At 33.3% G+C, this 457,525-nt stretch overlaps 14 protein-coding genes across 26 annotated transcripts in view; 7 read left to right on the top strand and 7 right to left on the bottom strand.

The window, feature by feature from the left end:
- Nucleotides 1-5,121: 5,121 nt before the first annotated feature.
- Nucleotides 5,122-45,132, top strand: Nos (Nitric oxide synthase; the record flags this gene model as incomplete). Its single annotated transcript, XM_088258131.1, has 12 exons — nt 5,122-5,370; nt 9,030-9,134; nt 13,100-13,164; nt 28,308-28,629; nt 37,081-37,335; nt 38,546-38,699; nt 39,364-39,533; nt 40,491-40,701; nt 40,852-40,933; nt 41,839-42,109; nt 42,887-43,078; nt 44,764-45,132. Coding segments are annotated over 12 exons (2,184 nt in total), but the record flags the coding sequence as incomplete, so codon positions are not given.
- A 2,860-nt stretch (nt 45,133-47,992) lies between these two features.
- LOC148310615 (annexin B9-like) lies at nt 47,993-56,622 on the bottom strand. 2 transcript variants are annotated; one of them, XM_088258220.1, is made up of 9 exons: nt 56,444-56,622; nt 55,372-55,773; nt 54,337-54,513; nt 53,254-53,458; nt 51,944-52,023; nt 51,519-51,591; nt 50,729-50,902; nt 49,924-50,105; nt 47,993-49,148 (listed from the first exon to the last, which is right to left on the bottom strand). In XM_088258220.1, exons 1-9 carry the CDS (start codon nt 56,459-56,461, stop codon nt 49,092-49,094), a joined length of 1,368 nt encoding a protein of 455 aa, XP_088114346.1. In that variant the 5' UTR covers nt 56,462-56,622; the 3' UTR covers nt 47,993-49,091. The 2 variants fall into 2 exon arrangements, with proteins under 2 accessions (XP_088114346.1, XP_088114347.1); XM_088258221.1 differs by lacking the exon at nt 55,372-55,773.
- Nucleotides 54,721-61,510, top strand: Arl6IP1 (ADP-ribosylation factor-like 6 interacting protein 1). Of its 4 annotated transcripts, none has more exons than XM_088258224.1 (4): nt 54,721-54,787; nt 55,013-55,124; nt 58,436-58,807; nt 60,252-61,510. In XM_088258224.1, the coding sequence occupies exons 3-4, from the start codon at nt 58,511-58,513 to the stop codon at nt 60,453-60,455; spliced, it is 501 nt and encodes a 166-aa protein (XP_088114350.1). In that variant the 5' UTR covers nt 54,721-54,787; nt 55,013-55,124; nt 58,436-58,510; the 3' UTR covers nt 60,456-61,510. The 4 variants fall into 4 exon arrangements, with proteins under 4 accessions (XP_088114350.1, XP_088114351.1, XP_088114349.1 ...); XM_088258225.1 differs by having other exon boundaries at nt 54,742-54,880; XM_088258223.1 differs by lacking the exons at nt 54,721-54,787; nt 55,013-55,124 and adding an exon at nt 58,178-58,301.
- A 2,427-nt stretch (nt 61,511-63,937) lies between these two features.
- l(1)G0196 (inositol hexakisphosphate and diphosphoinositol-pentakisphosphate kinase) lies at nt 63,938-107,724 on the bottom strand. Of its 6 annotated transcripts, none has more exons than XM_088258215.1 (28): nt 107,232-107,368; nt 103,819-104,028; nt 99,196-99,375; nt 97,596-97,736; nt 97,018-97,108; nt 96,687-96,841; nt 94,519-94,606; nt 93,596-93,800; nt 92,190-92,471; nt 90,558-90,746; nt 89,766-89,869; nt 85,884-86,024; nt 82,032-82,266; nt 81,208-81,416; nt 80,308-80,534; nt 79,418-79,554; nt 77,496-77,610; nt 76,501-76,628; nt 76,080-76,197; nt 74,748-74,834; nt 74,567-74,658; nt 73,896-74,083; nt 69,612-69,821; nt 69,021-69,218; nt 67,125-67,278; nt 65,622-65,764; nt 65,218-65,339; nt 63,938-65,115 (listed from the first exon to the last, which is right to left on the bottom strand). In XM_088258215.1, exons 2-28 carry the CDS (start codon nt 103,921-103,923, stop codon nt 64,399-64,401), a joined length of 4,761 nt encoding a protein of 1,586 aa, XP_088114341.1. In that variant the 5' UTR covers nt 103,924-104,028; nt 107,232-107,368; the 3' UTR covers nt 63,938-64,398. The 6 variants fall into 6 exon arrangements, with proteins under 6 accessions (XP_088114341.1, XP_088114344.1, XP_088114345.1 ...); XM_088258218.1 differs by having other exon boundaries at nt 89,784-89,869; XM_088258219.1 differs by lacking the exon at nt 103,819-104,028 and adding an exon at nt 104,247-104,295 and having other exon boundaries at nt 107,232-107,315.
- A 1,127-nt stretch (nt 107,725-108,851) lies between these two features.
- On the top strand, nt 108,852-115,534 carry LOC148310612 (uncharacterized). The gene is made up of 6 exons (XM_088258231.1): nt 108,852-109,150; nt 109,227-109,363; nt 110,344-110,472; nt 111,942-111,997; nt 114,231-114,438; nt 114,950-115,534. Exons 1-6 carry the CDS (start codon nt 109,069-109,071, stop codon nt 115,148-115,150), a joined length of 813 nt encoding a protein of 270 aa, XP_088114357.1. The 5' UTR covers nt 108,852-109,068; the 3' UTR covers nt 115,151-115,534.
- Nucleotides 115,535-116,293: 759 nt separating this feature from the next.
- On the bottom strand, nt 116,294-335,704 carry Syx1A (Syntaxin 1A). Of its 3 annotated transcripts, XM_088258209.1 has the most exons (9): nt 335,515-335,704; nt 331,271-331,360; nt 318,854-318,953; nt 138,009-138,083; nt 137,160-137,416; nt 135,277-135,414; nt 134,339-134,449; nt 121,564-121,662; nt 116,294-119,104 (listed from the first exon to the last, which is right to left on the bottom strand). In XM_088258209.1, the coding sequence occupies exons 1-8, from the start codon at nt 335,545-335,547 to the stop codon at nt 121,585-121,587; spliced, it is 882 nt and encodes a 293-aa protein (XP_088114335.1). In that variant the 5' UTR covers nt 335,548-335,704; the 3' UTR covers nt 116,294-119,104; nt 121,564-121,584. The 3 variants fall into 3 exon arrangements, with proteins under 3 accessions (XP_088114335.1, XP_088114336.1, XP_088114337.1); XM_088258210.1 differs by lacking the exons at nt 116,294-119,104; nt 121,564-121,662 and adding an exon at nt 126,727-128,717; XM_088258211.1 differs by lacking the exons at nt 116,294-119,104; nt 121,564-121,662; nt 134,339-134,449 and adding exons at nt 127,839-128,717; nt 133,217-133,327.
- A 253-nt stretch (nt 335,705-335,957) lies between these two features.
- Ran (RAN, member RAS oncogene family) lies at nt 335,958-340,429 on the top strand. The gene is made up of 3 exons (XM_088258213.1): nt 335,958-336,061; nt 336,390-336,841; nt 339,538-340,429. Exons 2-3 carry the CDS (start codon nt 336,410-336,412, stop codon nt 339,751-339,753), a joined length of 648 nt encoding a protein of 215 aa, XP_088114339.1. The 5' UTR covers nt 335,958-336,061; nt 336,390-336,409; the 3' UTR covers nt 339,754-340,429.
- Nucleotides 340,430-342,193: 1,764 nt separating this feature from the next.
- Nucleotides 342,194-348,671, bottom strand: mEFTu1 (mitochondrial translation elongation factor Tu 1). The gene is made up of 7 exons (XM_088258208.1): nt 348,539-348,671; nt 347,944-348,144; nt 346,531-346,697; nt 345,523-345,766; nt 344,971-345,162; nt 343,452-343,818; nt 342,194-342,692 (listed from the first exon to the last, which is right to left on the bottom strand). Exons 1-7 carry the CDS (start codon nt 348,576-348,578, stop codon nt 342,512-342,514), a joined length of 1,392 nt encoding a protein of 463 aa, XP_088114334.1. The 5' UTR covers nt 348,579-348,671; the 3' UTR covers nt 342,194-342,511.
- Nucleotides 348,672-354,881: 6,210 nt separating this feature from the next.
- Nucleotides 354,882-363,011, top strand: LOC148310608 (carboxypeptidase D-like). Its single transcript, XM_088258230.1, has 7 exons — nt 354,882-355,429; nt 357,024-357,154; nt 357,563-357,732; nt 358,854-359,011; nt 360,504-360,796; nt 361,432-361,611; nt 362,338-363,011. Exons 1-7 carry the CDS (start codon nt 355,216-355,218, stop codon nt 362,695-362,697), a joined length of 1,506 nt encoding a protein of 501 aa, XP_088114356.1. The 5' UTR covers nt 354,882-355,215; the 3' UTR covers nt 362,698-363,011.
- A 1,309-nt stretch (nt 363,012-364,320) lies between these two features.
- Nucleotides 364,321-383,950, bottom strand: gry (trafficking protein particle complex subunit 11 gry). The gene is made up of 17 exons (XM_088258229.1): nt 383,378-383,950; nt 382,509-382,681; nt 381,608-381,794; nt 380,811-381,041; nt 379,958-380,133; nt 378,621-378,751; nt 377,769-377,902; nt 376,236-376,443; nt 375,213-375,415; nt 372,899-373,085; nt 371,539-371,720; nt 370,833-370,993; nt 369,585-370,021; nt 368,240-368,400; nt 366,689-366,914; nt 365,938-366,153; nt 364,321-364,588 (listed from the first exon to the last, which is right to left on the bottom strand). Exons 1-17 carry the CDS (start codon nt 383,758-383,760, stop codon nt 364,526-364,528), a joined length of 3,459 nt encoding a protein of 1,152 aa, XP_088114355.1. The 5' UTR covers nt 383,761-383,950; the 3' UTR covers nt 364,321-364,525.
- Nucleotides 383,951-385,589: 1,639 nt separating this feature from the next.
- Nucleotides 385,590-388,863, top strand: LOC148310606 (peroxisomal targeting signal 1 receptor-like). Its single transcript, XM_088258238.1, has 2 exons — nt 385,590-385,760; nt 385,854-388,863. Exon 2 carries the CDS (start codon nt 385,858-385,860, stop codon nt 387,544-387,546), a length of 1,689 nt encoding a protein of 562 aa, XP_088114364.1. The 5' UTR covers nt 385,590-385,760; nt 385,854-385,857; the 3' UTR covers nt 387,547-388,863.
- Nucleotides 388,864-390,549: 1,686 nt separating this feature from the next.
- On the bottom strand, nt 390,550-398,825 carry LOC148310605 (uncharacterized). Of its 2 annotated transcripts, none has more exons than XM_088258237.1 (5): nt 398,628-398,825; nt 397,760-397,943; nt 396,704-396,849; nt 395,808-395,907; nt 390,550-390,716 (listed from the first exon to the last, which is right to left on the bottom strand). In XM_088258237.1, exons 2-5 carry the CDS (start codon nt 397,941-397,943, stop codon nt 390,700-390,702), a joined length of 447 nt encoding a protein of 148 aa, XP_088114363.1. In that variant the 5' UTR covers nt 398,628-398,825; the 3' UTR covers nt 390,550-390,699. The 2 variants fall into 2 exon arrangements, with proteins under 2 accessions (XP_088114363.1, XP_088114362.1); XM_088258236.1 differs by lacking the exon at nt 390,550-390,716 and adding an exon at nt 393,199-394,540.
- A 4,438-nt stretch (nt 398,826-403,263) lies between these two features.
- Nucleotides 403,264-407,140, bottom strand: slim (scruin like at the midline). Its single transcript, XM_088258205.1, has 3 exons — nt 406,609-407,140; nt 405,948-406,159; nt 403,264-404,412 (listed from the first exon to the last, which is right to left on the bottom strand). The coding sequence occupies exons 1-3, from the start codon at nt 406,981-406,983 to the stop codon at nt 403,758-403,760; spliced, it is 1,242 nt and encodes a 413-aa protein (XP_088114331.1). The 5' UTR covers nt 406,984-407,140; the 3' UTR covers nt 403,264-403,757.
- Nucleotides 407,141-412,140: 5,000 nt separating this feature from the next.
- Nucleotides 412,141-457,525, top strand: part of LOC148310603 (uncharacterized) — a 62,051-nt gene continuing 16,666 nt past the window's right edge. Inside the window, exon 1 of the mRNA XM_088258130.1 lies at nt 412,141-412,576. Coding sequence (XP_088114256.1) covers nt 412,141-412,576 — 436 coding nt within the window. The remainder of the gene's footprint in view (nt 412,577-457,525) is intronic.

Raw genomic sequence — 457,525 nt, 5'->3', positions numbered from 1 at the left:
CATTCGCACATACGTTCTTACCCACCGATTATTTCAACTCTTGACCTGTCCACGCCCAAGTATTTAAGTGCATGATCATGCCTGCTCGTTTCATCCTCCTTCAAGTTTTTCTCGGTTTTCTTTTGCTGCTATTTTCAACTATGGTATATTCGCCTCATAAGTTTATTTTACCGTTTTTTTCCTTACTCATTCGTTCCAAATGTCCAAACCATCTCAACACACCTTTTTTTTATCGATGGTGCTATTAATAATAATATCCATCTTATCTCAGTCTTACATTCTTACCTTATTTCACAATTTCACTAATAAGGAAATGTATCATTCATCGTTTTGCTGCACTGAATGAATCACCTTTTGACTTCATTTAGTCTACTTTCTTTTGCCAACTCTATGATTAACTTCCATACATAAGGATTGGTACCATAACTCAGTTGTACACTGCCATTGCACTGCGTTGTTTACTTTGAGTTAAATTAGCCAATTAGTTTAGTTTAATTTATTCAGTCCAGCAAATATAAAGTAGTTGATATGTATTTTGAACGTTAGGAAGTTTTCGTTTCTAGATTGAGTTCAGCTGTAAAGTTTTCAGGATTGAGATCAACTTTCAGGATGAAGTTCACGGCAGTTTAAACTGAATTATCTGAAAGCACGCTATTTACTTCCTTGCAAAGAGGAGTATATATATATATATATATATATATATATATATATATATATATATATATATATATATATATATATATATATATATATATATATATATATATATATATGTATATATATAAATATATATATTTATATATATATATATATATATATATATATATATATATATATATATATATATATATATATATATATATAACGTATTTTTTTCTTTATAAATTGGGTGTAAATAATATGTAAAGTGGGTGTATAATAATAAAATAAACAATGTGTTGCTTTGTAATTAAAGTTTATTCTTAATTTATCTTTATAATAATTTTTATATCTATCTATCTATCTATCTATCTGATTCTGACAGTTAATAATATTATCGGAAGTCTTTTGTTTTATTCTGAGCGACGCATGCGGCATCTGGTGGTAGAACTGTTTTATGTAGGTACTTTTTGTAAGTACTTAATAAAATGTATAGGTAGGTACCTAGTTATTTTATTACATCTCCCCCCTTGGGGATGAAAATTCATAGTAAAATTTTCACTCGTCCTCCGGATCATCTTCTTGTAGTGAAGGGACTGGTATAAGTTTAGTGCTATGATAAAGGTTTGATTTTATTTTTTTGTGACCTGTATCAATTCTGTATATTGAGTTAGAAATTTTTTCAATAATTTTATAAGGTCCAATTTTTAGTTCATCCAATTTTTTTCTGTTTAGCTTGTTTCCATTTTCCACATACACCATGTCTCCTACGTTGAATTTGCAGCCTATTCTATTTTTGTCAAATAATGTTTTATTGTAATTATGTGATTTTATTGTATTTTCAAGCGCTATTTGCCTGTCTCTAATCCAGTCATTATTAGATTTTCCTTGTTTTAATTCGTTGGGTAAAATATTTATATCTGTACCATATAAAAGATAACTTGGGGAAAAGTCAGTGACTGAGTGATTAGTATTATTATATTTATTAACACATTCTTGAGCTATTGTGGTCCATGCTCTTCTTTTCCCTTTTTCATTTATTTTGCATCTGATTTTGTTCACCAATGTTTGATTCAGCCTTTCATTTAGGCCATTTGAGAATGGTGCATTTACTTCAGTGAAGATTATTGGGATCTGCTTGTCATTTAAGAATTCCTTGAATTCTTTCGAGTTTATTCCTGGGTATTGGTCGGTGAGAAGCATACCAATATCCTCGGTTTCTGTTATTTTCATGACTAGTTTTATAAAATCATTTGCATTCTGAGTTTTCGAGGTTAAAATAAATGCGTATCTTGTAAAGTGGGTGTATAATAATAAAATAAACAATGTGTTGCTTTGTAATTAAAGTTTATTCTTAATTTATCTTTATAATAATTTTTATATCTATCTATCTATCTATCTATCTGATTCTGACAGTTAATAATATTATCGGAAGTCTTTTGTTTTATTCTGAGCGACGCATGCGGCATCTGGTGGTAGAACTGTTTTATGTAGGTACTTTTTGTAAGTACTTAATAAAATGTATAGGTAGGTACCTAGTTATTTTATTACATATATATATATATATATATATATATATATATATATATATATATATATATATATATATATATATATACAGGGTGTCCCATAATCCGACGTATTCCTTTTAAGGGGTGTTAGGCCAGCTTATGACACACCAAAAAATGAAAATATGACTTATAAAAGTACTAATAAAAGTGCCTTAGTTTTCCAGATATTTCCACTTATGAATTTGTCGAACATCTACCCCTTAGATCAGTTTTTTGAATGCCACTTCCAATTTTCGAATGTCATTCGTTTGAAAATGCCATAACTAGGCGAGACAATTGTCACAATATTAATTTTTTATGTGTTTTTGTTAATAAAATACAACAAAGTAGACTCAAAAAATCTGTGTTTGAGTTAAAATTAATACATAAATTTTAATAGAGTTCTACAAATTAAACGCCAAATCAATAAATAAAAAATGTTATACTTCACGAAACATTGTTTATTTATATTGTTTTATTTTTAGTTGTTCAACTGTCATAATTTGTAGTTTGTTGAAAATTTATAAATATTATTATTTATTTATATTCAAATTTGAAACGAAGAATGAAACATGGAGACAGTACGAAAGTCACGTGGGAGGTGTATTATTGAATCACGAGATTTTATAATAGAATTTGCAACTTAGTTTTTCTCAGTTTATTTTAGTAAGAAGTGAAACAAAATGGCGTAGAACAGACAAGAAACATTATTATAGTTCACAGCTGCAATACCGAGATCTGCGGGTCGTAATTCTCCTTTCCCGGGAATGTGATAATGTCATAAGATCGAGAGTCTGAAATTAGTTTCAGGACTTTGCGAATTCGTACACTAACTAACTAACTAACTAACCATCACGCCGCTTCCCCGCAGGGGTAGGCAGAGAGAATAGAGCGCCACACCACTCTGTCCTTGCAAACATTCTTCGCCTCTTCCACGTTCATGCATCTCCTCATACATACCCGCCGATTGTTACGACTCCTAACCTGACCACTTTCAAGTATTTGGCATACCTGATCGTGCCATGTTTTTCTCGGTCTTCCTCTGCTTCTTTTCCCGCTAACATTGGCCTCATAAATTTGTTTTACCGTTCTTTCCTCACTCATTCGTTCTACATGTCCAAACCATCTCAACACACCTTTCTTAATTTTATCGATAATGCTTATCTCAGCTTTGCATTCTTTCCTTATTTCACTATTCGCACATCTATCATACATCGTTTTGTTACACATTCTTCTGAGAGATCGCATTTCGACTGCATTCAGTCTACTTTCATCCTTCTTTTGCCAACTCCATGTTTCACTTCCATACATTAGAGTTGGAACCAGGACTCCGTTGTGCACTGCCAGTTTAGCTTCCGCTGATAGGTTTTTATTTGCTATAACTGATTTCAGTGCACCGTTCACTTTGTTCCCAGCATTCACTCTCCTTTCTATATCTTTATCAATCTTTCCATCCCTAGAAAACATACTACCCAAATACACGAAATCATCTACCTGTTCCAGAATCTCTCCGTTTACCAATATTTCACATTCAGATCTGAATGTGAATTCGTACACGTGTTATATAATGAATCTTGTTAAGGCTGTTACATATCTTTGTTTTGTTAAGAGAGTTGGGAATGTATTTCAGCACTTCTTCATAAATATGCTTATTTGAAAATTTTAATGTCTTACCTTAACATGAGTTTATGTTCGTTCGGGAATTTCAACGAGAATTTAAGTTGGAAAAGACGCATCTAATTACAGTACATTTACTATCCTTTTTTTCTGAAGCTAGTTTTTTAACCTCCTATGTAAACCAAGGTTTTGTATTTTTTCCTCCATTCAGATTTACTTTCTTTTTTCCTAGTGCATTTTCAGACGCATTGTGAATATGTGATCTTATTTTACTCCATGCTGTTTCCGCATCGTCATTTTCCGTGATTGGACTATTGGCTATACATTCCATTATGTTGGTTTTATAATCTACCCGCTTATCATCGTTTTCAAGGTCTTCTTTCGTTTGGGGGCTTTTCCTGGAAATTTGGTCTTTCTCTTCGGATTAATTATGATTTTTTCAAATTTCCTTTTTTTGAAATTGATGTGATATTAGCACTGTCGATAAAATTAAGAAAAGTGTGATTTACATGCCCAAACCATCTCGAAACACCTTTTCTTAATTTTATCGATAATGCTTATCTCAGCCATTCATTTTTTTTTCACCATTCAAACACCTATCATACATCGTTTTGCCTTTTGCAATTGATATATTACATTCAATTCAAATATATCTGTAAAAATAATCATTAGAACCAATATTATAATATAGAAAAAATTATCTGGCGACATCTTATGTTGAGAACCAAAAGATATAAAGAGGGTCATTAATGGGCCTTTTCTTTTTAAAAAAATTTACTGGTACATTCCAAACAAGTATTGAATATCTTATAGATTTTATGATTAACAACCACATTCGCCTTGTTTTTCTATTCTTTCTTTATACATGTGATTCACATGCCCAAACCATCTCAACACACCTTTCTTAATTGTATCGATAATTCTTATTTATAATACTTATTTAATAATGTCTTGCATTTCAAGGAATGCAAGGCTGAGATAATCATTATCGATGCAATTCAGAAAGGTGTGTTGATAAAAGAAAAACTTGTTCACAATTCCATCATATATCATACATCGTGTTGCCTTTAATGATTGATATATTACATTCAATACAAATTATATTTGTAAAAATGTTTTAATAGAATATTATTAAATAAAAATTATGCGGTGACATTGAGAACCAAAAGAAAAAAAGGGTCTTTTGTTTGAAAAAATCTTTTACATTGAAAATAAGTATTAAGAATCTTATGAACAAATAAAAACGAAGAAATTTTACCTACATTTTTGAATAACCATAAATAAGGCAGCTAATGAAATATTTATCTCTCCACAGGACCCTGCATGGAAGACGCACAAGTTCCGCAAAGGGCGCGAGGGGGAGCGATCTTCCGTGTCCAAGAAGCCGCGCAGGAAGTTCCACTTCAAGCAGATCGCCAGGGCCGTGAAGTTCACCTCCAAGCTGTTCGGAAAAGCACTCTCGCGCCGCATCAAGGCCACCGTCCTGTACGCCACGGAGACCGGCAAGTCGGAGCAGTACGCCAAGAAGCTGGGCATCATATTCGGACACGCGTTCAATGCCCAGGTAATCTGCTGATTGGGTAATAGATTATACACCCTATGGATGGTTCTTTTTCTTTTCCGTCTTATTCCTCATTACTGAGGGTTGTGACCCTTGTGGAAGCAATGACTCTTCACCAGTAATCCCTCGACTGCGCTACACGTAGCACTCCAACCACCGAAGTGCCTGCTGATGCTGATCCATCTTGATGATAACCGGGGCTTTTTTGTAAACAAAACAGGTACCGGAACTCACTTCACGTCAAGTTTTTTTACTAAAACAAATTATATTAAAATATCATTTTATCTGTTTTAAAAGTGCCGGAACGCCGTTCCACCACGTTAGAGCGCTTATGCACTACACGGAATTTTACCGTCCGGCAGTCCAGTTTTTTTAAAATAAAAGCGACTACGAAAGTTTAGCGAGATCGAATTTATGCGCACTATGATCACGCACTGATCAAGCAATATTCAATTATGTAAAAATAACCCTTAAGAAACCCAGATTTGTGAACAAGGATTTGAAAATATCCAAAATGGTGATGTTTTTTTTTTTTAAACTAAGATGCTTTTCAAAGGCGGTTCAAATAGAGATACTCACAATATGTAATTTGTATAAATTATGACAACTGTAATACATAAATATGTATAAAAAATTGACATCTCAACACAGAGGAAGAAGATATGGAAGTCTGAGCATTTACGGGGCTTCATAGGCTGGTTTAAGTTGTCACTTTACACACGTGTAACATGCACCAATTCTACCTATGATTGACAACCACACTATTCAAATTCTTGGAACTTCTAGATATAATGATCTTCCAAATATACATAGTCTTTGAACTAGGTAGACTTCACGAGAATCATCTGTGGTGGGACGAAGCAAGCTTTTTAATAAGCAGAAACTCTTTCATTTGTATGTTAGGTCTGCATCCTGGATTATATTCACATACTTGAGAAACGCTAGAAAATATCATTCTCATTTTTTATTTAGGTTTATAATTTAACCAGTTGATTTTTTTTCTAACATTTTGAGTGTTTTTCAATCTGGATTATCTCCAATTAGGAGTTATTTAACCTCTAAGCTGCTCAATTTCGGGTGTCAAACATTCCGTCCCGTGGTGGATTATTTTACATTACAATATTTTTGACAAAAAAAGCATATTTTTGCCAATTTTTTTGTAGTGAAACTTTCGGATATCCATCATAGATGTTCACAGTACACAATGCACTTTACTTATTATGTTTTTATGGTGTATTTACACAAAAATATTAACATTTACGGACTCGCGGCCTAAAGTATGGCGGCTGTATAGAAGACGCGGCTGTCGTATCTGCGGAGCACGAGCCGACCGGAAGTATTCACGATAAAGTTGACACTAAATTAAAATAATTTTGATATTTTATGACAGTAAATCAAAGAAAACTAATTTATCCATGCCTCGAACCAAATTTAAGTGCAAAAAATTATCCATAGGTGTTAATATAAGTACGTAAAGGTGAAAAACGACTATGCATGCGATCCGCAGTCAACGGTACATCTATAAAAAACGACAATAGATGCGATCCGCAGCTTACAGGTTAAATATGTAACCCCTAATTACAGATAATCCAGATTTGTGAACAAGTATTTAGACACACCCACAACGTTGTAAATATATATTGTTACAACCCTTATTCACCTGAACATTAAATACCATTAAGTTTCATCTCACAACATCTCTACAGGTAAGGTAAGTTTATATCTTATTAGGATCTTGGCCCATATTCTCGGTAGACGCATTTCACAGAACCGTTTCTGAGATGACAGCAAGGAAGCCAATTGCAAAGTCCTCAAAGTTAGTTACACTTGAATCTGCTTTTACAGTAAAACTACAACATGCATACTCAACAGTTATGAGACATGTCAGAAGGGATTTGTATCTTTGAAATAATTCAGGGTCAAAGAAAAATAATGCCAACATTAAAAAAAACTATAACAGGTAATTAATTCAATAATTTTAGTCTTCACATAATTTTTTTTGACATCTCAAAATTGATGAACAAGAATATGGAAGTCTGGCTATTTACGGGGCTTACGATTATCATAGGCTGATTTAAGTGATTTACACACGCTTTACACACCTGTAACATTTACTAATTCTACTTCACATACAAATGAAAGAGTTTATGCTCATTAAAAACCTTTTTTCGTCTCACTATAGATGTCTCTTGTGAAATTCTAGTGATTCAAGCACTATGTTTCGATTTGAACCATAAACATATATAGATGTACATACATACTTTTCCTCCCCTCATTAATCTGCGTAGAGTTTTTATTCCTTAAAAATAAATTATAAATTTTCCGATGGTTTTTGATGATCCTGTACTTCTACCATTATTACATAAGACAGTAATACCCCGCTTGACGCCACCCCTATTTACGCTGTTTCATTATAACGCTGTTTTAATAGTGCGGTTTAGTAATTTACCAAGGAATCGAACATTTTCCCAATATTTATTGTGAGGTGTGTGCATTCCCAATAAGTTTGTACTAGTATATGTGCTACAATACTGTTTTACCGTTTGAAACGCATTAGTTTTTGCATATAAAATCGCGATGATTGAGCACTGCATACAAAAATGGTGTACACACATTGGTCAAAAGTGTGTAAAAAAAGACGGTGCTGTACCATTGTCGTATATATATATATATATATAAATATATATTTATAAATATATATATATATATATATATATATATATATATATATATATATATATATATATATATATATATATATATATATGTATATATATATATATATATAAATATATATTTATAAATATATATATATATATATATATATATATATATATATATATATATATATATATATATATATATATATATATATATATATATATATATATATATATATATATATATATATATATATATATATATATATATATATATATATATATATATATATATATATATATATATATATATATATATATATATATATATATGTATATATATATATATATATATATATATATATATTTATATTATATATATATATATATATATATATATATATATATATATATATATATATATATATATATATATATATATATATATATATATATATATATATATATATATATATATATATATATATATATATATATATATATATATATATATATAAATATAAATATATATATATATATATATATATATATATATATATATATATATATATATATATGTATATATATATATATATATATATATATATATATATATATATATTTATATATATATATATATATATATATATATATATATATATATATATATATATATATATATATATATATATATATATGTATATATGTATATATATATATATATATATATATATATATATATATATATATATATATATATATATAAATATAAATATATATATATATATATATATATATATATATATATATATATATATATATATATATATATATATATATATATATATACATATATATATACTATGTGTATGTGAAAAATCGTTTAGCGCTGATTCGTTTAGGGCGCCATTTTGCTGGTACGAATTACTCGCGTCAAGCAAAGCATTTACTGTTAAATAAATAGTTATTATTTCGTAAAGTTAATAACGTTTTTCTTTTCAGGTGTACTGCATGACAGATTATGACGTTTCTTCCATCGAACATGAAGCCCTTCTTCTGATCGTGACCTCAACGTTCGGAAATGGAGATCCACCGGAAAATGGAGAGGTATTCAAATCATTTATCATTCATTGAAATTGTATTCGAACAATGTTTTGATCATTAATAGCATGTGAAATCGGTAGCGTTAATATAAATACCAATGTTAAAGTCCACATATTTGTTGCGCCAGTATTTCTGGCTGGAATTTCCACTCGTGAATTACATGAAATTGTAGTAACTTTAAACAAAAAGAGTAAATCCACTCATGAATATATAAAGCCTTTAATAATGAAGTTTAAACCTAAGTACGGCCATGATAAGCTATGCTGCATAAGCCATAGCTAGATTTTAGAGTCATTTGGTCGATAGATAATTTTAAAAAAAACATATTCGTTGTTATTTTACTGCAATCAACTCCGTTTTGCCTGTAATCTTCAAATAGCCAAGAGCTTTATTTTGATGCAATAATTTAAGAAAAAAGTGACAAATTAAATTCACAGCATTTTGCAAATCCTTGTTCATAAATTTGGGTTTCCCTGGGAGTTATTTAAATATAAATATTTTTTTTTAAATATGTTATGCGTATGGAAAATGAATAAATGTAAAAATAACGGGAATATGTGAGATATTTTAATTTATTTATTTAAACATATTATATGTATGCATGGTCAAATATTTAATATTCTCGATCAGTAATTTCCGTACCTCATTTTTAGTCATGGGATCAAGGTTAACAAGACTGAAAATCTGTTTATTGGTTGAAAGATATTGCTTTTTAGCAATAAGCCCGCAAATGTACTTAAAAGGGAGTTAAAATTAATAAATAAAAAACAAATAAGAAAACACAGGACAAAATGAAAAATAAATCAGTAAAAGATACAGTAAATGGGCAAATAAAAAAACATAAGGTAAGAAGCGTTTTTAGAGAAGAAAAAAAAGAGAAAATATAACTATCACTAACACAAATATCTTTTCAAAAAGTATTTTTTCAGTTCATTCATTTTAAATCCCTGACTGGGTTCAATTTTGTATGTCAGGCAGCTGGTTAATTTGTTAATTTGTCAACATAGGTATTATTTTATTATTTTTTGACATCTCAACATAGATGAACAAGAATATGGAAGTATGGGCATTTACGGGGTTTACGACCGTGATAAATGTAAATGCCAGACTGTAAAAAAAGCCATATAAATACCCATATTCTTCTTCATCTATTCTGAGATGTCAAAAAATAATATGAAAAATTACTCCTTTAATTGGAGATAATCCAGATTTATGAACAAGTATTTGGACACACCAAAAATTTTGTAGGTATTATAAATTGATAAAAAAAATTGAGTCTATTTGGTATATTAGGTCCGTATAATCAATTTGTCCGCCTGTGTAGGTCCCGGGTTGAATTCCCGGGGGGGGGTCAAATAAATATAAGTGATTTTTTCACTCTAATATTTATTCAATATAATCCTGGACTGGTACGTGAAGCGGTGGGTTGATCCCCTTTCCTTCATGTGTTAACGATCAAGATAACACTGCGTTTATATGAGGCAGTTCCCTGTGCACTATTGGGGTGCGGGTTTGAAGAAGAAAAAGAAGAGGAGAATGTTGTGAATTATAAAATAAATATTGTCAAATAGCATCAATATAGTCATGTGACTCTCGTTATATCATGATAAAAGATGCCCTTTTAAATGCAAAAATCGGCACACCTCCATGAATAAATTTGCTGAAACCGATACACGCTGGGTAAAGTTCTCCGAGAACCTTTGGTTTCGAGGCACGACTCAAATTGAGTCTATTTTTAAAATATTTTCATTTGAATGACGGAGAAACGGCGTGGCGCAACCTGGAATTACGATAATCTCCGGAATTACGGTTCGGATACAATTTCAAATATTCAGTGCACGCCTGGTGGAACAACTTGCCAAGAGAAAAAACAAAAGCTCGCTCCGAGACGTAAAACTTATTCCGCTTTTGAATTTTTAAAGTGGTATTGTAAAAAGCGAGACAAGTAATGTCATGCTGGATTTACGCGCGGCGACTTCGCACTCCAGACACGTGTTTCGGTGGAAAACATCAAAATCGTGTGGTTTTTTAAAGCTTTTTATTGCGTTATTTATTGTACTCAATGAACCTACTAGAGCAACTACTTCTTTATAGAAATCTATATATATATATATATATATATATATATATATATATATATATATATATATATATATATATATATATATATATATATATATATATATGTTTATATATATATATATATATATATATATATATATATATATATATATATATATATATATATATATATATATGTTTATATATATATATATATATATATATATATATATATATATATATATATATATATATATATATATATATATATATATATATATATATATGTATGTACAATACTTAATTCTTTACTTTTTTGAACTCCATAGTCAACGATCTATAGTATTAATTATGAAAATCAAAACACGATTTATAGATGTATTTAATTTTTAAATTAAGTTTTACTTGGTAGCAACCACCATTTCTTAAAATCTATTGTGACACGTGTTTCGATGCATATCAAACATCATTTTAATAATGGATATACTTAACCACAAAGTGACTGCCGAATAAATTAATGAAAGTATTGAATTTTATAAAAAGTAACGGCTGTTTTGTCTGATTTAAATTGTATATAAATACGTCCACTTGCTCCAACAGCTGTCATTTTAAATGAAATTAAATCAGTAGAATCAGAAATCTTGTTTTGATATTTGTTCTCAGTAATAATACTCTCTATTTTGCTCTGTGAAAGATGTTTCTAGAAAGGATTTTATTCATTCCGTATTTATTCTTACGAGGAAGAGAATTTTTTCCTTGTTTGAAACCAATTGTGTTTTGGATTTATTAATGATATTGATTTTTGCTTACTCTGCCATTGTATAATAAATAATAACAGAAGATTCGCAATTTTCTTTGTTACAGAATAAATCGCATTATTTATATAAACCACCATATTTTATATTTATCTAGTATCAAAAGAAAAAATACACAAACCAAAGAAAACGCTTGTTTTTTTTTAGTTTCTTCATAAAAACACTTACTCGAAAATGTTGTTCTTAGAAATTAAATCATGTTGAAGATAATAATCAGGATAGAAGTAGGCTGAATGCAGTCGAAAGGCGATATCTCAGACTAATGTGCGGTAAGACAATATATCGTAGTCGTACAGGAGAAAGTTACCAACTACCAAAACGTAAAAAGCTTAGGAGGGCCATTAAAGTCACTTTTGCTTGGCAAGAAAATAAACACCAATTCAGTTAGTCATTTTTAACGAATCGATATATTGTACTTCCAAGTTTAAAATCCTTTGGGATTTTTTCAGGGCAATATTAAGCTAGTAAGATATCAAATAGTCAATGATCACGTTTTTATAAAACAATGCACTTGGTCACTTTCTCCTGTATGACTACGATATGATAGATGTTCGAATGGCAAAATAAGGAATGAATGCAAGGCTGACACAAACATTATCGATAAAATAAGAAAGGCGTATTGAGATAGTTTGGGAATGATTTGGGTCGAACGAGTGAAGATGGAATAGTGAAACAAATTTATAAAGCGAATGTGGTTGGTAATAGAAGCAGTGAAAGACCGAGGAAAACTTGGTATAATAAAGTATTTCAAATATTTTAATGTGCTTTCCCGCACGGATAGGCGGCTGTCCAAATTTAAAACACAGTAAGGGACATTTTTTTGTAGTAGGTTTTTTTTGTATTTATGGACTAAGTAGACTATACTTAGTCCAAAATTGCAAAAAAAAACTACTACAAAAAAAATGTCCCTTACTGTGTTTTAAATTTGGACAGCCGTAGGCTGAGAGAATAGAACGCCACACCACTTTGTCTTTGTAAATAACCGTCGCCTTTTACACACTCATGCATATACCTACAACTATTATTATCATTAAGAAAATTAAACGAAACGATTATTTTTGATTTGTTGCATTTTAAACATTTTTTTTTCAGGGTTTCGCTAATGATTTAGGAGATATGATGAGATTCGACGAACCAGGAGCAGATGACGTTTTAGGGTAAGTTATTTTCTTATATTTTTCATTTGTTTTATGTTGTGTATAAGTTCACCTCAAAATTTATGCCAAAAATCAAAACCTACAACAACAAAAAATGTGGTTGATATTTAAAATATGGTCAGACTTATATGGTAGATCTATATTATTAATTGCAACAATTAATATCAGCATGATGATCTAATAAAGTTAAAGGTCTTAAGTTTCAATCGACCGAATGGGTAGAAATACCTTTCCCGTCTTTAGTGTGTTAACACATTCAATGCATATCAGATAATGTCATACAGTGCAAGTTTTTGAAATCCCATACATTTGTTCAAAATCTATTTTCTATTTAAACATGAATAAGTGTAACAACATTTTATTTATGTAGTATCTCCAAATACTAAAAAAATCTGGATTATCTCTTATAGGGTATTATCACTCGGGAGGAATATCTAATTTAGCATATTCAGCCTATAAAGGATTTTGTAAGACTCGTTTTCTGTTTATAACAGCCGATATAATCAATATTTTCGTTCATCACTTTCTTTTGCAAAATTCACCTTCGAAAAAACGTTGTTTTCGTAAGTTGGTAACGAATGACGTCACAGAAACGAATCCAGAATACTACTATTACAGCTCTATAAAGCAGATACATAAAGGGATACGCATAACATACACGATGATGTAAAATTTGACGACGTATAGCGGTGTCCGTTTTTCGTTTTATTAAAATATATGATGTTTCAACCTTCATATCTCCGTTACTTCTCTACAGATTTCACTAGGAATGTTACCGATAGTCTTGTGATTTTTCATATTTATTTATTTTTCAATAATAACGCATCAAGAAAATGATCCATTAGGAGTTATTTTTTTATATTATTTTTGACATCTCAACATAGATGAAGAAGTCTAATAAGTTTAATTTGACGGTCGTAAGCCCTATAAATACCCAGACTTCCATATTCTTCTTCATCTATGTTGAGATGTCAAAAATAATGTAAATTTAGAATCAATGTGACTTATCAATCCAATACCCGGTGTCCTAGCCACAGTTAAATCACCGTCTTAGTTAAAATAAAAATATTACTCTGTATTCAAAAATTATATAAATCAATGTTAAAATAAAACTCTGACGGAACCGAATTTAGAAATTGAACGAAGAAAATGTTAAATTGGGGAATGTAAATTATTGGATTCACCTGGATTCTCGACTAATTCCGAATTCCCCATCCCTCCTATCTTCACTCTTGTCCGTCAAGACAGAGTACTAGCGAAACTTGGTCCAATTTAGCTACCCCCTACCCGATGGATAAATCTACATATTCCGAGAAGATTTGCATCCGAAATAAGTGGTGGAAGCTTGTCGACACTATAAAATTTAAAATATGTATTTCGAGACGGCCAGAGATGCACCCTTTCGGTGGTCATTTTTCTTCCACGCAAATCCATCTCTGTCTTCGAGATAGTAAAAATGGCTTAGGAATTTAAAACGTTTAAATTTTATGAAAATTTAACTATGTGGCGCGTTTTAAACTTTCTCCGGATATTTTTTTAAAACCAATGAATTCATTAAGATACAAATATTAATATAATTAATACTCGTTTTCAAGATAATAATGGCTCAGAATTGACATAATTTTGTTTTATACATAACGCCATTTTTCGTATTCTGAGATCTATTTCTTATGTTTTGTGATCCTTTTTTAAGCTCAGGTAATGCAAAAAAAAAACATAATTTGAAGTTAAGCAAAATGTTATAGGAAATTTCTGGGTGAAAGAAATTAAATTGTACATTTAATTTTGCCCCTATTGTTTAAAGTTAATAAATAATATGAAAACATACTTCAGGGTTAAGCAAATACGTCAGAGAATTTCAGGGTTTTCGGGGTGAGGGCAATTGAATGGAATATTTTGGGTTTTCTCGTATTGTCTTTATTTATTTGTGAATATAATAAATAACTTTCAGTGTTTAGCAAATATTTCAGATCATTTCAGGGTTTTTAGAGTGAGAGAAAGTAACTGGCATGTTTTTGTTTTGACTGTATTATTAAAAGTCAAAAGTTAAAAGGGAGTATTGAAACATATTTCAGGGTTTTCGTTTTTAGTTTTTCTTTTTTAATTTATAATGAGTTATCAAAAAAGTACGCTGAGAACAATATTTTTAAATGCTACAAATGTACTATATACATCGCTCACTCCTTTCAACGTCATATATCAAAAATCGTCAATTTTCAGTTGAGCATGTTTTCGGAATGCCCAGAAAATGTACTATATCCCAGCAAAAGCGGCATCTTTTTAACTTAATATTTACCCGCTACAGGGCAGATGTGTTGTTTTTGCATTTTGAAGAAAAGGTATTGTTTAATTAGTTTTTTAATTTTATTTAATTTTAAAACATTCAGGTTTTACCTAAAAAGATCTGTTGCACAGTAAAAAGTTCAATAAGTGGCTTGATATTTATTTTTAATACAGTTTATTATTTGTTTAAATTTAAAAACGATCTCCTGAAAAATCATGTTTTTGATAAATGACGTTAAAAGGAGTGAGCGACATGTGTTACCATCATGCAACATGAATATTAATTTTTAAAAATTAGAAGATTAATATGAACAATGTTAAAATCACACATTTACAGCTACAATGATGTTGAACAAAATTACAATTTTTTATAGATATTTTATTAATTTAGTATTATCGTCAGTGCATAAAATACGACCAAAAATATTTGCATAAACTTAGTTTACGTTTGAATAAAAAATAATAATAAAAAACACACCATTCAAATAAACTAATTTAACTTAATCTAAAACAGCCTAATATTACCGACTTCTTGGTAAATTTATGTGCATATTCATTTATGTATATTTTTTAAAGCCATCAACAATTCTTCTTAATTTTTAAAAGCTCTTCGCTACTCTAAAATACCTTTATTTAATCTCGAAAGGACTTGTTTCCTATTTAAAGTCATGAAAATTTAGATTCTACAATTACAAATTCATAAATGAATAAAATTACCTGGATTAATCAAGTTTGTAAAAGTGTATTTAAAATTATAACGAACATTTTAACATAATCATAACTTTGAGAATATTTTTAATAAGTACTAGATGTACCGGCTTACCGTTGCTAAGGCTCAGACTGTTTAAATAAAAAAGAAGGAAAATCAAAAGCACACATTTCTATTACGTTTAATTTAATAATACTTGTGAGTTTACATTATGTATACCCAAAAACAATGTGTAGGCATTTATTAAGAAGCACGCAGTCTGCCATAAGCAAGGCTTATTATTTCATGTATTGCTATTACGTTCAACAGATGACGCTGCCATTGCGGTAAAAAAAAACATGTTCTCTCACAGGCATTGAAGTGCAACATTGTGCCAAAATTTTAAAGCATTCGATAAATAGCGAAAGGATAGCGATAAGGAGGTTTAAAATTTTGAACAAACACTTTCACTCATAACGATAAAACATTGACATTCATGACAATAAAAAATATATCATTTTATATACTTTGATTAGTATGCAAAAAATGTTGTATAATCTGCTTCCAATACTCATAAAGTCATTAAAAATCCAAAATAAATAAAAAAAGACCTATCCATAAGTCAAAAATGGGTAGATCTGAAATAGGCCTCATCTATCGACCATATCGCATTCGATTGCATGTCATAATCAATTTTCTTTCAAATGATTTTCTTAAATATGTTATGCCCTTGGCACGAGAATATTCAGTAATGACGTATTATTAATTGTAATTACGAAAGATAAATAAATGTGAATTTAAGCTCCGTTTTTTTTTTACAAATAGCAGTAAAATATAAATTATAGTCAAACACGTTTGATTCAAAATATTTAGAAGGAAAACATAGCATTTAATATTTCCAAGAAATTTATATTTATTTTGTTGCGTACATACGAGTACAAGGATCTGTAAACATATTTCTTTTTTATCATACAGGTACCCAAAACGTCGGAGAAAAATGTAAATAAGAATTTACAGTTTTCTTTGGGCAAAATGTTTGCGAATTTTATAGTGGGCATATATTAAAATTAACTTGAAGTATTAAATAAAAGCTCGAATGGAATTCCAGCTGTTATAGTCACATAACGCTTATTGGAATGTTTCAAATGGAAATTGACCAATTCCTATTTCGTCGGTTGGAAATTTGTACAAAATGTGCCACTTCTTTGCTGCGTATTACATTTATTTTATAGAACTTTCGATTTTTTTTATACTATTAATATCATTTTGCCCGCCTCGGTAGTGTAATGGTCAGGACACTCTGCTACCGTACTGGAGGTCCCGGGTTCGATTCCCAGGGGGGGGGGGTTAAATAAATATAAGTGATTTTTTCACTCTTATATTTAATCAATATCACCTTGGACTGGTACCGGAAGCGGAGGGTTGATCACCTTTCCTTCATGTGTTAACGATCAAGATAACACTGCGTTTATATGATTGCAGTGCCCTATGCACCATTGGGGTGCGTATAAGGGTTTGAATGAATATATATATAAATATATGTTATATATATATATATATATATATATATATATATATATATATATATATATATATATATATATATATATACATACATACATATAAATACATGTGTATTTTTAGTCATCGTAGATGATTGAGTTAACGGATAGAATTATTTAATATTAGTAATTTGTTTAAGAATCCTTGATTATGTAACCAATTATTTTGAGTGAGCTCGAAATCTTTTTTCTAATTGCAGTTTTCTAATTTGCGAAAGTTGTACTTCTAATCTTATGTTTATGTAATAGTTTATTGTCAGTTTATGTGTAATTCCACTGATCTTTAAAACCAGTGGCGTAGAGTAGAGGCGTGTTCGGTGATATTCAATTAGTTTTAATCCCCGTGAAGCCGCAATGAGCGCTCTGTGGGGACTATGTCACCGATCTGTGCGGCTCGTGTTCACACTAACGCAATATGGCCGTACTTAACCAGGTTATGTCTCTGCAACCCCGATAAGGAATTTACAATTTGCGGCGCACAGGTGCACCAGTGTTTATTATTGACATACTGTACGTTGCGTGAAATTCCGTTTTATTTTACATTTTACTTGGTAAATACCACTTTTTCTTAAAATATGTTGTCACACATGTATCGATACATTCAGGATCATTATCAAACACCGTTAGTTGAGTCCTTGGGACGGTGAAGGATAAAGAGGGGGAAAAGTTGTTTTCTTATTTTTTTTCTTCATATATTTACCATCGGAACGTGTACAATAAGGGGAGGCTTTAGTCATTATTATATTGGTTATAATTGATCTATAATTTGTAGTATTTTTATAAGTTAAAATGTTTTATAATGTTGAAGTGTTGTCCTTGTTTTGTGAAACGTGAAATGCATTTAGCGTCGTTTTCAAACACCGTATACTGTGTTAAGAAATAGTGGTATTTACCAAGTAAAATTTAAATTAACAGTTCAAACGCCAATTCTGAAATTTTTACATTTTGAAATTCACAAAAAAAAAGTTTTCGGTACTTTCCGTATTTTAATAATAAAATGTATTTAGTTTATTTTTTTTTATTTGACGATGGGTTCCAAAGTCAAAGCGTTAACTCTTGGCTGAGGTCACTGATGTCCCCCATGGCACTGCGATCCAAAACAAGCGAGGACACCGATGCCCTCCATGACGTTTAATGTGCTAAAAATAGATATTTTTGTTGTTGATTTTTTTTACAAAATACATATTTAAATAATACAAAATAGTTAGAAATAGATGATAATAGATCATAATCAATTTGAAATGAATAACGGAGTAGCGTGAAAGAAACGAAGGAATTTGAGTGGTTTATTATTTTTCATATTATTTTTTAACATCTAAACATTCATACATGATGAAGAATATGGTCTAAGTCTGGGTATTTATGGTATTCCATATTCTTCTTCATCTGTGTTGAGATGTCTAAAAATAACATGAAAAATAACTCATAGGAGTCAATTATAGAATTGGAGATAATCTAGATTTATTAACAAGTATTAGGACACACTCGAAATGTTGGTTTATTATTTCTTTAATACAGATTTTTACTTTTTTTCTTGATTTAATGCTTTATACATCACTTTATTCATAGATACATATATTTAGATACTCCCCGCCAATTTTATTCCCAAAGGCTCTATTTCGGGTACAAACTGGGTACAATAGCTTTATGCGAATGTTTATATGACTCGGGTTAGTGAAATTCAGGAATCAGGAGCCGCCCTTACGGCATTTTGAACGCATGCATTGTGAATGATGAAATCTTTGGATAAAAGAATTTTCGTGTCAATTTGTCGGATGTGTCTCAGAATTCTCGGTCGCGGGTGGAGATTTGTATCTGCAAGATAGGAATTGGGATACTTTTTCATATATATGTAAATACATTGAGAAAATTGGCCATTTCATTCAATTACGGTTGAAATGGCAACTGTCAAAGAATAAGCTTTTAGTAGTAGTATTTGGCATTTCCAGAATTACTTTAAAAAGCTCTTAAGACTTTCATTAAGATAACGGATATTGGTTTTATATTGCGAAATAATCGATATTTTATGATAAAGCAAATTTTAATTAGGTAAATTATTTTAATTTATTAATAAACGAGGGCTGTTCAATTAATACGTAGACTGACTTCATAAAACAAGTTTATGTTTATTTCGCTCACTCCTTTCAAGAACGTCATAAATCAAAAATCATGAATTTTCAGTTATACATGTTTTCAAAATGTCCAAAAAATGCACTATATCCCAGCAAAAGAGGCATATTTTTAACTTAACATTTACCCGCTACAGGGCAGAAAGTGTTGTTTTTGTATTTTGAAGAAAAGGTATTGTTTAATTTTTTTTTAATAAACTAGTTATTTTTTAAATGGAGAAAAAACCTTCAGGTTTAACCTAAAAAGATATGTTGCACAGTAAAAAGTTTAATAAGTGGCTGGATATTTATTTTTAATGAATTGTATTGTATTTTCAAACTTTAAAAACGTTCTCCTGAAAAATCACGTTTTTTTTTATTTATGACGTTCTTGAAAGGAGTGAGCGATATATCTGGGTCGGCCCCCTTCAAAGTAGTCAATTTTGATTTTTTTTATTTTGCATTTAAATGTACACTCCGTATGTTTCTTGTTTGTTATTTTTTGTCTCTTAACATATTAAGACAGTGCAATCATAGGTTCATGGTAAGAATTGAACCCAATACAGAAACGATTAAACATGGAAGCGAAATGTTGCAGCCAAAATATAATAAGCTATAAGTTTCACTGTATATGTATACCTAGGAGTATATACATATGTATATAATATTGATATTATATCATTGTGCATACCTCATCACAACATTGTATGTTGATAGTTGTTAGTTGTAAGGGTAGGTATGGTATAAATGCGAATAAGTACTATCCCTGCTCACATTACTGTAATCACTTGATATCATAGTAGATATAGTTTTTTATTGGATTTAAAAAATCACTTATTTTATTTGAAATAATAAAAAAATATATGTAGCATACGGAACGCTTCGAAATGTGAAAATAAACATTGAAGGCATGAAATAAATAATTGACTATAATTATCATTGAACTTTTTTTTTCTAATTATATGAAAATAATTAAGAATATTTGGTAAATAAATAAAGAAAAAAATCATTTATGTTTGTAATTAAAAATTACTAAATGTATTTTTATTTAACAGCACATTTTTCAAAAATATATTTTTCTTTTTTGAAATTGAATGCTATATGCGTTTATCATATTATAAATCACTTAAACCAGCCTATGATAGGTCGTAAGCCCTGTGAATATCCAAACTTTCAAAATCTTCTTCATCTATGTTATGATGTCAAAATGTTAAAATAACTCTTAAGGGGAGAAAAATATATTTATGAACAAGAATGTGGACACACCAAAAATGTAGGGAATTTAAAATACTTTGAAAAACCACGTGTATCTCATAGATTAACCAAGTACTGTAAGCATACATTCTTCTGTCAAACGCCTCTTTTACGCTTATGACATACGTGTACATACATGTGAACGGTAAACACACATTATTACTTTACGCCAGCCGGCTCTGGACAAAGTTTCCATTAAAAGCGGCCGGTCTAGATCCCCGTCCCAGTTCGGGCCACAAAGCCTCCCCGTATACGTATACGTAGACGTAATACTATTTAGTTGCTATGTTTGCCATTCAACTTTGTAGCAGCCAACTGCTGGCGGACAGGTGAATCGTATGTGGAATTTATTTGCGACCTGCAAACTTTTACGCGGTGTATATATCTAGCAAAAACTTGCAAAACCAATGAAAAATAACACGGTAATCATTCAAAATACGAGCATTTTGTTTTTTGAAAAATAACATACAATACAATATCTAGCAAAAACATGCAAAACCAATGAAAAACAACACGGTAATCGTTCAAAATACGAGCATTTTGTTTTTTGAAACATGACATACAATATCTAGCAAAAACTTGCAAAACCAATGAAAAAAAACTCACTATAATCATTCAAAATACTAGCATTTTATGTTTTTTGAAACATAATACACAGTGATGCCTCGCATATCGCAATTAATTCGTTCCAGGAGCAAGTTCATTATGTGAAACGCATGTTTAAAGCAATAGATTCATTTTGTGGAATAAAATATAGTCTTTTTCTCCGTCTTATTCCTCATTACAGAGGGTTGTGACCCTTTTGGAAGCAATGACTCTTCTCCAGTTATCCCTTGACTGCGCTGCACGTAGCGCTCCAACTACCGAGGTGCCTGCTGCTGTCTTAACTTGATCGGTCCATAATGTGGGGATCTTCCTTTCCATTTCTTCCCCTCTAGGCTACCGATCACACCCAGACGTTCCAGGCTATCCTCATTGTGCTCAAATAACTGAAGAACCGTCGTTTATAGACATTGGCCAGAGTTAAGCCATCCAAGAATAGTTTCTGGCGAATGGACTCGTTGGTGCGTCTAGCTAGTAAATGTGGTACTGTAACATAAAAAATTAACTCTTTTTTTTTTTGTAACATAAAAAATTAACTCATTTTTTTTTCAAGTTCAGATTAAGGAAATATGTTTTGTAATGACATTTCTTAGTGGAACTGTATTTTATATTACAAAATAACTTTATAGTTTTTTCCACATATGTTTTATTTGACCAGTGACCGGGTTTCGCCGTTATCTACATCACCGTTACCGTCACCAGTCTGATGACTCTTTTGTTTTGATATGTATGCAAGATCTTTCGCGAATTATTTTACATACTGGAAGATGCTCAAAAATGATTATCAGGTTGTATAAATCTTATAATTTAACCATCTATTTTAGTCACAGTGTTTTGGGTATGTCTAAATCCTTGTTAAAAATTTAAACCCGCCCAAAATGTTGTAAGTCGTATAATTTATTATTTAAAACCTAAAATTGATACTGTAAAATATAATTCATGATTTTTTAGTAACTTTTTTATTGAAGCAATCAAACTTTCGTATTTTATTAATGGGTGTTTTCAAACTTCTCTAATTAGTCAAATAAATGAACGGAAGCTTTACGTCTTTTTATTATTGAGAAAAATGATAACAGGGGAAGTAACAAAGTTGAATTTTTCATATTTGTACTATTTATTTCATATAATTAATTAATGGTTAACTTTTAGATGGATTGCAAAAATTCATTTTTTTAAATTACTTTATTAAAAATAGTAGAACCCTTATCCGCACCCCAATGGTGCATAGGGCACTGTGTCATATAAACGCAGTGTTATCTTGATCGTTTATACATGAAGGAAAGGTGATCAGCCCTCCGCTTCAGGTACCAGTCCAGGGTAATATTGAATAAATATTACAGTGAAAAAATCACTTATATTTATTTTACCCCCCTTGGGAATCGAACCCGGGACCTCCAGAACGGTAGCCGAGCGTGCTGACCATTACACTACGGAGGCGGACTTTTTTTTATTTATTTTTTTATAAAAAATACTTTATTATTATAATATAATTAATACTCTATTAAAATGACTTCGATTTACAATTATTAAAGTTTGTATTTAATTTTCCAAAAAAATGCTGACATAATTACCATAAAATCAATCAACTATTCATCAATCTAATCAATTAATTCGTATTTTAATGGCATTTATCGCAAATGCTACAACTTCTCTCCAAAGTCTCTTTAACTTATTGCAGATTCTATATCACTATATATTACAAAAAAATCTGCATCGTGTGAAAATATGAAATCGATGTAATGGATGAAATTAATGAAATTGGCGGAATTGATGAAAATGGTTAAATTGGCGAAATTTAGCAAATTTTTCAAGCAAATGAAACTGATAAAACTGACAAAACTGATGAAACTCGTGAAATTGATGAAACTGGTCAAACTGGTGAAATTAATGAAACTGATAAAACTAGTGAAATTAATGAAATTGATTAAATTGCATCTTTTAATGAAAAGGGAAACTTCATTAATAAATGAGGAACTTCTTGAGGTGCTGCGATATTTTTTTTACATTCAAAAGCATTTATTATTTCTTTAAAATCAATCATTTAAATATTTTTTATTCTAGATTTTTGACCAATTGTAGGTTAAATATGTAATGATTAACGAAAAAAGTTACATACTGATTTTACCGACAGTTTCCTTCTTTAAAAAAAATCAATAATAATTTATTTTCCCATTAATACCGCGTTACTTCAAAAGGCGAGAATATCTTGTATTAAAATGGTTTATAAATTCGATCAAACATGATTTTCCTACATTAAGATGGTAAATTATACCTTTCAATAACGTTACGTTATTTTCCAATTAGGGTAACAGTTGGCTAAATCGATTAGCTGGTGAATGGATTTTGTATATTTATTTAAATAATTGAAAGTGAACTTGAAAGTGGTCAGGTTAGGAGTCGTAACAATCGGCGGGTATGTATGAGGAGATGCATGAACGTGGAAGAGGCGAAGAATGTTTGCAAGGACAGAGTGGTGTGGCGCTCTATTCTCTCTGCCTACCCCTGTGGGGAAGCGGCGTGATGGTTAGTTAGTTAGTTAGTTAGTTATTTAAATAATATAATGTAATTTAGTGTCTAGTTTATTCGTTAGCACAATCATATGTGTAATGAAAATGAGATTTAAAAAAATGTTAAAAATTAACATGTGTTAATAAACTCCGCCTCCGTAGTGTAATGGTCAGCACGCTCGGCTACCGTTCTGGAGGTCCCGGGTTCAATTCCCAGGGGGGTACAATAAATATAAGTGATTTTTTCACTGTAATATTTATTCAATATTACCCTGGACTGGTACCTGAAGCGGAGGGTTGATCACCTTTCTTTCATGTGTAAACGATTAAGATAACACTGCGTTTATATGACGCAGTGCCCTATGCACCATTGGGGTGCGGATAAGGGTTTTATTATTATTAATAAACTTACTAGAATGCAATAGTACGGATGAAATGTACGTTTGCCCCTCATACCTGTTGAGATAAACGGATAATAACGTTATATTATGCTATAACAACATAATAACGTAATATAATTACAATAATAAATAATTAATATTAAATAATGAACTGATACCATGGACGGATCGTCTCACTTGCTAAATTTCAGAGAAAAGGCTTGTTCAAACTTAATCTAAATAAAATACCTACTAAAATAAGCTGTGCATTTATCTTGTGTAGGTAAAAAAAAAATCCAAAAAAAGTAAATTCTCTTAAAATTGTTTACCAATTGCTTTGAAATTTTGACGCAACATTGCACTCAAATGTATACTTTTATTTTTATTTTTGGGACTGATGTTTTTACCTGTGACATTTTTTGAAAATCTTTTTTTAACTGCAATGGCAGCTCCATCGGTTAAATTGAATGGAAATACACTCAAAACTAAACATTTTCAATGTTTACAATCGTAAACAATGAAATGCTGAATACTTGTTTCATATTTATTCTATTTAATGGATTTTCATTGCTTCACAAACATTGTAAAATTTACTAAATTTTAAATGTGTGCTTGATTATATATTATCAAGCACACATTTCAAATATAGTAAATTTATATTAAAAAGATAATTTAATATATTTTAAAGACCACAAAGCATAACCGGGTACAGCTAGTAATTAAGTAAATTCTGCGATGAATGTTTGTAATTTCCTTATTTTTATGAATTTTCATCCTACCAAATTATTGATATTCTATATGTTATGATCTCTAAAATCACATAGTAGAAGGTCTAACATGATAAATATTATTATGGTTGTACTTAAAATACTGACAGACTAAAAATGCCAAATTATTCAGCCTATTTTACCCATAAAACCCAAGATAAAAGCCCCCTACTCTCTGAGAAGGTTGTATTTAAATAATTTCACATGAACCTGAAGCAAGCTGTGAAGCTTTATAATTCCATGTTAAAAACTCGAGCTTTCGCAATTAATTTTCCAGCGCGGTCGCTATGATTTAATGCATTATGAATTTCATAATTTTTCAGGAAGCTTTTCATTTAAGCCTTTCGTTTTTTAATTTATTCGATGTTTCTATGGTCAATGCTTAAATTTGTTAACTCAAGTGGAAAGATTTAAATTGTTAAAAATGCTAAACCTTTTTACCGGAAAGGCGCTAAATTATGAAATATAACACGAGACATAAATTATCGGTATTTCATTTTAAGCCAAGATTAATTATAGCACATTTTGTGTTAAGATTTCAAAACTCTTGTTTCACTGAATAAATGTTTGGGCAAAATTACATTTGAAACTTTGTCAAAGTTTGTTTATATATTTTCTGTCCAATCATATATATGTAGGTACCAGTGGCGGTATTTCCCTAGAAGCCCAAAAGCCCGGCTTGCCTAATAACTCCAAATAAAAATGACTAAATCTAGACCAAATGATTAAAAATACATTATTAATGTGTGACTGTTTTTAAATTATCGCGCGCTTATATGATTATTAAACACTTTGCATGTCATTATATGGTGATGGTACTTATTGGTAATGGTTGATATCCGAGGAAGATATTTTATTATAGTGAACATTTTCTTTATTTCAAGGTGATGGCTATGCCTTACAAAAGTTACATGTTTGCAAATTGTTTATATTTATAATACTTTCTGGGTGCTTACTATACGGGAATGATATGAGGTGAAGAAATTATAGATACATCATGTATTCACGAATGTGAAAAATAATGGGCTTGCCTTAATGGTAAACCCTAGGCACGCCACTGGTAGGTACATACAATTACATGTGAATATGTTAATATATGATTTTAATTTAAATAAATGAAGAATGAGGAAGAATAAGAAATTATACATAAAATCATAAAATTAATGATACAATATTATAAGTACACTGAAATTCCCATTTATACGGTATATACGTTCCATACGATATCGTGCAAAAATGCATCAAAAGTACAAGTAGGTATAAAAATCCAAAAATACAAAAGTACAAGTAGGTATAAAATAAGTATAAAAATCCATTCAGGAAAACAAAAAAACCATTGTTGCTTCTTATATTATCTAAACCTTTACATTTAAAAAAAATGCTTTAAAAAATCAAAGGTCAAATCACTTAGCCCCCTCCCGCATACTCTGCGCATAGTACTGAATAGTAACTATGTGCGAGGGATCTAGAAAATCTCAAATTACTGTTCCACATTGTTAAATGATTATTTTATTTTTCCCCTTTTTTGGACCATTTTATTTCAAATTCGTGTGAAAAGGGGGGAGTTTAGTGTATTGTATATGAATTTACCATGCAAAAAAAACCTTCTTATAAATCTATTTCACTGATTTTTGGAAATAGGAATTGAATTGTAGCAAATTAAGGCTAACTCAATAGTTAAGTTTGCGATACAGAAGACTGTTTTTAGCACTCTAGATAAAAAAGGGATTTTACAATAGTTGGCTAGTTGATATTACTCTATAAATATTATGACAACGTGTATTCCTAAAGTTGCACAATATTTTCAGTGCAGGTAATTTATTTCACACGTGATACCAATTTTGCGCCTCCCTCGGAATGTTTGGTATGCTGTCCATTTGCTTTAAAATCTGTGAGAAATCTCGTTCCCAAATACGTTTAGGGTCGGAACTTTCATATGTCGGACGGAAATAAAACGTTTTTTCTCTCGCCAACGTGTTATCCCTTGTAAGATATTTCTTTTTGTGGATTGGCTTACACATATTTGTTGATAGAATTCGTTCAATCTCTTCGATCTCAAATATCTCGTAAGTGTGCAAATTCCTGAGTTAACACAGGAATTCGCAATTTTCTGCCAAAAATACGGAAATTTATTCTAATATGCCTCCTTTACTTTTTATTTCCGCACCTAGGATTTTTGTTCGGTAATCGAGGCACGATCTTGTACAATATTTATTTTGGGTTTCCGACCGGTAGGATATTTGGATCGACTTCCGACTGCTAGGCTGCTCTTAAAATATTGTTATAAATAAAAATATTTAAAAACATAAAAAAATAAAGAATAAAAAAATATAAAAAATAATATATTTAAATATATATATATATATATATATATATATATATATATATATATATATATATATATATATACACCATATATATAAGGACACACCCAAAATTACGTGGATAACTAACATTTCTGTAAAAAAAAAAACAATTTTATTAATTTTTTGTTTAACGCTTTTGTTTTTGTTTTTGTGACTCTAGTTCTCAGATGCACACGTTTTGTGACTGCTATGACTGGCCCTAGTGTTCAGATGCACACATTTTGTGACTACTATGATTGATTTGTGACTGTAATCATTGACTCTAGTTCTCAGATACACACGTTTTGTGACCACTACGATAGACTCTAGTTCTCAGATGAATACGTTATGTGATTGTAATCATTGACTCTAGTGCTCAGATGCACACGTTTTTTGACTGCTATGACTAACTCTAGTTCTCAGATGCACACGTTTTGCGACTGTAATCATTGACTCTAGTTCTCAGATGCACACGTTTTGTGACTGCTATGACTAACTCTATTTCTCAAATGCACACTTTTTGTCACTGTAATGATTGATTCTAGTTCTCAGATGCACACGTTATTCACATAACGTGTGCATCTGTGATGACTGACTCTAGATCTCATATGCACACGTTTTGTGACTGTGTAATCTTTGAATCTAGTTCCCAGATGCACACGCCCAAGTCGTTCATGAAGGCCAACAGCCAGACGGAGATGCTGGACGCGGCGCCGGGGCGCGCGGACACGCTGCGCGGCGGGTCGGCGGACGCGGGCGCCGAGGCCGACCTGGGCCCGCTGTCCAACGTGCGCTTCGCGGTGTTCGCGCTCGGCAGCAGCGCCTACCCCAACTTCTGCAAGTTCGGCAAGGACGTGGACTCGCTGCTCGGCCAGCTGGGCGGCGAGCGGCTGGTTGCCATGGAGACGGGCGACGAGATGTGCGGCCAGGACCAGGCCTTCAAGAAGTGGGCCGGGGAGGTCTTCCGGGTATGTCGCTTCTAGCACTACTAGATTTAGGCATGGTCTTCGAGTATGTTACTTTTAGCACTACTAGATTCATTATTATTATGGCCGTGATCTGCGGCCAGGACCAGGCCTTCAAGAAGTGGGCCGGGGAGGTCTTCCGGGTATGTCGCTTCTAGCACTACTAGATTTAGGCATGGTCTTCGAGTATGTTACTTTTAGCACTACTAGATTTATTATTATTATGGCCGTGATCTGTGGCCAGGACCAGGCCTTCAAGAAGTGGGCCGGGGAGGTCTTCCGGGTATGTCGTTTCTAGCACTACTAGATTTAGGCATGGTCTTCGAGTGTGTTACTTTTAGCACTACTAGATTCATTATTATTATGGCCGTGATGTGCGGCTAGGACCAGGCCTTCAAGAAGTGGGCTGGGGAGGTCTTCCGGGTATGCCGCTTCTTCTATTTCAAACTCTATTACAATTTATTCTTGGGTCGGAGAGATTTTCAGGGTATTCACTTCTTCTACTTCAAACTCTATAACAGTTTTATTATTATTTATTCTATCGGACTTAGAAATACGGATGAATGTTAAATGTTTTAAATAGAACCAAGAACTGATAAAAGCGGCCGGCTCAGGAGTCGAAATAATCGGCGAGTATGTATGAGGTATGCCTCCGTGGCGTAATGGAGTATTTAGCTACCATGCTGGAGTTCCCAGGTTCGATTCCCGTAGGGTTGAGGTGAAAAAAAATATCAGTAATTTTAAACTCTAATATTTATTACCCTGGACTGGTCCCCGAAGCGCAGGAACCTTCATGAAAGTTACGTCAAGTCAAGATAACACCGCGTCAATACGATGCAGTGCCCTATGCACCATTATATGCGGATAAGGTAAACCTTATTCGCATATAATGGTACCTTACTTAATGGTACCTTATCCGTATAATACCTTATCTTCTAAAGAGGAAGAAGTTTATTTTTTTATTAAAAAAAGTTTTTTTTTTGTATATGGCAAAAAGGTTTCTTAACTACATATATCATGATTTGATTTAAAATAGAGTGTTCCCCGAAATAACTCTTCTGTAGTAAATATGTCTGGGTAATCTACTTTTCTTCCTCCATATAAGGGAGTAGTGGAAAGTCCGTTTACATTTTGTGCGATAGGGTTGACAACTTGTTATGGTTTTCTGTCATGTAAAGTTAGTGTAGAACGTGCGTTTACTCCCAAACAAGATACGACACACATGCTACATATCTACTCTGAACGGAATTTATCGCTCATTTGAGAGAACAACGTCACAATTCAAATGTCTGATAAAGTCAGATTTTAAAAAGTATTAATATATATTTTTAAAATACACCTATGCTTACATCTCAACATAGATAAATCAACGTTTAAAAAGATCAATTCTTCAACCTAACCCTTTAATAAGGGTGAAAAATACTTGAATCCAAAGAAAAGTTCATCTTTGACATACCAAAATGCGATACACAAACAATTCCATTAGAACTTTAAATATTTGGGAACCAAATACTTCAATAACTTTCGTACAAAAAAAAGATATGAAAATTCTTTAAAAAATAAATTGAATGCCTAATATACAGAAACAGTTATCATATGTGATAGGTAGGTACTTAACATTTTTAAAAAAATAATTTGACTTTCCGGTTATATTAGTTCTTATGTAGAGGTGTGACTAAAGGGTAACTGTTACTTTTTAATTAGTTTATTTGACTAATGTGCAACGGTTACCTGATTGGGATGGTATTAGTTACATTTTCTGATTTTATATTTCTTTCCAGCTTAAATTTTCTGTGTCATGTTGTCAAATATAATGGATAATGTAGAGCTATAAATACTCTATAAACGACCAAATTTGTGAACTAGATAGTGTTATATTAACCTTTAAGTTATCAATTCCAACAACCAAATAAAATAATAACGTATTTTTAAGAAGTCGTTATTTAAAGCGTTATTTTAATAAGAACCCCAATATCTGTATAAAAAAAGGATAACGATTGTGATAGATCAGATGAATAACATCATAACACATGTTATATTTGCAGTCATGATTAACTCGTAATTGTTTTTATTTTTGGTGTTTTACATGCGTTCCGTCCGAGGCATTTATATAATTTATTTAAATTCGCATATGACTTTTAAGTAGGTACTAAAATTACAAGAAAAAATTTAATGCTCCATAAAACTGAGGAATATCCTCGAAAATTCCAGAACAAACAATGAAATTATGTTTACAAACGTCGAATATATTTTATTGAAAGTCCTTCATTTTTACAGAGTGACCATTGAAAAATAAGATAAAAAACATTCAAGCAAAATTGTCTAACAATTGTGTTAGTACTGTCTGTTTCCGGAGTGTCTGTTGTGACGCATCCCTTGGGTACGTTGGTGTAAAGCTGGTATGAAGACATTTCGAACTTGACGTCAAGTTCCATGTAACAGCTTTAGCGCGTGAAATAAAAGAGGCTTGAATTCCATTTACGCCGGCAATATAATTATGGGAAATGGAAAAAATGCCGTTAAAAAGTACAAACAAGCGCTGCCGGGAAAAATCATAAATGTCGGAATGTTTATTCCTCTACCCGACCGTATTTTTAATTCGTTTCTTGATATTATTTTAATGAATTCGAACGGCATTTAATGTGAAATCTAACTACATTTCTACGTGCACAGCTTTTCTGTACTTGAAAAGGAAATTTGGTAATGAGAAATAAACTTTATTTACCATAACGGTAGTAGGATGGCAAAAATCCCATTTTTTAAATATTATGGTACCAAACACTAAAAGTGCGAAGGATTACCTTCCAGTTTCCGAGTCGATCGGAAAAAAGTTTCATTGAAAACAATTTATGTTCAAATATTTTCGCTCTATTATACTTATAATAATAAAACCCTTATCCGCACCCCAATGGTGCATAGGGCACTGCTTCATATGAACACAGTGTTATCTTGATCGTTTACACACGAAGGAAAGGTGATCAGCCCTCCGCTTCAGGTACCAGTCCAGGGTAATATTGAATAAATATTACAGTGAAAAAATCACTTATATTTATTTGACCCCCCTGGGAATCAAACCCGGGACCTCCAGAACGGTGGCCGAGCGTGCTGACCATTACACTACAGAGGCGGACAGTGGCTATTATACTAAATGTTTTTTTTTTAATAAATAAAAAATGATGCAGCTAGTGATAAAAAAATATCAATATTCACTTATCTTCTAAATAAAATAAACAAAGAACAAACTACCTCGAAAGAAGTAAGTTTTGAGCTTCTCCTACTTCTTATAACTCTTATCCGTACGCAATAGTCGATAGGGAACTGCATCGTTTATATTTATATATACATATAAATGTGTGTATGTGTATGTGTCTATCAAGCAAGAGCAGGGTTGGTATTCTATACGGAAATTACCAACTACGTAGTCAAAATATGTAACTTTACTTCAGGCCTTTTATTTGTATGATTAAAACATTTTTAAACCGCCTGTGGATCCGTATTGTCAGGAAGTTCTTTAAACTTACAATAAATACATTAATTTTTTTATATACATCAAAAGTAAACGAGAATAATATGTATTTGGGCATGCTGTTAATATCAAACTGTTATTTTTAACGTGTTTTTGTGTTACATGCAGAGTAAATATCTGTATTTATTTTAAATTAAATTAAACGGGTCTTGCCGCTCTCCAAATGAGAGATTGACACCAGACAAACTACAGATTCATGTTTAATATCTTATGCAACGTACAAAAATATCATCAGATGCCAAGTGGCCTACAGATGAAAATAAAACAGTAAGATCCAAAGCATGTAAGAATCCTCAGAAAATTTATTATTAAAAAAATGCATTAATTGATTCAGTAGGCACTTTGTGGTAAAATAATCAATATATTTTAAATTAAAAGTTTAACTTAGTAAATACCACTATTTCCTAATAGTAGTATTGTCTAAGTGAAATTTAAATTTAAACAAAAAATGTGCTAGACCGTTGTTCTTCAAATCTAGCGAAACTAAAGAAAAACATGAATTGATTCGACAGTCTCTGTGATAAAATCCATCCATTTTCAATTTAATTTTTAGTTGATAATTACCACTTTTTCTTGTAATAGATTGTGATTTGAATATACCGTGAATGCACGGTGTTTCAAAATGATGCAGAATGCATCGAAACGCGTGTCACAATAGATTTTAAGAAACGTTGGAATATACTAAGTAAAACTTAAAATTAAAATGAAATAAAAATTATCTGCATATTTTGGTGCATAGGGCACTAACGGAAAAAGTGTTATCTTAAACGTGGATGAACATGTAAGCAAGGTAATCAGTCCTGCGATGCCTGCACCAGTTCAAGATGATATTAAATAAATATGAGGGTGAAAATTACTTATATAATTTTTTACCCTCCCTGGGAATCGAACTGGAGACCTCCAGCACGACAACCATACGCACTGGGCTTTTTCGTCCACAAACGTATAATTTTTCTATAGCATTTTGAGTGTGTCCAAATACTTGTTCACAAATTTGGAATATCTCCAATTAGGAGTTATTTTTATATTATTTATTGACATCTCAAAATGATAATTATCGGAAGCCCTGTAAATGTCCAGACTTCCATATTCTTCTTCATCAATGTTGAGATGTCAATTTGTTTTTTTTTTCGACTATTTGCGACCTAGCTTACGGATCGGTACCCCTAAAGGTTGAGAAACACGAAACGGTTATTTTTTTAAAGTAGCTGCTAAATATTACGCATTATGGAAGGAATTATATAAGGAAGACTGGAAGCTCAAATAACACTGGCCAACAATGATTTTGTAACTGAAATTTTGATGACTGATTTGGACTAAGTTAATCGTTTATACGGTGACAAGCTTGTATCTCGGCAAGTTTTGGTGTTACAGTCATATTATTGTTTGTATGGACCCCATACGTTGAAACCGTAATAGTGGTTGGTATCCTAGACATGTTTTAGTCTAAGGTCTAAGGGATTAAAAAAACTATTGATAAGTATGGAGCAACAGTGGAAATATATTAACTTATTTTTGTTGAATACGACAGCATTAAATGTTTGTATTGTATATATTTATACATAAATAATAAGATAAACTTTAGTCAATATCAGAGTTAAAAATATCCATATCTAAAAAATCTGACTTGCTACATTTTTTTGCTTTCGTTTTTTAATTCAGCTGTGCAAAGTGCATAAAGATCGGGTATTTTCATGCAAGTTACAAAATAAAAGTTGTAAATTGTTGGCCAGTGTAATTTTTTGAAAACTTTAAGCAACACATCGGCTGTCCAAACTCAAAACACAGTAAGGGACATTTTTTTATAGTATGTTTTTTTTTGCATTTTTGGACTAAGTAGATTCTACTTAGTCCAAAAATGCAAAAAAAACGTACTACAAAAAATGTCCCTTACTGTGTTTTAAGTTTGGACAGCCGACATCCGACCCTGCAAATTGCAAGTATTGCAATCTGAGACGGGTACTCCGATTTCTCTCGCCGATGGAAGCTGACATTTTATTAAGAAAATGTTACGTTTAAAGAACGGGTTAAATCATCCCTTTTATTTCCAGAAATAAATCTCGGCCTCGTTGTAACATATAATGTAACCATCACATTGGACCTGCAATTTGTTGCCCGTGACTGCGTAATATAAAATAAAAATTCACGAGAGATTCGGTGAAAAGCTCTTGAAATAAATTTACGACAGTGTTCCGCCTTGTTGCTTGATGGGTAATAAAACGCCGAGGGGGGTATTCCTCGGTCACATTATAAAGGAAAAGCGCGGATTGATGTTTCAACATTCATAAGACGGAGAATATTTTTGAGCGAAACTCAAAGATGTAAAATATTAAGGTCTAGCTGAAAATATGTCGCGTAGTTTCTTCCCGCCGTAAGTCACACTATTGTTAGATGGCATTTACGATGGCTTTTTTACATTTTAAGGTTAAAAAGAAAATACAGTGGAACCTCTCAAAACGAGCACCTCTCATAACGAGTAATTTGCATAGCGAGCAAAAAAATGTGAAAAAGTTGCTCCTTTAACGAGCGATATTTCGCATAACGAGTCACAGAGAAAGGGCAAGTCCCTTTTTTACGACATTAACTTGTGAGCTGGGACTTCCGCGCTAGTCAAAACGAAAAATATTTCGGTGAACGAGTAAGATTCTGGAACGAATTATGCTCGTTATGAGAGGTTCCACTGTATTTATAAAAATATCTTCATTTCAGTTGGTTTGTATTGACAATAAAACGAAATTAAAATAGCCCACATCATAAGAATTTAATGCTCACGTTTCCAGAGGTTTATAATCATTTACAAAATGCGTAGGTTTTTTTTCAAATTCCTTCTGTTACCCTGTTAATGGGCGATTTTCGCGTTCTTTATTGATATAAAAGTCTTTGTGACATCTCAAATGTGACGTCATAAGTTGCTTTGACCTTAAAATCAAAATTGCAAAGCCTGTGACCGGTCACAGGCTTACCCAGACAAAAACCCGGGTTTACACGGGATTTTTGTCAATGTACTGACGCCTGTGGGATTTTTTACGCACTGGTTTTCACGGCATTGCTACCAACTTTCAAATATGATGCACTGTGTCCCTAATTTACTGAAATGTTTTGTTTCGATGAACGAATTTCGTCAATTAAAATGACAAATGAATCACTGATTTTTCAGATTTTTTATAAATAAGAAGAGAATCTATTAAAAATGCTTTTATATGTTAGTGTTTTATCAGATGTCCCGAGTAAATGTATCCTATTGTCACGTGACATATTTGGGGTGACCAGATTTTGGTTTTGTGTAGATTCCTTGAAACTATTATTTTGCATTTTACATAGTTAGTTTAAGGGATTTTAGTTTTTTTGGGAGTGAGTTGTTAAAATAATTATTTCAAACAATATTTTTTGAACTAAACATCTTCCGAATATTCACCCTTGATTACTACATAAATAAAACTCTTAATGCATTATGCACATAAAATTATACTAATAATAAAATATCAATAATATATTTGAATAAATTATTTTAATCGAGGTATTTACAACATTTTGAGTGAGTCCAAATACTTGTTCACAAATCTGGATTATCTCCAACTATAGGAGTTATTTTTCATATTATTTTTTGATATCACCTCAAAGACTGACCATTTACGGGGCTGACGACAGTCATAGGCTGGTTTAAGTGTAAAGTACCATTAAGTTCATTTTTACCATTGGTATAAATTGTAATGAAAATTGTCAAATATACCCGGAGTCTGAAGGTACATTTTAGAACCTGTGTGAACACAAAGAACTGGTCACCCCAAGCATGTCATCGTCAGATACGTTTATTCCATAGTTACGTGTGCTGCACATATCACACGGAAGTGAAAATTACAAATATGTCAATAACGATAGAATGTCAAACGTGTAGTATTGTATTTGCAGATATACGTATACTTATATACATATGTATGTATACAAATGTGATACATCACTGAACAGGTTCGTAAGATGACAAAAAACTCAAAATAGTTTTGGCCTATCGTAAATTAAATCATAAACTGAAAAATATCGTAGAGCCATGTATTTATTTACCATTTTGCATCAACATTTCTCCATGGGAAATTTCTGAAGTGACTCTTTTTTTCACAGTCGATAAAAAACAACAACGCGTCAGAACGCTGATTGGAGCTGTTTTAGCGCAATAAATAGGATTTTTCATTACATGATCGTTCAATAAACTCCAATCAAATCTGCAACTGAGTGGACAGCTACCGGCGAAAGCCGCCCAAAGCTACCAAAAACGCAAATGTCAGCTCATAATATTTTGGTCTGTGTATTTTGGGATGTCCACGGTATTATTTTATTCATCGATTACTTTAAGAAAGGAAGAAAATTAAAGGTGTACTCGCAAATACATAATTCAGGACGCGACCAGCTGCGCGAGGAGCCATACGTGTGTCCGTATACATTTAAAAAATATATGTAAATTGGATTTTTTTAAGAATATATATTGTAAACATTTATTTTACTATTATTTTTTTCTCCTTGTCTCTCAATGACTTTTTTCTTTTCAATAACTCTTCTTTTCAGAACCATTTTTCGAAGAATTTAAGCAAAAAATAAATAAATAATTTTTTTCTTCAAAAATAATAATGTTTCAAAATGAAAATAGTTATTGAAAGGTGAGGAGTTTTTAAAATGTGATAAATATGTTTTTCAATATGTATTCTTAAAAAAGGTATAATTCTAATTTATATTCTTTAAAAAAATGTTTGTGGAAACACGTCTAGCCCCTAGTGCAGCCGGTCGAGTTCTAAATTTGAACGTTGGAGACCTCAGCCTTAAGCACTATTATTTTTACATTACATCATTAATTAATTTATATCAAATATAACGAAAAATACTTGATATTATACAGCTTTTTATGCTGTTTAAAAAAAACTGTTATTTTCCCATCTCAGGTGTCATGCGAAGCATTCTGTTTGGACGACGAGAACACCTTGTCCGATGTGACTGACGCTCTGGGCACGCTGGCCCTGTCTGACAGCACTGTCAGGTTCTCCGAGCCTGACGACGGCCAGTGCGGAGTGGCCATGGTGGACACCCTGAAGAGCAGCACCAACAGGAAGATCCACGCTTGCCCAGTGGTCCACGTGAAGAACTTGCACGGAGAGTCTTCCAGCAGGGCCACCATGTTCCTCGAGTTCAAGATCGGGGTGAGACTGAATGTTATTTGAATTTAGTGTGAACAAATATTCATGTGATCCGGTGATGAACGTCCAATTTGCTATGAAAAACCTATACGTATGGGTTTTTCATTGCAAATTGGACGTTTAACAAACAAAAATGGCTTACAAATCAAATTAGACGTTTCATAAATCAAATTGGACGTTTTACAAAACGAAGTTGACGTCATATTTTATTTAAAAAAAAAAAAAAGCTTGAATTGATTAAAAATATACGCATATATAAGTAGTATTGAAACTCTTGTCTGAAAACTTCAGTAGATATTGCGCGCACAGACTATGACAGCGCGTAGGCTTGCCAACTTGACGACTAACGCTCTTGCTAGTTTTAGGAATAAAAGATGTGGGCAGGTATTCATATTAATGATATATGTAGTATTAATATGTATATCCACCTCCTTGGTTTATTGGTTAGCGTGTTTAGCTACCGTGCTGGAGGTCCCGGGTTCGATTCCCAGGGGGGGTCAAACTAAATATAAGTGATTTCCACTCTCATATTTATTTAATATCACTCTGAACTGGTACCTGAAGCGTAGGACAGATCACCTTGCATTCATGCAATTGACGATCAAGGTAACTCTGCGTCGATACGATGCAGTGCCCTATGGACTATTAGGTGCGGATAAGGGTAAGAAGTAGAAAAAGTACTAATGATTCAAAGTAGTATTGAAAATCTTGTTTGAAAACATCATTAGACATCGTGCGCGCTGTCTATGACAGCGCGTCGCACAGGCTTGCCAACTTGATGACTAACGCACTTGCTAGTCTTAAGAATAAAAGATATTGGCAGGTATTCACACTGACGGTACATGTGGTAGTAATATGAATATATTTTATAAACTTTTTCTATAAAATTCAATTTGTTTTGTAAAACGTCAAATTAGAAATGAAAAACCTAAATAAATGGGTTTCTAAACAATTCCGGAAACTCTTCCCATGCAACATTTTTATTCGCATTGGTGACGGATTACACAGGGTCGTAAGTGTCCTTTGTGTCCATAAGAACTATCACAGTAAGCAAACGTAAATCCTGCCTTTTAAGTTTTAAAACTTGAGAGAGTGGTTCCACAAGTGAAAATTACCATGATGATTGCTAACCTTCAGTGTTGAGTGACACAATAAGTCGGAGCATAATAGATGAAGTTTAAGCGCTTGTATTTCATTGTGACACTTTTTGCAGGATGAAATACAGTACCAGCCCGGAGACCACGTGGGTATTTTACCATGTAACAGAAAGGAAATGGTAGATGAACTCCTCACCAGAGTTCAGGGGGTGGAGGACCCTGATAAGCCAATACAACTGCAGTTGCTACGGGAGAACCATACATCTAACGGTAATGATTGCACCATTCCGCCATTTCTCTGCAGAAACAGACTAAGATAATGGACGACACACACACCCGTTATGACATTTTATATATTGACTTGAGAGTCCTTTTTGTCATGCTATTTCTCTTCTCTGTTCTCCCAATCCGATTCACCAGATATAATCTACTTGATCAAACTTTCTTTGAGACCTTTTTTTTTTTATAAATTCAATTATGTCTTAATCTTTACAGATTGATCGATTTATCTAGACATTTGTCTGAATTGACTTGACTTTGTTAAACTCGCTTTATCTAGATTGAATTACTATCTATTGATAACTTTGTGAAGTAAATAGCTTCTCTCTTCTGACCATAGGCTAGAATTTGTTCAAATTTATTTTATTAAAAATATATCATATATTGATATGTAATATAAAAATCCATACCCCCTGTATTCTACCGGATTCAGTTACAGACCCTTATCTGCACCCAATGTTGCATAGGGCGCTACATCAAACTGATGATGATGATGGCAGGCCGTTGAGGCTCTCAGTAAACTATGTCAGATGTCAAACTATGTCCAAACTTTATAGTACCTAACTTATTTGTTGTTTTTGGCAGTAAATCAGTTTACCGAAATGGTGATATTCTTATAGCACACAAATAAAAGAAGTATAATATTGTTTCTCAGGTGTGGAACGCATATGGGAACGGCATGAACGTCTGCCAACATGCTCCCTTAGGGAGTTATTTACTAGATTTTTGGACATCACTTCATCTCCGTGCACAAGTCTGCTCGCTTACCTAGCTTCTTGCTGTGATGACCCGGAGGAAAAAAGCAAGCTGGAATTTCTGTCCGTGGTAAGCAATTTTAGAATTCTTCTTTTTCTTCTTTCTATAGATCCTGGGATCTGTCTATGGCCGCCACCTGTTCTTCTTATGATATCGACTGCCAGCTACCTCTCCACCTTATCGGGGGTCTGCCTGCGAGTCTAACGTCCTTAGGGGTTTCTTTGAAGGGTGATATATAAGAAGTCTATCTTCTGACATTCTGTTTACATGATCATTCCAGTATCGCCTTCGTTACGAATTGCTCCGGTTATCAATGTTTCTTACGCAGTCTTGTAATGTGTTTCAGGCGGATTGGAGAGTTCTCATTTCAGAGATTCAAAGACGAGATCTTTCAATTCAATTTAAAGCAATTTTAGGCAATATTGACCTCATGTAAATAGGCACTCTAAGACAATGGAATATCCTTGAGCCAATCCATTGTATTAGAGCACTTTTTAACTTTTGGAGCTAATAGTTTCCCTCACTGTGTGTGCTGAGCTTATCAATCCGCGTGTTGTAAACATATGATTCTAGCCAGCTACTCAGATCCCAGCCCACTAACTTGGTGAACTTTCATCGCGATTAGAGTGATAGAATTGATTCTAGTCAGTTGAACAGCCTCCAATACTAGCTTTTGTGTGAACTTGAAATCTTTAAATATATTTTAACGCATTGTTTACGGGAAACGTTTAAAAGTACCTTATACATACTGTTGGTAGAGAGCGGGAGACGCTTATAAGCGTTCTATTTGCTTACTTTTAAGCACGAGGGATGCCATAAAACATTGTACAGATCGAAATTGTGTTTGCAATAACTTGTAATTAGGTTACTAAGGGTCGGGCGTTAGGGTGTTAGAATAAAATTAGGGTCGGGGTTGACGAAAAAACCGCCCGACAACAATAAGTTAGCATTGACTTGTCTATTTTTTTTTAACTTCAAAAGAATTTGACAAATGTACCAGTAATGAGAGCCGCATTACTTTTCTAGGATGCAAATTCGTTTGAAGATTGGCGTCACTGGGGCACACCAACTCTGGTGGAAACTCTGAGGCAGTTCAAGTCCTCCAGGCCGCACGCCGCTGCTCTGGCTGCCCAGCTCTCGGCTCTTCAGCCCAGGTTCTACAGCATCAGCTCGAGTCCCCTCGCCCATCCAGGGCGTGTGCACATCACGGTGGCCGTTGTCACCTACCAGACCCAAGGTGAGTTGGCTTTCCAAATATCCTCCAACCATACTTTCAACTAAACAAGAAATCTTATCTTCGACCCCTAGATAAGGGACCACATTGGATATAAATATATTAAATTTATTTATATATACATATTTATATAAATATTTTCTTGAATTTCAGATGGAAATATGCACTATGGTGTGTGCTCCAACTACCTCAAAGATTTGAAACCAGGAGACGAAGTCTATGTGTTCATCAGAAGGTAATTTAAGTTCTTGATTTTTTTAGATTCTTCTTTAGCCATTCTTTTTTTTAGGTGGGAGTTGCATTTATTATTTATCTTGCTTATTATGTACAAGGTTTAAATATCATTATGTGGATTTTTGTTAACAAAAACTATTTTTTTAAACGTTTTATTTTAATATGTGTTGGAAACAAGAGGGATAATCTAGTGTGGGCCAATCAGAAACTTCTCAGCATTTGCTCATTGCACCTTAAACCATTTAACAAGGACCACCTTTATACAGTTATTTGTTATTCTGACTAGACTTTGTACAATCATAGTTATGGCTAGAGTGACATTTCTTTTAAATTAGTTCTGTATACTTTTTTTCAATTTCTTCTACCAATGACACAAAACAGCATAATTTGGTGTTGCAATTATAAATATTCGTTATAGGTCCGATCTTTTCCCATTTCTACTATATTTTGAGACTATAAATCTATTATATTTTCAACATATAAAGGTAGACTTTCCTTTGTAAATTAAAAAAATATATATATTCCCATAATGTTGACCATTCTTAAATGTTCCGGAGTCAAGATTACCTATCCCTTTGGGGTTTTAATAAACATCTGTTCCCTCTCTTAGTTATATTATGGCATGTTTTATGCTGAATAACAAACTTTTATTATATGGAAAACATCATTCAGTAAACATCGGTGGCTATTCTTCTAATATTGTTAATATTAGTGGCCATTTTAATATTTCAAACAACATTCTCTTAATATTGACACTTCAGCTATTTTTAAATGTCTTTTTGACCCCTTCTGGGAATCATAACCTGGACCTTCACGGCAACGAAACGCGCTACCCACTATACTATAGAGGCGGCTATTTTTATTTTTATATTACTACAACTTAATCTAAAATGACCATGATTCTAGCGCTCCAAGTTTCCATCTCCCGGCAGACACAAGTCGCCCCATAATCCTGGTTGGCCCCGGCACGGGAATAGCTCCCTTCAGGGGCTTCTGGCACCACCGCCAGCACCAGGCCCTGACGCAAGTCGGCACCAAAATGGGAGAGGCCTGGCTGTTCTTCGGCTGTCGCACCAAGACTATGGACCTGTACAGCGAGGAGAAACAACTCATGAAGGAGCAGGGGGTTCTCAGCAAGGTGTTTCTGGCCCTATCTAGAGAGGACGGCATACCAAAGGTATAAAATTAAACAAGTAACATTCCATAAATATTATTTCCTTAACCATTAACCCCCCTCCCCCCCCCCTACGTTAAGCGCTTACGCTTACAAGAGGACTTAACCCTTAGAGTGCGAACCGTCGATAGATCGATTCTATTAACGCGTATAAAGTGCAGAGCGTCGGAATACCGACTATTGCGCTATTTGTTTTAGGTATCGATCTGTACGGACGTGTCTTAGCGCGCGCATGTATAACGTTTTTAATAGGTTAATAACATTTATAAAGAACCATTTAAAATTATTTTGCTGTGAATTTAACATTGATTTTTAAAAAAATATATATATTTCTACCTACAAAATGTCAAATTCGTCAAGTAGTGATGATGAAAAGCAATTAGCAATTTATGCAAAATATGTGAAAATAAGCTCAGCACTATAAGAGTTAAAGATAGCTATGTTAAACGAGCCAAAAAAATGTTAAAAAAAGTTACTTACCTTAGAAATATGTTTACTTTAAGACTTGCTTGCTCATAATGCTAGCATAACGGCTGAAGAAAGAACACTAATGTTTTGGAGTACATTTGTAAATGATATAACGAAGAACTAGTATTTTGGAAATTTCCATTCAAACATGTAAAAATCCGTTTATTTCTAATATTACCAATTGTTCAGCAAATTATAAAATTATTCATATTCATTGCACTGTTTGGAATTTAAAAAAATCATTTTATTTTACGTATAGATGTAATTATGTACCATTTAATAAGTTTTCTAATTTTTATGTAAATGTTTCAGACATATGTCCAAGGTTTAGCCGAGCAAGAAGGCAAGGAGCTGTACAATATGCTTGTGGAACGACAGGGACACTTCTACGTATGCGGAGATTGCACGATGGCCGAACATGTTTGCCAGACACTGAAGAAAATTATCAAGAAGCATGGTGATATGTCAGACCAGGAGGCGCATGAATACGTTCTCCGATTGAAGGTGATATTAAATGGTTCTCCAATAAGGACATCAATGTCACATGTATTAGGCAAAAATTTGCAATGCACATTAGCACATTGTTTGCGGGAAACGCTTAAAAGCTTCATTAACATACGGTTGGTAGAGAGATCCCGATTATAGCATATAGAAGACGCTTATAAGCATTCTATTGGCTTACTTTTGGTAGAGCGTGAGAGATAATAATAATAATAATAATTTGGATAATTTGTATCGCGCCATTTTCGTAAAATAATACCTCAAGGGCGCTTATAAAGACATGGATAATAATAATAATAATAATAGGATGATGATGATAATGATATACAAAAAAAAAAAAAAAATGCGTCGTCAATCGGTCTCGGGCCGTCGAGTCTGGAGCGGGGAAAAGATGAGCCGACAAATTAAAACGCCTTCCTCTTAATCCCATGGGCTGGAGAATAGCCAAGGTGTTGGGTAGGACGCCTTCCTGAGCGATGGTCGTCACGCTGGAGGGCAGCTTGTTGAGCTCCTCGTCATTGTGGATGGCCAACTTCCAACTTCCAGACTAGCACAGTTCAAACGGGACTTCACTTTTATCCTCTTTTGCCGCCCTTCCGTTATCCGACATGATTGTTTTGTCTCTGAGGTTTGCCAAAAAAGATTGTACAAATCGGAATTAGGTTTGCGGTTACTTGTGATTAGTATACGACCCTAATTAGTACTATACTAACTAGGGTCGGGGCTGATGAAAAAACCGCCCGACAAAAACGTGTTAAATAAAAAATAAAAATGTTCAATTTATACAAAATAAATATCTGGGTATTTACAGCCTATGACAGGTCATGTATTTACAAGACTTCCATATTCTTCTTCATCTATGTCTAGATGTAAAAATATACATTTATTTGGCGCATTTTTTGTGAAAAATTCTCTTAAGGACGCTTTCCAATATATGTACATATATCTATTTGTAAAAATTAAATTGAAAATTTAGATTTAATCTGATTGCTATGGATAAGAGATCCAGAAAAGGTGGTTTTGAGTTTAGATCAAAACTCAAAACACAATTATACTTGTATCAATATTTTATTGATATATTGCAAAATAATAACAAACATTACATATAATGCTCTTATACTAGCAAAAATATCCAGTTAATATCCCCAATTAATTACACAATTTTGTTTTTAAATATTCCATTTTAAAAAGTAAAAAAAGGTGTTTTTTTATTAGTATAATGGTTCCTTTAAAAGAGAAAAACAAAAATAATTTGATAAAAATATCCAAATTTTTATTTACAACATTTTGAGTGTGTTCGGATCTCACATACTAATATAAGAGTTTCTGCTTAATAAAAACCTTCTTTACATCTCACCAATAGATGTCTCTAGTGAAGTTCTAGTGATTCATGAACAAGGTTTCTAAATTGGTTCATATATATAGAACTTCCAAGAATTTGAGTAGTGTGGTTGTCAATAATGGGTAGAATTGGTGAATGTTACATGTGTGTAAAGTGATCACTTAAACCAGCCTATGACGGCCGTAAGACCCGTATTTACGGTCAAAGATGAAGAAGAATATGGAAGTCTGGGCATTTGCCCAGACTTCCATATTCTTCTTCATCTTTGATGAGATGTCAAAAAATATTATCCAAATTTTTAATATAAAATATTAAGAAATATTTCCAAGAAAACATTGTGTTTCAGGAGGAAGATCGTTATCATGAAGACATCTTCGGTATCACCCTGAGAACGGCCGAGATCCAGAACAAATCCCGAGAGTCTGCGAGAATCAAAATGGCGACACAGCCATGACGAAGGCTTTCCCATCTGCCCAAGAAATTTAAATAAAAATATATCTTTCAACCTTTCAAACCATTTTTCTTATTAATACTTAATTCACAATTATTAAATTGTATTTGCACATTTCACGAGTTCATCTTTATCAACTACATTTTAATATATTACTAAATAATCAAATTTTGAATTTTCTTCATATTGTCATGTTTAAAAACTATTGTACATTGTGTATACTAATAAATGTTTTAAATATATTTCAATTACTAATCAATCGAAGTTTTATTTTCGTTTTTCACTTTGACATTGCAACTCCCAGAGTAGGTACTAAATAAATTTAAAATACATCCAAAAATAAACTTTGCTATATTGCAGGCTTTTGGACTAATTTATGTTACTTGCAACACCAACTCTAAACCACTACATGTCAACTTCTCGACACTCAGTTGTGTATATTACTGATTTTTTGTTTTGTTTGCAATAATGCTAAAAACAATTCATAGCCATGAAAAAGTGGTTAGCAATATTGTGAGGTATTTAACGCAGAAAGAGTAAAAAAAAAAACGCTTTATTTCACTGAATAATGTCACTGCTGACAGATACCTAACCTTAAATTAAATTATATTTTTATGCACTGCAACTACGTGTTGCCAGTTGCAAAATAGAAATGCAAGACACATCAGAACAAAGCCTGATGTATTTCTGGTTGGCCATCTTAAATCAGTTAAATTAAGTGACATAGAATATATAATTTTATATAACATAGTTATTAACATATAAATAAAGAATAAAGAAAGAAATAAAGAAAATTAAAAAGCAATTAGTCAGATAAAACATTTATTAAAATTCAAATTTGTTTTCACTTAGTTCAATTAACAAATATGTATATTATTTCTGTAGAACACTTACATTTCTTAGACTAAATGCAGACTGGCCGTAAAAGCCGACTCCTAATTTATGAAGATTCCTATTACCTCAAAGATAAGCCCGTCAATATGTATTAAGTTGCAACACATACAAAAACATTTTGAATAATTATTTCAATAAATTTGTATGTAAAAAAAAAAAAAAAGTTTTTATTAAGAATCTATGACAGGGGCTTTTACATAATCCAAAGTAAACGTACAAACTAAAAAGAATATCATACTCAATATTCACATTTGTGTTGTAAATTCAGATTGTATTTATAAAAACTCGATAAATCAATCGTGTAAATTTGCAACTTTATATTACTGACATAATATCCTTGAAATGCCATTAGTTTCGGTGCAAAAGAGATTTTATTCCCATTAATTCTGGTTATGTTTTAACATACTGGAAAAGGGGAGAACGAGTTTGAGGTAGGAACTATTTTTGATCTATGAATTACAGCTTAAGGCAGGATTTTATTTTTATAAATACCGAGTTCAGTTTGTTTTATCACCCTTAAATAAGGGAAAGATAAATATCTAGAGATATATTTTTTTTTAAATTAATTAATTTATGGAAAAAAACATGATCATGGCATGACATATTTAAAAAGATATTTTTAGAAACATTTTTGTAGTTTATACTTTGTAAAAAAAAATAACTTAACATAAAATATCTGAGAATTTCTAAGGAAATAAAAACATGTACCACTTTTAAAAGGGTTTTGCATACATTCTTTGACAAAAATTACATAATTTCAAGTTGTGCTTACAGAAAAATGTATTTTATGCATTTTACATAAAATACATACAAGTAAAACTAAATTTTAAATCATGTTCTAGAACATGTATCAACTATAAGTTAAATTATATATTAAAACCTCATAACCATATAAATTTACTTTTTTAATGATAAAAAAAGATTTAAAAATAATTAAGATTTCACAAAATAGAAATACAATAAAATAATATTGGGTTGATGCAAAAGTTTTGACCGTTTTTTACATATATTTTTTTTTTAATTTTTTTTCTTGTGTATTATTTATTTAATAAATTATATAATTTCCATCAGTTCTTTTAACCTTCTTCCATCTTTCTATCAACTTATTAAAACCAGTAGTATAAAATTCCGCGGATTTTAATGCGAAAAATGAAGTAAGGAGTGTTTTTACCTGCTCTATTGAATAATTTTTTTCATCATTAAAATATTTTCGCAGTGATCGGAATAAATAAAAATCAGAAAGAGCAATATCTGGAAAATACAGTGGATGCTTGATAACATCCCAATTTAACTCATTTAGCTTGTGTTGGGTCATCATAGCCACATGTGGTCGCGCGTTGTCGTGATGAAACACTGCCCCTTTTCTGTTTACCAATTCTGGTCTATCCTTTTGAAGGACCATGTTCAATTTGGATAATTGCTGACAATATCGTTCTGTTGTACTTGTCTTATCGTGTTCCAAGAGTTCAAAATACACAATACCCTTATTATTCCACCAAACACAAAGTATAACTTTTTTATGGATTTCGGCCTTCGAAGTTGTTAATGGGGCTTGTCCAGGTATAGTCCAATGTTTTTTTCTTGTCACGTTGTTGTACACGACCCATTTCTCATCTCCCGTCACCAAACGATGCAAAAAAGGTTCATGTTTTTATCTCGCATTCAAAGCAACGCGCGTTGAAACACGATCCAACAAATTGGCAGCCGACAATTGATGAGGTATCCAAACGTCGTACCGCGAAACCATTTCCATACGCTTTAAATGTCTTAATGCGATTGTTTGGTTGACTCCCATCATTGACACAATCTCCCTGATGGTTAGACGTGGATAAGTGTCAATTATGACTTTTAATTCGTCGTCATCAGACTTCAATGGCCGCCCGGTACGTGGTTTATCAATGAGTGAAAAATCTCCAGATCGGAATTTTGCAAACCATCTTCGTACCTGTCGAACTTTGATGACATCTGCTCCATACACTTCACAAATGTTTTTGGTTGCCACACTCGCGGTATTGTCTTTACGGAATTCATAAAGTAAACAATACGTAAATGCACTTTATCGAACGACATTTTGAAAAAATACAAGAAGTTATTACTGTACTCTGGCCAGGCCAAAACTGAATAGAAAGTAGAGGAAAAGCATCCTTTATACAATGGAATCATAAAAAAGAAGATTCTATTCATAATTTATGAAAAAAAAATTTTTACCAGGGATCATAAAAAACGGTCATTACTTTTGCATCAACCCAATATTTCTATGATAAAATAAAAGATCATGCCTTTATTAAAATTACATATATATCAAAATGCTTTTGGTTTTCACAAAGAAAATGCACAAAAGTAATGATTGTCAATATGCTGAATTTGCATGAGGCCATTTTCCATTAAGCCAAAATTCAGAATGTACTCTAATTCAATAGTTTGGTTTGAAAAATTGACTTGAGGACATTCCATAGTCCCGGAATGCCTTTTTACACAAGGTCAAAATTATCTTGGCTCAGGGAATGTCTTAAAAATTGGCCTCATGTAAATACCGCATAAATGAATAATAATTGACAACTTACAAATAAATATGTTATACATACTGAAAAATACATATTTAGAAAGGCACGAGCATAGACACCTCCGTATTGGCTGTTTGAAAATCAATTTTCAACTTTTGTGGCACTTTAACAATAGTATATTTTTGATTGTTTCAAAATTATGTATTTAAAAAAATATTTTTTATTTGATTCTATCGATAATTGGTTTTCATGACAAATTAATTTATATTATTTAAGAAGTAAACTATGAAATACATCAAAAGTAATTCTAATACAATGTGGCACCTAAAAAGCACGAGATTAATATTTAATTTGGACTGAAACATTGCCAACATTAAGCATCCTTAACAATAAATATTAGTAAATTTTTGACACATATTTTTAATGAGATTTTTTTCCGAATAAAGAGAATTGTGACCGAAATAGCCAAATCGATTGACATTATAAAGGTGCATTACAAAAACAGAGTTTAGAAGATTTAATACATAGGTACACAATATGCATATCCTTCGTTATACACAGTAATTAATACATAGGATTATTAATTTTTATTTTAAAAATCTAGATATGTAATTAAAAATGCAATTATGGAACTTGAGATTCATAAGAGAGAGTGATTAAGCCCTGTGCAATAAGTCTATTAAACATGGAAACTAGTTTTGCGATCCATTAAACAAGTTATAAAAGAGTACTGTGTAAATTAACAAAATATTAATTCTAATATATTTTACGTTTCAAGGTGGTTTTACATATATATTAAAATGAAACACAATTATAATTTGGAATTTAGTAACAGTTGATCAAAGCCAGCAGGCACTTCTTGTAGTGACCGGATGTATCTCCCTGAAAAAGATTTAAAAACGTATAAATTAAACAGTCACATTTAAATATTAAATTCTATACTGTAAAAACACTTAATATTATAAACTCTGCCAGTGATTGAACTTGGGATTTAATGATGGTACATAGTTAAAAAATTCAATAACTAAAAAAAATATAATACTAACCCTTGCTATTGATATCATATGAAATAATGTTTTTATTTTGACAATAATTTATGAATGGAATTTACATACATATATTCTTTATATACCATACTTAAACCACACATTCTAATATCAGATTTGTTATCATTGATGTTTGAAACTGATTACAACTTAAAATCCAAATAAAGGATTTTCTTTATTAATTAACAATGTGAAAAATTATACATCAGAAAAAGAAACTGATTTTTTTTTATTTTTTTTTTTATTTTATGATAAGTAAATTTTAATTTTGACTATTCAGAGTATAAAACATGTTTTTTTAAATGTTTTTGAGTTGAATGAATATTTTATAACATACGGTTTTACAAAAATATAAAATGATAACAATCGCTACTTTTAAACAACAGAAAAAATATTAATGAGTAAAAATAAAAATATTTTAATATCTGATCAAACTAAAAGTAATCATTTTAATGTTCAAAACATTATTACTAGGGTAATATGTTATGAAAATGATAATTAAAAAAAATTACAGTTGTAGCTAGCATTATGTTAAAATGTCTGACACAAACTTAAGAAAGTTTATGTGAATAGTCCGGGACAGGGCACTTGAAGAAGGAATAAGAACTTACCTCAATCCAACTTTGCAGGGACTTGCCGTATTTGGCCTCAAATGCATCCTTAATATCTCCCAAGTCTACTTCAGAGCGTGTGACCATGACCCTGATCAGCTGACGATCGGTTGTTCCGATTCCTGCCATAGATTTGTGGAGACGTTCAGCAAAGAAATCGGCCTTGCTTCGAACGCACTTTACTAAAACATAAAAAAACAACATATTTACAAACACATATAAACAATGTTTCCAGAACAGTCCTATACAACTATTCAATTTCCGTTAAAAATTTCCATGGCAAATTATTTCAATTTATTTACATTAATAGAAAACACTCAACATTATTTAGGATTTCAAATTGAGCAGGAGTGTGTAAGATGTCGCAACCATTTGACGATGTCGCTTACCTAAGTATGGTTTAATAGTACTTAGGTAATAGGACATTCGTCAAACTTGACGATTTATGATCTCCCAAAAACTTTAAAAAACCATCAGCAACAAGGCAAAGAATCTCAATTAGACGTACAGACGGCTTAGTGTTAATAAATATGTGACTAATTTTGCACTTTTTAATTGTTTCATCCACGATGCGGGCCATTTTGATACCCTAGGTGTATATGTTCTAATACTCCTCAAATAATTGATTCACATTAGTATCGCTCACAATATCCTGGTTCTTAACTTTTGAACACATATCCATTCCGACATTTTTTGTCTTATTTGAATAAATTTTTGTCTTATTTGAATGATGGATCGAAATTTCACTATATCAGTAAATGATGTAGAATTTTACATGAATGCAAATAATATTAAATTTACTTACCAATAGCCAGGAGTCCATCTTTGATATCTCCGGAGAACTCATTCTTAATGGCCTTTTCAAACTCGTGTCCAGTCACCGTCTCGTATTCCCGGAATGTCGCCGCAAGTTGGGGGAAGGAACGCTGGCAAAGAATGGAGTTGAAAACGGACTCGTCAGTTCCCATACGAAGTTCACCTAGAAGAACATCCTCGTTAGAAACATGATTATACTCTCACAAAGTAAATACTAAAATAATCCACATTTTTCTAATTACATTAAAACACTCGATTTTTAATAGGTACCTTATGTGTAATGATTAGGGCACTTGTGGTTGCATTGAAGAAAAAAATATCCATACTTTTACGAGTTTGCATACGAGTTAACACTGTATCAATCTGATGCAAAGTCCTATGCAATATTATATGTGTGAAAAAGGGTTCAAAGAAAATGTGTACAAATCTCTTGAAATAAATAATAAGTAACAGATAATGAAATGTGTATACTGCCAACTAAACTCAGTAACTTTTTACTATTTAATTGTACTAATATGATTCCTGTTGAATTATATTGAAAAGTAAAAAAAGACAAATTTTTAAAAATATTGAAAAATAAGACTTTTTCTTGGGGTAGCGGCAGCACTCAAGTAATATGGCAAAACATGCATGGCGACACTCGAGTAATGCGGCAAACCATGAATCCTCCTTCTATGGCAATACTCAAAAATACGGCAAACAAAGCATGTCGCCTCTATGATGACACTCATGTTCTAAGGGGTAAAGGTGGAAAAATGAACTTATAAAGAAAATCTTACCAGCACGCAATAACGACTGGGCATCTGATCTAGCTTGATCAATGTTGACATCAAAACCTTCATTCCTGTTAGCCTACAAATAAAATTATTAACATTAATAAAAAAATATATAATTATAAACATTAATTAAACAAGTAAATGCCGGAAACAGAGTAAATGGTGCACTGAAATCAGTTGGGAGCAAATAAAAGCTGGGAAGCTAAACTGGCAGTGCGCAACAGAGTCCTTGAACCAAAACTAATGTATAGAAAAGAAGCATGGAGTTGGCAAACGAAGGTTATTTCAGTATTCGCACCAAATTCATAATACTGTAGGTCAGTCGACCCTTTAAGGCAGTACACTGGCGAATATTATTCTGGCAAAATATTTGCTTAGATTTCTACAGAAATGACGGTTTAATTATGTAAAAAGTTCAAACAACTTACGCATGACAATGCAATCAGCAATCTCTTGAAGCTTCCTGAAGTATCACCGGATAATGCTTCAGTCAATGATGTCATGTACACTGGAAAATTGGCAATAATAATAAGTATGCTCCTCCTACACAAATTATCTAAAAAATAATTTCTACAAAAATAATTTTGAATTTCTTTTTCTGACAAAGGAAGGAATTCTACATTATGTTGTATAAGGATACACACTTGGTGCACAGCACACTTCTTTAAACAGAAGTAGTGTTATCTTGATTGTTACTAACACGAAGGCAAGGTAATTAGTCCTGCGCTTTAAGTACCGGTCCAGGGTAATATTGAATAAGTTCAACGGTAAAAAATCACTTATATTTATTTAGATCTCCCTGGGAATCGAACCCAAGACCTCTAGCATGGCTGCCAAATACACTAGACACTACACTGCAGAGACGGACTAAATATTGAAGTCATATAAAATGATACAGTATTCATTTTGAATTTAGACCTCGAGTACATAGTAAGATATTATGTAATGACATTTTAAAGCATCGTTAGTTTAGTCGGTAAAACATGTAACTAGCCATTAAGATATTTAATTGTGTTGTATCATCAATAGATGGCGCTGGTAGTCCAAATCCTGACATAATCTGGAAATATTCGAGGAATAATCCATACCCCAAAACATGGAGCCACAATCTGACCAGGTATTTTATGGCCACACGGTTGGGGCGGTAAGCACGGAGAGCACCTTTGCATTTATTTTATACAAACTTCATGCCGAAGAAGGCACCTTCGCCTCAGCTCAAGACGTTTCAAGTTTACTATAATTTCAAAGGCAATTCGTTGACAATACAGTGTTAATAAGAGTGAGTTGCTATATGAAACATAAAGAAATTTGAACAGCTCAAGTTGAGGCGACTGTTATATGCAGGGACATTAGAACAGTGGTTCTTAACCGTGTTGGAGGTACCAAACTTCACCAGTTTCATATGCATGTTCACCGGACCCTTAATTGGAAAAATGTAATGCTAGATTTATATATTCCTTTCAAATAATATACTAGATCTTTTGGATAAATGTATATATCGAACGTTGTATCATTTTTCATAATATTTGATATATTCCTTTCAAATAATATACTAGATGTATTGGATAAATAAATATATCATACGTCATCATTTTTCATAATATCTTACAATAAGTCAGGTGTGCGTTTTGACCTCCGCCAAACCTGGGAGACTGACTCACTGAACCCCTGGGGTTCGATCGCACCCAGGTTAAGAACCACTGTATTAGAATTAATTAAACAATAATTATATATTTACTGGTTTGATAGGCATCTTGGATAACTTGAATCTCATGATTGGTCATCGTGCACAAGACCTCGATGAGAGTATCCTCATCAGTGCCAATACCGCTGATTGCATCATGCATTTCTTGGGCATAGTACTGCGGCAATGGAGTCATGAGAGCCACAATCACTTCCTCAAAATGTCCGGTGCATTCGCTCTTCAAGTCATCGATTAAGTCCTGAAGAAAAAACACCATTTGATAAAAAATAAAATTATCATAAGCTAATGTAACAATAAACAGATAAAATAATAAAAATAGGTCATAAACAATCATTTTGTGATTCATTACATTTTTTCCTAATATGACACCTATTTCATATACTCAAACATCCACAGTACCTAATACAATACACAATAACTAAATAAAATGGGAATTTAAAAAAAGGATGTGAATTATTAGAAAAATACTTTCCTTAAAATTTATCCGTATTGTTTAAAAATTATAAAACATGATGAATATGTAGTCGTAATCATAATAATACGATAAATAAAAATAATATTCAAATTAATGTTTAATCAGATGGTTATTATAATAACATTGTCACATACAAACATGTATTGTGACGTTAAATAAAATGAAAAGTCTGTTCAATTAACATAGTAAAGATATAAAATTATTAACGGCTCTATTTTTACAAAAGTGGTGACCAATTGTTTTGAATATAACGAAATACTGTGTAAAAAAATGCAACCCTGTTATATCACTCATCGTCAATCTATAATTGTGCAATAATTTTTCACAATTTTAGCAAAGGTCAAATTTTAGCAGTATTTGTGAATACGCTTATTATTAACATTCATGGAATGGCTGATGAAACAGGAATGATTTAATATGAAAATGAAAAAGCACATATTGATAAATCGTAAAAACGGTGAAGTTGGACTCAATTACTCGCAAACATATGGTATGCTGCCTTGCAGCCACTAAAGTGCAGTAAGAGAATGTAATAGAAATTTAAGATTAACACACAACGAGCTCTTCTAACAACTTTAAAGTGGTAATATGAAAAGTATTTATTATTTACTTTTTTCTTTCAACAATAACATTACATTTACCTTTCCGTATAGAGTTTTGAATTCAAAAGCAATCTTCAATCTCTGAATGTTGCTTCTCTTGGTAAGACACTGAATGATTGCCTTTTCGTCCGTTCCAAATCCTTTCATGGCTTTACGGAGTACTTCGGCATCAGCCCTCGGATTGAAAGGCTCCACGGGCACCACGGTGGGTCTCATCTAAAAGAAACAAAGTCATGAAAACATCTTCTTTTTTTTTAAAGAGATAAACAATTAAAATGCACGATGCCAACACAAAGTATTTCACTCTCTTTTGTAATGTTTACATAAAGCACACTCCAACAGTTTTTTTAGTCCAAGAATAATATTGAAACAAAGTGTTATTTGTTAACTAAATCAATAAAAAAAATACTTGGTCATAGCGAGCAAACGTAAAAGATCTCGGTTGCAGTTAACAGTGAGCTACAGCGATTTAGGTTTACACATTAGGAAGGTATTTCTATAATTTATATCAGTTAAATTGAGTAACTATGTATATCTGTGTGGACACTTTCAATCCCTCGGGAGGCAAACAACAGATATAAAAGTAAAAATAAATCTTTAAATGAAAGATATTGCACATCATATTTTTCTTATAACTCATTGTAAAATTTTAAATGTCATTATTTTGAGAGAAAAGGCAACCTTAGTATTCTAATGGTTAAATTAATCTTCACAGAAAAAATCAAAGAGGACGGACGCTGATAAATATTATAGACCGATTTATGAAGCAACTAACCCAAACATTGTCATTTGAAGAGGAAAATTCTGTTTTTACTCAGGACTTGTAGGTAAGAATTTTAGAATCTCTTTTTTAGATGTGCAAATCCTCACAGGATGTATAATTACTACTCTCAAAGAGAAAATGTTCTGTCACTAGTATAGCTTGTAATGCTTGTTATAAATAGGAAAGTATGCTCGTCTTAATAAAGTTTTGGTATATTTAAGTTTGTTTTTGTTTACGTAATGTTGTTTTCTTTAAAATAATTGAAACGCCGCAAAAGGTCAGTATGAGGTTTAAAAACAGATGACCGTTACCTTCTTCTCAGCGGGACCTTGTTGCGAGGGTATAGGTGCGTACTGAGGGGCGTAATGGTGGCTTTGTTGGGGTGGCTGTTCTGAGTGGGAGGAATAGCCCCCTTGCTGAGGGTAGCCCCCCGGCTGGGGGTAGCCCCCCGGCTGGGGGTAACCCCCCGGCTGGGGGTAGCCCTGCGCCTGGTGGTGGTAGCCCGCCTGGGCGTCGTGAGCAGGGTACTGGCCCTGGGGGTACGGGGAGGGGTAGTGTTGGGGATAGGGAGTCGGGTGTTGCATGCCACCGTAGGGCATGGGCATCCCGAATGACTGAGGAGCCCCACTGAAACCGACGTTATGCATGTACGGCTGGGGCGGCGCGTAGGGCATTTGCGGATAGGAAGGATGCGGCGGCGCTCCCGGTTGGCCCTTTTAAAAATGAAAATGACAATACTTTAGCCAAGAACATTTCACTGTTACATGTCTTCATTAATTCTTTTGTCTTGCGAAAACCATTAGAGCGAAATACCTTGTGGCATTCAAGCATTAATCAAACGGGGAGACCCGAGTGTCACATATTAAAATAATCAGGCATGGAAAATATAAGGTCAACTCAATAAGTGTTCATTAAGATATTTTTTTAAGAAAAAAGTGTAAATGCCAATTGAATAATTAATGGTTAGTGGGAAAACAAAGGAATGATGAAAACATGCAAAAATTCTACAGACAACTACAATATTAAATTAAAATAAGTTTTCTACAAGCCTTGAATTTCAAGTAAAGCATATAAATAAGAATGTCATTATTATATATTCAAATGCACTGTGCTTATGTGATTAGAGCTCGACTCGAACTTAAATATAACATGATATGATACTATGAATAATAGAGTAGGTACTTGGGATTCCATTATTTTTTACCCGTGAATATAAAGTTAATGTCATTGAAATACAATATATTTTCATAAAAGTAAGCAAAGTTAAGTTGAAATGCAAAATAAATAAGTAGTGAGCTAATTTAATGATATTAGTAAACCAAAGCCACTTGAATAGTATGTGAAAACTAAAAAATAATCTAATTAAACAGACTTTAAACCAACCTGTTGATACGGATTCATTTTTAAAAATAAGTCTGAAGCACGTAATAGAAAATGCTATTTATTTCTGCCAGCAACCGACTAAGTACTCGGCAGTAGTATATTCACAATATCACAGCACAGAGACACACCCGCAAATGATTTTTAAACAACTGAACTTGGAGAGACGCCAGGAAAAGAATGCCGATACCGGCTATCGAATACTCAGTTTCGATGACGCTGAATAGCACTGTGTTGCGCGTTATGACGAATATTCTTTGAAAAGTAGTCAAATTAACGATGAGTAATAAACCAAGGACAAACGCGGACGTCAGCAAAATTGAAATGAAACAACCTGGAGGAAAATTTCGAAGTACCTCAAAGGTCACGTGTCACCATTGATCGCGAAATGACGTATACGGCAGATGACATTACGTTCCCACATAATATTTTTCTATAGTTGGTAACATGACACATAAATCTAGAAGGCACACGAGCACAACCCTGTTCAAACACTAACTAACCATCACGCCGCTTCTCCGCAGGGGTAGACAGAGAGAATCGAACGCCACACCACTCTGTCTTTGCAAACATTATTCGCCTCTTCTACATTCATGCATCTCCTCATACATACCCGACGATTATTACGACTCCTGACCCGGCCGCTTTCAAGTATTTGTCATACCTGATTGTGCCAGGTTTTCCTCGGTCTTCCTCTGCTTCTTTTTTCCAACTACATTCGCCTCATAAATTTGTTTAAGGTGAATGTTTATGTGAAGTAAAAAATCTGTAAACAAGTATGAATCTTCAATTAATGTAATCAATGGTTTCCAATATAATTAAATAGACCGTGAAAGAAAACTTTGTATTATTCAATTATATACTTTATCTAAACATCCAATAAAATGCCGGTTTCATGAAAATATTCTTGATACTGCTAGTAGTAGCACCATCACGTAGTAGTACCATCACGCCGTTTCACTGAAAGGATGAAAATATGTTTTTTTAGACAAAGAGGATGGAATATCACACTCATATGTCCCGACTTAAGTTGTAAAAAACATTCAAGATTATTTTAAACTAAATCCAATGGTTAAACCCTATGGCAGTTTTTTTTTCTTTATCTCTTTTACGCACCAAATCGTGTATAGGACACTGCGCTTAATTGATGCAGTGTATGATGTCGTAATATTTAGTAACCGTCCAGTTACGTAGACTTTTGACCATATTCGACCATTTTCACAGCCAGATTTAAGATTCTTATTTATTTGAAGTCTTTTTGTTTTTCTTTCGGCCGTCGTTCTATTCTCTAAATTTACGTTTGCAAAATGTGGGTCTTATATATATATTTTTACTATTACAACTTATATAAATAATAAAAATTCTCGAGGAACTATATGGTACTGTATAAATTATTATTTAATGTTGCACCACAGATTTTTCATAATTCATAATGAAATTTCTAACTCCAAATGATTTTTTTTTCTACGTCTATATAATATAGCTGGAGAGATGAAAACCATTTTAATCCTTTTGATAAGTATTAAAAATATGTATTCAGGTAATTTATCCCATCTTTTCAAAATATGTTTCAACAGAGACTTGTTAATTTTTTAAATATGTTTTTCAACTAGGGATAGGAACATAAAATGAAAAACTAATGCCCCATTTAAAAAAAAAAGTATTTACTTACGTGAGTGACTGGCTAGATTTTAGCTATTAAAATCACCTAGTCATTATCTGTGATCAACGCTTGTCAACTGTCATTTGAAAAAAGGCGTTCGCTTTTGTTTTCTTTTGTCGGTCGTCTGATTCTTTGTTATATTCAGCTGTATTTGCACTTTTTAATGTTATTATGGCTGACACACTAACGGTTGATCAAGTAAATATTGATTTTGTAAGCCCTTGCTAAAATATTTAACTGAGAATGCTAGTTTAAAAATTAAGAAATACCCACTGTTCACTATGTACGTTTTTCAATTGGCAAAAAAAGTATTAATTTTGTCTATCTTTTAGGAAAGGCAAGTGAAGAAGCTTAAGCGTAAGCTGGAAGGATGGCGAGAAGTGATTTTGCCAGCTCATTCAGTTCTGATGTGGGAAAAACAGTGGTATCCAGCGGTCATATTCGGCGCAATAAGTTCAATTTTTATTTTCTTCTGGTTGCTTGATCCGCCCATGTTTACAATCCTCGCTTCCACCGGCATACTCTTAACGTTGATGGATTATTTTGTCCCGGTTTTAATCTCTCATTTCTATACTCCCGATTCATGGAATAAAAACAAAGAAAAGCTGTTTGAAGAGATATGCAAAAGTATGGTTTTGTACTACAATTGGTTTTACTATACAACCGAGTCATTCTACAAAATGAGGGAGTCGAGTCCCCGAATGGTAAGTCGTAACATTTTTTTTATTATTATTACTGTATAATTTAGTTATTTTATCGCAACATAAAAAAATTATGGCTTAGAAATTTATATGAATTTTTATTTTTAAATAGAATTACAGAATTCCAAACATTAGGAAAATATTCTGAAATACTTAGCTGCACTACACAATTAAATAAAAAAAGTCACAAGTATGTTTGTTGCTTAGAAGGCAAAATGACAATATTTGACGTCAGGAGAACTTTGCAAAAAGAAGAAATTCTGCTGAAGTTCAACTGTATCTGACGGTGTATCTTATTTTTACTTTTCTACATTATTATGATATTCTTATCAACGTTAAAAGACTTTGACCAGTTATTATTAAATACAATATATATTACATTTAAGTTTTGTACTGATTTTCCTTGGTAAAACTGCTTTTATATTATAGAACAATAACTTTATAACTTTTTCCACTTTTATTTTATTTGACCAGTGACTGGGTTTCAGATGAGTAGTGTCAGTAACGGCGAAATTCAGTCACTTATTAAATAAAATAAGTGGTAAATGCTATATACTTGTTGTTTTATTGCACAACATATAGATTTATTGTGTGACAATGAAGTTTGATTTTGTTTCAGTTATATTTTCTTGCTAATTATAATCTAATTAAAAAAAATAATAGCTTTTGAGGTTATAATGCATAATTGCTTTCTTTTAAGTCTTTTTAATAAGTTGAATATCTAATAAATAAGAATAAAACCTGTATCCGCACCCCAATGGTGCATAGGGCACTGCGTCATATAAACGCAGTGTTATCTTGATCGTTTTACACATGAAGGAAAGGTGATCAGCCCTCCGCTTCAGGTACCAGTCTAGGGTAATATTGAATAAATATTACAAAGTAAGAAATCACTTATATTTATTTTACCCCCCTTGGGAATCGAACCCGGGACCTCCAGAACGGTAGCCGAGCATGCTGACCATTACACTATGGAGGCGGACAAACCTGAATGTCTAATCTGATAAATTAAAAACATATCCTAGTTAAATTTATTTTTCCATTTGATACCAATCATATTAATCTTTTTTTTGTTTTGATCAAATAACAAATTGAGATGATTTAACTACATTAAATAATTCATAAAAATAATCATTTAAAAACAAATTCTAACAAGTTTGTAAAAAAAACATGCTGCTTCAAAAAGTGTAGACTGACCGGAGCATTTCGTCGTAACATAACGTCGTAACATCGCTCGCGGCCAGCATCCGAAACTATGGATGGAGCGCTCGGCTCGGTGTACTGACTGCCTGAATGCTTGCATCGTAACATGTTACGTTACGACGAAATGCTCCGGTCAGTCTTCGCCCAAATGTTGTTTGAATATTAACTAAAATTTGGTGTTTGTAATACCTTCATATTTCCTTGTGTTATAATTATTAATAGTATTGGTTTTTATTGATTACAGTACTACGCTATGCTGATAGCGTCTCTTAGCAGTTTTGCGTGGATTGGAGCATCCACAAGCAACCTGCTGCTAACTTACATGGCAGTATTATACGTCTGCTTCCTGCCGGGCCTGCTCAACCACAACATGGTGGGAGCACATCTCGTTCAATTCGCCAACACCATCAGCAACATCTTGCAGCCTCAACTGATCAAAACTGAATAAAGCGACATAAATTTAAACCTGAAATGTAGATTCACTTAGCATTATACTGCATTTTTCCAAACAAATCTACAGGCTATTTGGTTTTATCACTTAAAAATATCACTTAAACATCAGCCGCAATAGATTCCGGCATTTAATATGCCAGTCTCTCTAATCCATATCCGCTCATGAGCACATGGAGTCCACAAACTGTCTTCAGGCTTTTCTGTTCCCTCCCAAGTCAGGTCCGTGTCCCGAAGTTCTGCGAGAACTGCCGATGGATTGTCAGCAGTGGTCGTTCTGGACGACGCGAACCTCATGCCTTGTAAAAGAAGCAAGCTTGATTAAGGCTCTCAGCAGGCATGCGGAGTACATGGCCAAGCCAACTAAATCGCCTTTCCTTAAACCAAAATTTGCTGCGTCCTACACCTTATCTCTTTATTCCTCAATTCCATGTATTACCGCCACTTAAAAATCTTTTATTTGGTTAGTCAACCACTGCATGAGAAAGTTTGGAGCGCATGTGCATAAGTACTAATTACAATTGTGGATTACTACTCTTCTAGGACCATAGTGTGTACACAGTTTAATACTTGACACAGTTATGGCAATCAAAAGATTAAGATTCAAATAACTTTTTTTGACAAGTCTGATGAGTATTCCGTGTCAATTTAAAGATAGTATGTTTTATCACTGTGCTGGTTACATATTTCAAACACTATTGTGACAGCCTCAAGTGAAGCGGAATTATTAATATATTCTTCAAAAATATGCAGCACATTATCCTTAGTCTTTGCGACAGTACCGTGATTTCTGTCATTTATTGCTTTGTTATAAGTTTGTGCACTATATAATGTTTCTTTTGTAAATAATATAATTGTGAAATTTCATATATGTAATACATATGTAAGTTTTTATGGTGTAACTGTGATTTTATTTTTACGATTAAAAAAACGTCCAATGATTGAGATTTTTTCTAAGCATTTTAATTACAAGTACGTAATATAAACTCCTGCGCAATGCTAAAAATATATATATATTCCTCTTCTGACAGCTTGCTTAAAAGTTTTTTTTTTTATTATGATACAAATTTAAAATCTGTAAATCTACGCTAATTATAATATGTATTTACTTGAAAATATTAACAACTTTAAAATAAAGAAATGATTTTTAAATATAATTTATATTACTTTTGAAAAAAAATGCAGGCAACTATGATATAAAGAGCGCTTTTCAAAATATGTATAATGATAATATAACACATTATGCATTTTAATAATGCAGTTGCTTTTGCTTCCTTTTAATATGTATCCGGAATATCGTTATCGTGACTTGTTGTTTTTAGATATTTAGATATAAGAAACCATTGAATATGATTTTTTAAATTTATGTTTCGACTGTAATTTGACTAGTCTTAAAATTATGATGTAATTATTTTATTGAAGAATAAATGTAAATGTATTTGAACCAATTCTTCATTCACTGACAAACCATCGATCATCAGTTTGGTGCATCATTCCCCTAAAATAACAAGGTTCCAACTGACAAAAATTACAATTTGACATATTACAAAAATAAAACTTTACAAAATAAGACACTTCATTTTACTTCAATATTTTTGTCAATTACTGCTCTATTGGGGTTATAACTAGCGATGGAGTAAGTCAAAACGAGTTATTTTATTTATTTCAATGTATTTTTAAAGTAATAACCCACAAGGCCTCTTATTTTATTTTAACTTCATGTACAGAAAAAAATACATTAGCGGGCTTTAAATATGATATAAAATATGTACATTTTAGAGGCTTGTCTGCAGGTAAGAGAGGATAGGGAAGTTAGATATGACACAACACTCAAACCGATTGAAAAAAATACATCTGGATTTTTTTTGCAATCGGAAATAATTATTCAATTGACCAGAATCATAAAATCGATGCTTGATAACTATAACAATACAAAATGATCTTGTCAATATTATTAATATTTAAAGCATTAACTTTGTGGTTAGTCATTTTTACTTATTTTTTTTTTTTTACAAAAATGTTAGTAAAATTAGTATATGTATATATATCCACTCACCGATAAAATTAGTATATAACCACTCACTCAATGATCACTCACTTCATTCTTAAGCCAACACCTTTTTTATTGGTTATCAATCCGATGTAACAGAAAATTATTCTCATTTGGTAAAAATATTTGTGTTGGTGGTAGGAAAAATAAAACACTAAAATATAGATTTATGGTATATTTTATAGAAAAAAAAAAACTTTATCTAACAGGCAGAATATTCATTTTTAACGTAATAGATTCTAATTTTTAGTACAGTAGTGTTATTTTAATAAATTTTGCATCTTGTGAAGGAAACTAATGTCAAGACTTACAGTAAACTAAGATTCCACAGCCTCAAGTATTTCCATGTAAGATTATTGTCTAAAAATTTGCAACTGATAGACATCATACATCTATTTACATTTTTTTTCTATATCCTTTCTAATATAATTATGTCAACATGCCTTTACAGACTAAGCTAGGACGGTGGGAATTTTTCAATTCAGGACACTTTAATATAAATAGTGCGGTCGAATAAATAATTAGCAGTGTACATATTTAGTTTACTTACGGGACATTGATAATAAAACAAAACAATATATTCAGTATTATTGGTAAAGAGAGTGTTTTAATTTAACCGCTGTATAATTTGTCTAGCGGCAGGAACTTTAGAATTGACAAATACGTAAGTACATGTTAGATTCAATATTATTTTATTTATACTATTTCATACAAATTAAATTTAAGTTTTCGTCATAAGAGGTTTATGCCAAACCATGTAGCCGTTCCTTCACTATAATATTGCATACACAGTAAACACTTTTAAAAGTATATAAAATAAGGAGTAGTATAATCTATTAAAGAAGAAGAAAAAAAAACCTTATTTGCATATTAAATGTGTCTAAATAATATTATATGGTTTTAATTCATATTTTACTACGTTTAGATATTGAAATATTTTGCATACAATATGGCAACATATATTGTCAAGGGGAATCAATAATTTAACAGAACGCAACACTTCAATCTTTTCAACTATTTTTACTACAAGTCAAACAAAAATTTTAAAATTCTTAAAAGAATGACGATAAATAAAAATTAAAAGTGATTGTGGAGCAAAACCAGCTGTATTTTTCCCACACAAAAAAAAACAATGAGAATTTAATAGACTATATCGTAGTCGTACAGGAGAAAGTGACCAACTACAAAATGTAAAATGTCCAGGAGGGCCATTTAAGTTACTTTTGCTTGGCAAGAAAATAAACATCAAAGTTAGTCATTTTTAACAAGTCAATATATTATACTTACAAGTTAAAAATCACTTTGGGATTTTTTTCATCCTATTATTAAGCTAGTAAGATATCAAATTGTGAATAATTATGTTTTTGTAAAAAAATGCACTTGGTCACTTTCTCCTGTATGACTACGATATAACAGTTTTTGCTGAGAATTTTTACACATTTTTTACCGATATTAAAAAAAAATTGCATGGCTAGCTTTGTAAGCGCAATCACAAATGGCTGTGGAACCTCAGGTCACAAATGCCTGGGGTGAAGAATAATTTTAGTTGCAAATAAAAATCCTGATAAATGTACCAGTTTGTGAACAGAATTTCGGAATACAAGTTGATCTAACTGGGACCATTTTCAATCCAGATTTTTGTTTGTACCCTGAAAAATTTATGACCCCTGTATTTGTAATCTGTGGTCCCATAGTATATTTGGATTTCTAGATGTCATTTTTTATAATTTATTTCTTTATAACTCAAATTATCAACTGATTGTTCCTGGTATATAACGAATTGTTAAAAAGTTTTAAAAAATTCTAACTTTCGTGTTATACTTACGTTATATTAGTGTACTATTAAATGATCACAGTATAATGTGTGGTCTTCCTACGCTACCTACGCATGCTACAAGTCAGTGTTAGGGTCAATTTTAAAACCTTGGGTAATTAGTGAAGCGTCGGTGGATACGGTAACTTTGGGGCTGTTGAGATTTTCGCTCGGGCTTGAGACTGTTGCGGTGCCTTGGGTCTTTAGCGAGAACACAGACTCGCTGACGGGAGTGGTCGTAAATCGACTCGTGGACTTCTTGGGACTTCCGGAAAGCGCAGTCCAAGTGTCGATGGACAAACCCTCGCTGGCTCTTCTGTGTGTTAAAGACCCGCCCGAATGTTGACTCTTCCCGTGAAAACTTTTCGATATCCGCGCCATTTTCGCCGGCTCTATAAAATACTCTCTGGTCACGAGAGGACTCCCGTCTGGTGGAAGCATACCGCCGTCGACAGACTGACTCGAAGAGAGTGAGGCACTCGGTGATATGTAAAGGTCGTTTAATGTTTTTCTTAACGGAGTAGGTTTGACACAAATCGGGCTCATGTGCTTGACGTTGTCGCATAAGCCTTGTTCGTAGTTTGCGATGAAGTTGCTGTGGTCGGTCGAAGACGAAAGAGAAGTGGCGAGTTCACTTTTGATGGGTTTGGCCGAAGGTATGGCCAAAGGTTTGAAGGTGGTTCTGGCGGGATCGTTGTTGATCGAAGAGTTAGATAAAGAAATGTCTTGCTCTCCGGTCGTCAAGCTGGTCTCCGCCGAAATGGTTGTTTCTTCTTCCTCTTCTTCTTCAGTTCCCTGTATTACAAACAAAATAAGTCATATCAACCGGATATTATCCTGTTATCTTCATCGAACCCAACAAAATATACTGTGGACGGCGTATGGACGAAGTTTTACCGTAATATCATGTTCGGTGGTGGACCCGATGGTGGCTTCGTTAGTATTGAATTCCCATTCAGAGCTGGTAGACACGGGGGTGATGTCACCACTCGTGTTCCTGATTCCAACTAGTCCCAACCCTGTAAATTTAATATTATAAAGTCAAAATAAATAATACATATCTTTTTGAACACTATTAAAGTCAGTGGGCATATTACATATGTGCTTAAAAAGGTTGTCTTTACGTCATCTACAATTTGATAGGATTAAATTAATACTAAATACTTTTCTATGTATATTTTAAACATTGCTCTACTTTGAAGAACCGGCTTTGTTCATAAATTTCTATGATGAAAGGATCTGAATGTGTGAAATGGCTATAGTACACTGGAATGAAAGGGGCGATAACTAAGATGAGATACCTGTAATACTAGAAACAAGGCCGTGGGATTGTGAACCAAATGTCGGGTACAAGTCTGCGTCTAGATCTGCTCCCACTGAACTAAGTTCCTGGTCGAGCTCCGGGAACATGTGTGACAAGGAGGGCAAACCAAGAGCTCCGTATCTACAAATATTTAAACATTTTACAGGGAAAAAAAATACACACAACATTTTCAATACAGGGTCAGGGGTGGATTGACTATGCAAGCAAATATAATATATAAGTATGTATGTAGTAATACCACATGTTCACCTAAATTATAACGAATACTCGACAGTATAAAAATACTTTGATTAATACTTACAGTGAAGAATGAATGTCATTGAAGGAACCAAAATAATTTTAACATTATAACCGGGTAACAACCAAATGAGATAATTCCATGCGTTAAAAAAAACCTATGTTACTCATAATTATTTTGAAAAATCTACAAAAAAAAGACACAAGTCTAATTAACAGGTTCATTCTTATAACTAAGATTTTTTCATATATAGAATGGCGTTGCAAATAGAATTCAATACTTTTGCCAATGTCAAGTTAAATAAAATTATGTAATTATAAATCTCGTTAAACTAATGTTTTGTACTATAAATTTGAAAAAAAAGTAAAAGGTTGTTTATAATAGGCTTTTGTCACAATGTTGGGTTATTGGCTAATAAATTAAAATGAAAAATCACAAGACTATCGATAACATTCTTATTGAAATCTGTAGGGAACTAAGGTAGATATTAAAGTTTAAACATAAGATATTTCAATAAAACGAAAAACGTGCGTTCGCATACGTCATCAAATTTCCGTCATCGAATGTTTTATGACGTCATATGGTTTATTGTCTATGGTTTATAGAGCTGTAATAGTAGTAGTGTGGGTTGTTTATTTACACTACCATTTGTGTTATTCAAATATGAAGGGAGGGTGGACCATAGACATCAACAAATAGAACCGCCAATAATTTAGCAATGACACCAACATTAAAATAACTCCGTCGTTTCTGTGACGTCATTCATTGCCAACTTACGAAAATAACATTTTTTCGAAGGCGAATTTTCCAAAAGAAAATGATACATTGGCTGTTATAAACACAAAACGAGTCTAATACAATCCTTTATGGGTTGAGTATGTTAAATTAGATATTCCTCCTATCTGACGAAGATCCGTTGGGTTCCTGCTCGCTAGAATGAGTTGGATATTTGTAGGGAGGGGAATGAGCGAGGCCAAAGTCTTGAAAAATGTTGGCATTAGGTCGTTAATTAGGTAAACAAAGAATATGTGGTTAAGGTCTTCTTCTTCAAAACAGCATTCGCAAATGGGGGAGTCAAAGACACCAATCTTTGCAGATTTGCAAATATCAAATTAATATTGACTAAGCTGCAAAGACATTAGTTAAGGACTCAATAATAAGGATAAGTTTAACATTCTGGCTGTAGAATAATATATTTTGTACTGATAAGAAGTGAAGTTGATAATGCGAAGTTATAAATACCCTTCGGTGCTCAGCTGGCTGGCAGACATGTCGCTGGAGGCGCGCTCGCAGAAGTCAGACAGGCAGTTGGGCGAGGAGGGCCCGCTGGAGGAGCCCGCGCTGGCCGGGCCCCCGCAGCTCGACAGCAGGCTCGGAGGACCACTCCACCCAACACCTTGCACAACGCCATTCAATCAATCACTTTTCAATTATCATCTGACCTTCCCCTCATCCGCATTTAATAATATATAATTGTAAGATTTCATTATTAATAATTTTGTATGGTGCTTTTTTCGTAAAATACCACTTCAAAGGCATTTTGATTAAATTGTTAAATAAAAATCTGCGATAAATTAACACATACTACATATACGTCTAACACGGCTCCCGTGTCTGTACAAATATTGTAGCCACGCGTTGAGGGAGGGTTGTGTTAAATAAAGATGAGGATTCATAGCCAGATTTGTGTTTTAAAAATACAAAGGAATACACTTATTTATGATATCATTTTTTGACATCTCATCAAAGATGAAGAAGAATATGGAAGTCTGGGCATTTACGGGGCTGACGACCGTCATAGGCTGGTTTAAGTGATCACTTTACACACGTGTAACGTTCACCAATTCTACCCATTATTGACAACCATTTGAAATTCTTGATTATTTATGATGTTTAAATAGAAAGTAGAATTTTATTTTGAAAAAAGTTATGGACTTTCGAAAATACGTGAATTTAACATTATTTTATATGCATTGAATGTAGGAATCACTATTTTAAAAGATTTGGATTTTTTTATTTACTCTCGTGTTTTTTTCTACTAAAGATCTGACACTACAATTTCCAACTGCTGGTGGAAAAGAATTTCTGACAAATTTAGTATGCTGGTTGTGACCTGGTATGTGATCACTTAACTTAGTGATCGCATACCAGCTCGGGGATACTATTGGTAGGGAACTTTTTAATTTTAAAGGCCACATTAACTTATGTGATTCAATATTGATTGAAAAATCCATAGTTATCTGCATAATACAGAAGAAAAATCTATACAAATCATATGGACAAAAAAAAATAGATATGGTGAAAAATCTATTGAAATCATTAATTTATTTTCTATGACTTCTACAAAACTCTATTTGTCTCGGTCTATGGAATATTTAATAAAATATAATAAATATTTTTAAGAAAAAGTATTTTGGTCTCTAACAATTAATAAAAAAATGAGCACTCTCCAGTACCTGGACTTGAACAGTATTTTTATTGAAATCATAACATAGAAACTAGTCTATTAAAGACAAATAAAAAATCATCACCATATAGAAAAAAAGGGTTCATAAACAACATATGCTTCGCCTACTTTCTAAATTCGCCAGATCCAATTTTATAAGATTTTAAAATAAATACTCTATCAGAATGCCAATTGTGGATTTTATTCTTATACTTGAAAACCCTGCTAAAAAATACTTAAAAACAGCGTTGTATTTCAAATTCTGCTATATTCGTGAAACTTGCCTTCTGACCCATATCGGCCAATCAAAGAGCGGGGATAGGTCAAAAATTAAGATGACGTCATTATCGGTTTGTGTGACGTGTTTTTTTTTTAATACTGAAAAAAAATCCAAAAACAAGGGAAAATGCTCTATTTCATAATATTTTATCTAAATATAGACAAATCTTTGAAACATAAATGTTAACCGGAGAATATTGCATTTTTTGTAAAATCGACTTATATGGATCTGGCGGATTTTGAAGTCAGGCGACACATATATTCTAACATGGATTGGATAACGTTCTATGGATTCCACAATCACTACTTATCAATTGTAAAGGGCCCTTTGAAGACTGCATGAATTACTAAATATTGCCATGTTTTTTGGCCGGTGTTGGATTTTGGGTGAACACGAGATAAGCGGATCTCACTGTTGGTGGGCGACGGGCGCTTGCGGAGCTGCGTGGGCAGTGGCGTGGAGGGGTGCTTGGGCGGCGAGGAGGCGGGCGTGCGGAACAGCGGCACGCTGGTCATCTGCTCCAGGAACGCGTCCAGCTGCTTCAGCGACAGCGCGTTGTGCAGCGTCTCCAGGGGCCGGATGGGCGGCACCCCGCCGAACCCGTCCAGGGCTACACACCAACCAATATCATCCCCATATTACACAACTGAATATATATATGCCCATGGCAGTGATGACTGCAATACTATCTGATACGAAACATAATTGTAGCTATGAAAATTGGCGCTTTGTCAGTATTCATTAGTAATTTTGAGTTAACGTCAAAAAATAGTTCACAATGTTTTTTCAAAAAATTGTTTAGTATTACTGTAATAGCTTTTTTCCCTAGTGCACCGATGTTTTTATAAAGAAAACAGAATTTCCATTTTGCTAAATCAATTAGCTCCATTTTATATTCTCAATATCAAGAAATAAAAGGAACAAAACATATTGTATTATATATTATTGCAGTTTTTGAGAAATGAATAAATAAGGTAACAGTAATAGGGGAGGTTATACTCACTGGAAGCGGAGGCGGTGTTGGGTATCATGTCGCGCAGGTTGGGAGCCGAGGAGCTCCCGCTGATGACGGCCGTGCTGAAGAGGGAGTTGCTGGAGCCGCCGGCGCCGAGCTTGCTGCGTCCGTACGCACCGCCCAACCCGAACCCCAGCATTTTGAAATAGCTCATCTGGCCGGCAATGCTGTGCCTCTGGCGCCGCGCCGCGCCGGCCTCTAGGGGGGGGGCACACTCCGTGAGGGGGGGGAGGGACGGGGGGCGCGAGGCGGCCAGCGCCGAGTCCGAGGCGGCCTTGCACAGCGCCGCGGGCTCGGGGCTGGCGGAGGGGCGCGCGAACACGGGCGGCCCGACCTCTCTTCGCCTGAACGAGATGGCCGACAGCGGGAGCTCGTTAGTCGAGGACTCCGGGACGCCGACTATGTTTATCTCGGGAGTGGCCATCTCCACGCTGTCGCGCCTCGTGTTCGCGGTTATAGTTACGGGAGGGCGTGCTGGTTTAGTGACTTGAGGAGTTAGAATACGTCGCGTTAGATCGTTAATACAAACGGTTCGGAAAGCGCCAAGCGGTCGACGGGTATCGGAATGTGAGTATTTTTAGTCGAGGGGAGAAAACATCGAGGAAGAAGAAAAATAAAAAAAATATATAAGTAAAAGAGCATATCAATGTTGCGATACACATATCTACACATTATCGAATGATGGATGACTGGAGGTCGAAGAGATGAAGGCGTGCCACAGATCACCAAGAAACAACAAGGACAAAGTGAGCAACACAGAGAAGGGAGCGTTAGTGCAGGCGGCGTCGCGCTAGGGTGCCCCCGGCGGCCACCGCGGTGGGCGTCGGGGGCGCTCGGGGCGGGGCACGGGGAGGCGCTGCCAGCGGTACGGCATTATCGGTCAGATGATACCAATTCAACATTCTGAAGGTTTAACACGACTTCAGCCAAATGGTTATCGCTCTAAAGATCACGTACTTCTTGTAGTGATTTTAGCCCAAAACATAAAACATCACTCGTTAATGGCTGTCACAAATGCCTCGATTGCGGTTAATCATATATCTCAGCATTATCCCTACAACATTATAAAGGATTATTGATCTTCCTTTCTTTTGCGAGAAAGATAATATTGATTAGTAAATATAAAACTAATAATTATTAAGATAATTCATATTTGCTTTAATGTGAATATTATATATATTTGCGACTATTTAACAAAACACGTTTTTAGCGTGTTTTCTATGGTATTTTTTAGCTGTGATAATTTGCAGACTACGTTACGGGTACAATATCTTCTAAGTCTTTTACATTTTCATTTTGGGTCGCTAGTATAGGGAAGCGGGTCTACTCTACTCGGAATAATACAATAATGGGCAAAAATAATAAGAAATAATAAAAACAAAAACAGTGTCAGTTTTCTAGAAAGGCTGCCAAAAGCATTAAATAAAAGGAAGAGGCTAAAATTACTGGACTCAAATTATATTAAATTACTTATCATAAATATAATAATTATCATTTTTACGTTAAATCCAATTGTATAGGTAAACAATATCAAAATATGTTGCTTTATTTTATTTTAAACAAAGCTTGTTAATTTTGTATTCGAGGGACTAAAAATCAAACAATATATAATATATATCTCAAATTCACAATTTGCAAATACGTCAAAAATTAAACTTTAAATTTTTCAAATATTTGACCCTATTTAAGCAAAAAATGTTAATAATTAACTAAAATGGCATATTTGATTTTATCAAAGATAAAATTTTATGATGGTCATTTTAAATTTGAAATTCTATATATTAAACTGAAAACTAGGTTCTCAATTGAAGCATATTCGCTGATCAAATAATTCAAATACAATTAAATAATAAAAAAAATGTCAGCTTGTAGGGAATCGTTGGTTAATTTTGCCATCAATTTGAATATCCACTTAAACAAACATAGAATAAATTTGTATATAGAAAAATTCTCCCAATTCTCCCAATAACTAATCATTTTACGTTACATACAACTTTTAAGAACTTCACGTATTTTGCTTTCTAAATAACGAATACTAATTTATATATTATGTACTAAGGTTTTTTTTCCTGAGATTAGTCTCCCACAATAGTGATTTTGTAGTTCATATCATAGCATAGTCCAATATAACAGAAATACTAAATAAACAATTTTTAGACAGGATCTTTGTACTATCTGTATATGTATGTGTTATTATTTAATAAATCCCAAAATTTGTAATGGTTCACACACTTTTGACTGTCAGTTCAGCTTACTCTGAGAAATCAAAGTATTTTTGTACCCAAGTATTAAGGCACCCAACATCACTGTGGCCTGTATAGATCTATTGACCAATTTAGAACTTGTCCTCCAGACCAGGTCTTTTGTAAACCTGGTTATCGAGTGAGGCAAGAGCGCTCTCACATCCTCCTGAGTCAAGTGGCTTGTTGCGTGAGGAAGGACGACATATTCACATAAGATGCATAAGGGCGTTTCATCATCCTCAATCACGATGACACATTTGCTTCCTCACGCATTATCTTTTTAGGTATATTGCGTATTAATCACTGTGCTATCTTCTTCAGTATGAATTCTCTTCAGTATGAAAGTTCTTTTCTTTCCCTAAGTGTGAATGTATTTTAAAATATAATAATTATTATATTTCACTTTTTTTGCTCTGCTATTGATTGGTACACACTCATGCTTAAAGGAAAGTACATTTTTTAAATGACCACACCAAGTTGCAATTCCAGTTACAAATAAACACATTGAAAGACAAAGATAACATGCTATGGTAACTTTTTCGGAATGGAGCCATACATTTTCCGATTAAATAAAAACATAATTTATTTGCTGAAATAATTCTTATTTTGTGATGATGTATTTTTTTTTTAATTTTTAAAAACAGTATTGTTTATGTCATATAATGTCATATTATGGGCCACAATAGCAGTAAGCCCTGCTCAAGGCTGTTTAAATAATAATAAATTAAGTATATATTGTAATACTGTAATTTAAAAATATGTTTTAAAATATTTATAAGCATTTTTTTAATACTGTTCACACGCTAAAAAACTAGATTGTGAGTACATCACTGAAGCAAATGAAATCAAAATTATAGTCAAACCACACTTTTTGCCTCAATATAATGCGATAAACCTCAACTGGGTGATTTAAAAGTTGTCACTATAATGCAGAAACACCCTATGTCATTGAAACATCCAACAAACAATGTCAGATCAGCAAAAATACAGGAGACAAGAAGAAAAGAGCAAAAAGATTTTTGGGAGATAAAAATTTAACCTAAAATTTTATTTGAATTAATTTACTGATTTCACATGTTGCTTTTGTTATTTTGTCGATAAAAATGACACATTTCTTTTGAAACATCGCCTTGTGTAATTTTTTTTATGTGGATAAACATATTTTGAAATTTTCCTACATGACGTTTTTTTTTTTACAAAAACATATTTTTTTACTATAATATCACTCAAAATGTAAATTACAAGTTTTTAAATCGGACACAGAATAGTTCTGCATTACGAATAACAAATTTTGCAATGAGATGAAATCAAGTATGGATGAAAATAATTCATTATTATTATATATAACTAATAAAAATTACATTTTAAATTAAACAATTTTTTTTCAATTATTTGAAAATAAAAATCAATAAAATTAAATACTATAATGTCAGTTTTTTATTTTTTATTTTATCAGACACTGGATTATTCATCCTATGGATGATATATCAATATATATTATAGATGTCTCTACTTGAGGCAAAGTTTATAGAGTTTTTATATGAAACAAGATACAAGTCTGAGCATCCCAGGGATTACGATACAAGAACCCGGACTGTTGACTGTCGTCAACAGGCCTTCCGTTCCGCTTCTACCGGTACTTTATAGTTAACCACCCTACCTTCGGGTTATTTTCAGGCATATTTTTTATAAAAAAGCAAAAAAATCACAATGTTTGCTGTCACAAAATATTGTCAGGTATGAAACCTGACAAAAATTTGTCAGTGTATCCGGTACGCGTTAAATATTTTTTGAACAGATATCTTTTCTCGTAGGTCATACAGGTTAGCGCAGATTGGTGAAAAAAAAACGCCCGTATCACGTACGTTCATGTGTTGGGCGGTTCGGAGTTTGGTTGAAAAACCGTTCAGTGTGATTCCAGCAACACACAGATACACGAATATGCTAGTCAGGCATGTTTCAAATTGCACGATTCTGGGACCCCTGTCTAAATTATAAGTCATGGACAGGATAGGACTGGATCTCATACCCGTGACGTCGTGGTGCTGCTTCTGCTGGTCAAGGCTGCGCGCTCGGGGCTCCGGAGAATGGACCTTCTGCCTCGTGGGGTCCGGGGAGCCCCCCTGCTGAACAGACTGACTGGAATTCTGCAACTCTTCAGTCAGACGCTTGGCCAGCTCACTAGCTTCGTGACCGCTGACCGTGTGATGGATGTTGCTATACCAGGAAAAAATTCAGACATCTACCAAACTGAGTGACAATCTACTACATATTTAAACATGGTACAGTGAAAACTCTATCCATCGTTTCTAGAATAATGGTTTTCCCGTTTGTATCGTAATTTTAGGCGTACAGTGATTTCATGATTAACTAGGAAATACGGCATAGGACACAGCAACCCATGATCAGAACTGTCGTCAAGTAAAAGCGATTCAGTTGGCTAGGCCATGTACTACACATGCCTTCCAAGAGCCGCAATCAAGCTTGCCTCTTTTACAAGGCATCAGATTCCCGCCGCCCAAGACATTCACTGCTGACAATTTATTGGCTGTTCTGTCTGATTTAGGGATGCCAACCTGAGTTGGGAAAATGCGAGAGAGCTAGCAGCCGACAGAAGAACCTGGAGAAGTTTGTGGACCCCATATGTTCCACACAGGGAGCAAATATGGATAATGTAATGATATAAAAATGCAAACATACCATATCGGGATTGGAGCAGACCCCTTCAAGTGTCCCTTGGACCTCTTCACGGGTGTTATTTCCGGACTGGGTCTGTCATCGTCAGCATTTGGCTGAATTAAAAAATTCACAATCCAATTACGTACCTGCATTTTATGTTTTTTAAATAAATAATTCACAGGGAAAATAAAGACATAATCACCATTAACGTTTCCTGACTGGCAGATTGATCTTCATCCAGAATAAATTCATTTTCTTCTTCTATGCATTTCACTTCCTCTTCTGACCCCTAAGATAAAACACTTATCATAAAACAGTTACTCATACATGTATGAGTTACTTACTAATACACAAATATGAGTAAGAATGACTCTAGTACGTGAATAACTGCCACAAATTAAAGATTGGAAGAACCCTAGCTTGTGAATATCTTACATTAATGTTTGTAAAACTCTAGTTCGTTTATCACATATTAATGGTACAAAGAACGCTAGTACGTCAATATCTATTATGTATTAATGGAACGAAGAACTCAATTACATCTATATCTATCATATTTTAATGGTATAAGGAACTCTAGCATGTAAATATAAATGATGCAATACACTTTCCTTCCCGATGATATATATTTACTACAATTAGACTCTAATAATGTGAAAATCAATATAAAATATGATAGATATCGGCTCAGAATTTTTGTGCTCTTCCATAATATAATTACGTATTACATTAAAGTAATATAATATAAAGTACCAATATATACCAATACACAAATGTTTCCTAGTGTGTGCGTGTGTGCCCTGCTTTAGTACATGCGCACACGGCTTGCTACTGTATCTCTTTTTAGTAGCGTACAAGTCGTCCTCCGGGGCGGTTGTCCGCTACTCCAGCTACTATGGCGGCTACTTGCGATGTTTATTATTTCTCTCGTTTTCAGATAATTACCGGAGCTAACATTACAAAATTATTACATTTCAACTTCAACTATGGTCAATAAAAACAACATTTTAGAATATTCCCATTTTTAAATCACATTTTGTACAAAATACATATAGCTCACTCTTTTCAAGAATGTCATTAATAAAAAATCGTCAATTTTCAGCTGTGCATATTTTCGGAATGCCCAGAAAATGTACTATATCCCAGCAAAAGAGGCATATTTTTAACTTAATATTTATCCGCTACAGGGCAGAAAGTGTTGTTTTTGCATTTTGAAGAAAATGTATTGTTTAATTATTTTTTTAAATATATTAAATATTTTTCAAATGGAGAAAAATCCTTCAGGTTTTACCTAAAAAGATCTGTTGCATTGTAAAAAGTTCAACAAGTGGCTTGATATTTATTTTTAATACATTGTATTACATTTTTAAACTTTAAAAACATTTTCCTGAAAACTCAAGTTTTTTAATTTAAGATGTTCTTGAAAGGAGTGAGCGATATCATTGTTGCATGTAGAAGGTTTTAGCACCGTAAGGGAAAGGTAATGACACCATTGGGTGTGGATAAGGGTTAGAACAAGGAAGAAGAAACTTACTGAATTGTTAGCATTGGCAGATTCATTCCGGCTGTGTGGTCTAAATCCGGGACCAGGGGGTAAGTTCTTCTGTACGCAACAATTTACACCAGGACTGAAGTGCAACTCCACATGGAACCTAGAATTCAACCCAAATATTTTCTGAAATCCTTTCCGTCAGTGATATCACATCGGAGGAAGTATCACCTTAAAATTTAACTTAATTACTCATTCTTTATCTCACCCACTCACCTAACTATGAATATTTCAATATTTTAGATTTAGTATATGTTTAATCCCGATGATGACAAGGTTCTTGTCAAACCAGTTGAAGAAAAGTGCCAATTAAAGTGGGTAAAAACAAAGTAGTTTTATTTTTTAAAGTTTATAAAATGTACCGCAAAGTATCTGCGAAAAAACATTCAACAAAAAAACACATTACCTTTCTTCGGAAAATGGATCTTTGGTGGGGTCTTCATACAACATCACAACAACTTGGGACATGTAGTTGAGTTCCGATACCATGGATACATATTCCATGGCTCTTCTCCACTGCTCATCCGTTACAACCTGCGAAAATACAATTTATTTTTATTCATTATGACATTCGCCATGGATGACTCGTATACCTACGTCATACTTTGAGCGTAAAAAAAAACAATTAGAGCAACATTGCTTTAAAATTTTGCCCACAGATTCCACTAGGATGATATTATTAACACATCAAAAAAAAAAAAAAAAAAAAAAAAACTATTATATCAATCATAATTTTAAACAATAAACATTGAGTGTAAGTCCCTCTGCAAGTACAAGAGCTTAGTTTCTTTTTTTAAGAGGCACAGCGTAACTAGTATTAAGTATGCTAAAAGTAAATGTCAAGTGAATTGAAGTGTAATGTTTTTTGTATCTTTATTAAATAAATAAAAAAATAAAACTAGGACAAAATAATAAACGGCCCTGAATATATGGAACACATATTGAGAACCTGCAAAAAATACTTTATTTAAATCTTCTTCTTCTTCAAACCCTTATCCGCATCCCAATGGTGCATAGAGCACTGCATCATTATAAACACAGTGTTTTCTTGATCGTAAACACATGAAGGAAAGGTGATCAGCCCTTCGCTTCAGGTACCAGTCCAGGGTAATATTGAATAAATATTACAGTGAAAAAATCACATATATTTATTTGACCCCCCCTGGGAATCGGTTATTTAAACACTTCAGGTTTAAAAGAAATATCTCTGACTTTTTTTTCCCTACTTTATGCAATTTATGGCCATTTTTCAAAATCAATGCTTTTTATACAGATGTGTAAAACTGTCCCTTCACAAAAGTAATTTTAATAGAATTTGTACCTGACACGATGTGCAAATGGTTGATGCAAAGTATATGTGATTGAATCAACGGTAAAGGATAGGTTGTTCATTATACTCACATCAAGTAACCCTCCATACCTAAGTACAGTCAGCAGTGAATGCACATGACTTTCACTAGTGAAATAAAGGCGAGTTCGTACGTGGCGACCCGGGCTAGACACTCCGTGGCTATATCTGGAACACAAATCATTAAAATGTTAACAATTTTGGGCAGTTTTAACTCGGGATTTTTGGCATGCTTCAAAAGTCTTCGACAAAATCAATGAACATTATTTTTTGACATCTCATCAAAGATGAAGAAGAATATGGAAGTCTGGGCATTTACGGGGCTGACGACCGTCATAGGCTGGTTTAAGTGATCACTTTACACACGTGTAACATTCACCAATTCTACCCATTATTGACAACCACACTACTCAAATTCTTGGAAGTTCTATATATATGAACCAATTTAGAAACCTTGTTCTTGAATCACTAGAACTTCACTAGAGACATCTATTGGTGAGATGTAAAGAAGCTTTTTTACTAAGCAGAAACTCTTATATTAGTATGTGAGATCCGAATCCGGGATTATAATCACACACATGAGAAACGCCAGAAAATACCATTTTCATTTTTATTATTAACCTTATAATTTGACCAGATAATTTATTTACAACATTTTGAGTGTTTCCAAATACTTGTTCACAAAATCTGGATTATCTCCAATTACAGGAGTTATTTTCATATTATTTTTTGACATCTCATCAAAGATGAAGAAGAATATGGAAGTCTGGGCATTTACGAGGCTGACTAAAGTATAAACCCAATAGATAAGAACTCAATTAACACTCTACTGACCCTTGTCCGCACCCAACGGTGCATAGGGCACTGGATCAAATTGATAAAATGTAAAGTTGATCATTAATTACATGAAGGCAATGTGATCAATCCTGCGCTTCAGTTACTAGTCCAGGGTGAAATTGATTAAATATTAGATTAAAAATATGCATATTTATTTTGACTCCCTAGGAATCAAACCCAGGACCTAAAGCGTGATAGCCAAGTGCGCTAACCACTACACTATGGAATCTAAGAGTTTTCAGCTTTCTAAAAATAATAAATTGGATACTAAATTATGTAAATAAATGAGACAAAAATCTGTCTATGTATTTCATAAATAAAATTTAAGAAAACACCAGTATTATAATACCTGGCAAAGATTGATAAAGACATAGAAAGGAGAGTGAATGCTGGGAACAAAGTGAATGGTGCACTGAAATCAGTTATAGCAAATAAAAACCTATCAGCGGAAGCTAAACTGGCAGTGCACAACGGAGTCCTGGTTCCAACTCTAATGTATGGAAGTGAAACATGGAGTTGGCAAACGAAGGATGAAAGTAGACTGAATGCAGTCGAAATGCGATCTCTCAGAAGAATGTGCGACAAAACAATGTATGATAGATGTGCCAATAGTGAAATAAGGAAGGAATGCAAAGCTGAGATAAGCATTATCGATAAAATTAAGAAAGGTGTGTTGAGATGGTTTGGACATGTAGAACGAATGAGTGAGGAAAGAATGGTAAAACAAATTTATGAGGCGAATGTTAGTGGGAAAAGCAGCAGAGGAAGACCGAGAAAAACATGGGACGATCAGGTATGCCAAATACTTGAAAGTGGTCAGGTTAGGAGTTGTAACAATCGGCGGGTATGTATGAGGAGATGCATGAACGTGGAAGAGGCGAAGAATGTTTGCAAGGACAGAGTGGTGTGGCGCTCTTTTCTCTCTGCCTACCCCAGCGGGGAAGCGGCGTGATGGTTAGGTTAGGTTAGGTTATGTTAGGTTAGTGGTGTGGCGCTCTTTTCTCTCTGCCTACCCCAGCGGGGAAGCGGCGTGATGGTTAGTTAGTTAGTTAGTTTTTTATAATACCCGGTATTTAGTCTGTTTATCATAAAAATTGAGAACTATACCCGATATTCAGTCTATTTATTGAAAATGTACCTGGGGTTCAGTCTATTTACAGTTTCTTCTCCAGACTCTTCAATATTCCTCTGCAAATCTGCCCGGATTTTCTTCAGCAACGGTGTACAGATGCCCTGACCTATGGTCAACTTTTCCTGGACTGTTAGTCCATATTCCTGCAATACTCAACAATTCAAATAAAAAATACAAAAACCAAGTTCTTCCTTCACAGAACAGCGCAGGAAGGGACCATTATTTTCTAAGGCAATTATAATCTGCTCATCAATGAGAAATTCCATTGGCAAATTATAACCTTTTATAATTTATATAATGCAATTTTTGTGAGAAATCACTTCATAGCTTTACTATATACAGCAATTTCATCATTGAAAGCGACATAACTAAATACTTATTCTTACATTAATATATCATAGTCGTACAGGAGAAAGTGACCAACTAACAAAATGTGAAATGTTCAGGAGGGCCATTTAAGTCACTTTTGCTTAGCAATAAAATATACATCAATGCAGTTAGTCATTTTTAACAAGTCAATATATTATACTTCCAAGTTTGAAATCCTTTGGGATTTTTTTCAGGGCAATATTAAGCTAGTAAGATATCAAATAGTCAATGATCACGTTTTTGTAAAAAATGCACTTGATCACTTTCTCCTGTATGCCTATGATATATAAAATATAATAATACTAATAATATACATTATGTTTTAGTATAATGAGTTACATTTTAGCAGATAATAAGAAAAATCCATAGACCATAAAAATAAAGAATTAAATTATTCCAAAATGTGTCAGTGATACAAAAGATCCTTAAAGGGAGAAGAGTTGTTCCTATTAACCAAAATGAGTTGCATGTTCTTGCAGTATTGACAATGATTTACAGATTCTAGTTGAAATATGAGAGCATCTCACCTGAGGTATAACGATATCAGCTAAATATTTGGCATATATGTACAACTCTTCGGCCAGTTCGAACTGCAGAGTGTGCTGATTGTGTTGGAGGTCGTACTTGATACAATCGTAGATGTCCGGGATTTTGGAAATATCGAAAGATTTGTTTTTTGTGCAGAAGTCTTTTTCGATTTTACCCCATCTTCTCCCCATCAGTTCCCAAGTTTCCCCATGGTATAGAATGGCATCTGAAATTAGAATATTTCAGAAATATATTTAATTTATTAAAAATATACAGTGAACATAAGTTCAATTAAAGTCGGGATAGTCAGCGGGTATGTATGAGGAGATGCATTAATCTGGAAAGGGCGAAGATTGTTTACAAAGACAGAATGGTGTGGCGTTCTATTCTCTCTGCCTACCCCGGCAGTTACCGTATCTTACAGACTGAAACACGCACTTTTTTCTTAAAAATTCCAAAATTCCAAAACTCCAAAATTCAGGTTCATCTTAAACTTGAAATTAATTTTAAAATATCCAGTGTTTGATTTAAAATTCCCACCAGTCATAAAGATGGCCATATATTCGATTCCGTGGGAAACCTATCTCTGTCTGGCAACATTGTATTGATGGGAATCATACAAAAAATGTAGTCCACCAAACAACACCACATGTGCATTTTTAGTACACAAAAACACACTATAATTGTGTATGTAATATGATTTTTTCTGAGGCAAACACCCTTCCACTCCGACAAGGATTCCACGAAAGCAACAGAAATCAATTTAGAATGATTTCTACATTTTTGTTGTATGATGTATGATTGTTAAAAGGCATTTCTAATATATCTATAAACCAATCAGGTACAATTTACTGAGTTCGCGATATGGACAATCATTTTGTGGCACATTTGTTACAAACCCTTGGTTTTGACATCATCCTTCTTGATGTGAACGATACTCATGAGCGATTGTATGAGGGTATGGACATGAGCGCAGCATTTGACTGGGTTCTTCACAAAGTCTAAAGCCTGGTTGATGCTCAGAGCGTTTCCGGGGTTTATCTTGGCACGGTCTTCCACAGTGAAATCTCTGTTCTCCTGCATTATCTCGTGGAGGCGAGCCTTTGCCCTGCAAAATTTTAATTCAATTTATTCTATGAAATAAAATATAAATTACTACAACACTAGAAAACTATTTTTGAATGTAAAAAAAGGATGTATATTTTCACTTGACAAAACTGTTTATTTAAAAAATGGCCCTAAAATTAAACTTAAAAGAAATGGAGGAAGACCAATTTAATGAACCAAAATACGCAATATCTGTGAAAAAATCCTTTGCGATTTAATGGAAAAATAAAGTTACAGTTAAAATGGAGTTCCAAACAACAGTTTTTTACTTCGTAAATAAAAAAATATTTTAAAATGTGTCTGATTTGTGGTTTTTATAAAAAAATCAAAATTAAAACTTTTTTCTGTAAAAATATTAGTAATGTTAGTATATAATGACTCACCGAGATTTTAGTATAATAGTTTTGAGACGGGGACGTCCCGAAACCGGTAGACTAAAATCTCGGTTTGCTCGGTTACTAACATTTTTGTAAAAAAAGTAAAAATGACTAACCACATAGTAAATGATATAAATATTATAGCTGGGGTTTGAATCAACCCCCTCTAAAATTTCAATTGAAAATCATTAATAATTCACATTTCAATTAAATTCAAAGTTACATTCGTGTTGACTCACATGTTCTGATACTTGCTAGAATCACAGTCATTGTCCAGCAGCCCGTTTGTGTTGGCGCTCTTCACCATCTGCACCAAGATGGGTGTCAGCTCGCCTTCCAGAGCGAGGAGGCCCTTGGCGAAAGCCGCAGCGGTCATCTGCACCCTTCCTTCATCCGAGGCGTAGATCTTCAAGTCGTGCCTGAAGGTGGAATGCAGGCGGAGAAGTCCGAGGCCTTGGGCGCCGGCATACTCACCTAGCAAGTTGTAATATGCACCCATTTCATAACGCTCAATAGAAGCATTGTAGAATATTACCAAATCAATACCAGAGCCCCGAAATATCGCCCTAGTGTGGACCAAAAGGTGGTCGAGTTTGTGAAAATGCCCTAGTGTGGACCAAAAGGTGGTCGAGTTTGTGAAAATGCCGGGTTATCGGGTTTGTGATTAAATTACAATAGGCAGGAGTGTTTCCTCAGAAAAAGCAGTACTGTACTTGTATGTATTATTTGCTTGAGAATTTAACAGAATAAATTCCCTAAATACCCTTACATAAGGGAAAAGTGCGTAATTCATTTACTACCTGAAAATGAAAATTGACTAAGAAGTCTACAGTAATTAACCTGACAATACTGCAAAACTACTGTTTTTATGAGTGTAGTTTGATATGTTCTCCACCAATAATAGAAAGAACTAAGTTTGATATGTTCTCCACCAATAATAGAAAGAAATACTAAGATCAGTCAATATTTGAGATAAATATTGTTGAATATATAAGAAAAAATCTCAGCACTAAAACGGATAAATAAATATTGGGGTGAAAAAAATACTTATATTTATTATGATCCTCCTGGGAATCGAACCCGAGACTGCCAGCATAGTAGCAAAGTATGCTAACTATTACATTATGGAGGAAAACAAAAAATCTAATAGGGAGAAAAAATATTATTTACTGATCACCTTGCGTTAATATAATAACAATTAAGTGAACATGTGTCAATCTCACATAGTGAGCATCATTGTGTAAAGATAGGGGTCAGAATCATGATTTGGTAATATTCATGAATATTTCAATGTTACGTTAATAAGTATATCACCAAAACATGTTGATTTTAATTGATGTGGCTAAGTTCTACAAACTTCATTGATTAACGAAATTAAGTCTATTAAAAACGGAACTAGAAAAAAATCCACATACACAATTAATTTTCATAATTTATGTTTCAAGGGAAAATTCGTATTTTTTACTTTATGGTCTTATTAACATTCTTATTACAAAGTATTGTTCAATTTCTAATTAAGTGCATAGGTATAATTCCATGTAGCTTAAAAAAATTACAATGATTATTTTTATTTTCAAATGTAAATACAAGTAACAAAATAACTATCTTACCTTAAAACGTTATTTTTCAATTTTTTTAAAAATATATTATATAGATGAAAGTGATTAAGAGTGAAATATTAATTTGATTAAACAATTAACCCTCTCGAACTCAAATTGTAATATGAGAGTTTAATGTTTGAGGGGGTTAAACAGTTAAAATAAAACAATTATTGTAAAAATAAAACATTTTTCCCAGGTTTTTCTGCTTTGCTTTGGATAAAATGATGATTACGGTAAGTCAAAATTACTGATAAAATACAACAGTTCTTCGTTTGTAATCATTGGGCGATCATTGATATTCTAAATGCTGATTTTTGGGATCCCAATCTTGTAGCGTTGCTTGTATTATGCCTATTTTTAACTTTAGACGGCCTTCAGATTGCATATTTTCCATACTGTTTAGTAAATTATATTATTTTGTCAAAAATGTTTAAATCAAAAAGATTAATACACGCATAAAAATAACTGAGTCAAAATAATAATAAACAAATTACAATTTTATCAATGTAAACACAAATAGTTTAAGAATTTCAGATGTTCTCATCAACAGGTGAAAATACAAACAGTTTGTATTAAAATATATCATATTTTCCATACTATTTAGGTAGTCATTTTATTTGGAAGATAATGTTTAATACAAAAAGATAACACATAAAAATAGCTCAGTCATAAAAGCAAAATTAACCACATTATCCAGAGGAAGTAGTTTTATTAAAAACGGCATTAAATATTTCAAACAAGTGATGTAAACCAGCTTAACAACAATTACATATATAAATTAAAAAAGTCTCAAGCATATGTAAGCAAAAATAAATTAAATATGATTGGCTTAATATATATAATATATAAAAAAACACTCAAATTTAATATTTCTTTTCGCTTACTATACTTTTTTTTATTAAATACAAGGATACTGCAAATATCACTTTGATTATCAAAAATGGCTGAATGTTTAAGTCAAACAAAATTCTAAACAAACACAAAAATCGTTAAATCATTCTGGGACAACATTTACGTCACAATGAAAATTTCACCAACAAAAACTATTAAAAATCTTTACAACCTGATTTGAGCTTGAACTTCAGATTCTTGTATATTTTGTTGAAAGAATTGCCCAAAGGATACTGTATGTTTTATTTGATTAATAAAAAATATACATAAATTGATAATACTTTATATTGATTTTACATACAAAAGAAGTGTTCATATATTGGTGAAATTTATTCTTACTGGTAAGTAAATGCGTGATTTTTTTTCTCTCCACTCAATACATTTCTCATAATGAATTTATTGGACAAGATAATCACAAATATGCACCTAAATTAAAAATTTCAACTATGTTCTTAAATTCTTTGAAACAATTTGAAATTTTATAATGATAAAAATATTTCATCAATTCAGGAAATGAAATTTCCATAATATACCCTAATATATTGTTCAGCAAAGTGTGTGCCGCGGCACACTGGTGTATCGTGGTGATTAGTTGATGTGCCGCGGAAAAAAATCTAGTTTTGTGAAAATAACACAATTGCTCCAAAATTTGATTGCCTGTGCTCAGTTAAGTAGGCTCACATTTCGCATTAAACATAATAAGTTAAATATGTTACCATAATATGATAAATATGTGTCTCTGAAATTTCTTAATTTGGTAGGTGTACCTTGAAAAAAAAAAGTTTGCGGAACACTGTCCTAATTGAGAAATAATGAATACAAATACATATATTGCCCACTTTCCAGTTCTGTCTGTGTCTTAGAGCCTTTTGTATCTCATAGAATATCTCTCCAGCGGTGATGTCTGGTCATTCAAGTACATATGTGCAATAGTTGCCGGCATTACTTAATGATGTCAGGTCATTGAAGTACATATCGCTCACTCCTTTCGAGAACGCCATAAATAAAAAATCGTCAATTTTCAGTTGTGCATGTTTTCGGAATGCCCAGAAAATGTACTATATCCCAGCAAAAGAGGCATATTTTTAACTCAATATTTACCCGCTACAGGGCAGAAAATGTTGTTTTTGCATTTTGAAGAAAAGGTATTGCTTAATTTTTTTTTTTTTATTTGTTAAATATTTTTCTAATGGAAAAAAACCTTCAGGTTTTACCTAAAAAGATCTGTTGCACAGTAAAAAGTTTAATAAGTGACTTGATGTATATTTTTAATACATTGTGCTATATTTTTTAACTTAAAAAACATTCTTTTGAAAAATCAAATTTTTTAATTTATGACGTTATTGAAAGGAGTGAGCGATATGTGCAATAGTTGCCTGAATAACTTAATGATGTCAGGTCATTCAAGTACATATGTGCAATAGTTGTCGGCATTACTTAATGATGTCAGGTCAATCAAGTACATATGTGAAATAATTGCCTGAATAACTTAATGATGTCAGGTCATTCATGTTCATATGTGCAACAGTTGCCGGCATTACTTACTGGAGAGTTAGCCCCAAAATGGTCAGAGAAGCAAAACATAAAAAACAAACTAACCTCCAATGTGTCTACCTTGTCCACCCGGATACATGCAGCGGAATATCCGGCCCAACTCCTCGGCCTGGATGCGCCCCGCGGGCGTCAGCTCCCCGCCCCACTTGAGGATCAGCACCAGGGAGGGGTCGCCTGGCCCGTCAGCTGAGGAACCAAACACACAATCAACTTTTGACTTAACATTGGTTATTCATAAGGAACTGTCACGAGAGGTGGTATCATACACGACAAAAATAGTGAAGGATATTGGTACCATAAACCAAGCTAGGACACAAAACGCCGTCTGAGACGAAGAAAAAGAAGGTCTGTTGATGACAGTCAACAGTCCGCCTTCTCCCGAGGAGTTTTACGTGGTTTCCTCCCAGCAATAAGCAAATGCTGAGAAGTTCCTGATTGGCCTACACTAGATTATCCCTCCTGTTCCCAACACAGATTTAAATGAACCATTTTTTTTTATTAGTTAGAAGAAAAAAATCCACTTAATGATCTACCTTGTACATACATGATAAGCAAGGTAAATAATAAACGTAATTCCCATCTAAAAAAAAGGTTATTCCTACAGTCTACTTCAGCCTTCTTTTTGTATCCAGTATTGAACAAAGGCCTCCATCTTGGACTTCTCGGCGATTCTCTTCCAGTCCAGGCCCGCCACTTTCTTAATGTCATTGGACCATCTCGTCTTGGGCCTACCCACACTTCTGCGTCCTGTTCTAGGCCTCCAGTCAAGCACCTTTTTCGTCAAACTATTCTCAGACATCCTACAGATTCATCAGATAATAAATAACACTCAGGGCCCAATACAGACTGGGTGCCGAAATTGGCCATTTGAAACACGCAAATTTGGAAGTGCACAGAGGTTTTTTAAATCACATATTTTTTTATCATTATTTTTTTTTATATTTTGAGAATAAAACATTATAAAATAAATGTTTGACACCTCAACAAAGATGAAGAAGAATACGAAAGTCTAGATTATTAGTGGTTTAAGTAATCACTTTACACATCGCTCACTCCTTTCAAGAACACCATAAATCAAAAATCGTCAATTTTCAGTTGTGCATGTTTTCGGAATGCCCAAAAAATGTACTATATCCCAGCAAAAGCGGCATATTCTTAACTTAATATTTACCCGCTACAGGGCAGAAAGTGATGTTTTTGCGTTTTGAAGAAAAGGTATTGTTTAATCATTTTTTTAAATATCCTAAATATTTTTCAAATGGAGAAAAATCCTTCAGGTTTTACCTAAAAAGATCTGTTGCACAGTAAAAGTTCAATACGTGGCTTGATATTTATTTTTAATATATTGTATTATATTTTTAAACTTTAAAAACGTTCTCCTGAAAAATCAAGTTTTTTGATTTATGACGTTCTTGAAAGGAGTGGGCGACATGTGTGACATTCACCATTCTATCCATGATTACAACCACACTACTCAAATATTGAAAGTCGTATTTATCCTTCTTTCACATGTGAGTTCTCGTTACCATCTATAGTTGGCTAACCATTTACATTACAGAGGCGGACAATGTAGGTGGTACTGACCAACAAATGTTGCCAAAACAAATTAAAAACACTAAATCTAAGTTAATTGTTTATGAAAAGCATAGATACATTCAAGCAGTGTACTAAATACCACTATAATGCGCAAAAAATACTTCTGTAATTATATGAACATACAATACAACACAAAAACCAAAAATTATTGATTACTTTATTCCATATCCCACCTCCCGCCAAGAGTGCTACAAGTCTAAATGTGTCAAACTAAGAACAAAGTCATTGAAAATTTGAGAATCCTTAACACACTAAGGACGGGAAAGGTATTTCTACCTGTTCGGTTGATTGATGCTTAAGGACAAGAAGGGTATTTTTACCTTCTGCACCGGCCTCATATCAAAGAAAAGAAGGAATTATTTGATGTTTTTCAATTTTTTTATATTTTTTTTATTTTTTATTTTTATTTATTTATTTATTTTCATAATACATAGATACATTCAATATACATATTCATTTCATATACACATTTATTATACGTATTACGGCTCTTTAGGCATGGCCTGTGTTGAGCCGAATACTAACATGGTAATACAAGTTTATATATATTTTTTTTAAATTTTTAATATACATATATTTTTTTTAATGATTAGATTATAAACATAACATACAGGAGATACAAAAATAATTTATGTTTTAAGGTTTTTTAGTGTGATAATTACACCTGGACTTTAATTAATTCACTTTCCACCTTGTCCCTTCCAATGTTAAGTAACCATCGATGGACACTGTTCTCAAAGACCTGATCACTCCTGGAAATCTTAATGAATATTATATACCAATCTCTTTGTTAAGGTCTAATCTATATGTACACAATTATCAAATTCCGTCGCCAGCTGTCCGCAGGCGTAAAAAACACCAGTCTTTAGTGTGTGAACACAACACATTTTTTTTTTACTTATGGCACCCCTGATAGGCGTGTTCACTATTTGAAATTTATTTTAATTAATAAAAGCCACCAGATGAAAAAAAAAACAAATTTAAAAAATCTAAATAAATACATACAATAACATTTATTCTGTTTTAGACTGTTACATATATCGTAGTCGTAAAGGAGAAAGTGACCAACTGACAAAACGTAAAATGTTCAGGAGGGCCATTCAAATCACTTTTGCTTGGCAAGAATATAAACATCAATACGGTTAGTAATTTTTAACAAGTCAATATATTATACTTCCAAGTTTAAAATCCGTTGGGATTTTTTCAGGGCAATATTAAGCTAGTGAGATATCAAATAGTCGATGATGACGTTTTTGTAAACAAATGCACTTGGTCACTTTCTCCTGTATGACTACGATATGTACATATTTATAAGTGTTCCTTAACCATGAAAAAAAAGTAAACAAGCAATCTTTATTAATATCCAGAAACTGGTTTTAATTTTTGTTAACACATTGTTGTCGAGCAGTTTTTTTATAAAACCCAACTCGAATTATAATCAGACAGTCTGCCGCCCGACCCTCAGTATACTAATCGAAAGTAACCGCAAACCCAATTTCCACCTGTACAATGGTTTTTGCCATCTCTTGCGCTCTACCAAAAGTAAGCAAATAGAACTCTTATAAGTTATGTTAATCTACCAAAAGTTATGTTGCTCTACCAAAAGTAAGCAAATAGAACTCTTATCGTATGTTAAAGACACTTTAAAGCGTTTCCCGCAAGAAGAAGGAATGCAAAGCTGAGATAGCAATATTAATAAAATTAAAAAAGGTGTGTTGAGATGGTTTGTACATGTGGAATGAATGAGTGATGAAAGAACGGTAAAACAAATTTATGAGACAAATGTAGTTAGAAAAAAAAACGGAGGAAGACCGAGAAAAACTAGGCACGATCAGGTATGTGAAATACTTGAAAGCGGCCAGGTTAGGAGTCCAAGTAATCAGCGGGTATATATGAGGAGATGCATGAATGTGAAAGAGGCAAAGTATGTTAGCAAAGACTGAGTGGTGTGGCGTTCTATCCTCTCTGCCACCCCTGCAGTGAAGCGGTGTGATTTAAATTAGTATTTTTAATTTAAATAAAAAGATAAATATTTGTGTTTTTATTATTTACAAAAATACTTCAATTTCACACCATTTCTGTGAGCTTCAGCCGCTCATTATTAGAAATAGGTATCAAATTGTGGTAGAGTGGATTCGAACTCAGAAACTTTAATTCGAGAGTCCGCAACACTAATCACGGGACCACAACCCGACACCCGTGATGGTTAGTTAGTTTTTTTAAGATCATACCCACGGAGGTAGCGAGCGTGTTGTGAGATAGACGCGTGCAGCGTGACAGAGTTACGGTTAGCGGAACTATTCTAGGGGGGAACTAAAGAAATGTGCATACGGCTGACTGTTGTGTTACCGTCGTCTGAGCTGGACCCCCGTGGCCGCCCCATCGGCTGGTACTTCATCTGGACTTTGCGGTTTATCCCCGAAAAGTGCCCATACCTGGGGAAACAAAATAATTACACATTTTAATTGCTTCAATTGATTTATGAGGCGAATATGGTAGGTAATTTTTATTACCTTCTTACTTCTGTAAGGAAGGAGAAGATGTCATGAAGAAGAATATATTCATCTTTGTTGAGATGTCAAAAGAGAAAATTTTGTGACTTTGTTAGCGGGCGGTTTTTTCATCAACCCCAACCCTAATGAATTAATTAATGTATTTATTCATTTTATTTTATTTATTTGGAAATTTAACAGAACAGTTAGGTACATAAATACATTTAAAATGAGTAACAAAAAAACAGGTAATTGTAACATTCCATTTACAAAATTACAGATATGTCAATACTAATTAGGGTGGTATACTAATCACAAGTAACCGCAAACCCAACTCCGATCTTTACATGTTTTTTTATTATTCTCTCTACCAAAAGTAAGCAAATACAACGCTTATAAGCGTATCCCGCTCGCTACCAACAGTATGTAAAAGACGCTTTCAAGCGTTTCCCGCTAACAATATGTTAAGATAATTTCATTTGGTCAAATGTTCATTGGCCAAACATACATTTGGCCAACCGTCTATCAGCCAAATGTCAGTTTAGCTAAGTATCCGTTAGCCAAATGTCCATCCATCTGAAAGTCCGGGAGCATTATTGATTAGAACAATTGGCATAGAATGATCCCTCACATTTCCAAGACGCTCTTGAGCTGCTCCAGCTTGCCCTGCTTCTCCTCCAGCTCGGGGTCGGCGTGGCGCGTGTGGATCTCGGCCAGCAGCGCCCGGGAGATGTCCAGGATCTCCTGCAGCTGCTTGGGCCTCTTCAGCTTCACGTGCCCGTGCTTGTACCCATCGTACTTCTCGAAGATCTCGAAAAATCTAATTGACAATCAAACGGGTTACAACCATCGGACAGTTTTTTAACAGAATAACACAAAACAAACCGTACCAAAGTAATAATAATAAATAAAATCTAATCGACATTCAGATGGGTTACAACTGTCAGGTTTTATGATAGAATAAATACATAACCCAAACTTACCTAGTTAATAATAATAATATTAAGAATTTTGGATGATTCTCGAAAAATCTATTTGACAAATAAAAGGGTTATGGGTTACAACCGTCAGGTTTTATGATAGAATATATACATAACCCAAACTTACCTAGTTAATAATAATAATATTAAGAATTTTGGATGATTCTCGAAAAATCTATTTGACAAATAAAAGGGTTATGGGTTACAACCGTCAGGTTTTATGATAGAATAAATACATAACCCAAACTTACCTAGCTAATAATAATAATATTAAGAATTTTGGATGATTCTCGAAAAATCTATTTGACAAATAAAAGGGTTATGGGTTACAACCGTCAGGTTTTATGATAGAATAAATACATAACCCAAACTTACCTAGCTAATAATAATAATATTAAGAATTTTGGATGATTCTCGAAAAATCTATTTGACAAATAAAAGGGTTACAACCATCTGAGTTTTTATGACAGAAGGAATATATAACCCAACCTAACCTAGCTAAAAATAATAATTTCGGATAATTCTTGAAAAATTGAATCAAAAAACAAATTCGCAAAGGCCCATTTTTTGCCCCTATGTAGTACAGGTAAATCGGGCAAAGGGAAGAAAAAATAAAGATGAAAAAAAATCATACTGACTAAACGTATGCATAGATATTTTCAGTGCAGGATTAATCACCTTGCCTTCATACAATTAAAGATCAACTTCACATTGAAATAATTTTACGCAGTGACCTATGCACCAATGGGTGCGGATGGGGGTCAGTATCCAGTAACGGTGTGCTCTTTTCTATATCTGCTCAAAAGACTGATGACATTTTTCTAAGGACAAATGTTCTATCTTTAATTGATTCGGCAGTCACTTTGTGGAAAAATCTATCCATTTTTAATTTAAATTCTACTTAGGAAATACCACTATTCCTTAAAATCTATTATGAAAATGATACGGAATGCATCAAAACATGTGACACAATAGATTTTAAGAAATAGCGGTAGTTACTAAGTAATATTTAATTAAAAATGGACAAATGATGTATTCTCAAAGGACACAAAAAATATAATAGAGTATAACACTCCATCTTGTGGGGATGGACCCCAAAAATTTGAAGGTGGAGACCTTGGCAGGACAAAATAGGCGTCGGAAGACCCCAAAAGAGATGGTCCAACGACATGTCGCTGTGGGGAGTAGCAATTGCAAACAGCAACCAACGGAAGGAAATGGAAGGATACGGAAGAGGCCTAAATCCAGCAGTGGAGAGAGCTCATAAAGAAGATAACACTCACTTGGGGTGTCTGACCTCCACCTTCATCTTCTGCTTAGGCGTCCTGTCCCCGTGGCGGATGACGGCCACGACGCAGCGCAGCTCCATCATCTTGCCGAAGGTGGTGGGCACGATGGGCGGGTCGTCCAGCTGGAAGGGCACCGACCAGGGGATGTGCAGCGTCGGCGCCAGCTCCCGCAGTATCATGTTGCCGAGGATCTTGGCGCAGTCGTCGTAGTACTTGTTGGAGTTCTTCACGAAACTGAAGCCGTTCACGTCGCAGACAAACGACTTTCCGCTGGCCCTGAGAAACAAACATTACAGGTTGATAAATTATTTATATTTATAGATTTGGCGTTTAATTTGTAGAACTCCATTTTAATTTATGTACTAAATGTTAAATCATGTCCGCCTTCATGGTGTAATGGTCAGCGTGTTTAGCTACCGTGCTGGAGATCCCGATTCCCAGGGGGGTGAAAAATAATATTAGTGATTTTTACACTGTAATATTTATTTAATATAACCCTGGACTGGTTCAGAAGCGCAAGAGTGATCACCTTACCTTCATGTAAGTAATGATCAAGAAAACACTGCGTCAATTCGATGCAGTGCCCTATGCAACGTTGGGTGCGGATGAGGGTTATAAGTAAGTAAATGTTAAATACACTGATTTTTTGGGTCTACCAAGTTGTATTTTATTGTTAAAAAACACATAAAAATCAATTTTGTGACAATAGTTTCGCCTAGTTATGGCATTTTCAAACGAATGTCTGCAAGGTTGATAATTTGAGAAATGTGGGAGATCGAGATGTCATTAGATGGGGAAGGCAATGAAGAAGACAATGGTATGCACATGCGGAGAGAATGGAACCATCCAGAAACCCCCGCATTGCATTGCATGGGCAACCCCGAGATAGAAGACTCCCGGACAGGCGGTCAAAGAGATGGATTATAACAGCTGGGAATCGACTGAAAAAATTTCAGCTGGGAATCGGCAGCTGCTAATAATCCCTTTCAAAAACAGGCGACAAGGCATTCACCAAGAAGAAGATGAGAAGAGTTGCAACTTAACACAAAGCATTAAGATAATAAATATTATTCATATTTATATCTCAACAAAGATGGAGTAGAATATGGAAGTCTGGGTATTTAAAGGGCTTACGACCTATAATATAAATATGTATATATGTATACTTTTTGGCAAAGCACCCAAAATTGAGTAATACATACCTGTATATATTTAAAGTGGTATAAAGTGATCACTTAAACACATATTGACATCTCAAGAAAAATATGAAAGTCTGGGTATATACAGGGTTTAAGTGATCACAAGTGAACTATTTAATATGCTGTAATTTTTTAAGCTGCCGGCAATATCAGTCGCTGGCTGCCTCTACTAAGGATATTCACATATTCGCTAGCACTCACCGAAGCAAGTCGAACCCGCAGACGGTCTGCTTGAAGGCCAGGCAGACCTTGCGCGAGATGAGCTTCTCCTGGTTGGAGAGGATGACGGGGTAGCGGATCTCCTTGCCCTCCGAGTCGCGCTCCACCTTGCCGTCCAGCGCGGGGCTCTTGCGGGCCTCCGCGTGCGCATAGTCCGGACCCACCGTGTACACTTTCACATCAGTTCCTGGGGAAGCGATATCCACAAAAAGTTAAATGCTCTAACAACGCAAATACTCAACTTAACCCTTTGACTGAAGTTTGAATGAGTTTTAACCCTTCCCTTACGGCGCTAAAAACTTCCGCGTGCACCGGTGATTTTGTACACCTTATGAAAATGTGGTTTCAAAACAGGAAAAATGTGAATATTTCTAAATGTTACTTTTATTGACTATAGTTGAAGTTGAAATATAACAATTTTATAATGTTAGCTATAGCAATTATCTAAAAAAAGGGAAAAAAAACATCGCAAGTAGCCGCAATACCTAGCGTAGCGACACGCCCGCCGCGTCAAACGATCTGCGCACTACTAACGCAGTTACGACATGCGCATATAGGCCACGTGAAACGTTTGTGTATTGGTGATTTTATCCCCAATTTTTTCACAAATTATTTATTTCCGTCGCTGGAAATGAATAACTTTATATTATAATACTTTTATGTAATACATGATTATATTAAGGAGGAATACAAAAATTCTGAGCCCGTATCTATTATAATTTAACTTGATATTCCCATTGGAAAAGTCGAGTTGTAGTAAATACATATCACCGGGAGGGGAAGGTTAATGAAGATTTTATTTGGAGAGGTGATTTTCAATTTGATTTTCCTACCAAGATTCAGTGCCTCGAATTTTGAATTAACGGTCTTTTAGTTTATATGTACATAAAAAAGTTTACTCTCACCATCAGTAGGCATGAAATCTTCGTATATAAAGGAGCCGGTCTTCCGAACTCTAGATTCCGGTGAGTAAATGCTGCTTCTACTGCCAATCTACAAAAATATTAAACAGATTTTTACACAGTCATGAGAAAAATTCAGTCACATTTTTCTTACTACAAACAGAAAGTAATTTAACCCCTACATATTACTATACATATTATATTAAACCTTGGACCCAAACCTGATGATAGTTACGATTTACAGAAGAAAAATTTACATTCATATTTTTCAATATTATATACCTAAGACAGCGTCGGCATAGATTGTTTCACATTCCTATACACAGGACCAACCTGCCGATGGTGATGCCTGTAGGAAGAGCTACCGCTATGTTGAACAATATCACATTGGATATTGATCTGTTCCATGTGTCCGAAGGAGTTTTCCGAAGCGGGATTCTTCTACACCTTTAAGTCTTATTGCTTACTTTTAATATATACGCCTTGAATATTGTTTGTTATGTATATATATATATATATATATATATATATATATATATATATATATATATATATATATATATATATATATATATATATATATATATATATATATATATATATACATATACATATATACATATACATATACACACACACACACACACACACACACACACACACACACACACACACACACACACACACACACACACACACACACACACACACACACACACACACACACACACACACACACACACACACACACACACACACACACACACACACACACACACACACACACACACACACACACACACACACACACACACACACACACACACACACACACACACACACACACACACACACACACACACACACACACACACACACACACACACACACACACACACACACACACACACACACACACACACACACACACACACACACACACACACACACACACACACACACACACACACACACACACACACACACACACACACACACACACACACACACACACACACACACACACACACACACACACACACACACACACACACACACACACATACATACATATATATATATATATATGTGTATATATATATATATATATATATATATATATATATATATATATATATATATATATATATATATATATATATATATATATATATATATATATATATATATATATATATATATATATATATATATATATATATTTTTTTTTTTTTTTTTTTTTATTGAATAAATTGAAATTAAATTGAAAATATTATACATTTTAGTGCTGAGATTTATTCTTATATGTATACTAAAATTGCTGAAGACTTTTTTTTCGAAAGTGGTCCATTTCAAGTCTAGTGGACATTGTAAGGGCAAAAACAATAGGTTTTTATAAAAATAAAAATAAATTCACAAAAAAATTGTTGAATTTGTTTATTTGTGAATATTATTGATGAATCGGAACTTTGTAAACCTGCACACTATTTAACCATCAGAAGAATATATAACTATATGTACATATATCCTCTTTTCACTACATAAGTTTGTACCCTGGAAGCGTGACAAAAATGTTGGCATAAGGATATATTACATATATGGTATAACCCAAAATAAATCTATAATTTACTGATTGCGAAAATCTATGTTCCTACTTGTAAATTTCAGATCTATTATAATAATTTCCAGTTCAATCAATAGTGTTCATTTGATCAAGTAGACTAATAATAATAATAATAAAACCCTTATCTGCACCCCAATGGTGCATAGGGCACTGCGTCATATGAACGCAGTGTTATCTTGATCGTTTACACATGAAGGAAAGGTGATCAGCCTTCCGCTTCAGGTACCAGTCCAGGGTAATATTGAATAAATATTACAGTGAAAAAATCACTAATATTTATTTGACCCCCCTGGGAATCGAACCCGAGACCTCCAGAACGGTAGCCGACCGTGCTGTCCATTACACTACGGAGGCAGACTAGTTAAGTTTTATTGCTAAATTAGGCACATGATATGAGTAAGAAATCAACAGCTATAGATTGAATTCGTGTTTTTGCATAAACGACAGATGTTTTACAGGTAAATTTGTATAAGTAGCATTTAAATGGATTTTTAGCTGTATATTATTCAAAGAAATTTGTAAATTTGAGAGAATCATTGGTAATTACCTTCCGGAATAATCTTTGACTGCCACCACCAGCTGATGTCGGGTAATAGATATAGATATTATGATCCTCCGCTGATACTGGTTTTTCTACGAACGGTTTATTGAAAATTACCCCATTTACTTCTACATGGTCTTCTGATTCTACGAGTTCATGATCTGAAGAGAAAAATAAACATTTTAATACATAAATATATGGGAGATTGATAGAATATCCTATCAAAATAACAAAACTGGCATTAGAGTCTAGTATCATATAGCAATACTGGTGTGAAAGACTTTTATCACATATATTTAAAACTTATGATCATTTTAAATAACAATACATAACTTACGCTTTGGATCAGGAGAATCCCTATCTAAAACAGCATACCTCGGTATTTCAATACCTTCGCTTTCTAAAATTGAATAAACTTTCCTCCGATCCTAAAATAAAATACACATTAATATTTTTAAAAAAAAAAAAAAAATTTTGCTTACAATAGTCTAAAACTAGAGGTAGAATATTAGAAGAATATTTCACAAAGGGCAATGGAGAGAAGGATGCTAAACATATCCTCTAGGGACAAAAAATTAATGTTTGGATAAGGGAAAAAAAACAAGGTAACAGATGTGGTTCAAAGAATCGCGGAAGAAATGTGGAACTGGGCAGGTCATGTGGTACATATGTCTGAGGATAGATGGACGAAAAAGGTGCTTGACTGGAGGCCTAGAACAGAACGCAGAAGCGTGGGTAGGCACCAAGATGGTCCAATGACATTAAAAAAGTGGCGGGCCTGCACTGGAGGAATGTCGCGTCTAACAGACAACTATGGAGTTCAAGAGGGAGGTCTTTCTTCAATACTGGACACAAGACGAAGGCTGAATTAAGTAAGTATTTCACAATAATTTACACCAACAAACAGATACTTACTTGTATATCATACTGCATATGGAGATTATTTATAACATAGGGGTTTCTTAATTTCTCATATTGTATAGCCTTATCTAGGGGAAATCCTTTGGAGTGAAATGAGATCAGGCAGTCGCACATCGGCCAGTCTTCCACGGGCAACTGAAGATATTATAACATCATTTAATACCGGCTGTTTATCTTATAAATTAATGAAAATCTACATGCAACTTAAGAGTTTGAGAAAGCGCAAAAAATGGAAATCACACAGAATCTAGAGTTTTATATAAAAAGCATAAAATATTGTGAATAATTCCATTAATAAAAGTGAAAATAACTAATGACAACACCACTGCAGAGAACTTGAAAAAAGAGAACTAGGATTTAGTTACTAAAATATATATTAATATGTATTTTGTGATTAAAAAATTAATAAAACAAAATAAAATAGAATCATAGCAGTGGATGAAATTTGTAACTTGAACCAATTGAAAAAACAACATATTTTTCACTCGTTTCTTGTAATATTATTACGAATTACTAATAGTTTTCTTAATAAGTTCTTAATTTTAGAAACAAAAAATTTGGATTATCATTATATTATTCACAAGCCTCTACCATTTTAAGTAACACAAAGCTTTGGAGTATATGCAATACAAATCATCAATATTACGAAACTTTGAAACTTCACTTATTTTACTAATGTCATTACAAACTATCAATCTGTATTAAGTTGTACACTTAAATGTCAATGAACGAAATGTAGTCTAAAAGTTTCAAGGTCTTTAGTATATAAAAGCCACAGACAATAAGTGCAAGAAAGAAATTTCAAAAGGGTTAGTACACAACTAAAATAAGATGCCATTTGTAGTTAAGACCAAAGGGAAAAGTAGCAATTATATTTCAGTATGTCTAGCACACCAGATTAAATATGCAAGTACAATTTCTTTTACAGAAAAAAAACATTAGATCAATTAAAGCAATTGTCTTCTATCATGATATGAGTGATGTTGCAAAATTATTTTAGAGTAACATTAATTTGTTTATATCTACTTTTAAAGTTCCTATGTAAAAATATTAGAATTAAAAATTAAAAGCATCCAAGCGAAATTAAATGTAACGGTTTTTTCATTACAAAATTTTTCAATAGGATTTCAAAGGAAATCAAAAGCGACATATCATAAAGTTTAAGAAATAGTGGAAACAAAGTAAAACTTAAATTAAAAACATATAATACTAAAAATCCGCTTATCAATCATCGTTCACTTTGTGTAATAACACTTTTATTAACACAAAGTGAACGATGAATGATAAGGAGAGTGTTTTATTACCATACCAAAAAGGGATCTATGCTTTTAATATACAAAATATACGTATAATACTGTTACAATACTAATAGCATGCTTTGGTCAATAAACTACAAGGAGCACTTGGGTGAAACAAAACATTGAGAGTTCACAAATTTTGAGAGTTGAAATTAAATATTTTAGAAAGATCAACACGCAAGTCACAGAGTGGAGACATAACGAGCACGAGAAATGAAAGGATAATAAATAATATTCAAAACTGCAAACGATATCTTGTTGCACCCAATTTCGTTAGATTTTTTTATATGGAGAACCTTCAAGATAACCTCCTCGGGAAACACTAGCATCTTTAGGTACTCAAACTCGTCAAGACGCGTCAGGATCTCCTTCATGGGTTTGGATTGGGATTTCTTGGCCATCGCGCATACTCCCACCACCACCTTCTTCCCGCTGTCCCCCTCCGATTCGCTCCCATCGCAAGAGTCCAGGTCACCCTGAAATCGCAACCAAACCATCTTAGCAACCAACATTTTGAGTACCACTTAACACACTTAGGACGGGAAAGGTATTTCTACCCGTTCGGCGGATGGATGCTTAAGGACGGGAAGGGTATTTTTACCTTCTGCGCCGGCCTCATTTCAAAGTCAGAAAAGAAGGGATCATTTAGTGTTTTTATATGAATATTATGTACCAATCTTTTTGTTAAGGTCTAAACTATATGTACACAATTATCAAATCCCGTCACCAGAGGTCTGCAGGCGTAAAAAACACCAGTCCGAAATGTGTTGAGTTATTTATACTAACAACATTTTGAATGTGTCAAATATTCGTTCACAAATATGGGTTTCTTACTTTGGAGTTATTTTATATTTTTGGCATCTCAACAAAGTTGAATTAGAATATGGAAGTCTGGGTATTTACAGGGCTTATGACCTATCATAGTCTGGTTTTGTGATCACTTTACACACATATAACATTCATTATTCTACCCATGATTGACAACCACACTACTCAAATTTTTGGAAGTCATACATATATGATCAGTCACGGAACGTCATGAGAGTGTTGTCAATCATGGGTAAAATGGTGAATGTTACACGTGTATAGGTCACGTGACAGATTGTTAGCCCTTTAAATACTCATACTTCCATATTCTTCTTCATCTATGTTGAGATGTCAATCTTAACCCACTGACTCTAATCGGATATGTACTGACAAAATCTACTAGATACTATTTATATTTATATATTAGATAATATTTCCTTTCCCAATTTCCAATATATTTCATCAATATTTCTTTATGGAATTATATTGAAATGATACTATTGTATAAATATATAAAATAATACCCAAAATGTTTTGATTTTCTTAAGTTCATTTTAAAACTCTAATACATAAAGTGTCATTAATAACTAAAACTATTCCAAAAAAGTTACAAAAACCCTTTGATAAAAAGTAGAATAATAACCATGTTATACTATATCAACTTTATATAGTCCATTAATTATGCGGCTACCATTTGAGAACCATTCATCTCCCTGACAAGAAAGGTTTTTTAAACATCTTCCAATATCTCGAGTGTGTCCAAATCTTAGTACATACATAACGAGTTTGAGAGATTGTTATCAAGAAGTTATTAAAACTATTTTTTGAGAAATAAATATCTAAGTAAAAGGTTTCAGTTATCTACTTTACAAGACTATTCAGAGATGGCCCTCCAACTTGCATACAAATAGTTGCTTGTATTATTGTTTACAACTAGTATGGATGTTCAATCCCAGACAGAATGGTAAATGTTACAACAGTTTATAATTAATAAATAGTTTTTTAGTCGACCTCTGTCTGTACATTCTCCTCCCCCCTCATTAATTGAATAGAGCAATATTTATTTCTTCAGAAATATTTTGAAGATTTTCCTCTATGTGCAGCTGACAGAGAGTCCCTCAGGACTCTATAACTGCTGCGGGTAGATGGTGGGCTCAGATTCCAAAAAAAAAATATAAAAAAATAAAAAACAGTTTATAAAGTGGTTGTAAACCCTGTAAATGCCTTCTAAAACACTTCTTCATTTCTCTTGAGATATCCATAACACCAGTCTACGGAATCACTAATCAGAAATTTCTAAGAAGTTATGATTAACGCTGTTTGCATTGTAGAATGAAACATTTCTCTGCTTAAAAAAAAACATGTAAATGTGTAAATACCATTAATCATATACTTCAGTGACTACAAAATTGACATTGACACCATTAATAATTGACGTAAACATTAAACGAACTTAAATTACTACGGCAAACTCCTACTAGATTTCTTGATATGGGGCTCAAATCTAAACTCTATATCTACTTAGAAAAAGTGAAGAAAAATTTATTTTAATTACTATATAGTGTCGATAAATTTTACATTCTTTCTGGAATTCGGATGTCGGTCCGCATTGTCAGGAAGTTAATGTTCATAATCTGTTATTGAACTGTGCAATCCAGATATTTTCAAAGTAGATAAAAAAAAAATTTACCACCCTACCTCCGGGTTTTTTTTTGCCATATTTTGTATAAACAAACAAAAATATCACGTTTATTATCACAAAATATTGTCTGGTATGAAACCTGACAAAAAATTGTCAGTGTATCCGGTACGCATTAAATATTTTTGGAACAGGTTTCTTTGCGCGTAGGTCATACGGGTAAGCGCGGAATGGTGAAGAAAAACCGCGCGTATCACGTACGTTCGTAAGTAAAGGGCGGTTAAGATTTAAAAGATCCGCGTTAATGGTTTTGCATCACCTTAGCGATCCGGCCATACAGATTGAATCAATTGAATTGAACCTTTAAAATTATCCTATCATCAGTTTATTATGCAAAATCAGTATTGTAGACAAAAAAATAAGGCTCAGCATATCTAAAAGGAACAGCGTTCAGCTACAAAAATTGATATGTTATCACTCAATAAGCGTGTCGGGACGGATCATTAACCCATGGACCCAAGTTTAACATGCAGAGGATACAATGACATCCATAAGGAAATGTACGAGAGATCAATTTATTTGACAGCGACCTTCAAGTCAAATCAAGTGACCCTTTCCGCACCCAGTGGTGCATAGAGCAATGCATCAAATCGATTTTATTGTTTATTTTATGAAGACAAGGTGATCAGTCCTACGCTTTGGGTTAAGTCCAGGATAAAACAACATTAAATAAATATTAGAATGAAAAAACACTTATTTATTTTGGTCCCTCCTGGGAATCAAACCCGAAACCCCCAGCACAGTAGCCAAAATGTGGCAACCACTACACTATATAGGCAGAGAGTGACTTTACTTTATAAAAATGTTCACTTACCGTAAAAAAAAATATTTCACAAGTTATTCTTTTTTTATAATGCTGTGGAAATTTATAAAGGAAAACTGTTTCAGCATTATAACAATGTATTTATCTATGCCCGTATTATTTTGTTCCTTTCTATGCATGTTCCTAAATAAGATACCTACATTTCACTTATCTACTTAGATATAGCGTTCAGGATCGAGCCTACTACATGATTACTTTTCGCAATCAAAGATAATCGGCTGACCAAACTCAAAACACAGTAAGGGACATTTTTTTGTAGTACGTTTTTTTTGCATTTTTGGACTAAGTAGAATGTACTTATTTCAAAAATGCAAAAAAACTATTAAAAAAAGTCCCTTACTGTATTTTGAGTTTGGACTGCCGTAATATCTCTGGTCTGAAAACCAATTATTATTAATTACTATCTAACACAAGTCCATTCATGTGAACACAAAAAACATTCCATAGAAACACATTTTAAAAATACAATCCAAAAATATTTGTTAAACACAACAAGAGATCAGAATATTGCGTAATAAATAAGAATAAAAATATGATATATCATATTCTTTTTCTGTTTTTATATATATAAATATATATATATATATATAAAAAAAAATATATATATATATATATATATATATATATATATATATATATATATATATATATATTTTTTTTAAATATTTTTTTTAAATGATACTTTAAGTAATTTAATCAAAATTGAAATATTTTCATATAAATTTATTCAAAAAAATAACTTGTACTGATATCTATGAACGTCTTACTTAGTTTCTTGAAATATTATATGAGTAAAATAATCTATAAAACCAACTAACAATAAATAAATTAAAAAATATATAAAATACCCATTAACTGGGACCACACTGATTGGCGAAAAAACTATTAAAACCTACTAATAGTTTCAGTTTTATCTACTTTGAAACACGTGAATTGAATTTCTATAGACAATATTAAGAATTTTTCAAATTTATATCTGTTATATTGCAAGAAAATATATATTTTTTAGTATTATTCTCCTTTTTGGACTTCTTTACTACACTAAGTAGGCTGACAACAAGATACAGTTTAGTTCACAAAAATTCACTTGTCGACAGGTTGTAACATTTTCTTGAATTCATTTTATATTGAATATAATTTTACACATATAAAACAGTACAAAACCAATATGATTCCCAGGAATATGTATACTGTATAAATGTTATGTATTTTTAAACAGGGAAACAATTAGTAAAAATCCGAATAGTGGAGAAGCTATGTTTCGCTTATGAGTCGGGTTTGAAGTTTTCAATAATATAACCCAGCGGTTGTAGTAGCAGCCTACTTAAATGTCTAGTTGGAGTAAATGCATGAAGGAATATGTGGGATAATCATAATACAGCGTTGCAGTTCATAACCTATTCGGCATAAATGAATTGGTAATCGAAAATGGTAGGGTATGGGTGTTTGACAGTCTGTGTTATGTAAGTGCTGCGTGTGAATATGTAAATAGTGATCTAGTTACAGAAGGTACAAGGGCGGGGAGTCGTGAGAAGGGGGCGGCCGTGACAATGTTGATGATTGAATGAGCACTGGTAATACAAAACTAACATGGTGAAAGCACTCGTCACAGTAACAAATGTCCTCCTCGGGGACTGAGCGAGTCTTCTTCCATCTCTTGAGGCGCCACCAGTCCTTCAACCAGGACCACTCCATGGCGAGTGGGACAAGGCGCGAGCGGATCACACACGGGGACACTCAAATGTAGAAATTATCACCAATGTCATTATCTTAAGATCAATTTGACAGACAACTAAATACCTACAACAAATACACACACAGTTGAAGGAAACCTTACAGAGATAATGAATGACACCGTTTAGTGTCTGTTAGTGGCACACATACACGCGCAGGCTTAATTGCTTCACAGAGTAGGGTGTGTATTTACACATTCTCACACTAGTCTAATGGACATGCCGGAGACGTACGGGTACATATATCTATTATTCCTAATGCTAATTTCATAAATTTTTGCTTACAGTCATTCCTTTGCGACAACTTGTTTTGTTAACCTGCCGGACTCCAATACTGAAAGCAATTCGGATTTCTTAAAGCCCATTCAAATGCAAATATTTAATGTGGTTCTTTGTATTGGATTTGTGTGAATAGAACCCAGATTAGCTGCGGTGTACCGGTGCATATTGACTCGGAAACCACCAAGTACACAATCAATATTGGAATATGCCGTTAGACACAATACTCGGGTGAATGTGAATTAGAATGTACACTGACTAACACGTAGATGCGAATATACAATGTATGTGGTAACACTAGCGAACCGGGCTTCTCTGGTCTGGTTGTGCAACATAGAAAACTATCAACACAGAAATATCCCGGTTAAAAGCGAGCCTTTTCAGAAAATAAACAAGGGAAACCATATTTGAATCATAAGTCAAGCCGATGACTTACCATCACATAATTTTACAACTCGACAAACCGACTGAAGTCTTTCTTTGTTGATACTTGGCAATTTGCCAATTCCACTTAGTTTTCCTCTGATATTTCATTTTCGTAAACTAATTTGTTTTGCTTATTCTTTTCATAATATCTACTTTCTAACTCTAACTTTATTGCAAATTTTGTGTACTTCAGTATTCTTTCCTTGATAATTCAATTAAACTATAAAGATCACCATAGTTTGACATTTTTGAGTAAAAATAAATTGAACATACTTATAAAATGAATTTTAAGATTCATTTACAAATTTGTAATATTACGCATACTTTTATACATTTTGGAAAGCATGTTCCAATGCCAATAAACCCAGTGCACAAAATTTTCCATTTCCGTCAGTTCCTTATTCCCAGTATGAAATACAAAATAAAGAGCATAAACTCCGTGGTATATGTAAAACATGGACCATAGAATGCAAGTCAACCAGAGGAGTCTTGCGGTTTAGACGTGAAATGAGTCACAAATTATATTTTTTTTGTGCCATTGAAATACAGATTTCAGTAAAATTGTAGTGATTTTCATACAATTTTTTTTAATATTAGTTTATTTGCTAATAAAATATATTTTTTAAAACAAAACAATACCCTATTATTCGCTGGTCATGAACATGTTAAGGAGTAAATGAACGAGAATGTATGTTTACACAAGAGATATAAAATATATCTTAGTAAAGGTATTGGAATTGGAAAGGGATTTAATGATAAGAAAAACAAAACTGTAATCAGTGTCTCAAATAGATAACTAAGTTATCTTAATGATAAAGGTAAAAGCGGTGGTTTGATTACACTAAAAGAAAATTTTTAAGCAGTTTAGGATGAAAATCAGTGCATTAAGTTTTAATTCTATAAAGCACTACGTATAATATTGTTTATTAATACAAAACCATGTATCAATATATCAATATTTGTGTTTATTCATAATATTTGTGCAGTTGTGTATAAAAAAATGGATTGAAATAACACATATAATATTAACACACTAAGGACGGTAAAGGTATTTTTACCCATTCAGTCGATTGATGCTTAAGGACGGGAAGGGTTTTTTTACCTTCTGCGCCAGCTTCATTTCAATGTCAGGAAAGAAGGAATCATTTAATGTTTTATATAAATATTATGTACCAATCTCTTTGTTAAGGTCTCAACTATATGTACACAATTATTAAATCCCGTCGCCAGCAGGCATAAAAAACACGCGTCCAAAATGTGTTAAATCATAAACAATCCTTCAATGTAGAAATGGATCGAATTCACCAATCAATTTGTGTTCATTGTATTAATTTTGTTTTGAAATATAGCGTTTCGAAATTGGTTCATATATATAGAACTTCCAAGAATTTGAGTAGTGTGGTTGTCAATAATGGGTGGAATTGGTGAACACTTATGTAAAGTGATCACTTAAACCAGCCTATGACGGTCGTCAGCCCCGTAAATGCCCAGACTTCCATATTCTTCTTCATCTTTGATGAGATGTCAAAAAATAATATGGAATATAAATATTTTTCGATAGTTGGAACCAATAATCAAAGTTAAAACAAGTAATTTAAAAAATATATATATATATAAATACTTATATACTGTATGATTTGTAAATTTGCATGTCATATTTATTAGCATTTATGTAAATATTGCTCATATAATTTTTGTTTTATTAAAACTTAATAAATAAACGGGTTAACATATTAAGTGAAAAAATAAATACAAAAAAAACTTGTGCAATTTTATTCGTTCATTCAATTTCCTCTTAAGGGTACTGCATGAAATTAGGATCACAGGTTTTGCAGTTACATAATAATGGTATAGAGCGTAAGCTCCACTGTCTACTTAATCCTTCATCATTCCATTATTTATTTACGACAAGAATACCACAAACTGTCTGATGATTTTCTTTATTTAAGTATTTCATCAGCTAACATGAACACAAATCGCTCACTCCTTTCAAGAACGTCATAAATCAAAACACTTGATTTTTCAGGAGAACGTTTTTAAAGTTTAAAAATATAATACAATGTATTAAGAATAAATATCAAGCCACTTATTGAACTTTTTACTGTGCAACAGATCTTTTTAGGTAAAACCTGAAGGTTTTTTCTCCATTTGAAAAATATTTAGTATATTAAAAAAAATAATAAAACAATACCTTTTCTTCAAAATGCAAAAACAACATTTTCTGCCCTGTAGCGGGTAAATATTGAGTTAAAAATATGCCGCTTTTGCTGGGATATAGTACATTTTCTGGGCATTCTGAAAACACGCATAACTCAAAATTGACGATTTTTGATTTATGACGTTCTTAAAAGGAGTGAGCGAAATGTGGTAATACCCTGTTTATATATTTTTTTATTCTAGGTAAAATTTTAAAGCAAGGATTAATTATTAAAACGAAAGTGCGAGTATTTTTGTGCAGATGCAAGTGATGTAGCAGTCAATCCAGTCAGTAAATGAAAGAATTCGAGTCAATTTTTTTTTTAATGACAAGTGTAGATCACATTTTATAACATTCTGAAGTCTTACCGATGACCTCAAAGGCACTATATTTCCATCTTCACCTACGTAGAACTGAGGAGCGTGGGAAGCCTGTTTCAAGTCCTGATAACCATGTTCTAACTCTGTATATGACATCACATTAGCGAATAAAGCATTATTTTAACGTCCAAAATCTAATACTGTCTTATTTCACTATTCCAATGACACAATTCTGTACTGACGATCAATATATTAACCAATAATAAAAACTAGAAGTTTGGCTAAAAATGGAACGCAGACGCAGATTATAATACGGATATCGCGTATGGCGGGAAGCGTGAAAGAACTGTCAAAAATTGCTACGCGTTAATATTTATTATCATTTTCATGACATCCACAAAATAGCACAGAAAGCAAAGGTAAAAAGCAACTTAATTTCAATTTCGCACGGTTATGGATCTCATTTCTCACAGTAAAAATAAGAAATATTTAATAGTAATAATCCACCCCTATCAAAAAATTCCTCAAATTTTCATAGCTAAAATATATGTCGAAATGATTTCATTTATATCTATGCTAATTTGCTGTCAAAATTTCAACGAGCGACCAGAAGCAATTAAGAGACATAAAAGCAGTTCTTCAACAAACTAATCGGAAGGATTGTTTTTGCTTATATTTTTTTCCTAGATGAAATAATAGTAACTCCCACTCACTTAGGAATAGGCTATAAAACCTATAAAGTTGGAGCCTAAGTGGAAACATAATTAAAATTGCAAGTGTTTTTGCCTAGAATTTTCACTCATGAATTACATGAAATTATAGCAACTTTAAACATAAAGAGTAAATCTACTCACAAGTAGGCATAGGCTATGAAACTTATAAAGTTGAAGCCTGAGTAGGGACATGATAAACGGTGTTGCATAAGCCGTAGCTAGATTTCAGAGTAACTTGGACGTTAGGTAATTAAAAAAAAAACATGATTAACGATCTGAGCTGTAGTAAGAATTTCAGTAGAATTTTTAAGGGGTGTTACAGCGCTCGTGCACTTTACGGAATTTTACCGTCCGGCAGTCCTTTTTTTTTAGTAAAATTGACTACGACAGTTTAGCACTGTCGAATTTTCGCGCACCGATCGAGCGTGCCAATCCCAAGACAGAAAGACAAGAGCACTAGCCAATCATCCGTTTTATCATGCTGAAGTGCCGGACGGTAAAATTCCGTGTAGTGCACAAACGCCCTTAGAACGCTTGTGCACTACATGTTATTTTACTGTCGGCAGTCCGGTTAGCATGAAAAAAACGAATGATTGGCTTGTGCTTTTGTCCGTCTTTCTTCAGATTTGTATGCTCGATCGGTACGTGATCACGGTACGCGTGAACTCGATTATGCTGAACTATCGTAGTTGTTTTATTGCCGGACAATAAAATTTCATTTAGTGCGTGGTCTTAGTGTGGATTTTTTATACTGACTTTGACCATGCTAAGTTTATTAATCTTTTTGACATTCTTTTGGTTCCGACGAAAGTCGTTCTATGAGTAAGTTTGCCAAAGGGTAGTTGTAAAGAGGCACAATGTATGAACTTTATGTAAAATTAGCGTAGTACTTCTATTGAAAAGGGTACTCATTGCACAAAACACATGCAAAACTAGATATTTATGGAATTAATCTATGGTAAAAAAATCTCAAAAGAAAATAATGCCTTTGATATGTCAGATGTCAGTTTCAAATTAAATTAAAATTTATACATTTAAATACGTCATTTCATGGCTAGTGATCCAGTTGAACTTGGACACTTCAGGAGTTTTGAAGTGTTCCTAACGAATTTGTAGTTCTCACTTTTGTTTAAACCTTTAACATATGTTAACGCTGATTTGTGATTACTAAAATGATCGTGTTAAATATATGTGTTTTTGCTTATCTATCATTTCTACTTGCTGGCGTGGAATCCTTGAATTTTGAGTTTAAAAGTGAATATTAACATTTTTTACATTAAAATTTTTATTTATCATTTTGACTTTTGATTTTTAAAGTTTCTTGTTTTAGAACACCATTCTACGTTTAATGAAACTGAAGCATGGACCGGAAGATGGTTTCCTTTTAAGCCTACGGAGGCTGCTCCAACAGACGAGCATGGAAGGGTCCCAATGGGAGTCTATAACCCTAACTGTGATGATGCACAAGTAAATATTAATACAAAAATCCTATGAGCTAATGCTTCCATAATATAATAATTTTTGAATAGAAAACAGTGTCATTACGGCAGTAATTTTTTGTTGTTGTTGTTATCAAATTGATAATTTAAAAATTAAAAGTCAATCAGTACTATCCTATTAAAATTATTATCCTATTATAACAAAAGAAGGACATAAAGGACTAAATTCCAGGCATTTCAATTGCTACCATTGCACCAATATTATAACTAAGTGTAGTGTGACATCACTGGTACTCATCTAGTTGTTCCTATGTTCTGTGTACTGTTTTGCACTGCGGAATTAGCGGACCTCGTTCCAAGTATTTAGTGCTGTGAGCGAGAACTGAAAGGAAAGAGGTATCGTCTGCACTTGTTTTAACAGCATTGGTGTAAACTTAGCGAAATCATGCAAACGCGTAATGATTCAATACGCCGGAAGCATACTTAAATGCTGTATTTTTATGAAATAATGTTGAAAATGAAAATTGTGTGAAATTCGTGTTTTCATAGACACAAATAATATCTAAAAAATATCATTATTTCTATATTTAATGTACTTAAACTTAACATAGATATTCTTTCATAAACTTAAACTCACTAACTAACTAACCATCACGCCACTTCCGGAGGGGTAGGCAGAGAGAATAGAGCGCCATACCACCTTGTCTTTGCAAACATTCTTCGCCTCTTCCACATTCATGCATCTCCTCATACATACCTACTGATTATTTCAACTCCTGACCCGGCTGCTTTCAAGTATTTGACATACTTGATTGTGCCAAGTTTTCCTTTGTCTTCCTCTCCTTCTTTTTCCAACCACATTTGCCTCATAAATTTGTTTAACCGTTCTTTCCTCACTGAAATACAATATTTGTCTGAATTTAAAATACCTTATTGTATTGTTTCTTACATACATTTAATTTTTACTGTTCATTTATATGCTTATATTTATTTATATTTTCCTACAAGGGACACCTCGAAGTAGATTGGCTGCATGACCCGGTAAATCACACCTGTTTTGATCATGTTTCGGATTACCGTCCCAACTGGAACAGAAGACCAATATACGAAATGGAGTACATTCCTCCGGCATACAGGGTGATCATTTTGTGTTATTTTTAAAATATATCGATGGCCATAAGTGAACATCTTGTACCACTCATTTCATCAACTTTGAAGTATAGACAAAAAATAAAAATGTAAAATTACATAAAATTATATGTGTTAATATTTTTCAAAAATTTAATTTAATAAAACAGAAGACAACATGCATTAGTCATTTCACAATGAATTTCAGTTACAAGTTGTCAATTTATGCCATTGGTTATGCATTGTAGAATTCCTTGTCTATCTATTTAACCAGGCTGCAAATGGACAATGTCAGTTCAGGAATCAAGGAACTCGCATTCCGGCTGCTTCTCGCAAACATTACCATATATTCAGTTGGCCTAGCCAAGTAACATATTTGGAAATGTGATCGCTGATTATACATACCTTATAACAGCATTGGCTAATTTATTTGAATTTTTTTATTTACAAGAACAAACCTTTGGATTCATTAATATTCTTCCAAAAAAATGAGGAAAGTAAAAATAATTTATGGACCCAATCAGCAAAGTGTACCGTAACCGTAGCTGCCGGGGGGGGGGGAGAGGTGTCATGGTCTAAGATTGTGAATACACCGCTCAGAAAAAAAAAAAAAAAGTAAGAACCTTTCTGATTGGAGATCCTTTATTCCAGAAGCGACATTCCACCCGTTTATGGCAACACTTAAGTAATAACTTTTCCTCAATGAAATGAAATAATGGTAAAAGCATAGATAATATTCATATCTACATTTTTGAAAAAGGAAAGCATAGATATTCGCAAATTGTTTTTTGTATGAAGACAGTAATAATAATTGGTCGATTTGTTGAGCGTTATTTTTGTGAATTATCACCTCAAGGACGCTGTACAAAAAACTAGTTCTCGACCTTTAAATAGACTACTAATACTCTAGATACACTTACCAACAAGTTTTGTAATAGGAAAAGTAAGTCGATTCATAAAATTATGCAAACTGCAAAAATTTATGTTTACTTTATAATATTATAATGTCAACAATTTTAAATTATGTTCCAATATGCATAATAAAATTACATGTTTGTGTTGATATTATTAGGTGATGAAGATAGAATTATTTTAGAAGAAGAAGAAGGAGAGTTATTTTATTTACTTGTATTACACAGGAAAGTCTAAAACTGCATCAATATACTTAAAATTTGAAAAATTAAACAACTGTTATTCTTTCCTTCGCCTGTAAGTTCCTAGAAAGAAGGCAGCATCGACATAGAAGTATTTAAGTTAAATTTTTTAATTAAAAATATGTACCCAACGTTGCCAAGATATAAAATACATTCTCATTCATTATTAATACACATACTGTAGATTTTACTGCGTTTAGATAGTATAAAATTGAGTACATTGTTGATATTTATACTTATTGCAGAGAAATTAATGAAAAAACAGACATCGAACATTATTATTTTCTTATATTTCAAGATATTTGAACTTTTTTTACTTTTCAGGCAGCACACGCTTGCATGAATACTTCCTTGTCCTATGACCAGATCATTCCTACATTGTAAGTTTATTTTTGTTTAATTACCTGTGTAATCAAAAACCCGTAAATAATTATTGATAAAGAACATGATTTTAATGGGTATTTAATACGCCAACACAGTGTTGTGTATGTAGATTATAGTGTAATACTTTTGTATCTCGGTTGGAACTGCCATCTGTTGAGAAAAAATTCCCAATGGTTATTCTCTTTTCCCTCATAGTACCTACTTTTCCTTCTTCATTTCCTTTCCCATATATCACTAATGTTCTTTATCCAGAGCTCCTTACTTTCCTATGACATGTGTTTCCCCATGAAATATATTCTACTCCTAGACCTAAGACCTGGAGTGCAGAACAGATCACCTTATTTTCATATTTACATATATACCATTTGAGTGCAGATAGAGAGTTCAAAGAAGAATATGTTTCTGAATACCGTTTAAGTGGGGAATGGAACTCAGAAATCATACACTCATAGTGTAGTAACTGTGCCGCGGACTCTTGAGTCAGAGTTTCTCGGTTCGAAACCACTCTACCAAAATTTGATACCTATTTCTAATAATGAGCCGCTTAGGCTCACAAAAAGAGTATGAAATTGAAGTATTTTTTTTAAATAGGAAATAATAAAAAAAACAAATATTTCTTTTATTTCAAAAAATAAAAACTGAACTACGCCACCACTATTATTATATTAAACCATATCCGCTCCCTAGGTGGAGCATATGGAGGCCACAAACTATCTCCAGGCTTTTCTGTCGGCTGCCAGCTCCCTTGCATCCTCCCAAGTCTGATCCCCGTCCCAAAATTCTGACGAGAACTGCCGACGAATTGTCAGCAGTGGTCGTCCTGGGCGGCGCGAACCTGATACCTTGTAAAAGAGGCAAGCTTGATTAAGGCTCTCAGGAGGCATGCAGAGTACATGGCCAAGCCAACTGAATCGCCTTTTCTTGACGACAGTTGTGACCAAGATTTGCTGCATCCTACGCCTCATCTCTTCATTCCTCGCAATGTCCAACCACCGCACGCCTAAAATTCTCCGCAGACACTTATTCTCAAAGCTTAGTACACGGCTGCTCTGGGCCCTTGTAAGGTGCCATGTTTCACAGCCGTATAAAAGAACAGGAGCAATGCAGGCATTGTATAGGCGGCATTTGATCTTCACCGAGTAAATAAAGAAGATAAGATCTAAAGATCGATAAATCCGATCTCCAGACAGCCTTCATACTGTTAAATGCGGACCCTGCGAGTCCTAATCGCTCTCCCAGTTCCTTTTGAAGGCTGCCAGTACGCCGCCAGTACTACGCCACCACTATGACCATATTTTATATTTATTCAATAATACCCTGGACTGGTACCTGAAGCGGAGGGCTGATCATCTTTCCTTCATGTGGTCATAATCAAGATAACACTGCGTTTATATGATGCAGTCCCCTATGCACCATTGGATGCAGATGAGGGTTTGAAGACCACTATTACCATATTGTGAAAACAAACAAAAATCCACATTTATTTTATTCAGCATTTTATGCAATCTTCTTTGTTTCACTCACATGTTTTCTTCTTCTTCAACTCTTATCTGCACCCAATGGCGTAATCGACTCAACACAATGTTACTTAATTTTCAATTGCATGAAGGCGAGGTGATCAGTCCTGTGTTTTAGGTACTAGTCTAGGGTGAGATCTCCAGTGAAAAAAGACTGATATTTATTTCAAACCCCTGGAAAATGTGGTGAGCAAAAATATCCATGAAACGCATCCACCACAGATAAATCATTTGATATTAATACTTTGACTGCCAGTGTCAGCCACCGGTAGCCGACACAAGGCATTTCAATTGCGTCTCGTTGGCCACCGGAGGCTGACGGTTTGTACCCTTTATTGACAATATAAGGTACAATGTGTCAGCCTCCGGTGGCTGACAAGACGCAATTGAAATGCCTTGTGTCAGCTACGGGTGGCTGACAATGGCAGTCAAAATGTTAATTAACATGTTCACTGTCTTTAAAAAAATGCAATTTCTCTAAAAAATGCCAGATGTTTTTTTCTTGTTTCCAATAGTAAGAAGTGTCTTTATTACCAATTAAATAAATAAAAAAAAGTGGTATATTAACCCATTTATACCTATCACACAGATCCGTGTATCCAACTCTCGCCAGCAGTGCACGCAATAGACTGATGCGTTTGTATGTTGATGTGCGCGATCACTGATCCGTGTAGTAGGCACACAAAGTGTTAATCTTACAAAACCATTTCAGTGGCACTCATCGTCCCTTGTGGCCCGAGTGGGGAGAGTACACCTTTGTCCCGAAGCAACGGTGGATACATAACTTGGAGCACGGCGGAATAGTGATGCTGTACCATCCTTGCGCTAATAAGAAAGAAGTCAGCAAGCTTCGTCAGCTTGTCAAGAACTGTCTCTACAGACATGTTATTACACCATTTAACCAGCTGTCCCCCGAACGTGTAAGTAATTTTGATAAACTGTGAAGTATGCAAAAAATAATAATGACTTATCATATAATTAATGTCAATTTGTAAATACATGTCTTAACCCACATAGTAATTCATTGTATTCACGGGAACTGGTATAGAAAATCAATTTATTTAGAAAATTACAGCTATAGCCACCATCCAAACGACATTGTGTGGAATGGGCGGATGTAACTGGTGTAAAACTCGAGCAATTTCACTGTGTGAAATTGTTTCTCTTTACAAAATATTATCAAAAATACCCCAGTAGTAGCTGTAGTAACAGTTATTAAAAAAATAAATAAGTTATCATGATGCGTCTATATAAGTGATTCCTTAAGTATAATGCAAGTATAACGGCAAAAAGCTCGACATGTTTCCCACATGCAAAAAACTTAATTAACGCAATTGTTTTCCGAGCAACGTCTTATTTTTTATGATAAATAAAGTATCATTGATTTTTCTGTTCTGTAAATAAAGTATTTTTGATTTTTCTGTTCTGCAGCCTCTAGCACTGGTAGCGTGGGGGAGTCGCCTTCAGATGTCTGCAGTCTCCAAGAAAGTCGTTCTCAACTTCATTAAAGAAAATGCCCTTCGAGGTCCAGAGCAAACTGCACGAGACGGCCAATATTCCTATAAGTTGATAGAACACGCTAAAGTACTCTCCACAGAAGTGGACGATGTTCTGTGCCCAAACTTGTATTAACCTTCAATTTGCTTTAATTTAAATGAAATATTTTTAATCATTTTGAAAAAAATGTATCGAGCTGACCAAATTTTTTGAGAATTTTCTCAATTGTGATTGTTGACTGAACTTGTGTGAAAGGTGTTCAATTACTTTAGAATATATTATGGTACCTATTTTACTTAGCCATGTGGACAAATGTATTATATTTTTAAATCTTATAAAGATTTTATACCAATGTTAATAGAATTATGCTGTTTGTAAAATTTTGAAAGAATAAATTTGATAAATGTAATTAAATATTTTTCTCATTTTGGGTATGGATGAAGGGGTTATAATGTGGAGTAGATTACTACTCCTAATACTTTGTATTAATAAAATAATATAAACATCCTTAGCCAGAAAGTAGTTTTTTCTTAAAATAGTGACATGTAAAATTAACACACTAAGAACAATGCTTTTACGCCTACGGAGCACTGGCGATGGGATTCGATAATTGTCTACGTATAGTTAAAACCTTAACATATAAAATAATATTCATATAAAAACATTAAATAATTCCTTCTTTTCTGACTTTGAAACAAGGCTGGCACAGGAGGTAAAAATACCCTTCCCGTCCTTAAGCATCAATTGACCAAACGGGTAGAAATACCTTTCCCGTCCTTAATGTGTTAAGAAAACAAAAGTTGTTCTCTTGTTTATATATATAGAGATGAAAGTGAACTATTAAAAAACAGCTTTCTCGTCTTTTACCAGAATAAAGCATAATTCTGACTGTTTCTGCATCAAATACCTTACAATGTTTTTAATGGTGCTGATTTGGTTTCAGCATTCTTGTAAACAAAAAAAATTCAAAGTCAATGAGATTCACAACTCATTTTTGACTTGATGTTGAATGGTTCAGCATTAATGTTGCTAACAACAAAATTGCTTTTGTTGAAAATCCCAACATAACAAAGTATTATTTGAATATTTTTTATGGATCTTTTTTCTCTTATTTTTGTTAGATTTTTCAATGCCATTAGCATAATACAAGTTAAGTGAAGACTATCTTCTTCACTACATACATTAATTATACCTGTTCTGGTGTAATAAAATACTTACTTTGAATTCCAACTCTGTAAAAATAGGGGGTTCAAAGTGGGAAATAGTAAAAACACGATGTAGAGAGATATAGGCAGAAAACACCGTTTATTATGATTATTAATGAGAGAAGTATTCTTACTACATACACAATTTAATTTCCCTATAAAAATCAACTATTTTACACTGCAGTGTTTTCCCAATCTCCTGTATAGAATATCAGACTGCCTGTTTACAGAGAAAGCCGCTCGTGTGATGTAGTGAGATACAGAATCAGTATGCGGCACACGCTGGCGGGTGTTGCTGTCACCGTGCGCTTCGTGTACAGTGCGCACCATTCGCTATAGTGTACAGTGCACAGCATACGCTGTTGTGCACAGTGTAGGCTGTTGTGTACAGTGCACACCATTCACTATAGTGAACAGTGCACACCGTGTGCTTCGTGTACAGTGCCCACCATTTGCTATAGTGAACAGTGCACACCGTGCGCTTCGTGTACAGTGCACATCATTCGCTATAGTGAAAAGTGCACACCGTGTGCTTCGTGTATAACGCGCACCATTTGCTATAGTTATCAGTGCACACCATGAGCTTCGTGTACAGTGCTCACCATTAGCTATAGTGTACAGTGCACACCATTCGCTATAGTGAACAGTGTATACCGTGCGCTTCGTATACAGTGCACAGTGTACGCTGTCGTGTACAGTGCACTATAGTGTACGGTGCACACCGTGCGCTTTGTTGTACAGTGCACAGTGTTGTGTACCATTTGCTATAGTGTACGGCGCCCACCATGCGCTTCATGTACAGTGTACAGCGTACGCATACAGCCTACACCGTACACACTGACGGAACACTATGTAGGTACTGAGAATACACAAGTGCTGGGAACACTTGGCACTAGCCAACCTGTCATTCTTTACTTCAACAATTTATTTTACCTTAAATGGATGCAATAAAATGCTACAAAATTGACACATAAGAATTCGGGCTAGACCAGTAATGTTACTTGAGATATAAATAAGTTCTCTTCCGTAATTTAGTTCATGTCCTTAGGACCGAATGGACAACTAGCCATTTCCAATTTCCTTGTTCTTCTTTCTACTCTATCTACCCGTCCTCTAAACGTTTCTGACCACACTCCGAAATGAAGGCAATAGTGTTTTTATTTTAATGAAAAGTAATGAAAAAACAAGTGCTGAATACAAATAATAATATCCACGAACTATATTATTAATGTAATAATTGATTTAAGTATATATTTAAATCTAACTATACTTTATTGAAATAGTAGAATCATGGAAAGCTGACTAAAACATTTTATATATTAATTTATGTACAAACCTAATAAACGAGATACCTAATAAATCTTCATGGAATATGTAACAATTGAATATTTTGTACAATAATACGATATATATGTAAGTAAAGAAACAGCGCTCGGTTACAAAATGTTGAAAGGTGCCTCTCGTGGGACAGTTGTGCTTTATGGGTGGCGACGTAGCCGGGCGCGAGGTGCCTTCTGCGCCGGCTAGCGCCCACTGAACACCGCACTGCCGGAAGACAACCACGTCTCTTAAACCTACTTATAAAGGCATCTAGATACAAGTCTACATTTATATCCAAAATGTTTAACACTTGTATGCGATCGCTTTTAGCCCTTTGCTTATAAGTGAAACACACGAGAAGAAGTAATTCTACAAGTTGAAGCGGACAACACAGAAATTAGACAATAAGTGGTACATCTTCGGCGGCCCAACACGCCTTTGTGAAAATGTCTGCCAAGTGAAGATAGCGATGGGTCATACCGTACAGTTAGGCTTTAGGCCGCTTCTCGTAGCGTCGCTCCAATATAGATATATTATTACTAGTATGTATATCATTTGGGGAACACTCCAATTGTAACAGGTAATTATATTTAGAACAGGTTAGTTCATAACCATAATTACGACTAAAAGAATAATTTATTTTTATATAAATTTCATGTATACATTCTCTCCAAAATACACAGAGATTCAAGCTACGTACATAAACGGATGCGGACCGAACGAGTCCGCCGATAGAGAGCCATTTACGTATTACTCGGGAGTGTCTTTTCTGAGAATGTTTTCAAAAAATTCTTCTACCTATAACGACTACAATTCCATAACTGTACAGCTTACAAAATGTTCAACGTATTTGCACAATTTCTACGGATAATGTTAGACATCTTTTCGACGCAGAATTTGTTCAAATATGGTGTATCGCTATATAAAAAAAGTTTTTATTATTAAGTAAATATTAAAATTCACATACACAGTAACCGTTAATGTATAATATATTACTGTTTATAATTAAATTAACAAAACAACAACTGCTTCTATATATCACACTTTTGAAGATAAATATTTTACACATTTTTTTTTTAATAAAATTATTGCTACAGCAAGTTTTTCGATTCCTATGTTAAGATGCGGCACCGCTGAACAGGAGCGAGGGGACACCAGCGTACGAGCGTCGAGTGGCCACTGCACTTCTTATAGAAGCGATCATCGGTTCGCCGCACTCTGTCGCCACTCGTACGCTGTTGTCTGTGCCAAATCAAGTTACAATTTAAACATTAACATAATGAGAATGAACATTTTAATGACCACTAACAACGGAACAAATGTAGCATCGGTCGGGGTAACATGTAAATAATGAGTGCGTCACAAATGAGACTCAGCTACTTAAAAGGGTAACTAAATGCAAGGTACTGAATTCTCTAAATCCAAATAGGTCGGAGATATGTAGAACTGGGGGTGCATCGGGTCGGAACACAGCGGTGAGGCCACCGGCGGAGCGGGGGTATGCGGGTGTGGCTGCACTGGGGGGGTGGTGGTGTGGTGGTCTGGTGGTCTGGTGGTGTGGTGCCTACAACACAACCAACAATCAGTCGCCTACTCCCTTCCAGAGCCTAGACTGACAACACAACACGCACAGAGTCATCACCCTCCTACTATTCCTATTACTAAATAGGAATATCCGAGGAATGAGACTGTACCGGGACGTCACAACACTTTTCTTTTTACAATCACAAAAACACATCATGCTTTCTGTGGTCCAAGGTGTTCGAATTATTCCAAAGTGTCATGCGTGAAATTTTGAATAAGACATTGAATAATGTGGAATTTATTGTATGACAAAGTCGGTGTATTAAAAAGTAAAATTGTAATCAGCGAACAATTATTAATCAAAAAATTGTTTTCTGCTACAGATTTTGATTTCAATTAAATATAAACAATCGAACTCCCATAATACAAAGTGAGTAAATCACATTTAAAAAGTTGTTACATTATTAATTCTTTAGCAGAATATAAAGGGTCCGCCAAATAACATTTTTTTTTGAAAATGGGGCGCAAAACATCGAGTGTAGCTTCGGCTGTGTGGCACGTAGCGCCGTCCTGTTGAAACCAAATGTTGCCAATATCCTCCTCTTCAATTTTTGTGAACAAAAATCCGTTCAACATGGCCCGATAACGATCGCCATTGACTAACGGCCACTCCTTGCTCATTTTCAAAGAAAAATGGCCCAATTATGCCTCTGGACCAAAATCCGCACCAAACAGTGACTCGTTTTGGGTGTACCGGCTTTTCAATGTATGCGTGCGGGTTTTCTGTGCCCCAAATACGACAATTTTGCTTGTTTACATACCCGCCAAGATCAAAATGAGCTTCATCCGAAAAGATGATTTTTTTGGCAAAATCGGCATCTTCTGTAAGTCGAATGTCGCAATATTTCCCAGCGTTGTTCAAGCGTATACACAACCATATTCGCTCAGCGGAAGGATAAAACTAATTATCTGTCAAATCAGACATGAGCTAAGTGTTACCATTCACGAAATAAGCACTAGTTGAAAAAAAAAACTTTAGATGGCGGACCCTATATATATGATCTTAAGATTAGTTTGAATCACAGTTGAAACTAATTGATTGCTTTATTTCATGGAGTTAGGTGAGGATTGAAAGTCTAAACTGTAGATTGACATTAGTAGAGACGATTCTATAGAAAGAGTTATATAGAAGGCGAAATATGTCTTTAAAGTTCTATGCTTAATAAAATATATATTATTGATATACTTTGCAAAATATCAATTTTTTGAATGGAACTTTGACTGTAAATATTTAATAAATCTTTTTTCTTAGAGAATAATGACAATAAATTATAAAGGTCTTTATTTCCATTGTAAAAGAAATCATTAAATGCCTCTTTGAAATTGCCAATTTTTAATTAATTTTCAAAACTTATATTCTTAATTTTACAATGTGTGCAAAGCTTTCCGTTTTGTTGTTAGTTTACAGCAATAAAAATAACTGTCAGTCAACACCCCTTTTAATTAAACTTTATTAGAATCATATTTTGATATTTTGCCATAGAATTTATTGTCCACATTGAAAAAATTAAATAAAAAATATTAGAAAAAATAAGATGTAATGAAAATATTAACCAAATCGCCAGAAACAGATTTAGTCCTAAACACATTATTTAAAATTAATAATTGACAAAGTGAAAATACCCTATTGATTTTTCTCTTAAAAGTAATGACAATTTATTTTTCAAATTTGTGAATAAATTTAACATTCATGTGGTGGTGTTCAGGCAACAGTCTTTGTGTGAGGTTCGCCATTCAAGTAAATTCTGTATTTTTTCCCTTTTAACTTATATGGTATTAACCAAGTAAGTAAAAAATACTATAAATACGATAAAAATCAACAACAAAACCATTTTAGATGGTTAGAGAAGGAAATCTGTTACTCTCATTTGTGCTTAGTTATTAATGCAATATGATAAAATTAGTGTTAAGGTTTTATGAAAAAGGTGGTAAAAATGTTGGAAAACGATTTAATTATCGGTGAAAGTAGAAGTATAATAATAAGATAGTTTCATAAGTTGTGAAGATAGGTGTAAAAAGAATCTTTTAGACTGTCAAAAGAAATGATTATCTTCGATGGTAATTTGTCTGAATTATATTTTGCTGTTAGGATTCAAAGTTTTCAATCTACTGGAGAAGCTAACAGTGGAAATGGACATATAATTTTAGCAGTCAAAAGGTTAGCTATATAAAATGGCGGGACACAACATCGGGAGTATCCGGGAGCGCAGACGTAACAAGAGGTGTGAAGCGGAAGAGTGCTTACTGTGGACTCGTGGATACAAAATACTCATCCCCATACAAAAACCAAACCTTCACATCCCAAAGTATCCGACGAGGGTAGAGGTTAGAACCACCGCCAAAATGGAGAGGCAAATCAAAATCATGATCTTCTTCTGCACATCAGTGGGCGAAAAAAAAATGTATTAGTATATTAAAAATATAGCTTAATGGTGTTACCTGGTGATAGGCGGGGTGATCTTATATGAAGTAACTGGAGACATAACTGGCCACCAATATCCCCAACACAGTCAGGCAGATAAGGATCATTATCTTCTTCTGCGGGGGCAATAATCATACGTCACAAACCTTGAACTCGGGGTAACATTAAACATATCAAACCTATATTCTATCATTCTACATATCTTTGTCTCGGTGTATCATTACAAGTGTTCTGTCATCCCCGATACTTCACTTGTTGAACCAATTACTGTATAAACTATATATAGGAATATAAAATATTAGCTATAAATACCAATGTAATATTTTGTATGGGGAACAAACTTACAGCTAAATTCAAATCAAATTAATGGAACACAGAAAACATTTCAATATTGTAAGTCAGAATGTGCTCTTTTTGGGTATATTTATCACTAGTACTGTGATAATTTATTATGTTCAAGTATTAAATGGTTCTGTATAGTGGTCATCCTAAATTTCCTTTCACCATTTAAGTATTGGAACAGGAGCATTTTAATAGGAAAACTAATATGAATACAGCGAAATAGTCTCTACAATACATATTATTGTCAATAATGGTGTTTCAAATTGATTATTAGGATTTAAATTATTGTTTTAAACTTTCTATGAATTGATACCAGGGCTATCATTTTGTATCTCTACTTATACCTTATGCCATCTAAAAGCGAGAAAGTATGTAAAAGGCGTATTTAAGCAAGCGCCAAATAAAAAGGAATTGGATGTTTAATCAATTTATTCTGGCTATTAAAAATAATAAATGGCCACAACTCAAATATTTAAATATTTAATTAATCACCAAATAATAATGATTTAGCATTTTTTTGGTAATTTTGATTGAGTATTCAATTAAACTATTTGGCACATTCTATGCTGGAAATTCTCCCCTACATTGCACCTGCTTGGATTACTTATCAAAAACATTCAACAACAATTTTCAACCACATATGACAAGCTTAAAGTTTGTACATATTGAGAAGGGGACATGTTTCTGTCACTTAAAATAGACACAACTTTCAAAATTTTGGTAAATTGTAGAATGGTGACTGTTACAGTGTATGAAATGAAATATCAAACCAGTTATTGACAGGTATACCAAGACTGCCATTTTCTCACCTCAATTACTTCTTAATCTATGTGGAGATATCAATAAAAATCTCGATAACAACCCATAAGCGAGATGAAATTCAGCATTTTTTAATAAAAATTTGGATACACTCCACTCCAGTACACCAGAAATATTTAATAATAAGGTAGTTTTGACTTCACTGGGAATCGAACACATAGAAAAAAGAGCGCCAGGAAATAAGGGTATGTGATCTGTTGATAATTTATTATTTTCCAGCACAAAAACATTTCTTTGGTGATATTTAATAATTTTTGCCTTATAAATATAAGGTGACCAATAACACTAATTTGGCAATCATTCAAATACGTTCCGTGCTTGTTTTAATTTTATTATGTAACTATTTTAAATAATCCACTCTTAATTAAATGGTATCATTAGAAGTGATCGGTGGTTTTTTGGTCTCTTCTTTCTGAATGGTATAAGGTATAGTTATTAATCCATCTTAAACATTTTAACTCATTTTTACAATATCTTTAATCTTCTATTTAAAAAATGCTATAACTATTAATATAATAAATATTCACTATTAGCGGTGTTACATAAAAACAGAATTCCCAACTTATTTTGCCTTTGTCTATTGCGAGATATTCAATACCACAGTGATAAAAACCAAAATGAAAATAAAAAAACCAAAATAATTTTAAATAAAATAAATATAATTATAAAACATATTATAATATATACATTATGAGTAAATTATAATCAGTTAAAATAATGTTTATTAACAATAGGGAAAAGAACATTGCATTGGGAAAAATCGTCATTATTCCAGTCACATTTCCGCCAAAAATAGAACGGAAATAAATCCAAAATAAATTGCATTGTAAAACAATTTGCACCAATTTCATTTATTTGTTTTACTACCAGAAACTAATAAGTAAATTAATTTTTATATTTTCAACAGTATACAAATTTGTTTATAAATATCAATTTTAGTTTTTATAAACACATTCTTAACATTAGCAACAACAAAAATACAAGACAACACAAGTATGCCTTCAATTTACATCAAATATATTATTTTAACAATCTTAATCAAACAAAAAATGGGTCTCAATTCAATTTTTGAAACTTTAATCATATTGACACAAATACGTATAATATAACAATCATTGTAACAGTATGAAAAAAGTGTAAATAAAAAAAAAGTTTATTTAAAAAATGGAAACTCAAAGATATACTTGGCTAATTACTCATGAGATTATGATAAAAAGAGTCGAGCGAGAATGATGAAATAGGGTGTCAAAACTTTCAACTATGATAGTCCATAGAAATACATAATTGCAATAAATATGAGGATTATATGAGAATGCGTAAAGAATCATTTTCTATATTATCACAATTTCTATGGATTTTCCAAGAGCCTAGTGGTCATATTGTATGTGATATTAGGATATCCAAAATTACCTTGAAATGTTTAATCACAGGAGCTGCATAAAATAATGCTACAAAATATTTTCTATCAATCCGTAGACAAGAAAGAACATAGGTGGTTTGGATTATACTGTGAAATATATACAAATGAATATCAAGAACAAACAATTGCATATAAAAAAAGACAACCACTGGTCAACTTTTCCTTAAGATAATATAATATAAAAGGAGGATATTTAGATAATTTTTAAAATCTAGGCGTTCAAGTATCCGAATATTGAAATAAAGAAATTGAGTGTAAATTAAAAAAAGCTAAATTATTCAGCATTGAGAAAATATAATTTATATATTATGATCTCTAAGTACTATTATTTTTAATTATATATTTGTGTTTTTTTGTTTAATTATATATGCAGTTAATTTATATATTTCTTTTGTTAATGTAAATATATTTTTAATAATTTTTAGAATTTGAAACAACCATTGGCTTTTTCATTGAATCGTAAAATTATATTAATTTCAATCATGAAGGTAAATAATTTGTGATAATAACTTGGAAAAAAATAGAGTTCTCAATTTTTGATGAGTTTATTTTAGAAATAAACCTAATGGAAAAAATAACTTCCTTAAGGGTTAAAGGTTTACAATTATACTTAATATTTTATAATTGTGGACTTTTAATCCTTTAAAAATGGCAAACCTTGTGCTCCAAAATAAATCTCAAAAGAGTATGGATAAGATTTTTTATTTATCTATAATACTGTAAGAAAAAGGGAAAAATTAAAATGTAAAACAAACTCAATCCATAGATACAGCATAATCTGCGAAAACTTAATCATCGAAAGGTATTTATTTTATTTAATAATAAAAGCTGTTGATATAAATTGAGTACCACTCGTGAAAGGCATCAAAATAATATTTAATGTTTTTACAAAAGCATTTGAAAAAAAGGTGATTCATTTGGATTGTTTCAAAATTTAAAAGGGAACTTATGGACTGACCTAAAATTGTGTTTAAATTTATTTATATCAACTGGAGCTCAAAAAATATAAAATTCTAATACGTAAAAAATATGCAATATTCTTGGTTTATATTTATTTTTATAACATATTTTAACTATTAATATTTGCTCAAATAAAGTCCCTCAGACTACTTTTCAATCATCATTATTGGTAAGCACATCTCTTGTTAATAAAACCTTGGGAGATAAATTGCTTTGTTCTATTTTTTAAATAAAATAAATGAATTATTTTAGTCAAATTTATCCAAAAAATAATAACTTCAACTAGTGAAAGTAAAAATATAAAGTATGGATATGTACATTTGACTTTGATATAATAGTAAATTAATGCCATATTGTAGAAATAATGACATCTGTACGATAAAGCTGAAAGTCCAATAGTCACATTTCCAAAATTGTTAAGAGCAGTTTGAAGCTTTGCTAACAATTTAAATTAATGTACTCTGCAATAATTTTTAAGTATACATATGACTATGAATAATATAAAAAAAGTTCATTTAAAGAAAACGGAGTTAAAATTTGCGCTAATTTAATAATTATTAGGACTGCAATTTTTGCTTTAACATCTGTAGTATAAATTTGATAAATAATACATTATGTTTTTATTAAAGGTAACTATTACTTTTTTGATTGCCCGATTGGGATGGTAATCATTATTTTTCTAGGTTTATACATTTTTCCAGCTATAGTTTTAATGTCCAATTGTGAAATATGTTAGGAGCTAGAAATACGCAACCAAATTTGCACAATAATTGACGTCATCAACATATTCTCAATATAATTAATATTTAAAGCATTTACTTTGTGGTTTGTCATTTTTACTTTTATATATATATTTTTTTGAAGTGATAATCTTTGAAGGATCAAATAAAAAAAAACTGAATTAAGAAGCGACATCTTTCAAAGAAATGTTACTTAGTTTGGGTTTTGTGAATCAATCTCCCATGTCAAGTTTTTATCACTTATATGTGGATATATAAGTAAAAATTGGCATTTTGACACTTCATTTCATGCATAAATAATGTGACCTCCAGGTTTTCAGCTTTGAGGAACATCTATATTTTATGATTGAATGCTGAACTATGTTTACTATGAAAAGCATGTTTTATAAAAAAAAAACTAACTATAGTTATTTGGACATTTGGCTCTGAAAACAGAAATTTAAGTCTATTTAATTAGGAAGTGAAACTAAACAGTCACTCTAAATGTAAGTGTTCTAAGGATAATAAATATTTTATATCTTGCAATTCTTAATGATTTAAATTTATTTACGTTTTAATACGGTTTTCCAAAGAAAGAAAAAAAAACATTGTGCATGTCACATATACATTTAAAATCATATAAGAAACAAATATTTAATTTTAATTTATTTTGTAAATAATAAAATATTGGAAATAAGTCAAAATAACAATCAATGATTATTTTTTTCAAATGGCTTCTAATGAACAACATAACTAATGTTTAAAATGACGGGAAATGAAGTATTTATTCCACCATTTAATTAAAATGCCTATATTGAATACTGATAGTTGTGACTGGTAAAAACCTTAACATTAAATTTAGGATGGTTTAACCAACTAGTGAGACAAATAAGACCCGATAGATACAAAAAACATATATGATAAACATGAACATCACCATGTTCAGAATTTTAATGATAAAAAATAAATGAAATTGGAAATGTATATAAATTATACGGGTGATATTGCCTGTTTAGCATTTAAATAATAAAATAAGTAGGATGATTTCTATCAAAAGTATTAAATTAATGATAAATAGGTTCTTACCATTTAGTAATACTAACTCTGTAAGTATGACAATGGTATAAACAAAAAAACAAGAAAATATTTTTGTACTGCAAAATGGTTAAAATATACATATAAATATAGCACAGATTTGAAATTGGAGGCACATAATATTCATTTAACAAAACTGCTTTTTATGAAGCGATTTCGTAAATGGGATACTATTACAATAATTTAAAAAAACTGAGACGCCAAGAAAACTTACAAAATTCACTAATTATTTAACTGATAATCGGATCTTTGTATCGTTTTTCAAGGCTATTTACACCGTTCATTACTTTAGCTGATGCCGTTTGAAAAATCTCCACAACAAAAATAGGCCAACAGCATTTGAATGGCAGTGAAAATCTAAGAAATTTAATCAGATCACTTTATATGTTGCTTCCTTATAATTCATCTCCACTTAAGGCAAGTCTTTACATTGTATATTATAAGATATACTATATAACACATAGTTCTAATTACCAATAAATATTGCAAAGCTGAACAGCAATTATTATCATAGTTTTGAGTGGGTTTGGGTTTCCACACATCTGATAACAATATTTATGTCACAACACGCATAAATATTCTTACATTAATAATGAACAACATTGAGTTCTTATGCTTTAAATAAATAAAAATATATGTCCACCATCCATCAGTCTAGTATTGAAAGACAGAGGGAAAAATTAACATATGCATATATTTCGTAACACTCAATATTTAATACAAACAATGATATGTAAATATTCACCCGTCAATTTGAGAACACCTTCCGATGCAAAGCATCAACGTAATTTCGTACAACTATTGTCCTAAGCCTCAACTATGGTCCATACCTGATATCTGAAATACGAGTGATGTGTAGTCAGCCATTTAGCTAATACATAAAAGAGTAAAGATTGAATAATAGTTATATATGGTATTGGATTACACTTTGTCAGCATTTCTTTCAGAGATCCATCGTTATTGCACCTAACATTCCATTAAAAACAAATCTAAACATTTTCCCAACTACGTTGCTATATTGATTTATTAAAAAACTTATTATTGAATCGTCTATACTCCTCTGCTCCAAAACGCAACAGTGGTCAAAAGTTTATTAAGAAAACTAAAATTTATAAACTAAATATGGATTAACTAAAGGCATATAAATATCCATTTCTAATCTTTCTGCATTTAATATTATCAAAAATATATCCATATATATCCAATATATTCATACAATTTTGAAAAGTTTTAAAATATGCAGCACTAATGGACAATAGTTGTGTGAAATTATGGTATCCTTAAATAAAAGTAAACCTGAAATGGACATGCTGCTTCCAAAGAGGAAAGTTGCAGTCGCCAGCCAAACGACGCAACATCCACCAAATGGATGAACGATGTACAATCTTGAGAAATCCCTAATTTATTCAGAAATGACAAAGACACGAAATGTGCGCAACAACTTATTGTCTTTACAATCACTTTGTTCTACATGAAAAAGAGCATTCAAGATAATGAAAGCATTACAAAGCATAAACTATAGTTAATCCGGCGACGGAAGATGAAATGCTCAAGCGATGTAAACAAAGGGGTCTAGGTTTATAAGATGGTATGCAATTTGTCTATTTGAGACGGGTGAAATTTACACAATCGAAAAACAACATAGCAAATATAATAATTTGGTTGTGCAAAATGTAATTGCTGGGTGTCGAAGTGCCGGGCGGATCGAAGAGCTTTCTCTAGTAGCTAGCGGCGGCTCTCAACCTAGCGTACTTGCCAACACGATTATTAAGATAATCAGAGTTACTGATAGGCAGATTATGATGAAGATTTTTTTCTGAAAACAAAAATTACATTAAAAAATGATACTATTATAAAGTGATGCAATGTAAAAGCGTTCTATGAGTCGGAAATTCTAAGACTACTCTCCAGGATATTGATAAAAAAAATTGATGCCTTAGCGCACAAATATACATATTACATCTCTTTAAAGAGAAAAAATACAAATTTAACACCATAAAGGTAGGGACTGACCGGAGCATTTTGTCGTAACGTAAAGTCATAACATCGCTCGCGGCGAGCGCTCCGACTATGGATGGAGCACTTGGCTCGCTGTACTAATTATACGAATGCTCGCATCGTAACAAGTTATGTTACGACGAAATGGCTCCGGTCTGTCCCCACCATAAAGAAAAAACTATGTGATTATTATTTTTTTTAAATTACAAAAAAGTGAAATATTTGTGTTTTTATTATTTACAAAAATACTTTAATTTAACACTATTTCTGTGAGCCTAAATGGCTCATTATTAAAAATAGGTATAAAATTGTGGTAGAGTGGGTTCGAACCGAGAAACTCTGACTCAAGAGTCCGCGACACTAACCACAGGACCACAACATGACCCAATGAAATAGATTACTGAGTGATAGCCGACAAAAATAAAAAAAAGTTTCTAACAAAAATTCATAAGTTTACAAGTATGTGAAAAAAGACCATCATTGTATGTTTGTGCGTTAAGTCAACAATATCAATTTCTAAACATATCCTCAAAACTATTAAAAATAGTCTGGTTAAATCCATGAAAACCATCACAATATAGAAGAAAAATCCATTCAAAGTAAATGAATTATTAATATCCAAATAACTCATTGTTCTGATTACTGCTTGTCATTTTCTTAATTAGGCATACTCTTTGTATGTTTTATTGCCTATAAAGTGTTTTTACTTTTAAACACAGATATAGTGTCATTAATTCAGTTGTATTGTAAAACCACAGATAAAAAATCCATAGAAAACATTGCAATACTCTTCTACGTTGCGACAATATCTATGGATTTTACGATATTTTAGTTTCTATACTGTTTGAGGTTAGGTATTTGACTGATTTTTTAATTATAAAGAAATTGCTTTTTAATATCAATATCCTAATTTATCATATCTCTAGCCAGAGCTCCATTAACAAATATGGGATCTTACGTTTTATGTTAATAATAATAATCTTTCCGTCTTTATAAATCTATTATTTGTAATTTTGAATGAAGATGGAGCTCATGTGAGAGAAACAGATATTTGTGGTGAAAAAATAAGAAATTCAATGCAAATAATGATGCTCAAAATGCAGAAATGTTTTTAAGCTAATATGGTACATGAGTTTTTTCCCTCCTTTAGCAGTTCATTCTTAAAAATAGAATGATACTAATTTTGAAGAAAAACTGGATAAAATTTTCAGTAGGAGGATACTCCTTTTTTGTAATTAAAAAAAGAAATTAACTTGAATAATAATTATAATAAAATATACATACAGGGACATTCTTTTATTAGTTAAATATTTTCTTTATATCATCTCAATACATTTGAGATTCACATACATATTTTTAAATATTGTAAAAGTTCATACTTTACATAAGGTTAAATAGTAATTTAAAATAATTTAACAAAATCAAAAGCAATTAAGCGAAAGCCTTAACCAACATATTGCAAGCACCTTCTACCACCATAGATAAAGCTACATCAAAACAACAGGAAGACAATATAAGAAATTGAATATTGTGGTTTAGAAAAATGGTAATATATTTCTTAAATGTCTCTATTCTTCAACAACTTCTGACAAAAAAGACGGATTGTACATTATTTTGGAAAATTATATATATTATTTTCTATTTTATTTATAATATATTATTTTTTGGTTTGTACAAGTTGCTGCAACAGAGAGAGACAACCTGGAGATTACTGAGGATAAGAAGTTGGAGTTCAATAAGACCTCGATCTCCAAAACAAGATTGGATGCTTACTCACATTGAATAACACAGAATCTCGAGGTTTGGAGATACATAGACAAAAGCGTTGTAGAAATGAATTAAAGCACTGCGACATGAAGCATTTGGCGAGTCTTAAATACTCCATATTAATGCATTTTGCAGTTAAACAACAGTACTTTATTCAGTATTATTCAATGATTGTATGTTGTATAAGGATACATCAAAGATATTTCATAACAGCCATTATATCCCAACCACAATTTACAATATGGCTCCGGTTGCTTTCATGTAGAGATTCAAGAAGTATTATATATATACTGCCCTTAACCATACAAATAACTTTTTAAATCAAATGGTATAAGCTACATTTAATAATATGTAAATTGAATGAAAACAGTAATTTCCATGTTGATTTACAGCAATTTGTGTGTGAGGACTATTTTATAAAATTAAAAATCATCCATTTTAATTTGTGCATTTCGACAATTATCCATGTGAATGATATTGATTCACTATATTTTTTATACTAGTAAAATATTGAGATAGTTTGAGCAACTGAAAAATTGTAAGCAAAAACTACATGCTCAAGAACATTTTTTTTTCATATTTTTCTTACTTATCAAACTAATTTTGATAGTTAATTATACAAAGGCAAGGTTCTAAGGTATTATTAAATAAATATTAAAGCAAAAAATCACTCCAATATTTATTCAATAATAATATTAAGTGATGTGCCTCGTGGGGATTGAATCAGGACTCAAAATTTGGTCTAAAAATGAAAAATGCATCAGTTACAAATAGAATTTTAGGTTACAAAATAACCTGAAATTCTATCCACAAACGGTGAACCATGGCATCATTGTAATAGCTTCATTGGTTAACACTATTCTTTTGTGCACAGAGTATTGTTTGGCTGATAGCCAAAGCTGTCATTTCCTAAATGAGACATGAATTTCACCGCCATATCATAACTGCGAACGTGTTCACGATGCATGATTCACAATATCTTAACTGATAAAAATAATTACATATTAAATGACTTTGTAGTCAATTCATCTTGTATGATTGTTTTTACATTATGATATTGACCCTACTCTTCATTAAGCTTACTCTTCATTAAGGTGTTGGATGGTTAAAAAATGATGATTCACATAAATGAGATATTAACATTACCATGTGTCTGAAAAGTTCTCAGCCTAAAGTATTAAATATTACTAATTCACAAATTTACTAAAAATTCTCTCCAACATTTCATATATTTTTCTTGAAAAGCTTTTAAATCAATATGAAAAAAATTGAAAATGGATTTCACACATTTTTTTTTCTTCATATTACGAAACAAAAAATTGTCATTAGGGGCCAGGTAAAGTCCAGATAGGGTGATCTTTCTATTCTGCTGGGTACTTCTTGCAACATTGGTCTGTGAATCACTCACTCCCTTTGATCAAAATAGCTTGGTCTTTAAAATCCTCAAATAAGAGTGAGTAAAACAACATTCCTTTAGAGTCTCAAGACACTAACATAGATGAATGATGCTGGATATCTTAATTGAATAGGCAACAGGAACTTCTCCTTTTAGAGATCACAAAATTGCAACACCTGTGAACATATTGCGGACCATAATGTGTTCACCATGCCAGCGTATATCGAAATAGATTGGATTAATATAATATATAAAACCCTCATCCGCACCCCAATGGTGCATAGGGCACTGCTTCATATGAACACAGTGTTATCTTGATCGTTTACACACGAAGGAAAGGTGATCAGCCCTCCGCTTCAGGTACCAGTCCAGGGTAATATTGAATAAATATTACAGTGAAAAAATCACTTATATTTATTTGATCCCCCCTGGGCATCGAACCCGGGACCTCCAGAACGGTAGCCGGGCGTGCTGACCATTACACTACGGAGGCGGACATTGGAGATTGGATTGAACTAAGCGCAAATTGCGCGTTTCCACTAGTTGCCATCACTGAGCATTGCTTGTTGACGATTGTAGTAGATATATGATTCTTATACATCTTAAATTATTCAATTTAGTTATGTTTTATATTGCCACATTAAGGTTTCATTTACCTTTACTATTCTTGATAAAATTTTGTACAAATTGACATTTAAAAATTTAGTATAAAACTCTAAAGAACTCTCACTTATCAAAGTACAGGTAGCGTTTCTGGAACCCAAAATCGGGCTGGCACGATGTTTGCGATTTAATTACACAAAGCGAAATATCCTAAATGGCTAATTGGTCAGGTAATTTATTTAGTAATATTAGAATGTAGATGTTAAACCAAATAATAGCTTTAGTTAAGAACTTTTCAGACAAACAAATAAATCTAAAGACAATCTAATGATTCAAATAGAAAGAATCAAAATGTGTTCTCACATTTTAAACTGAAATTTTTGGAAATCTTCATGCCATACAAAATGAACATGCAAAATGACAATGCTTCGGGCAAAATAGGCAAAGAGCTCACTCAAGCGAGGGTGTATCTGCTAAGGAAGAAAGAGAGTATGAGGGAGATATTGTCCTCGGTATGGGTGTACATATATGAGGCGCTATCGGAAGGTTACCTTTCTGGCTTTCTGCTGATAGTATTCGGCAGTTTGGAGCTGCCCGCGAGCGTCGTCCACGTGTTCTGTAGTCTGGGACACGTGATATTCCACCCGGTTCACCAGATCTCCCTGTTTGGGGCGGGAAGAGGGTTGCGGAGGGTACGGGGGACGGGAGGAAGCTCACGGAAGCCACGAGGAGGGGAAGAAAGGTAATCTACCCCGAGGTTTGGGCAGATATCGGCGTGTTAAGTTGTTATTCGATTGCCACCGTTCGACGGGGATAGATGCGAAGGAGACAATCCAAAGAAATTTAGATAAAAATTTGATTATTTAGTTTTGATTTTATATTGTTGTAAATTAGAAAATATAATCTGATAGATAAGATATTAAAATTATTAAAAACATTATTTAAGACCAAAATGCAAACAACATTCAGAGTAGTAAGGACAGTGGGGAAGTAAGGCGAGTTAGGGACAGGTAGAGAAATGGCTGAAGACCGGTTCCGTTTGATAATTAGTTCGTAACCGGACGATAGGTAGAAAGACACAAAAGCGATATTTCACAACATGAAAACTTACCAAATAGATATGTTTTTAAAGATATAGTAATATAAATATATACATACAATAAACAGTAATGCACATACAGTAAGTAAAGTAGTATACAATAAAAATAAACAAATAAAATGTTAATATAATGGTTACACTTATTACAAAAGCACCGTGGTTTAATAGAGAATACCCAGACAAAGGCAAAATACAAACACCAGACAACAGAGAACCAATGTAAATGGTTCGAGGAAGAATAGGTATACAAACATATTTATACGGACAGAGAGCAGAGTAAACATCAGTAAACAGTTTTGGTTAGTGTGTTAAAAAAATGTAAATAAAGCAATTAGTAGATAACAAAAGGGAAGAGGGAAAATAAAACAAAGAGTGCGATCAAATAAATAAAAACGAGGGTTAAAAGATATTGCGGTTCTATCAAATCAAACGTGTAGGTGCATTAAAACAGCAAACAGTTCCAAGCGAGACATAAACAAGAGGGCGGGGGAAGGGACGAGGACAAAACAAAAAGAAAAAAACGCAAAATTAGCGATGCGTGTAACGGGATGTTTGTGTCGGAATGTTCACTCACCCGGCGAGCCTTGCTCTGATATTTGAGCGCCTTCTTGGTCTCCTGAGTGGCAGTTTGGACGTAATCTACCGCGTGCTCCACATGGTACTCTATGCGGTCAATCATCTCACCCTGTTACATCGGAATATCCATTTTTATTCTATTTCAATCATGGTCAACATGCCCTCCAGCTAGAACAGGAGTCTGCAGCAATCTGTGACGGTGTGACCAATTTTCAGAAGCACAAAAAGGCTAAATAAATTTGGTCAGTTGGTGGATATTGCTTCTGAGCAATACATTCCCCAATGCACTGTATGATTGTTAAAACATCCACTACGTACAGTCAAAGAGTGTGACACTACAATAGGTTTCAGTGCAGACTATACCCAATTTCAATTATCAAACATTATTTTTTCTTCTTCTTCTAACCTTTATCCGCATGAATGATGTATGGGGCACTGCACCCTATCAACCCAGTGATCAGTTCAGACTGATCAGTTCTGCGCTTGAGAAACCAGACAGGGTTATATTAAATAAATATTAGAGTCAAAAAGTGCTTAAACTTATTATCACCCCCATCCCTCCCTGGGAATCGAACCCGGGAGCTCCAGCACGGTATCCAAATGCGCTGATACTTCGAAGACAAATAAATACAATTCATAGTCAACAACAGGAATCAGAAAATATCACAAATGTTTTCGATTTATATTTTTAAAAAATTAAGAATATTCATACATATGAATAAAAAATTACTCCTTTTTTAGTACCTACATTTGAAAGCATTCTATATTTTTTAAACCAGAAGTTGGTATATTGACTGTGCATCATATGCACATGAAAATTATTGTAGTATAAACTGCTAATTTATGATTAGTATTTTATAACTTCAATCAAAATCAAATTATATAAGTGTACATCAATTAAACGATAATGAAAAAATTGGACGAGATTAATCTGACCTGACTTTCAACCAGCATAGCCATGTCCATGAACATCCCGTGCAGTTCCTTGATGGAGTTCTCCAACTTGATGATGTCTGCGTGTCGAGCTTCTATATCGGCTAGTGTCTGCTTCGCTTGTTGTGTCTCCATTATAATCTGTAATTACACCATTATTCCCATTACATACATTCTGTGATTAGGTACACCAATATCTTCATTATAACCAGCGCCACAGTTGAAAGTATACAGGGTTATACGCCATTTCTTTTTTGACCATATCCACTCCTTATGTACACACAGCATACGGAGTGCTCAAACTGTCTCCAGGCTTTTCTGTCGGCTGCCAGCTCCCTTGCATCTTCCCAAATCAAGTTTTGCGTCCAGAAGTTCAGACGAGAGCTGCCGACGAATTGTCAGCAGTGATCATCGTGGGCAGAGCGAACCTGATGCTTTGTAAAAGAGGCAAGCTTGATGGCGGCTCTCGGGAGGCATGCGGAGTACATGGTCAAGCCAACTGAATCGCCTTTTCTTGATGCCAGTTGTGACCAAGATTTGCTGCGTCCTATGCCTTATCTCTTCATTCCTCACAAAGTCGAACCACTACACACCTAAAATTCTTCCTAGACACCTATTCTCAAAAATGCCATTTACCCAATGTAATACATTTTCTGAAAATAGCATATATGTCCTTTAGTTACCTTATTTTGAAATACAAAATGTTTTAGGATTAATATAAAACTAACTAACTAGCCATCATGCCACTTCCCTACTTTGGTAGGTAGAGAGAATAGAACACCACACTACGTCTTTGCAAAAATTATTCGTCTCTTCCACATGCATGTATCTCCTCATACGTAGCCGCCGATACTTTCCATTCCTGACCTGACCACTTTCAAGCATTTAATATACTTTATTATGTCAAATTTTCTTAGGTATTTCCAACTACATTTGTCCCATAAATGTGTTTTACTGTTCTTTCTTCACTCATTCGTTCCACATGTCTGAACCATCTCAACACACCTTTCTTAATTATATTGATAATGCTTATTTCGGCTTCATCATTTTGCTGCAAATTCATTTGATATATCTACAAATATGAGGTTTAAAATATCACACAAAGATTGTATTAAATTATATACCGTGTGGGAAGTTTCAAAATACAACAATTGATCATACTTATTATACCAATGTACCCATTACAATCTGAAATTATACCAAAATGATAAAAAAAACCTAAATTAATTTTTGAATACAGAAGAGTCCCCGATAAAAATATTTTGAATTATAAAATGATGTTATTACTACAACTAGGTAACTCTTAAATAATCTTTATGGGGAAATAGTTAATTGGTGACTATTGACAATGTCTGCGCCTGGGAAAAAATGCGACACTACTTTTCCATGAAAGACATTATCTATATTACACTTATGTAATAATGATATTATCTCATGTTTCCCAAATTTAGTGCGCTAGTTGCGAGCTGGTAAGATCACTCTATCCATAGCAGATGTAGCCAATCAAAGCGTGAGACAAATTAGTCTGGAATACACAGCTCTTTTAGATATCCTGGAGCTATGTATTGATTTATACATGAGTAGACAGAATGTATATTCAACCCTTTTGGGAAAGTGTAACCGGTGCAGTTCGTGAAGTAAGTCTGAATACAGACAGCTTGGATGAAATGTAGTCGAGGTAAATAAAACTTTGTCAAGAATCTGAAATCACGTGGCCGCTTCGCAAATTGAGATGAATGAATAGCTATGGCAATATTGAGACACTGCATGGTTCTTTCACATTTAGAAACCATCTCAACCTCAATCATTCAAGAAACTCGACTCAAGCTCTAATGCGCAGTTTGAAGCACCCTGTCGGAGTAAGCTGCAACAGTATGTGTACTGACCCCCTGCGTGAAGACGGCGGGATTGCCCTGCTCCAGCATCTCCTCCAGCTCCTCGTTGGTGGTGGTGCGGCCGGTGATCTCGAGCTGACGCTGTATCCGCCCCTTGCAGCGCTCCCTGTAGTCGGTCTGCGTGCGGTTGTACTCGCTCATGACCTCCACGAACTTGCGGCTCAGCGTGGAGTGCTGCGTCTTCCTTATCCGCAGATCCGCCGATGACTTGTTGGTCTGCTCCTCCTGGTCGATGTTCTGCTCTATCACTGTACGCCAGACACAACACAAAAATGTTTACTCTCAATTCAGTTACAAAATACAATAATCACAAATTAAACAGGAAATAACTAGTCAAAAAATTATATACTCAGGAGTTTCTTGGTATGTATGTCAAATATTTGGGAAAATAATCCCACATCCACAAAGTAGAAGACTCTGCTATAATCACTTAATTTATATAGGAAAATCTCAAGTGAAAAAATTGGAGATTCCGAAAAAGTTGCATAAAAGATATATAGCTTTTGAAACTTGGGTTATTTGGTTGTAAATCATGGGCGGAATGGTAAATGTTACACTGTATAAGGTGAGCACTAAAACCGGCCAGTGGCAGGCTATAGGCCATGTGAATTATAAGACTATTTTCATTTCGATAACTTCCTGAGGAGAAAAAAATAGCCAGAGGTGGCAATTTTTTATTATTATTTAAACTCTTATTTAATAAGGAATATTTGTCAACTTCTTTGATTTATCACACAAATTGTCATTAATTCAAATATTTGATAAAAAGGGTTGATCTAATTTATCTCCCTACCACGTAATTTGGAATAATTTCATACATAATAAACAAATTTTACATACCTTTTAATTTAGCTCTGACTTTGTTGGCTGTTTTCTTAATATCTGCCATTAGATCTTCTAACTCTTGTTTTGTTTCTGTAACAAAGAAGAGAGAAACACCATTAATTATAGTTCCAACACCGCAGATCACACCAGTCTCGCTGCCATCTCCTTATCTCATCTCAGGGTCTCAAACTCACAATACGACAATTACAATAATTAAACAAGAAGAAGCTCGGTGTTGGATGAAAATCCATTCACATGAAAATATTTTGCAAACACATCTTACGGTATGGTGAATATTCTGTTTTATTAAATTATATATTTCAGATTTTTCGAGGTATTATGATTTTTTTTATTATGATATATCTATACAAAATAGGGTATTGTAAGCCAGTCAAACCAATATGTGCATGTAAAATATTATACCAGATTTAAATATAATGAGTTTCGTTATAAATAAATACAAAGAATGAAAAACAATTTTTTTTTTTTAATATGTAACATGTCACTATAAAAAAAGGTGAAAAAGTCCCTCTCCAAGAACAATAGCTCAGTCTCTTTTTGGGAGAGGCTCAGCACAGCAAAAAGATTGTATTAAGTAGAAATGTATAGAAATTGTATTAAAGTGTAAGTATATAAAAAAATGTAACTGAATGAAATAATAATAAAAAACTACATTAAAATGTTGAAAATATTTTTTTTAGTACATAAAAAAAAACAACTATAATGTTATACTTGTATACACCCATAAGAAAATTGAGCATCCCAAATATGTATGTGTGTAAGCAAAATATAGTCGGTCGAAAACATTTCTGTGAGATTTTTCCAGACACAGGGGCGCAATCATATTTTTTCACAAGATATTCCAAATTATTGACAAGAAGACGGGCGAGGGAGGCATCGCAAATTATGTAAATTCGAGTACCTACCCTTTTTATCGAAGTGGTGTAAGGATAAATTCGTAAAGGGTAGTTTACGGTGTCATAGCGATATTCCTTACCAATAAAATCGTATCGAAAACATCGTGCTTTTGAAGATTTCAAAACATTTTTTCTCACTCACACAAATAAGACACTAACTAGATGTTGGAATTGTGCTGACGTTTCTTATTTTTACAATCTAAAAAAGACTTTCTATCAATGAATTGCTGAAGGAAAAATATTATTTTCTTCAGGGGGAATGGAAAAAAAATCAAACACAAAAGCGAAATTTCAAAATCGAGAAAACAAAAATCACTTGCAAGGATATGAAATAGCAGTGTCAAGATACTAGATTTAAATTTCTTTATTTTTTACACAAAAACGAGACAAAAATTAATGCATTAAAAATAAATTGGGATAGCATCTAGTCCTTCCTACTTAAAACAAAACTCATAAATTGTTCAAATATATTGAGTTTTCCAGCTTATATTTTCGCAATATTCCCGGTTTTCGACTGATTTTCAGACTCATTCAAGAAAAATAATAATTTTCGCGTTTTTAGAAACATTATTTTTTGAATTTCATTTGCCAAAAATAAAGTTTAAAATAATATATTTCTTTTATTGTTTTTTTTGTGGAGATCCACAAAAAAAACATACTTTTCATTTATATTTTTTAAAATCTATTTTCACATAATATACACACAAGAAAAAAAAGTAAAAATAAAAACGAGTTATATATTTTTTTAAAATAATTTTAACTCTTGATTGTTTGCCTACGACATGACTCGCGACGCGATAGGAGCCAAAAGGCCATTTCTCTCCATACCTACAACTTCCATAGCAATGTTCAAAAATATTTCTCGACACCCGGCAAGCTTTCTAAAAGCTTATATTATTAATCGTCGGATCTTCCCCGTCCGACGGGGGTGGATGATGGTCGGATAGGGGTGAGAGGGGGGGGGAGACGTAAACAAGAAAACAAGTGTCTATTGAGAGAAGACGAGCTATTTATATCGCGGGGAGAATCTGTGATAAGAGAGCTACTATATCGGATTCCATTCAATTTGTACGAAGTGAACACCTTTCCAAAAGCGACTTGTGAATCCGCGCTATTTTTAGAACACCTGACGTACCATTTTACTTTCTTTAAATAATTATTTTGCATTTCACAATACATTATAATAACAAGTACAAAAAAAGATAATACAAAAAAGATCCCACAAAGCCATGGTCTGTGTGTGGGTAAACATTATATTTTAGGTCATAATAAAGGGCGCTAGCAAGAAATTAGATTAAAAGTGCTACTGTAAAATACAAATATTTGACTTTAAAAGAAAACAAAATTCAAAAAGATAAAAATGAAAAAAGTTAGCGAATATGTACTATATAAGTTATACGTTTAAAAGAAGAAGGTACTCAGGTCTTCTTTTTTAATGAATAATTTAAGCGAAATTTTAAATCGAAACCAACTAAGGTAATTAATGTCTAACATATAGTATTTGTGAAATGCATTAAACAGTTTGGAGCTATGAAAAACGAGTGTCTTTGGCCGAGTCTGGATTTGCAGCAAATTATTATTTTGTCCCAAAGGTTGAGTTGTGATGTTGACGAAATTTTTTTAATACAGGGTAGCTGTTACACGCTAATGCTTTTACGCTAGTGAGTCGTTAAACCTTATAAGTTATTCTTGATGTTTTCAACGCCATTCTGCTAATTATATAATATTATATTCTCCGTATGCAATAGTACTGTTTTATTTATCCGAGTGTATATTGTAGAATAGTGGTGGTTCCATTAGGCGTCGGCGTCGTCCTAATACAACGCGATTACGAGAACAACGTGCGTTCTCGCGAATAAAAAAAAATCATTATTATTTTTTTTTATTACTATACTTACATTTTTTAATACGATTTCATATAATTCCTATACATTTTTACTTAATACTATCTTATCATTTAAGTTAAAAAAGAGGGAGGGTCTAAAAAATATTAAGTAATTTTTCGTTTCCATATTTATTCACTCTGGATCGGCCTGAAGCGCTCGACTGGTCAACTTTGTTTCATGTGATTGACGACCAAGATAACACTGATTTGACGCGATTCAGTGCCTTATGCACCATCGGATGCGGACAAGTGTAAAAATGAAAAAGAATTATCATTTGAGGACTAAAATTGAAAGAAGGTGAACCAACCTAGCTACTTGGGGCTGCCTACGCCCAAAATCGCTAGACGTTGGACGCCACCAATCGCTAAACGTCGGGTGGCCCCAATCGTTGACGTCGGGTGAGCCCAATCGTTAGACGTTGGGCGCCCCCAATCGCTAGACGTCTAGCGCCCCTAATCTAAGACCTGCGATGCTTACACGAATAATAAGACCCTTTCCATATTGCCAACCCGTCGATTTCATCGCAACAAATAACAACATAAGCGGTTATGATTATTTCCGGTAATTCCCACAAATGTTGGCTCGAAACACAGTCCGGCTCAATTCGGGATACTGTTTGTCGGAGGCAAACGCGTTACAATCACGAATCACGACACGCGGCAAGGGTTCAGAAAGGATAAATATTGTCTATCGATCCGGGATTTGACCCAGTTCTGTGTTTACAAACGTAAAACGCGGAATAAACAACGCCAGTAAATAGATTTTAAAACGGTGTTGACAAAAGCGGGGCGTACGCGTAATTAGCGAGGTTGTTTTTGTTCCGTAAAAAATAAAAATAAAAACAAATAAAAAAAGAGCCACGGACGAAAGAGCACACGAATCCTTGTGTTGTATTTCGACAGGAAATTTTCTTAAGTAAATAATGAAATAACAATATAAATAAAAAAAATAAAGAAACGAATTCGTCCATTAATACTAATAAAGACTGCAAGACAACTGCAGCTATCGATTGCGACTGCTTAAAACGCCAATGCACAGAATGGGATTTATATATAGTGACTGCACAATGTCCAAGTATGGCAGCTTATAGTAGTCGGGTTCAACTACTACAAGTTATTAGGGTATTTCCAGATTACTACTATCATCACCCTGCTTCTCGACGGGGGTAGCCAGAGAGGCTGGAAGATCAGACTCGTCTGTTTTGACATACACTCCTAGCTTCCTCTATATCCATACGTCTAATCATACGTGCGGTTATGTAGGCTTTTGACACGACCAGATTTTTAGGTTGGCCATTCTCGTTTTGTTTTCCCATTCAAATTTGAAAAATATACTCTCTTAGTCATTCTCTCGCCATTCGTTCACTCCAAACGTCCAAATCATCTCATATATCTTTTTGTGATACTCAGTCTAATATATTATTTTTTAACTGTAACGATTTTTACAAACAATCTTCTAAGGGAACGCATTCATTAAAAAATGAAGATACCACTTCCATTAAGAAAATTGTTCATATAACTATGGTAAATTTTATCCGAAAACCGTGAGAAAACTACGCGTTTCGGAATCGAATCTAAAGAAACAAAAGGAAGAAGATGTAATCTGCTAAGAAACTTTACCCACTGGATACAAAAACATTATATATCTGGATACAAAAAAGGGTAAAATCTCGAGCCGCGCGGCTGAAGAAGAAAAGTTCCGGGACCCAATTTGGTAAAACTTCCCCCGCGCGGCCGACATCGGGAAACGGAAACCCGATACGTAGTTGGATACGGGGACAAAACGATTCTCATCAATGTGGCATTGGATATAGAAATAAAATAATACGGGCTTTTATCCCAGCCACTGCTCAAATGCTAAAAATATAAGGAAATATATGTCTTTACGAGCATATCAATTTATACGTTCGACATCAATGGTGTCAATTTTTACGTTCTCATGAACGACGATATCAATTTATACGTTTTCATGAACGAAGATATAAATTTATACGTTCTCATGAACGACGATATCAATTTATACGTTTTCATGAACGAAGATATAAATTTATACGTTCTCATGAACGACGACATCAATTTATACGTTCTCGTTAACGACGATTTCGATTTATACGTTTTTATGAACGACCCTTCATCCAATAATCTGGAGCGCAAGACTGATCACCTTACCTTCATATAATGGGCGATCAAATTAACACCGCGTCAATCTGATGGGGTGCCTTGCGCACCATCTGTGTTAGTAAAATGACTTTAAAAATTAAAATAACAAACCCTCCACGCGGGTAGGAAAATAAAAGTGGGCGGAATTGTGTAAAAATACGTGAATATAGCAATACCCGAGATGGTAGTTGAGCGTTTACCCAACTACACAGAGCCTGTAAAATCATTTTTCAGTAATTATTATCATGAGAGGGATTATTCAATTTGGGGGTTGAAGAAACAAGCTTTTTGGTTCAGTAGATGGGCACCTAGCCGGAAATTTAACACTCCCTCGAGTCGGAGATGGGTCGGAACAGGTATCTCGTACCTACCTCGTACCTATGGTGTTGCATCGAAAAGGGCACTGTACACTGTAGCATCGAATTAGGAATCAACGAGGTGCTTTTTGGTTTATGGTCACTCTCCAGCCCAAGAAAATCGAGAAGAAGGCGTATTAATAGTCGGCTCATCTTTTTTTCCACTCCAGACTCCGCCCACTCGACGCCCCGAGACCGATTGATGAGGTTTTATGTTTATTTATTTTATCTATCATTATCATCATATTATTATTATTATCCAAGTCTTTTTAAGCGCCCTAGAAATAGTATTTTACGAAAAATATCCTATAAAAATTACACGGAATGATATTTCTCTAATACCGGTAACAAACTTGAAAAGTCACCATATTTCGAGTGTCCAAATCATTATTTACAAATCTGGGTTTTGTCAACTTAGCAGATGTTCAAACTTTGAATACGTTAAAATATTGTGGATAAAAATAACTGGTAAAAGATGGTTACTTAATAAAGAAAATTCCATTTTCAGGCGTCTCCCACGTATGTAATATAATTGGGGAAGAATTTTTCATTTAATAAAAGTCTCTTCTAAATGAAAAACTTACTCAACTCAACCATGCATTGTTTTGTTTGATTTGCATAAGTAAATAAATGTGTAAACAAAGATTTGCATATACTCGAAATGTTTTGAATAAAAATAACTGGTCAAAAAATCAAGTTTACAAAAAATAGCAAATTACACTTATGCAAAATAATTTTAATCATAATCCTAGAGTGCAAAATAATTCAAGAAGAATCTTAGATGCATTTCATAAAAGTCTGTGCTATTTTTTTTAAACTTATTAAAATCAACCATAAATGATTATAAAATAAAATAACAACTTTGTAGTTTTTTCCACATGAATATTTCTATGGAAAAAAACCACATAAGTAGTTGTTATTTTATTCTATAAAATGCAGTTCCACCAAGAAATGTCTTAAATTAAACAAAACTTAAATCTCATAAATTGATTTACCGTAGAACGGCTCATTGATGTGTTACTTGAGCCCAGTACAAAAAAATATTTAGATCGTGGTATCGATCGAAGTATCGTGACAATAAGTGTCACCTGTCAGGGAAACAATGAATCATGTTGATACGTTCATTATTGTAGACCAAATACAGTTTTTTTTTGCACTGGGCTCAAGTAACACATTAAAGTTCAAGTAGCCCCGTTCTACGGTACATAAATAAATACATATTTTGAAACAAATAAATTTATATGAATAAACATTTTCATTAAAAATAATTAGCATATATTTAAAAACATTTTTCAACAAATTAATTAACTCTGACCGAGTCAGTGTTGGCGATTTCACATCTCGGAACGGGGTCGCGAGACAACAAAATGTGCGGATACATTTTAACATAATTCTTATGAATATTTAGCGGCGGGGCCGGGTATCGGCCTACCCCGGGCGCCGAGGGCCCGACGTTCATATAATTTCCCGGCCAAAAGTTTCCCGAATAATCCGCCGTAAATAATTTATCACCGAGTTTCCGCAGTTTATAAATGCGGGTAATGGATACACGGCCGCCCAGGACGCCATAAATTGACAAGTTACCAAATTACACGACCTTATCCTGAAAATTTACAATATTTGGCGGTCAGAATCAATAGTCTTCATTTAAAATTAAATTAAACATTTTTCATTAAAATACCTTAATCAAAAAACAAATATTTCACTATTAAACTCATTTAAAATTAATAGCCATGAAATCTAAATAAAAAATGTAAAAATTAGTTCGTTCAAAATCTAATATATCCTAAAATTATTCACCGGTTGCTTTGAAATTTTGACATAACGTTGGATTCAAATATGCGCTTCTTTTTATTTATCTATATTAATAAAAATACTAATGTAAGTTTGTTTAAAATATTAAATTTTCTGAAATATATTTACCTATCACTTTAAAATTATAACACAATATATTTTTAAATTTTACACCTGTGACATACACCTGTGTATATATCACTGAATATTGTGAGGGTAAAAATTATTTATAAATATATTAATACATCCACTATAGCCGAACAAATTGCAAACACAACGTTTGCTGTTATTCGGGTCCCTTAAATTATAATTAAAAAAAAGCTTCGTTTAATTTGAATCCATAAATGCGATTTATAGCCAGAGAGCAATTGAAATTATGTAAAACAAAGCGAATGACAATGCCAGAATGCGGAGGACCGCGCTGCGACGTACGGGGTGCGTCGGGGAAGATAATCAAAGCATTAAAAGGCTATTATTATTAATGATGCATGCTAATAGACAGTACGGCAGATTGCTTTGTAAATAATACGCGGCGAAATGTAAATGTGTATGTATTTACCGCCGGCCCTGAGTGGATTTGCGGAATGACATGTCTCTTTCCGTTGATGTTCGATATGAGCTCGAGCAGAATTCGCTTTTACGTACTGCGAAAGAGGTGGTGACAATTCTCCCTTAGGCCAACCAACCTGTGCTTCCATAGCATGTATCCACAAGATTCTTCTTCTTCTTCTTTATGAGCCCTCTAACCACTGCCGGATATAGGCCTCTTCCCCTTCTTTCCATTTCCTCCGGTTAGTTGCTGCTTGCAGCCATTTTTTACCCCTCACAGTGACTAAGTCGTCGGACCATCTCTTTTGGGGTCTTCCGACATCTCTTTGGTTCTCCCAATGTCTCCATCGTAGAATTATTGGGGTCCACAAGATTAGAGTGACAGCAACGAAAAGACATTGACTACTTATATACATTAAACTATTTTCTTGATAAATTAATATTGAACTATTTTTATAAACTACAATGGCTTAAAATCTCAAAGGCATTAAAATCCCAAAGGATTCAAGTCGCACGTCCCGACCAATGTGATTTTTTGGGGGGGGGAGATTTAACTTTTTATAAATGATCTAACCAAATTCGTGCTTCTTCACAGCGAGTGTTTTTGTCACAAACATTTAATTCAAGAATTACGTGAAATTATAGTCACTTTGATCATAAAGAGTAAACCCACTCACATTTATTAATAGGCCATAAATTTACAAAGTAAAAGCCGTAACAAGAATTTAGAGCAACTTTGACGTTAGATAATTACATAAAAATGCCTTTTCAAAATCATCAAAAATCTTAATTAATTTGTATCATAAGATTTTTTACATAAAAAAATACTACTTGAAAATCATCCAAAACTGAATTAGTTTTGAAATTTTTGATGTCATGTAAACTAAGGGCTAACAGGGGCACCACCTTTAAAAAAATGATTGAGAATCTCTGCATATTTACACGATAATATAGTAAACTGTGTAGGTCTCGTGTATAGTAATATGGTTCATTATTGAGTAGGCACTCTTGATAACAACTGCGGACAGATTGGCAAGGGAAAGTCCAACATCATACCAACGTTACTCCGCGGCAAAGCCAATAAAATCACACGACACGGAAAAACTATTCCCAACCTTTATTGTTTCTGTCGCGGTAAATATCAAGTTTTTTTTTCACCGAGCAAAGATTGGAAAAACTATATTACACGGGGTGTCGTGCTGGCGACAGCGTAAATCACGAACCAAATATACACGAACGTGATATTATTTTATCGTAGTTTACCTACGTGGTTTTGCGTCGCCATCGATGGGTTAAGAATGACTTAATACTAAAAAAAATAGGAATAAAAAAATAGACGACTTGGTATTCATACAAAAAGGGTCAGAATTGGATATCATTAGAGCATTTAAAGGTTTTCATTTTCAATAAGGCTATCGACAATGATAAACATTATTATATCATTATTTATTTTATCAGACATTGGATCATTCACCCTATAGATGATATATCAGTATTAAAGGTGTCTCAACTTGAGAGAAGCAAGCAACTATCGTTTTTACACGAAATAAATTGGATGTCTGGCTGGTTTAAGTGATCACAAATTTCTTAACTGAATTCGCCACCGTCAGCCATACTTTCAAATGCAATCAGTGAATTAGTAAAGAAAGAACAGTAAAACAAATTTATAAAGCGAATTTAGGTGGCAATAGAAGCAGATGAAGACCGGGGAAAATTTGGTATGATCGAGTATTTCAAATACTTGGGCGCGATCAGGTCAGGAGTCGAGATAATCGGCGGAAATGTATCAGCAGATGCATGAATGTGGAAGAGGTTTTGCAAAGACAGATTAGTGTGGCGTTATATTTTCTCTGCCCACCCCTGTGGGAAGCGGCGTGATGGTGAGTAAGTTAAGAGAGATTTGAGATTTTAAACAAACGAACATTTACATACTTAATTATGTATTATATATGTATATAGTTTTAATTTGACTTAGTTTCTACCCATCCATTTTGTATTGGAGAACATGGCAGTAGATTCGATCGAGGGTTCATTATTTATCATCCCGGCAGATAATGAGGCGAGATACTGATGTTTACTATATAATATTAAATGCTCATTTAACCGAATGTGGTTTGGGTTTGATATTGTATGAATAATAGCTGCGCAGAGGATTTCGCGATACAACACAACAACTAATCAAGCCTTTCACCGCAAGCGGGATTAACTCAAGTTCTAAACGTAAGCTAATTACGGTTTGATGCTTTGTTATGCGCATAAATGTACATATTTCGTAAATTACAAAACATATGTACTAATAGAGATGCGACCAATGGGTAACTGTTACTTTTTTAGATACCCGAATAAGATAGAACCTATATTTTTTTAAAGCTTATTTTCTACAGCATGTTTCCGCAAAGCGTGTGCCGCGGCATACTGGTGTACCGTGGTTGCCGCGGAAAAAAGTCTATTTTTGTGAAAATAACACAATTGCTCCAAATTTCGATTGCCTGTGCTCAGTTAAGTAAGCTCACATTTCGCATTAAACCTAATATGTTAAATATGTTACCATGATATGGTAAATATGTACCTCTGAAATTCCTTAATTTGATAGGTGTACTCCGAATAGTAAAAGTTTGCGGAACACTGTTCTACAGTATGGGATTATTGGTTGGGGTGGTAGGAATACCAGGAAAACAACCAAAGTAGAGGATATCATGGATCGCGTGGCAAAACTCAAATGGCTATGGGCGGGACATATTGCAAGACATAACCCCACAAGATGGATTCCAAAATTTTTACGATGGAGACCATGGGAGAACAAAAATGGTGTCGGAAAACCCCAAAAGAGATGGTCCGACGACATAGTCGCTGTGGGGGGTAGAAACTGGCTGCAAGCAGCAACCGACCGGAGGAAATGGAAAGAAGGGGAAGAGGCCTATATCCAGCAGTGAAGGACAGAGGGCTCATGAGGAAGAAGTGGTACGAGTAATGTATTTTCAATTTTTTTTTGTTGCCAACAAGTCAAAAATGAAAATAATGATTTAAGTTTCGAGACGAACTCCCACAGAGGCAATATTAAACAAATTACAACTTATGACAGTCAAACAACTATACATAAGCTATCCTTACATTTGCATTTAATAATCATTACTCTCATATAACACAAGAAAGCACCTCCCGGCAGTGTACACAAATCACAATTCACAAATTTTATGTAAACGTACATAAACCACAAAATTTAAAACACATACCTCTTTTGGTTATTTTTTGTTATTTTATTATTACGCAATAAAGTTGTACAACCTGCTTTCATTTTCCATAAAGTCATTTAATAATGAAACAAAATATAAAAGAGCTTTCCATGTCGTGTTTGATTGCATGTCATCAAAATTTTCTTTGATAAAGTTTTATAAATAAGTACCGTATGCAAAATGTGTCCTGGGCATGGGAAATATCAGTGAGGGCACATTATTAGAATGTTTTTATTCAATAAGTTTTCTTGAATTAAGGATCACGTTTATCGTTGTTCTCTTTACTATTCAGTGCGTTGTTGTATGCTCCTACCCATCCATACTGGATTAATGATTTGTTTTTAAATAAGTCGTTATTTAATTCGATTTTATAATTCGGTCGCCCATGTCTATATCTAGGTCATTATATTTAAACCGCCTAACAGTAATCCTGGACAGAATGGGCATAAATTATTGGTAATCCAATGAGTTAATCTGCTTATATTTTTTAATCAGCAGAAACTTATAATGAGCACGGTAGTTTAATTGTGGATTAAGGTATAATAGCGTAAAAATTATAAGATACTTTTATTTAACGTTTCACAAACACATATGAATATGATTTTCATTTTCACGTATTCACTATTTTAAGGCACATCCTGTGCGAAGGAATAAATTATACGTTTATTTTTCTGTTCAAATGGTTTTAATTATATTTTAAGCTAGTTTTGCCCTAACACGTGTTGCTGTGTCAAGTCTGGTTAAAATAAAAATTTAAAATTTGAAAAAAAAAAAAAAAAAACAATATAAAGCCCATATTTCTAATATAAAAACAGGCGCGTATTTAAATTCGATGTTCTGTTAAAATTTTAAAGAAATCGGTAAATAACCATAATAAGGTAAAGCTCTGTAAATATCCGTATTCTTCGTCATCTATGAAGATATAAAAAAATAATAATAAAACTTGATTGTAAATTTAAGAAACAAATTAATATCCGGTTCAATTGTTTCTTGTAGGAGAATGTTCTCCGTTATAAATATATATGTAGAATAAAAAATTAAATGATTAAGGCCCAGTATTCCATAAATCGCAACTTAATTTTCTTTAAACCCTGGTAACATTTGGCGCAGTAGATTTTGTTCTTCCTGAAACATCGTTTTTGTATTGAATTTCAACATATTGTTTATTCTAAAAAAAACATACTCGTACATTCTAAAAAAAATTGGGCGTGACTGGACGTCCGGCACTCAGCGTTGCCGGATGCTAACTGAATTCTATTATTGCGAGTACGGGCTTAACGATGATGAAAGAGTGCGGCTCACGATCTGCGGCTCGGCGATCTGCCGACTCCATGCATCAGTGGAGTGAAGATAATGAATTAGAGTAGGCAGCAGAGGTAGGTCGTAAGGTTAGCTAGGTACGACTTAGTAAGGTAGGACAGGTCGGGTGTCCAAACTCAAAACACAGTAAGGGACATTTTTTGTACGCTTTTTTTGCATTTTTGGACTAAGTAGGTTCTACTTAGTCCAAAAATACAAAAAAACGTACTAAAAAAATGTCCCTTACTGTGTTTTAAGTTTGGACAGCCGAGGTACTGGTTGCGTTTTTATATGTCACGCGGGTAAATTATGATGGGCACTGCTTTTCTGCCTCCATGGAATGTGCGCCCCTGGCTGGCATTAGCAGTAACGCTGACATCAAATTCGAACTTACGGTAAAAATGCGGATGACGCTGACGCTAAAATCTTCACAACACTGCCGGAGCAGAATCAACTACAAAACAAAAGGCAAAGAACATTGATCCGCACCCCCTGCAGATCGTAAACTTCTCAAGCGTTTAGTCATCACTTTGGAGAGTTTTAACGTCACGTAGTAACGACTCTGTAGGGTCGGCGAGGGGAGGGCGGGGGACGAGGGGGAGGGCTCACGGTGATGACGTAGCTCGTCCCCGGACAACGCGGGCTTTTCCGAATCAGACCCGTTTTATGGTTGGAGCGGTTTATGCCGCCCCGCCCATTCGAGTGACATGACACATGTATGTATGATATTTATAAACTTTTAATTACCGTAATATCCAGTCATAACTTTGATCCTAAGCCTCAACTATGGTGTAAACGGCCATTAACACGAAAATCCTGGAGTACAAGCAACTTGTTATACAGTACACACATATTGATATACACTACAGTACATAGTACGTACGTTGTACGCGCCGCCTATGCCGCCTACTAATTTTCTACATTTCAATATTCTTCTTCATACCCTAATTCGCACCCGATGGTGCATAGGGCACTGCATCATATAAACGCAGTGTTTTCTTGATCATTAACAAACGAAGGAAAGGTGATCAGCCCTCCGCTTCAGGTACACCAGTCCAGGGTAGTATTGAATAAATATTAGAGTGGAAACAATCGCTTATATTTATTTGACCCCCCCGCCCCACCGGGGAATCAAACCCGGAACCTCCGGTACGGTGGCCGAGCGTGCTGACCATTACACTACGGAGGCGGAAGATATTTCAATCCTTTACAGTGGAACCCCAGAAATCCGAACCTTACAGTATGTACTTACAGAGTAGCAAAACAGGTACAGTACTGTATACATTATCTTTTCAATAATTTATAACAAAATTAGGTTAGATACAGGGGCATGCCTTCCACATACGCAGAAAAGCAATGCCTATCCTAACTCACCTGCGTGACAAATAAAAACGCAACTAGTACCTATCCTACCTTACTAAGTAGTACCAGCTTACCTTACTACCTACCCTAGTAAGTAGTTCCTAGCTTACCTTACTACCTACCCTAATTAATTATCTGTGCACGCCACTGGTTATATATAATAATTTCATGTGATAGTAAATGTTTTCTTCAGTCTTTGCGTGCTTTGCTACAAATGTTTTTCTTCAAAATCTTGTTCGGATTTAACGTGATTTCGGATATCTAGGGTTTGATTTCCAAGGTTCCACTGTAGATTAAAAAAAAACAAACCGCTACAACATTTTGAGTGTATCCAAATACTTGCCTGTGACGGTCGTAAGCCTTAAAGCTCTTAAGTCGTAAGTCGTAAGTAACTTTAAGCCTATGACGGTCGTAAGCTCCGTAAAAGCCCAGACTTCCATATTCTTCTTAATTTATGCTGAGATGTCAAAAAATAAAATGAACCGCTAAACTGTAGTAGTCCCTTTGACCATGGCTGTGTGAAATTAAGGTATTTTGGAAATTATTCACTTAAATATCATAGTTTGAACAACGCAGGATAATTTGAGAAACGGCTGTAATTATACTAATGTATTATCGTTCAACTAATTCCGTATTTATCTGCTGCGTTATAAATCAGGATATATGTTTGTTTTTTAACTACCGATACATAATAACCGATTATATCTTATCATAATATTCATTGTAATACGCCGGCAATTCTGATAAGTAAAATACAAATATATTATGTAATGATCGCTATGACAAGGTTCGGCTAATTGGAACAATGAAAATCGGAACGGCCTATCTTTTGTATTTCATAATATGTACATATTATATATGAGAGTATGAAGTTAGTTACATATATCGTTTTCATCTTTTGGTTCAAATTAAGTTTTAATTTTTATCAGAAGATGAAAACATCTGTAAGTTTTCGAAACTAGTCGTAAGTATATAACGTGGTAATATTTTTCTTTTGTAAATTGGGTGTAAATAATATGTAAAGTGGGTGTATAATAATAAAATAAACAATGTGTTGCTTTGTAATTAAAGAAACGACAATAAAAGTTTATTCTCAATTAATCTTTACAATAATTTTTATATCTATCTGATTCTGACAGTTAATAATGTTATATTTTTTCTATCGGATCTCTTTTGTTTAATTCTGTGCGACGCATGCGACATCTGGTGGTAGAACTGTTTTATGTAGGTACTATTTGTAAGTACTTAATAAAATGTATAGGTAGGTACCTAGGTATTTTATTACAAGTATATATAAACAAAACTCATTAAAGTGGTATATTCAAGTGTTTAATTTAAAAAAAAAAACAACATGTCATTCTACAAAGTTAATGCCGAATCAATAAATAATATACATATATCGTAGTCGTACAAAACGTAAAATTGTTGGGTAATATATCCAAAATTAAACACGGTTATTGGATTGATTCATACTTTTATTTACATATATGATATGTAACGCGTTTCGTCTTGTTAAGACATTATAAAACAATTAGTGTTTGATAATGTCTTAATGACACGAAATGCGTCACATTTCATATATGTAAATAAAAGTAGAACTCAATCCAATAACCGTGTTTAATTTTGGATATATTACCCAACAATTCAATATGGAATTCTACCAACTGTCTGCAGTTACAATAATAATTAAAAAAACGTAAAATGTTCAGGAAGGCCATTTCAGTCACTTTTGCTTGGCAAGAAAATAAACATCAATGCAGTTGGTCATTTTTAACAAGTCAATATACAGTATTATACTCCCAAGTATAAAATCCTTTGGGATTTTTTGCAGGGCAATATTAAGCTAGTAAGAAAGATAATATTGCCCTGCAAATAGAAAGATATTACCAAAAAGTGACTGCCGAATCCATGAATGAGATTTTCTTGAATAAAATATTTTTACCCTCCAAAAAACAACAATTCTTTGCGGATCACCTAATACATAATAAAAATAAAATAAAATCTACAGTTGTCAAAAACATCACAGCTCAGCGAATGAAAGAGTTTTATTTGTCATCTAAAAATAAAGTATGAAAACAAATCTATGATTACCGAGGCAGCACACGAAAGGGGATAAGTAAATACCCACCCGAGGGGGTGGGGTCTCAAGGGGGGTTTCACCCACCGCCGCCCTCACCACCCGCCACCACCCGCCGCCACCCGCCTCGCCCCTCCACCCGCCTCGCCCCGTAACCGTGAATCGCGAATGCCTTTGTTCTTCTTTGTCCGCCGCTCCCAAATTGGAGGGAAATCATTTTCCTAGACCGCGCGAGAAGAATATTTGTGGAGGTCCTCACCAAAAAGATACATTTCCAATATTGCACAAAAAATCCTAGATAATGCAAATCTGTTCTGTTTACTGTATTCTATCGAGATCTTAATTAAAGTTTCGACAAAACGTGACCAACCCTGTGATAAAACAATATGAAATCATTAAATCGCACCAAAACGTAACAATTTTACAAGCTAGAATTCCTGATTACTTACAATCATTTATAATGGAAATGTAACGTTTTGGTGAGGACCTCCACATTTATCGTCGAACACAATCGAGATAAAATATATTTTACAATGTATTCATAGACTAATAGTAGCTTTAATCATTCTTGAAATATTTCTAAATGGGACAAAAAACCTTTTAAGGTCTCTGCTTCTTATTCGCGGGTCACAATGTGTGTGGTGGTTGGTTTGCTTCTTTCATGGTCATTCACCACCCGTCTCTACCCTCCGCTCGTCTCTTTAACTCGGCTTACCAGCTGCAGCGCGTGTAGGAGATGTAGTTTGTTCTATCGAACATATCCTCATCAATCGTAAGAAGTAGGCCTGGGTATCTTATATTATGAACTTATTATGAGTATTTTAATGTTTTAGAATTTAATAAACCCTGTAGAAACCGGTAGGTTAAAGTGTAAATATAATAAAAAAGTGGTTTAAACAAAGTTGTTTACTTTTATAAAGTTTATAAAATGTGCCACAAAGTATCTGCGAAAAACATTCAAGAAAATCTTATATTATGGCTTATCCATCTGCTAAATACAGCTTACTCAAATCATCTATAGATACTGCCGCGAACTCGCACATGGGTGAGTTCCAAAAAGTGTGGTTGTCAATCATGGGTAGAATGGTGAATGTTACGTGTGTATAAAGTGATAACTTAAACCAATTTATGACAAGGTGTAAACCCGTGTAAATACCCAGACTTCCATATTCTTCTTCATATATGTTGAGATATCAATATAAATGACTTCTAAGTGGACAAACCCAGATTTTCAACAAAGATTTGGACACACTCCAAATATTGTGGGAAAAATGGTTACCCGATGTGCAAATTATTTAGCAAGCAGTGTAGAGATATTGAAGGGAGTCGTGAATTACACCCTCGAGAGGTTTAACTTTCGGCATTAATATAATAATAGTCTCTATATTTATATGTAAGGGCGGATATTGGCATGGCCACTGTTCAGACTACATAGTCCAATTTTATGTCCACTTCATGTTTACTGTTTACATCCAATAAGAGATCGGGTATCGCCCCGGGTAGCTGTAAACTTTGTGTCTATTTTAATGTATGCCGAAACGAGAGCCGAAAGATGTAACTGTAGTTCGAATTTTCCACTGATAAGGCAATAGATGAGAGTCTATTCCAATAGTTCATAATTATCCTTTTCAAGAGAAAGTATGAAAATACTACGTTGCAAATCGAAACGTTGTATTTTCACAGAGGCTAAGCCTCCACTCGCTTACGAGTGATTTTGGCTATAACAAACAAAATACATTGTAATAACAACAAATAAAGAGATAGAAGCAAAAATAATAATAAACTGACATTAAGGAAAATATAAAATAAACTATTCTTTCTACGTTGATTAAATCATATTAAAATGTGGACAGTAAAAAATATTGTTACCTTAAATGTAACCATGAAATGAGATCATATACACACACATAAATACATAGAGACTTTAATTGTAGGCAGTGCATTTCATTCCAAAAAATGGTAATAATATATATGAAATAGGTGTGCTTCAATTTTATTACAAATTTTTCTCTTGACAAACATGTAAAATTGCATCTAATCAATCATTTTTGATTGTCTTAAAAACATAAAAAGTTGCTTTTTTATAGACAAATCTATTTTAGCAATAAAAACCTATCAAACATGCTCGATTGTCTGCTTCATTATGTTCTATTACAGCTAAATCGATGTTTATCGCAATATTTTTGTATTTCTACCCTTAAAAAGAATTGCCTGAGATAGCCGCGTTAACTTTTCAAATGAATATATGTGGGTGTGTGCACTGTCCGTATTAGTAGCGCTAAAATTGTACATAATTTTTATTAAATTTCATAATGCATTACTTACGTCATCACAGTAATCTGTGATACTAATCATAGACTTAATATAATGTTAAATGTCATTGATTTGAGTGAAAAGTTCCGTGGTTTTTGGTGACTAAAACTTCGACAACTTGATCCTGGTTATGAAAAAGCGTTGGATATTCTTTTTCTCTTTCTAAAACCTTAAATTCTCCCTCTAAATGTTGCATTACCAAATCAAAAGCTCGAGTACGGGCTGAATAAACGGTAAATGCAATACTCGGCTCGCAGAAATCGCAAAATTCACACTCACGATTCCCTCGCGACCGCCTCGGGGCGGCGGTTGGCCTTGAGACTAATTCGGATGGGGATGATGGGGAGGGGGGGTGTGAGGCGCCCGGTTCGGGGGCGGGCCCTCCCCCCCCCACAACTGGCGGCCTCCAGCGGGCGGGAGCTATAAATAATGTACGGCAGAAGAACGGAACAGAACCGAAGTTGCGCTCGCCGAGAGCGAGTTTGGCTCCACAAATTAGGAAATCTGATTTACGGCAAGTGTGACCGTAGTTGGGGAATGTATCGACGGGTATAAACAATCTTACGGGAAGAGAAACGATAATCTGAGGATTCATAAACACTGGCCGAAACGCCGAAATATTCAGAGGCACGTTTCGTAAGAAGTTTATACCTGAATAGTATATATTTCATTGGTTATAACTTACGAAGAAGATTACCAATACACGGAGTGAATTCACCCTACTCTCATATGTGCTCCATTTTCCCAGATGAATCATAATTTACAGGAGTTTGTATAATACATTCATTTACAATTTATTTTACTAAACAAGCGTTTTTACATACTAAATATATATTTTTATTACTTTTCGTCTTATTATTAGTTTTGGCGACTCTGATGGTCATCATTTCAAAGAATTTAATTTTACATAATTTTGAACCTCTCATTTTATTATTAAACGAACGAATTTCATAATCAAAATCAAGATGTCTACCCCCTGGCAAGTGTGGGGGTGTGTTTAACAAGTTACTATGGGTATAAGAGTTCCGCGATCCGAGCATGAATTTCGCGGTAAACAATGGAAGAAAAGGGTTGAAATATTTTGGTTTGGGGAAACTTATTTAGCTACAACAGGCACTACCGCAGGAAGGAGTATGTATTTTCAGAATTTAATGAAAACAAAACAATACACAATGTAAAACATTCTGAAACAAACAAAAAATCCAAAATACGAATTTATAGGATATTATTACTAGAATGAATATTCGATTTTACTTACTCCACACATCTTTTTTTATACTCTCTTTGTATTGATGAAAATCCAAAGAATGAATAAGTTCATTTACCATTTCCATTTGGGAAATAAGGTTATCGAAAAACAACATTGTAGTAAGCTGGTGACATCTTGCATTCGAGTGTGCTGGTACCAATTGATACCAAACCACATAATGTATAAGCCACAAGTAATGTCGTCACACCCGACATCAATTTGAAATGTTTTAGAGCAGGATTTACACTGGACCAAATGAAATACCAGTCCTGTAGGCCTAAAGTTAGAAAGTGCTATTATTAAATAAATAGACTGGCTAGAAGAAATTCTTCGAGGACATTCCACTCTCTCGAAATGGCTGTTTACATTAGTCCAATATTGGCTTGTACTATAATGAAAAAGAGCTTTTTGTAAAAATATTCATTTATTTGATAAATTAATCATATAGAACACTTAATTAACAAATCACGAAACGATTGGTACTATCATTATTATTGATATCTGTAATGAAATAACGGAGAAAAAAAACCCTATTTAGAAGAGAACTATTAAAGGTGTGACAACCTTAGATAAAACATTTATCGTTAATATGTGAGAAAATGGTAGTCTATCTTCTTTTATATAAACGATAGATTTTTGATCTTAAGTTGAATCACCTATAATATTAATATTTCATCCATAGGGTGAATAATCCATTGTCTGATATGAACAGAACAGGTAAAATGATAATTTATTCCAAACCTTGAAGTGAATTGTGCAATCCCCTTAAATCAATATGCTGAATTTGTAAGTGAAAATATTCTCATATTTTATAAAACGAATCAGTACTAAAATAAACCGTGTAAAGTGTACGAATGAAAAATGCTTGGTTTGAAGCAAACAAAATAATTAATTGGCGGGTGAGTTGATCGGGATTAGCAAGTTCGATTGGGTATTGGATAAATGTTACTTCGGCTAAGTAATTTATATTCCTGACCATTTGTTCGATGGAGCAATTTATTTCAGTGACTCGTTAAAGAGTGCACGAACATCTACTGATGTATACCCACGGCCAGGGGTTGGGGGTTCAATAAATAAATATACAAAAAACATACCCAAATATAACTTTACCATTTAACATTTGAAGAAAACTATACTTTAACGAAGGAAAATGGGCGCTTGCGTTTTAGGGTGACAATTGAGATATGACAGTGGTGCCATTTGCACCATTAGATGCGGATAAGGGTAAGTAGATGTAGTAATGTGCTGCCGATTTTAGAAGTGATCACTTTATACACTTGTATAACGTTCACTATTCTGCCTATTATTGAATACTTATTTTTTAAAGATGTATATACGCACTGTTATCGGATTAATTTGGTATGTTAGTAGTAATTATAAAAGATTTGGAATTTCGGCTGCCGGTGGCGCCTTCACTTGAGCAAAGGGTAAATAATCCAGTGTCTGAATAATTAAAAATAATAAAGATAATCACTTTACATCATATTCCCAAAACCGATACACAAAAAATATCACTTACACGCATTGTTATTGGTATTTTTGGTTATTGTGATAGGTAGGGGTAGTGAAAAATTATCACTTCTATTTCTTCTTCATTAAAAAAAATGTTCGTTGCTTAAAATTAACTAATTGATGACGCGCCCTTTGCTTCAGAAATTTCAGCGCATAAAGTTTTACTAGCAAAGGTCCCATTAGAATAGGAAAATAACAACCAGCTAAGATTTCATGTAGATGGAATATACACCATAACATTACGTAATATTATGTGGGAAACTAACATGCTTAGAATCGTAAAGTTTAACTTAGGTGCTTCCTAAGCAATATATCTCTATTAATAGCCCTAATTTACCCGAAAACTGGATATTAATGCCTGGCAACTGAATAACAGGCATACATACTCCCTACCAGACCACACATTTGTTTGATATACCAAACAGGATTATGGCCCAGCTGCGGTTTTTGCATTTTGAGGCCAACAGTACAACTCATCAACATGGATTTGAAAAAATAATCAAACACGAAAAAATGTTTCATTCTAACATAAATAATATTTTGAGTATGTCCAAATGTATGTTCACAAATCTGGGTTTGTCCACATAGGAATTATTTATATTGATATCTCAACATAGATGGAGAAGGCTTCGGAAATGTTTGTATTCGCGGGGCTTACGACCTGTGATGGTCGTAAGGCTGGTTTATACAAGTGAAACTATCACTATTCTACATTTTGACATCTCAACATAAATGAAGAAGAATATGGAAGTCTGGGTATTTACAGGGCTTACGACATGTCATAGGCTGGATTAGTGAGTGTAACATTCACCATTTAACTCATGATTGACAACTACACTACTGAAATTTCGAAAAATGTATTTCTGTTTCAATTGACACCTTCTTTCACATGCTAGTTCTCTTAGGTGTGGTTCAAACATAAATACAAGTCTGCTGATATCGGTAACGACGAAACCTAGTCACTGGTTAAATAATAAGAGTGGAAAAAACTATAATTTTTTCTCTTCATTTTAAATTCTTTTGCATTTCGCAATATGTTATAATTACAAGTACAGAAAAATATATAACATTAATATAAAAAAGATCCCACAAAGGCATGGCCCATGTGCGGGCCTACATTTTATTTTAGGTTATGTATAATAAAGGGTACTGGCAAGAATATAATCTATAGTTGTTTTTTTATTATAAAAATATTTAGCTTTAATTTATAATAAACATATAAGCTGCGGGTCAGCACAAACAATAAGTTTTATGCTGCACTTATAAGGTCTAACCGAATACAATTAAAAATGTAAAAAAAAACTGTTACCCCGTTCTCCCCTACTTCAAAAAAATCTAAATGGTTTGTAAAAAACCAAGTTAAGAAAAATATGAAACAAAATTTCATAATTTCAAGTCCCAAACATAGAAACCATTTACTAAAGGGTGACAAATATTTGAATTTAAAAAAAAAAGTTTATCTTCGAGAAATCCAAATTCTTAACTCCAAAATATAATAGTAAACAATTTCGACAAAACTTCAAATATTTGGGAATTAAATATTTCAATAAACTCCCTACAGAAAATAAAAAAATTGAGATATAAAAATTCTTAAGAAAAAAAATAATGACCATTACATATAAATCTTGAAAAAAAAAGACTATTATACCATTAATTATATAAAACATTAAACCTTGAGTGTAAGTCCTTCTCCAAAAACAAGAGCTCAGTCTCTTTTTTAGAGAGGCACAGCGAATCTAAAACTATAAGTTTGCCATATGTATAAATGTATAGAAATTATATTATTTTTTTACTTAAAAATGTAAGTATATTAAATAAATTAAAAAATAAAATAAAAATGTAATCAAAGGAAATAAGTCATTCAAAATAAACGTGGTAAGATATAATACAGTACAAAACAGAAGCGACACACAATACAAGGAACAAGACTAACGACATATCGAATTAGCAGCCGACATCATTTAACCCAAGCAATAAGGACAGATCCCACTTCACCCAAATTAAGTTAGACGCAGAAAAACATCTCGAGGGACAAAATAATTAAGGTTTTTCTGTCAATGTTAATACAAAAAGGATATTTCGTAATCAAGTCGTGAAAATAATGTCATTATATAAAAATATTAACTGATGCAATTTAATTTCGAAACAAAGTGCTTACATCACTATAATTTCACTAGAGACATCTATTGGCGGGATGAAATAAAAATGCTCAATAAAATGCAATTTAATTCAACACTGAATTTACCTACATCTTAAAACAGTGCACAGTGGAGTGCTGTTGCCAACCTTAATGTATGGAAATCAAGCATGGAGTTGAGAACGTAGACTGAAAACAGTCGAAATGCGATTTTTCAGATGATTTTGCGGAAAAACGATGTATGATACATGCTCGAATGGTGATATAAGGAAATAATGCGAGGCTGAGGTAAACATTATCGATAAAATCAAGAAACAAGTATTGAGATGATTTGGATATGTGGGAAGAATAAGTGAGGAAAGAACGGTAAAACAAATATATGAGGCGAATGTAGTTGGAATAGAAGCAGAGGAAGATCGATCAAAACTTGGTTTGATCAAGTATTGTCAGGAGTTGGAATAATCAGCGGGTATGTATAAGAAGATAAATAAGGTTTCCAAAGACAGAGTGGTGTCGCATTCTATTCCTTTTGTCTACCCCTACGGAGAAACAAAGTGATGGTTAGTTAGCTAACTCAAAACCCATTAGCAATAAAAACACACTCGTAAATTCTCCAGTAGGCGCATTGGGTACTCGTATCAATTTTGTGTTGTTATTTCGAAACTCAATTTCATGAAATGTAATCACAAAAACCTAGATATGTCACGAAAGTGCACACACATAGAAAGAAAAACTACAATTAGGAAGTGAATCAATGAAAAGGCGTATTCGATTACATTATACTCGTAGTTACTAGAGGTGGGCAAATATAGAAGTTCGTTTCATAATGTGCAAAAAATAATCAACTTATAATAATATCGTGTATGAAAATCCAAAACTGTTTTGTCGAAAACAAATTCCGGCAAAAGAAAATCAATTAGTTTCATACTGAAAAGGATGATTGGGCCCATAAGTACCAGGAGTTCAGGAGACACTCGGCGGGGGCGGGGCGGGGGCGGCTACGCGGGGCGCCAGCCGGTCTGCTGTGGGCGGCAGTTGCAATCACAAATACTATTTTAAGATAGCGGAGATATCACCGTGCAATAATTGCGACTATATAATATAAAGCCATCGGTGAATCGACAAGATTTATCGGCCGATCTATCTTGATTTCGTCTTGCCATTGCCTTGATTAACCACAAAATTCCAAAAAAAAACACAAAAAAATTGTTGTCACATTGTTTTACTTCTGGGCGTCCCAAATCTCAATGACCCAATCGTTTAATATGTATTTGGTCTCTCCCTCTGTCTCGCTATTTCTCTTAGTCGTCCTGCTTTTTTCTGATTATTGTGGTCTTGCGTGCAATTTTTCTGCGCAATGGATGGACTCTCTTGCATAATGCGGTACATTTTGATTTTTTTTCCATTGCTTTACTCCGCCTCGCCGATGTCAATCACTTTGGCTTGGAGAGTTGCTGCTCTTCACCAGGGATATTTATCGACTTCCCACATACATAACTTGTCAAACACTTGTTTAAAAACTAGAATTTAATCAGGAAATGCATAAAAAGGCGAATAATAACGAGTTCTCTATCCGTCTTTATTTTTCTCTGAATTGAGTATGGCTCGTTGATGGCCTCGGTCATAGCTCGCCAGTTAAACATCTTCTTCTATCTGAAATGGTTATGTGCCACTGCGAAGGCATCTTCCACTGACTTCACTGACTCCGTCAGCTCCATGACTAGTTGGTAGTGGGCCACAAGACTTCTTACCCTAGACTAATATCCCAATAGTCTATTTTTTTCAAGGCTATAAATGTTTCTTCTGGAGATGAGTCTGTGGGATACCCTTTTTCCTTGATTTAAAAGTATTACCAATAACAAAAATTATATATTTCAACGATAGAAAAGAAATACCTTTCTAACAGTTAATAATGGTTTTAATTTTTATCATAATTTATAAAGTTTGTATTGCGAAAATTATGTAGAATACGGTAAAGAAAAACAGCCATCATATGTACTTCAAATACAAAAGTAAAAAGGGGGCGGAAACATAAAAATCCAACATAAAAGATGGCAATACGAAACAAAGCTAGGAAAAAAGAGACAAAAGAAACACAGGAATCAAGAGATAATAAAGATCACAAACAAAAGGGGGGAAATTCCAGACGAGGTAGAAAAGGACACAAACTACTTTCATCAAGGACACGAGACACTAACATTTCCTTCCGCCGGACTACAAAACACGGATCAAACTATACGCGAACATTCAAAAGGAAAATAATAAACTAGGTAATTATAAATGCCAGAGTAAATAGTACACAATAAAAGCGTGAATGGGGTGTAAACAGTGCTGACAAAGAAAGGTGGATGATAAGCATAGTCTCAAAATAAGGTATTATTAATAACACTGACGACAAATTCAGAAGTTCTATTGTGGAAACGTTAATTATATATGAGAAACATTAAAACTAAATTCGATGAACAATAAGCATTGTGCGTAACGTAGTACGTTATACCGAAACACACATAATACGATGAAGATTAATGAATCTGATGGTGATATCGCGTGCGAATGAAAATATTCACAATATAAAATCTACGGCGGGTTGGATGCGTCCACAAAATATCGGCCGATAACGGGCGAACAAAACAAGCGAGTTCTGTAAATGTCGTCTCTTCCTGTCGCCGAAATGCGCTCTTCCCGAATAATGGAAAAAAGATTTCCCTCGGGACTATCCCGCTGGAGGCTCGCGGGGCGGGGGGAGGGAGGAGCCGGAGGGGCGGTTACAGATCATAAAAATAAACACAAGATGGAAGCCGCCATGTGGGCGACACGTAATGGAATCAAACGGAGCATTATAGAAAAGTACAGATCCACAACACGGACACGAAATACAGGGAGACGAACCTTAATAGGCTTGTCACGAACGGGTGGATAATAAATTCATTCGGTCAAAATAAACAAGGAAAATCATGAAAAATATGACATCAATAAAAAAATACACCACCAATCAAATTGATGAGATTAACTCTCCAACTCGCAACTTCTTCGCTGTGTTATTTTTTATCGCTCCAACTCAAGAACGAAGTTCAGGGCATAAAGAAAATAAACGTCAAATAATCGAAAGGACTTTTTTACAGAAAGACAACGAAAAGAAGTAAAAATAATATTTTTATATCAAAGTAGCTGAATGTCGTGAAATCATTTTTTTAGAGCTAAAAGGTCATGGCGAGACCATTTAGTTTAAAAAGAAAATGACATCAAAACATTCAATAACGATAACGCCTTGACTGTAGCGAGAGAAATAAGTGTACGTTATTGTAACTAGTAGTGCCTATTAGTACATTTTCATTATCAATTTCTAGGATACGTATGCTGTAACTTATTCATTCTCGAATACAATTAAATTCACAAGTAAACTACATAGCAATAAAAAACATTCCTTCCACACATAAATACTAAAAAAACATGATTTGTCCCGAAGTATTTAGTTGAAATAATGTAAACTGAACACATATTAAGTATGAACATAGCTTTCAACCAGTGTTCACAGCCTGCGATTTTCCCCCCCAAATTTCACCCTGAAGATCAAAATGCCGAAAAAAAACAAACCAACAGTAACCTGTTATTATAAGATTATTCCGTGATAAAACTCAAGTGTCCACAATTGGGACGTATAAAACGGAAATTGTCTCAGTGTTGTCGCGTAGACGTACTTTACATTGTCTCTTGCGGTGGTTTTATTGCCTAAAGGGTCGGAGGGCTGCTTGTGACGTTACACGTTTTATTAAGGGATATTAAGATGATGAAAAGGGCACCTCGGAATAAGGCAGAGCCTTAAGTGGTAAAAAACAAAGTGTTTTCTTTAATTATTGTAACATGTCTTACCACAAAGTTAATGCCGAAACAATAAATAAAGGCAGAGCCTGTTATGTCATGTAAAATTAGTGTCTACTACCGCAACGGCGCGTTACAGCGGATAATAAATCCTCAAAATTTTCCATATTATTTTTTTCCTATAATTGGAGATAATCCAGATTTGTGAATAAGTATTTGGACACACTAAAATTTTTGTCTCAATATTTTATTTAAAAAAATAAACTACACTGAGGAAAATCGCAAGTGAAATATATTTTTTTCTCCCGTTATATCGTTTTTAAAATACTGCGGCACAGGGCCATTAGCTGATAATATTTTTATCAATTGATTCAGCAGTAACTTTGTGGTGATATGTATATATCTGTGATATGATATGTATCTGTTTTTAATTTCACTTTTTCTTGGTAAATACTACTATTTCTTATGCCGTATGAAAATAATGTACGGGTATTTGAAAATGCAGAATGCATCGAAACATGTGTCACAATATATTTTAAGGAATAATGGCATTTACCAAGAAAACCCTCAATTAAAAAGCTGATATGCTAGGATACCAGGAACATAGAAAATACCACATGTGTTCCTTTTTTCCAGATCAGCGTTACCAAAAATGATTGCAGCAAGAAAAGCAGTAGTAGGGTAGGTCGGCTGTCCAAACTTAAAACACAGTAAGGGACATTTTTTTGTAGTTCGTTTTTTTGCATTTTTGGACTTAGTAGAATCTACTTAGTCCAAAAATGCAAAAAAACGTACCACAAAAAATGTCCCTTACTGTGTTTAAAGTTTGTACAGCCGAGGTGTCATCATGTTTTTATTTTTAATACGGTCTACTTATTTCTTCATAATCGAAAGCGGTTTTATAAAGGCAACGTCATTACAACTCAAAGGCCAGAAGTATAGTTAAAGTATCTGCAAAAAACATTTCTAGAAATAAAGATATCTACACTACATTGTTAAATCGGTAGCTTCCGTATGGAATCCCTGACTTGATATTATTAAACTAGCGATATTCCAAATAGACATACATTCTACTGAAAAATAATTTAAAAACTGATTGTATTGGGTTTAACTTGAGATGTATAGTCAAAACGATATATGTATATCATAGATTGAATGTAGAGAGCAGTCTCATTATCATTCATAGTTCACTTTGTGTAATACTCGACTTCACGATTACAGGTTTTAATACCGAATCTGGTTGTAGTGAAGTTTTTAAGTGGTATTACACAAAGTGGACGATGAATGATAAAAAAGTGTTATATTACAAACCACAAAGTTAAAAATACACTTAAAAACTAAGTATGAAAGTAGAGAGCTTATTTAACTAGCATCAAAACTATATTATTAAAATTAAACACTTGAATTTACCAATTTAATGAGTTTTATTTATATTTACGACTAGTTTCGAAAACGACAGATGTTTTCATCTTCTGGTACAAATTGAAACTAATTAATTAATTAATTTGTACCAGAAGATGAAAACATCTGTCGTTTTCGGAACTAGTCGTAAATATAAATAAAACTCATTAAAGTGGTATATTCAAGTGTTTAATTTTAATAAAATAATCATGTCATTCCACAAAGTTAATGCCGAATCAATAAATAATATCAAAATTATATATATTAGTAAATAAAAACATCTCATACAGCTTTTATCGATTTTGAATACGTTTGCTTCAAGTTCTCTGTGTGGCTTTGTTAAAATTATTCAACAGGAAATATTTTCATAACTCTATTAAAAATCAACATTTCTCTGAATTTAATATGCCCCAGTAGTTCAATTCGAAAAGTAATTAAAACCTCCTTGGCCCAATTTCAGGATGTAGGAAACAAAATACAATTATTTATAATATGAGAAACAAACAGACACAGTTCCGAGGAAACTCGATAGCATTCAGTTATTAAAACAAGCAAGATTATTTCTAAGCGCTGAATTAAATGTTACGTTTACTCCGCTTAAGTTTTTGGTTAGTAACGTTCCCCGTTTATCTAAAAGCGTCACAAGGAACCAAATCAGCATAATAAAGTTACAAGTTACCCAAGAACACGATATTCATAGTGACGGGGGGTTGATTTTACCGGTTGGGTAGTTGGCTAATTTCACTCGTAATACCTATAAGCTATTTGACAATGAGAGAGAAATGATACGTTGGCTTCTGACGATGCAGGAACATTCGAGGACTACGAATTCGGGGGTCGATTGTAACTCGAGTACAGGGAAGCCTCGCGCAGCACTGACAGATTTATTAGCCGAATATCAAACAAAAGTTCAAGGGAGAGAAGGCGTAAGTCTTTGGGTAAGTACGAAGTAAGAAATCTCAAAAGGAGATTACTTCAAAGTGAGAAATTTACCACATCATTCAAGCTTTGGGTCGGCTGATTCGGGAAAATCTAAATGCATTTATTGAAAATAACATACGAACATTAAAACACGAAGAATGAGCAGAAGATTTTGAGAATTAAATGGTCGAAAGTGGTAGTTGAAGCAGTTATTTTTACTGTACGGGTGAAAAAAAGTTTTTAAACAAGATGATCACTCTTGAACTTCACGGACCAGTCCAGGGTAATATTAAATAAATATTAGAATGTAAGATCAATAATATTTATTTTCACCCCCGGGATCTCCAGCACGGAAGCTAAACATGCTAACCACTACACCACGGAGGCGGACAACTTAACCTTTTAATTTTAGATTTCATTTTATATTTGAACTTAGCCTACTTTAATAAAGGCACGATCACGGTCAAACTTTTCGGTAATCGTTCAACAATCCACGTCAAGTTAGAAGGAACGCCTGAGGCAAAATGTGGAGGTCCTCACAAAAACGTTACATTTCCATTATTTACGTAATCAGGAATTCTAGCTTGTAAAATTGTTACGTTTTGGTAATATTTAATGTTTTCATATTAGTTTCACACAGGATGGGTCACGTTTTATCGCAACTTTCATTAAGATTTCGATAGAACAGATTTGCGATAGAACAGAACGATACAGTAAACAGAACAGATTTGCATTTAAATGATTTTTTGTGCAATATTGGAAATGTAACTTTTTGGTAAGGACCTCCACAAATATCCTCAACAGCTCGTACAACGTGTCGCTACAAGCGCGGGCCGAGACACGGAAGGGTCCCAAAGAAGGTGGATAGCGTTGAGAGCGCAATTTTACGGCGTTTAAAGAATAAATAATCGTAAATAAACGCGTGTTTTCACGAGGCGAAGCCTTCGCCTTCTTCCCCACTGCGACGGTGCTCTACGAGGGTGATTAATCATCCCTCTTTATGCGAGTAATAAAATAATAAGAGACATATATAGCGCATATAAGGCGAGCGCTCGACTCGCCCCACATACGAGCTTTTCAGTGGAGGCTCGACTCTTTTATCGTAACCCCTTCAGACTCGCAGCTTTACAAAGTGGATAATTCGCTATTGTGATAGAAAACCGATATTAGATTCGCGTTAAGGCTAAATAAAACACATCCAAATTGTCTGCTAGCGTTATTATCGGAGTAACAATACAATAATCAAACATTCTGAACGAAGGCAATATCCTGAAAACACATTTCGTTTGCGAATGAGCATACGCATATCACTGTGTACATAAACATTACACAGTAAACTCCCCTACAACGTTGAGATAGGTACCGCATTATCGGAGGGAACTTTATATAGGGTTAATGTTTTAAATTATATTTTAACATTTTAACCAGCGGAAATGTCTGAAATAAGTCATTTAAAATTAAAATACAAGTTACAAACATTAATCCCATATAATTTTCCCTCCGATAACGCGGAACCTATCTTAACGTTGTAGGGGGGTTAACTGTATATCTCTTTGACCTATTACACCTAACGTTACACCAAAATACCCGTAATTCTGAATGCAACAATAAAGGTAGGTACTAAAAATAGAAAATTCGCGTTGAATACAAGCCAGTAAATTCTTAGAAGGATTAGTTTTCCAACAACTTTTAGCGAGGCTTCATTATAAATGGATGAGCGTATATGGAAACCGTGTTTTATTGGGTCATTAGGCCACATTAGCACACTTCTAGTCTTAGTCGCTAAAGGAAAATATATGATATAAGTGTATACAAGAAATGTCATAATAATAGTTCATCCGTTAGGTTAGGTTACTTTATAACTAAAACACGAATTAATCACGTAAGTTCATTACTTTTACAATTTTCTAAACAAAAATTGTACTTATTTTTTCAACAGAGGGATTCCTGCCAACGATCCTATGCTTTTTACGTGCCAAAAACCAAAGAAGCTTTTTTCTTAAATAATGAAATTAAAGCATAGAATGACCCATAGACATCTTAAAACCTAGCACTGAATGTGCGCTACTAGTTAAAGAATTATAATTCACGTGCACTTTATTATTTATTTATTATAATTATTTTACGAAAAGCCTCAGCAGGCTTTAGATTGTTCAGTCGTAATGCCGTCTGAAGACGGGGCATAAAACATGCGAAAATAAAAATTAACAAACTTTCCAGAATCATGTTAATTTCTCGGGAAAGAAAAATTGCGAAACTTTAATTAGTCGCCGAGGGTAGGAGGGCTCCTGAGGATGAGGAGAACCTAGCGGGACTACTCGACTGATGATTTATTATGACCGTTAAAGAAACGGGAAAAGAAAACTAAGCAGGAACACTCGAGTGAAGCTTTTTATTGCTTCAAATTAAGGCAGTTTATAAACCAACAAATGAAGGGAAATATGCACACTGAGATGGTGGGAGGAGTTCGGGAACATTAAGTTTCATTTCAGTGCCAAGGGGATGAGGGTGGGTATTAATCCGTGGATTAAATTAATTGGCTAACAGGGCATGGCCGACCTCTTGTAACTTCCTACTTCCTAGCCAGAGAGAGGATTTTCCCTACAGAAGATATTTAGGGTAAAACGAATGTAACTTTTGCAATATAACCCGAAAATATTATTGCAAGTGCGCTCTGAAAATGTATTTTCAGTGGAGAGGTTTCGTTTAATTTATTTCGCGAATCAGCGATTTCTTGGTTGGAACTTGTTTTCGTCCACTTGTGTTTTCTTTTATTTGTAAAATCAGTGTATTTTAAAGAACCCAAATCAAACCAGCTTATAAAAAATAAATATTTTTTAGTAATTTATATAGCTACAATTTCGTTGAGTACTCCGAATCAGCGATTTTTCCGTTAAAACTCGTAATCGTCCACTTGTATTTTCTTTTATTTGTATGTTGTTGTACCTAAATAAATCAGTATTTAAAAAAATGGGTAATTTATTTAGCGCCATTTTCGTTGAATATATACTTAGTATATAGTATATACCTTTCTTTCATGTGTAAACGATCAAGATAACGCTGCATTTATATGACGCAGTGCCCTATGCACCATTGGGGTGCGGATAAGGGTTTTATTATTATTTATTTATATAGTAGACCGTAGAGTAAAATTCTCGTCGAAGTGAAAAAAAAGACCTATCTCGCGGTAATATGGGATAGGATGACATTTTGGATGAGAAATGGTTAATGGTTAGGCGTGGTTATTACGGCGTAATGGGTTTCCAAATAATTAAATCACATTATGAACTCTGTTTGCCGATTTCGCTTCGTAATTCAGACTTCGGTCTGCGATTTAAAAAAAATATGTTTTCGTAGTATTTATCTTATATAAAATTGAAGATAGAACTGGCGTTTACTTCATAAAATTCCGTAATCTGATATGTATATGTTAATAAAAATGAGAATGTTCGTAAGATCTTAAATTTTTCAAGTTTGTCATCGATTGATTTGAATTTTTGGCACAACGTTGCATTTGAATAAGCGTGTTTTTTTCCTACTTAACCAGACTGAGGCACAACAATCCGTGGCCGTGTACAGATAGTTATTATTATAAATAGAAACATTATTTACGATCACCGAGCCCTTATGTAATAAACGATCAATATAAAATGCAGTGCCCTATTGGGTGCGGATAAGGTATAGAAGTATTAAACATAAATGTTATTCTTGTACGTATGCATATCTAGAACGTTACTTTAAACGTCTGATAATTAAAAATAGCTCGGAGCGGCGTGAGTGTAGGTATGTACATACATAAAGTTTATAACACTAATCGTTTTTATCCATACATTTTGTCAATGACATCGCAAGGCGAAACAGCTACTACTCAATAAAAAAAATCACGACGCAGTAGAGCGGGAATCTAACCCACTTGTTTCAGAGTTGCCTACCTCCGAAATCAAATGTATTCCTCGCACCAGTTCCGAGTGTCGCTAACCAAAATGAATATGGCAAATTTGCGAATAATGTGCAGCAGATAGTGTTCCATTACGACGCAGTAGCTTTGTGCTTCGCCATTGTCTGTGTGTGTGTTTTGTTTCGCTCCTGCAATTCTTCGTTTCGCGAACCGTGAAAATTCAGCCGGAGAGCTTTTGTGCAGAATTTTGATTTTTCTCCCAGCGCCGTTCGGTATTTTTCTTTGCTCTCCTCTCGGATCTACGTTTCAGTGTTTGCGCTTCATATTTGCTTTATCTGAGATTTTATCCGACTAATACTTGTATCAACCCGAGAATAATCCGTCTTTACCATTTTAAACTTTAATTTTTTAACATTTTGATATCTCAACATAGATGAAGAAGAATGTAAAAGTCTGGGTATTTAAAGGGCCTATGACCCTTCATAGGCTGGTTAAGTGATCACTTTACACACGTGCAACATTCACCATTCTACCCATGATTGACAACCACAATACTCGAGTACTCCTAGATGAATAGTGTAGTTGTCAATCATGGGTCTAATGAATGGTGAATACACCACATGTGTAAAGTGATCACTTAACTAGCCTTTGACAAGTCATAAGCCCAGTTAATACCCGGAATTCCATATTCTTTTTTGTCTTTATATATATTTTTTTTATAAAAAGATAAATATTTCTGTTTTTTTTCAATAAATCATTTTCCTTGTATGAACTTGATAAACAATGGAATATTCGATCATTTTCTTTACTTTAAGATTACCTTTAAAAAGGTACCCGCTAAATGGGAACTTTCCTCTATCACTTTGTTGTAGAGTGAACTCTGACTCAAGACACTAACCACGCGACTACAACCCGATGCATGTTGAGATGTGAAAATCCAGATTGATGAACAAATATTTATACACACTCCAAATGTTGTAAATTGAACTTCTTTCATCCGGGTTATTTTTGTAGGGCTTCCTACTGTTTTACGTTAAATGTGCTCTTTCCGTTATGTGTTTTCAATTTAAAATATTGTTATCATTCCATTTTACGCCTAAGTATTGGAAAATGATCTTTATTTTTGTCTCATCGCAACACGGCGCCGATAGTAGTAAATTCGGATAATGGATCCCGAACAATAATTGAATTTCGTTTTATCTTCAATTCTTCTTCCTTCCTTCCTGCTCCGTGCGTTCTTCCGTCGGCCAATTTAAATTGATTACCACATTTGTGTGTAAACGGCGGATAGAATGTCGATTTTATTGATTATTACGGAACAACATGCTCCTTGTACATCCATTTCATTTTCGTTCAACGGTGCGAAGGGAATAACAATTCGCTTTCTTAAATTACTTTAAACTATATTTGAAATGTAACTTTGTTTTAAAATCACTAGCTTAGCTTCGAAACCGGTAGACATTATAATTAAGTTATAATAAAATATTTAAAGTAATTTTAAAACCAAGTTACATTTAAATTATAAAATGGAAAATCACAAATTAAGTTCTTCAAATATAAATTTAATAAAATATACTTTAAATTACTTGAGGATATTTTTCGTTTCAAATAAAACTTTATAATACAATCAAGAATTTCTTTGGTGGTATGGACATGTGGAGCTGATGGATATCGAGAGACCAAGATAGTATGTATGGCGAATGCGAGCGGGAGAACAGAACGCGGACGGCCGAAAAAGACTTGATTAGGCACGATCAGATCAATCAGAATCTAAAACATGCTGATCTGAGTCTGTGTAATCGGAGGGCATGTATGACAAGATTGTACGGATGTGAAGGAAGCTAGGAGGGTATGTCAGGACAGAAGAGTGTGGAGTTCCATCATCTCTAACTACCCCTGCGGGGAAACGGCGTGATGGTGGTAGTTGGACATTATAAACTATAGGTCAATCTGGCAGATTTGATTGAGGAACACGCTATCGTAAAGCCAAATTTGCAAATGCGTCATAAAATTTAAGTTTTACAACATTTATAATCATAAAATTCAGCCAAATATATTTAAATTTACTTTTATTGGTAATTTTGAATAAACCATGGACTTTTATTCGTCAATTTCACAGTAAATATATAAAACTGTAACATTATCTAATATTAATAAAAAAATTAATGTTCGTTTGAAGAAACCCTTACCTTATTATAAGATATAAAACGATTGCTTCGAATATTGTCACAACGTTGCGTTCAAATGCGCACATTTTCTGTCAATAGTTAAAAATACATTAGTTTTAATTTGTACCAGTAGATGAAAACAATTGTCGTTTTCGAAACTAGTCGTAAATAAAAATAAAACTTAATTCAGTGGATTATTCAAGTGTATAATTTAATTAAAATAATCATGTCATTCCACAAAGTTAATGCCGAATCAATAAATAATATAAAAATACATTCATAATTATAGGTTTAAAAATATAATAATTGTAGAGCGCAAAATTTGTTTATTTTTTTTTGTATATGACGAGTATAGTAAAAGGTATACTACATAATAAAATTTAAGTATGTATTTCAAATATTTGAAAGTCAGGAGTTCTGACTCCGAGAATAATCGGCAGTATGCATGAGGAGATGCCTGAATATGGAAGAGGCGAAGATTGATATCAAAGAAAGATTGGTGAGACGTTAAATTCTCTCTGCCTACCCCTGCGGAAAATGGAGTGCTGGTTAGTTAGTAAGTTAAAATCAAATGGGATAATTTAAAATTTTCACATTCATCCCGAAATTTTCACGATTCTCTTATAAACCATCGATAGGTACGTACAGTTAGATAGGGAATATCATATATTCGTGAATAATTATTTGAATTCATGTGTATTTTTAGTTTATATTTCTTGTAGCACAATTGTGGAGGTCCTCACCAAAAACTCACATTTCCAATATTGCAGAAAAAATTATTGAAATGCAAATCAGTTCTGTTTTCTGTATTCTATCGAAAACTTAATTCAAGTTGCGACAAAACGTGACCAATCCTGTGTTAAAGCAATATGAAATCATTAAATCGCACCAAAACGTAACAATTTTACAAGCTAGTATTCCTGATTACTTAAAATAATTTATATTGTAAATGTAACGTTTTGGTGAGGACCTCCACAATTTACATTTATACCACAAAGAAATTTCGAAATAAAAACATTTCTAAAATAAAATTTTCGCAATGCGCAGAAATTTTCTTAAGCTCGTCCTCTGTAAAAACTACGAGAGAGCTCGACGTAATTTCGCCCCGTCTGCATCTCCCGCGCGGGTTGGACTTCCCTTACTTCCGCCCCGGGTAGCTAGCTACCTGCGCCGGGTATAAAGCGAAATCTCTTTACCTCCAAGTTAGGTAAATTGAACGCCGGGACGGAGAACGTTTTAAAAATAGTGTTTACGAGGTCGTCAAAGGAGATTACACCAGAAATGATCCTGTGCCCTCCGCCATCACGGGTTTGTGCTAAGTCCACGAGAAAATTCTTTACGGGTTTATTAAAAAATTAGCAAAATTAACTAACGATCCTGAACATTTTCTACTCTGTTTGGCAAGTCATTTTAGTAAGTAAGCAGTTTTTATAAAAATATTTGGATTTTTAAATTCATTTTACGTTGTATTTCGTTAACATTGATGTTAATTTTTCAAATAATAAACATAAACTCTTTTAACGTGAAAAGGGTTGAAAAATACAGCAAAGAAAGCAGATTTTTTAAATTCAGCTTTAGGCAAGATTCGAGAATATTTTTTTTCCCAGAAAAACTTAATTTTTATAATAAGCAAAAAATGCAACAAAGTTAAATGTTAACTGGGTTTAAAGAAAATTTAGTAAGTAAGCAGTTTCAGTTAAAATATTTAGATTTTTACATTAAATTTTACCTTGTATTCCTTTAAAATTTATTTCAATGATTTAATTAATAAATAAAACTCTTTCAAAGAGAAAAGGATTAAAAAATATAGCAAAGAAAGTGGATAATTTAATTTAAGTTTTAGGCAAGACTTGGGAATATTTATTTCCCAGAAAAACTTATTTTTTCAACACAAATTATATTTTTAGCAAAAAAATGTTACCCGGGTTTAACGAAAATCAAGTACCGGGCTATTGATTATCCTGCCTAAACGTATCCAAAACATTCGACACTCTCCCATGCCGCAAAGTTAATGGCCATGGTAGACATTTGAAAACGGAAACGACGCCGAAAAAGTATAATAAACGTATTCTTTGCGATGAATGTTTAAAAAAAAGGTTATATATCAAAATAAAACTTCCATCGAGGCGCGAATGGCTCTCTGAGTGTTGCCGCAAATAAAGGAGCCGACTATGGATGAAAATGCGGATATCAATAAGTACGTATGTAAATGTCCCACATTCACCGCGACAATGGAAGGGTCTTGGAGCTAGAATATCGGACACTTGAAGAGCGAATTTTTCCAAGCGATTACGGGCCAATCCATATTCCGGAGAGCGGAGAACTTCGAATTGTGAGAAGAAAAAGAAGAACGGAGGTCGGAAAAGGGACATAAAAAATGTAACGGATGGAAAAACTTTTGAAAAGTGATATGTAAAAAAAAATACAGTGGGTAAAAAGACTTAATGGCTGATATGGTAAACAAGGTATTTTTACTTATTTTTTTTACAAAAATGTTAATAATATTAGTATTTAACCTCTCACCGAGATTTTTATGTCTACCGGTTTCGAGACGTACCCATCTCTTCGTCAGAATAATCACTACCAAAATATATTTTTCACAAGGTATTTTTATTATTTCGCTATATGATTTTTATTATAGATACTAATAAAGTGTACACGAAAAATTACAATATTTTGAATAACTAACCATCATGCCGCTTCTCCGCAGGGGTTGGCAGAGGAAATAGAACGAAATACACCAATCGGTCCTTGCAAACAATCTATGCCTCTTCCGCATTCATACATCTCCTCACACATACTTATACATACCAGCCGATTATTTGAATTATTTGATTATGTCAAGTGTTCCACGATTTTGTAAACAATATTTTGAGTCCTTTTTAAATTTTGTACACATATCTAGTATGCATAAAAAGTAAAATTCTTAACTGTTAATATTTTATTTTATGATAAGTATAAGGTATTTAAATACATACAACATTATTTTGTATGATTTATTTGGCGTAGTTAAACTTAAGCTTAAATAAGCCTAAAACAGAATTTCGAAATGTAAAATGTTAAGCAGTTATTTTTTATTATATCCGCATTTGAAAAAGGATCCCCTTTCCATACCTTAGAAATAAAAATGGCCGAAAAGTTTAAGCTTGACCCTTCATAAATATTTAACGCCGGGAGATGAGTTTTTTTTACAACCCTTGTGCGATCATACTTCGAGCTAAACTGCCGGGCATTTCCCACATTTACGAATCTCTCTCTGAATGCCATCACATTAGCGAATCTCAAGATGACACCCCATCAGCCGGACTTCGGATATTCAGAGCAATCTCGCTGAAGCGAAAAGGGGCATCGATCCAAAGCATTTATGTATGGTACATTTACTTGTTGGCAACCAGGTTTAACCCCTTTGAAAAAATGCTGGTAGGATTATTGACATGGTGCAAGCTATTTTTGGCAACCAGCTGCACAAATGTCTAGTAATATTATTGAAATGGTACATACTATTGTTGGCAACCGGTAAAACCCTAAACAAATGTCTGGTAATATTATTGACATGGCACAAATTGTATTCTGAAAGCGGTCAGGTTAGGAGTCGAAATAATCGGAGGGTATGTATGAAGAGATGCATGAACGTGGAAGAGGCGAAGAATGTTTGCAAAGACAGAGTGGTGTGGCGTTCTATTCTCTCTGCCTAACCCTGTGGGGAGGCGACGTGATGGTTAGTTAGATAGATGGTACATATAATTGTCAGCAATCAGATTTAACCCTGAATAAATTTCTGGTATTACTATTGACTTGGTACATACATATAATTGTTGGCAAAAAGGTTTAACCCGAAATAAATGGTTGGTAATATTATTGACATGGTAAAAGTAATTGTTGGCAACCTGGTTTAACTCTACACAAATTACAAGCACATTGATTGGAGAAAAAATATATACAATATTAAATCGTAAACAAAATCTCGTAAATTTATTTTTGAACTACAAAGTTGTTTTACGAACGAATTTAATTTGTTGAATGTTTTCCGCAGAAACTTTGTGGCACATTTTATAAACTTTATAAAATTAAACAACTTTGTTTTCACCACTTTTTTATTAATACAATTTAACCTACGACAGGAAGTTTCGACAGTAACCTTGTCATCATCAGGGTTTATTTTAATTCTAAAACATTAAAATACTCTCACCAAAAACTTCCACACACTTCCAAAAATCCTAAATGTTATTTTTATTATTCATTTATCGGTAGGTTAAATTGTATTAATAAAAAAGTGGTGAAAACAAAGTTATTTAATTTTATAAAGAATTTGATTTATTCAGAACAATGATACTTGGTAAACAGACCTTTCGGTAACTCTGTGCACAATGAGAGATAACATCCAAAAAACCTGGTCCTGGTAAAAACAACGACCTTATAAAATATTTTCAGTTTATACTTGTGTAAAGGAAAATAAAAATACCAGAATCAATCCGAGGGTTGGATAATGCGGGGTGTTATGTTTTTATTGTGCGGTGATATAGAACGGTGTAGAGTTACGGGAAGGCGAAGTATAGAGCTGGGGTCAAACGGGATCTATGCCCGTAATCGGTCCAAAGGTGAGCCTATATCGTTTCGCAAAATGCCAGAAGGGTCAAATAGAAGTGAATACTAAGTTAACAAGTACAGATAACACCTTGCAAAATAATCCGTTGACATACGACGGCAAACGGTGCAAATGCTATATGTGAGTAATAAAAACAATGAACGGTTAAGATACGAAAGAAAAAAGAAGAAAGAGGAAGAAAGATAACTAATTATTGAATGTAAGAAGAATAAAAAGAGTCTGAAAGAAATTAAAAATAAATGTTTTGTGTACTGTAAGGAAATGTAATTATATATATGTAGATGTAGTAAATCAAGTGTATAAAATAGTTTATATTATGTAATTAAGCTAACATAAGAAATAATAAATAATAAAAAAATATTTAAAAAAATAATAAAAAATAAAATAAATTAAATTTATCTAAAGAGTATAAGAAATAATTTCGACATGTGGCATTTGAATAGCAACTTTTTCGCATGGCGAAATTTCAGTTCGTACCACAGAGCCCTAAAAAAATGCCCAATGATGTCATTTATATTTACATTCTACTATATATATATTCTATTCTATTATATATTATAGTATCTGTTAAATATTTATTAAAGTTTTACAAAGTAAATACAATTATTTATTAAAATCTATTGTAATATGTTTATTGTCCGTATTCCCACTAGTAAAAAAATAAGTTACATCTCCTCATCTCAAAAATCTACCCTAGTAAAAGTTAGACTTAAAAAATATACCCTATAATGTTGGTTGAAACTAAATATAACACAGTTTTATGCAACAACAAAAAATGTATTGTAATACATACAATTCATGTTTGATAGTAGACTAATTGCAAAGGTTGAGAATTCTGCACTCGTCTGAACAGGGTGATCCGCGTATTACAAGCTTTCCGCAGAGATAGAAATATCAGCCGAAGGGAGATGTTACATCATATACACAATTGTGCGAACATGATCGTGTAACTAAGACACGCGATTATGCCGTTTCCAATTAAATTTATCAAGGATTACAATGCGGGGTTAATTCCATCACGTACCGCCGAGGAGCAGCATTAGGTCCCTGATTACGTACACAGTCTGGAGTAGTTCCTATTAATTTAGTGGGATATCTCACGAAATTCCAAGGACGGAAATATGTCTAAAGGATTAAGAGGCGTATTGATCTCCCTGTACTGTAATTGTGGAGACAAACTACGGAAGACTAAAACTCTAGCTCCGTGGCCCGATTACTGCCTGTTAAGTCCTAGATTAAATTCAAATAGGCATTGAAATTAATCACTCTTCACAATTGGTAGGTGAGCCCTAAACTTGGTAGGTAAACGATCTTAATCAATACAATCGTTTGATCATAACTCTCAGGAATAATCTGACTGTCTTGGACGTAAATTTTAAAGTTAATTAACCTTCAATTGGCCACACGAGGTCGGAGAGACATCTTTACGGGTCAATTAGACAATGCGCGACACAACGAAACTTAAAGGAATAAGAAATGCTTTGAAAATTACAAGAATTTCGATCCTCACTTTGAATTTAGCTACTTTTTATTAGAATAAACAAACCTTAATTTTTCACGGATTCCTTCAATTAACTGTCAAGTTCAAGTCCTTAGTTGCACATAAGCCAGATTAAATATTGAGAGAAAAGAGCGTCCAAATAATAATAACTATTGGTTAATACAGCACAATTTATGATTTATTGTGATAACTGTGTTGGAAAAAACAGTCACACATATTAAAGTCCAAACATTGTTCGTAGCAATCAATAAAATTCGGCTTTCAACAAATTTTGTACTCAAATATGTGTTCATCTGTTATTTTTTCGACATAATTTGACAATGTCCTTGCAAAAAAAACCGTAACGAGAAATCAGTAGAATCATAAATCGAGCTTTGATTTATATTGAAAATAATAAAATACGGCGTATTATAAAATAAATGCCTATACAATAAAAAAATACATATGTATCGGCTAAAATAAACAAAGGAGAACGATGAATCAAATCGTTTCATTCAAAATGTTGACTGGAGATAACAAATTTCGAAAAGAAAAATGTGGGTGTATAGATAATATCGAGATGAAATATTGTGACAATATAAAAAACAAACGAAAAATCCCCTTAAAGTATACAGTATCGAACAGATTAATTGAAACAAAACTTTTTTGTTGTATTTTCGTAAAAAGCTCTGTAATGTTTTTTTTATTAGTTATATCACAAATTAATATTTAATATGATCTCATTTGGCCCAATCAAAGATTTTACTCTTCTTGGCATATATTCTATAAGGTTTTGGCACGTGGATACCATTTTTTCGTCTCGAAACCATACCTGAACTATGGACAAAATGAGCTTTTCCACCGTAGTGCAATCAATTTTGGAGAGCCGATTCTTACAGATTGCCGATAGATTTTCAATTAGGTTTATGTTTGACAAAATTCTTGACCAATCCAACACAGTTCATTGTTTTTGTGTAAAGAATTCAATATTTTTTTTGGATTTGTGGCAGGGGATTAAATCCTGCTGAAATATTCCATTACCAATTGACCTTCGTTTTTGTATCGCTAGAAGTATCTTTTCCAGTAGAATTGGGTGATACTTCTCCCTATTCATCATCTTAGTCACTGAAAGAAGCAGCCCTGGTCCATAATACTAGGAACACCCCTAAAACATTTTTTAGAGGATGTTGAAAATACGAAGAAAAAAAGTTTTGTTTCAATTAATATGTTTGATACTGTATCTAATTGGCGCTGGTGTGAACATAATTCACATTCATTAGTTTGCTGTGCAGGAAATGAACGAATGGCGACGGGAATAATGCGATTTTACCAGGGAGACAGGAAAAGGGAACGCTCGCCGGGGTGAAATGGCTCGGTACACTGGCCCATTAGGATAATTTAATAGCGAGCAGTATTGATTTTTCAATGTTAAGTGCATGTCGCCCCGTCTGGCTGCCCAGAGTGGCTCTCACAATGTGCAAGGCGCATTAAGCACTCTATTATGGTCATTTTCCATAACAAGAGCGATACGGAACTAGCGCACGGTGCTCAGTCCTTTGGAATGACGTAATCGAGAAAATTGCAAGAACTGACTAAGCAGAAATTAATTATCATCTTGATAATGCTGATTGGTCGGTCCTAGATTCTCGATATATCATAAAAATAAGTTAATTTTTTTAAACCACCTAATACTGTTCGCGGACCGCGCATGAATCGTATAGCGCCAACCCGAGCACTGCTCGCGTATTTCGCTTGTTTGGGTTACTAAGATTAACAACCAAACTGACCCGCCAGTTGCCATTTGAGGTTTTTTTGGAATTTATTTTCGATAAATAACCAACCTTTCCATTTTTTTAATTGATTTTTTTAGTATTACAGTTAGACTTTTTTAATATTATTAATTTAAGGATAAGTTTTTTTTTGTATTTTTTATTGCTTCTATTTTTACATTATCATTACATCCGGATAAATTTCAAATTACGTAAACTCTTTACATAAAAATTAAAATAACCTGATATTAGAATGCTTTAAAAAACAACCCGAGCATTATGTGGTTGAAATTTTATTAGGCAAATATTATCACCATTTCTTAAAATTTGACACGTGTGACAACAACAACGTAGAAATCCTAGAAATAATTCATATGAAGAGCTATAAACTTCAACATTTCGGAACAAAAGAAATTCATAAAAAAAGTAATAAAAATAAACCCATAGGTATGACAATAATGGAAGCCTCCGCTATTGTTCATGTTTCCCTGATAAAAAAAGGAAAGAAACAGCTTCTACCCACTCATTTATTTCTCTCATTCACGTCTGAAGGGCAGAACTCTAAAATTTGGATAATGCTTGACAATGATCACAATAAATTTTAAGAAAAAAAGTAGTAAACACCAAGTAAAATTTTAATTACAAATGGACAGAATTCAGTCCAGAGTGGTCCAGCGTGAACGGGGTCTACCACACCCACAACCCGACTCACAGGGCATTAACGTAAGGCATCGAAATATCTACCAATGTAGGATGTTTTTTTCCAATCCGGTCCGTCGACTTATCGGCGACCCCTCGCTCCCGGAGGGGGAGGAGTGGGGGGCCGCTAACAAGTTGCCGGCCGGGCGGGATTATCGGAAGACGGATCTCCGGTCGCCGTATCGGATCGTCTCGTGAGTAACACGCCGGATTCAATCAGGACCGAGACGCGCGGCCATCTTGGAGATTACTCGCGGACACAAACTTAATTGACAAACATTGAAAGAAAGAAAGGTGGAATGACCAGGGCATGAATATATCGTGGGTATACTGGCAAAAAACGTTAACTCGAAAATGTGCACTTTTGACATAATGATGCAAATTATAAAGTTTTTAAGTCAGGAGTCTGAATAACTGGCGGAATAATGAGATGTATGAATATGAAAGAGGCGAAGAGTGTTCGCAAAGAAAACTGAACTTATAATATCTGCCTTCTTCGCCATATTTAAGAACAATTTTTACTTTGAAAGAGGGTTACTTAGGAAGTTTTAAAATATAAAATAATCATTAGGCAGTGTGAAAAGTGGGAGACAAAACAAAATGATTAAGTTTCACCAAAAACGCTGGTCGGCAGAGCCATTATTACAAAATGCGTACACGTGCCGCGCTGGAATCGACTTGGCAAGTTTGGTGAATTATTCGCAAACTTGTTTCGACAATAATAGGCACCCGGGCTTATACAATACCGACGACGAAAGCCGACAACATTGTTTCGTTATTGAATCAATGTCACTCGGAGACATGGGTGGCTATTCTCGATGCCTTCCGATAATGTTGAAATAATGTATTTAAAAATATATATAATAAAAATGACTAAAGGGTCCCCATTGTCCACGTTTCTACCAATTAAAAATAATATATTAAAATAGAAGAAGCAAGTCCTACCACCCCTGTTCATTAGTTTAAAATTAAGACTTATACTCAGATACGGTGTTTAAAAAATTTGTAGCGACAGTAACTAAGTTGCTAACTAACTATCACGCCGCTTCCCCGCAGGGGTAGGCAGAGAGAATAGAACGCCACACCACTCTGTCTTTGCAAACATTCTTCGTCTCTTCCACGTTCATGCATCTCCTCATACATACCCGCCGATTATTACGACTTCCAACCAGACCGCTTTTAAGTATTTGGCATTTGGTGCCAAGTTTTTCTCGGTCTTCCTCTGCTCCTTTTTCCAACCACATTTGTTTATTTGCTGAAATAAGTTATAGCAAATAAACTATGTTGCGTAATGTCGAATTTAAGATATAATATTGCATCTTGTGTAAAGCGAATGTCTACACACTCGAGACGGTAAAATGATGTTAACGCTCATACGACGTGTATTATGAGCTCAGGTGTGAGGATGTATGTACGTTACTGAAGGGTGCAATTTCCGACATGTATATCGAATTTGCAGTCTATACTTCCGCTTGATATCGCAATCCGAGCGCCGAGATTCACCGGGCGGTATTATTCCGAAGCGGGGGATTAAATTTTTTTTCCATTATTTTATTTTTGCTTTTCCCAAAATAATACAAGTACAAAAATATTATATTATAAAAGAAAACATTTGTTTTTTTACTACTTGAGTAATATTTATTTTATTTTAACGACTAGTCTCGGAAGCTACAGATGCTTCTTCCATCTTCGGATTTAAATATAAACTAAAGCATACATATATTTGTATTTCGACCTTTAAGTATATAAGTAGATATAAGTAAAAGTATCAGTAGCTTCCGAAAATAGTCGTTAAAATAAAATAAATATAACCCAAATGGTAAAAAACCAGTGTTTTTTTTTTTCAATTTAATAATGTCTAACCACAAAGTGAAAGCCGACACAATAAATAAAATATTAATACAAAAAAAACTATAAAGGCATGGACTGTGTGTGGGTATACATTTTATTTTAGGTTATAAAGCGTACTGGAAATACAACAGATATCAAAACTTTTAATATATTTAAAGAGCTAATATAAACTACAAATATTTGATTGTAACAGAAAACGAAAAATCCAAAAATGAAAATGAAAAAAAATTAACAATAAGTATGTACTATATTCGCCTCCGTAGTGTAATGGTCAGCACGCTCGGCTACCGTTCTGGAGGTCCCGGGTTCGATTCCCAAGGGGGTAAAATAAATATTAGTGATTTTTTCACTGTCATATTTATTCAATATTACCCTGGACTGGTTCCTTGAAGCGGAGGGCTGATCACCTTTCCTTCATGTGTAAACGATCAAGATAACACTGCGTTTATATGACGCAGTGCCCTATGCACCATTGGGGTGCGGATAAGGGTTTTCTTATTTATTTTTTACTATGTACTATAAAAGTTGAGTTTAAAAGCTACTAAGATCAGTTATTTTAATAAATAACGTCAGTACATTTTTAGATCTAAACAGCAAATTTAGATAATATGTGTCTGACATGTAGTCTTTGTGGAATGAATTAAACAGTTTAGGAACTATTAAAAATTAGTGTCTGCGCGAGTCTGGCTTAGCAAAAAGGGAATTCTAGTAAACTATTCATTCTTTGGCAAGATCTATTAATATGTTAAAATGAATTTAAGATCTATTCTTGCGCAAGAGTTTTCCTCGCGCTTCGTTAGCCGGGCCCCAGGTGATAAGATGAAAAGTGGAAGCTTATAAATCACCCACACTTGGCGAGGGAAAAAAGATTTCCACACGAAGGGCGGCACCTACCACATATAAAATTGTTCACGCAACTAATAAAAGGCCTGTATTACTAAAAATACAATATAATTCTTACTGATCTGGCGTGTGATACAGAAGGAACAAGGCCGAAATTCAATTACAAAAATAAAATATTTATGTTCATTAAATGCTCGGGAATCATAAATCAAGCTAATTTTGAGATAAAAATTATTTGGCGAAAATGTATTTTCATCTTTATCGTTGTTATAAATAATAACTGAATAGACTGTCTGTAAAACATAGTAAGTTCCATACTTTAATTTTTTTTCCAGAACTAAAATTCCCAAAGTCTCATCATTATTTACAAAGTAATCAAAGCTAATTATTACATACATTTTTATATTTAATTTAATTTAGTAAATACGAAATATAAATTCAAAATGAATAATTTACCCCGAAGTGACTGCCGAATCAATTATTGAAAAATTTATATCTATATAAATAAAAAAAATACTTAATTAATATTTTGTATTTAAAAAGCATTATTGTGTTTTTTGTATGATAATGTAACACTCTCCTTCAAATTCATCTTTCACTTTCTGCAATGCCGCGTGCTGTTGACCTGATGAGGTAATGGTTATTCCGAAACCGGCAGTCGTGGAATAGAGTTTTAAGTGGTATAACACAAAGTAAATGAATGATAAGGAGAGTGTTATACTTAATTTAATTCAGGCACTCAAATGTACCAGTGGTATCAAACTTATGAAATAAAATATACTGTAATATACATATTTCTTTATTCTGTTTTTTTTAGATATAATATACTCGTACATGATTTTTTGTGTATTAAAAGCATTGACAACTATGTGGCATGGTAATAAAACACTCTCCTTATCATCCGTTGTTTACTTTGTGTAATACCACTTTTATAATCACTTCAGATCGTTAAAATAAAATTATTACGATTTACCTGACGATGGAATGATTTTCCGAAACCGGTAGTCACGAATAAGTGTTTGTAAAAGTGGTATTACACAAAGTGAACAATCGATGATAAGGAGAGTATTTCATATAACAAAACGGAGGTCCGCCTCCGTAGTGTAATGGTCAGCACGCTCGGCTACCGTTCTGGAGGTCCCGGGTTCTATTCCCAAGGGGGGTGAAATAAATATAAGTAATTTTTATCCTTAATATTTATTCAATATTACCCTGGACTGGTACCTGAAGCGGAGGGCTGATCATATTTCCTTCGTGTGTTAGCAATCAAGATGACACTGCGTTTATATAATGCAGTGCCCTATGCACCATTGGGGTGCGGAGAAGGGTTTGTTGTTGTTTTTTTTATATAACAACTCGCCTAAGACATTTTTCGATTAGTAGCAAAACAGAACTTATGTTATAAGAGTTTTTCAAAATTTATCACATCGCGAAAGCTTTCAATCCTGCCGTACTAGCGAAGTCAGAATCTCGCTCGGAGGGCGCCGTGCATTACGGTGCGCGGGTTTATCTGGAAGGGTATTAACTACCCACTTCATCTTCATCCCCCGAGAGACGTGCAATCTCGGCTCGAGTGAGGAGCCGAGCGGATCCGCAGCGCCGCGCGAAGCAATATCCTCGGGGGATCACCTGAGATCGGACAGGCATTGCCACAAACGGTTCAACGATCTTCAGATTTAAAAATATCATTAAAAATCGTTTTACTTGGTAAATACCACAATTTATTAAAATCTATTGTGACACGTGATTTTATGCATTCCGCATCATTTTTAAACACCGCGATTCGTATATTTAAAAAAAAAATATTATTTGATATAAATATTTTTTGAATTACTCTTTTTGATAACCGTCTATTTACAAAAGGTGTCTTTTATGAGATTGTAGGCGGGTAGCTACACTGCCAAGTTGGCAACACTGAAAAATACGAATTCGCCACGGAGATTCCCGAACGAATTCAACAAAAGCGGCCAACCGAAGAGAAGAGGCCGAGATTCGCCTTTATCGTTTGGTTCTAAAGGACGTGTAATTAGCTTCACATTTTAATTCAAAATTTCATTAATTAATTAGATTAAATATTAAAAGTTAATATCAATAGTAATTGAAGTGTAAGAGCTTATATAAATAAACGATCTGTAAGTAAGAATTCTTTAAATATCCTTTTCTGGCTTCACGTTTTAATAACACACACACAAGAGGTGACCAAATTGGTTGACCCCGACGTTCCCGGTTGACTAAAAGATCATTACAATTATTTTGATTAAAAACAATATTCACAATAATAGTTCTTTCTTAAAGTTCTACTGAAAACTCAATATAAATAAAATCTAAAAATTCTTTTCTTATGATTTTTTCATAGCCCTTATCTGCATCCAATGCTTTTATTAAGAAATTCGTCCTTTTCAAATATTTTCTGAATTGATTCGGAAGCCACTTTGTGGTAATACCTATCTTACAATAAATCAATTTCATTAATTGATTCGGCAGTCACTATGTGTTAAAATTTAATTCCCATTTTTAATTCGAGTTTTACTTGGTTAATACCAAGTAAAACTTAAAATAAAAATATTATAACAAATTAAAATTATTATTTGAAATTTTTAATTAAAAAATTACTTGTTTAATATGTACCACTATCAATGTTTTTTTGCATCATTATCAAACAACGTATGTAAAGCTAATGTTAAACTTTAGAATTGTCCTCTTGGGACGTTGAAGGATGAAGACGGGGTAGTAGCTGTTTCTTTTTTTTATCAATGGGGAAACTAGACATTGGAAGGGGGGACAGGTTTTAGTCGTTGTCATATTGTTAATTTTAGATTTATTACTATCGATATTTTTCGTTTAAAAAATATTAGTTTTCTACAGAAAAACCGTTAATATCAATGCTAAAGATGTAAGTAAGTACGTTGAATAATTTCAGTGACAGGATGAGAACTGGTGTTTTTTTTATATACATATTCATAAAATGTAATAGATAGTGCAATTCATGAATATTGTGCGTAAAAACATTTCAGTGGCATATTTTCTACGGATATATCATACTGAATACAATTTTGTATATCTTACGTCACAACACGGAAAAAATATCGAAAAAGTTACTTACCCTAATATCCAGTCGCTCGGGAAACTAAATACTTTCGATTACAATCAAACGTGATGGTCGTAAAAAATGTATCGACTTTATGCTCAATGCCCAAAATGAAAAACTTGGTAAACAAACTTTACCCGCTTTCAATTTACACATACAGGGTGGCGCAAAATTGATCACCCTATCGATAATTTTTGCAAATGGCGTTGTACGTCAATTGACATTTGTGAACAAAACAGCTGCAGTATATTAACAAATTTAGGATGGCGCAAAATTAATCATCCAATTACGTTTTCGAATAACTTTTTTACTTAATAAAAAAAAATATGTCGAATGATGGAAACTTGTTTATTTATACAAGTTTTATATTGACTCTTACAATTTTTTTACTGCTAAATGGAAAAGATGATATCCGTCAAGTGGCTGCCGCCAGTGTTGATACTCGTTTGAGCCTGTTTTGTCAATTAGTTTATTTACTGCAGCTGTCTTTTTCACAAATATTAAATATGATTGACAAACAACGCTATTTGCAAAAAAACAAAAAATAAAACATCTTCCAATAAGGTCATTAATTTTACGGCAGCCTGTAAAATAAAAGAACCGTAAGGGCGTTTGCGCACTACATGGAATCTTACCGTCCGGTAGTCCAGTTTTGAAAAATAAAAGCAACTACGACAGTTTAGCGTGATCGAATTTACGCGCACAGTGATCACGCACCGATAAAGAGCACCGATCCGAAGAAAGATGGAAAAAAGCGCAAGCCAATCGTCGTTTTATCACGCTAACTGAAGTGCCGGACGGTAAAATTCCGTGTTGTGCACAAGTTGCCTAAGTACACAAAGAGCGTTTGTCCGCTACTCGGAATTACACGGAATTTTACCGTCCGGCACGTCAGTTAGCGTTTTCAAACGACGATTGGCGTGGTTTGGCTTGTGCTTATGTCCATCTTTCTTCGGATCGGAGCTCTTGATCGGTGCGTGAACACGTTGCGCGTAAATTCGATCACGCTAAACTGTCGTAGTCGCTTTCATTTTTCAAAACCGGACTGCCGGACGGTAAAATACTGTATAGTGCACAAGCTGCCTAAGTACACAAAGAGTGGGCGAACACGTCAATATTTATTTTTTATTTATTTATTTAAACTTCATGTACAGAAAATAAAAAGTACATTGGCGGGCTTATTGCTAAAAAGCAATATCTTCCAACCGACCAAAGACGGACTAGTGATATTGATCAAAACGTTTGATACCATATATAGCCGTTTGCAATCAGTGGGCAGATAGTACTTGAACATTTAAAAAAAAACATAAATTACATTTAAAAAGAAACATAAATTAACATAAGACGATAATAAGGAGGGCAAAGGAAGAAGGGAGATTAGGGAAGGAGGTAGAGGGAGGAGGTTTGATGGACAGTTAGGATTCTAATGACAGATAGTAATGTCTCAGACGTTTTTAAAAGTTAATACATATTATTGTCTGATGTAATAGATTTTATCAAAAAAACTAAAAAACAATTAATTAACAATTAGACAAAAAAGTATTCTAGGATTCTAATGATAAATAGGTAGAATTCGGTAGCAAGTTTAAGAAAGAGAGGAGGGGTCAGGGGAGGAAGAGATGGACAGTTAGGGTTCTAAGGTAAGATAATGATGTTTCAGGCGTTTTTTGAAGGTTAAGATAGAAGGTGCATTTTTTACAAGTAGAGGTAGTTCATTCCAGAGTAGTTCATTCCAATATGTGTATAAGTATGTGCTGAAAGGATTATTATTCGGATGAGAATGTATCCGGATTTCAGGAACGATCGACAACAATGGGCCAATCCGGTGAAAAGCCCTGGTGAATAAATCACAAACAATCAGAAACTAGTAAAACGATTTAAGCTGCACCGCTACTGAAAACTGAATTCGTAACAACTTTCCATGCGAGGGATGACGAAGGAGGAATACTAAAAATTCCGCCATGTGGGACCAACATGCGAGTTTGAAATTTACAACATCGACAAGTTTCAATACCTTTTACGGAAATAAAACAAAGAAGCGACATTTTAGAAGAGAATTATAAAGCATTTGTTTCATGAAAATGTTTCCGGAAATAAAATGATTTACTTACAACATTTTGAGTGTGTACAAATACTTGTTAACAAATCTGGATTATCTCCAATTATGAGCTATTTTTTTATATTAATTATATTTTCGTGGTATTTTTTTAGATCAATACTAACAAATTGCGTGTTTCGCTCACTTTTAACGTTTTGGCATCTCAAGATAGATGAAGGATGTCTGGACATTTACGGGGCTTACGACATAGGCAGGTTTTAATGATCACTTTACAGATGTGTGACATTCACCAATTATACCCATAATTGACAACCACACTACTCAAATTCTCGGAACTTCTACATATATTTTTTTTTAAATCAAACATAGTGCTTGAATCTCTAGAATTTCACTAGAGACATCAATGGTGAGAAGTGATAACTTAAACCAGCCTATGACCAGCCTATTCTTCCTCATCTATGATGAGATGTCAAAAAATGATATAAAATGCTTTACAATACTTAATACACGTTAAATAAGTTAAGTTTTTTAAAAAGGGGAAATTAAAAGAAATATTAATTTTATTATTTTATACAAATACGAAATTCCTGTATTACACAGCGTACCTATTTTTTTCAATATCACGAATTAGTAAAAATAGTTTTCGACCAATAGGAGGCACCCTAAAAATATAATATCTGCCTTAAGCAAATATCCAGAAATATAACAACAACAAAAAACAGCCTTCCCGAATAATCACATTATTATCCCAATATGATTTCGATAACAATAAGGGTGTACTACATTTGAATGGATCCAGAATTAGATAATATTATTAACCATGTGTGGAGACGGAGGGTGGATCTCTAAAGGTCGCGGGTGGGGTTAGGGTGGCAACCGTATCCCACGTGATTTGGTTGCGAATAGTGGGATGGTAATAACGCGATCGGTTTGCGAATCCAATGCCAAAATGTCAACCGTACATTACACGAGAGTAACTCGTAGGAGCGCTTCAGTATTCATAGTCAAAGTCTAATTTGGGGGTGATGAAGACCGTTTTTGCGAGCTTTGATTTGTGTTTATATTAAGCGGCGGTATAGACATTCTGAGAATCTAATGTGAATAAGGGGAGGGGTGGAATTTCGACGAATTGCATCAGAGCAGACGCAAAATACAGGACAAGAGTTAGCAAAAAAATCACGAGGTGAGAGTATGCCGGGTATTTTAAACAAAAGGCGTTTTGAGTAATAACTGAGGGATGATAAAGGTAAGTCGTGCTTTAAAGAGCACACACGAACTCCGAGAGGATCGTAAACTTTACGTTGTGAAAGCTTAACGTAAATAGTTTGATGAGACCTACAATACCCGAAATGACTAAGTAGGGTAAATATTCAGTTACCGGCCCTCTAGTTACTGGCAACTTTTTTGCGGCTTTACTAAGAATTCTGTCTTCTCAATTTATTTATCAAATATAAATCATCCTCTGTTTTCATAAACATTCATTTTTCAAGTGCTAACTAGTTTTGGAAGCAAAGCTTTCATCTTCAGATCTAAATATAAACTAAAACATAATAAATAATTGTTCTATAAGTAAGGAGAGGGGTAGGTTAGGGGGAGGGAGGTTAGTCAAGGGGGCGGAGTTTGAAAATAAAGGAAAAATGGAAAGCAAAGGTGAAGAATTTTTAAATAATATATTTTTTATTAAATTATTATAAAACTATTACGAAATTATTCAATTATTACGAAACTAGTTGTATTAAATAAACTGAAGTGATAAAAAACAAGTGTTTTCTTTAATAATTTCAACATGTCTTACCACAAAGTAAATTCCGAAACAATAAATATAAGGCTTCAAAAAAAATTTAATTAAATTAAATCATTTAAAAAAAAAAATATTACGTTAAAATTAGAAGAAAGCAATGATGGATACAAACAAGGAATTATATAAAAAATGTACATTATATTCGGGTACATTATATTATTAAAGGAAAAATAATTGAGATGGTATGGACTAAGGAGACGCAGAGAACCAAATCATATTGTAAACCAGGAAATCGCCATGGATCTTCCTCGAAAGACAGTAGAGGAAGACCTAAAGAGTCATCGATGCTGCAGAAAGAAAATGTGATTCGAAGGCATGGCCTAGGTGGCGTTGTTCATGACAGAAGGACCTACAACCTGAGGACGAGGAGACCTGACCCCAACAGTCTACAAAGACAGTAATCTGGGATAGAGCTAGGAAGAAGAAGTACAGTATAGTGAGGTGGAAAGAAACTGAGATTTTAAGTACCTACTTTATAAGAATAAAACAAACTAAGCGAGTTTCCTTAAGTGTCCAGTAAATAAACTGCTTACCCTCCGTAAAAGTAGGATAAATATAGGACTTTTAAATCTGGGGGGGGGGTGGGGATTGCGAGCTCATTAGGTAGGGATGGGGAGAGCCACGTAGATACGGCACGTGGATTGGAAATACCCCCCGCCACGCCACGGGGATAATGCCTGCGTAAATCCGTCTACGCGAGCACAAGAAAACCTTAAATGCCAACGCACAACAAAAAGAAAATGCCGGTACCAAAAAGAGGGCTATTCCTGAACCATAACGCGGTACTAAGCACACAAGGGATATATAAATTATTGACAGCAAAAGTATATTTAAAACCACTAAATACTATTTTTACTATAAGGTTTTACTTTTGTATACTTTTTTTACAAAAATGTTAGTAATATTAGTATACTCACCGTAATTAAAATAAAGTAAAAATGGCTAGACATAAAGTTACAGCCTTCAATATTAATAATACTATAAGGTGGTTAAGACTACGATTTTTAAGTACAAATAATAATAAAAATATACAACACTATGCCGCAAGATAAACGTTTTATTTACCATAGGGATATTTAATTAAATGCTGTCAATTATTATGAAAAAAGGAAGATATTTTCATATGAAAAAAGGAAGAAGAAAAATCATTCATTATTTTTTCGCCTGCAATGTCAAACTTCTTGTTTTTATATTTAAAAAAAACTATAATTCTCAGTTTGAGATAACAATTATATAACTATCTATTTTTGAAAAGAAAAATACTTGGTATATACCACTATTTCTTAAAATCTGTTGTGACACGTGTTTCGATGCATTGCGCATCAGTTTGATGCGGAATACATCAAAACACGAGTTAATGTATCGAAATACGTGTTAAAACAGATTTTAGGAGATAGTGGTAGTCACCGAGTAAAACTTATATAAAAAATAAATAAAACCAGCCTATAACAGGCCGTAACCCTTATAAAATACTCAGACTTCTATTTATGTACTTGTTCATCTGCGTTGAGATATAAATATAAATTTTAATTTGTTTTTACTACAGTCCACGTTTTTATTCAGTACCCAAGTTCAGGAATCGAGACCTAGTATACACTTCGTCCGCAAGACGCAAGTCTATCGTATTTCGGAAACAATGGAAGGGAGAACGTGTTAAACTTTAAGGGACGTGCGAGATACGTTTGATTAACACAACGTACGTGGGACGCACAAAAAGCGGCAAATGGGAAACTCCAAGTCCGTGACCCAAATTACCACGAAAAACAATTAACGCGCGAAGCAAAAACGGGCAGCGTAATAATACAAAACAATTGAACACGAGTAAATGGGTTATTCCATGGTCACTGACATCACTTCTTACTCCGGATTGTTCATCTGTCATATCTATTCATCATTGTGAAACAAACGTATTATATCGCTCACTCCTTTGAAGAACGTCATAAATCAAAAATCATAAATTTTTAGTTGTGCATGTTTTCGGAATGCCCAAAAAATATACTATATCCCAGCAAAAGTGGCATATTTTTGACTCAATATTTACCCGCCACAGGGCAGAAAGTGTTGTTTTTGCATTTTGAAAAAAAGGTTTTATTGAATTATTTTTATAAATATACTAAATAGTTTTCAAATGGAGAAAAAACCTTCGGGTTTTGATTAAAAAAAGATCTGTTGCACAGTAAAAAGTTCAATAATTGGCTTGATATTTATTTTTAATCCATTGTATTATATTTTTAAAATTTAAAAACGTTCTCCTGAAAAATCAAGTTTTTTGATTTATGACGTTCTTGAAAGGAGTGAGCGATATGTATAATATTCAAAATTTACTACAACGTATCTAAAAAAGATATTGCAAACCACATCGTTAATTATTGATATAAAATGGCAATGAATTATATTTTGTTAAGTCTTATCTCACCAATTACTGACTTTACATTTGGTTACATACGTATACACCTACACAAGATGAGGAATGATTCTCAGCCTTCTTTTTGCGGTTTAAAAAAAACTAATAAATAAAAATGATTTTCAAAACAAGTTATTTTTTTAAATATTTTATTATCCTGGACTGGTAAAGTCCAGGATAAAAAAGTAAAAAAAAGTAAAGGTGATTAGCCCAGGCGAAGCGCAGGGCTAATCACCTTTACTTTGTGTATTTAATCAAGATAACACTGTTTATATACGATACAGTGTCCTATGCACCATTGAATGAGAAAAAAGGTTAAAGAGAGAGAGAGAAACTTACGGAAAAAAGTAGAATAATTGTGCAAAAAATTAAAATCGGTTGTTACAGTACCATGTTTTATGCTACAGAACAATTTTTGCAACGGTGAATTGTTATGGGAAAATGTGTTTCACTTAACTAACTTACTCCTGGAAAGAATAAAGTACGTTATGCGAGGCATTACCGTACGGCAAATACAGCATTTTTTCATTTTATATTACCGCCATGACCGTTGCTATTGAATGATCTTGGCTTTAGTTATCTGCATTCAGATATCGCCGTTTACTCGAATGACCTTAAAAAAATATGTATGTAAAAAAACTCAACATGTCCAAATTTCTTAGGAAGTTGACACCGTTCGGATAAACACGTCGAGTGTACTCCAAAAGTAAATCGTTATTTGGTAAAGTAAACAGCCATTTGTAAAATGAGATATGCTGGAATTCGATTATTGACTTCGGGATATTACTCCAACTGCTAAAATATAATCATTACGAACTCTTCGGTTTGGAATAAATGGATATATGGTAGTAATTTAGTAAACGGCGCGTGAACTCGTATATCAATTAGTGTTAATATGTATTAATTACATTGATTCCTGAGACTTACTCGATTCCAACAGTCGAAGGATTTAGCTGATGAATAGGTTCTTTCACTTACCTGAAAAGAGAGGAAAATGAATAATTAGTAATATAACAAGCAACACTCAACCATTTGCTAAGTTCATGAAATATGTACTCGTAATCTACACGGGAATAATACTGATTGGTAATTTATATTACTATACAATAAAATAGAGTACATTTTCAAACTGAAACCATAAAACGAGTAGAAAGATTTTATTACGAAAAATCCAAAAGTTTGGTTTAGTATTCTTGATGACTAGTAAGTTAGATTGGGAGAAACTGATAGAAAATAACAGTTCCACAATTATTTCTACCAATTTTTTAATTTCTATGACGCTTTTGTGACTAAACAAAATACATCTCATGCATGACCCCTACAACTTTGGTCGTGTACTAAAAATCAGCAAACAGATAAAAATTAAAAATTTATAACCACACTTTAAAAAAATCTCAAAAGATCAGAAGATTTTAACTATTGAAATGGCATTTTTCGCATTTTTGGCATTTTCAGAATTCCAAAATCTTTATTACTATTATAAGTTAAAATACATGAAAAAGTGATACATAATTTTACTGTAATTCGACGGTTGACTCTTCTTGCAAAAGCATTATCAAACTGTGCTGAAAAAGCCAAACGCATGTAATTTTGGAACACCATTTGTAAAACAGGAAATCAAAATAGATTTTATACATGTATGTACTATATATGTAAATATAGGCGGAACAGCCCTCACCAAGCAAATAAATGCAGCAAGAAAAGATTTTGATGGAAGAAACAAATTAAATTGAGAAAAGATTAACCCGGTCCTCAACACACAAATACCCTCAATGTTAATCGAAATAAACCACGTACAAATGGATTATCTGAATATTGTTCATTGAAATATCACGTAGATCAGTGTTCCGCAAAGTGTGTGCCGCGTTACACTGGTGTACCGTGGTGATTAGTTGGTGTGCCGCGGAAAAAACGTATAGTTTTGTGAAGATAACACACCTAGAAATAGCTAAAAGCTATGCGAGCGAGGCGCTTTGTTAGGTGAAGAGCGTGCGAATTGGGATTTTTGACTCTGACTACTATTTAAAAAAAAAAAAAGAGAACGCCTGAGGATGGAACGAAGAGGTGAGTGCAACCTTATCAACAATTGCTCCAAATTTTAGTCGCCTGTGCTCAGCTAGGCTCACATTTCACATCAAACATCATATGTTATATATTATTTTAATAATAAATCAATATTAAATAAACTTTGTTTTTTTTGTGTACCTCTTAAATTTCTTGATTTGGCAGGTGTACCTTAAACAGAAAAAAGTTTGCGGAACACTGACGTAGATAACAAATTACATATCTACATGCTGTATATAACTGCGGGATCAATTGATGTATCTACCCCCACAAGTGTCTAGTTTGACCGATGTCCGACCGACGATTGGTGTGATAGTGACAAGAACAATACTCGTCATTAATCGACGCTAAAACGCTTTCATTGCTTTTCAATGGGAATTTAATGATACGAATAAAATAAGCCGGCTAATGACACCGGAAAAAAACTTGCCGAGCATTTGGAGAGAAGGGAAAATATTCAATTGCCATGACGTAAAATAAATGTTAAACCATAAATCAAATATGGTGCCAATCAGAAAATGTGCTAGGCATATAAAGAAAGGATAAAGGGGTAGCATGCATTTTACAAAATGAACACGAAACATGCTTGCTCGTGAACTTAATATTGATGATGAGAATAAATCAAATTGTTGAATGCTTTTAACGTTAAGGCCCAGTAATCAATATCCCGCAGCATAATTTTCTTTGAACGCAGGTAACATTTAACGTAATTGAAATTTTTCTTAAAACACCATTTTTCTATTGAAAAAATTTGTTTTTCTTTGAAATAAATATATCTTTTGAAAAAAAGAGGTATTAAAAGGCAAGCAGTAAAAAAAAATCTCAATATATATTGTAAAAAAAATAATCTAATATATAATAATAATAAAACCCTTATCCGCACCCCAATGGTGCATACGGCACTGCGTCATATAAACGCAGTGTTATCTTAATCGTTTACGCATGAAGGAAAGGTGATCGGGTACCAGTCCAAGGTAATATTGAATAAATATAGATTTTAAATCCAATATAGATTGTAAAAAAAAACTACTGGTGGAAGAACATTCCAGCAGCAAAGACACGCTCGCCAAATTTGGTGCGCTCATAGCGAGCTGGTGTGATCACTTTATCCATGGCAGTTGTTGTAGCCGTCTATCAACCAATCGTCTGGAATACACGGTTCTTTTAGATACTATGGAATACGTACATACATGGCTCGAAAAAATATGCTGTGGAAAAACGTTCAAACCGTAATCCGTGAGAAAAGACATTGTCAAACAAAAGGATTGCAACAGACATAAGGCATGACCCGAGCAACGAGTTGTTAATTGCAACAGTCGTGTATCACGTAATGTAATGTATGCTAGTGATAAGGCGGGCGAGGCGGGAGTCAGGCGGCCGGGCAAGGCCACGCAGGGGGGCCGCAGTGTGTCAATGCCTCCGATAACAGTCCCATATCGCTCCTGTCCCGGCGGGCTTACGTGTCAACTGCAATACCACACTACCCCCATTCACAATATTGGTCAATGTATAAAGCCCCGTGATTTTAGCTATGATTGACAATCATGGGTAGAATGATGAATGTTACACGTGTATATAGTGTACAATCAAACTTCCATATTCTTCGTCATCTACTTTGACATGTAAAAACGAAAAAAGTGAGTCAAATATGAAATTTGTTACAGTTCTCCGAAATTTTACATACCGCCAGATAGCACGCCATATGTCATTGTCACAGATTTCTACTAAATAAAAGCTAACAAAATCAACCATAGATACTGCCGCGAACTCACACATAAAGTGGCGTGAGATTAAAATGATATATGTATCATTTCCACAAATTTGAGCTGTGTGGTTATCAATCGTGGGTAGAATGGTGAATGTTACGCGTGTATAAATAAATAACTTTAATCAACCAGCCAATGACAGGGCGCAAGCCCTGTAAATACCCAGTATTCCATACTTTTTTTCATATATTTTGAGATATCAAAAAGTTAAAACAAATAAAAGTACACACCTGAGATGTTGTTAATAATTTCAAACCATAAAAATTACCATTTGTATATACATAAAATACATAAGTTCAAAAAACAAATTAGTTAAAATATCCATTACAAACGAAGTATCGGCAAACAAAATTGAAAAGTCGTTGAAATGAGGATTTTGAAGGGTATCAATTGAAAGTTTTCAACAAAAAAATGAGAACTTCTTTCCAATTAAAAGTTTCCAATGGTAGGCTTGAAGGGGAGCTGTATTTCAAGCTTATAAATGAAAGTAACCGATTGAATTGTCAATTTTCAGATGACGACTGAACGATAATTGTTCGGATGACAACACAACCAGATAATTAAATCAGTGTATTGTTACAATATTACTACTTACGGTAAGACCTCGGATTATAATGAAAAGGCCCAGATATTAATTTGCGTATCTATATCCCTTTTAATTTCATTTTTAATGCAGTAGGCGAACGAGACACAATTGAAAAATGGTAATGAAAAAAGACTTAAATTATTTTCAGTAACAAATTGGAAACAAAGTATGCCTTAAAATAATTTTCAGTAACAACTGGTAAAAAAATTATCTTAAAATAATTTTCAGTAACAATTGTTAACAAGATTTGTCTTAAATTAATTTTCAGTAACAATCGGTAACAAAGACTGTGTTAACTTTTAGCAACAAATTAATAGCAAAGTATGTCTTAAAGTAATTTTCAGTAACAAATTATTAACAGAGTGTCTTAAAATAATTCAAAATAAAAAAAAAATATTTTAAGACATTATAGATCATTGCATATTCCCAAAACATACTTTAAAAAAAAAGATTTGAATGCAAAATATTTAAAGTTACACAAAAAACAGATGTTTTAAAAGAAGTAAATGGAAACAAAATGTGGAATGGCGAGGAACCTTAACTTTTTTGTTTGTGAATACAACTTTTGGTACGCTGTGAACTCGGGGTTCAGAAAGAAATAGGAGAAAGAGAGAGAGAGAGAGAGAGAGAGAGAGAGAGAATACATTATGCAATCCAAACTTGATAATGACTTGTTTCTCTTCACAGAAGTAAATTTTGTTTGTAACTTAATAAAATACAGAATGAAGTTATAAAACAAAAGTATTTCACACGAAGAGACCTACAACGTTCGCAAGTTTGCAAAAGCTGACAAATAATAAAGTCGGATAAAGATAAATAATAAAAAGGGAGATGAATGGGGCCATAGAAAAGTTTGAATAAGACCGGCGGAAGATTGAATGGCAGAGAGCCCAGCCCGGTAATGATACACGGGCCTTCGGGACGTGGGGGGAGGAAGGGTGGGAAAGAAGGATGGTCAGTTGCTAATAGGCAACGGTAGAGAAATTATAGCCAATGGTTAACGTTACCTCAAAAGAAATTTCAATGCACTAGAACGTAGATAACTAAACGGAGACTTGAAAACTTTTTTAGAGAAAAAAATATGGTGGACAGGGCTAAAGAAAACCAGAAGTGTGTATATTGTTCAAATAATCAAAACCAGCATTTTTATTAGATATAATAAGATTTATAAACCCGGAACAGTATGCAGGCGATCTTGGCAAAATTATGGTCAACATTTGTAAAAATGTATCTAGTGGGGAAAATGTATTGTATTTTAATAAGAGATTGAGACCACAGAGTGAGATGATTATTTAGCTTTATCTATGTATTTAAGAACAGTGTCCGTCGATGGTTGCTTCTCGTTGGAAGGGACAAGGTAGAAAGTGAATTAATAAGTAGTCCAGGTGTAATTATTTTATTATAAAACCTTTATACTGTAAATTGTTATTTTATCTATTGTATGTAATGTATACAATCTAATAAATAAAAAAGTAAAAATTGTATTAACTACAAAATTAAATAGTAAAAAAATGTATGTATCTATATAATAAAAAAAAAATTAAAAAGTAATTTATCGATAGGTATAGATTGTAATTCTTCAATCTTTTCTGTGCCAAATTCAACACAGGGCTCACACCCTGTGGTGAATTTGGAATAGCTAATAGAATAAGCTTCACAAAGTTGGGACATGTAACAATGTTATTTTTATGGATTTACCCGTAAATTTGTATGAATAATATAAGCAATAAATAAATAAATAAAACATTTGAAGTATTTCCATGACGCTTTGGTTAATCGCTTGCAAAATATACGTTGAGTTACCCCCAGTAAAAACGTGAACGTGTGGACAATAACTCTCGTTGTAACAATTCTGCTGCCATAATAAAATTACTATCAAATATGTAAATTAAGAATATAATTGAATATCTACTGTAAATGTGTACAAAAAAAATTTAGCCAACATGGCGATTTCTCGGAATGCAGGAAGGGGGTGGCAAGAGAGAGCTATAAATAAAAATATTCTTGGCTTTCTTCAACCGGAATTGCACAGACTGGAAGATTTCTTGCAGTCGAGCACGAAACAGTTCCGGCTTGCGGAAATGGCGAAGACAATTATTATCATTTGCGGATGACAGACGACTACGCCCAGTGCCCGACACGATCCAGAAACCTAATAAATCAGCTGCAATAGCCAATCTTCTTAAATGATTGTCGGAAAATAAAACTCAGAATAAGCATTTTGGGAAAATTATTAAGGGAAGTGAGTATCATTTTTTAGAATACTTACCATATTGAATTAAGTACTCGGAAATCAAAAACGATTTTAAATATTAGGCTATAACATCCTTATAAGAAAACTAAGCATTTTAAATAGTTAGTAGAGTATTATTTTGTATTCTGTTTGCACAAAATGTACACAAGACAAGTTGGGACGAAAGTATAATAAGCTAGGCTACATTAATTATACGAACTAGTTTGCGCAAGTAAGCACGTATATTTTTACAAGCTATTATGACGCCAATTACTTGTGCAAACAAAAGCAATGTGGCCGAATTGTTGAGAGATTAAAACATAGAAGCATTTCTATTGAAATACTATTGTATTCAGAAAAAAAGTACGGTGGATATAATTAGAAACCAATTTTTATATACGGCTTCTAATTGTTGGTTTACACAGAAGTTTCACAAACTTCATTGGTATTCCGGAAAAGTGGGAAAAAAATCTGGTAAAAAACAATTTTACATTATTGAACTATGTACAGGATGAAGGGAGTTCGGGCAACCTGAGAGCATCAACACGTCGATTACTTTATGTTTCACAGATTACAATAATATTAAAAAGATTTGTAGGTCGTGGACCGTCCTCGCTACGTTTGCCCGAGAGCACCGGGTCAAAGAGCTGGCAAAAATTTAGCCGGCGGTAATTATCACAATACTAGTTTGCCGTGTAACTAAGGATTGCGCAACTTTACACAAAGCCAAGTGTGTACTCGCATAGAGTCGCAGCGGAGGGTAGGTCCACCCTCCCGAGTGCTGGGTGGGGGGGGGGAGGGAGTGGACCCCCCACCCTGTACTAGTGCATGAAGTGAGCTGGGAATAATTAGCGGAGGAAATTTAATTAACGCAAGCCGTGCTACTTGGTGCGAAGAGCATTGTTATCGTTACTTATTCAAAGAAAATAAGACACAGAAGTGTAAATTAATGTAAGATACGAGAGCAAATACCACTGGTTGTTGGTTTTAAATATGAACAGAAGAAGCCAACTGAAAATCCTTTCGAAATGAAAAAAAGAGGATATGATATAACTACTGTTAAAGGGTAATTTATTTTCTTCAGACTATCTATAAAATAAAATAAGATAAATCGCTAAAAAATTCAAGTTTTAGCACTGACCATACTTTTCAAGTGGGGGAAAAGTTTCAAAGTATTTTATAAGTTTTCTAAAGTGAAAATATGATACTTTCCTGGCATAATTCCAAGAGAAAGGATTTCTTAAGACCTACTTAAGTGTCACTATTTAGGATTTTTGCCTAAAATATCAAATTATTTTTATAATAAATTACTTATAAATAAAATAAAAACATGAAAATATATCAAAATATTTTTTTCTTTAGTCCCAATTAAAATGCTGAATGGGCAATAAAAACTGATGACCCGAAATTCTGATGACGATGAATAAATATGTAAAATTAATATTTAAAAAAAAAACGCAAATCGTGTGGAAAACGGGGATGGCAAAAAAGGTATGAAAATTTACGCGCCCGCTCACGCCATACCTAATTGAAACAATTTTGCATCGGGAATACGGCACCAATTCACGCAACGGCAAGCAATCAAATTGCAGATGACAATTACGCCATTCGCGCGGTTGCAATTGAATTTCCCGATTTAGTTTATGCGATGGCACGGGAATATGAATGCTGAAATATGGCAATCCTAATGGGAGGGCCGACGAGTATCGGGTATTCGGTGGCCGGCCGTGTCCAATCAACAAACTGGAATAACGAGAGATGCGAGTGTATTTGGAAACGTTCAATGATGCGACCGAATAGAATATTTGACGCCCAATTATCGCGAACCCATAAATATCAATATTGACATTCGAACAACATGTTAAATTATTATTATGAACATTAATATAGCACTATTAATTTAATTCCGAAATCTGTTCGCTAGAAAATTAAGCATAGAAGAAAAATCGTAATAATTCTGGTAGAAAAGAATCCTTTGATTCTTCTTCGCCGGTTACAAGCTGTGTGATGGACTGGTTTGGTTCTTTCATGGTCAGTCTCCACCCATCTCCATACTCTACTTGTCTCTTCAACTTGACGCACCCGCTACCGCGCATATTGGAGATAATGATAAGATACCTCTGTGGTTTGTGCCTTCGCACATGACCTCCGCAATCGTAAGAAGCAGGCCTGAGTGTCCTTTTTTATGGCCTATTCATTTGTCTCGCTGTTGTGTTACTTTATTTATTAAGCTCTAAACTCCCCAGACCTACTTAATTCCTCTTTGTCCTCTACATGTTCTGAAAAAGGAATCCCCAACATGCGCTCATAGCATCACATCTTAAATGCCTCCAGCCGCCCCTGTTCTGCCAGCCCGATAGTCCACATTCCGCTTTCATAAAAGAGTATATTCCAGACTAGAGTTTTAATTAAGGTTTTCTTGTTTTTAAACTTACATTAAAAAAAATCAGTACCGGAGGATTAAACAGTTTTACCGAAATGAGGAGTTCATCTAAGATGGAAGCCTCAGTGCGGAGTTCAAAATCACATCTCGAACGCGTCGTCCTTGTTGTTCCTACTCCTGTGCGGCCCACTTTCAATGTCATTTATACTTTCACTAAGGAACAGCTCTTGGGCTCCTCCAACCCAATCCAGTCGCGTGCATTTCAAAGTCAGGACACCGCCACATCTTTCTTTTACCGTGCCCATGAGAACCAGCTGAAGTATTTGGTACCTATCACTGCGTAGCACGTGAACAACTTGCTACATTTCAGCATTTTGCTGTCACCATTAATTCTCTTCCGGGGCTTTAATTGCTCTTGGAGAACTTTAGCCTTGGTCACCATCGCCAAGGAAGAAAACACAATTAATTAAATTCATTTAATTAAAGAGATAATACTTTAAACCCTTCACAGAAACAAACTAATATAACGTTATAGCCTATATATCTTTAAAATTACGACGATATTTCTGGTACACAAAGCACAATATTACTGCTAGTATTAGTGTGTAATTCACGACGCTACAAGCTTTAGGAAGTTGTACCAATAGTAGTTATTATTTATTATGTATGTCCCCGGTACGACTACGCCATGTATGTAAGCTTTAATATATTATATGTTATCTGCGAGAACACGACTCCCAGACACCGAGCATCCATCGAGACCACGTGAATATGCTGTCGGATCAGTAAATGCATACATGTTCATTGCATACATATGAATTTAAGATGAAGCAGCCGATTTTCGAATCGGAATAAATTATCATGTGATTTAACTCGAATTTTTATGGCGTAATACCAACATTTCGCTCTCCCAAATGTACGGGTATATCAAGATAATCCTATTTTTACGAGGTCTGAAGGAAGACGAATTGCGCAAACAGATGGAGGCTCCAATTAAAGAAGAGATATCGCTCACTCCTTTCAAGAACGTCATAAATCAAAAATCGTCAATTTTCAGTTGAGCATGTTTTCGGAATACCCAGAAAATGTACTATATCCCAGCAAAAGCTGCACATCTTTGACTTAATATTTACCCACTACAGGGCAGAAAGTGTTGTTTTTGCATTTTGAAGAAAAGGTATTGTTTAATTATTTTTTTAAATAAACTAAATATTTTTCAAATGGAGAAAAAACCTTCAGGTTTTACCTAAAAAGATCTGTCGCACAGTGAAAAGTTCAATAAGTGGCTTGATAGTTATTTTTAGTACATTGTGTTATATTTTTAAACTTTAAAAACGTTCTCCTCAAAAATCAAGTTTTTTGATTTATGACGTTCTTAAAAGGAGTGAGCGATATAATAAATGACGCAGAGTAAATCAACCCTTTCCCAACAAAATACATTAAGGCCAATAAAGTAAACATCGTTTTGGTTTTCAGGAAAAAAAACGTCCATTCTGGAATACATTACGAACATTAAGGGTATTAGTCTTTTTTCCTAATTCGTTCGCTAGTGGGAAAAACAAGATAATACATTGTACGAAAAAAGAGATATATGCCCAGCAAACACTTGCATAAAGAAGATAGCACGATGATTAGTACGTCGTATACCTGAAAATATAATCCGGCGCGGAAGCAAATGTGGGCGGTTGTGTATCTTGTGAAATTAAAATCGATATCCAGTATTGTTCCACAAAAAATGCTCAGGATACCGAAAGATGTTTTATTTAAGGTGTGCTAACAAAAAATATCATTTACAAAAATAAGATGGTATCATAAATTTATTATGCCCACGTGATATGAATATTACACGTGGATTTAATTTTCTGAAAGTCCTACGCGCATAATATATATTACCGAAACGTATTTGCAAAAGCGCGGGCGAACGAAATTCATTTCGTGGTACAAAGTAGGAAAATCGTACATCACATTTTATCTCAAACGGTAAATTTAAATATGGCATTAATCTTATTTTCTTAACTTTGCTGTAATATATCAAGATAAGCAGATATACCTACATATTGTTGGAAGTAACTTAACGTAAAAGAGAAAAAGGTAAAAACGCTTAGTTCATTTTCCTAATAGGTGAAATTATCATATTCATCAAACATAGGAAAAACAATCGGAAAAAAATCGGAAAATATTATTTTACTACGTAAAAAACGAATTCGTTAAATAATTTGTAAGTGGTTGGCTAGGATTTAAAGGCGAATTCGTTTCCAATTAAGTAAATGGTTTATTATATTTTTAAAATGTATAAAAACGATGGTGATTAATTTTTTTGAAAATGATATTAAAATATATATTTAAACTCGTATAAAAACAATATTCCTGGTTTGCACGCTATGTAGTAAAAACCACCACGAAGGTATACGAGTCTCTTTAGGGTAGAACAATACAGTAGATTTAAAAAAACGCTTTGTCAAAATTTGAGAAAAATTAAAGATAAAGACATATAATTTCATAATTTAGAGATAGACTATATCAAGTTAAATTGATTGGTTCAATTCGGATATCTGAAAACTTAATTTTAAGACAAAAATGTCTACTAGGTAAGATTTTTCTCCAAGCGACAGGATTATTATCTCGGTAAAAGTTTAGAAGCGGTATTTCTTCAAGGGGTTGAGAATTGGGCACCCTTATCCGGCGCGCGAAGCATCAGGTTTCTTCCCCAAATATCCTGGCCGTAATGGGAAATGTAGGTTGGCAACTTTCTCAAAATTGGACAGGTTGATAAATTGCCAACCCAAATTATTCCCATAGACTGTAGTAGGCTGTGCCGCGTAGCACGTCCACAGACCGACCCTAGCCACGACTATATTACACTCGCATGAATGAGGCGAAGGACCCTATTACCGAATCGTCAACAGTTAAGGATGGTTTTTGTTCGAAAGTTTTGTAAATACATAATTTTTGTATTTTTTAATAGACAATAAGGGGATCCCGAGGGGTGGGGACGAAGTGTCGGCCTCTGTCCATACATCCTCGTCCTCCTCATTAATTTGCATATAGTTTTTATTCTTTCTAAGAATTTTTTTATTTTTTCCTCCATGTGCAGCTGACAAAGAGTGTCCCAGGACTTAAACCGTTGCGGTAAAGCAAGTGTTTCTCACGGCGACTATACAATTTTTTGTTGTTTTTGCAAGTTTCTGTTTAATGTGAACACATGAACAGTGTTCAAATGCTACTCAGAATTTGAAAAAAAAACTAACTAACATATTCGTACATTCTGTAATTAGGAACACCGATATCTTCATTATAACCAGCGCCACAGTTGAAAGTATACAGGGGTATACACCATTTATCCAATGTTATATCGAGCTATTCAGTCTAGCTCGCTAGTGTGCGCTATCCCAAGACTGAGCTCCAATACTGCCACATGTCCATAAGCCATCATATATTATTATATATTAGCTTACGTATTGAAGTATTCGTTGAAGGTTAAAAACAGAGCACATCTATGCAGTTTTCCGGTTAAGTTTTTAAAGTCGGGTTGTGGTCCCGTGGTTAGTGTCGCGGACTCTTAAGTCAGAGTTTCTCGGTTCGAATCCACTCTACCACAATTTGATACCTATTTCTAATAATGAGCCGCTTAGGCTCATAGAAATAGTATGAAATTGAAATATTAATGTTAATAATAAAACATAAATATAAATCTTTATTTATAAAAAAAAGGAAAAATACAATTTAAAGTATACAGGTAAACATACATAACGGTAATAGGGTTCGCAGCCTTATGCGTATGCGCGAGTACCCTACATTTATATAAAGAGGTAACTTAGTACAAAAAAAACTAAATTTGTATTTCAGCAGAGTACCCACATTTTGTACGAGGTGAGAATGAAAATTCAGATAAAGTGTTCCTGTCCGAAATATACATTATTAGGGCAAAACGTCGAAAAAATAATGTCATCCCACGAGACGCATTTATTTTGACAAACCGGGCAACAGAAGCGGGAAAAATTGTAGAAATCGCAAACCAGTAATACGAGAATAGCTTCTACAGTATATGAAAAGTAATATAGAAGTTTTCTAAACTAAAACGTTTAATTTATCTTAGTTGTTGACGTGTTCACGTGAGATATTGTCAATCGTGAAAGCACAATTTTAAGAAAAATTGAGAAAATATGAAGGGATAAAAATAAAGTGATTCAAGTAACACATGGACAAAAGAATAATATATAAAATAAAACTACTTTGTTTTTAACCATTTTTTATTGGTACATTTCTCCACCTGGTTTCGACAAGAACCTTGTTATCATCGGGGTGAAACATGTACTGTGTTAAACCGGTAGGAGAAAAGTACCAATAAAAACTGGTTAAAAACAAATTAGTTTTATTTTAAAAAGATTATAAAATGTACCACAAAGTATCTGCGAAAAACATTCAAGAAAAAGTATCTGAAGTATGTGATAATATTTTACTGGTCATTATTTGAAATTACAGAGATTTAAGTAGAAAAGTGTGTGTGGCGGTGTGATATATAAACAATAGTTTTATTTAGCTTCTACTACTTCAAGATTTCAAAAAAAGAAAACAAGATCATTGTGTTTCTCGAAAAAAACGTATTGGGTTTTAAGACGGTTATATTTAGATTACAATAAATAAGTTTTTTTGCTGAAAATCATATTGCTTTCGCTGTTGATAGGAATACGTCGAAACGTGTGAACACTTGGCGGATTTCTGCACCACTGTGTTTGTCTTTCAGACCTTTTTCAGTTTTCATGAGACTTTCAGTAACACTTCAGATTCTGCTGATTAAGTAAGAGATTTAGTGAGATTTTCAGATTCCAATAATCGATTATTGGTAACCGATAGTTAAAATTAATCAACATGTTATGCCTCTGCGAAACAATGGGCTCCGTTAAGTAAATTCGTGGGGAGTGAGTAACAGGTTGGGTGAAAAACAATCGGCAACCAAAAATACGGGTGCGAAAACGCTCCAGGGCCGGTCGAAGTGGGCTGGAGATCGGACGGGATGAATAGAGGTGTGGGGGGCTGGACACCGGTGACGTCACCGCTAGCAAGCGTTACACAAGGCAAGTGCACGGTCAGTACGGTCACCGAGATTACCGATCAGGCGGTCTAGATCGGTCTCATCTGCTTACATAATATACGATGAGAATCGTTTAACGTGAAAAATCGGTCAACACGAACGTCTTTTGGTCCCGGTAATAACACCCATTTTTAATAAAGTTTAATTTCAATAAGATAGATAACGATATAAAAATTTACAAAAACAACAGACATTAAAAAAATTAAATCATAAAAATTGATAGATATTATCACAAAGTGACTGACGAATCAATTTATGGGATTGTAAAAATATCAACGATGTTAAATGTAATAACATCATTGATGTTTTAAAATTGTGTTATAAAGAGTTTTTTTTTACACTCTATCTGCAAATAACCTTGAATAATCTTTTTTTTTACTTCTTTTAACAACGAATTGTGGTACTTAATTTTATTTGTATGAACGGTACGGATTGTAAGGTTTTGGGTTCAATTTCAATCTGGAATGATATGGTGGTTATTTGGGGTTTTAATCATTTTTATTAATTGCTAAAAAACGCTCCACGAATTCAAAACGAAAATTAGATTATAAATATAAAATACACATATATTTTTGCACCTGGCTTGGACGAGTGAAGCAATGAACACACAAAAGAAAGCAAAGAGTGATCATTTTGCACGTAAAAGGACTATTACGTACGTGTCAATATGTTCCGGAATCCGTTCGTGTGTCAGCCCCTTTACTTACAAGACCTTTACCTTTGTGCGTTCAAAGGAAAATCGAGTACAGAAGAGAGCTCGGCAATAGTCTCCCAAGGGACAGAGAAAATAAACTTCATCCTGTATTCAAAGACATAAACGTCCAGGTATTCACTACCCTCGAAAGAAAATCCAGACTCGGCACAAAAGGTACAGAGTCGATAAGAAGTATTTGTTCAGCGGCTGTGCAGATGAGAGATAGCTGTTGGTTCATTCGTCGCTGGGTGACTGCCCGATACGCTTTGATCGGCGATTACGAATAAAGGAAGTTCATCTAGCGAGAATCATTGAAGGAGTTGATTCACACGGATGCTGTTCTTTTTTGCAGGATCCATTATTGACACCAAAAGACTTGACTTTTTTATGAAACGTTTTTAGGGACGTGTGTCGCTCTAAACAGGTTGAAAATCGTACTAATAATACGTTCAATAACGATGGCATGATAGCGAAATTTTATAGAAATGAAAATAATTGTAAAAACACGTATCAATATTTTCAAAATTGATACGTGCTACATTTTACACGTATTGCAGTATCGAAATACACATTATCCTGTGTATTAATACAGTCCTGGCCATATTCATAAATTCAATAAAATTATTTGAGACCGCTCAGTTTCACTCAAATTACGTTTTTTGCATTTTAATATAAAATAATGAAGACTTAAATGAAAAATACAGAAAAAATGCACTTATTAACTAAATAAAATAACCGGAGAGCAATGTTTCACATATAAAACTGACCCTTTAAATTAGTAAATATAGTGTTTTTAAATAAAACCACGCCCCTTATTGTCGGAGGTGGGGATTGCAGATAAAAAGTAGTAGGTAAAATCCATCAAAGTACGATACAATCCGTAAAGATTGCAAGAATTCCAAGAATCGCAGTATTTCAAGACATAAACCAATGCTGTAGGGGGTGCCTAATACATATGGCCAGGACTGAATATTATAATTCACAACGTTTTGAGTGTGCCCAAATACTTGTTCGTAAAAATAATCCGGGTTCGGATCCTGCATACAAATGAAAGGGTCTCTGCTAAATCAAACCTTTCTCAATCCAACATAGATGGCTGTTGTTACCTCAAATGTACCGTGTCACGACATTGATCTAGGAGTTCCGAAAATATGAGTAGTGCGGTTGTGAATCATGGGTAGAATGGTGAATGTTGCACGTAGTAATCACTGAACTGCCTATGATAAGTCCTGTTAATACCCAGACTACTATATTCTACTAATATTCTTCTATCATATGAAATATCAAAATGAAAAAGAATAAATGCTTTGTTACAAATCTAGCCCAAAATATTTTGTTTGATAACGAGGCTGGGAATTAAAACAACAAAAACAAAATATGTAAAAAAACCGCTGACGAAACAAATCATTTAGTAAAATACCAACGTTGATAATTTTACCAATCTCGCAAATGGGTATCCATCGTTCAACCAGATCTCGGCGGAATATCAAATGTCAAAAAGCGTCATTAATTCTAGACATTTGATAAAGGAAATTCGCAGGTAAAAGGACAATAACAAGGAGAGAAATATTTCAGACTAAATACCTGTAATTAACGAAAAACCACTCGGGGAAATTCACTTTATAAATGATCAATTAGCTTACAAGGCGAAATAACACAAACCAAATTGAAACTGGGATGGAATATCACTCTGGCCAACTACAAGACAAAGCTAAATACGAAGATAAGACATTTTAAATTTGAAATTGTTAATTTAAAAAAAAAATAGCCTTATTGATTAATAAGATGAATGATATTTTAAGAATGCGTTTGATAAGAGACTATAGTTTTAGTTCGCAAAATAAACCAGTACTGAGAAAAGATAATCGACTTCGCCTAAAGCAAGTCAGATATCGAAGGCCCAACGATATACCGACGATGACGGTAGTGCATTTTGACAGTCGAGATCTAAAGTTTCGATTTACATGCGAATTATATTCACAAATAAACGAATTTACAAATAAATTAACTAATTTGTAGTGAAAAACAGAAATATATTTTTTGTAAAAAAAATACATTATTTAAGAATTCCAGCTTTGGTGATGTTGAAAACGATTGTCAAACATCGCACGAAAATGTTTGTTATACTCAAGGAAGTGATAGTGACGATGAAATTTGATTATTTAGCAATCAGAGGATGCGCATCGATAGTAAAAACTCCGAACACGAGCCAATTTCACACAACCGTGACATATTCTTGTGAATGATAGTTTTTCTCAATAATGCATTTTAATATTTAAATGGTAACTTCGTTTATTACAAATATTACAAAATACTGTTTTATATGAGTAGTTTGATATGTTCTCCACTAATACCAGAAAAATAAATACTATAATCGGTCGAAATTTGAGATAAAAAAAAAAAATTGTACCTACACACCTAATAAAAAGGACCATTTCCGCAACAACCAAAACGAGTTCATAAATTTATGAATCATTTAAGAAAAAATCTTAGCATTAAAACGGTTAACAAATACTCATTCGTTCAACGTTAAAATACAGATTGAAAAATACCTTAAAACTTTTACTACAAAATAACATTTTGTCAAAGTTCATACAAAGAAGGAAATTGAGAATGAATAAACTATAATGTCTACACAATACATATAATACAAGTATGTAATACAAAGAAATGACCCGATCGATAGGAGAATACAAAGTTTTCCGTTCACTAGTCGTGTCGAGGGCACAAGCCTTCCTCGAGCCGGCACGCGAGTGAGCCATTACGTCTGGCCGTTTATTTTTACGATTAGGAACATATTTTACGGCGAGATGGGAAAGCCTATTGAACTTAAATCTGAACGATTAGGTCGATAGCTCGCACCTCCTCGCAGGGACGGGGGACATTTTGTTTGAACAACTTTGGCAAATTAGAGTCTTGACATTTCGCATTCGGAGAGAAAAGTGGCGAATTGCCCCAGAATGTTATCTCGGCGGGCTTTTTCAAAGGGCTCGTTGGCTCGAAATTTATTGGCCTTAAGGTAGGGGGAAATTGCGTTAAAACATACAGATATGTGAACTCTTCAAATGGAACTGAAAACGTTTTACGCCAAACGAAAAGTCGAAATATTTTTTTAGTTTATTACTGCTCGGGTTTTTTTAAAAACAAAAATGAAACTAAAATTTCAGGTTGTTTTGTTTCCCGTGGGGACTTGTTTCAAAATACCTTAATACGGGACTAGCGTAACGTATACGACGATAAGAAAAACTCTTTTCAAACTCACTCGTAAGCGTGGAGACTTAATAAAAAAATAATAAGGAAAACTCTTTTCAAATTCACTCGTATATGTGGAGACTTAAAAAAAAATAAGAAAAACTCACATTTTACTAATAATAATTAAAAATTAAGTGCAACATGTGTCTTTGAGAATTTTGTATGAAATATGAACATAAAATGTGAGTTAAAAAAAATTAAGATTCATGCTAGTTCTCAAAACATTCTTTGCACATGTTGCCTCGGTACTCCCCACAAATTGGATGTCCGTCGTAAATTTTACGAATGTCCCGTAATCTAGAGTTTGCATAATTTAAAAGTTATCCAGTTGCAAAAAAAAACAAAACTGAAGCAATATAAAATGTTTAAAAAATTAACTTTATATGTAAATATTTGATTTTTTAATAGACATAGATAGTTATGCATAAGTGGATAGAAGCATGCGCATTTTAAAGTAACAAATAAAATGACTTAAAAGATATGAATCGACTTAACCACCAAAAGTTATAAATCATCAAATTGGGGAATGAAAAGTTCAGCATATAAAAATATTTTATACCCGAATATGTTAATACGAACCGCCTGAAAGTAATAAATCGTTCTCGTTGCCAGTAATACGAAAAGAGAAAAAAAGTATTTCGTTTATTGTACAATAAACCAGCGAGGAATATTGAAAGGAGATCCTCGGGAGAGTTATTGTTGGATCGATACGAGAGAAAACGGATTCACGCGAACATCTCGCACATATTCGGATCGTAAATATCCCACCACGATGCTAACGAGACTAATAATGATATCAAGCGCCCTTGAGGTAGTATTTAACGGAAATGGCGCTACATAAATTATCCAAAAGTATAATTATTATAAATTTAAACAATACATAAAGCTAATGATAACATAATAGTGGAACCTGAAAGGTAGAAATTAACCACCAAATCAATTAACAGGAAAATAGAAGAGCTGAGAGTGAAGCTTGCAGTGGACATAGCAAAGTTGAAAATATTATAGGTGTCTCAATTTGAGATGAAACATGTATCGTTTTAAGATGTTAGAAGATGGCTTCTAAGACTTAGCATCTCAAGGATTTGTTTACCTCGATTTTGATTAGCTTATATTATCACTATATAAATTTGTACAACATTAGCCATTTTGCCCACTATTGAACAAACATATTGTCCCCCCACTCCTTTCATCCTACAAGTATATAAGTAGATTCGATTCCTAGTTTAATTTTAATGTACGTTTAACCTCGGCTCGTAACGCATGTCTGTATTGAAAACTAAAGTGCATGTTGGTCTTCGGGTCGACCAAAAGTCGCATGTGTTAGACATTTTGTGTAGTTTTGAGTGTGTAAATGGTGCTATGGTGGTGAAGGGTAGTATTGTTTGCATGCTGTGTTAGTGATTGTCCTGACGAAGAGACGGGTACGTCTCGAAACCGGTGGACGTAAAAATCTCGGTGACTGGTTATATACTAATTTTATTAACATTTTTGTAAAAAAATAAATAAGTAAACATATTGCATTAATTTATGAATTTGTATAAAGCTTAAAAAAAGTATATTTTTTTATAAAATATTTTACATAACTTACTCTATTTGAATAAAGGTGAGATTCATTTCGGCTAAATTTACACATATTTTTTTAGGAGAGAGTGCCTGAAATAACTGTTTCATTTCAAATGAAAGATGTTTTATATCAAGTTGAGACACCTAGAATATTGATATATCATCCATTGGATAAATAATCCAGTGTCTGATAGAATAAACAATAATAATAAGTTGAATTTATTTACCACAGGCAAGAACAGGGTGGCGGGTGGGCCGATTATACAAACACAAACACGTACATTAACGTCAAAATAATAATCGTTAATGTTGTTTCACAAAACAAAATAATTTCAAAAGCTACCAACGTACCGTAAGGGTAGTACGCCTAACCTGGAACTCGGCGAAATGGGGAAGTTTGGGGAGGTTGGATCAAAAGATCAACCCTCCGATTATTTAACAAAACATTTATATTACACATGGGAAAATTCAATACAGGTAATTAATTTTCGTTACAATTATACATATTTCAATCATACGAGGTTAGCGTTAGTCAAATATTCAATATACAACATTTTGAGTGTGTCCAAATACTTTATTAATTACAGGAGTTGTTTTCATATTATTTTTAGACATCTCATCAAATATGAAGAAGAATATGGAAGTCTGGCCATTTACGGGGCTGACGACCGTCATAGGCTGGTTAAAGTGATCACTTTACACACGTGTAACATTCACCAATTCTACCCATTATTCTTAAATCACACCACTCAAATTCTTGGAAGTTCTATATATATGAACTAATTTTAAAACATTATTCTTGCATACTAGAACTTCACTAGAGACATCTATTGGTGAGATGACATCAGCCCCGTAAATGCCCAGACTTCCGTATTCTTCTTCATCTTTGATGTGATGTCTAAAAATATTCAATAGATTAATCAGATACATAATTGATGCGAAAATGATTTGCCTTTGCCAACTTTTTGCTTCCGCGAATTCGAAAATACGGATCCGCGAAAATGACCTTAAATCGAGTTCAGGTGAAATGCATTTCACTTTGTAGTGAAACGACAAAGGAGCGAACTCTTATTTGCTTTAAAGCAGCACAAAGACGGAAAAATGACGTGGATTAACCGTTTAACAAAAAACGCCCTAGCTTCTTTGTGAAAACTGGATAGGAATTCTCTTACTAAATATATAATTTCAATAAAATTATTATTATATTTAATTTTAAAACTTATTTCTAACACCAAAATAAATATTATTTCTAATTTCTTATTTCTAAAACTAAAATACTTTGTACAAGTGTTGGAAAATAAAGTACCGACATTTTTTTTATTAACATTTATCATTATTTTTATCGACATTTTTAAATATTCTTCTTTTAACCCTTACCCGCACCCATGGTGCATAGGGCACTGCATCGTATTGACAGTTTTATGATTTTTTTTTTAGTATTTTAAAATATTAGCGACACTTTTTATGTAGATATATTAAAAGCATTGTTAATATCACTTAAAAACAGTACTTCATGACAACAGTACATACATCAACATTAAACCTGATGATGTAATGGTTATTCCAAAACCGGTAAATACCCCCCGATTTTTCGATTATTATTTGCTTTGGATTGATTGAGAAAAAAATACAGTGTCGGATTTTATTCGAGTTTTTGGGGTGAGGAATGATTTCGCTTTAATAACTGCCCTTCCGTCAGATACTACTTGTTGAAGTCTGAACGGATCTGCGGAGGACGCTCAGCGGAGGGGCGGCAGACGACGCCGGATTCGACCCTGTTCCCCCCCTCCCCCCGACCCACCAGCATCCCGGAACAACCCCCTCCCCCAGGCGGTCGACCTTGGCCGGGGAAACCCCATCACGCACGTGGGGCGGGGATAGAATATTTAGTCAATCGTAACAGTTCCCTTCGGCCGTCTTCAGAGAGCTATAGAAGAATCCCGATGAATATTGAGAATAAAAGTTTTTTTTTTATTTTTTGACATCTCAGCATAAATGAATAAGAAAATGGAAGTCTGGGCATTTACGGGGCTTACCACTGTCATAGGCTGGTTTAAGTGCTCACTTTACAATATTCTCACCAATCCACCCATGATTGACAACCACATTACTCCGTAATACTCAAATTCTTGGAATTTCTATATATGTGTATATGGTTCAATTTCGAAACATAGTGCATGAGTCACTAGAAATTTACTAGAAACATCTATGGTGAGATTAAAGAAGCTTTCTATTAAGTAGAAACTCTTATTTGTTTGTTTTTATTTTTCCTTTGAACATGCTTCTCACCTTACGTTTTTTTATATGCCTATTTAAGGTACCTTATATTGCTTTATATTTTACATTTTGCCCTGTGTTTTCTTATTTAATACGTTCTTATATGTTTTTCAGTCTTGTTAACCTTAATCCCATGTCCCAAAACGAGTCATGCAAATTACTCATCGGGAATATTATTCACGCGACTTATGCATGTAATAAGTTTAAGCAATTAAGTAAATATATTACAACAAAGTGACTGAATTGATATTATTTTTGACATCTCATCAAAGATGAAGAAGAATATGGAAGTCTGGGCATTTACGGGGCTGACGACCGTCATAGGCTGGTTTAAGTGATCACTTTACACACGTGTAACATTCACCAATTCTACCCATTATTGACAACCACACTACTCAAATTCTTGGAAGTTCTGTATATATGAACCAATTTAGAAACCTTGTTCTTGAATCAATAGAACTTCACTAGAGACATCTATTGGTGAGATGTAAAGAAGCTTTTTATTAAGCAGAAACTCTTATATTAGTATGTGAGATCCGAATCCTGGATTATAATCACACGCGCGAGAAACGTGGTTGTCAATAATGGGTAGAATTGGTGAATGTTACACGTGTGTAAAGTGATCACTTAAACCAGCCTATGACGGTCGTCAGCCCCGTAAATGCCCAGACTTCCATATTCTTCTTCATCTTTGATGAGATGTCAAAAATAATACGAAAATAACTCCTGTAATTGGAGATAATCCAGATTTTGTGAACAAGTATTTGGACACACTCAAAATGTTGACTGAATTGATAAATATTTTCTCTTTGTTTTCCATTCTCTAGTAATCCTGAATGACGCATGTAGATCGAAAAATCCTAAATTAAAGTCCCGTTTTATGACTGAAATTACACACAGGATGTATGTATATGGTGTACGTGAGAATTCCGGAATACGGCCGGAGCTGTCATCCCGAAATGAAAATTTAAGCAACGCGGATTAAATGAGGTCCCTGCGTGTGTCGCCGGCGTGACTGCGAGGACTTTATTCAAATGACCGCTGTCAATCATAAGGGCGTAACTAGTTAAGGGTTAAGGACAGCTCCGAACGAGGAGGGCGGAAATTCAGAGGTTCCGAAAATGGCGATATTTCGTTATTACTTACGGCTTTTTAACGGGTAGAGCACCCACCCTTAAGGGAATCGCTACATAGCATTTTCAGCATTATTTATTTTTATCATTTTTGTAGTGTTTCAGCATTCATTTTTAATTAATGTTTTACTTAGTAAATACCATTATTTCTTAAAATCTACTTTGACACGTGTTTCGATGCATTCCGCATCATTTTCAAACACCGAATGTATCGAAACACGTGTCACAGTAGATTTTAAGAAATAGTGGTATTTACTAAGTAAAACATTAACTAAAAATGGATAGATTTGTACCACAAAGTGACTGCTGAATCAATTAATGAAAATTCAGCATTCAATTTGTGGTTAGATATGATGAACATATAAATAAAAAAACTTGAATACAACATTTTGAGTGTGTCCCAATACTTGTTCACAAATCTGGATTATCTCCAATTACGAGTTATTTTTATATTATTTTTTGACATCTTATCAAAGATGAAGAGGGATATGGAAGTCATGACATTTACGTGGCTGAAAACCAGCCTATAACGGTCGTCACCCCCGTAAATGCCCAGACTTATTAATAACCTATATTAGTTATTATACAGACCTGAATGATGGAAGTTTAACTTCTGAAACATGTAGTCTTTAATAAAAACTCAAATGGTATAAAACAAGTGTTTTCTTTATTCATTGTAACATGTCTTACCACAAAATGCCGAAACAATAAATGAAGTACTCCATAGTATTAAAACTACAACTTTGTCCTTTCAATGTTATAAATATTTACATTTTGTTTAAAGAAATTCGAAGCGAAAACAATATATGTTAATGATACTTGTACATTAATAAAATTTGTTTCAGATTAAAAATCCATTTCTCTACTACAAATTAAAGAAAATTCTACTTTAAACATTTACCACCTTTTTTTTATTTTATATATGTATTTATTATAACAAAACACTACTTTTTTTTTCAATTTAAATTAGTTTTGTAGGAAAAATTATATAAAATCATGGTTCAAAGCGCTTGTCTTGTTGTGTACATAACATATAATTTTGCCTTACGTTTTACGGTAACGACGAAACTCGGTCACTTATTAAATAAAATAAAAGTGAGAAATTTATGTATTTACTTGTTTCTTACTATATAATAAAAATTCGGGCTTATCGGTGCGATTTAAAAGACGAAAGATCACATCAAGGATTCACTGATGCAGATCTTCTAAATGATCGGATCTTATCTACCTCTAATCCAAACAAACTTTTAAAAAAAATCAAATGCAAAATATCAATTCTTAGATTAGGTGTCTCTATTCGTACCATGTGCATCTTACGAAGCTAATTTTTCTTTCTTTAAATTATTCGTGTTTTCGGATTAACCGGGAAATATATTTATGATATCCATGCCGGAAAATCGGGAGTGTACTATATTTGATGATCCAATTAGGATGTTCGCAAGCTTACAAATTAGTTTTCTTTTAATTAATGTAAACGTCCACGGGGTATTCAGAGTGAAGGAAGGGAACAGCCAAGAGGAAAACCCAACCCCGTGCAGGGCCGAATTACATATGCAGCCGACGTACACATGCCGGGGGATGTGAGATTACGGGGGGCGGTGGAATATATTACTTCCCCTAACAACAACTGAAAAAAAAGAGGGAAAAATCCTTTGTTTTAAGGCGGTCGATATTCAACCTACGCGGGAAACGGTTTGAAATTCTTGGAACTTTCGAGTGGGTTGGGTAAGGTTATTTTTGTAATCTTTTGAAAGCAAACATTGTGTGAATGCGATCTCTCAGACGAATGTGCGTCAAGACGACGTATGATAGATGTTCGAATGGTGATATAAGGAAAGAATGAAAGGCTGAGATACGCATTATCGATCAAATTAAGAAAGGAGTGTTGAGATGGTTTGGCCACGTAAATTGAATGAATAGCAAAAAAAACATATGAGGCGAAGTAGCTGGAAATAGAAGCAGATGAAAACGTGGCATGATCAAGTATATCAAATACTTGAAAGTGGTCAAGTTAGTAACCGGAGAGATCTGCGGGTTTGTGTGGGAAGATGCATGAATGTAGAAGAGGCGAAGATTGTTTGCAAACACACATTGGTGTGGCATTCTCTTTCTGCCTACCCGGGGAAGCAGTGTGTAAATTAGTTAGTTTTTTTGGCATGGTAAACTACTCAATGTTGAATTACGTTCATTAGCCGCTTGGTCGATTCATAAGTGAATTAGTATATTCACTAGAGGAAAAATGATAAATTAATGAAAGTCTACAGTTTATTTTACAGATTTTAACAGTCAAGGGTTAATTGCAAACATATTTTTGGGATGAATCATTTTAACAATATTGCCTTCACGATGGTAAGAAATTGTGTAGTTATAAAAGTTATGAATAAAAATACGTTGTTTTTATAAAATTACAAAGAGTAGTAGAATAGTCTTAACTGTGGTAAGAGTATGTAAGCATTTACTCCCGAATTATACTCTTAATATAAAGCTTTGACAAAAATTCAAGAGTGTCACTATAAAAGTTAAATATCGCATTTAATAAGCATAAACAATAATAGGCTACAACAAAAAACGGTAATTGAATGTCCGGACAATCATGTTCTTACTCTTTTCTACGTCAATTCTGAGTCAAGCCGGAGTAAAACTAGGCTGATTTCATTAATGAAGTGCCCTTTCAACTCCGCAGCAGCACGCAAGTATTGTTAGTAATTGTTACACGAACACAATTCACCGAATGATTGTGTATAATTGAGGCAAAGTCGCGGGAAACTTCGCGAGGCATCTTTGACGAACAATATAATCTCCCCGACGAGAATATTTTCATGGCATCGTCTCTTGTATCGGATGACGTCAGAGGGCGACGCCTGACGTCACGAAACACGGCGGCCCCATTCATTATCCATTCGGGGAGAATTGTGAAGAGGGCTCTGAGAGGATTTTATAGCTACTATGGATAACTTTGTTCGACTTAAGATAGGATAAGGGACGTAAAAAATCGATTTCGGTCTGAGAAGATGGAAAACAAGAGATATTTTAACAGGTGTATTGACTTAACCCCGTGTAATATAAAGGCACCTACACACACTGTCGGATTAAATGAAGAACGGTAGCTCAGATCTTAACCATTTAAAAAATAAATAATAAAAAATATTGATATTTCAACATAGGCGAAGATAAAATATGCAAGTCTAAATATTTACAGGGCTTACGACCTGCCATAGACTGGATTAAGTTATCACTTTATACACGTAACATTCTCCATTATACCCATGATTGACGACCACACTACTCAAATTTTTGGAACTCACGTCGCTTCATGTGTGAGTTCGCGGCAGTATCTATCGTGCATTTGAATAAACTTTAATTAAACAGAAACCCTTTTATTTTAATAAAGAGCAAGATCCGAACCGAATTATTTTACACATTCTACATCTTGTACATGCTACTTCTTTGGTGTAAGAAGTAATCGGCATAATAAATTAAGTAATTTAATTTTTTGTTTATTTATACATATTTGTACATTGGGCAACCGTATAATAAAAGTAGGTAGGTACAATTCGTTATGTGAAAATTAACAATTCCTTTAGAATTTTTCCAAGAATTTGTTGTTTTATAACACACTCTGGTAATTCACAGTCAAATTTATATCTTGAGATTGTTTATTGAAAAGGGGGAAAAATAATATTTCAAACATTAATATTCCTGCTAAGTTAGGCACCCTCCTCCCTCGACTCCATCGGGATTATAAATCATGCACGGCCGTGAAAGAGCGCCTCCGACAAACTGATTTCTATGTATTTTTAGCACAGAAAGGAAGATGGCCCATTGTTGTTCGAACTTGCGGGTCGTAATATCGATACGGAGAGGGAATACAGAGTAGAATGTTCTGGGGGAAAAATAACATTTAAGTCTAAGGGTATTATTGGATTTCATTCGAATTCTACCGGAGGCGTCTTCGCAGTATAACTAAATAAAGGATTTAGGCTGTATAATTGCTCAAAAGGTATAAAAAGCTTCTTCGAATCCAGGATTTAAAGGGGAATAAAAAATCATAAAAAGCATGGAAACAAATTTTAATATTTTTGAACCAGTATACAGGATGCTCGGATAGATATACAAATAAATACTTTCAAATAAAAATGAAAAATATGGTGTTTGAGTTTACAACTCCAAAGTTCCTTTGTTTGAACAAACCAAACATTCAAATTCAGTAGCTTTAATCTCCATAAGAAATTGAAAATGCTAAAAAAGTTTTAAAAAATATCCACATTTTGTCCATGCCGTAAACATGTGGTTAAAAATGTTTGGAAAAGTGTTTTTTCTTCTTATTTTCATACAGCAAATGATATAGAAAAATGTACGGAGCACAATACATCGTGCGATTTTCAAACGCAATTAAGTATTCTTTTTAAAGTGATAAGTTTTGTAGTATAATTTATTGATTTGTCGACAAAAGATTAAGAAAAATAAGGTAATCTGGGCATTTGCAGGGCGAAAAACAACTTTTAAAATATATATTTCTTGTAACAATAAATCCACTAAGTAGTTTTCTATATATTGGGCAAACAATAAACAATTTATTTGCCCCCAGATTGATTCTAACTAACCTAAAATTGAGAACAAAAAAAGTAAGACTTGAAAATGTTTAAAAATTTAACCGGCAAAGTTACAAGTCAAAAAGCGCGCTTCCGTTTGGGAACTCAAATGGGTTACGCTGCTACAAAATAATATGCTCACACCTTCACCGTAACGGAAAACCGGTGAAAATGATACAAGAACCAAATAAAGGGTAAACACGGCATTTGTCACCGTTACCGCTCGGTTGATGTAACGAACTAACTCCCCTTTTGCTCCTTGAATTTTCTATATTCTCCGAGGTTATTTACCGCATACGAGTATGAATACGGGGGGCGCACACATTGCGGTATAGGGTAACATATTACATCTGAAGGAGCCTCACTTGAAACGGGATGTATAATTAGAAATTTGGAGGAGAGAGGGTACCTACCTCAGATATCTCTGTGAATTGTACATGGAATGGAGGTTTCGGAGTTAATAGACACTAACTAGGTACCGTGGGTATTAAATTATTCATTGGAACAACAATATAGTTGCGGAAATTTAATTAATATTTCTAAACAATATTTACATCGTTTGTTCATAATCATAAATCTCCTGAAGTCATTCAAAGATCGCTTTGAAATTCTGACACAACGTTGCATATGCGCGTGTTTTATATGCTCTTTATTTATTTTCCATTTAACAAGACTGAGCCACAGACACGCGTGGCCGAGTAGAGCTAGTTTATGATAATTTAAAAAAAAAACTAAGATAAATAAAAAATATATATACACGCTCACAAATACAAACTGGGAAAATGATATTAATACCTGTATACCTAGAGAAAGAAGATCGTTGAGATGGAAATATGGAGTACTTGTGACGTGTCATTGGCCTATATAAGTGATCATTTTCTTCTCTTCTCTTCTAGCCCTTATCCGCACCTAATGGTGTATAGGAAATTCCAAAGAATCGTGGCGGTATTATCTTGATAGTGATTTCCATGAAGGCAAAGATATCAGATTTGCACTTCAGGTACCAGACCAGGGTGATATTAAATAAATATGATAATTAAAATCACTGATATTCATTTTGACCCTAAAGGGAATCAAACCCAAACCCGCAGGCAGTGTAGCTTAACCCATTTACTACTAACTTTACAACGGAGGCGAACAAAAATCACTTTACAGCCATAGTACTCTGATGTATTTTTTCTATAGCTATGTATTTTTCACAGTAAAAGGAAAAAATAACGATTGAAATTGTAAGATAAATAATTAAGTAGAGATCATTAATTTATGGATGAGAGAGTTTCAATTAAAGAAAAGATGGCGAAATATTTAAAATAAAAAAAACGGTTAAAGGTGACGTAAATGTTTGAAAGAATTAATTGAATTTCTATAATGAACAGATTAATAATCAAATCAGCAAAATTCCCAAGGGTCTACAATCTACAAGTGTTTAAAATCCCACAACGGAGCTGAAAGATACGCTTCGCGAAAGTTAAGTGTTTTGGTACAGCGTTCAGTAGCGGAATCTCTGATGGAGCATTCATTTTGTTTTCACAAAATCCTGATTCAGAATCGATATTAAGAACGTCAAGCTTTGAATGAAGTATAAAAATAACGACATATACGTAGTTTATATAACCCTTTTTTTATGTATTAATTTTAAATCAAACACAGATTTTTTGAGTCTACTAAGTTGTATTTTATTAACAAAAAACACATAAAAAATTATACTGTGACAATTGTTTCGCCTTGTTAGGGCATTATCAAACGAATGTGAAGATCAAATGGACTACGGTCCTTATGTAGCTATACAATTAGGACCAATACAATAATAATAATTACAATAAGGACCGTAGTCCATTTGATCTTCACATTCGTTTGATAATGCCCTTACAAGGCGAAACAATTGTCACAATATAATTTTTTATGTGTTTTTTGTTAATAAAATACAACTTAGTAGACTCAAAAAATCTGTGTTTGATTTAAAATTAATACATAAATTAAAATGGAGTTCTGCAAATTAAACGCCAAGTCAATAAATAATATATAACCCTTTTCCATATTATATCCGCCTCCGTAGTGTAATGGTCAGCACGCTTGACTACCGTTCTGGAGGTCCCGGATTCGATTCCCAGGAGGGGTCAAATAAATATAAATAATGTTTTCTCTCTAATATTTATTCAATATTACCCTGGACTGGTACCTGAAACGGAGGGCTGATCACCTTTCCTTCGTGTTGACGATCAAGATAACACTTGTTTTTATAATGCAGTGCCCTATGCACCATTGGGGTGCACAAGGGTTTAAAAAAATATTTTATGATGATTTTGTTCTATAAACTAAAAACCAGAGAATAAAATTATTGTTTTTAGTGGCTAACTCGAAAACACGAATTTCAAAGTTACCTAGTTGTACTAATTACCCTACGGATTTTAAAGTATTTGAATAGTTACTAAACATGATTTAATAAAATTTTGTATATATATTGCTATAATAATAAAAAAGTAATTAATCGCGCTGCTTCCCCGCAGGGGTAGGAAGAGAGAATAGAACGCCACACCAATCTGTCTTTGTAAACAATCTTCGCTTCTTCTACATTCGTGCATCTCCTCATACATACCCGCCGATCATGCCGACTCCTGATCTGACCAGTTTCAAGCATTTGAAATACTCGAATCATGACAAGTTTTCTTCGGTCTTCTTCTGCTCCTATTATCAACCACATAAGCCTCATAAATTTGATTTACTTTTCTTTCTTAGCTCATTCGATTCACGTGCCCAAACCATCTAAACTCTAAACACACCTTACTTCATTTTATCAATAATGCTATAATGCTTATCTCAGCCTTGCATTGTTTCGTTATATCACCATTCGACCATCTATCATATTGTAGCACATTCATCCGAGAGATCGCATTTCGACTGCATTCAGTCTATTTTACCGGACCCAATTCAATAATTTAAAAATAGACCGTCGCTTAGCCCCAATCGAATTATTGAAATCATTCCATATATCACAATTCAACTAATTTTCATATTTATCTTTCAAGGTAGGTACTAAACTTTTCAGTATGACAGTTTTAATAAACAATTTTATCTCAATCCGCAAACGTGGTTTTATACACTGACGTAAAAAAATTAGTACCGTTAATAAACTCGGGAGCTTTTAAAGTTTGGAGAACAAGAGGCGGCAGTAAAAAATATGCAAAATAACAACAGTCGGAGAAGAGATGATGTTTTTATTATGTTCCGCAAAATTCTCCAACTTGAACGTTGACAATTTCGCGTTATTTCGTTCGGCGGCGTTCAATTATTCAAATCGCAAATGTCACCGAGCGGGATGAGGCAGAAACGGCCGTAAATTCTAGATAAACAATTCTGTTTCCGGTTGCAGCATCCCACCCCCGAATGCATTACAATAATAATCATTTTATTTTTTAATATCTCAATATATATTAAGAAGAATATGTAAGTCTGGGTATTTACGGGGCTTACGACCGTCATGGGCTAAAATAATAAATAAGATATTTTCTGGCGTTTCTCACGTATGGGATTATAATCCTGGAGATCTCAATAAAAAGCTTCTTCATCTCACCAATAGAAAATTCTAGTTATTCAAGTACATTTTTTCGAAATTGGATCAAATATCGCTCACTCCTTTCAAGAACATCATAAATCAAAAATCGCCATTGTGCATGTTTTCGGAATGCACAGAAAATGTACTATATCCCAGCAAAAACGGCATATTTTTAAATTATTTCAAGAAATAAAAATACTTTGTTTTCTGATCCACTCACATTTTTATTTTTCCAACTAGTTTCGGCAACAACCTGTTGCCCTCTTCAGGGTTACATTTATAACTTTATATAGGGTTACATTTATAACTTTATAACATTTATAACATTATATATACAGGGTTACATTTATAACTTTATAACATTTATAACATTTATAACCCTGAAGAGGGCAACAGGTTGTTGCCGAAACTAGTTGGAAAAATAAAAATGTGAGTGGATCAGAAAACAAAGTATTTTTATTTCTTGAAATAATTTATCAAGATGATCCACAAAGTTAATGCTTTCAATATTCAAAACGGCATATTTTTAACTTAATGTTTACCCGCTATAGGGCAGAAAGTGTTATTTTTGCATTTTGAAGAAAAAGTATTGTTCAATAATTTTTTTAAAGATACTAAAATTATTCAAATGGAGAAAAAACCTCCAGGTTTTACCTTAAAAGATCTGTTGCACAGTAAAAAGTTCAATAAGTGGCTTGATATTTATTTTTAATACATTGTGTTATATTTTAAAACTTTAAAAACGTTCTCCTGAAAAATCAAGTTTTTTGATTTATGACGTTCTTGAAAGGAGTGAGCGATATATAGAACTTGTAGTGATATATAGAAAGCGATATATAGAAGAGCGATATATAGAAATTGTAGTAACGATATGTAGTGTGGTTATCAATCACGAGTGTGAATGTTACACGTGTGCAAAGGGATCACTTAAACCAGCCTGTGACGGTCGTAAGCCCTGTAAATATCCAGACTTCCATATTCTTCTTCATCTATGTTGAGATTTCAAAAAATAATATGAAAAATAACTCCTATAATTGAAGATAATCCAGATTTGTGAACAAGTATTTGGATACACTCCAAATGTTATGACAATAATCAGTTGTTACTGCTGGCGGTTAACAATATGGCGGTTGAATGGGAAAATCCGAAATGGCGATGGATGAAAATGGCATTTGGATTATCTTCACAGACCGCAGAAAGCCGGGGATGAGTTATCACTTACTTATTTGATAAACCGCGTAGGGAAATTTGTGATGCGGTCGTAATAAGTTATAAACAGAAGACTGCCGTGAGAGGAATTATATCCCACATTATACTTCGGGGTTGATATGACGTTGGCATTATAAGGCGTTAACTTTTCGGCACGACGGATCGACAATCTGTTTGATGATGTCTAAGTCGTTAGAAATAAAACTCCAAAAGTAATGTTAATATTATGTACACTCCGTTGTCAACGCGTTTTCTTAATATTCCCTTCAGAATCGACGCCTTAATCTTCTAGCTGTAAAAATAAATATCTAAGTTAAAGAAAATTTAACTGTTTGTTCTGGAACTTTTGGAGTAATAGTGAAAATATCAACAAAACCTATGTTATTTAACTTTTTTACCGAAATGATGCGGTGCTCAATGCGCTCTTTGCTGTGAATAGGGGTGGGGAATTATCAGAAGTTTCTAGAGCATATTTATCTTTGTTTATATTACCGCGTTACAATTGATAGTTTAATCAACAGTTATATTATTAATTTTTATCAGCCACTGGATTATTCACCCTACGGATGATATGTCAATTCACAACATTGAGAAATATTCGAGTACCTACTTACATTTTTTTTAAGAAGAAAACTAGGTAAAATGTTTCTTTTGTCTGTGCTACAAATTTATATTGAATTGAACTTAAATGAATGTTTACTTTTGCATAGAACATACTACATAATATAAACAGTAAGCGCTCCAGCATACAGTATTGACTTCTGAAGGTTTTTTTGACTATTAAAATACTTGCATAACAGTTTTGAGAGCTTTGATGTGGGATAAATTAATGTAAAAATAATGTATATTATATAGTCTTGTTTGAATTACTATGGCGTGTTCAATATTATTTTGTCTCTTTTACATTAATCAACATGACTTACTACATCCGACAAAAGAATCTGGGTGATATAGAGGTACTGGCACTTACCTGGAAAGAAAAAGAAAAAGAATTAGCAACGTGATAAACCCCCAAAAACAATCATCATATAGAGTACATAAATCAAAGAAAAAAGAAACAATGTAGTACAAAAATCACGATATATTTTTTAAAATTTCAAATTTCAAACAGACAGATTAAAGCATCAGATGGTGATGTCGGTAACGAGAAACCCCGGTCACTGGTCAAATAAAATAAACGAGTAAAAAAACACACAGTTATTATTTGAACATAAAAAATGCAGCTCCACCAATAAATTTCAGTACAAAAGTTAAATCTAATTATTACATTTTATTTTTATTTTTACTTTTTACAATACATGTTTTATTTTTTAATGAACGTCTCAGAGTAAGTAGAACCCGAGACGAGACGTTCATTATAATTATTTTTTTTAAAAAAGAAGAAATTCCAAATATTACAGCATAAAATATAAAATAAAGCTATGTTAACAAAATGAGTATATTATCTCAATATTACTCAAATTTAAAACATTTATTTTGTGATTAGACATTTTAACTTATTTATTTTTTTACGAAAATGTAAATAATATTAGTATATAACCACTCACCGAGATTCTTATGTCTACTGGTTTAAAATAAGTATAGTTTAGCACAGTCAGAAATTGACAAGTATGCAACAGTAATAATCTGACTAGCCGACTTTATTTAGGCTTTATTTTTAACGTAACATAAAAAATTCCAACATGAATAGAAATGCTTACGCAGGGAAAAAAGTCTGAATAATGAAAACGAAGAAGCGTCAGGAAACTCATTCCTAAAAGCCAAATTTAAGGTTACCAGAGATAAATGAAAGAACGACCTGGGCCGACTTAAGGTACAAAACTGCGGGAAAAAGAGATGTATCCGGAAGATAACGAAAGGGTGGCACTCCAAAAGAGTCAGGCAAAATTATTTTTCCGGCAAACCGTGCCCAAAATTTTAAAATGCCTTCGCCGCGGGGGATGCGTGGTGCGGTGTTTTGGTGAAATTATGCGTTCGCACGCAACATTTAGGCCCGGCGCGCATTGGGCAGCCGTCGCGGCGACTAATGACGTATTTTGTTTTGAATTACCTTATGTAAGAAATGTGGGTATGTCGCTAACATTGTGGTGAGAACAACATCCCGCAACCGTGTGAATAACCACGTAGTCTGGTAGGCGTCATTCTAGAATAGTATATATTTTAAAGCAGTAACTCACTGAGAGCTTTTAGTAACTTAAATATAGAATAAACCAAGTAAAAAAACAATATTTTACTGTTCATCTCCCTGAGACTGAACCCACAAAAACTTACGTCCCAGTGACTCTGAAATCTAGCTGCGGCTTACGTAACACTGCTTATCATGGCCCAACTAAGGTATGTTGAGATGGTTTGAACGTACGGAACGAATGAGTGAGGAAAGAATAGAAAAACAAATTACAAGGTGACCATTACGCTATGGAGGTGAACCAAAATTAATTAAAACACTCTCCTTATCATTCATCGTTCATTTTGTGTAATACCACTTTAATAAACACTAATCCATTCACAATTCAGTTAATAACCGATTAAAATTAAGAAATGTGTGTTGAGATGGTTTGGGCATGTGGAATTAATGAATTAAGAAAAAAATAGTAAATAAAATTCCTGGGGAAAGTATGGATATAGGAGCAGAGGAGAGGAAGACTGAGGAAAACTTGGCATGATCAAGTATTTAAAATACTTGGTCAGGAGTCCGAATAATCGGTGGGTATGAGCAATTTCATTAATGTGGTATAGGCGAGGAATGTTTGCAAATACAGATTAGTCTGGCGTTATATTTTCTCTGCCTACCCCTGAGCGAAGCGGTGTGATGGTTAGTTAGTCATATTGAAAACTTTACCGTGATTGGTGAAAAATATCCAGCTTTTGTGGAGCTATATTGAATTCGATTGTCACACACACAACCGCCCCTTTCAATTCGTTATAAAGGTTGATTCGGCATGAAAATTGCTCTTTTTACACGAGATGGAATTCATCTTAATGCGAACCAAATAAAAATGAACGGCGCGAACGGGAAGGAACGTCACACGGGAATAAATGGAGTTTACGTTGGATTCTGGGTTCTGTACAAACGGTCAAACCGATAAATCTCGACATAGGCCGGGTCGGCCATAAATTCGGGAGAGAATTGTCGCGAGGGAGCGTGTCGCACGGGCGACGGGATTTGGGCGTCAGACGGAGGCCTAACGATAAAGTTCAACGGACCAAACTCTTTGAGACAGTTAATCAACATTCTTTCGGAGATGTTTCAAAACAACTGACCGACTGGTGAATAAAATACATACAAAGAAAAAGTTTCCATAAACGAAATATGTCATTTGTCATTTCCATTTTCTCTCAACGCATCAATCGTGGAAATACAATATGTGCGCATAAATGTATTACTGCAAACTGAGGAAGCACATATCGCTCACTCCTTTCAAGAACGTCATAAATCAAAAAACTTGATTTTCCAGGAGAACGTTTTTAAAGTTTAAAAATATAATAGTGTATTTAAAATAAATATCAAGCCACTTGCTGAACTATTTACTGTGCAACAGATCTTTTAAGGAAAAACCTGAAGGTTTTTTCTCCATTTGAACAATATTTAGTATTTTTTTTTAAATAATTAAACAATACCTTTTCTTCAAAATGCAAAAACAACACTTTCTGCCCTGTAGCGGGTAAATATTAAGTCAAAAATATGCCGATTTTTCTAGGATAAAGTACATTTTATGGGCATTCCGAAAACATGTACAACTGAAAATTTACGATTTTTGATTTATGACGTTCTTGAAAGGAGTGAGCGATATCGAAAATTGGACTGCATTATTCCCCAGTTTGATTTTGTATGGAGGATAACGAAACACCCATACACATTCTTTTTAATTGTGACGCACTCGCTCGTAACCGAAGTCACATCCTTGGAGGATCGCTACTGGACCCCAAGAAGGTGAAGCTCCTACTACCAAGACAGGTCGTGAACTACACGACTCACGTAGGTCTTGAGAGTGAGCTGTGAGATCACAATAGACATAATATGGTCCCAGTGACATAAGGGATGCAAGATCTCTTCTTGAAAAAAAAAAGTATTACCTTTATTGGGTTCGTTGTAGACGGAGGCCCATACGATAAAGTTCAACGGAGCAAACTCTTTGAGACAGTTAATAAACATTCTTTCGGAGATAGTTCACAAAGGTCGAGGGATGCTTCTGACCGGCTGGTAAATGAAATACATACACGGAACATAACCTGCTCAGAACATCGGAAATGAAAGTCTTAAGTGCTATCACATGGAGGACGCTCAGAGACAGAATTCGAAACGAAGATATTAGGCGGGCCTGTGAGACCGAAGATGTCGTACGATGGAGTAGAGAAAGAAGAAGATTTCGGAGAGACCATGTAAACAATATGGATGAACCAAGGATCACGTGCATTGCGGCTAACGAGATACCACCGGGTCACCGCCATCCCGGAAGACTATCAAAGAGATGGAAGGATAGTTGGGCGTTAACATCACAGAATGTTTAAAAAAACAGATCTTTAGTTCTAATATAAGAAAAATAAGAAATACAATATTCCTTAACGGGCCTATTTCAGTTTTTCATTTCTATTTTCTCTCGACGCATCAATCGTGGAAATACAACACGCTTTATTGTATTAGTACCTTTGTAAGGCTCGTTTCAGACGGTGACATTGTAAACAGCACGACAGTTCAAATCCGAAAGGAAAATAGCCTGCTCTATTTACAGAGGCTACGAAACTTCAGTATACTGTCAAAGCTAAATGCGAGAAACAAACTGCATTTATTGTTTTTTTGTTGTTTTTTTTATTTACTTATTTATTTAATATAGTTACATTTTTAAATACAACATAATACAATTTCTAAACATTTATACATATGGCAAACTTATAGTTTTAGATTCGCTGTGCCTCTCAAAAAAGAGACTGAGCTCTTGTGCTTGGAGAGGGACTTACACTCAAGGTTTAATGTTTTATATAATTAATGGTATAATAGTATTTTTTTCAAGATTTTTATGTAATGGGCTTTAATTTTTTTCTTAAAAATGTTTGTTGCAAGAGTAAAACAACAAATAAATACTTTTCATTCCATTTCTATTTTATTTTTATTCTATTCTAACCCGGGACGTCCAGCACGGTAGCTTAACACGCTAACCATTACACCACGGAGGCGGACTTGTAGTGTAGTTGAAGCTCTTGCAGTTGTGTAGTACAGTGTAAACATGCACGCGAGTGCGGTGAAGTCGTGTTAAGCCCCCGAGGCTAGTGTTCACAAATTTGCAGGGTATTTCAGGCGCGTGGAAACTTCCAGCGGGAGTAGTTTCCAGAACACTTTATGCGCACGCTACACGGGAGTGGAAGCTGGAGAGGGTAATAGGGAAGACGGGGTGGAAGGTAAATTTAACTTCCGTAGTACTATATTAAACTGGCTACATGAGGGGGCTATTCAGTATTACAACCGTTAATATTGATGTACATACAATTTGGCACCGCCTCATGTGTACCACATATTTTTAAATAGAAGTATCAGAAGTGGCCTTAAAGTATTTAACCTCATTTTAATTTATTCCTCAATTTCTTTGGAAAACGAACCCTTCATAAATTTTAGTATTATTATTTTATTTTATTCATTTAAAATACGAAAAATCATATAAAGTACTAAGAGACTGAGCATTGTGTAAATATTCATATTTTATATATTTTTCATACAAACTAAAATGTATTTTTTTTTAAATAATTTAAGGAGAGAAATTTTAATTTAATGCGATCCCTCGTAACCATATACGTCAAAACGATATATAATATACGTTTGAATGGTAAAATAATGAAAGAATGCAAGTAATAAGCATTATCTCTAAAATTAAAAAAGGTGTGGTTACACGTATACAAAGTGATTATTCAAACTGGCCTATTCGGGTAGTAAGCCCTGTAAAAACTCAGACTTCCATATTTTTCTTGATCTATTTTGAGATGTCGAAAATGTAAAAATAACTCCTAACTGGAGGAACCCAGTTATGTGAACAAGTATTTGGGCACACTAAAAAATGTTGAGAATAAAAACTATGTAGTCGTTGTTTTATCAATGTAAGAATAAAAGTTTGTTTCGAGTCGAGTTAGTTGAGAAATCAAAGTGTAAAAATAACTCCTAAATGGAGAAACCCGGATTTGGACACACCCAGTGTCGTGAGTTTCTTTAGACTTTGATAACTGCGCCCTGAGCGTGTTAGCCAAATGGACCGTAATATCTGACAAGCGATGGACGAGAGAGTGATGAACGTATCGACTTGGTATTTTCAATCGATAATGTTTATTTGTATTCCCTTTTATGACGTCACATTTTATCTATCCTGTGATAAGCTTAGATATAAAGTGATATTTATTTTCATCTCGTATTGATTTCCTATAAATAAGGCATTTTTACGTTTACGTCATAAAGATACGTCTCAAATTCATAAAAAAAGAAACGTTCCGTCGTAGGCTGGTTTAAGTGGTCGTAAGCAGTTAGGTCGTATTTTTTTTTACTTAACCATATATAGCACTGAAAACTAGCATGTGAAAGAAGGTGGCAATAGAAATATAAATACAACCTCCGAAATATGATTAGTGTGACGGTCAATCAAGGGTAGAACGGTGAATGTGACACTTGTATGAATTGACGAATTAGAACAACTTATGACAGCTCGTAAGCACTGTAAATACCCAGACTTCCATATTTTTCTTCCTCTTTGTTGAGATATCAATAACAACAACAATTCGATCATTTTTGTTTATTCGAAACGCGAAAGACAAGACCTAACTAAATAACATGTAAAGTTAGGAATAAATTGTTTATTTGTAGGAGGGAACTGCCATTCGACTCAAAGTAAAAAGTGAAAAGTTGGATCAGTACCAATGTTGCATACATTCCAGTTTTATTAACCCGAGCAATGTCTGTCTGCGAAAATATACGCAAAGTCTATTAAAACTGTAATAACATGATGTAATTTTCATAGATAATTTCTCACGCACTCTTCAGAAAGAAGCTTTCGATATTCGCGGGCATCGAAACGAAGAGATATTTTTAATTTTTAATATAATATTTCCAGGAGTACAAAATGTCCGACTTTCTCAGGAGAGTGGTTTTTTAAATAAAATCTGTGTTTCATGAAGATAGAAATGTAATTAAAATAAAAAATAAATCTCACCATCTCTAGGCTTTATTTTATGACAAAGTTAAATACAAATATTCACAGATGTTATTATTATACAAATTACATCAATACAAACTGTCAGATAAACTTCGAAGTTCATTAACGTGGATACTCTTTTGAGGAAAATTCGCACCGACGTTCATTTACGTCCATACTCCCGGAAAGGTTAAATAAACGAGAAAATTATAGAAGTAGTACAAACAAGTAATTAGATGGTGTTGTTTTCTAAAATTTTACCTACCGCCAGAAAACACCGTTCTGTCATTTAAAATTAACTATATTTCAACTTGGCAATCTTAGACACATTTTTATATCTCAGCATAGATAAAGAAGCATTTGGAAGTCTAAGCATTTATAAAGCTTATGAACTGTCAGAGACTAGTAAAGTGATCACTTTATAGACGTGTAACATTCACTAGTGTAAATACCTGACTTCCGTATTCTTCTTCATCTATGTTGGGATGTCAAAATGTTAAGAAACGTCTGACCCATTACTATTTATCATTAGAATCCTAACTGACCATCAATCCTCCTCCCTTAGTTTTTCCCTCTACCTCCTTCCTTAAATTCCCTTTTTCCTTACCTCTCCTTATTATCATCTTTTGTAATTTATGTTTTTTATTTGTTAATTTGGAATTTATGTTTTTTTTTTCAAGTACTATCTACCCTCTAATTGCAAACGGCTATATATGGTATCAAACGTTTTGATCAATATCACTAGTCTGTTTTGGTTGATTGGAAGATATTGCTTTTTAGCAATAAGCCCGCCAATGTACTTATTTATTTTCTGTACATGAAGTTGAAATAAATAAATAAAATGTAAAAATAACATCCATGTGGAGAAACCAAGTTTTGTGATTTGTGTCCCGTTCTATTATAACGTTATAATAACACTGTGTTAAATAAAATATCAACCCTTTTATAATACGGAAATGCTGTCATAGCGTTTATAAAATTTCCAATCCAGGCGTACAAGATGGCGGCTCTGGGAACCGGAAATAACGCAGCTGCAGGTTGCACTTCCGCCCGGCTGAACAGCGAACCGGAACACGATATTTACTGTTGGGAAAACGGAAAACTGTTGCATAAACTCCAATCGCGTGATAATATTCCGTTAGATATTTTCCAGCAACATACTTTTAAAAATGGCAACAAAGGCTTATTTAAAAGATTCAATATTCAAAGAACCAATATCTATTTTTAAACTGAACGTTTTTACTTCGTGCTAAGTAGATTTTATCTTTTTTTTATATTTGAAGCACTAACTTTGTGATTTTCCATTTTATAATCAAAATGTAACTTTGTTTTAAAATCACTATAAATATTTTATTATAACTTAACTATAATGTCTACCGGTTTCGAAGCTAACCGCTTCTTTATCAAGACTGATTAATATTAAGTATTATTTAGTGCAGTATTAATCAAGTCTTGATAAGGAAGCGGTTAGCTTCGAAACCGGTAGACATTGTAATTAAGTTATAATAAAATATTTATGGTGATTTTAAAACAAAATAACATTTAAATTATATTATAGATTTTATTTCATAAATTGATTCGGCAGTGACTTTGTGGTAATATCTATCCATTTTTAATTTAAGTTTTGATGGTAAATATCACTACTAAAATCTATTGTGACACGTGTTTCGATGCATTCCACGTCGTTTTCAAACACAGTATGTTTATATCAGCCGTTAAATAACAGGTTGTTAATATATACATAACAATCGGCGGGTACGTATGAGGAGATGCATGAACGTGGAAGAGGCGAAGAATGTTTGCAAAGACAGAGTGGTGTGGCGTGATTGTTAGTTAGTTAATATATATATATATATATATATATATATAAAATTAAAAAAATAAAACCCTTATCTGTACCCCAATGGTGCATAGGGCACTACGTCATATAAACGCAGTGTTATCTTGATCGTTTACATATGAAGGAAAGGTGATCAGCCCTCCGCTTCACGTACCAGTCCATGGAAGTATTGAATAAATATTACAGTGAAAAAATCACTTATATTTATTTTACCCCCCTTGGGAATCGAACCCGGGACCTCTAGAACGGCAGCCGAGCGTGCTGACCATTACACTACGTAGGCGGACAAAATACAGTTAATATATACATAAAACAATATGTCTGATATCTGAAGACCGTTCTACGAAAATGTAATAATGCGAAACGTGAATACACGATCCTACCAAAATAAATTTGAATTCATTTGTCGTAATGTCTTTGTTTCAAACATTGTAAGGTAGGGAGAACAGGATCCCAGAAGCGTGTGGGGGTTTATATGGCATGTATCCTTTAAACTCCCTCTCGTGTAATGGACTATGACGCAGGAGCCTACAAAAAACACCCTAAAACGAACAAGCCCGTACGTGGAAGGCTTAATGGCCAATCGTAAAATAATAAAATAATGAAAAATACATATTCCCCTTTCAGTCTTCAGTGAGATTACCGTAACGTCCGCGCTACCGTATCTCATAACTAACACCGTTAACACGCAGATAAAATGAAAAGCGAACATAAAAATACGGATATAAGGTGAGGCAAAATAACCACCCAAATCCTGAAACATTTTGAAAAACATAATCTCACATTTTGTTGATATTTCTGGATTCTTTAAAAACACATTTCGTGCTATCACAAGATCACGAGCGGCGAGTTCATTCTTTTTTTGTGATTTTCATTGTGTGATTGTAAGACGCAAGCCCTCCCGCGTCGAGTTATGAGCACCTAACGACACGTGTTATAAAATAACCACAATTTATGATTTCAACACAATGCTTTTAAGGTGAAGTTTGTTAAAGAAATGTAATTTGACGCGGACGATATGAGATCGCATGGAAAGAACGATGACAGAAAATAAACGATAATGTGTTTGTATCATGGTGATATCTATCCGCTACAGAGCAAAGCAAGACAACAAATTAGACGTTTAAGACATGTTTTTTTAGTATTGAAATTGATATATGAAATTGAAGTAACCGATGTGTGGGGAATCAATATATGAAATTGAAGGTGAAAAAAAAAATCGCCTTGTTTTACAGGGTGTGCAATTAGTGAAAGCGAAATTACGTACATTTTTTTTAAAGAAATGAACAAATATATTCTTCTTCTCCTTTATACGCACCCAATGGTGCAGAGCACTGCATCATATTGACTTAGTGCAAGTTTTATCTTGAACGATACTTACGTGAAGGCAGGGTGATCACTCCTGTACTTCAAGGACCAGTCCAAGGTTATACTAAATAACTACAAGAGTGTAAAATAACTAATATTTATTTTCACCCCCCCTGTATAGGCTAACCATTACACCACGGCGACGGCGGAGCGAAAAATATATAGTAAAAGTTATAAAATGGGAGTGCTTTTGGGGAGTCAAATTTTGTTCCAGCTAGTACCCCCTCCTTCAGTGTTTTGGCACTGCGAGCCAGGGTTGCCAGCACCTAGCGCCATACTCGCTCTGAGCATGGCGTTAAGGGATAGAATAATAGCAACCAGATGAGCGAAAGGCGCCTTTTTGCACCGTGCCAGACATTAAATCTCACTTAATGGAGATAGGAAGGAAGCCCCTTCCCCTTCTGCGTGTGTGACACCCTCATGGGATAAACATAATGACTACAAAACATATTTCAACAATATCCATTTCGGCGTATTAGAAAAATATATGGCGTTCGAACAGGAAGGCGTGGAATGTAAATCATTTTAAACATTCAGTATACGTCATGATATATATTTTTTAAAACGCACTTTCGAGATTGAAGACGTTTACGTTACCATTTAATTCCAACCAAGAACGAGTAGTGCCATAATCATGCCAAAAAGAAAAACAATGGTATAATAACAACACAAGTTTTTCGGAATAACATAATTTATTGCCTTGCCAGAAGAAATGAGAATGGAGAAAGATTATGATGAATTCAAAAAAGAAAATCACTAGGATAATCTTACTAGTTTACTGTTACCTAATTTTTGATAAAAAATAATTGCTTTTTTTCTTATTTTTCTTTTTTTTTCTTAGATTGTTTCTAAGTCTCTTTTATTCTTATTTTAATATACCACAAGATTAATTTTAAGTGTACTCATTACTGAAAATTCAGGTAAAAATAAGTTTGTAAAACTAACTCCCTCCTTAAACACGAGCAGTAGATTTGTGAACAAGGATTTGGACACAACCAAAATGTCAAATTACTAACTGCATAAAAAAAATTTACTCCTAAAAACAGGCCACAAGGCCTACAACAATATGAAGAAGAAGATAAAAAATTTAAGTCATGTTTTCAGGCGTCTTTCAGGATGTAAAATAATCAGTTAAGGATCTTGCATACATCTATATAAAAGGACTCTCCCAAAAAAAGCTTTCTGAAACCAACCATACATGCTGCCGTAAACTCAAACATGAAGTGACATGATAAATGTATAAGCGACATGATTTCTGATATATGTATAAGTTCCATAAATTTGAACAGTGTGGTTGTCAATCATGGGTTGATAGGTGAATATTTCACGCGTGTAAAATGATCACTTTACCAGCGTTTTGCAGAACATAAGCCCTGTAAATACCTAGACCTCCATATACTTCTTCATCTATGTTGAGGTGTTAAAATGTATATTAGTTTTATTTTTCACCATTCTGTCCAATGAACAACAATACCAAGTTCAGTAAAATGTATTCTTTCACGCAGTGAATTAAAAGCGTAGAGGTAAAACAAAAATAGAATTTAACTTACATATCATTGGATATATCAACGATTTATCGTCGGGACATGACATATGTCTCAATTTCGTAATATCAGCCTAGGAAAGCGACTAGAGCGGGCAATGATCCGAGCGCGAATCACGGCGTGGAAGAGATCGATCCTTATTCCTTATTGAAGTGTCACGGGAGGATATTGCGATCCTTTCCGCCTCGCAGTGTCGCCCAGTTGTACCTCCATAATTCAACAGATATTAAAGCCAGAGTAGAAATAGGGTCAACTGTAAAAACACGATTCCAAACATGCCGCCATCTAATTTGATACGTGACACTACGAAAATAGGAAATAAAAAAAATAAAAAAATTGGCAGTCACCCAGCGAAAGGATGTTTCTGCCAATGTCACGCCTTACTTTAGTTTACAAATAAAATAATAATAAATCTTAATTCAAGTATTACTTAGTCAAAAATACCACTATTTCTTAAAATCTATTGTGACACGTTTTTCGATGCATTGCGCACCATTTTCAAACACCGTATGTACTACTACTACTACTACCATCACGCCGTTTCCCCGCAGGGGTAGGCAGAGAAGATAGAGAGCCACACTCTTCTGTCCTGACATACACTCTTCGCCTCCTTCACATCCATACATCTAGTCATATATCCTTTCCGATTACGCAGACTTTTGACACCGCCAGATTTTAGGTTCTGATTGATCGTGCCAAGTCTTTTTCGGTCGTCCTCGTTCTGTTTTCCCTCTCACATAACACCGTATGTAAAGTCTAAATTTGAGAGTTGTGTCCTTGGGAAGTTACTAAGTAAGACTTTAATTAAAAATGGATAGATTTTACCACAAAGTGACTGCCGAATCAATTAATGAAAAAAATCTTAGATTAAATGCGTTAAGCTCATTTTAGAGATTTTAACCGCAATTATAGAATACGGATCAGGAAGCATGGTGGATACTTGGGTGGAGAGTTGTGTTCCTGCCTGTATTAAGCTTTTAAGAAAGTTCTCCTTGTCATTTGTCAGAGAGGACACTGGAATAAAGTATGATTCGCATCCCCTATGCCTTGCCCACATTCGCAAATTGGTGATGTCACACTTTATCTTGCAAAGTCAGAAATTAGTAAATTTGCTAACAATTTATAGCTGTCATATTTTTTTTGCCAGACAGGTTTTTTTGTGATTTTGTTTTTAAGACATATTCCAATACGATTAAATGAAAAAAAAAAGAAAATATAAAGCACAAATTTTTAATATTTGCATAATGCTTATGAAGCAGTAAAAATATTTTTAGAAATCTATAAATGAAACATCAATGCTATCAATGATACAAAATAATAATTAAAAGCCTAAAAATAAAAGTAAAAACGCAAAGGATCAAAAATATTTTATTTACATTTTAGTTTTGAACTGACATTTCTTGGTGGAACTACATTTTATATAATAAAATACCGACATCATCAGACTCGTCTTCTTATAGACTAATCTACTTTAATTTACTTTAAATCTACTTTATCCGCAAAAAAACGCAGACTATCTCATAATAACGAAATTTCCTGCTCCATGAGTCGATAAATGAATTCACTACCGTTAGCATAGATGACTTGCAAATGAAAATGCCAGTAGGTAAAACGGATACACATTCCGCCGAGCGATTTCGATGTTCGCCGGTCGGGTAATTCTGTCTCATCAGGTCAAGCGAAAAGTGTCCTTCTACCCCTTTGCAGGACGACTGTTTTCGTTTATTTCGTTTACATATTCACATGCGCGTTTATAAATCCCGCCGAATCCCTGGTGAGGAAAGGCCAGCGAAAAATACTCGACAGACAAATAAATCGGATTATCGAATAAAATTGAATCGAAAACGAATTCTGCTGTATACCTGAATCGCATGAAAGGATTATTTTTATTTGATTGTAACGCGTTATCATTATATGAATATCGTGAGAGTGAGAGTAATCATTAGCACTATCGATAAAATTAAGAAAGGTGTGTTGAGATGGTTTGGACATGTGGAACGAATGAGTGAGGAAAGAACGGTAAAACAAATTTATGAGGCGAATGTTAGTGGGAAAAGAAGCAGAGGAAGACCGAGAAAAACATGGCACGATCAGGTATGCCAAATACTTGAAAGTGGTCAGGTTAGGAGTCGTAACAATCGGCGGGTATGTATGAGGAGATGCATGAACGTGGAAGAGACGAAGAATGTTTGCAAGGACAGAGTGGTGTGGCGCTCTATTCTCTCTGCCTACCCCTGCGGGGAAGCGGCGTGATGGTTAGTTAGTTTTTTTTTTTTAGAGAGTAATATATCTAAATAGTGAGAGTGAGATGACCTTTATAAAAAAAATCAAAACATATTTGATTGCTAAATCATTTCCACTTCTTATTTTCCCCAATTCGTTCACAGTGAAGCGCCCTTGAGGTAGTTTTTAACGAAAAAGGGGATATATAAATTATCCAATTATATTATAATTATTGTTATCATACAATTTTGCTATATATGCGTCTTATACGCGTGAAATATATATCAGCACATTGAAAACATCACAATAAATTTTATCGATATTATACAAATCCTAGTTTGTTCAATAAAATTCTGATCACGATCTTTTTATTTCAATTTCATTTTTAAAATATTTATTTTCAATTAGTTTGGGTGTTTATGACAAAAACAAACATATGTACATATATGATATGAATATATATTTAATAGAGGAAGCTATAACCTGAGATCAAGGAGAGCTGACCCTAACAGTCTATAAAGACGAAGTTGGGATGGAGCCAGGAAGGTCTGGATGTTTGTGACAAATTTTTCACATAAACCTTCCCTATCTTTACTATCCTACCAGCAGACACACTTCTAAAAAAAGAGATTTTGCTAGTATTAATTAAAAAAAAACATTTAAAAATTAATTTAAAAAAACATGATTTCCAAATACATCTGATTCCTCTTAAAATCAGGTAATGTAATTTACAATTTTTCACTTTTCCGCGCCTCGAATAAATAAAGTTACGCGATGACATTCAAGCGGGAAAAAACATTTAAATATGATAATAAAAATGAGTCAGTCGGCAGGCGGTGATAACGAAAATGCATTTTCCCGATGCACAAAACTCCGAACATGGCTTGCGTTACTTGCACACGACAGCGCACACGGAGCGATTACGTCATACGGCTGATGTCATGAAACGGTGGGTGCTTTATTCTGACGTATGTTGTAAAAATAATAAATTTAACTGAAATATTTAAAATACAATCCGATCAAGGATCCAAAATACGTGAACTGAAAAAAAACTTAGTGGAAAGATATAAGTGTGAGTGATTAGTTATATTTTATCATTTGTGTTCTTTAAACATGCATCTTACTTTATGTTTTTTTACTAGTATGTATATGCCTATTTACTATACCCATCTATTGTTATACGTTTTATATTTTGCCCTGTGTTAGTGTTGTTTATTTTTTTATCTTTTTTTAAACTTTCTTATTTGTGTTTCAGTTTTGTTAACCTTAGTCCCAAAATCAGAAATGGAAATTACTCACCGGGAATATTATATTAGTATTTTGTCTTATTAAGACATTATCAAACACGACCATTTGATATGGTCGTGTGTAATAAGACGAAACGCGTCACATATTATCATATACATGTAAATACAAGTAGAATTCAATCCAATAACCGTGTTTAATTTAGGATATTTTACCCAACAATACTTGATTCATGACAAGTTTTCTTCTGTCTTCATATGCTTCATCGCCAATCGATTTTTTTCATCCATATTCCAACAGGATCTACATGCGTCTATGTGTGCAGCGCATTATCACGGATCAAACTTGATTATGCTATAATATATAGCTCAGGCGAATTGCGAAGTTTGCTTATGCGAAATGGGAAACGGGACGTATTGATTTACCATTGCGGACGTAATCGCGTTATCAGCGCCTATCAAAATAAGCTAGCTGTACCGAATGATTTCGTACATCCCACAAAACTAATCCGAGTCGCGCAGTAACGAGCGCTCAACTATTTTGTTTCCTCTAATCGATATTTGAATAATGAAAATCATAACGATATATTGCGTGTATCTCAACAAAATGAAACAATCAAACTAACTAACTTACTAATCATCACGCCGCTTCGCTGCTGGGGTAGGCAGGGAGAGAATAGAACACCACACCATTTTGTCTTTCCAAATATTCTTCGCTTCTTCCACATTCATGCATCTCCTAAACATACTACCCGCCCATTATTCCGACTCCTGATATGTAGTATGTATGTTTGTATGTGTGTATGTATTTATGTGTGTGTATGTACGTTTATATATATCACGACGCAATACAAAAGCTGATATGACAATGGTATTAATATTGGCGGTAATCTGAAAAAGTCAATAAAAATCTGTAAATTGTTACAGATTTTTATCAATACGGTACATACATTTAAAAAAAAACACGCCTCGTATATCGTAGTCGTACAGGAGAAAGTGACCAACTTACAAAACGTAAAATGTTCAGGAGGGCCATTTAAGTAACTTTTGCTTGGCAAGAAAATAAACATCAATGCAGTTAGTCATTTTTAACAAGCCAATATATTGTACTTCCAAGTTTAAAATCCTTTGGGATTTTTTCAGGGCAATATTTAGCTAGTAAGATATCAAATAGTCAATAATCACGTTTTTGTAAAAAATGCACTTTCTCCTGTATGACTACGATATATTAATTAATTAATTTTTCATAAATACCATTAGGATTAGTTTACAATAATACTAGATTAATATGACCTGGCCTTCTTACTTACAAAATCATAAGATACGTTCGATGTTTTATATAAATCAGGATAAAAGGAATATCCCAGTAGAGTTTTGTAAGAAATTTCATAAAAGTCTTCAAAGACCGGCCATTGTCGATTTATAATGCGGCACTGTGTGCGGGATATCGAATGTAAGCTACACCTTGGCTGAAAATATAATATCCTGAAATCCAAAGACTCAATTTACTATCTATCAAGTGCACGAAGGCGCCCATCGAAATTTCAGTATAGCGAGCGAATTTCGCAACTCGAAACTCCCAGGACCGCAGAATACACAAGGAGTAACTTAATATAATACTAAGGATGTATGCAGCGTCCGGCGGGCAGTTGAGTGAAGTCTCAAAGGTTGGGAGCATGAAAAGTCGACTTATTTCAGCGATCTACGTAAGCCACAGATAAGGCATTACTCAAAGAAAGGCGAAGTCCATACAAAATTGCTATGGCAGATGTATTTTGATCTTTTGAAGGTTTCGCAAAGTAGCCGTCCGCGCTAAGCCGGCCGCAGTGAAATAGACTTTGTGAAGTGTATGAGCATTGTGGTCGGCTCGGAGAATGGGAATTCCCAATATTACAAAGAAATGTTCAAAAGCACGAATTTCGACGAATATGAAAGAAAATATACGAGTTTCGAAGAAAGTCATTTGCGAATTCGATACAGCATGAAAATGTATGGAGGATTTTTCGAGTTTAGATTTTTTATCAAAGACCGTCTGTCTGCTTGAGAAAAATCTAGAGAGGAAAAAAAGCAATGTTATCTTACTTTGAATATCGAAAAAACATGTTTCACATTTCACATAAATGAGATGCGTATCTTTTCTTTATGCTTTGAAATACATAAAATTATTTATATTTTTTTGTAAAAGTCTTCATTGGACAAAAAAAATGCAAAATATTGACGAAATTCATATTCAACGATAACTAAATGAAATCATTTGTATAAAAAGAAAATTCAAGATTGAAAACATTATACTTAACTAACTTACTAACCATCACGCCGCTTTCCCGCAGGGGTAGGCAGAGAATAGAACGCCACACCAATATGTATTTGCAAACAATTTTCGCATCTTCCACATTCATGCACCTCCTCATATGTACCCGACGATTATTGCAACTACTGACCTGAACGCTTTCAAGTATTTGAAATACTCGAAGATGTCAATAAATTTTCCTTGGTCTTTCTCTTCTTCTATTGCCAACCACATTAGCCTCATAAATTTCTTAAAACCAAAAGGAAACCGAGAGAAATTAACTCATCGAGACGATCGAATCAAATGTGGAATGGTGGAACACCTACGCGGGTCTCGTGGGTCAACCGGCTGGGTACAGTGACACATGTTGAAACAATTACACTACATTCAGTTCATGTTGAAAACAAACTAAAAAACGTTTAATTCGATAGTATTAACATAATTAGTGCGTGTTAATTAATAGAGCGTGGTATCAATGATAGTAATGGTATACACTCAGTTCATGCTGAAAACAAACAAAAAAATTCGAATTCGATAGTATTTCAGAAATTAGCGCGTGTTAATTAATATAGCGTGGTATCAATGAGTGTAATGGTATACACTCAGCTCATGTTAAAAGCAAACAAAAAAAACGTTAAATTCGTTGATATGTATTTCCAAAATTGGCGCATGTTAATTAATAGAGCGTGGTATCAGTGATAGTAAACAAGGCAATAGAAATGGTTCTTCCTCGTAAGTTATCTACAGGAAGACCAAGGAATTCATGGGTGAAGCAGAAAGATGATTCGAAGGCATGGCCTAGGTGACGTTATCCAGGAGAGAAGGACATATAACCTGAGGACGAGGAGAGCTGATCCCAGCAGTCTACAAGGACAATAAGCTGGGATGTAGGCAGGAAGAAGAAGAAGGTATCAGTGATAAATTTTCTCAATCTTTAAAAAAAATGCACGCGGACACCTGCTTCACTTTTGCCTCCTAATATCAGGATTTTTCAAACTGTATTGTTATATGGTACCTTATAAGGTCACACACTTAGCTTTATAAGAAATTTTCTTACATTTCAAGGCGGTTCAAATACTAAAATCGAATTTCTTGATCACTGCCGTGTGTTGATTGTACTTCTTGCCAACGTTTGAGTTTCAATTACAGGGGGGGCATCTTTAGAACGCTATGACATGAAATAACGTCATTTAAAAACTATCAACATTTCATTTCACAAAGATACGAAGATGTTGAAGACACCATTACAAAACTCTATAATATTGTGCATAAAATTGTGTGATCAAAGTAAATCAAACCGAGAAAATAAATACCTGAAAACACGTGAACTATGGCTTTGAACGTAGTAGCGTTAAATATTACATGCAGATTTAAAAATGAGCTTCTAAGGAACAAAAGCTGTGAATTTGCCAGGAAGCTTCGTGAAACATTGTACATACATCCGCGTTTATGGTAATATGTGCACTCTCGCAGCAGAACAAAGTCGCACTGGGAAAGCTCGGAATAGGATTTGCATACATATTTCTAGAAAGCAAAGGCAAAATCGGAAAGAATTGCACCGTGTTCCGCTCAACGCGTTCATAGTTCTTGCACAAGTTGCGCCTCGGGACAGGACGAGCTCCAGACGCTAGCCGGATGTTCAGGCGCTCAGGTGTATAAATTTATATAAATCTTTCTACCAAGTAAAACGTGTTGAATACAATGGTGCTAATCAGGGGTATCTGCATTAAATTTACCCCTCTTTCTCCCCTTTATATGCAATGCCTTAGAACCATGAAGCTGAGAGTACGGAAGGCACATTTGAAAAATTGATGGAGAATTTTAGTTGATATCAGAACTTGAAAACCCGATTTTGTAGAGATTAAGATGGTGAAATTACAGCCAGAATTAAAGACATGATAAGTTATATCAACAAATCATCTCCAAGTTCACAAAAACTCGACAAGTAAGGTCACTAATTTTCCCTATATTCCTACATGGAAGAGAATCATGGACTACAAAAGCCCGTATACAAATGAATTAAGTAATCGCTTAAGCCAGCCAAATGCCAGATCGTTAGCCCTGGGATGCTCAGATTTCCATCTTCTTTCATATAAAAATGAACGATGTTTCAAGTTGTGGTACCTATAATATTCATGTATTTTGCCTATTTAAAGCATATTTCTAAAAAATTATACGACGGTAAGGAATTTTTAATGATTTTAACATGGAGATTCATTAAGGGAAAAAATCTTTAAATTTTCCGCCTCTCATTGTTGCCACAACAATACAAATTCAGAACAATGGACCCGAGAATGGATTCACAAAAGTACAGGAAATTTTTTCTTATAATACTTGACAGCTGTATAAAGAGCTTTTTAATTCACAGTTACATTAATGTCTGGTTAGAAGCGTATGAAGAGCTTTTTTACCACGTGCCAATCTACCTGATGATGCATAAATTCAGAGATTCCAGATTGTTTCAGGATAACTAAATCACAAACGACTTTTAGGAAAATAAAATAAAGCGGGAATGAAATACAGGATTAAAACATGTAAACAAATTAAATTTTTCAAATTATTATTAACCGTTTGAGCTGAGAATAAATATATCGACTGTGGTATACTTTGCCAAAAGCGCTGCCCGTCGATATACCGACGATGACGCCTATACAAAGTCAGGTTTATCCAAAAAGTGATGTTAAAAGCTATTTTCAACACGAAAACTCCGAAAACGAGTCAATTTTCCTTAACACATTACTGTGAATGATAATTTTGTTGGTTTTTAATAAAAATATGAGTGGATAAAAAAAAGGTATTTTTATTTCTCAAAATAATATTCATCCACAAAGTAAACGCTTTCAATATTCAAAACCAAAAGAAGATAATTTTATGTTTTTTTCGCAAAATGCATTTATTTCAAACAACTACTACTACAACCATCACGCCGTTTCACCACAGGGGTAGGCAGGGAGTATGGAGCGCCACACTTTTCTGTCCTGACATACATTCTTGAATTTATTTTTAAATACGTATGTTAATGAGAAAAATCTATCAAGATGATTTACGATCGAAGATAATTTTACAAAAAAATACAAAATTGAAGATAGAATCATACAGAGAAAATATAGCAATACACAGTAAGTATACAAAACATTGATTTTATGAGCATGTCGGAGTAGTCAATATTTAATTTTGGCATCAAACAACAAAAAAATAAGAAAATTAGTGATGTAGAATACCGTTCATCGTCGGGTTATTATAAAGTCGGTAGAGATTAGTAATAAAGGCAGTAATTCCAATTGCTGCGGAGCTATACATTCGAGACATATTATAGGGATTGTATTTTTGTACTCACACGCGAATATTATTTCATTGCTATTTTCCAGATATGTATATTATCTACATGAAAATCAATATTTCATTAATTGATTTGGCAATCACTTTGTGGCAATCTCTATCCATTTTTATTTGAAGTTTGACATGGTAAATACCACAAAATAAAATTTATTAAAATCTGTTGTGACACGGATTTTGATGCATTCCGCATCATAGATTGTTTGATTACGCATAATGCAACGAAACACGTGTCATAATGGATTTAAAAAAAATAGTGGTATTTACCAAGTAAACGTAAATTTACAAAAACAATAGAATTTTAACCTTAGTTTTAACATACAATACGATAATAATAAAATAATAAAACCCTTATCCACACCCCAATGGTTAATAGGGCACTGCGTTATATAAACGCAGTGTTATCTTGATCGTTTACGCATGAAGGAAAGGTGATCAGCCCTCCGCTTCAGGTACCAGTCCAGGGTAATATTGAATAAATATAACAGTGAAAAAATCACTTATACTTATTTTACCCCCCTTGGGAATCGAACCCGGGACCTACAGAACGGTAGCAGAGCGTGCTGACCATTACACTACGGAGGCGGACAATACGATAGGGTGTGATAATTGAAATTCATTTAGAAGTAATTTGTTGTTTGAAATGAAGGATATCAAACAAGTATAATTATTCAAAGAAGATCAAAGAAGAAAAACCTGTATACTCAAAATAGAAACAACGATTTCGGCACAAGGTTAATATAATACTTCCACGGTAATTAATGTGTGTACTACCTTGAGTACAATAAGGCACATTACACCTCCAAGTAGGTACCACGATATCGCGAATAAAAACCGGCTATAAAGAATACTTTAACCGTAATTAATTCATTTTATTACATGATATTTTAATCAAAATTATATATATAAAATAAAAGGTTTTCTCCTGTTTTGTGTCAACATAAACACGTGTTTTGCGATGTGATAAATTTTATGAATAAAACAATTAAGTCGGTACCTACTTACTTATATCTACCCATAAGTTTATTTTAGTACATAATACACATAAGTCTCTCTAAGAGGGTTTTACGAGGGTTTTTAAAATTAAGGGACAACCCAAAGTCGTATTTTCACTTACCATTACCTTACGAACAACATTTATTAAATGATATAGATAGAAAAAGACAAAAAAATATGAGCGTGAATCAAATTTTAGTAACAAACATAGCACTTTTTAATAGATTTATATTATCCACAGACACTTCGTGATGGGATTGCATTTTTAATATATTATTAGATTAAAACCAATATTTTTAGCTTTTCCACTTTATTTTTATTTGACCAGCGACCGGGTTTCGTCGTTACCGACATCATCAGACTGGTGGGAGGCTATACAAATTGTTATATATAACATATACAACAATTTATATAACATAACTATATATATATATATATTTATATATATATATATATATATATATATATATATATATATATATATATATATATATATATATATATATATATATATATATAACATAACAACAGCTATATATATATATATATAACATAACAACAGCTATATATATATATATATAACTTAACATAACAATTTGTATAGCCTCTTACCAGTCTGATGATGTCGGTAACGACGAAACCCGGTCGCTGGTCAAATAAAAATAAAGTGGAAAAGTTAAAAATATTGGTTTTAATCTAATAATATATTAAACATAGCACTATTAAAACAGTGTCGAGTCGTGGTCCCGTGGTTATATCTATCCATTTTTTTTTAAATTTCAATTGGTAAAGTGAAATATCGCCTTTTCAAATAGGAGTATTTACCAAATAGATTTTTTATAGTAATTTTTTGTTTTTGGTAAGCAATAGCCAAATTCGATTAAGTTTTTTTGACACTCTTTTGGATACCTGCTTTATTCTAAATATATCATCGTTAAGTAAAAAGTCTATGTTAAAATAAATGTGGGGTTGTGGTCCCGTGGTTAGTGGCGCGGACTCTTTTCTCTGTCAGAGTTTCTCGGTTCAAACCCACTCTACCACAACTTGATACCTATTTCCAATAATGAGCCGCTTGGGCTCACAGAAATAATATGAAATTGAAATATTTGTGTTAAAAATAAAAATACTTTGTTTTTAAATATATATCTATAAAAAATACGTTTTGATGGACCTTAATTGGGTTCCAAAATATTACATTACTGAAGACAGAAATAAACCGAGCATAACAGAAGAGGGTGACACAACAAAAGCTAAATATAAATTTAAAAACATCTCGAGACAATTTGCATAATGTAACCTTTTCCAGGGAAACCATTAATACACAAAGATAAAATAATAAAACATTCGCGGGCAAAATATTGTTCGGAAAGAGAAATAAGAATAAGCTGATGTAATAGAAATACAACCATTTTCTTTTTGTTTTTCTTCGGCTGTGGGGTTCTTTATTCAAATATTTATTGAGAAAATATCAATTATCGCAGCTAATCATAACTTGAATTATAAGGTCTCCCAAATGTGTATTTTATTTTTCAGACGTTTTTATTGACTTGATCATGTTTATTTTTATTTAATTTTTCGTCATTTGAAACCATAACAATAATTGTAGTTTAACAATTGCTTGACGGAAATTTCTTTGTGAAAAGGTAAAACAGTATTTATTGCATCAATAAAAACTGAAGCTTTAAATATTTAGTGTTAAATATTTTGAAATATATTGAAGATTTGTTCGTGAAATACGGTTTGAAAGCTGTCCCACCGCATTTCTAGATCCGATACAGAAGCATCAAGGCTTCCCGACAGACCTCCTCTAGCAAAACAATTTTAAAAAAAAACTAAGTTGAGAAATTTATTGAAAATGTGGAAAATATGGTATAACTATTCTTTCTTCACTCATTCAATTCACATACAATTCTCAATACACTTTTCTTAAATTTATCGATAAAGTTCATCTCAGGCTTACATTTTTCCTTATATTCATCACCATTAGAACATCTATCATACATTGTTTTAGCGCACATTCTTCTGAGAGAACGCATTTAGACTGCATTCCGTCCACTTTCATCCTTATTGCCATAATATTATACAACGCACTCAAATTAGTATTTTTTTTTTGGTATATATTCGTGTCCGTACATCATCGTTTATGAAGAACACGTTTCACGCAAAATTACATTATAATAATATGTAAGCATATATTGAATGAGGCCAGAGCACTTGTGGGAATATCAGTAGACCTAAAACAGTAGGTTATTTGTAAGTTCAGAAGCTGGTTAAAGGGCATTAGGAACGATTCCTAATGAAGATAGGCCTCCGCGGAGGAAATTGTTCATTTCAGGCGTTTCCCAGATCGCCCGAGAGATACAAGGATTACATGCTACGCTTGTACAGTCGCCATGGCAATCTGAATCCGAGTGTAATGCCTACCTAGAGCCGGCGAGGTGATAAAGCCGGCGATTGTTGGAAAAATGCCAGATGTAAAGTAATAGACGTTTGGAAAGTAAATTAAGAAAATACAATAAGTTTATATAATATTTATACTGTGATGCCAAAAAGTCATGCGATAAGACGGCTTATCAGTGGCAACGCAATAGAGAAAAAAGGCTAAAAATAGGAATTACAAAAACAAACAAAAAATCTCAATAAGTAGACTTTGGATGGAAAGAGTATGTTTAAAAAAAACACTCACAAACCGAAACGCTTCATATTTTTACTTCTGAATATTTAAAAAAAATACATAAATTCGTTGGTTTAAAACATTAAATCTCCTAAAGTCATGTTATGAATACGCTCTGTTGAAAAAGCTTACATTTGGCATTATTTATGTAAAATTCACCTTTACGAGGGCAAAAAAAGTAAAATCTTCAATTGCTAACAAAGCCATACCAAAAAAAGGAAAGAGGTGAGCTTTAAGTGAACTTTTGTTGCGGTATCAGTTCTTAAAGTCTCTTTAAAAGCTAGAATAAGCTCGTCTTTTAAAGTTATTCACCCTTTACTGGATTGTGACATGGAAAACCATGTATTTTTTAACCATCAGGCAAATCCAAATCTATCAAAAATATAACTAACAAACGTAAAAAATGCAACAATCCAAATCTTTCCACATCTTTAAAAAATTAATGCAACATGGATGTTCAACAATGAATGGGCAGAATGGTGAAAGTTACACAACTGTCTAAAGTTACGATGGAGACCTTGCCTTCGGAGAACAAATGAGGCGTCGGAAGACCACAAAAGAGATGGTCCGACGACATAGTCGCTGTAGGGGGTAGAAACTGGCTGCAAGCAGCCACTGACCGAAGGAAATAGAAAGATACGGAAGAGGCCTATATCCAGCAGTGGAGGACAGAGAACTTATGAAGAAGAAAGAGAAGAAGAAGAAACTTCGTCTCAATTTGAGACACCCGTAATATATAAAAAATAAAGCGCTGAAAACTTTTCTCTAATAGGCCCAATATTGTAATAACAAGCGCTCATTTTTCATTGAACATGACAGCCAGTTTGAACATAATTACGGAGTTGAGTTAATGAGATTAGACGAAAGCTTTGTGAGTAGCTTACACTGTCGAAACTTTGATTAGTGAAAAAAAAACACTTCTCGCGAACGTTCTAGGGCGGCTGTGCGTGGGCGGCGAGCAGGCTGACATTTAGGATGAAACAAACTTAACCCCGGACCTGTTGAGCTCCTGGCGACCGCGGCGCCCGAGGGCGGAGGCGTGGGCGCCGGGTGGGCTCCGGCCGCCAGAGCCCTCTGACATTTAGAGCGCTATATGTCGGCATGGATACCTTACCGAGGGCGTTATTAACTATTATTTTAATGTGAATGAGTTTAGCAAGGTGAGTCGTATATAACACTCTCTTTATCATTCGTCGTTCACATTGTGTAATACCACTTTTATAAACTTTTATTCGTGACTACCGGTTTCGGAATAATCATTCCATCATAAGGTCATTAAAATAAAATTATAGCGGTTTGACATTTGTACAAATATATATTTGAATCGTGCATCGCTCTTTAGCGATTCCCTTGAAAATTACCCTACACAACATTTTGAGTGTTTCCAAATACTTGAACACAATTCTGGATTATCTCCAGTTAGGAGTTATTTTTCTTATAATTATTATTTAATAGAGATACACTCAAAATGTTGATAGTAAATTAACTGGTCAAATTATAAGCTAAAATAAAATTGAAAACCATGTTTGCTTTTGTGAACTCGCGCAAACCGTATTAAGTGTTTGATCAATATATATCAAGTGTCAAGAATTTTAGTAGTGTGATTGTCGATCATGGGTAGAATTAGTGAATGTTACACGTGTGTAAATTATTCACTTAAACCAACCTATGACGGAAATGTAAGCCCTGGTAATGCCTAGACTTCCATATTCTTCTTAATCTATGTTGAGATGTCAGAAAAATGTGTAAATTTAAAAGTTTTATTGTTTGCTTGGTAAAATAAATAAAAATTTCCCATCCCGCAAAAAGGGCGGAAAATTGTCTTGTAAATCAATATAAATGTAATTTATATTTGAAGCACTAACTTTGTGATTTTCCATTTTATAATTTAAATGTAACTTTGTTTTAAAATCACTATAAATATTTTATTATAACTTAATTATAATGTCTACCGGATTCAAAGCTAACCGCTTCTTTATAAAGACTGATTAATACTAAAACACTATCTACTAAACAATATTCAAAATATTTTGACGGTTAGGGAAAGAAGCTTATGTAGAAGCGGTCAGCTTCGAAACCGGTAGACATTATAATTAAGTTATAATAAAATATTTATAGTGATTTTAAAACAAAGTGACATTTTAATAATGTCAATATAAATGGACCGAGTGTCCAACTCGCCACAGGTACCTAGAAACCGAGCACGTATTTTTGACACAAACAAATGAGGGCAAAAGCCACCGGAGCCGAAATCAGGCAAAGGAGACAAATATTATAAATCGTTCATTAAAAGGGAGCAGTGGTGGGGGGGGGGATAGTAAGATTCCGGGGATAATGGGCCCAATCTAATCAATATTAAGTGAATAAATCCAGACCCGTATAATGGAGGAGCCTACAGAAGGATGATTAATGAAATATCCTGTATAAAGGTTCCCGGTTTCCCGTACAATGGGCGTCAGAGGTGATTCCTAATCAAGGCAGGAAACACGCCTCGATGGGAAGTTCTAAGGAAGGATTTTTACCAGACAACATTTCTATGAATAATGTCCATTGTGTAAAAAACGGGATATTTCGTGACAACCAAATATTTTACCATATATACTATAAAATAACAACTATGTATAGATTTTTCCACATAGATTTTACTATCTATTTGTGCGCAATATCGAAGTAATGCATATATGTATGTATGTAGCTAATTTGATTTAATAAAATACAGAGATCGTTAGTAGCGTATCTGGGAATATTATTACTAATATCTCTTACATTCTAAAGATCATAACTATAAAAGCATTATGACTGAAGCAAAACATACTAACACAGCATTTTTTCTACATTTTAACTGGTTTGTGTTTGAATTTATACGTTTTAAAAATACTTAATATATTTTGTAAGGTAACTTAATTATGTAGCTTTTGAAAAGGTTAATTTGAATGTAGGGGAAGCAGATGTGTCTCGTTAACGAAAAAATCCTGCTGCGATGTAGTCGTGGGCGTTGGTGAATAGAGCTTTATTAAAATATTAATTCAAAGGTTGAAAACGACTTTTAAAATATATTGCTAAAGCGTTATTCGAAATAATAAGTCAGTAATGATCTATGGGTCCTGACTCCTCACTCCACACCCGTGATTGCACATTCAGGATAAGGGAGCATACGTCATCGGCTTATCTCCCTGGAGTCCGCAATTATTCCATAACTTAGTGGCGCAAATCACACGTGGTTTGTCACACATGAACAGAGTATCCTTGTGGGGCACACTGGACCATAGATTGCAAGCCTCAAGCAAATATGAATATTGGAACTGCAATGCAGTTCGTTAATTCGTTGCTGGAGCCTGGGTGAGAGCCTATCCGATATACGTGTTAGTTCATAAGGATCTCTCACGAGAAAAGTGAAGGAGCATATCGCTCACTCCTTTCAACAACGTCATATATCAAAAATCGTCAATTTTCAGCTGTGCATGCCTTCGGAATGCCCAGAAAATGTACTATGTCCCAGCAAAAGCGGCATATTTTTAATTTAATATTTACCCGCTACAGGGCACAAAGTGTTGTTTTTGCATTTTGAAGAAAAGGTATTGTTTAATTTATTTTTTAAATAAGTATACTAAATATTTTTCGAATGGAGAAAAAACATTCAAGTTTTACCTAAAAAGATCTGTTGCACAGTAAAAAGTTCAATAAGTGGCTTGATATTTATTTTTAATTCATTTCATTATATTCTTAAACATTGAAAACGATCTCCTAAAAAATCAAGTTTTTTTTATATATGACGTTGTTGAAAAGAGTGAGCGATATGTGGTCCACAAACTGTCTCCAAGCTTTTCTATCGGCTGCCAGCTCCGTCACATCCTCCCAAGCCAGATCAGCGTCCCGAAGAATATAAATTAAAATACAAAAAACATTAACTTAACAACTTTATAGGGGGTTTAATGTACATGTTACAAAGATACATGTTACTCCGAGATATCATTGCACTGAGCTTGCAGTCCCTGCACTGCACCGGGCTAGCTGCTAGCTACATCACCTCGAGCGGTCGCGTTGACCCAATTATTTCGGGATCGGGTCACAACACCCACACGTTCATAATACTACGCGAGTACGCACGCACGCCGTGTCGAGGTCAAATTTTATAGGACTGTTGTTTCCAATCTAAAAATTGAGATCTTTTCCGCGCCGATAAAAAAAAATTGCCCAGTTAGCCGGTGCAAAACGAAAATAAGCACTGCTTAATATGAGGAATAAATAACCGTTCCGTATTTCAGGTTGTTTGGTTGTTTGCCATGCTAACTATTCACGTGCTCCTCAATTACAGCGAAAGAATATAACCCTAAAATGAGTTTAAGTATACACTTTGTAGGTATACACTTAGCAATAGAATTTTAACTATCGAAGCTAACTTCCCTACTTATGCCACCCTGGCGATTAGAACACGGTAGATGGTACGTTGTATTCAGTATTACTTTATTTGATCTTTGATATTGAGTTTTACTTTAGGTGATCACGTGAAACACGTAAAACATTCAACATGTAAGACGTGTCTAAAGTGATCATTATAGATCATAAGCCCTGTAGATACCCAGACTTTTATATTCTTCTTCATCTATGTTGAAATGTCAAGATTTTCAAGAAATATGTTATTCCTCAAAAAAAATCGACATAGCACTAAGCTAGCATTGAGCTAATGAACGATGAATAAAGCAGCTGATATCATGGGAACTACGATACAATTACAACGACTTCCGAAAAAATAGACAAATAATACAATCATCGTAGTAGAATTTAGAAGGCATGAAGCATAGATCCATAACAACATTTTGAGTGTGTCCAACTTGTTCACAATAAGAGTTTCTGCTCAATAAAAAGCTTCTTTTCATCTCACCAATAGATGTCTCTAGTGAAGTTCTAGTGATTCAAGAATAATGTTTCAAAGTTGGTTCATGTATATAGAACTTTTAAGAATTTGAGTAGTGTCGTTGTCAATAATGGGTAGAATTGGTGAATGTTTGTAAAGTGATCACTTTAACCAGCCTATGACCGTCGTCAGCCCCGTAAATGCCCAGACTTCCATATTCTTCTTAATCTTTGATGAGATATCAAAAGTAATATACAAGTTTTACATCAAATATGAATATTATCATCAAAATTGCTCCAGGCTGGCTAGCTTCAATAAAATAAATATTTAGACTTTAAGAAATTTAAAAAAAAAACGCTTAGGACTTGTCTTGAACAGTGAAAAGGAAACCTATAACCATCAGTAGATGAATAAAAAAATCCTTAGAAAATTGACATGGCACTAAAAGTTAACATATGTTTAACAAACTAACAGTTGTGAAGCAAATCTCTCGGGCATGAAACTTTCAAAATGATGCTCAAAGCTTTCATTTCTCATTTTCCAGGCTTCATTCTGAGGATTTAAAAAAAAATATTTATGCGATCAAACCCTTCGAGCCGCAAGTGTAGTAGCACTGGGGGTTGTGATTGGGAGCGTAGGACACCTACGCACTCCGTGATTAAGAAATAGGGACGTGATGTGCGTGGAGCCGTGGAGGCGTAGAGCCAACGCGTGATGGGAAATACATACAAACTGGGAAGCCGAATCTTTCGGGAGGGGCGAGCCAAAGGAAACATTGTTTTATCGATTCAATGGGAATTGACCTACATAGGGACGTGATTCGCTTCTTAAACGCGAAAAAAAATGCCGTAAAAAAAAGACCCACCTATTTTTACCGATTATAAACCCACACGTTATAGTAAAAAAGCGAGAAAGCTTTATATACGAGTATATACTTCGCAATTACTTAACTGATAACAGCACCATCTGTCATAGTTCCACCTCTATGAAATCTCGCACAAATATATATATATATATATATATATATATATATATATATATATATATATATATATATATATATATATATATATATATATATATATATATATATATATATATATATATATATATATATATATATATATATATATATATATATATATATATATATATATATATATATATATATATATATATATATATATATATATATATATATATATATATATATATATATATATATATATATATATATATATATATATATATATATATATATATATATATATATATATATATATATATATATATATATATATATATATATATATATATATATATATATATATATATATATATATATATATATATATATATATATATATATATATATATATATATATATATATATATATATATATATATATATATATATATATATATATATATATATATATATATACATCTTTTACTAGTGTTCCTTATTCTCGTAAACTCTTGGCAGATATGCTCCTAAGAGTCTTTATTTCTGGAACTCTTAGCGCGTTTCTTGTTACTGCAGTGTCCGCTCTGCATACTATCCCATAATATATCATGATGGGACGTACACAATTTTTATATATTTTATTGTTGCTGTCTATATTCGTGTCAGGGTTATTCCATATAGAATTCGATATTCCATTGATTCGCCATTTTAAAAGACAAAGAAACTATCCGCATATTAAAAACTTTTTGGATCATTCATGTGAAAACTGCAAATTTTATAGCGCGTGAAGGCGAAATGTACGAAGTTATATACGGCTTTACGGTAACTGTGTGTTGGAACCATAACGATCCTTTTCTAGTGCAACAAATTAATCTTGCATGGAGGAATTACGGCTTTAAAACTTTGTTCTGCAGCGGCATTTTAGCGCCAAATGGCCGCTTAACCGCCAACCGGCCGAGGAGACGAACAAATTCTTTGGCGGAACCCGTCGGTTGGAGTTTAATGGATGCTGAACAATTCTGTCCGGATTCACTACCACCCCTGTCCGGGCGGATTACCCATTTCAGGTCATGTGCTAAGTTTACTCCCAAACGACGGCTGTGGCTAGTTTTGTGATTAATGATGCACAGAATGGCCGCACTCTAGGAGCTACTGTCCATTGCACGAGAGATTATGGATCTTGATTAAAATGCTGATAGAAACGCGAATCCGAATAGAATTTTCTCGACACTGGATGAACGTTAATTTTTAGCGAAATATCGAAGGATTTAGTATATGGGAATAATTACATTCATAGGGTGAGAAGTAGAAATACGAGTAAAGAATTATACATAAATATGCCTATATTAGTGAAATTTTGGTTAGATTTATTTGTTTTTAGAATTATTCGTAAAAAAAAACCTCACGAGTTAAATAAAATGCAAAAAAAAAACAATATGTTAACTTTTATGCCATTTATTTTTACCGAAGTATGTAAACGCTATTTTGCACTATTAAAATTACGTCACAATTTGAAATTTAAATAACTTCATAATTTCATGAGCGAAAAATACTGTAATAGCGAGTGTAATAGCCGAGTTATTCAGTAATCTTATAAATACAGGTGGTGTTATAACAAACCCTAAAGGTATATAAAAATCCGTGGACAATAATAGCTAAATCTTCAGCGCGGTCTCGGATTTTGTAGTCAAAGGAAAAACCTGCGCTTTATAAAGCGGAGTAACGAACAAAAACAAAAAATATATACGAAACGGCGGACTTAGCATTGTTTGAAACAGCGAGACTGTAGTTTGTTAGCTGTACTTAATAATAAATACATGAATAAGTCACTCCGTACTTAGTTTTACATCTAAGGCAGAGCTTTTTAACGTGTGTGACCGGTACGCGAAACATTTTCGAGACGTGCATTCCGTATAGACACAAAGCAGTGTTAAGGCATCATCCTACTTCAAGACGTCAGATATTTTTAAAGGAAAAGAACAGTTCCATGATGACAAACTTAGTTATCTATTTTAATTGAAATAATTTAAAATTCTACCTCCATCATTTGATTGATATACTTATGATGTAGATCTATTGATCATTTTCAGATTTAAAATCTGAGCAATTTTTTTAATGAATACATCACTTATTAGAAGACATCATTAAAACTATCTCATACAAATAAAATTGAAGAGCTGCATTTATAAAAATAAAAGCTAATGGAGGATGAATAAAGCTGCTGAAATCATGGAAATTAGGATAGGATTGCAACGACTTATAAAATAGACAAATAATGCAATGATCAAAGTAGAATCTAAAGCGTTTGTTGTATAGGTCCATAAAAGCGAAGAGTTTGAGAGAGATCCATAACCATCAGAAGGTGAACACAAGAAAAAGAAAAAAATATATAAACAAGAAGAAAATCTGTGTATTTTATCCATAATCGATATAGTTTCTACAAAGAGAAATCGATTGACGAATAACTCCTAAATATTAAATTCATTATCGTTGTTATAACTAGTAGATAAGATATACATACGACTTAAGGTGTTGTTTTACCTTTTTGCCAAGGTAAAAAGCGACACTGAAAAATACGTTGAGAAAGCACTGGAATAGAATACAGGATGCTGTGAAGTATTATAATACATTGTACTCAGTATCCTGAAAAGTTCACGATGGGAAAATTCCTGGCTTTATTTTACGAGATAAAGAACTCGCATAAACGCGTTATTCGAATAAACTTTGTGAAATGAGTACACGAGTAAAATTTTCTGAACATTGTAGATAATTCTATTACATTTTAAACTATTTGATGCCCGCAGATGAGAAAGAAAATTATTTTAACGAAATATATCAATTAATTTATTTGGCAGTTATTTTAAAATCATATCTATCCATTTTTACAATGCTTGAAAATGATACATCGAAACACGTGTCACAATACATTTTTAGAAAAAGTGGTATTTACCAAGTAAAAGTTTAATTTGAAATGGATAGATATGATTGAAAAGTAACTGCCGAATAAATTTACATACATTATTCGTTCGAAATGAAATATTATAATTTTTTTAAAATATTAAAAATACCCTTCGTTACCCTTATCCGCATACAATGGTGCATTTTTATTTTTCTGAAAAAAAACGTTTTTCCATTAATTTACTGTTTTTTGTTTTCACAATGCAATTTTTTAAAATTGTTTTAAAATTGAGTTGTATCATCTGCCCTCTGAAAAAGAAAGCTTACATATTCCATTGTTTCTTTTTTGTTTATTTTTCCGCAGAATAAAGAATATAATTAACAAAACATATATCTTCTCTCGGCACCTACTTCGGTGTCTTAATTCCATTAAGTTTTTAACTCGCCTGTAATTGAAATGTTATCAAAAGATCTGAAGGGCCGAGGGAAAAGGCGGCCTAAGGGGTTGGGGGTGGCTATACGCCCACAGCATTACTTAATAGGAGATGCTTTTCCGAGCTAGATGAAGCCGAGGAAAGAAAATAAGTAAACGAGAACACGGGTTACCGAGAGGATATCTTACATTTATACTAGGACTAAGTGAATGTGTTTAACTAAGAAATAGAAGATCCATTTAGCTACAGGCACGGACGATCGGCTCCTATTTTGCTAGTTGTTGCTCGGCTCTCTAAAGTAACTCATTCGTTCATTAACTCATTAGGAAAAATGTGCTAAAACTAAAGGTATATTTTTTGCTTGTTTTCAGGAAAAAATAGCACATTTAAAATGTGTTCTTGCCGCAAGACGGTCGACGTTAACAAAGAAATCGTAACGATGGTTTTCAGATAGGTAGGTACATATGAAGATGTTATCTTTTACAAAAACTAGTTTTTTTTAGTTTAATTGAAGCTAAATATATGGATTTCAGATACATATAATGATGTAAATTCGTTCATTAATTCATTAGAAACATGTACATAGGAAGGTATCTTTTTTGCTTGTTTTCATAAAAGAAATAACACTTTCAAAATGTGTTTTTGCCGCAAGATGGTCAAAGTTAACAAAAAAATTATTGTTATTATGGTTTTCAGATACAAATGAAGATGTTAACTCGAAAAACAAACCAGTTTTTTTTTAAATATTTTTTCTTATTGTGGTTGAAACAAATATGGTTGTCAGAAACGTAAAGAAAAACTAAGAAAAACATATTTATGTACACTTCATCACCGGATCTTACCCATATAGCACCGATTGAATTGGGATTTTAAATATTAATCTATATTATCTATAATAAAAAATTCGGTAATATCGTGTTGTTACAAATGAGATATCTAATGGAAAAAAAAACTATTTCATTAATTGGAAAATGATGCGCAATGCATCGTAACACGTGTCACAAAAGATACTAAGCAAAAGTGGTATTTAAAACTAAAACTAAAATGAAAAGTGGAAAAAATTGTATTTTTTGGTATTTATAGAAAATAAATACAAAAAACACTTGAATTACGCAATGCGTCTGTGTATAAAAGCGGACATAAAAAAGAAATAACAATAATAAAATGTACGCTTTTTGGAATAAACGACGATTTTGTCAGAAAGCTTTTTTATGTTAATGCTCGCCATATTTCTGTGTCCCGAACTTCCAAGTCCGGTAAGCACCACGACTGATAAGTTGTTGCAATATATTATTTTAATACAGAAAATATATTTATCTTATACAATTCAAAGTTGGAGCATCAACATTCATATCATTAATCAAAATATACTTGTTGAGAATGCTAAACTAAAGAATTTCATTAAAATAGGTTATATTGTGGCTCTCGTGGCAAATTATCGTAGCCGACATTTTTAAGGAATTTCTACTAACCACCCTACCTTCGGGTTATTTTCTGAGTTAATTTTGTAAAAAAAAATATTTTTTTCTGCATAATTATGAAAACAGTTTTTATTGCCAAAACATATACTTTTAGGACTGATGTACTTTTTTACTAGTGTGTTTGCTTTTTCCCTCTCTTTGTCTCGCATCAAATATTTTTGTCACAAGATAAGCGCAATGGTGTGGAAAAAACGACGCGTATCACGTACGTTCGTATGTGTAGGGCGGTTAATAATTTTGATTATAATTTTTAAGGAATTATTTTTTTTAAACTTTTATAAAATGAAACTCCAACATTGTTCTTAACCACTTTTATTCTTGTACTTTTTTTCCAATCGGTTTCGACAAGGTGTTAGTCATCTTCAGGGATAGATATGAACTAAGCATAAAATTGAGAGTTATTTATAATAAGGTGAATATTAAAATTCAGTCCGTTGAGTAGGCGGGATAAGGAGTGGGTAATTAAGTGAGGGGTTGAAAGCGTGGAGTTTTTATTACTATTATTTCTAGGAATGGGGAAAATATTTAAAATAGGACTATTACTTAAATTCACTCGGTTATTAGCTATGGTTAAATTTAGTGTGAATGTTTTTTTTTTTAATTTTCCTAAATCTCTAAATTATGTGATGAGTTACATTCGCTAAATTTTTCAGTACATAAGATCTGCGCGAAGATAATTTTTGGAGGAAAATAATGATTTCCCATGGACGACGCTTGGACACAGGGCGTCATGACCAAGTCAATCTTTTAGCAGTGAAGCTTATTAGGCGGCGATTCTGTAATTGGTAATTGGACAAGAGTCGGGAGTGAAATTTCAAGGACGCGTCAGGTTTATAAGGCAAATATCGTTACACGAGAGAGAAGAAAGATATAAAGTAAAGAGAAGGAGAAAGAGATATATGCGTTTTGACACCACGAAAGTGGAGCGAAAGAGAGCGATGTTTACACAGCGATAAATTAAGTGTCGTGATAGATGTGCACATCAGGCGCTATATATGAACACATGAGGTACCACGCGTTGTGTAAGTAATATGTATTTTTTTTGCAAATTTTATATTGCTTTATTTTTTTGAGAAGCTCCCTCTTTTTATTTATATTTTAAGAATTTTTTTTAATTTTCAAGGTCAAACGGATCGCAGAATGTGGCCTCAAGTGCGTTAGAACACCGAGAAGTTCTAGCGGCGCGACAAATCCGCAGAAATATTATCGGTCGTTGTTCAAATCTGCACACGACACCTTAAAATATGGCGCTGTTATCGCCAGGTTTTCTTTCAACCGAGTCAAGTGCACCCCTTCCCCCTTGAACGGTAAGTACCCCCATCCCCCTCCCACGCAGACACTTAGGTCCTCGGTGAAAGGATGAGGCGGCATTGTGCTCCTTTACCGTAAATATGAATTTGGAATATCTAATTACGTTAGCGAATAAATTACTTGAAAACTAGATGATACTGCGACCGACATTATCAAATGACAAAACTGAACATGAAAATAAAGTTGAAGTCATTTTTTGTTCTTCATATTTCAACCCTTAAATACGGAAGAAACCAATGCCCAGCAGTGGAGAACAAAAGGCTAGAGGAGAAGACGAATAGGCGACGTTAGGGGGACCTGACATGTCACGCACAGAAGAAGAAGAGAAGTTCGCCAAAAACCATGCATTGAAAATTTCGTTAGCTTTCTGATCGTGTACGAAGTACATGATCACCTACGTTGGCAATATTTCTCGATATCCATCTAGTGAATTCGTTTAGGGGACAATCGAGATTCAAAAAAGATTTGAGACAAGATATTATAAGACTTTTGGCGATGGGCATACTTAGGCGGGGTGTAAATGTACCGAAATTTCAGATATTACATAATATAATTTGTAGAAATTTTTGAGGAAAAGGTCAAAAGACGTCGACTCCACTCAGAAAATTATAACAACACTTGTACATCTCATAACTGTTTATGTTTTTTTTATTATTATTTTTACTTTAGCTCTAAATTAAGTCTGCCTATTGCTCTTCTTAACTTTTGCTATATTTTACTCTTGCTGTTTACTTTTAACTCACTTTACATTTGTGAAATTTTGTAATTGGAATATTACAATTACCCGTTTTATTTCTTATTAATTATTGTAAATGTATTTATGTTAATGTTTTGTTAAATTTCTAAATAAATAAAATAAACTAGGGGAATATGGGGCCCAAAAAGGTTGGAAACCACTGGTGTATCGCTACGCTCTTCTGAAGAGAGAACACTTTACATTACTCATACTACAACATTCTTCAGAAATTCCTTTATGGTCCAAGCAGCCAGATGCTGGAAAGTATTACCTCTCTCCGTGAAAAGTGCACGTTCACTAATTAACTTGAAGAAACGTCTGGAACATTATCATCTATCTTTAGATCCTAAACATAGAACTAGAAGTGTTGTATTTTTCAAAAATCATTTCTGCTGAAATTTTGCGTACATATTTTTCGTATATTTCATGTAATATGGCCCTCTAATTTCAAATACATTTTTTTCACAATATATTCTTAAAGTTTCGATTCTAAAGTCATAGATCGACGGCCCCTACGTAAAGTACTCTATCTGCAAATCTGTTACTTTATAGGAGAGAGTTTAGAAGATTTTTTCAACGTATTTTTTTTTATTAATTAATGATTTTATCTGAAATTCTTAACTGGTATTATAAATTAAAAACACTATAAAATAATGCATTAAATAGTTCTTAAACTATATGCTTTGTCAAAATTAAGTAGTTAGCGTTTTAGGAGTTTAGTTCATTTCGAAAATTCGATGTAGATAGTTTTATACGCCTGAAAACTAGGCGTAATTTATTTTATACATTTTTTTTGTTTATTTATATTTGTAGATAACGGTCAGTTGATAACGTAAAAACTCAAAATTGACAAAAATGTAGTTAGAGCACTTTACGTAGGGCACGTCGAGATATTCACGCGCCTGCCAGTTTCAATTCATTTCCATTTATTCAATATTATTTTTAAACTGGGCATGATCAAATATTTCAAATGCTTGAAAGTGATCACAGGTCAGAAGAAATAATCGGCGGGTACTTATGAGGAGATGCGTGGATATGGAAAAGGCAAATATTGTGAGCAAAGATAGATTGGTTTAGCGTTCTATTCTCTCTGTCTACCCCTGCGGGAAGTGGCGTGATGGTTATTTAGTTATTACTTTTTATAAAGATGTTTTTTATTTATACAGCTAAAGGTTTATATTTGTCGAATAAATTTAATATGATATACTTTTCAAAATTTATACTTTATATTGCCAAATGGAAAAAAAGTTTCCAAATCATTTCAAATATAAATTATTTCGTAATGCTTTAAATTTGTACAGTATTGAGAAGCTTTTTGGGAAATTTTCATGAAAGCTGAAATCTGAATTTAGAGAAGAAGAAAGAAAAAATTTTCTATACCACAAAAAATGATTAAAAGCTAAGTACATCTTGTTAAAGAACTTTTCGGTAAAAAAAAGTTTTTGGAATGATATCATAATATATGGTATATTTTTTTAAATGATGAACTTACCAACTTTGTAATTATTTCAACAAGATAATATATTATGTACACCAAGTGGAACTCACCTGCAAACAAAGAAAATAATCAAATTAGTAAATATACATCACTTTGTAAATGAGAAAAAAAACTCCTGGAAAGGTTGACGAATTTTTATGAACGATACTTACAAAAAAATCATAAATTTGGTATGATGAACATACCCAATATAAGGTGCATACCCGATATTAGATACACACCCAGTAAATGGCCACATTCCTTTACTTCAATAAAATCAGAGATTTCAATACATGCGGCAAGGAATTCTGGAAAATAATGTCGTTAGTCTTGTACAATGTACCTACAAAGCGGCCACCGTGTCACCGTTTACTCATCCATTATTGATTAATCGGTCCGACAATAAAAATACTTCCGATTCGACATCGCCGCAGCACGCGACTTTCCATTCAGCACACATTCACTTTTGTTAGCGCCGGTTCAGGCGGGGCGCCGCGACGGCCGGACAAAGGCGGCCCGACGCGTCATTCGAGTGCGAACGCGGCTTTTTACGTCGCGTCACTTCAAGAATATTCATTGGGAAAACTAAAATATATTTTTCCAACATAAAAAACTTTAACCACTACGCCGCTTCCCTGCAGCGGTAGGCAGAGAGACACCACTATGTCTTCGCAAACATTCCTCGGCATTTTCATAATCATGTTTCTCCTCATACATGCCCGCCGATTTCACGACTCTTGACCGCTTCCAAGTATTTTACATACTTGATCATGCCAAGTTTTCCCCCATCTTCCTTTGCTCCTATTTCAAAATACATTCGCCTCATAAATTTGTTTTACCATTCTTTCTAACTAGTTCATTCCACATGTCCAAACCATCTTAACACATCCTTTAATTTTACCGATAATGCTTATCTCACCATTCTTTCCTCATTTTACCATTAGAACATCTATCACACATCGTTCTGCCGCACATTTGTCAGAGAGATCGCAGATAGTATTTTTTATTATTAATTTAATTTATTACAAGGTACGTGGAGGAAAAATTTAATACAATAATAAAAATTGTTTATAGTTTAAAATGGCATTGGATTAATGTCTCTAATTTATTATTTTATTATTAAGACATCACAACGAATAAAAAAACTTAATAGCCGTATTTAAATAATAAAAATTCGACTATTCTTACATCTAATTAGGCTTTAAAGTAATCTAGTATCTGACTTATTAATAGAAATAAGCATGAAAAACGGAGTTTTAAATATAAAAATGAAAAACCAAAAAGATTAACATGGGTCGAGCTTTAAGCACGCATGCTCACGAAACCATTATGGCCCAGTCTGGAGGAAATATTCGTTCCGACAGTTTATATAATATTATGATTGTGTAGAGCATACACGAAGGCCGGCCATAAAGCAACCGGTCAGACAAAGGAGCCCAGGGTGGTGGTAACACGCGAAACTGACCCCCGACCCCGTAGCACACGAAACCGCCACCCAGATGGCCGCGCGACCTAACTACCGATCCGGGGAAAATTTACACATTTAATGAACACTGCGGGAGGAATCTGTCCACTTATCTGGGACCTTTCTTATTACACTCGGCTAATGTTAAATGCAATGGGCAAACGCTGAAAAGTTCCTTATTGGCTCACACTAGATTATGCTTCCTGTTACCAACACAGATTCAAATTAAAACATATTTTCTTGAATGTTTTTCGCAGATTCACATTTTATAAACTTTATAACATAAAATAACTATGTTTTTAACCACTTTTTTAATGGTAAATTTTTTCTGCAACCGGTTTCGACAAGAACCTTGTCATCATCAGGGTTTAATGTGCTAATTCAAAAACATTGAAATATTCATAGTTAAAACATATTTATTTAGTTAGAAGAAACAAAAATCCAATTAATGATCTATAAACCTTGTACATAATAAGTAAGGTAAATAAAAATGGAATTTCCATCTAAAAAAAGCTAATGTTAAACTCCAACAATCCCCGTAATATTACAAGTTATTAAAGGAATTAACTTGCATTTTTATTTCAAGTTTTACTCGATAAATACCACTTTTTCTTAAAATATATTGTGACACGTTTTTCGATGCATTCCGCATCATTTTCATAAATGATATTTTTGAAAATGACCTTTCTTATTGAACTCAGCTAACGTTAAAAGACGTACGTAAAGATGTACGTAATATTGCAATACATTAAAATTTAAGTTTTTACTTAGTAAATACCATTATTTTTAAATATACATTGTGACACGTGTTTTGATCCATTCCGCATCATTTTTGAAAACGTTGTTTTTGAAAATGTTGCGGAATGCATCGAAACACGTTTCAAAATAGATTTTAAGAAATAGTGGTATTTACCAAGTAAAATGAATAGATATTATCACAAAGGGACTGCCGAATCAATTAATGAAATTAACTTAAGATTTTAAGAACATTATTATAGGAATAGGAAAACAAATTTACCAGGCGAATGCGGTTAGTAATAGAAAAAGAGAAAGACCGGGGAAAACTTGGGATGATTAAGTAATTCAGATACTTAAAAGTGGTCGGGTCAGGAGTCGGAATAATCGGCGGGTATGTACGAGAAAATGCATGAATGAAATGGAAGATTGGTGAAGATTGTTTCCAATGACACTGAATGAATTGATGTGGCGTTTTTTTCTCTCTGCCTACCCGGAGCGGCAAGATGGTAAGTTAGTAAGTTAGTCAGATCAAACATTAAGCAGATTCCCAGAATATCGCCAAATTTTGGAACTAATTTTAACACCTCTTTAAAAAACTAACGAAGGCTACAGAATAAGCGGTCATTTAATGCTATTTGAAGTTTGTTACTAGAACATTCAGGATGATTCAGATATAAGTTATCAGCATCACCGGTTGAGCGACGCTGATTATGGCGGTCTATTATTCAAATAACACCTGCATAATTCAGTCACCGGCATGACATAACTTAATCATATATAAAACAAACAGTATTTAAAACGTCGTATATTATAAACACGAACGTATGTTTTAAGGCTGAGAGATATCGAACGTTCAAATTAGATTTTTTTATTTTAATTAAATTAAACACTTGAATAATCCACTGAATTGAGAATAATCCACTGAAATTTTTATTTACGACTAGTTTCGAAAACGACAATTGTTTTCATCTTCTGGTACAAATTAAAAACTGTAATCAATTCAAGTTTTTAATTTAATTAAAATAATTATGTCATTCCACAAAGTTAATGCCGAATCAATAAATAATATTCAAATTAGAACGCGATTGGCCGGGCTAGAGGCTAGATCTTTCCGCACTCATTTTTTTAAGTTTATATATTAGAATTTCACTATTTTTAGAATATATATTGAAAAAATATTTTTACAAATATTTTTATCACTACCTTTCAATTACTCTTTTCGAAGGAAAACTTATTTTCTCAATACAAAAACGGTGTATTAAGCAACAACAAAAAAAGTCAAATGTTACCTGGGTTAAAACCCAATTGAGTTGCGATTTATCGTATATAGATAAATAGAAGTAGATATATTGATCAAACTCGTGACACAGTCCATGTGAGTTCAACAAGTATTTGGACACACAAAATATTGTTTTGTAATTAATTATTGCAAAATGTGCCTTAGCCACGGGAAATCTCAGTGAAGGCACATTATTGTTGTACCAATGAAAAATATTTTGATGCCTCACTAAAAATTAAAAACAAAGATTTGGACATACTGAAAAAAAAAAAAAAAAAAATATATATATATATATATATATATATATATATATATATATATATATATATATATATATATATATATATATATAACGTGGTAATATTTTCCTTTTGAAAATTAAGTGTAAATAATATGTAAAGTGGGTGTATAATAATAAAATAAACAATGTGTTGCTTTGTAATTAAAGTTTATTCTTAATTTATCTTTATAATAATTTTTATATCTATCTATCTATCTATCTATCTGATTCTGACAGTTAATTTTTCCTATCGGATCTCTTTTGTTTAATTCTGTGCGACGCATGCGGCATCTGGTGGTAGAACTGTTTTATGTAGGTACTTTTTGTAAGTACTTAATAAAATGTATAGGTAGGTACCTAGTTATTTTATTACATCTCCCCCCTTGGGGATGAAAATTCATAGTAAAATTTTCACTCGTCCTCCGGATCATCTTCTTGTAGTGAAGGGACTGGTATAAGTTTAGTGATATGATAAAGTTTTTTTTTTTCTTTCTTGTTTTTTTTTTCTTTCTTTCTTTTTTTCCGTTCTTTTTTCTTTCTTTCTTTTTTTGTATTTTTTTTTTTCTTGACCCTTTTAAAGTAGACACAGTTTTTCTCAATCCATTTGTTTTTTTCTTTTGAATTCCTTCATTTTTATTCAGATCTCTTAAAGTATCTTCTAATATAACCAAATGTACAACTTTTAATTGTTCATCTGCATTTTTATTCGATTCTAAAACTGGATTCCGGCTTAGACAATCTACTTCTAAATTCTTCTTTCCTGGAGTATATTTTATTTCATCTTTCGTAGAAGTTTTTTCTACTTTATTTTTATTTTCATTTTTCAAGCACTGTTTCTGTGTTATTTGTATGTCTTCATTTTTATTCTGATCTTTTGAAATATCTTCTAATTTAACCAAATTTACAACTTTTAATTGTTCATCTGCATTTTCATTCGATTTTAATACTGGATTCCTGCTTAGACAATCTACTTCTAAATTCTTCTTTTCTGGAGTATATTTTATTTTATCTTTCGTAGAAGTTTTTTCTACTTTATTTTTATTTTCATTTTTCAAGCACTGTTTTTGTGTTATTTGTATGTCTTCATTTTTATTCTGATCTTTTAAAATATCTTCTAATTTAACCAAATTTACAACTTTTAATTGTTCATTTGCATTTTCCTTCGATTCTAATACTGGATTCCTGCTCATAAAATCTGCTTCGAAATTCTTCTTTTCTGGAGTATATTTTATTTTATATTTTGTAGAAATTTTTTTCACATGATTTTTATTTTTAATTTTATCACTAGTTCTTAAATTTCCATGTCTTCTTTGATTATCTTCTAATCGTTTTCTTTGATCATCTTCTGATTTTTCTCTCTCACTTCGAACATATTGTAGTAATTGTTTTAATACATCTAATGTTTCATAATCCATTTCCAATTAACAAAATTGTCGTTTTATAACGTGGTAATATTTTCCTTTTGAAAATTAAGTGTAAATAATATGTAAAGTGGGTGTATAATAATAAAATAAACAATGTGTTGCTTTGTAATTAAAGTTTATTCTTAATTTATCTTTATAATAATTTTTATATCTATCTATCTATCTATCTATCTGATTCTGACAGTTAATTTTTCCTATCGGATCTCTTTTGTTTAATTCTGTGCGACGCATGCGGCATCTGGTGGTAGAACTGTTTTATGTAGGTACTTTTTGTAAGTACTTAATAAAATGTATAGGTAGGTACCTAGTTATTTTATTACATATATATATATATATATATATATATATATATATATATATATATATATATATATATATATATATATATATATATATCTATAAAATTACGTTTAAACTCATGAACCCAAGGTAAAGTCCAGGCTCGGTTTTTAATGCAAATGGATTCACCCAAATTAATCGGTGACGACGGAGCATTGGGTTCTAGGCGGGATGGGCGACGGGAACGTGTTTCAAAGTAATGTACAATACATAGAGGTTCCCGCGGGCGAGGTGTACTTGTGGATACCCCCTCGAGGGAAATGCATATCCAGATGACGTCACACGGAAATGCGCTTGTCAAGATACAAGCGCTTAGCGAGGCGTAGGTAACTCGTATCATGCATATATTTGGATTGAAAATCCAAATCAATCGCAATATCGAAAGCTCGAGGGATATGCCAGAAAAATAGAGGATCGCTGTTCGGCGATGAATAATTCATATTAGTTGAATCTGCGAAGCGTGGATCGAAATAATGATAAAAATAATCAATGAAAGTAGAAATTATAGTAGAATGGTGGATGTTTTACGTATATCAAGTGATCATTTTAACCAGCAAATGATAAGTTGTAAGCCCTATAAATACACACCTCCATGTATTTATTCATCTATGTTAAGATTTCAATAATACATTAACATATTCGCCTCATAAATTTGATAACTTTATAATGTTAGTGGGAAAAGAAGCAGAGGAAGACCGAGAAAAACATGGCACGATCAGGTGTCAAATACTTGAAAGTGGTCAGGTTAGGAGTCGTAACAATCGGCGGGTATGTATGAGGAGATGCATGAACGTGGAAGAGGCGAAGAATGTTTGCAAGGACAGAGTGGTGTGGCGCCCTATTCTCTCTGATTACCCCTGCGGGGAAGCGGCGTGTTAGTTAGTTAGTTAGTTAGTCATAAACATATTTTTGCAAAAATTACTAACATACTACAGAGTAAAGACATGTAGCTTTAACTTTGTTACAGTACGGATCGATAACAGGTATAAAAATAACAAATTATTTTAAAATAAAAAGCCCAGAATTAACGTTTAAGCTATCTACACTATGAAGTCAAAACATTTATGTTTTTTTTTGGTTTGTGTGGAATCAATGCTCTTGTTGACGTTTACAATGGATAGATAACGTAGTAAGATATCTTTAACGTAAAGTAGATATATTTAACGTGACGTCTGGATATATATTAGTAATAAATTCAGCATTTCAAAAACGGTTACCGAAAAATTCGGTTACCGAATCAATTAATGAGAGTATGTTTTACATTACGCCACAAAATTTTGACATTGGTTTGTCGAATATGTTTCCATCTTTAAAAATGGGAAAACGTAATTTAATAAATAAACATACTTTCTTAAAACAATTCTAAAAAAGCAACAACGACAAAAATCTTCTTCATCTTCTTCTTCTTCTTCTTCTTTTACGACTAGGTCCTGTCATTCTCGGGTCGCTCCTGAGAGGTGGAAGACCAGCTATCCTTCCATCGTTTAGGTGGTCTTCCTGACAAAAATCATCTCAAAAATAAAAAAAGGGTGGCAAATTAAAGTTAGACTTCACAGATGACCGACGACTTGTCTAATGAATATTAATTTGTCAAAAAATACAATATAATACAAAATCACGTTGCGCAAAATTACAAAGAATCTTATTTTCTAGATTTTGGCAGCTGTTCGATAATTGGTACGACAGCGGATAGACACGAGAAATCAAACGTCCGAGTATATTAGATTTCGTGACGAGATATCTCGTCAGTTTTCCGATATCTACGGTCATTCTCGGGTCGCTCCTGAGAGGTGGAAGACCAGCTATCCTTCCATCGTTTAGGTGGTCTTCCTGACAAAAATCATCTCAAAAATAAAAAAGGGTGGCAAATTAAAGTTAGACTTCATAGATGACCGACGACTTGTCTAATGAATATTAATTTGTCAAAAAATACAATATAATACAAAATCACGTTGCGCAAAATTACAAAGAATCTTATTTTCTAGATTTTGGCAGCTGTTCGATAATTGGTACGACAGCGGATAGACACGAGAAATCAAACGTCCGAGTATATTAGATTTCGTGACGAGATATCTCGTCAGCTTTCCGATATCTACGGATAAAATTAATAACACTATTATTATTTTCGTTCTATAACAACATGACGAGTAAATAAATAATACAATAGATGGCAGTCAAAAAGATTGTGATCCTCACAGATATAAATAAACCACGAAATTTATAGAGAAATAAATTGAAGATATAACAAGACAAAATAATTGTTTCATAATATTAATATATTATTATTATTTTATTTTACAATTTATTTATTTATATTTATATTTAATATTTATTATTTTTAAATAAGTCTACAAATATACAATGCTGCCTGAATGTACCTGCCATCGTTTGATTTTAGTGATGTAACAATAACCATTTTACAAAAAATGTAACATATATTTACTTCGACCATCTTCCATATACTATGGGACATTTTCTAAAGGATTGCACACATTAGCCAATAACAGATCGAAAGTTCTGTAAATGCCTAGTTTTTCGTTTTCTCTCATGAAAAACACATTCAACATTCTGCCCTTGATTAAGAACCACACTAAGTTAAAATTTTGCAATAAAATTCACTAGCAAATTCTACTTGCGAATTCCTTAAAAAACTCACTAAAAATTCAACTCAACCATAGATAATGCCGAGAAATACGCATATGAAAGAAGATATCAAATAAAGATTATATTTTATATCTTTTTCTGTGGTCTCAATCTTGTAATTAGATTGATTTGCAGCAACATATGACCCTTCTTCGTTATTCCGGTCTATATGCGCCCCCTTTTCAGCGTAGTACGTACGTAAATACAATACCATTCCATCCACAATGACGAGGAGCTCAACAAGCTGCCCTCCAGCGTGACGACCATCGCTCAGGAAGGCGTCCTACCCAACACCTTGGCCATTCTCCAGCCCATGGGATCAAGATGAAGGCGTTTTAACTTGTCAGCTTATCTTTTCCCCGCTCCAGACTCGACGCGACGGCCCGAGACCGATTGACGATGCATTTTTTTTTTTTTTTTTGTATATCATTATCATCATCATCCTATTATTATTATTATTATTATTATTCATGTCTTTATAAGCGCCCTTGAGGTATTATTTTACGAAAATGGCGCTATCCAAATTATTATTTTTATAATACGTAGATAACAAGCTATGTTCGTTTAGAAAGATTTGAACGAAATCATTTTGTGACGTACAGAACGTCTGTAATATTTCGTTTATAATATTTCAGTAATCCGAGTGTGATGACGAAATTACAAGAAAAAAGAGCTACGTTATATATTCGGGACAATATGTGTGCTGATATTGTCCCAAGCTGAAGATAGTAGCAGTAATATGTAGGACAAATATATTACTATGATAACATTATGACGGCAAAAAATGTCATCACGAGACGAAAATGGATGTTATCCACAGCGGACGCCCCCTGCGAATACTTTAGGCGAGATGGAAATGTTTCAATACAGCGCCGGCAGGAAGGGATGAAATAATCTGAATCCAGATTCAGGAGGTTAACCCTTCCCTTACGGTGCTAAAATCTTGTGCGTGCACCGGTTATTTGTATTTTGTACACCATATGAAAATGTGATTTAAAAATGGGAAAAATGTAAATATTCCTTAATGTTGCTTTTATTGAGCATAGTTGAAGTTGATTTTTTTAATTACCTAACGCCCAAATGATTCTAAAATCTAGCTACGGCTAATGCAACACCGCTTGTCATGACCCTACTCAGGCTTCAACTTTTAAAGTTTTATAGCATATGTTAAAAGTTACTATAGTTTCAAGTAATCATGAGTAAAAATTCTAGGCAAAAACACTCGCGTGTTGAAGTTGAAATGCAATGCAAATCAATTTTGTAGTGTTAGCTCTTGCAAATACCTAAAAAAAAGAAAAAAAATACATCTAAGTAGCCGGCGTAGCGACACGACCACCCTGGACGACGACTCGAGCGCAACTAAAATGAGATCGTCGGAAACAGTATGAAGCCGCGTGCGCGTGTACGTAAAGTGCGGCACGCACGCACACACTGAGAAACGTTTGTGTATTGGTGATTATATCCCTGATTTTTTTTTACAATTTATTTCCGTCGCTGCAAATGAATAAATAACTTTATATGGTAATACTTTTTTTATAACACGTAAAAGTAATACGGAGGAATACAAAAATTCTGAGCCCGTACCTATTATAATTTATATCGATATTCTCATTTTTAAAGTCAAGTTGTAGTAAGGTTAAATAAACTGAGCCAATGTTGCCAGCCGACAAAATGTAAGCCCCAGTAAATGGTTTATGCAAAGAGCTAGCTCAGACGCGCTGAATACTTTAGCTCCTGAATTCGTAATGGTCTGCCGGAATGCGATGCTAAATTTTACAGTCCAATGAAATGAAGCCAAAGAAGATGTCAGAGAAATTGGTTTAAAATGGGAAACAAGAGAAAAGGCGATTCAAAGAATCCTGAATATCCGGCAAATTACTGAGCACAAATTGTGCAGTATAAATTTGTATATTTAGTATGAAAAAATCAAGAATGGCTTGTGGAGATGGTTTGGGCATGTGAATCGAATGACTGAATAAAGAAAAGTAAAACAAATTTATGAGGTGAATGTGGTTGTTTAAAGAAACAGAGAAGGACTGATGAAAACTGTCAAGAATTTCAGATACTTAAAAGTGGTCAGGTCATGAGTGGGAATAATCGGCGGGTATGTACGAGAACATGCATGACGAATATTGTTTGCAAAGACAGATTGGTGTGTCGTTCTATTCTATCTGCCTACCCCTGGGAGGAAGCGGCACGTTGGATAGTTAGTTGGTTTAGTATTAAACATATGGCACTACCATATGCCATATGTTTACAACCTAACCTTACACATTGATGAAAATCTACCTGTAGAATCAAAAGACATTTCAATGTTTTTAACAATACATACAATTCAAGTCAATAAAATGATAACAAATCTTTACAATTTCAAAATGAATGTGATAAGATTTTTTTTCTTAGGTCAGAATCTGTCTCATAAAATTCGTTGGGTACACAGTTTTTTCTTGTAGAAATAATAAAATTTTTATCAAAATGAGGCACATGTACCATTCAATTTTCATCAATACTTATGTTACCATCATAGAAGAGCTGAAATTATTTTTAAAATATAAAATCATACATTTTTCCGTAGTAGATTGCATAACTTTCGTATATGATTAATGAGCAAAAACCCGTCAGAGAGAAGTGGTTTTCCTCCCTTATTTTGTAAAATTAATGTATTCGAATTTGACGCAAAGGAGAAGAATCGCGCACAGAAGCGGGCTGACAAGTGGATTCGGATGATATTTCAAATTTCGATACATAAGCGGTATGACTTATCACAATGTCAACATCGGGGATGGGGCCTATCACGAGTGGATGAGAGTAGTGGCCCGGATATGGCTGTAACTTGGGATGAATATTTAAGGCCTCTCCAATTCTGTCGCCAGTTGGAACTTTGCCAGCTAACCATTACGGATCTAACTGACTAGAACAGTGGTTCTCAACCGGTGATCCGCGGAGCACTGATGCTCCGCGAGCTTGCTGCAAGTGCTCCACGAAATTATAAAAACCAAAATTTAATTTATGTATTTAATGTTAAATCAAACTTTGATTTACTGAGTCTACTAAATTGTGTTATATTGTTTAAAAAAAACACGAAAATCAATTTTGTGACAATTGTTTCGCCTAGTTATGGCATTTTCAACTGAATGTGAAGATTTAATGGACTGACGGTCCTTATATACTGAAGGCCCCTTTTTAACAATAAAATACAACTTAGTAGAATAAAAAAATCTGTGTCTGATTTAACATTTAATACATAAATTAAAATGGAGTTCTACAAATTAAACGCCAAATCTATAAATACCAAAATTTAATGTTGGCTTATTTACTGTGCGATTTGAGTTGAAAATATAATGGCAAGATGGCAGCATCCTTGCAAAGTGAAGTTGTGTGCGCTCACTTCATAACAGCGGTCAATATATCTTTGATTCTATATCATCATACTTAGAATAATTGAAAATATCATGGGAGTTATGAGTAGCAATTTATACAGACGGTGCTCTATCAATGGTATGTTCATGGAAAGGATTTGTGGCCCTTGATTTGTGAACCTTGGCTTAGCAGTTTGGATGAAGAAATGAGAGTAGCTATATCAAATATTAGACCTAATATCGCTTTAATTTGTTAAAGCCGACAACAAGCTCAGGTGTCACATTAAATAATTATTAAATTAAATATTGAATTTTTTATGTTTTTTTTTAATTAATGTAAATATTAACTTGCTATCATAAAATAATTAGTTTTATTTTTCATAAAAGTTTTCTTTGTACTTATGTTTTTTGGATCTGAAGTTTAAGTGTACCGTGAATTTTCCAAACGATCTAAAGTGCTCCCTGACTTCAAAAAGGTCCAGAACCACTGGACTAGAACGTGAGATGCAGACAGGCGAGATATTCCGCCCCTGTTGCAGGCGGCACGGCACAAAAACGTCAAAGAAAGCCACAATACCCATGCGAACTTTGAACCGTTTGATTCGGGTTTTCGAACTGGGTCTCGTGTTTTCCATCAACCGTAGGAAGAAAGCTTGTAGCGTATCAGCCACCTACGTCTAGGTTTTGTTAGGGTCTCCCGAACAAACAGTCCTGTCATAACTAACAATGCTTCGGGGTGGCAATCGTAAGATTGTAGCCTAAATAAATAAAAGCGGCCGCTTTAATTATTGGAATGATAAATGAGAGAGATCCCCGAAAGGGTTGGGAAGCGAAAAAAGATACCCAATTTTAATTTAAAATAAAATACACATTACGCTCTTCGAGAGAAAACAACGGGCGAAGGGAAGTAAAACAAGATGAATTATTTTGCGTTTGCTCAGAGTGGCGAAAAAAGATCAATTAAGTTCAGACAACATTTTAAGGGCATTTTTTTTAGTACAAAACAAGAGAAATTATGTACATTGGGTCAGAAATTGTGAAATAAAATGAAATGGATAGAGGTTGTAGGTTACATGGCCAAAAAGACCAGATTCTATACCATAAATAAATACGTTTACTTGGGAAATACCACATTTCTTAAAATCTATTGTGACACGTTTTTTGATAGGTTCCGCAACATTTTCAAACATTGTATTTAACGCTAACTTCTAGAACTACGCTGGTATATTTGATACAATTCACTGAGCCATTTATGGTCCGATTTGTGAATAAGTGTTTAGACACAATCAAAATGTTGTGAAATATGATTTATTTTCTGACCAAATAACATTTTTATGTGTTAAATTGACTCAAACTTCCATACCTTGAAATCAGTATCGAGGTTTATACTGTTTGTGAGATTTTTCGACCGAATGAATTGAATACACTGGCACCGTCTGCAATCCATTAGACTGATTAGTAATAAAAGCATCTGGCCTAGTTGTGTTAGTCTGACAACAAAATCGAAAGTACTTCATATGTTAGACGATATGCAAATGTAAACAACTCAGGCAAGTGAAAATTCCCAGATCATTTATTCTTCGAAACGGGTGACTGAAACTTTGAAGACAAGTGTGCGTAATATTTTATATCCTAAATACCGCGTTTTTTTTCACCAAAAAAGATCATTAAATTATTAACCTGACATATCGCTCACTCTATTCAAGAACGTCATAAATCAAAAAACTTGATTTCTCAGGAGAACGTTTTTAAAGTTCTAAAATATAATACAATATATCAAAAATAAATATCAATCCACGTATCGAACTTTTTACTGTGCAACAGATCTTTTTAGGTAAAACCTGAAGGTTTTTTCTCCATTTGAAAAATATTTAGTATATTTACAAAAATAATTAAACAATACCTTTTCTTCAAAATGCAAAAACAACACTTTCTGCCCTGTAGCGGGTAAATATTAAGTTAAAAATATGCCGTTATTGCTGGGATATAGTACATTTTCTGGGCATTTCGAAAACACGCACAACTGAAAATTGACGATTTTTGATTTATGACGTTCTTGAAAGGAGTGAGCGATATGGTAAGCAAAATTTAATACGTAAACAATAAATAAACTATTAATTGAACCCAGTAATGCTTTGGTAACGCTACATTTGAGAATATAAGATTAAATTAACACAATTGAAAGTTTGATATCAATTATAATTTGATATCAATTAAAAGTTTTGTACTAGTAGACACTGGGTGAAACTGCATTTTATACAAAAAACAACAAAAAAGCTAATTTGAGGATATTAAGAATTCTCCAGTTCATCAAGGAGTTTCGCGAAAAACTATAATTTTTTTGACATCTTAACATAGATGAAGAAGAATATGGAAGTCTTGGTATAGACAGGGCTTATGACCTGTCGAAGGATGGTTAAGTGATTACTTTACACACGTGCAGCATTCACTATTTTATCCATGATTAACAACCATACAACTCAAATTTTTGTCTTAGATGTATGATTAATATCATGACAATAAGTTCACAACAGCCATCTTTGTTAAACTGACAAATGTTTTTTTTATTCGGAATTTTTTATTAAATTATATATTCAAATCGAAAAACATAAAGCGTAGAAAACTAAGAATTGTGAACAAGTATTTGGACACACTCAAAATGTTGTGAAATATTAACTATGAAATAAATCAATTTAACCTTATTTCTTTAAATTTGTTAATTTTACTCATTTTTTTTAAACTATTCGAAGAAATCATATTTTGTTTGTCATATAATGTTGGTGTCCATAACTCATTTTCGATTTCAAGTATGCTTTGATCATCTATATTTATGTCATAGTGAAGAGGACTTAAAATAAACGCTGCCACAAATGATAACAATATTTAATTAAAATTAATAATGACAAAACCACGTGTCATGGATGTTTCAACGACAACGCCTAGATTTGCGTACATCCACGACTACCCATTATACCCGACCTGACAATGGTTTATGGTGTATGCCTGTGACGTCATGCTGAAAGTGCACGTTATTGTCTATGACGCAACGTTGCATATTACCAATGTGTCCGAGTCAGACATTAGCGGTTCCCGCACAGTGTGGAGCATAGATACTATACGATATACTTACTATTCAGAACTACATAGTGGGAGTATATACGGTGGACAAAAATGAACTGTAATTGAAAAAATATATGTATCAAGATGTTTATTGATATTTCAATGTAAACGAAGTCAATTTAGAATTATTTTTTATTTAAGAATTTAACGGATCAGTGCCATCAAGTTATATACATATACGAGCTTTAGAAGACAAATACTTGTACTGTTTCAATTAAAACATTCCACATTTGTAAAAATACTCGGAAGAAGGACGGGAAGGAGGAAAGGGGGAAAAGGGAAAGATCAAATATCAAGTCAAAGACAAATTGTAAAAAACGAGACACACCACGATATCAATGTCGAATCGAACATATCAAAATCCCCATGACTTCAAGAATCAGAAAATATGAATAATGTTTAAAAAAAAAATTCCGACACCGCAAGAACAAAAAGCCTTCTTAGGACATCGGAAATGAAGACTCTTCGACCCATTGCAGGCCTAGCACTTAGCGACAGAGTTAGAAACTCAGAAATAAGACAAATCTGCGATGTTGAAGATGTTGTGCGATGGGGAAGAGAAAGAAGACGTTTCTGGAGAAATCATGCGGGGAGAGCGAGTTCGGATCGAGTGGTGAGGATAGCAGCGGACAGCAGCATAAGCGAGATCAGACCCCCAGGAAGACCACCTAAACGATGGAGGGATAGCTGGTCTTCCACCTCCCAGGAGCGGACCGAATGACAAGACTTAGTCCTAAAAAAAGAAGAAGAAGAAGAAAAGTTTTTTTTCGCTAACCATTTGATAGATCACAATCACGAAAACAACCACAAATACAACAATAATAACGCAGAAATCCTTTAAAATATTATTGTATCCATACGAAGTCATAAACTGCAACATATTGAAAAAGTAGAAAGTCATAAAATTATATAACATAATTTTGTGTTTTCATCGAATTACAATTTAAGAAAGGTTTCACTAAAAAACTAGCAAAGAGAAATAAAATATTACTAACCCAGTGGCTTTTACTAACAATTCAATTGGGGTATATAAAAAAATATCCAAAAACGTAGCATCACGGTATCACGTTCGTAGCATGGCCGAGACAATTTCGGAGGCGGTACATGAACTGATATTGGCAAACAGTGCCAACCACGGACACATGTGTGCCGTACGCCCTCCCAGAGGGGAGATAATATACGTATTACCGTATGACATTACCCCTACGTATGTGGTTGCCGCTGTACAGCACACGTCCATGTGTGGTGCCCGCTGCATGTGCCATACATTGAAAGCTCTCCCAACAGTATTCTCGGATCTGATACAGAAGCATCTAGGCTTCCTAACAGACTCTCTCTAGCAGAGCAATTTTATTTTTTAATTAATGTTTTACTTAGTAAATACCACTATTTCTTATAATCCACTGTGACACGTGTTTTGATGCATTCCGCACCATTTTCAAACACCGTAATGATGTGGAATGCATCGAAACGCGTGTCACAATAGAGTTTAAGAAATAATGGTATTTAAGTAAAATGAATGGATATTATCATTAAGGGACTGCCGAATAAATTAATGAAATTAACTTATGATTATAGGAACATTTTTTATTTTTAATAGAAGAAGACTGAGGAAACATAGCATGATCAAGTATTTCAAAAAGTAAAACATTATTTAAAAATGGATAGATTTTACCACAAAGTGACTGCCGAATCAATTTATGCAATTTTATTTAATGAACTAAATTTCGAAAATTATTATAAAATGTGAAACAGAATTGTTTTATGAAAAAAAGGTTTTTTTTTGTAAATTTACATTAAATCTCCCTGTCGCTACAAATATCATAAATTCTTCTTCGTCTTCATTCTTATTTTGACATCTATGTTGAGATTTAAACATGAAAAGATTTACTACATTATTTATTGATTGGGCATTAACTTTATGGAACGACATGTTGATTATTAAAAAAATAACATGTGTATAATAACACTTAATGAGTTTTATTTCATTACTCACGACTAGTTTCGAAAACTATAGTTGTTTTCGAAACTAGTCATGTGTAATATTATAAAACTCATAAATTGAATGGAACTAAATAAATGATCGACAATTATTATTATTGCTAATTATAGCTCCGATTATTTTTGTCATTTCTTCCGTGGATAGGTAATTAGTATTTCTTTTTAATTTCCAATGATATAACATTAACACAAACAACTATTGCAGTATTTTTTTGATAATGAAACAAAAAAATATCGAAAATTATTATTATTAAAGCTATTTTACCGCCTCCGTAGTGTTATGGTTAGCACGCTCGGCTACCGTTCTGGAGGTCCCGGGTTCGATTCCCAGGGGTGTCAAATAAATATAAGTGATTTTTTTTCAGTCTAATATTTATTCCATATTACCCTGGACTGGTACCTGAAGCGGAGGGCTGATCACATTTCCTTCATGAGTTAACGATCAAGATAACACTGCATTTATATTATGCGGTGCCCTATGCACCATTGGGTGCGGATAAGGGTTTGAATGAGTGAAATAAAAAATATTATTTCCGATTGTTTGCTCGTAATTTCTTCCGTGGGCAGCTAATTTGTGTGAGTTTGTGATATAATTAGGTGATTTGTGTGAGTTTGTGATATAATTAGCTGATTTGTCTGAGTTTACAGTTTGCGATGTAATTAGCTGATTTGTGTGAGTTTGTGATATAATATTAGCGTTTACAAGTTACGCCGTGCATCGTGAAAGTTAAGTAATTCTCGCCTAATGAATCCTAGGCGCAGCGATTCCAAAGTTGACTGGAAGTAATCTGACAAAGTAGTGTCAACGTCGGGCGCTAAGCGCTTCGGGAACTGCAGCGGGAATGAGGCTAATGCGAAATATATTGCGAATTCTAACTCCGCGGGTGAACTAAAAGAGCGCTGGTATTACTCTAAAATGGGAAAATATTTTTAAACGTACACCAGCAAAACTTATAATTAGAGTGAAAAAATCCTATACAAGTAATCCGGAAAATAGCTAATGGAAAATTATGTAACGTTTTTTTTAACCAATGTTAAAAAAAAACGTTACATAATTTTCTAATATTATTTTTTGACATCTCATCAAATATGAAGAAGAATATGGAAGTCTGGGCATTTACGGGGCTTACGACCGTCATAGGCTGGTTTAAGTGATCACTTTACACACGTGTAACATTCACCAATTCTACCCATTATTGACAACCACCCTACTCAAATTCTTGGAAGTTCTATATATATGAACCAATTTAGAAACTTTGTTCTTGAATCACTAGAACTTCACTAGAGACATCTATTGGTGAGATGTAAAGAAGCTTTTTTTAATGTAAAGAAGAATGCCCAGACTTCCATATTCTTCTTCATATTTGATGAGATGTCAAAAAATAATATGAAAATAACTCCTGTAATTGGAGATAGTCCAGATTTTGTGAAGAAGTATTTGGACACACTCAAAATGTTGTAAAAAAATGCTGATTATAAAAAAATTCTCAAATAATAATATGAAAAAATCCCCACAATGCAAAGTGTTTAAGGGGGAACATATTCCTATAATATGTATAAATGCTGTAAAAAAAAAAACAAAAGTATAGACATTACTGTAAGAAAGTTGAATGGAAATATTATTTTTAACAGAAATGAAAAACAACTGAGAAACCAATAAAAAGTTTATCGACGGATACCGTTCCAGTGGGTGTATCTTGATTTATAACTGGAGACATTCGTTTTCTATGAAATATTTCGCGATGTATCGAACTGGTTGAACCGATACACTCACCCCTCTCGATCACGCGGATGCGCGGAATGGAGATGAAAGAAGCACCACTCTGGCATTATCAAATAGTGTAATATAATATGTGGGTATACTGGCAGAAAGCGTTAACTTTAAAATCCCTGTTTGAATAATCTCTCTTATTTAACCACTTAACAAACAAATTTTGGCGATTAAATTCGTCGGTGCAGGAAATCATCACCAAACAACTCTTCACCAATCAACAAGTCCGAAACAGGACTACCCGAACACTGCTCGGGTTAGTCAATAAAAACAAACACATAAATATATTTGGGTCGGGCAAATCAATACCACCATGTAGGAATACGATTTGCCCGAGCAGCACTCGGACTCGTCAATGCAAAAAAAACTCCTTGCCCGAGTCACGCTCGGGATAAACTGGCATCTGGTCAAAGCTGTTAGCCTGGATAAAATACCCAATCAAGTTGAATTTACTTTAAAAACCAATTTTACCAGTTTATAGAACGTTGAAAACATCACAATATGCATCATTGAATCAAAATTGCATATTTTCGAGTTAACGTTTTTTGCCAGTACAGTCACGATAAAACAGTATTTTGGCATTTCGCAAGGAAGCTCGTTTGAGAAACATGGCGCACGGGACGTGCTTGTTGCTCAGCGCGTGAATTGGTAAAAATAAGGACGGCCTAGATAAAAAGTAACTAACCATCACGCCGCTTCCCCGCAGGCAGAAAAAAATAGAACGCCAAACATATAATATTTTTATTTTTTTAACTTTTTTAACTTTTTTGAAACTAACCACTCATTTGACTCACACACACTCACATACAGAGGGCAAGTCATGAACAATTTAGAAAATTAGAAATACATAAAAAGTTAAGTACCTACCGACTAAACATTAATTAACAATGTTTTTCAAAATACCTCACCATTATAGTCGTGTAAAATAAAACCCAATTAGTGTTCAAATACAAGTGTTTAATTTATAATAACAAAACAAATAATTAATTACCCATCAGGAGGAAATTAATCATTTTCGTTGACCATGTGTAATGGTCAGCCTTCGATCATTAAAAAGAAAGATGAATGATGTACCTACATATCGCTCACTCCTTTCAACAACGTCATATATCAGCAATCGTAAATTTTCAGCTGTGCATGTTTTCGGAATGCCCAGAAAGCACTATTTCCCAGCACAAGCGGCATATTTTTAACTTAATATTTACCCGCTACAGGGCAGAAAGTGTTGTTTTTGCATTTTGAAGAAAAGGTATTGTTTTTTTTAATATACTTAATATATATCAAATGGAGAAAAAACATTCAGCCTTTACCTAAAAAGATCTGCTGCAAAGTTCAATGAGTGGCTTGATATATATTTTTAATACTTTGTTTTATATTTTTAAGCTTTAAAAAACGATCTCCTGAAAAATCAAGTTTTTTTTTATATGACGTTATTGAAAGAAGTGAGCGATATGTCTCTGATCCGAATGGACCAAGTATATATGAATGTTTAAAGTAGTCGGGTCATTGTTCTTGATAAACGCGGGTATATTTATTTTCTTTTCCAGCCAGAGAAGAATGGTCCAAATGCCTTGGGAGAAGAAAAGACAGCACAACTTGTATTTTGTTTTCAGCTCTAGGGAATTAAGAAGAAAAAATCCCGGTAAAAAACCAATGGAGAGATTTAAGTCAACGCTGGTATATAAACTAGTAAAAATACAGTATCTACTCAATGAATTAGGGCCACCCATTATTTTTTTGAATACTCTGAAATCTTTTGGATTATTATATTTATTTGACATAAATACTTTAAGTTTTCTATTGACATCTAATACCATGTATATTACCTTCAATAATATGTAAAATATACCTGGATTATTTAAGCCTTTACAAAATTTAAAACCCTTTTTCTGAGAAAGGTCCCTAATTAGCACAGGTAGACAGATAGTTGAAAGTTCAAAAATTAGTCCTATCTTATTTATTAGTGAAGTTTCTTGAGTTCTGGTTATTGTTTTGTTCAGAGAGGTTATATAGTTATCGTGTCTTGTGAAAAAAACTTAATTTTTAATTTTAGTTCATAAAGTATAATTTTTTTTGTAAACACAAGTGTTTTTTTTGAAAAAGACAAAATGGGAAAAAGTAAAGACATTTCTGAGGAAAAAAAGTCTAGTGTTATAGTGCTACTGAAATTAGGAATACTATCTAATAGAGAAATTTCAAAAAAAGAAAACGTTTCTCATCAAACAGTGGACAGAATTTCAAAATCAATAAAAAATCAGTCACCCGCCTCCAGCAATCGGCGAAAGAACTGTCGTAGGATTAGAAAATCAACACCGAGGACTGATCGAAAAATCGTTCAAAGTGCGTTAAAAAACCGTAGTGCATCAGTTAAAACATTAAAAATAAAATTGGAAGAAGAGGGTATAAATATATCGGTATCAACACTGAGGCGACGTCTTTACGAAGTAAATCTGAAATGCAGGCGCCCTGTAAAAGTACCAAAATTGACACCACGAATGAAAGCGGATAGATTAAAATGGGCCAGGCTACATCGAAATTACTCGGTAGATGATTGGAAAAAGGTATTTATTTAAATTGAATTATCAACATATCATTTTAGTAAATAAACTTATATATTTGAATTAAACTTAAATTTTCATTATTTTTCAGGTCATCTTTAGTGATGAGTGCCGGTTAGAAGCCGTGACAGAGAGCCGTCGATTCGTCAGGAGAGCACCAATGGAACGTTACAATGAGGCCTGTGTGGTAAAAGTTATCAAACACCCCCCTGCAACAATGATATGGTCATGTATTATTAACAATTTACCTGGGCCGTTGTTTTTCGTGGAAGGAACAATGAACCAAAATTCCTATAAGCAGGTCCTCGAACGAATTTTATTGCCCTTCTACCATACACTCGACCCAACAGAAGGTCCATACACCTTCATGCAGGATGGGGCACCTTGCCACCGGGCTAAATCAATAATAAAAATTTTGTCTAACAAAAATCTGCCTTTGCTCCCCTGGCCTGGAAATTCTCCGGACCTTAATCCTATAGAAAACGTATGGAGCATGTTAAAAAATAAGGTTTACTCATTTCCAAATCCGACAGTAGACTGTCAAAAAAAAAATATTCAAAAAAATTGGTCAGAAGACGAAGAAATAAAAAACATAATAAAACAGTGCATTTTAAGTATGCCAAAAAGAATTGAGGCAGTTATTTCTGCCAAAGGTGGAAATACTAAATACTAACTATATTTATATGAAAATATATGCATAATTTAAGCGTAATAAAGTGTTCATGTGTAAATAAAATTCAATGTTGTTTTATTTAAGGTTTTCTCTGAGTTATTCCTGTTTGAATTGAGAAATTGCGTGAAATTCTGCGTGGCCCTAATTCATTGAGTAGATACTGTATTATTCCGCCTTCTATAAATAAAATACAGAGACAAAATAAAGCCGAGAATTTAGTGATACAACATACGGTTAACATAAATTCGTTTTTCAGGTGGAAAATTTAAGTGCCTTTAAAATTGGGTACAAAGATAAGGTGAAAAATAGGCTGATCCAGTTATGGAGGCTTCCAATGAAAATAAAGTGAGAGGAGAATCCTTTTGTTTGCTGTGTATTGGAAAATATCTAACTGACATTCGAATAGGAGGTAGTCGTGAAAGTTAAAATCGTATTTTTTCGAATTCGATGGAGTTGAATGGAAAACTTTTGTTTTTGAATATTTACCAGCTTACTGTGTAGAAGTGATTGATTCTGCTTGGTAAATATTTCATTAAAAAATAAATAAAAGATACAAAACAGTGTAACGATTCATTTTTAACATAAAGAAGCAGTTAGAAACGTATCCCGATAAATAATTTCACTCGTTTAAATCTGTAAATTTTGGCAATATTTCGTATTGATTTTCGTATGTTTGACGTTTTTATAGAAAAAAATATTACACCATCATTGGTCAAGTATCAAAAGAATGTTAATAAAAAGCTTTTATTTACAAAAAAAATGTTAAACTGTCATTTCTTGAACAAGGAAATCAAAGTTTTTAATTTTTACTTATTGTCGTTGGAAATCTTATAAAACACAACGAATCTAGTTTGTGTGAAGTATTTTTTTATGGCCTTTATCTATCAGTGTCATTTGGGTGACATGGATGTTGGAAAATTACTTTCATCTTAATAACTGACTACTACAAATACCAATACAATATGCGAAAAACTACTAGACTATGTTTAGAATCGCTAATGATTTTAGCCTTGTAAAATATGTACAAAATCTTAAATGAATCAAATAAGTATCTTTCCTCTGTTAAATTATTTATTTATTTAAACTTCATGTACAGAAAATAAATAAGTACATTGGCGGGTTAATTTCTAAAAAGCAATATCCAAAAATATGATTCTTCTAACAACAAACGGTAGTATGTCGCACCATAGGTTCCGCAGTACATTGATCACCCCCTCAAGATTTTTTTAAAAATTACAATTATTAAGATACAATGTCTGGATACCGGCAAAGGTGGAAGAAATGAACTAACTGTTAACTAAAAATATATTAAAAAGGACGACAAATTCCCTACTGTTGAACAACTCAAGTGCATGTACAATACAATAAAATATATTGATTCCGCTCACTACTAGTGGGCAAGAATTGGCACGATGCCTGGCAGTTTAACTGAATTGACACTTAGTCGAAAGGGTGGTAAAGAGCCTCCCGCTATCTCGGCCGAACAGTTCAGGGCTCTTTCTCTGTTCGCGAGAAATAAAATTATATTCAGACGTTAAACGTGTACGGATATACGTGTACGGCATGTACCTAGACAGATGTGAGAGCGCACGCGAACTTATTCCGTGGAGCGCATATGGGGAGTTTTATTTCAGAAATTGCACTTCATTTCCTGAAAATATTGTAGGTGATTGGAAAATAAGCGATTTGTAACGATGGTTAAGAAACTTCAAAAAATACTACGGATTTTTTCTGTTTATAATGCTAATTATACACGTCACAAAAAATATATTAAGATTCCTAATTAATTTACCCCATTGCTATTTTTAAGGAGAATTTTGAAGATATTATATTTATTATGTTCTTAAATAATATTGTAACTATCATGCCATATGTGGAGGTCCTCACCAAAACGTTACATTTCCATTATAAATGATTTTAAGTAATCAGGAATTCTAGCTTGTAAAATAATTACGTTTTAGTGAAATTTAATGATTTCATTTTGGTTTAACACAGGATTGGTCACGTTTTGTCGCAACTTTAATTAAGATTTCGATAGAATACAATAAACAGAATAGATTTGCGTTTAAAGGATTTTTTGTGCAATATTGGAAATGTAATTTTTTTGTGAGGACCTCCACATATAAGGCATGGTTTTAAATTGCCATGAATTAACATTTAACAGTTTCAATTGCCACTTAGATTGAGGTTAGTATACTTATTTATAACAACTTTAACTTAGTTAGTATACTTATTCAAACAAGTTCAAACTGAAAACAAACATAGAAGATGGAAGTCTGAACATCCATCTTCTTTCGTATAAAAACCATAAATGCTTCGTTTCAAGTTAAAACACATTTAATATTGATATTTCATCCGTAGGATGCATGATCCGATAAATATAATAAACAATAATAAAACATAAAAGAACATAATGATTTCCCAGTATTAAAAAAAATTTAAATTAAAAATGCAGTTTAGAGATAATCAATGATAAAAATATTTGATTATCGTTCTAGATTGGTAGTAAAAATAATTCAAGACTTTTATAATTGAAACTGGAAATGCTAAAAAATTCATAGAATAAAAAAATATCAGATTTTCGACTTTCAGCGCTTCTAGTTTTTTCTAGAGTTATTTTTGTACATACAATGACGAACCATTATTTACGTATCGTTACATACTAAATTTTAGCAAATACGATTTTTTACCCTTGTAATTCTTTAATACTAGGCAAACGATAATATTTATACGTGTATCAATCATTGTAGTTAATGCATTTTGCTATCGAAAAATACTAATTTCTCATTGATTTTCGTCCATAACCGTTTATTGCCTTTTACTTTATTTGTTAATTAAGATTCTATTATTTGCAATAGAAAACAGATAAATCAATATATATTCTGTGTACTACCAACGCGAGATAAGAGTAGGAAGGTGTTATTTAACATAGTACACATGTAGAGAAGAGAGGTATCTGACGTCAGTGGCACTTAGATGTCTAGACTAGGCTAGATTTCATTAAAAAGCCGGAGGCGTCACACGTGACGATTCTAACGATGTTGGTACAGACCCAAAATTGGAAAAGTATTTTCATGTCTGCCTTTCTTGCCATACAAACTTTAATATAAACGTTAAAAATAGCGAAATGTGCTACGGGCAATTCGCATGGGAATGGTGTGAATGTGGAATGGAAGGATGAAATTTGTAGGTCAGAAGATACAATAATTTAGCTTATAAGAAAATCATTTCTTATTTATCAATTTACATTTTCATATTATATTGCCGAAGAATCAATAGTGTAGTGGTTACCGCGTTTGACAATCACACTAGAGGTCCGGGGTTTCATTCCCTGAGGGTTTAAATAAAAATAATGAAGAATTTTTTTTCACTCCGATATTAATTTAATATAACCCTGGAAGCGTGAGACTGATCACCTTGCCTTCATATAACTAACGATCAACATAACGTTGCGTCCATTTGATGCAGTGCCCTATGCACGACTGGGTTCAGATAAGGGTAAAAAGAAGAAGAATAGAAGTTAAGCCAATGTGAAAGCACATATTTTAAACTGCGGATTTTTTATCGGATAAATTATATTATACATTACCCTCGAATTCAAGATACTTTTTTGCTGAAATTACATAGTATTTTTCTAACATTTTACATCAAATTCATTCGTCCGAAAACTAAACGCAAGTTTTTCTGAATGACGAATAGTTTTTTTGTTGGATATTTCTCAAAACCGGGGTCGTGACGGTCACATCAATTAGCCTCTGTGTCGACTTTATATCCAAGATTTATCCGCTACATTCTACCTCCGTGATTTATACTGGACGAGAATAATGCCCGTTTTTACTCATAACGTCGAAAAACATTCCCATCATGAACAGGGACCATGAATAAATTAAAACAAAAAATGGTCCGTGAGGTGGACGAGATAAACGGAAGATTTCATTCCAGGAAAATAAATATGCGGATTACGTCCCAGGCTTTAATCGATCCTAGAAAATTCCCGTTATGATAAGAAAATCGGGGAAAAAATTACCAATCAGGAATTCTCCATTACGAATTACGAACGCTCCCGTGGAAATCTCGGGATGCGGTAAGTGCCTTGGATATTTTTCAATTAAGTCCGCGTTTTTTCATCTCGCCTGATTGTGTTCTCCTTTTTAAGCCGTTCGCATAGCACAAATTATTTTTTTCCTTTGTATAAATAAGAAAATAGGAAATATATCTCTCTTCAAGGATGATAATTTAAAAATCTATATATATTTATGTATATCTAAGATATTCAGAAAATTGAAAATGGAGAAAAACTCAATCACATTTTTTTTTATAAAATATAAAGAGAAATATTTGTGTTTTTTTTTATTATTTACACAAATATTTCAATTTCTTACTATTTCTGTGAGCCTAAGCGGCTCACTACTAGAAATAGGTATCAAATTGTGGCAGAGTGGGTTCGAACCGAGAAACTCTGACTTAAGAGTCCGCGACACTAACTACGGGACCACAAGCCGACACTTTTTTACTTTAGCAAAAAGAGACATGACTAAATACAAGTAGATATAAGTTTTATACTGACATTTCTTGGTGAAATTACATTTTACAACATTTTGAGTGTGTCCAAATACTTGTTCACAAATCTAGATTATCTCCAATTAGGAGTTATTTTTATATGATTTTTTGACATCTCAACATAGATGAAGATATGATATGATAAGATATGATAGGATATGGAAATCTGGGCATTTACGGAGCTTACGACCGTCATTCGCTAAATGCCCAGATTTCCATGTTCTTACATCTATGTTGAGATGTCAAAAAATTATATAAAAAATGCATTTCAATTATATAGTTTTTTTCCACTTTTATTTTACTATCCACTCTGATAGTAACGACGAAACCCGGTCACTGGTCAAATAAAAAACAGTGGAATTTACTTGTCGTTTTACTATACAAAATTCAAAGCTTGTAAACATTTTCGATAAAGGAGATCTTCGCTACATAAAAGTTCGTACCACGAAAGTTGAACGATAAATTAAAATTATGTTTTAGGAGGTCTTAAACACATAAAAACAACAGACATTTTACATTTGCCTAATTTAAAATAATAAACTTCGCTTAATTTAATTTATTTTAATTAGACTAAAGGTGTCGCCATTAACTTTGGGGTACACTTCATAATTACTCGTGATTTAGGTGATTCAAGACCAGGTTTAATTTAAAACCTTCCTCACCGGGGTAGGCAGAGACACCTTCCATATGCAAATCATCCCAACACACCTGTTTAAAATTTTACCGATAATCTCAGCTTTGCATTTTTTGAAGATAGATACTTGTGTTTTTATTATTTACACAAATGATTAAAGAAAACACTTGTTTTTTACCACTAAAAAAAAAGTGTATTTTAGTGGTAAAAAACAAGTGCTTTTTTTAATCATTGTAACATGTCTTACCAAAAAGTTAATGCCGAAACAATAAATAAAATATTTACACAAATATTTCAATTTCATACTATTGTGTTTAATAATAATAATAAAAGCAGTTTTCAGACAGCATTCGTCTCATTGACTGGTTACTGAAAACTTTTAAAAAGCCATTCGATTGGAGGAGTGCTCTCCCGAAACTAGTAATGTCAATTTAGAACCATAATACAGTAATAATTTTAACCCGGTTCAATAAATTATATTTGTATATTATTATTCAACTCGTATTTTATATGATAAGAAACAAATGTGGAGGTCCTCACCAAAAAGTTTTTCAACATTTCCAATATTGCACAAAAAATCCTTTAAATGCAAATCTGTTCTGTTTACTGTATTCTATCGAAATATTAATAAAAGTTTCGACAAAACGTGACCAACCCTGTGTTAAACCAATATGCAATCATGAAATCGCACCATAACAGCAATTTTACAAGCTAGAATTCCTGATTACTTAAAATCATTTGTAATGGAAATGTAACGTTTTGGTGTGGACCTCCACAAATGTACTATCCATTGTTTAATAATATTTCATGCAAGAATGGGATATTTTATTCCTTTTAAAGTAAAGTGGTTTTGGGGGAGAGAACAAAACAGTTGTGGAAGGAGCCCGTGCGTTGCAAGGGAAGGCAGCGGTTGATGACGTCATTAACTTAGTCGAACAACAATATTTTTCATACTGCCAGCTCGCTAAAACAACGAAATGTCCGCAAAATGGCGTTCAACACATTTATCAACGTCACGCTTTATTACGAGGAATGTCAGGGACACGAAAATTTATAGGACAGAGTACAAAAAAAATGTAGGCATTATTACTGTTTAAGTATTTGTAGGTAGGTTTCAATTCGATATTTTTAGGGTCACGCATAATTAAAAATCATTATTTTCATACTAAATTCACATGCATAAATGATTTCATACGCTAAATGATTTTTTATTTATTTTGCAGTTTCTCATTTAACATCCTTCCCTTAATATTTCACCCTATATCCAGTTTTTTTTCATTTTTTTCTGATCACGCTCAATGTTTAAATGTGTGTATGTCCTTTATAGGATCCTGTACCACTCACACGTTAGCAGTATTTATTTTTGCATTGGTTATTCATAGATTTTTAATATAATAATTGTTTCTATTAGATATGTGTCGCTTTAATATTTTTACTCATTTACTAGACTGAGCAACACCGTGGCCGGGTACATCTAGTATATACATGTATTATATGTTATATAAGAAATATGTATGTCAATTTTTATATGAAATTCTAATGCTGTAAGTTGAAGCGATAAACATGCATACAAAAAATAAATCGTGTCGTACCGAAATCGCGTGATTTCGGTGTATTAATCAGGTATGTGATTTTACTAAAAAAATTGCCGATAATCACTTTCTTAGAAACGGGACATACACTTCGGTGATCGTATAAGCGGGGCAACTATCGAATTATCAGTTTCAAAAATCTATTAATGAAAGTGGAAATTTTCACATAACTCAATTTTATCTTAATTAAACGAATAAAGAAATATGAATCGAGAAAGGTGCGTTGAGATGGTTTGGGCACGTGAACCGAATGAGAGAAGAAAAAACAGTTAATCATGAAGCTTATGTACATTGTTGTAACACCTACAATCTACATTAATAAATATTAAAATCAAACACTGATTTTTAGAGTCTATAAATTGTATAATTAAACTGTAACTTTGTTTTAAAACCACTATAAATATTTTATTATAACTGATTAATCAGTCTTGATACAGAAACAGTTAGCTTCGAAACCGGTAGACATTATAATTAAGTTATATTTTAATATTAAGTTATATTTGTCCGCCTCCGTAGTGTAATGGTCAGCACGCTCGGCTACCGTTCTGGAGGTCCCGGGTTCGATTCCCAAGGGGGGTAAATAAATATAAGTGATTTTTTCACTGTCATATTTATTCAATATTACCCTGGAGTGGTACCTGAAGCGGAGGGCTGATCACCTTTCCTTCATGTGTAAACGATCAAGATAACACTGCGTTTATATGACGCTGTGCCCTATGCACCATTGGGGTGCGGATAAGGGTTTTATTATTTATTTATATGTTTTAAAACAAAGTGAATAGTGCTTCAAATATAAATTATATCCATAAATTGTATTTCATAGTTTAAAACACATAAAATATAAAAATTGTGACAATTGTTTCGCCTTGTTATAGCATTTTCAAACCAATGTGAAGATTAAATGGGCTGAGGGTTCTTATATATCTATACAATTCTAGGTACATAAGTAATAGTACATAACATGTGCAGTAATAATTTATAAGAGAAAACAATAGTTGAGGGTAAGGCCAAGTGTTCAATAGGTAATGGGGCATGTAGGTACTGATTCATATCCGGGGAAAGGAAGAATCTATTGACATGGCATTGTGAGACGATTGATGTTTGTATAGCTTTAGATAATTGTTGTTAAAATTACGTTAAAATAATTTTATATTTCGAAAATTTCTGATTTATTTTATAAAATCGACAATCTTTACAAAAATATCGTAGTCATACAGGAGAAAGTGACCAAGTGCATTGTTTTACAAAAACGTGATCATTGACTATTTGATATCTTACTAGCTCAATATTGCCCTGAAAAATCCTAAAGGATTATAAACTTGGAAGTATAATATATTGACTTGTTAAAAATTACAATACTAACTGCATTGGTGTTTATTTTCTTGCCAAACAAAAGTGACTTAAATGGCCCTCCTGAATATTTTACGTTTTGGTAGTTGGTCACTTTCTCCTGTACGACTACGATATAAGTACTCTGATTTGAAAAAATACTTTTAAAAAAAAACTAGCTAACCATCACGTCGCTTCTCCGCAGGGGTAGGCAGAGAGAATAGAACGCCACACCACTCTGTCCTTGCAAACATTCTTCGCCTCTTCCACGTTCATGCATCTCCTCATACATACCCGCCGATTGTTTCGACAACCTGACCACTTTCAAGTATTTGGCATACTTGATCGTGACAAGTTTTTCTCGGTCTTCCTCTGCTCCTTTTTCCAATTACATTCACCTGATATTTTTTTATTATATACTTATTAAAATACTTATTTTTATATTTGATGATTTTTAAGGATATTTTGGCGTTTCCACGTCAAACGACGATATATTTTCTTTCTATAGGTAACATAAAATGGTGTAGGCAGAATATTACTCAGTGGAACTTTCAGGAAGTTCCCATCAACCTTGGCGTCTTGCCGGGAATAGCTTTTGATATAAATGCAATATAAAAATCCTATTACTTTTATGCCCATAATAACAATAATGTGACTTAACAGAGCTCGTAAATGTATCAGCCGCCTTATCGTAAACTGAGCATCTTCTTACTTTTAGAATAGTACGTAGGAACTTATCGGCTCCATATCAAGGATTCAAATATTATTTTTTGACATCTCAACATGCATAGATGAAGAAAAATATGGATGTCACGGCATCTATGTTGAGATGTCAAAAAATAACTCCTATAATTAGGATAATAATCGCTGCTCGCTGATAGTGAGTGAAGGAGACGTGTATTTACCAGTGCTTACCCTTTGTTACTTAATTATTATTTTATGTTCGTCCGCCTCCGTAGTGTAATGGTCAGCACGCTCGACGACCATACTGGAGGTCCCGGGTTCGATTCCCAGGGGCGGTCAAATAAATATTTTCACTGTAATATTTATTCAATATAACCCTGGACTGGTACCTGAAGCGGAGGGCTGATCACCTTTCTTTCATGTGTTAATAATGATCAAGATAACACTGCGTTTATATGATGCAGTGCCCTATGCACCATAGTGTGCGAATAAGGGTTTGAATGTTTAAGACTTTTTGTTTCTCTATTAGTGTATTCATTAGTGTATTTTTATATTAGATACTGTATATATTTATTATGTTAAAGGCATTAGTCGTTCAATAAATAAATAAATAAATAATCTAGATATGTGAACCAGTATTTGAACCCACTGAAAATGATTCAAATATATTCAAAGCATTATTAACTTTGTGGCATGGTAATATAACACTCAATATAACCTTATCATTCATCGTTCACTTTGTTTAGTACCACTTAAAAACTCACGACTGCCGGTTTTGGAATAACCATTCCATCATCAGGTCAACTTTAGACTATAACTATAGACTACCTTCCAGTCAGGGTTTTCAGATCTGTATATGACACCTACCTTCTCTTTAAACTACTCCACACACTCAACAATATTCCTTTTCTTCTTAACAATAAAACTACCATTTAAATCGTGTATGTCGAGTGATTATTTTACGAGGAAATAAATTAATTATTCTACAACTTTAACAAGAGCCTTTTTACTTATTGTTATCTGTGTTATAAATATGTACGAGTACGCCTCAGTTTGTCATGTATATGTTAATTATTTAATAAATTTAATTGAAATTTGAAATTACTAATATTGCATCGCAGTCCGATGCATAAATTAATGCAATTGTTTTAACTGTTTTTTTTATATATTTTATTTATTTATCATATAATGGAGTGTGGGCGAGCGCTGTACGTGAAATCCCGGTTAAATGGCAGTATCGATTCTCCGCCGCCGACCCTGGCGCCGCGTCACCCTGACACGGTGCCGCACTCGGGGACCGGGGCCGCTCGGCGCCGCGCGGGCACGGGGGTCGCCGCCACGGGGGTCGCGGGCACGCCGGGTTGCGGGCACGCTGCCCGCACCATGGGGAGGGGGCTGCGGGGTCGCGCCACCGCGGGTACATCGATGACACCGTACGTTAGGGTGGATACGTCGTGTATGGCAAATTTTCAATTGGGTTTGAGCCATCACAAATAAAGTGAAAAACAAGCTATATTTATTCTATATTTATAAATTTTTATTTATATATTCTTTATTTATATTTTTATATTTATCCCTTATCCGCACCTAATGGTGCATAGGGCACATAATGTTATCTTGATCGTTACTTATATGAAGACAATGTGATCACTCCTGCGTTTCAGGAACTTGTCCAGGATAGCATAAAATAAATATTACAGAGTAAAATCACTAATATTTATTTTCAACCCCACAGGGAATCGAACCCGGGACCTCCAACACGGTAGCTAAATACGCTCACTTTTACACCACGGAGGTGGACAACTTTATTTATAATCATATTATCTTGTTTTTGAAATTCCAACATAGATGAAGAAGAATATGGAAATCTGGGTATTTACAGCCCTGTAAATACATAGGCATCCACATGGCATTCTCCTTCATCTATGTTGAGATGTCAAAAATGTCAAAATAAGTAAGATTTGTGAACAAGGATTTGAACACATCCATCATGTTTTGAATATTGTATCGTTTTTCAACGTTTCAGACCACATTGTATGTGATATGATGTGTTAATAATTTAAATAATGTTATAATTAAAAATCTCTATTGTAATGTTATAATAGCTGTTTTTATTATATATAAAGATATTCCTTTCTTTAATCCTTATCCTTACCCGACAGAATGTACATAGGACACTGCCTGTAAGGATATGTATGTCAATATGAGTAATGAAACTATTTTTTCAGCATTTTGCCACGGCGCGCTCACGATAAAGAGGATGGGGCGGGTGGGAGGAGTGAGGTGAATCAATCACCTGTATCAAAGCCCATTAATTTTTAAACGACAGAGCAAATGAAGCGCAACGCGATTCCACATTATGTGCGTTTTGTCGTGACGCGTGACGCGCGGACAGCCACACTACGGAGGTGGGTAATCGGAAGAGGTTAAAAAAATGGTATTCACAGTGAAAATTTTATAAAATTTCAAAGAAAACTGCTGATTGATCGACAGTTTGTTACGACACACCGTTTGAGAGGAGACGCTTTCGACATTTTGTGTCGGCCAGTGGCGTGCACAGGAAATTAATAAAGGTAGGCAGTAGAAAGACAGGAAGTAGATTGACCGCCTTCGTAGTGTAATGGTCAGCACGCTCGGCTACCGTTCTGGAGGCCCCGGGTTCAATTCAGGGGTGGCGGGTCAAATAAATATATCTTTTCACTTTTGTATTTATTCAATATAACCTTGGACTGATACCTGAACCGGGGGGCATATCGCCCTTTCTTCATGTGTTAACGATCAAGATAACACTGCGTTTATATGATGCAGTGCCCTATGCACCTTCGGGTGCAGATGAGGTTTGTAAGGCAGTAGAGGTAGGTAGTAAGGTAAGCTAGGTACTAATTACTAGGGTAGGCAGTAGAGGTAGATAGTAAGGTTAGCTAGGTACTGCTTAGTAAGGTAGGGTAGGCACTGGTTGCGTTTTTATATGTCGCGTGGGTGAGTTAGGATAGGCACTGCTTTTCTGCCTATATGGGATGCACGCCCCTGGTGTCAGCCCACCCTACTTTACATACTTGCATATAGTACAGACACAGTGTAGCACTTAGCGGGCGGAATAATTACTCGTGCTGCGCCTGCATCTGCTGACATATTTCGTAGGAAACGATACTCCACTATGCACATACTATGCCACGTCCTCATTTCTAAATCGAACGTTCCGTTTATTTTCTAAAATGGTCAGTCAATATTGCCAAATTATGTCTAACGCACGTAAAAAGGTGTAATATACATTGAATATATTCAAACAAGACCAGAATTATTTGAAGATTTGGCGTTCGACATGTAGAACTCCATTTTAATTCATATATTATGTTATGTACATAGGTTGTATGAGGAGCGAATGGATAACGAGAGAATGAGTAAGAAAATATATGTGGCGAATGTGAGAATGCGGGGAGAACAGAACGAAGACGGCCGAAAAAGTCTTGGTAAACTATACTACAGTAACTATATGTAGTATTGTTAGTATTCTGGTCTTGTTTATAAATTGAATGTTAAAATCAAACACTCACTTTTAGAGTCTATTAAATTGTGTTTTATTGTTAAAAACATATAAAAATAAAAATTGTGACAATTGTTGCGCCTTGTTATGGCATTTTCAAACTAATGTTTGTAAATGCCATAACAAGGCGTAATAATTGTCACAAATTTTATTTACATGTGGTTTTTGAATGAGTAGACTTCAGAAATCTATGTTTGATTTTTAACATTTAATACTACTACTACTACTACCATTAAGCCGTTTCCCCGCAGGGGTAGGCAGAGATGATGGAACGCCACATTATTATGTCCTGACATGTAACATTCACTCACGTTTAACAACCACATAACTCAAATTTCGGCAAGTCGTAAATCAATTGAAAACATCATTCGTGTTTTTCGAGAAAAACTTTGTCGGTGACATCGATTGTTTAATTTGGTTTTAGCTATTGAATCGCGTAGCTCTAGAATTATGGCAAAATCATAATTTAATTACTTACATCCGTTTACAGGGTGGTTCGTGGAATGAAGGACTTAAAACACTGAATATACAATGACAGGCGGGGATACTGACCACTATACTACCGAGGAGTAACGCTGGGGAACTTTTAGAAAATTTGGTGATTGACTTACAGCCTTGTATTATTTAGATTGGCAGTGACAGGTATATTGAAAGCTTTTAAATGTAAATTCACAGTAAAATCGGGATACAATTTTATGTTGTTTCACATTTTCAATAAATTTCGTAACTTAGTTCAAAAAAAAAATTGCTTAGCAAGAGCAGATCTGTCAGGAAGCCTAGATGCTTCTGTATCAGATCTGGGCATGCGGTGGGACAGCTTTCAATATGAATATACAATGAACTCCGCTAATGAAAAAGCGACACTGGAATAAAGTTATTCCTGTCCAAACGGTGAAAAGTTTTTTCGCTACTTTAAGATTTGATTGATCACGAAGACAATGAAATGTGATGAATTGAATTTAAATATTCTTGTTAAATTTTCCATCTCTGCAAAGAGGTTTCAGAGTTTGCTTAGGGTGATGAATTAACACCGGCAGTGTCTTTAAATATCGGTTGTATTTATAGAATTTCAATAACGTACAAGTGTAAAATTCATTAAAGTTATTAGTATTCATATTCTGTTCTTGTATTTTATTTATTGTTTCGGCATTAACTTTGTAGTAAGACATGTCACAATGACTAAAGAAACACTTGTTTTTATACCACTTGAGTTTTATTAAAGACTCGTTACTAGTTTCGGAAGCTAAACGTCCATTGTCATTATTCAGACCTGACGATAGAAGTTTAGCTTCCGAAACTAGAAGTCTTTAATAAAACTCATTCGTTCGAACCCTTATCCGCACCCCAATGGTGCATAGGGCACTGTATCATATAAACGCAGTGTTATCTTGATCGTCAACACACGAAGGAAAGGTGATCAGCCCTTCGCTTCGGGTACCAGTCCAGGGTAATGTTGAATAAATATTAAAATGAAAAAATCACTTACATTTGTTAGAACCCCCTCTGGGAATCGAACCCGGGACCTCCAGAACGGTAGCTGAACGTGCAGACCATTACACTACGGAGGCGGACTTAATAAACTTTAGGTTAATAAAACTCAAGTGGTATAAAAATGAGTGTTTCCTTAATCATTGTTTACTTGTTTCAACATACATAATTTGACAATATTAGCTGGTTTTGTTTTAAAAACTATTCAGTATATACCAGAGACCAATGTCAATAATACTACATAGTAAGTAAAACCTATGAATAGACTTCAATGTTCCCAACCAAACAGACGTCATCTCTAAAAATCTCAAGTAAAATTGGTTGTGAACGAGCGTTTCCGTAAAAAAAAATATGCATAATATATTCATCGTTCCGTAGCACCTGGTCGCGTCACTTAACAAGACTATAATTTTTTTGGTGTTTTGTCGACTGCGCCACAGGAACACCTCAACATAAATATGCATACTTATATCATTACTTATTTGGGTTTGGAACCCATGCGCGCTTTAAGGAGTGACATAAATTCAATATTTTTTAAGTTAATACTGTATGTAGTAATGCTCACATAAATTATTCCAGTTTTTTTTAAATTGCGACTTCATAAAAAATGCTTACTGTATTAGAAATACTGGATCGTATTTCAAGCCAACCTAACGAAAGCTCTGTACATACAATTGAATGTTTTAATTGATTGACCTTTAAAATCTCGATGAAAAATAAAAGTTTTTTATTTATTTATTTGAACTTTTGTACAATATGTGTGTACATTGGCGGGCTTATTGCTATAAACCAATATCTTCCAACCAACCAAAAAAAACAGACTAGTGTGAACGATCTAGGCTTGTACCTTTTGATGTCTGTTAGAAATTAGTGGGGAGATAATGCTTGAACAGGTTAAGACAAGGATAAGAAAAAAGAAAAACAAAGAAACATAAGAGAGCATAATTACAAATTAAGAATTTAAACAGGGTAACATGAATAGAAAAACAAAATGACGATAGAGTAAGGAAGGCATGGGAAAAGGGAATCAAGTAGAAAGTTTAAGGAAGAGAGGAGGGGTCAGGGGAGGAGGAGATGGACAATTAGGGTTCTAAGGTAAGATAATGATGTTTTTAAGTAAATAAGAGTGTTTAATTTACTTCATATTTAAAAAATAAAAATTCAGTACGTTACGACTTTTAAGAATGGACTAATTAATATTATTTCAAAAGTTTTCCTTTTCAATTTGGTGATACCGTATAAAAAAAAAAAACATAAGAAGTTTCGTTAAGTAAACAGAAAAAAACATATCGTATAAAATTATTGTTTGCTTTGTTTCAGTATTGTTATTTATTTAATTCCGATTCAGTTGCCGTTTAAATCACAAAAAAATATGAGAGGGAAAATGATTATTTGATAGAATGTTTTGAAACGTACGCAGTTTTCAAATAATGAAATTTTGATTGAGAGTATCGAAATCAAATTACGAAACGTAATTTAATTAGAAAATTCATATTTTTATTGTATCTGCTACAAACGAGGATTTATTTCGTACCTTACTGATTAAAGAAAATAATGAAATTATACTGAATGAATACATTTGCAACAATTTTAATGTGTCCAAATACTTCTTCACAAATCTGGATTATCCGAATCCTGGATTATAATCACACACATGAGAAACGCCAGAAAAAATCATTTTCATTTGTTTTTTTTTAGCTTATAATTTGACCAGTTAATTCACATAATTTTATAATTATCTATTGCAAACCCGGTGAGGGCACAATAGTTGAAAATAAATTTAATTTGGTAATTATGTGTTTAATAAAAAGTAAATAAATATAATAAATATATTATTAGATTAAAACCAATATTTTTAGCTTTTCCACTTTATTTTTATTTGACCAGCGACCGGGTTTCGTCGTTACCGACATCATCAGACTGGTGGGAGGCTATACAAATAGTTATGTTATATATAAAACAAGGCAGGAGTTGATAACCATGATAAGCTAAAAATATTGTTCTTTATTGGTTTTAATCTAATAACATATTAAAATGCAATTATATCACGAAGTGTCAGTGGATAATATAAATCTATTAAAAATAATAAATTCTGGAAAAATTGGTGGCCATTTTTTATCCCTTGATATTAATGGATGCGATTCTTAAAAGGTCCTTTAAAGCAGTACTTACTCACGGGTTAAAATGCCGCACGGCCATATAGCATGTACTCTGCATTTTTATTCATTTTCAAGGCGTATAACGGCGACCTAAAAGCACATTTCACTTTTCACGCTAGTAACATACTCCACGCGATTAAAACTAATGGGGATTTTATGTAGAGGGAATATGTAAATAGGCCTTTACGGAAAATTCCAGTCTAATGTCACCTCTGACCTCTGATAATTATAACCCGGCGGAAATATAACGGAGCTTAATTAAAATCACGAGTTCTAAAGAACATATTATGCTAGCAGTAGGCACTGTATCCTATTAAGGGTGGAAAATTACACATAGCCGTCATGCTCCAGATTTGTATATTTTTTAGTTTTTTGAAGAGATCGCAGAGCAACAAGTCTGAAAATGTACTTGTTGATATTTGATATGAGTGATGAGGATCGATATATCGACTCTTAATCGATATATTTAAACAAAAGCGCGACCCGTCAATATATCAAAGGTCGAGCTGGGAGGTTTTATCGCAGAGTGTGCGTTTCTCGAGTTTCGATCCGTCGATAATATTTAATGTATGCGTGTGTAATTTCCAAAGGCAATAAATAGTAATTTGTAAAAACTCTACAATATCTGTGCTTTCTCTATGCTTTTCATCGTTCAAGCAACGTCAATTTTTTGTTTTCATTGTTATAAGTGCAAATAGATTTTTGTTATTAGTGAGGAAATAACTGCTACTTTATTTTTATTTATTTTTATCATATATATAATAACTAATTACAGATTAGGGTAGTGCCCCTACAGAGTTTTCCTGTGCCGGGAAAATTCTCTATTTCACTACTGATCGATATAAGGCGAAAAAAAATCATTTTATAATCTGAAAAAATCTAACACGTGCGACACCCATTACATAAAATAAAAATTAGAAAATTTATATCAAAAAGACAAATGAGTGAAAAAACAGGCATATATTTTTTCTGTCTATTCCTATGTTCTGTTAAAAATCAGTCTCCCAAAGTAAGAAGGCTCCGAAAGTCGACCTAATTGCATTCGCGGTCAGCGGATAGGACAGCGGTACGCAAATCCAAAGTGTAAATTTATACCCGGAGCCGCGCCGTATTTCGCAGTCCGCCTGTATTAACATATCAGAATTCAACAAGCGGTCCCAAAGCCCGGGATAATGTCAACAGACTAGCCGGCAGCCGAGAGCCGAGCGGTTTGCCCGGAATACAGGATGCGGCCCTACTTTATTGCATCGGTTTCCGCAAAATGGCAGGCACACTGCAACTTCCCTGCGCCGCGAATAGCGGAGGCAGTGTTCCGCCATTCCACAAGTAATGCGGAAAGGGATTAAAGCTTGCGGGACGGTGTAAACGAAGATTACAGCACGAACATGAATGGGTAAATGTGCATCCAGAGCGGGTGGACATGTTGAAAATAAAATACCCGCAATGTCAGTAAAACACAGAACATAAATGCTGCGTCATAATAACTTATTTTCATTAATTGATTCGTCAGTCACTTAGTGGTAAGTTCTATTCATATTAAATGTAATTTTTGGTAAATATCACTATTTCTAGTGATATTTACGAAGTAAAACTTGAATTAAAAATTGTAACTTAATATATGAAATATAAATTAAAAATATATTCAAAAAAACAATTACTCATTTGCACAAAATCTTGAATTTAATTAATTGACTCATCAGTCACTTTGTGGTAATATCCGTCCATTTTAAATTTAAATTTCACTTAGTAAGTACTTCTATTTATTTAAATCAATTGTGACACGTATTTCCATGCATTTCATATCATTTTAAAACATTTTGAAACAATAGAAAATCATAAACGTAAGAAAAAACCCATAATTAATGATATGACGATGACAAAAGCCTATGCCCCGTCGTCTATGTTCCCGCTGATAATAAATAAATAATAATAATAAGAAGAAACAGCTCCTACCTCCTCATCATCCTTCAACGTCCCAAGGACATAACTAAAAAAATAGACACATATGGTCACAACATTTTGAGTGTGTCCAAACACTAGTTCACAAAATCTGGATTATCTCCAATTACAGGAGTTATTTTCATATTATTTTTTGACATCTCATCAAAGATGACATCTCACCAATAGATGTCTCTAGTGAAGTTCTAGTGATTAAAGAACAATGTTTTAAAATTGGTTCACATATATAGAACTTCCAAGAATTTGAGTAGTGTGGTTGTCAATAATGGGTAGAATTGGTGAATGTTACACGTGTGTAAAGTGATCACATAAACCAGCCTATGACGGTCGTCAGCTCCGTAAATGCACAGACTTCCATATTCTTCTTCATCTTTGATGAGATGTCAAAAAATAATATCACATATGGTGTTTGAAAATGATACGAAATGCATCGAAACACATGTCACAATATATTTTTAAAAATAGTGGTATTTACCAAGTAAAACTTAAATTAAAAATGAATTATTATCTACCACAATGAATATAAAGGTAAGTTGTAACAACACCTACGGTTTCAGCAATGCCATTTTGACATTCGAAATATCGGCCGTTCAATACGTCCTTAGTGAGGGGTAGCTGATAAAAAGGGATAGATACATCCAGCGCTGTCCGGAATAATTCGACCAAATTGGCAGAAGCACTTACCGAAATAAGCTCGGCAAATGAAAGACCTCGTGGGGGAACGTTCAAAAAGCTCTGCAACACTCCGAAATACAAGATTATCACGGAACGAGCTCTGTTTTATTGTCGCCCAGGGATTCCAACTTCTCAACAGTTGGAAACTCCGATCGTTATATTATCCATCGGAAAGATTATTTTTATAGTGTACAGATAAGTCAAACAATCCTAGCGTATTACTTACTTCAAACATTTCTTAAATATTGTCACACATTACAGAAAATTAAATCGGTTTAAAATGACTTCAACATATTCTTATACTGAATAAACTTGTAATTTCATTGTTTCAATCGCTTTACGAACTGTTATGAAGACGTAATTTGAGGTAATAAATAATAAGAGAAATCAAGAAATCATGTGTTTTCACACAAAATCATCAATATTCATATCCTTCTTTCTCTTCTTTTTTCTTGTATTTTTTTTTTTCATAATACATAGATACATTCAATATACATATTCATTTCATATACACATTTATTATACGTATTACGGCTCTTTAGGCATGGCCTGTGTTGAGCCGAATACTAACATGGTAATACATAGTTTATATATATATTTTTTTAAATTTTTAATATTTATATATATTTTTTTAATGATTAGACTATAAACATAACATACAGGAGATACAAAAATAATTTATAGTTTAAGGTTTTTCAATGTGATTGGTGTATTGGATGAGAAGATCTATTTTTTCAAGAAAGTGACTCCTCCTGTGATGGCGCCCAGCTATCCTTCCATATATCTATTTTAATTTAACTTTTACTAGTCAAATACCAATATATCTTAAAATCTATTATGACATGTCGGCTGTCCAAACTTAAAACACAGTAAGGGACATTTTTTTTGAAAGACGTTTTTTTTGCATTTTTGAACTGCATTCTAGAATACAGACATTCTACAGACTAGAAATACATTCTACTTAGTCCAAAAATTGCAACAACAAAAAAAAAACGTTTTTCAAACAAAATGTCCCTTACTGTGTTTTAAGTTTGGACAGCCGACGTGTTTCGATGTATTCCGCATCATTTGTCATCACACCGTATCACAAATGTGTCACAATAGATTTTAAGAAATAGTGGTGTTTACCAAGTAAAACTAAAAAAAAAAAAATATTAAATAAGGATTGCACAAAGCGATTGCCAAATCAATTAATAAGATACTTTCATCTCTTTGGTGGCCTTCCGGGAAGGCGGTGACTGGATGGTAGCCTCAATTTCGTCTCGTTAGCCTCAATTTGAGGGATCCTCGATTCATACATCCTGTTGTCATGGTCTCCAAAATCTTCTTCTCTCTCTGCTCCATCGTACGATATACCAGGCCTCAAAGGTCCGCCTAGTATCCATTAATATTTATATGTATATTAAAACATTTGACGACGCATAGTATTAGGTACTACGATTCAATGTCTAGATATCAACACGAGCACTAATCATAATAAGTATAAGTCGTTAGCTAAAACCGGAGCGCCGTAAATGCGATATTATTATTTTACACCCAGAGACGGGTTGATATGTTTAGAATATTAGGTCGACAAGACACAAGCAGAAAATGGCCGCCAGTCGGATATGATGTATTTTTTTTATTTTTTTTTATTCTTTTTTTTATTTTTTTTCAAATTATAAGCTTAATAATAAAAATGAAAATGGTATTTTCTGGCGTTTCTCATGTGTGTGATTATAATCCAGGATTCGGATCTCACATACTAATATAAGAGTTTCTGCTTAATAAAAAGCTTCTTTACATCTCACCAATAGATGTCTCTAGTGAAGTTCTAGTGATTCATGAACAAGGTTTCTAAATTGGTTCATATATATAGAACTTCCAAGAATTTGAGTAGTGTGGTTGTCAATAATGGGTAGAATTGGTGAATGTTACACGTGTGTAAAGTGATCACTTAAACCAGCCTATGACGGTCGTCAGCCCCGTAAATGCCCAGACTTCCATATTCTTCTTCATCTTTGATGAGATGTCAAAAAATAATATGAAAATAACTCCTGTAATTGGAGATAATCCAGATTTTGTGAACAAGTATTTGGACACACTCAAAATGTTATGATGTATTTAATTAGACCCGGAGTCTGCCAAATAATAAAACTGAAATATTTTACCAGAGGACGGGGTAATTAACATATTAATTAAATTTGCGGTCCCAGCAGCATTTCGTTATACGAGCACGATGTTCCCTATTCCAAACTACCCCCGTGTTGGAATTATGAACGCTCTATCTATAAAGATACATATATCGTGTCGGTAAATTTAACTTTATTGCTGGACGACGTTGAACGAGTTTTGAAACGAGTTGTATAGTATGTGGATCCGTCAAAAGTCAATGTTACCGATAAAAAACAAAATGGATTTTTTCTAATTAAAATGTGACTTTGTTTTAAAATCACTATAAATATTTTATTGTAACTTAATTATAATGTCTACCGGTTTCGGAGCTAACCGCTTCTTTATCAAGACTGATTAATACTATAATTAAGTTGTAATAAAATAGGTATTTATAGTGATTTTAAAACAAAGTTACATTTTAATTATAAAATGGAAAATCACGAAGTTAGTGCTTCAAATATAAATTATATGGATTTTTTACCAAATAAAGCAAAATTGAATTTCTCCAGTCGCTTTTTTTAATAAAAAAGAATGATAGATGAATGAAGAAGAATAAGTTATATGGAATGTATGTTTTGCCCATAAAAAATGTGAATATTTTGGACATGGCCTATTAATATTTTCAGGTCATTAAATTATATTCGGTACTTGAGTTGAAAGTGAAATTTATGTTTTAGTAAAAATCATAAGCGTATCGATGTTGCGTCATATTCTGTGGTTGCTAGCGAAAACTCCAAGTGCGCTAACCTTGGCACGCCGAATTTCAGATTACCCAAAAGATTAAGGTACTTACGTGAACAAATTCGAGCTTTGTATACGCAAAAAAAATAAAGCCTTGGTGGCATGAAAATTCAGAGGCACTCCGATGACGTAGAATATTTGAGTTCTATAAAATATATTTCGCTGCTAAATCCCAAAATCTGGAGCGCAGGACTTGACATAATATTGCCTTCATATAATTTACGATTAAGTAACACCGCATCGATCCGATTCAGTGCACAATGCACCATTGGATGCGAAAGGCACACTCGCCATATTTAGTCCGCTGCGCTGGTAGCGAGCTAATAAGATCACTTTGCCTATGACCGTTGTAGCCGATCGAAGCGTGAGACGTCTATCAACCAATTCGTCTGGAAGACACAGCTCTTTTAGATACCGTGGAGCCATATTGTGTATTAATTTATATTAGAGTATACAGAGTTTTTACTCTAACTTTTCGGTAAAACTAGTGGAGTTCGTGAATAAGTTATTTGTATAATATGACGCAAAAAAAATAGTAAAGAAAATTTTGGTTTTAAAATATGATTAAAATATACGAAAAAGTTGAAGTTTTTGCAAAAAAGTAATTATTCCTAAAATATTTATTTATGTTTCTTGAGATATCAATTATAAATATTAATAATTTCATCTCTCAAGGGTGGTATCTTATATTGACGTATATACTCTAATTATATTAAATAAATATTTTAAGTATACTTACACCTTTTCCGCGTCATTTTCAAACATCCTACGTTGATTGAAAATGACGCAGAATGCATCTAAACACGTGTCACAACAGATTTTAAGCAATATGTTGTGGTATTTACTAAGTAAAACTTGAATTAAAAATCAACCTTTTTAGTTCCTTCTCGCGACTACATCAATTCTACCGTGCGTAGATGAATTTCACAAAAAAATATATAAATATAAACAAAGCTCATTTCGTGTGTGAATATTTCAGCTTTTCAGGTGGCGTCATGACGAGGCTGAGAGGGGTGGGGGAGGGGCGTATCAATCAAGGGAAAATCCCCGGTAATCCCTTACCTCATGCAGAGGGTCCCATGAATCAAAATGCCGACCGCGTGACGAATGCAAAGTAGTGAATCCCGACGCCCAACCCCGGGACTTTACGGCTGTCCAAACTTAAAACACAGTAAGGGACATTTTTTTGTAGTACGTTTTTTTTTTCATTTTAAGACTAATTAGAATCTACTTAGTCCAAAATGGAAAAAAAATCCTACAAAAAATGTCCCTTACTGTGTTTTGATTTTGGACAGCCGTTTTTTATCCATGACGCAAGTGGCATTTCGATTTGCGTTTTGTGAGCGTGGCGCCGTTTGATATTGGAAAAATTTGCTACATCATCTTATAACATTACTCTCCTTCTAAGCTTTATCCCAATGGTGCATAGTGCACTGCATCGTATCATATAACACTGCATATATAATACGTATTTTAAATAATTATTACCGTATTTTACGGACTACAAGACGCTACGAACTTTAACTTATAAGCAATAAAAAAATATATATTAAAATTTTTATTTACAACATTTTGAGTGTGTCCAAATACTTGTTTACAAATCTAGAGATAGGTATGTTTCCCGCGGCATCGGATATATGGCCATTTGTAAGACCTGCCGAAATTTGAAATCAAATACTGGACATATTTTTATAAATTTTGAGTACAAGACGCACTTGAACTTTGGAGGCAAAAAAGGTGTGTAATTATTACTTTAATCGAACGCGTTTAAAATAAAAAGTGTTTCCAAAATTCATTCAATAAAAAGTAAAAGTAGAAATAGTGGTATCAATCAAGTAAATCTAAAATTAAAAATGGATAGATTTTCCACAAAGTGACTGCCGAATCAATTAATGAAATTATATAGTTATTGTTTTATTATAAAAAATGCAGTTCCGACAAGAAATCGGTAGCTTAATGGTAAAGGGGTATATCTGTAAAATTTTGCCTTTACAGTACCGAAATATCAGTGTAAAACTTTTTAAAAAATATTGCATTGTGATAAGATAATTTTATTTATTTAAAACGTAGTAAATTGAAAGGAGCGAGAGAGGGCTGATCGGCGGAACTACAATGCAGCTATCTCCAGCGGAAAACTTGGTACATCATTCAGAAACTTTACGGAAGATTGTCCCTCAAAGGCAAATACGCGGGATCTCGATAATTCACTCGAGCGAGTGTGCATACCGGGTACGGAGACGAGGAATGTTCCAGTGAATGGCGGCAGGGAGGGTGGAAGCGGTATGGTGAGTGGAGGGAGGGTGGGTGGGGGGTACAGGAAGCCAGCAGTAGGGGATGAATGCAAAGCGCCATAATGAATTCTCGACCCAGGCACGACCTGGGAGGAGTGGTATAGAATAGAAACAAGAATGAACGGAAAGAACATAAATAGAAGACGGATAAGAGGTCGGAAAATGCTTTAGACGTTACCCTATTCTATAGGGTCCGCCATCTAAAGTTTTTTTTTTCAACTAGTGCTTATTTCGTGAATGGTAACACTTAGCTCATGTCTGATTTGACAGATAATTAGTTTTATCCTTCCGCTGAGCGAATATGGTTGTGTATACGCTTGAACAACGCTGGGAAATATTGCGACATTCGACTTACAGAAGATGCCGATTTTGCCAAAAAAATCATCTTTTCGGATGAAGCTCATTTTGATCTTGGCGGGTATGTAAACAAGCAAAATTGTCGTATTTGGGGCACAGAAAACCCGCACGCATACATTGAAAAGCCGGTACACCCAAAACGAGTCACTGTTTGGTGCGGATTTTGGTCCAGAGGCATAATTGGGCCATTTTTCTTTGAAAATGAGCAAGGAGTGGCCGTTAGTCAATGGCGATCGTTATCGGGCCATGTTGAACGGATTTTTGTTCACAAAAATTGAAGAGGAGGATATTGGCAACATTTGGTTTCAACAGGACGGCGCTACGTGCCACACAGCCGAAGCTACACTCGATGTTTTGCGCCCCATTTTCAAAAAAAAATGTTATTTGGCGGACCCTTTATTTACTCTCGATTTTGTAAGATAGGTTCCATTAAAATGTTTTTAGCCTAGTAACTATTACCGTAAAAACGCATTAATTGAATACATTAAAGCATCTTACGCGGGATGCAAGTTTTACAGTCCTCAGTCCGCCAATCACCGTTTGTGGGGAGACTGTAATCACAATTACCAAAACAATTACCACTGTAGCGGGACTCTTGGCTGTTTTCTTTTAATACTACTATTACTACCATCACGCCGTTTCCCCGCAGGGATCTTCTGTCCTGACATACACTCCTCGCTTCCTTCACATCCATACATCTAGTCATACATGTCCTCCGATTACACAGACTACTGACACCACCAGATTTCAGGTTCTGATTGATCTGATCTTGCCAAATCTTTTTCGGTCGTCCTCGTTCTGGTTTCCCGCTCACATTCGCGTATTTTCTTAGTCATTCTCTCGTTATCCATTCGCTCAACATGTCCATACCACCGTAAAGAACTCTTCCTAATCTTTTCAATTATTCCTTGTTCAGCCTTACATTCTTTTCTTTCAAATATTATTATTTCTTATTTATTAAATATTGTAAAAAAAAGTAAAACATTTAATGTTTTACTTTTCACCTGTAGATGAAAACGTCTGTTTGTTTTTTTTTAACTTGTCGTACGTAATGAAATAAAACTCATTAAGTGGTGGCGTAAAACAAGAGTTTAATTTTAAAAAATAAGTAATATCGTTAACTTTCGCAAGATCGGCCCCGCATGAGATGTGTTAAAACCTTTCTCCCAAACCCGGATCAGATTTAAAGGATTTTAGTCTTTCTCAGATCCACTATTGCGGTAAACAAATCTTTTGCACAAATTTTTAATGGGTTGGGAAAATATAATATATAAATTCTTCTTCTTCTTTCCATGTTCGCTCCCTAGGTGGAGCATATGGCCAACACGAGTCGTCTCCAAGTCACTCTGTCACGCGCCATCTCCTTGGCGTCCTCCCAGGTCAGTCCGGCGTCTCGAAGTTCCGCTGAGTATAGTCGGTGAATGGTCGTCAGCGGCCTTCAGGGGCGCCGGAATCCTCGGGGTTGGAAGAAGAGACATGAGGGGTTGATGCCCTCAGGTGGCATTCTAAGGACATGTCCCAACCATGTCCACCTTCTTCTCTTCAGGACTTCCAGTATGAGGGGCTGTTGAGTTCTTCTCCTCACATCGTCATTCCTGACGAAGTCATACCACTTTATACCCAGTATTCGCCTCAGGCAGGCATATATAAATACCCTTACATATATATATATAAATACCCTTACATAATATATAAAATACAAAATTATTGGCAATTATTATGTGAGATTTCAAGGAATACGTATTTAAAGGGAATTATAAATAAACAAAGGGGAAAGAATCAAGATTTATTAAGAATCAATAAAGAGGTAGTAATGAATCAGTCATTTCCTGGCCATTGTAAGGGAGGGTCATTGGAATTATTGATCAATAATGGGAACAATTGATTTCAATACAACCATTGTATTTCTATACACTTTCAAATTAATGGACGATGAACGGAAGAGACTCGAAAACTCAAACATCGACCGGCAATAATTGGTCAAACAAAGCAAAGTAACAATAATAGAGAGAATAAATGTAATAATACTCAAGTAACAAGATTTCAGTAAAACATGCGCGAGGGTGAACGTTAAAAAAAAATATAAAGAAAAAAAATAAATAAAGAAACTAAGGAAATGGGAATACGAAATACACAAAAATGAAAGATAAACTATATCAAATCATGCATGCTGTGTTAGTGATTGCATGCTGTGTTAGTGATTGTCCTGACGAAGAGACGGGTACGTCTCGAAATCGGTAGACGTAAAAATCTCGGTGAGTGGTTATATACTAATTTTATTAACATTTTTGTAAAAAAATAAAAAAGTATATCAAATCATTTTAATTTATGTATTAATTTTTAAATCAAACGCTGATTTTTTGAGTCTAAGGTGTATTTTATTAACAAAAACACATAAAAATAAATATAACAAAATAAAAAATGTATTTAAAAATGAATATTGTGACAATCGTTTCGCCTAGTTATGGCATTTTCAAACGAACGTGAAGATTAAATACAACTTAGTAGACTCAAAAAATCTGTGTTTGATTTAAAAATCAATACATAAATTAAAATGGAGTTGTACAAATTAAACGCCAAATCAATAAATAAATAATAAAAATATATATGGTTGATGTTTTTATTTTTATTTTGTATATTTTCTACAAAGTAACAGCCGACTGAATGGAAAATATTTCACATTTAAAATATCTATAAAATTAAAGATAGGAAAACTGCTGCACAATTGAAAAAATTTATTTAATTTAATAAAAATAAATTCTCATGTGTGTGATTATAATCCAGGATTCGGACACTAATAAAAGAGTTTCTGCTCAATAAAAAGCTTCTTTTCATCTCACCAATACATGTCTCTAGTGAAGTTCTAGTGATTCAAGAACAAGGTTTCTAAATTGGTTCATATATATATATATATATATATATATATATATATATATATATATATATATATATATATATATATATATATATATATATATATATATATATATATATATATATATATATATATATATATATATATATATATATATATATATATATATATATATATATATATATATATATATATATATATATATATATATATATATATATATATATATATATATATATATATATATATATATATATATATATATATATATATATATATATATATATATATATATATATATATATATATATATATATATATATATATATATATATATATATATATATATATATATATATATATATATATATATATATATAGATCTTCCAAGAATTTGAGTAGTGTGGTTGTCAATAATGGGTAGAATTAGTGAATGTTACACGTGTGTAAAGTGATCACTTAAACCAGCCTATGACGGTCGTCAGCCTCGTGAATGCTTAGACTTCCATATTTTTCTTCATCTTTGATGAGATGTCAACAAATAATATAGTAAAAATAAGTTATAAAAATACTTGTCGTATTTAGGCGCCAAGTTGTTAACATTCTGCCGAGTAAAAGAGAATTCTCCGAATGTTCGCACATCCCAGTTGCTCGTCTAATAACTTACCAAATTACAGTAGAGAGAGTACGTCACTAAATAAAGCCTACGGTGGAGTTAACATTTCAAAACTCTAAATTAAATTTACTTGCGTACAAACTTAGGCGTGTTCGGATACAAAACAACGCGAAAAAACAAACAATAAAAAAAAACAAATATCACTAGAATTTTCGAAAATTTCCAAGTGGGATTTTTGTTAAAGAAAATTGAACGGGAAAACAGAACAAGGACGGCCGAAAAAGACTTGGCACGATCAGATCAATCAGAATCTAAAATCTGATGGTGTCAAAAGCCTGAGTAATCAGAGTGCATGTATGACTAGATGTATGGATGTGGAGGCGAGGAATGTTTGTCAGGGTGGCGTTCCATCCGTTCTGCCTACCCCTGCGGAGAAACGACTTGATGATAGTAGTATTAGTTGTTGTACAATAAAACAGCAAAATTATTTTCATCCGCTATGGCAGACGAAAGAATGAAAGAGTTTAAAAAAAAACACTGCCAAAAGTGTTTTGAGTATTTTAATTACGAAAGCAATTTTCCCGGTTATAATGACAGAGCGGAGCAAAAATTAAATAAGGTTTTTGATTGCGCAGAGAACCGAGTTTATTTGGCAATTTATTCCGAGCTACGAGGAGTTACACAATTCCCCGCAATTTAATTAACGTCCCGATAATATAGGATTCATGAGAGATCCATAAATTACCTGCGTAATATTTCATTTAACCCAGAGCTTGGGGGGGGGCAAATTACGGCACAAGGGCTGCGAACAATACATCGTTCCGCGAAGAAAAGAAAAAAATACAATCGTAGCGAAATTAAACGTTGCTTCAAGTCAGAAAGTATAATCAAAACTAGCTAACTAACTAACCATCATGCCGCTTCTCCTTAAGGGTAGGCAGAGAGATTATGTTAGAACGCTACACCAATCTGTCTTTGGTAACAATCTTCGCCACTTCCACGTTCATGCATCTCCTCATACATACTCGCCGATTTTTCCGACCCAACCTAACCTTACCATTTTCAAGTATTTGTAATACTCTGTCTCTTTTCAATATGTTTCCTTTTTTTCCAATTCAATCGTTTCAAATTCGTTTTACTGTTCATTCTTCACTCACTGGATTCATATCGCTCACTCCTTCCAAGAACGTCATAAATAAAAAATCTTCAATTTTCAGTTGTGCATGTTTTCGGAATGCCCAGAAAATGTACTATATCCCAGCAAAAGTGGCATATTTTTAACTTAATATTTACCAGATACAGGACACAAAGTGTTGTTTTTGAATTTTGAATAAAATGTATTGTTTAATTATTTTTTCAAATATACTAAATATTTTTCAAATGGAGAAAAAACCTTCAGGTTTTACCTAAAAAGATCTGTTGCACAGTAAAATTCAATGAGTGGCTTGATATTTATTTTCAATACATTGTATTATATTATTAAACTTTGAAAAGGTTCTCCTGAAAAATCATTTTTTTTTTTATTTATGACGTTCTTGAAAGGAGTGAGCGATATGCTAAAACCTCATCACAACAATATCCCCATACTCATAGTTTAATCATTTTTAATGAACGATAAATACATTATTTTAGAGTGTGCTCTACTCGTAGGAAGCGCTAAGGTGTCAGTTGCCCTGGTGATTCGAGTGGGAACTTTATACATCCAAAAATAAAACGTTCCGTTTAAATACTATGATGCATTGTTGACAGTAATTCAATAATTAATATTACAAGGGTACATAAGTAAAATTATTTGACATAAAACAAGTAATGGTTAAGTTGAGGTTATAATATACATGAGAAATAGAGGTATACTCTACTCGGTAAAAGTAAAATAAATTCAAAAGCATTAAACGAAAAAAAAGAATTCAAAATGTATTACACCGTCTTTGCAACACGCTAGTTTCTGAAATTGCAAAGCCGCCGAGCGTTTGTTTTAAACCGCGCAAAGGGAGATAACTACAACGTCACATTTCTGGCGGCCGATGTTATATCTATGCAAATTTTGAGGGCGCCTCCCTCTAGGCAGAACAATCGGATTCCCCCGAACTAATGAATACCCCCGAGCAACAGTTTGACTTCGGCTCGAGTATGTATAAGAATAAAAATTAATCAAATTATTTGCTCGCCTGAACGAGAACAATTCGCTCACTCCTTTCAAGAACGTCATAAATCAAAAATCGACAATTTTCAGTTGTGCATGTTTTCGGAATGTCCAGAAAATGTACTATATCCCAGCAAAAGCGGCATATTTTAAACATAATATTTACCCGCTACAGGGCAGAAAGTGCTGTTTTTGTATTTGGAAGAAAAGTTATTTTTTAATTATTTTTTTAAATATATTAAATATTTTTCAAATGGAGAAAAAACCTTCAGGTTTTACCTAAAAAGATCTGTTGTACAGCAAAAAGTTCAATAAGTGGCTTGATATTCATTTTTAATACATTGTATTTCATTTTAAAACTTTAAAAACGTTCTCCTGAAAAATCAAGCTTTTTGATTTATGACGTTCTTGAAAGGAGTGAGCGAATTGTAAAATAGTGTATTTGCAAAATTACGTATACCGAACTGATGGACTAGACGTTCATCAAAAAATAAAAGACGTATTTTATTTATTGTTCGGCATTAACTTTGTGGTAAGACATGTTACAATGATTAAAGAAAACACTTGTTTTTTACCACTTGAGTTTTATTAAAGACTGCATGTTTCAGAAGTTAATCTTCCATCATTCAGGTCTGTATAGTAACTGTTACAGTTAAAGGATAAAGTTGTTGTTTTAATACTATGGAGTACTTTATTTATTGTTTCGGCATTAACATTGTGGTAAGACATGTTACAATGATTAAAGAAAACATTTGTTTTATACCACTTGAGTTTTATTAAAGACTACATGTTTCAGAAGTTAAACTTTCATCATTCAGGTCTGTATAGTAACTGTTACAGTTACTATACAGACCTGAATGATGGAAGTTTAACTTCTGAAACATGTAGTCTTTAATAAAACTCAAGTGGTATAAAACAAGTGTTTTCTGTAATCATTGGAATAAAACACGTATTAACAAAAATTTATTAGGTTTTGTTTGACGTGTTCCAATGTTTTGGATCTAACGATAATACCACTTATATACTGTTACTATATTCGATAATGTCGGTGACTTACTCGTCAATAACTCACTATTGTGGGTCAAAGATCTATTAATTTATACATCTACGCCTGTACATTATTGAATGAATCTAGGAGCCGAGTCGGTCGAGACGTGACCGAGTGACAGTCCATTGTGCCATGAAGGAATTAATTATGTACGCTATTGCAGGGATATAATATTTATTATATTTAATACGGAGCGAATGGGCCCGCGGGGTGAATAGAGTCGCTTCGCGTCGGCACGAATCGAGAAAATGTATGGGCGGGAAAAAGTTCATAAAACGTTCTGAAATGGAACAGGATTTCCTCGAAATAGGCGGGAAAATACAGAGTGAATTTTCACATGAAAGGAACGTGAAACCTCATTACGAATATAGTATAGTGCAGAGATGTACGAGAAAGTACGTAACAGCAAAAAATAAGTACATTCGGAATATGAAAACGGCCCAGTAACACAAATAAAGTAATGTTTTAGTAAGGCTAATAAAAAAATTGGAAAATTATTTACTCATCTATTAGAATTATTTTTTACTTTGAACGAGAAACCTCATTATGCATAGTATAGTGCAGAGATATATGAGAAAGTACGTAACGTAACAGCTAGAAAAAAATACATTCGGTATATGAAAACGGACTAGTAAGTATAATAAAATAAATAATTTATTGTTATCATTAAAAAAATCATTCATTAGAATAATTTTTGATAAAAGAATATTATATATACACACTCAATTGTGTCCAGATTTTTGTTCACAAATCTGGATTTGTGCCCACTCATGAGGTACATTTACATCTCAACATAGATGTAGAAGAATATACAAGTCTGGGCTTATAACAGTGCTAACATACATTTCACGAAGGTCTCTGCTAAATAAAAAGCTTACTCAACACAACCATAGATGGTGCCGAGAACTCAGATGTGAAAGAAAGTGTCGATTAAAGAATGACGAATCACTTAAACCAGCTTATGACGGTCGTCAGCCCCGAAAATGCGCAGACTTCCATATTCTTCTTCATCTTTGATGAGATGTCAAAAAAATAATATGATAAAAGAATGTATAAACAAGTTAGTACCGAAATTTGAGTAGTGTAGTTGTAAATCATGGGTAGAAACCGGCCTATGATGAGATCTGGTGGTAGCTTCATACATTCTTATTAATTCAATTTATATTTTTGTCTAAAAGTGCCAAATATTCGATTCAGAAAATCATTCTATTAACCCCATCATTGCTATCAACCATGATAACATGGAACCACTACCTATGACGTATTTATTTAGTTACAACACAAGAGTGCGAAATGTAGGCTGATGGAGCCGAGATGTTTACAAACCAGTAAAACAAACAGCCAATGAGGTACCTACCTAATTTGGTTACGTTGGATACCCACTAACGAATCGTACGTTTGATGCGTCACGTGCTTGTCACTCGGGATTGCGGGTATTGAAAACAGGACAGAAATATAAAATTTGACTTACTTTCATCTGATTGCGGCGCAGATAAGATGGCACTATGCTTCTTTTTTACTTCCTCCACGTTTTCCTGGATCTTGTCTATCATAGCCCGTATTTCCTCTACCTGTAAAATAAATCAATTTTTATTTTGGCATTCTAAATGTGTACGAAATGCTTTCCAGGCGATTATAAAACAAGTATAATAGCGAACATTTTTTTTAAATGTTAAAAATATAAAATAAATGAGTATTAAATAAAAAGAATAATTGTATATAAACACGCAAAAAATCTGATGGCATTTATGAGGGATAATCCCTCTTAAAAACATGCCACAAGGCCTCAAAAAGATGACGAAGAAGAAGATTTATGAGGAGGCATGAATGTGAAACTCTCTGTTTGCCCCTGTGGAAGCGGTGTGATGGTTAGTTAGTTACTTAGTAAATATACACACACGAACACACATACCATAAATATACACACACATGTATGTTTTTATATACTTAAACAATAATTTGACTAAACTTTAATTTGACTAGATATTACTTTTAGTATACTGTTACTTCCATTCATCATTTATATTATGTCGTTATTTTTATTTTGTTCACAAGTTGTTCAATCTGATGAAATGGAAAATAAATAAAATACGATTCAATACTCGTAAGAAAGATTTACTAAGTCATTTCCAATTCAGTTAAACGTTTTCCATAGGATTTGAACTTTTATCTCATGATAATCATCTATGTAGGTATCCGGGTACTGAAAAACTACTTGAATTAGTAAATTGCTTAGCTCAAAACTTTAGCTAATGGGTAAATCGCAAGGGAGCTGTACGGCTAAGGGTGTAGATACATAGATTCGAGATTCCTTCCTCCTAAATAAGCGCCGCCAATATAACTTTTTACACGCATTTGTCAATGTCTGGCGGGGACACGAATTCACAGGGACAAAACAAGGCCGTAATAAAGGAGATAACACGAGTGAAGAATGCGAGGGAAACATAGAAAGGAAACGATTAAATACACCACTTCCGTATTTCGAGATAAGCGGGCTGTCGCCCTATTCTGATGTCGAGTTAATCGAGGATTAAAGGCAAAAACGTAACTTGAATCAGCAGTGCCAAAAAAATTACCTCACGATTCCCGAACTTAACCCGGTTTTTTCGAAACAGAATAATCAAATTCCCCCTTGAAATAAAAGCAGGAGGCATTTACACGAGGTCAATTTTTCAAACATTCCACTAAGCCAATATAGTATTTTATTAGTGCATGTTATAACCTCGGCTCGTAACGCATGTCTGTGCTGAAACCTATAGTGCATGTTGGTCTTCGGGTCGACCAAAAATCGCATGTGTTAGACATTTTGTGTAGTTTTGAGTGTGTAAATGGTGCTACGGTGGTGAAAGGTGGTATTGTTTGCATGCTGTGGTAGTGATTATCCTGACGAAGAGACGGGTACGTCTTGAATCCGGTAGACATAAAAAATTCGGTGAGTGGTTATTTACTAATATTATTAACATTTTTGTAAAAAAATAAAAATAAGTAAAAATGACTGACCCCAAAATAAATGCTTTAAATATGAATAATATTGATAATATAGTATTTTCCTTATATAATGGGTACTTCGAGACAATGAGTGTCCTCGAGCTAATTTTTCAAACCACTGGATTATCTTTCGAGTATTTTTTAACTTTCGTCTGGGATGGCAATTGTCGCCGTGTAAATAGCGTTTTACAACTTAAAATACATCAATAAACATATTACTGACGTAGCAATGTATAAGCAGTTATTTTTAAAGGATAACTAATTAACCACCACACCGCTTTCCCGCAGGGTAGGCGGAGAGAATATAACGCAACATTAAAACCGTCTTTGCAAAATTTATTCGCCTTTTCCGTATTTATGCATCTCATCATCATGATTACTCCTACTCCTGACCTAACCGCTTCCACGTATTTGAAATACTTGATCATGAATAAACAATAAATATGGGAGTCGAACACAGCAATTTACATGTATCGTTCAGAACATTTTAAATTTGTTGCCGACGGATGTTAGAGGTCAAAATAAAATATGGAACAAAGGCAAAATAAAGGAATGGGTAAATAAATGATCAAGAGTTAATTTTATGAAAATTGTAAAATGTATATAAAAAACCTTCAGGTTTTACCTAAAAAGATCTGTTGCACAGTAAAAAGTTCGATACGTGGATTGATATTTATTTTTGATAAATTGTATTATATTTTAAAACTTTAAAAACGTTCTCCAGAGAAATAAAGTTTTTTGATTTATGACGTTCTTGAAAGGAGTGAGCGATATGTATTGCTTATGATATAAATGTCTAGTCACGATATAAATCGACTATGTGACGGCTAGGCAACATTTTCAACGTACCAGACTTAGAAACCGCTATTTGGTGGTAATAACTACCGCGATAAAAATAACCCGGATTCAGAATAAGACAGACGCGGAACTACGGTATAAAAATAAAGGAATCGAGATATACAGCCACCGATCATAAATTGACGTATATATACGGTATACACGTCGGTAATACGTTGAATAAGTCTAATTTACGGGAAAATCCGATAAAAGGGAGAGTAGATAAATTTACGAGAGATGGCAGGGAGGAATTCGGGAAGGAAACGTAAAAGTAATTGAAAAAGTACTTTCTGGATGTATGAAAACATTATATTATACATACTTGATCATAAAAAAAGGCGTAAGTAATACTGTAACTGCGTTTGATACCCTTTTGATTTAGAGGGCTTTGAGTATCACAAGGGGAAAATCCATAAAAAATATGGCTTTAAGAGACTTAAAAAAATTAGGTAGTAAAGATAAAAATAAGATTAAGTATCCCGAGAACGGTCAGTAAGATTATCAATCTTTCCGTGAATATTACTATCCTACCTGCAGACAAGCATCTAAAATAGACGTTTTGCGGGTTTTCATTTAAAAAAAATATATTACTAAATACCGTCTAAGATGGCATACGGTTATAAAAAACTAATATGTAGACTTTAAGTAAAAAATAATTCAAAAAGACTAATAAAAGTATTCATAATATCAGTTATAGGAAACCAGCCCTCATCTAAGTATGGTATTAAAATACATTTTTACCGTGGAAAGATATTCCTGCGCAATATAAAGAAATAATTAGGGCAAAGATTCTCAAAGGCTTCAACGTACGATATTACCAGGAAGCGGGTTTACAGGAATTCCAGGGATTGAATGCCGTTTCAATTATTATTAATGAAACGGATACAAACAGCGGCAACTTTATGAACTTTGAATACAATGAAATCGAAACGAAGCAATTTAATTAGCGGGTGGTTATATACAATCTAGAGCAAAAGTGCCGTACCAATTATTTACTAAGAAATGATAAAAACCTTAACCGTGATTAATATTCTAAGGTTTTTACTGTTATTTTAAGGTCAGCACTATAAAACTCAATATTTTGAGAGTCAACGTTTTTGTTCACAAAGCTGGGTTTGTGCACAAAGGATATATATATGAATAAGAATATGAAAGTGTGGACATAAATTTCATAAAAGTCTCTGCTAATTTTAAAAAAATTACTCAACTCAACCATTGATGGTTTTCCGCGAACTCGCATGTGAAATAAGGTGTCAAAAAAGGATATATACATATACGAGGATATATACACCTTTCGAAATTTGAGAAGGTAGTGTGGTTGTCAATCATGGGTAGAATGGTAAATATTTCACGTGTATAAAGAGATCACTTAAACCAGCCCATGACAGATCGTAAGCCCTGTAAATACGCAGACTTTCACATTCTTCATTATCGACAATGAGATATCAATATAAAAAATATATAATATTCGTTACAAAAAATATTTCTTAACTTTTTTCATTAAAATAAGGTTTTAGATTCAATAAGTAATAAATTGATTTTTTTGTAAACTTTAAAGAGAAAAAAAATATTTTACAAACTTTTTTCATTAAAATAAGGTTTTATATTGACTAAGTAATAAACTGATAAGAATGAATTGTGAGAATAAAAAAAAACACGAATTAAGGCTTTATTTTATTTAACGTATATTTTTTACTTGATAAAATAACAAAAATTCAAGCAGTCAAAGAATTTTGCTCGCCACAGTAGTACCTACCCAGGATATTTCGCTAAGAAGAAAATAATGAAGTTCAGGAACAAGATACTCTAAATTTTTTATTAAAATAAGAAAATCATTTTCAGGAATAAGAGAGATACCGAGTTACCTCGAGCAACGGAATAGGTCATTAGTGAAAGCAGAAAGAAAATTAAAATAAGAACATCGCTACTAATCCCCGTATTATTAACGTGCCCTTAAAAGAAAACCGAGTCAGCAAAAGAGTGTACAGTAAAACCTCGATATAACGGACTAATTGGGGGTAGGGGGTTCCGTTTATGCCGAAAGTTCGTTATATGAAAAAAAAGATTTAAAATATAAGGTTTTTTTTTTTAAATACGAACACTGTATTTATGATATAAATAAAATATTCAAAATAAAACAAAATTGTATTGTCTTCGGAAACTCGTCGTGAAGTGGCGTTGCTGTTTGATATCGATGCGCTTGCTTTCGGTAATCCTGATCTGAAAAACGAATCAAGTTTTGTTTGCACTTTTGTTGCTGTTTGTTGTTGAAGTTTGCTGCTTTTTTTATAATCAACTCTCTAATGGTAGGGACTGTCCGGAGCCATTTCGTCGTAACGTAACACGTTACGATGCGAGTATTCGTATAGTCAATACAGCGAGCCGAGCGCTCCATCCAGTCTCGGATGCTCGCCGCGAACGACGGTACGTTACGACGAAATGCTCCGGTCAGTCCCCACCTTAAAATTACGATAATGGGTATAATAAAGTTAAACTTTGTTATGTGATGAATAGTCAATTAATGTTATTAGATCGTCGAAATGCGATCTTACCACTGATAACTTCAGGACCGCTAAAAATTGTTTTCATGCGGCGACACTTGAATTTAAGCATATATAATATCAACGGGACAATGTTACATTTTTTATATTTGACCGTTTTTTTTGTCCCTTATGTCCGAAGTCCGTTGAATAAAGGTCCGTTATATCGAGTTTTTGCTGTAATTCAAATCCGATAATCGCGCAGTTTAAGTTAATCTCTAACCAAGATCAGCAGTTTTCACGTTAACCGGAAAACGAAAAGAAAACGTGTATAATTTTAAAAATTACATACCATGATTCCCAGCTTAAAGTTAACTAAAGGCTAACGAATGGGATGAGATGTGTTGACTTCTAACAATGGACGACTAACTGCTAAGCCATCCGCGATTCAGTGGGATTTACCAAGTGTTGACGGAGAGTCAAAACAAACTGGACAATAGACAAACAGGGCTAATCGACACGATACTAAATGTTACTCTTTTAGGGTTTCTTTACTCTATTTCGGTTTGAAAGAGTCTTTCATATAGCAAATCCTTGGTGTTTTACTTTTAATGCCTATGTTGCATTTAAGAGGGCGATGTTCGTCCGTAATCCTAACATCTGAATCCATTGAATAAAAAAAATGCACATGCAACATTGTACACGTGATAGAATTGAAACTGCTTAAAAATTAAAGAATAAAATAGATTTAGTGTGAAAGACAGGCGGAGAGAGAGAGAGAATCTCAAAATAAATACAACAATACAATAATTTGTATAAAAAATAATTCTGTCTATCCCATATTTACACCGTCATTGATTTGTGCTTCAATTGGTAATACAGATACAAATGGTTTGCGATAGCTAAAATATGAGATGTATGGTATGTCCGTTACTCGATATATTCATGATAATGAGAAAAAAAAATATGCATATCTCTTTCTCTTTCTCTCCATGTAATATCTTACTTCTCTCTCATGTAACGAAACGTGACGCGTCCTTGAAATTTCATCTCGATTCACGCCCAATTATCAATTATCAAATCACCGCTAACAAGTAAATGTTAATTTCAAAAAGATTTTCTTTATTTTTGGCAAACAGAAGTGATTGAGATAATAAATAAAATATGTAAGTGTCACTCTTTCGACATTTAAAAAAATCGTATAGGGCCGAACAAAAGACGACACGCTCAGCGGGTTCTAAAAATATTACACTATTACCCACATTTTGCGGGTTTTAATACACCTTTCAGAGCAACACAACGCCGAGGTGACATTTAGCAAGTAAGCAAACATACGCGTGTTTGCGAACAAACAACGAATATAAACATAAGACTCAACTTTCTATGTTAATGTAAAAATTGAGTTTGGTACTTTTTTCTCCGGTAATATACTTATATGTTTTAAACAGGATAGATTCAATAATTTGACAATAATTTAGAGTGAAATTTCAAGGGTGCATCACGTTTATTAGACACGTTTTGTTACATGAGAGAGAAGAAAGATATAACGTTTAGAGAGGAAGAAAGAGAGCTATGCACTCGTGTAACAAAAGTGAGAGACGTATGCACAACGATAGAATAAGAGTCACTCGTGCGCGTGTTGTACATGTACACGTCAGACGCTATATATTAACAATTTAGGTGTCACGCGTAGTGTAAGTTATTACATTGTTTTAACAAGCCCAACGAATCAATAACAAAATCTGCAACTACAATAGATACAATTTTTTCTTGTTTTCTAGAAAGAAACACGTGCAATATATTCAATCTTAGTAATGTATATTTATTTATTAATTATGTAACTTTTTTTACGTTTATGCCCTGTGATTGTTCGATCTTATTTGGGAAGAGTTATGTACTTTCTCTCACACATAATCAGTCTTATTCCTTATTTTTTAAAGAGATTTCACTTGTATCACGTGTACAGTGCTGTATGTTTATTGTTTTCATTACTTTAACCATATTTTGTTTACTATATGTTGAAATTTTAATAGTATGTATATAATAATAAATAATTAAACTATTGCTTTTAAAATCTAGATACCTGTAAAAAAAATAAGAGAATTTCAAAGAGAATTATTTATGCATTGATGCCACAACAAGTTGACAATGCGTTTTACAGGACATGAAATTGTCAACGTTAAAAAAAGTTCGAAATTCAACTAAGTCCTCTCCTATAAAGGGTCAAAGAAAATTATCAACCTTCTATAACCCTCTATACCTGATATTTGTTTGCAAGTAGGAAGGAATTACTCTTGAAAACATTAGAAATAAGTATGCAAATTGAATGGTTTATGTACACCATTTTCAGTTAATTACAATCAGTCAGTGTAGGATTAAGTTGGGCCTAATTGTTGGGTATTAACCTTACCGAAATGGCACTGAAAGAGTGCGAGATTAATAAATTAGAACAACTCCCACGCGAAATTGAAAAAAAACCGACATAATGCACTCGAAAACAAGGTAGGTGTATGGTTAAAAATAGAACAGTGTGATGGAAACATCACGATTAAACAAGATACGATGATAACGAACGTCAGCAAGAAGTAGGTGCTAAATAATTTTTTCCTCTTTTATTTATTTAATATAGTTACATTTTTTACAATTTAATACTAGTGTGTTTTTATATACTTCTACTTAATACAATCTTATAATTTTATTTGTGCTGTGCCTCTCCAAAAAAGAGACTGAGCTCTTTTGCTTGGAGAGGGTTTTTTTGTTTTTATTTTTTATTTTTATAGTATCATGTTATACATTTAAAAATATATATTATTGGGGAACATTGTATTTTTATGCGGTACGATGGAGTCATCTTGTTTATTTTTCTATTGTATAGTCTGTATATATTTGTAGCGTTCGTTAAGTTTCTTTTTTAGAGTGTTTGTATCTTTTGTATTTTAAATTTCTAAAGGGAGGGAGGCTGTTTTTTTATTCATAAATACATACAATTTTGTAGGTACTGTTTTGTGTTGCATTTGGGTATTTAAAAATTGTTTCTACATCTTTGGGATGTGTTTGTTTCTAGTTTTGAATGATTGTTTTCTTTAAGAAGCCGTATAATTAATGTTTTTTTGTAGATGTATTCTACAAAAAACGGCATATTATAATACACGGCATATTAACCCGAAAGAGTGCTATCAGCAGATGGCAGTGTGTGCCATTTCTACAGCAATATGTGGGAAGGGTCAGGCCTTTAAAAACTAGTATCTATTCTGAATCCCACATGCTTGAGCGGTTTCATACTATCATAACTACTTTTCACACGTTGGACCTTGAAAATTGAGGTAATCGTCTGGTGTCGAGTCAATATGATGTAATGCGATGCATATTCGCATACCCACCTGAGCCAGACTTGTTCTTATACAAGTAATATCCAACATACAGATACATTTTCATACAATACTTTTATTATTTACTATATCAGAAACTGGATTATTCACCCTACGGATGAGATATCAATTAAAGGTGTCTCAACCTGATATGAAATATGTATCATTCTTATTTACTGTAACTGCCAACTTAAAGCCATACAAATTGTTTTCAGTATACCCTAATTGACATTTAACTACATTGCTTATATTAACATTCATAGAAATCCACATTACTCACTGAAATACCCACCATTATATGTACCCCTAGACCTAATAATACCAATTATTGTTAGTATATAAGGACATTTTGTAAATATTTTTAGTCAGTGTTTGATGATGTCCTAATAAGAAGAAACGCGTCACATATTATCATATATAAGTATGTAAATAAAAGTAGAATTCAATCCAATAACCGTGTTTAATTTTGGATATATTACCCATCAATGTATCATTTTTCCTTTTTTATGAAATAAAATGCAAGTCTGAGCGGCATTTTTTTAGATGCATCTATATTTTAAATTAAAACTAACTGACTAACTAACTAACCATCACGCCGCTTCCCCGCAGGGGTAGGCAGAGAGAATAGAGCGCCACCCACTCTGTCCTTGCAAACATTCTTCGCCTCTTCCACGTTCATGCATCTCCTCATGTGTATGAGGGGTGTGTGCGGGTGTGTACCCGCCGATTGTTACGACTCCTAACCTGACCACTTTCAAGTATTTGGCATACCATTTTAAATTATTTATTATGTAAAAGGTCTATGGGTCATCAAATGGATTTTTGTTTCTAAAACTAAAAAAAATGTTTAATTTTAATCTGTAATGGGGACAGGAGGGATAATCAAGTGTGGTCCAAAAGAGAACTTCTCAGCATTTCCTCTTTGCACCATCGGTGATGGTAAAGGTAAAAACTACAAACACATATATTTTTTAAGTTTTCTTTATTAAAAAAAACTAATTTATTCAAATTTTGAAAGAAAATACATGTTGAATTTATTATTGTAATATTTTTGCTGTTATTAGTAAAAAAAATTAAACCTTTATCCGCACCCCAATGGTGCATAGGGCACTGCGTCATATAAACGCTGTGTTATCTTGATCGTTACACATGAATGAAAGGTGATCAACCCTCCGCTTCAGGTACCAGTCCAGGGTAATATTGAATAAATATTATAGTGAAAAAATAACATATATTTATTTGACCCGGGTTCGATTCCCAGGCCCCCCCTGGGAATCGAACCCGGGACCTCCAGAACGGTAGCCGAGCGTGCTGACCATTACACTACGGAGGCGGACTTTTTTTTGTTGCTGTTGTTAATAGCAAAATAAATAGTTTGAGAATTTTTAACCAAAACGCAAGCCGCGTCTCAAAATTCAGTTATTTTTAGTTTAAGAAACATATTTCAAAGGAATTTTACTTGTCTTTCGATTAGTTTTGCTGGATAACATCCGCCGGTAACCAAATAGAATTTAGTTCGGCCAACTTTCACATTGCAACTCTCCATTTGAAGAAAATAAAGGCATACCATCGTACGACTCATTGAAGCGTAAAGCGCAAGTTGAACTCCGACATAAACTACGCGATACACATTATTCAAAAGGAGTTCTCGATATCTCAACATGGATGAAGAAAAATATAGTCTCAGATATTTACAGGGCTTATATCCTATCATAGGCTGGTTAAAAGATTACATGTCGCTGACTCCTTTCAACAACGTCATATATCAAAAATCGACAATTTTCAGCTGTGCATGTTTTCGGAATACCCAGAAAATATACTATATCCCAGCAAAAGAAGCATATTTTTAGCATTTACCCGCTACAGGCCAGAAAGTGTTGTTTTTACACTTTGAAGAAAAGGTATGGTTTAATTATTTTTTTTAAATAGACTAAATATTTTTCAAATGGAGAAAAAACATTCAGGTTTTACCTAAAAAGATCTGTTGCGCAGTAAAAAATTCAATAAGTGGCTTGATATTTATTTTTAATACATTGTATTATATTTTTTTACTTTTAAAACGATCCCTGAAAAATCAAGTTTTTTTATATATGACGTTGTTGAAAGGAGTGAGCGATGTGTAATATTCACCATTCTACCCATATTGACAACCACACAACTTTCATATTTTGTAACTCATACATATAGCATAAATCTCATGACGCTTTATGTTTAATCTCACGACAGCATCTATGGTTGATTTTAAAAGCTTTTATTTAGCAGACTTTTTTTATTTAGATGTATGCAAAATCATAATCGAATTATTTTACATACACGGAGACGCCTGAAAACATGATTTTAAATTTTAATGCAGCCTTTAATTTGACCAGTTATTTTATTCACAAGGTTTTAGATGTGTCCAACACCCTGTTCACAAATCTGGGTTTTTCTACTGACGAGCTATTTTTACATTTAAAAATGTAAAAATAACTCCTGAATATTAAATTTAAAATAAAAACACATTTGTGAACAAGGATTTGGACACACTCAAAAAGTTGCGAAGGGAGTTCAACTACAAACAATATTCAGTACCGACATAAAAGAAAAACAAGAAAACGAAAAATCGCTATACCAATGAAAGAGTAGTATATATATCGACGAAATTTAAATTGGCAATTTTTCACATATCATTTCAAGGTACTCGTGCATATTGGCAGTGTACAACTTACACAAGATAGTACGCGTGCAAGTATGAATCCCCGAGTGCTCTACCCAAGGCTTCTTTTCTGGCCATAGCCGAGACTGCATTCATAAAAAAAGGTCGGATGGAAAATGGATAATATTTGCATAAGAGCGAAAATTGTATTTTCCTACCAAGAGAAACTGTATACCATTAGCCGGCGAGGGGCGGGTTTATTTCCCCAAAGCGGGTCGGGTTTTGTACTTTGCATAATTAAACCATTAAGAATAAAATAGCATTACTTTTTCTAGCGTTTTCCATTCGAATTATGCGTAATTGGGTTTTATAAGTGTATTTATTTATTGCGAATTCCGCCTTAAAAACCAGATATACCTGGATACGAGAGTTAACCTTCATTTGGTCGCACTCCGCCCAAAGATACTGCCCTAAACCTGAATCCTATTTTGAGAAACTTTAAACTTATATGCTATAAAGTATAAACTAACACATGAAATCAATAATTTAACTAATCACATTATGGTTTATTTTAAATGTTTATTGCTGATACTTTGTGGGATATTTTAAAAACTTTAAAAAAAATATTTAAAACAAGCTACGTTGTAAGGCACATTTCGCTCACTCCTTTGTACAACGTCATATATCAAAAAACGTCTATTTTCAGTTGTGCGTATTTTCGGAATGTCCAGAAAATGTACTATATCCCAGCAAAAACGGCATATTTTAACTTAATATTTGCCCACTACAGGGCAGAAAGTGTTGTTTTTGCATTTTGAAGAAAAGGAATTGTTTAATTATTTTTTTGAATATAATAAATATTTTTCAAATGGAGATAAAGCATTCAGGTTTTACCTAAAAAGATCTGTTACACAGTAAAACGTTCAATAAGTGGCTTGATATTTATTTTTAATGCATTTTATTATAGTTTTAAACTTTAAAAACAATCTCCTGAAAAGTCAAGTTTTTTTATATATGACGTTGAAAGGAGTGAGCGATTTATGTAAATTTGGTACTACTAAAACCAGGTAAACATCACGCCGCATAGGGAAGTCTCTTCTGCCTAGAATATAACGCCTTATCAATCTGTCATTGCAAACTATCTTCGCCTCTTCCACATTCATGCGTCTGCTCATACATACCCGCCGATTATTCCTACAGGACTCCTGACCTGATCACGCCCAAGTATTTGTAATACTTGATCATGCCAATTTTTCCTCCATCGTCTTCTGCTTCTATTACCAACAACATTCACTTTTAAAATTTGTTTTACTATTCTTATTTCACTAATTTGATTTACATGCCCAAACCATCTCAATACTGATAATGCTTATCTCAGCCTTGCATTCTTTCCTCATATCACCATTCGAACATCTATCATACAACGTTTTGCCGCACATTCGTTTGCCAATTAAAAGGTTTTTTTATGAATCAATAAGCATTGTCTCGATACTGGAACCAGCACGTCGAGACGTCAGCTCCCGAAGCATGTGGGGTGCATACGATCGGGTCGGGAGTTGCGTGGGCACGGCGACACTCACCTCACTGAAGAACTCGTCCATGAAGCCGTCCCGGCCCTCCACGTTGACGGCCACATCGTCGGGACCCACGTCATCCTCGTCACTTTGCGCCTGGTGAAAAAAGAAGACAACATAATCAGAATATCGGTCAGTTTGAGAAAATTCGGTCATAAACATGTGACGTCATGTTTTTGAATTGTTATTTGCAATTTAATTTCGAGGATTTTAAATTTGTTGCCGGCGTAGGTAAGAGGACAAACTAAAAAATGGACCAATAATAGGCAAAATAAACAAATGGGTTCAAGAGTTAATACTGTGAAAATTGTTTTCATTTTTTCCTTTATTTTTGGATGTTTATAATGTTAAAATGGATCAAAATAATTTTTAAAAAAACGTATGCAAAAAGAACCGACAAGACACATAAGGTGGCTTGGCTTGGTGGGTCTCTGCAAAAAATATAATGTTAATTATGTATATGAATTTGTATATACATTTATTTAATATTATATGTGTATTTATATTTAATAAATGTTTATATGTATTTATATTTAACAAATAAATTATACAAGTAAAAAAATTAAAAAATATTTCCCAGTCGTATGTCATTAGCTTGATTTTGACAGCAGATGGTTGTGATAGGCATCTTAATGAAATTGATAAAGTGATGCGTTGTGTGGATCCAACTGAAATGATACCCATTTTTTTTCCAAATTCACGTATTGTATAAGGTCACCTCACCTTTCTATACTACGTAAAAAATCTTATTATACATGTACTGTATAAGATTTTTAGAAAAACAATTGTAAAATTTAGAAGAGATAGGATCAGGCCGGCAGAGAAGATCACCATGTTGAATTGTTTTAAAAATACATTGGCATTCAAATATCGATATTTTATCATCGCTTTATGTCTAAAATAAAATATATAGATTGGGTGACAACGTTTATCCGTGACCTATTCGTACAAAAATGTCTTATCGGTGTTAATGATAACACAGTCGACTCATTGTTGCGATAGATTCCGTCTTTTTGGCAATTCGAAAAATCAGCATCAATAAAATACTGATTCACATTCATAATCTAATGTGTTTATAATTGAATGTCCATATTACCAAGTCGGTAAATGACAACAACAAAATAATTTTGTTTAATTACATAATTCTTGTAATAGAATACTCATGTACTTTTTTCAGTGCGTTTTTTTTTCATGTAACGCGGTGAAAGGGCACCTTTTTTCACGGATACACGAGTAGGTATATATATTTTTAATTTTCAAAATCAATTTGACAAAATAATTTTTGTGCTTACGTAATTAAAATCTATAATTACATATTTCGTCAAAATGATAAAATATGGTATGGTGTTATAAATATTTAAATATTTGAATATATTTTTGTAGTAAAAACATGTAGCTAGTTCCGGGACCTTTTTGTTTAAAAAAAAAGCCCTGCTTATATCAAATTACACACATATACATGAAAATATTAGAAAAAATCTAATTTTTGCGGACATTTCTTGGTGCAATTGAATTTTATGTAATAAAATAACAACTATGTAAGTATATGTTTTTTTCCACTTTTATTCTATTTGATCGGTGATCGGGTTTCGTTGTTACCGAAATCACGAGATGTTGGTAACGACGAAACTCGGTCACTAGTCAAATAAAGTAAAAGTGGAAAAAACTGTGTAGTTCTTGTTCAAATATACAGATTACAAAAATCGTAGAGCACTGAAAGTAAAAATGTGTGTGGGAGTATTACCATTACAAATCCGAAATTCGGAAAATTCTTAATTAATCTTGTATGTTAAGTTCTTGGGTAAAAATAGTTTATTGGTCATATTGGACACTAAATATTTTATGGGATGCTACAAAAATAAAATAAAATAAAACATCTTAAAATAGAAATATGTACCCGTTTTACAGTCGACATTTAAAATCAAAATTCTTAAATTTGTCCATTTTTACTGGCCATTTTCAAGGAGTTCACCTGAAAGTAATATCTAGTGTATATACTTCACAAGGCGGGTCCCTAAAATTCTGTGATGGAGATATTGGGAAAATAAAAGAAGCGTCGAAAGACATAAAAAATATGGTATAACGATATAGCCGCTATGGGTGTCGAAATTGGTTGCAAGCAGCAAGAGATCGAAAAAAATGGAAGGCTACGGAAGAGCCTATATCCAGCAGTGGAGGACAGAAGAGAGCTAAAGAAGAGGAAGGAGAAGTAATATTAGATTTTTAGATTTTTATAAATAATTACTATATTGTCAGATTTTTATAAATAATTACTAGTGAAGAGGTACTGGGCGGTCAATCAAGCGAAGGAAAGTTGAGTAATTGGAGACATCATGACAAATGCCTATTTATTAAGGAAATAATGATGGAGAAAGTAGTTTGCAGAAAAGGCATAGACAAAAAAAGTTCTGGGAACAAAACACGAGAGAGTGGAACGGTATTCTGTTTGTCCTGGCGAAGATATTCCAGTATGGCGGCAGTAATTGGAGAGTCACCAGATGATAACAAATTAAACCAAACATTTCACTCGTGACTAGTAAAGAAGTGTGGAGATGTGTCTCAAAAGAATGCATAATAATGTGATATTGAATATGCAAACACTAGGCATACAAATTAGCTAGTAAAAGTCTGTGCTACTCCCTACTAAGTAAATACTCCCATTCATCGGATAAATTTGATCATGCGTCGTGTGCATTTTTTCTCCTTATCATGATAAATGAAATCATGTGATATTATATTAGTATATGGAGTACTTTGATTATAATTATAAATACTGAAGATAAGGGATATAAAAAAATATTTGGTCCAAAGCAACAACGTAGAACAGTTGAAGTTCTGAGTAGATAAGTTATTCTTTTTGATAATCATGTATTGTTTATCTGGTATATTTAATAAATAATATAAAAAAAAAATATTTTAATGGCTATACGTATGTCGAATTGGTAATTTTATCCACACCCAACGGTGCATAGGGTACTGCATCGCATCGACGCAATTTTATATATTAAAAAATACTTTTATTTAATTTTGTTGTAACATATGCATATTATAAGGATATCGATTGATTGTGGAGATCCACCAAGCCACCTGATGTGGATTGTCAATTACATGAAGGCAAGGTGATCGGTCCAGCGCTTCAGGTACCAGTCCAGGGTGATAATAAATAAATTATAAGAAAAAATATATTTAATAATTCTCTCAACAACAAAAAAACAAAATTTGACTAATTTTTCCAGTCCGACAACACAAACAATTCGAATAAAGAATAAAAAATATTGTTACGCACTCTTCCAAGTTTTTTTTCTAGATGATTTGTAAAATTGTAGGTACCTACTTTCAATCAAACCAGTTGACCTGTAATATATATTTTTTATATTTATTTGTATATTTGTAGACCCGCATTGTTAATTTTGTAAGCCGGTATGCTTTTTATAAATTATTTACGTGCAACTTAATTACAGGCAAGTTGAGATGAATAATACTAAAAATAGTAGGTAATTCAATATTCGAGCTCGAATGCCTTAAAAATGTAACAGCATATTGCACAAGACTACAACTTCCGGCAACTGACAGCTGCTGCAATCATTTGAGATGACTCACTTTATGACAGGTATATTATCTGATGCCTCAATAATAATAAAGCATTACTTACTGATGAGCAAAGCAATAAGTCGCTTTTGTACAAAATTATTACATGTTATGGCATGGAAGGGCGCAGTTTATATTGATTTAAGAAGCGGATATGTGTATAATTTTAAAAAATAGTGTGTATTTTGAAATCTCATATTTTATAATAGGAATCTCATAGTTTTATTTCTTCACAAAACTGTCATTCTCTTGTCATCGACCACTGCGGTGTGATTTGTGGGAGAATAAATTTTAAGTGGCGTATGAAACAAAATAAAAAGAGCTGTTAATGAACAGAGAATTGCCAAAATTGTATGTTATTTGAAATACATTATAATTATCATATCGTTAAGGGGTGGGGCATGAACGATTTATTCGTTTATAAGAGAGAAATTAGGTTTTGAAATTTTACAATGACTGAACATAAACTTAACCTGCAAGTTGAATAACGAAAATTTTAAATATATATATTAGTGCTAACAGGACACCACCGGTAGATTTGAACGTATTATCTTGTAAATAATAACGTTTTTATATCGGTACATGTCATTGATTAAAATCGCTTTCATTCAGGGATAATGTAGAATGAAGTGACATTTCTAATAGAGGAGTAGAAGACTTACCGCGCGCAGCGCGTCTAATCTATCCTTCGTCATCTTTTACCGATTAAGATCACACACCGCGAAAACGTTTTTCTTTATAACACAATCCCATTCACAAGATTTTCCATCGAACGGCACTAAACTAAGTACACGGCCACTACGCTCGCAAAAATCGATAGGCTTCTCGGGACTCTGACTACTCTGCAGTGGTGCAGATGGCGCTGCGCATGCTCGAGTGACGTCAAACCCTGTCGGTAATGGTGGAAACATTAAAATATAACTTATATTTCAATTATTAATTATACCTCTTTAAAACTCTTTAAAAGACACCTTAAAAATCGTTTTTTTATATTATAAGCATAAATTTATTAATTAATTTACAAATTTATTACAAAAGTAAAAAAATCGTATGTTGATACAAGCGCTTTTTTGACACTCTAGCATAGTCTGTGTCCGTTAACCGTCCTATCAAGGGAAACGCCATTGTGAGCCGTAACGACTATTGGGAGCTCTGTATAAAATCGCCTATTTTCGCTCCAATCCTCAGTGTTTACGCGGTTTTATAAAGGTATTTTCAAATGTTTATATCACTCTTCAAAACATCTTATTTATTTGTGTGCTGTGTTACGTATTTACTTCATTATTTGCGTTTATATACGGCACTTTCGTACGAAATTCCTATGAGACGCATTTAGAGCGCCATTTCAATAAAAATTCAATCCGTTGTATTAGTATGGTTTTGCCGTTACAACTTCAAAATAATTAGTGTTTTGCGGGCTCTAATTAGTTTTTGCTATATGATATTGCCGAATACATCGTCCGAATTGTGTAATGATTAGTCATTCTTCTAGAAAAGTCCTTGAAAATAATTTGGCATCCTTCGTTTCATCTTGCAGAAGTTTCAAAAAATCCCTACATGATGGCTGAACCTGATATGCCAAACTTCAAGTGTGTGCTCGTCGGCGATGGAGGTACCGGCAAGACTACTTTCGTGAAGAGGCATCTCACGGGAGAGTTTGAAAAGAAGTACGTAGCCACACTCGGAGTGGAAGTGCATCCCTTGGTGTTCCACACCAACAGGGGCCCCATCCGCTTCAACGTGTGGGACACGGCGGGCCAGGAGAAGTTCGGCGGCTTGCGCGACGGCTACTACATCCAGGGACACTGCGCCATCCTCATGTTCGACGTTACCTCTAGAGTGACATACAAAAACGTACCCAATTGGCACAGAGACCTCGTCAGAGTTTGCGAAAACATCCCGATTGTCTTATGCGGAAACAAAGTAGATATCAAAGACAGAAAAGTAAAAGCCAAAGCCATAGTGTTCCATAGGAAGAAAAACCTCCAGGTATGTTGCATTTTTTTTTTACCTTACAGTGTTCTAGATCTGTAAATAAACGTTTGTTTTTTATTATTTATTTTTTGATATTGTATATGAATTTAACTTTCTTTTTATTTCAAAAACAAACATAACATCTGTAATTCGCCATACATCTGGACCAGTCGATAATATGATTAAAGTTTTTTTAGCGCTGTGTATGTTGTTACCAGCTAAACAAAATTTGCTATAGGTTAAAATAAAATGGTATCTTGATTATTATTTAATGTCTCGCAGCAAGAGCCTTTACAATTCAATGTACTTTTATAGGTATAATTTTTCAAAATTTTGCTTTATAATTTGCTTCTTTAACATGTTGAACGCTGTGTCAGGCACCGGTTGTCGACACCGAGGTATTCCAATGGGGCCGTGTCAGTCACCGGTGGCTGACACGGCACACTTAACTTCAGATTGTCATTCTGTCCATTTGGTTACGCACTCTGTATTAAACTACTATTCAACTTGGCTGACATGGCCCTTTTATATCTTACTACGATATGTCTTTAGGATATCTTCATGGTTCTAAAAAATATACTCATGAAGGTTATAGGTTTGTTAGAATTAAAACACATGCATGATGTTTATATTTAAAATGTCTTGACTAAAAATTAACACTATTAGTGTGTTAAACAACGAAGCACAACGAATCTAAAGAATGTTAAATGTAAAAAATGAACTTGGTAAAAAATTTCAATTGATGTATTTTATTGAAACATGTTATACAATAATGTGGTTGAGTTGTGGACATACATGACAACATTTTTTTGGACATTTTACAAAAATCCTATTGGCGAGCAACGTGTCAATAGCCGTGTGTAATTTATCAGCAGTTTCATCTACTTATATATCGTACATCAAAATTGAGAGAATGGAATTTGTGTTCTGCTAGTCATATTATTTGTTTCTACAAACTGTTGTGTTTACTAATTTTTCAATATTTCAATTCAAGAATTGTAAGTTTCACAACTGAACAAATAAATAATAATTTGTGTCCCTTACACTTGATGCATCATATGTATTGAAGATCCTATTGTCTGAGATTTTAACGTATTCCTTAATTAAATGTATTTAGGAATTTTATTTTATTTTCTCCAATCGAACCCTACAAAATAATGCTGATCGTGTTTACAACTAAGTCACCGCTAACTATAATTGTCTTAAATGTCAAACCAAATGGTGCCAATAGTCAAAATACATTTTTGTTGATCAAACCAGATTCAAGTATCAAATGATATTATTTATTAAATTTTTATAGCTTTATTTATGTAACAATGGTTACTTGATAATGTAATCGGTCATAACTGACCATAACTGATGTACGAGGGTTAATTCTTGAGTTTCATTGGCCGGTTGTGGCATAATATAAGAATAACCTCATAATATAAGAATTAATCCTTGAGGTGAACTTTAAGAAACTAGTTTTCATAAATACATACCTAGGTTTTAAAATTGGTTATCCGATTAGTCTACAACAGAGTTTCCCAACCCCGTGACTGCGGGCATATATGAACGATTCGTATGTGCCCACCACTATTCGACAGAGGCAGAAATTTTTCTTTAACATTAATTAAAAATGTGAATTATTTTTATTTATTTGTTAGTTTAATTTTTTTTGAGTGCCTAGGTTTATTAAATACGTTCGTATATTTGCAATATTGTATGTATGAGTGGTTCCTTTGCCGACAGTATTTAAAAATAAGTAGATTAGGTGGCCACCTAATCGACTTATTTTTAAATACTGTCGGCAAAGGAACCACTCATACATACAATATTGCAAACATACGAACGTATTTAATAAACCTAGGCACTCAAAAAAATTAAACTAACAAATAAATAAAAATGCCACCCTACCGAAATTTTAGAATTTGCTCTAGAGTACAAAAAGTTTGGGAACCCCTGGTCTACAATATTCATGGGAAAAAATAATATGTTTGTATTTGTTCTATAAATACTAAATTTTAAAAGATGCTCTCTAGATCAGTGGTCCCCAAACTTTTTTGAGCCACGGACCCTGGGTGAAAAACAACATAAATTCATAATAGAAAAATTACAAATTTAACTTTGATGTCTTGAATGGTAAATGATGACGTAAAAATGAAATATAAATAAAATATTTTGTTGAAGAATGTCAGTTTCCAAACATATAAAAATACCAATTCTTAGGAATTTTTTTCTTCTTTTACAAATCTCACATCAGCTAAAAGTAGCTTCGTTTCCTGGTATTGTTGACTCGTCAAGTTTAATAGAGAATTCAGATGTTTTTAAGTAGTCACATCTAGAGTTTTCTACACACTGAGCCGTTTTGTCTTATCTTTCTTCGTACAGTATTATTACTCAGCGAAATTCTTTTTATAATATCGGGAGCTGGTTTGTGCAACACAGTGCGCTTTATTAGTCACCTACACTTGCTAGAATAAATTCTTTGCCAATAGTGTCAATCATTAAAGATAAATGAAATGTGTCACAATTTTTTTAATTTTATTTTAAACCTTGTCAGACCCCCTGACATTGTTCAGGGACCGTTAAATCAATTTTAATTTTCCACGGACTCCCTTAATGATCCCGGGGACCTCTGGAGGTCCGCTAGTGCCATTTTGGGAACCATTGCTCTAGATTGCATTTCCAAACGTAATAAATATCTAATAATTTATTTTTCTTCTTTTCAGTATTATGATATCTCTGCTAAATCCAACTACAACTTCGAGAAACCTTTCCTCTGGCTGGCGAGAAAACTGATCGGCGATCCCAACCTGGAGTTCGTGGCAACACCGGCGCTTGTCCCCCCCGAGGTGCAGATGGATCCCTCCTGGCAGAAGCAGCTCGAGAGAGAGCTGGAGGATGCCAAAGAAACCGCCCTCCCGGAGGACGACGAAGACCTGTGAGGATTCCAGACAACCACTGTCAACGCAAATCGTTTTCACTTCTCATTTTATGTCTCCAAATTTTGGTGCGAGTTTGATTACTTCACCCGAAGCTTAAGAACATTAAATTTTATTTGTCCAGTTATGTTTTAAACCTTATTTTTAAAATTTGTTTTAGTTCATGTTGCATTTTTAAGATGGCCTACAATACCAAGGAAATATCTACATATTTAACCTTATATTTTTGTATCGTTCTTGTACAATTCTTCTAATGGAACATTTGTGATTGTGCCATCTTTATTGAAATAATATTGTATTAAATGTTGATTCGATATTATTGTCCTTATTAATTCAATTTAGCCAAGCAAAAAATAACTCAACTTTTTGTTATTCATTATTATTTGTTCTGTATAATTTCGACGCTTATTTTGTTGGAGTGAATTTGTATGAAGTATTTAATTGCAAACATTTTATTAAATGAAACGTTTGCATTTTCCTATGTTGAAAGGGCGAGCTGAACAGATCACGAATAAGAGTTATCGCTTGTTTAGCTAGAGTCAAGATGTCAACTCGATGGTAATCTTTCAGTTGGTATATTTGTGATCCGTTCAGCACGGGCTCTTAGGTTAAAATAAGAATAAGTTCAATGTAAAATTTGTATTGGAATGAGAAATCAATAAAATGTCACGAAATTTAAGTTTGTCTTTTATTTTTAAATTGTAATTAATGGATACAACATTTTCAGTGTGTCCAAACACTTGTTCATAAATCTGGATTTTGTGTCCGCACTTAGGAGTTATTTTTTACATTTCAACACAGATGAAGCAGAATATGGAAGTCTGGGCATTTAAAGGGCTAACGACTGTCGTAGGCTTGGCTAAGCGATCACTTCAGACATGTAACATTCACCAATTCTACCCAAGATTGACAACCACACTTCACAAATTTTTGGAAATTCTAGATATATTAATCCATCTCGTGACACAATATGTGGGGGTTCACAACAGCCATCTTTGTTGCAATAAGGGAACCTTTTATAAATCAGAGACTCTTTTTATTTGTATGCGAGGTCCGAATCCTGGATTTTATTCACATACTTGAGACCCGCCTGAAAACATGATTTTCATTTTTTTTAGCTTATAATTTGACTAATTATTTTATTTGAGATGTAATTAATGCAATGGCATAAGGAACACTGACCAAATATATGTTATGTGAAATTGACTACTCCCGTTTACTCCTTTGAATATGTATGAAAACCAATTATATTTGTATATAATGCAGGTTAGATTAAAAATAAACTAAATGATGCACAGGATTGTCTCAAATTTAAGAGCTAGACCTTATCTGTGTACCATATTCAACCACTCTACGGAGAGTTAAATTTTGGACAGCCAAAGCTAGTTCCTTGATATCTTTATGCAGCTTGATGCCTAGATTCTCTTTCAACTGGTCCATGGTCCTTGTTCTATTTCTTCCTTTTGTAGAGATAAGGTTATGCTACTCAATATGTCCTATCATCTTGTTTTCTATTGTTAAGGTTTTTTTCTTAACACTCCTTAAAACTCTCACCCTTTCTAAATCACAACTCAAACGTTTTTTTAATATTTCTCTATCTTTTTTAGTCATCGTCCAGGTTTGGCTACCAGGGATGTTCTAAAATCTAGACTTTGTTATTTCAGCAGTGAAATGCCTGTTCAGCCATGCCTATTCTGGCCTTCCTTTTATCAACACGCCTGAAATCCTCTAATTGTACTTCCTAGATACTTACTTTTTACTTGCTGCTGTATTAGGGAATTTCGTGCACACCAATTTTTGTTTGTTTTTGTAAGAATAATATTGAGACTAGCGTTTTAAGTTCAAGACAGTGTTTATTAGATTGATTAGCTGTTCAAGTCGAGTGTCATTTACGAGGGGGGACCCAAAAGTAACGGTAATTGCGCCGTGGTGGTAAGGGAGAGTTGGTGTGTGAAGTTGTCGCTGTGAGTGTATCGGTTCGTCCGTTAGAATTTTTTTAGTGAAACAACTTTTTCTAATTTGCCGAAAACGTGATGGCCGCTTGTCAAGAGCAAGCGCGGCTGTGAAATTTTGTTTCCTGATGGGTGAATTGAAGACCAACCCCTTCAAGACGCCCCTCAACGTCAAGTTGTCAAACTGATGAAAACATTATTACTAGGCATATTTGAGCTTCAAAATCAGCTCAAAGAGGACCCTGAATTTTTTCCCGAGATCATCCTGATAAATGAATTCAAAAAATGTTTTGAACAATGGAAGGATCATTTTTAGAGGTGCGTTGTGGTGAAGGGAATACTTTAACGGTGATAATTTGGTGAAAAAATATTGAAAAATAAAGAAGTTATGAAAAAAATTCATGTTAATTTTGGGTCCCCCCTCCTATACGCAAATGACATTGCATGTACATATATGATTTATTAGGATTTAAATAATAAAAAAACGAGAATAACAAAAAAACATACTTGTATTTTTGATAATACACAAAAGCTGTTACTAACAAAATGCTAGGTGAAATTTGATAAAAACATCAACACAGAAAAAGCTATTTTCTAAAAACAGCTTTTTAGCATAAGTATTATAAATTTTATAAGTAAATACATAATATATCACTGATAGAATCTAGAAATTTCTTAAGGAAATGTGAATATGCACATTTAATTGTCAGGATAAGGAAACTCGAGTTATATCGCAACTAATTCACTATATGTATAATTCTTACAACTTAATTATTTTACAAACACTAATTACATATTCTATAAGTATTCTACTGCTGGGCCATCTTATCTCTCTTCTTCTTTCCTAATGTGAGATTGAGGCGATCTTGTTCTGTCAGTTTGGGGAAAATTTTGGTGACTACTCCAGTTCCCAATGTGATGGCTCCATTCCTTAGAGTGAATCTCTGTCCCTGTTCCAACACCATGGGTTTCATTAGCTTCAAAAGTAATCTGGAATTAAAAAAAAAAACAATATTAATACTAATTTAATGTGTATTATTATATTCCGCTGGGAAGACTCAATGTACATAAGACTAGAAAGTTTAAAGTTTAAAGGCTTTCATTTTATAAAAAGGGTTTATCTTGTTCACTCTTCGGTAAGCGAGTTTTTGCGAACTTAATACATCCGAAGAGAGTTTAATAAAAATATAATCGCGATTGATTCTCATGAAATTAGTTTTTTAACCACCAGTGTTGCCAAAAAGAAAAATATTTCATTAAAATTTTAATTGTGAAGTTATCCAAAGAATTTTTCAAAAACTACAAGAAACTATGCAAAGAACTTCACAGATATGACACAAGTCTTGTAAAAAATAAAAACAATGAAGAGTTCTTTAATTATAAGTGCAGAATCAAAATATTTTCCGTTTTCTTTTGTATTTTCTTGTTTTGCAAATACGGATTGTTTGAATGCTCTGCAAGGCATCACTGTGACCTGTACAGATCTATTGTGGGATGCCCCCGAGTTAAATCTAGGCTAGCGATCTCACATCCTTAGATCTCACTTTGGAATAGCATCTCTCTTCATGACACAATTATTCACACCAAGTTTTGTATGACAAATCGTTGGAGGGACGAGAATATCATATAGAAATATATTGAAATTTTAGTGAAATTCGAATTATTGTTCAAACAAGCTTTTACTGCAGTCATGCCGGAATGAAATGTTAGTATTATTAGAAGCTGATTGATGTGTGATTCAATACTCACGTAGCATCTTCTCCAGGCATGACCATATCCTTGTTAGGAATAGTGACCTGCGCGGAACAGTCCCAGGTCTTGGAGAACATCTGCAGCTGGAAGAAGGAGGTGAAGGGCTTGGAGCGCCCGCCCTCATCCTTGCTGAGGATGTACACCTGCGCCTCGATGTTGTCCTCGGCGAACACCGTCTTGGGTTTGGCCATCACCATTCCTCGCTTGATGTCCTCGCGCTTGACTCCTCGCACCAGCGCCCCCAGCTGGTCGCCCGCCTGCGCCTCGTCCAGAATCTTGTGGAACATCTCCACGCCGGTGACAGTCGACTTGAATACCTTGTTGTACCCAACAAACTCGCATTCTGTGCCCTTCTTCAGAACTCCTAGAAAATGAATTATAATCAATTTAATCTCTTTTGCCTGGCGGCCAAAATATTTTGAATTTTGTTAAGTAGGTAGTGTTTTTACTATTAATCAGTATTGATAAAGAAGCAGTTAGCTTTGAAACTGGTAGACATTAAAATTAAGTTATAATAAAATATTTATAGTGACTTTAAAACAATGTTATATTTTAATTATAAAATGGAAAATCGCAAAGTTATTGCTTCATATATAAATTATATAATCAATTTATTTAAGCATAATAAACGAGCTATTTTCAAATATAAATGTATATATTTTTATAAATTCATGTCAATCCATGATAGTTACAATCGCTGTAGAAAAGCCCCATGGTATGATTCTAAAATCAATTAAGTGTTTTTATATTTAAATAAAAATAATTTCCTCATTCAGACATGATTGGTGCTTTTCTTGGTGGAAAAAAAGTATACGCATGAAGGTATGTTACATCTTCCCAGAATCTAATAATTTGTAATTGTACATTAGCATCAGTAAAAATAAAATTAAGCCACTACTACAACATATTTGGTAGTTTGATTTGAATTATATAATTTCACTGATTGACATTGTAACATTGTTGTTTTAAAATTGTTATTTTAAATAGATTTAAAACAACAATAAGCTTATATATTTTGCATATTAAAAGTATCTTTTTAACTATGTGGAATGGTAATACACTTCCCTTAAAATTCACCGTTCGCTTTGTGTAGTATTACTTGTAAACTCTACTTCACGAATACCAGTTTTAGAATAACTATTCCAACATCAGGTCAACTGTAGTCTACAGTTATTCCGAAACCGGTAGTCGTGAAGTAGAGTTTTTAAGTAGTAGTGCAAAAGTGAACAATGAATTTTAATAAGGAGAGTGTGTAATTAGCTGATAATTTAATCATAGTAAAAAAACATGTGTTGAATAAGATAATTCCTATTTGCTTATTGTACTCCTAATAATATGAAGGCTACTGCGTGAACATCATCAATTCTTTTCTTCCCATCATTATTAGTAGGGTGACGACAAAAGTTAGAACAAGATGTGTCGCATCGTCAACCTCTAGCACCGAGTACTGCCAAACAGAAATGCCTACAATTCACCGGATCGTTTTATTTTTGAAATATCGAATCAAAGTATGTACCTCTTTCCAACCTCCCGGTGACTACGGTGCCCCGGCCAGGGATGGAGTAAACACTCTCCACAGGCAGTAGGAAAGGTTTGTCCAGATCGCGGACTGGAGTGGGAATAAATCGGTCTACTTCGGACAACAGTTTCATGACAGCTTCGCTACCGATTTCAGGGTTCTTCCCCTCCAAAGCACTCAGTGCAGAACCTGTAAGCAGAAGAGATATTTTTTAAATTCTCAAATTTACTGCATTTCATTTAGTTGATAGTTGATTAAATGAAGGCAAGGTTCGCCTCTGATTCTTAAATACTAGTAGTATATATTTTGAACACAGGGTGAAACATTGCTGCTTTGTGTGAATGGGAATAAGCAAGGAATAGTAGGTCGGAATAGAATGGCAACAATGGCTGCAGCACTCGGGATTGCATACCCATAGTCATGAAAGTTTAAATTACGGTGCTAATGTATACAAGTCCTCCGAAATAATATTTTAAAAAATGAATTATAAATTATTTGAAAAAATTAAAAAAACAAAACAGTTTATAAAGTCAAATTTAAACAAATAACCTTTAATGACGGGGATGTTTTCTCCATCATAACCCATTTCCGTGAAGAGCTCTCTAATTTCCATTTCCACAAGTTCTACCATCTCAGCATCGGCTGCGTCCACTTTGTTAATGAATACGACGATGTGATTGATTCCTATCTGTTTGGAGAGCAACAAGTGTTCCCTAGTTTGGGGCATAGCGCCATCTGTAGCGGCCACTACCAAGATGGCCCCGTCCATCTGGGCTGTGCCTGTTATCATGTTCTAGAAAAAAGAAAATTATTAAGTATTGCATATTGACTTTTTCCATGCCCGGACGTAAGGTTTTTAAAAGAAAGTGTTTCTTCTGATATGATTTCCGTGTATTTAAAAAACAACAAAAATTGTGTATCCATTGTATCCATCCAAAAAAATGTGTTTTTTTTAAAAATAATTTTGCAGTGTCGTGAAAACAATTGTAAAATATTTCGAAAATAAAGAATACCAATATTGAGATAACTGTTAATGACAAAATAATCTCTAGGTGAATGTTAGACCAGGTACAGAAGAGCTGCGACATACGTGCATGCCTCTCATTGACACACGCTTACAACATAACCAAACATTCATATGACGTTCACATGCGTATGCGATTTTTATTATGTCACATCTCCAATACATAATACCATGTGTACACATCAAAATAGATTTGTGAAGCGACTCGCTGTCTATCTAAACAGGGCCCCATTAATTTTGATTATTATGAAACTAGTCTATGGTAAAATCCACAGAAATCATGAAAAAAAACATCTACTTTTTTGCTATGAATTCTATGGATTTTAACATAAACTACAGAGTATATTTTTTATATTATTAGAAGTTAGCTCAAAGCAAAAAGTCAACAAAAAATATATTCTAGAAAAAAGTATGATTTTACAGATATAATTTTAATAAAAATTAGCATAAGAGCTCAAATATTACATTAAAGTTAAAATATATTTTTGCTTATAAACATGTTAATGTAATAATAAAATTTAGTATATAGGTACTTTTATGTAATCTGCATGTCCGGGGCAATCTGTGTGTCCGTAATGTCTATTTTCTGTTTGGTATTCTACGTGGGCTACATTGATTGTGATTCCTCGAGCTTTCTCTTCAGGTGCATTGTCAATTTCAGCGTAGTCCTTCATTTGTGCCAAGTCCAGATCAGATAATACTGAAACAGATACAAAGGATCTTGTATGAACAGAGTTTTACATGTGGTCTTACAAAGTAAACTGTAAAATAAAATTATTTTTAAAACAATTGTTGGTAATATTACATTGAGTAACCAAACTTGACCGCCTCTGTAGTGTAATGGTCAGCATACTCGGCTACCATTCTGGAGGTCCCGGGTTCGATTCCCAGGGGGGGGTCAAATAAGTGATTTTTTCACTCTAATATTTATTCGATATTACCCTGGACTGGTACCTGAAGCGGAGGGCTGATCACCTTTCCTTCATGTGTAAACGATCAAGATAACACTGCGTTTATATGACGCAGTGCCCTATGCACCATTGGGGTGCGGATAAGGGTTTATTATTACCAAACTATAACTTTTGTTATTAAAATTATTAAATAAACGCGATCAATTCACATGACAAACCAAAACAAAGAGGTATTTTTAAAAAAAATTATGTTTACTTAAAATATGCATATTATGAAGAAATATTGAAGGATATATAAATATGTACGTAATTCCTTTTAATATTCTAAGGGCGATTATCCACTACCCGGCATTTGACTGTCCGGCAGTCCAGTTTTGAAAAATGAAAGCGACTACGACAGTTTAGCGTGATCGAATTTACGTGCAACGTGTTCACGCACCGATCAAGAGCACCGATCCGAAAAAATGTGGACAAAAGCACATGCCAATCCAAGCCACTCGTCGTTTTAAAACGCTAACTGACGTGCCGGACAGTAACATTCTGTGTAGTGGACAAACGCCCTAAGGATAGGAAAGGTATTTCTACCCGTTCGGTCGATTGATGTTAAGGACGGGAAGTGCATTTTTACCTTCTGCTCCGGCCTCATTTCAAAGTCAGAAAAGAAGAAATTATTTAATGTTTTTATATGAATATTATGTACCAATCTCTTTGTATGTACCAATCTTAACTATATGAATACAATTATCAAATCCCGTCGCCAGCAGTCCGCAGGCATAAAACAAACCCTGTCCGAAATGTGTTAGTAACCAAATTATGTATGTTCTTTATTATGGATTTTCCATAATAAAGAACATATATAATTTGGTGTTTAACTTTTTGGATGCGATTTACCAACTTTGCGATCTGAAAGTTCGACTATTATAAATTTTAGCAACGTTCTTTAAAAAATTATGATTCAGATTTTAATTTATTGCATAAGCATTTTAGCAAATGGGTGAATCCAATTAATTTTGAATTAACATGGAAAACAATTACCTTTGGTAATAGCTGCTGTTAAGGTAGTTTTGCCATGATCGACATGGCCGATGGTTCCTACATTGCAGTGGGGCTTATTTCTTTCAAATACTTTTTTCTCTGCAAAATGCCTCGCAAGTGTACCAGTGCTGGGTGCAAATAACTTTGAACATATTTGTGAAGTATATGGGAATGGTCCTTGCTTGAAAACCAGCCGCAGTGCTGAAAGAAAATTATATTGGACTGTTATTACCTTAAACCACCGAGATAACTTATAAGGCACCTATGATCACCTACTGATTTTCATTTTAAAAAGGGCCATATTTCACACGAACAAAAAAGGTTCATTTAAAATTATCTTCTAAGACGGAAAATGTCTGATGTGATTTTATAGTCACTATTTTAATCTAATACCAAGTTCATGCATATAGAAACCATAAAACAATGTGGAGATGAACTGAAATCAATTAAACATTTGTGAGATCTTGTATAATTTCCATTCGATGAAATATATGGAACTTCGTCGTGCGATGAAAATTTCATAACCTTACACTTCACTTTTACACCGGCGAAGTCGCCTCTTTTAGTTTAGGAGCTGTGGAAGTTATCTACTTACATGGATTAATTAATTGTTTTACTGTAAATAGAGTTGTCATTTCGAAGGAAAATATTAATTCTGTTAATTTTTGAACCCCACGGAGCCTTCGATCAACAACCAGGCGGCGAGTAGACAGGGAAAATTCTTCTGCGTTGTATTTTACATGCGAACGTCTACAAAAAAATATTTGCCATCTTTATTTTTTAAACCAATTAAAAATCTTCCGTAACAAAATATCATTTTTCTATTGGTCAAAATATTTCTATGGGATGGTCTAGTTTTTATCCGTTTACATGAACAACTACTTTATTACCTACCTTCTTATGATTTTTAAAAATCGGGGTGTGTTGATCACTTTATGCCAGCGCCAGAATTAAATATGTATTTAGCATATACGCGGGCATTTTCCGCTTTCGGAATATAGGATATTACCGTTCAGGAGAAATACATTTTTGACAGGTGGAGGGTGGAGACAAGTGCTAATTGGAGCCAGCGACGGACATTTTTCAGTACGTATTTGGTATTTGATGATGAAATATTCTGTGAAATATGTACCATATTCGGTGGAGTGTGAGAAATGTGTTGTCAAATACATTTACTGTTGTTTAAAAATATCTACGTTAAGTACATAATATTGCACTGTCATACTCGAATAAATGAAAATATAGCATATTTTTTACTATATTTTTATTACTTTATATTTAATACGTGTTAATAAATTTAATACAGTTAATGCGATTCAGTTAAAATACTTCAAATATACACCATGTTTTGTTAATTCCTTACCTTCAAATGTTGATGAAATGTTTCTTTCACCCTACAAGAGTGTTCTGGTCAGAGTTGTATTTTTTTTTTTTTTTTCACATTAAATTTATTTTTAAAATATTAGTATTCCTGTTAGCGGGGCTACTTTTATTAGCAATGTTTGTTGGATTAGCGAGTTATTTTACATATAAAATACACCCATATAAATGTAAGCAATTTAAAAAAAATACAACCTAATTAATACACAAGTTTTGTTAGGGGAGGTAAGTAAAGTTTAGATATTAGCAGACGATGGAATTTTAATACTGGAAAGACCTTGAAGTTGAGTAGCCGTCGTTTAATGGGAATCAATCGGTTTATCAACAATGATTTATTAGTTTTGATGTAGTGTTTTCAAACCCGTATTTATACGTATCCCACTAACAACTAACAGGATAAAGAAGAAGAAAAAAAACGTATTTTTATCCGTATCGTCAACAAACGTACTGCATCCAAATGCTTTCCAATTGATATTATTTTTATTGTATTTGATAATAAAAAAAAATCGTTCATCAATTTGAATTTAAGAGCTTACTAATTGTAAAATAGTATTTTGGTATACTAATAGATTTTTATTCTTCGAATCGAAGTATTGTCTGCTCATTTGGAATGGGATATTATCTATTGGACTCTAGTATATATTTTTTTTATTACACCTGAAGAAAACTTATCCCAAGAATGAAAACGATTATTTAGGCCTCAAATATGCTCAAATTGCATGGTCTAATTTTAAAAAACAACCAGACATTATCAAGATTACTTTTAAAGGATAAAAAGCCACAAAAAGGGACGATATTTCTGAAAAAGGTCGTTTAAAAAACGCATCACTCAATTCATAGGTCCGCAAAGTGGCTCTAAGAGCTGCATGCGGCTTTTTGACATAAATATCTGCGGGAAGGCTTTACGTATTCATGCGAACGATTTTTTATAAGCATGAACTTTATTTAAAGCTATCTGAATAGTCGTCTTGTTCATGATAGCCTGGAAACGTGCTTAAAAATAAAAATAATAACTTACAAACCTGACTTATTAAACTTTCAAAGGAAATTCAATAACATTATACCAAATAAGTACCTAATGTTCTTTTATGGATACCATACTTTCGAAAGATTTTTTTTCAATGCATGAAATCCTCATTAAGTTTTATTGAGTGTACTCGTAATTTAATAGAGGTCTTAAATTATAATAAAAGTTTATTAGAATTGAAACGTATTTGGCTCTCAAGATTTTTTAAAATTGTTTTAATGTGCAAATTTGGTTCTTTGGCCAATAAGTTTGTCGACCACTGACTTAATTCATAGTTTTGAGTAAATGTGATAAACATAGCCGTCGCTAGACATGTGCGCAAAAATTTAAGCAAACATTTTCGAAAACACTAAACTTTGAAACTCACTAAACTTTAATGTGCGCTCAAAACCAACACACAATCTCAAAGACCGGGAAAACTCACATGTTTGTTGAAAACTTTACACATACCCATCATCGTTTTAATTGGGCATGTCTCCTTTACAGAAGAGAGTAAAAACATTTAGGGGGGGAAGGGAAGCAAACACTCAAGGGGCAAGGACTTTGGAAGGGGTAATTCTAGGGGCCTGAGGGGCTTTTGTCCACCACCCGGAATTCCGTGTAATTTTACTGTCCGGCACGTCAGTTAGCGTTTTAAAACGACGATTGGCTTGGATTGGCTTGTGCTTTGGTCCATATTTCTTCGGATCGGAGCTCTTGATCGGTGCGTGAACACGTTGTGCGTAAATTCAATCGTAAAATCGTCATTTAAAAACGCTAACTGACGTGCTGGAAGGTAAAGTTCTGTGTAATTCCGTGTAGTGGACAAACGCCCGAATTACACGGAATTTTACCGTCCGGCACGTCAGTTAGCATATAAAACGGATGATTGGCTTCTGCTTTTGTCCATATTTCTTCGGATCGGTGCTCTTGATCGGTGTTTGAACACGTTGCGCGTAAATTCGATCACGCTAAACTGTCGTAGTCGCTCCTATTTTTCAAAACCGGACTGCCGGACGGTAAAATTCCGTGTAGTGCATAAGCGGCTTAAAGAACACTTATGACATAAATCAACATTTAGGTTTATTCAATTGACTGCACTGTTTATATGTATAAGGTAAATGCTAAGAATTTCCCATGAATACTTTATCGCCAACCATCCTATCCGATCCTCACATAAAGTTACTTATATTTTATAGAATAAAAATCCTTCTACCGAATATAAGATTTGTACTTTAAAAGCAAGGCAAAATAATGCTCCATTTTAATTTTATTTTTTAAATAAAGCCTGAAATTGATACCCAATCATCCGTAGAATGAATTTTTTAAAAATTTTCCATACAACCGAAAAGTAAATACAAATAATATGTATGACAAAAATTTCCTCAAAAATTCAAGTCGCTTCCGACGCCTGAATTTATGCGGTCTGTGACTTATAGTTTTAACAAGAAGTTACTTTACATGCGGTTTCTATAAACCAGTGTCTACATAAAAATAGGCTATCTATTTTATATTTTGGCTGCAAAATCTTTACAAAATACCGCATACCGCATGGTAAACAACAGTATCGGAAGGAATGAAACATAACAATACAGTCACACATACATACATATTATGTGTATGATTATTAGATATGGTATTGAAGTAATATTATCAAACCTCTCCGGTTTCTTTAGTACTTATGGAGTTACTAATAACATCAAGATTATACAATAGTACTTAATAATCTGTGATATCAAGGATCCATCATTACAAACCCTTGCGTGCTTTAATGATTAACCAGGCTATGTTGGCGGTAGTGGAACTGCCAGAAATTGTGGTAGAATAGGTTCGAACCCAGAAACTCAGAACCCGCGACACTAACCACGGGACCACAACCCGACCCGATTTTTCGAAATAGAACAAACGAGAAATATAAAACTCTAAATTGATTAGAGGATTGTCAACAAAAAAATAATCTTAATTATTTATTAAAAAGTTTTTTTTAATAATCGATACCGTTAAACGGTGGAAAAAAATAATAGAAACTTAGCGCGCACATGAACGCTTACAAGATATAATTAAAATTGTTTCTAATTTAAATTTCTCCAAAATGTCAGTTACGACATTTAGTCACGACAGTATGAAGTTAAGTAATCTGGGTTGAAAGGAAAATAAAATAAACCAAAAGGTGATGCATTAACCGGCAGGTATGTATGAGGAGATGCATACATGTGGAAGAGGCGAAGAATGTTTGCAAAGACAGTGGTGTGTCATTCATTTTCTCTGGCTGCCTCTGTAGAGAAGTGGCGTGATAAAAAAAACGTAGTAAAAAAAAACGTTTTACGGAATCAACACTAAACAACAAAATATAAAATATATTCCCAAAAAACGGTGTACCAATACTCAATTGGAAAAAACAATCAATGACACACAAAATCATCATTGCTAATACGTTATGCTGGTCGGATTGTGGTCCTGTGGTTAGTGTCGCGGACGCTGAGTCAGAGATTCTGAGTTCGAACCAACTTTACCACAATTCAACCCATTTTCTAAAATCACTCAAAACCAATTTTTCAAAACAGCCTGCTTAAGCCTACAAAAAGTGTGAAATTAAAATATTGGTGTAAATAATAAAAACGCAATTTTTGTTATTAAAAAAAATAAAAGCTGTATTTTTAAAAATTATAATGATAATTATTTGTGTTGTAGTAACTTTTTTTTAATATTAAAAGCGTTGAATGATAATTTCAGTACAAGCTTGCGTAAAAAGATTGCGTGAGAGTGGGTTGCCCCCTTTTACATTATTGAAATATGGTAACCCTGTTTTTCAGACGTCTGGATTTTTCCAAAACTAATCCGTGTATTAATTCACCGATCGGCACAGATATTATTTTTGTTTTTAATGCAGAATACAGGATAAGTGTGGTTATAAAAGTAAAGATAACATAAACCATTTCCTGTAATATGTATCAAAACAATTTTTTGATACAGACTCTAGATTCTAGATATTTATCCGCTCGACTTATTGAATAAAGAAAATGCTAAGATTAAATAAAATCTTCTTCGTCTCCGTCTTATCCCTCATTACTGAGGGTTGTGACCCTTGTGGAAACAATGACTCTTCTCCGGTTATCCCTTGACTGCGCTGCACGTAGCGCTCCACCGAGGTGCCTGCTGCTGACTTAACCTGATCGGTCCATCGTATGGAGATCTCTCTCCATCTCCCCTCTTCCCCTCCAGGCTACCTATCACAACTGGTCGTTCCAGGCTATCCTCATTGCCACGCGTAACATATCCAAAGAACTGCATTATCCGTCGTGCACAGACATTGGCCAGAGTCAAGTCATGAAAGTGTAGCTCCCCGCGAATGGACTCGTTGGTGCGTCTAGCTGTCCATGGAATTCGGAGCGTGCGCTTCCAACACCACATTTCGAAAGCGTCAATTTTTCTCCATTCTGCTGCTTTTATAGAAAAAAATCGAGTGGACCCAAACTCTTGACAAGCTTTATCTTGGTGTTGTTACTCACACCCTGGTATTTCCAGATTTTGTCTAGCTTAGACATGGCACTTTTGATCGACGTCTGATCTCTCCTTCGCAAGTGCCTTCATTGGTAATTTGAGGTCCAAGAATAAGATACTACTAAACATACTAAATGTGTAAAGGTACTCGTTTTCTAACAACATATTCGGGATGTAAAACCAGTGCTGGATTTACACCACAGATTTTAACATGCAGTATAATTTGAATATTTAATCTTACGTAGGTACCATAAGCTGTACTGTAGTACAGCCAAGAGTAGATTACAATTTAAAAACAAGCTTATATGGTCTTACCATATATGGTCAGGACAAAAGTATGTATAATCAGCGGGTATGTATGAGCAGATGCATGAATGTGGAAGAGAGGAAGATTGTTTGCAAAGACAGATTGGTGTGGCGTTCTATTCTCTCTGCATATCCCTGCTGAGAAGCGGTTTGATAGTTAGCTAGTTTTTTTAGTAGTAAATGATAAAATAAGAGCGGTTCAATTTTGCATAGAAAAAAAAATAAACTTCTTTGTGTGATTTACATATATATAAAATACAAAGTAAATCTTTAAAAAATGCATAAGATAAAATCCGATGTACATACATACGTAAGCATATCGGATTTTTATTTTCTTTATTATTTTTTTATTTGTTTATTTATTGCATTCAAATTATAATATAAACATTTTTTTTGTTTTGAACGGAAGAGTTATTAAAAAGCAAGAGTTAAAAAAGGATTTTTTCAATATACCATATGTTCCAAAAAAATCTTTTAAAAATTGTGGACACACGTGTGGCTCCTCGTGCAGCCGGTCGCGTACTGAATTGTATATTTGCGAGTACATACAATTGTATGAAAATGACATATTCCGTATGGAATCGATGCCCTCATTGTGGGGATGATTCAACATAAGTACACCTTTCGCTGACGCTGCGATGCTTCACGAGTATGTTGTAAGCTCGCGGAAACTTATGAAGTTTTCTTTGGTCTTGTCACGTTCTAAGTAGCGCGCTATCCACGCTGTTCTTTGTTCACGGGGACCACTAACTAATCGAGTGTTGACCGCAAACGTTGATAGCGCTATCACAAGAGTTTTATTGTTTTCGATGTTCGATGCATCTTAACCGAACCCAGTCTTCGTTTCCCTGACAAACCTTGCGCTGGCGAAGTGATTCACTCGCGGTTCGTCCATAAATTATAGCTCAAAATTATTTATAAAAAATACTATAAATCTTTTAATTTAAAACAATGTGTTTTATGTCATAAATAAAATAAAATAGTTAGCATAATGTAGTCCGCCAATCACGTGTAAAATTGTTTACCCGATAATGAAAACTAGTGACATATGCTAAGATTTTTTTCTTATTTTTTTAAAAATGGGATCAGTAAACAGATCGTGTCATACTTATTTTAGCATTTTATTTTACCTTATTTTATTTTTTACGCAAAGTGTAAGGTGTGAATGTAATTCAGATAAAAATATAGAATTTAAATATCACAATTATTCAGCTATGAGTAAGCTTCTAAAGGATTTTACCGCTTGCAATAGTAATTTAACTACGATGTATTCTATTGGAAAATCAGTGCAGAGTAAGTTATTTTATTATTAATTTATAAAAATTAACTAGTTCCTCACTGTGCTTCCTTTCAGTAGCATTATTTTGTATGTCGTCTTTTGAGTTTTCCACGTTTATACTTGGATGTCTTAAAAAGTAAATCATTATTTTTATTTGACGTGTGTTGGCCATATTGTCCACCTAGGGGTTGAATGTATTAATATGGAGAACAATTTCTTTTCCAATGAACTATTTATAAATTTAAAGTGTTATTTTGTTGTAATTTATCGATTAGATATCAAAAATTATATATATTTTATACACGGGTACTACGTATTTCAGAATAAAATCTGTATTAAAAAAAAAAAAATTGTCGGGCGGCAATATTGGTGTTTAGCTGAAAAAATCTTCACGCAGGCCCTGTTAAATTTTTTCAATAAAATATATGTTTAGTACGGTCACAGATTACTACTCATCTTTAAAAAAACATATATATTCAATTTGATTTTAAAATAACTAATTTAGTTGTCTAAGTCGAAGACAATTACACGACGCGGAAGATGGAACGCGGAAAACTCACGTAACTGAAAGACTTCCTTGTAGTATATAATAACATAACATTCAACATAATAAATAAATATTGTAAACCGAACCTTACTCTGATAATGAGGGGTTAATAACTAGCAATAATAAAATATCTTAGGGGAAAATTATTAAACCCTAGATTCGATGCATTAAAAAAAAATTATACCTTGTATTGTTATTAAACTCTAGTCGATGCAAAAAAACATTACTTATTTTTTTATACATTGTTTTATTCATTTTACTATACCTATACCGCTTCGAGTAGAGGGAAGGTCTGAAAATTATTTTAAATTAGATTATTTTAGTGATATTTTAATTTCGTATTTCGTTGTTATCAGAGGGTAGATAAATAATTTTTCTAGTTAATGAAATTTCATAGATTTTACGGTACCTACCTTTCGACTGGGCAAATTGAGTATCATTACTTTTATTTCGAAATAGGAAAATAAATGTACCATTTTAGATTCCCGCGCAAATCAATGATAATCGAGACTTTTGATCGTGTTGCACGCACGTTTGGTTCAATCTTTGTAAAGATTCAAAGTTTTGTAAAATATATACCAATAAGTAATTTTATATCGAGAAAGAATCAATGAAAATATCGAAAAATGACAATATTTTGACAAACAGTTTTGAACGGAAACGTCAAATAATAGAATTAGACCATAGTTGCCAATCGTACCGAAATTGGTTCGAAAATTACCGATTTTTTTTAAAAATGAAATTCTCCCTCCAGACGATAATTTTGTTACTTTACCGAAAAAGTCATTAAAACTGAAATCAGAGTGGTCAAAATATATCGTCAGAAATTTGGAGTTCTGAGAAGTACCGAAAACCGGAATGAGATGATTACTTTTTTGGTCAATAGCATAAATTAAGAAAAGAAAATCATTATTCTGCAGGATGGTAATCTACTACAATTTCTAGTCTTGTATAACGAGTTTTTTAATGTTTTTTTTTTAACTTCACCCAGGTTTTAACTTTGCACCAGGTATTCGTAACAATAGAACATCAGTTTATACGTCTTATTTTTACTATTTTAGAAAGAGAACTTTGGGTAGTAAATATCACAGCCGTATCTTCAAACTCCAAACTGGTACCAAATATTAAACTTTTGGCTAATATCCACGGGAATGAAGCGGCAGGAAGAGAAATACTCCTTCATTTCATTCGGGTATGTAAATAAATACATATATTTATATTTTTTAGTTGCAGTATACCTATTATCCTCATACCTATTTTTATTGATATACATTAATACTTCATATTATTAAGACAATGTTGAAAATGATTTTTTTGTCCTAAAATGCTGTTTTTGAATAAGTAAACTTTGCAAATGAAGTGCCTGTTATTTTTTAAATTATTGAAAAACAGCAATTTAGTATGATTGAAATAATAATCAAAATATTTTTCTCGACGACTCAAAGTATTGTTACAAGAAATAACAGTATTATTGTCAGAAGAAATTTAAAAATAGTAATCTCCCTAGAATTGTAGCATAAAGTCAAAAGCGATAAAAGAGGAGGTAGGTACTTCGTTGAGTTTAAATTTACTTTGTTAATTTAAAAAAATATATTTGCAGTATCTAGTAAAGAGTTATCGGGAGGGAAATCCAAAAGTAAAACATTTGCTGGAAAATAATATTTTACACATTTTACCATCACTCAATCCCGATGGCTTTGAGGCAGCTAAAGAAGGTATGTGTACGAGAGGACCAGGAAGACATAATATGAAAGATATGGACCTGAACAGGTAAGCTGCTTACTAATAATAAATAATAGTTAAAATCTAATTAAAAAAAGCCTCATTTAAAAAATCCACTACGCAAAAAAAAAATGAAAATAATTATAATATAAAACTCGTATTTTCATCATATTTTTCCCTTCGCAAAAAAATACCAATTGCTAGTGATAGATTCAGCACTCGCGAGGCCCCAGGCGCAATGGTGCCCCTTAAAAATGTTAACATCATTTCTATGTTCGCAAAAACGGACAATATATTTTTTTCCAAAATGTTGAAGATTTTTTCATTTCTATTAACGCTACGTGAAAGATGAGAAAATTCGTCATCTTATTTCTATAAACACTACGTGAAAGATGAGAAAATTCCTTATATATTTTTTTTTTGCATATGTAGTGATATTTGAAAGTAAAATGAATGAGTACAGATCGTTTTGAACAAATATCAAAAGCGGGGTAAAGTGTAAAACACAAATATTTACCAATCTCACTTTTTCTCATATTTTCCACAGGAATTATCATATCAAAAATATTCATAAGCATTTTGAAAAATGATTTATTATTATAGAGTAAACCCCCCATTAGCGTTGAGATAGGTTCCGCGTTACTGAAAGAAATGTTATAAGTGGTTTTAAATTGTATTATAATATTTTAACCATCGAAAATGGCTGAAATGAGTCATTATCAAATTAAAATACAATCTAAAAATATTTTCCCCTATGATGTTTCCTCCGATAGCGCATTACATATCTCAACGTTATATGAGGGTTTACGGTAATTATTTTGAATTAAAATTATTTAAATTTTTGTTTATTCTATCACACACTAATTTTTCCCTAAAGACGGATATGAAGATGTTTATTATTGCTGTCATTTTATTTTAGGAGCTTAATTTTAAGGCCCCCTTCATTTATGAGGCATTTATTATATTCCAAATTGGGAATATTGGCTGTGGTTCCGAATCCGAGCACCGAATCTGTATCGGATTGCCCTTAGAGTGCATTTACGAACATCATTGGAAGAAATATCTCTATTGTTTTTATTTATCCGTTAAAATTTCCCTCCAAAATTTGAAAGTAATTGTTCGTCCTCTTGTACTTTGGAGACAATTACCAATTTGTGTTTGAATTTCAGGAGTTTTCCCGATTACTATAGGAAGAATCCTAAACCACTTCAGCCGGAGACTAGAGCTATTTCAAAATGGATGAATGAAGTAAACTTCATATTGTCCGCGAGTCTACATGGCGGTGCAATGGTCGCTAATTATCCATTTGAAAGTACAAAGGAAGATTGTAAGTTTGAGATATTATATATGTCTATACATTATTAAAAACTGGCAGATAATCCATACTGTCGTTTACTAAGTTGACCCCTTGACCTAGCATTGATTGTAGATTTATAATTTAATATTTAAAATAACTAATAATATATGTAGAGAAATATTCCATAAAGTCATTAAATTTATGAAAGTGCTATCGGTAATAGGATAATGGAGGTAGGTTTAAACGAAATGTGATTTCTTTATTTATTATTATTTATCTTTTTTGTACAGAATAAATTTACATTGGCAGGCTTATTGCTAAAAAGCAATATCTTTGAATCTACCAAAAAACAGACTAGTGATGCAGGTCAAGGTTTGTTCCTTATACAGCTGTTTGAAAGTAGTGGGCAGATAGTGCTTGTACACAAGTGAAAATTAAAAAGAAACATAGCGATAATACAATATGAAATTGTAAAATTGATTAAAAAAGTATAACGAAGGGAGTTGGATCAGGTAAGGAGTACAACTATCACTTATAAGAATATTTATCATTCAGCCACGTCATCCACAGTCTCATGGCTCTTAACAGAAATGTTATTAGTAAATTTGGTCTTATGATTTCATTTCTTGTTCATCTTCTTATTTTTCACCTTATCCTCAATATTTCTTAATTTTTTTTACTGTTTATCTTTTTTTCCATCTGTTTTCTTAATGAAAATTATTACAATTAGCTGTCTATTATTGCGTATATGTAATATATTATATGTATACCCACGCACAAGCTATGCCTGTGGGATATTTTGTTTATGTTTTGAATTTATGGTACATATATCGCTCACTCCTTTCAAGAACGTCATATATCAAAAATTGTCAATTTTCAGTAGTGCATGTTTTTTTAGAATGCCCATAAAATGTACCATATCCCAGGAAAAGTGGCATATTTTTAACATAATATTTACTCGCTACAGGGCAGAAAGTGTTGTTTTTGCATTTCGAAGAAAACGTATTGTTTAATTATTTTTTTAAATATACTCAATATTTTTCAAATGGAGAAAAAACCTTCAGGTTTTACCTAAAAAGATCTGTTACACAGTAAAAAGTTCAATAAGTGGCGTGATATTTATTTTTGATACATTGTATTATATTATTAAACTTTAAAAACATTCTCCTGAAAAATCAAGTTTTTTGATTTATGACGTTCTTGAAAGGAGTGAGCGATATGTAAATGAATGCATGTACTGTTTATAAATAAATAAATAAACATAAATTATTACACACCCCATAAGATAAAAAATGTGTCATGAATGATTACGCACATTTCTTATATTGAATCTTAGGACTTACCTTTGAACGGACCAAATACTCACATCGAAAGAGAAAAAAAATACAGTCAAGTGGCTTATGAATCTCATTTTTACAGTTTTGTGACTTACCTGACTACACACCTATGTATACGTATACAAGTATGCATTTATTTGATTGCTGTAAAACCTACCACATTTTAATAAAATGAAATTATTTAGTGTCATTTCCAGAAGCGCAAGAGTCCAAATCTCCGGATGACGATGTCTTCCAGCACCTCGCGCTCACCTATTCCAAAACACATCCCAAAATGCATCTAGGACAACCTTGTCCGGGCGGGGAAACCAGATTTACTAACGGGATTACCAACGGAGCAGCCTGGTACCCCCTCACCGGAGGAATGCAGGACTACAACTACGCAATGCACGGGTGCATGGAGGTGACGCTCGAGGTCTCGTGTTGCAAGTATCCGATGGCGTCTCTGCTTCAAACTATTTGGAGACAAAACAGAGATGTAAGCACAAATAAAAGTTTTTTCATAAAGATGAAACACCATGTATTTGTCAAAATCTTCTTGATATAGGTCTTGTGGCCTATTTTAAAGAGGGATTAGCCTCCTGTGATGTCGATTCCCAGCTGTCAATCCATCTCTTCGGTAGTCTGCTCGGGAGTCATCCACCTTGGGGTTGGCCGTGTAGTGGAATGTGGGGGAGCCTGTATAGTTCCATTCTCCTCACATCCGCATACCATTGTCTTCTTTGTTGGCTTCCCCACCTAACAACATCTTCCATCTCGCATATTTTTCTTATCCTAGTGTTTCTTATTCTGTCTCGTAGACTCCTTCCAGATATGTTCCTAGGAGACTTCATTTCTGACTCTCTTAGAGCGTTTTTTGTTTGGATAAATGATACTTGTAATTCTGTCTATTTTTTTTAATACACAAAAATGGAGTCAAATGATTTACCTCAAGGGACTTGTATGTGTACAAGTGTATGAGGCACTTTGAACAAGCTTACATAGATTTAAACATCTTCAGTTGCTCAGAAACTTGATATTGTATATTGAGAAAGGCACATTTGAGGATGATGGCTCGTTGTCCCATGATCCACTGCCAACCGAAGTATTTTATTTGGCTTACATTGTTTGCAGGCCCTGATGGAATACTGTCTTCAAGCGGGAATGGGTGTGAGAGGTACAATTAGGGATGTATACACAACGAAGCCAATCGAAAGAGCAAACCTTACAGTGAATGGAAGAGACATGACCTTCTTTTCCTCAAACAATGGAGAGTTCTTCAGAATATTACTTCCCGGAGAGTATGATATGAAGGTGATTTATCAAATATTATTTACACTGAAAAGTTAAAAACTGTTAAATAATCTAATTATTTATATTGGCGCATTGTTTTTTTTATAAAAGAGGAAGAAAAAAAGTAGCTATTTTAAAGGTCCCGGGTTCGATCCCCATTATATGTGAGTGAAAATAAATATATTTTTTTTTTGCTTTAATATTTTTTTGTTATTACCCTGGACTGGCACTTGAAACATAAGACTGATCACCCGCCTTCAAAAAGTTAACTATTAATTTAACAAATTGTCACTTTTATGCAGTGCCCTATGCAAAACTGGGTTAGGATGAGCATAAGAAGATGAATAACATTTTTTGTTCCCCGTTCCAATCTGCTCATTTTGTAAAACAGTAGTTTAAAAAATGCAGTTATCGGATGCCAACTAGTTTCTTTCTCTTAATTACTATTAACTCTCGATCAGCATACATTCTTTTCACCTTCAATCGCACTGAATGGTGGATAGGGCATTGAATGCAGACACAGTGTTATCTTGATTATTTATTATGTGACGGTAAGTAAGGTGATCAGTTCAGCACTTCAGATATCAGTCCAGGGATATATTAAAGAAGTATGGTATAAGTGAAAAATCATATATATTTGTTTTTATCTCCCTAGACACTTTTATTTTTAAATGTATGCAAGATCCTTTAATTAGTGAACAAGAATTTGGTCCACCCAAAATGTGACTTAATTTTTAAAAATTTTAGATTCAAGTGGAAGATTACAAGACTAATAGAGTACATTTCAAAGTGGACACTGTAAAACCAGGAGAGTTCCCCCGGCCCACGATTTTAGACATATTCCTTACCCCTGGAAGTGGAGAAGACATTCAAATGACCTCAAGTGCTCCTAAACCTTACATCACCAGCACTTTTAGAACAGTAACTACGCAGCGAGCTACGGCCAAAGAAATTACTGAAATTACTGAGATGGCACACACTGAGGTCAGGTCTGCTTTTGAAGAGTCAAATGTCCCCCAGCAGCATTACACCAGCAGTTCCGCAAGACATTATTCTCTAGCAATATCTCTGCTGTATACGAATTTCTTAAGACTTTTAGTTTTGTAGATTTGTTGGAGAATCATTTTGGAAATCACTGGGCTAGATCTTTTTTAAGACAATTTTTTTTAAGATAATTGATGATGTCATATCACTGAGTAAATGCCAACAAAAATATTGAATAAATGTCCTGTACTTACCTAAAATCATAGAAAAACCAGACAAATTAATTTACTTAGTGTAGAGGTATCATTAATTGTGTATTCTCCAAGTAACATTTAAAAAATATTGTTTTCAAACAATAACAGTCATTTTAATTTTACAATTGAACAATTAAATATTTTTTGTCTTGTTACATATTATTTGTCTTGAACAATAAAAAATTAAATATTTTTTTTGTCTTGAAATATTAAAAATTAAATATTTTTTGTCTTGTTGCCATTTTAAAGGTACATACCACTGTTTTATAATTGAGCTTTTGTATAAAAAAAATTCAGGAGTTTTTTTAAAAAAATATTTGTTTGTAAAGTGGAATTGTTACGTTTTTGAAATAGACAAAGTGGAAATTGGCTACAGTTTAAAATGTTACTAGACTTATTTTACAGCTGTGAAATATATTCCTGAAGGGGCTTGAAATGGCAATAACCTTGTACACTCATTCTCTAGGGTAAGCAACCGCAAATACCACTACTTCTATATTCACAAAGGAATGATATTACGTTATTCTGCTAAAAAATCTGGAACAAACCCTTATTCCTTGTGTGATTATAGAACACCAACACACTGACAAATTGAATAAAAGTTTTTTATTGACATTTCTTAGCAAAATTGCATTTTACATAAGAATAGAAATATAACTAAATACCTTTTACTATATTCTCAATCTCAATATTATTAATATTTAAAGCATTTACTTTGTGGTTAGTCATTTTTACTTTTTTTTTTTTTTTTACAAATATGTTAATAATATCAGTATATAACCAGTTCGGTGAGTGGTTATATACTAATATTATTAACATTTTTGTAAAAAAAACCTTTTACTACTTTTATTTTATAATATTTGGCCAACGACTGGGTATTGTTGTTACTGATATCAGACTGGTTATACGCTTACATATATGAGAGCACTCACTGTACCATCTCTAAACAACCAAAGGGATAATAGGGCATATTCACAAATGGGGTGTATTTACCAAAATCACCCTACTTTACTTTTTGTACGGAATTTGTCAAGAAAAAAATTGCCCTTATAACCTTGTTTTCTTGGAAGTTCAGAATTACTGTTTATTTAATTTTCTCATTGTTTTTTGTATTTGATTTTGACATTTTCAACGCTTTACAGAAATGTAGATACATATGTATTTAAGTTATAATTATTCTTTTCTTAATGTAATAAAAAGCAATTATTCATTACATTTTAGAGCTATAAAATATGTTTAGTTGTTTATTTCCACGCATTTGTCTAATTTTTAAAAAGTTACGAGTCTGTTTTAAAAATATTAAAGCAAAACGATTAAAAATACCTACAAAATGACATATATACAAGGTAAAAAAACTTTTCTTTATTATTTTTAGAAAGAGATTTTTTGCTCTAATAATGATATGTATACTATACTGAGAGAAAAAACAAATAAATTAAGTATAAAAACGTGTAAGGTTAATGAGGGTTAAATGATAATTAATAAAATAATGTTTTAGACATGTAGTTGTTAAATAATTATTGTATATTACTGTAAATATAATTAATTACTTTATAATGGTGTGATGGTATTTGTAAATAATAGATAAGTTTAACATATTAGATTGAAATAAATAAACAAGGGAATGTAACACTATTATTATTCACATCTAATATAATTATATATTTTAAACATGGACTACACACTCTCTATCGACTTCACGCGCTGATTTTTAAAGTTGAAAGCGTGTTCTCAACGGTGGATACATCTTTTTCTTGTGGCTGAAAAGAATAAAACAATTTTTTTTATTTAAATCTTAAATTAAGTTCTTAAAATTGTTAAGTTACATATCATAAATTTCTAATTATGGCAACGTTGAATGTCCCAGATGTGTCAATAATTTGCAACTACTGTCATGATTAATGTATTTTTTTGGGAATAAAACTCCACTGGAAAAATAAAACGCAAAAAACTTGAAATACACCAATATTTCATTTTAATTGACCAGGTGACCAATAATTCTGGAAATAAAATGCTCTCCCATTTCCACCAACTGCGACATTATACTTTTCATGTTATATCCTTTCATACACATATCGTAGTCATACAGGAGAAAGTGACCAAGTGCATTTGTTAAAAAAACGTGATCATTAACTATTTGATATCTTACTACCTTAATATTGCCCTGAAAAAAATCCCAAAGGATTTTAAACTTGGAAGTATAATATATATTGACTTGTTAAAAATGACTAACTGCATTGGTGTTTATTTTCTTGCCAAGCAAAAGTGACTTTAAATGGCCCTCCTGAACATATTACGTTTTGGTAGTTGGTCACTTTCTCCTGTACGACTACGATATCTACAAAGTCATGTATCTCATTATTCATGTCATTTTCGGTTTTTTCCATCTCTAGATGCCAATTGAGAAACAAGTCACTTTTCCCTGCAAGATTTTGTTTAAATTTGTCAGAAAAAATGCTCGTTTTTTTACCACTTGAGTATTATATTGTTACAACTGATTTCGAAAGCTACCCGTAGATGGAAGCATCTGTAGCTTCCGTAACTAGTCGTATCAATAGTATACTCAGGTGGTAAAAAAACAAGTGTTTTATTTATAATTTAATCATGTCTTATCACAAATTGAATGTCAAAATAATAAATAACTTTTAAAACTGCCATTTTTACACTTGGTATCTTTGGACAATATGTAAGCAAAATGTAGTAAACATGTCGCTCACTACTTTCAACAACGTCATATATCAAAAATTGTCAATTTTCAGTTACGCATGTTTTTGAAATGCCCAGAAAACGTACTATATCCCAGCAAAAGCAACATATTTTAAACTTAATATTTACCCGCTACAGGGCAGAAAGTGTTGTTTTTGCATTTTGTAGAAAAGGTATTGTTTAATAATTTTTTCAAATATACTACATTTTTTTCAAATGCAGAAAAAACTTTCAGGTTTTACCTAAAAAGGTCTGTTGCACAGTAAAAAGTTCAATAAGTGGCTTGATATTTGTTTTCAATACATTTTTTTATATTTTTTAACTTAACGATCTCCTAAAAAATCAAGTTTTTTGATATATGACGTTGATGAAAGGAGTGAGCGATGTGTGCAACGAGACTCACCATGATGTAGATCTGAGTGGGAAGGTTCCTGTCTATGACCTGCTGGAGGTACTGCGCGGTGAGCAGCTGGTCGGGGGAGGGCTCCGCCCCCGTGGGGGAGGCGGCGCCCTCGATAGGGGTCAAGCTGAACTTGGGGGGCGCCACAGAGCCGCACACCAGCGGGTACAGATTGAATACCAGCTCGCGGCTGCTGTCAGGCAGTAGACTGATGAAGCACTGAAAGGAACCGATCATCAAATATAGGCCATTGTCTATATCCCATAAATATGTCCACCTCCGTAGTGTGATGGTCAGCATGCTCGGCTATCATTCTGGAGGTCCCGGGTTCGATTCCCAGGGGGGGGTTTAAACAAATATAAGTGATTTTCACTCTAATATTTATTCAATATTACCCTGGACTGGTACCTGAAGCGGAGGGCTGATCACCTTTCCTTCATGTGTTAATGATCAAGACAGTACTGTGTTTATATAATACAGTGCCTTATGCACCATTGGGGTGCAGATAAGGGTTTGAAGAAGAAGTTATGACACCGGGCGCTCATTAATGTACCTATTTTTGGTGTTAATAGATCCACAACTGAATCTAACTCACAGATTATTATATTACACTGACTAAAATAGTATATGTTACTGTTCCAGTTACAACTACCCTCCGTGCCTGCAAACCATTTTCAAATACTTATTTTCAATTGTTTTGTATCGAGTGTCTTTTCTACAGTTTAATTAGTCAATGATATAGAACTGTGCTCACTTTCTTGTGCCCTGCGAACATGAACGCATCGCTGGCCTCTACTCGGAGCTCCAGGGTGCGCGGCTGCGGGTGACAACTCTGCAGGCGCAGCAGCAGCGGCAGGGGGCACCGCAGGCGGCCCTGCGCGGGCAGCTCCGCATGCACTCGCAGCCAGCTCCCACACACGGCCGGCGCTCCCAGCCCGCACGACGTCTGGCACACCACGCCCTCCCCATTGCCCCGTTTCCTAGAGAAGAAAACATGTTTCAAAATTGAGCGGTAAACATATCCAACTCCTAAATCCAAGAATCTATGTCCGCCTCCGTAGTGTAATGGTCAGCACGCTCGGCTACCATACTGGAGGTCCCGGGTTCGATTCCCAGTAGGGGTAAAATAAATATGAGTGATTTTTTCACTGTAATATTTATTCAATATTACCCTGGACTGGTACCTGAAGCGGAGGGCTTCATGTGTAAACGATCAAAATAACACTGCGTTTATATGACGCAGTGCCCTATGCACCATTGGGGTGCGGATAAGGGTTTCATTATTAAATATTATTATTATATCCAAGAATCTGGAGTCAAGGACGGATCATCCTGCCTTTATGTAATCAACAGTTTAATGTTTCTATTTATTTTTCATCATATAAAAAATTACAATTAACAATAATGTGCCTCATTGGGTTTTTCCATGCCGAGGACACATTTTACAATTAATTATAAAAATATTTCAAAAGTTAATTATTTCATTGATTGATTCGGCAGTCATTTTGTGATAAAATCTATCCATTTTAATTTAAGTTTGACTTGGTAAATACCACTATTGCTTAAAATCTTTTGTGACAAGTATTTCGATGCATTCTGCATCATTTCCAAACACTGTATTTAAAATATGGTGTTTGAAAATGATGTAGAATGCATCGAAACATATGTCACGTTAGATTTGAAGAAAAAGTGGTATTTACCAAGTAAAATTTAAATGAAAAATTAGCAAATTAAGGCCAATATTCGATAAGTTGCAACTTAAATTTTCTTGAAACCCAGATAACATTTTATGTAATTGATATTTTTTTTAAAACACCATTTTTGTATTGAAAAAATAAGTTTTTCTTCGAAACAGTTATACAGTTTTGAAAAGAAAAGAATTATTGAAAGGTAAGGAGTTAAAAAAAAATTATAAAAATATTATTTCTACATATCGTAGTCATACAGGAGAAAGTGACCAAGTGCATTTTTTTTGCAAAACCTTAATCATTGACTATTTGATGTCTTACTAGCTTAATATTGCCCTGAAAACCCTTGTAAGTATATTGACTTGGTAAAAATGACTAACTGCATTGATGTTTATTTTATTGCTAAGCAAAAGTGACTTAAATGGCCCTCCTGAACATTTTACGTTTTGGTAGTTGGTCATTTTCTCCTGTACGACTGCGATATATTCTAAAAAACAAAAACAAAAATCCAATATACATTCTTTAAAAAAATTGGGAGTGAAAAGACGTGTTGCCTATTTGGCGGTTGGCCAGCGAATGAGTTTGCAAATATCCCCTTAACTGAATAAATTAATTACCGTTTCCAGTGGATGGTATACAGGCCGAGACTGGAAGGCTCATTGCCCGATGGAAGGGTTGCACTGACGCAGAGTGCCTCATTAGCAATCACATGCTCCTCCACGGTCAGCCCTCGGAGACAGCTTGGAAAATCCTTATCCATCTTCTCAAAGTTGTCACTCTAAAATCCCACCAGATTTCAGTATCAAGATTTTTATCTCGACAGTAAGGGGTTATCGAGGTGGGAATATGGGAAACTAGGCATTAACATGGCTTACAATCTGGTTTGAGAAATGCAAATTTGAATATTCTACTCATGATTGAAAAAAAAGGGATAGATATTTGAGAGCTTGAGTTCTTACTTTATTATTTAAATGATTTGTTACATACATACTTATATATCTACAATTGTAATTAAAAATATACAATAGTTGCTTTAAGAAAATTAGTGTTTAACACATTGTGTACGGTGTGCACATATTTGTGCGTTTCAGAAACCTTGTGTGGTGGCGGGGTGCACATTTTTGTGCATTTCGGCTACCTTCAATTTAGTATACAAAAAACACGTCATAAACTTCTAATCTCTTGGCCTTTTTGCTTTTGTTGTGTAGTGGATAGATGTCGTTGTAATATAAAAAATAATACTGATATTTACTGGTTCAAAACATGGCTAATGGTCGTAATCTGTTTTGAAGGAAATGTTACAAATTAACTTTAAACAATGGATACAGACGGTGCGTTTTTTTCTTTGTCCTAAAATGAAATAAAATACAAAGATCATTGTCCTTTACTTAAGTCGGCAGTTGGTACTTACAAAGCAATAAACGCGTGTGGGGAAAGCCCATAAATCATTTTTTATTCGCAGATTTTGAGTTTTCGGCGGCTGTTAAACTGTGTTGTTATTTTCTAATATTTTATTAGTGTTTTTAACATTTTTTTTTACTTTTGTGATTTGTGGACTAACATGATTTTATTTTGAGACGTTAGAGACCATTTAACCGTTTTTGTATTGTTTTCGAGTTCAACCTCAAGTTCAAAATATGAAGTTCACTGACATATTTTATATTTCCGGACAGCTGTCTAATGTCGCCCGCCTCAAGATACAGTTTTATCAAAACATTGCCGTAACTAATGTGTTAAAATAATAAATAAAAGTTGATAGATAATTGGAAGTGTGTGAATTTGACAGTTGATTTGATCGGGTCAAACCATTTTGCAATTAACAGTTTTATTTGTGATAAATAATAAGTGGTTATATATTTGTACTGACAAAAGGTTATATACTAATATTTGTTAAACAAGTAGTTATTATATATGCTAACATTTGTTAAAAAGTGGACACATAATAATATTTGCTAAACTTACCATATCTAGTTGAGTATTTTCTATTAAAATTGGCCAAGGACTGAGGACTTTAATTTGAGGCATAACTATGAATGGATCTCCGGACAAACATTTATCCATGTCTTCAAATCGCATCGTCACGCATTTAGAAGTTATGTCAAACGGCTTAACGACCGTCACCTTGATGGGGTGTTCCTTGAAACACGCCATCTTCTTGCTGTCGGAAATGTTGTCGCCGTGTTCCGACGCCTTGTTCTCCATGATGACGTTTGCTTCCGACCTGTCGCTGCTGTCGTTTGTCGTTATAATGTAAGTGATCTTCATGAGAACCGTGGACGACATCACCTTGGCGGAGCGAAGGAAAAATGTCTTATTGAATTTGGACTGGGAACTCAAGGACCCAACCGACAGGGTCAGCGGTAGAGGCAATTCTGTCCCAATATCAAAGCGTAGCTCCGCTGAAAAGCACAAATTTATAAGAAATTAGGTCTCAACTTTAGAGGAATACATTTTTGACATCTCAAATCATTATGAAAACATTAAAGCTTGGAGCGCTATTTTGAAATTTCACGCCAGAAAGATTTGCTGAAACACTATTAGTTTTTCAAACCATCTCGATAATCCTAAGGGCGTTTGTGCACTACACGGAATTCGACCGTCCGGCACTTCAGTTAGCGTGATAAAACAATGATTGGCTTGTGCTTTTGTCCATCTTTCTTCTTAGTGCTCAAGCTCACTAAGTGCTATGTCGATTTTTTTAAGGATTTTTTTTTGTATATTCTAAAATCTCAACATTGATGAAGAAGAATATGGAAGTATGGGTATTTACAGGGCCTGTCATAGGCTGGTTAAGTGATCACTTTACACACGTGTAACATTCACAATTCTACCCATGATTGACAACCACACTACTCAAATTTTGGAGGTCCTACATATATGATCAATCTCATGACATTCCATGATGAAGTTTGCAATAGCCATCTATAACTGGATTTAGAAAGCTTTTGTTTAGCAGAGATTTTTATTTGTATACAAGATCCGGACCCGGATTATTTTACTTACCGGGAAACGCCTGAAAACCAGATTTGAAATTTTATTGTATTTGATACATTTTGAGAGTGTCCAAATACTTGTTCACAAATCTGGGTTTCTCCACGTGGAGAACTTTGAAATGGAGAAACCTCTGGGGTTCTGGAGAATACTCTGGTATTTGGACACAAAATGTTGCAAGAGGAATACATTTACCAAGTTTCTGCATTGACGGCTTACCTGATGTTTCTTGATCTTCAGAAGGAGTGGCCAGATTCAGTGACAACTGGATGTTGTGGGCGTCAGTTAATTCATCATTAGTTATATTGATCGTAATAGGAAACCATTCTCCTTGCAAAGCGGGATCAGCTTGTTGGATAATCACCGACATTTTAGATTCCCTTAAAACAAAATAATATGTATATGTTATGTATTTAAATGTATTAACACACTGTTGTCAGGTGATTTTTCATCAACCCCGGCCCTAATTATTCTTAGACAGTCTGCCGCCCGACCCTCAGTAAACTAATCACAGGTAAATGCAAACCCGATTCTGATCAGTACAATGTTTTTTTTGGCATCTGTCGCGCTCTACCAAAAGTTTTTCTTTGGCTCTTTTCCACATCCAGATGGTGCATATGGCACTACGTTAGATTGATAGCCAATCACATGAAGGTAATTTGATCAGTCCTGATTCTTGATCAATTCTTGGATAAAGGAGTGGAACAAATTTTAAGGAATAAGTGAAGGAGTCCATATGGGAAATAAAATGGAGGAAGAAAAATAGGTAGGAAGAGTAGAATAGTAGTTCGGGATTGCATACCCATATACGTACTAACTTATGTAACTTGAACACCGCTAATTTGTAAATAAAGATTGTGTTCACATCCCTATTTATCCTACAAACAAAATACATACATATATGTACATATTGGGTCATACATACCTGGGTATTATTTGAGCAACGGGAACCGGTTGAATACTGTCAAAATCTGGTATTTGTTTATACACTGATCTGTAGTTGAATATCTCAGGATAGAGTCCGGAAACCGGACCACCCGCCCCGTTGAACTGCAGAATAGCGTGACGACCGTTTGACTTGCCTAGCTGAAGAGTGATGGACGCAATCTGTAATTTGGAAAATGGTTAGTATAATATGGTATAGAGAAAAAAATACATGCGAGACTCTTTAGGTTCTACAAACGGTTGATTTTATGCACTGCTTTCTTAGACTCTACCTTGAGTCAGTGACATTCTAATTCTTCATATCATTCACTGTGAAGACACAGTGACACTGTGAAGACACCTAATAACTCATATCAATGTGTCCAGCATATTTGGGGTCGTTGGGAGGTGATGTTGTTCACCGTAGTTCTTTAATGCTAGAAATCGAAACATTATATTACTTTCTAATTTAGTTTTTGACGCTTTTTTGTAGTTTATTTGCTTTTTTTCATTCTCTAAAGACTCTTTCTGTACTCGTGTTTTTCTACATTTGACTTGTTTCACAACGGCAATTGTTAACTAATAAATATTAAAACGTGTTCAGCCAATATACAGTATAATGTGCAAGCGTCTACTGGTTCCCTATGATACGTTTTAATGCAGTACAGGCAGTGCATGAGTATAGACTCATACTGTATGATGTATGCGGCGGAGAGAGTAGAAACGATTCTCCCACTCTTTTCTTTCAACTGCCAGTTGAATTCCAGAGAAGGGGAAGCATTTCACTTTTTCGTCTGATCCCGGCCACTTTGCCCTACCGCACCTAAAGAAGTTTCACTTTTGAAAAAAATCCGCCCTACACATACGAGCGTAAGTGATATGGGCGTTTTTTTTTGCACCATTCCGCTCAGACCCGTATCACGTATACATGTATGAGAAAAAATATATGTGCCAAACATATTTAATGCGTACCGGATACACATCCGGACAAGACAGAGATTATTAGACATAGGGGATTTGATGACGAGGAAGTACATCAGTTCCATCCTAAATGTACCTATTATGGCAAAATTTCAGGTATGAATACAACAAACATTATTTTCATATTATTACTGAGGTAGTATTAAAGTGGGATTCTTCTACATCTCTAACAAGAGTATTCTTGTTTATTTTCGATTTTTTGTTAATGTACACGCTTTAAATTTTAGTTTGTAATGTGTATGTTAAATATAAATAAATAAATTGAATGGAATTGAATTTATAATTCCATGATTTGTAATTTCTGATCTAAAAACGGTGATTTTTTTGCTTGTTTCTCGTAAAATAGCCCGAGAGTAGGGTGGTTAACTTGGAATACTCACTTGCAACTCCCTGCCAACGTCCTGCGGGTCGGGCACAAACTGGCACAGGAACTTCCTGACCTGTCCGTCTTCAAACAGGAGGAGGGGGGAGGACTCCCTCTCGCACACGGCGAATTCGCACGAGTAGCGCGGGTTGTTCACGCACACACTCAGGCGGTCCAACTGGATGGGGGATGGGGCCAACACCCTGAGGCGAACAAGATTACAGTTTTATTAGAAACTTTCATTCATTGATGGATTATTTTTCATGAACAACCTAAATTTTAGGGATGTGGTAATTTTTAAAGTCGGTCATTTAAGCAAAGGGGTTGTTTCTTTTGTTTTCTTAATTTCCACCTAATTTTTTATTCTAAGATTCTCTTCCTCTTCTAACCCTTATCTGCACCCAATGTTGAATAAGCCACTGCATCCTATTAACACAGTGTTATCTTGATCATTACTTACATGAAGGCGAGGTGATCGCTCCTGCCCTTCAGGAACCAGTCTCCAGATAGCTAAACATGCTAACCAATACACCACGGAGGCAGACACATATGCTAAGATTGGTGGATTTAATTTCATACCATACTGTGTATCTTATATTATATACCACAGGTTACACCTATGCAGAATTTCGTTTATGGTAATAGTGGAAAAAATATCAATAAAGAAGAAATTATATAAATAAAATAAAACCCTCATCCGCACCCCAGTGGTGCATAGGGCACTGCTTCATATGAACACAGTGTTATCTTGTAAAGAAGAAATTAAATGAAAAAATTAAATATCATGTCAAGACTGTTAGTGTATATCGCTCACTCCTTTCAAGAACGTCATAAATCAAAAAGTGACAATTTTCAGTTGTGCATGTTTTCGGAATGCCCAGAAAATGTACTATATCCCAGCAAAAGCTGCATAATTTTAACTTAATATTTACCCGCTACAGGGCAGAAAGTGTTGTTTTTGCATTTTGAAGAAAATGTATTGTTTAATTATTTTTTTAAATAAACTAAATATTTTTCAAATGGAGAAAAAACTTTCAGGTTTTACTTAAAAAGATCTGTTGCACAGTAAAAAGTTCAGTGAGTTGCTTGATATTTATTTTTAATACATTGTATTATATTTTTAAACTTAAAAAACGTTCTCCTGAAAAATCAAGTTTTTTGATTTATGACGTTCTTGAAAGGAGTGAGCGATATGCTAAGATTGGTGGATTTAATTTCATACCATACTGTGTATCTTATTTTATATACCACAGGTTACACCTATGCAGAATTTCGTTTATGGTAATAGTGGAAAAAATATCAATAAAGAAGACATTAAATATCATGTCAAGACTGTTAAGGTATATGTTAAATTTCGAAATGATATTTTGAAGCTTTTTTTTTGTCTCATTTTTATCAGCCATATTATTGTTACGTATATAGAGCATATTCCGCAGCGGGGAAAATGTTGGACGTATACGTTAATTATTTATTTATTGACTTGGCGTTTAATTTGTAGAACTCCATTTTAATTTATGTATTAATTTTAAATCAAACACAGATTTTTTGAGTCTACTAAGTTGTATTTTATTAACAAAAAACACATAAAAAATTATACTGCGACAATTGTTTCGCCTTGTTAGGGCATTATCAAACGAATGTGAAGATCAAATGGACTACGGTCCTTATGTAGCTATACAATTCTATGTGACAGTTTTAACATGTGCAGCAATAATTTATGGGAGACAACAGTCGCTAATGGGGGATGTAGGTATGTACCCTTATATTTGTTTTCTGGGAAGGGAAGAATTTATTGACATGGCCTAGAATTTTATTCCCAGAAATATAAGGGTACATATTTGTTTTCTGGGAAGGGAAGAATTTATTGACATGGCCTAGAATTTTATTCCCAGAAATATAAGGGTACATATTTGTTTTCTGGGAAGGGAAGAATTTATTGACATGGCCTAGAATTTTATTCCCAGAAATATAAGGGTACATACCTACATCCCCCATTAGCGACTGTTGTCTCCCATAAATTATTGCTGCACATGTTAAAACTGTCACATAGAATTGTATAGCTACATAAGGACCGTAGTCCATTTGATCTTCACATTCGTTTGATAATGCCCTAACAAGGCGAAACAATTGTCACAGTATAATTTTTTATGTGTTTTTTGTTAATAAAATACAACTTAGTAGACTCAAAAAATCTGTGTTTGATTTAAAATTAATACATAAATTAAAATACGTTAATTATTCTTGAGAGTTATATGTATTGGATATTTTCAGCACTTTCACCATTGTTATAAGATATTTCAATCTATACTACGAAATTAAATGTAACAAACCTAATGAAGAGTTCTATAGTGATGGAGTTGTCGACTCGGTATTGGGTCTGTGTGAAGCGAGCCTTGGCTTCGATGCACGAGGAAATCAGAGACATGTCAACTGTGATCTGGTGCAAGTCCTTATTACTGGCCATATTCCACAGTTCCAGGGCGCCGGCGGAGTAGCCCTCGGGGATATCTGGCTCCGGTTGTGGAATCGAGCACTGAAAAATAATTCGAAATTATATAAAAGTGCTTTTATTTTTTGATATTCTTAATCCCAGAGATTCGGAAGGTGAATGGAATTGCAAGGAAAGTAATAAAAATAATTAAAATGTAGCTTTGTTTTGAAATCACTATAAATTTATAAACAAATCAATCAAATCAATCAAAAAATCACTAAAAAAATATTTATAGTGATTTTAAAACAAGGTTACAATTTAATTATAAAATGGAAAATAACAAAGTTAGTGCTTCAAATATAAATTATAATAAAAATAAATTAGGATAATTTAAATAGCGCCATTTCCGTAAAATACTACCTCAAAGGCGCTTCACTGTGATTTAATTGGGGGAAAGGAGATGATTTAGCAAAAAATATCGATTTAAAAAAAAAAAAATTATCCCACTCTCATTATTTCTAACTGCTGGTGGAAGAGCATTTCACGCTATAGCAAATGCACGCTCGCCTTATTTTCAGCATAGGGTGTCCAAAAATTAATATTTATTTAGTTAGTTTTTTGAGCATGTAAACTTGGTGTCCGCCTCCGTAGTATAATGATCAGCACGCTCGGCTACCGTACTGGAGATCTGTATGGTCCGGGTTAGATTCCCAGGGGGAGAGGGTCATATAAGTAGAAGTGATTTTTTCACTCTGATATTTATTCAATATTACCTTGGACTGGTACCTGAAACGGAGGGCTGATCACTTTTCCTTCATGTGTTAATAACTATCAAGATAATACTGTGTTTATATGATGCAGTGCCCTATGCACCATCGCGTACAGATGAGAGTTTGAAGAAGAAGAAGAAGAAGGAACTTACATTCAGCACAGCCATTAGGTTGTCGAGAATCCTCTTCTTATCATTATTGGGGACGGCAACATCTTTCCCGAGGGCTTCAATCGCCAAAGTAACATAGTCTTGAATATTGGCCAGCAGGTAGGCGCAAGTCAAGGCCTTGTTCAATATTTTGGACACCAAGTCCCACCATTTCTCCTTCCGATAATCCCACAACATGTGCATCAAAAGCCTGCAGAAAATATAACATTATTATTATGATTAGCTTACACATCAGCCAATTATTATTACTTTTAATAATATGTAGTAAATATACAGCTATATCCGGGTATAGCTCCAGAGTTACCATATACAACCTTGAACAAAATGGCAAAAAATAATTGCAGTTATGAACCTTTCCACTCAATTTTTTAAATGCTCAGCACGTTTACGTGGCAGTGCATGGCCAACTGTAATTTTTAAATGCGAAATTGACGTACATATCGCTCACTCCTTTCAAGAACGTCATAAATAAAAAAACTTGATTTTTCAGGAGAACGTTTTTAAAGTTTATAAATATATATTAATACAATGTATTAAAAATAAATATCAAGCCATTTATTGAACTTTTTACTGTGCAACACATCTTTTTAGGTAAAACCTGAAGGTTTTTACCTTCAGCAACTGAAAATTGATGATTTTTGATTTATGACGTTCTTCAAAGGAGTGAGCGATATCCGTAATGATTATCCTAAGAGATGTCTCTGTATGCCCCAATATAGACCGTACCAAAATCACTTGGCCTAGTGTAGCAAAGTGAGTAGGAAAGTTGTATATGTAAACATGGAAATTTTGTATGGAAGGCATTGAGGAAACATATTTGTGGCAGTCACAAGGTTGAGGAAGTTGAGTATGAGAGAAGTTGACTGTGGGAGAAGTTGAGTGTAGAAGTTGAGTATAGGAAAAGTTGATTATGGGAATAGTTGACTACGGGAGAAGTTGAGTATAGGAGAAGTTGAGTGCAGGAGAAGTTGAGTAAAGGAGAAGTTTAGGGGAAATTTTGTATGGAAGGCATTGAGGAAACATTATTGTGGCAGTCACGAGGTTGAGGAAGTTGAGTATGGGAGAAGTTGACTGTGGGAGAAGTTGAGTGTAGAAGTTGAGTATAGGAAAAGTTGATTATGGGAATAGTTGACTACGGGAGAAGTTGAGTATAGGAGAAGTTGAGTATAGGAGAAGTTGAGTATAGGAGAAGTTGAGTGTAGGAGAAGTTGAGTATAGGAGAAGTTGAGTATAGGAGAAGTTGAGTATAGGAGAAGTTGAGTGTAGGAGAAGTTGAGTATAGGAGAAATTTAGGGGAAATTTTGTATGGAAGGCATTGAGGAAACATAGTTGTGGCAGTCACGAGGTCGAGGAATGACTGGTTTGGAGAAGTTGAGTATGGGAGAAGTTGACTATGGTAGAAGTGAGTATAGGAGTATAGGTGAAGTTGAGTATAGAAGTAGAACATAGGAGAAGTTGAGTACGGGAATAGTTGACTACGGGAGAAGTTGAGTATAGGAAAAGTTGAGTACTTACGTAAGGGCTTTTCCATAATCGGCGCATGTGTAATATTCCTGTGCCATTTGGACCAATAGATGGCGCCTCATTCGTGGGCAGCGATACGTCTTGAACTGCGCTATAGCACTTCCCAACAGACTGATGATGATCATCTATAAATAAATTAAAGACATTGTTTATATTCCAACAAATTATTAGTAGTACAATATAATTTGTGGATAGAGCATCACTTTTGCAGATCACACTAATGTAAAATTATACTTTTATTGAGAATGTATAAATTAGCTCGGCATTGCTCAACATGACGATGATAACTCAAACTACGAATACCCCATGAATATAAATTGTTACATGATTGGAATTCCTTTATGAAAGCCAGTAATACTCTGCAAAATGTCAAAAATGTACTTTGATATCAGTGATTACTGGCACATGACTTTTTGGTAATTTTAAACAAGTATGTTTTAAATACGTTTAGAAAATTCATCAAATTCATCATTCCTCATTTTTAGCATAATTTTATTTTTAAAATATGTGAAACACCTGTATTACATATGCATATACTGAAAAAAATAACATATGTATTGAAGAATTAATATTTGTATTTATCCGCCTCCACTTTGCAGTGGTTAGCGCATCAGGCTACCAAACCATAAGGTTCCGGGTTCGATTCCCAGGAGGGTCAATATAAATATTAGTGATTTTTCACTATAATATTTATTTAATACACTGGACTGGTATCTGAAGCGCAGGACTGATGCCCTTGACTTTGAGTGATTGACAATCAATATAACACTGTGTCGACGCAGTGCAGTGTTCTATTGGGTGCGGATAGTGATTAGAAGAAAGAAGAAAAATTGGACACTTTACCGAATGATTAACATGGTGCAATTCCACATATTGAAGAGCTGCCATGGCATCTTTTTCCCTCTGAGGATCCGGCGGGTCGGCACTCAGTTTCCCCGGTCTCCACGGACGTTGGCCATAAAATTCGAGGGACCCTGTAACAGATTATAACCCTTTAATGATCTTATGATAAATCAATGCATTGTAGAATAACAGGGCATAATTTATATAGAGAATCAAATCAGAATTTTAATTTACAAAATAAAAAACAAAAATACTTTTTTTTTTAATGTTTGACGTCAGCATTATATGTACATTATAGTTGATTGACTCTTTACCAACAGTTAGCACACAGCTGAGGCAATTTTTTGCCCACTCAGTGTTTGGCACACAGTTTGGCAGACAGTGTGGTACCCACAATTCAAACTTCTTAGTTTTTCATAATACAAACAATTTCTCTGGTCGAGTTTTGATATCAAATTCATTGAAAAATCCTCTATTGCAGTTACATAAAATTGGGCTTTGTCAATCTTGGGGACCACAGTAATTAGACAAAGTGTATCTGCATTTCGCTTAGTGCAATTACATATATTAGACAAAATGTATCTGCATTAAGCCTAGTGCAATTACATAAAATTGGGCTTTGTCGATCTTGGCGACCACAGTAATTAGACAAAATGTATCTGCATTTTGCTTAGTGTTTAAAATAATAAATAAAAGTTACTATGCTGTTAACTGATTTGAAGCACGGTAATTAGGTTAAGAATATAGTGTTTGCATTTACATACTAATATTCATTTTATTTACATGTACAGTGCTGATTATGATATACAGGGCTCATTAGTTTAATCCGATAATCGGTCATTGCTTGACCAATGACAACGGATACAGCCCTAGTTAGCTGGTTCCACGTCTGACGACCATTAGTGGATAAAAACTTTATAGTCAAATAAACCAAAGCTTCATGGAAAAACAAACGCTAAGATGCACTATCCTGTCTGGCGGCGAGGGTGATTCTTCTCTCGGTGATCCAGAGTCTGGCAATGTGTCAACGGAAAATTGCAAGATTCCAGGGGCAAGCAAAGTGAAGCGAAGGAAACAAGTTCGTACAAGGGTCCAAAATTAGCTTGGCCTAGGGGGCATTGTCCATGATAGAAGAACCTACAACCTGAGAACAAGGAGAGCTGACCCCGACAGTCTATAAAGGTGATAAGTTGGGATGGAGCCAGGAAGAAGATAGTGCTGATTATGTATTTTGCTTGTACTAGTCAAATGGATATGGGCCTATAGCCTACAGAAAACAAACAACATAATCCCTTGAGAACCCACTGTAATGCAGTTACATTTTCACATATATTCACCTTGCAAGGGGTCTGATTGCGGGTAGGTAGCAGCCGCACACAGCGCCTGACAAGCCTGTCTCCTTTGTGTGGCGCACTGGGCGGCCTGCTGGTAGAAGAAACCGGGGTGGAGGGTCTGGATAGCGGGGAGACCGGCGCGTATCGCCTCGTCAAACAGCTCTCCAAAAACACTGTACCTATTAAGTACAAATAATTCATTGTTAATTTATGTTTTACTTATTAAATATTTATTGTGACACATGCTTTAATGCATTGCGCATCATTTTCAGACACCGTATGTGAAGCTAAGTCTAAATTTTAGAGTTGTGTCCTTGGGGCGCTGAAGGTTGAAGAGGGGGAAGGAGCTGTTTCTCATTTTCATTTATTTATTTATTATTTATTTTTTATCAGTGGGAACATAGACAATAGGGGGAGACTTTAGTCATTGTCATATTGTTAATTATGGGTTTATAATTACATCTTTACATTTTTATGAATTTCTTCTTCTTCTAACCCCTATTCGCACCCAATGGTGCATAGGGCACTGCATTGTACTGATGGAGTGTTATCTTGATCATTGCTTACATGAAGGCAAGGTGATCACACCTACGCTTCAAGAACAAGTACAGGGTAATATTAAATAGGTATTAGAGTGTAAAATCACTAATATTTATTTTTACCCCACCCCCCTGGGAACCGAACCCGGGACCTCCAGAACGGTAGCTAAACGCGCTATTCATTACACCACGGAGGTGGATTAGCTTTCACTAATAGGGTTTTATTTACTATTAATGTATTAATGAGTGCGCCATTCACTCTGTTCCCAGCATTCACCACTGTGAAATTGAGATAGTTCCTGATGAATTAAACTTACTGTCTAGCCATCCAGGCGTGGTGCTCAAATGCCAGCTCTTTGATTCCAACTTTGGTCTTGTACCTGTCGATGTGCGTCCTCAACTGAACAATGGAGTCCCGCGGGAGACTCGAGATGAACAGCAATCGACACAGCTTGTAGTTGATGTATCCGGCAACTGTCTTTATTTCAAGAGCGTTGGTATCGACCATCCGAATTTCAAGGAGATTGTTGTAGGCGTGCAAATAGTGCCTGAAACACATATTTCGGTTAAGGGGAAGTTTGCGAGCTTATAAATTTAGTGACCAGCCGGCTATGTGAGAAGTCACACGTGTGGTCTGCGCTCAAATTTTTTTCTATAGCGCATCAAAAAAAAGACATGCTGAAGAAGGTTCCTGTATAAACGTTCCTATTACTGAAATGTCAGTAGGAATTATTAAATGGACTTACATAAAAAGTTAAAATATATATTCTATTGTTAACAATGACTTTATTTGTTTTAAAGAGGTCAAGTCACTGCGACTGCATTAGGTCTATTATGACCTCCCACTGTGTCATAGCTCACTCTCAAGACCTACGTAGGTCATGTAACACACAACCTGTCTTGGTGTTAGGAGCTTCACCTTCTCTGAGTCACTGGACTACTACTACTGAGTAGCCCTCCAAGGATGTGACTTTGATTGGGAGTGAGTGCGTCACAATTATAGAAAATAATTTGATAGATGTTTAGCTATCCTTCATACAAAATCTGCAGACTGGGGAATCATACAGTCCATATTCATGGAAAATTATTTATTCCTTATGGAAGAAAAACTTACTTGTGGGCAGTACTGTTATCTTGCTTGAGTTCATGTATGAAGCCCATCTTGAACTGGTGACGCACAAAGAGATACTGGTGTGTCATCTTGTTCAAGTGCTCCCGGTGTAATTTGATTTGCCTCGCCTCATGGTGATAGTAATTTTGGGCAAGATCATAGAAAGCATTCTCTAGTCTGATTGCATAACCTGTTAATAATAAATTATCCACAAATAAGGTAGAATATAGACAAAAGTTTCTAGCGAATTATATACATTTTTTTTAAATGTCTCTTAAATGTGATATCTGAATCATTTACAAACACCCTATGTGAAGCTAAGTCTAAAGTTTAGAGTTGAATATAACATCATAACACTTAAAAATATAACTAAGTAACTCAACATCAGGATTCAGGTTCAAAAGCAGAGCAAGCAGTATTTTCTAAATGATATAATTAACATTGTTTGATATCTCAACATAGATGAAGAAGAATATGGAAGTCTGAGCATTTCAGGGCTTACCAATGCCTTGACTTCCATATTCTTCTTCAACTATGTTGATATGTCAAAAAAATGTATAAAATAGCTCCTATATAATAAAATAACAATTATGTAGTTTTTTCTATATGAATTTTATTTGACCAGCAACTGGGTTTCGTCATAACCGACTTCATCAGACTGGTGTCGCTTACGACAAAACCCGGTTGATGGTCAAATAAAATTCATGTGGAAAAAACAACATAGTTATTTTATTCTATAAAATGCAGTTCTCCCAAGAAATTTCGGTACAAACTTAATAAATAACTCTAAAAATAAAATCTAATAATCCTGATTTGTGAACAAGTATTTGGACACACTCGAAATATTGTGATATAATAGAACTATATTTATATAGTAATTTTTCCTGAGTTATGTAATAATCACCCATAAGATGGTCTCCGTGCGGTAGCACGAAGAGCGACTTGGGCTGTATCTCGCAGGCGGCGCACAGAGCCTGCGCCCTCTCGGCCCCCAGCACGTCCTCGGACGGGGGCAGCGGGGCGGAGCCCTGCACCACCACCACTACCAGCCGCGGAGAGTGTCCCTCCGTCGCAGCTCTGCAGTGAGAAAAAGCATAATGGTAGATAGTTTGTTTAAGAAAATATTTATGTACATACGGTTCAACTTTAACAAAGTTGTCGAGGTAATGAAGACTAATTTCTATTTTATCAATTTATTTTTTGAGAAATGAGAACTGTATAAAGCAGTTGTACATTATTATTTTTAGAATGAAATCGTAAACTTTACACACATGTTTTGACTGTATTCAGTTTACTTTAAAAAAAATTAAGAATTAAAATATTTTATAAAAAAGTCCAGAAAATATTTTGAACACTACAGCAATTCATGTTTTCTTAATATATACATACTCTTTTAAAAAAAAATATATATTTGTGTTTTTTATTATTTACAAAAATACTTCAATTTCATACTATTTCTGTGAGCCTAAGCAGCTCATTATTAAAAATATGTTTCAAATATTGGTAGAGTGGGTTCAATTGAGAAACTCTGACTCAGGAGTCCGCGACATTAACCACGGGACCAAAACCCGACATGATATTTTCATTAGTCGATTTAGCAGTCACTTTGTGGTAATATATAAATATTCAGCATATCCGTGGAACACATTTATTAGATTATGAGCAATTGTATGGAAGTATTCACACATGCAAACATTTGAGGCTTTTTGCCTACAATAACATTGAGCTTTAAGTGATCAAGCTCGAATGCATACAATAAAAACATTGAATTACCTCATAGACTGCACTCTCGAAGCACATTCAATAATCTTCTCATTCCATTGAGGATCATTCCAGTCCATGTCATAGAACACCACTATAACAGCTGGTATAAGATTGAGATGTTTGTTCAACCAATTCCTCTTCAGTATACCCTTCGGAATGTACCATTCGTACGAATTCCTCTTGGGTTTTATAATGGGAAACTCGTGGGCATTAGATAAAAGTTTGAAGTGAACGGGTACCCTATCAGGGCGGCGATTGTTCCCGAAAGCATCCCAAATTGTCTTATGTACCGCATTGTTGACTGTGTCAAGTCCCGTAATGCCGACGAGCGCTAATGGCTTGGCTACCAGCTCTGGTGGCAATTCAGTTCCATCTACAGGCTGAGTAGACATAATTATTGCAATGTTCTGAGGAATTTGATAAAATATAAACTCTATCTAATTATTCATTTCATGGATGCAAAAAATATATAAAAATTAGGTTAAATAGAATATAATAGTTATTGCAAATTATTAAAGATGATATAAATTTATGTAAATGTCACGTCAAGTTGACAGACACAAACCCAAAGATTATAAACACAGAGTATTTTGACAATAGACTACATGATATAAAATTTTGATCACAGATCAAAGCATCTGACAATACTGATCGACAACCGGTTTTAAAATGCCAAAGACGCTGAAAATTAAAGCAAAGAAGTAAAGTTTTGTACACTGCGTGGGTAAAACAAAAACTTCCGTATGAAAACCGAGCCCAGAATGTAATGTACATTAGATGGTGAAGCACATTTTTGAATAGCAAGACAGTTAATAAGTATTCTTAAATTTAGTACCCGTTATTCATAAGGTGAGACAACGTTTATTATAAGGATTAAAATATAAAATCAGCGATAAATTTTGCGGCTAAGATAATATTCGTTGTAAATTAATTCGAATATATTATTCTCATCTGCCTTGCAAGAAAATGTTTACCCCAAGTGGATCTATATGTCGTACGAATGTGTCCTACGAATGTCAATCCCACCGGATCGAGGAATTGCAGTGAGTCCTGTTCAGAAATTATGCGATTTAGAATATGCGGACGATGCAGTTATAATAGAAACATCGATTGGAGTCCTACAAGATATAATTGACTCCCTCCAAATAAACTCCGCTCGGTTAGGCCTAAGAGTGAATGCCAAAAAGACTTATGTCATGTGTAACTCAGCCTGTCTCGACCGAGATCAACATCTTACTTGTGAGGGACGAGCGCTCGTCCGAGTCGATACCCTCAGATACCTTAGAATACTGGTGGAGGATAGTAGTGCCCAGAAGGAACTGAACGTACCGCTCGGAATGGCAGGAGCCATATTCAATAAAATGTGAAATGTCTGGGACTCACTGCTTTACTCGGCAAAATCCAACTGTCGTCTCTTTAACGCCTGCAACCTAACAGTGTTGCTGTACGGATGTGAGTCGTGGCACCTCACCAAAGCTCATAGCAAAAAAACTATCAGGTTTTGAAAATAGGTGCCTGAAGCGAATACTGGGTATAAAGTGGTATGACTTCGTCAGGAATGGCGATGTGAGGAGAATAACTCAACAGCCCCTCATACTGGAAGTCCTAAAGAGGAGAAGGTGGACATGGTTGGGACATGTCTTTAGAATGCCATCTGAGTGCATCAACACCTCATGTCTCTTCTTCCAACCCCGAGGATTCCGGCACCCCGGAAGGCCGCTGACGATCATTCACCGACTATACTCAGTGGAACTTTGAGACGCCGGACTGACCTGGGAGGAAGCCAAGGAGATGGCGCGTGACAGAGTTACTTGGAGACGTCTCATATTGGCCATATGCTCCACCTAGGGAGCGAACATGGAATGAAGAAGGATCTATATGGAACCGACATTGTATACAATGAGCAATATTATAATTGACTTTTTAAGTACACTCTAAATAGTATAGCCTTATAACTATGCCTATGTAAGTACTTTAAAAAATATTTTTATTTGAGCATTACTTCGCTAGGGTGATCGTGCAACAATCGCTCAAAAAGAATGAACGCTCTAGAAAAGCGACCTTTGACTTTGACGTTTACTTATTCATTGTAATACACTTCGACAAATTTGTCTGCAGAATTCTTGGTGAGCGCTACTATCGCTTTTTTTTATACAAAACTGATTTTGACCATTCAAAACTGCATTATATATTTTTAGTTCCAAAGTAAAATATTTTCTACAAATAAGTTTGTCGAAGTGTATATAATTCATTGAATTTTGACATTTGGTGTGATAAATTGAAGTTTGTTATCGTAGTTCACGAAATACGCACAATGTTATTTCGAATATTTTATTAGAAATATTATGTTGTAACCGAAATATAAATTTGCTATTGAAAACATCACTCAAAGGTTGGTTTATAGATATTTCTCTTGTTTTTGCCCATTTTATTACAGTCATGTTTGTGAAATATTTGATGACATAGTTGTTTTGATTTATTTAAGGAAAATGGCTTTCCGAGGACTGGTTGAAGGTGAATGTGGTGGAAATAATAGTTTAGTAAATCTCGCTACTATTTTATCGAGAGATGGCGCAATCAATGCCAGACCGGCTGAGACACAAGATCAGTTTGTGGATGAATTTATCGCTCAACACCAACAGCCCCCTCCTCAAACTTTTCATATGCGCTCTTTACTTCACAGTTTAACAGATATCGAACAGGCTCAATCTAGTTCTAATAATAATCAAAGTCAACAACAATGGATGAATGAATATTCTCGAATGTCGAATGATGCGTTGTTTGCCGCTCCTAACGGACAAACCCCATGGAATGTAAGTTTGCAATATCCTCCTCAATATCCCATGATAATGCCGCATCATTTGGCATTCCGCCCAAATATGTTGGAAAGGCCGGTGGTACCGCTGCAGTACCTAGATGACGATCAAATGATTCAAAGTGTAGGGAACCAAATGTCTGTGGAAACAATGGCTCATGACAATACTCAACAAGAAATTCAAGAAAAAGCAAAAGAACTAGTAGAAGCCGTGGTAGATCAGAATGTTGCATACAGTCAGTTCATATCTTTCATGCAAAAAGTGGGTGGCGGAGAAATCCCCGTAGAAATGCCACAATCCACTTCCACATCCAGAACTTACTCGAACCAGGACGAACAGCTGGAGAAATTAAGCGAAAATTATAAAGAAGAATGGGCTAAATTAAGTGACGTGCAAGAACACCCCTGGCTTTCTCAATTCAGCCAACGAAACAACCCATTTACGGAATACACCTTCACACAAGAAAATACGATGGCGGATAATATAAATGCTTTAGAAATCGGAAAAGAGCGGCTCAAATTAGGAGACTTTCCCGGAGCCGTGCTGTGTTTCGAGGCAGCTGTACAACAGAAGCCAACGATGGCGGAAGGATGGCTCCTACTCGGCACCACTCAGGCTGAAAACGAGCAGGACCCGCAAGCTATCGCCGCTCTTACCAAATGTGTAGAGCTGGATCCCACTTGTCTCGCAGCCCACATGTCCTTGGGAGCCTCGTACACCAATGAGAACTATCCTCATCTCGCTTACCAATCCTTTAATAACTGGCTCAAGGCCAACCAGAGATATTCCGATCTTGTACCCCTCGACATAGATTTATCCAACATGGATAACACGACGTTACAGAACCACATCCAATCTTTGTTTATCAGAGCCGCTCAGATGAATCCTTCTCAAGTAGATCCGGATATTCAGTGTGCTTTAGGAGTTCTATTTAACATTTCTCAGGAGTACGATAAAGCTATTGACTGCTTCAAAGCGGCTCTGATGGTGAAATCTGAAGATTCTCGCTTATGGAACAGATTAGGAGCCACTTTGGCTAACGGCGATAGGTCCGAGGAAGCTGTCGACGCGTATTACCGCGCATTAACGCTGGAACCCGGTTTCATACGGGCCCGATACAATGTAGGAATCACATGCATGAACTTGAGCGCGTACAAAGAGGCCGCGGAACATTTCCTACATGCCCTGAATCAGCAGGCAAAAGCTCGAGGACTGACCCCAAACGTTAAACAAGAAGACACCAGTGTTACAATATGGACGACGTTAAGAATGGTTTGTGCGTTTATGGGTAAATACGAAATTACTAATTTAATCGACAACAGAGATTTACCTCAACTTAATAAACATTTTGGAATGGAATAGATAGAATATGATGAGGCTTAAATTTGTATATTGAAATTGACTTAATGGGGTCTTTACACATATTTTTATTTTATTATTTTATCAAAAGATAAAACATTAAAGAAACTTGACGGTTTACATAATAGTTTTTTTTACGATTTTAAATAAATTTTCCAAAATATGCATATTTTTAATTATTTACAAAAATATATTTTTTTACATTTTGAATTTATATTACATTAGTGATGATATTAGCTGGCGTTATGCAGAAAAAAAACCAGTCCACACATTACATTAAAAAATGAGTTAGGTATGGTATTTTGTGTACTTTTTCACAAAACACGTCAACAGAACCAATTAAATTTAAACATACTTTTTTTTAAATCCATTTAATCTTAATTTGACCTTAAATACTTATATCGCTTTCCAAACTCAGTTCATATTGAATTCCGAACCTCAGATCTGAAGTTGAATGTAGACTGGTTTCTTTTTGCAGAATGTCAGCTATTTCATACATGTTGAGACTTTTGACAGTTGGCAGCTTTGTATTTGAACAATTATTTCGTGGTATTTTGTTTTTGTGAAAACATGACGTGTCTTCAGAATAGTACAAATGTTTAAAGCTTCCAGTATGTACTTTCGACTGCTTACAGCTTTCGAGAAAGAATTAGAAAAGAATGATAGATGTAATACAAGGGCAACAGAAGACAGCGCCTGTGTCATCATGAATAATGCGGAGTCCTTTTATACTGTCTTATTATTAAAACAGATAGTTAATTATAAATGAAAACATAATTTTTATATACTTATAGTAACATCACACGAATTATTAAAATATGCGTTAAATATTCAATCACCATCCCCAATTTTTTTAAGAAATCCTATCGTAATGGACACACAAACATAAAATTGATATGTACCAACATATAAAATGTATAAATCATAGTACAAAAACATATGATTAAAGTCCCTAAGAGCATCAATTGTATACTGAACTAAACATTTTAACTACATAGTGTAGATAACTTTAAATTGAAAAAATTCAGTCACTATCTTTCTGATAACCCATTTAAAATTAAATAAAATTATCTACGCTGCATAACTAGTTCAAGTTCACACTTATCTTTTCATTGCAATTCTAGCCCTGGTATGGCAAACTGAGAGGTCAGAAAAATCATTACCTATATTGTTCCTGAATTTAGTCCATGACTATTCATTATTATTTAGTCATTCTATTAAAACTGAGTTCGGGATTCAGATAACCTTTCCAATAAGTGACATTTCCAGATTAGTTAGAGACATGCCTCTGTTAGGGATAAATGACAGTATAAAAAAAAACAATTTGCTACATCATGAAATATTGTGACATTTCCAGGTTAGTTGATACATGCCTGTTAGGGATAAATTGCAGTATAAAAAAATTGCTACATCATGAAATATTGCACATCTTCTGCTGGGAATTGTAGTGCTTTTTGAAAAATGCCATATTTCAACTGTTTCAATACATTTATTATCAAATGGGTGGTGTTGGTCAAGTATCAACTGCAATTATTTTCTTGTTTCCATTTCAATCTGCTCATAATAATGCATGATGTGGAAAAAATCAATTTGGATTAGGAGCAATCCAAGGATGGCTAGAAAGATTATCCACCAAAAATCCATTGTGGTGCTTCTGATTATTGAATAACACTATCCAAATCGTGATGTATGCACTTACTCAGATTTTACACTCATGTGCTATATATGTTATATTTTTATGTTATATGTATATTTAAGTATATTTTTAAAATAAAATTATTTGTTAATTTTACACCTTTTTGAAATAAAGTTATGTACATATATTGTTGATGATTTGTTTACTTACATTTTTCTTTTATTCTACAAATCCGGCCAGTTCCTTTTAGACATAACATTAACCGCTTACCAGATTAATTTTGGTGAGAAAATGTCACTACGGTCAGGCTCATCATTGCATATCATGGCGATATGAGATGACAAATACAAAACATTAATTAAAACTTTTTATTGAAGTTACTACATACATGATAACAAATATCAATTGTAATTACAAAAACAAAATAAAAGCTTCATCGTATTTTGAGACTTATCTAATCATATAATTATATAATGTAAATTACAGGTACATATTATACAGGTGGTACATCCATATAAATCTTGTAAAAGGTGATACGGGAGTATAAATTTAACAAATTCTTAATGATCATATATATACGCTATTTGTCGAAGGTGCTACAGTTTTAGAGATATGTATCTGTAATTTTTGATCTTTTGACTTAAAACAGATCCCTCTACCAATAGTCAGCGGTCATAACTACTTAATATTTTTTTAACCTTTTAATTGCTGAATTTGGACCACGATATTGACTCCATTGTGTCTATTTCCAAATTATTATTTTTATAAAAATAAATTAATAAGTCACTTCATTTAAAAAATATGTATGTTTCATGTGATTTGGGTTTAAAAAAATCCTAAAACTGCTAATTATTTTCAAAAAAATAATTTAAACCAGTTTTAAGAACTATAAAATACATATATTCTTGTTTTTTTTTTTTATAATACAAAAAATATTCTTGAAAATAATGAATGTAATTATTATTTTCAATTCACATTAAAAATAAAATAACAGAATATTTTTTGTTTTAAATATTAAAAAAAAAAAACAAAAAAACTATCTACATTAGCATTGTTAGAAAAATGTTTGAAAAACTCATTAATAAGCAATCTGTTCGAACACAAAAAAAATTACATAAAAAAATTGACTAACCAATATTATGTTAGGAAATATTTCTGATACATATAAGTTTTCCACACATATAAAAATAAAACAAAAAAATGCACATAACAAAAACACAACTACATGAGATGAGTAAAAAGTAATACATATACATAAAAGTAGCAGAGTATTCATTTAATCTGGAAAACAAAGTATTATATAAATGCATCAAAAATAAAACAAATACATTTTATCTCAAATGTTAAAATAACAAAATCTGGTTGGATATTCGAAAATCCTTTTAAAATTCAATGCTTTCTTTATCTTAGAACATGTATCAAATGGTTATATAGTCAAGTGGGTATATAGACTTATACGTCAAATAAGTTAGCTACATTTGTTATTGATGATCCGTTGATGCGGCAGAATCCTACAGCAGTTATTTTAAACTGGGGTCTAGAAAACAATTAAAAAAAAAAATTGCAATATTTTTCTGAAAAAAAAATCACGTGCGTACAGGAATGATGGATATCTCCAGGGCTTTTTTTCTTCTTCATAAAACGCAGTAGAACGGCGTTCCGGCACCCTTTTTTTACGGATAATTAATTTTTTAAATTTTCAAAATCAATTAGAGGAAACAATGTTTGTGCTTATGTAATTACTCTATATTTATATAATTCATCAAAATGATAAAATATGGTATTGAATGAATATTTCAATATTTTATTTTTAGTGAATTCTGGGACATTTTTTGGTTAATAAAAAAAAATATATAGCCCTGGATATATCACATCATGTAAAAAAGGTTGACATCAATGTGTATGGAGTACAATATGTACAAGGAATAATATATTGAAATCGGCTAAATTCAAGACACGCAGTTAGGCACTTGTACTTGAGAATTGGTACCTTGTACCTAGCACATACTTTTAGATAAATATATAATCTAATCTGAACAAAACTTATTTGTGAAACAGTTTACATCTTGGTATGGTTGAAACTTGATTTATTTTATTTAAGGCAGGATTTGAGGCTAATTTAAGAAAATTTACAATATGGAACAGACATTAGGCACAAATTTCTAACAGGTACAAAAGAAAACACAACTTTTAAACAAACAAAACACAACTCAACAAAAACTTGTAAAATCTAAAAGAAACCCTCTGAGAGATTTGTTATTTTCTCAATGTAAAAACAATAGAAAAAAACCACATCCAGATTAACCTTTCCAATGTATTAAATGAGATTACACTAATGAATTGGCATTAGAATTAATGACAACATTTTGAGTGTGTCCAAATACTTGTTCACAAAATCTGGATTATTTCCAATTACAGGAGTTATTTTCATATTATTTTTTGACATCTCATCAAAGATGAAGAAGAATATGGAAGTCTGGGCATTTACGGCGCTGACTATCTCTATTTTATAATTAAAATGTCACTTTGTTTTAAAATCACTATACATTTTTTTTATAACATAATTATAATGTCTACCGGTTTCGAAGCTAACCGCTTCTTTGTCAAGACTGATTAATCTTGATAAAGAAGCGGTTAGCTTCGAAACCGGTAGACATTATAATTAAGGTATAATAAAATATTTATAGTGATTTTAAAACAAAGTTACATTTTAATTATAAAATGGAAAATCACAAAGTTAGTGCTTTAGTAAATTATATGACTATCTCTAACTCAAAATTATGTAGTATATTACTTTTTTTAATATAAAAGCAATAATTTTGCCAAACATCATGAAATCTTTTGTATCTATTCTTGTAAAACAATAAACTTAAAATTGTCCTCATTAAAATTTCTTAAGATTTGACTAATTTGTTGGACATGTGGAAATTACAATTTATCATAAATAATGGGCTAGATTCCAATATTTATAATTGCCCTCATTATTTTCCATGAAAAGTGATGAATACATAGGGCGTTTGTGCACTACACGGAATTTTACCGTCCGGCAAGTCAGTTAGCGTTTTAAAACGATGATTGGCTTGGATTGGCTTGTGCTTTTGACCATCTTTCTTTGGATCAGTGCTCTTGATTGGTGCGTGAACACGTTGCACGTAAATTCAATCACGCTAAACTGTTGTAGTCGCTTTTATTTTTCAAAACCGAAAGGTAAAATTCCATGTAGTGTACAAGCGGCTTTCGGCAAAAAAAAAGAATAAAAATCACGCAACGTAAATATGTCTTCATTCAAGTTTTTTTTATTATCTAACGTCCAAGTGATCCAGAAATCTAGCTAAGGTTTATGCAACACCAATTTATTATGGCCCTAAGGCTTCAACTTTACAAATTTTATAACTTTTACCTGCTTGCGAGTGTATTTACTCTTTATGTTTAAAGTTACCATAATTTCCTGTAATTCATAAGTGAAAATTCTTGGCAAAAACACTCGCTATCTCGCTAAAGGCATAATTTTAAACAGTTCAATGATTCTAAGTTAGCAATGAAGTTACTTAGGTACATGATTTTGGATCTATGATTTGGCTGGTGAGTTTACATAGGATATGAGTTTACTTATGTACTAGGTATATACATACTAACTTACCTAACACTATAAAAGTACGTCATATTGTACACTAAAAGGCAACAAAGTCGTTACTATGCACCTTCCTCACCTTAAAATTACCAACAGCTTTTCACACAAATCTCTCACATCCTATATGACGCGATTTAGTGTAAATTAAAATGTTACAGTGCTGAGAGTCAAATTATTGACTTCATAATCCAACTACAAAATTGTGGAGGGTCAAATTATTAGCATTTACTTCATCAATTGTACTGACAAAGTAACAAATAAAAATTTAAATTGACAAAAAAATTATGGATTAAATTGTACAGCACTAAAACGGTTAAAATGAACATGTTTTACAAATTGATTGCAGACAAAATATCAATATAAAATATTCAGAAAAGGTGTTTTCATTTATAAATTAATTCAATTACATTTTTGCCTAGAAATATAATAATAAGATAGGAAACTAGCCCATTATAAATTTAATAAATATATAACAGTAGAGAATGAAATACATACTTTAATAATGTGTCATAATTAATCGTATAAACTTTCAAGTTGTCTCTTGATATTATTAGCGGTTATGTTTCTGCTTCTCGTATTAGGAGTTTCAAACGCCATACTGAATGCGGTCTTTTTACCTTTTCCGACAGGCGTTTTCAAAAATTTAACACTATCCTTCAATGTCTTGAAGATTTCTTGAGATTTTGTATTTTTTGCAGAACCGGATTCTAAAACTGCGATATTTTTGCTGTTTTCAATAGCAGATTTTAAAACAGCTTTTCTTAAATCTTGGCTTTTGACCGATTTTGACTGCGGGGAATTTTTCATTTTTGGCGAATTCAACTTTCGTCGTAATGGAGATAAACATTCTTTCTTTATTTGGAAACGTTTAGATTTCGGAGAGTTGAACTTTATTTTAAGCGGAGACACATTTTCTTTTTTGCTACTTCCGAGTCTGTAACTCGTGATTGAACTCACATTTCCTTCCTTGTCATTTTGATTAGTAGGAGTATAAAGTTTATCCGACTTTTGAGTATTAGCTATATTTTTCGTGACAGGTTTAGTAAAATTATCTTTACTGAACTTGTCAAATATGGATTTTGCTGATAAATTCAACGCTACCGGAATACTCGTTCGTTTATTCTTTTTACTTGATTTTTCAGCTCCATCATTCAATAGCTTGAGTAGATCATTTGTCATATTATAAATTTGTTTGTTACTTTCTATGCAGGATATTAAAATTTTCTTATTGTTTGATATCTCATCCAGAAGTGACGCAAAAAATTTCAATTGGTTATCAGAATTTTCTATGTTTTCCTTTATTTTATGTTGGATTTCAGTAATTTTTTGTTTGATGTCGGACTTATTTGTTGTTAGTTCCGTTCTGGACAACACGTCACTGAGTAAATTGGACAAATGCGAATCCACGGAAGTTGAGTCTGTGGTCGCATTACTTTCTATGATACTTCTTTCCGTAGGATTGATTTGTGGCGACGATTCTTCGCATATGGAAACGTCAAAAGATTCGTTAACATTTCTGTACTGTGTGAACATTTGAGCATTTGTGGCGGATGAAGGGTTGTGCGATTCGGATACGATGTGTCGACTTCTCAATTCGTAAGTGTGGTGTTCGGTATTTGCTATCGTTGACCTGTTGTGGTTCCTCGTCACTCCCGTCAGTGCGGGTTTCTGCACAAACTGACCGCCCGTGCGGGTTTCTTTATTTTGAGTAGTTACAGGTTTGGAGACACCTGTAACGATTCAAATGAGCATAAGTCAATGAAAAAAAATGTATATGGACTAGTATAAATAAAACGAAAGCTATATGTATATGCTATGCTTGTAGTGATATTTTGCACCAATTTTGCTTTAGCACCAGATGTCAAAACTATGTACTGCCATATTGATTCGTATTTTTTTTTCAACATTAGTTAATTTTCATTTAAGGTTAATAAGAGGTTTACTAGATCATCACTCCCTGTATCCTACCCTGATCCGTTTAAAATTATAATTTTCTAGTAAATTATCATTGCTCTGTGCCTCATGTTCTCCAACTGACACAATAGATTTTAAGCAATAGCGGTGTTTACTAAGTTAACCCTTCCTTACGATGCTAAAAACTCCGACGCGTTCCGGTGATATGTATTTTGTACCATATGAAAATGTGGTTTAAAAATGGGAAAAATATGAATATTCCTAAATGTTGCTTTTATTGACCATAGTTGAAGTTGAAATGTAACAATTTTGTAATGTTAGCTCTAGTATTATATGAAAACGAGAAAAAAAATACATCGCAATTAACCGCGACCGTTGGCGTAGCGAAACGACTGTCGCGCAAGACGATCTGCGTTCTACTGGCGTAGTAAACACGTTACGACATGTGTGTATACTTACAAAGCACGCCACACGCGTACACACAGAAACTTTTGGGTTGTGGTGAGTTTGTTCCAAATTATATTCACAAATTATTTATTTCTGTCGCTGAAAATGAATAACTTTTAAACTTTATAAAATGAAATAACTTTGTTATAACCAGTTTTTTAATAATACAATTTAACCTGCCGGTTTCAACAAGAACCTTGTCATCATCAGGGTTTATATTAATTCAAAAACATTAAAATACTCTCACCAAAAAAAAAAAAACATCCACACTCCGTAAAAATCCTAAATGCGAAAAGAATAACTTTTATATTATAATACTTTCATGTAATACATAATTATATTACGCAGGAATACAAAAATTCTGGGCCCATATTCGTTGATGTTCTCATTTGAAAAGTCGAGTTGTAGTAAATACATATCACCGGGAGGGGAAGGTTAAACATAAATTAAAAATGAAAAGATTTTTACCTTAATTTACATGTGGCTATAAAATTTTACATATTGCAAATGCATAATGATTTACCATGGTACATCCAATTATTCAACAAATTGTTTCAAGTTTATCACAATTGTGATGAGAAAGTAGGATGCTATATTGGGTTTCTATTTTATGAAGGCGAAATGTATGTAAATTACCTTTATTATTGGTTTTGTCAGCTTGAAATCTGGCCGGGGCCATTGTCTGCCTGGTGAGTTGTTTGGATTTTGGGTGTACTTGCAACTGAGTCTCTTCCAGCTGAAGGTGAAAAGTACATCATTTTAACTTACTGAATTTCGGACTGCGAAAATACTACCATAAATAGTACGGCTGTCCAAACTCAAAACACAGTAAGGGATTTTTTTTTTTGTAGTACGTTATTTTGCATTTTTGGACTAAATAGATTCTACTTGGTCCAAAAATGCAAAATAACGTACTACAAAAAAAATGTCACTTACTGTGTTTTGAGTTTGGACAGCCGAGTACATCTGCCTAAGGTAAAGTATGCTATAAATACATATTGAATAAATTATCAGTTATCATGTCGATCCGAGCCATATTTGAACATAGGACATGTATGGTTCAATTCAATTCAATTCTTTATCCGCACCCCAATAGTGCATAGGGCACTGCATTATATAAACACAGTGTTATCTTGATCGTTAACACACGAAGGAAAGGTGATCAGCCCTCCGCTTCAGGTACCATGATCGTTAACACACGAAGTATAGGTGATCAGCCCTCCACTTCGGGTATCAGTCCAGGGTGATATTGAATAAATATTAGAGTGAAAAAATCACTTATATTTATTTGACCCCCCAGGGAATCGAACCCGGGACCTCCAGAACGGTAGCCGAGCGTGCTGACCATTACACTACGGAGGCGGACAAAAATGGCGGACATGTATGGTAGTCCTACTATAAATTTAGAGTTACTATAAATTTATACAAATATTTAGTTGAAAATGGTGTGTGTGTATATGTGTGTGAAAAAAAGAAGCAAACAAAGACTCTTGAAGTTTTAAGATATGCATTTAGAAATAAAAATATCTCACCTGATTTGTTGCAATGAAATTGAGGGCCCGCCGCACAATGGCGTGGTCGGCTTTTCTGGCCTGAACATTTTTTTTGGAAGTTGATAAATATGGCTTGTGCATCTGATTTCCCGGCTTCGCAAACTTTTTAACAGAAGTTATATTCTCTGCAATAGAAACCGGCGGGCATTATTGAAATGAATGAGATTAGATGATGCTTTTTCATATCGCTCACTCCTTTCAACAACGTCATATATCAAAAAACTTGATTTTTCAGGAGATTGTGTTTAAAGTTTAAAAATATAATGAAATGTAATAAAAATAAATATCAAGCCACTAATTTAACTTTTCACTGTGCAACAGATCTTTTTAGGTAAAACCTGAATGTTTTTTCTCAATTTGAAAAATATTAAGTATATTTAAAAATATGATTAAACAATACCTTTTCTTCAAAATGCAAAAACAACAATTTCTGCCCTGTAGGGGATAAATATTAAGTTAAAAATATGCTGCTTTTGCTGGAAAAATTTTATTTTCTGGGCATTTCGAAAACATGCACAACTGAAAATTGTCGATTTTTGATTTATGACGTTCTTGAAAGGAGTGAGCGATATAACAACAACAATAAAAAAATCCTAAAAATTATTGATATGAAAAATCATAAACTTCCAACATTTTGAAATAATAGACATTCATAAAAAAATTATAATAAACACATAATTAACATGATATACATAGTCATAATGACTACAGCCTCCCCCCAATTGTCCATATTCTAATAATAATAAAAGAAACAGTTTTGAACCCCTCTTCGCCCTAAAACATCCCAAGGCACAATTAAAATTCTTTTTTAAAATTTTTAAAATTCTCCATGTATAGTGTTATTTGAGTGACAGTTATAGCTCTCATTTCAGGAGAGACACGATAACTATGAATAAGTAAGGTATACAATGTAGCAAAGTATTGAAGAATCAATACCATCTAATAGTAAAAAAATTATGTAATTTTTACACAAGTAAAGCAAATGGATATATATTTTAAAATATAATTTAGTCTAACTGTACAAAAAAATCTTACGGCGTCTATCAGGATGAAACATTTCTGGAAACAAGTCCACAAGCCTTTTAGCTTGTGAGATGGGACGTTGCGAAATTTCCGCTTGATTCTGATGATTAGTTCTCGTGGTCTTGCTATACATCATTTCCATTTCAGCAATAGTTAGCACGCGCATAGGTGTTTTTATTGGGCCTTTTTGTGCCATCTGAAACAAGTTCATAATGCAGTGAAATATGTTAAGCTGCAGAGAACACTGCAATAGTGATTATTCGGTTATAACTTCATGTTCATAAATTTAACCTAATCAATGTTCATACATTGATTTATGGAAAGTCAATTAGATGTTTTCACATTGTGAATAATCCCAAGCAATTGTCGCGTATCTTAAGTGAACGCCTAATAGAAATTTCGCTAATTTCCTTTTTTTAACGAAAATTTTTAATTTTTAAACAAATAAAATTAATGAAAATGTATCCAGATATTATTGAAAAATAATTAATTCTAATGTCTACATCAGAACTAGCATTACAGAAGTAATTTAGCCATAAAGTGCAATTACCGACTTATCGACTACATAAATACGACCGCAATTATCGACTACATAAATATACATTATTGTGTTCCATGTGTATGTAGGTATACAGTTAGGTGTATTTTTGGAATCGATAAATTTGATTTTATGCTAAATTATGATGTTTTTACTCCGTGAAGTAAACCGAGATAAGTTTGACACTTTGAAATTTCACATGAGCATTTAAGAGTTAAAATAAAAACAATAAGAATATCACGACGGAACAACAATATGAGTATTTACTTTTAATAATATAGTTTGATTAAATTGAAAAACGTAAAAAACATTTAACAGAGTGGTAAAATAAACAAAACTTACTTTGAGAGTTGATTGTTTCAGGGTGGTTACCGACCATAAAATTGCGCAGCCTTATTTTTATTATGACTTATAAATAAATCAATAAACAAAAAATCAAATTATCATTTAAGTTAATTAAATATTATTTATTCGTAACGTTTTTTCAAAAACATACGTTTACCGATGGCACAAAATTCAATTCAAAACGCCATAGAACATGTTGATGTTTCCAAAGTAGCCATAATGAAAAAACAGATCATATAAAAAACGGGGTTTGTTGATCATTAAACACACAAATTTTAGAACCGACAGAGGTTGTCAAATAAGTTTAAAAAATTAAATATTTTAACTGTTAATCCAGCCTAGCTAGAGTTTGGACAATTCACCAGTTGACATAACTTGATGCACACTGATTCAGCAACAGACCTTTCAACTTGCTTTTTCTTCTCCATATTATTCCTCATTACTGAGGGTTGTGACCCTTGTGGAAGCAATGACTCTTCTCCAGTTATCCCTTGATTGCGCTGCACGTAGTGCTCCAGCCACCGAGGTGCCTGCTACTGCCTTAACTTGATTGGTCCATCATGTAGGGATCTTCCTCTCTGTCTCTTCCGGCTACCGACCCAAAGAACTGAAGAATCCGTCGTGTAGAGATATTGGCCAGAGTCAAGCCATCCAATTATGGTTCCTGGCGAATGGACTCGTTGGTGTGTCTAGCTGTCCATAAAATTCGGAGCATAGGCCTCCAATACCACATTTCGAAAGTGTTTATTTTTCTTCATTCTACTACTTTTATGGTCCAAGTTTCAGAAGCACTGAGAAAAATGGAGAGGACCAAGCTCCTGACAAGCTGTATCTTGGTGTTGTTACTCGCATCCCAGTTTTTGTTTAGATTAGACATGGCACTTTTGGCGATGGCAATACGATGTCTGATCTCTCCTGATCTCACCTTGCTTACTTATATTTAAAATATAAAAATAAAACCAGAATATTTCTGTATTTTAAAGATTTATTTCTATTTAAACATAGAATATCACATAAAAGCAATTTCCGTTTATCAATATTTATTGTAACTGCTATTCCATAGGAAAAATATTATGACATAAAACTATATCTTCAGTAACCAACTTTAAGATGTCAGAATAAGTACAAAAATAAATAAATTTTATGCAAACACATCTGGTAACATTGCAATTATTTGTTTCAATTTGCAAGACAATGAAACACAAAATTTTCAAAGTGCATTTTTTTTTGTACAGTATTATTTAACTGCATTATTTTTTACTTAATGATAGACATTATGTATTTTGTTGTTAAATTTAAGTTTTTTCTGGCATTTAGATATTATAAAAGAAGAAAACAAGAATTGAATAGCTGTTTCCATTTTTGTTTTATTTTTCGTCACATTGTAATAACGGAACCCAGTCGTTGGTCAAATAAAACAAATGTGGAAAAGGCTATTTCCTTGAATTTTATTCTTATATTTATTCCAGGTTCAACCATGTGTTAGTATTTCTTAACACACACATTATATATATATATATATATATATATATATATATATATATATATATATATATATATATATAGTCCGCCTCCGTAGTGTAATGGTCAGCACGCTCGGCTACCGTTCTGGAGGTCCCGGGTTCGATTCCCAAGGGGGGTAAAATAAATACAAGTGATTTTTTCACTGTAATATTTATTCAATATTACCATGGACTGGTACCTGAAGCGGAGGGCCGATCACCTTTCCTTCATGTGTAAACGATCAAGATAACACTGCGTTTATATGACACAGTGCCCTATGCACCACTGGGGTGCGGATAAGGGTTTTATTATTATTATATATATATATATATATATATATATATATATATTATATATATATATATATTTCAACTGTAATTCGCGGACTCAGCATAAACTATGGGAATAGAATTTTCACACGTAAACTTGGTGACACATTTTTTTCACATGTCGAAGTATTGCATACGTACAGTTAATTCTTATCATTGTATTTAAGGCGCAGAAATATCTTTCATGCATAAATAGCACCTCGATAAAAATATGGAACATACGAAGTGATAAGTGCCAACATTTCTTAGTATAAATGGATAATAACTATTACTTTTAAGACTTGAAGGTCATTTTTCCTAGTAATACTTGTTGAAATAAGTAAGTTTTTATTACTAGAGACCTTCATGAAATGGACATAAGGTTTTTCTCGGATCGTGAACCAGAATCCGGAATTCAATAGAATCTAGAATCCAGAATATCTGAACAAAAATTTGGACACTCAAAATATTGTGTTAAATAAGTAGGTTAAGTGAGGGATCTCTTCTTTCTCTTCAAACCCTTATCCGCACCCCAATGGTGCATAGGGCACTACATCATATAAACGCAGTGTTATCTTGATCGTTACCACATGAAAGAAAGGTAATCAGCCCTTCGCTTCAGGTAATAGTCTAGGGCATGGGTCGGCAACCTGCGGCCCGCGAGACATCCTGGTGCGGCCCGCGAGATTCTCGCCGCAACGCACATGACGGACGATATTATACACAATCGACTGAAAGGAAGCGAGAAAGGGAGCGAAGGGAATCTCATTGATTTTATTAAATACAATAAATGTCGTTAAAATATACACTTAGCGTTTTATTTTTAAAACTAAAATATTTGTACATAAATATTGTATGTATACCTACTGCAAGTGCGGCCCGCACTGATCCCCATGAAAAATATTTGGCCCTTTTACAACAAAAGGTTGTCGACCCATGGTCTAGGGTAATATTGATTAAATATTAGAGTGAAAAATCACTTTAATTTATTTGATTCCCCGGGTATCGAACCCAGAAGTGAAGGATAATATAGAAAAAATTACAATTGCGGAACTATAATATAAATATATATGAAATGCAATATTTAAAAAAAAAAGTTAATAAGATAAGAAAAGATTTATAATTTCTTAATGTAATCTTAACAGATTATGCATTTGTGGATTGATAATGATGATGAAATATGTGCTTGATTATTTTACTGCTATTGTATAACATTATTGTCTACGCATTTAATACTTCATGGGAAACACTTATATGGGCTATATTAAACCTTTGCCTTAAGGTGCTAAAAAATTCCGCGTGCACCGGTGATATGTATTTTGTTCACCGTATGAAAATGTGGTTTAAAAATGTGAATATTCCTAAATGTTGCTTTTATTGACTATAGTTGAAGTTGAAATGTAACAATTTTGTAATGTTAGCTCTGGTAAGTATCTGAAAACGAGAAAAAATACATCACTGGTAGCCGCATTAACTAACGTAGCGACATGACCGCTGCATACGACTGCGCACTACTAAACTTGCAACGACATGCCTGTATACACAAACAGTATGAAGCCGCGTGTGCGTAAAGTGCGACACGCGCGCACACTCTGAGAAACGTTTGTGTATTGGTGATTTTATTCCAGGTTTTTTCACAAATTATTTATTTCCATCGCTGCAAATGAATAACTTTTTATTATAATACTTTCATGTGATACATAATTAAACTACGGAGGAATACAAAAATTCTGAGCCCGTATCTATTATATTTTATATTGATATTCTCATTTTAAAAGTCGAGTTGTGGTAAATTCATATCACCGGGATGGGAAGGTTAAAGAATGACTTCAAGGAGGTCGAAGTCCAATAAGACCCAGTTTACAATAGTCAAATTGAAGAATGATCAGATTCGCAAGGAGAGGTTCGGACAGTTCGGGCTGTAGAAGCGAGTTAAGGGATTGCCACACAATGAGCAAGACAATTGAGATTAAATACTCCAAAAATTAACCTAATTTCCAACTTTTTTAACTGTGAAAAATATAAAAAAATAAGTTGAAATGAGTTTTTTACACAGTAAAAAGATAATTGAAATAAATAAGTGTATATATAAAAAAATATCATAGGCTTAGTGCAAGAAGTCACTCACTACCAACAAAAGTAGCATGTATTTGGAGATAATGATGACGAAAGCTTTATTTATTTATGAACAAATAATGTATCTTGAATAATACAATTAAAACATAAATTTGTACTGAAATTTAGATTAAATAGTAATTCTACGTATTTAGAAAATGAAACATAAGCAAAAAAAACTGAAAAAAATTTGAACAATTTGAGTGACTTTTTGCAAAATATAAAAACACTACTGACCCTTATCCGCATCCAATAGTGCATAGGACACTGTATCAAATTGATCCTATATTATTAGTCCTGCGCTTCGGGTACCAGTTGAGGTTAATATTAAATAAATATTGAGTTCAAATAACACCTGTAATTATTCAACCACCCCCCTAGGAGGCGAACAAAATTCATCAGACATTCTTATAACTAATACCTTAAACATTCTCCTTTTTTCTTGTGGATCAGGATCTCTCTTAATTTCATCATGTAAATCTGATCGACGTAGTTTCTTCTCACATCAGGCAAATTTTAATATCAGCTTAATTCAACTTTTTCATGTCTTATTGTTTCGGTCATGTCTTAATTGATTGCATGTCATAATCAATTTTCTTTCATATATTTTTACAAAGATTGTAAAATGTGCCCTCCACATGGGAAGACTTAGTGTGAGGGCACATTATTGTAATTTGTAATTATCGCTATAATGAAACAAAAATAAAACCGTTGTCAAATAATGAATTTTTGTTTTCTCAAAATATTTTAAAAATCTGTTATTAATATCTGTTTAATTTAATTCATTCATTAAAAGTACACAGTTGATTCTGTCTTCAAGATATTTTGAAAGATTTCATTATATATAACATGAATGAAATTAGTAAAATAGCATATGTTGACAAAATGATTTGAAACTAACTGCCAAACAGTAGTAACACCACTAAATGATGTTATGTAAAATAGAGTTCTGTAAAATTCAGTACATTTTTATTTTCAAAAATATTTGAACAATTTAGTTAAGTGATGTTTGAAAAAATCAGCTACGTTATAAACGTTTTGTCAACTGTTTTTTCTCTAATGTGATGTTGTTCGAAGCCCAGTGTCTTCTAGATTAGAGATATCTAAATAAGAACTTTGTCTTATTCTAACTCAGTTAGCGACATTTTCTTAGGTTGGTGAATTCTCGCACTAAGCCGACGGCATATTAAAATACTGAAAATCATGGTTCGAGCCGTTGTATAAAATCTTTAGGGATTCCAGAGACCAGCAGCTTCTCTTTATCCACATTGCCTAGTTTTGGGTTATAATGCAAAATAGCTTCCCAGCACATTTCGCTGAGTTTGGGGACACAAATCCAAAATTTATACATAGCGTTCGTCCTCACGTTAGTGCCTGCTATGGACTGTACACCTCCAAATGTGTAGACGCAACCGGCGGGAGTTACCGATGACGAATGAAAATGTATACTACTCGGAAGAACCGTTTTTGTCATAAGTGTCCATTGCAGAGACGGAATCTCCAGTCGCCAGACATCGTTGAATATGATATTGTCACCGGACCCGCCGATGATAAACACATTGACGTTATCCTTATTGTTAATCTGCACTGCGCTGTGGCACAACCTGGGAAGGGGGAAGCCCCCGTTGGGGAACCGGGGATCCGGTTTGGACGGCCTGAACTTCCATTTGTGCAAGTCGAGGTCGAAGATTGGGATACTATGGAAGTTGAAGGCCCGCTCCGCCGTTCCTCCCCCTAAGATGTAAAGGTCCGATCCGTCGTAGGCCATCTCGTGCCTGTAGCGACCGGCCGGTTCGTTCGCTCTATTTCCGCAACAAATGTATATGGCCTCCCAAACTGCCGTCTTAAGGTCTAACCTGTAAGACAACGACAAAATGATTACATTTCACAGAAAGAAACACCTCTCGATTTACTACAGCAGGAAAAAATCCTAATTCTAAAACCAGATAATCCAAAAAAAAAATTAAAAACTATGTTATGTACACACACACACTGTCCAACAGTCTCTTACCACATTGTTTGCGGGAAAGCTTAAAAGCATCTTTTACATACTGTCGGTAGAGAGCGGGAGACGCTTATAAGCGTTCCATTTGCTTACTTTTTGCAGAGTGCGAGAAGCCAAAAAACATTGATGCCACAGATCGGAATTGGGTTTGCGGTTACTTGTGATTAGTATAGACCCTAATTAGTATACTAATTAGGGTCAGGGTTGATGAAAAAACCGCCCGACAACAATGTGTCAAGTGCAGTAAGTCTTTATTGTTTTTAACCAACTGTTTATACGTAATCGGCACATAACAAGCTATAGGTGTATCTGACTTATTTTTCGCTATGATAACAATTACTCGTACAAGAGTAAAATCTCGTATAAAGTGACGAGCTCGTTGCTATAAAGCAATATCTCTAAACCAAAGTAAAGTAAACCATGCACAGATTATGAGTCGTTGAGGTTTGTTACTTTTAGAGCTGTTTCAATTAGTGGGCGGATGGTACTTGTACAACTTTAACATAAACAAAAAAAAATACTATGTAGACTGTGGATGGGTATACAGTATAAAATTGATAGATATTACTATAAAATGAGTAACGAATCAATTAATGAGATGATATAAACGATTTAACTATTTATATTCATCAGGTGTGATGTCATTACAATCCTCGGTAATGTTGATACAGTTGGAAATGCAAATATAGTACTGTACGATTTTAACAGGTTGCAAGCAACAATGTGTTATACTCAGATGTGACACCGAGCATATGCAATGCTCAATGATTAATTTTTAAGTACTTTTGGTCTCCAATTATTGTTTTACCCAAAGAATATTACTAGAACTAACTCAAACAGTATAAGGCTCTGCTTCCCTTACTATCTATTACTTCCAGTTCCTGCAAACAATTTGGTACACATATTTCTGATAAACACTCGAAATTGACAAAGTGAATGACACAACATTTTGAGTGTGTTCACAAATCAGGATTTCTCAACGTATTTTTATTTTATATTTTAACATTTTAGCATAGACTAATGTAAGTGTAAAGTAAGTACCATAACACTTTAACCAGTTGCCAGTTCATCCCTCACATGACTCGGGCAAGGAGTGTGTATTGCATTGATGAATCAGAGTGCTGCTCGGGCAAATCGTATTCCAACTTGGAGGTATTGATTTGCTTGAGCCAAATATATTTATGTATTTGTTTTTATTGACTAACCCGAGCAGTGTTCGGGTAGTCCTGTTTCGAGTTGTTTGGTGATGATTTCCTGCACCGAATTTTCTCGCCAAAATTTGACTGTTAAGTGGCTAGTAAATAATTTTAAAACAACTGAATAAATATTATATGGGGCAGTCCAACATCACTTCCTGAAATCTTAATATAAGAAAGATTTAACAACCTATGAATATCACAAGTATAGTTGTATCCGTTGGTTCCTCCGACAGTGTAGAGGTACCCATCATGGCAGAGTATGGTCTGGCCATACTGGGGACTGGGCTTGTCTCCCAATGTGTTCATCAGCCGGAGGTCTCCATACTCCCCGCTGATGTGGTACGTGTACAGGTTATTACTGCAGCACTGCCCAAATGGAAAACCCGTGCCTCCAAATATCTAGAATGAAAAATAAATCATTATACAACTGGGCGAAAACGGACACAAGTATGTGCAGAAACAGTGTGATCTGCCGGTATTTGCAGGGGTTACATTCATAGAAAAGTCTGAGAATAGCAAAACCTCGCAACTACTCTCGGGAAATGTAATCTGACTGATAGGTTATATTCCTGGAAAAGGCAAGCAAATAACAAAACACCCTACTATTAAAGGCAGCGAACAGCAAAACACCCAACCATCGAAGGCAGTGAATAGCAAAACAAACCGACCATTGCGATCGTGTTGCATTGTGCTATGAATGTTCAGCTGGAGCATTATGTAAAACTCTAAACTACTAAATACACATTTCTATTCAGAAATTATGTGAAACTCTAAACATCTAAATACACATTAATTATGTGAAACACTAAAGTTGGTTACCTAGCTTATATGCGTAAAAACACATTTACCATTAATATTTTGCCTTCCAGACACATTGCATTCGAAGCTACCTCAGATGGTATGGTGCTTCGAAACGGCAAAAGCTTCCACGTATTGTTGGCGATGCAAAAACACCATAATTCCTTGAAGAGTGGGTCTACTACCAGCCAAGTCTCGGGCTCGAGAGGCGAAGGATCTTCCAATGGAGGAGTGGGATTGTACCCTCCGAAACAGAATAGTTTGCCATTAGAACAAACCACTCTATGACCACTCCGAGGCCTAGGAGCACGCAAGGACTTATTCCTTATCTGTTCTACAGCAAACGGGTGAAACGAATAAGGCATGTATTCGCGATATATTTTTCGATCATTCGACAACATATAGCCTATAAGTCCTTTTGCCATTTTATACACAAAGGACGCAATTTTATTTCCCAGTTTTTGTTTTTCGAGCCATATTCAAAATGATAGAATCATATCGAAAACACTTTGCGCACGACGTTTTCCGCGGGTCGAGCTGAGATTAAAAACAGACAATTCGGGAATGAATATTATTTCAACTGTTCACAACTGTTACTTGAATTTGACAATGAAAAATATCTATGGTTATTACGAAAGGTTGCGTTGAAATGTGCGGATTCTGTAGCGCAGGCGAAAATTACCAATGTTCACGGCGGTAAAAGTTGCGTCATTTGAATGTCGCAACTTGTCCCTGTGCTGAAAACATGACTTTTACCGATTTACCAGTAAATACTCGCGCATAGATGATGCAGAGGTGTGCAATATGAGACGTTCAACAAGCTGAGCCGTAGCTACAGAAAATGGGAAAATAGTTTTAATATCTATGTGATTATAATAAGTCAATATCACAGTGTGCGTATTTATGTTTTTGATAACATTGATTCAACACGAATGAACTACATATTTTATGTTTTGATTAATGTTCTTTCAAATAAACATCTTTATAATTATCTGAAAACCGTATTTACAGAAATATCCACTGTCTATTTACTTGGTATTGACTTTACCGTAAATAAAGTCTGATAATAACAAAAAACAAAAATGAACTGTCACTACTAACTAAAATAAATAAAATGTTAAAACATATTGATTAATGTTCTTTCAAATAAATATCTTTAAAATTATCTAAAAACCGTATTTACAGAAATATCCCCTGTCTATTTACTAGGTATTGACTTTACCGTAAATGAAGTCTGATAATAACAAAAAAAAATTAACTGTAACTATGTACTTACTAAAATAAATTTAATACTAAAACATAATGTTAACGGAAAAAATTGCGAGAGTTGGATCAAAATGTTTTTTTTTCAGTTAATAAGAACAACATAAAAAACGTTCTGCTAAAGATCAACGAAATATGTAACCATCCTTTTGTAGATCCGAATTTATTTATTGAATGAGGCAAAAGTACCCAACACCAGAGTTATTTAATATTGGTCATATCATCATAAAATATTTGTCATTTAGGTTATATAAGCACTTCAGCTTATTTGATTATACGGTATAAATTAAATACAGGAAACGTTCAGTTACCAGCTAGTTTTTTCGAAATAAATATATGATTTAGAAACAAAAGAGTAATTGAAAGGTAAGTAGGTAGTTAAAAAAATACAATAATAATAATAAAATAAAAATATATTCTTTAAAAACTGGGCGTGAAGAGACATGTGATCGACATGTAATGCCTTAATTGTTCGTATATTCAACGTTTTATATAATATATCCTGATAAAGTACATTGGATATAAAATGTTAAGGTACGTATAACATTCGAAGAATCTAAATTATATGACAAAATTTATTATGAATTTAATGTATTCATTCTGTAATACTAAATTTTCAGATGAACTTTGACATTTAACTGAACATGCATATAGAGAAACCAATGCGAGTGACCGTTATTATACAGAGTGGCACAAAATGAATCACCCTATCGGAACATGTTATGATTTTTGCAAATGGCGTCGTACGTTCGTCGTATTTGACATTTGTGAACTAGACTGAAGTATACAAACAGATTGAAAATGGGCACAAATGTGTATCAACAGTGGCGGCAGCCACATGAGAGATATCATCTTTTCCACATTAGACTCATTTTTTTTATCTAGTAAAAAAGTTATTCAAAAACAAAATTGGATGATTAATTTTGCGTCACCCTATTTTTTTTTGTGTACTGCAACTGTCTAGTTCTCAAATGTCAAATATGATTGACGTAAGACGCTATTTGCCAAAAATATCGATAGGGTGATTAATTTTGTGCCACCCTGTAGTAGACATCAGAGGCATGCGATAACTGGTAAAAATGCTGATAATATTTATAAAAAAACAATAAACAAATAAAAAAAAACATACGCATTTCGTTTGAGAGGTATTAGGCACAAAACCAAGTACACATTAAAAGCTGAACGGCAGTGTTTAGTCTGCGGGGAGACAGTTGCTGACTGATATCAAAGTCCGGAAGGTGTCCTATCTGGGGCATGTACTGAGAGGAGAGAAGTACAAACTATTGCACCTAATCATAAAAGGCAAAATAGAGGGTCGACAGGGTGTGGGCAGAAGACAGATCTCCTGGTTCCGAAGTATACGAGATTGGACGGGGATCAGGATCGTCGAGGCGCTGGCGCTGTTTAGAACTCCCCATGACAAGGACAATTACTCTCAAGTGATAGTCGATGACAGGGGGGCCTGACATGACACGCACAGAATTAGAAGTGTTAATTCTGTCTTAATATTCACTAATGAACCGAACGTCGTACACAAACATTGTCATCTTTTGCAGACTTTTTGTTTTATTAAATGGGAGTTGCATTTATTTTACCACTGTACCCATGAAAACCACACAAATCTTTGGAACTCATACATTGTATGCACCAGTATATCATGAATATCATGACGCTTTGTGTTTGAGTTTAGCAGAGACCCTTTTTTATGTATGCAAGATCCTAAACGGATTATTTGAAATGCTAGGAGACGACTGAAAACATGATTTAAAATAAAAGCTGCATAAAATTTGTAAAACAATTCTGACATATCGCTCACTCCTTTCAAGAACGTCATAAATCAAAATTCGTCAATTTTCAGTTGTGCGTGTTTTCGGGATGCCCAGAAAATGTACTATATCTCAGCAAAAGAGGCATATTTTTAAGTTAATGTTTACTCGCTACAGGGCAGAAAATGTTGTTTTTGCATTTTGAAGAAAAGGTATTGTTTTATTATTTTTTAAATAAACTAAATATTTTTCAAATGGAGAAAAAACCTTCAGGTTTTACCTAAAAAGATCTGTGGCATAGTAAAAAGTTCAATAAGTGGCTTGATATTTATTTTTAATACATTGTGTTATATTTTTAAACTTTAAAAACGTTCTCCTGAAAAATCAAGTTTTTTGATTTATGACGTTCTTGAAAGGAGTGAGCGATTATCTAAACTAATTTTTTTTGTGAAAAGTAAGTAACTGAATCACTGACACAAAAAGAAAACAATTTACTATATTTGTACATTTTTATGTTTTAATATTTGCCATAAATTTAAAGAAATGGACGTTTTTCGTATTTTTTAAAAACTATGTGAATACATAATACGTACTCTTTAGATATTCTATGTCACACATTCCGGCAAAAAGATGTTCTTTTGTTATAATTATTATTGTCACACAGAAAATGGGAAAAAGCCAAAAGAATTAAAAACTCATTTAACACCAAGCAATTTACGAAAAGTTGAAACAAAACATAAAAATGGTTCCATGCCTTCAGTACTCGGCTGGATAACAAAAAAGCTGAAGATTTATAACGCTTTGGAAAAAATATTTTCTAAAGAGTTAATTGTTTCGGGAAAACAATTAAAATGATGTAATTGTGTACCAAATGGTAAAATGAGTTTAAAAAAAATCATAGTATTTTTTTTAAACACATCACGTTTATTAGTCACATTTCGTTACATGACAGAGATGGAAGATAGAAGAGATGCAGAGAGAAGGAGAAAGAGATTTATACTTTCCGACGCCACGAGAGTGGAGCAAAAGGGAGCGACGTATACACAACGATACAGAGCTAAGAATATTGTATTATTGATATTGACATCTTAACAAAAATAAAGTAAAATCTTGGTGTTAGGGCTTACGACCTTTCATAGGCTGGTTTGAGTGATCACGCATATCACTCACCATTGATTTAATGGTTTGTATTTGTTGACGATTTTAATATTTCATGGTATCGGGTTGCGGTCCCGTGGTTAGTGTCGCGGACTCTTAAGTCAGAGATTCTCAGTTCGAACCCCTCTGCTGCAATTTGATACGTATTTCTAATAATGAGCCGCTTGGGCTCACAGAAATATTATGAAATTGAAATATTTGCGAAAATAATAAAAACACAAATATGTATTTCTCTTTTTTTGAAAAATAGGATTAGAAAATTTTTATGTGAAATTTAAATGAGGAAAATCTCTGTTAAGAATTTGAAATATTTTCTTTTATTTATCAATTTTCATAAGATCATTGTCTCAGAAAGAAGTTATGGGTTTATGATGTACAAATAAAATGGATTACACAATATAAAAAGAAAAATAATTAACTGGTTTGATTACTGTGACGATTTTTTCTGTCGTTTGCTTAATTACGTCCTTATGTGTGAATAATTCATGCCAAAAGGTTCACGCAATAGCTGACCTTCAGGATATTTCAGGGATTTTAGTTTGGGAAAATGCCGCGAGGGGCGCTTTTCAGTCATGACAACCCTCAACGCTTGGCGCGCTTTCCCACGTAATCGTAGGTAGTATTTTTCAGTAATATCGTAGTTCTTTCAGCGTGCGAACGTAGGCGCTTTTATTTCTGATACGAAAATACGAAGTTTGAAAAATAAATAAAAAAAATATCGTGTGAAATATTGTATAGTAAAATAGCATTAATTTTTTCATTATTCAATTCAATAATGCGATAACGTTGCGTACATGCGTTATAGTTTCTTGAAAACGGTTATTTTTCGTATATTTTTAATTTAGACGTATAATTATTATTATCGCGTGTTTTGTGAATTTAATAATTAAAATAACATGAACTGTTTCAAAATAACGTGTCAATTGGCGTAAAGTATATATATTTTTCAATGTAAAAATACGTGTATTTATGTTGTTTCAAGTAAAAAAAATAGGCTAAAGTTATTAAAAAAAAATACCATCTGTATTTGAATGTATTGTACGTTTAACCACTGTTTATATGTGTAACATATCCTTGACAATGATTTTCCGCGCGGCGGTGGGCTTTTAATACCCAATTAAAGTACAATTCACAGTTAAGTGCAATCAAGTTCCTTACTAACGCTTCCTTACAGACCTACAGCGACGAGCAAGTGGTGCGTGAGTCGCGGACATAACGCTGGACTGCTAATAATGTTAATCATAATCCAATGTTATTATTCTGAAGTGTTATCATTGTGTCAAATGGATAGGTACAGTGTAAAATTTAAAATATCTTGTTGAATAATGTGTAAAATGCTTCAAATCAAGAGATGAATTCAGTGTTGCCGTGTAAATGAATCAAACTTTTGTCAAAATGTCGGAGGATCCGGTGGAGTTCCCGCCAGAATTGGGGCATTATTCCGCCAATATGTCCGATATAATGGTTCCTCTGGAGCTGCAGTTCGCTTATACCTTTTTGGAGATTCTAGTGGCTATCGTAGCTGTCATTGGAAACGTGATGGTTATCGTTGTATTCAGAAGGGAGAAGAGACTACGGCGGAGAACAAATTACTACATCGTATCTCTTGCTGTCGCCGATCTCCTGGTTGGGTTGCTGGGCATTCCGTTTGCGGTTCTAGCCTCCGTGGGGCTGCCGACCAACCTCCACGCCTGTCTCTTCACAGTGTCCTTGCTGATAGTCCTGTGCACTATCAGTATATTCTGCCTAGTGGCTGTTTCCGTGGATAGATATTGGGCAATCCTTCATCCCATGGGGTACTCCAGAAACGTACGGACTAAAACAACAATTAGTAAGTAATTGACAATTTTATCACATCTCTTCACAAATCTCATCTCTAAATATCATGGATATTTGAACCCATGGGTTGAAAGTGCTTGAAACGAAGATATTTTAAGACGCATGGGAAAAAAGTGAGGAGTTTTAGACACTATACTCGTAAAAAGGGAAGCTAGAGTACTTTGGCCATTTCATGAGAGAATTAGGAAGTATTAAGTATTATATGCTAAGTAGAAAGTAAGAACGGCATATGAAGATAACGTATGTATGTATATCCTGGCGTATTAAGTTGAGAAAGTGATTCCACTGTAGCACTAAGTCTTATCTTAAAACGGCTGCAAGCAAAGTAAAAATTGCCATGTGATTGCCAACCTTCAACAAAAAGGGAAGAACAATTCCTTAGTTTCCTTATGTTACGCTTCATAATTATAAGTAATTATGAAGGGTAATAAAGATAACACCAAAACTTAATAAGGCATTTTCACATCTCAATATAGATGAAGAAAAATTCGGAAATCTAGGTATTTACAGGGCTTACGACCTGTATTGGTTGGTTAGTTTAAGTGTATATTTTAAACAAGCGTAACATTGCCCATTCTACTCAAATATTGCATCCAGGGGACGCCTGAAACATGATTTAAATTTTTTACGAAGCTCATAATTTTAGCAGTTATTTTATTCGCAACATTTTGGGTGTCTTCAAATCCCAGAAAGGAAAGAGAAATGAGAAACCCAGATTTGTGAACAAGGATTCGCACACACCTTAAAACTTGTGAAAGCATTTTCAATTAACGTAGCAACAGGCCTAAATATTTTTGATATTATATTTTGGTGATAATTCAGATATCGCTCACTCCTTTCAAGAACATCATAAATCAAAAATCGTCAATTTTCAGTTGTGCATGTTTTCGGAATGCTCAGAAAATTTACTATATCCCAGCAAAAGCAGCATATTTTAAACTTAATATTTACCCGCTACAGGGTAGAAATCGTTGTTTTTGCATTTTGAAGAAAAGGTATTGTTTAATTATTTTTTTTAAATATACTTGATATTTTTCAATTGTAGAAAAAACCTTCTGGTTTTACCTAAAAAGATCTGTTGCACAGTAAAAAGTTCAATAAGTGGCTTGATATTTATTTTTGACAAATTGTATTATATTTTAAAACTTTAAAAATGTTCTCCTGAGAAATCAAGTTTTTTGGATTTATGACGTTCTTGAAAGAAGTAAGCGATATGTGAACAAGTATTTGGACACACTCAAAATGCTGTAAATATTTCAGTTTTTGACATTTTGTTTTGCTCTGAAGAAAAAAATATAAAATTCTACTGGCATCTTTTTCTACTGCGTAATTTTATTGAACAATACGATTGTTCGATAAGATAACATCCATTCGTTTTATTATTATATAATATTGAGTCTGAATATGAGATTATTTACGCCTCTATGGATAATTAATAAAATTTATCACTCTCCAACAAATGCAAACATTGAATGGCTGAGTTTAATTATGACAGATACAAATAGAATCGTTATGAATGATAATTTACTTTCCATTCTAAGCTCAATCGAATATTAGCCACACAATCTGATGTTCATTAGTTGCGAATGTACGCGCATAAATGAACACGTATACATACCGTAAACAGAGGTATTATCGACACTCCCTAATAATTGACACACTGATTTTATACCCCGTGTTATTTAAAAAAATCTAACTAATCAGCACGCCGCTTCCTTAGAGAATTCACCCCCAAGAGAATAGAACGCCACACCATTTATTATAACTGCAGACAGTTGGTAGATTCCATATTGAATTGTTAGGTAATATATATTTAAAAAAAAAACACGGTTATTGTATTGGATTCTACTTTATTTACATATTTATGATAATATGTGACGGGTTTCGTCTTATTAAGACATTATCAAACATTACCAATCAGTCTTTGCAAAAAGAAAATCGCATCTCCCACATTCTAAATCCCCTTATACACACACGCAAATATATGTATATATATATATATATATATATATATATATATATATATATATATATATATATATATATATATATATATATATATATATATATATATATATATATATATATATATATATATATATATATATATATATATATATATATATATATATATATATATATATATATATATATATATATATATATATATATATATATATATATATATATATGTTTATATCAATATATATATATATATATTTATATATATTTAAATATTTTTAGCATTTAAAATGAAATATACAGGGTAAGTTTTTATAAATAAACTTAATCATTGATGTCTCTTATCCTATCTTTAAAAAAATAATTTATTAATAATTAATTAATTAATTCAGAGTTGGAACTGCCATTTTTTTAAAGGTTTATGATGAATATTTCAATCGTCAATGTAACGAAAAATAACGTATGTAGCACACTGCACCAGTTAAAAGTTAGATATTAATTGCTCGGTAATGTTTCTCGGTTCTGTTCAATGTTACCCGGAATGATTGTTTTACAAAAATGACTGATTTATTATCAAAACTAATATATTTATGTTCAAATTCCCAAAAAATATTGGCCTGTGTTATGTATTATTAAAACGTCTATTTATTACGGTATCTACTGTAATTATTCTTACTTTTAAAAACTTTTGGTGGTTTGTTATAATGGAATCATAACGCCTTTACCACGTAGTATATGAACTTAAGTGATCTCCAAAATATCCCGAGGGGCTTTCAGAAAATTCTAAGGGCTGAGTTACATTTCTCTTTGAAAGACTTTACGCGCGCACAAAATTAAAACAAAAAAACACAATCCAAAAATAGCGCTTACTGTAAGAAGTTGGTTCGCGATCACTTCCTATCATATCCGACCGGATGAAATCGGAAGATCAGAAAATCAAGCCAATATTTTTATCTAAATTAGTTAGTAAATTCAATCACGTTGGTTATATTAAATTTTAATTCCAAATTTGTGATTGTGTGTCTCTTGTGTTAATCTCTGTGATAAAACGGATTGATCGGTTAAAAATAGTATTCTTCATAAATATTATCCCAGAAATAAAAATAGAGGTATCTAACATATCGCTCACTCCTTTCAAGAACGTCATAAATAAAAAAACTAGATTTTTCAGGAGAACGTTTTTAAAGTTGAAAAATATAATACAATGTATTAAAAATAAATATGAAGCCACTTACTGAACTTTTTACTATGCAACAGATCTTTTTAGGTAAAACCTGAAGGTTTTTTCTCCACTTGAAAAATATTTATTATATTTAAAAAAAATAATTAAACAATACCTTTTCATCAAAATGCAAAAACAACATTTTCTGCCCTGTAGCGGGTAAATATTAAGTTTAAAATATGCCTCTTTTGCTGGGATATATTACATTTTCTGGGCATTTCGAAAACATGCCCAACTCAAAATTCACGATTTTTTATTTATGACGTTCTTGAAAGGAGTGAGCGATATGTAAGATAACTCTACCTTAATTTTGAACAATGTTCTATACATACATAAGGGGATATTCGCAAACACAGAATTCATTCCACCGAACACCACCGGAGAGGTCACATGTCTGTTCACATCCGATTTTTTCAAAGAATGTATATTGGTTATTTTTTTGTTTTTTTTTAGAATGGAAAACATATTTTTGAATTTTTTTTCAAATCCTTTTAAAAAACTCTTTTCTTTTCAAAACCATATAATTATTTCAGAGAAACACTTATTTTTAAGTGTAAAAACGTTGTTTCAAGAAAAAAAATCAATTTCTTAAAATGTTACCTGGATTTAGAGAAAATTAAGTTGCGACTTAACGAATGCTGGGCCTAAATGTTAGAACTTCTTTATGGAATCCCAGACCTGTTGATAATTTTGCTTTTATAATTAATGTATATTAATGATATATTTTTATTACGTTATATTGCATTTCATCGGGTTAGCAGATAATGAACTTTCATAGATATTGATATTATTGCGTTATTAAAACCTTCATTTTATTACTATATGCTATCATTTGCAGACATATTAAACCTGATGGATAAAACACCCGAGCAATTTTACTGATAATTCCGTATATTCTTTTGATTGCCTACCAATTGCATCCGGAGTCGATTATGATGTAATATTTTAATACACTTCTATAGGTGATATATAACATATCGCTCACTCCTTTCAAGAACGTCATAAATAAAAAAATCGTCAATTTTCAGTTGTGCGTGTTTTTGGAGTGCCTAGAAAATGTACTGTATCCCAGCAAGAGCGGCATATTTTTAACTTAATATTTACCCGCTACAGGGCAGAAAGTGTTGTTTTTGAATTTTGATGAAAAGGTATTGTTGAATTATTTTTTAAAAATAATTTAAATATTTTTCAAATGGAGAAAAAACATTCAGGTCTTACCTAAAAAGATCTGTTGCACAGTAAAAAGTTCAATAAGTGGCTTGATTTTATTTTTAATAAATTGTATTATACTTTTAAACTTCAAAAACGTTATCCTGATAAATCAAGTTTTTTTTATTTATGACGCTCTTGAAAGGAGTGAGCGATATGTGTATGTATGTTTGCAGTGTCTTGAACAAAGAATTTATTTTATTTATTTATTTTTTTAATTTCAAGTGCAAAAAATTAATAAGTACTTACTTATTGCTATAAAGCACTATCTTTCAACCAAACAAAAATAGACTAGTGATATTGGTCAAAATGTTTGATATCTTATAAAGCTGTTTGCAATCAGAGGGTAGATAGTACTTGAACATAAAAAAACATTAATTATAAATTCATGATAACAAGGAAGTCACAGGAAAAGGGGAGTTTAGGAAAGGAGACGAGGGAAAAACTAAGGGATGAGGTTTGATGGGCAGTTAGGAATCTAATGATAGATAGTAATGTCTTAGATATAATTGATTAGGGCAGGCAGTAAAGGTAGGTAGTAAGGTAAGCTAGGTACTACTTAGTAAGTTAGGGTAGGTACTGGTTTCGTTTTTATATGTCACGCGGGTAAGTTAGGATAGGCACTGCTTTTCTGCCTATACGGAATGCACGCCCCTGTATGTACGTAGATTTGTAAGATATATTATTATGTGTATATTATATAAAACAAACGCTTTTATCATGTTTCACCCACATTTATGTACTGTATTTTTTGAAAGCATATCCAAACAAAAAGTTTATTTTGAATTCCAAACCAAAAATGTATTTTATTAAGATCCAAACAATATTCTCCAAATCAGTGCACTAAATTTGTTATACGTGTCTTGGCTGTTACGAGACCGATGGCCCAGGGCGCTTTTCCACTATATTTATATATTTACCTTTGACAAGTAAAAACACCTGTCATAGGTGTATAAAAACATGAGATTATTCGAATTCAACGTGCCAAAATTTCAAGCAATTGGTGAATTATTTTAGGAAATTTAAGATTTTGAACAAACGAACATTTTAGAAAAACCGCATTTAAAAAAAATGGCAATACTAAACATTGCTCATGGCAGACAACATGCTGTTAGTTAGTATTTCCAAATTATTTTTTGACATCTCATCAAAGATGAAGAAGAATATGGAAGTCTGGGCATTTACTGGGCTGACGACCGTCATAGGCTGGTTTAAGTGATCACTTTACATACGTGTAACATTCACAAATTCTACCCATTATTGACATCCACACTACTCAAATTCTTGGAAGTTTATATATATTTAGTATTTCCAATGTTTTCGATAACATTGCAGTTTCATAGATTTTTAAAATTTTCATTGCATTACAAGCATCGTGAAATTAAGCAAATTGAAATATGTATGTGCTTTTTATTTTTTCCTTTTCGATGTAACCTGACTGAGTCACAGTAGTGCGCGGCCGGGTGCATCTAATCGCAAATAAAAGCTTTTATTAAGGCCCAATACACGATAAATCTCAATTTAATATTATTTGACGTGATTGAATTTTTTGGTTAGAACACCGTTTGTGTATTGAAAAAATAATTTTTTCTTCGAAATAAATAAATGTTTTTGAAAAAAAATGGTTATTGAAAGGTAAGGCATTAATTTTTTTTCCAGTACAAAAAAGGCAAATTTTAATATACTCTAAAATAATTGAGCGCGGAAAGAAGTCTAGCCCCTAGCGCGGCGTTAAATGACGACGTTTTCCCAATATTGAACGAATTAAAACTTATTGTTTTTATTTTTATTAAAAGAAACTTGTAGTTGAAAGTTTAATCTTGACAGAAAAACCACCGTACACGACATTCAGAACATGCTGAAACTTTCCCTAATACTTTTGCAACACTTTGAAATTTAATATAAGCGTTCATATTAAAGTGTTTTAAAGTGTGAAAGCAAAGAACAAAGTTCTAGAAACGTCATATTTGCGTGGTAATCATCATTGTTTTCTAGCGTAGATATATGCAAGCCGGGTTGTTTTTCCGTGGTAAGGTTACATTTGGTTAGGTTAGGTTAGGTTAGGCTGCGTTCTCTAAGTCAGAGTGTGAAAGCAAAGAACAAAGTTCTACGTAGAAACCTAATATTTGCTTGGTACATATCGTTTTTTTTTCTAACGTAGGTGTATGCAAGCGGGTTGTGTTTCCGTGATTAGGTTAGGTTAGGTTAGGCGGCATTTTCCGAATCAAGTTTTCTGGGTTCCTACTACACTTAAATACATATTTTTTTCAATTAATGACGGGCCGGTAATGCCTACAAAATAGTTTCAAAATTAAAATATACGAGTAGACAATAAAAACACAAATATTTATCTTTAAAAGGCAAAAAAACGGATAATCAAAGTGAGTAGATCTGGAATAGATCGCATCATTCGGCCATGTCTTATTTGATTGCATGTCATAAACAATTTCCTTTCTTATAGTTTTATAAATAAATATTCTAAAATATGCCCCCTGTGCGGGAAAACTCAGTAAGGGCAAATTACTTTGATTTGTAAGTTGTAATTGTGGATATGATGAAATAAAAATAAATTTTAAACGTATCTTAACGTGATTATGAAACTTGTATCATTCTTGTACCATTCAAGATGGAAGTCTGAGAATCCCAGGGATTACGACCTATGAACTTTATATGAAACATGGTAAATGTTTCATATCAAGTTGTGACACCTTTATTTTGTTTGAGTTTAGTAAATATGGCAATAAAACGTGCCCTCGGCGCAGGAAAACTGAATTATTGTACAACATTTTGAGTGTGTCCAAATACTTGTTCACAAAATCTGGATTATCTCCAATTAAAGGAGTTATTTTCAATAATGTGAAAATAACTTCTTTAATTGGAGATAATCCAGATTTTGTGAACAAGTATTTGGACACACTCAAAATGTTGTAAATAAATTATCTGGTCAAATTATAAGCTTAATAATAAAAATGAAAATGGTATTTTCTGGCGTTTCTCATGTGTGTGATTATAATCCAGGATTCGGATCTCACATACTAATATAAGAGTTTCTGCTTAGTAAAAAGCTTCTTTACATCTCACCAATAGATGTCTCTAGTAAAGTTCTAGTGATTCATGAACAAGGTTTCTAAATTGGTTCATATATATATAGAACTTCCAAGAATTTGAGTAGTGTGGTTGTCAATAATGGGTAGAATTGGTGAATGTTACACGTGTGTAAAGTGATCACTTAAACCAGCCTATGACGGTCGTAAGCCCCGTAAATGCCCAGACTTCCATATTCTTCTTCATCTTTGATGAGATGTCAAAAATAATATGAATTATTGTAATTTGTAATTTGTAATTACGTATATGAAGATATTTTTTTTGTTATGGATTACTACAAGGTGACTGCTGAATTAATTAACGAATTGTTAAGAATTAATGGTTTGTTTTGGCCCTAAGGGAATGTAAGTTGAAGATATACTACAAATTGTGTTTGCAAAATGTTATAGAAAACATAATGCGGAAACTTTCAAGAAAATAGCTTTTACCCGTCGCTCGAGATTAATTAAAAGTGATTGCAATAGAAGATCCTTCTTCCGTATACTAAAAACATATGTACCATAATATGTCTCTCTATATGTATGTTTTCTTTAGCTTCCTTGCGTAATGTATGTAGTTGTTCGCACGTTCAAATACCACGTATGGTGTGGTGTGAGTATGGTAATTTACTATAGAAATAATAAATAATTTTCTAGGGTAAATAAAAAAAAATTAAACTCATATTAACATTTCAACATAGATGAAGAAGAATACTGGGTATTTCCAGGACTTACGATCTGTCATAGGGTGGCTTAAGTGATAACTTTAAACATTATTTTGTATACATTATCTTACCCATGATTGGCAACCACAATATTAATTTTTTAAGTAAAGTATGGAGTTGGCAAAACATGAAAGTAGTCTGAATGAAATCGAAATGCGATCTCTCAGAGGAATATGCGGCAAAACGCTGTATAAGATGTTCGAATGATTAAATAAGGAAAGAATGCAAGGCTGAGCTAATGTCAGCATTGTATTCCTTCATCACCTTCACGTGTAACAATAAAATTTAAGTAGCGTGGTTGTCAATAGTGGTTCGAGTGATCACTTAACCTAGCCTTTGACAGGTCGTAAGCGCTGTAAATACTCAGACTTTCATATTCTTCTTCTTCTAAATATGTCGAGATGTCAACATAAATAATTATTCTCCTAACTCTTCGTGTAATTTACAGTAAGGATAGCACTGCATTACTTAATGCGATGCCTTTTCCACTATTGGGTTTAACCCTTTGGTAGGCAAATTTTATTCCTCATAATTACTTCAAATAACTTACGTGTAATTATTAACAAGGCATTTTATAATATAAATATTTAAAAAAAAATACTAATAAAATACTCGTAGTAAAAAGATAATCGTGGTGGGAAGCATATATCCCAGGGAAAAATCATCCTATCTTTTTAAATATTAATTATGCGTAAAAAATATAGGAAATACACGATTATAGTAGGTAAACATTAAATAAACAAAAATGACAGAATATTTTAATATTTTTCCATGGAAATTTTTGAAACATGGGTCTACGCAAAGCGGCACCTCGCACCCGCTGCAAATATACGAGTATTTGGTACGTTTTTCGATTGCTTTGGTACTGCAGCCCTCACCGTCTATAAGTGCCACATTTTTCCATTCTTTTTTAGCCATCTAGATATTATAATGTAAGTAAACAGTACAAAAAAACATTGTTTAAAAAAAAATAAACACTAATAATTTTGGTCACATTTAGTTCCATGGGATATAAATTAAAATCACGACTATGTCCACTCCAAACGATGTACTGTCGAAAACTGACCGTTAGTTGTAAAATATTTGATTGAAAAAGATTCCAGAATATGTCAGCACTTGACATTAGTATAATCCAAGTGAAAACACCGCTTCCCAATGGTTTTCGTGCCATTTCCTTAGGTGGGAATACATCTTCCCACCACCCACGAAAGGGTTAAACAAGGCACAAATAAGAATATTTACCTGTGAAATCTTCCTTGGTATGTGTCGAAAAGAACTTTCGAATAAATGTTTACCAATAACACGACGTGAAACAAATTTAACGCCCCTAAATTTGCTGTTGGAAATGTCAAAGGGTTGTCAATTTTTATCTCCCCTGATTTATATTCTTCTCGCGTTTCACTAGAAGATCGAATAGTACAAACGAAAATTTCTGTGTATATAGTATATTCAGATTTCATATTTTGGTTTTTTTCTGAAAGTCGTTAGAAAAATTTTTTTTTTCTCTATCGATGACGTGTCTTATAATAAAAAATTGATATTAGGAAACTGAAACCATCAAGCTCAACAATTAGCTCGAACCATCAAGCCCGCAACTTCATTTTTTTAAAACCCAGGTAACATTTAACGTAATTGATTTTTTTTGCTTAAAGCGGCGTTTTAGTATTGAAAAAATAAGTTGTTACTAAAATAGTTAAAATAATTCCATATCGCTCACTTCTTTCAACAACGTCATAAATCAAAAAACTTGATTTTTCAGGAGATCGTTTATAATGTTAAAAATTTAATCAAATGTTTTAAAAATAAATATCAAGCCACTTATTGAACTTTTTACTGTGCAACAGATCTTTTAAGGTAAAAACTGTTTTTTTTTCTCCATTTGAAAAATATTAAGTATATTTAAAAAAAAAAAAAACTTTTCTTCAAAATGCGAAAACAGCACTTTCTGCCCTGTAGCGGGTAAATATTAGGTTAAAAATATGCCGCTTTTTGTGGGATTTAGTTCATTTTCTGGGCATTCCGAAAACATTCACAACTAAAAATTGACGATTTTTGATATATGCCGTTGTTGAAAGGAGTGAGCGATATATAGTTTTGAAAATAAAAGAGTTTATGAAAAGGAGAAGAAAATATGTTTTTAAAAAATCATACTGTTTCGAAAATATACAATAGTATGAAATCAAAATATTTGTGTAAAAAACGAATAAAAATATTTTGTAAATAAATTTTATTCCAGTATATATTCATTGAAAAAATGAAGGAATTCACGTGTGGCGCACCAGCGGCTGTACTAAATTGTTTATTTGATAGTATACTCTTAAATATCAAAATTTTCTGATATTATAAGTATTTGAACAATATTGTACATGTTTATAGTATTGTAGTGACCCAAGCGATCGGATCCAATCTGCAATGATTCATGAATTTACGATTATTTCAATCCCCTAGATCTGGATCACCCCCTGACACTAAAACTAGGGGTTTAATTCGCAATTCGTCATGTGACCGCCAATTATTTCTCTATCTCTGACCTTCATCAATTGGAACAGTGAACTTTCATTATTTACCCTATTTCAGTGTCGTGAGAAATGTCACATTACCAACCATAGCGTGGGTGTATTACTAAGTGCAAAATTTACCATGCGTTTTCTCTTACGTCATTTTACTTTGACCTCTGATAATAATAATAAAAAAAATAGATTAATCAAATGTAACATATTTATGAGATGAATGTTGTTAGTCAAAGAAGCACAGGTAGCCCGAGAAAAGCTTGGCATGATCAAGTATTTCAAATACTTGAAATTAGTCAGGTCAGGAGTAAAGGAATAATTGGCGGGTATGTAGTGTGAGGAGATGCATTTCTGTAGAAAGGTGAAGATATTCTCTCTGCCTACCCATGCGGTGAAAAGGCGTGTATATAAATATATATATATATATATATATATATATATATATATATATATATATATATATATATATATATATATATATATATTTATATATATATATATATATATATATATATATATATATATATATATACAATATATATATATATATATATATATATATACATATACATATATATGTATATATATATATATATATATATATATATATATATATATGTATATATATAATATATATATATATATATATATATATATATATATATATATATATATATATATATATATATATATATATATATATATATATATATATATATATATATATATTTCATTCATTCAAACCCTTTTCCGCACCCCAATGGTGCATAGGGCACTGCATTATAAACACAGTGTTATCTTCATCGTTAACACACGAAGGAAAGGTGATCAGCCTTCCGCTTCAGGTACCAGTCCAGGGTAATATTGAATAAATATTAGAGTGAAAAAATTACTTATATTTATTTGACCCCCCCCTGGGAATCGAACCCGGGACCTCCAGAACGGTAGCCGAGCGTGCTGAACATTACACTACGGAGGCGGACATATATATATATATATATATATATATATATATATATATATATATATATATATATATATATATATATATATATACATATATACATATATATATATATATATATATAAATAAATATATAAATATATATATATACATATATATATATAAATATAAATATATATATATATATATATATATATATATATATATATATATATATATATATATATATATATATATATATATATACATATATAGATATATACATGTTATTATCATAACGATTTTATACTTTTTTTCTTTGTAAATTTTTAATTAATAAAAATTTAAATTCGCTACTATTTTCACGTTAATCTTTCTTGATAAAACGAGGGTCACTTTTAAAATGAAAAATAATATTCTTTGTAATTAGTATTATTTGTAAAGAAAATTGAAACATATTTGTTACATCCTACATCGTAGTTTCTAGCATAATACGCACAGTATTGCTTAAAGTGGCTCTAGAGAGTAGTGTACACCAAGAACGTTTATTTTTCAAACTTTATATTTACATGAAAAATATCTACGTTCGCTAAAGTCTTTACGTGACGCGAAATCTTTTGTTTTTATTTTTCGCGTCAATGATTTAAAATAAAAGCCAAAAGTGAGAAAAGTATTTTACTCGGAAAGGATATCCTTTTATGACGCATGCGAGAATTTAAATATCGTGCAGCCTTGGTTTAATGGAACCTTCTTGAATTTAGGTATCCTTGAAATTTCGTCGGAAAAACAAAAGAAAAGTTCGTGTAGAGTTACAAAAGTGTGTCAAACTTATATATCATGTTAGATTTAATGGCTTCATTATTTTTCAAGACTTTTGATACAAATTAAAGAAGAAAATGAATAGCCAATTTCCTAAAAGCGAAAAACGTACGATTTAACACAATCCTGAAAAACTTGATAAAAATATGTGCCTATACAGTGGCGTTCTTAGAATTTTCAGGATTAGGCAGTCGGAAGAACAGCGCATTTAAAAAAAAAAACTCATCTGTCTATAAGTTTATTTATATCATAACTCTAATAATGCGTGTTTTGTCGCAGAGAAATAACTGAGAAAACTAGTTTTTTTTTCAATATAGTTATTATTATCACAGTTTTTCATATTTTTTCCATTCCATTAGGGTAGACACTGCTTATGTACCTATACGAAATGCGAGCCAATGTGCTTACTTTTTATTGTTTATTTAATATTGTTACAAAAGTTTTTTTCACTACTTTTAATTAATTTTCTAGAAATTTCCACTTTTACAACATTAAAATTAATAACGTAGTTATCTCCAATAAAGAGACTTAGCTCTTGTGCCTGGAGAGGGACTTACACTTATTATATATTGTTTATGTTTGTTGGTAAAATATTTTTTATTATAATTGTGTTTTGTGTTTTTTTTTCTTTTTCATTTATTTTTTCACATTTTAATTACTTCATGTTTTATATCTGTAGAAGGTTATTGAAGTACTAAGTTCCCAAACTTCTGTTGGAATTAATTAGTATTGCATTGTAAAGTTATGGTGGTATCTGATAGATGAACTTTTCTTTATATTTAAGAATTTTTCACCCTTAAACAGTCCACATATATAAAGTAAGTATGAAGTGAATGGATAAATATGCATATAGATTTATTTACTCTGAACACTTTCTGACATTTCAGTTATTTAAATTTGAAAAAGACGGTCATAAAATATGTATTCAGACTATATGATTAATATTGCTTATATGTACCTAAAAAACTAAGATAATTCATCGAGTTTAAATCAAGAATGAAGTACGTAGTTACGGCATTTCTCTATTACTAGAGTAGGAGATTTACGGATTTTCATAACGTCGAAATGAGCTTTTAACGTTATATACCTGATACCTGTTAACTTTGTAATGGAATATTTTTCTGTACAACATAACTTAACGGCTTAACTGCATTCTTACACAAAGGAATACGATCCTTTTTAGTATCAATTAGAAATCAGAATGTTTGAAACGACCATTAAACTATAAACATCTAGAACTGGCTTGTCCAACCCACAAAGAGCGACCCTATAATCGTAGACTAACGAATTTATTTTAAATTGCTATAAAAAATATATTTTGTGATTATTCGCTTCCGTGATGTAATGGTTTGCATGTTTAGCTACCGTGCTGGAGGTCCCGGGTTCGATTTCCAGGGGGGGGGGGGTGAAAATAAATATTAGTGATCTTACACTCAATATTTATTTAATATTATCCTGGGCACTGGAGTGATCACCTTGCCTTCACCTGTTGACGATCAAGATAACACAGCGTTAACACGATGTAGTGCCCTGTGCACCATTGAATGAGGATAAGGGTTTAGAAGTAGTAGAAGTTTTGTGATTATTACTTTTTATTTTAATTATTATTATAATGTTTTACCTGTGATTTAAAAAATATATAAATTTAGCAGTCACCCAGTGAAAGCATGTTTCTACCAGTGTCAAGTATTATTTTTATGTAGAAACAAAATAATAATAGAAAATTAAAATAATTACAAAATTTCATAGTTTAAATGTGTTTAGCTTTATCATTTTAGAAATTATGACCGCAATTCTAGAATTAGGTTCAGAAAGGAGGGTGGATACTTGAGTGGGGAGTTGGATTCCTGCCTATGTTAAGCTATTTAGAAAGTTCTCTTGATAATATCCGTACAGGGTTGTATTTCTGTTGAGATGTACTGTTTCGTTCTTTCACACTAAATCATCTCTTTTATTATTTATTTTTTTCAGATTCAATTCTGTCACGTGTACGGTGCTGCTCGCGCAATTTACGTATTTGTTATTCATGATATTTTTTATTTGATAAGACCATGCTCAAACGCGTGTTTTGCGCCGGCGTTTTCCTCTTTCGGAACTCCGGATGCATAAATTTCATGCAAAAATTACGCACCAACCCGATCCCATTTTATCCTAACGGAAAATATTCCACGTTCGTTTTTTTGGGATTCATGCATTTTGAATTTCTGAGGAGCAAAACTCACGTGTGCATGCTAACTAACTATCTATTACTAACTTCATGCCGGTTGTCAATATTAGTTTCGAATTTTGTTTTTGCATTTTGGATTTGGTGAAAAAGTATCAAAATGATAACAAATATAGAGTGTGAAAACTCTTAATAAACTATGTGGGTAAATTTCTATGTGAAATCCACCCATACCATGGATGATCATATTAAAACGTTAGCTGTACTCGACTGCGCGTTCCTGTGGCTCAGTCTGGTTAATTGGAAAATAAATAAAAGAGAAAGCACACGTTTCTATTATGTTTGATTTCATAATGCTTCTGTTTATACAATATGTCAGCAGCTGTCGAGAAGCATGCCGTCCGCAATGAATAAAGTTTTGTGTATTAATAGTATTGTGTATGATGGCAGATATTAATAGTATTGTGTTTAGCAGATGGCGCTGCCATTACGAAAAAATAAACAAAAAAATATTTTTATTCCTGCCATAGGTTAAAATCACAGGTATACATATCGCTCACTCCTTTCAACAACGTCATAAATCAAAAATCGAAAATTTTCAGTTGTGCATGTTTTTTGAATGCCCAGAAAATGTACTATTTCCCAGCAAAAGAGCCATATTTTTAACTTAATATTAGGTAGAAAGTGTTGTTTTTGCATTGTTTGCGGAAAAGGTAATGTTTAATTATTTTTTTTAATATACTTAATATATTTTAAATGAGGAAAAAACATTCAGGTTTTACCTAAAAAGATCTGTTGCACAGTAAAAAGGTCAATAAGTGGCTTGATATTAATTTTTAATACATTGTATAATATTTTTAAACTTTAAAAACGTTCTCCTGAAAAATCAAGTTTTTTTGAGATTTGACGTTCTTAAAAGGAGAGAGCGAAATGTCAGCAGCTGTCGAGAAGCATGCCGTCCGCAATGAATAATATTTAGTGTATCAATAGTATTGTGTATGATAGCAGCTATTAATAGTATTGTGTTCAACAGATGGCGCTGCCTTTGCGAAAAATAAACAAAAAACATTTTTATTCCTGCCATAGATAAAAATCACAGGTATACATATATTAAAGCATATGGGTACATATTTGAAATGTTTCGGCAAAATTTCAAAGGAATCGGTCAATAACTAAAAGATATTAAAAAAAAACTGTCAAACGGATACATTTTAATTTTTATAAATATATTTTAAAAAATTATTACTGGGTATTACTTACTACTTTTATCGAGTATTACCAATTGTTATATGTTAAGTTATGATTGGTAGAGTCATGTTAGGCTAGGTGGCCATTTTAAATTGAATGCCACTCTCGAGAAAGTTCAGTGAAGCTTTCAAATCACACATTTTATTGACTTTAGAAATCAAGCTTTTTCATCCCTCGAGAGATGGACGCCCCCTCCCCCCATAACGGTCTTCTCTCCCCCATTTACGTTTTGACATACGCTTCCAACATGTAACTACGTGTAACAGTTCACACATAATCTAACATATCGCTCACTCCTTTCAACAACGTCATAAATAAAAAAAACTAGATTTTTCAGGAGATCGTTTTTAAAGTTTAAAAATATAATAAAATGTATTGAAAATAAATATCAAGCCACTTATTGAACTTTTTACTGTGCAATAGATCTTTTTAGGTAAAACCTGAATGTTTTTTCTCCATTTGGTAAATATTTAGTATATTTAAAAAAATAATTAAACAACACATTTTCTTCAAAATGCAAAAACAACACTTTCTGCCCTGTAGCGGGTAAATATTAAGTTAAAAATATGCCGCTTTTGTTGGAATATAGTACGTTTTCTAGGCATTCCGAAAACATGCACAGCTGAAAATGGACGATTTTTGATTTATGACGCTGTTGAAAGGAGTGAGCGATATGTATGATAGTAGAGCGTACAAAAAACAGGGTGTAACATTATAATATTATACAAAATAAGCTCATGTTTAAAAATCACAATTATTTTTGTTTATTTAAACCATCTTACTAAATTAACATCACTCCGCTTCTCTGCAGGGGTAGGCAAAGATAACAAAATGCCACACTACTTTGTTTGTTTTTTTTTAATATTCGCCTTTTCTATTCATGCATCTCCTCATACATACCTACGGATTATCTCAACTCCTGGCGACAGATTTTAAGTATTTGATAATGACATTTTTTTCTTGATTTTCCTCTGCTTCTATTGCCAACTACATTTTCCTCAAAAAATTGTTTTACCATCTCATCTTTATTGTATAATATAAACCACGTTTTTCTTAATTGAGTCGATAATTATTATTGTCTTAGTCTTGCATTATTTTCCCATTTTACCATTCGAACATATACCGTGGCGTAGTTGCGTAGACGCTCTACAGCGAAACTGGCATCGCGGGTTCGATTCCCGCCAAATGCAAAATAAATCCAAGAAAGATTTATTTTCAATTGGTCTGGGTGTTTGTTATGTATATTTCACATTTACCTTCCCTATCCTTACTATCCTACCTGCAGACAAGCCTCTAATAGAGGGTTTGCGGGTTATTCATTAAAAAAAAACTTTTCATACGTATTTTTGGCGAACATTTGTCTGAGAGATCGCATTTCGAATTTGAGTAGTGTGCTTGTCAATCATAAGTAAAATAGTGAATGCTACGCATGTTTTAAGTGACCTTTAAATATTCAGACTCATATATACTTCTTTATCTATGTTAAGATGTCAGAATGTCTAAATAACTCCCATAATAATAAATGGAGAGAGACCCAATTTTCTGAACAAGGATTTGGACTCGCCCAAAACGTTGTGAATTATAAAATCTTTTGTAATAATGTTATTGGTTAAACGGTGCCATAAATAAACCAAGGATTTTTTTTAAATAAATTATTTTCTTAAAGCTACGGGCAGCCTATTTTAAGGTGAGGGATGGTGGTTTTTTTCTATTTTTTCTACATTAATGGTTGGTTACTTTATGGATTATGACCATCGTAAAACGTGCAAGGAGAAAATTCATCGCTTAATGTGACCATTATCGTAAATACGTACATTTTAGGTTCTTTGGATACCCAATATACAATATCATGAAAGCGGCCGCATACTCATTTTACTCAATGTTGCCTTAGTGATTACCAACCTTCGACACATCACTTCAGGGTTATGAGGAGAAGAAAAGGTTAAGAAAAATATAGATTTTTTCACTGATCCATTCGCTTTTTAGCAAGCAGACATCAATAAATAAAAAACAATATAATATTTATAACTACAAATGGACAAAAACTTTAATTTGAAGTTTAAAACTGAAAATAATAATAATATAATAATAAAACCCTTATCCGCACCCCAATGGTGCATAGGGCACTGCTTCATATGAACACAGTGTTATCTTGATCGTTTACACACGAAGGAAAGGTGATCAGCCCTCCGCTTCAGGTACCAGTCCAGGGTAATATTGAATAAATATTACAGTGAAAAAATCACTTATATTTATTTGACCCCCTGGGAATCGAACCCGGGACCTCCAGAACGGTAGCCGAGCGTGCTGACCATTACACTACAGAGGCGGACTGAAAAACTGAAAATACTACGAAAAAACTGAAAAAACTTATATATTTAAAACCATACTTAACATCCTAAATACAAAATAATTAGTAAAAAAAAGACTACGCTTTCTGTCCGTCTATTCTACAGTGAATTCGAGTCGGGGTGGTACGAGTAATGCATTATTAAATAGTGTTATTGTTGCCCAAATCTTAATAATGAAAATAACACTCAAAGTTGCGAAACCGACTCCCACAGAGGAATTGTTTAAAAAATTACAACTTACGACAGCCAACCAACTATATGTCAAAACAATTTTTATATTATTTGCATTTTTTTCTTTGTTTTAAATTCTTTTGCATTACAAAGCATAAATTCAAATACAAAAAATATTAATAAATAAACAAATAAATACAAAAAAAGATCCCACAAAGGCATGGCCTGTGTGTGGGTATACAAAATAAATAGTCATAGTACAGGGTATAAGGGTATAAGTTTCTAAGTAGAATTAGTTAATACAAAATAGCAAAAAACTTAATATAAAATACCAAAAGAAAAATACTTAACTCTCAGAAAACATTTTTTTAAATAAAATTAAAAACTTAAAAACATAAAAATATGAAAAAATAAAAAAGGAAAAAGCTATGTATTACTTTCACATACCTCAAGAAAGCACCTCCCAGCAAATCACACAAGTCACAATTAACATAATTTATGGAAACGTTTATAGAAGTAAAAGTTCCAAAACATAGATATATGCACATAAAACGAAACCTGACACATCTCATTTCATTAAAAGGACTTTGATTATTATGCAATTAAGTAGCACGAGCTGCTTGCTTTATCCATAAAGTCATTGAATAACTAAACTAAGTATAAAAGAGCTAGTTCATAATTGGATAATAAAGGTAGATCTGAAATAGATCGCATTATTTAGCCATGTCACAATTTTCTTTTTATATGGTTTTATAAATAAGTATTGTAAACTGTGCCTTCGCAAGGGAAAACCCAGAAAGGTACATGATTGTATATTGAAATTTATAATTATGTCTACAATGAAAATTAAATACATAAATACAACGTGTTAAGAAGCTGGAAGAACGCTAAACGCTAACTAATAAGATACTTGATTACATTTTTCGCGGCAAATTGGAAGTACTCTCGTATGTTGTTGCTATAAGGCAGTGGTTGCAAACTTATTAGACAAAGAGCCAAATTTGCACATTACAACGATTAAAATGTATCTTGAAAGCCAAATCTGTTTGAAATTCAAGTACCTACAAGTTAATTACAATTTTAGACCTTTATTAAATTACGGTTACATGATTTATTGATTCGGCATTAACTTTATGGAATGACATGATGATTATTGAAAAAAAAAACTTGTATAAATACCACTTAATGAGTTTAATTTCCTTACACACGAATTGTTTCGAAAACTACAGTTGTTCTCATCGTCAGGTGATTAGAAAAAAAACTATAACCTGTCGTTGAAAACAACTGTAGTTTATGAAACTAGTCGTGTGTAATGAAATGAAACTCATTAAGTGTTATTATATGTGTTTTTTTTTAATAAATAACGGGTACACTCAATAAAACTTGATTTTACACATAATTAAGGGTTTTTTCATTGAAATTTTTTTGTTGAAAATAAGGTATCCATAAAAACACTACGAATAATGTCCTTGTATCTCTCTTTTGAAAATTTGATCAAGTCAAGCTTGCATGTTGTAATTTTTACGAAGTTTACAGGTTCTCGTCAATTAGACGATTTCTCAGTTTGATTTAATAAGAGTTTCTGCTTAATAAAAAGCTTCTTTACATCTCACTAATAGATGTCTCTAGTGAAGTTTTAGTGATTCAAGAACAAGGTTTCTAAATTGGTTCATATATAAAGAACTTCCAAGAATTTGAGTATTGTGGTTGTCCATAATGGGTAGAATTGGTGAATGTTACACGTATGTAAAGTGATCACTTAAACCAGCCTATGACGGTCGTCAGCCCCGTAAATGCCCAGACTTCCATATTCTTCTTCATCTTTGATGAGATATCAAAAAATAGTATGATTTAATAAGGTCCACGCTTGAAAAATATTGTTCACATAAATACGTACTGTCAAAGAGCCTTACCGCGGATATATGCTACGGAGCCAAAAAGTCAAAGATCCACATGTAACTTCGAAGCCACACTTCGCCGACCCCTGGTATAAGGTAACGTTCAATTACAGTGAATAGTCTCACATTGCGTTTTGCACGTGTCAGGTTTCAGATGGGAGGAAATGAAATCATCCTCGGCAGGACTTCAGGACACGTTTGAATGGAGTCATGACCTCGATAGTACATGACACGAATAAAATGATGTTTAGGAGAGGAACTGGACAAAGACTTAGAGTAATTTCGGTGCCCTATTACACATAGATGATATTCGACTACAATTTCGAAACCATTGTTGAGCCAAGAGTGCTGAATTCATTGTTTTCGAATTGAGTTCAAGGGCATCATATTTCGACTTCAAATACTTCAAACTTTAATATTGTACATATGTATAAAAGAAAACTTCGAAGAAGTATAGTATTAAACAGCTTTTTCCATCTATATTTTACTAGACCAACGACCAGTTTTCGTCATTACCGACATTATCAGTTTGATGATGTTGGCAACTGGTCAAATATAATATAAGTGTAAAAAGCTATTCAGTTATCGTTTTATTAATGTTTATAAAATTGTCCGCCTCCGTAGTGTAATGGTCAGCACGCTCGGCTACCGTTCTGGAGGTCCCGGGTTCGATTCCCAGGGGGGGTCAAATAAATGTAAGTGATTTTTTCACTGTTATATTTATTCAATATTACTCTAGACTGGTACCTGAAGCGGAGGGCTGATCACCTATCCTTCATGTGTAACGATCAAGATAACACTGCGTTTATATGAAGCAGTGCCCTATGCACCATTGGGGTGCGGATGAGGGTTTTATTTTTATTGTATGAAATTAAGTTCTACCAAGAAATGTCAAAAGAAAGCTTAATAATAAAATATTTGTTTTTAAATGACTTCAGTTCTGTTTTAAGCATACTTGTTTACAATTTCGTCACTTATAATGTCACACTTCCGTTGACTTTGGTTGACAAACGGTTGTATTCTCGAACCCTCCGTTTATTTTGTAATTTAAGTAAAATAAAAGTTGGTAAATATAAAAAAAAACCATGCAGTTATTTTATTAATAACATTTTTAGTTTATCCAAATCTTCGGGTTTCTCCACTAAGGGGTTATTTATAATAACTTCTCAACATATATGAAGAACCATTTGGAAGTCTAAGCATTTACAGTTTATAATACAATTAAATGTTACTGAAATCAAACATAGATACCGTTGCGAACTCACACATGAAGGGACGTGATTTTTATGATAATGGATGAGCTCCAAAACTTTGAGTAGTGTAGTTGTCAATCATGGCTAGATAGTAAATATTTCACAAGTATAAAGTGATCACTTAAACTGTCTATGACAGGTATAAGCCCCAATAAATAAATATGTAAGCCCCCAGACTTGAATTTTCTTCTTCATCAATGTAGAGTTGTAAAAATGTACACAATATTTATTAGGTAGTTAATCGTATTTCAGAATAGCCTCAAAATGTACCATTTCCATTATCTTTGGTTGACAATAGGCTATAAAATGTGGCAAAACGTTACATCATTTCACCGTCCGTAACGCACACACACACACACACACACAGCCCAGCCCGGAAGTAGCGAAGTATAATTTATAGAGGGGGAGGGGGTGTATATTGTCAGAGATTAGAAATCTGGGGGGTGAAAAAGGGAAAAACGTAAACCAATTATCGGTTAAATTGAAAGAACAATGCGGAAAATACACACTGATTTGTTTCGAATAAAAAAAAATCAGTGTACTAAACAAACTAACCAACATATTGATCATTGCGCCGCTATCCCGAAGGAGTGGACAGAAAGAATAGAACGCCATACCATTCTACCTTTGAGAAACAATCTTTGCCTCTTCACATTATTATTATTTTCATTCAAACCCTTATCCGCAGCCCAATGGTGCATAGGGTACTGCATCATATAATATGCAAGAAGAATATGGAAGTCTGAGAATTTATGGGGCTGACGACTGTCATAGGCTGGTTTAAGTGATCACTTTACACACGTGTAACATTCACCAATTCTTAGATGAGATGTCAAATAATAATATGAAAATAACTCCTGTAATTGGAGATGATCCAGATTTCGTGAAAAAGTATTTGAACACACTCAACATGTTGCAAATTATCTTGATTCGTTCTACATTTTCAAATCATCTCAACACACCTTTTAAAATTTATCTGTAATCTTATCTCAGCCTTGTATTTTTTCCTTATTTCACCATTTGAACATCTATCACACATCGTTTTGCCGTACATTCGTCTGAAAGAATTCATTGGGACTGCGTTCAGTATACTTTTATCCTTTTTTTGCCAACTCCATGTTTTTTTTTCAAAACATATTACATATTTAAGTCATATATACATATAATATTCCCGGTGAGTAATTTATATTTCTCATTTTGGGACATGGGATTAAGGTTAACAAGACTGGAACACAAATAATAAAGTATTTTTTTTTTTAAATAACCAAAACTAATCCAAATACATGGCAAAATATAAAAACAATAAACTGGTATAATAAATAGGCATAAGAAGCATATTGAAAAGAAAAAATGAAAAAGACATAAGGTAAGAAGCATATTTAAAATAAACAAATGAGAAAATATAAAAAAACATAAGGTAAAAACAAAATGAGAAAATATGACTAATCACTACATATGCTCGTATATCTTTCCATAAAGTACCTTCTCAGATCATTTATTTTGGATTCCCGAATGGGTTTTATTTTATATATCGCTCATTCCTTTCAAGAACGTCATAAATCAAAAATCGTGAATTTTGAGTTGTGCGTGTTTTCGGAATGCCCAGAAAATGCACTATATACCAGCAAAAGCGGCATATTTTATCTTAATATTTACCCGCTACAGGGCAGAAAATGTTGTTTTTGCATTTTGATGAAAAGCTATTGTTTTATTATTTTTTAAATATACTAAATATTTTTCAAATGGAGAAAAAACCTTCAGGTTTTACCTAAAAAGATCTGTTGCACAGTAAAAAGTTCAATAAGTGGCTTGATGTTTATTTTTAATTCATTGTGATTTCTTTTTAAACTTTAAAAACGTTCTCCTGAAAAATCAAGTTTTTTTTATTTATGACGTTCTTGAAAGGAGTGCACGATATGTCAGGCAGCTGGTTAAGTAGTGTTTATCGGCTCCACATGTATTTTGTTATGTCCTCGTGTATTAAGGTTATGAATTTTCCATATCTTAGGGTTGGTACTAAGACTCTTAACGCATTGTTTGCGGGAAACGCTTAAAAGCGTCTTTAACATACTGTTGGCAGAGAGCGGAAGACGCTTATAAGCGTTCTATTTGCTTACTTTTGGTAGAGCGGAAGAGATGCCAAAAAATATTGCACATATCGGAATTGGGTTTGCAGTCACTTGTGGTTAGTATAAGACCCTAATTAGTATGCTTATTAGGGTTGAGTTGATGAAAAAACCGCCCGCCAACAATGTGTTAATAATAAAATTTTAAATGCAGAATGCATCGAAACACGTATTACAATAAATTTTAAGAAAAAGTGGTTATTACTAAGTGAAATTTAAGTAAAATAAAAAGATACGATTATTACCCCAAAGTGATTGCCGAATCAATTAATGAAATAAATGATTCTCACCCTACATTATTTTTCACGGCCACTGTATATCGACTAAGTGCCTTTCGGGTTATTCCGTGTTAATGACCGCCTTTGCGGGGTCAATTAAATTATTTATTTGATACATTTTTTATTATTTAAATTGAAGTTTCGCTAGTTGAAGCCACACACGAGATCCGTGCAGTAATGTGGGCGGCGACCTTACAGACATCTTGATAAGATAATTTTATTTATCTCCAAGATCTGCGACTGACTTAAGTTAATGGAAGCTGTAAGACAAACGGTAAGTTTTCTCACTTTTCGTACAGTCATACATCATTCTATTAGTACAGGCCTGGCCAACCCATATAGCATCCCGGGCCGCATCGATGACTTAAAATTTTCCCAAAGGCCGCATACAGACATTATATTTTTTTTTATAACAACGAATTTCATACTTACTGATTTTTTGTAAGTACATATTATAAATAATTCGAATGCAAAGGTAATCGGAAAGTAAAATCATGGTAATTGTGAAGAAAGAAAACATTACTACGACCAGAAGTGAGTAGCAAACATACCGTAGTCATACAGGAGAAAGTGACCAAGTGCATTTTTTACAAAAACGTGATCATTAACTATTTGATATCTTACTAGCTTAATATTGCCCTGAAAAAATCCCGAAGGATTTTAAACTTCGAGGTATAATATATAGACTTGTTAAAAATGACTAACTGCATTGGTGTTTATTTTCTTGCCAAAGCAAAAGTGACTTAAATGGCCCTCCTGAACATTTTACGTTTAGTTAGTTGGTCACTTTCTCCTGTACGACTACGATACAATGAACAAACAAAAATGTATTGGTATAGTAATAAACATTTTGAAAAATTTCAACAATCAATGTTATTAAAAAAAAATTAAACCCTTATCCGCACCCCAATGGTGCATAGGGCACTGCTTCATATAAACGCAGTGTTATCTTGATCGTTTACACAACCCGGGACCTCCAGAACGGTAGCCGAGCGTGCTGACCATTACACTACGGAGGCGGACATGTTATTAATTAGGACACATAAATAAACAGTATTAACATTTTTATTTTAATAAAAACCAATTTATAAATGACCACCCAGTTCGAGATTTGAGTTTTTTTTTCGCTTACTTATTTTTTCTAAATCTATTTCAATGGTTGAAGTAGCACATTTTAACTGGTTTTCGAGATTTTTTGAGATGCGTTTAATTTGTAATGCTGAAGAGCGTGCGAATGGATATTGTTCACTGTTTTTATAACAACATGGATGACTTGGCTCATAGAATACTTGAGGGCATAAATTTTGGTGATGCATCAAACTGTGTATCACAAATATATCACTGGTTTAAAAATATTTTCTTCATACATGGCCGCGGGCCGCGGGTTGGCCACCCGTGTATTAGTAATTAAACTGACAAACATCAGCCCTTGTGTGAGGAATCAGGGCGTCTTGTCGGAAACAAATGTCTGAAAAGGATTCAAGGAGGAACTATTTACAAAATGTTTTATGTTTAAATAAATATTTCAAGACTTTCATTAATATATCAAGGTTGATGACGAAGTCTAATGAGATGAGAACACATTACTTTTGGAAATTTATAAGGCTTATGACTCGTCATTGGCTAGGTTGAGGATTGTATTCAAGGATTGTATTCAACTGTATTCAAGGATTGACAACCACTTTACTCAAATATCGGAAAGTTATATATATATATGCTTCAATTAAACAGATCATGAATCGTATGATCTTTTGATGATACTTCAACCTAATTGGTTTAAATCGTAGAATAAGAATTTAATGGAGTAATTTTGTGAAAGTGTACAGTTGTTAAAAAATTTACATATTTTTAAAAATTCGTACATATATGAATATGTACGAATTTTGTGTATGGACATATACAGATAGGTATGTATTTAATTTATATACGTTTTTTTTTTACATTTTAAATATATATATATATATATATATATATATATATATATATATATATATATATATATATATATATATATATATATATATATATATATATATATATATATATATATATATATATATATATTTATCAATATATGTAACATACATTAAATTCTAAAACTTGAAATATTTTAATCAAACACAGATAAGTCAACTAAATTGTTTCATTTATTTTTAACCGTCTTAACAATGCGAAACATTTGGCACAATATTTTGTTTGTTTTTATGTTATAAATAAACATTTAAGTAGACTGATGTTGATTTAAATATTTTAAGCATAACATGGAGTTGTATAAAATAAACGCCAAGTCAATAAATACGTTAAATTCTTGATGACATTTTTTTCACCTCTGATTGTCGTTTCATTTATCTCGACATATCAATGAAAGGAACTGAAAGTCGTTCACGAGATGATGGAAAGATATTCATAATTTATGTGATTTTTGAACGCCGCCGCTCTATATTAATTATTTGTAATTTAATAATAAGCCTTTGTGAAAATCTACCCCATCTTTCAACCTAACGAAGGTCAAAACTCTTTACGAGGCCGAGGGCGAGGGTGAGGCCGAGGGTGCAAAATGCTTTAAATTGGGGGCTAAATTGAGTAAAAGCATTCAGAAAGATTCTAAAAATAACTAAGTACATTTTTATAGGCAAGTTACTCGTAATTTAAAATTTGTTGACTGTAAATAATAAGTTGAAATTTTTTAAAGGCAAGTTGTAATTGGTAATTAAAATTTTACTGACTGTAAATAATGAGTAGGTTTTGTAAAAATTAATCTGGAGAATTCTACATGGATAATGAAGAATATGAAAGTCTGAGTATTTACATTGCTTACGACCTGTCACAAGCTCGTTAAGTGATGATTTTAAATTTTTATGCAGCTAAAAAAATGACGCATTAAAAATCATGTTTTTAGCCGTCTTCCAGTATCATTTAAAATAATCCAGTTAGGATCTTGCGTACATCTAAATAAAGGATCTCAGCTAAATAAAAGCTTTCTCAAACTAACCATGGAAGGCTCCCGTGAACTCAAACATAGAGCTCCATGAGGTTTATTATATTTATTTACTTATTCACAAAAACGCCCAGAGGGCTTTTACAAGTAAAAATTCATGTTACAAATAAATAAAGGGTTGTTATAAGTATAAGTTACAAAAAATATAGAGTTGTTAAAAGTACAAGTTACAAAAAATATAGAGTTGTATTAAGTATAAGTTATAAAAAAAAATAGAGTTAAATACCATATGCATGATTTTTTTTAGTAGCTTGGTTGTCAATCATGGGGAGTATTGTGAATGTTACACGTGTGTAAAATGATCACTTAACCAGGCTATGACGGGTTATAAGCCCTGTAAATACCCAGACTTCAATATTCTTGATCATCTATGTTGAGATATCAATATGTAAAAATAACTCTTAAGAGTGGAGTAACCCAGTAGTGGAGAAACCCAGATTTGTGAACAAGAATTAGGAAATAATAAAAAATCTTGTGAATAATCAGGAAGTTCAGTGTTGACTAAAATTTAATTGACAGAAAAAGAAAAACTACGAATTTCCTCATTTTCAGTTACATTTGCACCGCGTGAATATTTAAAAAAATAGAGTAAACAAATAAAGCCTACAAACAAACCTGTGAAACCTATTTTTTTTTTAAGATTTTTTTCCCCGATTATTATGTATTCTTTGGCACCCCCGTCTCTTTAACGTAATTACAAGATACGCAATCAATCATGGCAGACAGCATACTTCTTGACGATATTGTATATCCAGAAGCATTGCAAAATAAAATCAATTGGAAATGTCCGCTTTCTCCTTTCTTTCTTTTCCATTCAACCAGACTGAACAAAAACGCGTGGCCCGACATAGCAAGTTTATTAAAATATTACAATTTATGTATATAGTACCAATATGGTATGTATATAGTTAGGTACTTGTACAAACATACTTATTAGTTTGCGTGATGTTGTGCAATATTGAGTTAGTAACCTACCTGTTAGATCTAGGCATGGCCGTTAGTATTAGATTCATGCAAACCTTTTCGTATAATTTATTCAAATCTACCTTCTTTATGGATTGTTTAGTTTAAAATTATTCATGAAGTCTTTAAACGCCAAAGTTATTCTCTTCTAGAACATATTTTAGCAAAATTCTACCATATACACAAACGTTTTTTTGACATACAAAAATACAGTTTTTACTGAACAATTATTACCCTAAGATCTTGTCAGAAATCAATGAAATTATTACATTATTACGTTAATGAATTAATTGCCCAAATTAATATCGCTTTGCTTTTATTCGTATTTTCAAATTATTATTGTAACATATTGATGTTTTTTTTTTGTATTTCATTACTTTCACAAATGAACGTGTTTGTATATATATATATATATATATATATATATATATATATATATATATATAAATATATATATATATATATATATATATATATATATATATATATATATATATATATATATATATATATATATATATATATATATATATATATAAATATAATAATAATAAAACCCTTATCCGCACCCCAATGGTGCATAGGGCACTATGTCATATAAACGCAGTTTTATCTTGATCGTTTATACATGAAGGAAAGGTGATCAGTCCTCCGCTTCAGGTACCAGTCCATGGTAATATTGAATAAATATTACAGTGAAAAAAATCACTTATATTTATTTTACCCCCCTTGGGAATCGAACCCGGGACCTCCAGAACGGTAGCCGAGCGTACTGACCATTACACTACGGAGGCGGACAAATTCAACAAAACTTGCCAACAGGAACACACAAAAAATCAAATATTTATTACGTTTGGTCTAAGAAACTTTGAGCGTTACTCAATAAGCCGTATAACCTGATTCTACATACTACCTTCATACGATCACCAAATAACCGGAACTAAGTTTAAAGATTTGAAATACACTGTATCATTCGGTAATGTCATGCAAAGAGCGCGTGACTTATTACAGAGCAATAAATAATAAATGAATTAATAAACATGTATTATGAAATGAACCACGACACGGCAAACTCTAGTTAGGACACGTTTCTGTAAATTTAAAATCATAAATACTTATGATACATCGCTCACTCCTTTCAAGAACGTCATAAATCAAAAATCGTAAATTTTTAGTTGTGCATGTTTTCGGAATGCCCAAAAAATGTTCTATATCCCAGCAAAAGCGGCATATTTTTAACTGAATATTTACCCGCTACAGGGCAGAAAATGTTGTTTTTGCATTTTGATGAAAAGGAATTGTTTAATTATTTATTTTTAATATACTAAATATTTTTCAAATGGAGATAAAACCTTCACATTTTACCTAAAAAGATCTGTTGCACAGTAAAAAGCTCAATAAGTGGCTTGATATTTATTTTTAATACATTGTGTTTTATTTTTAAACTTTAAAAACGTTCTCCTGAAAAATCAAGTTTTTTGATTTATGACGTTCTTGAAAGGAGTGAGCGACATGTTCATGATAAATTTATTAATCTTTTATCTTTGTAATTTTTTCGTAATAATTTCGCTAATATATCTAGAGGGAAATCTCTCTCCATATTCCAGAAACATTATAGCTACATATGAATAAGGCACGCTCTAGCGTAACTATAGGTTTTATCGATTTAAAAGTTATGTTTTAAACAAACGATGTAATAAGTTCGGCTGAGTAAACGAAACATGAATTGGAAATAGATGATCATGTTTGCGTTTCATCATACCAGATTGCATCTCTGTTTGTTAGATAAGCATTCCGTACACTTTGTAAAATATAACATTTTACATATACAGTAAAATCATGTATAGGTAGATACAACCGCTTGAGCGCTGAAGGAATTTCACTCAAAAGCATCAGAGTACGCTTTTAAGATATTTTCAGTTTCTGAAATTAAGGCTTTAAGTTTCAGGGCCTAAGTTATCTACACTACGTAGTAAATGTTATTTTGTAACTCACTATAATTCCAACCCTGGGATACATGTACTTCTTAATCGTTAAGTGTAAGTCAAGTCAAAACATATTAATGGATTTAAACTCCTCCAAAGTTAAGGAAATACAGAATTTGTGAACAATATTTTAATATTTATATTGACTGAACCAATATTGAACTACCCTCCTTAACCTTATAAGTTTTTCTAAATATAAAAACACAACAGCTACTTGCCTAAACCGGGATTCCAACATACTCTGGGAGAAAAAAACACCTTCCACCATCCTTTTGATTTGATTAATTTCATCAAATTAATATAATATTTCGGGAAAATTCAAATTAAAGGTTAATTAAAAATTAAATAAATACTAGCCCCGTGAGCATTGGTTTGGTTTGGAAGTTGGAAGCAGGATATAGTATCCCGTTCTCCCACTATTAGCAATATATTTTGCTGGGATACCTGTAGACGACAGGGTTCATCCCATTTTCAAACAAATTGTTCGATTTGAAGTAGAAAGTTGACTCTGAAAATATTGTTTATTACTGAGTATTGCGAGTATTACTGAATACGAACATTTCGTAATACTGATTTCAATATGAAATATGGCAGTCTCAATTTTTTTGTGATTTATGTACATACTTTTTAAAAATATGTGTTCATCTGTTTTAACATAATATATATGAAAAAAAAGTATTTTCCAATATTAACTCTATTAACTAAGCTATTTAGTTGTTATTTTATCATTATGCAAAATACAGTTTAACCAATATAAACCTTATGGTTTTATATCTTACAGTATTCTAATACTTGTGTACATTTTTCATCTAGGTGACAATATAATAATGAATTTAAATACATTTTACGAATATTCTGATATACACAACGAGCTTTTCTGCCGCGATTTACTAACTGCATAAATATGGAAGTTCAACCCTTTTTGTACGTAAATGAACGGAACCCTCTACGCTAAACCTAAACTAAACTAAACCACGTACGCGACAAACTATCGCTTCGCCCTTTTTTTAACTCAAGAAAATATATTTTTCACGGAGGTTTGTTTTACCTTTTGAGCTTTGTTTATTTTATGGTAATCTAGATTTTTTTTATTTGTAACTATGTAAAAAAAATATATGGTATTTGAAAATGTTTAAAGCTTATGTAAAATGAATACTGGATATTTTCTCAGAAAGATTTATATCAATACAGTAAAATAATTAATATTTATATTGATCCAACATTGTATAAAATCGCGTATATTTATTTGACCCCCCCTGGGAATCGAATCCGGGATCTCTAGTAAGATAGCTGAGGGGGCTGACCATTACACCACGGAGGCGTACGTATGTATATATATATATATATATATATATATATATATATATATATATATATATATATATATATATATATATACATATATTACGAGATTTTCTGCGCCTAGGTCACATGTAATATCATCTTCACACAGGCTGTGACAGACGCACACATCCATCTTCTACTAATAAAAAAGACTTAAATAATACAAGTCAAGAAAACCGTCATCCCACGTAGCCCCATGGCAGACAACAAAATTAACTGGGAAAAGTCGTGAGAAGCGTCACAAACGGCTTAAATATATTTTTTGAACACCCTAAACGCATAAAAATGATTAAAGTGAAATATTTTTTTTAATTTTATTTTGATTAATTGATTCGGCAGTCACTTTGTTGTACAATCTATCCATTTTTAATATTAGTTTTATTTAGTTTTATTTGTGTTTGAAAATGAAGCGGAATGCATCGAAACACGTGTCACAGTAGATTTAAAGAAAGTGGTATTTACTAAGCACATACTGATACTTAGCAGCACATAATAAAATATGTATTTTTAAATAAATAAAACTCAAATTGTCATTTTAACGAGTTTTATTTTAAACTCTATTTTTCCAATTGGTTTCGCTAAGCACCCTGTCTTCTCAAGGGATAGAACGTACCAATCCCTGAAGAAGGCAAGGCGCCTGTGTCTATTTATTCAATAAATTGATTCGAAACTGAATATTCCACATAGTGAACACCATACACAACATACCATCCATGTTATTATAGCATCTCAAATAAACTAAATATAACTCTGTAAAGCGCAGTGTAGAGTGATCATCTCAGTTCGTCACTTGGTCATCCCGTATTTCTCCAGACATGAACGTTAAGTAATGCACCCATTCATATTCCAGGCGAGTATTTTTAAGAGCGAAAACTCCAAGAGGTCATTTTCATTTACATACTTTACGACTAACAAAGTGCTGAACGTTATATTTTCTCGTGTAATGGCGGCAAAGTGATGTCGCTGTCAGATATTTGAATCGTAATTGAAATTAACGCGAGCCAAAAATGTAATAAGATGCAAAATGTATTTTTAAACATATTATAGATGAGAGTAATGTGGCAATATTTGTATTCTACGCAATTCGCATAACAAGTAAAATTAAAGCTCCCTTAGCACTTAAAGGCGGGATATTCGATAGCCCGCAACTTAATTTTCTTTAAACCCAGGTAAAATTGAACGTATTTGATTTATTTTTAAAACATCGTTTTTGTATTGCTAAAATAAGTAAATTTATGTTTTTTTAATGAAAAGCGTTATTGAAAGGTGAGGAATTAAAAAAAATATATGTAAAAATATTTTTTATGTATATACATTTATATTTTATACATTTATATTTGTATTTTTTATTTTACATATATATTTGTGATCTCACCCTTAATGTCGCGTCCTGCCGTGGATTCGTATACAGTTGAACACGATGCCATCTCTAAATGTCTAAATAATCAAATGGCAAAAAAGGTCTAAATTATCAATGACTAAAAAAAGTTGTTCAATGCTGCAGTTGGATGTTCACCGGGTTTGTTTTTTAAATGTAAAATATCGCGAAAGTTTGACGCATTAATAAATTTTCTTGACAATTCAACGGATATTACTTATTTCATTTACCCAAAACATTTTTCATTATTTTATGCATAGGTAGTTATCTGATTGAGTTTTTAAATGTTTTTACAAAAAATTAGTTTTTTTCTGTTTCACAAAAAATGTATCTTATTGTACTATTCTTTAAAGTTTCATTAAAATTTATTCATTTATAAAAATAAGTTACGATGATTTTAGTAAATTTTGCAATATTTTCAAATTTGCACAAAAAAGTGCGGTCCCTTGCGCATATGACGCAAAATTACTACCCATCATTAACGTGTTAATGAGTATCGTTTCGCATAACGAGTGACGCAGAAGGGTGTCTTTGTGGAAATTTTGTCTTGGGTCTGAGACTAGAGGTGGTTAACTACGATATTGAAGAGCTTCTAGAAGAAGAAGCGTCAAGAACTGTCCGTCGAAGAGCTTGTGGAGATGTTGGATTGTGTTCCACAGCAAGAAGTTATGGAAGAGAAGTTTGTTACTGGGGAAAAAGGAAGTAGCAAAGCATCAATCTTCTGGGGCAATAAGACAAATGATCAGTATAGTATAACCTCTATATTACAGACTTTTATTTAACGAAATTCGGATATAACGGACAAAAAATTCAATCAATTGTGAACAAATTCAAAACGTCCTGTTTATTTATATATGCTTATATTCGAGTGTCGACCCATGTAAAAAAAATAGCTCCCATGATAATTATGTCTCAAAACTTTAAAAGTTCAAATAAAGCTTGTTTCATTTTTCAAAGCAGGATTACTGAAAGCTAGCGTGCCGATATCAAACAGCAACGTTACTTCACAAAGAGTGACCTCAGACTATTGTCAATTTTTATCTAAATACAGTGTTTATATTAAATTTGTAAAATTAATCTTCATGTTTGATTTATTTTAAACCAATTTTTATATATTGTTTTGTATATTACCAATTGAAGCACCAATCAACGACAGTGTTAAAACCGATTAAACAGAATATTTTACATATAAATTTTAAATTGTTGTATTTCTCTTAAGATGTTCATACTCTCTGTCTCTTACATTAAATCTCTCTTATTTTTGACTAAGCCCAGTTTCCTTTGTGACCACCCTAGTATTATGTTAAACTGTGAAAAGGTGTCGCCTTACACTTAATTGATAGTTAAGAAGAAACCATTTTGTGGGTTTCCAGCAGCTTAATTAGGTATTGCTTAGTTATATAGAAAACAAAATACACCGTCATCTTTTATTTTCTAATAGAAGGGTGTTAGTTACCTAATTAAATTTTCTTGTTCGTTTGGAATTGGGTGAATAGCTTGTGATGATAACGTAGGGAAGATCAAGGACGAGAGCAACAAGAGAAGATTGCCCATGCACACAAATGATCTGTCGACAAATAAACGGTGGACCATCCGGTTCATCTACGATCACTTTTACGTACAGAAGTATGATGTCGCTGTGTAATGCCGAACATAATAACTTAACTTAATGTACCGACACAGATAGGCTAACGCCGGCGCCAGGAGATGGACCAGATGACCCGCCGTATGAATGCATGAAAACATGAAGTTTTAGAAATGGAATGTGAATGAAACAATTTACAATTTCATTAAATAAATATTCATACGCGCTTTCAGAGTTTTTCACATCCATATATTATTTCGGTACAACTGTGTAAGTGTGTGTGTGTGTGTGTGTGTGTGTGTGTGTGTGTGTGTGTGTGTGTGTGTATGTGTGTGTGTGTGTGTGTGTGTGTGTGTGTGTGCGTGTTTGTTTGCGTGTGTGTGTGTGTGTGTATATATATATATATATATATATATATATATATATATATATATATATATATATATATATACATAAATATATATTTATATATATATATATATATATATATATATATATAAAATATATTATTACAGTTCATCGTTTATGTGTGAGAAATTTCATCATTTTTTTTGGATTTGTGGCAGGGGGTTAAATCCTGGTGAAATATAGCATTACCATTTGACCTTCGATTTTGTATCTCTGGTAGCAGCGTTTCCAGTAGAATTGGATGATACTTCTCGCTATTCATCGTCTCAGTCTCTGGAACAAGCGGCCTTGGTCCATAATACGAGGGAACCCCCAAAACATTGTTTTAGAGGTGTTGAAAATGCGAAAAAAAAGTTTTGTTTCATTCAATCTGTTCGATACTGTATCGCAGGCCCTATTTAAAAATGAATTTTGATAGGTATGCGTTTTAGGGATTTTCAATAAAGTTTTGATTGTGGTCTGTGCTAACGTAACTCTAATTTATAAGCTTTCGGCGACCTACATTATTTTTTAAGATTCTGTAAAGGAAAATAGATGGAAATGTTATAAAAGTGTTTTTTAGAGGGTGTTAAAATACGTAAAAAAAGTTTTGTTTCAATTAATCTGTTCGATACTGTATATGCAGAATTCGACGAATTCCAATCAATCAAATAGCACTTGGGAATTGATTATGAGACACGAATGTGAATTAATCCGCTGAGATAAGCGCAATAGTATTGTATACAGAGTCCTCATAGAAAGATTATTAAAGCACAATCAATATATGTATATCAACACATATGTGCAGATTTAGATAGATGAATTAATTACTTCCCCCTATTCCGTAGCGCGATATGATATCTCTGCATTGGGATTTCCGGCCATATCGTTTTGGAATTATAGCTACATCACGACAGGTATCTTCTAATTTTCTTGAATGTTTTTCGCAGATACTTCGTGGCACATTTTATAAACTTTATAAAATTAAACAACTTTGTTTTAATCACTTTTTTTATTATTAGTACACTTTAACCTACCGGTTTCGACAAGAGCCTTGTCATCAACAGGGTTTATTAAATTCTAAAACATTGAAATACTCATAATTGATTACATTCTCTTATCAAAAACTTCCACACACTCCGTAAAAATCCTAAATGTTATTTTTATTTTGCATTGCGTAGCAACCCCAAATAACAACTAATGGAATCACCCAAAAACAGTATGAAGCCGCGCGTTTAACAAACCCTGATGATGACAAGGTTATTTTTCGAAACCGGTAGGTTAAAATGTACTTATAATAAAAAGGTGGTTAAAACAAAGTTGTTTAATTTTATAAAGGTATCTTCTACATCCAGGGCCAAATTTTAAAATGAAAAAAAGGATCACTTCAAAGTGATCCTTTACCTGCCAATTTTTGAGCGGTTGTAAATTTTTTTTTGAACCGTAAACCGGTGTCATTTTTTTAGCTATTTGAACCTAGGTTAACTCTTCTGAATTCAATAAAATTATTTGAGACCGCTCAGATTCACTCAAATCACATTTTGTTGGCGTTTTAATGTAAAATAATAAATATAATTTTTTGACATGATGAAAAAATAATAAAAATGATAAAAAATTATAAAATTGAAAACAATAATTTTTTGACATCTCATCAAAGATGAAGAAGAATATGGAAGTCTGGGCATTTACGGGGCTGACTACCGTCATAGACTGGTTTATGTGATCACTTTACACATATGTGACATTCACCAATTCTACCCATTATTGACAACCACACTACTCAAATTCTTGAAAGTTCTAAATATATGAACCAATTTTGAAACATTATTCTTGAATCACTTGAACTTCACTAGAGAAAAAAAAAGAAAATAACTCCTGTAATTGGAGATAATCCAGATTTTGTGAACACACTCAAAATGTTATAAAATAATGAAGGCTTAAATTAAAACCATAGAAAAAAATCGCACTTATTTACTGATTATAATAACCGGAGGGGAACGTTTAAATACAAAATGACCACTGTTTTAAAAAAAAACCACGCCCCTAATTGTCGTAGGTCGGGATAACAGCAAGTAATTAGTAGGTAAACTCCATCGAAATACAATACAATGCGAAAAGATTGCAAGAATTCTAAGAATTGCAGTATTCAAAGACATAAACCAATTCTGTAAGGGGTGCCTAATACATATTGCTCACTCCTTTCAAGAACGTCATAAATAAAAAATCGTTAATTTTCAGTTGTACATGTTTTCGGAATGCCCAGAAAATGCACTATATCCCAGCAAAAGAGGCATATTTTAAACTTAATATTTACCCGCTACGGGGCAGAAAATGTTGTTTTTGCATTTTGAAGAAAGGGTATTGTTTAATTATTTTTTTAAATATACTAAATATTTTTCAAATGGAGAAAAAAACCTTCAGGTTTAACCTAAAGAGATCTGTTGAGATGTCAAAAATGTAAAAATAAACCTAAGTGGAGAAACCCAGATTTGTGAACAAGTATTTGGACACACTCATAATGTTGTGTTGTTATTTTAATTGCTTTTCGAATAGAGGCATGTATGGCTTATATTTCTATGTGTTAATATGTTTTTACTAGGCAGACCATGGTTTAATAATTCTCACTTTCATGTCACATTATCTATATGAAGTGTGTGTAATTCTCATGCAAAGAGCTATGTCATGTTATATGGTACAGTAGCCGCCCAGCACGTGCCTCTTTTGTCAAACGCTGAAGCACACTTGCCGTTTTTTTATTAAAAGCGCTACCTGCACACGTTTAAAATACTCATTTATCATTTTCACCCGTTTTCTAAAAATAAATTCATAAATAAAATAAAAAAAATATGTGTAAATTAACAAGTTAGCCTTCAAAGTGTCGCGTCTCGAATCATGATAAATAACAAGTCGACATGTTTAAAAAGCGTAACTTTATTAAAAAACAACTTAATAATTAATATTGATATCTCAACATACATGAAGAAGAATATGGAGGTTTGCGTTAGGTTACCTGTCACAGACTTGTTTAAGTGATCACTTTATACACGTGTAACATTCACCGTTCTACCCATGATTGACAACCACACTACTCAAATTTCGGATTAAAAAAAACTACTTAACTCAACTGTAGATGGTGCCGAGAACTCGCATGTGAAAGAAGGTGTCAATTTAAAGATAAATACGAAATTTGAGTTTGTGGTTGTCAATCATGGGCAGAATGGGGAATCTTACTACACTTAAACCAGTCTATGGGAGGTCGTAAGTCATGTAAATACCCATACTTCCATATTATTCTTAATCCTTGTCAAAAAACGTGAAATAAATTACTAAGGAGTGGAGCAAAATCATCAATTTGTCAATAAAAATTTGGAGACACTCGAAATATTGTGAATACTTTTAATTTTTGTATTTATTGCTCAAAACCTTTTTTAGAGTAGGGGTTGACACCCTTTAGTGATTGATTGAAAAAATCCAAACGATTTTATATTTTTAATTGCTATATTTTGTATGTACCATAATTACCCTTTTCCACATAAACTCTTATTTGTATTTATCTTTTATGATTCAATAAATGAATTTACCGTCATTAGATCACTCTTATCATTCGTTTATTTATTGGTAATATTTTGTTCTAACCTGATAACCAAATTAGATGTACTGAATTATGGGAGCAATAGAAATTATCAAATAAAACCCTTCAAATACATGGTAACATCAATATTTATCTTATCTTTATGCGGTAAAAAATCAACTATTAGAGTTTCGGATAATCATATACAAACATATATCGTAGTCGTACAGGAGAAAGTGACCAACCAACAAAACGTAAAATGTTCAGGAGGGCCACTTTAGTCACTTTTGCTTGGCATGAAAATAAACATCAATGCAGTTAGTCGTTTCCAACAAGTCAATATATTATACTTCCAAGTTTAAAATCCTTTGGGATTTTTTAGGACAATAATAAGGTAGTAAGATATCAAATAGTCGATGATAAAGTTTTTTGTAAAAAAAAATGCACTTGGTCACTTTCTCCTGTATGACTACGATATGTATGTATGTATGTATATTGGAAATGAAATTTTCTGGGATAATTATCCATTTCGTATTCGGTGGCTTGAATAACTTCTTTAAACATGGTGTCTCAAAAACAGTTAATAATCATAAAAATTGTGATATACTATAGATACTTGATAATGCACATATATGTAGGTCATTGTGACTACTAGTTGTAATGACAGGTAAAAAAAATATGTTTATTAAGACTTTAATACTCTACTTTACCTCGATGTTGTGTATACCATGGTAACAAATGGAGATATTTTGTTATTTATTTTAATAAAGTTTTTTTATTTCCATATTTCCTTTTTTAAATTAAACTCTTGCATTTTAAGACCGCGATTTATTAAAAAAAAACTTATATGTGGTTTTATCCATTGAAAAAAAAAACTATTGTGCTTTGAAAAAATGTATTGAACATTTTTAAAAACTTATCTAAATAAAATACCAATAAAATAAAAACATTTTCCTTTCATAATAGTTTCTTTCCATAAATGACACAATACGAAAAATTAAATAAAATAAGGTCTAACTGACTGATTAAGGAAATGTATATTGTTTTTATATCTCACCACTGTTCAATTGGAATAGCTTAATATAAATATCACATCTGTATCAATTGATGGGGGCACTATCAGTCACACTGTCAAATCCATTAAATAACTAGTCGCATGTGAAAATAATGTAAAGTATATTTGCGCATTAAAAAAAATGAAAATGGAAGTTAATGGTAAAAGTTACACGAGTATTTATTGATTTGGCGTTGAATTTGTAGAACTCCATTTTAATTTATGTATTAATTTTAAATCAAACACAGATTTTTTGAGTCTACTAAGTAGACTAAAAAAATCTGTGTTTTATTTAAAATTAATACATAAGTTACACGAGTACATAAAGTTATCACTTAAGCTAGCCAAACGCTAGGTTTAAGCTTTGAAATGCTCGGACTTCCATCTTCTTTCCTATAAAAACAATAGAGGTTTCATCTCCAGTTGAGACACCTATCCTATAAATATTTATCATTCATTCAAACCCTTATCCGCACCCCAATGGTGCATAGGACACTGCATTATATAAACGCAGTGTTATCTTGAGCGTTAACACACGAAGGAAAGGTGATCAGCCCTCCGCTTCAAGTACCAGTCCAGTGTAATATTAAATAAATATTAGAGTGAAAAATTCACATATATTCATTTGACCCACCTCTGGGAATCGAACCCGGGATCTCCAGAATAGTAGCCGAGCGTGCTGGCCATTACCCCATGGGCTATCCTATAAATATACATATATAGAAATATTGCTCGCATATTCACTTATTAAAGAAGTGAAAGGGCGTCTAAAGTTCAAATTTATAAACATTTTAAGATACTATTTTGAATTACTGAAATTTTGAAACGCCTGATAGGGTAGCATGTTATTCAGCACAAAAAAACTAATACCAGATTCAGTTTGTAATATGCATGTGATTGCATGGTTATTTCATATTTTCATGAAAAATGTTTGGTTCGAAAAAGGATATCAAACGTAATCACGCTCTTGTTTTTATGTACGTACCTACATAGGTCGAAGCAACGTATAAAACTGAGAACGTAATTTGCATGTATATAAAACTCAACCATTCCTGTATATGAGAAATCTGAATACGCAAATTCAGAGAACAGAAGGTAAACTAACGATGCTCTTTGTTGCTGTATGAATTTGAATCGTTAGGTGATTAAACCACGGTTAAATAACTTCAACTATCACCAATCACCGCTGGATATTCATAATTTGATGAAATAATAACTTTAAATTATTATGGCGCTCCTTTTGAATGTTATTTTATCTGATCTCTGTATAGCCTTTTGATACTTGAACTCAAATTTCACACGAAGCTTGTCAACGTAATTTTTCAAAACAATTGCAGTATTTCAATTTTCCATAACACAAAAGGTAGGTATTTAATCTACTGATTTGGTATAATATTAACTTTGTGGAATAATATGAGGATTTAATATTAAATTCAACACTTATATAAGACCAATTAGATGAGTTGATCAATGTAAATACGAGGTTTCGAGAACTAAAAATGTTCTCAATAACAGGTAAAAATACAAACTGTTTACATAAATAAATCATTCGTATTATACCATTTTTGAGTTTATCAATGTGAATATGACTTATTAGTCGCGTTTACTCAAAATAGTATTTAACAAGTGTTTTATTTTTTAGTATAAATATCATAGGCATTTTATTTAAACTATCAACCTTCATAGAGATTTATTTTATTCAGTCATCGTCATTGTTGACACTAAAAGGACCCGAAATTATCGAGATCGCAAGAAAACAATTTATTTTTGCGGATTTCGTATTTTCTCCGCCATAAATGCAAAAACCCGTTCTTCACTCGGTAGAAAAATGGATATATCATACTCTACATAGTAAATGATCACGATTTTTAAAATCAAAGTCTCGCACTGTGTTTCGTTTCGTGTAAGCTAGAAACCATAAATTCACTTATTTCACAGGTTTTTTTAACAATTACGCCACGAAGAATAATCAGTGTTATAAAGCATGCCTAATGTATTAAAAATGTTTAATCGGTTTGAGGAGCTTTTCTGCTTGTAGGATCATATACAAGAAACGTAATTATACATGAAAGAACATATTATGAATTATGATTACTTAAGTAAAATGAATTTTCCTTAAACCTTTATTTTAGCGGCTTATCTGCAGTTAGGATAGTAAGGATAGGTAAGGCAGATATGAAAAGTACCTTACAAATATCTGGACCAATTGAAAATAAATATTTATTGAAACTGTTTTTCATTTGAGTTGATCAAACCAGTGATGGCAGTTTCACAGTCGAGCGTCTAGCTACGCTACAGCGCCTATCGACACGAAGGAATCCAAAGTGTTAAAAGAGACTTGCAGCAAAGCTTAGGGCACCAGAGGTTGCATACTCGTACTAGCTTGTGTAACTTTGATACTGCTAATATGTTGATAGAATTAAGATGAGTCAATAAACAAAAGTCTTTAAATACTTAATTAATTAGTTAGTCTGAATTCATAAAGATTTTTTTCATTGGATCATAATATACATATCGCTCACTCCTTTCAACAATGCCATATTTAAAAAAAACTTGATTTTTCAGGAGATCGTCTTTAAAGTTTAAAAATATAATAAAATGTATTAAAAATAAATATCAAGCCACTTATTGAACTTTTTATTACGCAACAGATCTTTTTTAGGTAAAACCTGAAGGTTTTGTCTCCATTCGAAAAATATTTAGTATACTAAAAAAATAATTAAACAATACCTTTTCTTCAAAATACAAAAACCACACTTTCTGCCCTGTAGCGGGTAAATATTAAGTTAAAAATATGCCGCTTTTGGTGGGATATAGTACATTTTCTGGGCATTCCGAAAATATTCACAACTGAAAATTGACGATTTTTGATATTTGACGTTGTTGAAATTAGTGAGCGATATACACTATTTGAAAATAATAAAAATAATATTCATATTTTAATAATAACAACACAATCGAATTGATCACATAAGTAGGTTACAAAACGGTACTTTTACATTTTTAGCGATTGGTTCGCACAAAATGCAGCACTGTGCGACGTCAGATTAGATTATTTACAGGGTCTTAACAACCTCTGAAAAAAGTGTTGAGAATGTTAAATTTATTCTTCCCATCGCGAGATTCCTACAAAGTTCCTACCCTTTCGGTATTGTACCCTCCTTCACAGAATATTATTAGGATTAATCTGATATTCATACGCAATGCGGCTTGAACCTTGATAGGTATGTAAAGTACATTCTCTGTAGGTGTGTCACGTTGTCACACTTCGAAGTGTTTTTCAAAACAAAACAAAAATCTCTGTTTTTTATCTCTACTCCCAAAGGTTGTAATATGTCAATAGCAACAATTAATTGTTTTTTAGCATTAAAGACAAGAAAAGAATTTAAAAAAATCATCTTTAGATGGCAATGATGTATTAATAATAATAAAACCCTTATCCGCACCCCAATGGTGCATAGGGCACTGCATCATATAAATGCACTGTTATCTTGATCGTTAACGTATGAAGGAAAGGTGATCAGCCCTCCGCTTCAGGTACCAGTCCAGGGTAATATTAAATAAATATTACAGTGTAAAATCACTAATATTTATTTTCACCCCCCCTGGGAATCGAACCCGGGACCTCCAGCATGGTAGCTTAACACGCTAACCATTACACCACGGAGGCGAACGATGTATTAAGGATGTGTAAAATTATTAAACAACATATAATAAATGAGAAAAAATAAAAATATACAATTGGAAAAAATATGATTTTTATTATTTTTAAGCATAAAAAAAACACTTTTTGTAGATGAAACGTGAAGGGCGAATTTTCAATTTATTTTTTCACAAATGGACTCAATATCATATGACCTATAGGTAAAAATTGCACATGTTTAAAGTAATCACATAACCACCCTTTGACAGATTATAAACCCCATAATTCCAGACTTATAGGCCATATTCTGCTTCATCTATGTTGAGATGTCGAAAAAAATTCTTAAACGACAAAAACCTAGATTTGCGAACAAGTATTTGGACCCGCTGAAATGTAGTAAAAATTCTGAATATTTTTTTACATTCATACGAGTATGTATGTTTGTGTATTTGTACGTTTTAATATTAGTATATTTGTGTATTCTATAACTAATACCAGGCCTATGACATGTCAGGGACCCCGTAAATCTATACCTTGACTTTTATGTTCTCATCTCAATAACTTTTTATCTATACATCTTAATGTCAAATAAAAATCTCCATAACAATCCCCTGTGTGGGTTGTCAAATAAAATCCAGTGTTTACAAAGATCTAGCATACTAAAAGTAAGAAGATACATATTGTGTTGTATTTGAAGTAAAAATTCTTTTGTCAACCTTTGCATACCTAATTTAGGGTTATATAAATATGAATTACAGGAAAATATTCCTATAATTCATATTTAACACAAAAAAATTATGATGGTCGTAATAATAAACCATCTCTAAATAACAAATTTGGAGACGATACTCGTTTAATATGCATATTTATGACATTTTCAGGCAATCAATTTTTATAACAAACAATTTTACATCTCGAAAGAAAAACAAATAAAACTATTTATAGGCATTCACAATGAAAATTACGGCATTTTGCTAGTTGATTTATTTTTACATTTTCCTTCATGGAGCACTAAAACTGAAGGCATGAACCAAGGACTTTATTTTATCTTTAAGGATTGAATCGAAGGATTAAGAAATAACTAGGTCATTTTTGTAATCAAAAAGCTCTCATCGGAAAAGCTTCAGAAAGTACTTAAGTAGCGTTGTCACGGTGATGAATTTCAGGATAAAATATATTCCAAAGAGTGTTTTCTTTCCGTTCTAGTTGGGAACAACCAACGTTTGTTTCAATATATCTACCAAATATATTATATATCGTTCACCCCTTTCAAGAACGTCATAAATAAGAAAACGCCAATTTTCAGCTGTGCATTTTTTCGGAATGCAAAGCAAAAGCGACATATTTTACACTTAATATGTTAATATTAAGTTAAGGGTAACTGCTACAGGGCAGAAAGCTACAGGCAGTTTTTTGATTTTGAAGGAAAGGTATTGTTTAATTATTTTTTTAAATTTACTAAATATTTTTCAAATGGAGAAAAAACCTTCAGGTTTTATCTAAAAAGATCTGTTGCACAGTAAAAAAATCAATAAGTGGCTTGATATTTATTTTTAATACATTGTATTATATTTTTAAACTTTAAAAACGTTTTCCTGAAAAATCAAGTTTTTGATTTATGACGTTCTTGAAAGGCGTGAGCGATATATATAACCAAAGTTTGTATATATGTATAAATACAGGGCTTTTTTTCCATGTAACGCGGTGGAACGGCGTTGCGGCACCTTTTTTCCGGATACATATTTTTTAATTTTCAAAATGAATTCGACGAAACAATGTATTATATTTGTATTCGTTAAAATTATGGGAAAAGTTGCTATAAATTTTATTTAAATAATAAATGACATGAAGTGAGTTGATATATATATTTATAAATATATATATATATATATATATATATATATATATATATATATATATATATATATATATATATATATATATATATGTATATATATATATATATATATATATATATATATATATATATATATATATATATATATATATATATATATATATATATATATATATATATATATATATATATATATATATATATATATATATA

Source organism: Brachycentrus maculatus, unplaced genomic scaffold (genome assembly GCF_059751285.1).
Source record: "Brachycentrus maculatus isolate JH-2025_06_01 unplaced genomic scaffold, ASM5975128v1 h1tg000091l, whole genome shotgun sequence".
Taxonomy (NCBI): domain Eukaryota; kingdom Metazoa; phylum Arthropoda; class Insecta; order Trichoptera; family Brachycentridae; genus Brachycentrus; species Brachycentrus maculatus.
This window is presented reverse-complemented; position numbering and strand designations above follow the sequence as displayed.

What these genes read in the sequence shown, in the direction of transcription:
- slim (XM_088258205.1), bottom strand. Translation starts at nt 406,983, where the DNA reads ATGGCAAAAGGACTTATAGGCTATATGTTGTCGAATGATCGAAAAATA. An exon ending in TGGAAGGCAAAATATTAATG is followed by an intron (nt 406,160 to 406,608) that starts GTAAATGTGTTT and finishes TTTTCATTCTAG; the next exon opens with ATATTTGGAGGCACGGGTTT. An exon ending in TATACTTGTGATATTCATAG is followed by an intron (nt 404,413 to 405,947) that starts GTTGTTAAATCT and finishes GTTGTCTTACAG; the next exon opens with GTTAGACCTTAAGACGGCAG.
- Ran (XM_088258213.1), top strand. Translation starts at nt 336,410, where the DNA reads ATGATGGCTGAACCTGATATGCCAAACTTCAAGTGTGTGCTCGTCGGC. An exon ending in ATAGGAAGAAAAACCTCCAG is followed by an intron (nt 336,842 to 339,537) that starts GTATGTTGCATT and finishes TCTTCTTTTCAG; the next exon opens with TATTATGATATCTCTGCTAA.
- LOC148310615 (XM_088258220.1), bottom strand. An exon ending in CCAAGATGCCTATCAAACCA is followed by an intron (nt 52,024 to 53,253) that starts GTAAATATATAA and finishes CCAATTTTCCAG; the next exon opens with TGTACATGACATCATTGACT. An exon ending in AGATGGACTCCTGGCTATTG is followed by an intron (nt 50,106 to 50,728) that starts GTAAGTAAATTT and finishes TTTATGTTTTAG; the next exon opens with TAAAGTGCGTTCGAAGCAAG.
- LOC148310608 (XM_088258230.1), top strand. Translation starts at nt 355,216, where the DNA reads ATGGGATCAGTAAACAGATCGTGTCATACTTATTTTAGCATTTTATTT. An exon ending in TACTCCTTCATTTCATTCGG is followed by an intron (nt 357,155 to 357,562) that starts GTATGTAAATAA and finishes ATATATTTGCAG; the next exon opens with TATCTAGTAAAGAGTTATCG. An exon ending in AAAGATATGGACCTGAACAG is followed by an intron (nt 357,733 to 358,853) that starts GTAAGCTGCTTA and finishes TTTGAATTTCAG; the next exon opens with GAGTTTTCCCGATTACTATA.
- Syx1A (XM_088258209.1), bottom strand. Translation starts at nt 335,547, where the DNA reads ATGACGAAGGATAGATTAGACGCGCTGCGCGCG. An exon ending in TGCGCCGCAATCAGATGAAA is followed by an intron (nt 138,084 to 318,853) that starts GTAAGTCAAATT and finishes TCTTTGTTACAG; the next exon opens with AAACAAAACAAGAGTTAGAA. An exon ending in ATCAGAGCAAGGCTCGCCGG is followed by an intron (nt 121,663 to 134,338) that starts GTGAGTGAACAT and finishes TTGCCCCCGCAG; the next exon opens with AAGAAGATAATGATCCTTAT.
- Arl6IP1 (XM_088258222.1), top strand. Translation starts at nt 58,275, where the DNA reads ATGGCTGACACACTAACGGTTGATCAAGTAAATATTGATTTT. An exon ending in ATCAAGTAAATATTGATTTT is followed by an intron (nt 58,317 to 58,435) that starts GTAAGCCCTTGC and finishes TCTATCTTTTAG; the next exon opens with GAAAGGCAAGTGAAGAAGCT. An exon ending in GGGAGTCGAGTCCCCGAATG is followed by an intron (nt 58,808 to 60,251) that starts GTAAGTCGTAAC and finishes TATTGATTACAG; the next exon opens with TACTACGCTATGCTGATAGC.
- gry (XM_088258229.1), bottom strand. Translation starts at nt 383,760, where the DNA reads ATGTCTACTCAGCCTGTAGATGGAACTGAATTGCCACCAGAGCTGGTA. An exon ending in CACGCCTGGATGGCTAGACA is followed by an intron (nt 380,134 to 380,810) that starts GTAAGTTTAATT and finishes TGTACTTAATAG; the next exon opens with GTACAGTGTTTTTGGAGAGC. An exon ending in GTTGCTCAAATAATACCCAG is followed by an intron (nt 370,994 to 371,538) that starts GTATGTATGACC and finishes TTTTGTTTTAAG; the next exon opens with GGAATCTAAAATGTCGGTGA.
- LOC148310605 (XM_088258236.1), bottom strand. Translation starts at nt 397,943, where the DNA reads ATGGCACAAAAAGGCCCAATAAAAACACCTATGCGCGTGCTAACTATT. An exon ending in GTTTCATCCTGATAGACGCC is followed by an intron (nt 396,850 to 397,759) that starts GTAAGATTTTTT and finishes TTTCTATTGCAG; the next exon opens with AGAATATAACTTCTGTTAAA. An exon ending in TGACAAAACCAATAATAAAG is followed by an intron (nt 394,541 to 395,807) that starts GTAATTTACATA and finishes GAATCGTTACAG; the next exon opens with GTGTCTCCAAACCTGTAACT.
- mEFTu1 (XM_088258208.1), bottom strand. Translation starts at nt 348,578, where the DNA reads ATGACAACTCTATTTACAGTAAAACAATTAATTAATCCAT. An exon ending in GACATGCAGATTACATAAAA is followed by an intron (nt 345,767 to 346,530) that starts GTACCTATATAC and finishes TCTTTTTTCTAG; the next exon opens with AACATGATAACAGGCACAGC. An exon ending in AAACATCCCCGTCATTAAAG is followed by an intron (nt 345,163 to 345,522) that starts GTTATTTGTTTA and finishes TTCTGCTTACAG; the next exon opens with GTTCTGCACTGAGTGCTTTG.
- LOC148310612 (XM_088258231.1), top strand. Translation starts at nt 109,069, where the DNA reads ATGATCGTGTTAAATATATGTGTTTTTGCTTATCTATCATTTCTACTT. An exon ending in CTTGAATTTTGAGTTTAAAA is followed by an intron (nt 109,151 to 109,226) that starts GTGAATATTAAC and finishes TTCTTGTTTTAG; the next exon opens with AACACCATTCTACGTTTAAT. An exon ending in CTAACTGTGATGATGCACAA is followed by an intron (nt 109,364 to 110,343) that starts GTAAATATTAAT and finishes TTTTCCTACAAG; the next exon opens with GGACACCTCGAAGTAGATTG.
- LOC148310606 (XM_088258238.1), top strand. Translation starts at nt 385,858, where the DNA reads ATGGCTTTCCGAGGACTGGTTGAAGGTGAATGTGGTGGAAATAATAGT.